This window comes from Myotis daubentonii, chromosome 16 (genome assembly GCF_963259705.1).
Source record: "Myotis daubentonii chromosome 16, mMyoDau2.1, whole genome shotgun sequence".
NCBI lineage: Eukaryota > Metazoa > Chordata > Mammalia > Chiroptera > Vespertilionidae > Myotis > Myotis daubentonii.
Window position 1 is genome coordinate 39,926,932 of NC_081855.1, and position 467,800 is coordinate 40,394,731.

General features: G+C 51.2%; 4 protein-coding genes and 1 long non-coding RNA gene across 10 annotated transcripts; 1 reads left to right on the top strand and 4 right to left on the bottom strand.

The window, feature by feature from the left end:
* Positions 1-5,173: 5,173 nt before the first annotated feature.
* CACNG1 (calcium voltage-gated channel auxiliary subunit gamma 1) lies at positions 5,174-14,478 on the bottom strand. The gene is made up of 4 exons (XM_059670048.1): positions 14,127-14,478; positions 8,399-8,473; positions 6,384-6,521; positions 5,174-5,922 (listed from the first exon to the last, which is right to left on the bottom strand). The coding sequence occupies exons 1-4, from the start codon at positions 14,359-14,361 to the stop codon at positions 5,696-5,698; spliced, it is 675 nt and encodes a 224-aa protein (XP_059526031.1). The 5' UTR covers positions 14,362-14,478; the 3' UTR covers positions 5,174-5,695.
* Positions 14,479-23,001: 8,523 nt separating this feature from the next.
* CACNG4 (calcium voltage-gated channel auxiliary subunit gamma 4) lies at positions 23,002-77,197 on the bottom strand. 2 transcript variants are annotated; one of them, XM_059670050.1, is made up of 4 exons: positions 76,673-77,192; positions 32,922-33,005; positions 28,932-29,072; positions 23,002-25,763 (listed from the first exon to the last, which is right to left on the bottom strand). In XM_059670050.1, exons 1-4 carry the CDS (start codon positions 76,890-76,892, stop codon positions 25,225-25,227), a joined length of 984 nt encoding a protein of 327 aa, XP_059526033.1. In that variant the 5' UTR covers positions 76,893-77,192; the 3' UTR covers positions 23,002-25,224. The 2 variants fall into 2 exon arrangements, with proteins under 2 accessions (XP_059526033.1, XP_059526034.1); XM_059670051.1 differs by lacking the exon at positions 32,922-33,005 and having other exon boundaries at positions 76,673-77,197.
* A 208-nt stretch (positions 77,198-77,405) lies between these two features.
* On the top strand, positions 77,406-84,029 carry LOC132218606 (uncharacterized). 2 transcript variants are annotated; one of them, XR_009449224.1, is made up of 3 exons: positions 77,406-77,530; positions 79,636-79,956; positions 83,619-84,029. It is a non-coding gene; the product is annotated as an uncharacterized LOC132218606 (long non-coding RNA). The 2 variants fall into 2 exon arrangements; XR_009449223.1 differs by having other exon boundaries at positions 77,406-77,524.
* A 34,595-nt stretch (positions 84,030-118,624) lies between these two features.
* CACNG5 (calcium voltage-gated channel auxiliary subunit gamma 5) lies at positions 118,625-146,875 on the bottom strand. Its single transcript, XM_059670052.1, has 6 exons — positions 146,724-146,875; positions 126,442-126,696; positions 125,850-125,936; positions 124,736-124,876; positions 122,245-122,390; positions 118,625-122,139 (listed from the first exon to the last, which is right to left on the bottom strand). The coding sequence occupies exons 2-6, from the start codon at positions 126,635-126,637 to the stop codon at positions 121,882-121,884; spliced, it is 828 nt and encodes a 275-aa protein (XP_059526035.1). The 5' UTR covers positions 126,638-126,696; positions 146,724-146,875; the 3' UTR covers positions 118,625-121,881.
* A 9,515-nt stretch (positions 146,876-156,390) lies between these two features.
* Positions 156,391-443,058, bottom strand: PRKCA (protein kinase C alpha). 4 transcript variants are annotated; one of them, XM_059670054.1, is made up of 18 exons: positions 442,604-443,058; positions 439,681-439,712; positions 318,893-318,975; positions 237,971-238,082; positions 233,944-234,072; positions 215,413-215,569; positions 214,297-214,431; positions 213,971-214,067; positions 198,680-198,814; positions 197,731-197,904; positions 195,556-195,647; positions 192,770-192,832; positions 191,942-192,080; positions 181,892-181,972; positions 175,016-175,123; positions 173,311-173,451; positions 159,788-162,418; positions 156,391-159,742 (listed from the first exon to the last, which is right to left on the bottom strand). In XM_059670054.1, exons 1-17 carry the CDS (start codon positions 442,774-442,776, stop codon positions 162,254-162,256), a joined length of 2,016 nt encoding a protein of 671 aa, XP_059526037.1. In that variant the 5' UTR covers positions 442,777-443,058; the 3' UTR covers positions 156,391-159,742; positions 159,788-162,253. The 4 variants fall into 4 exon arrangements, with proteins under 4 accessions (XP_059526037.1, XP_059526040.1, XP_059526039.1 ...); XM_059670057.1 differs by lacking the exon at positions 439,681-439,712 and having other exon boundaries at positions 442,604-442,742; XM_059670056.1 differs by lacking the exons at positions 439,681-439,712; positions 442,604-443,058 and adding an exon at positions 330,355-330,379.
* Between the last annotated feature and the right edge of the window lie 24,742 nt (positions 443,059-467,800).

Consider the following 467,800-nt stretch of genomic DNA (forward strand, 5'->3'; position numbering starts at 1 on the left):
TTCGTGGTTTTACAAAACTAGGCAGAGGGGCTCTTCTAAGAGAGAGTTGTGTGGATGCAATCCTCCGCTTCCTGACCAGGCCTAAGTAAGTTGCCCAATGTGGGGCAACAGCAGCAGGAAGTGCTGGAAGGTGGGTGGGCAAACAAACCGGCTTTCCCTGGTGAGTCACATCTCCTTGGGGAGACCCTGTAGGCTTTCTAGGACTGAACTAATTCCTACCGGGCGGTTCTGCTATTAGCGGGGTAGAGAAAACGTTTTGGAAAAAAATTGTGATCGAGGGTAATTGAAGGTGGTTTTGAACCTCCTGGAAAAAGTACTTCCGGAAATCTGTCTGTTCTTAAAGGCTGTCTGTCAGCTGCTGTGCTGTCGCTCAGAAAATCGTCTCATGGGGACAAACGCGGCGTGTGCTGTGCTGTAGGGAACACAGCCAACCCGGCCTCATTCCTCCCACTCAGGCCGAGCGCGGGGACAAGCCACTCGGGCTGCAGACACCTGGGGTCAGGCAGCCACATGGAGAACAGCTCCTTCAAGCTCCTCTCTTGCTCCTCGAGGCCTCCTGACGGCACTTTCCGCCTCTTCTCTTTGAGCATCTTTGCACACGCTCTCCCCATCTGTCCGCCTCCTCCTTCGCAGCATTCTGGGGCATGCACGTGGTCAAGGTCCCAGCATGACCCCAGGGCTGTATACTGTCCGCTGTGCAGAGGTTTGGAGGAAAGGATGCGGGGGAGGTTCTGACTGCCAACATGAGTTGGAAGAAAGCAAGGCCCTTCCCTTCAAAGAGCAAGGCATGCAGAGGCCGCGAGCTATACAGACGCCCAGCACCGGGAACAGGAGCCCAGTGTCAAGGGCACAAGGAGGAGGGAAGCATGCAGTTTTCACTGAGGGTTGGAGAACGTGGCACCTGGCGATGTCTGAGCGGAGCCCTGCAGAATAAGCAGGACCCCTCAGCAGGTTCAGAGAGGGGCAGGCCACAGGCCCCTCTGTGTTTCCGAGGAACCCGCCCGCCCTCATGGCTCTTACAACTTATTTTTAAACCATCTGCCATGGAACGCTAAGTTCCTGAAGGACGGGACCGTAAGGTATTATTCCTCGTTATCGTTATACAGACATGAGCAGAGCAAGGACGATGGGCCAGATACAGAAACTCACCAGGGCAGAAAGCCCTGGGTGCCAGGCAAGGGACAACACTGGGAAAACAGGACCCTCTCCCCCAGGGTAACCTGTCCTCCCTGGCATATCCCTGGTCATGCGGTTTAGACCCCTGACCTTTTTCTCCCTAAAGATAACATCTAGGCCTCAGTTGTATTTCAGCTCCAGGCCCAGAAAAGCAGCCAAACCAGGCAAGTGATCCCTGGCTGCCTCAGGACCAGCTGCATTGACTAATGACCCTCTGTCCGGGCGCCAGCCAATCAGTGGAGACCATGACCCTGAAAGAGCACACCTGGGAAGCTGATGAATATTCTATTGAGACCCTCCCCTGAGACCTCCCTAAGATTGCCACCTGCAAGAGAGAGAGAAATATGCTCAAAACGGAAGACTCAGTTGCACTCTCTCTCCAAGGAGCATGCCCCTGCCATTCCCTTTCCCCTCTCCTTCCCCCACAGGCACCTATCCCCTAACCTCTATGGGACCCCACGAGACTTGCAACCATTGAAGCAATGGGCAGTGGCAAGCTCATTCTGGGCTCACCCGCTGGGCCTGTCTCCAAGGCCCCCTTTTCCCTGACTTCTCAGTGAGCCAGAGCAGCCCCGCCGAGGCTCTCCTGTGGCTTCTCCTATGCCCTTCCTGGTTTCACTGTCCTAAGTGTATTTTTGCTGCCATTATGGATCCGGTACTCTTTGGCGCAGTGCTGTGGAGCCCTTCCCTTTGGATTTCCCCATCCCCCATCCCAGTTTCTTTTTTTAAAAAATATATTTTATTGATTTTTTACAGAGAGGAAGGGAGAGAGATAGAGAGTTAGAAACATCAATGAGAGAGAAACATCGATCAGCTGCCTCCCGCACATCTCCCACTGGGGATGTGCCTGCAACCCAGGCACATGCCCTTGACCGGAATCGAACCTGGGACCCTTCAGTCCGCAGGCCGACGCTCCATCCACTGAGCCAAACCGGTTTCGGCCCAGTTTCTTTTTAATCACTGTCTGAGATGGCGATTTAGCCGGCCTGCACACTGCCGACTTTAACCTCTCAGTTATGTCCTCATTTAGGACATGCCTAGGACTCGGTGTTGTCACTCAATGGGGTGGACAGAATAATGGTCCCTCAAGAGCAGTGGTGACAGGAGATGCAAAGAATTATTTCAAGACACTTGTCAGTTGACAGATGAAAGGCAAGGGTGGAGGTCGTGAAAAAGGGACGCTTACTTCCCCAGTACTTTCTAGCTTCTGTCTCTGCCCGTGACCTCTGCCCTTTAGACACATCTCACCTGCACCTCTCTGTTCCTGTGTCTGGATCTGTCGCTTCCTTCCTCAAAAGCCTTCCTTGGCCCTCGTCAGGTAAGCAAGATAAATGTATTCCAAGGAACTCCTTCTTTCTTGAACTCTTATAAGTTTTGACCAAAATCTGCTTCATGGAAAGTAGCTGGAAGGGACCTCGAAGGTCATCTGATCAGAGGATTGTCAGTGGTTTCCCAAAATCTAAGCCACAAAAATCCTTGTTCAGAAAAGACCCACAGTGTTATGTTAGAACCCAAAAATGTAAGGCCTACCTAGATAATACATGAAATACATGTTTTACTTCTTTACTCTCGTAAATACATTTATGGTAGCTTCTTGTAAAATCCATTTGTTAGAGCAATTGTGGCATGCAGAAGCACACAAACATTTGAAAAAGGAATTTATAAAAGGCAGATGCCATTTGATATCTAAATCTAGCCCTGGTTTATTTTCTTTCGGTTGGACAATATGAGCAAACGCTGTGATTCAGAAAGATAAACAGAGGGGTATTTGCTTGTAACATATTATCTGCGCAGATGGGCCCAGGCCTGAATTTCACAAAGACAAATACAGAACAAAACTCCTGACCCCTGAAACACAGGCAGGAAGTTGAAATGTATGCAGAGAAAGGGCTGGAGAAATGTGGTTGGAAGGTCTCCTTCAAAGAAAGTTCCAGCACAAAGGTTGAACTCCGTGGAGGCCCTTTCGGTGCCTGTAACGTATGCAGCGAGTGATGCTGGAATAAGTTGAAGTCTGTTGTGTGCACAGAGGCCAGAGGGGGCTCCCCAGGCTCAGGATGGAACGGGGTCTTAGCACCCTTCCCAGGTGGCCCTTTCTGGTCTGGAGACATCGTCTAACCATTTGAAGACAGTTAGGAGGAGAGGCTCTCTCAGTGTCCTCTGTAAACTTCACTTCTGAGAAACCGGCATAACGGTGGCCCTCGGCGGTGGCCCCAGAGCGTCCCCCTCAGCTTCAGCCACACCCATCATCTCTCCAGAACAACGGCTGCGGCCGGTGGCCTGGCCGCTTTCTCATTTGTCGCCGCTTCCCTGGCCGCCTCTGTCCCAGGCTGGGCCGGTCTTGGCTGTGGCCTTTCCCTTTTCTCATTTTCCTCCCCGTTAGGCAGGTTATACATGGTCGCCTCCCTGCCTCTTGGGCGTTTCCAGGTAAAGCTGCATCCCTGGTTTTATTAAGCTCCTTCGTGCTTTAAAACACACCCTTGGTCACCGGAAGACCTTGTTTGAAACCCCTGGCGGGCTGGGGGCGGGAGGCGTGTTCGCCGTTAAATCAGCGACTTGGAAATCGGTTTTGAACTCCTCAAGCCCAGGACTCTAAGGTTGTGGTGACAACCGCCCCCCCCCCCCCCCCCCCCCCCGTCCTCCATTTCTCTGGAGGGTTAGCAGGACCGCACGGTGGGTGAATAGAGAGGCAAAGTCTCATCCCAGAGCAACAAGCATTTCCAGGAGGTTGGCTCTCTCACATTGAGGCCAGACATTCTTGTCAGGAGCAAAGGGAGACAGTATCGCCCCTGGAAACGGCAATTACCTTAATGAACTTGCTTCACCCAGAGGATCGATGCCTTGTGTGGGGATTAATTAAGGCCTCGGCGGCTGCGCTTGAGTGAGACGGGGAATGAGGGCTCGAGAGGCCGTGGGCAGCGCCACCCGGCCGAACACCAGTCCTGGGTTTAATGGGAATGTTCCACCTCATGGCTTTATTTATACCTGGTCCCCACTTCGGATCCTTTGTGCAAGCGGGCAGGATATGAATTAGAAATGAGTGTGTAAATGAAACATTGGATCGAAATGGGACAAGCCACACTGGCAGGGAAAGCAGTGAAGTAGGGTGTGATGAAAGCCCCAGCCGGCCTGTGTTTCACCTGCTCTTGCTGCCGCCCTGGCCGGCAATCAGCCACGGAAGGGGGGCGGCTGTGTTCTGACCGACGCCCTCCTTGACCAGACCCGAGCCAGGCTCCGCTGAGTCCTCCTCTCGATCCCGCTGTGTAAAGACTTGAGCAGACACTGACATCGTTCCCAACAGCTCAGGGCCGCACCCTAGGATGACCCCAGCCCCCCTTCAGTGCCCACCTGAGAAAACCCCTGAAAATGGGGCCTGTCTCCCGGTCCGCGGGAGGGGAGGAGCTCACTTTGATGAGTGCCAGTCAGCAAACCCAGATGGGTTTCACGTGGACCAGCCCTCCTCTCAGCTTTTTGCAATCTTCCTCTTCTGGGACTCACAGAGCCCCCCGCCCGCCCTCCCTGCTCCCTGTCCTCCCTGGGCCGGCTCCTGCGGGCTGGGCGAGGGCAGCGGGGCTCTGGGAGGCGGCAGCGTGTGAGTCACGGCCCTCCGCGGCGCCCTCCATGTCTAACTGCTAAGCCCCGCTTCCTCATGTTCTCTGCCACGACAACCCAGCATCGGAAATCAGACACTTGTGGCTGTGCGGCTTGACTGCTGTGTTAGCACTTGGACGCCTGGCGGGCCAGCGCTCTGGAAATAAGCCCTCCTATTTTTAACACCCTTGCCTAGTTGGATGGTCTCTGGTTTCTGCCAGAGAAAACCCCAGGGCCCCGAGATGCACGCTGGAATTCAGAACGGTAAGTCTCGGTAAACAGGACCCCTCTCCCCACGTGTCCCCACATGCGTCCCAGAGACCCCTTTCCCTTCTCCTCCAGGGTCCCTGCGGCCCCTGAGCTGCAGTCAGGGATCCTCGTGTTTTCTCGCAAGACAGGAAAAAGCAAGTTTTCAAAGAACTTTTATTTCAAACCACAGTCAGAAAATACCCAGTTAAAGATGCTTCTCCGGCCTCAGAGAAGGCGAGGTCGGGGTCAGCTCACCAAACACAGTGCGTCTTGTCGCCAAGGACCGAGGGGCTGGCTGCTTGCCCCGGAGGACGCCCCGAGCTGGTAATGAGCACAGGGCGTCCCTGATCAGGCTCACAGGACAACGGCAGCCGGCCTATCAGACAGCTGGCGCCGTGGGGACGACTACGAGCTCCAGCGGGAGGTCGGGCCTTTGCAGACACCTGTGCACCTGCTGGGCCCGCCTCCTTCCCACCAAGGGCAGGCCTGGATCATGTCCACTTGCTGGACTCCCCAGGTGCCTGTCGCAGCCCAGAGAGGCGCCAGGGGAGGGGAAGCCGCAGCAGCAGTGTGGGTCAGGTGGGAACAGGAGAGATGTGACGCTCCCGCCTCCTTTCTAGAATGTTCTGGGCTGGGCTTCCTTGGGGGGAAAGCCCTGAGAGTCGCTGGGACCCCAGGAGGGCTAGTGTTCAGGCTCCGAGTCCATGCAGGACTCCCAGGGGTTCTGGGGCATGCGAGGCAGGGAGAAGAGCAGCAGGGCCAGGCCGCCCAGGAAGAGGAGGACGAAGGCAGAGCAGGCGCAGGCGAAGGACCAGGAGTAATAGTACTCGATCCAGACCGTGTCCTCGCTGTCGATCATGCGCTTCACCGACTGCCGCAGGACCTCCACCGAGACGAAGATGCAGAGACCTGAGGGCAGAGCGGGGACGCTCAGGGCCCCACCCGGCCTGTGCCCACCGTCGGGGGGCTTCCGCAGGGACAAGGGGGAGACCTGGCCGTGGGGGAGACTGTCTCGAGACTGGAGGTGCACGTGGGGACCTGCAAAGTGACCCGTCTGCCTGCTTAGCGCACGACTCGCTCAACCTCAGGGTAGCTGCGTTTCTTTCCTTCTTGTGCTAGTATTTGTTTGGATTAATTTAAAATGTGTTAGTGACGGGCATTGCTCTCAGTGCTTGTGGATTAAATGGACAAATTGCCAACACCTCTCAGACCCACCGAGCGTTAGTGAGTCCTGACCGAGTCTGCTCCTGCGTGGAGCCCGGGAATTTCCCCAGACCTACATCTCAAGGTTGGAGGGAGGGTGGGGGGCAGCAGCCCTCACCCCGGACATCGCGCCCCCGGCCCGGGCTCACAGGCAGGTGCCCCCCCACCTGCAAAGGCGTAGAACATGGATGCCGGCCTCAGCAGGTAGTCCCGCTTCTTGGTGAAGGACAGGAGCACGCAGATGGTTCCCATGATGATGAAGACGAGGCTGAAGATGGCGATGGCGGCGGCCGAGATGCTGTACTCTGCAACACACACAGGGGCCGACGGGCACCTCAGCAGTGGCCTCGTCCTGGCCTCGGGTCACCGCTGGCTGTGCCGCCAACCGGGTGAGTGACACCACCATGGGTTATGATTCCCATTGCACATGTGGGAAGACTGAGGCCCCGAGAGAAGAAATCACTCAAGTCGCACACGAGTAGACTCAATTCTAACTCCCGGGCTGCACGAAACTGCAACCCCTCCCCCAACCTCCCCACCAGGCAGAGGACTGGGAAGGGGCAGGAGGCACATGGCTGGAGGCCTTTCTGGAGCAGAAACTTCCTGGGTGACAGGGTAGAAAGCAGCAGGCACTCGGTGGAGGGTGGTCTGTCCTGGGCTGACAGCAGCCTCTGGAAGGTGGCTTGTTACAGAGGATGGGCGTATGTGTGTGTGTGTGTGTGTGTGTGTGTGTGTGTCAGGTGTAAGCTTTGCGTGGTGTGTGTGAGACAGGTGTAAGATTTGCATGGTGTGTGTGTGCATGTGTGTGTATGTGTGTGGTGTGTGTGACAAGTGTAAGCTTTGCATGGTGTGTGTGTGTGACAGGTGTAAGATTTGCATGGTGTGTGTGTGGTGTAAGATTTTTGTGTGGTGTGTGTGTGTGTGTGTGTGTGTGTGAGACGTAAGATTTGTGTGGGGTGTGTGTGACAGGTGTAAGATTTGCATGGTGTGTGTGTGGTGTTAAGATTTTTGTGTTGTGTGTGTGTGTGAGACAGATGTAAGGTTTGTGTGGGGTGTGTGTGTGTGACAGGTGTAAGATTTGCATTGTGTGTGTGTGGTGTTAAGATTTTTGTGTTGTGTGTGTGTGTGAGACAGATGTAAGGTTTGTGTGGGGTGTGTGTGTGTGACAGGTGTAAGATTTGCATTGTGTGTGTGTGGTGTTAAGATTTTTGTGTTGTGTGTGTGTGTGTGAGACAGATGTAAGGTTTGTGTGGGGTGTGTGTGTGTGACAGGTGTAAGATTTGCATTGTGTGTGTGTGTGTATGTGACAGATGTAAGATTTGCATGGTGTGTGTGTGAGACAGGTGTAAGATTTGCATGGTGTGTGTGTGTGACAGGTGTAAGATTTGCATTGTGTGTGTGTGTGTAACAGGTGTAAGATTTGCATGGTGTGTGTGTGTGTGTGTGTGTGTGTGTGACAGGTGTAAGATTTGCATGGTGTGTGTGAGACAGGTGTAAGATTTGCATGGTGTGTGTGTGTGACAGGTGTAAGATTTGCATGGTGTGTGTGTGTGTGTGTGTGTGAGTGAGACAGGTGTAAGATTTGCATGGTGTGTGTGTGTGTATGTGTGTGAGACAGGTGTAAGATTTGCATGGTGTGTGTGTATGTGTGTGTGTGTGACAGGTGTAAGACTTGCCAGAGTGTGTGTGTTAGTGTTGCACTGGAATATAAGGATCTACCAGAGTGAGTGTGTGCGCACGTGTGTGTGCCTGTGTGTGTGCATGCCCACACTGTGTGCCGCCGTTCGTACACGTGCAGGTGTGGATCTGTACCCATGACGGAGGGGTGCATGCGAGCTCCATGGCTCCTAGAAGACCCCAGGGCACATGTGCTCGGGGCTCCTGGACTCTGATGCGTCTCCCCCCGCCCCCTGCCCTCCTGATTCTTGGGGTGTGATCGATGGCGTGGGAGGGAATCAGTTCCCCACAGACTCTGACCCGCCAGCCGGAAACCCGTCCCAGGGATGGTGAGCGCGTGTCCCATTGCCCCCGCCCATGGACGGAGGCTGGGACACACCGGGGTGGCAGGGCTCCTCTCACCAGGCGCGGGGAAGTCGGGCTTTTGCGCCAGATGATTTCCTGCCTCAGCGGTGTGACCGCAGTCACTTCTCCCCGCCCTCCTGGCTTGACGCCCTGGGCTCACCTTTCTGAGTGGTGAATTCAAAGATCTCTGAGCTCTCGCCTGGGTTGAAATGCCGGAAGTAGGAACAGTTTTTCTCTGCAAAGGAGGAGACAACCTGTGAGGTGAGGGAAAAGGGCCCGTAGCTGAGGCAGAGGCTCGGCTGAGAGAGGGTGGTGTGATCCCACCAGGGTGGGTGGAAGGGAACCTCTGGGCTGGTGTCTTCTCCCCAAAACCTCACCCTGGGCTGAGACAAATACCTTTCTCTGACCCTAAGACCAAAATGTCACCAGGTTAAGGGGGTTGCATAAGAGGCTGGGAGATCCTCGGGGAGCCAAGGCTGATTGAGTCAAAGGTACAGACAGCACTTGGGGACTGAGCCCATTAGGCAGATGGGGTAACTGAGGCTCAGGGCTCAAGTCATTTGTCAGGGGGGACAGGATACATGGTCAACAAAAGGCTACACAGTGGTTCGTCCGATGATATCTGCCAGGGACCTTGGCCAATGTCTGGAGACATTTTTGCTGTTACAACTGGGCAGGGCTGCTAGTGGCATCTGGTGGGTAGAGGCCGGGATGCTGCTACACATCCCTCTGCACAGAACAGCCTCTTGCATCATAGAGTTCTCCAGCCCCAAGTGCCAGTAGCACTGAGGTTAAGAAACCCTGGATCCCACCGAAGTCTAGAGCTGTGTGTCTCAGCACCAGGCCCACCCTGACTCACTGGCTTTTCAAAAGCTTCCCAGGAGATTCTGATGATCAGCCACATTGGGAAGCCCTGTGCCAGGCCCCTTCAAATGCCCCGCAAAGTGCTCTTCTGAGTGGGCCACCTGGAGGGACTTGGGTGAGGGCTAGAGAATCCATTCACGGGCCAAATGTGACCAGCAGGTTGTTTCATCGGACCCTCGACACCCGTGGCTGCAGAGGCAGCCCAGCCCAGACCTTCCCCGGCCGGCTGCTCGGTCTCCCTGGTAACTATCAGGAAAGCGGAAGAAGACCTGCGGACAGTAGGATGTTCTTTGATGGGGCAGCAGAGGAAGGTCTCAGAACAAAGAAATTCATGCCGACGTTAAGTATAATTTCAGGCATAATTTCTCTTCCGTTTTTCCTGTTCATCTCTCCTGTAACTAGACATACTATCAAATGAAAGGATAGTCCTATTGCATATTGAATACAGGTTAATATTATTTACTCTTGATTTAGGAAGTCGATGATTGGGTTATTTTATACTATCTTGTTTCTTTAAGAAAACTAAATCAAGTTGCTTTTTACTTGTGTGAGGCCCTTTATTGATTGCTTTTTCTTTATTGATTGTTTAGAGCCTCTGGCTTTGCATTCATTTCTTGACCTTCAGGTTGTCTTTGCATTTTCTTTTTTTCTGTGAGTCCTCACCGGAGGATATTTTTCCTTTTTTTTTTTTTTTTTTTGGAGAGAGTGGGTGGGAGCGGGGAGACAGAGAGAGAGAGAGAGAAACATCAACGTGTGAGAGAGACACGTCTATTGCTGCCTCCTGCACATGTACCGACCAGATTGAGCCTGCAACCAAGGAACAGGCCCTTGACCAGAACTGAACCTGGGACTCTTCAGTCCGTGGGCGGAAGCTTTATTCATTGAGCCAAACAGGCCAGGCTGTCTCTGCCTTTTCACAGGGCCACTGATGGAGACGCACCCGAGGTGGGTGCAGGCTTCCCTCTATCTGGCCCAAATCCTCTCATTGCCCCCGAAGCCTGTGGCCTCCCACTCCTCCCTCCTCCCCCACCTCAGGGTCACCGCTGCTCCCACGGTGGAGGAAGGAAATGGCCCCTGGAGACCAAGCCTGGCGTAGTGAGCAGCAGTGAATGTTCCGAGAGGTAAACCGCCCTCTCTTTGAGCTTCTATATTTAAATCGCTTTCCTTTTTATCTGAGTTACCTGGGGTGCCTGACACCGGTAAGTGGTGATGTCAGAGTCGAGCTGCTCTTTTCTCTCTCACAGCTTCCGGGGCTGTTTTAGAACATAATGCAGCCCTCTCATACTTGTTAGATTGTTCGCTATAGATTGTCTCCTGTCACTGCTTCAAAATGGCTGTGCTGTGTCCTAAGTCACCACAGGCCTCTCTCTGGACAAAGGAACATTCTGTTTCATTCTATAAGGGCCAATTTCAGGCGTCATTGAAAACCCTCTGAAAAGAATTGATTGAATTCAAGTGTATTTCACAGTCAGCTGCTTCTGTGACTACTCGCCATCCTCCAGTTAAAGGCGTTTGGAGCAGGGAGAGGGCGGGGCGGGGGGAGGGGGCATGGGATGAAGGCCCAGCTATGGGCGGTTCCGGGGTGCCGAGGCTACTCTCGCGCAGGGTGTGTTCGGGTTGTCAACCCCAGGAGATAGACACCAGGCCCCATTCTGGACAAACCGCTGCTGCCACTAGGCACTTGCTCAAAAGCTTTCTTAGCTCAGACACGGGGGGAACAGCATGTCTGGGAAGCCAGCCTGTGGATTCTGGGGGGTGGGGGGGATTTTCCCCTCAGTGGCCCAGGGGCAGTGTTCCTGTCCCTCCCCTCCCCAATTATATGCTCTCACACATGGCGAGGGGCACTCAGTGGGCAGGGCTCCCACTGAGGACATCTGGAAGTCTCAGCTTCTCTCTCACATGGCTGAACTTAGGGCTTGAGGATGGACAGGCCAACCCTGTCCCCTCTCTTGGACTTAGCACGTGAGGAAGGCCTGGGAGGGGCATAAGCTCGGGGCCCCATGGCTGCCCACTGGAGACCGACCACAGGCTCCTCTGTGGGCCCTGATGGCCCCAGCACGGGTGGGGTATGTCAGACCCAGTGCTCAGTCTGGACACTTCCGGCAGCAACAAGATGCTCAGTTAGGACCAATCAAGCCAGGCCTCTGCCACTGTCGCTCAAGACTTGCCCAGCATCCTGCCATGGTAATTGTGTGAATTCGGTCAAATTACTCAACTTCTCTGTGCCTTGTTTTCCTTATCTGTAAGATGGGATGATGATAATAGTATGGACCCCATAGAGGATTTTGTGAGAATTAGATGAGCTAAAATATATGTCATCCCACTGCCTCTGACCTTCATGGTTTTAGGAGGAAAAGTAGCTGTTTTTCTTAGTTAGAATTTCTTATATATGATGAGTCACTTGTTGCTCTCACAAGAGTCTGTCTTTATTTTTGGACTTATCTACCTTTTGAATTATGATGTGTCCAGATTTTGATCTATCCTACTTGGAGTTCATTAAGCTTCATGGGTTTCTAGATGAATGTTTTCCATCAGATTTGGAAAAATGTTGACCATTATTTTTCATATGGACTTCCTGCTCCTCTCTCTCTCCTTCTTCTGGGAGTACCCTTAGGTGTATATTGATACATTTCATTCTATCCCATAGGATCTGTTAATTTTTCTTCATTATTTCTCCTGTCTGTTTCTCAGACTAGCTAATCTCAGTTGACCTATCTTTAATGTCATGGATTTGTTCCTCTACCTGCTCAGCTCTGCTATTGAACTCCTCTGGTGAATTTTTTCATTTCAGTTATTGTACTTCTCAACTCTAGAATTTCTATTAGACCCTTTAAAAATAATTTTTATCTTTATTCTCTACTTCATGAGACATCATTCTTAGCACACAAGGAAGGCCAGTGGTTTCTTCTAATTCCTTGAATATATCTAAAACAGGTGACTTAAAGTCTTGGTCTAGTAAGTCCAGTATCTGGGCTTCCTTAAGAATCTATTATTGACATTACTTTGCATGTCTTGAAATATTTTAAAATTTAAATTTAAAACTGGAAAATTTAAACAATATAACGTAGCAACTCTAGAAATCAGATTCTAACCTTACCCAAGGATTGTTCCTATTTCTGTTTGTTATTGTGGTTTATTTAGTGACTTTCTAAATTAATTTTGTAAAACTATATTCTTTGTCATGTGTGGCCACTGAAACCTCTGCTCAGTTAGTTTGGTGGTCAGCTCACAGAGATTTCCTAAAATTACTGGAACAAATACATCTCCCAGTATGTACTGAGGGGCTCTGTGCTTAACGGAGTGTGAAGCACTCCACTAAGCAGTATACATTTCCAGAGTTCTGAAAAAGTTTATTCTGATCATTTTCGCCAATGTTCACATTGTTTTTATGGAGAGGAGGATTTTTGGAGGTTCTTACTCTGTCATTTTTTTTTTTTCTGATGCCATCCAAAGTTAATATGTAAAACACTTAAGACAATGTCTGGCAGGTAGTCCTCTATTTGTGTTTGCAGTTCTTATTATTACTGTTATTAATAATACATAAGGACATTGTATGCCCTAGCCGGTTTGGCTCAGTGGATAGAGTGTGGGCCTGAGGACCAAAGGGTCCTGGGTTTGATTCTGGTCAAGGGCACGTACCTCGGTTGCAGGCTGCTCCTCGGCTCGGGCCCTGGTTGGAGCGTGTGCAGGTGGCAACCAACCGATGTGTTTCTCTCACATCGATATTTCTCTCTCTTTCCCTCTCTCTTCCACTCTCTCTAAAAATCAATGAAAAAATATCCTTGGGTGAGGATATAAAAAAAAAAAAAGGAACACGTATGAACGCTGTCCATCCCTCCAGGAAAGTGGTCCTGGAATGCACAGGCAGGGTGGGGGGAAGGAAGAGATGTTCACGTGCAAGAAAGGAGAGGGAGGAGTCAAGAACACGCAGCAGCAGCCTGTTGGGGGTAAGGCTGTGCTCACAAGTATGCTTCACTCAGGATCAGAGTGAGAAGGCACTGAGATGGACTGACCAGGTTCAAGGCCAAGCCGTGCCTGCTGGTCCCCAGTGGCTGGCTCAGCCACCTGTTGCCAGCCTGCCTCTCCCTTGTATAGACTCAGCTCGCCGCCCTGCTCCTCGGCTCTGCGAACTCACCAGACTTTAAAAGGCAGATGCCTCCCAGCACAGGTGGGCATGACCATCCCAGCGCGTTTCTGGAGAAGCTGCCCTGCCCTGCCCTGCCCTGCCCTGCCCAGCCCAGGGGAGTTGGCTGGATGAAGCATCTGTTTACGGGCGTGCTCAGCAGTGGCCGAGGGGCATGGGCATCTGGGCCATGTGATACCCGTGAAGCACATGCTCATGCCATTTAAAGCCCTCGGCCCGGGGACTCGGTGTTTCCAAGACAGCTGGGTATTTATGAATCTTCCGAGTGTCCAGTGGGAATGAGCAAGGCGGGAGCCAGCGGGCGGGGAAGGAAGAAGAAAGAGGGGAGAGGGAGAAACAAGGTTTGGGCTCCTCTGTCCTCCCCCCCACACTGCAAGGTTTTGGGGGACTTGGCCTTGGCTCCCTGGAAGGGGAGGTTTCAATGAACACCCAGTCCGATAACGGAATAATTCTGAACGCCAAGCGGGATGCCGCACTCAGCCTGGTCCATGCCGCCTCGGAGTGACATTTGTGAGCACGGGAAGGGACTTTGCGTTGCTGAGCCCAAGCACCAGGGGAGGAAGCAGAGGCTGTGATGGGCTTTGTCTCCCTACCGCCCCGCCAATTGTCACGTTGGGGGTCACGGGTAATGTGTGATTAGAGCGGGCTCTTTCCTGAGCTTGTACTGTATTTACTAGGGTCGCAGAGGGCTGTACGACTGCAGGGAGACTAGTCATCCCGACCCCGGGGGTTCTATGCAGGGAGCTCCCCTCGCTGTGGCACACAGCCTCATGCAATTCAGACCCCCTCTCCCGGGCACAGAGGGCTGTTCTGAGCCACTTTTCCGGAAGGAACAAACAAGGACAGGAGGCAGGGAGGGGGGACAGCGTGGGTACGTTACCCCCAGGCAGGGTGATGGGTCCGCAGCTCTTGTCCTTGCTGCCGCTCACGATGATACTCTTGGTGCAAATCCGCCAGAGGCCGAAGTGGGCTGCCTCGCAGACGGCGCTGTGGTGCTCCACCTGGGGGCTCAGCACGGCCCAGTGGTCGGTCACCACGGCCACCATGGCCAGCACGATGCCCACCAGGATGCAGAAGAGCGTCAAGCGGACCTTTAGCGTTCTGGTCTGGGACATGGTGGTCGCGAAGGAGTGGGTGCTCTGGGCAGGGTCGGGTGGCAGTGTCTCCCCGGGCAGGTGGCGGCCGGGCTGGGGTGGTGGCCGCAATTATGGTGCAGAGGGGCGAGGCTAAGTTTAGTGTGCTGGCCGAGCCAGAGGGGGCTGGCCTTGGGGCTGAGGGCCACTTGACAGGGCTGAGCAGCTGCCCACACGTGACAGGGGCCTGAGGGAGGCTTCTATTAATGCACATGCACAGGCGCGTCACCGTCACCGAGGATGACTTCGTCTCAGGTTTCAGGGCTTTCTTACCCTCTTGGAGCCAGAAATACCCCAGGGAGGGGTGGGGGGGGGGAGGCTCTAGCTGGTGACTGGAGACCTGTTGGAGCACCTGCTCAGGATGCCTGACATGAGCGGGGACGAGGGACACCGTGCAGCTGAAGGTCACGGCCGGGCAAGGGCGGAGACCCTATGGCTCAAGGGGCTCAACCTTCCGTTCTCACACTGGGCAGCTCTGTTACCAGAGTGGGGCGAGTGGGTCCTTGTCCAGGAAGTCTGGGGGACCCAGGGTCATGCCTAGAGACAGCGTGGGGCTCCCCTGCCCGGGGCTTCCGGAGCCCACGACCCAGGCAAGAGCTTGAGCCCTAAGCCCCACGACATCCCCGAACTACAGGGAGCGAAAGTGGCTCCTGGGCCAGCGGAGACCCGACTCTGCCCAGCGTGGGAACGTTGTTTTCTGTTCAATTCTCCCATCCTCCCAGCTGGGCCCAGAAGAAAAGCAAAAACCAAAAAAACAACCGTCTGGGGCAAGTCTGTGACACCGTTCCGATCCTCACACGTCGAAGAAAGGCCCTCAGAGGATCGGGCATCGGCTGTTTTTGCTGTAATGGTTTAGTATGACCTCTAGGAATGGCAGGGGATACAGGTTTTCCAGTTATGTTTATATTCACAAAACAGCTCTACGTAAGTCAAAAAGAACAGAAGTAAGCTGATTTACAGGTGACGACTAAGAGGCTAATGGTGGGTGGATATAGCAGAGAACTTGTGAAAGTTTGGGGCCAGCTTCTGAGAGGCCTGCCTCCCCCCCCCCCCCCCCCCCCCCCGCTCTGCCGCTAGCCGATCTCCAGGCCCCGACACACCTGGGGTTTGTCTCCTCTTCCTCAGGTCACCAGGTGGCTTGCTCTGGGTGTAGCTGAGGCTGATGCACGGCCAGGAGTAGACCCTTGAGATCCTGGCCTCAGGGTGACCGTGCTTAACGGAAAGATGGTCTGTGTGCGGAGAAACACGCGGGGCCTGGCCTTGGACTCACAGACCACTGATCATAGTGATGGCCGTAACAAGAGCGGGTCCTCAGTAAGAGCTTACCGTATCCCAGGCCCTCTGCTGAGCTAATTTTCACACCTTCCCTCGGTGAGTGGGCAGGTCTGTGCCCAGCAGGGTCCTGAGTCCGTCAACCCAGCCAGCAAATGCATTAGAGATGGATGGCTCTTCCTTTCCAAGTAGTCTGTGTGTAAGCCTAGCACGAGGCTGGCAGCACCAGGGACTGTAGGCAAGTCTATTCTTCTTCCCGTTCAATACAGGTCCTTTAAATAGAACCTCCCACTGCCAGGCTTCCTGCTCGCCCCCCCCCCCCCGCCCCCCTAAACCCTCCGCTCCAGGGCCTTATTGGGCCAAGAAGGGGGCCCTGTGGATGCCGGCATTTGCTGGGAGCTGGGGCTGGATACCGTCAGCATCCTCCACATCAAGCATGTCAAACTCGCGGCCCGCGGGCTGCATACAGCCCACAACGAATGTTTTTGCGGCCCAGCCAATATAACGGTGTGAGCAGTTATTTACAATTATGAAAGGAAATATGTCTCCTGTCAGATCCAGAATTACTGACATTCACCTTGGGTCAGTTTTGAAAGTATTCACTCCGAACAAGATTTCCCCTGAAGTAGGAAAGACAGTAGCAGAGAAGAGATGCCAAGTGTCAGGAAGAAAACATTAATTTGATCATTGTTCTTTTTTTTTTTATACTATACTTTTCGAAACAAACCCACGTTTCTATGAAAACTGAAGCTTTTGTTCTTTTGCGGCTCACGTAAACTTAAACCTCGTTTACTTGGCCCGTGTTAGCCTTTGAGTTTGACATGCTTGCTCCGCATGGTCCTACCCTGTCCAGGCATCAGGAAAGACAGCTCCTTAGGGAGTGGGAACCAACCTGTTCCCACTGGAGTCGGCAACCTCAGGGTCAGATCCCTGCCCTGCTGGCGTCCAGCTGTGTGGCTTCCAGCCAGTCATCAACCTCTCTGAGCTGCCCTCCCCTCAGTTATAAAATGAAGGCAGTGGCGCTGACTGGGAGCTGCTGTATAATTAGAGATAATGCATTTACCAGCTTCGCTCAGGGTAGGTGCCATGGACTGAATAATGCCCCCTCCCCCCCCGTTCATATGTTGAAGCCCAAACCCCAGTGTAATGGTATTTGGAGATGGGGCTTTGGGGGGTAATTAGGTTTAGATGAGGCCATGAGGGTGGGGCCCTCATGATGGAATTAGTGCCCTTAAGAAGGAACACCAGCAAGCTTGCTGTCTCTTTTTCTCTGCGATGTGAGGAAGAGAAAGCCAGGAAGAAGACTCTTCCCAGCACCCAACCATGCTGATCTAGGACTTCCAGCCTCCAGAGCTGTGAGAAAATAAATTTTGGTTGTTAAGGTCATCCAGGGTATGGTCTTGAGCCCGAGCTGACTAGTACAGTCGGCATCCAATCCAAGATGGCTGTTGTTGTTATTATTTATAAACTGAAGATGGATCAGCTTTCTCTAATGGGCCATAAGCTTCTGGAGGGTAGAGATGGCAAGACTGTATTATGTACTCATTCTGGGTCCCTCAGAGAACCCATCGATCTGAGCCCAGGTTGGGATCTTCGTAAATGTCTGTTTAATGACTGATGGATGGAAGGATGGACAGATGGACTGAAAGAAGGAGACAGAAACTCAAGTAATTCACTGCACCAGATGATCCCAAGGACGTTTCTCTGTGGCTCAAGGCCACGGGGACATAAGACACGGCAGCCAGGGCAGCCCTGGGACAGCTGGCACCAGTGGCTGATTTGCCTCCAGGCACCGAGGGACACCCCGGAGGGCACCGCTGTCACCTCTGTGATCAAGTTCAAAAGCCTCCTGAGATAGGACATTCTCTACAGTCTTCAGAGTAGATCCCCACACTAAGCTGATCGGGCGATGTCTGTAGTTTTCTCATCCAGATGAACCAGTTTTCATTTGTCCCAAGAAGGACCAGGCGTACTAGGTTGAGGGAAAACATCTCCCACAGCGGGGCCTCATTCAGAGCTGGGACCAGGGCACGCCTGGGTGGGGGGCAAATAACCTCGCTTTGGCAATGTGCGGATCGAATTTTGAGCTCAGGCTTAATGAGGCTAAGAAATGGCCCTGCGTGACCTTAAGGTACCGTAAAAAAATGGGGTGCCAGCCAATGGGTCCCAACCTCTTTATGCCACTTCGTCTGCCTCCCTGCACCGTTCGCCTGGGGCTCTCTGTTGCATTCGTCTCGCTGCCCCCAATTCCACCCTGTGCCTCTGCCCAGGGGACCCAGAACATGTCCATCCTCAAAGCCAGCGATCATATCACTCTGACCTCTGCTTCCATCATCGCATCTTCATCTCTGACTCTCCTGCCTCCCTTTCTGTTATATGAATCCTTGTGGTTTTATTGACAACCCCGGAAACTCTCCCCCTCTCAACATCCTTAATTTAATCACATCTGCAAAGTCCCTTTGGCCATGGAAGGTGACATATTCACAGGTTCCAGGGATTAGAACTTGGGCATTTTGGGAACTGCTATTCTGCCTACCACAGGCATTGATGTACAACTTGCTTGATCTTCTCTGGCATCGCCTGTAGCTCAGGTGCAGGGATGGAGAAGATGGAAAGTGAGGCTGAGAGAGAGCTGGGGCTCTTCCAGGAGGAAAAAGCGAGAAGGAGACGGGGGCCGAGGGACCTGAGGGCCTCAGCAAGGGTGGGTTTAGATGATGACTTGCCATGTCTGGGCTGGTTAGGATGGCCCTGCTGTCAGGAAGGGTCAATATATTGGGAGAAAATGGGGAGGTCCAGGCCCTGAAGGGCTTGGTGAGGCTGGAAAACAGGTGTAGCGATGGTCAGGAATGAAGGAATTGGGAACACTGGAAGCTGTGGTCTGAGAGGAGGATGACGTCTCTGAAGATTATAGGAGGGGACAGTCAGGGGGGTGATGGCAAGATCCAGGTTGGAGATGAAGGTCAGTGAAGATGAGAAGACCAGATGGCCAAAGGAGGTGAGCTCAGATAGTCAATGGAGGCGAGAAGGTGAGGTGGCCAATGGAGTTGAGAAGACAGGAGAGCTGTGAGGCCAGGGAATTGGAGTGGTTGGCCCTACTGACGTGGGTGTGGCTCAGTTTGATGGTGGCAGGACTTGGGGTACAGAGGAAGGCTTTGAGCCAGAGGCGAAGTCTCTGATGAAGGTGAAGGAAGTGGCCAAGAAAGAGTTGGGGAGATGACAGTGATGAAAAAAGGTTTAGGCCCTCGGAGAAAGCTTTTCCCCAGGAGGGTGGAGGAGTGATAGTTTGGAGGTATCAGCACCCCCATCATTCTCCGCTCCTGCAATATGTCTAAGGACATGAGTTCGTAACCTCCTCTGACACAGACTTCTGTTTCTGAGGTTGCACCGGCTTTTAAACCTGGACGCTGCAGGTTTAAAAATACCTGTTTCACGTGTATCTGCCCATCTCCTCCTCTGGAGTCCAGGGTCCCTGAGCAACTCTTCCTCCCCTCTTCCCTCCCCTGCCCCTCATGTCTGGGGCTGGGCAGCCAGGGGTGCTATATCAGGAACCAGTGCAGGGAGGTCTCCCTTCCTCTTCCATCTTATTCCCCTCCCCCAGGTCTCTCCTCTCTGTGAGCTCCACACTAGCGACCCAGAACGGGACAACCTCCCCATGCAGTCCTGCTCCCAGGGCATCTAAGAGCATTCGGGACTTCGTTTTTGCAGCCTGGATCACCTGTGTGGGACCGGGAACTCCCCAGTGGGGTTTGGAGTTTGCAGGGCCTGCAAAGACAGCTGCAGCCATGTGGCTGCGCTGACCACCAATCCACAGCTGGGGACCACTGAGGGCAGAAATGAATGGGCATCAGCCAGGGAAGCAGCTGGGGGAGGACCCCTCTCCAGGGAAGTGGGGAGCACCGCACAATACCTGGGCAGCTGGGCCTGGCTCTCAGAGCACTCCTCTAGAACAATCAGTGTTGGCAAACTTCTCGAGTATTGTCAGTCAACAAACACCTCTGGAAGCTCACTCTAACGCCAGGCTCCTGTTTCCTTGTTTACGTTAAAGCTGAACTCATCTCCCAACAACCCTGGGAGGGAATTGTAACCTTCCTCATTTGACCGCGGGCTCTGAGAGAGGCTGGGCGACTCGCCCAGGGCTGCCCGCGGGTGACTGGAGGATATGACCCCTGTCTTTCTGGCTCTTGGCCACCTCACTCTCCACTCATTGCAGCCTCGGGGGAGGGGGGAGGCGGGTGAGCGGGGCAGGAGGCCACCGAGTCCGGTGTCAGGCTGGGCCAGGTTTCTCCAGCTGCCTGCTTCAATTCCATCCGTATTTGGTCCCCAAACCCAGGGGCAAAGGCACCCCCAAGCCCCAACCCAGGACAGGTGGCTGTTTTCCCATTTCCTTTTTCAACCCACAACTTCTGTTTCCAACGCTGTTGGCTCAAAAGAGGCAGAACCTGGAATGTGTTGCAGGGAAAGGAAATGCGGGGAGTGAGTAAGTGAGATTTCCTAATATGCCCACAGCCTCGGTGCGAGCACCAAGAAGCCGCTGTGTGGTCGTGCACAAGTGACCTCACCCTTCCGTGCCTCAGGTTCCCTCACTGTAAAATCAGACTCGTGCACGGTTTCTCAGCCGGACATTTGGGACCCGATCATTCTTGGGGGTGGGGGTGAGGGCTGTCCCATGCATTAGCAGCACACTTGTCCTCCACCTGGTAGATGCCAGTAGCACCCGCCTTCCAGGCTGTGACAATCAAAAATGTCTCCAGACATGGATGAATGTCCCCTGGAGAGCAAAACTGCCCCCACTTGAGAACCACTGGGCCAGTGGTATCTCCCTTCCATGGTTGTTATAAATTCCCTTCCTTTTATTCCTCCTCCCATTCCTCCTCTCCCCCCCCACCCCCACCCCCGGCCATTTCCTTTTTGGGCTGATTCTTCTTCTATGATGAGAATGTTGAATGAGATGATTCCTAAGGTTCCTGCCACTGCTGCTTGGGTCACGGTGTCCTGTGACTCTGTGGTTCCTGTTTGGGTCAAGGGAGGAGCTGAAGCCTGCTCCTCCAACCTGGGAAGAAGGCAGCACAGACCCATTTTACAGATGGGTATCTGGAGCCGAGAAGAGGCCAGACCTCACATTGGAGCTGAAGGAGGGGCTGAGGCCGCAGAGGTGGACCAATCCCAGACAAAGGCATCAGTGTCAAGGAGGCACTCCCAGAACGACTTGGGGGTAGGGCGGCAAGAAGGAGATACAGAAAGACATAGACCAGGGAGCCCAGACTGCTGTTCCCCCAAACTGTTTTCCTTTCCTCCTGGGCTAAACTACATTTCCCATCTTCCCTGGCTCTTAGATGGGACTGTGATATTGAGTTCTGGCCAATGGCATGTGGGCAGGGGAGAGAGTCACAACTTCCTGGTCCATTAAAACCTCCCACAAGACTCTCTACTCTCAAGAACCCCTTCCCGCTCTCTTCTCCATCTGCCTGCCGGGGTCAATGCCGGGGGCAACGTCAGAAGCCCATGATGAAGGCGGCAGAGCTTCCAGAGAGTGGGTCCCTGAATCCCTGAATGACTGTGTGGAGCAGAGCACCCTCACCTGCCCAGTTGATTGAACTCGATGGGTGGGAAATAGATTTCTATTGTATGAAGCCACTCCTCGTTTGGGGGTTGTTGGTTATGTTGTCGGCCTATTCTAAATAATATAAGTGAAGGGCAGAATGGGGGCTGCAGGGCTGGAGGGGGGCTTTGAGTGGCGTTTTGGTTGGGGAACCTGACCATCCACTTCTGCGTCAGTTCTGTAGCTCTACCTCTGCAAATTATGGAGGCAGAGTTTTCAGATGAATGAAACACGTGACCCCATGAGCCCCATACCGGAGGCCACACCAGGACACGACCTGCAGACTGCCACGGGAGGCCGCCAGGTGGGAACCAGTGTGCCGAGCCAGGTTCTTCCAGGCTGAGAATGAACAGGAGGCACAGAAGTTCGGGCACATGGTGCCAACATGGTGCTGAGTGGCGCTGGCTCCAGGCTGGTGAAGCAGGGGGTTAGTGGGTGGGGTGGGTCCTAAGCTGCCCTGGCCCTGAGACCTGGTGGCTCAGCACATTTGGGGCATCAGTAAGAGGGTTAAAAAGCCAGGGCTGGCCCTGGCTGGCATGCTTAGTGGTTAGAGCATTGGCCTGCACACCAGAAGGTCTCGGGTTTGATTTCCAGTCAAGGGCACGTACCTGGGTTGCAGGTCTGATCTCTGCCTGCCCCCCCCCACCCCCCCACCCCCCGCCGGTTGGGGCACATGTGGGAGGCAACCAATTGATGTGTCTCTATCACATGGATGTCTCTCTCTCCCCCCTCTCCCCTCCCTTCCACTCACTCTAAAAATCAATCGAGAAAATATCCTCACTCCTTGGGTGAAGATTAAAAGGAAAAAAAAAGCCATGGCTGAAAGTTTGGACAAGTTGGGAGTGGTGCAGCCACAAGGATGGTAACATGGGGACACTGGGCCCTCTGCCTTCTTTGCTGGGACGAGGGTTGGCAAGGACTTTGTGACACTCAAGAGTTGGGGCCTCTCAGATCCGGGACGGCTCTCAGGAAAACTCAAGGCCTTAGTCCTAAAGGCGATGGAGCCTGTGATCGGATGCGAAGGTCCCCTGGGCTGCAGCTTGGGGAGAACTAGGGGACACTGCTTAGCCTCGTTGTGCCTCCAAGAGAGTGGGGGTGACGTCCAGCCAGTGCCATCTGCTGGGCTGAACCTGGTGGGTGACACCGTGTCCCGCGGGACCTGCGCAGTATGTCCATCTCACCCCCTCTCCCTCCCTCCCTCCCTCCTCCTGGTGGCCTGGGATCGGGTGGCTCTGTCCCCTCTGGCCTCTGGCCGGGGCCACGTTCCCCCGTCCAGCTGTCTCAGTGCTAAAGCTCAGCCTGGAATTCAGGCTCTTCTGCTTCGTAGTCAGTTTGGAACTTGGACGGGAAAGGAGGCTGGTCGGTGGACTGAGGAACCCCACTGAGCAGCGTGCGGCCTCTGAGCTGTGGCTCTCCCTGCGGCCTCACCAGCAGGTTGAGGCCTGGCTTGCTCAGCTGCCAGATGCCCATCTCGCCCTGCTGTGCAAAGGCCCCTCTACGGCACCTCCCAGAGGTCGGAAACCAGCAGGTGGTGCCCGGAAGTGGTCAGCGACCAGATGAAAGCCAGAGAAACTGGCTTTGACCCGCGCTGAACCCCCTCTTCTTGGGGGTCTGCAGCACCTCCCCCAGACTCAGGGACACTCTTGGCTCTAAGTGTCCACAGGCTTGAGGGGTGCTCTCCCCTCCCCCCACATCAGGAAGAGAGCATTTTAAAAATCATTTTATTTAATTAAAAAAAAAAAAAAGACCGAACTAACAACCCCAAACCAGTAGTAGGTACAGGATTCACAGGTGCTTAATTGGCAAAACACACAGGGCTGTTTGGAGCGCAAGGTCTCAGAACGACAGGGGCAGGGGCCCAGCTCCATCCGCCCCTCCCCGGGCGGCCCCAGGTAAGAGGCCGCGAGGACGGGAACCAGAGCCGGGGTCCCTCCCGGAGCCTGGGGCAGGGTGTGTGGAGAAAGGCTATGGAGACCAGGGTCTCAGGCTGTTCTGCTCCCTGCACTTGGTGGCTTCTCTCTACTTTCTCGGTCTCTAGAGTGGGCTGTGCGTGCTCCGCCTGGGACTGGGCAAGAGGTAGGATTCGTTGGACACAGCTTTCTCCACGAAAGGACAGACTTCCCAGGGAGTGGGGTGGGTAGGGGGCGGGTGGGGACTTCTGTGGAAGGAACAGCCAGGCTGCCTGGCTTTGGAATCTTGGGGCCTCACTAGGTGATGGGTCCCCAGGTTTCACCCCTTCCTTCCAGCCTGGAAAGATGGTGTCATGATGTGGAGGGGTGAGGGTGGCAGGGGTGAGGCAGGACAGCTGGGGTCAGCCCTCGGCAGGGGCGGCCGCGCCCCGACACCCCAGCGTTCATGGTGGCACATGCTGGACAAACCTCACAGAGCCCAGGTCAGCGGGAGGGAGGGGGGCTCCAGCACGCAGCGCCAGCCATGGAGGTGGGAGGCGGGACACGTGGAGATGTCCTCTCGGGGCAAAGGGAGGATGGCAGTGACCTTGGCCCGGATCTGAACTCCTAGGGGCCAAGTCCACCCAGGGGTCTGTGAGCAGGGGGCTGAGGTAAGAATTTGCTTGTTACTTCCAAGTCCCACGGCTCCCGGGATCCCAGCTGACTGCTCCAGGCCGACTCCCCAAGTCTCAACAAGTAAGAAAGGACTTTGTTATACAAAAGGGGGTAAGCTCCGTGTTCCACAACGTGTTTCTCCTGAACCCGACATGCTTCCATGCCTCTGCTGGCTTTGGGGGGCGGGGTTGGAAAAATGTCACCCAGGGAACCGCCTCCTTGGTGCCGAGCACAGAGCATCCCTCTGGTGAGGAGGAAGAAAGCCGAGGCCTGGCCCCCCTCCTCTTCCTCGCTGAGCCCTTGTGGGGGGGGCGACAGAATAAGTTACAGAACGGGAGTTGGGGCGGGGGGCATCCTGCTACTTTGTAAGATGAGGAAGTGAATGGAACGTGCCCTCCTGGCTACTATTTGCAATAAATCACGATTAACAACCACTCGAGAACGGATGTGTTTTCTGAGGTTCTGGTCCCGGTTCACCCTCCGTCTCCCTTTCTTGCCCAGCAGTTTGGGACGCTGATGCCGAATCGGCGTGTGTGGCAGGCCCACCTGTCCTCTCCCCAGGAGGACCCAGCAGGAGCCACGGGGCCGCCTGTGACCCCTGTCACCCCGGGGCCTTCCGGCCTCTCAAGCACAGTCAGTGTGTTCTGCCCTTTCCGTGTGAGGCAGAAACTTCCAGAAGCAGATAGGAAAGCCAGCCACAGACTCTGGCCTTTAGCTCCCGCCAGGCCAGCGAAGGCTCCCTCTGTGGGTTCCCTCCCCTACAGGCCTCGGTCTCCTCCGGTCGAGGGGCGCCGGCCCCAGGACAGCACAGAGGCCAAAGCACCATTGGCCGCAGGCCTTTCTCCTCGGGATCACAGCCATATCAACAACAGGCCACTGTCAGAGACAGACAGACAGACAGACAGACGGATGGAGGGAAGGAAGGGGCGAGCTTCAGCTTCCACATTTCCGGCTCCGAGGCCCAGGAACCTCAGGTTAACAAGCAGCTGGCCGGCATCCTAGGCCCCATGTACCCAGCCGGTGGCCTCCCCGTGGCCCAGCGCCCCGGCGGGAAGGGAAGGCCCCAAACGCTTGTTCTCACGGAAATATTTGTTTCCAAGAGGAGAGAATGGCTCGATTGTTTTCCCAGGTGGGTGAAGGCCGGGCAGTCTCAGGACAGCACTCAAGCCTCCTGGGAGACTCCGGAACCCAGGGCATCCGTCCACGCACCCTCTTTGGGGGGTCAAGTCAGCCTCTCCCTTTGGATGCCAGTGTCCTGGCGCTTTGCTCCACGCCAGCCCGCCACGCATCTGGAGACCAGGAGGGTTGGGTTTGGCTTTAGTCCACGGCGGGTCCGTCCTAAGGGTTCAATGCCCTCACGTGGGATCCAAGCAGCCATTCTGGGGAGAGGCTGGTGCCAGGCAGGGGCGCTCACACGGGGGTGGTCCGCCGGTTCAGCATGCTGACGTGCAGGCCCTCCTTCAGGTCCTGCTGGAAGAAATCGTGCACCTGCAGGAAGCCGGCCTCCTGGCCCGGGCTGTAGCTGGCCGCCGTGGTCACCTTGAGCGGCTCCCGGGACAGCGTGTACATGGACAGCTCGCCCATGGGGATGGCCCCGGCGATCTTCAGGCCCACTGGCGATGTGTCCCTGGAGGGCGAGGCCTCCGTGGACCTGGAGCTGGACCGGGAGCGCCGTCGCCGGTACCTGTAGCTGGGCATCCTGGCGTAGGGGGACGAGGAGGGAGCCTTGAGGAACTCCCGTTTGGTCTTAAATCTCAACTCCTTATTCTTCTCAATGTAAATGTTCACGGCCAGGACGCCCACGGTCTCGGCCACGATGAACGACAGGGCCCCGAAGTAGAAAGACCAGCCGTAGTTGTAGTGGTTCTTTTTGTCCTCGTCGCGCTTGTCGCTCGGGTCGCCCGTGTTGCTGGAAATGTAGACGATGATGCCTATGATGTTACTGAGGCCTGGAAGGGAAGGAGGAGAGGGGGCCGGAGGGGAGAGGCCGAGGTTAGACCCGCGGGGGGCAGGGGGCAGGTGGGCGCGGGAGGGGCTGGTGGCCACTCCCTGCTTCGATGGGAGTGGCCACCAGCTTCATTCTGGCTGCTAACTTGTCTTTTAAGTAACTAATTTTGAGTGGGTATCAAAGTACAAGGTTGAGATGAGATACACAATAAAGCAAGGGCTCTGAGCTCCCAGCCCCCGCCGGGGAGTGGCTGCTGCTGTGGTCTTTCCTATATTGTGCTCAAATCCAGCCTCTCTCAGGTCCCCTCCTTCCTCCTCAGAGGGGGCGGTGGGCAGAGGGGAGTGAGTGAGTGGTAGTTCCAGGAAGACGGGGGTGAGGAATCGGGGAGTCACGCATGCAGACGAGGAGGCTGGGACAACTGGCCCCTGATGGCCTCGTGGACGTAGTGGAGAGGCACTGCCACGCGCGTGTCCGTTCTTCTGCTGCCCGATCCCAGGGCGGATGGTTACACTGTTTCCTGCTAGAGGACCAGAGACCCTGCCCTGAGCAAACCAGCTGTAGACGTGGACCCTAAATGCAGGCTCTCCCTCCCAACACACACACCCACAGTTCACACACACACACACACACACACACACACACACACACACTCCACAGTTCACACACACACACACACACACACACACACACACACTCCACAGTTCACACCCCCCCATAGTTCACACACACCCCACAGTTCACACACACACACTCCACAGTTCACACCCCCCCACGGTTCACCCCCGCAACAGTTCACACCCCCCCACAGTTCACACACACCCCACAGTTCACACACACACACCCCACAGTTCCCACACCCCCCCACAGTTCACACAACCCCCATAGTTCACACACACACACACACACCCCACAGTTCACACACACAGCCCCCATAGTTCACACACACACACACACCCCACAGTTCACACACACAACCCCCATAGTTCACACACACACACACCTCCCACAGTTTACACACACACTCCACAGTTCACACATACACACACACCTCCCACAGTTTACACACACACTCCACAGTTCACACACACACACATACACACCACAATTCACACACACATACACACCACAATTCACACACACACCCCCACACATACACACCACAATTCACACACACACCCCATAGTTCACACACACACACTCCACAGTTCACACACACACACACACACACACACACACCTCCCACAGTTTACACACACACTCCACAGTTCACACATACACACACACCTCCCACAGTTTACACACACACTCCACAGTTCACACACACACACATACACACCACAATTCACACACACATACACACCACAATTCACACACACACCCCCACACATACACACCACAATTCACACACACACCCCATAGTTCACACACACACACTCCACAGTTCACACACACACACACACCTCCCACAGTTTACACACACACTCCACAGTTCACACACACACACATACACACCACAATTCACACACACACACCCCACAGTTCACACACACACCTCCCACAGTTTACACACACACTCCACAGTTCACACACACACACATACACACCACAATTCACACACACACACCCCACAGTTCACACACACCCCCCCACACATACACACCACAATTCACACACACACCCCATAGTTCACACACACACACTCCACAGTTCACACACACACACACACCTCCCACAGTTTACACACACACTCCACAGTTCACACACACACACATACACACCACAATTCACACACACACACCCCACAGTTCACACACACACCTCCCACAGTTTACACACACACTCCACAGTTCACACACACACACATCACAATTCACACACACACCCCACAGTTCACACACACACCCCACAGTTCACACACACACACCCCACAGTTCACACACACACCCCACAGTTCACACACACACACCCCACAGTTCACACACACATACACACCACAATTCACACACACATACACACCACAATTCACACACACACCCCACAGTTCATACACACCCCACAGTTCACACACACCCCATAGTTCACACACACACACACACACACACCATGCTCCTGACACTTACACATCCCCCTGTCCCCTTAGATACGCACACACATCCCACACCCACGTGTTTACTGCCCGGAAGGAAGCCAAGCTGAAGGGTGTAGAAGAGCACACAGAACCTGCACCCGGGGCCCTGCCCCGCCGGCCTGGCAGGGACTTGGAGCAGGTCCCTCACTTGTCTAGGCCCTCAGTTCCATGATGTGAATGGCAGCTGCCTTCCCTCTCCTAGAGCCACGGTGAGGAGAAGACAAGCTGTGGGGGGGATGACCGATGGGTGGCACCTGCCTGGGCTGGGCGCCACGCGAGTCCCCTCCCTGCCCTCTCAAAGGAGGCAGGGCCACCGCCGTTGCTGGGATGCTCATTACCAGCGTCCGGTGCCTCCTGACCGGTAGGATGTGGAGCCCAGGGGCAGAGTGGGGACAGGGCTGGGCAGAGAACTGTCTCCTTGGAGGCCCAGAGCAGCCTTGGGCAGGGGGTGTCACTGTCGCCGTAGCTCTGGGTTGTCACGGGGCCAGAGTGGGGCGGCTGTCGTCTCCTAGCCGGAGGGCTGGGCAGTCAGGAATTCTCATGATCCCGAGCCTCTCGCTCACCCTGCCCCGGCGTACGGGCTTCTCTGCTCCTTCTGCGCCTGGCCAGCCCCGCGCCCCTCACCCCGTCTTTACCTGGCCGACTCCTTCAGGTCTTGGTGTCTGTGAGTCCCCCTGGGCACCTCCCTGACCCCCCCAGCGTAGCCAGGCACCCTGTTATGGGCTTGGGAGGCAATAGTACTGCCCCTTTGTGGTATTTGCACACCTGGACTTACTATTTTTTATGGAGGTTAAATTCACATAACATAAAACTAGCCCTTTAAAGTACACAATTCAGTGGCAGTTAGGACATTCACAATGTGTGCAACTGCCACCTCTATCTAGTTCCAGAAGATTTTGTCACCCCAAAAAGGAGACCCTGTACCCGTTTGCTCCCCACACCCTGCCCCAGCCCCCACACACGTGGACTTTTGAGGTTAATTACACCCCCCGCCCCCCTCCCGGGTGTGCTCTGCAGTGGGAACCAGAGGGGCCGGCTCACCTGCAGCCACGAACAGGATGCCAGCGCTGAGGACGATGTTGTTCTTGCGGCTGTAGAACCTCCCGGCACCGATGCAGAGCCCGCCGAGCAGCAGCAAGATGGTGCTGAGGATGGGGAAGACACTGGAGGCACGCACGATGCCTGGCCGGGCAGGAGACAGAGCAGAGAGGGCGGTGAGGCTGGCCACCTGTGCCGGGGCACAGCCACAATGCTGGCAAGGGGCCCTGAAGACCAGGCCCAGCCCCCTGACTTGGAATAGTCCCATCAGGCCCAGGGTACCGAGGTGCGTGGGGAGCTGGGGCAGGGTGGGGGCAGCTGGGCTCCATGTCAGTGATGGCCCTGCCTGGCTGGTTACACCAAGTGGGCCAAGGTCACATCCGCCCAGGTCTTGCTTAGGCTCCCCTGGGTGTGAGTCACACTTCTGCCACCAGAAGTGAGGAGAGCCCCTCAGTGGCACCAGGGGCCACCGTGAGAGCCGTGGACACAGTCTCCTTGAGGCCTCTGGGAGGCAGGGAAGCGGTGTCGTCAGGAGGCAGCTCCGGTGGGTGGCTAAGGACTCAGGCTTTGGCACTGGGTGGGGCGGGGTGCAGGCCCTGCCCTGAGACATGCTGGCTGCTGGCTGTGTGGCTTTGGTCCAGTCACGTCATCTCTAGAAAACTGAGTTTCCTCATTTGTGAGATGCAGTTCATAATCAGTACCTACGTTCCATGCTTGGTTTTGTACCAACAAGGAGCTTAGCGGAGGGCCTGGCCAGACACGAACTTCCCGAGTGACAGCCTTTATCTCTATTGTCGTTATCTCGTCGTTACCACCCCCAGTAACTGGTGAGGATGTGGAAGTGCAGGGCCTCCTGAGGTCACAGAGAAGAAGGCGGCTGGACAGAGGGACACACGTGGACCACAGTGTCCAACAGAGATAGGTTTGCACCCTTGCTCTGCCACTGTCCCCTCTTTATCACCTGGGAGACGAGTAATACCTACTGGTAAGGGGCTGAATCGTGGCAAAATCCCCACATGCCCAAGTCCTAACCAGGGTACCTGTGACTGTGAGCCTATTTGGAAAAAAGGTCCTGTAGGTGTGATTGCATGAAGGATCTTCCACACCCAGTTTGTGGTCATTTATTATGGAAGCTCTCAGAAAAGGATGCAGCCTGCCCCTGAGGGTTGCTGTGAGAATTTGACGGAATAAGGGTCATAAAGCACTTAGTAGGGGCTTGGGGATGTGGGTCCTCTTGCTTAGCACCTGGCAGGAGAAGGAAGGGCAGGAGGGGAAGGAGGACGTGAAGAGGAGCCCAGCTCGGCCTTGCCCCTGGGCCTGCCTGTCTCCCAGCCCAGCAGAGACCTCGCCACGTGGGCCCTTGGTGGCCCTGGCAGGGACAGGGAGTCAGGGAGCGCTGGCAGGCGCGGCCTCCTCAGCCAGCTGAGCCGGTCTGCGGAGTTCCAGCCTCTGAAGACGGCGTTTGTCTCCGGTTCTGTGAGCACACCACTGTGTGCCCTGCCTCACAGACAGGGGTCTGTTCGGGGCATTAAATGAAGCTCTTCTCTCCGCCACCTCCTCTTCCTCCCTCTGCTTTCTTGCAGCCGCAGGCTCTGGGAGGAGGTTTCCTGTGGGTTTCTGAGACGTGCCTGTGAGCAGTGCCGGCCAGAGAAGCCAGGATCGGGGTTCCCTGGACGCCCTCATCCTGCAAAGGGCTCAGAGGGGTGGAGAGAAGGGATCCCGGCGCCTCTCAGGTGGCTGAGGTCAGGCCTGGCTCAGAGCCGTCCATCCGGCCCAGGTAAATCATGTGAGCAACTGTCTTTGCCCCAAACCGGTCACCCCTTCTCCTCCTGGGGCGTCTCTGGGCTCGTTAATGACCTGGCTGGCGTCCTCATGAGCGTACACTTGAGGAGAGCTCCTCCTTCCCAACTAGCTTCCATCGCTGCTGTGCCATCACCATCCTTCTATTCGGGAAAATCCCTGCTGGGCCCTCCCAGCCCTGGGGCCCAACCCAGGGGCACCACGGAGGGGTGGGGGGTAGGGGGTGGGGTCTGAGGGCAGCAGGAGCCCTAGGCTGGGCGGCGAGTCTGTGGCCCAGTCCTGGTCTGCCCCTTGGATGCCCATTTCACGTCTCCATCCTGTTCTGGACTCCGGCTTTGGGAGGAGCGTGCAGGCGAGAGCCCCTCCCTGGCTCCTCCTGAGGCTGCACAGGAGGTGCCTGCATCCAGTTCCTGCCCTGTCCTCCCGGCTCCCTCCTCCAGTCCCCGCCGCCTCCACCAGCCCGGCCCCGGAGTGTACAGGCTCCTTCTGCAGCTCGCCCTGGTGTGCTCACCATCCCTTAACCTTGCCCACACCTCTGTCAACAGCCCTGCACTCACGCCCTTCATTCACCCTGTGCTGGGCCCTCAGGAAGCCACGTGATCTGCCCCCGGCTGAGGTGTCAGGAGGCCAGTCCAGGAAGAGGTCCCAGAGCCCTGGGGACCATGAGGGGACAGGTGCAGAGGGAGAACCAGCACCAGTGCCCACAACCTTAGCGTGCCAGGCAGACGTGGAGAGGGTGTGGTCTGTTTCTCCAGGGCCTCCTTCCTGCAGTCCTGGGGTGGGTCCACGGGGGCAGACCCGCACTCGCAGCCTCAGGAACCACCTGCTGGCCCTGCGTCGGGCAGCCAAGGGCAAGTTCTGAGTCAGGGCGGATTTTTGAGCTGAGCCATCTCAGCCGGCTAAGCACCAGGGGCCGCCCCGGATGGCTGTGCAGGCCACCCATTGTGCATCTCGAAGGTGACATTGATACCATAGTCTAAGCGAGTGTTGGGCAACCTGAACAGCCATTCGTGGCTGTCCCATGGAATATCATCCGCTTGCTTCAGTGTTGGCCCCCAGAAAGCAGAACGAGGGGACAGGAGAGGAAGAGCAGAAGATGAGGGAGGATGGCTGGGAGGGAGATCTGGCCGAATTATTTCAGGCTCTGGGCCTGGCCAGCACAGCCCGACACGGCCCCGGGCTCCACGGGATAGAATAGCACGCTGTTCTATTTCACCAGATGACTCAGAACTCAAATCCTTCCTCTTAGAAAATAACACACAGAAAGATCCACAAGCAGGTGCCGAGTGATTGGTGCCTCCTCCGAGGACACTGGTATCGATTCTCCATAAAGGAAGTGGACCCGAGGCCCTGGGGGAGCCTCTGGGAGCAGCTCCACGTGTGTCTGGGCTGATGTGAAAGGGAAAATGACTTCAAAGCGGCGCTGCCTTTCCCATTCCAGGCCCCTTCCCTGGCTGCGGCCGCCGCTGCCTCCCAGGGAGGCCGAGGGATGAGATGTGGAGCTGGGCTGGTCCTTCGGGTTCAGTATGTGCGGTGACTTGCTCCATTCTGGGGCCAGCCTAGCCACAGGACACGGGAGGGCAGGGGCTCAAGGGGCAGCTCATGGGGCTCCACCGTCTGTGCTGAAGACAGCTAAGGCCCAGGTATCAGAGGCTGCTCTTGCCACCTTCCTCGCCTTCGCCTACAGGCTGTCTGGCACTCAGCAGGCTGTCTTAGTGTGCCACCTACTCTGACTTTTGGAGGGTAGAATGCTGGTGTGTGGGGAGGGGTGGGCGGGTTCAGCACTGGCAGGGGAATGTGCTCGGGTGTCACCGTCCCCCAGGGACGCTCGGCCTGGGCAAGCCTGCATCTCTAGCCTCCTGGCCCCAGCCAGGCCCAGCGGCAGCAGCCAGCTCCTCTGAGCTAGCCACACACAGCAGCCCCGAGGAGTGGGGACGCCCACCCCTCATCTGCTCTCCCCAGGCCTCAGTCTCCCCAGGCATGGGCCTATCAGCCAAGTAACTCCATGGGATCCCCAGCACATCATGGCAACGCAGGACAAAACTCCATCCTCCGACTCAGAAAGGGAGTGCAAGCGCATCCAGAGAACGGCACCCTCTCCACCCCCACGGACCCCGTCTTTCCTGCAGCCCAGCCGCCCACCTGCCACCGACTTCCCCCCACACACAGGAAGCAAGGAGTGTGGACACTCACGGAGGAGGTACTCCGAGCTGTCGTGGTCATAGTCATTGTCCTCTGGGAAGTGATTGATCCGGAAGCAGTGCCCTTTGTAGATCCCTGGAGGGAACAAGAGGGAAAGGACATGGTAGCTGTGCCAGGGGGTCATTCATTCGCCCACTCACCCCGGACCTGGTCACTGCACGTGTGCCGGGCCCTGGGCAGGCCCTGGGCACGGAGAGAGAGGAAAGGCTCAGGCGTCGCAGTGGGAAGGTGCCCATGGGTAGTTTCGTGACTGCAGTCCTCCATTCCAGAACCTTCCGTCCATTTACAGTGAAAGGCCACACCATCAATAACTATTCGGGCACGAGAGACCTCCAGCGGAGCTGACCTGGGCAAGCAGGACGTACGGTCCCCAACCCAAGGGGACAGCAAAGCCACGTCTGAAAAAATGGCCAAGAGTCTGCCACCGGGGACTGGGTGGAGGCAGCCTTCTGGGCAGAGAAGGAGGTGGTGAGGAGACAGGGTGCGGGCGGGGCTGGCGAGTTTGGGGAGGGGAGGGGAGGTCGGTGAGGCTGGAGCTTGGCAGGCCTGTGTAGGGGGAGGAGTTGGGGCTGAGGAGGGGGCTGCAGGCTGTATGGAGAGGGGCTGTGTCTGTCTGTCCGTATTTTCCCCTCTCTCAAACACACAGGTACGGCCAGTCCCTTCCCCAGGTACACGCTGAATCCGCACAACAGATTGCAATCCCCTCATTCAGGGTGATGGGAGGAAGAGAACATGGAGCGAGAGAAACTTCCAGAAAGGCCGGGGCATCTCCTGATCACCTGGTTCCCCTCCCCACTGTGAGAAGCACCTTCTTAGATGGGAGGCAGGACTCGTGGGTAGTTTAGTGACTGCAGTCCTCCCTTCCAGAACCTTCTGTCCAGCTCTTCCAGCCCCTGCTGCCCCCCTCCCCCCCCAGGCTGGGAACACCCAGGGCAGAACTGGACACTGTGGAGAGGGGTGCACACAGGGTGTCTGGCCCGGCCCTGCCAGCCAACCCCTCACACCCGGGGCAGCCTCCCGGCTCCTGCAAGGAGCTCATCTTGCCGCCCCGCCCCGCAGGGCCAGGCGGGGCAGGTCTCCAGCTGGGCCCACTACATGTCCTGCAGCTGCAGCCAAGCGCCCTGCTGGCCCCGGCAGCTCAGCCTGACCTCACAGAGTGGGTAGGCAGGCCTGCGTCACTCCAGCGTCCGTCTCTCCGCACGTCTAACCAGGAGCAGCCGCTGATAGGCATGGGCACGCTGCCCTCCCGTCGTTTACCCATTAGCCGGGCTCCTGGCTGCTTCCCCCGCCGTCTGCTGCCTCCGGAGAGCTAGGGTGCTGGGTAAGGTCCCTGCTTCCTGCAGGCCCACGGGACTCAGGCCTCGGGGGCCACTTGTGGGTGGGCGGGCGGGCTTGGTGAGGGGTGGTGAGGGACAGAGGGTCTCTATGCACTTTGACCGTGTTCTCCGTGCTAAGTCAGACACACACAACTTACCACCTGCCTCAGTCTCCTCCTCGGTAGAACAGAGATAACCACAGGCCTTGTCGCCTAAGGATTTGGCACAAGATAATACATAAAAGGCACTTAGATGTTTCTTGGCCCCTGGTGATGGCTCTAAGCAGGTTCGCTGCTATTGGACCCAGAAATCACACACCTTCTGCTGGGCGAGTGCTTACTCTTTCGTGAGTGAGTGAGGGCGCTGGCAGAGAACCCAAGTGTTTGCGATCAAGAGGCGAGAGCACCAGGGTAGGCTGGGTTGGGATGGCCAGGGGTGGGGAACGCAGAAGGCAGAATGGGCCAGCCACACCCTCCTCTCCTTCCTGGCTCCCATACCCCCGACTCAGAGCAAGCATTTTCCAGGCCCTGTGGGCCGCCTGTACTGGCCTGGCTGGGGATGGAACCTACAACCTGGGCATGTGCCTTGACTGGGGTTTGAACCCATGGCCTTCTGGTGCACGGGACGATGCTCCCATCAACTGAGCTACATGGGCCGGGACTCCAGCTATTTCTAATAATGCTGCTATAAACCTTCAGGTACAGTTTTGGGAGGAACCTCGGTTTTCATTTCTCTGGGATAAATGCCCAGGAGTGCAAATGCTGGCTCATATGAGAGCTGCATGTTTCGGTTTATAAGGGTCTGGTGAACGGGTTTCGAGAATGCCTATACCCTTATTTTTAAAATGGAATTATACTCTAAAACCTGCTCGTTTTCATTGAACAATATGTACAAACATTGCTCCAGGTCAATACCTATAGATCTTACTTTTAAGAAAACCTGTTTATTGCTTATTTGTGTATATTTTTTATTGTTGATCGTATTACAGATGTCTTCCGTTTACACCCCTTTTACTCCCATCCTCCCAGCCCCTCTCCACCCATCCCAGGTCTTCACCACCTTATTGCCTATGGGCTATGCATGTAAATATGTAAGTTTTCTTGGTTTATCTCTTCTCATCCTCCCAACCCCACATCAAGGTATGTCAGTCTGTTCCATGGGCTTGGGTCTTATTTTGTTGGTCAATTCATTTTGTTCATTAGATTCCACAAATAAGTGAGATCATGTGATATTTGTCTTTCTCAGACGGGCTTATTTCACTTAGCATAATATTCTCTAGGTCCATCCACACTGTCCCAAAGGGTAAGAGATCCTTTTTTTTAGCTGCATAATATCCCATTGCAGCGGTTCTCAACCTGTGGGTCGCGACCCCTTTGGGGGTCAAATGACCCTTTCACAGGGGTCGCCTAAGACCATCGGAAAACACATATATAATTACATATTGTTTCTGTGATTAATCACTGTGCTTTAATTATGTTCAATTTGTAACAATGAAATTGGGGGTCACCACAACATGAGGAACTGTATTAAAGGGTCGCGGCATTAGGAAGGTTGAGAACCACTGTCCCATTGTGTCAGTGTCCCACAACTTTTGTATCCATTCATCTACTGATGGGCACTTGGGCTGTTGCCAAATCTTAGCTATTGTAAATTGTGCTGCTATGAACATAGGGGTGCAAATGTCATTTCTGATTGGTGTTCCGGGATTTTTAGGATATATCCCCAGAAGTAGGATTGCTGAGTCAAATGGAAGTTCTATTTTTAATTTTTTGAGGAAACTCTGTACTGTTTTCCATAGTGGCTACACCGGTCTGCATTTCCACCAGCAGTGCACTAGGGTTCCCTTTCCCCCACATCCTCGCCAGCACTTGTTGTTTGGTGATCTTTTTGATGATAGCCATTCTGATCGGCGTGAGGTGATATCTCATGTGGTTTTAATTTGCATCTCTCTGATGATCAGTGACTTTGAGCATTTTTTCATTTATCTCTTGGCCATTTGTATGTCCTCTTTGGAGAAATGCCTATTCAGGTCTTCTGCCCATTTTTCAATTGGATTTTGTCTTCCTTTTGTTGAGTTGTCTGAGTGTTTTCAATCTTGGATATTAACCCAAAGAACCATAAGTTGATATTAATCCAAAAGTTGCTGAAAATCCTAGAAGGAAACGAATAGTGTAGGGACCAGTGGAATAAATCTTGCTCCAACACTGGTAATGCTAAAAGGAAAATACGCTTTGACAGACATGAGGAAACCATATATTTATACATTCGATCTGAAAATAAAACTCAGGTTTTGAAACATTAGCCTGGGTATACACACGATTGTTCCAAATCTCTTCCAATGTATTTTGCTAACCTCATCTCTACAGGAGGCAGCCCATTGATGTTCCACTCTCACATCAATGTTCCTGTCTCTCCCCATCTCCCTTCCTCTCTCTCTAAAAATCAATCAAAAATATTAAAAAAACAACAACACCCCAAATTCAGGAATTGGGCCAGAGGGAGCTCTCCCTGCCCTAAGAGTGTAGGAATGTACACCTACATCATGAACCACCTTTGTTAAAGGAAACATCTGGAAAGAAATATCTTCAAGTGTGTGCAGTGTTTCGTTTCTGGGTGATAGGGTTATGAGCGAATTAAAATTCTCTTTAGATTTTTCTGTATTTTTGGAGTCTTCTACGATGTATGAAAATGAATCAATATGGCTTATTAAAGGAAAGGAAACCGAATCTGTGATTCTGAGGGGAAGGGTGGTGGTGTGTCTGAAATGAGCACAGATCTGCCTGGACGTGAAAGCAGGTGAATGGAATGTGAACACTGGTGCCGGGAGGGTGTGCCTGCAGCGTGTGAGCCTCTGGGCTGGGCTGGTTGTGTCTTGAGGTCATGCCCGTATTTACATGCCCTGAGCTAGGATGACCAGGCCTCAGGGAACAAAGACATAGGTAAAACCAGGAAAATCCCAGGCAAACGGGGATGAGTTGGTCACCCCGTGAGTCATCCAAGGGTGCCCCCACAATGGGCCACCTCAGAGGTTTGTCGTGACGAAGGGAACCGTGGAGAAAAGAATGCTAGAGGGAGACAATAATGGTGATCATCTGCGTCACCCTTTACTGCATTTCACAAGCACGAGTTCACGTGCTCCTCACTTGCTCTAACCGGCAGCTGCGGACACCTACTGAGAGCGAACAGACACCCCGAGCCGCGCCTCTCTGCCCCCCTTTAACTCCAGCCTTCACTGATGCAGCCACCAGCTCCGCCCTCGCAGCACCTGCGGAGCCATGATTCAGTTATTTCTTGCTTTTTGCCCCATGGCTCTGGGTGGATGGCCCAGGGGCGCTGCCTTGCACCTGTGTGTGTGGACGCTAAAAGCTCGAGGGATTAGCTTCGAGCAGGAGGATGGGAGCTGGTGGATAAATGCTCCCGTCCTCCAGGCGTAGATCCACTCCACCTGCTTAAGGGAGGCAGGTCCAGCAGTACCGAGTCAAGGGATGATCAACTCAGGGCCACTCCTGCACGGGTGCTCCCTCTCTTTCAGTTCCACTCCTCCCAGCCCTCCCCCCCCCCCGTGCCCATCCCTAGGAGGACCCCCCAATAAACACCGCCTGCATGCAAGCCCTGCCCAGGCTATGACGAAAGCTCATGCGCTGGGCACATTCAATGCATCAGCCCATTTCATCTTTGTAATAAGGCTCTTTTGAAGCCGGAAGACAGAGGCTTAGAGATGTTGAAGCACCTGTTCTCACTACCCTGGCTGCAGAGACCCAGCTGTGGACGATCAGACAATCTCCCTGACACTGCAAAGGAAAGTCTTTGCCCACTTTAAAGACTCCGCTCAGGGGACACCTGGGTGCACGTGGCAGCGTGTGGCCCCTGGAGTCCAGCTCCTCGAAGTCTCATCTCTTCCTCCAGCCCCATCCTGACGCTGCCTTTCCAGGAAACCCTTGGGCCGCTGGTCTTTCTCCCCAGGACTGACCAGGACTCTCAGATGCTCTCCGATGGTGTCTCCAGGCCTCAGTGGAGGCAGCTGGGGGTGGGCGGGGCTGTTGGAGAAGGAGGCCCACGTGGAACGCCCCTTCCGGCCCCAGGACAGGATGTGAATCACAGCCAAAGGGGCTAGGAGAAGAGGGCGCTGCGTGGGGCTTTCCTGCACCGTCCTTCCCACAACACTTTGTACTGAGCACATTACTGTGCCCGGCGCTGGAGCTACAGGTCTGAGGTAGGCATCGCCCTAAGCCCCCGTTCTGGGGGGACTGGTAAGACAGAAAGATGAAATAAGTGACTGTCAGTCTCTTTTCGGGTGGTGATAAGAGCAGGCAGGCAGGGGAAGGGGTTGGAGGTGTTTTAGGTCCGGGGCTCCTATCCCAAACTTGAGGCTGAGCTCAAAGCTGAGGTTGGGGCCTCAGGTGTGGGCCCACATCTGCAAACAGATAACCGTGTGGGATTTCAAAATATCCTCACCATTTCCATCCTCCCAGTCAATTGGAGGAGTGGAAAGTCCCAGAAGGGGCCCAGCGGCTGATTGGGGCCGCTCAGACGGGAGGAGGAGGGAGAATGAGAACCACATGGGGCCAGACATTCCACCAGCTTCATGTGAATCATCTGTGTTGGAAAACAACATATTTTTCTAAATGGCTATCAATTTGAACTTTGTAATCATGTGAAGTGGCTGTGTCCTACTGTACATTGGGTCACTGCATGCCAGTCACGGCCCTGGTCCAAGGGCCAAATGGACCAAGTCCTTATCTCAAAGTGGGGAACCTGGGAGGAGCTCCCCATCTCAGTGCCAATCACTTTCCAGGATGACTTCCCCTCCGGTGTTTTCTTAGAGCTGCTTATCTGTGAGCCTGGCCCCTGTCCTGACCTTAACCTCCTGTGGGAATGGACTAGCAGGACTGGAGGGCTGTATGTCTCCAGAAAGGACCGAGGCATGCATGGAGGAGGTGGAGAGCTGAGGGGTGGCAGGGTTTTGGCCAGGTTGGTGGGTGAAGACTTGGGGGAAGAGTGTTATCTCACAAAAAGAATGATGGCAAGGATTTACTTAGCACCTATGATATGCCAGGCACTAGTTTTAAGCATCTGACATTTATGAACTCCTGTCACCTTTGTCACAACCCTACACTATTTGCTACTAGGTGCCCTCGCCAGGACTTGAACCTAGGCCACCCGAATTCAGAGTGCGCCCCTACCCCTCCTACCCTGGAGGCAGGACATAGTGTGCTCTCTGAGCTACATGTAGTTCTGATTGGCTGGAGCATGATGGGGGAATGTGGGTGCCCGACACGCTTTATTGGTGGGAAAACTCTTGGGCTAAGGGCATTGGCTGATGTTTGAGGCTGAATTAACCTGTCACTGGAAGATGGAGATGCTCGGGCAGAGGGTGTGCAGGTAGGCCGGCCTTGTGTTCTAGAAAGTCAGACAGTATGGCATGGGTAGGGAGCAGCAATGGGGTGCAGCAGCTGGGCTGAGGTCTCACATGACAGGCTCAGATGGGCTTTGATGGTACAGTCTCCATGGAGTCACCCGAGGTTGGAAGACCCTAAGTGGGCAGGGGCCACTCCTGAAAGGAGCAGCAAGGTGTGAAAAGAAGAAAGACAGTGGCAATCGGTGGGCCTGGTTTGGGGAGACCCAGTTCTTGTCCTTCGATGTGCCTGCAGATGAGGGGCCAGAGGCCAGGATGGAAATGACTTGGCCAAGTTCATTCCAGTGCAAAGAAGCAGGAGTATTCGTTTCTAGGGCTGCCGTACCAAAGAACTTAACTAACAGAAATACCTGGTCTCGCCGTTCTGGAGGCCAGAAGGCCAAGCTCAAGGTGCGGGCAGGGTTGGTTCCTTCTGAGGGCTCTGAGGAAGGATGCGTTTCAGGCCTCTCAGCGTCCGGGGGTTTGCTGACAATCACTGGTGTTCCTTGGCTTGTGGGACCATCACCTTGATTTTGGTCTTCATCTTCAAATGGCGTTCTCCCTGTGTGTGTCTGTCTGTCTCCAAAATTTCCTTTTCCCATAAGGACACCGGTCATACTGGATTAGGCTCCACCCTAATGACCTCGTGTTAGCTTGGTTATCTCTTTAAAGACCCATACTCCAGATAAGGTCACATTGGGAGGCACTGGGGTAAGACTTCAATTGTGTCCCTGCAAATTCAATGTAAGAATTTGAAGGGACACAATTCAGCTCATCACACAGGTTTCGGAGCCGATGCCCAGCTAGGTATCCAGGCCAGTGCTCCAAGTTGCTGTCAACCCAGGCTTCATGCTTCTCCCAACCCTCGAGCTCTTTGCTCCCCGTAATTCCCCCCTCAGAGCTCTCCCTCATAATTCATTGACTTCTATGCTATCTCCAAAGAACACTCCTAATAGCTGTGATTTATCAATTGGCATCCGCTGGCGTCCTCCTAGGGCTGGCCTCTCTCCAGCTGCAGCTAGGCAGGCTGTCGGATAAAGAAACTCCAGGCTTGGAGAGGCGGCCTGGACTCAGCTGGACTTTCCCGGCTGAAACCCTGTTAAGCCACTATGACCTTCAGTTCCTTTACCCAACTTATATTCATGGAGCTCCTGTTATGTGCTAGATGCTGGGGATCCAGCAGAGTGTCTGCTCACTAATAACTCCCATCCTTTCTTACTGGACACAGGGCTGCACTGTTTCTCAGCTTCCTTTATAGCTCGATGTGGCTGTGTGACTGGGTTGGCAAATGGAGTGTGAGCAGAGGTGATGTGTGCCCTTTCTGGATAAGGCTCTGGAGAAGTTGGTGTGCCCCCACCAACTCCATGTGCCCCCACCAACTCCATTTGCCCCCCACCATTCCCACCAGCCACAGGGAATGGGGGAGCCACAAGATGGAAAGGACCTGGGTCCTGAATCCCATTATGGAGGAAATCTGCTATGAAGAGGACCACCCACTATTCCATGAACAATGAATCCACTTCTTTTACATTCAAGACATTATACGTTTTGGCATATTTCAGTTACAGCCATAATCAACAATACAAGAAAAAAACAAGACAGACATGGTCCCTGCCATTCTGGAGCTTGCTGCTTCTAGTCATTCAATGATGACCGAGGGAAGAAGCCTGCAAGAGGGGTCCAGCGCTTTGAGAGCAAGGCTTCCACTGAGGAACCTGGCCTCAGCTGCAGGGCTGAGGTCAGGAAAGCTTCTCCCCGCCTGGAAAGTGGGGAAAGAGTTTACCATCTTTCAGAGCCGAGGGGAGGCCCTTGGTGGTCAAAGCGTTTTGAGAAGGATAGATCCTGATGGTGTTGTCACGGTGAGAATACAGTTTTTAACTCCTCGTTTCTTGGAGATGCCTTTGAACATGCCTGTTTTCTGACTAAAGTGTCCCTGGGCAATGACCACACCGACAACCAGGGTTTCACACACGCTCTTTTCTTGCTGAGAATCACTGAGGTGCCTCGTTGTCCTTATAGGATCTTGCTTGCGTTTTGATGTAAACACGGTTCATCCACTCAGCCCTTTGCTCATCCTTTTAATTCAGCAGTCATTTATTGACGCCAGGCTGTAGGAGCCCAAAGACATGGGTCCTGCCAGCAAGAACGTATAGCCTCCTTAGAGAGGTGAGTGCACACATCGCCTTAGAACACGGCAGCCAGTGACTGGCACAGGCTACAGGGAGGTGGCAGGTTCACAGAGTTCCAAAGAATTGGGCCTGAGTGTTGGATGGGTCATCTGGGCAGTTCTGGGAAGGGGCTGGGCTCACAGAGCCAGGGGGAAGTAGTATTAGATGTCCGACGGTTCTGACACAGAGGCACGTTAGGGAGTTAGGAAAATAGCAGGTGTGGGGGTGGCGATTGAGGCTGGAAAATGTAGGTGGGGCTGCAGTCAGGGAGGTGGCCTGGATTGCCCTGCAAAAGGACTGGATTTAATGCCACCGGCTCCAAGGTGCCACCGTGAGCTTTCCTTAAGCTGGAAAGGCTCTTCATGGCTAATGCCAGGAGCTCGAGTCCCTCTCTCGGCTCTGCACGTCTGTGATTTTATTCCCAGCCTGGCGGGGTGTCACTTGACCTGTTAGGTTGTAGGGCCCCACCCTGGGGCCTCTTGGGCATCTTATTTTAGTCTCAGAGGAGCCCAGCTGCCGGGAGATTGCAGGATGCACTCCCCCAGGATTAACAAGCTCTCTCTTCATTTGTTCCCCTCACATTGGAGCTCCTTGTGAGGAGGAACACATTTAAACTCTGGCTCAGTCGGCAGCTTCCTGCAGCTGTCAGACGGGCCATGGCAGCCCCAGTAGCCGCTGCTGCCAGGAGTGCAGGGTGAGGAGGCCAGCAGGACCTTGGACTCAGCCTGCCGCCCCCTCGCTCCCTGTCACTCACAAGGAGAGAGCCATGCTGAGGAGCATTGGGCCTCAACCTGCAGCATTTCAGACCTGACAGAGAAGGATGAATTCTACAGCAACTTGGACCCCAAGTCTCCTCCCTCAGTTCTAGTCTGTGACCAGGCAGCAGGCAGAGGGCTCCATCTCCAAGCCACTTCCTATTTCTAGCAGTCCAGGTGACAACTAGGTCCAGTAGGCTGTTTCCCCCAAATGGGACAACCCAGAGGAAGGACGGTGGAGGATTTGGGGGAGAAGCCACCCTTGTCATCAGCACCAGGAAGGTGGCACCTGCTGCAGTGGGGCTGGGCTCTGGTTCAATGTCCACTAGGTGATGGGGTCTGTCCGGAACCAGTTCTGGTTCAAGCCCCTTCCCCAGGCAGTAGGTTTCCCAGAGACAACTCTATTTCTGCCCCAAACTCTTATCTCTATAGACCTGAAACTGGAGATCAGTTAGTCTGATAAACTGAGGCATCGCTCTAGATCAGTGGTTCTCAACCTTCTGGCCCTTTAAATACAGTTCCTCACGTTGTGACCCAACCATAAAATTATTTCCGTTGCTACTTCATAACTGTAATGCTGCTACTGTTATGAATCGTAATGTAAATATCTGATATGCAGGATGGTCTGAGGCGACCCCCGTGAAAGGGTCGTTCGACCGCCAAAGGGGTCGCGGCCCACAGGTTGAGAACTGCTGCTCTATACTGTCCTGGGCTCTAGGGATTCTGTGCTTGGACAGCTTGGCAGTGACTCAGGGGGCAGGAAATGGGGAGAGAAAGGGTGGGCCATCTGCCCACTGCCAAGCCCATATCGAGGCTTTAATGTGCCTCTGAGGTGTACCTGTGGGAATGGGTCCCTCACATAGGTGATCCCGCACCCCCCTCCCCCTGAGATCCTAGCCCACATCTGTCCTGAGCTTGACCAATCAGATGCACTCTTGGGAGTATGGATTTGGATCAGAGGAGACGCAGGGACTAGGGATGTTGGGGAGTTCACCAACGGGGTATTCTCAGTGGTCTGTGAGGCCGGCTACAAAGCTCCTGGTTCTCCCCTCCCTCAGTCTTGGCTGTTAAACCCTTCAGTGCTTTGGGACCCTCCCACACCCAATAAAGTCCTCTTTGGAGATCAGGCCAGAAGAAGTTGATTTCTGTGCCTGCAACCAGGAGAACCCTAACCTCCAACCAGCCAACCTTCCTCAGGGAAAGGAGCTTCCAACCCAGTTCTCACAGGCTCCGAAGTCATACTTCCTTCCTCAGGGCAGGCCTGCAACACTTTTACAAGGTACAGAAATGGGCACAGGCTCCCTGGAGACTACAGGGCCAATGGGGGAGAAGGGGCATTGTATCGTGGGATGGGGGTGCTGATCGCCGGTCCCCGTGCACCATGTGGAAGCTGTGTGACCTGTGAGTTTCAGCCTCTTGAGGTGTCAGTCATCTGGGAAAGCAAGCACTGGTTGACCAGTTAGCTGTACAGCATCTGTTTCCTGATGGACAATGTGGGGCGTCAATGGACTTCACACAGTTCCCAGGAGGAACAGGAAATGAGACCATTTGGAGTCAGCATGGAAACAGCTCCCAGAAGTGGCGACTTCTCCTCCATTCCAATAAGAAAAAGTCTTCCTACCTGCGGGGGTGGCCCATGAACCAAGCCCTGGAACCACGTCTCCTCCCACATGGTGCTGCCATCGCAAGGGATGCCTGCTGGGAAGACCTCAGATACAGCTCTAGGGTCCCAGAGGCCCCCATCCCCCCCCCCCCAATCCTGGCCCTCGACAGGAGGCAGGATCCTGGCTTCGCTCTCACCACCCGCCATCCCTCATCTCTCACCGTGAGTTCTTCAAGAACCCACCGCGCCCGCCTTCCGCCTCCTCCAACCCTTGGCTGCAGAGAAGCCGGGATTTTCCAGGCTTCCTGCCGAGGTTCATAATTGAACGGAGCTGGGGAGATTTCCCCAACCAATAGTTGGTTTTCTCTCCTAACACAGAGAAATGGGTGTTCGGTTATTGTCTCTGTGATTTTTCTATTCGTGTCTGCTTGCTAACTGCAGCTTGGAGGAAATCTTAGTACCAAGATTTGAATGCTTTTTCCCCTTTGTTTCTTTCTCTCCTTTAATAAGGAGCAAATATGAAGCTCCAAGGGGTCAAAGAGCTCGCTGCAGCTTCCAGGCTTTTCTGTTGGTTTCCTCTGGAAAGGTATGCTCCCGAGAGTTTTAACTGAAGGCCTGAATGAGGGAAGGGAACCACGGTGTGCAACCACAGGCTTCTAGAAGGGGCTCCTGGGACCATCCACTTCTTCCCCTTTACTTGACACATTAAGAACCTGATGCCTGTGGAGGAGTAGGGCCATTTCCATGGTGACAGAGCCAAGCTAGAACCCTGTTCTCTTGACTTCAAGTTCAGTGCTCTTTTGCCAATCCCCCATTGCAAGGGTTCTCAACCGGCAATTTTGCCTCCAGGAGACAAAGTCTGGAAACAGTTTTAATTGTCAGGACTGGGGGTGGTGGTGATACTGGTAGCTAGTGGGTGGGAACCAGGGATGCTGCTAATCATCCTACAACGCACTGGGCAGCCCCATAATAAAGAAGGATCCCACCCAGAGTATCAACAAAGGTTTGTGATGCCTGAGTGGCCTGCAGAGCTCTGACTCTTCCCTCCTCAAGTTCAGAGCAGACATTGCTAATCAATTACAGTCCTTTTCCCCCTGATCACAGTCTAAGTCAAGCATGTCAAACTTACGGCCTGCATGCCTTGTTTATTTGGCCCATGTTAGCCTTTGAGTTTGACATGCTTGGTCTAAATGCTTCTCAAAGCAGTATTCCATGCAGGGCGACCAGTTGAGGTGATACCTAGATCATCCTGTGGCTGAATACCATAGAGGTGGCAGGTTCTGAATCATTCCACTTGGGTTTGAGTCCTGGCTCTGTCATCACCTACTAGCTTTGTGATTTGGGGTCCTAATGAACTGATCTGTGCCTCATTTTTCCCATCTGTGAAATGGGGCTCAGAAATGGGAAAACCTTCCAAAGGCTGCTTGAGGGATTAAACAAGTGTTTGAATGCCACTATGCCTGGGATATCATAAGTGCTTAAAACACGTAAGCTGTCATTTTTTAAAGTATGTTATTATTGCGTTCAAAGAGGAAAGGAGAGGGAGAGATAGAAACATCAATGATGGGAAAGAATTAGCTGCCTCCTGCATGCCCCCTATTGGGGATCAAGCCTGAAAACTCGGCATGTGCCCTAACCAGGAATTGAACTGTGACCTCCTGGTTCATAGGTGGGTGCTCAAGCAGTGAGCCACACCAGCTGGGCATAAGCTGTTATCATCACCCCTGCTCTCATGACAAAGAGGCAGCTGGTCCCACTATCTGAAGGGTACTGGCCAGGTTTGTCCCCTATCAGGACTGACATGGACTCTTCCATGGCAGCTTTCAAAATGAGCATATTTCAAGTCGTTGATTTGATTCTCAGAACCCTCTACTGTTGAATCCCTGTAAATTATTTGTTAGTGTATATTTAATTTCTGTCTGCTTAATTTCTGACTGTCCTTTTTCATGTCTTTGACATTCTCACTAAGATCCTTGACAGTCTCATTAAAGTCCTTGAGGAACCTTATAATCATGGTTTTGAACTCTATCCAGTAGTTTGCTTCCATATGTGACGTGTTTGTTTTTATGTATTAGGTAGAGCTGCTATGTCTCCTGGAATTGGTAGAGTGGCCTTGCATAATAGGTGTCCTATAGTGCCCAGTGGCTCAGCCTCCCCAGTCACCTGAGCTGGGCACTCCAGGTGTGCCCCTTTGTGGGTTATGTGCATAGTCTTGTAGTTAAGTCTTGATTGCTGTTGGTGTCACTGGAAGGAATTAATCTCCAACCCAACTGGCTGTGAGGACCCTCTGCGACTACAGTGGGGAGAGCTGTGTTCAGGAGACACCCGTATGGAGCAGGACTTGCTTCAGTGGGGCTTTGGTGCTCACTGAGTCTGCCTCTTGTGGATGTGTAGAGTTGTAATCTGCTATGGTCTAAAGCTGTTCACTGGGTTCACTGGCTCTAGGGCCTCCAGGGAGGTGCAAAGTCAGCCACTGCCAGGGGCCACCTGGCAGGAGCTACATTGGGATCAGCAGACGGCTGCTATTTTCTATTTGTATTGGGGTTGGAGGTGCCCAGGTGAGGCCCAGCTGTGAAGCAAGGCAGGCTGGTGCTAGTGCCAGGTCTTGGGCTCTTTATTTATATGTTGGGGGCAAGCTGTCACCAGCTGCAGCTTGTTTGAGAGATTTTAGCAAAGTCTGAAGCCTGAGCAAGGACAGGCTATTCATATAGAAAAGCTGCTGCAAACAGCTTGAGTGTGGTTGCAAATTGGATGGAGCAGGTCTCAGGGAATCCCCAGAGTGGAGCAAACAGTGTTCCTGGGCTGATGGAGACACAGATAAGACTGCCAATCAGCCTGGCGACAGGGGAGGTCCCAGCATAGGAACAAGACCCCTGAGAGGAATCCCCCACCCCATCTAATGCCAGACAATCCAGTTCCTCCTCATATGTGTCTGGGTCCCCCAGAGCCTCACCCTGGTGCTGGAGCTCAGAGTAAGTGGGGCCTTGTAAGTTCAGTTTGTGTGCTGGCCCTTTAAATGAAATACCTGGGTCTCCAGCAGCCTCTGTGTCACTGAACCCCAATCCCTGCTGGTTTATACAGCCCATACTTACAGGACCTTTTCCCAGCTCTGGGAGCCTGGGCTGGGGATCTGGTGTGATGCTGGGGCCCCTTGCTCCTCATGGGCGGCCTCCGTAGAGACGATATCCCTCCCCATTAAAAAAGCAGCCCACGTGGGTGCTGGTCCAGCCCTTTCCACCCCTCCTACAGTCTCAGTGTGCTTTCTTCTTTGCTTCTCTAGTTGTAGGACTTCATTCAGCCAGCTTTCCGGTGTGGTTGTGGGAGGCGGTGAGTACAGGCGTTTACCTACGCCCCCATGTTGGTTCTCTCCAGACTTGGTTTCTTAGAAAGATCTGTCCTTCTGAGGGGTGGGGGACAGAGTTGGGGCAGGAAGGCCAGGCGGAATCCAGGCTCTGGGACAAAGGCCTCACTCCAGGTCACCGGCTGATTTGGGGTAGAGAAGGAGGGTTCCCCAAAGCTGATCTGTGCCCCCATCTCAGTCCATCCTCAGACTAATCATCCATCCTCTTGGGAAAGCCACCTTGGCTTAGGGACACTAGAACCTCTGAAAGTGGCCTTCTCAGAGCTGCTTCACTCCTGTCCTCCTGGGGGACGTGGTCCCTAGCCCTCACTTGTCCTCCTGCGCCCCTCCCAGTCCTTTCCAGAGGCCTCAGTTTCTGCTGATGGCTCAGGGTTCCAGGGCAGGCACCCCATGGCCCTTCTGTCTCCAGGCCCTTCAATTCCCAGGCCCAGCTCACTCAGCCTCAGCTCCCTCCAGGGACTTTGAAGCTAAGACCTGAGGCTTTTGCTTGTATGAAAAGGAAAAAAGTAAATAAAATGTAAAAGCCGGCTTCCCTACCTCCACGGACACAGCAGGGCCCCCAAGTGGGGCGTTGGTGGGCGGGGCTGAGGCGTGACAGGCTGGCTGTGAGCAGATGAGGATGGAGGAACCCCCGGGAACAGAGCGGAACAATTGTCACTGTGAGTCAAGCAGGCCGTTTATGGGGAGGATAAAAGTTAATGGGAAGCCATACTCCAGCTCCTCACCATTAAGCAAGAGAAATGCTGGCGAAGAGCAAACAAAGAGGCCCGGAATGAGCAGGATTGTGCTCACTGGGAGCCTGGGGGGAGGCCGGATGGAAGCCTGCTGGAAACAGGTGTGGAGAGCTGCATTCATCACCTGATTAGGAGGCAATCAGTGTCTGGACATCACTCATTTAATCTCCTGTTCAGGGCTTCTTCATCAATTACCCATCTCTCCTTCCCAGGGCAGCTGGGGAGGAGAGCGGGCCCTCTCCCTAATCCATCTGAATAAGCCGTGCTCGCAGGAGGCGGCCCAGTCCGGCAGCTCAAACTCGAAGCCTCCTCTGTCCTAATAGTTTGCAGTTGTCCTGACTTCGCACCAGTCTCCGGAGGTGTGCAAGGGACACAGGGCCAAAGCCTGCGGAGGGCAGCCCCTCTGGGGTCAAACAGCTGCTCCCATGCTAACCAACACTGTTACTATAGCAACCACCATTACCGCCACCAGCAGCTAACACTTATGGAGGACCTCACTGATCTAAGTGCTTTCAATGTTAACTCGTTTAGTCCTCACGACAACCCTCTCACATGCGTGCTGCTGTTATCACTAATCCCATTATATCGATGAGAAAAGGGAGGCCCTGAGGTTAAGTGACTTGCCTAGGGCCGCCCGGATCCTCAGTGCAGAGCTGGGATTAGAACCCAGGACAGTCAGCCTTCAGAGCTTGAGGCCTGAAGCCACTCGGCTCTACCACCATCACACACTGTGTGTACTACACACAGGCACCAGCTGGCCATGCGAGGGCCTGGGGGGCCCAACCCCTACGATGGATTGTTCGGTGAGCTCCCTGGACCATCTCAGGAGCATCCCTCTCACCAGCTTCTGTACCATACTAGGCACCCAAGTGCACCAAGATGATGGGTGTGTCTCCTTGGAATCGTGTGCTCAGGTGGCAAGGCAGAGCCAGGCAGGGTGAGGGAGAAGGTGGTGTATCAATCACCTGCAAATGAAATGGACCTGGACGCAGGGCACGTGGCCGGGGGTTGGACGGCATGGCATGGGCTGGCTGGGGAGGGTGCTGAGGTCCCCCGCCTGACCCTGGGTGAGCTCAGCCATGCACTGCTTGCTGGAAAGGAACTTCCTTCCTGCCTGGGGGTTGGGGAGCCACTCAGGGCAGTGGCTGCACGAGTCCTGGAGGACAGGGACTTCGACCAGAGTCTTCAATCCTAGGCTCAGGCATACACACATTAAACAAAGCCTGGAGACCTCACTCTGGGGTCCCCCAGCTAGAGGCCCTCAAATTTTCAGCATAGATGGATGTCTTGCCCCAGTGACTCTCTGTCCAGAGCTGCCCTGAAGTGTCCCGCACCCCGACATTTCAAGGGATCAGCTCAACATCCTGGACCTTTGCAATTCTTCTCAAAGGTTTCTTTTCTGGCTTCTGTGGCCTTTCTCTCGTGTGCTCTCCCAATTTCTCCCTGACTGTCCTCCTCAGAGTTTCTCCTCTGCCGCCCCCCTCCTGTCTTCACACTTCCTGCGACCTCTGCACTCTGGTGGTTCTCGCCACTCTCAGGCTCTGGTCCCCAGTCCACAGCTTCTGCGACTTCAGACCCAGCATCCAACTGCCCCATGGACACCTCCACCTGAGTGCCCAGCAGGGACCAGACTTGGCATGGCTCACACTGAAGATCAGCCTTGGTGATCCTCCGCCGCCCCTCCTTGTCTTATGCCCGCACCCTCACTGGTAGGTGTCTCATCTCCTCCTCCTCCTGCACCCTGCCTAGATTTCATCCATCAGCTGAGCTTGCGATGTTATCTCCTAAACATGCCTTGTCACTGCCTCCCTCAAAATCACCTACAGGGTGACCTGGTGACACGGGACTCTGACCACACTGCCATCAATGATGCAAGACAAAGTTTGGACAGGTCAGCCATCACGGCCTGCTTCCTGTTGGCCCGAGTCTCACGGCTGACTCTATCCTCCAACAACAAGAAGCTGTGCATGCCTGGCCAGTGTTGCTCAGTGGTCAGGGCCCATGCCCGGGTTGTGGGCTCGCTCCCCAGTGAGGGGCGTGTAGGAGGCAGCCAATCAATGATTCTCTCTCTCCTTCCCTCTCTGAAATCAATAAAAATACATTAAAAAACAAACACACACACAGCTGTGCAGGGTTCCTCATTCATGCCCGTTCTTCTGGACCATATTTTAGTTCCAGCTCTTCCCTTGCCCGGAGGCTCCCTTCTCCCCCTCACTGTGTGAACTCCCCAAAGTCATCAGGTCAGGAGCCACCTCTCCCAAGAAACTTCTGGACCTGTCTCCCCTCTTCCTTCACAGGCACTTGATGCTCTGTGTGCACCCCCATCATTGCAACTTCTGGCACTGTATTCAAATCGTCTCCCCCTGAGCCGGGGTCTCCATTCATGCCGGTCAAATTGCATTGAACCTCTTTCTCTGAAGGGGCTTCGGTGGGGCGGGGAGAGGGCATGGATTTCTCTTGGCCCCGTTTTCATGTCCACGGTGGGAAGAACATCCACCCTGCACTCCCCCCCCACCCCCCGCGGGTGAACTACCCCAGATATGCTACCAGGGTGCCCAGCAGCAAAGCGGAAAGGCTCTGGCGGGCCCTGCAGTGCCTCTCTGTTCACGAGATGCCAATGCCACGCGCTGCTTGTCATCAACCCTCCTGAGTCAACAAATCACTCCCGGAGCACGAGCCAAGTGTAACACGATAAATGCGGCTGCTCTAGCACTGAACCCACGGGCCGCACTCCGACCCATCGCTGGGATCCGGGGTGGCCGCCGTCAGACAAGCTCCATGTTCAGCAACACAAAACCCCAAGTAAAAATCGCCACCGTGTAAATAGGCTGAAGTGAGAGCAACAAGGAAAACCCAGAGGTCTGCCTAGATCCCATGTCCAACTCCACACACACTCTCAGACCTTCCCACAGCCTCCATGTGACGGAGGGAATCCTGCCAACCTGGAGGCCAAGGCGTGGACCCTGCGAGGCCCAGGCCCTCCATCCGGCCTCCTTTCTTAGCCGGGGCTGAAACCTGCAGGTCCTCAGGCCCTGTGAGAAGCCACCGCAGAGTGGGGACAAAACTTTCCTTATTCAGCAAGCCGTGTTCCTCCCGGTGAGACCGGCGCGGGCGGGGACAGCGCACGGTCCGCTCTGCAGCACGCTCCCTGTCTGCGGACAGAGCCCCCGACGCCCAGGCCCCCCCTCCCACCCCCGTTCAAGAAACAGCCGGAAAACGCAGCTCGTCCAGGTCAGCGGCGCGAGCCGGGAATACGTTACATCTAATGCCTCTGAGTTATGGGCTTTCCACCTTTGGACACCAGAATTAACTTGATTTGAATGGGCCCTGGGGGAATCTGTGAGAGAAATAAGGGTGTTAGATGGAATCTATGGTGCTTGGCAAGGTGGCTTTCTCCACCCACGTCCATGAGCCTGTGGGGGGCAAATGGCTCCAGCCCTCCTCATATCAATGCCATGACCCCCGATTCCTCACCCCCCAACCCCCATCCTGGAACTGTCACTCACCCTCTTCCCACCGTCAGCCTCTGAGAAAGAAGGAAGGGGACCTGTGAGATGGATTTGCGTGGGCCTCGTGCCACGCCACCATTATGTTCACTACCAAATCCTTCTGAAACCCCAGCGGTGGGTACTGATGTGCCCATTTTACGGCGGAGGAAACTGAGGCTCCCGGAAGTGATATAAAGTGCAAGTGGAGGGCAGGGGTTGAACTCCATGATCTGGTCCCCAAACACATGCTTTTTCCTCATACGACACCCAGCTCAGTGGCTGCCAGGAGTGGGCCCCGGGGGCTGGGGGACAGTGTGGCAGTCGGCTGAGCCTTGTTATGAGCTGTTGGTACTTGACAGGTTGCTCAGCCCCTCCGTGCCTCGTTTTCCTGCTCCCCTCGCCAGGACAATCACGGGACCCGCCCCGTGGGTGAGGATCAGGTCAAGCAGGAGAGGCTGTTGGCACAGGGCCTGGTGTGCTTTCTCCCCGTGGTGTCTGCCCTGAGGGGAGAGGCACTTTGTAACTTTAGCTCCCATCTTGAAATGCTTTTCTCCCTGAATGACAGCGGGTGCGCGCAGACAGGCATGTGGGTGAGCCGGTGCACGGCGGCTCCAGCTGGGACTGCAATGGCAGCAAAGGCGGGTCTACCATTGTGTTCCTGGCCCAGCCCCAGCCCCAGCCCCAGCCCCAGCCCCTGCCCCAGCAGTGGTGAGAAGCCACCTTTTGCCCGCAGTACGTGCGTTTGGCTCTGAGCAGACAAGCACCTGGGGGAGGGGGGGGTGGGGAAGCACCGAGCATCTTCCAGCCATAGATGACAAGCCCCTGGAAGCCAGCAGCCTTGCCCGCCCAGCCTCTCAGAGCCTATGTGTCCAGCTGAGCCCTAATTCACAGGCTGCTGCCAAAGCTCATTAATAAATGATGGAAAACCTCTCAGCAAACGTCGAGCCCCCGCCGCGGGCCTTGGACCCACACGAACTAGTCAGGCAGCCTTGGGCTGTGAGGCCGGGCGGGCGGCCCGCAGAGCCACACGTGGGGGTATGAGATCTCGCACAGCCAGTCCACGCTGCCTGCCACGTGGGAATGCTGGAGGTGGGGTGGGCGTGCCTCTGGGATTTCCCTCGGGAATCCAGGTTGGAGGGCTCTGCTGGCTGGAGTGACAGGTCAGTGTGATCAGTGTTTTCTAACTGTCTGGAGAGCTGAGTAAGAAAAGGAAAAGCACTCACCACCCTTGCTGGGCGGGGGTAGGGGGTGTGCTACCTGGCCCAGGCGCAGTGAGGTTACAGGACCAGCAGGTTGGCTTCAGCCAGGAGCGGTCCCCAATTCCACCCCTAGAGACTGACTCTGTTTCAGTGCCAGAAGCCCAGTGTCCCTGTCCCCATACAGCTTGATTCACGGAGACGGCCGACCTCCTGGTTGTCCACCTGCCCAAGGCTCATGACGGAAGGGAGTGGCCAGGCCCCATCATATGTGGGGCTGCATAGGGTGGTCCATGCCCTGTCTGGCTGGGAAGATCAAGTCTGTATGAGACTCTTCTGAGGTTCACGACAGAGAACACGCTAGAGGTGCCAAATGGACCAATGGTCGATCACGCGGGAGGAAAGACAAGCTTCACTGCTTGGCTCAGCACCAGGAGGGTGGGTCCCTCCTCCTATGGCCTCCGGCCTCTGCCTCTGAAAGAGAAATGAGCTCTCACTGTACAGGGACAGGGGAGGCGGGCCTTTCCAAGGTATTTTTTTGTTTGTTGAGGGATCTCCTTTCATCTTCACCTTTTACCAGGCAAAGCTGTTAGTGATTCCTACCTTTTGGGAGAAGGGGGAGGGGCAGGCGGGCCCTGGCCAGAGGGCAGGCGGGAGCCCGGCCAGGCACCTTCCGCAGCACCACCCACCCCACGGTCTCTCTGTGGAGGAGATATGGTGGCAAAGGGAAGGGAGGGGGCTGCCACTGACTGAGCCCCTAGCAACTGGCAGTGCTTGACGGTGTAACTGATCTAATCCTCACAACAGCCCTGGTATCACTGTCTCCTTTATAAATAAGGAGACTCGGATTTTTAAGGGGGTGGAAGAAAATTCTCCAAGGCCACTCCCCCAGGTCACGGCCAGAGCCAGGACTCAGTCAAGTTCATCTTGGCCTCCAAGTCAAGTTCATCTGAACTTGGTAGGCGGAATCCTAACATAGTTCCCCAAATCCCCACCCCCTGGTGTGTTCCCCTTGAGTGTGGGCGACCCCTGTGAGTAAGATCAGGTGAGTTACATAAGACTCCCCTGGCACGCTGGAGCGGGGTAGTCAGAGAGAGGCCCCTGCTGGCCTGGAAGAAAGCGTATCGCCAGGCTGTGAGCTACCATTGGGGCCACCTGGCAAGGAACTGTGGGCCCCCTAGGCGCTGAGAGGCCCCTGGGGGATGGCTAGCGAGGGAACCGGGGCCTCAGTCATACAGACACAAGGAAACAAATCCTACCACCAACCGGCGAGCTGGGAAGAGAACACCAGGCTCCAGAAAGGAACGAAGGCCTCCTGACACCAGGGCATGGGCCCTGGAGACCTGGGCAGCGGGTCCAGGGAGACTGGGAGATAATGCGTCTGTGTTGTGTTAAGCCCTACGCCTGTGCAATTTGTTAAGACGCATAGAAAACCAATACCGTTCTCATCCAACAAGTCCATTTAGCCTTCAGTAGCTCAGTACAACCTTGAAAGCAGCCAGTGGCTCAGAAAGAAATGAAAGTATTCATGTCACCTCGGGAAAAGGATTTTACCTGAGACTCCGTTTCCTCAAGTGTACACGGGGATCATACCAGAGCCTGCGTCACAGGGCTGGTGGGAGGGTTAAACGAGAGAACACATATATGTTCGCGGCTCACGGAGTGAGCTCTCGGGTCCTGAGGAAATGGCATTCCTCTGACTTGAGGTCACCCACCCTTGGAAAGTGCCATGGGAGTAATTTCGGGGGCTGGTTAACTTGGTAGCTATTTGCAAGGTTGAATTAATTCCCTGGATCCCTCTCCTAGGGTCACCGTAACAAGGCCCCGCAAACCAGGATGAAACCTGCTCTTTCACAATTCTGGAGGATTCGTGTCCAAAACCAAAGCATTGGTGGGCCTTGCCCCCTCGGGAGGACCTGAGGCGGGACCTGTCCCTGCCTTCCTCTCAGCTCCTGGTGCCTGCATCACTCCACCCCGTCTCCCCTGGCCGTCTCCCTGGTGTCTCTTCTTCTCCTCAGGACGATGTCTATTGGATTAAGGCCCACCCAGATCGAATGCGTCCTCATCGTAACTTGATCACATCTGAAAAGCCCCTATTTCCAAATATGACCTCATTGACAGGTATCGGGGCTAGGGCTTACCCATCTCCTTTGGGGGACACAATTCAACTCACCCCCCCGCCCCCCCCCCAATGCTAAAGATGGGAGTAAAAAGCCCTTAGCATCCTCCTTTTCTCATTTAACCCTCCCGCCTTTTCAATGCCTTACACATGAAAGAATCAGAAATGGGAAGCCGCCCATCAAGGAATGTCTGGAACATTTTGGGCTCGGAAAGGTGAAGAGCAATCCATCCTTCCTGTGTCCCGTATCCCTAGGAACCCTCTGAGGAGCAGCGGGGACCAGGAGCTGCTCACTGCCGTCTGATGGCGAGAGATGCGGGGGCCAAATGAAATACAGGGGGATGGGAGGCAGGCCTGCAGGAGGCCAGGCTGACTGAGGATGCATCGATGATGGAGCTGGACTTCTAAGAAAAACAGAAGAGCTGCTTCCTCCCTCCCAAGAAAAGCTGGTGCTCCAGATTCCAGGGGCCTTCTCCTGCCTCCTCGGCCCTGCCTCCTACTGGGGCTGATTACAGAAGGAAGATGCAGCCATCCACTGGCTCAAATGATGAGGCTGGCTGAGTCACAGGGCACCACGGAGGAGCGAGCACTGAGCCTGGACGCTTGTGCAACAGTCTAGGATGGGCTGCAGGCAGATGCAACTCCAGATGCCCTGTGACGGCCTCACACCATTCCAGGTGTTGGCACAGGGGACTCAGATGGCCAGCCTGTGTCTTGTCAAGCTGGTGGTTCTGTGGCCCTATTGTGTGCAGTCACACACCTGTGCTACACACCTGCCTCCCCACTTGCTGCAGACCTGTGGCATGCACACACCAGGGGCACGTCTAGTCTCAGCACACCAGTGTCATACGTAAACCTGCACATACAGACCAACAGTAGACACTGTTCACCACTCACCAGGGCAGCCAAGAGTAACCCCATGTCCCAGCGAACTACGTTTCCCAGGCTCCCTTGCTCTTGACTCCTGGTAGGTTTGGCCAATAAGAGGCTCTTGATAGAACATGAGAGGGTAGGAGGAAGGGAGAAGTCAAGATATTTCCTTGGACAGTGTGGCAGCTGCCACATCTCTTTGAGGAGTCCTAGTTCCTTCTGGAAAGTCCCTCACTCCGGGCTCTCAGTTTCCTCCATCACCCGGGCACCTGCTGGATGGCCTGGCCTCTGCTAAAACCACCTCCTCTTGTTTTCTCTCCACTGTAGGTGCCTCATGGTCCCCCCAGATGACTCCTCAGCTCTTCCATCTCCCGGGTCATCAACTCCCTCGATTAAATGTCCTCTGTCTGAAAGACACAGAGTGGCTTCTGTTTCCCAGATGGACCCTGACGGACAGAGTAATGATGACCATTTATTACACACTTAGAGTGTGCCAGCGCCTCTCAATACGTCACCTCCTTGAATCCTCACATGAGTAGCGGATGGGGTTGATATATGGACTCCATTTCATAGGTGAGAAAAATAAGGCTCAGAGAATGTAAATAACTTGTCCAGAGAAACCTCCATTTGAACTCAGTTGTCATGGAAAGAACACAAGCTTTGGGACAACGCTCATCTTGACCCCTGAGCTGTCTACCTCAGGCCAGTGACCTAACATTTCTATGCCTGTTTCCTAGTTCTGGAATCTCCATCACAGCACCCCGTACCCACTCAGAGTTACTCCCATTCCCCTCTCCCCCCAGTCCCTAGCAATCATTAATCTGCCTTCTGTTTCTACGAGCATGTTGACTATTTCGCACAAATAATACCATATGTGGCTGTTAAAGGATGAACTGCACCCTTTCCCCTTAAATTCCTATGTTGAAATCCTGACCCCCAGAACCTCAGAATGTGACCTTATTTGGGCCTGGAGCCAATGCAGATATAGTTAAGAAGGCCATTCGGTGGGCCCTCGTCCAATGTGATGGACAACTTCATAAAAGGGGGAAATCTGGATGCAGACATGCACTCAGGGAGAACGCCACGCGAGGGTGAAGGAGGAGATGGACTAGCCGAGGAACCCGGAAGAGGAACAGCACACCACCAGAAGCGGGGGGAGAGGCCGGGACAGGGGCCCTCTCACCACCCTGCGGACGCCTTGATCTTGGACTTCTGGCCTCTAGAACCATGAGACAATGCACGCCTGTTGTTAAGCCACCCGGTGGGTGACACTTGGTTACAGCAGCCCTCACCTTTGCACCTGGCTTTTCACTTAACATGATGTTTTCTAGGCTCACCCGTGTCTGCGTGTCTCATCACTGGGTTCTGTCCTCCAGTCTAGGGCTCAGTTCTGGAGCTGGGCATCTCTCAATAGCGGACCAAGGTGCTCTGACCGCCAGCACTGAAGGTGGAGGCTCACTTAGCTGGCACGCCCAGCCCTTCCAGGAGACACAGCTGGGAAGCTCTGTTTCTTCCCTGATGGTCACACCTATGGGGTCCTGGGGTGCAGGGCTACCCCATGTCCTGCTGAGAAACAGGTACCTGCCTGCATGGCTCCTCTCCTGCCCCTGACAAGTCCCCAGCTCTCCCCTGGGACCAGGGGGTAGGGGCTTCCCTAGGGTTGCCTCGAGGTGTGGAGGTCAGGAGCATGGCATCCAGAGCCAGGCCGCCTGGGTTCAAATCCCAGTGTCAGTGCGGCCACTTGGGACACTTACTGTAACTCACTGTACCTCACTTTGCCCACCTGTGAAATGGGAATAAATAATGAAGAAATTAGTGAAATGAAAAAATGCCCAGGGTCACTCACTGATCATTGGAGAGATGCAAATTAAAATGACAATGAGGTATCATCTCACACCTGTCAGAATGGCTACCATCAACAAATCAACAAATGACAAGTGCTGGCGAGGATGTGGAGAAAAGGGAACCCGAGTAACTGCTTGTGGGAATGCAGACTGGTGCAACCATTATGGAAAACAGTATGAAATTTCCTCAAAAAATAAAATATGGAACTGCCATTTGACCCAGTGATACCACTTCTAGGAATATATCCTAAGAAACCCAAAGCACCAATCAGAAAGAATGTATACACCCTTATGTTTGTAGCAGCACAATTTACTATAGTTAAGATCTGAAAACAGCTCAAATGGCCATCAGTAGACGAGTGGATAAAAAAGCTATGGTACATTTATACCATGGAATATTATGCAGCAGAAAAAAAGAGAATATCTTACCCTTTGAGACAGCATGGAGGGACCTGGAGAATATTATGCTAAGTGAAATAAGCCAGTCAGAGAAAGACAAGGATCACATGATCTCACTCATATGTGGAATCTAATGAACAAAATAAACTGTTAAACAAAACAGATCCAGAGACATAGAAGCATGGAACAGACTGTGGAATCTCGGAGGGAAGGTGGGGGTGGGTGGGTGGGAAGAGATCAACTAAAGAACTTGTAGGCATATATTCATAATACAGGGTGTGTCATGGACACAGACAATAGGGTGGTGAAGGCCTGGGGTGGGGTGGGGGGTGGGGGAGAGGCAGGCTAGAGGGGGTCAATGGAGAAAAAAGGGGACATATGTAATACTTTCAACAATAAAGATTAAAAAAAGAGAGAGAGATTAGTGAAGACACGAGAGCCTTGTACAGTCTGGTTCAACCAGAGCAGCTACTGGAAAGGGCCCGCTGTTCCCACACACATGCAGCCGGACCCCTCAGTCCCACTCACAAAGTCCTCTGGTCCTCACACCACCCGCCCTGTCGCCCCATGATGGGTTCCCCTCCCTCCTTCCCACATCCAGTCTCTCCAAGGTGGCCCGCACCATCGCCCCTCCTCCATTCCATCGTCCCAATTCAGGGCTCATCACCCCTGGTCTGGACTCTTCCTCTGTTTTCCGTTCCTCGTCTCCCTGCCTCTAGCCCTGCTCCCTCCACACTTCCTCCGAATCTCTTCACATTCCGGAACCTCCTCAGGGGCTCACTCAGGACCTGGGACTTGGCAGGCACTCGATGACGTGGAGCCCGAGTGCACACACGCAGGCTCGCGCCTTCGCCCATGCAGGTAACTCTGCCCGGAACCCGCTCCTCCTTCTCATTTTCTTACTGAACTCGTGTTCGTCTTTCCAAACTGGCTCGGGTGACCTGCCATCTAGAAAGACTCCGGTGACCACGCTGATGCCACCCTGGCCACGAGAGAGGACAGACCTCAAGGCGTGAACACGTGAGAAGTCTTGTCATTGGAAACAGCTCTGAACCACGGAACTCACTGACATGGAAATGTCTTTTCCTCCAGCAGGTCAATGAATGAATGAATGAGTGAATGAATGAGTGAATGAATGAGAGAGAGAATCCCTGAGTCCTCGGAACCTGGCACAGGCTAGGTACACACATTCCCAATGAGTATTTGCTGGGTTGGCTAGACCTGAAGAACACACAGGCAGCAGGTGGGGCCCGGTGGCAAGCCACCTGAGGAGGGAGTGTCTTTGTTACTCCAGATGTGTATTTGTTTTAAATTGTTATTGAGGATAATATGCAATGAGTCATCCTAAGAATGCACTTGCTGAGTGCATGTCTGCATCCATGTGACCACCACCCAGATCAGGTGTAGACCGCGTTCACCGCCCCACAGGCTCCTCCCTCCTCCTGGGCAGTTCTCCAGGAAGGAAGCCACGCTGCTGGCCTCCATGACCCTAGAGGAGCTCTGCCTGCGTGTGAATTGGATGCGAATGGAGGCGTGCAGGATGGTCAGACTCGGTTTCCCCATCTGCCTTTTGTGAGCTGGGAGTCACCCCGTGAATGCCAACTGTCGGAACTGTTAGGTCAGAGAGAGCCCAGGATCGGACACATGCAGAGGTGTGATGAGATAATGGACTCCCCCTGGCATTTCTAACAGATCAGCGTGCCAGACACAGAAACTGGCTTCTCCCTGAATTAACACGACCCCCACACAGATACTGACTCCTTCCTGAATACCCCTGCTGACCCCCTGCAGCGGAAACTTCCTCAGCTGAATACCTCAGCTCATGTCCCCGCCCCTCACCCAACCGCAGTATGAAACAAAGCTCCCCCCTCCCTGTTGGCGTGAATCCACGTGCCCTGTCTTTGGGGTACGTGGGTCCCCCCGGGGACGCAATAAACCTTTTCCTTTTCTTTCTTTTTCTGATTCACTGGACTCTCTTTATTTCCTATGCCGCCTCCTGAGCCACCTAACCTAACAGGAACCTGGGTGTGAGAGCGTGCTGGCAGGAGTATGGGGCCTGGGGGTTGGAAGTGCAGTTCATGCCGCCTTCAAGGAGCGGTCTGGAGCAGAACGCGTTTCACCTTCCCTGCTGAGAGCACCCCATCCTAAGAGCCGCCCTCAGTCCGACAGCGAGTCTTTCCTCTCCAGGCTGCATGAGTCAGACCCGGGCCCTGCATCCTGTGAGGTTCTGGTCACGACGCCGTGCCCACCTCCTCCGAGAAGCCTGCCGAGCCAGCCAGGCCCACCTCCTGTGCCTGGCAACCACTGGGCTGCACCTGTGGGCCTGGGTCTCTCGCCACATCTGACCTCCCTCCCCGACCAGCATAAGCCGCCTGCACTGTGTTCTCTGGGTTCCCTGGCCCATAGTTCCAGGACACTGAGTCACCCACAGCCTCTCCTCAGAGAAACTGAGGCTGCCTCTCTTCCCTGCTGTGCAGCAGGCAGAGGACGGTGTTTCCCGTGGGGCTGGGCTAGCAGCCAGAGACCCGGGGGCAATGCTGGCCTGTGCCCCAGGCCGATAAGCCTGCCTCAGTCTCCCCACCTCCCACAGGGTAGCCGTGCTAGGTGGTAAGGATGAAAGGAACTACACAAAGCGCCTGCACTTAACCATTTTTCAGAAGCTGCGGCTGCCGCGGTTAAGGCTTCAGCACAGCTTGGTGCTGAAGAGGATGGATCCGGAGCTAGACTGCCTGGGTTTGAATCCGGACGTCACCCCTTGTTCCTTGGCCCCTCTGTACCTCAGTTTCCTCATCCACACAATGGAAGTAATGCCAACCGATCTCATAGGGTGGCTGAGAAGGAACGGAATCAACATAGAAAGTGCCTGGGGCAGGTCCTGGCACAGAGCAAAAGCCAGGTGGGTGTTGGCTCTTCCCCTCTCTCTAGCATTGCCCACCTCTGATGAGTGGGAGGGTCTCCTTGGGGTCTCTGAGCCCCAGCACCTCTCTGACTGCTTTTTTTGCACCAGCAGACACCCCACCAAGGCTTGTTGGTCAAAAACCAGAACGCGACCAGGTTTAAAAACATCCACACACAGACCAGGTAAATTTCCTCTCTGATCCTGGGAGCTGGGGAGCTGGGGGAGAATACATACACCACTTCCAAGAAAATGAAGGGCTTTCCAGGGCTGGAGCCCAGTGCTTTGTTTTCGGCCCCAGGAAAGACTGAACAAGAAGGAACAGGGGCCGCCATCAGAGACACAGCAATTTCGACGAGAACCAAGGAACAGCTTTCTAGTCCAAGTTCTCTGGGTCCCCCGGGGTCTTGGACATCTCAGCGCAGGGCTGCTGGACTCGGGACCTCACTGCCGGCCTCTCTATGCGTCCCCTGGCGCTTTTATCTCTTTCTAAGTTTGTTTTTAATTAGTTTCAGGTGTACAACATAGCGAGGCCACATTTATATAACCTCACAAAGTGATCAAAAGCTATTTGCACGTGGCATAACTGTTAGGGGCTTAATATCCGAAAACTATGTGACGTATAGTCTTTAGTCTTAACTCAGACGGCCGCTAACAGCTGAAAGCAGCATTCATGAGCACGTGGCAACAGGACCCATGGAAGCTAAGACCTTGGCATCAACTGGCATTTGAAGGGTCAACGACTCATCGACACAAAGAGCAAGGGATCTTCAGAGTGGCCCAGGCACAGTGGAAATTGCCTTTCCTCCAGTGTCACCACGCAAAGATTTCTTTCTACAGAATTTACACAGATGGAATTGGCAGTGCACACATTTCAAGACAGAAGAACCCTTTCCTTAAAAGCGTTTGAAGATTTTTGGGGTGCAACGAAGCATGCTTAAACAAGCCACAGGGAGATCTTTCAGGGAAAACACAAAGCAAGCATCTTCTGTTCATACTTCGCCGGGTTCATATTTTAAGAAACCTGGGCCAGTCTGGCTGCGGCAGAAAAATTCCCCCAAAGGGACATTTCCTGACGCAGCTTTTATGTTAAGTGCTTAGTTTTACATATGTGATCAAAGTTGGTAAGGCCATCTATCTAGGTCTTACTTTTCTTTATACTCACTTCTGTGGTCAGTTGGGGCACTTTTATTATATGAAATGGATTTCCAGGAATGAAAATCCAGTGTGTAAACTGTGCTTACGGGAAATACTCAACGGTGGATGGCTGGCGAAGGAATCAATTTGGTTATAAGTCAGGGTGGCCGATAATAAAACTCTGACAAAAGGTGGCTGGGCATGATGCCAGGGAGCGTGTTCCTGGATGCGTTTAAGAATAAAGAGAAGATCCCTGGCCAGTGCGGCTCAGTTGGCTGAGCGCCTTCCCATGCACGGAGAGGTCATGGTTCGATTCCGGTCAGAGCACATGCCTGGGTGGTGGGCTCGATCCCCAGTAGGGGGCGTGCAGAAAGCAGCCGATGGATGCTCTCCTCCATAGTGCTCCCTCTCTCCCTCTCTCTTCTTCTCTCTCTAAAATCAATAAAAACATTTTTAAAAAAGGATAAAGAGAAGAAGCACCATCAATGCTAAATGAATATATACATCCATTCACCTGGCTGAGGACAGACTGGCCTTGGTGCTTTTACATTTAAACATCAGGCTTATATCTTTTCTTCCTCAACATAATAGAAAATCTGAAAAGGACAGAGGGAGATCCACTAAACCACGCAGAGTTCCCATGACCACGTTGGGACATTTTGGTGAATTTCCTTCCAATGCCTTGCCCAGCATCACAGAGCAGCCCCGCCACTTCCCCATCTGCTCCGTGCCAGGCGACCTTTCGGAGGTTCCACATCTGTGGGTTTCTGATGCACTCAATTTGCTATTTAATAGAATTTTCCCCGTGTTTAATAACCCTTCTAATAATCACAGAGTTAAAATAATACATTTTTATCTAGTCAATGCGTCAAGAACTTTCAAAAGACTGCCTAGAACAGGAAGGACAGGGCTTGTGTGACTTAACTGTGGCAGATAACAAAGGCCAAGAGGAGAAGTAATTAGAAAGAAAGAAAGAGGGAAGAGAGGGAGGGAAGCAAGGTTGGGGGATGGGAAAGAAAGAATTTGGGCTTCCAGAGAATGCTGGGAATGGGGCCCACTAGTTGGCCAGGTGGGTGTGGTGACAGTAGGGACAGGGGGAGTGGACCCTTGGGACACATCAAAAGAGCCACTGAGTGGGGAGAGTATCTGAGGAGTGTGCAGGTGGGGGACAGGAGAGGGGCCAGCGGGCCACTCCCCGAAAGACTGAACCCCAAGGCGTGGCCACGGGCCATCAGTGGCCACCATGGTGGAAGAAGGGAGACCCTCCTAACGGTTAGGCAAACGGGGGACTCTCCGCCCACCAGGCATCTGGCCTTGCCTCCCTTGCAGGAATGAATCCGTGGGCAGAAAGACAACAAACGCTATTTTTCATGCGAGAGGAGCTGGTCATCAGGGAAAATCAGAGCCCCTTTGTATGACATGCCAAACTGCTGAAGCGAGGAAACGTCTCGGGCGAGGGCTCAGATGCGAGCCGGGAACAGTGCGCTCGCCCTGGGGAACCCGGGCCATCAATGTGGGCTTGTTATCGGCTTTTCAGAGCGGGAGCAGGAAGCGAGTGTGGGGCGTCCTCCCCACAAGTGCAGGGCTAAGATGAGCTGGTGACATGGCCTTGGCCAGACGGGCCGGCCCCTGGAAGGGAGCCTAGATGTCCTGAAATGTCCTCGGGTGTCTGGGGATCCATCCTCTTTTCTTTGCTGTGGGTTGGTCTGGGGGCCGGGGGCTGGCCAAGGGCCCCCTTCCTCCGAGATCCACCCTCACGCTGGACCCCCTTCCCTCCCGTTGCCCTGCGTGCTGGGCATTCCTGTTAGCAAATGAGAACAGCTCACCCGATTCCAGCCCCAAGCTAAGCACAGACCTACCTCATCTCGGCTCCTGCCAGCCAGTCAGCACAGGCGTTGCTAACATCCCCATTTTGCAGAGAAAGCAACTGAGGCTCGAAGGAGATGAAATGACTGGCTGAGGGGCCGCAGCTAGTGGGAGGGAGAGGCTGTATTCAAACCCTGAGTCACTCCAGGATCTGGACCCTCCGCTAACACGTCCTCTCCAAGACGCTGCTCCCAATAGCCGCTGTGTATTTTGAATCCGTGGGCGGCAGAGGTAAATGGAGCCCGGAGAGTGTTTTCCATGTGGCCCTCCTGAGGACCCTGAGACAGGCCTTGTTGGAGCCCCCACGAGGAGGCCCTGCCATCCAGGCCTGTTCCGATGCTCTCCACATCCTAGGCTGCATTCTGCTGCCCATCTTTCCCCTGTGGGACCCAGAGAGTAAGTTGCCCAAGGGTTCTCTCTACCCAACAGTGCCCATAAATGCTTAACAATGACAGAGTTGTAAGGAACACCGCTCTCCAGGCAGCCCCCGGCTCTGTGGAGTGTTTGCAGTGAGCCTTGGGGGAAAAAATAAGATGTGAGACCTGCAGGTGTCTATCATTATGCCCATTTTACAGATGAGAAAACTGAGGCTCAGAGAAACTAAGGACTTTGCCCAAGGCCACAGAGCTCATACAGGATACAGCAGGATTCAAGTGCAGATCTCTCTGACCACCCTGCCCCCCAGCACCTGTCCTACTGACCAGCACACGGACTTGGTTCAGGTATCACCTCCCCTGACTCGCTCCTAGACAGTGACTCCTGGTGGGAGAGGTCAGGGAGGTGCGGGGCTTCGCAGACCCGGGAATGAGCCTGACACTATCAGTGGGACTGGTCCTATTGAAGGGTGCCGAGCCGGGGGGGGGATGATGTGATCTGACTTACGTTTTTATAAGATCCTCCTGGCTATGACTGAAAGGCTAGATGGGGGTTGGAGGACAGAAGAGAGAGCAGGGACATCTGAGGCTGCCGCCAGCGTGCGGTGTCGGGGCGAAAAGAGACCAAGCCAGCAGTGTGTCCAAGAAAATGAGGCTCTAGCCCTGTCCCCTCCGCGGTGCCTCTGTGGGAGCCACTGTGCTTTTCACGGCACTTTCCCAAGAATCATCTCATTGAAGGTTCACACCATGGGCGGGGTGGAGGACACAGAGATAAAAGGAGGACAGAGAGAGAGGGAGGATGGAGGGAGGGAGGAGAGACGGACTGGGGGGGTGGGACGGACAGGTATCGTTTGCCAACCTGACAGCCAAGCAAACAGAGGCTCTAAGCAGTTCAGGGATAAACAGGTGATTGTCCAGATGGTTAGTGGCAGAATCAGGACCCGGCCACAGTCTCCTGACTCCCACCCCGGCCCCTTGACCTCCTTTGCCACAGCCCGTGTTCCTGGAGTCCACAGCTGCAGCCTCAGTGCCTGCCAGGGAATGGGATGCGGGGACACGCGTCCTGGGGGGCTGCCATCACCGCCCCAGGCGCTGCCTCTGTGATGGACCCTGTAATTGACAGCCCTCAGGTTCTGGTTTTATGGTTCACAGAAGCACTCGGAGCGGTGCGGCCTCTGAGAGGGGCTCCCACTGGCCCGACCTCCCCGGGGAGGCACAGCTCCTCCATTCCCAGGTCCCGGGGACCAAGGAGCTGACCCGGGGCCTCACTCAGCTCGGCTGCCAAGGTTGGGCCACTGAATTCTTCGGGAAAACTTCCACGTTTCAGGAAACATGGAAATGGGGAGGAGGTGACACCTGAATATCTACAGGGTGCCAGGCACCACGAGGGTTATTTGTGTGTGTTTTTCTAGAACCTTTACAACAATCCCAGGGGTTGATTCGATGATGCTTCTGTTTTACAACGAGGGTAACTGGAGTTCAGAGAGGGCAGGTAATTTGTCTGAAGACACACAGCTGACAAGGGGCAGAGTCTGGACTCAACCCCAGGTCTGTGTGACTTCAGTGCTGGTGTCTGAGGCCGCTGCTTCCATGTGGACGAATGGGGGGTGGAAAGCACGAGCTGGGACAGCATCCAGCCCCCGTCTGTCTCCTCAGGGAGAGTAGGTGACAGAGGCTGACGGCACGTTAGCCAGGGAGTCTAAGCATTTTTAGTGACTCGCTTCTCTCCCAGGCTCTGGAGCTGGGCTGGAGTCAAGAAACTCCCCTGGGCCTTTCCACACTCAGAGAGGGGGCCATGGCGGGGAGGAGAGAGCCACAAACAGCATTTGTTGAACACCGATGGGCTTGGCAAGGTAGGAGGCACAGAAGGGTCAGCGCCCCCCCCCCCCCCCAGTTAAAACCCAAAGCCCTTACAAATTCCAGCTCTGTGAAGCCCCCTGTGGCTGGAGGACCAGGGCTCCAGGAGCCCGAGGAAGGAGCTGGGGTTGGCTTTAGGAGGAGGTGGCCTGAAGGAAGTGGAGGGGGTGGGTGGATGTGGGTGTGATGGAGGGATGGAGGGGGAAGCCAAAACAAGCAGAGGACTCTTCAGACCCAAGCACTGCTCTGGCTCCGGGACCCCAACAGTGGGGCCCTCTGGCCCCTTCCTGGTCTAGCAGTGGGAGGGGCGGAGGAGGAGGCCCAAGCCAAAGCCAAGCATGGCTCAGTGTGAAGTCACACCCTGACCTCCTTGACCCAGCAGAGAGCCTGGGGTCTTTGCAAAGACCCTGGAACTTCACTGAGGGGGGGCGGGGCGTCCTCTGGACCCCAGTCCTGTGCTGACCCAGCAGAGACATCCAGGATGCCTGGAAATACAAAGGAGCAAGAATGTCTAGCCCCTGCCCCATGGCTGCCGGGTGATGGATGACCTTCCGGGCCTCCCTCACAGCCCCTGTGCGCTGGAGGTTGGCAGCTAAGTTCCTCCTCTGGCTGCCGGCCCACACCCAGGAGCCTGGTGGGATAGAGAGGCCAGGGCACCTACTCTGTAGGGGTGTGCTGGGTACTTTCACATCTATAGCCTCATTATCCCATTTTTCAGACATGTGAGCAACAACTCAGAGAGGTTAAGTAACCTGCTTGAAGCCACACAGCGACCTGGCAAAACTGGGATCGTCTCTCCCCGGAACTTGGCCTCTTTCCTCTACCCCTTGCTGCCTTTCAATAAAGTCTATTTTAATGTGATAGGAGACTGTCTGGTGTGTACGGAGTCACAAATACATTTCTCCCAGGCTTCTGTGTCAGAGCCAGGCTTCTCTTGAGCTCCAGTTTCCTTCTATTACGCGGACACTGCAACTCTGACCTGTGGCCATGTTCCTCTCTCTGTCCCCGCCCGGGAAGCCCAGAGACACATCGGTGGCCCACCTCTGGCAACTGAGCCAGCCTTTTGTGCACTAACCGGACTCAACCATCTTAGTTGCCTAATTTTATTTTAACTTCCGTCCCAGTCCCTCACCTATTACAGACCTTACTTTGTCCCTTCCTTCCTTCTTTCCGTTTTTGGTTGGAGACAAAAAGAACAAACAGAGGAAAGCCATGTGATGTGCTTTTCACAGCTTGGAAAAGTTTTTTCATATGAAGAAGTTGATACGTTAGGGAAAAAGGCCCTTGGTCTGGTACCAGGTCCTGACTTACAGTTCAGAAAAGATGGTCTTGTATGGCACTTCCCAGAGCGCCAGGAGGCGGGCTCCGGGGGAGATCCAGGCAGGTCCTGCCTGGCCCGTCCCTGGGGGGTAAACCGGTCTGTTCTCTTTCTGGAGCTGTTCCCTGGAGAGGGAGAGCCAGCCCGTGCACAGGCACACACTCACGGAGACGGCCCTTGTTGGAGGACAGCGCTGCTTCTGCTTCGCAGAGTGTGTGTCTGCAGTGAACTGTGAGGGAGGTGCCGAGCTGCCGCACAGAAAGGCCCGCAGGGAGTGAGTTCCTTGCCTCTCTGCATTTCTTGCTTCTTACCCTGTGCTATGGCGGCTGCTTCTGGCCCAACCTTCACTCAGGTGCCCGCCCCAGGGGAGGCTGTGCAGACAGAGCCCTATCCAGGCAGCCCCCACACCCGCTTCTGCTACCGGCTCCGTTTACCTACGAGCTGTGTGACCTTGGGTAAGTCCCTCTACCTCTCTGGTCTTCAGTCCCTTTTGCTTGCAGAGCGTGAGGATTGGGCCACATCAGTAATTTGCATCCCCAGTGTGGACACATGCTGGGCTGTCACAGGCAGGGGGAGCTGGGTCACCTGCAACTCATTACTCTTTTTTTTTTTTTTTAACTGAAGAATAATTTTTCCCAGTTACAGTTGACATTTGATATTATTTTATACTACTTTCAGGTGAACAGCGCCGTGTTTAGCCAAACCTATATACTCTATAAAGTAATCCCCTGATATTTCAAGTAGCCACCTGGCACCATACATAGCTGTTACAATATTACTGACTGCATTTCCTGTGCTGTACTGTACGTCTCCATGACTGTTTTGTAACTGCCAACGTGCACTTTCCAATCCCTTCACCTGTTTCATCCCGCTCCCCTCCCCTCAGGCAACCGCCAGCAGAAGTCATTACTCTCAAGAAAGGAATGGCCAAAACCAGTTTGGCTCAGTGGATAGAGCGTCAGCCTGTGGGCTGAAGGGTCCCAGGTTCAATTCCGGTCAAGGGCATGTACCTGGGTTGCGGGCACATCCCCAGTAGGAGATGTGCAGGAGGCGGCTGATAGATGTTTCTCTCTCATCGATGTTTCTAACTCTCTATCTCTCTCCCTTCCTCTCTGTAAAAAATAAATAAAATATATTAAAAAAGAAAATGTCAAAGATCTATCATTCTAAAAAAAAAAAAAAAGAAAGGAATGGAACGGGCACCATCTATGACTCCCGCCACCTAAAGCTGGGTCACCCCCTTAGGAGAGAGGCTCCCCCAACTTGCACTCCATGTGTTTTCTAGAAGGAGAGAGAAACGAGTGGCATTCCTATCAGCTGCCAGGCACTGGGTTGGCCCCTGCCCCCACCTAAATGATGCTTTCCTCAGAGCAGTGGTTCCCCATGGGGGGCAAGTACGCTCCCCCAACCCCAGGGGACCTTTAACGAAGTCTGGAGATATTCTGGTGGTCACAGCGTGGTGGGCTGAAGGGGGATGCTACTGGCTGCTGGAGGAGAGGAGCCGGCTGTGCTGCCACGCCTCCCACACACGCAGGCGGCCCCACGCAAAGGATGCTCTGCCCAGGCGTGGCCAGGGCCGAGGGGACACGCTGCCCTGCCCTGAGGGACAGGTGATTCTGAGCCTACGCGCTTGGGTCTATTCTGAGTTATCGAGATTCTCTGGAGTTAGGCTGTGCGGTGCTTTCCGGCACTACCTGGCTGTGGGGGTGTTGGGGAGTAGTGTCAAAATCTGGGGTCCCTCATGGGTACACTCTTGATTTCCTTTCCCAATCCTGCTCCTCCATCTTCCCAATTTGGGCATTGACACCTCTAACCCACCAGCTGCCCAAATCCAGGCAGCCACCCCTGATTCGTCACCCTCTCCTCCCACCCTTCCCTCTTCCTCTCCATCTCTGCTGCTGGGCCCCAGTCTAGTGTCCAGACTCATTCCCTGGTGGCCTCCCTTGCTTCCCAGAATCTTCTCCACATGCAGCCACACAATATTCCAAAAGCATAAATCAGATCCCTACATTCCCCTGCCCTAAAGGCCCCCTAAGCTTTTTACAGGATCCCACATAAAATAAAGCAGGCTCCTGCCCCTGCCCTCCAAGCCTCTGCCCCACCCCCACGCAGGGAGGAGCCTAGCCCCGCCCTCTTCCTGGCCACGCTCCTCCCTCCTCACCAGCTTCTCTCCTCCTGGGGCCTTGGCTTTCCTTCCTGGAAGGTCTTCGCCAGCCCTTCTCTGACAGCTCTTGCCTGTCCCCTCTGCTGACAGCATCCCTCCCAGCCTCCGTCAGCACAGCCCCTGCTGTTTTCATCACAGCGCTCATTAGTACCTGCAAGTGCCAGCTACCTCATTAGAATGCCAGCTCTAGGGGAGCAGGGACCGGCTCTGTCTGTCCACCACCGAGACTCAGAGCCTCCCAGGTCCCACACAGAGCAGTGCTCAGTGAGCATGCGTTGAATGAATGAATGAATGCATGTGTGAATGAATGAACAGAAGCATCCCTGGCAGGCAGGTGACTGTCTTAGCAGAAAAAAGGGTGGGAGACGTTGAACTAAGTAACCTCAAAGGCTCTTCCAGTTGGAGAAACCGCTCCCTGTTTCTATGAGCCTGCCACAAGGCCGCTGTGAACCTGGTTCTACTGGAAGCTGAGGGTGGGATGCTCCCTGGGGCTTATGTACCAGGAAGTCCAAGGTAGGAGGAATGTTCCAGAGTATCCGGACCCCACTTTCAGACGAGGAAACAGAGGCCCACCAGGCTCTCTTCCACAGCCCCACTCGGGCTATCCTGTTCCTTGACCCCCTCACCTTTGAACCCTGGATCTGATGACCCAAGGCGCCGTCCCCCCCCCCCCCCCCCCCCCGCTCTGAACTTCCATGACTCTGTCCTGAAACACCCAGGATCTTGGCCTTCTGAGGAGACGCACACAGGATGCTTCTGTTAAAGAACTGCCAGTTTCCTACTGTGCCGGGAGCCGGTCCATCCTTGCTGTTTCAAGGGACCTGGCATATATGGCATACGGTTCTTAATATGTTTGCTCACCTTCTTGGCGCTGTGTTTTAACCAAGGTCACCTCTCTGAGAAAGGTTGAATCCCCAGGTAGGGATTTTCCCCTGAAGTTAGGGAGGGAATAAAACCCCTCAACTAAGTGCCAGGCGGGAAATTAATCCCTTTAACTACGAACAATCATGCTTAAACTACATAATCTTTTCTCCCTGGAATGGAGATAAGAAACGCCCTAACCTTTGTAATAGAGATTGATAGGATTGAATCAACTGGTATAAATACAGTTGTAACAAGACAGAAACAGACAGAACTTCAGACACAGAACTTAGGACACAGGGCTTGGAAGACAGGACCAAGAGGGACAGAATTCAGAAGACAGAACCTACACAGAACCTACAGACAGAAGAACTTCGCTGGAGAGAACATGGCAAAAGATCCTGGACTGAACCTGACTACAGAAATTGGCAAGAGAACCTGACTAGAACCTGGTGACTGAACCTGGCTGGAGATCCTAGACAGAACTTGGCTGGAGAACTGGCTACAGAACCTGGCTGGAGACCCTGACAAGCGAACCCGGCTATGATGATCACCTGAACGCTGCCTCTGCGTCATTCCTTCTTCGCCGACTCTGTCCACACCTTTGGGGACCCCTGGACCCGCTGGGGTTGGACCCCGGCACTACTGAAACTTTCTGAAGCCTTAGACACGGGGCTCCTCCAAAGCCAGCTCTGTGGTGGGGCCATTAAATCAGATCCCAGGCTGGGGTCCACCATGATCCCCAGCTTCTCCTCAGTCAGGAGGCTCCAGTTAAAGGGAGCTAGTATTTTATCATGAGACAGGAGAAAAGAGTGAAGAGCGGAGGAAGGTGAAGAGATGGTGCAGGGCATTAGGGAAGGTAGACACAAGAGGGGACTGCCAGGGCCCCTCCCCGGATGACTAGAGAGTGAGCACCAGTGATAAAGCAGGAACAATCCATAGGTGAACACTCTAATCCCAATAGTGCTGGAGGTGGGGCTTCTGGGAGGTGACTCAGTGTGGATAAAGGGTGGGGTCCTCATGATGGGCTTAGCGCCCTGATATGAAGAGACCACGTGAACACAGCGAAAAGGTGGCAGTCTGCAAGCCAGGAAGAGAGCCCTCACCAGGAACCCAAATGGCTGGCACCTTGATCTTGGACTTCCATCCTTACGGAACTGTGAGAAATAAATGTCTGCCCGACCGGCATGGCTCAGTGGTTGAGCATCGACCTATGAACCGGGAGGTCACGGTTCAATTCCCTGAACCCTGTCAGGGCACATGCCCAGGTTGCAGGCTCCCACCTCAGTGTGGGGCGTGCAGGAGGCAGCCAATCAATGATTCTCATCATTGATGTTTCTCTCTCTCCCTCTCCCTTCCTCTCTGAAATCAATAAAAAGATATTTAAAAAAAGAAAGAAATGTCTGCTGTGTAAGCCACTGAATCTATCATATTTTGCTATGGCAGCCCGAGCTGACTATTACAACACCCTTCCCAAATCTGGGCAATTAAAAAAAAAAGAAAAAAGGGCACCCCCTGGCCGGTGGAAGCCTGGCCTGTCTGCTCATGCACAGCCCAGCCGAGACCAGGACAGCAGAAGGCATCCTGCTCTCCGCAGCTGTGGCCACCCTGAGCCTAGTTTCTACACCTGTAAAAGGCAGATAATTAACATCTACCTCGAGGTGGTGTTGACAATTACACCAACTAATGTAAGTCCTGCAGGAGTTCTTCAGTGCCTGAAGGCTGTTAGTATTAACACCAGAGGGCAGAGGAGGGCCGGACGGGGGTGACTGGCTGGGCTGGCGGGAAGGGGGCCTGTGCCGGCTGCTGTCAAGCCGTGGGGCCTGATTGACAGGCTGTCGTGTGTTATTGCAAGAGAAAATGAAAGCACACACACACAGGAATGGTTCCCAGCCCAGTGCCTGGCCTGGGGCAGGTGGAGAAAGGATGTCATTTGGATCTAAACCTCTCTGAATGGTGTGATGCGGGGAGCATGGCTTAAGGCAGAGCTTCCCAGCTGGCCTGCTGTGAGAGGCTTCCCGGTGCCCGTGCTGGGGTGCTGGCGGTGCTGGAGCAGTGAGCTCTCCTCCACCTCTGAGCACCTGGAAGGACTGGGAAGAGGGGCTGGAGCCCTGGGTAGTCATGGATGTCTGCCCTCTCCCTCCCCGGCCCCAGGATTAATCTTCTCTTTTTCTCTGTGTGCCATGGTGTGAATCAAGTGTGGGGACGCTGGTGTGAGAGATGCTGCCCAGGTAGGAAGGTGAGCGTGATTGGGGCAAAGGACCCTGTCACTCTCAGGGTCCAGAATCTTTCCACACCTTCCCAGGCTAGTGCCCAGACCGGAGCTGGCACAGCAGGCACAGGGCTCACCCCTGGCACCGAGGCTGCCATTTTAAGGCTCAGACAGAGCGAGAGGCAGGGCGCTGCCGAGGCTGTACTTTGCCAGGACTGTTTATTCAGGGGCCAGAGCTCTCCTGATGGCCGCACAGGGACAGGGCCCCTCGTGGCCGCTCCGGAGCTAACAGTGGGCACGCGGGCTTTGACATGAGCGGCTGTCGTCTGGGCCCCGAGTCTCCTGGTCCTCTCCTTGTTTTCACAAGTCTCCTGTCCCCACACACAGCAATGGCTCCGAAATGCTAGTTGGCATTCTATCTACAGCTTGCCTAATTCCAAATGCAGGAGAGATTGGACAAACGTTGGCTGGCGAATCCGGTGATTGAAAAGTCTGCAAAGATTTATTACTCTTTTCCAATGTCCTCAGACTTGGGCTGAGTGTCACCAAAGATACAAAGAAAGAATAAATAGGGGTTGTGGGGAGGGAAGGCGCAGGTGGCCGATTATGGTTGGGACAAGCTAGTCCAGAACATGGTGGGAGGAGGGAGAGAGGGAGGAAGGGGGGGAGGGAGAGAGAGAGTGAGAGAGAAAGAGAGAGTGAGAGAGTGCGAGCATTATGCAATATCTGTGTATCACTTGTACTTTCTCACTTCTAAATGCCTTCCTTCCTGGATAGTCAGGTACTCTGTTCCATGGGCTGCATTTTAACGGCATCCCAGAAGTTGTCGGGAAGGGGCAGGAAGACATGGTGGGAAGAGCCCTATAGTGAGTCAAACCTGGCCCTGCAGCCTCCTTCCTGGGGGCCTCTGGGCAAGTGCCTTGCCCTCTCTGAGCCTGCTTCCTGCCTGCAGATGGGGTGAAGACAGCGCCCTCTCAGGGCCTCTGTGATCATGCCGTGCGGGAACCTGCACAGCGCTCTGGGCACAGGAGCATTCTGACACTTGTCCAATAGAAGGGCAGAGGGGAAGACCGGGTTTTGGGGTGGCGGGGGAAGGTGTCAGAAAGAGGCTGTGGGATGCAAGCCCTGCGGGGGGAGGGGGCTCAGGGCGGCACCCAGGGGCCCTTCTGCAGGCAGCCCTGCCAAACTGCATGGCTGCTTCACATACACTGAGAGCTGGGCTCTCCTGGGCTGGCACCATCATTGATGGGGAACCACCGGGAAACTGAATCCGCTGTTTGTGAGCTGCCAGCGAACCCTTCAGAGTCCCGCCATCACAACCGGTGCTTTGTTAGCTGCCCGCTGCAGTATTTCTCCCGTTTCCGCCCAGAGGTTGGATCTCTCTCTCTCTTTTTCCCCATGTCATGCTTTGGGGCACTTTGTTAGAGAACAGGTGGAGATAATGCAGTTGACACACAAAAACCAACACCGAGGTGCCTGAGCCCGCCCCCCCATGCCCCCAGGGAGTGGCCTGGGGTTAATGTGCTGTCTGCAGCTCTGCCCAGACACTCGCTGGCAGGTGGTAGCATTGTAGATGTCAGATTCACCCCTGTTGGGCTCTGCCATGTGCTGTGATGAGATAAGCTGGCGGTTTCCACACAGGTTGGGGAACGGTCATGAGGGTTCTAGTCAAGACAAGAAATTCTGAACCAGCTTTCCCAGACCTGGGTTGGTCCAAGGAAGCTCTGGCCCTGGGAGGTGGCCTGGCTTGGCCTTGGAACCCTAGGCCTCATGGGGATGGCGGAGGCCCTGGTGAAGGCCCCCGACGGCAGTGCCCCACCCTCCCTCTGCCCGCTGCCCGGGGCTTGGGGCTTTCTTGATGAACACATCCATCCTAATTAGGACGAGGAATTAATAAAGGAGGCATTGGAGCTGCTGTGCAGAGACCCGGCTTGCTGGCGTGGAGCAGCTCCAATTTCCACAGGGAAACTGGAAGCTCTGTCTGGGTGGTGACAGTAGCATGACTTACGGTGCCACGTGGACAGCGCCCCGTGCAGCCTGTGAGGCGGGCTCTGCAGCCCCTGCTCTGTGTCTAACTCAGGTGCCATGGCAGGGAGTGACGTGGGTACATGAGAGGAGTAGGTGTTCGTGATCTGAGCAACTGCACACCCAAAATGACGTTTTTCAAAAGGCAGGAGGAGGGTGTGATCGTGCCCCCCCCTTCCTTTGTGCAGCTGTGTTTCCCAAACTATTGATTGCACAGTCACCCCTGGCATTAAGCTGCAAACTGCAAAGGGGAAAGCAGCCTAGTTTGGGAGTGGATGTGGGGGGCGTAGGCGGGCAGGATTCCAGGTAAGAACAGGCTTGGTCTAGGAGGTCCTAGATTCTAGGAGGAGAGAAAGGGGACAAGTTGGGCCTCACCGAGCTACCCAGCTCCACAGAGCCTCTTTATAGATGACTCCAAACGCGGCCAGAAAAGGGCCATCTTTTTAAGAGCTCCTTCCCAACTTCCACCGAGATCCAACCCCGCCGCACTGTTTGCAGGGGAGGCTAGGTGTGGGGGAGACTCCCCCCCCCCAAAAAAAACAAAGGGGCGGAGTTAACACGCGGGAAAGGTGACAGAAAAACGACGACGAAACTCTATCGAAAGATGGTTGGAAGGAACGCTCTGCCACTACCCCCCTCTCGTCTCCAGTGGGAAAGCCAAGCCCCAGAGGCAGACCCGTCCACACCTGCCTGGGGCCGAGGGCCCCTCCACAACCACCTGTAGCACAAGCTCCGCAGCTGGGCGGGCGGCACCGCGAGGCGCTGAGGTCCGGCGCACTTCGCCATTGGAGGCGTCCGGGCCTCCCCTCTCCGCCCCCCACCCCCGACGCCCCCGGGGGGAGCGGCCCCCACAGTCCCGGGGCACCCAATTCCGGCCCCTAGAGGCATTCCCACCTTACACCACCACTGGGCCTCTCTCGTGCCTCGGAGGTCGAGGCTCATCGCCTCTCCTGCCCTCTGATGGGCGGCCACGCCCCTCCCAGGCCGTCCCGGTCCACGGGTCGCCCCTGCGCGCCCCAGTTCTCTATCGAGGTCTGTCGCAGCCTCCTTGCCCAGGGACCACCACGGAGGGCTCGCTGCCTCAGTCAGGGGAGACTGGTGTCGCTCCCCTGCCCATCCCACCGAGCAGGTAGGAGCGGACGAGTAGCCCCATGAAAGAATAGGGGATGGAGCAGGTTTCGGCGGCGTCAGGTTCGGGCAACCAGGGCTCCCCCAGACCCGCTGGGAGCCCTCACCCCTCGACCCGGACCTGGAGCTGGATCTGAGCGGTCCTGGCGCTCCCCACCCCCGGCCGGCCCCGCCCCAGGATGACCAGTTCCCATAGCAATCGCAGAGACACTGGTTGCCAAGCAACCCCTCCCCCTCCGCCCTCCCCTCCTCTCGTGTCCGCTCCCCCCATCCCAGCCTCCTCCCGGCCCCCCAGCTGGCCTCCCCCTCCCCCGGGGACGTCGGCGCGGTCCCTTGGGATCGTTTTGGTGTCCGGCTGCGCGCGCGCGTGAGTTTCGGTGTGTTTCATTGTCTGTGTGCGAGGGGGTGTGCGTGTGCTAGTGGAGAGTTTGTGGGATCGGTGTGTTGGGGGGTCCCCAGCCGGGAGGGACCCCGAGCTGGTACCCAGCTGGCCGCGAGGGGACCCGCCCGCTAGCTCCGGCTCCTTTGTGTCTCGCGCGGAGCCAGCCAGTGCCGCGCCCACCCCCTTCCCGGCCGGCACCCCGGACAGGGGGTGGTGTGTGTGTGTGTGTGTGTGTGTGTGTGTTGGGGATGGGGGTTGCCGGAGCCGGCCGTACCTTCGATGCAGCACACCCGCCACAGCCCCGAGTGGGTGAGGTCCCCGCGGGCGCGGCGGGGCGGGGGCCCGTCGTCCATGGTCAGGTTGCTGCCGTTGCAGATGTGCGCGCTGGAGTAGAGCCAGTAGTCGGTGCCGATGGCGATGGCCATCAGCGAGAAGGCGGCGAAGGCTCCGGCCGTGGTCAGCAGCAACTGCAGCCCGCGGTCGCATCGCACCATGGTGGGCGCCTCATAGTCCGCCGCCCGCCGGCCCGGCCCGCCGCGCCCGCCCGCCCTCTTCCCTTTGCGCGCCGCGCCGGGGGCGCCCGGGCTGGGGGGCCGAGGGCCGGGGGGCGGCGCCGCGCTCCGCGCTCCGACCCCGCGCCCCGGGCGTGCCTGTGCTCCGCAGCGCGGGGCTCAAACTCCGAGGCGCGGCGGCGAGTGAGGGCTGCACGGACCGCCGGACCCGCTGGCTGCGGCGTCCGGGGGCTCCTCCCTCTCGGCCCGCCCTCCCCGCTCGGCCCGCGCCTCCGCCCCGCGCCCTCCGCGCCTCCGCCCGCCGCCGCCACGCTCCGGGCCCGCGCCCCGCTCCTGTCGGCGCCGCCCCCCGGCCCCCACCTGGGTTCGCGCTGCCTGCTCTTCCCCCACCTGCGCCGGCCCGGGTTTTCTCTCCTTCCCGCCCCGCCCCGCCCTCGCGTGCGCTCTCTCTCCTCGCTCCGTCTCCCCGGGTTCATTCACAGTATTTGCGCGCAGGAAGCCGCGGCGCCGCTTCCCTGGGATCACGGACGCAAACCACGTTTCCAGCTACCTCGCTCACCAACCCCGGACGCCCGCCGGTCCTTAGCCGGCCCTGGGGACCTTTAACGTGCGGAGTGAGTGTGTGTGTGTGTGTCCCTCCTTCCTCGCGCACGGATCAGTGCCTTCACCTGGCGATGAGCGTAGAGGAGCGCGTGTGGGAGTGTTCAGGTCTGATTTCCAGAAACCCCAGACATCAGCCACAGCTGGGAGGCATTGCCAGCCCAGCCAGGCCGCTGCCACTCTGCTCCCGGACCCACGTGGCTCCGGTCTCCCGGGGCTCCTGGCGGGGCTAGGGAGCGCCCAGACTTTGGGATTGAGGCAGAAGGGAGGGGTCAGCCAGAGGTCCCCTGGGAAGAACTCCCTGCTTCATTGGGCGCTGGCGAGGCTGTGATTGAGGCGGAGTGCTCCCCCATGACCACAGTTCTGACGGCATGTTACTGTGAAGCCAGGAACACCTGGGTGGTACTGGCCTCAAACGTCCCAGCCCCTGAGCCGTTTCCCTCTTCTTTCCCAGCTCACTCTCAGCGCCTTTATTTCCTTTTGCCTTTCGCTCTACTCGAGCTTAACTGGCTCTCCCTCCCCGCCTCCCCTTTATTGCCAGTCTTCGCCTCAAGCCCGGCTGGCTTCGCTTAATTGCCTTTGCTGCTGGCATGATCTCAACCTGGACACGCTCTCTTCCCCTCGGAGCCAGTTCAGGCTCCTCCTCCTTCGAAAGCCAGCTCCAAGCTCTCCTCCAGAGGCCCTGAGACCAGCCCCTGGGAGTCCAGCATGCCTTTCCTTCGGACCCCCACCCCCACCCCCAAAGCTCACGCTGGCATCCCTGATGGCTTTCCTGAGGGATTGGGCACCGAACCTCCAGGCAAGTGGAAGAGGAATATGGAGCGCTGCTGTTCTTCTTGCAAGATGCAGCTGAAATTTCGCCTCCTTTGTGGGATCTTCCCAGGCCCCACTACCCGGAGGAAAATCAGTGACCCCCGGCTGGAATTGCTGGTCTCTCAGCCACAAGATTGTGAGCCTTTCTCATATCTGACATATATGAGAAAGACTATACTGATGAGTGAGACATGTTTCTTGCCCCCTGGAAAATTACAGTCTGGTTTGGGGACATAAATAACAGGGAAAATTACAAGGACCAGACTGGCCGCATTAATTAGCATTTGTTGGCCTCCTTCTGCCTTTGGGATGTCTGTTCTGCTTCCTCAAAGTCTCAGAGGGCAGGAGTCATCACCTCTAAGTACCTCCACCCACCGCCGCCTGGTCCACCTGGTTGGGGTTCTGCACACAGCAGGCGCCCAGTGTGTGCCTGCAGGCATGCAGCAGGCGTGAGAGGGCTCGCTGTGGCTCAGAGCAGGCTACCCCTCTGTCCCTGATATCCACAGGGTAGATTCTGGGGTCTGTTCTCAGAAGCTCCCTGGAGGGTGCACCTCAAGCTTCCTTTTCTCTTTAGTTTTTTTTTTTTCTTTCTCCTCCTCTTCCTTCTCTTGTCCTCCCCTTCTTCCTCTCCTCCCCCTCCTTCTTCAAGAAACAAATCATTGCTTCGTATTAAATCTTAAACAGGTCTCCCAACGGTTAGCCTTGTAGGTAAAAGCTGGCATTGCTCTGGTCAAATGGGCAACCCAGAGTACCTGTCCCCACCCCCACCCCACACACATACCGCCCCTGGCAGCCCCAAAGCACCTCAGTGGATCCCAGGGTCCCATGAAACTTGGTGTGAAAACCCCGACATCCTGAGACAGCTCCTGGGTCACTTGGAGATGACATGGGGTGGTAGGGCCCTCCTCCAAGCAACAGATCCTCACATTAATCCCAGGGAGACACCAGAAATCTTCATGCATCAGCCCTGTTAGCCACTCTCAAAGGAGCATGTGTGAGAGTTGAGAGAGCAATGGACTAGCAGCCAAGACCGTCGCCATGTCATGCTGGCAAGACTAACAAGCAGGGTGGTCTTGGACAAGCCAGAACCACTTGGGAGCAAGACACTTCCCCAATCCCTGCTTCAGAGTTGTTTTGAGGGTCAAATAAGTAGCCTTGCACAGTGCATACACTTAGTGGCCGTTGTGGATCAAGCAGTAAATGCTCCTTTTTCTACCTTCTCTTGGAGACAATGCGCCAGACACCTTATAGGGGATGGCTGTTACCTTTTCTGTTAATTCTCACCATTCTCCCCCTTCCAACACCTGGACAGTCCAAGGCACAGAGAAGTCGAGTAACCTGCTCAATTCAATGCCTCCATCTGCAAGACCCCAGCTTGATGACTTCCAGGCCAAACATGAACCCGCCTCTTGGTCGCGTGGACCGCAGTGTTATGATGACCCCTTAATTCAGGGGGTGGGGACTCCCGTGGGGGCTTGGTGGTTTGCCTTTCTGTCTGTGGACACCCCACTGGCACCCATGCTGAGTCCTGAGATTGTGAGGGTGCAGACTGTGGAGTTAAATAAGGACCTGACCGCGGGTGAAGGGAGCTGGAGCAAACTCAGGACTGTCTGCGACCATTCATCATGCCTGGGTGAGCACAATTTAAATCTGGAAATTTCTGCTCAGCCGGATTAGAGAACTCTAAATGGCAGTATTTAGCTGCTGCCTGAGGTCCCTGGAGCTTCTCCCATGTGACATTTCCAGATCTGAGCGAGGGATGTGCCCTTTGCTTGCTCCGGGGGAGGCTCGGCTCTGGGTTGGCCTTGTTCTGGAGATGCTGGACACCCTTGGCATCCTGCCCCAGGGAGCTGCTCAGTATAAGTTTTACTGTTGTGGGGGGGGGGGGAGTTGGCATCACACATATTATTACCTCTCTGGACAGCCGAGGAGGTGGGGATATTTGGACCTGTCCTCTAAGCCTGTCTTCTTTCCAACACAAAGTGGTTTCTTCCCCCTCATGGGATCATTGGGGTAATTACCACAATTCTTCCCTTTCCTTTGGCTGTGAAGACAGAGCTGTAATGAGCTCAGAAACCCTCCGACCATCCCAACTCCAGGGTGAAGCGGCCAGGCAGCTGCGGTGGGAGAGGAATACAGTATTAGGCTGCTCACACTGCGGAACGTGCATGTCAACGCGGCGAGCAGGCTGCATTTGCAGTCACAGGGGAAAGGCAGGGAGAGGCCCCCCCGCCAGCCAGGGAACGTGTCGCTTTCTGCCGCGGCTCCGAAAGCCTTTACGAAAAGCTCGGTTCCCCCCTTTGTCCTCCAGAAACAATGGCCTCTGCGTGGCCACTTTCTGTGATATCTCATTTCCATGCCCGAGGCAGATGGTTCTGCCGATTTCAGAAGCTTAGGAGGGGGATTTGGGAAGCCTGGGAGAGATCGCGTGTGAAGAGACATAAAGAGTGATTTTGAGTTTTGATAGCTAAGGGCTGGGGATGAGTCTTAGATGGTTCCAGGGCTCGGCTCAGTGTAGAGCCTTATCTGCGACCCGTCTGAGCTGCTCGGAGTCCAAGAAGAATGCCTCGGACCGGTGCTGACTGCCTCCCCCATCGGATTACGCGCACTGCAAGAATGATGGTCTTCTCCCTCCAGTATCTCAGTAGGGAGCGTGCACACCAGAAAATGCTGCTTAGCTTTCTGTGTCCAAGTTTATTCCATCTCATTTGCTTATCACTTACTCCCATTCGAGGTGATTGGAGCTGGACACGCCGCGTTCTTTTTCAGCTCTGCCACCAAAAAGCAGTGGCACGCTCTCCCGGGGTCCCCACGCCAGGCCCGGCCCTAGAAGTGCAGAGGGAAACGAGGCAGCATTTAATGAGTGCCGGGTCTCTGAATCATGGCAACAGCTATACAAGGTGGACGCCTTTCCTCCCATTCTGCAGAAGATAAACCTGCAGCTGAACAGAGTAAGGGCAGGAGCTGGGGTTTGAACCCAGGCGCTGTCAGCTGCTACACTGCTGCACCTCACTCCCTGGAGCGCGCAGAGGCTCAGGGTCTTCCAAGTCTCTTCCCACATCTGCTTCCTCCCCCAGTCCTCCTGCATGTACTTATCCAGATGAAATCAGGTTCAAATGACTGTCAAAGTCACACGGGGGTGGAGAGGTTAGCAAAAGGCTGCACCTGCCACCCAGGTGGGGGGACGCAGGCTCCCGTTTCCTGGGAAGGTAGGGAGAGCCGGGCTGATGGCAGGTGCTGGAAGCCACCAGCCTGAGGAATCATCTTCCTCTCCCTCCTGGCACCTCAGTGCCTGTCCTGGTGCTGGCCCGAGAGGAGGAGGAGAGAGGGCCAGCCCTGATCCCAGGCCGGTGGCTTCTTGGAGACAGCTCTGGCCTCCAGCAGCCACCCTCTCTGGGCCTTTTCTGTTTTACTGTGATCAGAGGAGAACGCAGCCCTCCAAACGGAACCACACATTGTCTTGTGCGTGGAGTCTGTGTGGCTTATGGAAGATCTGTGTGTCTCCAAAATGGATCCCATTAGGGCAATGGTCGGCAAACTCATTAGTCAACGGAGCCAAATATCAACAGTACAACGACTGAAATTTCTTTTGAGAGCCAAATTTTTTAAACTTAAACTATATAGGTAGGTACATTGTTCTTAACTTAATTAGAGTACTCCTAAGGCTTAGGAAGAGCCACACTCAAGGGGCCAAAGAGCCGCCTGTGGCTCGCGAGCCGCAGTTTGCCGACCACGGCATTAGGGGCTGCGCTCAGTGCCGGGCTGCACGCTCCCCACTAGAATTTGCTCTGGAGCCGGCCTGGTGATGAGCGTACTGATATTAATGACCTGGCTTGGCCAAAGCTTCCGGCCCAGCACGCTGGATAGGTAACTGGTTATTCTGAGAACATTCTTTTCAAAACACTCAACAGGACAAATAGGCCTGGTGTTCCTTTGTCCACAGCCAGCCTCTAAAACTGAGCCGACGCTCAGAGGGCTGAGAAAAACACTCCAAGGAAGACACCGGCGGGGACGTTTGAAGATGGGGGTGGGGAAGACGGTCCATGACAACGCATTCTGCAACTAACGGGTGCCTATTACCAAAGCGGAGCTTTTAATACCTAAAATATAGCCGCCTTGTGCAGGAGCTGGGAGAAAAAGGCAGCGTTTCATGCAGGACTTTGCTGCAGAGTGCCTGGCTGCTGAATGAAAGGTTTGGTTCAGGGTAGGTCTGGCTGCTTCCCACGTCTGAAATACATGTTCCTATTCATCTGCCTCCCGTGGCTCTCCGCTGCCTGCTGGGAGCTGGAGGCTGTGGCTATGCCTGGCCTGCTTGGAGCTGTGCTTGCTCCTGGGCGGGAGGACGGGCTGTATACCGCAGGTGTCTTTTTGAACCAGGAGTATTAATTGAATGTTTGCGTCTGCCTCCTCTGTTAGTTCGCTCACTTTTTCCTGAAGAGCTAGCTGCTGGCTCTTTGCTTGTGAACAGGAAAAGGAAGGTCACTGGATTCAGGTGGACCACAGGTTTCCAGTCCTGCTTTGCCATTTACAGCTGTGTGACTTTGGACTAGTGGCTGCACCTCTCTGGGCCCTGGTACCATGGGGAGCCAAGCAGTTGCCTCATGGGGCTGTTGTGCCCCAGGTTGAAGAAGCCCAGGCAAGGCATGGGCACAACGCTGCCCATAGCTGATGTGTACTCAGCACTTTGTAAACGCCAGGGTCCATTGTAAATGCGTTACCATGTATTAACGCACTTGATTTCGCCCAAATGCGTTGAGCCAGGGACTATCATGGGTCTCATTTTGCCAAAGAGGCATGAAGTCCTGGAGAAGGTAAGGACTTGCCAAGGGTTGTAGAGTAGGCCACCTGGTTTTGAACCTCAGCGGTCAGGCTCCAGACCCATGTTTATAATTTTTGATTGAAATACGCACCAAATAAATGGTAGCTTCTATTATCTTGCTCATTAATGCTCCCTAACAATTCACTTTAAATTATTCAGTATCCACCAACAATCACTAGCTTCACCAGATCCAAGCTTCCTTTGTAACGTAGACCACCACCCATCAACTTAGCCAAACCAGAAATATCAGCTTTTCCTCAGTGGTGCTGTCTAGGCAGTTAGACAGACATGAGCAGAGCAGGGCCAGTGCCGGTCACCAGGGTGGAAAGCCCCAAGTGGGAAGGACAATCAATGGGAGGGCGGGACCTTGCCCCCCAAGGGGACTTCTCCTCCCCTGGCATATTGCTGGTCCTGTGGTTTGGAACCCCTGACCTCTCCTCCCTAGAGATTATATCTCTGCCTCTGTTGTATTTCAGTTCCAGGCCAAGGTAAGCAACAAACCTCCGGACAGCTGCATGGAATAATGACCCCCTGGCCTGGTGCTGACCAGTTAGTCAATCAGTGGAGACCACAACCCTGAGAGGACACACCTGGAAAACTGCTGAATATTCTATGGAGATTTTCCCCTGGGACCGCCCCTAAGATCTCCGACCCAATGCTCTCCCTCCTGGGAGCAGGCCTTTGCCCTTCCCTTCCCTTCCCTTCCCTTCCCTTCCCTTCCCTTCCTTTCCCTTCCCTTCTCTTCCCCTCCTTTCCTTCCCCCTTTCTCTCCCCTTCCCTCCCAAGCTCCAAAGGCCCATTCTTTGCCTTCATAACTCATTTCCTAAGCCCCTCTCTTCTAGGAATTACTTTTCCTACCTCTGTAATTTACTCAATAAACGTCCTCTTACAGCAGCGGTTCTCAACCTGTGGGTCGCGAACAATGAAAATACATCCTGCATATCAGATATTTACATTACGATTCATAACAGTAGCAAAATTACAGTTATGAAGTAGCAACGAAAATAATTTTATGGTTGGGGGTCACCACAACATGAGGAACTGTATTAAAGGGTCCCGGCATTAGGAAGGTTGAGAACCACTGTCTTACAGTTTGGGTCTTGGCTCTGGATTCTTTCCTAGTGAGAATTCAAGTACCAAGGTAGCAGAGCCCAGGTTTGATCTGACCCTGGTACCGTACCTGCCGCCTACCACAGGGGGACCCACTCTGTTGGTTCATTTTGGCCCCTGGGAACTTATACATGTGGATTTTTTGGGTGACAAAGCCTTAATGAAAACCATTGCTGCCGTTGCCTAAATGCCCTTTGAGATCCTCGTGGCAGGAGAGCTGGGCTGGTGGCAGCTAGTGGTGCAGGGGACTCTCTCCTCCTCAGCTGCCATGTGGTCTTGCAGAGCTCACCCTCAGAGCTGTTGCAAAATTTGAGAACCATGTGTGAGGGGTGTGTGTGTGTGTGGCCCCAGCTGGCCCAGGCAAGGTGGTTTGGCATCAGCAGATGTCACTGCAAGAGGCACATAATCCTATATAATAAAAGGCTAATATGCAAATCCACTGAACAGGAATGACTGGTCGCTATAATGCACACTGACCACTAGGGGGCAGACGCTCAATGCAGGAATTGCCCCCTGGTGGTCAGTGCACTCCCACAGGGGGAGCGCCACTCAGCCAGAAGCCAAGCTTATGGCTGGTGAGCACAGTGGCAGTGGCAGGAGCCTCTCCCACCTCTGCAGCAGTGCTAAGGACCCCTCAGGGGATGTCTGCCTGCCAGGGATCGGTCCTAAGCCGGCAGGCGGACATCCCCCAAGCGATCCTTGACTGGGAGAGGGCAGAGGCCGAGCTGAGGGACCCCCACCCCCAGTGCATGAATATCATGCACCGGGCCTCTAGTATGAAATAAATAATATTTATCATATGAATGAGTGATGTACCCTGAATTCCAGGGCCCTCTTCAAGTGGTCTGCAGACTCATTGGGGTGTCTTCCCAGAAGTACCTGCTCCCTGGCGAGGGCACTGTACACCTCAGAGCCTGCTCTCCACCCCTTCCTCACTCCACCCCCACCCCTGCTCCACCCCCACCCCACCCCTTCCTGGCCCGAGGCAGCACCAGGCCGAGCGAATTCTCAGGCACTCGCTCTGACTTCACGCTCAGCTGGATCTGATAACAGACCATTCCCAGATAAACAGGGGATGGAAAATGAATTGACTTCCTAGAGGAGATATTTTAAATGCTTTAGATCTTTTAAAATTCCAGGAAAAATACGCCCGACTGATGCTGTCTCTGCAGAGTGTTGTCACCTGGAAGATGGCACCAGCTGGGTGCCTGATTGCTCCCTCTCGGGTCACAGGTCTGTGCCTCCTGGAGCCGGTGCCGCTGGCCCTGCTCCCGCCTCCGCTGCCTGTTGGCTCCTCCGTGTGCCCGGCTTCAACAGGCTTGTCCCGGAAGACGGGTTCACGGTGGAACATGACTAACAGCAGCTCCATGTGCCTGGCACTTGACAACAAGGAGGACGTTATTATCCCCATTTTCTAGAGGATGAACAGGCGTTGGGAGGGCACCGTTTTCAAGGACACAGCTAGTGAACAGAAGAGCTAAGATTCCAGGCTCGGCCTGTCTCCCGAGAACATATTCTTCCCATAGCTCCGCCGATTCCAGCCCTGGAGTGCCCTTGCCCACAGCCCAGGGGCGCTGGAGAGATGCACGCTCTCCTCCCGGAGGCTCTGGCCGCTCTGCGGTGGGGCCGAGGCAGGGGTATTTTTTAAAGCTCCCAAATGATTTCTAATTTGCAGTCTGGGAAAGAACCGGGCACAAGGCCATGATGCCTTTGGATCCCTGTTCTCCTGGAAAGTGGTTTCCAACGGAATTCATCGACAGCACATTCCGCCTGGCCCAGTCTCTGTGGTACCTAACAGGGATGGTGGGCCGGGGGTGCCTGGCGTCAGCCCAGCTGGCCTGTGCCCCACCCCTTCCCGGGGAGCAGAGAGGAGTCTCTGAGGCTCTCCTTGCCACCTGTAGCCCTGCGACCCGGCGGACTTCCCCTGCCCCAGCCGTCTTGCCATTTGCCTGCCTCCCCACCGAACAGAGCAGGCGGGAAAGGCCCCCCAAGCAGGGCTGGCTCTGCCTCCAGCAGGCCCCCTGGGATGGGAGAGCTTGGGGACCTGGGACTGAGCCAGTATCTCCCCTCCAGCACCTGGCCCACTGGTCATTGGAACCTGCCCTGGGGAGCTGTCACCACCCAGGTGGTTCCCCTGGGACAGTCAGGGAGCTTGGGCATCAGGCCACAGGGCCTGAAGGCTGGGAGGCAGGCCCTGGCTCACACGGGGATTTGGGGCTGTAGGATGCCAAGTGGTGGATGCACCCTGCCCCGGCCCTACCCACTGGGACACCTCAGGGCCGAGTCCCGGGCTGGGGGCCAAGCGGCTGTCTCCTCCCCCGGCTGCCTCCGCCAATCCCCAGCAAGCCGCCCGCTGCACTTGCCAACGGAGCCAGATGCTGCTTTGTGGGAAATACCTTCTGGAGTTTGTTGTCTGAGCCCTCCCAGCCGACACCCACAGTGGAGAAGATGTGTCAGGATAAATGGAAAGTCTCTTCATAAATATTTGAAAAAAAGGCAAAAGGAAGAAGAACAAAAGAACTGCCCCCAAACTCCCAGCGTTCTTAATGATTACTGCCAGCAGGTGGGGGCGCAGCTCTTTAACGCTCATCAATCTGCAGCACAATCCCAGCACAGCAGCCAGGGCCAGGCCTCCTCTGGCGCGGCCAGCACCCAGGGGCCCCCGAGCTGGCCCCGTGGCTGGGAGAGAGGACGGCCCTGCCCCGGCCTGCGATGGAAGCCAGGGCGCCTGCGCAGGTGCCGGGCTGCCCTTTATCCATAATGCATAATTGTGCCTTTAAACTCAGCTGCCTTGGGACTTTATTACAAGTGGAGCAGAGGCTAAAATGGCTTTTAGGGGAGTCCCTGGGAGAAGGGTAAAGAGGCTCCGGGGGCCCAGGAGTTGGCAGGGCAGTGCTAGTGGGGCCCACACGTGAAGAGAGTGGTGCTGGAAGGCCCAGCGGGTGGGGCGCCTCCCCCCACCCCAGGGGGCTGGCTCTGGGGAGACAGGGCTTTCTAAGGCTGGGCTAAATAGTCCACGGGTTCAAAGGCAGAGTTTGTTTCCTGACAGACGTGTGAGCTACACTTGATTCTGCATCAACTGGTAGTTTCCGTCAGGTTCTTACTCCTGTCTGGTCCCCGGCTGGTCACATTCTCTTTGACGAGTGACTATGAAGAGTAAATACCATTCACTCATCCACTGACTCAGTTGACAAACATAGTGGGTTGAACGGTGGTTCCCAAAAGAAATGTCTTTGTTTGAACCCTTGGATCCTGAGAATGTGACCTTTGTTGGGAAAAGGGCCTTTGCAGATGCAATTAAAATATGGATCTCGAGACAGAGCATCCTGAGCTGGGTCGGCCCTAGGTCCAATGACAAGGGTCTTTATAAGAGAACTAGAGACCTGGTGCACGGATTTGTGCACATTGAAAGGAAATTAATTAGAAGGTGGCCTGTGGGGCGGGACTGGGCTAGACACGCCATGGAGCCAACCTCCCCCAGTCCCTCCCTGGCTGGCACACCTGGGGCAGCACCAGGGCTCAAAGGGCATCTAGGGAGTGATTGGGGTCCCTCTGGCAGGTGGGGTCCCTTGGCCTGGCCTGCAAGGATCAGGCTGAATTCAGCAGTCCAACATCTCCCGAGGGGTCCTGGAGTGCAAGAGGACACTCTGCAAAGTTGCTATCGCTTGGCAGCTCCTGTGTTGAGCATCTGCCCCCTGGTGGTCACTGCGTGTCATACCTACTGGCCGGTTGGCTGGTCGACCAGTCGGCCAGTTGCTTAGCCTTTTATATACATAGATAGGGAGATGCACAGAGGGGCAGGTGACGTGAAGACAGAGGCAGGGGACGGAGTGATGTCGCTACAGCTCAGGGGAGCTAAGGCTTTCTGGCAGCCACGGGAAGCTGGGGAGGGGCATGGAATAACCGCCCCCTCAGAGCTTCCAGAAGGAACCAACCCCGTGGACACCTTCCTGGCAGACGTCTAGCCTCCAGAGTGTGAAAAATAAATGTGTGCTATGTGAGGCCACTCTGTGGTACTTGCCTGTGGCAGCCCTAGGGAACCGATACAATGGACACGGGAGGGTTCTGAGGACACTGCGGGTGCCATGGGACCTATTGTCTCCTAAACCTGAGCCTTCATCTTCATATGGTATCACCATGGGCCCCTTGCTCCGTCCACAAGCCTGCCAGCCACCCTTCCCCCCACCCCACAGCCAACCCACCTCCGAGTCTGCCCGGCTCTCGCCTCCACAGCACCTGGGAACCTGCCCACTTCCCCTGGTCTTAGGGCTCCCCCACCCAGTCACCATCCTCCTGCGCTGGATGGCGTCAGCCCCTCCTCTAACTCATTTACCCCCCTCATTGGCTCTCGCCACCTACGTCTGCTCCAGTGCATCCTCCCCTCAGCAGCTGAGAGGTCTGTACCAACATCTATACTTCACTTCCCTGGAAACCACGTCTTAGTGTTTCATGCCCCGAGGATCAAATCCCAGCCCCCGAGTGTGGCTGGCCCCTGGGATCCGGCCCCCGCCTGCCACTCTGTCCCCTGAGGAGCTGGCCACGCTGGCCACCGTCCTTCCTCAGCCTCCCCACACTCATTCCTAGCCCAGGACCCGCACACACATGGCTCGCTCTCTATCTAGAAAGTTCTTCCTTCGACTCTGGGTCTCAATCTCTTGGTTTTAACCTAAGCATCCCCTTCTCAGAGAGGCCTTCCCACCGCCCATTTAGGATGGAGTACCTCTGTCTTCTTCCGTATGTGCCTTCTTCTCAGCTCCTGTCCCCTCCGTTACACGGTGATCGGAGGGTTGATATGTTTCATGTCTGTCTTCTCCACACACGGCGAACCCCAGCAGGGCAGCGGCCAACTCTGCTTTATTCGGTTCTAACTCTCCACCACCCAACGCGGGGCCTAGGACACAGAGATGCTCGGTCGGTGTTTGTTGAATGAAAAGATGATGAGTGGGTTCCCTGAGGCGTTTGGGGGCGGGCGGGGGGGGGGGGGAGTCAAGGGGCTCTGGTGTGGCAAACTTCTCCCGGGATCCTACACGTTCATTCTCGCATGACAGCAGTCTTGGACATGCAATCACTTTGTTTTTTCTCTCTCCTCCCAAAGCCTCATTTTCTCAAGTTTGCTCTCCCCGCCTCTCCCCCCCCCCCCCCCCCAGAGTAAAAGGGACAGCAGAAGGGGAAGGGTGTGTTTAAAGAGCTGCTTGCAAAGGTCAGGACTGTCCTGCTCCCCCCCCCCCCCCCCGCCCCAAGGAAAAACTTCCTGTTAAAGGAAAGATCTGATAAAAGTTAAAATGCACTTGCAGAAATAAATTGGTTGCTGTAGCAACCAGCCCTGGTTCTCCCCCAGAAGAAAAACAAAGGGATTGGGGGGGTGGGGGGAGGAGCCAGCTAACTCTGGTTAGAAGGAGCTGTCCAAATAGAATTATCAGTCCATATTGTGAGAGGTCTTATGCTCCCAGCATAAAATGACCTTTGCCGGCTTTGGGCAATGAGTTCCCTTTCCCCAGACTCATTCCCCAATTCCACGCCTTCCCGGCTGGCTCCTGTGGGCGGCAAGATGTTTGACCCCCGCCACCGCCACCCGGGGCCTCCTGCTCCTTTCAGGGTCGTCTGCCAGCTCCTGTATGAAAGGCTCCCAGTAACTTGCTCTTTAAAGGACCCTGGGCTGGGTCCTTCGGTAATGAGTCATCACCTTCTAGAAGTCTCTATGAGAAATTCAGATTTAAAAACAAAAAACCTACATATAGATTTTGAGAGTGGAATCCACCCACTGTGCCCAGGGAGTTCACCAAAGGTATCAGAGCGGGGAGTGAACTCTCGCAGGTGATGCTCGATGGGTGGTGCCTTGGGGGTCCATGGGGAATGACAGCCCACGTGTGGGGGAGAAGGGCAGCAGTGGGATGCCAGCTGCAGGGCCGTGGGAGGGCGGGCCTCAGCTGGTTTTCTCTGAGCGGGTTGTCTGTTGAGCACGTGAGTCTAAGGATGCCCTTTTAAGGCGTTCCATTGTGGCAAGAAGGTGCAAAACTGTTCCTGTTGAAGGTACACCGCCATGAAGTTCGTAGGCTCGTTTCACTCACTCATCTCTGTTCAACCTGCATTTATCGAATCCCCGAAGATGCCTCCCTTCTAAGTCCTGGACCTGTGACTATATTAATTACTTGCCTGATCATGGGACAGTCACGGTCGCAGGTGGAATTAAAGTTGCTGATCAGCTGACCTTGGGCTATCTGGACGATCTGGGGCCCCATGTAATCACGAGGGGCCTTGAAAATGGAAAAGGGGGGCTCCCGAGGAGGTCAGAGGGCCAGAGGGGAGAGCAGCGTGGCCACTGTCGCTGGCTCCAGCCGGGCCTGCAGGCGGCCTTCAGGGCCAGCAAGGACAAGAAGCAGACTCTCCCGGGAAGCCTCCTGCCGCCACCTGGACGTGAGCTCCATGGGGCCATGAAGACCTCTGACCTGCAGACCTGGAGGGTAATGCGTCTGTGTTGTTTGAAGCCACTGAGCTTGTGCTCACTTGTTACAGCAGCCTTAGGACACTGGTACGCTCTAAGTGCCAGGTCCTGCACCAGATTCCGGGGCAGGACAGAGTCATAGAAGGTGTGGCTCTTACCCTGCCTGGTTAACACTCTGAGACGGGGCAGCCAGGACAACCAGTCTGAGGCCCAGGGATGTAGACGGGGGGGGGGGGGGGGGCTTGGGGTGCTGGGGGTGCTGGAGGGCTGTGCTCAGGGTTGGCTTTCCAGAGCCAACTTTGGCGGGATGGACTTGAAGGGTAAGATAGTGAAAAGGGGGCTGGGAAAGACATCCGGGACAGAGGGAGGAGAGGGGCCAGCTGGGGTGTGGGTGCCCTGGGACAAGCAGCCTGGACAGCTCCTCTGAAGGGTGAGCCTCCTCAGAGAGAAGTCAGCCAGGAGCTGGATCAGGTGGACGAAATGAGGGGCATGGGCCCAGAGGGTCTCCCTCCTGGAAAGAGACAGAGCCTCTCTCTGGGGGCCCCACCTCTTCTCCCCTCCCTTCCCCTACCTCCCCTATCCAACCCTCTTCCTTAGTTCCCATCCCAGCCGAGACAGGAGCCCTCGGTATTGCTCGATCTGCTGCAAAGAAACCACCAGAACTCCGAAGGCCGGCCATGCCCTCCCTCCGAGCACTTTCCTCCTCGCCACTGGCCAGGGCACCCAGGAGAAAAGGCAAATGGAAGCGAGGCCGTGTCACAGACGGAGCACCGGGTCTGCCATCCCTTCAAAAATTAAATGTAAGCTGCAAAAATCGATTATTTAAGGCATAATTGCCATTATTTTCTAATAAAAAAAGGGATGAAGGCCGTGATGGATTGTGAGCCAGAATGAAGGGAGGCGTGTAATTAATTCCACGGGGGGCTGCCTCAGGCCACGCCAGCTGCAGCCGACTCTGCCAGGCTGGGTGGGCCCTTCCTTGGCGGCTGAGGCCTGGGGGGCAGCACGAGACGGGGAAGGAGCTGCCCTGGCGCTGGCTGGGGGCCTGCGCTGGGCGCTCAGGGGCCTCTGATTCATGCCGGGACCTGCATGGCAGCCAGAAGGGCTGGTGGGGCCAGTGGGAGGTCTGGAGAGGGCCAGGACCTGGGCTCTGGGGGGCTAAGTTCAAGGCCAGACATGGCCGATCTCGGGGACCCCTTTTGCTCTCGTCCTTAGGACAAGCCCCTACTGTCTGGTGCAGCCCTCTCGACTGGGTCCTACCTTGTACTCCTTGCCCAGTTCCCCTCGTTCCTGGGTCCTCATGAGGACAGAACCATTTGCCGTAAAACCCACCTCGCCTCCCAGGCCCGTGCTCGGTAAACACATCGCATTTAACCCCCTCAACAATCCCACCAGGTGGGCGCTGTTCCCCTTTTGCATCAGAGGTTTGAGGCTCAGAGGGTTAAGCCATTTTCCACCTGCGTGGACTTAGTGGCAGGAGCGGGAGTCACACCCCCCACCTCTGGTCTGTCCAGCCGGTGTCCCCTCTGTGCCGCTGGCCACTGTCCCAGCTCTGCGGCGCGGGTCCCCGAGGGTCCTCCTTAGACCGCCCTGGGCTGGGATGGCTCCAACGAGAGTGGAGGTTTCTGGTGTTTGGTGTGGTCACCTTCATGAGCAGCGCTTCCCGGCTGCCCTCAGTGCCGGGATGTCTCCACCAGACCCTCTCCCCGCGCCATCCCGTGGCCGCTAAAGCGAACAGCAAAATGCAGAAGAAAGGACCGGCATCGCTCCTGGCCCTGGCCCCTCTCGCCCCTGGGTCTCTCCCCCGTCTCCTTCCGGCTCATGCGCCTCTCACCTGCACCAGGCCCAGAGACACACATTCTCCTCCTCCCGGACTGACTGGGTATTTGCCACTTAGGAGGCGCGGAGCTAAAAAGGCAAGTCCAAGACCCCAGGCCGCCTCCAGGAAGCCCCAGCTCAGGAGGGGAGACAGGCCAGCGAGCAGGGGACCAAAGCCAAGTGCTGGGAGGGGGAGGCAGGGGCTGAGGGCTCCAGGGAGGGGCTCTCTCCTGAGCGCACTGAGAGGTGCGGGAAGCAGGGGACGCTGCCAGGGGAGCAGACACGTACACAATCCCCCCAAATCACGAGAGGAGCAGATGAAAGCCATGGACGTCATGAAGGAATGTGGAAGCAAGAGACTGAGCAACATGGTCAACCTTTCAGGGAGGCAGAACCGGTGTCTGCAGGGAAGGAATCGCCCCAGAGGGAGACCCTGAGCAAGAGGCTGGGGCACCTGGGCAAGAGAGGGTGCTGGTGTGGGCTGGGCAGGGGCCGTGGGGACGCAGGATGGAGAGAGATTTGGGCTTACAGGGAGATGGTGTTGGGAATTCTCAGACGCAGATTTCCATAAACTAAACTCAGGAGGAAACCGAAGAGGTACAACAACCATTTAAATGCCAGACTCCTTCCTGACCCCTCCTGGTCCCCAGGGCACGCTGCCACGTCTGTCTTCATGCCCTGTCTCTAGCTTTCGGGACACGTCACCACCCCGACACTTGTGTGATTCACGGACCCTGGGACCAGCGCTCGGGAAGCTGGCCCGGCCCCCGCGGCTGCTGGCGTCTAATTGATTTAATACATCAGCCGAGGGACCGCTGCTTCCGGAATGAAAGCTGCAATTGCATTGACTGCCGCGCAGCTGAGGAGGACTTCAGTCCACGCGCAGGCCCTGGGCTGGCGCCAGGCCCCCAGGGACCACCGCCTGTCGCCGGAGCGAGTGACCGCGCCTCAGATCTGGTCTCTCAGGTGCCGCCCCAGGGGGAGGCACGGACACGAGAGAACGCGATGAGCTGCTTGCTGCGTGGGTGACGGGTGACGACGGCCACTTGTGAGGAAACGGGTTCCCTGTACCCGCCGCCCCTCGCAGCGGGGCTGAGCTAATGAATGTTCTACGAGCAGCTCTCGTCTGAAGGGAACTAATTGATTCCAATTTTCCGTTTGCTGGATCCCGTAATTCTTGATGACGCCCGCTTTTGTGACTTGGGAGGCTTGGGCGCTGCATCGCTGTGTAATCACAGGATCAGCATTCACTCACCAGTGGGACCAATGGCGCTTTGTGTCATTAGAGGATGCCCCGCTCTCTCTCACCCGCCACTCTTCCCGTTCGACAGGTGTGGCAGCCTCAGAGCTGAGTAAGCCATCTCCCCCGACCCCCCAACTAGGAGAAAGAAGGGAGCAGGAAACCTCAAAGGACTTTGAGAGATGCATCTGAAATCGCAGCCCCCCTGCCCCCTGCCCCCCGCCCCCCAGCATTCCAATACTAATGGGAACATGCTTCCAGGTGATTCCCCCGTGGCAGGTGGCCTGAGACTAGATTTATTTAAGGAGAAAGGATCCAGCTCTGTCTACACGTGGGCAGGGCGCTCCCCGCCCCAGAGCTGGCTGGGCAGGGCTCCAGGAAGCCAGGTTATGAGGCAGGTTTTCCAAGACGGTTCTCGCCTCCTGCAAAAATACAGACAGTCCGCTCCTCCTGCAGCTGCCTGCACGGTCCCGAATGCGCGGCCTCATTCACTCACTCACTCACTCACTCTCTTACTCCACACACATTCATCACGTCCCGGCCGCGTGTCAGGCACTGGGGATACGGAGATGAATCACACACGTGGCCCTGCTGTCAAGAAACGGACTTTCTGGCCAGGGAGGAAGGGAAAAGCAAGCCCATGAAAGGGCAGTGGAGCGTGGTTCAAGCCAGGGAAGGAGCAGGTACAGAGAGGGTGTGAGCAACCCTCCCTCCTGAATCTGGGCCGTTCTCGGAGCTAAAGCTGGAGTTGGGGGTGGGGGGGGTGGGCAGAGTTTGCAAAGGCTTGTGGGATGGCGACCTTCGGGAACTATTAGCAGAGGTTCAAGGAGAGACATGGCTGAGGTTTGTCGAGCCAAATCACGAGGGCTATGCCTGCCTCGCTAAGCAGTTTCGGTTTTATTCTGAAGGCAATGGGGAGCCAGTACAAAATTTTAAGCCAAAAAAGAGACACTACCCGATGTGCAGTGTATGCATTTTAGAAAGATCCCTCGGGCTGCGGCGGAGAGAGGCTTTGGAGCGGGAGACGGGAGCCTGAAAGCCTGAGCTAAGATGTGGGCCGTGGGCATGGCCAGCGGAGGAGGAGGAGGTGAGCCACCACGGAGATAAAATCTCCGGGACTTGCGACTTAGGAGAGAGACACTGAAGGTGAGGGAGAAGGAGGGAGGGAGTTTTACTCCTGGGATCCTGGCTCGGGGAGCAGGAGAGGAATGCTTTTGGCAGCAAGGGATGGAAACAGGACGTAATCAGTAAAGGCATTTAACTATCTCGCATACTGAGAAGTCTGGGGGTGAGCCAGGGAAGGCGCTGGTTTGACATCTCAATCGGGTCATTAAAGACTGAGGGTTTTTCTTTCTTGCTTCTCCCCATCTGCCATGTTTTGGCTTTTTTTTTTTTTTTTAACCTCAGGGTTGCAAATGGCTGCTGCAGCTCCAGACATTTTCATGGCGTTCAAGTTCAAAGCAAGAAGGGGAAAGTGGGAGCCACAGCCATGTCTGTCCCCGTTAATTAAGGAGAAAACAAACCTTTCCCAGAAGCCCCTGCCTTTATAAGCCAACGGCCACCCCCACCAGGAGGCTGGGAAAGTGAGTTTATAACGTATGCAGCACCCATAGTGCCCACGGCGCCCAGAAAGAGAAGTGGAGCCGCCAGAGCTGGACACCAGGGCTCAGAAATCGGCCCACAGGTCTGGGCGCTCCTCTCCTCTCCCCTGTGGCAGGTGCTGCTGCTCCCTTCTTCAGTCTGCAAGTGTCACCTGCGGGCGGGTTACTTGACCGTCCCCGCGGCTGGCTTCCATCAGGGGCACCGAGTGGGAGCTGGCCTTGGCCCTGGAGGAACGCCCGGGCACGTGGGGTCCCCCAAGCCAAACGTCTGGGCGATGAGGGAACCCCACCCCAGGAGAGTGGCAATAGGAAGAGACAGCATCTCCGAGCCGCCCCAGCACAGGCTAGTTCCTCGTCTTTAGACGTCAGGGCTTCCCGGCTTCTGTCGTGTGACCCAGGGTGGTGGTGGCAGCTGGTTTTGCCCCTGGGGCATTGGTTCCTCTTTCTGGGGACCACAGCACCCCACTAACCCAGAGGACCTGGTCTCCCCTGAGTGCAGCCTGGTGGGCCTGCTGATCCAGGCGCCCTGCCCTCTGCTGGTCAAGGATTTGAGGTCTCCAGTCTGATGTGAAGACCTTGACCCCTTGGGCAGGAGCTGGTTCTTTGGAGAAGGGGTTCGGGGTGTGGGCTGCCCTGCCCTCGGACCCCTCCCGGCTCTTGTCCCCTCCCCAGTCCTGTGAGCACCGCCCCTCCCCACCCTATCAACCCCTTTCTGCAACACTCAGCTTGAATTGCGAGTCATCTACGGGTTGGACAACCCGAATCACCTCACTGACGTGCCGGTCACCAATGCCCAGAGCTGGAGGGCAGCTCGGAGGCCGTGCGATCCAGCCCGTTCGTCCTGGAGCGGACAATCGAGGCCCAAGAGGAGGCTGCAGTCTGGAGAGTGGACACGTGGCAGCAGCGCCGGTGCTTTCTGTGCCTCAGCCCTTCTGCCCGCCCCCCTCCATGACTCAACAGCCCCAGACCGGGGTTCGCACCCCATGTTAGAGACAGGACGGCCAGGGGCAAAAGTGCTGAGCAATGCTCCCCAAGTCACACAGCTTGGGAGTGACGGCCGGCGTCTGAGTCTGGGCAGTGTGAGCCTGAGCTGTTTCCCAACCCCCACCCTGCCCCGACGTGTTCTTCTTCCCACTATGGCTCCCTCCCCCCACCCCGGGGCAATATGGCCTGGAACCCAGGGCTCCTGGGCCTGCACAGGCTCCAGCCACAGGTCTCGACCGAATCTATGGGCGACAGGCGACGAGACTCCTCTGTGTTTCTTTCTTCCCACCCTCCCTTCCTTCCTTTTCCTCCGGGTCTGGGGTGGGGGGTCCCCACGGTTCTGTCTGGAATGCTGTTTCTTGGGACCCGGTTGAGCGCTTGGAGTGTGGGTGTCTTCCCTGCCATCCTGGTCGGGAGATCTTGCCCATTCCCAGGGGGCCCGGCCTGGGAGCCTCACAGAGCCCCACAAGATGCTCAGGGGCGGCCCTGACCTCGCCCTCTGGGGCGCCTGCGTCCGGCCCCTCCTGTAGGGTGTGCATCGGTGGGTCCCACAGAGCAGTTCCACGAGGAGCCCCTGTGAAGGCTTACCCACCACTTGGCGCCGGCCCCGTCCTACCCAAGTGGAGGGACTCGCCGCCCACTGAGGCCTCTCACTTCCTAGTCCTCAGCCTGGTTCTCAGAGCCTTGCTCTCTGAGGAAGGAGCCCCCTCACTCCCTTTCTGTCACCTGCAAATCCACATGCCTGGAGAAGCTCCCCTCTTCCCCTCTTCCCCATTCCAGGAGAGAAGGGGTGAGGACCCCCCTCCCCCCCAGTCCAGCCTTGAGAGCTGAGCCTCTCCCCTCTCCCTAGAAATAAGCCCTCACCAGCCGCTGGCGCCCCCTGCTGGAGGGCCTTGATCTTGCCTCTCTGCACCTGGGACACTGCTGTCTTCTAGGTGCCGGCGATCTGCTCAAGGAGGATGGGCCTTTACTCTGATGTCCGCGGTCATGGCCCCAAGAGCTGGTTCAGAGGACGTTCTGGCCTCCGCCAGCAGGAGGACGGCACAGAGTGCGGTGGTGAAAACTGGACTAGCAGGCTGGAGACGGCGTGACCCGGGACAGGTCACTCTACCTGCGGGGCTTCAGGGTCCTTCACTTGGCTCCCAGGTGCCCTCCGTGCGGCGCCTCACTGAGTCCTCACAACAACCCCGGGAGGCTGGCATCTTCAGCAGCCCCTTTCGCAGATGCGAACACAGGCTGGGAAACCGCGGGTGCAGAAACCCAGCCCGTGCCCGTGTGAGTCTGAACCCGGGCTCCGTCTCATCACAGGCCTTTCCACCAACACAAGGATTCGTTTGTCATGAGACTGGGGTGGGTTGGGGGTGGGTGGGGGAGGGTCGGGGGGCACTGGGTCAGCGGGTGGCCGGTCAGCCGGAGGGTGGAGAGAAGTCCCTGCCACCCTGGAGGCACCGGCAGCAAATAGCCCGAGCCCCTCCCCTACGCCAGGGCTGGGGAGAGACACAGCTGGCAAAACACATTAGCATCTTCCTCTCTGCTAATTAGTTTGGTGAAAAAGTATTTACTTATCTATTTATTTTCGCCAGGGAGCAGTGGGGGCTGCAGAAACAGTGGTGACACGTTTCACATGACAAGGGAAGGGAAGAAAGTGCCAGTCACTGCGGGCTTAAATCCGCTCTGGTGTGGATACTGAGCAGGAATCCGGGAGGCCTGGGAGCAGGGCGTGACTGGGGGACAGACACACAGTGACCCTGGGGCATGAGTGAGGCTGCCGAGAGGCACTGCTGACCTTGTCACTCAGTGGAGAGAGGCGGGGCTGTCAGCAGCAGGGTGCTGGTGGGGGCGTGTGTGAGCCGCGATGCCGTGCTGGTGGCAGGAGTGTCTCTACTGTGAGCCAGGGATGGAGGGTGCTACCTCCTCCATGCCCCATGGTTTGCCCGGCCTTTTCTCCCCGGAGGCCATAGGTAGTCATGGGCTCTGTCCTTGTCCACAGAGCAAAGCTTTAACCATCGCACGCCCCCCCCCCCCACCTCTGCCAACGCTACTTTCTCATCTCAATCCAGGGGGGACTTGGCTGACTGCACGATGGAGACAGACGAAGAAACCCAGAGCGTGAGCACTGGATAGAACAGCGATGTTCTGGGCGCTGTTCTGAGTGCTCTGACTGTGTCATCCTGTGCAAGCCTCTTAGCAACACGAGCGATCCTATTTTACAGACATGGGAGCTGAGCAAGAGAGATCAAATATCTTGTACCAGGTCCCCGGCCTGGAACGTGGAGAAACCAGGGTGCAACCTCAGGAAGGCTGTGCAAAGTGCGCACCCAACAATATTTAGGAAATAAACACATGAAAGAAGGGACGGACGGTGTCCTTCAGACATTTGACATTTGCACATTTCATCAAGTCTTTGTGAGCGGAAGTGGTGTCCTCTAATTGCCTTGGGTCCTCCCGGGCACCACTGTGATGGACAATAACAATTTCTTAAAATCTATGGGGACCAGAAACTGAGCTCATAAAACCCGTTTTATAGGTTGGTTATTGAGCAATCTGAATGAGATAGAGAATAATAAATGCTTATAACAGAAACCCAATAAATATTTGACGGTTACAAATAGTAACAATAACAGTCGTCATGCGCGTATTGATTTAACTGTCTTGACTGTACAGAAGCTGTTTATTTCATGCATTATTCAAGGTTTCTCTTTCACTGTCAATATGAATGTGTAATTTATATCAGTTAGCTTTGGCTGTGTAACAAACAACCCTAAAACGTAGTGGCTTGAAACAATAATGATTTACACACTCCGAGTGGGTAAACTTTACAGATTGTAATTTATATCTCAATAAAGGTGTTTGTGTAAAAAACAAAACAAAAACAGCAACAAAGAAATCTAGCTTTTTGATGAACATTTTTAGCTAAGGTTGGTTTTTTTGTTTTTTTTGTTTGCTTATTTTTAAAGATAATATTTCATGGATCTCTAGGGCTCCCTGGGGCTTTTTCAGAGTACCTGGAAAATTGCAGCTATTTTCATAATAATATTAAGATGTTACTCACCCTTTTCAGTCTTGTTCTCCCACTAGCATACAACGGAGTTTTCCAGGATCTGGACTATTGCAACATACGGATGCAGAAGCAGATGGAGAACCCAGCGTCTCTTAGTAAGCCAGCTATGAATGAGATTTGCAAAAATGTAAAACAATGCCAGTTTTCTCACTATTTTCTTTTTTTGGTTTGTAAAATAGCTATTTTTGATTAAATATATTATTTATGTTAACATGTAACGAGTTTCTTTTCATTATTTAAGTGAATCAATGTTTTAAAAGTCTCTCTGCTTTAATTTCTGAAATGGTTAGTATTGATGAAAATAACCCCTCATCAACAAAAGCTCTTCAGGGTCTTCAACAATCATTAATAACATAAAAGGGTCCCGAGACCAGAAAGTTTGAGAAGTGCTTTTGTGGGACAATGTGACCCAAAGCCTTGGAAATGGGGCTTTTCCTTAATCCAGAATTTCCATTTTCACGTGAACTTGTCCTCGGGAAATAGCAGTGATACGTCTCAAGAGGTTTCTGTAAGTTGATTCATCTCCGTATTATTTAAGACAGCAAAATGTAAAAGCAACGCAAATGTCCATCCAGAGGGAATTGTTTCAGTAAGTTACCACAATGGAATAGAGTATATGCAGATAATAAAAAACAATAGCAAATAATGGTACTTCATTTTAACAAAAAATGTTCACAATTCAGTAAGTTAAAAAATAGGGTGCAATTCAGTGAGTAGGGGGTGACCCCATTTTTTTTTTTTAAAAAAGTTGTTTATCTACATAGGCATAAAACAAAGAGCATAGAACGTTAACAGTAGTATTATGAATTTTCAACGTGTCCTATAAAAACACGTATTGCCTTCTTAATTGAAAAGCTAGGGAAAGTGTTATTAAAGATTAAAAAGCCATAATGATTCCTTGAGGCCACAGTTTTGTGAGGGGGCCTTCTGGACTAGGCCGATCTAAATAAACCGTTCTCAGACACACTGGCCAGACTCAGCCCGTCTCTGCTGGGCCCGGGTCAGGCCTCGGCTGGGCTGACCTGTGTCTGTGTGCGACCGCCGGTTCGTGCTGCCGACGGAAGCCAGCTGGCCGGTGGCTGGGCGGCGGGGCAACGTGTCTCTCCGCCAGCAGGCTGCTCTGGGCTCCTTCGCACGATGGCTCAGGCTTCTGAGATCAGCAAGGGTGGAAGGAGTAAAGGTGCCAGGCCTCCTGGAGTTTAAGTTTGGAAATCACATGCTACTCTCATTATGTTCCATTGGTCCGCGCCAGACAAGGCCAGCCCAGGTGCAAAGGGTGGCGAACTTGACTCTACTTCCTATGAATGAGACTGCGGGGTATCGTGACGCTTCCTGCAGTCGACACAGTGATACCGAGGGCCCGTTTATGGGACAATTAGGTCGTGCCCTCTGCTAGGTACTGTCTGCTCTCAGCGGGGAGAGGCACATACATCGCACCTGAATACCAAGCACAGGGTGGATGCCCAGGGAATATCTGTGGACGGAGGGAGGCCAGAGCGGGTACAGCCTCAGCTCCTGCCACCGACCACACGGAGAGGCTCCGCTGTGATTCCCCGGCGTGATAGGCCACGTGGCGTGATAGGCCACACGGCATCAGCAAGTCGTGCAGACGCAACTCACATGAAAGCGAAGAAGGGTTCCTTCTGAGACGCACAAACAAGATGCCGCCTTGTCACGGGGCGTAGCCGGATCCAGAACAAGCAAACTGCCGGCTGCTCCACTTTAGCGGGGAGAGAAGAAAGCGAAGATCCGTGCATTTAGGACAAATTCATTACTCCGGGTTTAGACACAACCAGACGGGCATATGAAAGGAATACATTTCTTTGATGTTGCCACTGACACAGGCAGGGTCTACCTTCTAGAAGACGGCCTTGCTGGGCTGAGCTCACTAACAAGCTTTCAGGAGAGGGGAGGCCTATGGGGGGTGGGTGGGGGGGAGGCTGGGGAAAGTGTGCATGTGGGGGGGAGGCGGGAGGGAATGTGAGGGAGGGAGGGGGAGGGGGGAGAGAGGGAGGCGAGGAGCTTCAGATCTTTTCATCTCTAAGAACAGAACACAGACTGCCTCCAAGGATGCTGCTCTCAGAGGATGTGGCTTTGCTTTGGGTTTTGTATTTATTTAAAAAATTGGTGACTTCTCCTCCAGGGAGAAGGTGCTGCTTCTGAGTCTGCCGGCGGCACCCGCCTGTCTGCCCTGTGCCTCCGGGGGTGGCCCCTCGTGGCGGCAGGACCTCAGAAGCGTGGTCACAGTCTGTGCCCCCCAGAAGCCAGGCCCTCCCTCGCTCACAGACTACAGAGAGACGCCCAGGGGTGACCCCCGTTCTGTCCTGTCCTCTGTGGCCAACAGATGCAGAGCACGTTGAGTTTCTCGCTAAGGTTACAAAGCGCTGCTCCCGAAGGCCTAGTGAGCGCAGTGGGCGTGGTAGCCTGCCTGTGGTTTCATTCATTCACGCAGAATGAATGCTTACTATCCGGCAGGCACTGGTCTAGGACAGGGGATATGTCAGTGAGCAAAACAGACAAAGACCCCACCCTTGTGAGCTTATAGTCTACTAGAGGCCCTATGCACGAAATTCGTGCAAGAGTAGGCCTTCGCAGCCCTGGCTGCCTCGGCCCTCACAGCCCTCGCTTTGTCTGGAAGGTCTTCCAGAAGGACGTCCGGACGGTCATTCCACTGCTCGACAGTTCAGTCAATCTGCATGTTATGCTTTTATTATTATAGACTGTGCAGGGAGACACACTACATAGAAAATTGGAAAGCAAAGTGTGTGGGATGCTTGGAGGCAGAGGAAACGCGACGAGCGGGGAGAGGTACGCAGTGTCGGGGCTGCAGATGCAGTTCCTGATGGGCCCATAAGAGAAGGCAGGCCAGGCGCTGAGGGAAGACTTTCGGAGGTGAGAGGAGAGAGGAAGCCAGGCAGATGTTGGTGGGAAGGAAGGGCGTTTCAGGGAGAGGAAGCAGGTGGAGCAAAGGGCCTGGGGCAGGGATGTGGAGGAAGAGCAGGAGGGGAAGGAGTAGGAGATGAGGTCAGGAGACCATGGAGGTGCAGGGCAGACGGAGGACTGGCTCTGACCTTGTCTTTGCCTCCAGGTGGGGCCATCTAGACCTGGACGTGTGCTTGGGGACAGCCTGGGGTACCAGCCCTGAGGTCACAGGGCACCAGGACCCAGCGTGAGATGAGGGCCATGGGGGCTCAGAGCAGAGGAGTGGCAAGCTCCAGGCTGACCCGGTCCCCGGCTGCTGGTGGGGAGGAGCAGGAAATGAGACCAGGGAAGCAGGAGGCTCCGGCAGTGACTCAGGCAGGAGATGCCGGCGGCTCAGACAGGGCTGCTCGGTCTCCTCGGGGCAGGAGTGCACGGCTCTGCACTGAGGGTGAGGATGGAGGGCCTGCTCGGGATTTGAGGCCAGAGAGGCAAGTCTGCAATAGTCATCAGGCGGGTGGGGACTGCCCAGGCTCAGGGCACTCTGTCCGATGGCCGGCTGTGCTGAGGGCCAGTGCGGCTCCTGGGTATGAATGTGAGGGGAGATGAACCAGGGTTTCAGTTCTGCCAGGCAAGGGTGGTGAAGCGAGAGGCGACAGGGACGCAGCGTGTGGGCCCACGGGAGGGAGTCCAGGCCGGGACCGTGGACTCTAAACTGTGCCAAATGGGGAAGGCCCTGCGCTCGCAGCAGAGCTGAGACGAGCAGCCAGGGCTCCCGACCTCTTTGCAGGAGAGCAGGCCAGGCACCTCGCTGAGGTCTGGGCCAGTAGGACTGTCCTGCGCCCACTGCCGGCCAAGAGGGACGGGAAGTCTCCTGTGCCCACTGGCCTGTGCCAGGCCCGGTCCAAGCATCTGGCACAACATGCCGTTGGCATTTAGCAAAGGGGTGCCGTGGGCTGTCCCAGCCCCAACAAAGAGCCGGGCACACGGCAGCTGGGCAATAATGTCATCGGCGGTTGCTGAATGAATAATGAATGACCTGGTTTCTGGCCTTAAAGTGTCACAGCTCACGCTAGTGCTTTTGAACCTCTTGCGCCTGTAGCAGTTTTGAATAGAAAACTCCTTGAAGGGGTAAACATGTCGTCTCCATCACACTGAATGAGTGAGCGATGCTGGCCATGGAGCCCCAGTGCCACAGAGCGTCTCGGGGTCCCTGAAGGCCGCACAGTGATTGCATCTTTCATTTCCGTCACCCTCGGTGCGAGGACACGAGGCATCCCCCTCTCTCACGCTGCAAAGTTCACGCTTTCTTAGGGGTCAGGTTCTAAAGTTACCACTTAAGGAGAAAACACAGTTTAAGCAAAAATTACCCTTGAAAATAATTGACTGTGCTCAGTAAGTGCGAAATTCCCGCCCACCTCTGCCCCGAGATACACGGAACGTACACAGTGAAAAATGTTTATGCAGAACAGCAATGACAGTATTTCTGATAGAATAAAAGGACAAACTGTTAGTATGCACTTAAATACTCGGATCAGAATATGTACCAGGCAAAGATCTCACCTGGCAAAGTCACAACTCACTGTGCCCGGCTCTGGGTCCACCCAGGGCACGCTCTCTTTGGCAGGAGGCACATACCCCTCGCCCACCGCAGTGTCCCGGACCCACTCACCTCAACTACTTGCTCCATCGGAGGTGATGGAGAGGGATGGACCCCGGGCCCCAGGTCACCAGAGGGAAGCTCTTCAGGTCCCATGAATCCAAAGCAATGGCTTGACCTAAGATTCTGGAGCCACAAGCCCTGAGGTTCAACAGAGACTATCTAACGACAAAGGAAAGGTGGGGTGCAGAGCCCCTGTTCCCGGGTCCCCCGGAATGTACGTGACCTAAAGCAGAGGTTCCCAACTGCCGACCCCAGACCCCAAAGGGACAGTAACTGCTGGTCAGAGTCCACGTGGGGAGGCAGCTCCGCCCACGGGCAATACCACGCCTCGTGGGAATAGAGATGGCTGTTCCCAAACGTGTGTGGACGCTGCTACGATAAATCAGCTATGGACGTGTTGCAAAGCGCTGCGGCCTCCCTAGCCACTTTTGGTGGTTTGTACAGTCTCTTCAGCAGGCGCTACCCACGCACCCGCCAGGACGGATGTGGGCTCCGAGAAAACATTGCCGGCACCGTCCCAGCCAGGAAGCTCCGGGCCAATAGCTTCCGAACGGAGTCCTCCCAGGCCTCTCTGCTCTCCTCCTCCACCCAGACCTCTAGGCCCCGGTCCTGGCAGAGCCCGTGCTTCCAGCACAGAGCCTGGCAGCCGGGGGTAGACGGAGGCAGGGAGATGTGGGAATCTTGTTATCCAAGCTGCCAGCGCGCTGGGTCCCACCGTCTCCCGTGCAGGGCGCCCAGGGAAGGTCGGGAAGCGTCCCTCCTGGTCCTGTGGGGTCCCCACGCTCAGAAAAGGGACCCCGAGGCGGACGCACAGCCCGGCCTCCTTCAGCCTCCGGAATCGCAGCGTCAGCTTCCCAACCTCTCAGGCTGGGCCCCGAATGGGAACTGGCGAGGGATTGATTAGGAACATCTGGCACAGCGCGGCCCCGTGTCCGTGAACTGCAGACACCTGCTCTGACCTCCCCTGCTCCCAGGCCCCGCCCCGCAGCCCTGTCTCAGGTCCCCAGGCAGGTCAGAAAAATACCTGCTTCTACAGACCGGTCGGGAGTGAGGTCATGAAATAAAACTGGAAGGACAGTTGCACTTGAAGACTTTTCTGAAAATTTTACTTTGAAATGTTTACTATTTGTTTGTATACCTAAAACTGCTCTAAAAAATACAGCCTATCAATTAAAAAATAAAACATTTAAAATGCAAAAAAATTATATTGAGATAATGATCTTTTCTGTGCTTTCCCTGGACTACTACATCATAATGCAGAAACCTTCCTAAAAAGCACTCAGAGGAGCCGACCTCTCACTCAAATCTGTTTTAAAGCAGCTTTCGATAACTCAGACAGTCATTAAAGGAGGAGGTCACACGTCATGGGTGACACTGGCCTCCCCAGGTGCAGAGGCAACGTGAGCAGGAGACCTAGCATCTGGGGCAGGCGCACCGCACCTTGTGTGACCTTGCTCTAACCTCCTGGGGCCTGTGTGGGGGTGGGAGTTGGGTTTGTGGTCACCAGGGCCATTTCCAACGTCGTCATCAAGATTCCAGGCCTGGACCAGCAAATACACATAGCGCAGCCTGGGCCTGGGTGCAGATAACTTCTGCTCTCCCGTCAGAAACTGTTCTCTCGGTGCCTTCTGACTAAGGCGAGCCCCAGCTCTGCTCCTGTCTCTGATGGCCGCGTCCCACCTTTAGCTGAGCAAGGCCTGCAGCCCAGAACCCTCAGGCGGCAGCGGCAACTAGCGGGAAGTCAAGGACACGACTCGATGTTCCATAGATTCTCTGGAGGATAATTTTCCACATCTTTTGTGCGTGACTTTGGACTTCCATTCACTGGATACAGCTGCAAAGATTTTTCTTTTAAGGGAAACGTATTTAAGTAAACAAGTAAGTTGGTCTATAGAAAAAAAGTTAATATTAATGTTACAAGTGGTACCGGGATGTGGCAGAAAACGTGGCATGCAGATATGCACACACAGATCCATGTGACGTTTGGGTGGTTTTATTCATTAATTTAGGGGGTTATTCTTTTCTCTCTCTGGTACCCGTGGATGTTGGATGCCTGGAGTTCTCCCGGCTGCAGGTCCCATTTATGCAGTTGCGGGATCTGGCCACTAGATGGGGCTTCTCGCTTTATGTCTGAGCAGGCAGCCTTGCCAATGGCTCTGCACCACGTTTCTTGCTCAGAGTTATGCCACCATTTTCTGTACTTAATCCAAACCTTTATTATTAATAGATTCCACAAATGTTCCCCACCATTCAGGTCTCGACACAAATGTCACCTCCTCAGAGAGGCTGCCTCCATTCCCTCCCGCCTTCTCGCTGTCCTTGCCCCTGAGCCTGTCTCAGGTGTGTGCCAAGTTGGTTACTGAGTTCCATCCCCAGCCCTGCCCACTGACAGGTAAATTCCCGAATGGCAGGGCCTCTGGTTAGAACAGCCTCTGGCACGCAGTCGGTACTCAATAAATATCATTCAATGGCTGAGTGACCCTTCCGTAAAAAAACTTAGTTGAGCCCTGGCTAGTGTGGCTCGGTTGGTTGGGTGTCGACCCGTGAACCAAAAGGTTGCTGGTTTGATTCTCGGTCAGGGCACATGCCCGAATTGCAGGCTCGATCCCCCATAGTGGATGTGTAGGAGGCAGCTGACTGATGTTCTGCGCTCACATCAATGTTTCTCTCTCTCTCTCCCTCTCTCTCTAAAAATCAATTTAAAAATCTTTAAAAAAAATAGTTGAAGGTGGCAGGCAATCATGGAAGGACGACAGGTGTTAGAATCAGATAAACCTGACCTCCAATGTCAGGCTCCACCCTCTGCTGGCCAGGTAAGCAATTTGGATTCCCCGAGAGTCCCCCTTCTCGGGGACACAGTGGAGAAAATGGTCACTCCTGGGACAGGTCATTCTGAAGATCAGGTGGGAGACAACTTATGTCCAGTGACAGGTCCAGCACCTGGCACATGGCTGGCACCTAACAAATGGAAGTGGTTCCCCTCCTTTTCCTGGGGATAATTCAGAATAAACACAAAATTCACCCTTCTTTCTGCTGTGTTCTCTGCGGTGTGCTCAGAAATAGATGACTCACTTAGAACACCTGGCAGAGAAGAGCAGCCGCAGGCCCTTGGGAACGGGTCTCTGGCTTGAGCAGACGTTTTGACTTGACATTTTAATGGAAAATGTTTCTCTAAAATGCTGTTCCTTTTCTCTCCCAAAACACCAAGTAATGTGTGCAAGCAGTGTAATCTGGATGCCCAACCCTAACCTCCATCTCTTCTGTCCCTCCTGCCTCCTGCTTGCTGTCCTGGGCTCCTCTCGTGTCCTCAAACCCACAGCAGAGCCTTTGCACAGCTGGTCCCAGCCTGCAAACAATGGCTGGAGGCCTTTCCCCGGGGCACTCTTACTCATCAGGTGGGCTTACTAGTAAATGCCACCTCCTCTGGGAAGCCTTCCCTGATCACAGACCCTACTGGATCAGCTGTATCCTTTAGGCCTCACTTGGATTTATTTCCTCCATGTCTAACTTTCCCATGGTTTGTTGAGTGGGAACTTGTTAGGGGCCAATATGTGAAGGTTAAAGCTTTTTAGTTTTTAGCCACAGTCAGAGGATCCACGGCACCAAGACAGCTTCATCAAAACAGTAGCATGGATATGCTCTGCCAGAACCTTCCAGAACCTGCCTCTGTGTGCCAGGCGTTTCCATGCCAACCAGCTGGGGCCTGGTGAGGAGCACTTGCTTCCCGAAATGACCCCCCCCCCCCCCCCGAGTTAATTACAGATGTGACTCTATTAAGGCAGGAAACTTGCTTTAAAGTTGTAGTTTGCGAATTCATACAGCTGGATCCTGGCTGCTGAGAAATTCCTTCTCAATGACAGAAAGACCATAGGACATGAGTGGTGCATTCTCAGATCCAAGGCTGGGAGCCAAAAAATGGAACAGCCTGGGGTACTCACCCTCCTCTCCTCCTCCTGCCTTGCAGCCTCAGACCCAGGTTCACCCCCTGGTGGTGTCTGCCCGTCCTCTCCTCCTCCCTCTGTCACAGCCTCCCCCGCCCTCTTCATCTCTCAGTCCATCAGGGCGGGTGGAAGCTGTTGGAGGCAACTGCTAGGTTCTCCACACTGTCTTTCTCCTTGGCCGGAGAGGGTGGCATTTCAGAACATTCTGCAATGCTCTGTGGCCAAAGAAGTGTCTCCCTTATGTTTGCAGCTTAATTATCCGCCTCCTGATTGCAGCGTCCTCCCAGCAGAACAAAGCTGCCTGCCTGCAGAAGCTGGGCATCCGGGGTGTGTGTGTGTGTGTGTGTGTGTCCCAGCTGTCTTTTTTTTTTTCTGCTAAAAATTTCCTGTCTGTTCAGGTAAATGCATTTGAACGGTGGTGGGCTTTGGGTCTTCTTTTAAAGAAACTAATTTTAATCACCTTTGAATTGCTATCCCAACAGACTCCCCAGCGGTGGCTCCCCCAAGCCTGAACCATAGGCCTGTAGTCCTTCCCGTGACCTCCCACTGTCCCCCGGAGGACACCAGGAACCCACGCAGGGGGCATCCATGCTCAGTGTGGATAGAGATTGTGACCTTTGGCCTAGGCGTGCCATGGAAACATTACCAGGACCCCGAGGGTGCCACTTAGCAAGAAAGTTTGGGAACCTCTAATTTAGAAAAAGATTCTTTGTTCTGGATTTGCAACTTTTCTGTACGTTTCGGATTGTTTCGCAATAAAGCATGAAGCCCTGAGGTCGACTCATCGTCCTCACCCGGGCTCCGTGTGGACGGGAGCGTGCCCTGCCTCCGAGGGCGGTGACACCGGCCAGGCGCTGCAGAAAGCTCCATAAACCCAGCAGCACGGAGGCGGGGCTCGCGGCGGGCAAGCGGCCCTGAGGCTGCCGTCACCAGCATTCCCACGAGCGGGCGTGGGTCATTCAGAAGGAAATGCAGCCGAGGCAATGTCCGAACCACGAAAGGAGCCCGCTTCATTCTCTCCCAAGGCAATGCATTGAGGAGGAAAACAAGACATTGGCCACCAGAGGGCAGCATTGTTAGCTTTTTTTCTTAGAAAATCGGGGCAGCCTTTGAAATGTGAAGGAAATAAAGCTGCTAGGTGGGTGCGCGTTCTAGGTTGCATGGACCAGGGCGGGATTTGATAAAGGGAGGAGGTAAAGGGAAGCCCTATTTCCAGGTACTGGCTGGCGAGGACTGGCGTAAGGGCTGCCGGCCCGGAAGGCACCTTCCCTGACAGGTTCATGGCATTTTCGTAACAGACACACGCACGACGCCCCCATCAAGGACAGGGCTGGCCTCCAGCTTGAGGCCCCGGAGTTTTGATCGATTCTGCCAATCACACTGAAAAGAGACATTTCAATCAAGCGTGTACAGAGACCGGTGACCAGGAGGATGAGATGGCCCAGAAACACAGCGCCCACAGACTGGGAAAGGGGGGTGGGCGTAGTTCCCTGGAGAAGAGGTGGCCCACCCGTGGGGACCCAGAACGACGCTCAGATGTGAGGCTGTGGAGCAGGGCGTGTGTGGGGTGGTTCCTAAGGGCAGAGCAAAACCACTGGCCCGAAGGGACTGGACGCGGAGACAGAACCGCACAGGGAGCCATCTGACATGAAATCGGTACCAGGCTGAGCTGCTCTCATTGAAGTGGGGTGGGGGCAGGGAGCTCCCCACCTTAGCCCATCGGTGAGAGGGACCCTAATCGGCCGCTTGAGTCCCTTGCCCACTCCTTGGGCAGATGAGGAGCCCGCTGCTGGGCAGGGGATGTGTTTTACCGCACGTTCCCGAGGCTGCCTGCAAATCCTGTGGCTGGGCTCACCCACAAGCACCCCGGAAGAGGCCGGCAGCAATTACATGATCACAGCGACGCCCCGTGGCAGGCTGGGTTCCCGGGAAGCGCCATGAGAAGGAGCTGGGGTGCCCGCGGGAGGTGGGAGAGGGCCCTTGAGACCGCCCAGCACTGGGCAGAGGAGGCGCCCAGCTGCGGTCAGGCTCCACCTCTAGGGGGCGCTGGAGCCAGACCGGCCCTCCAGAGGCTGAATGGTTCGGTTACAGCCAGGCCTTTACATTCCCCAACGGAGCAGTCATTGGATGTCCGCTGCCCCGGGGAAGGGCATGGCCATGGTCAGGTGGCCCTGCAGCTGAGGCAAGTCCCCAAGCAGAGGAGCTGATGGCTGAGGGTCCGCGCACAGCGCTCCCAGCAACAGGGACCGCGAGCAGGGTCCTCCCCCTCCCTTCCCCGTTTCCCTCCTTCCTCCTCCTCCTCCTCCTCCTCCTCCTCCTCCTCCTCCTCCTCCTCCTCCTCCTCCTCCTCCTCCTCCTCCCCCTCCCCCTCCCCCTCCCCCTCCTCCTCCTCCTCCTCCTCCTCCTCCTCCTCCTCCTTTCACCAGGCTTTGCTCACCTGTGAGCTTCTTAAGGCCAAAGGGACAAGATCTGGTCTCACCACCGCTGTCTTCATCCCCAGCTCCAGCCCAGAGCTTGGTTCTTGGGAAGGCCCTCAGGGGCTATGTGCCCGCCGGATGCATGGCCACCTTTTATGTACGGCCTTTGTATAATGCGTTGTTTATGACAAAGAACATGAATGCAGGTGATTACTTACACCTGATGGATGAGCTGGCGGGCAGAGCGGTGAAGCCACCTCTCGAGTCAGAGCGAGGAGCAGGCTGCCGCGACCAGCTCTGTGCTGGGGCCACCCACTCCTGAGCCTCTGGCCTCCCTGCCATGACCGGGGGTCCTCAGCCCCTTGCCAGGAAGGCAGCCTCTGCTTGAGCCTCAACCTTCCCCCCTCCCACCTGCTGTTCTCCTGCGAGAGCTCAGGGCCCACACCTGGCCCCGGGCTGAGCTGAGCAGCGGCCAGGCCACGAGCAGGGACACGCAGCTCACTTGGGACAGAGCCGACTCTAAAAGCCACGGTGCCGCGGGCGGGTACTTTGGCGTGAACTGTCTGTGGAGAGGTGGAGGAGGAGTTTGGGGACATAGTGGTCAGAGGAATATTTGGAGTAGCAAGGCAAAGAGCAAAGGGCAAAGGGCAGAGGTTTTGGAGTTGTTCAAACCCAGGCTTTCGTATCTACAAGCCCAGCGACCCTTAGGCAAGCTACGCGACCTCTCTTGGACTCAGTTTGCTCATCTGTCCAATGGGAATAACAGCACTTCCTTCATTAGGTCGTTCTGAGGATTAAATGGCGTTCCATATGTAAAGGGCCTGGCACGTTAGGTGCCGGAGAAATCTCAGTTCCCATCCTTGTCTTCTTTCCCAAGGAAACAAAGAGGTTCTGGGGGCTCGCTTGGGGCCCCTTTCCTGTGCGGCATCCTGGAGAGAGGGAAGGAGGAGGAACCAGAGGAGCCGGAGCTGCAGCAGCCCTGGCCTGGGGCACAAAGACGCGCTGAAAGCTCAGCTTGAGCTACTGGATGGGAGTAATGATGGCTGCTATTTTTGCACACTCGTCTAATAACGTTAATTTGGTGACAGCCTGGTATTATAACATCCTCTCCCACACAGTGGTGGCTCTACTTCCCTCGTCGCCGAATCCATTTGCATTTTTTCTTGTTCGTTTTGGGGTTCGTTTTGGTGACTCACAGCCGAAGGGGGCCTCCTGGAAAGGCCCCTCTCCATGGGGGGCGAGGGGGGCGGGGGGGGGGGGGCGCTCCTGGCAGTGCAGCTTTGGATGGGAACAGGGAACTCGCCCAGCCTCCCTGGGAATGGCCTTCAGGCCTTGCTCTGGGACCCTCCACAAGATGGCAAAGAACTGGCTGTTCCTGAGCCATTTCACCAGGGCAGACGTCACAGAGGAGACACTTGTGTGACGTGGTTGTTTCACGGCCTTGGAGCCCAGGGAAAGCGCAAGGGCCAGAAAGAAGAGTCACACGAATGCTCACGACCTGGAGGTCTGCGTTGGACAGGAAGCTGAGAACAAAGGGGGCTTCTGAGTCAGGCCTGGCAACATGTCACCGGGCTGTAACACGCATTGGCTGCTGGGCAGGTCCACGCAACGGGGCATACGCAGCTGCGGATGGAGTGATGGCCGAGGGTCAGAAACCAGGGAGCGGGCGAGGGAGGTCCCTCTGCCCGGCCTCATTCCGGCTCAGCAAAGCACGAAGAGCGGTATTAGGACGTCAGCATTTGGCAACCACCAATGGGATAAGGGACCTAGGCCATGGCCGTCGATGGCCACTCACCGCACAATGGGAAGACAGCCAGAGGTTGCCTGCCTCCTCATTTCAGATGGTGACACGAGGGAATGATTGTTCATATTTTACGTGTGTTCTTCTTGGCACGGTGGTGTTTAAGGAGTCCTAGTTTTTGCAGGTACACAGTGAAAATTTACGGAAGACACGATGTGGGGTTTGGGATCTGCTTCTGAATAATCGGGGAATGGACATGCATTCATCCTAGTTGAACCTGGGTGATGGGTGCAGGGGAGGCCCGTGGGGGTGGGGACATGGGGGCACCCATGCCTGGCCTGTGGAGTAATACCTGTAGCCTGCCTTCGGAGCAGCAGAGAGCAGCGTCTGACCGAACAGCGTGCTCACGTCCTGTGATGCCGGCACTCCCTCCTCTGCGGAGCCCTCGGGAGCGGCCGCCCGGTCTGGAGAGAGAGGCCGCCCGGTCTGGAGGGAGAGGCAGAAGGCACTCTTGTAGCGTCGCCCTTTGTGAGCGGTGGGGACTCGAGGCACCGTGGTCAGATCTGGGAGGTGAGCTCACAGCTCCGGCCTCTCCATCCTGTGCTCCCGGGGTCTGTCACTGGGATGTTCACCGGGATGTGGGCAAAAGGCAGTGGGTGTCCACCTTGGTGGCCTAGGCAGTGATTGCCAGGTGTACCTACCGGTTAATAATGCGGAGTTTGTCATCAAAGGAAACACAATAATTTCAAGAGAAATGTCAAAAGTGCTTTATTCAAAGTAATGTGCATCGCTAGCTACACATTTCCCCCATCTTTCAGGTAATTTGTGGTTTTGAGGCAAACCATTCAGAGACCCAATTTTCCACTCCTTCGTACGCTTTGCGGTGCTGCTCAGAAAGTGCGTGTGCCATCGATTGGAACAAGTGGTCATCTGGAGGAGCAAGGTCTGGTGAATACGGCGGGTGGGTTAATACTTCCCAGGCAAGATCTTTTAAGGTGTCTTTAACTGGTGTTGAAGTGTGTGATGGTGCGTCATCATGAAGCAAAATTACTTTGCCGTGTCTTCTGGCCCATTCTGGTCGTTTCACAATCAAAGCGTGGTTCAGATTGACCTGGATGTTGTCTTTCACATTGAAATCATCACTTTTAAAGCGTTTAAACCAGCGTTCACAAGTATCTTGAGATGGAGCATGTTCACCATATGCTTCCCGAAGTATATTATAACTTTCAGCAACACTTTTCTTCAAAATAAAGTAATGAATTATAACTTCCCGCAAATGCTTTTTTTGGCACGAAATTCGACATTTTTAAGCATAAAAATATCTATGATGTAACACCTTCAGAAAATTTGACATATGAAGTTTTGAAGCTTGTTGTCAATACAACAAAATAGCATACATATCAAGTCACATATATATCAACGTATGTGGAACTCCATCTATTGAAAAAAATCTGCATTATTAACCGGTACACCTGGTAGGACTCATCACCTGGCCCCGCTCCCTGTTCCCCTGCCCACTTCCTGCCAATCACTTGGCCCCGCCCCCTGTTCCCCTGCCCACTTCCTGCCAATCACTTGGCCCTGCCCCCTTGTTCCCCTGCCCACTTCTGGCTGCTCAGGTGGCCCCTCCCCCTTGCCTGGCATGATCACGTGGCCTTGCCCCCTTTGGGAGCTGATGGAGCTGCCTGTGAGCTGGGCTGAGTGGAGGGGGAGGTGGGCTGAGGGTAGGGACCTCTGCTCCCCGTCTCTGAGCCTCAGTGTTGGCAGCTAGAATATGGGCACCACAACCCAGTTGCTGGCTCCTGTCAACCCAGATGCTCCTGGAAGCGGAGACCCAGGCTGGACTCATGGGTGGGAAGGCCTGGGAGGGAAGGGCGGGGATGTGGGGTGCCCTGCATCATCCTGCAGCTGGGGGCTTGGCAAGGCGGCCAGGAGGCCCTGAGCCACGAAGCCTGCACTTCCCACCAAGCAGCCTGCCCTGGTGTGCCCACTGCACTGTCACTGCCGAGGAGCCCCGGGCAGCGAGAGGCAGGGCCGAGGCACAGACACAGGGATGAATCTCCCTGTGAGCTCTGCAGTGAGAGGTCTAGGGGGTCCCCTGTGCCGGGGGACAGGGCTCAGCTGTTCCCAGACCCGGTCAAAGCCCCAAAAGGGGGAACAAGCTAAGGTCTCTTTCCTGAAGCTGCTGCTCCGACGACTACAGACTCCCCGAGACAAACAGGGACGCGTGCTCTCCCCGTTCTGGGGCCAGAATGTGAAATCAGGGTGTTGGGGCTGTGGCCCCTCAAAGGGCTCCCCTCCCCAGGGAGGGTCCTTCCTGCCTATTCTCTTTCTGGGGGCCCCTGGCCACATCCCTTCAATCTCCACGTGGCCCCGTTTGCGTCCTCCCGAGACTTCCCAGGTGTGCCGGTTAATAATGCGGACTTTTTCCAATAGCTGGAGTAGTAAGTGGTAGCAACAGCCAAACCAAAACAATATATTAGCCTTAATGTAATTATTATTGATAGGCTAGCAGGGCAAGTGTTGAAGGACACTGTGACCATTTCCCCCATCTTTTCCTTCTCCCAAGATCCAGGAAGAGAGTCCCCCGTTGTGTTTCCAGGGACTCACTGGGGGGGGGGGTAATATGCAGTGTCTTCCCACAGGGACAGGTTGGAAGCGGTCAAGGGAGATAGTGAACCTGGGGACAGTCCCCATGCCACGTGGGCAAGAAGCGAGCCAGGGAGTGCAACTGGCAGGTACCCAGCGTGATGGAGACCAGAGTCCCTTGCAGGGCCCAAGCGGGGTGTAGAGTGGGGCTTCTGAGGACAGTGGCCACCAGGAGTCGGGGCCCTGCCTCTGCCGGGACCCCAGGACCCACACTGCGCTGGGCTGTGGATCTCCAGGCATCTGCTAACCGATACCATCCACTCCCCGGGGACTCCTGGGCAGCCCTTGGGGACATTGAATTTCCACCCACCGGCTGAGTGTGGCTCACAGCTGGATTACTATGACTTAGGAGAACAAGGTGACACGTGTCGCATGTCCGTGTGGCGAAGGGGAAGTCATTCACACTCCACACTGTTCTCTGCACCTCCCGCAGCGGCAGCACGGCAGCTCACACCCAGGTTGTCCCAGGAGGCGTTGTGTGGGACTAACATAAATACCCTAACCCTCCCCAGCCGATGGGCTTCTGTGTGGGGGTCTCGCACCCACACCCCTCACCCTGTGTCTCTCTTCATCTGGCGGCTCACCGGTATCCGCTATTGTACCTTTTACTACGTAATAAGGTGGTGAGTGTGTGTGTTTCCCTGAGTCCTGTGAGCTCATCTGGCAAAGGATTGGACCTGAGGAGGCGAGTTGGACAGAAGTTGTGAGTGATGGAGTGGGAGTGGGGGGCTTCTTCTGGTGACCGGCGTCTGAAGTAGGGGGGCCGGGAGGGGGCAGTGTTGTGGGACTGAGCCCTTCAGCTGTGGCGTCTGTCCAACTCTGGTTAGTGTCAGCATTGAATGGTAGGACACCCAGCTGGTGTCACCGAGAATTGAGCATCACGAGCAGAGATGTGGCACGAAGCCGGGACTAGCAAGCAGACAGCTTTCAGGGGAACAACACCTCACCATCCGTCCCATTGCCGACACCTTTTCCTCCCCATGGAAACCTAGACGGGGGATGTCTCTGATGGTGGAAGTGGGTGCTTTGGCCACGCTGGGCGTTAGAAATGAAGATGCCGACCGCGTTGAAACAGGACTGACTGCCAGAACATTGCAATATGACCACCTGCAAGGCCATGAGCAAGTCCCTAACCCTCTGTAGGTCTCAGTGTAGAGGATCAGGAGGGTTCAATGAGACAGTGCTTGCAGGGAACCTACTATGTGCCAACCACTGTGATAGGGCTTCCCGTGCATGTTGGTGATGGTAACGTCTGGTGATGTCTTGATGCAAGACGGCACATCCATTCCCCCAAACCCAGGGCTGACCTTGCAGGACAGGCCATCCAGCCTGATCGTTCAGGGCACCAGTAATTGCTTCGGGTTTAATATGTGCTGCTCACCCAGAGCCTTTTGTGGGGCTTAATTCAGGCTCTTTACCATTTTATTAAGAAAGGTCACGGAATCAGAAAAGGACTTTACACTTTGCATACATACTCCCCACCCCATGGATTCCAGTGTGTTCATTCGGATTTTATTGTATCTGAGATGGGGTAGGAGGTGGACGTGTGGATGTGGGCGGATTTAATATTACAATTGACCCAAAACCGTTCTGCAGAGAAGCCTGTAATACATGGTCTCTTTATTGCCTGATCAGAAACCTCCAGAGCCCTCAAGCCCTGTTCTCTTTATGCTCGCCGAGTGTGACATGAATTATTCAAAGACCAGTGGTGAAGATTGGTTTAAACTCTGCAGCCGGAGCCCTGAGACGGCAAGGTCATTGCTGAACATCCATCACGCCTGCTCAGGGCTGGAAGCCCGTCCCTGGGCCCCGGCAGCAGGGCGAGAGCACGCCGACTCCAGAAGGCTGAGCGCTGCTGTCCTCCTTCTCAGGGGCAGGCTCCTGCTGCCCCCAGTGAAGACCAGCTCACCAGGGAAAGGGCCCCAGAGAGAGAGGCCGGGCATGAGCCCGCGGACTTGACAACAACTTGCCCGAGGCCCACACAGCCCTGGTCTAGGAGGCCGAGTCTGCGGGGGCCGGGAGGTAGCGAGGATGCCTGGGTCTGACGCATCCCTCGGTGCCCGCCCGGTACTCTTTCCCCTTCTTTTCCTGCATTTTTGTTTGGGGAGCCACCTGACTTGCAACTAAACGCCCAAGCAGGGGCTTTAGCCCAGTCCCAAGGGGTAGATCCTGGTAGATCTCAGCCGGTGGTTCTCACCCTGGTAGCACCTTAGGGCCACATTGGGAGCTTTAAAGAATTTCTGTGTCTGGAACCCAGTCCCTAGAGCAGCGGTTCTCAACCTGTGGGTCGCGACCCCTTTGGCGGTCGAACGACCCTTTTACAGGGGTGGCCTAAGACCATCCTGCATATCAGATATTTACATTACGATTCATAACAGTAGCAACATTACAGTGATGAAGTAGCAACGAAAATAATTTTATGGTTGGGTCACAACAGGAGGAACTGTATTTAAAGGGCCAGAAGGTTGAGAATCACTGCCCTAGAGCCAAGAGCATGGCACAACCCTGACAGCACCTGCAAGCTCGTTGGAGAAATGCTCTTCGGCCCCACCTGAGAGCAAACCCAGGCTCTGGGCTGGGAGCACCGCTGACCAAGCCCATCTGCTCTTTCACCCAAATTCCATTTTCTTCGGGTTGTTGTCCAGGTACTTCAGGAAGAGGAAGGAATTGGGGGGGGGGCGGGGGGAGAGGCAGGGAGTCCATCACTTGAACTTGGTTGGGTTTTGCCTGCAGAGTTGGAGAGAGAACCTGGAGACAATGTTATCCAACGCCCTCATTATATGAATGAAGAAGTTAGGTCTCCAGGTCCTGGAGGGGCTATGACCAGGCTGTGGTGCACCACCCGCTTCCCTCTGGGGACTGCCAAGCCTGCAGGTGGTGGCTGCGGAGCCTCACCGCGGTGGCTGAGCCCACACTCGCAGCTCAGGCTGGGCCCCGGCCTGTCTGGGCCCGAACATGCATGGATATGCTGACTCCCCTCCACTCCACACTCTTCACCAGTGCTTCTCAACCTTGGCTGCACATTAGAATCACCTGGGAATCTTTTGAAAATCCTGATTTCTGGGCCTCATCCTCCGGAAATTCTGTTTCTTTGTTATGGGGCGGGGCCACAACATTAGTAACAAAGAAACAGAATTTCCGGAGGATGAGGCCCAGAAATCAGGATTTTAAAGATTCCCAGGTGATTCTAATGTGCAGCCAAGGCCGAGAACCGCTGCTCTACACCATCCCTGCAACAGGCAGAACCCATTTGTTCATCCACATCTGCACCCACTCAGGACGTGGAGTGTTTGTGTCCCACAGGCTAATTAACATCCTAAGGGTCTTATTAGCATGTGAGAGGGTGTCGACTGAGCGTGGGATAAGAGTCAAGACTGGAGAGTGGCAAATGGGCTCTGTGTACTCACGGAGCAGGTGGCCGCTAGAGGGGCAGCCTGAGGCACAGGGCCCTGGGTGTGTGGGTACCGCCCCTGCACTTCTTCAGGTGGAACGCCATGGCCCCTGCCCTCCTCTGTCCTTGATCCACGTGTGACGGTTAATTCTGTGTCGTCTCGGCAGGGCCTTGGTGCCCAGGTATTTGGTCAAACATTATTCTGGCTGTTTCTGTAAAGATGTTACTTTTGGGATGAGGTTAACGTTGCAATCCGTGGACTGTGAGTAGAGCAGCTTGCCCTCCATAACGTGGTGGGCCTCACCCATCGCCTGAAGGCCTGCACGGAACAAAGACTGACTTCCCCTGGGCAGACGGCCCTCAGACTTGAACTGGGACTCTTCCCTGAGTCTCCAGTCCGCTGGCCTCCCCCGTAAGATCTTTTTCTCCCCCTAAGATCTTGGACTTGCCAAGCCTCCATCATCAGGTGAGCCAATTCCTTGAAATAAATCTCTCTATACGCACATTCTGTTGGTGCTGTTTCTCCAAAGCCTGGACACAGCATGTGTACTTAGGGAGAAAGGAGAGTTACCCAAACACGGAGGAGGGGCCTCTCCCCATGTGTGGCTCTGGAACATCCCCATGACACCGGGGACACGTGTGGATCTGCCCGTAACTCCTCCCTCACCTCGGTGCACAGCTGAAACGGACCCTTCCTCTGCAGGCCATCTCCTGGTGTTTGGGTGCTGAGGCATCACCGACTCACACCTGAGGCAAGAAGGAGGGTGGCGAGTTCCAGGTGGGAGGGAACCGACATCCCGATGGCTGGTAACCCTCAGTGGTTTTATTCCAAAAATTCATCAGACTTTGGTGTATGAGTTTCCCCTCCCACTTTTTGAGGGTGAAAAGGAAAAGCGCTCATCCATGTATTTTTTGAAGAGCTTAGGAAACAAAAGATCCGAAAGTGTACTGGGGAAGGGACCCTAATTCATGATCTCAGAGCTGAGTTTATATACTTTAATGGTTGATCAAATCCTCTTGATTGTGGAGAGGCGGCGAGTAGGGTTCCGCTCTGAGATGACGTCCTAGGCCAGTGGTCGGCAAACTCCTTAGTCAACAGAGCCAAATATCAACAGTACAAGGATTGAACGTTCTTTTGAGAGCCAAATGTTTTAAACTTAAACTCTATAGGTAGGTACATTGTTATTAACTTAATTAGGGTGCTCCTAAGCTGGCCTTTGCTAAAAACGTCCTCATTCTAGGGGTCGACCTCAGCGAACGTACCCCCACTTCTTCTAACGCCACTTCTTCAAAATGGACTCGCCCAGGCCGAAAACCGACTTCTGCGCATGGGCCACGAAGTTTCAATCGCACTGTACGTGCGCGCCCGCACGTGGTATTTTGTGGAAGAGCCACACTCAAGGGGCCACAGAGCCGCATGTGGCTCGGGAGCCGTGGTTTGCCGACCACTGTCCTAGATGGAAAGGCCACTGTGATGGCCGCGCAGTGCCTGAGGAGGCGCTCAGTTCCTAAGATGAGTGTGAACTGCACGTTCCCAGGGTCAGAGCTGCTTCACTGAGCAGCTCAGCATCCAGGCCACGAAGGGCCCACCCTAAAGCTGGGACAGCCAACCATCGCCCGGGCGAGGGGCGTCTATCTCCTCCCCGCACACAAACCAGCCTGGCGCAGTGACAGAGAAAGGGCGCGGGAGGGCGAGGAAAGTGCATCCTGTGAGCTAATTCCCGTGGCGAAAGCTGTAGGAGAGCATAGCTACACACCAGCCCACCCGGCTGGGAAAAGCTACCTACTGGTCTCCAGGGACTCTCGCCGGTCCCTTGGCTGCAGGGAGAACGCGGTTTCCATGTTATTCCGTAAACAGTAGCCAAAGACACAACAGCCATCACAGGTGCCAACGGAGGGAGAGTTGGGTTTAGAGTTACTACTGGTTCATAGGCAAGGGTTGAAGTCACACACGAGGGCAACCTGGGGTTTTCTCCAGGAAGCTGACACGTGCGATCTGGGGGTGGGGTCCTTAAAAAGAGGGGGTGTGGACACCACGCGTGCAGAGAAAAGACCACGGGAGGACATGGTCGAGCGGGTGGCCATCAGCAAGCCAAGGGGGGCCTCAGACCAAGCCCGACCTGCTGACTCCTCGATCTCGGACTCTTGGCCTCCAGAATGTGAGAAAAGCATATGCCCTTTAAGCCGCCCAGTCTGTGGCATTTTGTTATGGCAGCTGAGCAAAAACACAAACAAAAAAAACCAACAAAAACCCAAACCACTGCCCTTTGGAAGGCTGCACACGTCACGTGCACGTCTCTGTACAACTTTTCAGAGCCCACGAGGCGCCACTGTAGCCTTGTGCCCAGAACAATGCCACCTTAGAGCGCGGAAGAGCGGAAAGCAGGCAGGGCAGAGACGTGCAGGCAGCCGGCAGTTTCACTAGTCAAAACCTCAGATCCAAGCCGCCCGGATGAGACCCCCGAGAACTGAGGTGTGACGCCCACAGAGGTGCTCCCACCGTGTTCCGCCCCGTGGACTTCACGTCGGTGCCTCCCACGTCCTAGCCCAGGTTTCCTACCAGGAAAATGGGCATCATGCCGCCTTGCCTTCTGGGGGCACCTATATGCCTACACAGGTCCCATACCCAGGAAGCAGACCCTCTATTAGGGTTCGACTGGCAACCCCCCAATGTTCTCAGACATCCTCAGGAGAGACGCTGGAGTCCCAGCCTGGCTTGTTCAGACTCAAAATGCACCAGGTGTCAGCAAATGCAGCTCCAACTCCCACGCAGCCTCCTCGCAAGCTGCCTTCTGCGGGTGGTACAGACATCTGTCCCCATGATTCGATGTTAGGGCCGTGGGCTGGAAGTGAGGCCCCTGTGAGCAGGGGCAGTATCCCCAGGGCCTGAAACAGCGCCTGGGAATATTCACTCGGACCAGCAAAATTCTCATCATCAGAGTCACTTCTTGGGGTTAAGGCATGAAAGACCCCTGTTGAATATGTCACGGAGGGAGGGGCCATACATAGTAAGACATCATCAGCCGTTCACACCTCCTTGTGACTTCGTCAGAGTGGCCTCAGAGCGCCTTCAGCCCCTGGGGACCAAGATGGGCAGCTGAGTTCTGGTGGGAGGAGGAGTCACAGTCTGTGGGCAGAGAGGGAGGGGACAGCACAGATGGGTGTGTTGTATGGAGGGACGTGGTGACAAAAAGAATAAAAGATTTCACAAGGACACTGCTTGGCAACGCAGAACCAGCCAGACCGCCCTATCAGTCACCTTTTGTCCGGTGGGCCAGATCATGAATGTGAGGGCCAGGCCCACTGGCAGACACACGTCCAGCTGGGGGTGTGGAAGGAGCTTGGCGTCCCAGAGCTGGCCTTGGCCTGGGGCCATGCAGTTGGGTGTGCAGGGATGAATACACGGCTAGACACCCACCTGTCCCAGGAAAGGGGAGAGCGGCTGGAGTGATTGGCACTCAAGAGGCGGGGCTACACCCATGCTCTCTGCCAATCGGCTTGCCCACTGGCTCTGGACTCCTGACACCACTGGGGGCCAGTTAGAGACATTCTGGGGGAAGCAGGGAGACAACATGGTCATGTGACAACAGCTAAGCGTGGGGGCGGCCTTGGCCTGTCCACCACGGGCTGGGCCCAGGGCGCACAGGCCAGCAGGGGCGAGCCCAGGAGAGGCTCTCTGGCCATCCACGGTCCCGGGGGGGCGGTGGGGGGGAGTGGGGGGAGTGGGGGGACGGGGTCAGGGGAGGGGGGTAGGCAGTGAGCTCAGCAGGGCGAGGACGACATCTGGTCGTAGTCGGGGCACTTGAGCAAGGCTGGGTAGTTGCTGTTCATCTGCAGCGAGGCGTCGCTGGAGATGTCGGAGGGGCTGCGGCCCCGGACCCAGGCGTCTGGGTGCAGGAACTGGCCTGAGTAGTCGGAGCAGTTGCTCAGCCGCGGGCGGTAGAAGCCGGGGTGAGGCCTGTACAGGTCCTCGGCGGTGTACCTCTTCATGAACAGGTACACGGACATCACGCCTGCGCTCTGCAGAGAGAAGGAGCAGAGGAGAGCTCACCGCTGGGGGCCTGGCGCCCACGGGTCTGCACGGGCAGTGCCCCGCTCCCCACCCAGCCTGCGGGGGGGCGTTACCTCTGTTAAGAGGAAGGAGATGGCAGCGAAGGCGAAGGACCAGCCGTACTTGTAGCTGAAGTAGGTGTCCGCGTCCTTGGTCCTGTTGAGCATCTCGTCGTTGATGCTGGAGATGTAGAGCACCAGGCCCACCACCAGAGAGAGGCCTGGAGCAGGGCGGGTGTTCAGGGAAGGGCCGCGGGGTGCGGATGGGGCGCCCGCCTCCCCTGGGGCTCGGGACGAAAGCCCGGGCCTTGTGGCGACAATGCGCTCATTCTGGAGGTCAGAGGGAGCCGGCGCTCTCCCCCGGGGCCCTGTGCAGAGCTGCAGTAAGACAGCTCCCGCCCTGTTTTGTTTGAGAGTTAGTTTTGGGTGGTGAACACACAATACAATACACAGATGACGGATTATGGAATTGCACCCCTGAAACCTGTGTCATTTCATGAACCAATGTCACCCCAATAAATTCAAATAATAATAAAAAAGAAAGAAAACAAGCGCCCTGGCCGGCCGCCTCCCGAGCCATGGTAAGCCCGAGGGTTCTCACCCCACCTGCCCGCTAGGATCACCTGTCAGACGTAGATGCCTGACCCACCCCCGGACATTCTGAGTCACCCCGGTGACCTCACGTGAAGGACGGGTGAGAACCATGAGCCAGCAGGCGGCTTTTGCTAAACGGAGGAATATGACAGGCCTCCGCTTCCTGTCTCCAGGGGGAGGAACATCATGGAGGAGACCACGTGGCTCACGGTCCGCCAGCCCACCTGACCCCTGGGTGTGGCCTGCTGAGATCGCTGGGCAGAGAGGCAAGGAGAGTGTGTCCCGATCCTAGCCATCGTTAAGTCGGCGGGGCCCAAACTCCCGGCGGGCGCCGTTGTGCCAATGACGGCCTCAGGCACCGGTCCCATCAGTTAGTGACTGTAATCGAATCAGGACGTAACTAATTGCTCTGTTTTGAGCTATTCAGGTTTAATTCCATTTATGTGATTAAACTAGGGCCTCTTGAAGGATGACTGTTCAAGGAAAATCAATGATTCAAGACTTCCTTGGCACTTAACGTGTGTTTGCATCACTGGGGCCCCAGGGGAACCTGTCCATCGCTATCGTCAAAACAACCTCCCATGGCGCAGTTCCCATCCCTCAGCCCGGCTCCCACCCCTCATCCCGGCCCCCGCCCCTCAGCCCGGCTCCCACCCCTCATCCCGGCCCCCGCCCCTCAGCCCGGCTCCCACCCCTCAGCCCGGCCCCCACCCCTCATCCCGGCTCCCATCCCTCATCCCGGTCCCCGTCCCTCAGCCCGGCCCCCACCCCTCAGCCCGGCCCCCACCCCTCAGCCCGGCCCCCACCCCTCATCCCGGCCCCCGTCCCTCAGCCCGGCTCCCGTCCCTCATCCCGGTCCCCATCCCTCAGCCCGGCTCCCGTCCCTCATCCCGGCCCCCGTCCCTCAGCCCGGCTCCCGTCCCTCATCCCGGTCCCCATCCCTCAGCCCGGCTCCCGTCCCTCATCCCGGCCCCCGTCCCTCAGCCCGGCTCCCGTCCCTCATCCCGGCCCCCACCCCTCATCCCGGCTCCCATCCCTCATCCCGGTCCCCGTCCCTCAGCCCGGCCCCCACCCCTCAGCCCGGCCCCCACCCCTCAGCCCGGCCCCCACCCCTCATCCCGGCCCCCACCCCTCAGCCCGGCCCCCACCCCTCATCCCGGCTCCCATCCCTCATCCCGGTCCCCGTCCCTCAGCCCGGCCCCCACCCCTCAGCCCGGCCCCCACCCCTCAGCCCGGCCCCCACCCCTCATCCCGGCCCCCGTCCCTCAGCCCGGCTCCCGTCCCTCATCCCGGTCCCCATCCCTCAGCCCGGCTCCCGTCCCTCATCCCGGCCCCCGTCCCTCAGCCCGGCTCCCGTCCCTCATCCCGGTCCCCATCCCTCAGCCCGGCTCCCGTCCCTCATCCCGGCCCCCGCCCCTCAGCCCGGCTCCCATCCCTCAGCCCGGCTCCCGTCCCTCAGCCCGGCCCCCGTCCCTCAGCCCGGCTCCCACCCCTCAGCCCGGCCCCCGTCCCTCAGCCCGGCTCCCACCCCTCATCCCGGCCCCCGTCCCTCAGCCCGGCTCCCATCCCTCAGCCCGGCTCCCATCCCTCAGCCCGGCTCCCATCCCTCATCCCGGCCCCCGCCCCTCAGCCCGGCTCCCATCCCTCAGCCCGGCTCCCGTCCCTCAGCCCGGCTCCCACCCCTCAGCCCACTGCTGAAACATCCCAGGTGCCCCAGAGCTACGGGGTAGCCTTGACTATCGCCAGGTTCATAGAAAGGGAAAGAGCATCACCCGGTCCCTGCCTGGAGGAGGGGGAAGTACCGCCCTGCAGAGGGCGGGCTGAGCTCTCTTCAGGTGCCTGATAACGGGGCGCTGGATGGATGGACAGACGGGCAGAGGAATGAATGGCTTCTCAGATGGAAGGATGGACTTCCCGGAGCAGAGCTCTGTGGGAGTCAGAAGCCCCCGGTGCATGAAAACAGCACGCTTACCCGAGAGGATGAAGAAGATGCCGGAGACAAAGGCCAGGATGGTCCTGTGCGGACGGATGTGCCCGATGTTGCTCAGGATAAACCCAATGAACATGAAGAAGAGACTGACCAGAGGGAACGGTGTGGCCGAGCGAATCATTTCTGATGGAGGGACAAGAGGCCTCCGTCAGCCCAGGCGCCTTCCTCGCTGCCTACCTCCTCAGGCGAGGCTTCCTGGCAGTGTCTGCCAGCGGTCAGGTCCCCAGAGCTGCACCTGCAGGCGCTCCCCAGCCTGCACCCCCTCCTGCGGTGGCCTGGGACCCCCCCCCCAGGGCTTTGTCCCTTAGCCCGTGGAGTCTGTGCTAACCCAGGGGAAATTGTACTGCAGATGCACCCTAGGGGCCAGAGCCAGCTCTGGGGGCCAAGGCCAGGAGTCAGTCCTGTTGGGGGCCAGAGGGCTTGATTCAGTTCCCTGAGTACTACGGTCTGAATGACTGTGTCCCCAAATTCCTATGTGATGGCATCAGGAGGTGGGGCCTAGGGGAGGTGCTCAGGTCACGAGGGTGGAGCCCTCACGCAGGGGATTAGTGCCCTTAGAGAATGAGGCGCGCAGAGCTCCCTCCCCCCTCCCTCCGCCGTATGAGGACACAGCAAGAGGCCCCACCAGAACGGGCCATGCCAGAGCCTTGATCGTGGACTCCTAGTCTCCAGACCCGAGAGAAAGACATCGCTGGTGTTCATACGCTCCCTGGTGTTCATACGCTCCCTGGTGTTCATACGCTCCCTGGTGTTCATACGCTCCCTGGTGTTCATACGCTCCCTGGTGTTCATACGCTCCCTGGTGTTCATATGCTCCTTGGTGTTCATACACTCCCTGGTCTGTGGGGTTTTGCTCTAGCAGCCCAACCAGACCAAGATGCTGGGTATGGATGGCCTCTCACTCGCCTGGGTCACAGGACCGGGACATTTCGAACCCGTCACCACCCCTGGATCAATAATCGACAGCTCAGGCCAGCACCACCAGCTGAGTCTGAGGACCTTCGTTCCAAAGAAACAAGCGGTCACCCATCCCTTCCCTCCGCCCTGCTCACTGCGCTGTCTGGCCAGGGCCCAGGATGGAGTCTGAGGCACCTACTCAGAACGTTGACCGTGGACTCGGACGTCAGCTGGCTGTTCATGGGCATCACGTACTCTATGGTGAAGCAGCGTCCGCGCTCCTCACCTATGAAGACAGGGATCGGTTACCTGTCCGGGTCCTTCTGGAAGGTGGGTTTGAAGTATCGCCCACCCTGGAAACTGGTGGATGCAGCAACGTTGAATCAAGGGGACCCGGTCGCCTCCCGAACCTTCGTTCCCTCGTGTGCAGGGTGGGATCAGGAACCAGTCCTGCCTGGCAGTGCTGTGGGCATGGAGATCAGTGAAGCCCGGCTCAGGCACGGAGGGCACCTCTAGCCCTGAGCGGTGCCAGCCTCCCACAGCCTGGAGGTGGAGCGGGGGGAGGTGGTCACAGTCACCTTTCCCGTGGGAGGGCCCAGGTCCCGGGAGACGAGAGGACTTGCTCAAATGGACACTACACGCCAGGCTCCGGTCTGGGGCGGGTCCCGGTGGCCGCAGGGACACGCCCCGGGTTCATGAGGATTGTCCAGGGGAACCGCCTCCTTCCAGCAGGGCCTCTCCTCCCAAGGTGGGGCAGGGGGCTCTTGGGCAGGCTCACCCTGTGCCCTCACCTGCGAGGAAGCAGACACGCCACAGGCCCGAGTGCAGGGACATCCTGATCTCCGTGCTCTGGTTCTGGGGCAGGACCACGCCCTCCTCCAGGTACAGCCAGTAGTCGGTGCTGACGGCGATGCCCAGGAGGCCCAGGCCGCACACGGCAAAGACGCTGCTCAGCAGGGTCAGCGCCTTCCTCCCACAGGCGCTCATCTTCCCGGACGGTCAGGTGGGCGGCCTGCAGCCGTGGTCCCGCCAGCAGGGGGCAGGCTCTGGGGACAGGAGAGAGGCTGGGCACTCGGGCAGGAGCAGCCAGGGCTCCGAGGAGGCCACGATGAGGGGCCGTGGGAGGTTACTGAAGCGAACCCCACCTGGCTAACTGGTGAGTACAGACCAACAGGCCGGCTCTCTGGACACCAGGCCACTGGTCAGAGGTGCCACCCTCTTCCTCCCCCTGCCAGGAATTCACAGCTTTCTTCCCAGGCTACAAGGGGCCACCTTGTCCTCTGTGGGAGTCCCCCTGCTAGATAACGCTATTCATTCATTCATTCATTCATTCATTCATTCATTCACCCAGTAATTCATGGTGCCCAACATGGGAGATAAAAAGACTGAACATGACGCTTTCCTTGACTTTGAAGACGTCCCGCCTAGAAGGACCAAGGCACCCAGGGGATCTGCCCGAGAGCTCAGGCGCAGGAGGAGGGGTGAGGGTGAGCTCTGCTGGGGGCTTCTCGTGTGGAGGATCCGAGGGTCCCGTGCACCCTGGCAGAGCCGGAAGGGGAGCGGCCGTAGCCTCAGGAACAGGCAGAGGGCAGAGCAGGCTTCTGGGGAAGGGGCCTTCCTCCTGGGCTGTGATCAGCTGTAGTTCTAGGTCAACGGAAGTAAAGGAGCCACACCACAGTCCAAGGTCAAGGGGCCTCCTGCACCCACCGCGTTAGGAGCCGTCTGACTCTTGCCTGCTCAGCACACGGTATCGGCAGGAGCCAGCTCTGCACCAGCCAGAGAGACGCGAAGGGTCTGTTCATGGTGAGCCACAAGCGCGTCTGCAGATCCCTGCCAGCGCCAGGCACGGGGCTCAGAGCTGGGAGACCCGAGGAATAGGGCAGATGGATGCTGACCCCCTCTTCCTCCCACGGAGCCCACAGCCCAGCGCAGGGCTCTGATGGAGAATCACCAGGGAGTGCCCAGCAACCCCCACCCGGGCGCCCCTCCCCGCGCCTGGCGCAGCTGGGCTCCAAGGAGGGCGACGCGCTTCCCGAGTGCTCCCAGTGACCCTGACGGGCAGCCGTCGGAGAACGACGGCCTTTGCTACTCGAAGTGAACCATGGGCCGCAGCATCACCTGGGAGCCTGTTAGAAATGCGGCCTCTCAGGCTCCCCCAACTTCGTAAATGGAATCCGTGCTGTAACAAGATCCAGGTGAATGTGTGCCTGCTCAAGTCTGAGACCCGTGCCAAGCAACCAGTGGCAGGGAAGCCAGGAGTGATGAGCCCAGAAGAGGGTCACCCAGGGGAGCTGGAGGGACGGGCAGAGGGTGGGGCCTGGCACTCGGCGCGCCTCGCCTAAGTGGCCATGCTTGCAACATTGCTGAAGTGTCAACCCTTGGCAATAACGCACAGCCAGAAATGCTGAAACAGGACGTTAATGTTAATGTCCGGTGAGTGTCAGGCCCCAGCACCTGTGTCGGGAGATGGAGACACCTGTGGTGACCCCGGGGTCCTACTCAGGGCTGAGGCACAGGTGGGTCCTGGCTGAGCCAGCAGAAAAGGGACAGAAGCCAGGCTCACGCGGGAAGCGCTGCTCTAGGCCATGAAGGATCTCATTGCACATTCACAGGTTAAAGCCTCGGAAAGTGCGTTTAGCTGCACTCGTTCCAGTGTTCTCCAAGTGTATCTGTCCACACAATGGCGTCTCGTTCTGTGAACCCACCTTGGGAATGAGGCTCTCCCCCATGAAGAATGACAAGGCCGGCCCCGCCCCCTCCATCCCCAAGCTGCTGGGAGATGAAATGGCGCAGCAGCCATGCCAGGGCTTTGGAAAGTCGCAGGCACGATGCTGGTGTAAGGACTGTTATTAAGCAGCGATGGGCAGATACTGATAAGCTCGCGCTCCTGTAAGGTGGCCAGATCAGGGCTTCTGAAATATGACAGCTAGCGGCTGGCCGGAGCTGAACGTCGATTTTAATGATAATCTTGGCAGCGAGACAACAAAAACCTTGGGTCTTGCAGGCTTGGGAGGATGAAAGTGGAGAGGAGATTGGATCTGAATCTCCAAATGCAAGAAATAAAAGAAGCGGCCGGAGATGACCCACCGAGCTCTGTAACAGCCAAGCTCGAAGCCTGGAGGGAGCTTGGGAAAAGGGGAACGTCCTTCCAGAGTGTGTGGCAAACTTACGGAACTCGGCCCAGAGTGAAAAATAACAACCCGATTCATTACACACGTGTGGCGATGCTTCTATCACGAAATCGTATTTTATTTACAAATAATGTCACGGCCTCACAACAACCCCGTAGGTAGGTAGGGTTAGGCCCATTTTGTGGATCGGGAAACCGAGGCTCAGAGATGGTAAGTAGCCTACAGGACAGTCCCAGTGGGTGACAGACTGTGGCCTGAAACCGAGGTCTGGTCCCAAAGTCCACGCTCTGGCTCCACCGCCTCCCTCCTAAAGACGCACACCGTCCCAGAGGTGCTGGGGTGAAGCGACACATCCGCGTGGGTCACCAGGGAAGCTAGAAACTTATGTGATGCAATACTTGGAAGACTGTCTTTGTAAATGGCCAAGTGTCACCTAAGGGCTGTTTCTTTCTTTTTGTTTTGTCAATCCTCCCCTGAGGGTATTTTTTTCACTGCTTTTCAGAGAGAGAGAAGGAGAGGGAGAGGGAGAAGGAGAGAGAGAGAGGAACGGAGAGAGAGATAGAGATATCGACTGGTTGCCTCCCGCAGGCACCCCCACTGGGGCAGGGAGTGAACCCGGAACCCAGGTATGTGCCCTTGACCGGGAATTGAACCCGAGACCCTCCAGTGCATAGGCCAACACTCTAACCACTGCTCAGGGCTGTTTCTTGATCCCACTGGGCGTCCGCTGGGCAGTCACCGGGCAGATCTCCTCCTGCGCCTCCTGGAGGTGCTCTGACTCAGCATTCCCGATTCCGAAAACCACCTTGCAGGGCGGGAAGACTGACATTTCTCCCAAACCGCATCCAAGCATGTCCAGGTGCAGAGGGAAGGAGGACCGGAGGCCACCCAGCCAGGCCCATGGGGGGACAGAGTGAGCGGGTCATGTCTGGGTGCTGGTCCAATGCTTTTCCCCCAGGGGCTGCGTGGAAAATCGTCAGGCAGCCGATATGATGACCGGCCCGCCCCATTCTAAAAACACCGTTCGTCGCATCTTAGCTCATTGCCTTCCTGACTTTCTTCCGATGTAACCGCATCGGTGCACCCCGTGTCTTCCGTTGGTGGGAGCAGGGATGGGGGTCCCCCGGGAGACGCCGACTGGTCTGGGATGCATTTCTAGTTCCCAGTCACCAGGCGTCGGTCTAAGTCTTTGCTTTTACACGGTGGCTGCTCTCCCCACGAACCCCATCCTCCCCCGACCAGGTTCACTTGAATCTTCTGACGGGGAAGGCAGACTCTTTTATAAGTTGCTGCCACCAGGGCAGATGTTTATGTTACATGTAATAATAAGTGAATAAAGCTGGATGTAAAACCAGGTCTCGAAGGAATCCAACTGGGGAAAAACTCATAAGCTGGGAAGAGATAAACCAAAGCCAGGACGGTGGACGCGTCCAGGTCAGAAGGTTAAGTATATTTGATTTTCTTTATCACTTTCCTGTGCTTGACAAAGCTGCTAGGAAAACGTATTATTTCTATACCCAGAGAGGAGCACAAAGACTAGAGTCATCAATTCACCACTCACTGCCCTCGGGCGCGGGGCCCCAGCTAAACCCTGGGCGGGAGCTGCTGAAATGCGATGTTACCCTTTGGGGCGTGGGGCCCAGAAGCGGAAAACATGGCAGCTTTGAGCCTTTTACGATGATTACCCGGGTGCATTACCTCCGCGTATTACCTTGTTAATTATCAGGAATTAACAGCTGCTAATTATCATCCGTGACTAGCAATTACGGGAAAATGTCTTGTGGAGAATTAAATCACAAACGGCACACTTCCCTGCCCAAGCCAGTAATGAAAGGACTTCAGTGACGTGCTTAGGTGCTCAGTGACAGGTGAGGGTACCGGTGTGAGGGGGAGCCCAGCTACAGGACGGGACAGTAGTTTAATTGGAGAGAAGGAGAAAGTGGAAGGACAGTCCAATGCAGAACGTGGACCTCAGTTTCCTACCGGCCCAGAGAAACCTGCTCCTGTGACCTGGTCTAGGGACTCAGCATCAGCCTGGCCAGGCTCCCAGCAGGATGACTGGTGACCATCAGCCCCCAGTGGTCGCATGGCTCTGCCTGCTGTCCACCGTGCTGAATGCCATTGCATTCTCAGTGGCTAGAAAGGGACCACAGATTCCTCGCCATTCTTCCCATTGAGAGGTGGGGTCCACGCACGTCCCCTCCCCTTCAGTCTAGGCAGGTCTGGGACCGTTTCGACCAACAGCGTGCACTGAAATGCTGCCACGTGACTCCTGAGGCTGGGTCATAAAAGGAGGTGCGGTTTCCGAATGCTCCCAGAGCTCCCTCACGGGGAACCCAGCCCCCAGGTAGGAAGTCCGACCTCCCTGAGACTGCCGTGCCTTAGAGCAGGTTCTCAATCTCAGCCCCACTGACATCTGGGGCTGGACAGTCCCGTGTGGGTGTCACGGGAGTGCAGGATGTCAGCAGGACTGCTGCCTCTGTCCACCGGCTGCTGGGAGCACCCCAGCGGTAATAAACAGCAATGTTCCTCTGGGTGCGAACACCGGCTTGGAGGCCATGCACAGGTGCTCTGGTTGAAAGCCCAGCAGGGCCACCAGCCAACAGCCAGAATCAGCTGCCGGCCATGGGATCGAGCCATCCTGGACTTCCAGCCCAGTCGAGCCTTCGGATGACGGCAGCCCCAGCCAACGTCTGATTGGGCCTGCGTGAGAAACCCCAGCAAGAACTGCCTAGCTGAGCACTCCCCAAATTCCTGACCCACAGAATCATTTTTAAAAATGATTTTAAAAATATATTTTTATTGATTTCAGAGAGGAAGGGAGAGGGAGAGAGAGACAGAAACATCAATGATGAGAGAGAATCATTGATCGGTTGCCTCCTGCCTGCCCCACACTGGGGATGGAGCTTGCAACCCAGGCACGTGCCCTGACCGGGAATCACACCAATGACCTCTGGGTACACAGGTCGATGCTCAACCACTGAGCCACGCTGGCCGGGCCAGCATCCACATTCCCGTTCTGATACCCTCCCGGCCAAGTCACGTTATGATTACTCTTTTACACAGAGGAACCTGAGGATGAAGACATGGTGACCCCCCCCCCCCCCCCCCCAGCTCACAGGGACAGGGAGTGGATCCAGCCCAGGCTCTGTGCTTCCCCTGCCTCCCGGGCAGCTATGGAGACCAGCCCTCGCTTCCATTTCACCGACATTCAAAAACTTCTGCCTCCTCTCTTCAACAACACAGAGGTGCCTCCCCCCTGCCCCCTGAGTCACACATTGGGGACACCCGCAGCCGGAGGCTTGCAGTAGCAGATGTCCGCCCCACCCCCGATGCCAGCCCCACAGTGAGAGCAGCCGCCCCCAGTCCCACCCCAACACAAAAGGATTTTTATTCTGTAGCATTTGCTTTAGAAAAGGCAGAGCCGCACACTTCCTTCTTCCTCTCAGTCCCCCTTAAACACCACCGCGCCGCCTTCAGTGACATGAAGTCTTCATCGCCCGCAATTAGAAGCCTACCCTGCAGCTGCCTCTCCCGCGCAGCCTCCCAGCCTCCCGCAGCGCCCGCCCAGCCTGGACCAGCAGTGCCCCCGCGGCTCCGGGGGCCAGGAGAGCCGGCGAGAAGTGGAAAACGACTTCCTACCCTGTGTCTAAATGCGTGGGCAGGCACAGTGTTCAGACCTGATCTAATTGTGGTGACACGGGCCATCTATCAGATCCAGGCCGCAGAGGCCGGTGGGGAGAGCGGGCCCACGGCCTGATCTTGCCTGGGACCCTGATTCGGGGTCGGCTGCTTCTCCATGTCCTTCTGTCTCCCCAGTTCCTGCCAGTTGATGTTTATTGGATCAGGAGGACTCCGTGCCAAAAACGGTTCCAAGCAATTTACACGCATTAATTCACTTAATCCCCGAGACAACCCTCTGTGGTGGGCACTGTCAGTAAAGTGAGGACAGTACTGGTACCTTCTTCCAAGGGGGGTGAGGATTAAACGAACCAACACGTGTCACCAGCTTACAATAGGGGCTCTGGCCTGGTGCACAGTGCACGCACACAGTCATCTTAACTGTGGTCATTATCTCTGCTTTACCGGTGTGTGTGTGGGGGGTGTTCCCCACCATTTGGCCAAGGTCACCAGCTAGAAAGTGGGGGGGCTGGGCTTGGAACCCAGCAATCTGCCCCTTTCCCTGTGGAGCAGAACTGTCCCTTGTGCATCTCGTCCTGAGAAGCGGCAGTCGGTCCGACAGGGTGCTGAGCTCATCACTTGGAAACTCGCTTCCGGAGAGCGGAGATTCCTGACAGTCGAAGGGAAAACGTTGACCTAGTTCTGCTCAACCTCCGCAGCCTCTTGCTTGAGAGAAGAGGACTGAAGGCTACGTGTCCTTATCTGCTTGGCCCTTGGGTCTCTCAGGGGGTGGACACACCAGGTACTTTTCACATGAGACAGCGCGGGCGTGAGGAGGAGGCCTGGGAGGGAGGAGCGAGGAACCGAGCCTTCCCGCCGGACTCCCGCCGGACTCCGAGCTGGTCTTGGTTCTGTCCAAGCCCCTCCTCCACGCTTGGAGTTGGTACTTGTGTTTCAAGAGAGACGTTTCTGTTGCTGCCCATCCTTCCTCCCGGGAGAAGGGGCGGGGAGCCCGGGGAGGGACAGGGGCCTGGCTTTGGAGGTGCCGCCTGGGAGGCGCTCCAGGCCAGCTGGGAGCCCTGCAGAGAGCACTCCCTCAGAGAATCGCTGATACATGAGGACTCTGGGGAGCCGATCGATGGGGCCTGGCCAGGTTACAAAGCGGCCGATGTGCCTCTATAAATACCTCCTGCCTGCCCGTTCCCGCCTCCAGCATATCCTGCCGTAACTCAGGGCTCTAATGGTCCACAACACACGCCCAGGCCTCCCCTCTCTCCACCCCCGAACCCCTGCCCCTCTGAGCCCCGAGCCCTGGGTCAGACAGAGAGCTGGCCAGGAGGCTGTGGGTCCAGGAGCAACCGGGAATCAGACCGTGACCTCCTGCAGGTGGACGCTCAACCACGGAGCCACGCCAGCTGGGCTGCACCTCGTTGTAAAACCAGCCTGGATAACGGCCTCCCAGCAGTTATCTAGTATCAGGTTTTCTAGTGTTAAACCACTCTTGCGTTACTGGGATGAATGTTGCTTTTGTTGTGATATATAGTATCTCTCTCTATAAAAGGCTAATATGCAAAGTGTCCCCTCGGGAGTTTGACCGGGAGACCGGTAGCTTAATTGCTTGCTATGACGTGCGCTGACCACCAGGGGCAGCGCAGAACAAAGCAGCTGGCAGCTGGGGAAGGAAGGCTCCGGCTGGCAGCCAGAAGGCTCCGATATACCTGATCCCGGTCAGGCCTAGGGACCCTATCTGTGCATGAATTTTGTGCACTGGGCCTCTAGTTATATACAAATTATAGGTCAATCTCGTTCATGAATATAAATACAAATGTCAGTTTAACATTCTATTGATGACATTTGTGTTTATATTCATGAGTGAGATTGACCTATAAAGTTTCCACTGTCCTGTTTAGTTTCATCATCAAGGTTATATCAGAACCACAATGAGATACGGTTGCACACATACTAGAATGGCTAAAAGGAAAGAGATTGACAATGGTAAGTGCTGACAAAGACCTGGAGCAAATGGAGCTCTCATACATTGCTGGAGGCAACGCAGAATGACACGGCTGCTTTAGAAGGCAGTTTGCCGTTTCTTTTTTTTTTTAAATATATTTTTATTGATTTTTTACAGAGAGGAAGGGAGAGAGATAGAGAGTTAGAAACATCGATGAGAGAGAAACATCGATCAGCTGCCTCCTGCACATCTACTGGGGATGTGCCCGCAACCCAGGTACATACCCTTGACCGGAATCGAACCCGGGACCCTTCAGTCCGCAGGCCGACGCTCTATCCACTGAGCCAAACCGGTTTCGGCTTGCCGTTTCTTATAAAGTTAAACATGCTCTTGCCACGCAAACCCGGCCATCCCACTCTGAGGTGGGTTGCTAGCCTCCAAGAGGCGTCTCAGCGGCAACTTCTGGCCTTGCCAGGGCCCAAGGCCACATCCTCCTGTCCCTGGGCGGCCATTACCATTTCATGCTTGAGCTACTATGGCCATATCTGGGTCCAGTACCTCCTGGTCCGCCTTGGTGGCAGTTCACCTGCTCAAGGCTCTGGGTTTGAGGAAAGACTTGCTTCAGTCTTTCTTAAGAGCCAGCTGTGGATTTTAAAACCTCCTTAAGTGCTGGTGGTTGAATGGGTGTGCATTAGCTGAGCTCACTCTGCTGCTGAAACTGGACGTGTCTAATGCAGTACCTGTGTTTCACGCCCCCTCCCCCCCTTTTCCTAGCGGTGGTACCAGGGATCTCTAACACCCCTCCTCCCAGCATTCTGGAGGGGGGGGGGGAGATTGCCTCTTTCTATGCTTCTGAATTTCCCAATGTGCCATAACCAGCACGAACTATTTCTCCAATGGGGGTGTGTGCACATATGCGTGTGTGTGCATGTATACACATTTATGAGCTCTAATCCAACAATTACAAAAGGTGACATATGTCTATATCGAGCTTTCTGAAGCAGAGCAGCTTCGGGGAGAGGGAGGCTGCCGGTGAGTTCCCTCTGCTCTCCTGGGCTGGCCTCCCTGCTCCTTCCTGGGCAGACGCCAGCCTGCCCCAGGCTCTGGCCATGCTCTATTTTTATTTCCATTATTTAACTGTGTCCAATATACACGCTAAGTGGGGCGCTCGCTCCATAGCTTAATGGACGACGGCCCTCCATCTGCAAAGGTGCGAGTCACATGGAGCTCCGTAGGCTGTTAAGGGGGGGGGGTGTCCTCAGGGCCCCTGACCCTGTCAATCTCAGTCTGAGGCAGAGGGCAGGCATGGGGCTGCCAAGGGGGGACACAGGAGTGAGTGAAGCCAGCGGCACTCAGGCCACTTGCAATCTGCTCTCAGGAGCTGAGCGGCTCATGGGGCTGGAGGCGGCTGTCAACTTGCTTTCTCACCCAATTGGCTTGTTTACCATTCACTGAGCTCAGCTCCTGGCCAGACTGCTGGGAGCTGTCCTGAGACCCGCCTCCTGGAGGACGAGGGGTTTTATTCTTCTACCTCAGCCTCTTTCTTAGACATTTGATTCTAGACCTTCACAGTGACCTGCACAGCATCTGTCCACTGACCCCACAAAGGTGGCACATCCAGAGCCGAGAAAACAATGGGGCGAGTCATCAGAAGCCCTTGCTGATCGACGGCATTGACCTTGACCCTTGGCATTCACGATGCTTTACCTGGGGTCCTTTCACCCAGCCCAGGAGTGGCACGACCCCATGGATGGCACGACCCCATGGATGGCACGACCCCATGGATGGCACGACCCCGTGGATGGCACGACCCCATGGATGGCACGACCCCGTGGATGGCACGACCCCATGGATGGCACGACCCTGTGGATGGCACAAACCCGTGGATGGCACGACCCCATGGATGGCACGACCCCGTGGATGGCACAAACCCGTGGATGGCACGACCCCGTGGATGGCATGATCCTATGGATGGCACGACCCCGTGGATGGCACGGATGGCACGACCCCGTGGATGGCACGACCCTGTGGATGGCATGGATGGCACGACCCCGTGGATGGCACGACCCCGTGGATGGCATGGATGGCACGACCCCGTGGATGGCACGACCCTGTGGATGGCACGACCCCGTGGATGGCATGACCCTATGGATGGCACGACCCTATGGATGGCACGACCCATTCTGCAAGTGAGGAAACCAAGGCTGAGAGGCATCCTGCCCAGGGAGCTGGGATGGGACCTGAACTTGTCTCCTGAGCAGAGTCCTCAGCCTGTTTCACCCCATTATCCCTACAGAGAGGCAGGCGCTTTCCCAGGGGCACCCCTGGGAACAGACTCCAGGGGGCCACTCAGCCAGGAAGTGTAGTCCCCAGGTCTTGGGATCAGGGGCACCCTGGGCTGATCTGTGCTGGATCTGCCCTCCCCGGGGTAGGAGGCGAGGCAGGAGGGCTGCTGCGCTCTCTCTGCCTCCCCAGTGCAGGGCAGACTGCCCGCCTCCCTCCTTGGCTGCCTCCACCCTCCCTGCCCCGCCCCCCCCCCCCCCCCCCCCGTGTGTCCACAGGCCCATCAGGTGATGAGTGTTCCTCATTCTTCCCACAACAACACATTCATCAGGAGGGAGGCAGACCCCCGCCCGGAGGGAAGGCAGAGGGAGCCAGGAAATCAATAATGGAGGACGATGCCTCTGTGCTGGCCTCCTCGCACTGCTTCCCTCTGCAGAGGCAGGGCCGACGAAACAAATGGGGCTGCACGTTTTATTCTAATTGATCTTGAAGCTGGGTGAACCCAGTGGTGCCCCCTTCATGGCTGCTGGCACTTGGCTTGACAAGGGGCTCTCAATCAATGCGCACGGGGCCACCCATTAGCTGATGTGGGTGCCCGGGCTCCCCTCTGCACACAGCGCTGGGGCCTGACCAGCAGGGTCGGGGCAAAGGTCACCAACTTGGGGGGTGGGGGGTGGGAGAAGGTCAAAGGGGAAACCAGGGCCCCACCACAGCTCCAACCTCTTGTCTCCTGTACACAAAGAGATTCCTACTTGCCTCGGGCTTAAATTCCTTCAAAGCTGAGCTGAAACCCCAGGGGTGCAGACGCATCAGCCAGCAGCACTTCAGTCTGAATTTACAGAGCCTTGTCCTCCCTGGGGATGTCACAGCACCTGTCTCGGGGACACGGGGCGCGCGTGAGGCGACTCTCGCACAGGTCCCAGCCCACACCCGTGCTGTCACCAGCTGCTGTTCAAGCCTCGCTCTGGTGAGTGAGGTACACAGGGCTCGGCACAGCTCCTGGCACATGGCAGCTGTCCCCCTCCAGTTTCCGGAAGTGTGCTGAGGGAGGGGAGAGGGGGTACAGGGGTGCCTGGAAATCCGGAGCAATGTCCTGCAGGAAGGTTTCAGGGAGGGGCAGCGTGAGGGTGCCGAGGGCCAAGCGGGGCCCGGGCACCGCCATGTGTCTGCCACTGCGCTGGGCGCTGGGACTCGGGTGGAGGCCAAGCCCAGCCCCTGCCCCCAGAAAACTGTGCGCACAGGGGCCGGGCCCCCGGCCGGGCGCCCTCGCCTTCGAGAACTGGGGCAGCCGATGCCTGGTGCCCTGGAAGGGCGGGGCTGGCCGGGGTGCTCTGTGCCTGGCAGCCCCGGAGCACCTGGCATGCTCCTTCTGCGGAGAAGGCGAGGCTGGCAGAGGCATCTCGGGCCTCCGGAGGAGAGGTGCAAGTGAAGGTCACCCAGCAGGGAGCAGCCAGCTATTTTGGGACCAAGTGAGATGCACACAGGAGTCACCTGCCTCCTAGGGCAAGGGCTGGGTGCCTGGATGTGTCACCCCGCGGGGAAGGCAGAGCTTCCTGCCTGCCGACACCTACTGTCCAGGAGCTCCATACGGTGGGGCCTCTGTCTGGAGGGGAGGCCGTGGTGGGTGGTGGAGCGCCAGGGGCAGTCGGGAGCCAGAACAGAGTGGGGCTCTGTGAGCCCCAAGCCTCTGACCCTGGAGGCTGGACGAAGAGGTCGGCAGCCTGGAGGGCAGAGCCCCTCGCTCAGGCTCTGGCTCTGCTATAACCAGCTGTGTGGTCTTGGACACGTTGCTTAACTGCTCTGGGCCTCCATGGGCCCATAAAACACGGGTGCCCACGGTTCAGAAGGTGTTTAGGAAACGTAAGCTTTGGTGAGAACGTGGGGAAATCGGTGCCGGGATGTGGAAGGGCGCTGTGGAGAACGGTTTGGTGGGGCCCTAATCAGTTACCCATATCATTACTACATGAGCCAGCGATTCCACTCCCAGGGATAAGCCTGAAAACCTGGCAAGAAGGTTAAAACAAATACTTGTACTTGGATGTTCACAGCAGCATTATCTGCCATAGCCAGAAGGTGGAAATAGCACCAGTGCCTGCCCATGGACTGGAGAACGGAAGAACGCTATTATTCAGCATCAAAAAGGAACGAAGTACCGATACGGGCTACAACGTGATGAACCTGGAAAATGCGAAAAAGCCCACAGGCTGCGTCCCATTGATAGACGTGCCCAACACAGGCAAATGCACGGGGACAGGAAGCAGATGTGCGGCTGCCAGGGGCGCGGCGAGGAAGGACTGGGAGGGACTGCTTTCCCCTTGGGGTGAGGAACATGCCCAGCAACTAGAGTGGTGACGCTTGCACATCTGAATGTACCAAATGCCACTGAGTTGTATACTGGATGACGGTTAAAATAGATTTTACGTTATATTTTACCACAATCAACCCCCCAACAGATTGCATTTATTTATAGCAAAGAATACGACTCACCACAATGTAAGGAGTGCCTGTCAACAATGTACTATATGCATGTAAGCAATTACGGGAGAGTCGGGAAGGCTGAGGGGGGTGGGGGGAGGGGACGGGGGGGCATGGTTAGAACAGTCTGGGTGTGAAGTGCTTGGACACAAAGGAACTGCTCCGTGAACTCCAGCTTCCCTCCCATTGGCTCCTCAGTGTTGGAGAACTCGCCTCTGCGGACCACGCCCCTTCACACAGCAGTTGTCTCCCACCCCGAGAGGCAGGCCGGACAGGGGTTTAAGGGCTAGGGTTTCTGCCCTCGGCATGTGTGTGAGTCTATGTCAGGATGTCGTCCTCCATGAAGGGCTCATGGGAGTCCAGATGCCTGGAGCCGGGCCACCTCCTGCTGGACTGTGACCCGGGCAGCCTGGCCTCGAACTCTGGGGAGGCGAGGAACCCCCGCCAGACAGCCCCACCACGCGAGCAGAGGCTTCCCTGAGCTCACACAGGGCCGCTCCTGGCCACTTCTTTTTCCTGCCAATTCATTTCCCAAACATCCTGCCATAGCCAGGAGCTGCTTCAACACCAAGGAAATGAAAACAATAAGCAAAAAGGCTCATTAGAACTTAAGTCCCCTCCGAGCCTCTTCTCTCCTTGCCTGATGCCTGGCTTCCGCAGGGGTCGGCCTTAGGGCGGCGCCGCGAAAGCTGGTTCCCCTGAGCATCAGAGAGGCCTGGTCTGCCACCTATCAACCACGGACTTATTTAGGCCTCTGAGCCTCAGTGTCCTCATCTGTGAAATGGGGATAATACCTGCCACCCTCGTGCGGAAGTGCCAGGTATAACCCAGAAGCACAGAAGGGATGGAGCTGTCATTAGCCACCATCTTCTGGAAATGGCCCAAATCATTCTCTTTCCATTTGCCTGACACGTGGGACTCAAGACAGTACTTTAGAAAGGTACCCACGGTGGGGTCCTCTGTCCCACTCACCCTGTGGCCTGTCAGCCCGCCCATGGCCCCTGCCCTTTCTCCAAGCTCTGCTCTCTCAGCCCCGGGAGTGGTCCCCACAGTCACACACAGCTGACCGGTCCAGAGGTGGACGCCTGACCTGAGCAGGTTCAATCACACTCTCCCCTGGGGAGTGCCCATGCTCTTCTTAAGCTCAAGCCAACTGCTCGTTCCCGTGGCCTGTGGTCTGCCGAGGACGCCACCATAGGGCCCTGCGGCTGGAGAAGCTGTGAGAGACGGTCCCACCTCCTCTCGTCCTGATTCCAGGTTCTCATGAACTCAGACTTCGAGGCCCATCCTTGCGCTCCAGGACATGCCTGGGGCCTGATCAGCTCCCTCTTCTGCTTGAGCTGCGCTGAGCAGCAGGAGCTCCCAGGCGGCGGTCCCTGAGAGACCTGGGTTCGAATCTCACCTCTGCCGCTTATTAACTGGGTGACTGTGGATGGTTGCTCAGCCTCTCTGAGCCTCAGGCTTCTCATTTGTAAAGTTTCTTTTATTTGCCAAAAAACACCACCCAAAAACCCACTCGCTATAAAACCCCTCCGAACAATGCTATTATCATTTCCAGGTTACCAATAGGAAAGCTGAGAGAGAGAGAGAGAGAGAGAGAGAGAGAGAGAGAAAACAAGTAACTTGGTCAAGGTCCCTGACAGTAGGTGGTGATAGAAGTCCTCAAGGCCGGCCCACAGCCATCTCCCTGCCTGGCCTCGCCCTTGCGGCAGGACACTCCCAGCCCTGGAATCATTTTTATCCTTCAGAGATGTCCTCTGCGGACCGTCAGTCAGCATAACCCCTCAGGCAGTGGATTGAGGGGCGCAGTCGGTGGGTGGGGGAGGTAGGTTGGGGAGAAGAGTTTGAGGCTCCCCTGAAGCGCTCCAGGGAAGAGGCGCCCTCTTCTGGCCGTTGCTTGCTGTGCGATGAGACAGCCTTTGCTTTCTCGGGGAGACTGGGGTCCAGAGTTACGCCCAGAGCCAGGGCCCATTGAGCTCTAGAGCTGGGAGGGCTTCGGAGGCTGTGGCTGGACGCTCCCGACGGGAGGGGCTGTTTTAGTCCCTGGAGCACCCCTGAGCCTGGCACACAGTCGGTGCCCACAACACGTGTGGAGAGAATGAGTCCTCGCTCCTATCCCCTCCGTTGTCTGCCAGGGGCCATTTGGATATTGATAACACCATTCACGGGCCACAGAAAACGATCAACTCAAAAATCGGCCTGCTCTATCTGGTCAAACATTTAATGAGCTCGGGGCCAGGACACATGATTTCGCGGGCCTCCCGTGGCCTGAGGGCCGACGTTCCCCACCCCGGCCTGAGCAGATGGGAAAGAGTGCCCCGGAGAGGAGTGGGCCCTGCCCAGGGGTCTCCTGGCGCCCATCGTAGGCCAGAGTAACTCCTGTGGCAGCCCCCCAAGAAGATCCGCGCACAGGATGCTTTGCTGGGAGGTTAGAAGGAGGCATCCACCCACTGGGCATCATCTTCAGGTGAATCAAAGATTCTGGCCGTGGGGACTTGGGCGGGGCCTGCCTGGCACAGGCAGAGGGCCTTGGGCATCCCATCATCCCATTAGATGGCAAACGTACAAGGACACACCAACGGGGCGGATACACACGCCTCCCGAGGGGCCTCATCCGCTCTCCAGCCCACACTACACACCCGTGTGCCGACAGTCCTGGGGACGTCCCTGCTGGGCGCTCCCATCACTGCAGCCCGTCCCCAGGGCAGACTCCCGCACACGGAGGAAGAAAGGGGTTAGACTGACCACGATCGAGGAGGTGTCTGCAGGTCTCAACTCTCTGGGGTAACTTTCAAACCCACATTTCCAGTTGAGAACCTATTTCTGACGTGTATCGCTTGGAAAGTGAGAACCTGGCACTGGGTCCATCCCCTTCAAGTCTCAGGGGCTCAGGGGCCACAGAGTCTTGGTTCTGTCGTCCTCCCTGTCCTGCTCAAGCACACAGCGATCTGTAGCTCCGCCCGCTCAGCTCCCAGGAGAGGCCGGGCCAGCCTCCTCGGACAGACGGGCAGGGAGGCAGTGACTGCAGAAGAGCGGTTCTTCCTCCTCGGCTCTGGGACCAGAGACGAAAGGGAGCGTTGAACTTCCCTTGACATCCCAAGAGACTGGCCTTGAGCTCACCAGATGGCACTGTGCCGCTCAGCGAATAGATGCACAAATCCAGGACAGAGCCTGTGTTTGGGGGAAACGAGGGTGCTGCCCACTCTCTAGCCTCCTGCTGGCACGAGTGTATGGAGAGGGAGGGAGGGATGGCACTGGCAGCATGAGAGGTGGCACAGGCGGTATGAGATGGCACAGGTGGCATGAGAGATGGCACAGGCGGTATGAGATGGCACAGGCGGCATGAGAGATGGCACAGGCGGTATGAGATGGCACAGGCGGTATGAGAGATGGCACAGGAGGCATGAGAGATGGCACAGGGGGCATGAGAGATGGCACAGGAGGCATGAGAGATGGCACAGGGGGCATGGATGGCACAGGCAGACAATACACCACTCCCATAAAGACCCTGTGAAAACCAAAGCCCAGAGAGGTTCTGTGACTAGTCCAGGTCACACACTGCCACTGAGCGACTGAGCTGGGACCTAACACCCTTCCGTGTGGCTCCCAGTCCACAATCCGGGGGACGACAGTAGAGTGTGGGCGGCTCCACTTCTTGTCCCACTGGTATCCCCCCAAGTGGCTTGGCCCTGTGCGCCTGGAAACAGACGTAAGGACAATGCCCACTTTACAGGACGCTGTGCGCACGTGTGGGGACACCTGGGACGGTGTCTGCACCTGGCAGAGTGACCCTGCCTCAGGAAGAGAGCTGTGGCCTCCTGGTCACCTGATGGGGCTCTTCAAAGCCTGCTGGGCTGTCCCCACCGGCCACACCCACACCCGCCTCCTGCTGGTGCCTCCTTCCTCCCCCGCTGCTGGGAGGCCCTTCCCCCAGGTCTGTGTGCGCCTCCCTCCCTTCCCGTCTCCCTCCCTCCTCCGTTCTCTGCTCAAATGTCACCTACAGAAAAGGCCCCTTTGAAAATGGCACCCACCCCCACCCGGCTTTTTCACGGAGCAGCCTCCTGTGCAGTTCCCTTCTTTCGAGTACTTATTGTTCACCTCCCGCTGGCGAATGCTTACTCCTCAGGGAAGAGCAATGGATTCTGTCTGTTTGGCTCATAGCTGCATTCCCGATGGTTCGCAGCATAGGTGACTTCACCCCCAGGGGACACTGGGCCTGTGTGGAGACATTTTCGGTTGTCGCAGTGGAAAGAGGGGTGCTGCTGACACCCCACAATGCACAGTCCAGGCCCCTCCCCAAAAGAATAATCCAGCCCCAAATGCCAACAGTGCCACAGTCATGTGCCCTTTGCTCACCACAGTAGCCGGCATGTATACAGTAGGCGCTCATACATGCAGTGAGGGAAGCACGAGGAGCTGTTGTCATGTTATCACTGTTATTATTTGAGAACGGATATGGGTGAGGATCATCTTTAAGAATGGTCGACAGTTGGGAGTTCATGGCCAGAGGTGATAGGGTCTGAGCTCTGCCCTCAGCAGCACCAGGACGGGCCGCCACCCGCTCACTGCTGGGCCACCACGGGCCAGGACAAGTCCATTTTCCAGGTCCCCCCACAGCTCCAGCCCAAGCTACGCAGCCTGCCCCTCCCACGTAAAGCCTGCCTGCGGTTCCCTGGGCAGGGCCTGTCAGTCCTCACCCCCACGACCCCCCGAGTGAGGACCCCCCTACACAGTCTTTTGGGGTGACCCCGGCGGCCCCTCCCAGCCCAGGGAGCTACAGGTCCGAGGGAATTCGGGTGTTGTTGCTCTTTTCGAGGACGGGGAGTGCGAGGGCTGTGGGTGCTCAGGAAGGCACAGGTGCTGGAGCCCCGCTGCACGGCTCAGCCCAGGCCTTTTGCTGACCTAACAAATCACACTGACAGCGGCCTCGGCCGGAGAACACCACCGGTGGGCTCCTTTCAACTCGGCGTGGCCTCGGTCTACGGATGGGAGAGCAGTGCAGAAAGGAAGGATGCTTTGCTTTGGGCCTAGATCACCTCCAGAAACAGGCTCTGAGGCCCCACCCGGCCACTGGACTGGAAGCCTCTGGAAGCTTCTATCAACACCTGCGCACTCAGCAGGCCACCCAGCCCACACTGCCAGCAGGAATTCCCACCTGAGGTTCACAGCTTTCCCCGCCTGCTGCCTGCCCCAGCCCCCCACGCGTTTCCTTCTCCCAGGGGCCTCCCTGGGCTCCCAGCTGGGCCCTTCTCTGTAAACTCTGAGGCTGGGAAAGTGCCCCTTTCCCGCTCTTCTGCCCTCTGCCCGCCCCTGAAAGCTTTTAAACAAGTCATCAGTGCTACGGTTTAGCAGCTGACATAACCGAGCACCAGGCCAGGAGCCGAGGGAACGAGTCTCTAATGGTGGAATATTGGGCAGCAGGCGGCTAGGTTTGGGGGAACAGGATGATGCCCGGTGGGCAGGGGTTGTCCTGGGGCTCCTGCAGTCACAGGCAGCTGGCATCGATTCTGCCAGGGAAACAGGCTGACCCCAGACCCAGGATGAAATAAAACCGCACACTGGTGCCCCGTGACCACCTGGGAATGAGTGCGGCGGGTGGGGGGGGGGGGGTGGCGGGGGGAATGTAGGGGGTAGGCCCAGGCTGGAACCCTGAGGCAGAAATGCCAACTCCCCCAAAGGCGGGGCTTGGTGGAGACTGGGTTCCAAGTCTCCCACCCTCTTTCTCTGGGACTCCAAGCCCCACCCGTGAGCTACCCTGACACAGACATTTACACGCTCCTCCAGCCCTCAGGATGGCACGAGGGTCCTAGCCGCATGACCACCTCCCTCAAGTGCAATGTCGGAGTCAGGCCGGGGCAGGAGGAAGCAGAGACACCTGCCCTGGACACCCCCAGTGAGCTGGACACGACACCTGTGTGCTTGCTGCCCACACACCCCGGCCCCATGCTTCAGATGAGGACACTGAGTCTCGCTGCTGGTGACCCAGCCGGGGTTGCAGCCCGCTTTCCACCAAGACAGAAGGCCTGCCTGCAGCCAGGTGTGGACGATTCAGCCGATTCTCCCCTCCGCCCTCCCCACCCCCACCTCAGCCCCAGATCACAGGCCCGGACTCACAACCTGAGGATGGCCCAGCTCTCACAAGCCGGCTGCCAGCTGGCGGGGCCATGGGTGCAGCCCACCAGGATGCCAGGATCCTCACACACTAGACACGCGTGGACAGGGCGGCCTGGCTCCGCCCCGCCCCTCGGGGCACCCACTACCTTCCCCATGTGAGACGGAGGCAGATGTTTGCGGTGGGGATGTCTCGGGCATCACCCTTTCTTAGGCACCCTAGGGACCTGGCCCTGAAACGGGATGTCCCCAGCCACCTCCAGCTGCCAAGTCAGCCGGAAAGCGAGGCACAGCGAGGGCGTTGCTGGCAGACTCCGGGGGGCCGGCTGGCTGTGGTGCCAGCAGAAAGATGCCACCAACCTGCCACCAAGTTGCCCGTGGTCCTGAGGTGTCCTGACCCCAGTACATCAGAGGGATCCAGGCCAAAGTCACCCCTCGCCCACCTCCAGGCTGGTCTGGGATGTTTGCTCATTGAGCCCTGGGGTTTAGGGACGCGAGGGAGCGAGCCTGAGGCCGTCCGGAGGGTGGGCCCATCTCCGGTTCCCCGGACAGCGTGGAGCAGGAGCGGGCACACGGCAGCTGGAGGGAGGGTGACATGTGGGGACCCTGTCCTGAGACCTGCTCGCAGGGGGCCACTGATAATCCAGTGCCAAGTGGGCGGATCCCTTCCCTTCTCTGAACATCGGCTTCTCCAACCATAAAGGGGACAGGAGTGCCCAGCAGGCTCTAGGGGGCAGATGAGAGCGTGGCTGCACCCAACCCCGGAGCAGCACCTTGAGAGTGGCCAGGCTCAGAACATGGGCCTCCTCCCTCCCAGCCAGGTTCCCCAACTCTCAGCCCCAGAAAGTGACCATTTGATCATCAGTCCCAGCAAGTGATCGTCTGACTTCACTTACAAAATTCTACCGAACTGCATCTTCATCGAGGGCCAGATCAGGAGGAGGGCGCAGAGTCCGACCGAGTAACCAACACGGGGCTTTGGAGCCACTGGAGAAAGTAGCGCATCGGCCGCGGCTCCCCCTTGGCCGCCACCCCGGCCCGCCCGCGCGTCCCTCTCTGCTCCGTGGCCCCTGGCAGGGACCCTGTCTCCAGCCCAGCCGGACCCAGGCACCCGCCCCGTCCCCGCAGCCAGGCGGGAGGGGCGCGGGGTAGGGGGACGGCGGGGCGGTCGGACGGGCGGGCTGTGAATTCCACCTGCGTAGACAGCCCAGCTCAACAGGTGACGGGGGCTGGCCCTCCCGCACCGCCCGGTAATCCCTACAGCCCCGTTCAGCCCGCCCGGAGTCTGCCCTCGGCTTCGGAGTGGCGACAAGAACCGCCAGCGGCGTCGGCAAAGGGGCATCGCCACCTCCGCGCACATCACTCACACTCTTCCCCCCGCGCAGCCCCTGCCCGCACCGCGCGGGACCACCGGCCCCCGCCCCGGCTGCGCGGTGCAGGGGGAGCCGGGCGGCCGGCGCAGGGGACCGCAGAGCCTCCCGGTCTCCCCGGCTCCTACCTCGCTGGAGCGGCCGCGACCCGATTCTGGTGCCAGGCCCCCGCCGGTTCCGCGTCTCGGCGGGAGGGACCGCGCGAGGCTCCCCCGGCGCCCGTCCGGCCGGGTCCCGCCGAACAGCTCCGCGCCCGCGACCGCGTCTGCAGCCGCCGCGCGCCAGCTGCGAACTCCGCGGGCGAGGGCGGGCCGTGGGCGGGGCCTCCCGTCTCCGCGCCGCCGGCAACCGCGGGCTTTTGGACCCTGCGGAAGCGGGGCTCCCCCCTGGAGCTGAACACCGCCGAGTGGGGTTTGCTCAGCCTTGGGTCCAACTTACCTTCCAATTCCAGCCGTTACTGCCACTGCTGCTTAATCGTAACAACCGCCACCACAGTGCCACCTAGCATTTATTGGACACTCACTGTGCACGGGGCACTGTGCAAAGCGCTTTCCATGCATGAAGTCATTGGACCCTCACAACAACCCCATTTTGCAGACGGGAAAATGGAGGCACAGGGCAATGGCTTGTGCTGCAGGACACACAGCTGGAAAATGGCAGAGTCAGGATTGCCGCTCAGGTCTCTGCGGCTCCAGGAGCCGTTCTGTTGAAGCCTCACCATGTTTTCTGTCTGTGCGGTGTTAAGTAAATGGCTCCTTAAAGGCAGAAGGTCTGCCACATGTAGGTGTGTGGTTAACGATGTTGAATGAATGACTGTTGAATGAAAGCATTTAAGGTGAACCAACCAAAAAAAGAAAAAAAAAGAAAACCCCCAAACCAAAAACAAAACAAACAAACAAAAAAACCTGGTGAAGCTGAATCAGTGACATGAGAAGATGAAAAATGGGCATAGCAGCCAGGAGATGTATCCTCTCAAGGTCTGCATTTAATATTCCCAGCAAAGGCCAGGGACGCTGCCCTGGGATCCAGGTCAGCAGCCATGTCCTCAGGCAACCGCTGAGTGTGTTTGGGGGTAAGCAGACTGCCTGAGGGTGGGCATGAGGGAGGGGGCAGCTGGGGCAGTGGGCATCCTCCCTCGTAGGCTGATTGAGGGATGTGAGATGCCCACCTGCCCCCCAGGCCCTCTTTGATCTGTGTGATGCTGTTCTCCAGGGCAGGGGAGTAATGGACCCATTACTTGCCGAAGGCACCCTTTAAAAGGAAAATGGTTTCTAGGGGTGCTCACAGCCTCCTCCCCAGGCACTCTCTGCCCAGCGGCAAATGGGGAAGTCTCATGAGGTGGGTGGTTGAGAGAAAGGGAGTTGGGATTTGATGGATGAGGTTTTTCAACCTGATTCTGCTTCTGCCACACTTTGTGACCTTGGACAAGTGACTTAACCTCTCTGAGCTTCCGTTTCTTCCTCTACAACCAGGGCTGCCTTTATGGGCATGTGACCTGTGCACACAGCCCTGCTCTTAGAAAGGCGTTACGCTTGGTTTTGTGATCTGCTTTTGCCATCTTAAAATTTTAAATCATTTCTGAACAAGGTGCAGCATTTGCAGTTTGCACCAGACCCCACAATGTATGGAGCTGGTGTTGGTTCTAACACCCACCTCACTGGGTTATGGTGATACTTCATTGAGATGATGTCTAACTCAGGGCTCTCCACAGAAGTTGGTTTCCCGTTCTCTGATCGGGTCCTAAAGATGAATAGAAGTTTGTCAGGTAGAGAAAGGGCTGGGGAGGGTGTTTCAGGCAGAGGGGCCAGCATGGGCAAAGGTATGAGAATATGAAATTATATTCAGGGAAAGGCACATGGTCTGGGGTAAGGTGGGGAGTGGAGAATGGAGATAAAACTGAAGAGACACATTGGCGTCAGAGTGAAAGCGTTTCTGGTTCTTTTAAAGAGTTTGGACCTCAGCTCTGAGGCCTGTGAGCAGAAAGCGCGAGGAGGGGAGGTGGGTGGGCACTAACCATCAACACCCTTAGCCCACAGTTCGGCCTGGACTGGTTCAGGTAACAAGCCAGGCAGTGGATGGTGTGGGCACGAGCCCTGCTTGGAGGCTGCCACTAGGGCGTGTTTGAAACCTTCCCTGTAGACATGATGGGAAAATGCTGTAGGTGTCAAAGCCGGCAGCTGCGCTCGGGGACTTGGGAACTCCGGGCCCGATGAATAATGGAACAGCCCTTCCTGGGTCTTTTTCTGTCCTTTCAATAATTCATGCATTCCACGTGGGCTGAGAAGTTTCATAAAACCTCAGCTTTTGCTGAATCCCGGGCCAATCTGAGCAAATCGGATGGCTTCGTGCATTAGGTCTTAATGAGGGACACACACACACACATGAGCACATCCAGCTTTGCAGGATGTGCCTTGTGTTCAAGTGAAGGGGAATACCCAGTTATGTCTCAGAGGGCACAGGTCCAGCCGGGCCCCTTGGAGGGGGAGGTGGGAGCTGCCCTGGGGGAAGGGTTGGTGGGGGAGGCCCACGTGACCTGCACCCCCCAGAAGAAACGGTATTTTGGGCTTCCTATGGGAGGAGTTCCCTCCTTGCCTATTGAAGTCAGGCTTGTCCGGAGGGTCTGCTTTGGCCAATGCAATATGAGCGGAAGGGACATGCGTCATTCGCAGGTGGAAGGTTTAGGAGCCACGGAGGTCTCTGCCATCCTATTTTCCCTGCCTCTGGGATTGTGGAGACAGGCGAGCAACCCTATGAGCTAGGACAGTGGTCGGCAAACTGCGGCCCCTTGATTGTGGCTCTTCCACAAAATACCATGTGCGGGCGCGCACGTACAGTGCGATTGAAACTTCGTGGCTGCACTCAAGGGGACAAAGAGCCATCGCGAGCCACAGTTTGCCGACCACTGAGCTAGGACATTCCTGTTTCCTATTTCTAGGTGAGGAAATGGAGGCGGAAAGAAGTAATTCTCCCCAGAAATGGCCAAGTTATAGCACTCACTGGAGAGGGGCACGTTCAGGCTCCATCCGCATGGGCACCACTCATGCCTTGCATGGGCAGAGCCACCAGAATCTTCAGGCCAGGGGTCAGGACCCAGGCTCATAGGGTCTGGTCTTAGTGGGGAGCCAGGGGGCCACACACTCTGGATGAATGGGTGAACAGGAAGGCTGGGGTGACAGGGTCACTGGCCACGAGGTATCCAGGCCTCAAGGAAGACTGGACTTCAGGAAGCTAGAGAGAAGGAGCCACCGCCTTTCTCCAAGGGAGGCGGGGCCACCAGTGATGTTTCCTGTCTGGCTGGTTGGCAGGGACCAGACGGCGGGCCTGTGCTTTGGGGTGTGTTAAACTCGCAGGTGAGATGGCTTCCTCGCCTGCTCTTCCCCGACTGTGGATTCCGTCCTGTACATTCCCTCTTTTCTCCTGGACTTGACCTTGCCGGTTGGGGAGGGGTCGACAGGGACACCCGCTCCACCTCACTGGTCCCACCACTCAGACCTCAGCACATCTGTCCTTTCCCATCACCTCTCAGTTCAGTCTGAGCTGTTCTCCATGCTACCAGCCGACGACCCTCCTCCCCGCTACGTGCCTTGTCAGGCCTCCAGGTGCGGGCTGTTAACTGATTCTTTTCTTCAGTTAGAAGGTGCCCCTCCTCCTCAGAGTGAGAAACCTGGAGGTTTCACACCCTGTTGCTGTCTATGTCCCTGCGAGGTGACTGGGCGGCCGTTTGGATTCCCACTGGCCCTGGTCCAAGCCGCCCTCCCTGCTCCCCTCTGACCAGCTGTTCAGCCTCTGCTCTGGTCATTTGTCCCCTTGGCAACGAGGTTATTGCTTATACAACAGTTCCAAGGGCAGGGAGCCCACCCACAGAATAAGACGCTCTCCATGCTGACCGCTGAGAAGTTGCAGGGTGTTCAAGAACACGACCCTGAAATGAAGGCCCCGGATGCGGGAGGGGGGGGGGGGAAGACAGCGGGGGACCGGGAAGAAAGGGACCATGGCAGGAAAGGTCTGAAGGTGGGTCGGGAAGAGGCACTCGACCCGGTCAGCACCTGGACAGCTCCCTGCAGGGGCAAGGAGCCTGATGCCTGGGGGGAGATCTTTGCGAAAGGTGACTGAGGCCCCGCGAGCCCTCGGTTGTCCTTGTTCTCTGCTGAACCCTATAAAAACTCTGTCCGGTGATTCAGGATGCAGGGAGACACCAGTCTCACCTGAAACGAGCCCATGCTGCCGTGGGCATGGATCGCAGCAGCTGAGGTGTGACCAGGCCAGGGGACACAGGACTTCCTTAGAGAACTTGCAGGAGAACAGGACTCTGGTTGTAAGCTCAGCACCCTTTTCCATGGCGCCAAGGGAGGGCAGCTCAGTGCACCTGCACCTAAGATCCAGTCAGGTGACTGGCTGCCTCCGGAGGGGCAACTGCAGTGTGGACATCAGTGGGCGGGGGTGGGGGAGTGGGGGAGCGCCTATAACAAAGGCCAAGAGCCCTGTAGGGGGCGGGCATGGAGTGAGAAAGGGAGGCCAGGAAACGGGAGCCCGGCTCCCCTTTCAGAACAAAGCCAGCAGGGCCAGGCTCCAGCCTCCCCCCTCCCCCCCACCCCATTACCTGGCTCCGGATGGAGATGACAGAAAATAGCGGCTTACAGAGCCATTTCCTGGCTTTGAAGTTAATGAAAAAAGCTGGGGATGACCGGAGTGAGGGTGGTTTTCTCCGCAGCAGCGTGTGGGAGGGCAGCTGTGTGTGCCTCTGAGACAGATGTGCGCCCCCCGGCCGCCACCGTCCTCCAGCCCTGGCTTAGCTGGAGGCCCCTGGGCTCCCCGACTGGGCTGGTCAGGCCCCCTCCCCCAGGCAGTGGCTGCAGCTTGGGGACAGGGACAACCTTCGGGGGGCAGTCTGGCCGTGGGGATCAAAAGCATTGACACTGTTAGGACCCTTTGACCCAGCAACCCCGCTTCTATGGATCTGATGATCAGTCTTCATCACAGCCTTATTTGTGATGCACAGAAATAGGAAACTCCCTACATAGCTACTACTTGGGAGTCAATTAGGATAAGTTTGTTATACCCATAGGATGGAATACCATACAGCCATTAAAATCAGGTTTTCAATGTAAGGATACAGAAAGGCGCTCATAGTATGTAATCAGTATTAGTATTTATTATATCTTTCTATGTATTTATTAGAGAGATGCATGAGAATTTGGACCCAGAAATATTTACATCATATGACCCACTTTGTGAAAAAATGAAATTGTATGCATAGACACAGTGAAAAATCAAAAAGAGAAGGTGTGGCTCAGTTTGTTGGATCATTGTCCCAAATACTAAATGGTTGTGGGTTCAATTCCTGGTCAGAGGACATACGGGAAGGCAATCAATCGATGTTTCTCTCTCTCTCTCTCTCATCAATAAATAAAAATCAAAATAAAAAGAGCTACAAGGAAATATACCAACGTGTTCACAGTCACTAAACCCGGAAGAGAGATTATGATGATTGTGTTCTTCATACTTTTCTATATTGTTCAAAAGTTGTTTTTTTTTTTTATTTTTTATTATGAACATATTTGGGAGAGGCGGTCCCAGAAGTCTGAGCACTGTTGCTTTTCCTGGGCTCTGGCAGGCCTTTCGGACCAAACCAAGGTCTGCAGATTCTTCGGAGCTTGGCATCAGGATGCGGCACTCCCTCTGGACAAAACAAATCAGCATCTCCCAAAACGAAGCAGCTCGGGCTATCTGAACGCCTCGAGCTTCTGGAAACCTTGACTAAGAAGGACAACCCCTCAGCCGTCACTTGTAAAGATCATAGATTCGGCTCCCACAGTTCCCTCCATCGCTGCCATCTTCTGGGGAATGTCCTGGCCGACTTGTCCGTTCCAGGAGGGAGCTTAGGTCAGCCAGTCTTTCCCACCCCCTTCCAGAACAGGGATGATTAGGGGTGGCCCCCTGGGGTGAAAGGTCAGGGCTGTTTGCAGCTGGGAGGCCCTCTGCACACCTGGAACTCATTTATCCACACTGGATTTGAGCATGCGCTCTGGAGTGGGCCTTCGCTATTATTCTGCAAATTCTTTCGAGTCTTAAGTTATTTTAAAATGAAAGGTTTTAAAATAAAAGAGAAGCTAAGATGCTAACATGGGCAGAAAAAAAAAAATCCAGCTCCCAGAGCTGCCTCAAATCCAGACTTTTCTGTGTTTATTGCAAACCAAGGAGCCTGAGCAGAACCAACTCTTACACGAGTCTCCGTCTGCACTTCTGGTTATTCCTTAGGGCACCCCCACCCCCGCTACTTGCTGTGTGAGCACATTTTAAAGACTTTTGCTAGTTTGTGCCAAATTGCCCTTTAGAGAGATGGTACCCATTTATATTCCCACCCTCAGTGCAGGAGCTTCCCCAGCTCTTGCCAAAATGGGTTTTAATCTTCAAACAAAGCTTAATCGAGGCCAAGTCGATAGGTAAAACATAGAGTTATCTCATTGCTCTTTTTCCTCCAGGAATTCTAAACTATTTTTTTGGTGAGCCAAGTTGGATGACATCATCGGCTACTTACCTGGAGACTTGGCTTTGGCCAGTTGGTCGGTCACCTCCATGAAGTTGCATTTCAGTGTGATGCCCCTAACTGGGTAAAGATCACTAAAGAAAGGCCGCGTGAAAATTCATTCTTTTGCAACACCCACAACGTTGTTGGGGACATCATTGCTCACATTGCTGTCTCTCTTCTAGGTAATGAAATCACATCCAAGAAATTTCTTCTGAAACGGAGTGCTAAGAACAGCGTTTTGTTCCCAGAGGAACGCATCTGCTTCCCTTTTACCACGTATGAGAGCCCTGTAACTGAGGATCATGATTCTCACCTTTTTTTTTGGCTGCCAGGAAGTGCAAAGCCAAGTTTAAGGATCAGTGACAGCAATTCTGTTAACTCTCTCTCTCTCTCACACACATTCTCTCAATTCTTTCTTGTTAACTCTTGTGGGAAATACATTTTTGTTTTTATGGTCTTCAGCCCTGACCTTCTATTTTTACTTTATAAATCACATGGAGTATTTTACTGGCAAACCACTCCAAATCCTGCGGATAAAGGCAAAGGCTGAAATTTCTCATGTGATAAACTCTGGTAATTTTCATGTCCCTAAAACCTAGACCAGAACTGGCACTGAACACAGTGCTCACATAAATATTGTTTAATACATGAATGAGTGGATGCACTCCACAATGACCCACTAAGAAAGGCACTGACATCGAAAAGAAACATGCGCTACTAGCTGATCCAAGAGAGGGACAACGTTACCATGGAGAGCGGGGCTTCCGGAAGCAAGGCAAAAGGAAGGAAGTACCCAGAGTCTCAAACATGCTCAGCCTTTCTATTTCTAAAAAATGACCCAGAAGGCCTGCAACTTTCTAGGCACCAAGACACTCATCACCTCGTTGTTCAAAATAATGTAAAAGCAGGAAGCAACCTACGAGTCCCATAATCGGGGGATGAGTCACAGAAGTGTGGTGACCTGCTGAATGGGAAGTGGTGGCCATTTAGAATGTCCTGGATGCAGAGTTCTTCAGGACTGGAAGAAAAGTGTGTGTAATGACACCACTCGAAACAGCGGGGCGCAGAATTGCATCTCCATTCCGTGCCCCACCGTGGCAGGTGATGCGCACAGAAGGTTGCTTTGTGAATATTTTGCTTCCTTTCCAATAAACTCAAATTGGAGACTTTAGGTTGAGCACTATGGGTAGAGCGTCTATGCAAGAATGCGATCCACCGCTCAGAGGGGCCATCCTTTCTGACGGTCACGTGTGTAGAGGCTTTTAGTAAGTCACATGTTTATAGCGTGTGCATGCCCATGTCGCTTCGAGTCCCCACGGAGTTCGGTTAGAGGGTTTCACTGCCCCATCATGAAAAGGTAACAAAATAATTAATAAAAATCAAGTGAAGTGAGCAAGGTACCAAGCGGTTTAAGCATGGCAGTGGGTATCTGGGAATGGGGGGCTTTCCCCCCTTACCGATAGTGGCTACAAGAATCAGGTGCCGTTTTTGTAAATTTTCTAAATTTCTCTCAAATGATCTGAAAGCGTTCCCATAGCATCCTGCCCCAACCAAGCCCAACGGTGCCTCCCTAGGCTGCCCATTGCCAAAGACATCGGCCCTTTCACTTTGGCAAGTTCTCTGGTCACTGGATGATGATGCTGGCCCCACCTGCCAGCCCTCAACCCCCCACCCCACCCCACCTCCGCAGCACACATACTCTCCCTGGGGCTCACCTGCAGGCACATAGTTTTAATTGTTTTTGCCACCTTGGTGGGCTTCATGCCAGGGCTGTCCTATGGTGAGAGGGTGGGCCCCTGGGGCCAGACGGGCCTGCCTGCCCCTTGCTCCTTCCGCTAGGGCCTCTCAGGCAAGAGTCAGCCCGGGGGGGTGGCTGCAAAGGGACCTGCAGGTTCCGAGAATTGCGGTGCTATTTTTCTCTTCCACCCACACCCAGGCAGCTAAAAAAAAGTCAGGTGAAGGTAGAAGAGAGGGTTCCAGAAACAGTTCCAGGAGGGCATCTAGTCTCGCAGACTTCAGAGTCAGCCAAGAGATGGGGTGGGTTGGAAGGAAGCCATTACGGGGGGAGGGCCCCAGGAGGGCCCCGCCTCCCCGACCCAGGCTGCCTCTTTGGTCTCCTGAGTGTGGCAAGGTCAGGAACATCAGAGAGACCTGGTGCCCAGTCTCGCTGTGCTGTGAGGAGTTATGTAACCGGAAGCCGTTAATGAACTTGGGCCTCAGTCTTCCCATCTGTAAGATGTGCACAGTGATTTCTATTCTGCAGAAGTGCCACGAGGATTACATGAGAGGATTGTGTCAACATGATGCAACAGCTGTTGGATAAGGAAGACCCTCCCCTCCGCCTATTTACTGATTTCTGCCTGTGCGTGTCCTCCCCTTTCCATCTTGTCCTCCACCGGGCTGCAGCCTCAGCCTCCTCCTCCACCTGGTGTGGCCCACATCTCTGCTCTTCCAGGTGGCTCACCCAGGAATTGTTATTTGACCTCCCTGGACTCACCTTTCCTCTTCTGTAAAATGGGCACAGTAAGGAGGAACTACCGCGAGTGGTCACTATGGACTTTAAATACATGCATGTAAAGTGCCAGGAAAGTGCCTGGCATGCTCAGCAGCGTGTGTGTGTGTGTGTGTGTGTGTGTGTGTGTGTGTGCGCGTGCGCACGTGCACAGTATTCTGGTTTTTTTTTTTTTTGTTTCTTTGCCATTTTCATCTGCTTCTGAGTCCTTGAGCCCACCACCGGCTCTTCTGTTTCTCTGGAACCATACTGTACTTTCCCCTCTCACGCCTAGCATAAGCCTCTCTGCAATATATTTATCAAATTAGCTTTTGAAAAAAAAGAATCCTGGGGAGACATCCAGTTCTGCTTCCTCGGAGCCAAAAGCACTTCTCGCACCCTCCCTGCAGGCACGGCCTTGCTCCCTGTGGTGTGGGCTCTCGGATGGGAACACGATGTGAACACAGATAACCTTTGCCTGTGCCGTGCGCACCAGCATTTCAGCTGAACCGTGAGTCACTGCCAGAGCACGCGAGGGGCCGGAGGGGAAGCTCGGGGCTTGTGCCACTCACTCCCGCCTGACGACAGGTGGCCACTGGCTCTAGATGCTGGGCCGACGGGCAGAGATGGGAACTTGGGTTTCCTGGAGAGCTGATCTTTAATTAATCCTGGTGCGTACATCTGGTGTCCTTAATTAGTTGGTGAACACCTTGAGGGCACAGGCCGTGACACAGTAATAGTTCGGGTATCACCAATGATGCCAAGGAGACGAGGCACACTAAGGAATGATCATTATGTTTATTCATACACACTTAATAATGTATCTAACAAAGCATGTCATGCAAACAAAGGTTAGAGGTCATACGAATTGAGGAAAGCAATGCAGTAATTTATACATTCATCTCGCCCGCTATAAACCCAGCGCCATCAGGCAGCTGCTGGCCTACAGCTGTCCGTAGGTGCTAATACAGAAGAAAGAAACCTCAACCTCCGTCTCTGTCTTCCTCCTTCACATGAACTGGGGGTCTTACGCGATGGTTTCCAATGAACACTTTACATGGCAGGTCCTCCACACACACACACACGATATTACGTAGCAAAAGCAATGATTTCAAGTGTTTCTGACCATCTAGAAAAGTTATTCTGAAATACCCTAAGAGAAGGGATATGAGGTGAGTTTTTAGACCCTTTGGACCTAAAAGAATAACCGCCTTCATGGATGACTTCACAGCGTCCACTGACCCCCTCGGGAAAAGAATCAGGTTCTCCCAGGAAGAGCGCCAACACCACTGCGGACAACCCCAGGAAACGCCCTCCCGAGCTATGCCGCAGCGGAGACAAGACACTGCTGTCTAATCAGAAAGTGCGAAGCCACCCTCTGTCTTGTTTTAGAAAAAAGGGTTCTTATAAAGTGGACTTGATACTTATTTTCTGAAAAGTGGGGCTCCGTCTACGCACATAGGAAAGGACTCTGCATGATGCCAGGGGGCGCCTGCTGCCTCTTCCTTCTCAGGGATGCTGACATGCTTCCGGGGACTGGAGACAGAGCTGAGGAAGCGCCCTCCCCCCCCCCCCCCCGCCAAAGGGTGGTCACAGAGCCACACAGAGCAAGGAGAGGGGCTCAGGGACCCCCGTGAGTGCTACCCTAGGGCTGCATCTGGAAGAGGGACAATAAAGCCATCTTTCCAGGGCCTACGAGTTCCTAGATCTTAGACAGCTGTCCCTCGTGTCTATCAAAAATACGGAGGGCGTCAGTCGGCCAATTGCTCCACCTGAACTTCCCGTCTTTCTGAGGAGGTCGCCGTACCCCACCGGCACGGGAAACCGGCAGAGGGAGTGCAGGTCGGGGCCGCCCCTGCTGACCGCCGCTGAGCCCTCCCACAGGGAGCGTGTGATGGGAATCTTATCAAATTGTCAGGGGTTTTATTTTAAAAACTCATTTTAAAAGAAGGCCGGAGTTATTAAAGTTCTCTATAAAAAAGTACAAAGAGCCCAGTATACCCAGTTGTTCTCCTGGAGTTAATTTCTCCCTTAAGGTTTAGAAAAGGTCTCTGGGACCCGTGGGCCTTAGTGTAGGGGCATCGTAAGGCTGTTTGATGGCCGAGTCCCACCTCTGGGGTTACTGACGGACACTTGCTCACGGACAGAGGCACAGGGAACCCTCCCGGAGTCCAGGACATCACAGAATTAACGGAACCGAGGTCACCATGACGACGGGCTTCATCCCTGCCTACCTCGGGGTCCCTTCCCCGACGTTCTGCATCTCCTCACAGCGGGAATAGACAGATCCCCAGACGGGAAAGGACGGACGTGTTTACGGTCGGCTGTATGTCACAAAACGTAACCCAGGCAACTCGAGGAGCATGTGTAAAATACTTCCCAGCACTCAGTCAGGCCAGGGCGCAGGCCCTCCACCCGTCCCTCTCCTCCACAGCCTGTCAGCCATCGCTGCTCCCGCAGCCCTGGCGGTGCCTGGCTCAGCTTTCCCGGAAAGCTGGAGATCGCGATTATTTGGTGTGAACGGCACGCACGAGAAACAGGTGACTCCATAAGACCCAAGTGAGACAATGACTGTCAGAGGGTGGTGACTTCCTGAGGCTTCTGAAAACGCAGGACTCCCGCTTTCTTCTTTCTTCAGCAGAGAGAAAACAAATCCCAGCAAAACCCCCTAAAAACAAAAACCCTCGAGTTTCCCTTGCGAAGTGGAATCAGGCGGGGACCACGGCTAGTTTTGGTGACTTCCCCATCCACCCCGGCTGCCGGCTGCCCTGTGCTTGGCGATGGTGGGACCCGCTGGCTTCCAGGGCGGGTGGGTGGTGGGGGCTCAGCTGCTCCCACGCAGGGCGGGGTGGGGCTCTGGCAGCTGGTGAGGATGCTGCTGGCATTTGGGAGCTGCTTTGTGAGGCCGAGGCTACATCCCTGGCAACGGACTCGCTCCAAGGACCAGCCGGCGGTGTTTCATCGGCACCAACGACCTTGATAGAAGCCCTGGAAACGGAACAGCTTCCCTCCCTGGGGCCCTCTCCTTCGCCTCCATCGGCAAGCCTCCTTCCAGACACACCGAACCCGCTCTTCTCCCAACGCCTCACCCGCCTCCGCCTCCGCTGACCTCTCACCTCTCAGATCACCAGGAGGAGGCCCCCTTGGGTCTGCACCCTCACCCCCAGCAGGTCCCACGCTCTGCGGGAGCCGAGCTCAGGGCTCACATGCGGGCTGCATTCATCCTGGCCTTGCCGAGTCTCGGGTTGTTCCCAGAGAGCTCCCAACCTTCTGATTTTCCACCAAATCCCCATAAGAAGGCCTCATGAGGAAAGACAGGCAGCGGTACTGCACGAACTTGTGCCTGGCCAGGGGGATAGGAGAGGACTAGGCGTGTTGACCAGCAGTCATTTATCAACCTCTGGAGTCAGTTCTTGCCTTGAGTGAACCTCCCGTGAACTCCGACGGCCATGCTCCAGAGCCTTCCATTCAAACCAGACACCTGGGGGCTTTCGCCGAGATGCCGAGAGAAGGGGCTGTAGCCTGCCGTTGGCAGCCGCAGGGGGGGATGCAGCCTGGCTCAGCCACCGTCCAAGAGAAACTACCGCAGGGCCTTGTGCCGGCCTTTCGGAGGCACGGCCGCTGCGTCCGGGGGAGGCTCAGATTCTGCTAGCTTCGGCCGGGGCCCTGGCAACTCGGGCTGGAACCTCCTCCGGCCCCCCCATCACCTGTAAGGTCCTCCTCCCTCCGGCCCCCACCAGGCTGCTGGGCCTTTATTCGCATGATGCCTGCGAGCAGGATGGCGCCATAGAATCTCACAGGCGCTGCTGCTGGCAGCTTTGGGATGGTCTCCACGTGCCTTATCTTCCCGCAGTGACTGTCTGGGCTGCTGGAACCTTCCAAGCAGGAGTCTCTATCGGGATCCAGGACACAGCATCGCACCGAGCAGGCTGGGTCGCGGGCAGCCTCCCTGCCCGTCCCCAAGCCTGCTGTCCCTCGGGCGGGCGGAGTGCCGGCCCGCAGACGTGGCCTTTTCTTTGAAAACGTCACAGGCTCGGAAAGCAGGCCAGCAGCTGGGAGGTGAGTGTGTTTCCTGGGGAAATCTGAGTGATTGGGAATGAGTCGCTGCTTCCGGAAAGCCGGAGCCCCTGCGGGCTGAGCACAGGTGGACTGAGCACAGGTGGGCTGAGCACAGGTGGGATGAGCCCAGGCGGGCAGCGTGGGCTCGGGGCTCAGGACAAGCGACGCCCAGCCTGAGGGCCTCTCCGGGGCCTCCCTCCCCTCAGCTTGGCGGGGCACTGTCTGTCGTGGCTCCATTCTGGGCACGAGGACGGGCTCTTTTGTTTCTTAGGCTCTTTCTATAAACTGGTCCCTTTTCTACCAGACCAAACGGAGGTGGGCCTGGCGAGGACGCGGCCCCCACACGTGCGCTGACCAGCAGGACCGCCGCTCTGAAGTCCACAGCCCATCCGAGGCGGCTGAGGAGTTGCTCTTTCTGGGGCTGACCTGCTCCCCACCCCCCTCCCTTCCTTCCCAGGACAGACACGCCCCCACTCCCCAGCTCAAAGCCCCTCAGTGGGCGTGCGTCCCACCAACATCAGACAAACAGCAGAACCACGTCGAGGAGGCACTCAGCCTGGAGCTGCTCCCGGGAACCAGGAGAGACGCAAACCCTGGCGGGACGAGGTGGCTTCCATTCTGGACGTTCTTTCTGCCCAGAGGCCGGCTCCTCGAGGGCCTGGCCTGGGATGCTGCCCCCCACAGAGGGCTCCCGGCTGGTTCCAGGGCAGCTGGGGGGCCCTGCAGCCTCCAAAAGGGTCCGCTGGGAGCTCCAGGGACAGTCTGTCTCGGGAAGTCTGCACGTGAGGAGCAGGCGTGCGGTCCCTCCAGGGCACGAGGCGTCTGGTGTGGCCACGCACACGGATCAGCAGGGGCACCCTCCCCCCTCCCTGAGTCACACACAGCAACGAGGCTGAAAGGACTGGGGGTGGGGGGGCTGTGATCACACCACCTCTGCTCGCACTGGAGTCCGACATCCCCGCTTCCCCGGGAGGAAGAGGGACACAGCACCGCACAGAAGCTGGTGCAAGAAGCTAAGAGACAATCTCTTCCCAAATATAATCCCCCAAAGCTTCCTTTTGCAGGTAGAATCAAATACATATATATAGCTAATTAATCAGGTAAAGTAGCCATTCATTTCTGAAATTAGATCTATGTTAAAAAATCAGTATGTCCGATACAGAGGCAATGCGCAGGGGGCACACGGGGTCGGGGAGGGGAGAGGAAGCGGGGCAGCAACGAATTTACTAAAACTTAATCACAGAAGCAGGTTAGAAACAAGAGCCTTCACGAGTATAGCACAATTTTCTCTTATGAAATTAGGGTAATACTCTCCATATGCTTGATACGCTTGTATCAGTGTATAGATTCGCTTGTGATGCAGGTTTATCAGACACATGCAGACTTCATTGCATGATGCATCTGCAAAACACAGGAAAACCCTTCTCGCAAGACAGCATCTCTGAGCGGATGCGCGGCCAGGTCTCCTGATTCTACAGCCTCAGGTGGGTCATTCGGCACGAGCCGGACGTGGGGGCCGAAGCCGGATTGTTTTTCATCCCTCAGGGGATGTCAGGGCCAGAGACGGGAGGGACCGAGTCTCAAGTCAACACTTTAAGTTACTGTACATCGTACTCCCCTACACGACACCGCAGCCTAGTCAATAAATAAATACAAAAGGGGCGGGCGTACACTTCGCTCCCTAGGAAGCAGGTAGCAAAACATGGGTATATGTGGGGGTGGGGGGAGGAGGGTTGGCTAACAACACTGGTGCGTGGTGGTGTGGCGGATGGCACCCCGATCAGATCTCAGCGTCATCTCCCAGAGGTTAACACGGACGCGCACACGCACACACACACGCACTGGTGTGTCCTGGATGGGAAGTGACGTCCTGTGCAAAGTCCTTAGAAGGTTTGGCCTCTTACAAAGAAATGCAGGCATCACGACGGGGAGCGACCGCGTGGGGACGAGACGACAGGCCCACGGACACCCACCCGAGGCTTCCTCTCTTTTCTTAAAAAATCCGGTAACCGCCGGGCCGTGATGGGGTCATGACTGTCAACGTCTGGGAACAGGGAGCTGGCAACGGGCGACTCTTTCCATGGAGAACGAAGGGCAGGTGCTCCGCGCCGGCCCACCCCCACCCGCCCGGCTCGCTCTCTGCTCTCTGGGTCCCTGTCTCCTTCCCAAGGCGCCTGGGTGGGGCCGTGTCCGGCCCACAGCTCTGGTTGGGGCGGGGGCAGGATTCTGATGGTGAGAACCGACAGGACGGGGAAACGTATCAAATCGTACCAAAAAGGGGCAAGAGTCTGTTTGCTTTCCAGGAAGGGCTGCCCTACGCCGGAGGCGGCCTCCACATGACGAAACTGGACGCTGAGCTCTGTGTTCTCTTCCGCTAAGATAAGGTTCTTGGTTGTAAGAGAAAGGCCCTGAACGGGAGGTCACGTTTGGACTAACAACCGTACGATCTTTCTGGCCTCCGCCTGGACCGAGAAACAAGGCCTCGGCCTTGAAGTGTCGGGTGAAGGATCAGTTCCCACTGCGGGAGGGGCGCGGGGTGGGGCGGGGGCAGGGGAGGCGTGTGTTCTCGTGGGCGAGCTTCATACTGGGCTCTGTAGGATGGGGTGCACAAACTGGGGGTTGACATACGAGAACCCTTCGAAATCAGCCTGGTCGATGTTAGCGATGACCAGCTGGTCGGGCGGCGTTAGGACGGGCTGCCCGCGTGTGAAGAACTTGTCGAAGTTTTCCGCGCCTTTGCCACACTGCGGAGGAAGAGGAAAGGGGGGAGGTCAGTCAGCATGCGGAGCACGGAGCACGGACCACCCCGCGGGGAGGAGCCCCCGGGGTGTCGGGCAGGTTAGGCGGGAGAACTTGGAGGCCTGCAGGTCGCTGGGTTGAAAGCCAGGCACAGCCAACAAGAACGAGACTCGTTCGGGTGTACATCTCCCCCCCCACCCCCTGCAGTGAACCCCTCGGCAGAAATGCACTGTGGACAGTGAGGGGACCCCAAGGGGGCCGCTGCTTCATGTCCATCTTACAGAGCAAGCAGGGCCTGAGCATGGATAACACACACGCACACACGCCTGCACACGCCTGCACATGCACAAGCACACACGCACACACACACATGCCTGCACACACACGCACATACACAAGTACACACACACACACACACGCGCGCGCGAGGCACCAGTCTTGGTCCCCGTGGAAGGCTGGGATGTGGGTGGGGTGCAGGCAGTGACCCCTGGACCCAGAGGTTGGGGTGACTGCTCCCCATCTGGTTCTTTGCGACCGTGTTGGTAATAAAGTAAAGGCGCTGTGATTCGTGCCTTCCAACTGCTCAAGTCCTAGGCCCGTCTCTAACCTGCACTGGGGGAGGGTGAAGGCGAGGAGGGGCATCCCCCTCGGGCCCCGGTGGACTTCCACGTGTCGGACGGAACTGGTCCGCCAGCCCATGGGTGGACGTGGAGTTCGTGTGCAGGGGGGCCTCAGGCTGGGGTTTGCCCTGGCACCCGGAGGGGGCAGAGCAAAGGCTGCTGACTGTCTGCGGGCATGTTCCTCTCCTCCAGGTCCCCCCCCCCCCAGGTGCTCGGCAGACGGGGCTGCAGGCAGAGCCGCCCTGTGGAGGCTCTGAGACACACAGCGGCCATGGCAGCCCAGCCCCCAATGAGGCCAAGGGGTGTCCTCACTGTCCCCGCCCCCCAAGAGGGGCTGTGGCACTTGAAGTCCCCAGACCCCCGGGCGGCTCTGAGACAGGGAGCTGGGAGGTGCCCGGTGACATGAACCACGACCCCCACACTCGTGAGGCCTTTTACCTGCGGGGCCATGGGCCATGGGGACAAACGCTGCATCAGCAGAGGCTGTGAACGACCCAGCATTCCCAGAGGATGCTCTAGGGAAGCTGGGGGGGGCGGGGGTGTCCATCCCGTCCCCTCATCTGTGAAACGGGAGGAAGACGAGGCTCCCTGCCTGGGCGGCGAGGAAGGTGACGTGGAGTTTCGCACACAGCCCGGCTTGTGGTGAGCGCATGGCACAGTCCAGGCCCGGGGCCACCCCTCTCGCCCTTCCCACGTCTCTCCCCTCTCCTAGAAGGCTGCCTGGGAATCTAGCCTCACTGCGGTCTCCCCACCTTCTTATCGGCGACAGAACCTGCCCCGGGACCCATCGCGGTGGAAGGCCGGCCATCCAGGCAAAGCCAGGCCTTCCTCACGGGTGGCGTTCCTTCTGGCTGGTTTTCGTTTTCACAAGTGACCACGTGCTCTTAACCGCGGAGAGTTCAGACCAGGGGCTGGTGTGTGGAAATGAGGGGCGTGTTGGTGGGGAAAAGGGGGCAGGTGGGTGGGAGATGAGGGGTGTTGCGGGAGGGGGGAGCTGTTCGGGCCCTTCCAGCCCCTGCGGAGGCCATGCTAACTGCTGGTCCTGCTATCACGGGGTTTCCCTCCGCCTCCCTGTTCCCTGGAGGAACACAGAGCGCCTTCGGAATAAAGGTCAGCGGGAGCGGAGTCTGCGGTCGGCACCTCCCACACGCACAGGCCATTCTGAGCCACTCAGAGGCTCACCCAGAAGAAGGGCACAACCATACCCACCCGCCCCCCCCCGCCAATCACAGGCCCCAGCCTGCACGGGGCACCCCATCCAGACACGCTGCTGTGATGACAGCTAGAGAAACAGCCCCCCTTCGGATGCTCCAGTGGTTCTCAAACAGGGACAACTTGGCACCCCACCTCCTTTTTGGGGTCACCGGCCAATGTCTGAATTCGTTTTTGGTTATCATGACTCGGACAGAGGGTGCCATTGGCATCTAGTGGGCAGAGGTAGGGGTGCTGTTAGACTCCCTGCAGTGCACAGGGCACCCCCTGCCAAGGATTGTTGGTCCAACATGTCAACAGTGCCGATACCAAGATGGCGATGCCAGGCGGAGGCGGTCCTGAGCTCAGACAAGGAGATTAGGCAAGAACGGCCACCTGCGAGCAGAGAATGGCCAAGCCGCAGAAGCCACGGCGCAGGTGCCGTCAGCAAGCGTTCCCGCCGCGGCAGAGCTGGCTTCCAGGAGAACGTCCTTTGGGAACCTGACTGATCGACACCGTCCAAGTGAATCTGCTGGGGGTGCTCCCAGGGGCTGGGGCAGTGCTCCCTGGAGGAGCAACCACTTGCATGTCTGTTGCTGTTCACTAACCAGGCAAAGATGGGCAAGAAGAACTCCTGCAACAATGGAAAAGAAGGCGAAGTCTCTAAAAGAAAGAGGAGGGCCAGCGCAGTACATGTCCCTCTGCTGGCCGGGGTCCCCGTCTCGCTCCCGACTTGTGTGAAAAGAGCACACAGGTCTGACCCTTCCCGTGAGGACCATCTTGGTAGCTGGGAGAATCCATCCTCCTCCAGCGGGAAGTCCCAAAGCCAGCGCTTAGCTGCCACAGAACAGGAAACGAGAAAAACCACCGGCTGGCATGGCTCAGTGGTTGAGCATTGACCCATGAACCAGGAGGTCATGGCTTGATTCCTGGTCAGGACATATGCCTGGGTTGCAGGCTTGATCTCCAGTAGGGGGCGTGCAGGAGGCAGCTGATGAATGATTCTCTCTCATCATTGCTGTCTCTCTCTCTGAAATCAATAAACACACACACACACACATGAAAACAACTAAAAGAAGAGCTCCTAAGATCTAAAAGGCAGCCCACACTCCAGGGCATCAAGTTCTAAAGCGGGGTGCTCCTGAGGGCTGACCCTGTTTCGGGGGGCCACATGCTGTCAGACCCAGGGCAGAAACCCCCACTTCTGAAAGCCTCACGCTGACCACGGCGCTAGAGGCAAGGACAAGCCCGGGCCAACCGGAGCTCTGCCCTGTGATCACTGCCCACGGGAGTGTGCCCGCAGGTCTCAACGCTGCTCGCCACCGCAAATCGCCCCCTTTTCTTTCCAGATCTGTCTCTGAGGAAGTTTCCTGACCCCAGAGAGAGAAACAGGATGCCGGCCAATGGAAGCCTTTTGAAACCTGTCCCCTCAGGCGAGGACACCTGGGACGGGACCCTGAGGCAGGATGGTGGAGGGCAGAGATGAAGAACCAGCCTCTGGCTGTACCTGGCACGCCCGCGGAGAAAGCCTGGAGAGCGGGAGGCGGGATCGGAGGCCCGGAGGATCGAGGACACAGGAGGAACTGTTATTCTCAGGGGAGTCACACCAGAAAGACATCACGTTCTCCCACAGGGGGCGGGCGGGGGCGTGAGCACAGCTATTTTTACCAGAGGTTCCGCCCTGGGAGAGGCAGTGCTAGTTTTCCCACCACAGAGGGGCTCTTCATGCCTGGAAAATCAGTCCTCCACAATCCCCGAGAAGCGGGGCCTGGGAATAGACACACTCTCTAATCCTATTGGAGAAGATCTTCAACTACCCGCTCTTTTTTTCTGTTTTCTTTAATCCTCACCCGTGGATATTTTTTCCATTGACTTCTAGAGAGTGGAAGGGAGGGAGGATAGGGAGGCCTCTGGGCTGTGATGCCCCACACAACTGATGGGGACTCAGACGGAGGGGAGAGGCTGCGGGAGGCGGCCTGAGCTTGCCTGGGTGTGTGAGCCCAGGCCGTCCCACTGGTCCTCCCGGAGACCAGAGGGCATCGGTGCTCACTGGGCTGCGTCTGACACCAAGGAGAAGTGGGGGTACAGTGGGGTGAAGGACCCACCAGAGTTCCAAAGCCCAGGGCAATGCTTTGGGCAACTCACTGCGCGGGTACCTTTGTAAAGGTCAGAGGCGGCTGTGAATGTCCACCCTCCACGCCCGCTGTGAGGATCCAAGGGGCTGAGGCGGGCGCCACCCTTTCTCAGTGACCGGGCGTGACACTGATGGAGGCACCGCACGGACAGCAGGTGCTGGCGTGCGGAAGGTGTGTGATCACATGCGAGGCGAGAACGAGCACCAGGAGTAATCCACCCCTCTTCCTTAGCTCTGGATCCGGGATGTCACTTTTTTTGTTTTTTGTTTTGTCTTGACATTCCTACCCGTTTGGTCAAATCACCTATTACTAAAACAAACCTAGGAGATGCCAGCTGGCGGAGCTGTGACAAAGCACAGAAAGATGACTCCGGGGGCATCGGGGAGCGAGACGCCCCGCCCAGGGCCCATGGGGCACACGGGCCATTCGCCGCCCTTTGCATTGTGTGTGAGGCCGTGGAGGTGGGCCCCTCGGCTCCGGGCCTTACCTGGGAGAGGCCACCGGGACTGAGCCACACGTGCTGGTCTCAATCCTGCCCTTTCCCTCGGTGCCCGGGCATGAGAGTGTAACCCAGGGTCACTGGCACAGGAACCAGGGGGAGTGTGAGTAGCACGAGAACACCGCCATTTCCAAGCAAATCCACACAAAACCCAACAGAGCGGGAAGAGCACGCAACCAACCGAGAGAACAGGCGTGCAGCAACGGGAAGGAGAAAGGAGACTCATCAGGTGGGACCCTCGCTGACAATTACAAGGCAGCAGGAGGTGCTTGGCCTTAGGGGAGCCGTACCCCATGTCAAGCCCCGCAGCCCTGTGCCGGGTCCTAGCGCCGTGTGTTAGTAAGAACGCCGCCAACATCTGCGTGGCCCCTGCCTCCCGGCTGGGTGCTGTCTTCATTGGATTAAATAACCTGCCGCAGAGATGAGTGGACACAGTCTGCTCGGGCCTCCTGGGAGGTCATGTCCACGCTACGGAGCCACCCAGAGAGGGCGCTGGGCCACGGGGCAGCAGCCTGGTCTGCCCTCTCTAGAAAGGTCAGCATGCCCAGGGGAGGGTCTTCTGTGCACGGCCAACGCAAGCAGGTGCAGGCGCCGAGGGTTAAACGTGAGGTTAGTGCGCGCGTGACGTCACCCGCGGGCTGGAGGTGTGCTCACCGAGGGCCTGGATGCCCACTGCAGCCAGAGTGTTTTGGTACAGAAAGTCTGGAGGATAAGAACGGACAGGGAGAGCGTTTGGAACACAGTCAGTGCCCGGCCCCGGAACCCGGCATCGGAGCGGTGTGGACAGGATGCCACAAACCCGCGGGAGCCGGCGTGGAGACGCCTCGGAGGCCCACTGTCCTGGGAAAGCTGTAAGGTGCTAGCCAGGCTGCGTGGTGCGGCCCCACGCGGGTGTAGGTGCATGCACGCGGACCACTTTCCGGAAGGTTACAGAACAGATGTGAACACTGGGGCTCGTGGCCGGGGAGGGGGAGACAGTCTTTTCGTTTTAGAGCCCTCTCCACTGCTGAGCTGTCTAGTTCACCACCTACAGCTAGTGTTTGGATAATGACTTTTTACAAAAGGGGGGTTGGGACCTCCTTCATCTGTTGCCATGAGCTGTGGCGAGAGAGACGGGCCAGGCTGTGGTTTCTCAGATGAAATTAAACACTGTTCATCTCCCCCGTCGCCTCAGAGCTGCTCTCAGAAAGGCCAGTCCCGGTCAGGGGGCCGCGGTTTTGCTGATGGGTTTGCTGATGGGCACGGGCTGTGAGCCACACGGTACATGAGTGGGTTCTTGTGGGTGCGAGAGCCACGTGTGTCTGAGGGCTGAGACCTCGTTGACCTGGGCTTGTTCTATGGAATGACAACATGCCCTCCATTTGGTCCTCCTTTATTATTATTATTTAAAAAATATTTTTACTGATTTCAGAAAGGAAGGGAGAGGGAGAGAGAGAGAAAAACATCAGTGAAGAGAGAGAATCATTGATCGCTGCCTCCTGCACGCCCTACACTGGGAATTGAGCCCACAACCTGGGCATATGCCTGGGAATCGAACTGTGACCTCCTGGTTCATAGGTCGATGTTCAAACATCAGCCCTGCCGGCCGGGCTGGCCTTCCCTTATACTAATGGCCGGCTCCGGCTGCTCAGGCTCCTTTCCCAAGAAAGGCTGCTGCGGTGACCACTGCGTCGCAGCCTTTACTTCAGACACTGGGAGCCTGTCCGCTCGCACGACGCCAGGCACACAGGGCCCGCCGCGCCCGCCACTCGCACGGGAGCTCCCTGAGGCTTGCAACAGATCTGCTGGCCTCTGTGGGTCTTTGTTCTAAAGGCCACGCTGCTTCCCGTGTCTCTTTCCAGCAGAAACGTCTTTGGGAGAGTAATTATCCAGCAAAAGGAAGCCCTGTGGCCTCTAATTAGCCAAGTAGAGATGCTGTCACAGGCTGGTCGAAGGCTTCCAGGCGCCCTCCGTGCGTCAGGATGTGGCCGAACCTCTGGCCCCGACGGCTGTGCGTGTTCCTACGGTGCCGGCGAAGCTCCCCGCGTCCCGGGGCTCTCACCTTTAATTAGTGTCACGGCTGCCGGTTCCACGGAGAGGCCAGGACGATGCACCTCCCGCTGCCCGGGACCTGACTGGACGCAGCCCAGGCTGCCTCCGTGTGATGGCTCGGACAGCCCCGCGGGGCCGCCCCACCGGGACAGGGCCAGGACACGGGCCTGGAGTGCCCTTCGTTTTAGGCGCCAGATGTGAAGAGGCAGTAGGTTTGCCACTTACTCTCCAATGACTCAGAAAAACATAAGCATGAACATGTGTGTGTGTATGTGTGTGTGTCCCCTTCAGAAATTAAATATTCACCTTTGCTTGAGTGACCTTTTTGTTAAACCTAAAAATAAAAAAGGCACCTTCCTCCGTGGGATCTTCTGATCGGGCCTGTTTTTGATGACTCTGTGCTTTTCGCTCAGAACATCAGCCAAATGCTGAGCGGACGGTCGGGTGCCTGGGCAGAGGCTCCTCTGGGCTGGGTTTCCTTGGAGGGAAATGAGAGCAGCTCGCTGTTGCCCTTTTCTATAACGAAGGAGAGTTCTGTGCGGCCTTGTCTCCAGGGGGGCAGAACGGCTGTTTCTGTTCCTGCTTTTAATTTACAAAGCCACACAGGTCACAGCGACCACCCCTCGCTCCTGAAAATCACCTCCACCATCACAAGTGCACGTGGGGGCCTTTCGGGGACACGGGCCTCCCCACAATGGGCCGCCGCGTGCAGGCTGTCCCTTCTGGCTGAGCCTTTCCCCACGGCCCCCCTGTGCCTGGGTGTGACCTCAGACCCGCCACCCTCGGGGGAGACGGCCACCGTCCCACATCTGACTCGGTCGCTCTCCTCCCTCTGCTCCACCTTATGTGCGGCCTTAAAGAGAACCCAGGCCCTGGCCGGTGGCTCAGGCGGTTCTGTGTCATCCCATGCACAGGGAGGCGGCCAGCTCGATTCCTGGTCAGGGCACATGCCTGGGTTGCGGGCTCGGTCCCTGGTGAGGGGCGTGCAGGAGGCAGCTGATCAATGTTGCTCTCACATCTATGTTTCTCTCTCTCTCCATCCTTCCTCTCTTTCTAAAAATCAATTTAAAAACTTTTACAAAAAAGAGAGAGAATCCAGGCCGCGGCCGCACTGTACGTCCCGACTGTCATGTCACCGAGCCATGGAAAGTCCTGTCTGGATCCACCCCAGCACGACATGTCCCTGTCGAGGGTCTCCGCCTTCCCTGGCCCTCGGGTCTCGTTTCAGCAATGTCACTGTGGTCGGCAGGAAGATGAAGAGAGACGGGGCACCGTGGGACCCCAGTTCCTCTAGGTGAGCTCTGTGTGGTCGAGCGACAGAATCCTCTGCTCGCTTAGGGAAGTCAGGGATTTGGGGATCATCTTTCATTGAAGGTTCAAAAATAACAAATATAACAAACACCGACCTCCAGCGGCCCCCTGGGTAATGTGGGGACTCGGGGTCTTACTGAGGCCTTTGCAGTACCCAAAGGCTTGAGCTCACGGGGAGCCAGGAGCGAGGTCCCTCATCCGCTCAGCCTCAGGGAAACTGAGTCGCCAGCGCTTGCTCCAAAAGCTCCGGGCAAACTCCAAGATGGACGAGCTCCATCCGCCAGGGCTGCCGCTGGATGCAGGAGAGGGGCTCTGGGAGGGGCTGGCTGACGGGCTAAGTCAGCCTCTGGCCGCAGTGCGGCGGCGGATTGGTGTTTCCAGCAGCAACAGCGCAGCTGGTATTGTCGCATCTTTGCAGGAACAAAACCGCCTGTGTTTTCTCCGTAAATTCTTTGGACCTTCTAATGACAACATCGCAGGATAATAGCTTATCTCCTCCGTCAGTTCTTTCCGCTGCCGTGTCCACCCAGCGCCCTCTGCAGCCTGGATGACACCTGGACTTGGGTGGCTCTCTCCTGCCGCTGGCGTGTGGTCTTTCTGCTCCAGGCACCACGAGGTCAGAGGTCAGCGTGGTGCTCTCTGCGCCCGAGGCTCAGAGCCAGCTCTGCCCACCGAGCGCGCAGGGGGACGGAGCTGCCCAGGGACCAGCACTTTCCTCATCCGCTTGGTCCTCAACTGCTTTGGGACAGAGTCGGCTGCGCAGTCCTGCGGCCACTTGCTCCTAACCCCACTGTGCTTCCCTCTCCCTAGCGGCCCCATCTCCGCCCACCTGCACGCTGCTAGATCCTGGCGGGCTGCGGCCTCTGCCCCAGGAATCCGGCTGTGAGCCCGTGAGGTCTCTCTTCCTTCTGACCAGGGCTCTTGCCGAACAGGCCTTTCCCTCGAAGCCGTCAGTGTCAAGGTCTCGGCCGTGCTTGCTGCTCCTGTTGGTGAGTTCTGGGCCGTCCTTCACAGCCAGAGGTGACTGGCTTTTTATTTAACTGGCACTTGGTTACACACCAGACAGACAGCAGGGCCTCGGGAATAAACACACGTACACGCTCTGCCTGTGGCTCCACCACCTGCGACTCCCGCCCAGTGATTCCCGTGGCCCAGCGGCAACCTGCACACCCGGCTGCCCCGCCGCGTCACGCTCTCGCTTCCCCGATGGCCGAGTCCAGGGCTGAGCACCCACGGGAGGGGAAGCCCTGCAAACCAGCACTCCCTTCTGAAAGCGGTGGGGACAGAGCTGTGTGTGAGGGGGGCTGGGCTGCGTCTCGGCTCGTTCTGGGAAGTGGGTTTTGCTGAACCCCCGAGCCGGGCAGCGTGTCTCTACGTTGCTCCTGCAAGAACGAGGCTGCGGGTACCACGTTCGAGTGCACCTCTCAGGTTCCATGTAAGGAGGCTACGTAACGATGAAAGGGACAAAGGAAAATCCCCAACAGGGTTCTGCGGAGACCGCCCCCAGCACCGCTCATCACTGTCCTCATCCCCCGCCCCCGTCAGACCAGGCTCTGTAGCCTGGAGCGCAGGGAGACTGTCTGGCTGAAGAGAAGGTGGGGCGGCAGGTGCATCAGGCCTCCACCTGAAACGATGATTCAGGAGAAAGGCAACTGACCTCATTAACGACAGTGTTTCTTTAGTTCGTGCTAAAAATGCCTTCGCGCAAGAAAACCCACGGGCTGACCACCCGCGGTTCTATTCTTGGAGTGGAGGACACGTAAGCACGTTCGGTGAGGAAGCCGCGTGCCCCCCAGTCAGTAACTCAGCCACCCGGGGGTCCCCTCTGCCTGTTCCGGGGCACCCCTCTGGAGGCAGATCTGGGCCGAACCAACCCAAGGGCCGCTTCTGAAACCGACTGTGCAATAACGCCGCCTGTCTGCATCGCCGGCCGAGGCGCTGGCCGAGCTGCAGGCATGGACCCACCCGGCTTTCAGACACGGGTGCCGAGAACAGCCTCCTTGGGGGCACCGCCACACGGCAGGTGGGCGAGCGAGGAGGCTTGGAGGCAGTTTACGTCCAGAGATAGAAACATTCAGAAAGGCAAGAGCAGGAGCAGCTCACAGTCAGAGAGCTGGTGGTGACAGCCCTCGAGGTGGAGCGATGGTGTGGTGGGTGAGGACACGGGTCCAGGAGCCAGAACACTGAGTCTGAATCCTGGTTCTACCACCTGTCGGCTGTGTGTCCTTAGGCAAGTTACTCAGCCTCCCTGAGCCTCAGTTTCCTCAACTGTTATTGGGAGCGACAGTATCCACCTACAGCAGCGGTTCTCAACCTGTGGGTCGCGACCCCTTTGGCGGTCGAACGATCCTTTCACAGGGGTCGCCTAAGACCATCCTGCATAGCAGATATTTACATTACGATTCATAACAGTAGCAACATGACAGTTATGAAGTAGCAACGAAAATAATTTTCTGGTTGGGTCACAACATGAGGAACTGTATTTAAAGGGCCAGAAGGTTGAGAACCACTGACCTACAGGGTTGTTGTGAGGGTTCAATGAATGACTTTGTAAAGGCCTCAGGACAGGGCCCGGTGCATAGTATTTGTTAAATAAATGAAGAGAGTGGGGCCCTATAGGAAGAGTCTGAATAAAGGTGGCGACACCAAACATGGTGGCTGACACCCCCCCCCCCCCCGGCAGCAGGGGCAGCGGCCAAGCTGAGACCGGCGCCCAGGGCCTGCCAATGAGTTCTGCTCCGGGTGCCAGGCAAGTCCGGGACAAGCAGAGCCGCAGAAAAGTCCGCCCAAGGCCTCTCAGCAAGGAACATGGACCATGAAATCCAAACCAAGCAGCCCTGCCCCGGCTCTCTAACGGTTCTGGGGGCACTCGGCCATCGCCCTGTTGGAGTGCCCGGTGGACATGGGCTCCCCTCGCTGCCCGTCTGTCCTGACTCTCAAAGTCAGCAGGAATGCTGGTGGCCCAGACACAGAATGGAGGGCAAGGCAGGCACTGGCCTTCCCCCTGCAGAACCCAGGGGTCACCGCCTTCCGCTCTCCAGGAAAAGGGTGGGTGGGACCCACAAGATCTGGGGAACCGGGGCCCAGGAAGCGGCGTCGCCCCGACTCACCACTTTGGGCTTGAAGGGCGGCTGGATCTCCCTGTTCTCCAGCTTCTCCCAGTCGATCCTCCGGAAGAAGGCGTGTTCGCGCACGTCCCGCTCGCCCTCGGGCCCGCAGCCCAGCCGCTTGCCCGGGTGCTTGGTCATCAGCTGGAAGCAGGAGAGAGGATCTAATGCATAACGTGCGACTGCAGTTGATATTAATGTGTTGTATGACTTACATGTGCCAAGAGAGAAGAATTAAGTGTTCTCTCTCCAAAGAAGAAAAACGAGTGACTTCTTGAAGTGATGGATGAGTTAGCGTGACTGTGGGGTTCCTTTCATAAGGTCCCGTCACCCCTCCGTGTTCACGGGGATTAGCTCTAGGACCCCTCATGGGTACCAAAACCCAAGGATGCTCATATAAAAGGCGTAGTATTTGCATATAACCTGCACACATCCTCCTGTATACAGTGGGGCCTTGACTTACGAGTGTCCCGACTAACGAGTTTTTTGAGATACCAGCTGTCTCTCGGCAGAATTTTTGCACTGAGTTGACAGAGTAATTTGAGTTAACGAGCTCCTTAACGAGCTCGGTCTCGGAACGAATTAAACTCGTAAGTCAAGGCCCCGCTGTACTTTCAATTTTCCCCAGGTTACTTATAACACCTGATACAATGCAAATGCCATCTAAATAGCAGTTATACTGTATTGTTGGGAATAATGACAAGAAAAAAAAGTCTGTCCATGTTCAGCACAGACACAGCCATCGTAGGCCTCCCTCCATGGGTACAGGTCAGCAACCATGTCACTTTTTGGGGGGAATATTTTCGATCTGCGGTGGGTTGAGTCTACGGATGTGGAACCCGTGGATATGACTGGCCAACGCACACATCTATCACATCATCCTGTTGTTCACTTTAAATATATTACAATTTTATTTGTCTATTGTACCTCAATCAAATTGAAAAAGCAGAAAATTTCATTCCCACGTTCCTCAAAACCCATGACCCAGAAGCCTCATGGCAGCCCCTCCCCAGAGAGCAGCCGACTGAGCGCCCGCCAGCAGAACGCATACACAGAGGGTGGCACGTCCACTCAACGGAATACCGCGTGGCCGAGTGGAAGACGGGCTTCCACCACACGCAACACCGTGGAGAGACCTCTCCATCGCAGTGTCAGGGGAAAAGCCAGGCCCAGGGCACATCCACGGCAAGATCCGCGTGTGCAAAGTTCAAAACGGGCACAGTGCACGCACGCAGTGACTCGTGGGGGTGACTGCCGGGCGGGACAGGGGCAGCCTTCGAGGTGCCGGGCACGCGTGTCCATTTTGTGACAATTCATTGGCCTGCACACTGATGACGGGCGCCCTTTTCTACACGTGTGTTACATCTCAAAAACAGAGCAATGGGCACAGCACTAACGGAGGTGTGCAGCGGAGGAGAACTAACGTTTTCTAAGCGTCTGTGATCACTTCCACTAAACGGCACCACAACTTCATGGGCGGGGGGAGGGGGGAATGGCAAACTAAAGCTATTGAGTTTCCGAGGTGTTGGGGTGTCAACTCGTGTCCCAGGCTCCCCTTTCCCCACCGCGCCCCGCAGGTCCCCAGGCCCTCGCCCGTGAAGGCGGGAGGCAGTGGCGGGGTCCCTGTGCCCTCTTGCTGGGGAGTGTGGGAAAGATCACCCGTCCACCCTTTCGATCTGTAACCCTAAAAGGAACCCAGCACACTCACTCCCTTGCAGATGGAGACGGCCTCCTTGGACAAGGATTTGGGGTAAGAGACGTTGTGCTCCATGATAGACTGAAAGAGTTCGTCCTCGTCCTCGCCGTCAAATGGAGGCTGTTCCGGAAAAGAGGAAGATGGAGAAATATTTAGGCAGGTCGTTGATGAAGGCAGCACCCCAAGGGCCGCACTCGTGCGACACGGCGGGGGGGGGGGGGGGGAGGGGGCCAGGCTGCAGTCAGCCCAGACGCGTGCGGGCTTACTGGACCAGCTTTCATTTCCTCGCTCGCAGGTGGTATGCCTTCCCGTTTCCCTCTGCTCCTCTAACGATCTCTCCCTGGGCAACCCAAAACAATCTTTGAGAAAAGTGTTTCTGAGTAATGCTCTGATTTTTCAAATAAATGATAATTAACCCATTAATCTTGCAATTATGTATTAAAATGGAATTATGACCTAGTTAGGTTAGACGGCTGTGTGTTCAGAGGGTGGGGTGTGGGGTGGCGGACGCTAATGCCTTTGGATTCTGAACATGGGGTGAGGGGGACATCAGAACCCGGGCAAAGAGGACTTCCTTGGGTCCAGAATACACATCAGGGCCCCTCTGACCCAACACAGAGCTGCCCCCCGTGTGGTGGCGGTGACAGGAGCTCAGCTTCCACCCAATACCTCCCATCTTTTTCGGGGGAGGGGTGGGGGCGGGTTGCAGCTCCCTGTGGAGAGAGGGAGGCCCCGGCTTTAAAGCCAGGCAGACATAAACCAGAATTCCAGCTCCACCTCCTCCGAGCTGATTGTCCAGAGACAAGTGACTTGCCTCCCTAAGACACGGTTTTCCAATCTGCAAAATGGGTTCCCTGGTGAGTCTGTAAAGTGCCTGATATTGTGTCTTGTATCCAGTAAGAGCCCAGTGAAGGGTGCTTAGCGGCACTGGTATTGTGGTTCAGGTAGACGAGCTGTCGTTGGGGGCTGCTGGGGTCCTTGGGAGGAAGGGGGAGCCCAGGATGCCCCCGGCATGTCTTCAGTCCTGAGGTCGGCAAATCACCTGCCCTCTGGACAACCCACAGCACGAGGGGGCTTCGGGGAACCTGCTTACCGTCCCCTTTAACTTAGCTGTGAGCTCAGCATGCAAAAGGCAGACCAGGTCAGCCCTCGTGCAAAGAGTCCTATGTTTCATCTTTATGTTCCTTCTCATTATAGGGAGGACTCCAGTCCCTCTGGCTGACAGGGTTAGGGCTCAGATAATGACAAAGTCTGGCTTAAATTTAAACGATACCATGGACCAAAAACAACCGTGCGGTCCCTTCTCATCAAACATCTTCCCCCGAGTAGAAGAGTAGCGGAACTAAGCAGAGCGCTCCCCTAACCACCACTCACAAACCATCCCGAGCTGTTCATCTGGCCCCACCTTCCTCCTCGGCCCCCAAGCCCCGCCCTGAACCGGAGCTGGAAGCAAGGCTGGCACACGGGAGCCACACCCACAGAGGGAACATGCCGAGCCTATAAAGGACCCCACTTTCGGACCAGGTATGGGGTGACTGCTGCCACTCATGCTTTTTTGGTGTGTGTGTCTAAAAATAGAAATAAATAGGCCCGTTTTCCGGTTGTAAGTGCCCGGTGTTACGAACGTTACGAGCTTGGGGGAAGCGTGCAGGTGGGTGAGGAGAGTGACTCAGAGCAGCGCAGGGGCAGCCTGCCCCAGGTGGGGTTCCGTGGGCAGAAGTCACATGGCTCTGGGATGCCCACCTCGCAAGCCCGTTGGAGGCGGCCACCCCACTGGGCAGTGCAGGCAGCAGATGGTGGCGTGGGCCAGCAGGGCAGGGTGGGTGGGCGTGAGGGTGTGGCTGCACCTGCAAGAGGGACAGTGGAGGCCAGCCCCACAGTCCATCCCACAGTCTTCTCAGCCCGATATCACGCAGCCTACTTCTCCCGGCCACCTGTTACATGACACCCACGGAACACCGCATCTTCCCTAAAAAGCGACCCCTACATGTGGCCGAGCTTGGGCCTAGGACAGTGGTCCGCAAACCGCGGCTCATGAGCCACATGCGGCTCTTTGACCCCTTGAGTGTGGCTCTTCCACAAAATACCGACTTCTGCGCATGGGCCACGACGTTTCAATCGCATTGTATGTGCGCGCCCGCACGTGGTATTTTGTGGAAGAGCCACACTCAAGGGGCCAAAGAGCCGCATGTGGCTCGCGAGCCGCAGTTTGCCGACCACGGGCCTAGGAGATTTTCATAACTAAAACAAATGTGGTGTGGTTTCTGTGGGGGCTGTGGCTTGCACACCTCCAGGGACCCCACTTCCTCGAATTCGCTGTGAGTGGATACCCTGCAATGTCCCAGTGCCCTGGAGGGGAGCAGGGCACAGGCTCTGCTCTGGATAACCAATCGACAACTCACACTGTGGCCCCTCAGAGCCGCTGGCCAGGACGGGCTACGTCACTGTGGGTCTCAGAGCCGAGGGAAGATGTGGGCCTCATGAGGTAATTGTTAGAACGTCAAGGTGGCGACAGCAGAGCACCAGCCCAGCTATGCAGCTTGGGCCCATGCGACTGCATAGGTCCTGCCCATGACGCTGGCCAGAGGTGGCCGGCTGGTACCTGGCTGGACAGCGATAGACAGCAGGGATTCAACCAGTCTCCTTGGGGAGGTCAGCACCAGCGCAGGAACGTGGCAGGGCTGAGCCACAGATGAGCCAGGCCACAGGCCCAAGAGAAACTTCCTCCAAAGAGAATACGTGCCCTTGACTAGGAATCGAACCCGCGACCCTTTGGTCCAGGGCCGATGCTCTGTAACCTCTGAGTGAGGGCCACATATGCTAATTTGCTCTCAGGCGTTGAAGGCGGGGCAATGCTGAAAAGTTATAATTATTCATTTTCCTTCCCAGACAGGCCAGCCATGGAGCCTGGGGACACCGGGGGGCAATGCGTGGCCCAGGGACTTAGGACATGACCGCTTGGGTATTGCTTCGTTCCCCTCTCCCCCGCATTCCCATGATTGTTTCTTAAATTTCTACAGATCTGGACTCGGGTGTTTCCGGCTGAGCTAGCGTCCTGGCTTGGGGGTGCCTTCCTTGGCAATACGTAATTTGTGAATGTTAAACACACAAACGAGGGATGATGGATCCCTGTTTCCAAAATGATTCCGAAATCCCTCACCAGGAAGTGGTCACTGGTGACCAGGGTGGGGTGGGGGAGAACTCAAGGACAATCAGGCGGTGTCGTGGGATAAAGCACCGAGCACAGATTCGCCAGGGATGAAGGCATAGCATGGAGGGGCCTGGCAGAGGGCAGAGGGCAGAGCAGGCGGGCGGGGCCCTGGAGGAGGAACACCTGAGTGCCGGAGCCGCTGTGCTCATGAGCGCCAGGGAAACACCAGTTAGGCCCGCACGTAATCGTATCTGTCAGGCAATCGGAACCGCAGGCTCCACTGCGTATGCTGAACGGCCCCCTGGCTGCTGACCGTAAATAAAGCAAATGAGAAGGGAACTGCAAGGAAAGATTTTTCTGCTCATCGTCAGCTCTCTTGATTACAGAGGACAAATTTAGGCCACAACCCCACCGGCAACTTTATAATTAGTCTTACTTTTCAGTAACAGTATGTATTCCCTCGGCTGGGTCTCCGAGTTCCGGCAGCTTTGAGGGGGTGGGTGTGGGCAATACACGTGGAGCCTTTATTATCCTTTGGGCTGAGTCACAGCCCAGGAATATGTTGGAATTTGCATCGAGTCAGAGAGGAAAACTAGGAAGTGGGGGGGGGGGGCGCTCTGGAATGAAAACACCGTGTTTGTGGCAGGAGCGGTGAAGGTCTAGGTCAGGGGTGGGGAACGTCTGTCCCTCGGGCCGTATAAGGTCTGCGAAATCATTTGGTCTGGTCCTGCCAAGCCATTAGGGTGAGTTAATTAATGTCTGACCAAAGATAGCAGGCTGATTTTTAAATGGATCCTTTTGTACGGCCCCAGAATGATGTTATAAACATCCAAATGGCCCTCGGCAGATAAAAGGGTCCCACCCCTGGCCTTGAGGGATAGCGGCAGTGTCTGCCACTGCGCCTGAATGTGGGCTGCCTTGCGGCGCCATATTTAGGGTGTCACCATTTTCAATGGAGATTATGGAAACTTCCAGAGACCATCGAAGGCAGGCTGACTGAGAGACGGGATGGAAAACCATGAAAATGGGTCAGAATGTCTATGGAGCCGCTGGGAGTGGGAGGACCCTGTGCTCTCTGGGGGATGAGGAAGGACCAGTCTGCAGGTGAGGCGGGACCTCACAATGCACCCCAGAGGGGCCCTCCCCACGGGAGCCGGCGTTTCCCAGCTCTCCCTGCAGAGTGAAGACCCAGGAGGCCTGGAGGGGAAGGAAGACGGCCAATAAGGAGACAGCTCCGTTCACGTCCTGTAACGTGCCCTGGGCCAGAGCCCATTTCCACCCTACGGTTTCCTTTGCTGGCATATGCAGACGGGCCTCTTCATGAAAGCAGGCTTGTGTGCTGGGCTGAGGGTCAGAACGTTCGACTGGCATCCAGGAGGGGAACTCAGGCCCTTGTGCTTTCAGGAGCAGCCCGGCTCTCAGGGGCCGAGAATCAGCCCAATTTCACGGTCCAACTCCTAAAGGGGGAAGTTAACTAGAGGAGCAGGCGATGTGGGTTCTGCCAGCTGTTGTCTTCCTGACAGTTGTTGTGCATAACCTGCTTTTCTGTGTTTACAAACGGAAGTAATGGGCCTGAAACCAACATTGTACTGGGGACGAAAACCTAAATAATACACAGACGGCTTTTTAAAATGTCAATCAAATCTTACCATCCCTGAGAAATAATGACCACGTGAAGGCTGGTACCTTCTATCTTTTAATATCCAAAAGACTAGTATTAAGAGGTGTAAGATGCAATGAGAGAGACATAAAGGACCGATCACCAGTGGCCTCCCACCCCGAGTCTAAGCCAGTGGTCTGCAGTGGCCTCCCTGCACACATGGCCTGGTGCTCCCCTCCTCTCTGACCGCAGGCCTCCTCTCCTACTCCCTCTCCAGCTTCCCGACTCTGCTCCAACCACACTGGCGCTTCCCTTCCTTGGCTTAATAAACACGGCAACATAATCCCACCCCAGGGCCTTTGCACATGCCATTCCAGTCCCTCTGCATGGAGTGCTTTCCCCCAGAGATGCACACAGACATTCCTCATTTCCTTCTCATTTTAATTTTATTTGTACACAAGGCCCTCCTCGGCCACACTAGCTACAATGTCAATCCTGCCCCAACACTTATGTTCTTGTCCTGCTTTGTTACTTTTCTTCTTAGCTTTTCAACTATTATATAGTCCTTTCTTTTCTTTTTAACATGTCTACTGTCTCTCTTTCTTTATACTGTAATCTTGATGAAGGTACAGGTCATGTCTGTCCATGGCTGTTACCACAGAAAGCGTGCATTCAATAAGTATGTGTTGAATGAATAAACGACCAAGTCCATGGATGTAACTTGTCAGAAAGGGTTGACTCCCTTCCCCACCCCCCTCGAAACGAAGATTTCTTCGGGAGTAGCTCTGCTGCTCAACACAAGCATTTCTTTCCATTCTCCTACCTCGGGCTCTTAGCGACGGAGGGTCCGACTCCTGGTCACCAGTACTTGAGTGCTGGCAACTATAAAAGCTGCCTCCACAGAACGGTTCTTAGGTATAATGGCAGAGACCTGGTAGCTGCTCCCCGAACCTCCTTCCCCTTGCCGGGCTCACAGGTACATGCCCCTCTCAGGCCTGCATCTCATCAGGGCTGTGTGGCCCGTGGGGTGCAGGCAGGAGTGAGGAGTGCCACCTCTAGGCCTGGCCCCTAGACGTTCCTGCCTCCGTCCTCCTGCTCTCTCCTCATTGGCCGGTTGAATAATGAGGAGTCAGTGGAAGAATTTAAGGCCCTAAAAGGTGGAGCCAAGGGACGGAAGAAGCCTGGGTCCCTGAATCACCATGTGGATCCGAGTTCCCCTCCCCCACACCACGGAGGACTGCGCCCAGAATGTGAAAGCAGCCTGCGCCGTGTGCGGAGCCGCTGAGGCTTCGAGGGGCCTGTTAAAACGGCGAGTGTGACTGACTCCGATACAGACCTCGGGGCCGTTATGTTAGAAGTGCCACGACAGCAGCAACGCACTCGGCTATCAGCTAGATGCACATTCCCCAGAGACCACATCTGCCTTTTCTTAGCTGGATGTCCAGCCTCATCGGACTTCTGCAGACGTGACAGTGAGCTGCCGACGGTGAGATGAGCGGAGGCAGGGAGAGGCCATGACACGTCTTCAGGGACAGCAGATACACTCGGCAGCACCGGGTGATTTCCGCAGACAAGCCCGCAGGGACCTACCCCGGCGCTGAGCCACTGAAAACTAGCCCTGGCCGGTGTGGCTCAGTGGATAGAGCCTGCGGACTGAAGGGTCCCGGGTTTGATTCTGGTCACGGGCACACGCCCAGGTTGCAGGCTCGACCCCCAGTAGGGGGCATGCAGGAGGCAATCAATGATTCTTTCTCATCATTGATGTTTCTATCTCTCTCTCCCTCTCCCTTCCTCTCTGAAATCAATACAAATATTAAAAAAAAAAAAAAAAAATGAAAACTCACAGAGGCCATGTTGTCGCCAACAGGCAGGGGGCTTTTGTGGGTAAGGTGACAGCCGTACCCTGCCTATTCTCCAGGAGGTAGCTTTCAATTCAGGTTTTGTGATCGGAAGAGAATTTCTGTACAGACTGAATACAATCCTCTCTCAAGGGGCGCTTCTCCACCTTTCACGGGCCGGGGAGCCAGACCAGGCCTGTCCTGCCACACCGCCGGGTCCTGCTCTCTCGGCCCCCGTGGAGCAGAAGTGTTCACACTGGATGGCGATAAACAAGCATGAAAACACAGGGAAACGTTACCTGCCCAGCCAGCATTTCATATAACAGGACGCCATAGGCCCACCAGTCCACGGACTTCCCGTACGGCTGATAAGCGATTATCTGTGGGAAAACAAACACATCAATTACATTCAGTGGCAAATCAAAAAGCCTGCGTTCGGACAGGTAAATCAGGCACGTTGGCATTCACACTGTTTGCAAATGAGGGGGTGATGATATATCTTTGATTTCTACACCCAGGGAAGAGCGCCCCTCAAATTGGGCATGCCAAGAACTGTCACCCCACGATTCACCGTCTCAAACCTATTTGGAACCTGTCTTCCGAATCTCCCCCCCCCACCCCCCCCTCAAGACGCCACAGCACTGTCTGAGGTCGATTTAATTATCCTCATTGGAGGAAAATATCTGGCACTGAGGTGGATTTAATATTTGGAAAAAGCAGAGGTCATTCAAAGCATGAGTCTCATAAATAAGATAACCAAACGAAGTAACAGAACTTCATTAAAAGTAATAAAGAAGATGATGATGATAATCATCATCATAAAAAAGAAAAAGAGGACTAAAGTAAAATTTCTAGTTTTCCTGGGTTGCTCACAGAGGTACCATAGCTGCTGAATGACTGAAGTTTCAAAATGCTTTAAAAGAGACATAAAATGTAATATTCAGACCTTGTCCGATCTTGGTTCTAACCAACCAACTGTAAAAAAGAAAGTGGGAACATTTAAATGTGGTCCTGATATCAGGTGATCTTAAGGGGTTATTGTTGATATTGTTAGGCAGGATGAATGGTACGGTGATTAGAGTGTCCTTTTCATTTAGTCGGCTTGTTAAAACACTGGCTTGACTGCCTCGCAGGCAGGCTGCGCACCTAACACAATCCCCAGGCCCAGGATCACGCCCCAGGATTCCAGGTGAAGACATACCAACAGGTACCCGGCAGGACCGTCCTGCCACTTTGCATACGAATTTGACTTAGAAATGTTCCAAGGCATTTTTAAACATATTTTTATTGATTTCAGAGAGGAAGGGAGAGGGAGAGAGATAGAAACATCGAAGATGAGAGAGAATCATTGATTGGCTGCCCTCTGCACACCCCCTACTAGGGATCAAGTATGCAACCCGGGCATGTGCCCTTGACTGGAATCGAACCTGGATCCTCCAGTCCGCAGGCCAACACTCTAGCCACTGAGCCAAACCAGGTAGGGCCCCAGGTATTTTTAAAAAATATATTTTTATTGATTTCAGAGAGGAAGGGAGAGGAAGAGAGAGACAGAAACAGGGGCTCGGGCGGCAGACTTCCTGCAGCATGTGGGAGGCTGAACGTCAGCTGCCAGCACAGACCCAGCAGGGCCGCGGGCCTTCAGTGCGCTGCTATCTGTCATCATGATCATTACGGTTATACTAACATGAGCCCATGGCTTGGGGGGGTGTCGGGATGTTATAAATGGCTGCCTGTCTGTAAAACTGATGAGAAAGAATCATTGATTGGCTGCCTCTGCACGCCCCCTACTGGGGATCGAGCCCGAAACGCTGGCATGTGCTCTGACCAGGAATTGAACCGTGACCTCCTGGTTCACAGGTTGATGCTCAACCACTGAGTCACGCCTGCCGGGCCCACACATTTTTTTATTGGCCCACTCTCCCTGCCTGTCTGCCCATCCCTGTTGCTTTAAGGCAGCGCTGCCATTTCTCCCAATGGGATGCGAGGCACAGCCCGTGGCTCACTTCAGTGCAGGCGATGACAAGAGGGTCGGGGTTTGGATGGGGTGTCTCTGTGGCTTATTCCTCGACAAGAAAACGACACACAAAGGGGCCCACAAGGAGGCCGTCACTGCTTTTTAAAACGGCATTTGTTCTTTTCTGAAAACTTGGAAAACACACACACGAAGCACTAAAAAACCCAGCCAAAATGAGTCTCTAGTTATTACCTAGTGACCCGGAATGATATCCCTCCAGGGCCCAGACAGGAAACCCCTGGACCACCGCCTGTCCTGGCCAAGTAGAAGCACAGAAACTGTCTTTGGGAGAATGAAAGTGCGCCTGCTGAGCACTTACCACCCGCCCGATAGTCTCCACATGTTTTGTATAACCCGATGAGACAGCAATGACCGTTGTTCCCATTTTACAGGTGAGAAAACCGAGGGGTAAGCGTTTGGGAGACTTGCCTGAAGCCCATCAGTTAACAGGTGGTGCTCAGTATAGTGACAAATTTGTCTTAAAAATACGATTTGTACCTTTCAAAGATATATAATCACTCCTACTGGGATTAACAAAATATTCATCAAAGGGCTTTGAGGATTAAAGAGATTTGAAATCATTATTTCACTTTAGTATCTATATTTGAAAAGTACATGAATGAAATCTGTTCTTATAACTATATTAAAAGCAGTCCCTGCGATCTATTTTTAACAATCGGCGTTTTACTAGTGGTGGTGTTTTTTTAAAAAAAATCTTCACCTGAGGATATGTTTATTGGTTTTAGAGAGAAGAGAAGGAGGGAAGAAGGGAAGTAGAGAGGGAGAGAGGGAGGGAGGCAGGGAGAGAGGGAGAGAGAAATATTGATGTGAGAGAAATATCAATTGGTTGCCTCCCACAACCTTGGTATGTGCCCTGACTGGGAATCGAACCGCAATATTTTGGTGTACAGGGTGACACTCTAACCAACTACTGTGGGAGGAGCCGGCCTGGGCTCATCTGCCCCCACCGGGGCAGGTGTCTCTGGCACTTGTGGGCCAATGGAGGCTGCCAGCCAAGCCCGGTGTGGGGGTGGGGAGCTGCCTGGCATCCTGAAACCCCAGGCAAGGGGCTGCCATGGCAATGTGGCTTCTCACAGCAGAGGACCTCATAGGAGGAGAGGCTTGGCGAGGGGCTCGGGCGGCAGACTTCCTGCAGCACGTGGGAGGCTGAACGTCAGCTGCCAGCACAGACCCAGCAGGACCGCGGGCCTTCAGTGCACTGCTATCTGTCATCATGATCATTACGGTTATACTAACATGAGCCCACGGCTTGGGGGGGGGTGTCGGATGTTATAAATGGCTGCCTGTCTGATAAAACTGAGCTATGCAGGAGCTTTCTCCCTGCCTGGGTGCAGGACCAGGAATGCAAGGGGCCAGGGGCAGCCTCGAGTCTCTTGCCTGGCCCAAGGCCCACAGCGGCAGGAAAACGGTACTCTAAGGCCGTCCACCCTTCCCCGCTCGGCCAGGCTACACACTGGAAGGCCTCCCAGCCAGGATGGGGCTGGGAAAGCTTTGTTTTTTTAAAAAATATTTTTATTGATTTCAGAGAGGAAGGGAGAGAGAGATAGAAACATCAATGATGAGAGAGAATCATTGATTGGTTGCCTCCTGCACGCCCCACACTGGGGATTGAGCCCAAAACCTGGGCATATGTCCTGACTAGGAATCCAACCGTGACCTCCTGGTTCATAGGTTGATGCTCAACCACTGAGCCACACTGGTTCGACTGCAGAAGTTTTTTTCTTTCTTTTTTTAAATAAATTAAATCTTTATTGTTCAGATTATTACAGTTGTTCCTCTCCCCCCCCCCCCCCCCGCCCCATAGCTCCCCTCCAACCGGTTCCCACCCCATCCCTGTCCTCATGCATAGGTGTACGGTTTTTGTCCAGTCTCTTCCTGTACCCCCCATTCCTTTCCCCCGAGATTTTTCAGTCCACTCCCTTTCTATGACCCTGATTCTATTATATTCACCAGTTTATTCTGTTCATTAGATTTTTTATTCGCTTGGTTTTTAGATTCACTTATTGATATGTATTTGTTGTTCATAATTTTTATCTTTACCTTTTTCTTCTTCCTCTTCTTAAAGAATACCTTTCAGCATTTCATATAATACTGGTTTGGTTTGGTGGTGAACTCCTTTAGCTTTTTTGTATCTGTGAAGCTCTTTATCTGACCTTCAATTCTGAATGATAGCTTTGCTGGGTAAGGTAATGTTGGTTGTAGGTTCTTGCTATTGAATATTTCTTTGAATATTTGAATCACTTTGAATATTTCTTGCCACTCCCTTCTGGCCTGCATAGTTTCTGTTGAGAAATCAGCTGACAATCGTATGGGTACTCCCTTGTAGGTAACTAACTGTTTTTCTCTTGCTGCTTTTAAGATTCTCTCTTTGTCTTTTGTTCTTGGCATTTTAATTATGATGTGTCTTGGTGTGGTCCTCTTTGGATTCCTTTTGTTTGGGGTTCTCTGCACTTCCTGGACTTGTAAGTCTATTTCTTTCACCAGGTAGGGGAAGTTTTCTGTCATTATTTCTTCAAATAGGTTTTCAATATCTTGCTCTCTCTCTTCTTCTGACACCCCCATAATTCGGATGTTGGTACACTTGAAGTTGTCCCAGAGGCTCCTCACACTATCTTCATGTTTTTGGATTCTTTTTTCTTTTTCCGGTCGGGTGATTTTGCTTCCTCGTATTTCAAATCTTTGACTTGATTCTTGCGATCCTCTAGTCTGCTGTTGGAACTCTGTATAATATTCTTTATTTTAGTCAGTGTATGCTTAATTTCTAGTTGGTCCTTTTTCATATCCTTGAGGGTCTCACTAGATTTCTTGAGGGTCTCACTAAATTTATCGGCGGTTTCTAGAAAATTCCTGAAAAACCTTATAACCGTGGTTTTGAACTCTATATCCAGTAGTTTTCTTTCCTCCATTTCTGTCATTTGTGACCTGTTTCTTTGTCTCTGCATTTTGGCTGCTTCCCTGTGTTGATAGAGTGGCTTTCTGTGCTAGGTGTCCTATAGGGCCCAGTGGCTCAGCCTCCCCAATTACCTGAGGTGGACACTCTTGGTGCACCCCTTTGTGGGCTTTGTGCACAGTCTTGTTGTAGTTAAGCCTTGATTGTTGTTGGTATCACTGGGAAGAATTGACCTCCAGGCCAACTGGCTGTGAGAATCAGCTGTGTCTATGGTGGGAGAACTTCTGTGCTGGAGATACCCTTATGGGGCAAGACTTGCTCCAGTGGGGCTTTGGTGCTCACTGAGTCTGCCCCCTGAATGTGTCCCTTATGGATCTGAGGAGTTGTAATCTGGATGGTCCCACTCTGACCACTGGGTACACTGGCTTTTGGATCTCTAAGGAGGTGCTAATTTAGCCTCTGCCTGAAGCTACCCAGCAGTAGCTACAGGGAGATTTGCAGATTCCTCTTCTTTGTTTGGGGTTTGGAGGTGCCCAGATGAGGCCCAGCTGGGAGGCAGTTAAAGAGCTGCAAGAAGACAACTGAGTATACGAGCTGATGCACTCGGCACAATTCCTTGAAAAGACCTGGGGAGAGTTACACAATTTAAGGAGGAACCCAAGGAAAAGCCTGGCCTCGGCTCTTTAAATATTTCTGGGCGGGTGAGCGCCGCTTCGTTTCTCTTGCGAAGTGGAGTCACTGGCTCGTGACCTCCATGGAGGAAGCTGGCCTTCGACAGAAAGAAAAGGCGCCCCTCGGTTTATCATCCTCTTTCTCCAATCAGTGCTTTCTTGGCTCGCGCCCGTGCGGGTGTGTGGGGCGTGTGGGGCTGTCATTCAGAGGCACGGATCCCAGGGTGGCCGGAGCCGCCTGGCCTTTCTCCACCTCATTTCCCTGCTCTTCTCCGTCTGCCAAGTAATTTACTGCCTGGCTGCCTGGCTGTGGGCACCGCCTGAGTCTCTTTCTCATTTAACTTTTACTCCTTTTATCCTCTGTCCCTCTCTACAACCCCTTCCCCCACGGCCAGGAAAGGTCTCGGGATGCAACCCTGGGGGCACTTTGGCTGTCTGGGGGACCCGGGCTGATGTCCCGCCAACCTTCGGGCACTCAGTCCCTGGCTGTCCTCTGCACTCCATCCCCTGCCATCTGCCTCAGCCCCTGGCGGCCTTGGGAACCACCCTTCCAACAGCAGCTTCTGAGCCTGCAGCTCTGCTCCTGGACTCCTGTGCCACAGCCGCACCTTGGCAGGCAGCATGCCGCATCCAGCAGTCCCAAAGGCATCTGCCTGCAGGGCGGGACCTCAGACCCGGGGCGGGGTTCCAGACCCGGGGCGGGGCCTCAGACCCGGGGGCGGGGCTTGGCAAGGAAGGAGGCACAGGTTCTGCTGTGTGGAGCAGATAAGAAACGAATACCTCGGTGCATCAGCAGCTGATGAGTGCCTCGAAGGGATGCAGGGCCACGGGGTCAGGGTGTGGGTGGGCTGGAGGTTTGCAGTTTTAAACAGGATGGTCAGGAAAGGTGGCCTCCCCGAGGGGACATCTGAGCTGAGGCTGGAAGGAGGTAAGGGAGGGAGCCACGCGGACACCTAAGGTCAGGACATCCCAGGTGGACACTACAGCCTCCTGGTTCTCTGCCTCTGTGTACACCTCTTGGTCTTCTCTTTCCCTCCCGTCTCTAATATGTGGCTCTTCCAGATGGGACCCTTGACCCCTCCAGAAGAGAGGTCACAGCTGATGGCCCATTGGCTGAATCTTACCTGGAGACCTTTCTCTTAATAGATACCAGAGTCAACTTGAACCATTAGGCAGATGTGACATAAAGATGCAGACTCACGGGCAATGCTGGGCTGGAAGGACAGGTCGTCAGCTCTAAACTCATCCGGCCCCCACACTCCCAGGGGTTTACACCTCTGCTTGTGGCTGGCCAGCCACGGGGTGGCCAAGGTGCCCGCAGACTTCTCCTGGCCATTTCAGCCGTGTTGGAGGTGCCACCTGTTCCTGGCAAGGGGAATACTGTCTCGCCACGTTTCTAAACCCACGTGTCTCTAAACCCAGACAGTATTTCTAACTGCCCCCAGCCCCAGCCTCCTCCCACGTCCCTTCTGGGCTCTCCTTTCCTGCCCAGAGTGCCCAGGCACTTAGTAGGCACCTGCTAAACACCCGACTAATGGATGCACGTGAGGGAGAGGGACTTGTGTTGCTGGTTCACCCTTGGCTTCTGAGGGACCTGCTTGGTCTTAACAGCTGCAGTGAGATCCCAAGTCACCGACCGCATTACAGGTGCCGGGGGCCGCCCCTGACTCAGGGCTCTGACTGCCGTTCAGGTGGAGGAATGTGCAACTTGGGTCACATCTGGAACTTGGCCACATGTGCAACTCAGCCTAAAGGATGTCAAAGAAAAGATGGGCTATCACATCTGAGTGCTGGCTCTCAGACACCCACATCACTAACTTTCTGGTGGGGGATGAAGTCCAGATAGAGTGTCTGTGTGGCCTTGTCAAGGACTCTCACTGACGCGGAGAATTCTTTCCAGGTCAAAGCAAAGGGTAGACTTCAAGTTGGCTTCAGGAATCGGGTTTTTATTGTTATTCTTCACCTGAGGTTATTTTTTCCATTGATTTTTACAGTGGAAGGGAGGGAGGGGGGAGAGAGAGAGAGAGAGAGAGAGATTGGTTGCCTCCCAGATGTGCCCTGATAAGGGCCAGGAATAGAACCTGAAATCCAGGTAGTCGCCCTTTCCCAGGAACTGGACCTGAGACCCTTCAGTGTGTGGCCGGTACTCTAACCACTGAACACGTGGGCATGGCCAGGTATTACTTTCTGATTAGCGCCCCTTACACGGGCGACCATCTCAACTCCAAAATCACACCTGTTGGCGACCTTTTCCGCCGTAGCTCCTCTTCCCGGTTGAGGAGATGCTGTGGTCTAATCCATTTCAAGGTTTCTGAACAAACAGCCATAACTATTTAAGCCTCTGCTTTGCCTATTAAGGGAAATGCCATCTAAGATAATTATTTTTCCTCCACCTGACAGGACGATTTACACAGAGGACAGGAGAATGTTAACCTGTGACCCAATTCAGAAACCTCGACCCTAGATGGTCTTTCTCCACCCCACAATGACCCCTGGGGGCCCTTAGGAGGAAAACACTGGCCGAAGGGGAAACAACCTCCAGCCACTATTGATTGAGCTCCCAGAGCAGCACCGCTCGGTTCTCAATGAAGGCTGACTGGAACCTAAACCTATCTCGGGTCCTGCTCGTCCGCACGGGGCTCCCCGCCCCTAAGCTGTAAGCACTCTGAGGTCAGGCCCTCGTCTGATATCGCCCTGCACCCTGGTGGCACCGCTCGCCCAGGAAAGCATGCGCAGTGCTCTCTGAACACGTGACTCCCTGCGGTGTGAGCAGCATTTAGTGTGGTGGGCGTGCAAAGGTCTGGAGGCGGTCCAGGGGTGGACGCCGGACTCCAGCATCTCCTAGTAAGGTGGCCTCAGACCATTCCTGACCCTGCAGGCGCCTGCCCTGCAACCGGGGCCTGATGTTGCGTCCCTTACAGGGCTGGGTGTGGGATTGGAGGGAGAGTACGTAAGGTGTCTGGCACGTAGTAGACACTCGATGAACAGAGGGCTTTCTTTGTTCTTGCTTGTGCAGTGAGTATAAGGAGAGGAACGAGGCTTGCGGACACGGAGGGTACTGGGGCCAGCCCATGCTATCTTCCAGGGATTGCGAGGCCCAAAGTTGGTTTTCTTAGCATCCACCTCTGAGGACGTGTTCCCAGCATCCCTCTCTCTGAGGACACATTCCCAGCATCCCTCTCTCTCTAGGGCAGTGATGGCAAACCTATGACGCGTGTCAGAGATGACACGCAAACTCATTTTTTTGGTTGCTGTTTCTTTGTTAAATGGCATTTAAATATATCAAATAAATATCAAAAATATAAGTCTTTGTTTTACTATGGTTGCAGATATCAAAAAATTTCTATATGTGACACGGCACCAGAGTTAAGTTAGGGTTTTTCAAAATGCTGACACGCCGAGCTCAAAAGGTTCGCCATCACTGTTCTAGGGCGTGTTCCCAGTATCCCTCTCTCTGCCAGGTGTCCTCAGGATCCCTCCGTCTGAAAGCTTGTTCCAAGGTTCCTAGCATGACATGGCCTGGGGGTGGGGTGAGGGGTATTTCTACTGTAAGATCTTGCTATTCATGTTTGAAAATAGGGCTATTTAAGCTCATGTTATGCCTGGGGATACTAATGTGTGAGCTCTTTTGGGAGAAAAATCCCAACAAATTACTCATCAAGATAACATAATGCCTTTGCCCATGTAATTCAGAGTTTAAGTTTCTAAAAATATAGTCTAACTCTACGTTTCCACATGCTCTAGGAGTATAACCAACAAAAAGCTCTTAACAAAGGGATATGCATCAGTTTTCCTTCCGGAATAATGGCCACTCCTGGGGGTTGACTAGGTGCCAAGCACTGTGTTAGGCACTTGAGTCCTGACAGCAATGCTGCTTGGAACTTATCATTCTCCCAGCTCACCCTGCGGAAACGGGTTCCGAGAGGGCAAGGAGCTGGCCCGAGGTCCCACAGCCTGTACATAAGAGTCAGGACAGAAGCTCCCCGGGGTCCGACTTCTACGCTCATGTCACTCCCACTGTCCCGACTGCCTCCGAGAGAAATACCGGGGACGATATGTTGACTAAATACCATAAAGCCGTCACCAGCTGCCATGGAAAGCCGAGGGCTGGCCTGACTCTGAACCAACCCCCTTGCAGCTGCAGGAGCTCGCCGGGAGGCGACGGTCCGTCCGCCCGCGGGCTGTGTGTGGGCAGAGCTGGCTGCACGGCGCCTGGGTACAGCCCAGGAAGAAAAGCACTCCACACGCAGCATCACCAAGACAAAGCAGCGCGGCCTCGGCTGTCAGCACACAGACCTCAGAGCCACTCTGCTCAGAGCCACATGGTGCGTTCGTCCCAGAATAAACACGTGGTCAATGCCCACGGGCCCTTTAAGCACTAATCACTCCGATTTCGCGAAAAAGCCAGGGCCAGAACCACCATCTGACCCAGTTTTCCCACGAAGAACATCCTGACAAGCCAGAGCCCTTCTTCCCTGCCCAGCTTCTTAGGTTGTTTGGACCATGACCGCGAAGTACATTTTACCGTGCAACTGGCTTACCCGTGCACATGGGAGAGCAAAAATCCAGAAAACAAGGCGTGCACCGACTAGGTGGCACGAGCATGCGTGTCTCTACTTCCTGTTTCGCTGTGTAGTGCGTTCTGCCGTCACAGGCCCACAGTGACTCGAGGACGGCTCCGCACCCCAGGAGGGAGCAGTGGCGGCAGTGTGAGGGCGCTGGTCTAGGGAAACAGGAGAATGGGGGTCCCTACCTCCGGGGCGATGTAGTCTGGGGTCCCACAGAAGGTCCTGGTCGTGACGCCGTCCATCATGTGCTCCTTGCACATCCCGAAGTCGGCGATCTTGATGTGCCCCTCCGAGTCCAGCATGACGTTGTCTAACTTCAGGTCCCTGCGGGGAAGGGCACAGCGTCGGCGCCCGGCCCACCACGTGGGGAGCACGGCTCGCTCTGCAGCTACTGAGGCACATCTCTGACGAGCTGCCGCCTCAGCGGCACATGAACTACAAGTACCAGGGGGGTCGGGACCAGAAACGACTGTTTTTTCATCTCCAGAGCCTAATACATACAGTGCCCAGGACACAGGAAGTTCGTAATGGATGGGTGTTAAATGAACGACTAAATGGCTGAACTAGTGAGTCCCCAACCATTGGCTGCACAAGGGAATCACCAGAGATTCTGAGTTAGCAGATCTGGGACAGGCCAGTCGTCCGATTTAGTTGCATCCCACGCAGAGGGGTCTGACCCAGGTGTGCAGACCACAGGTACAGCACCACCCACGGGTCCCACATGTGTCCCCTCTCCTGCCTCGGACCTCCCTCCCGCATCCAAGGCAGAGGGGGGGCGGTCGGTGGAAAGAAAAGCATGTTTTCTTGTGGGAAGCAGAAAGGAGACGGATAAGTGAGGTCCTGAGGTCAGAAGGTGGTTCCGATCGCCCGGAGGGTCCCAGCCGGGGTCTGTTGCCTGGGGGGTCATGGACTCCACGTCTTAAGTCCCCATCCCAGAATTACACGCCCACAGAGACCCAGGGGTCCAGCCCAATGCTCAACTGCACGGAGGGTGGGGGAGTTTCGCCACGCACCTATAAATGATTCCTCGTTTATGAAGGAAGAACAGTCCAATGGAAATCTCTGCTGCATAGAATCTGCGAGAGAAAAAGCTGGTCAGGCTCCTCCGGACTCCTGGAGACTTGGTCCCTGTCCCACCCAGTCCAGGCGCCGGGGAAGTGAGATTGTCAGAGATTAGCATCGCCCCACGCCTGCTCTTCCAGCCCCCGCCCCTCCCTCTGCCGTTCATCACTCCAACTGCCCCTACAGATGACACAGCTAATAACACCGACGAGATGGGTTTAGGTCCTGCCCAGAAACAAGCACTTTTCGTCCGGGGCAGGGGGACAGGTAACTTATAAGAGAATTTCCTACTACAATCTTTGTTCAAAAAAATTTTTTTATAAATATTTTTTATTTATTTCAGAGAGGGAGAGAGAGAGAGAGAAACATCAATGATGAAAGAGAATCGTGGATCGGCTGCTTCCTGCACACCCTACTCTGAAGATTGAGCTAGCAACTGGGCATGCGCCCTGCCCGGGAATCGAACCCTGACCTCCCGGTTCCTGGGTTAACATTCAACCACTGAGCCACATGGGCTGGGCCCTAATACAATCTCTTAAAGAGTGGCTGTTAGTCCGGCTGATATGACTTAGTGGTTGAGTGGCAACCCATGAACCAGGAGGTCAGGGTTTTGATTCCATTCAGGGCACACGCCTGGGTTGTGGGCTCAATCCCCAGTAGGGGGCGTGCAGGAGGCAGCTGACCCATGATTCTCTCTCATCATTGATGGTTCTCTCTTTCCCTCTCCCTTCCTTTCTCTGAAACCAGTCAATATATATTTTTTAAAAGAGTGGCTGTTAGACTGCTCTTTGCCAGAGCCGATGGGGACTGCGGCAGAGCCGATTTCCACGTTCCTCCTCGTGAACAGAATACATCCGTGTTAAACACACGGTTATTCCTGGAAGACGAAGCGGAGTGTGTGGTGAGCTCCTGAGCTGGATTCCTCACCGCCACCTCCACCCCGAGCGCGGGGGTAAGTGGGACACACGCCGACTCATGCCCGAGTTCACTCTTCTAAATAATTCATAATAGAAAGCAGCGGCTGCCGTCACTTCAGAGTCATTCGTAGGTGCATGTCTAACACGCAGGATAAACGCTGAGAGATGTTTTAAATTGGTATCGTATTCAGGAAGCTCTGAAGTCTGAGGAGCCACAGAACTGCCTGTGCGCACATCGACCCAGGAGGCCTAGGTGAGCACAGATGTCGGCGTGAGCCGAGAAAACCCGACCACAAGGACCAAACCCCTCACCGGTGTATGTGTGTGTGTGTGTGTGTGTGTGTGTGTGTGTGTATGGGGAGGGGGCTGGTGGGAGAGGGGAGAGATCGGAGAGAAATAAGAGATGGATTATAGGCGGCTTGGACAATATTTTTCGGGCTTTTCTATCTTTTTAAAAATAAAACCTTCCTGGCAACACAAATACAATGAAAGGGGACTGGCCCTTTCTGGCACTTTATAACACAGGTGGCTACTCCGCGCCATGCTCTGTAGCTCTGCTTCACTCGGCAGTCCGAGCACGCCAAGACTTTCTGACGGACAACACGAGCGAGGGGGTAAGGGCAGGCGTTCCTGAAAACGGAGGAGAATGAAACCCGCCTCCACGTTTTCTACGCTTGCTAGCGGACTTCCCCAGCGGCCTGCGCCACCTCCCCCGGGGCAGGCCCTGCACACAGACCAGCATCCCCGACTCGACTCTCCCATGAATGTCAGCCAGAGTCCCATGAACACGTGCAGACGGGACCCCTCGGGACACACGCCACCGGGGTCCCCGTGGAGGGGAAGGAAGTGCTGTGTCAGCTTTGCTCCCTGTGCTGCCTGGGGCTTCCCGGCCTGAGAAGGGGGATGGCTTCTCAGGCACCCACGCCTGCCCTCTGGACGGAAGACTCTCCATCTTGCCCTGGAGCCGGTCTCTCTCCCACGTGGCTGATGCCCATCCCGGCATCCAAGGCGTGTCCCAATGAAACCTTCCAAACGGGGCTCCCGATTCTCCCCCCCAACCCCCTCCTCCTGGCGGGCTGCCCCCCCCCTAAAATGGGGCGTCACATGAAGAGGCTTCTCTCTGCTCACCCGCACAGTCGCCACGTCTGGTTCTCTTCCTCCAGAGACTTCTCAAACACACGAGTCCCTCCCTTTGTTCTCTGCTCTCCATAGAGTTCACCAGCCACACCGCCCTCCCATCTCCCCCTCCTCGTGGCCACACCTACCTTCCCATCCCCCGGCCTGGCACCCACTGGGAGTGTCACCTGAGTATCCCCTCCACTGCCCCTCCACATCCTGAGCCTCTGCGATGGGCAATCCCCAGGATGCTCTTCCCTCACCCCCTGCTTTTTGGGGGTTTGCATGGTGTCCTGGGCCACCTTTAACGTTATGGCAACGCGTTACAATTGTCGAGTGAGTCCCCCCACTCCGGCCAGAGGGTGAGCTCCCAGGGCAGGGGCCGCTCACGCCTTCACCGTCCCGCTGCCTGGGGCGTGGTGGGTGCGCATGACCACGAACGAGTCCAGTAACTGAGGGGCAGAGGGGCTGAGCCAACCAACAAGGGCGGACGGCACTTACAAGATGCACTTACAAGAAGCATGTAACCCTCTCCTTAGGACACACCGAGATGGACCCCGCCAATAAACCTTCCCCCCCCCCCCACCCCCAGAGGTGACAGCCCTCCCTCCCCTGAACTGGGCAGAGCCCACCGGCATCTCACCCAGCCAGGAGCTCCAGCTGGGGCTGCTGTGTGTCTAAACTAAGGGACTTAAAATACTCACACTGCTTGTGGCTCCTTAAATTTTCCTACTTGCTGGATGTGGTACATGAGGTCCCCGCCGTTGACATATTCCATGACGAAGTACAGCCGATCCTGAAGGCCAAGTGCGACAGGTGAGCTGAGCGGGGGAGGGCGCCCCTCATGCTTCCCAGACCGGCGTGGCTTTCTCTTAGGGAAGCGTGGGCCACGCTGACAGTCCGCTCAGGGCCGCCCTTCGACACGTCTCTTCCCAAGTGAAGAGTAAGTCACGGACCTACTGCGTGAGGGCCCTGGGGAGGTGGTCAGTACCTAACTCGGATGTCACGGCCCCTCTGGTCACATATGCTCCCTGTGACAGTCATGGCCTCAAATGGTCTACCCTTTGCTCCCACACACAGAACACTGCCCTAAGTTAGGGACGACTGAGGAATCCACAGGGGCCAATTATTTAGTTTCAACCAGTGTTTCTGCTCTGCACGAAGAGGCATGCGAGAGCAATGCAGTCATATGGTTAGCTGGGTGCTTCTGAACACAAACCCGGAGAGTCAGGTTGGGCGTATGCATGATAAATGCTCAACTACATTTACTGTGGGGGAGGAGACCGCACATGGAGGGGCGAATCAAAAGCGCTTTGGCATCCATAATATGCCCGCGTGGCTCTGATGTCCTCTCTTACTGGTATGCTAAGCGCTGGCCCCAGGAAGGCACACATCATAGAACCAAATAAATATGCATTCGTCTGAGGGCAGTGTGCTGGGACAGAGGGGAGACGGAGCCGGGGTCACAGGGACAGCATGCCCAGCTGACAGCTGGCCTCTGTTCCCTTCTAGAAAACATCGCCATTTCAGAGGTTATGAAACACTGAAGTGTTGCCCAGGGAAGGAGAAATGATGAAGCTGCTGCCACCAGGCAGGAAACGGCTCCGGGAGCTTCCTTCTCCAGCCTCGCCGTTATGAACTTTAATTTCATCTTTATTTCTCTGCTTTGTAGCGTTCTGGAGCTTAATCAGCGTAACCAGGGTTACAGGATCCGGGCTGGGATTCAAGACGCGGCTCTCTCTTCCTCGCACATTGTCTCTCTCTCCTCAGTGCTACTCGGATGCTGCTGGGAGCGGGGAGCTGCCCGCCCGGGCCCTAGCGCGAGGCGGGCACATGATGGCCGCGCCTGGCTCTGCACCCCACGTCTGATCTTGTGCGGCTGCGCTGCCATTGTGAGATTTTAAAATCCAAGAGCTTTAAGGGGGCGCCTCCCAGATTTTTAAAGGGAGACAGAAAACAAAGTCAATTTCTGGCTGAGGGAGTTGTAACCGCCACACAGTAATGTTACAGTGACCGATGATTGAGCCCGATCTTAGCGAGGAGAGTGGCTGAGCAGTGGGGATGCCGCACTGAGCAGTGGGGTTGCCACCTCTGAGTTCCGATTTCTTGCAGGCCACCTGCAAGCACCACGCCAGGGCCCAGTCCCGCCACTAGCTGATTAGTGCTCCGGAATATTCTCTATCCTCTGCCTAGGACAGGGCTTAGCAAACTTTCTCCTTAAAGGGCCAGACAGTCAATACTGTAGGTTGTGTGCGTGTTTTGCCACTACCCAACTCTGCCTTCGTAGCAGAAAGGCGGCCACTGACGATGGTGACTGTCTGGGCCTGGTTGTGCACCAAGATACCTTCTCATGGCGCTGACACCTGAACTCCATCTACCTTTTACATGCCACGAAATGGAATTCTTATTGCTTCTTAAACCTTTCTTAGAGCTCATAGGCTGAACAGCACAGGCCAGATTGCCCACCCCTGCTGTGTGCACTGAAAAGGAACACACTCTTTTACAAAACCGAGCCTCCGAAAGTCCCCAGGCAACGCTTGCAGCTGGCTGGCTGGCCTGCTACCGAGCCAGCACTCTGAGTTATCTTATTGTTGCTCCATCTCGAAGTCCCAGCACATTGCCTGGCAGGAAGAAAACCTTTGATGCAAACGTTTGCTGAATTAAATGGAACGAATGCCAACTCTCTAAGTAGGGCACCCCACCAGGAGGGGACGCTCCGAACTGACCGCGGCACCAGGCGGAGGGGCTGTCCCCGGTCGCCTCTGCCGGGCGGAGAAGGCTCAGGGCTGAGCGGTCTCCAACCTTCTCTGCAAAGTAAGGTGGGTAGGACAGTGCGTGGGCTCGGGGCGGCCCGAGCGTGCCGGGTGCCGGGTCCTTACCACGGTCTGGAAGCAGGAGTGCAGCTGCGTCAGGAACGGGGGCTTGTCCAGCAGGGCCAGCACGCGCTTCTCCACCATGGTGCACTCCACGTCGTCGTCCTGGATCACCACGTCCTTCTTCAGGATTTTGATGGCGTAGAGCTCTTCTGTGCCCTTCCTGTCCGCCAGCATCACCTGAGAGCAGAGGAGGGGCCACCTGAGACCGGCTGGGGCAGGGGGCAGCCCGGTCGGTGAGACAGTGCGTGCACGATGGAAGCGTGTGACGTGAAAGCATTCATAAAGCTCCACTTGATGTGCAAACTATGAAACATCGCAGGTCACTGCCAATTAAATCCCTCCCGCACGCGGCCGTTTCTTTTAAGGCGGCCAGATTTGCACCCTGTGCAGGCTGTCGCCACACGATGGCGCTGTTGCGGCTGCTAATAGGAATACACGACATTATCAGCGTTGGGGTGGGACTGTGCATTTCTCTGGGAGCATCCTGAGGGCAAAAAAGGGACTGACTTTCATAAGCTTCTCATGAGCCAGGAACCAAGACAAAGAAGCAGGCAGGGCAGCAATGAGCTCCTGCATGTGGGGTGAGATTTGGGGCCAGAAAAGCCAAATGCGGACACACAGGCTGAAGACGCCCAGCTCGGCATCTCGTAATGATTCCATTCACTGACTACAAGTCAAGGCTTAATTTTCAGGCGTGAAAGCTATTCACTCGGCCAACACCGTGGAGCACCCACTCTGCTCCGAGCACCGAGATGCACGGTGCTGCACGGCGACCCTCGGTGGCTGTTCGGATGCAGCTGTTTGTAATGAAATGAGGTGGGAAGCACCTGAGACGCAGGGACAGGGAGCAGGGGAACCTGCAAGGCTGCTCCGGAAGCGCCAGGAGGAACGAGCAGACCCGGCCCGTGGGACCAAGGCCCGGCTGCGGCAGGGGCCGGGCCCTCCTTCTTACCTTCCCAAAACTCCCCTTCCCCAGCACCATGAGGAAATTGAAGTCGGTGAGCTTCACGCGGTCCAGGTTGTTGGAAAGTCTCCTGTCTGGCGAGGGGCCGTACGCTCTGTTCCCAGCGGGGCCAAGCTTGGCTTTCTGAACAACAAGCAGACAGGGACACACAGTCAGACATTCCTTCCCCGGGAAAAGGCAGACAGGAAACACTGTGACCAGGCTTGATGCCCTGGGGGGCGGGGGGAGGTGGGAGGCGGCGAGAAGGGGGGCGAGGGGCCTGAGGAGACATATCTATTCCCACTCACTGGCTGTACTCACGCGAAGGGCAACACTTGGAAAGTGCCCAGAAGCCGCCCTGACCTATGCAGAGACAACTCTCTGGTTAACCAAGAACCAAGTCAGGGGCTCTGCCCAGGGCAGGCTGGGTCTCACCCCGGGATACAGACGTAACGGCTGGGGAAGGGGGGGCTTCCCACAGTTACCATGCGAGGAAAGGAATAAACTGCGCTGATCTTTTCCTTATTGGTAGATTTTCCAACAGAAGGCTCCCCTGCAGAAGGAAACCGTGCCCCTGACAAAAGGGAGACCACGTCCCCTGGAGAGGAACCTCCGTGGCAAGCTGTGGGGACGATGTACTGCTCCTTTAAGAGGCACAGTAACACCCGGTGGGTGGGCTCAGTGGTTGAGCATCCACACATAAACCAAGAGGTCACTGTTCGATTCCCAGCTACATGGGTTACATGCTCGGGTTGCGGGCTCGATCCCTGGTGGGGGGCCAGCAGGAGGCAGCCAATCGATGATTCTCTCTCATCATCGATGCTTCTATCTCTCTCTCCCTCTCTCTTCCCCTCTGAAATAAAAATATATTTTATAAAAACAAAACAAAACTGGTCTATATAGGGATCAAAGCTCGTGGCCTGGATGCATGCTCGGAGGGGCTGAGCAGCCCAGTTAAGCAGAGATATTAAAACACGGGGGGGGGGCGGGGGGGGGGAGGGTAGAAAAAAACAACAAAACGGGCCCTACTTTTCTGCTTTAAGGTCAAAAGCATTGAGTACAGCTGAACTCAACCCTGCTGGCAGCGCACGTGGGAGGTGGGACTTAGGGGCCACAGGGAACACGGATGCTCTGTAACCACAGAACCTGAGCTGCCATGACACATAGACCGGCCTCCCCTCCTGTGCTGCTGTTTCTGTAACGCACATCAGGACAAGTGAACCGGACAGCACCCGCCCTCCCACCCCACCCGATTCTCGGAGGTGGGGTGGAGGCGTGCGGGTGCGTTTAAAGCCCATGTTTGGATCGCGAGAGGCTCTGCAGCTCACTGTGGGGGACTTTTCAAATTAAACGTGAGCGGTGGATGTGCCAAACTACAACGCCGGGTCGCTACGAGGGGTCGGATCGCGGGGGATGTTCGTTTTCTACTCAGTTGGAACATTTGTAACTGATGAGATGGGACTGTCTGTCTGACAGTAATGGCAATTCCAAATGGTTTCACTTAATACCATAGCTACTCTGCAACGCTGGGGTTTTGCATAATGACGATGTATTATCTGCGGGATGTGGGAAGACAGAATGAAGACCAGGGGAAAGTGTGGAGTCCTAAGTCACCAGCCGCTGAGATGACAGCGCCCAAGAGAAAGAACTCTTCAGTAGGAACCTAACCCCAAAGATTCATTACCGTGAGAATGCAGAGACGAAGAATTCCAGGTCTCCCAGGGGTCCATCCTATGACCACAGAGCCTTCGGGTGACCCTCCAAAGAATGCTGGACAGTTCAACTCCATTCCACTATCCCTGCGTCCGTTCCAACCTATTCTGAGAATGTCTCCGGCAATGCTGTGTCCTCTTGCCTAACAGAAAACACGGCTTGGAAGAAGGTATTGATCGAAGATGTCTGAAAAGTGTAGACCGAGGGACCGGGAACAATGGAAGCTTCTTTCTAAGATCCCGAGGGTGGACGGCCAACGGCGACCAACCAAGGAGCAGATGAATACTGTGTGTTTCTTCTAAACTTTTCTCCCTACGATGAAAATGCTCTGTGTTCAGGGCTCATCCCAAGAGCCCTAGCAATAGGAGGCGGATGGCGTTTCGGTGCCGCTCCATGGGTAACAGAAACGGCGATGCCATGGACAACCGGGACCTCAGCACAGCGCCTTACATCTAAGGTAGCCGTTCACCTGCAGCCACGGCAGCGTTAGCTCAGGGAAGTCACGTGGCTCCTGGAGCCGACAACCCAAAGGACTAACAAGGTGTTTCAGTGACTCCGTTAATGGAGTGCAGCCGCGCCTGTGTCTCTAACCAGCCATGAGTCCCGGAGCCTGTTACCTCCTGCTCGGCCACCAGGCAACGGATTCAGATTCTGCTCCTTTATGGCCATCCTGGGCTCCTGGGGAGCACGCCTGGGTGCATAAAATGCCTGCTGGTCGCTGGCTAAGGTTTCATCTCCTGGAACACACCGAGCCTGCTCGTCGCCGAGGGCCTTCGCACTCCGTGCTTCCTCGGACCCGTGCAGGCCCAGGGCGTGCTCCCATCTCGGCTCGGGTGACGCTTCGAGCCTGAGCTTCCCCACCCGCCCCAGTCAGCACGGCACCCTGTCCCCCCTCACGCTCTCCTCACGACCCGTTACATATTTCCCTTTCTCCCCACACCGGGAGGCACGCAGGGTCCTCATCTGCGCTGTGCACGGATGTGGCGCCGGCGCCCAGCAGAGCGCCTGGGGCAGGGCCCTCAAACACTTTTAGAGCAAGTGGGTGAAGGGACACAGCAGAAGGCAGTCCCTTTTCATAGAAAGCGTTTTGAAAGGAAGAATGGTTGCCCTTATGTAATTTCTACCACGACGCTGCTTTTCGTTATACGTAATAGATGCTCATTTTAGAAAACCTAACAGGCACGGATGAGGAAAAAGAGAAGACAGTTTTAAATAGCCATCATTTTATCACCCAGAGATCATCATCGTTACCATGTTGGTGGATATTCTTCTTCTCATTCTCGTTTTCATGTTTCCTTCTCTGACATATATAGGATAGTTATGTTGTGTGTGGCCCCTTTTCCCCTTCAGGCGACGTGGGCTTCTTCTGTATGAGCACTCTCGTGACTGCACATGCCCCGCTGTGGGCTCCCTGCGGCTCACGGAACCAGTCCCCTCCTGTTGGACAGCTCGCTTGTCCCCGGTTTTCCTGTTTTCGATCACTGTTGCCGATGAACATGGACACCCTTGTCTCCCTGCACACCCCTGGTCTCCCCAGGACAGATTCCTGATGTGGAAACTCCGGGGCGAGAGGGGTCGGTGGTGCAAAGACTGGTGGACGAGGCCAGATCTCTTCTCCTGACCCTGCAGAGTCAAAGGGGGAAACCCCAAGGGTCGGCTTCACTCCTGAAGGCGGGACCTTGGTTCCTTTTGGGTCTCGTATCTAATCTCATGACTGGAAGTTCTAACAGGACTTCTCTTTCAGGTTGGGCGATCCAATCCACAGCTCTGACCTGGAGGCCCGGGGCCCGGGGCCAACGGTGGCAACACCTGTGTTTCCTCCTGGAGTGGGGTTCAAAGGTGACCAGCATTTCATAGGGGTGCATCCCTCATTCTCCCGCTGGCACCTGCTGGGGGAGGGAGGAGTTCCTCAGAACCAGACGGTCAGGGTAGGAGGGTCCTTGGGAAGGTCGGACCTGCCTTTGGTGCAGGTGGAGACACGGAGGACTAGAGAACTAGCTCCACTGCCTGCCACTGCACAGGGGCGTGGCCGTGCCGGGGGAGGAAGACCGGAACGCATGTCCTCTGTATCCGTCCTTGAAACAGGGCCGTGCATCTCCCTGCAGAGGACCGTGCCCCTGTGCGAAGAGCTGCTCCACCCGGGTGTCGTCTTTAACCCACAGCACAGGGTGAGGGAGCTTTTAGTATCTGACAGGAAGTTGGAGATGAGCTAAGCGAGGCCGCCCACTTCACAGAGGAGGAGACTGAGGCCAGGGGGGCTCAGTGATGTGTCTAAACCAGTCCTCCTCCCTGGGCTCCTGGCTAGAAGGTAGGTAAATATGAAAGGACAGGTAAGAAATTTTGGGGGTTTTGCAAACCAAGCACTGTCCCTGTTGTCCCACGCGAACGAATGAGTGAAGGAGCGTGTCTGTGTCCCAGTAAGACCTTAAATTACACAAACAGGCAGCAGCCAGAATTTGCCCGGCAGACTCCAATTTGCCTACCCCAGCCCTGGATCATGTGGTTCTCCAGTGTATTCATCCTCATTTGCAATTAGATTTAAGTAAAACTTCTGTATGTCATTGCTAACTTATCAGAACAGCCCCAATTAAGAACCTGAAATGCACTTGAATTAAATTACGACCCAGTCTGCTCATGAGGTGCGGTTTGCTGATGAGCCCTGGAAAAAGCTGCCTGCCGGCCACACAGCGCGGGGAGAGCAGCGCTTACTCAGTGGAGCAGGAATGGAAGGGAAACCACATTAAGTCATCTTCTTAATGAGAAAGAGTTTTATGGACACATCCATTTATGCCGTTGCCCCTGTGGAAACAAATTCACAGGAAGCCGGTGGGCCTCTGTTGTCATGGCAACTGAGCCACCCTCTGAGGAGGAAGGTGGGACCTGTGACATGTTGGTGCTTTGCCCGATGTGGAAATCAGAGTGCCTGGTTCTCTTGGACCGAGTATGATGCACCTCAACTTTCCAGCTGTGTTGTTTCCACCAGCCTCGTTTTCCCGTCGCCCGCAGAGCTGTCGGATGAACACTGACACACGCCCTAGGCTGGCGGATTGTCATTAACAGGCGGAAGCAGTGCGACCTGTCTCACCTGCTACATGGGTCCTAGGAAGCTGCCACCCTTAGTTCTGCCCAGCTGCTAAGAGTCCAGACTTACATGAGGATACAGAGACCAAAAACACCCTATTTCTAAGTTTTCCCATCTGCAAAAAGACGGCATTTTTTCCTACCAGGGAGCTGAGTGCACATTCGTCTGATGGCGCCTTAGAAAGGCCTGAGTGAGCACGTTACCGTCAGAGGATTCTTGGCACTTAATAGGTTTGGGATCCTATGTCCTTTCCCTGCGAGGAATGCTCCCCGCGGGAACCGACACTGCGCTGACTTGTGAACTGGCCGTGGCGGGATCAGAAGCCGCAGGAACGCATCACAGTCAACTGCCTTCCTGCCTGCCGACAGCGCTGCTCAGAAGGGGGCAGTTCTCCGCACGAAGGACGAAGGACGCAGAGTGGGTGTGAAATATGCCGGAATAGCCTGCGGGAGCCGCCCAGACCTAGGGGAACCCTGATGGCTGACCTTTTCAGCACCCCAGAACCACAGGACAATTGGGGGCCCGAGGTAATGCCACCTCCACATTCATCAAAAGTAAAGAGATGCGGGCACAAGTTCACCGCCATCCTGCGTGCAGGTTTCCACGGGACCTTTCACTTGCAAATCTTCACTGCCCTCTTGTGGCATTTGTTTGCTGAACAGATTGCATTTTGAGTGGGATCTTTCAGCAGAACTGTGCCTAAGGTGACCAGTCTGGCCCACAGGAGCCAAGTTCCCATAAATGCTGCAAAACGGCACAAACCACGCAGAGCTTCCATCTGCCCAGCGATCCCTTCACAGAGTCGGCTCAAACCTCTCACGTGGCAGCTGGGCCTTTGCAGGAAGCCCACGGGTGTGGCCTGATGCCACGGGTGTGTTTTAGGATCTCCAGGTGCTTTATTCCTAGAAAACAACCACCCCCCCGCAACCAGACACATCTCTGCCTTCTGAATCTAACCATGGCCGGGCCCAGGCTGTGCAGGTCACAGTACAAGAAGAGGGGAAGGGAGGCTCCGAGGTCTCCGGGGGCCCTGGAGGGGTCTGCGAGAGCCACGGGTTTATCTTTAAGGCAGAATCACAGAGCAATTTGAGAAATAATGAGAAATGATGATAGTCATATGAGGACAGAATTCAATAAAAAAGCCACCACCGGGGAAATTCAATTGGAGCTAAATGACCACGGAATGGCATCTCCTGAATTAAAAAGAAAGAAAAAAAGAGCCATAACTGGCAATAAAGCCCAGGTCCCTGGGGACGGTTCCAGACACTTCTCTCTGCTTGTCTGCAGCCTTCAGGAGAGGTGGGCAGGACTGGGCACCTAGCCGAAGAGGTGCCCACAGAGAAAGGTGATCCTCATATGTCTGCTTAATCACTCAAAGTAAGTTTTTTATAAATGTCTCTAATTGATGGCCGCCGGCGTTCTGAAAGCGGGGCCATGGCAATTACATTTAGCATAATCAAAATTTACATAATTGTTGATTTCATCCCATCTTCACTGAGTGTTTTGAAGCCACACCAGTTTTTTAAAATGAGGAGCCTAATTATAGCTCAAAGGGACACCTGCTTCCAGGCGGGTGGCAGCTGCACGGCTCTGGGCTGTTTCGGGGCCCCTGCGCCAGTGGGGTGACGGGGGAAGCTGGCGGGGTGGGAGGGGGGTCAACTGCTGAAGTCGCAGTCCATCAGACGTGGCTGGAACTCCGGTTGTGGTACGGTTGACTCGGCAGAGGCCTCAGTTTCCTCATCCGTAAAATGGACTGCAACTCCCTGCCTCCCCTGTGGGGAGCTTCTCCCCGCTACAGTGACGGGGGTGTAAGTGGAGCTCAGGAGCTGCTGCCAGGCTGGGCCATCAGAAGAGAGATTGCTCCTCAGGGAAGCGGGCAGCGAGGAAGCAAAGGGACAGTAGGTAGGACCTCGCACAGATGAGACTGGGAGGGAGTAGCCCTCCTGCCCTGGCAAGAGGTCCTAGTGTTTGCTGTAAGGGTGGGTCTCCAGGGCGGCAGGGGATCATTGAGGAGGAGCTTTGGGGTGGGGGAGGGGTTGGGTGGAGGGGAGGGGACAGGATGTTCCCTGCCTTGGAAGTGGATGGGGAGGATGTCAACAGGCAGAGGAAAAGCTAATGAAATTTAAAATAATTTAATTACTGTGCCCCCACGAGCACCCACACACTGCTAGGGCCTGGGGGAACTGGGGCACAGAAGGCACACCCCTAATAGGACATGAGGCCATGCCCTGGCCTGTGTGCTCAGTTGGTTGGGTGTCATCGTGTGCACCAGAAGGTTGCTGGTTCAGTCCCGGTCAGGGTACAGTCCCAGGTTTCAGGCTGGATACCTGGTAGGGGGTGTGCAGGAGGCAGCCAATCGATGTCTCTCTCTCTCTCTTTCTCTCAAAATCAATAAAGATGTTAAAAAAAAGAAAAGAAATAAAACCATGGCTGCCTCTCCTCCACACTGCCCCCCCGCCCCCAAGCCATCAGTTTTGTGCCAATCTGGCTGCCCACCCACACCATTGGCAAGAGTCAGGAAGACGTTTCTTTTCAGACGGACACCAGAGAGAAATGGTCCTTGGGGACCAGCCATGACTGCGTACTGAGCGGGACGAAGGGTGGGTGTCGAACCACAGGGAGCCGCGCCCCTCTCCCTTCTCCCTTCTCCCTTGTGCCGTTCACGTGCCCACACAGCTTCTCCCCCTCCACATGTGTTCCTTCTGCTTCTGGCCAGTCCGTGTGATGGAGTAATGGGGCATTTGGTTAATCAAGCAGCCGAGTCACCTGATCATGTTATACGTAGACGGCCATTATTCCATAAATGAGAATAAAACCAAACCCACTGACCATGAACACTATTTGTAACGAAATTAGTCTTTTCCTGATGATTTAGGAGGCTCTGCAGTATCTCAAAGTACCCGAGATGATGGTGAAACAGAAACTGCTCAGGCAGCTGGAGGACCAAACGCCAGGTAACCAGGTTTTGCTTTTCAGATTTACCTCTTTTTACCTTTCAACTTCTGTCTACAGTAACCCATCCTAACGCGATGACGTCACTTCCTCAGGGACCAATGAGAGACAAGTAAGTTGAAGGCATCCTAACAGAATTCCCTATGATCGGTCGTGGGATTAATATCCTACAAGTTCATTTTCTGGGAGAAAACTCGGAGAGAGAAGCTGATTTTCTGAACCCAAATTCCACAGCCTGAAAGGGCCACAACCTCCCTGAGCCTGGACAGAGCGAAGATCAGAGACAAACCAATGACGCGTTGTACGCGGGAGGCTCTGACTACTCAGACAGGACGCGGGTCATACTGTGGATCTCACATCCCTTGGAACAGGTGCGGATAGATCAGTGGTTCTCAACCTGCTGGCCTTTTAAATAAAGTTCCTCATGTTGTGACCCAACCATACAATTATTTTCGTTGCTACTTCATAACTGTAATGTTGCTACTGTTATGAATCGTAATGTAAATATCTGATATGCAGGATGGTCTTAGGCGACCCCTGTGAAAGGGTTGTTCGACCCCCAAAGGGGTCGTGACCCATAGGTTGAGAACCGCTGGGATAGATGGTCTTCCATTACGTCATGTAATTGTGGTCCTTTAAATCCATAATCACACATCTATTTATAATTTTTCTCAAAATAGGCCGTTTTATTCCAACCCCAAAGCTCTATTTTAGGCGAGATCTTAATCCATGTCGAGATTAAAGGGAACCAACAATAGCAATGAAAACATCCTTGTTGGCATCTTGCTGTTGGAAAGAACCTTAGGGGAAATGCCATCTGGCATTGCTCCGGCCCCTTTCTGACAGAAAGGCCCTAGCTTCTTGAATGCCTCCAGGTATAGAGGACCCTGGACTGGCTGAGATGCCCCGGGAGATGCTCGGCATGGCCTGGGCCTCACTTTGGGAGCCGGCGGTCTGAGTCCTCTGAGGCCTCGGTGGTCCGAGTCCTTGTGAACGCCACGCCCACCCGGCCAGGCATACTCTTTCTGCAGCCAGGCTGCATCAGTGTCTGGGGAGCTGGGGATACGAGGACCTGGACAAAGAACCTTGTCCTATTTCAGTTTAAGGTTTTGCTTCCAAGGCAGAACAGAAGTACAGAGATTACAATCTCTCTCTCTTGCTCTGGCTGGTGTGGCTCAGTTGGGGGGGGGGGGGGGCGTTGTCCCGTGCATGGAAAGGTAAATGGTTAGATTCCTGGTCAGGACACATGCTCAGGTTGCAGGCTGGGTCCCCAGTAGGGGGCGTGCAGGAGGCAGCCATCAATGTTTCACTCTCACATCAATGTTTCTCTCTCAAAATCAATGAAAAAAATCTTAAAAAAAGAGAAGTGGATGCATTTATTACCAAAAAAATAAAATAAAAATCTTTCAACTGATGTGCATTTTATAGATCCTCCTCCCTGCCCTTAACAACACACAGTTTAGAAAGTAAATAAACTACTGAGGGATTACCAAAAAAAAAGGCAGAATCCATAGATTTTCTGTTTAGTGTTCAAAAGGTCATTGGCAAGTACTCAGTTTCCATAGTAACAGTAACAGCAGTACTGATCAAATCAACAAATACCTACAATTTATCTGAAGGTCCCCAATGAGCTGATTAGATAAAGTCTTCAAAGCCAATGGAGGCTGTTGGAAAATCCAGTTTCCATAACGGTAAACAGAAAGGTGCTTGCTGGCTCTTTCCACACATAACCTAGCGACAGTCTCCTCTATGTTAATTTAAGTGTTTCAACTAGAATAGGAATGGGATCCTATTCGCTTGTTCATCAGCAATAGGGTCCGTCTCAAAATGTTTCCGTGGAATAAATAAAAGGAGACACGCACGTGGCCCGCAGACAACCTGCAGAGGCCATCTACCGGGAGGGTGGCCTTCCATCGAGTCCGGACCTCTCTCCCCACCCGCAGAGCAGCTCATGCTTATGGGCCATGAGCATCCATTGTATTCTGGCCTCTCTGGGTTTAGGCTCCATGCGGTTCTGAATAGTCCCAATGGCGAGTTATGAGAAAGACAGAAAAAGGCTCTGTGTGCTTTTAGCTTATTTTGTTCCATGTTTTAAAAAATTGATCTCAAACAAATGATGACAACGATGAAGAGCCTGGCCCCCTGGCAGGAGGGAGGGTGTGCCTCACTGAAGAAAGCTGCTGACCTCCAGTGACTGTCAGCAACATGTGCAGCAGGCAAGCGCGCCCTCCCCGACCCCACACCCTCCACCGGGGGAAATGAGTTCAAGTCCATTTGCAGCGAGAGAGGCATCGACAGACAAATCAGAAGCAGACGTCGGGATGCTGGAGTCAAACGAGGGATTTCAGGTTTCACTGTGTTAAACACCGAGACAGGAAAAGTGAAGAAGAGCAGCGACTCCTGAGCCGAGCCTCAGGTGCTGTGGGCCTGAGGGCGCCAGGTAGGGCCATCAGCCCTCCGCTCCATTTCTCGGCGGGAAGCAGGATGGGGGAAGGTCTGGGAGCCGGAGGAGGAAGGCTCTGTACCAGAGGAGAGGCGGGCAGAGGAGGGAACAGGACCTGGGGAGGGAGTGGCCAGGCTCCAGGGGAAGGGCCAACAAGTGGTCCTGGCACTCGCCTCGCCTTTCTCCTCCCCCAGGCCTCCTCCCATTTTCCTGATTCTAGGACAACCCCACGTCTGGAGGTAGATGTGGTCTACATGGCCCGGGGGAAGGCCCAACTGGCTAATAAACACGACAGGGACATGCCCACGCTCATCAACAACATGGACGCGGACTCTAAGATCCCCTGGAGACGTAGGGAACAAGGAAAAGGCGTGGCCAGACGATACCTTTCCTTCCGCCTGGAAGTGGAATGTCCATACCACCCGCTAGGCATAGCTCAAGAGGCGAATGAACGGTCCAGATTCCAGATTTTGTACAAGAGCAACGTGGAAACAACAGAGATACTGAGCTTTCCCGTGGACACAATCAGAACCAAGTAACGGTGCCGTTTCTGTGGTTAACCTCTGGCTGCCGCTACCCTGACGCTGTGCCCTTTCTCCGTGTGGTTTACGTCAAACGCCTGTCGATGTGCTCACTTTTGAGTCTCTACTGAGGACCCCAAAGCCAGTGCGGACGACTCCTCGGTGGGAGGCTATCTACTCCCTGACAACCGCCGAAACCCTGTTCTGTCCAGAGTAGCTGACCCATTGCCAGATACACAACGTTCCCGATTCACAAACACATCATGTTCCAGAAACCCATCTAAATTTACATGGGGATCTATTTTCCCACAGAAACAATGTTATAAATGGTGGTAATGTTCTAATAAGCCTCTATTTCATAAAATGGCTCGACTTCAGGACAGAGAGCATGCCCATTTCTTAGAGCATACTTTCAAAATAAAAAAAAAATATTTTTAGGGAAGCGTCAGAATTAAAAAAAAGACACACACACACACACACACACACACACACAAACACCACCCTCTTTAACCCAGTTTCTGCAGTGAAACATTTTGATGATGATGATAAGAGTTAACGATTGTATATAAGTTTGCTTTGAGGACTTTTCTATTGACTAATTTAATCTTTTTAAAACACTATGACTGCCCTGGCCAGTGTGCTAAGTGGTTAGAGCGTTGGCCAGTGCACCAAAGTTCTTGGGTTCGATTCCTGGTCAAGGGCACATACCTGAGTTGCAGGATTGACCTCCGGCCCTAGTTGGGGTGTGTGAGGGAGGCAACCAACGGATGTGAGATGTGTCTCTCTCACATAGATGTTTCTCTTTTCTTTCTTTTTTTTTTTTTAGCATTCTATTCTTTCTTTCTTTTTTTTAAAATATATTTTATTGATTTTTTACAGAGAGGAAGGGAGAGAGAGATAGAAAATTAGAAACATCGATGGGAGAGAAACATCGATCAGCTGCCTCCTGCACATCTCCTACTGGGGATGTGCCCGCAACCCAGGTACATGCCCTTGACCGGAATCGAACCTGGGACCTTTCAGTTCACAGGCCGACACTCTATCCACTGAGCCAAACCGGTTTCGGCGATGTTTCTCTTTTCTTCTCTTCCTCCTTCCTCCCTCCTTTTCCTCTCTCTAAAAATCAATGGGAAAAATATCCCCCCGTGAGAATTAACAACAACAAAAATCACAAACCAAAAAAAACACACAAACCCACACTACTATTAAGACAGCGCTGCTCATTATTCCCATTTACAGTGCAGCCATGCACAGGGAGGTCAGATGGTTAACAAAGGGCAGGAGCCAGGATTTGACCCGAGTCCAGGGCTGAGCCAGGGGCTGGTAAACTGGCCCACCGGCCACTCTGGTCTGCCACCTGCTTTTGTAAATAAAGTTTTATTGGCGCCCGGCCTCGTCCGTTTGCTTCCATGTTGTCTGTGGCTGCTTTTGTGCTACAAAGGCAGAGCGGGGAGCTGCCACAGAGACCCCTACCTCATAAGTACTTACTTTGAACCTTAGGCCTGCAAAGCCTAAACTATCACATGACTTTTAGCAGAGGTTTGCTGAGCAAGGGCTACACCATCCTGCGGCCGCTGCGAAGGGAAGGCCGACCCTCCTCTCCGGCTCTCGCACGCACCTCCCTGCAGGCAGTGGAGGCCTGGGGCTGGAGGAAGCCCAGGCACCTGATGTCCTCGCCAGCGACGGGCGGGCCGGAGGACTGCCGACTGGCACAGGGGGCCTCACGCTCATGCCTCAATCAGCTTCCCGCCTCATTTCCAAAACGATTTGAAGCAGGGCCCACAGGAACCCGGCAGACAGAGGGACTGCTGGCTTCCGTTCACTGCTGGAACATTACTGAACAAAGAACAGATATGTACTTTACGTTTTTGACTCAGGGACCTCTTGTGCTTCATTTGAAGACGGCCATGGAACAGGTTCAGGCCCACCGACGCACTGCCTGGGAGACAGCGGTCAAGGTCCTGGTCAGTTCTGCCTTCCGGGCGGATGAATGGCTCTCAGGGGATGATGCCTTACAGGGTAAGGTCATTTCCAGGCATCCCGGGAATTTCCCTGGCTCCTAAGAGCTTCACTCACTGATCATGCTGTTGGCCAGGATTTTTTAAAATCAACAACAAATTTGAAATTTTTTCCATGTTCTTATCAGATGAATACAAGCACAGTGGCAGAGTTATGACTGCTCGGGTGTTTTATTATTGTTCTTTCTTTCATCAGACTCAATGACTTCAGATTTCTGGGGAAGGATTTGAAAACCACATTTCGGGAACTCTTTCTAGAAAAGAATAAGCATGGCCCAGAGTAGTGATTTCCAGCTGGTGTGCCACAAAAAAGAATTTTAAACATGGACTACCTGGCCATGTAGTTGGGGGCCCGGACCTCCTTCCCTTTAGATTGTCAAATAAAAAAAAATGACAACAGCCAATACAATAGCTGTCCAATGTGAATGAATCCAAGTTATGCCTATTTTTTTTTTTGGTCAGATGAGCAAAAGGTAGAATATATTTTTTGGTGTGCCGCAGAACTGTGCCGCACGCAGGATGGGTGCCCTGACATGGACAGGTTGAAAATCGCTGCCCTCGAGGAGGGATGCTGTTCAATGAGTGAGTCCTGCCCCTAGAAGGACCAGCTGCCAGGTGGTGTTTCATTGATCTGACTCACCACTGACTTTTAAATGAAAACACATTGCACTCAGCTGAATGAGACTGTTACCAGAGGCTGGGAAAGTGTCTATAAAAGAGTGGGTGAGGTGTGGGCAGAAGGGTATGATGGAAAGCAAGTCTGTAATGCAGGTCCAGGGAGAGAAAGGAGCAGAGAGGGGGGCTGGAGACAGGGAAGCAATCCAACTGTGACTGAGGCCTGAGCGGGAGGGCATGGGGTAAAGGCAGTCCCCCAAAGTGCATCCTGAGGCCTCATGGCACCCCATTTGGGAGGGCTGGCTGTCCCCCAGCTTCTCAACAGTCTGGTCCTGGGGAAATGTCGCGACAGTCACGTTTACAAACCCCCACAAAAAGCCGCTGTCTGAGCAAACCCCGGCCTGGAGTCCGACCTGGACATTCCCTGTAAATGCAGGACAGCAGGTGTTGTAACATCTTCGGCGACTTTTGACACCATCACTCGGGGCTTCCTGCCCAGTCTCTCGCAGCGTGTTTTACAAACGCTCTAAGCAAACACGCTAACAGAATCCCAGCAGATTCTAGGAAGCACACGCTGAAAGACCATCAAAGGGAAAGCTGGGATTCGAGTTCTCCCAGGCGCCCCACGCATGCCGCTCCGCGGACATAACCTTTCCCGTCTGGTGGGACTCGCCCGCGGCCGGTGCTCCACCGCAAAGGGCACGGCTCTCCCGGGAGGGAGGGCGGCCACCGGCAGGACGCGCACACACGGCCGCTAACCAGCCTCTGGGGAGAATCGAAATGCTGCACTCTTGGCCGCAAGCCCTCTGGTCTGTGTTTCTTTTTTTGAGTTTGGAACTCTGACCTTTATAAAAAGCTGGACTCGCTGCCTAGAAAAACAGGAAGGCCACTCACCAGGAAGCCCTGGAATGGAGCACTGAAAGTGGGTTAACGTTTCTCCTCCGCAAAGCGACGTCTCAGCCATCAACGCGGTGCCCCCCCGCGTGATGCCCGACACCGTGCCCCTCCGTGGCCCCGCCCCTGTGATCGCTAATGACCGCTCCACGGCGGGACAGCCAGTGAGGCTGTGTCGTCCCTCAGACGGGCCGTGTGGCATTGGGGATGGGGCTCCTGCCCTCAGCTTGGGGTGGAGGAGGCAGTAGATAATCCAACAAGTGAAGAAAAAAGCAAATAGGAAAAGGGCTGTGCCTGGCAAAGTTGCTTGAAGCTGCCCCTACCCTAACGTTCATCCCTGTGTACCTCTGCTAGAAAACACTAGAAGGCAAACACAGATACCCAGTGGGGAGCAGAGAGAGCTGGTGGCCTTCCCCACAGATCTAGAGCCAACATGAAGATGCTGGCGAACCAATCGCCCCCAAACACACTCCCAAGTGAAGGCCACAGTGACCCCTGCCATCTGGAGGCACACAGCCCCTCCTCCTCACGGGAGCCCTGCCCAGCTCCCCAAGACCTGCGAACCAGTGTCTTATGCAGAGATCAGCCGCGTCCTCTTCCCAGGACGTTTGGTCTCCATTCTCTAGATCAGTGGTTCTCAACCTTCCTAATGCCACGACCTTTTAATATAGTTCCTCATGTTGTGGTGACCCCCAACCATAAAATTCTTTTCGTTGCTACTTCATAACTGTAATTTTGCTTCTGTTATGAATCGTAATGTAAATATCTGATATGCAGGATGTATTTAGGCGACCCCTGTGAAAGGGTCGTTTGACCCCCAAAGGGGTCGCGACCCACAGGTTGAGAACCGCTGCTCTAGATGCTAAGAGACACAGAATGCCAACTGCTTGCAAAGGAAACGCGGATCAGGGAATATTCCTGATTTCAAACGAAGAGGAAGAGCAGCATTTAAGCTGCTGCTCTTTGCCTTTCCGCCGTGGGATGTGACCACACCAGCCTGGCCCTGCCTGAAGCGAAGCTTTCTCAAGGAAAGGGGCCCCGAGGGTGTGTGGGTGTCCTCACCTCGAACTTCTGCCTGAGCTCCGCGTTCCCCTCCTCGTCCCCTTCTGGAATGGGTACGTTGTAGTACTCCCCTTCTTCTTGGTTCAGCAGCTTGTACCTTTCAGAGACGGGAGGGAGAAGAGTCAGGTCCCGGGCTCAGCAAGCCCTCTCCCTCACCTCGCGCCTGGCTGCTGCTGCAGGCATCCCACGGGGAGGACAGCCAGGCAACCACACAGCCCCCGTCCTTTCAGACGGGAACCCGCTGGTTTCCAGATCTCTAAGTGCTCTGAGGTTCTGAGGCGACCAGCCCTGGGTGGACACAGACATCATCACCTGGGCTTCCTTACCATCCACTGGCCGGCATCTTCATCAGCTCCGAAACGCCGAAGGAAAGCGACCCCATGAAGTCGTTCCTTGTCGTCCGGTCCCAGTCCCAGATTTCTATGGACAGCCGCCGGTCTTTATCTGAAGGTTTCAATTTGCTACAAACGGACAGACACACACACACACAATTGTCTTGATTGTGGTTTCCTGGGAGATACCCCATGCTCATGATCTGAGCTTGAGATTAATGCAAGTATTAATCTCAATATTCAATTCTCTTCCTGTGACACCCCACTGCCACCAAAGAACCAGCCTTCTGGCAGAACCAATGCTCTAGACTAGGGGTTAGCACAGGACAAATCCGGCCCACGGCTTATTTTTGTAAATAAAGTTTTATTGGAACACAGCCATAACCATTTGTTTACATATTGTCTATGGCTGTGTTGACTCTAGAACAGCAAAACTGTGTACCTGTAACAGAGACTGTAAGCCTGTAAAGTCTAAATTATTTACCATCCAGCCCTTTACAGCGCACAGCTTGCCGGCCTCTATTGTATACGATTGAGAGCTATCTTCATGGCTGACCCCAGGTGAATGGCTCCCTATGCTCTAGTCTACAAAGAGGACCACTTGTCGGTGCCTTGTCATCCCTGACTTATTTATACCCCCTTTCCTCTACCTTCTCTATCTCTGACCCACTTTAAATGCTACCTCCTCCAAGAAGTCTTCCCTGCTTAAAGGTCAGGATGACCTTCCCATTTCAGTGGCAATGGCGTTGTCGGTGTTACTCATTTATTTCATGCTTTAAAAGTTATTATTCAAATTCTTATATCATACCTTGACCCTCACAAGATCCTTATGCTTTTATATCATCTGTAATGTAAGAGACTTTTTGTACAGAGTAGAGATTGATGATAATTCGGGGTTGGCATCATGAAACTCTTGGTAAACCAAGTTACTGACCATCAGACATGAGTGACCTGGTCCCCCCCGACCCCCCAGCAGCAGCCTGCGAAGCCTTCGGATTGAAGCCATGTTGAGTGACATCTATAACAAGCCCCCCTACAGGATCTCCAGCCACAAGGCGAGCGGGTTTGTGGTGAGTAGGGAGGGCACTCGGTCAAGAAGACAAAACTTACAACGTGAAGGACTCGTTCCACTGGGGGTTTAGTGTGGAGCGGATGGTTTTGGTTTTTTGTTTGCTTTCATTCTTGGGATCAGGAATGAGCTTGAGCTTCACGTACGGGTCTGAAAGTCCATTTGGATCCATGGGGATTAGATTTTTCGCATCTTGTACTGTGAAGGGAGAAGGAAGAAAGATGAAATGAGAGAGAGAGAGAGAGAGAGAGAGAGAGAGAGAGAGAGAGAGAGAGAGAAAGAGAGAGAGAGAGGGAATCGACCCCCCACCCAGCAGGGAGTGGACAGGACAGCACGCGCTTGGCGGCTTGGTGGCCCTGCTTTCCAATCCTGCCTCCTTCACCAGGGAACCCTGCAGAGAAACTCACCCTCACCAGTCTCTCTCCTCAGCTAGGGAAATGGACGGGGCATGTTTCCAGTGGCTTAGCGTTGTTGGGAGAATTAAATGAAATGAGGTGCTGTGTGCTTCACACAGTTGGTGGTTTGGGAAACGAAGGAGGGAAAAGAGATTCATGCTGTGAATGCCCACTCTGCCCAGCCGACGAGGTGGGTGGTCTCCAGGGGACCGGGCTGCCTCCGGCTGCCTAAGAACCGCCCCTCCCCGCCCCCCGCCAACCCCCCGGAACTCTGGCAGACAGCTTCTAATGCAATGCAGGAGCACCAGCCTCCTGCAACAGCAGCCCAAGGATCACAGAAGGTTAAACACTGGAGCATAAAAGAAAGCTCCCGGACAAGGCCTGGGGATGAGCCATAGGTCCCTCCCTGCAACTAATCCCTGGGATGAATCAGAGCTTTTAAAACGCAGGAAAAGCCCGCATGCCGAGCGAGCGCTGAGCTGCATTCCAGACGGTCTCATAGGAACCGTCGAGGCTGCCAACAGCTCTTGTCCTCCTGGAACGACTGTGGGTACGGCCGTGACACAGTCACTTCAGGCCCATCTCTCCTGAATGGTGAGTTAAAATACCAACAGCATTGAGAGCTGTGGGCTTCCTATGGAGACGTTATCCTTCAAGCTGAACGTTTAAAGAGGTTATCAGTTCCCAATGTCACTGAAGTAGACGTGGGTCCAAATCCCCACTTCCGATTGCAGGGAGAACCGCGTGCCGAACCCTGAATCGGGATGGGCAGCGACCGACCCGGGGTCCCACCTGCTCAGGACGCGGGGCCAGGCAGGCGGCCTGCGCTTCGGTCCTGGCTCTGCATTCCCGGGCGTATCACTCTGGGCGAGACGTTAGCCTCCCTGCACCTCCAGGGTCTTCCCCGGAAAACTGTCCCTCACTGATTACGCCCGTTCCACACACAAAGCGCTCGGGACAGTGACAGGCGCACAGCGAGAGCCCAATGACAATGACAACTACGATCAATGACGATGACGATCATCAGGTGTGAGTCCACGTCCCTGGCACAGAACACAGCCGGAGGGACGCCCGGGACAGGCGGCGCAGGCCCTGGCAAGCAAACCCGTGAAGAGCAGCGAGGTGTGGAAATTTCCTAATGTGGTTGTGGCTGCACGGTGCCAGCACTGTGTTCAACCACGCAGTGGCGTCGGCGGGCGTCTCCGACAGGAGCAGGTGTGGGGAAGCTGGAAGAGGGGAGCTCGGGGCGGGGGGGGGGGGGTGGGCAACACAAGCGTGGAAGTGGATGATCAAAAGGGCTAGAGGCAGGGGAGAGAAAGAAGGGCAATGCAATGGCCATGCAGTCAGAGGGGTCAGGACGCTGCCCTCCCCTCCCCAACAGGGGCTGGCACTGGGTCTCCACCTCCACTGCACGCGGAAACATCTGGGATGCTCGAGCGAACAGTGATCCCCCCCCACCCCCCCCGGCTGAGAGTCTGATTTAATCGGTCTGAGGCCCAGGCATGAGCATCCGGTTGGCTTCCCAACTGAGTATCTCTAAGCGTGGCCCCTGGACTGGCGTCACTGGCACCCTTTGAGGACTCAGACCCTTATTCATGTTAAAAAAACTCTCCTCACTTTTTAACATTCAAGAGTTAAAAGTGCATCACTCAAAACTGACCACTGTGGTACATGGGAAACCGGGATTGTCTGCCATCCATCCAAAGTTACCAGGAAAATAAATACAACGAGAACACAGCAGCGTTCCTTATTTCCGGCGGGGACAGCTGCCCGAGACCTGCTCTTGGTTACAAAGGTGGAACGTAACGAGGCTTCAAGGGTTAAGGAGATTCCAGCCCCAGAGAGAGTCTTTTTTCTAGATTGAAAGATGATTGAAAAGGGAATAACTTTCTCACCATGTCATTTAATGCTTTTTAATGTCAGTTCAGTACCTTCAGAAATGGTCTCAAGTACGACCAACAGTCATAGCCCATTGGGGGCCCCGCCCCAGTGGGGAAGTAGCTGGGGTGGGGCAGGGGGCTGCTAATTCTGAGGCAGTAAGGGTGTGGGGTGTTTCAGTCTATGAGCACCCGGGGGGCCAAGAATGGAGACAGCGCCTCATTTCTTGGCTTTTATTTTCTATAAGAACCTAACTGCTTTGATCCACAGAATTAAGATAGAAAAAAAAATCATAAATAAACGATTGCGAATGAGACTTTTTTTGGTAAAGCTCTATTCTGAAGGTAGATGGTCTCTAAATGCAGCCGTAGAGAAGTGACGCAGGCCCCTTGCTCATTCAGCTGCCGCAGCCCTAACTGTGCTCCCAAAGGGGCTGGGCCCCACAGGGAAGGCAGGCAGGCAGGCAGGCAGGCAGGCAGGCAGGCAGGCAGGTGGGAGCACGCTCCCCCCTCGTCCCTCTCGTCAGCATTTCAGCAGCCTCCGTGAGGACACATCGGTGCTGGAGGAATCCGTCTGGGCGGTGGAATTCGCAGTTTTAGAATGAAAGTCGGTTCTTGATTCCAGAACTTAAATAGGAATACAGAGCACGAACCATCTTACCATCTTTTGGGCAGAGTTGCCTGTTTTGAAATGATCAGCCGTCAAGCCTAGAAAAGCCAGCTTGGGTTGAAAGGTTATTTAACGTCCTGATAATGTAACGTATCATTCCTGGCCTAAATCCATTCAAATATCATGACGACTGGGAAACACCCTGAGGTGCCACCCAGATCCCTGATAGAGGAGGCGAGCCCAGCCCAGAGCACAGCATCACAGCTTTATGACAGTTTGCAGGCACCCATAGGCCCCGGCTTGAGGACCTTTGCTGTTTGCCCTGACAGCCCGGCCCTCCAAGGGCTGAGAGCAAAGGGACAGCAGCTTCCTCCAGGCAACTCCTCCAGTGGCCGGGGAGGCGAGGAGGGCTGGGCGCTGGGGGAGGTCCTGGCAGCTGGACGGAGACCTGGCTGGGAGCTGCCCTTGGGTGAGTAAGGTGCTCTGTCCGTCCAGGGCAACGGGGTGGGTACATGTTAGTGGCGCCCACTAGCGGCCAAACTCAGTCTGGGAAAAATAAGGCTGCATGTTGCTAGGCGAGGTGAGCGCTGGTCAGGGTTCAATAAAACTGTCCGCAGGGAGAAACAAAAGCCGCCTTCTTCTCTCACAAACAAATGAGAACGGAGAGACTTTCAGTTCCAGTTCGAGCAACACAGTGTGTCTGAGGCTCCCAAATACGGACAAGAGGCCAATCGCCCGTGTTCTCTGTTATTTTCGTTAACAATCGTATCTGCATTTTAGGGACGCTCCCTCCCCTGGTCCACAGTCACCCGGTACGTGGTGGCAAGACTTGTGAGCTGGTGTTGGCTCTGACGGGTGGGTCGCTAGATACGTTAAATATTTCACTGCACCCAACCTCTCACATTTACTATTTATAGAACCCCAGAGACCCCACCCACACCTGTGAGGCCAGGCTCTTTGTGGGTAATTATTTTGAACCCACACTGCCTAGCACAGCACCTTGGCAGGCGCTGGCGGGAAAATTCACCATCTCCAGGCCACCCTAGTCCTGTGCCTTGGAGGTCATGCTGCCATTCCCGGGCACCTGGAGCACAGCTGTCCATCTGTCTCAGGGCTGCTGGCCCTTACGAGACCCATCTCCTCTGACCTTCCATCTACCGCCGGCCCAGCCCAGCCCAGAGTGCCACCTCTACAGATTGACAGCCACTTGGCAGTGGGGGCTGCGTCCCACCCCACACCTGGGTGTGGCGTGTCCCTCTCCTCCCCCAGTTGCCCTCCCACCCCGGCTCCAGGGTCAGCACAGGGTGAGGCAGAACCTCTGAGTGCCCCGTGGATTCTTGTTTGGCTGAAAAGCGAGAGCAGACAGGAAAGCTTGCACACGGTTCGTCTTTGGTTGCAGTACATAAAGCTTCCATGTGGAGGGACTGTCGGACAAGGAGAAACCTTACGGCCTGTGCCGGGAGGATCAAGCAGGCCAGAGGGAGTCGGGCGCTCTTGAGACAACAGGCTGTGCCCTGGAGAAATGATCGCCGAGCCCACAAAGACTAAAGGACAGAAAACACGGCTCCAGCTTTCAGGAAAAACGTATCAAAGAGGGCAGTTTTCTCCTGGGGGAAAAATATCGCTGTGTAGAAATTCCCAGAATTTCAAGCATGAAATGCAAAGACGTCATCAACCATGAATGATTTTTGATGGGGTCACCACAGCCTGTGATTCTGTGAACAAACTGGGGCCTTGGTGCTGTTCAGTTGTGTGTTTTTTTAAAATATTTAAAAAATATTTTTATTGACTTCAGAAAGGGAGGAAGAGGGAGAGAGAGATAGAAATATCAGGGATGAGAGAGAATCATTGATTGGCTGCACATGCACACCCCACATTGAAGATGGAGTGGGCAACGCGGGCATGTGCCCTGACTGGGATCAAACCATGACCTCCTGGTTCATAGGCCGACGCTCAACCACTGAGCCACACCGGCCGGGCGGTGCTGTTCAGTTCGATCCACTTGTTCCCGTTCTGCTGTGCCAAACCAGCGGACACTGTCTGTACTGATGAAACCTACAGAATTTTGGATTTGATCTCTTCCACGTTGATACGCTATGACCCATACGTTTGTAACATTTATTCCTTTTTGGCCAAAGACAAAGGCAGGAAGAATGAGATGTACTAGGAATACACCTGCTCAGCCATCCCCATCCCACTAGGCAGAATCCATGCAAAAACCTGGGCTCAGGGACACAATCATCTTACACTTTGCACCTATTTGTGAATGTCCTGTTTCATTAGTGAGACTCACTGCTTGGTGCTAAGAATGTGTTTTCTGTCCCGGTAAATTCAGTGGCCAGTCACGTCCCCCAAAACATAAGCCAGAAACGCTCCAACCCAAGTCCCATTGGAATAGAACTTATGAAAGAGAACCGAGAGGCAAGAAAGGGCAGCCCGTGGACCCTGGGAACAGATCGTAAATATTTCACCACTTTTTCTTTGACAGTTAGTGGAAAGTAAACATTTCTGCTAATGTTCCCTAAGCCTGATGTTCTGAAAGGAAATCGGATCTGGGTGTGAGAGAAATAATAGTTTCTAGATATCGAGAGACCAGTATGATTCTCCATACACAACATAGAAATATTTTAAGGAATATTTTTCTTACTAGAGGCCTGGTGCACAAAATTCGTGCCTGGGCAGGGTCCTTAGGCCTGGCCAGCAATCAGGCCCGATTGGGGCCTTCTGGCTGCCAGCCAGGGCCTTCCTTCCCTGGCTGCTGGCTGGGGCCTTCCTTCATTCCATGCCGCCCCCTGGTGGTCAGTGCACATCACAGCGAGCGATTGAACTCCCAGTCTCCCGGTCGAACTCCCGAGGGGACAATTTGCATATTAGGCTTATATATATATATATATGATTATAAGACTAATACATACACATATCATATAAAAACCTAAATACGAACCCATGTCACCCCAATAAATTCAATTTAAAAAATCTAAATGCATAAAGTACAAAGAAGAAAATTAAAATCACCCCTACTTCCACTCTAAGTGAGAACCCCTGTTGGCATACTGGTGGTGTTTCCCACCAGGATCTCCACTCTGCATATATCTAGCTTGAAATACTTATTTTTCGTAGAGTTTATATCTATAAACACAATTTTAGATCCTGCCTTTATAACATAACAAGGCATGCTCTGAAAACATTTAAATGCCTAGCATCCCCTTATCCAGCTATATGATAATTGATTTAATCAACCCCTGTAGGGGGCCATGCAGCTAGTTTACACTTCTTCACCTTCATTAATAACACAGCTGCCCTGGCCATTTGGTTGGGTGTTATCCCATGTACCTGGCCAGTTGGTTGGGTGTTATCCCATGTACCAAAAGGTCACCGGTTGGATTCCCAGTCAGGGCACATGCCCAGGTTGCAGGTTCAATGGGAGGCAACCCATCTATGTATCTCTCTCACATAGATTTTGTTTCTCTCTCTCTCTTTCTCTCTCCATTCCTCTCTCTCTAAAATCAATAAAAGCATTAAATAAACAGCAACTGATCACATTCATGCATAAATAAATATTCACCCAAATTTCTGATTTTTCCCCCTCAGGATACATTCTTATAAGTGGATCAAAGGGCACAAAATCATTCAAGATGCTTAACATATATTGGCAAACTATTCCCTCAAGCGTGTACCAAAGTCTTACCGAGGGTGTGGTGAGAAAAGTAAAAAATGACATTGTAATTTTGGCTTCTTTGATGACCTCTGAGGTTTAACTTGTTTTATATGGTTATTTGCCACCTGTCTTTCTTGGACTTACTCTCTCTTCCAGTTTCCTGCAGGGTGTCAGCTAAGGAATTTTCTTACTGGCTCAGAAGAGCGCTTTAGAGGTAAATGAATGATAATGGCTCTTCGTCATATTTGTTGCAAAATGCACTTAGATTTCATTTACTGCTTCTAGAAACACCGGCACTTATGTTTTTATACAGTTAAACTTGTCAAACATTTTTTAAAAGTTTCCTCCATTTATTTTAAGTTTAGAAAATCCTTGCCCTTTCTGGGATTTTTTTCTATTATTATTTTGTTTCTTTTCTATGTTTAACTTTTAAATCCATTTGGAATTTGTTTTGGTGTGCGGGGTGAGGCAAGATCGAATTTAATTTTTTTCTTGCAAATGCTCAGACAACTTACCCGACAACACTGGGGACTGAGCCCCACCTTCTCTACTGGACCCCGTGGCCTCTGCTTCTGTCTGTCAGGCCACAGTCCACTTTGTGCCAGTTCCTACAACAAGCCTGTGCCCCAATGTTCTCATTTCCAACAGGTTTGGAAATAGCCTTTTCCGTCCAGGGGCAATGCCACTCGGCTGCTTTGTTCTGCTCACCTGATAAATCTCTTTATACCTCTTGGTCATTATATATTAAAAAATACCACTGTTTGCATTTCCGGTCAGCCTGTTTGCTCAAATGGTCTCCTGTTTGTGTTTTATGGAGATGGTGTATTCTCCCATTCTACAGAAGTTTATATGGAGTTTTCTCAAATCCCCTTTTGTAGTCTTTCACTCAGTAACCCATTTTCAAACACATTCTTCATGATATTTCCCTGCCCTTTATATACACACTAGAGGCCCAGTGCACGAAATTCATGCACAGGTAGGGTCCCTAGTGGCTGCCGGCTGCCTGTCGGGGCGCCTCCCTTCCCCTGGCTGCCTGCCACTGCTGCTGCTGGCCCTGCCCCCTGTCAAACTCCCAGTGGAGGGGACAATTTGCATATTAGGCTTTTATTATATAGGATATTCATTCATGGGTCACATAATATGTGTATGTTTTTTTTCTTTGCTCATTTTTATTTTATTTTTTTATTATTAATTTTTAAAATATATTTTATTGATTCTTTTACAGAGAGGAAGGGAGAGGAATAGAGTTAGAAACATGAATGAGAGAGAAACATCCATCAGCTGCCTCCTACACACCCCCTACTGGGGATGTGCCCACAACCAAGGTACATGCCCTTGACTGGAATCGAACCTGGGACCCTTCAGTCTGAGGGCTGGTGCTCTATCCACTGAGCCAAACCGGTTAGGGCTCTTTGCTCATTTTTAAATTAAGAAACCAAAAGATGTTCCCATGGGCTCTGTCCACTGTCTACTTGGCTACTGGAGAACTTTCCTCAAATTAACCCGCACGCGCACCCCTGACCCAGTGTCACGGGGTCTTTGTGGACCCAGGAGGGCGTCCGTCCATTCCCTCCTGCATGGCCATCACACCCACCGAGCCAATGGCACCCGTTTAGGTCCCACCGACCCCGAGGTTCTTACTTCCAGACCTGCCCCTTCTCCTTCATCCAAGGGCTCAGGGCTCTCAGGACGCACTGTGCCAAGAGCAGCCCTTCCCCATGGCCGGTCCTTGGCTTCTCCTTTGGAAATGACATTGTGCGGAATGATGCGTTCGAGACCCTCTGCAGTAAGGGGGGACCCCCCAGCTTTCCTGGCCGGAGAAGACCTGTGTCTCTGAGCCTCGGGGAGGCATACAGACCTCTCCTGCCTTCTCCTAGCAGCTCAGGGCTTTGCTGTTTCATGGACCAAGGACGGGCAGACCACGGATAGCTTTTTTCTGAATGCAGACCCAGGTCGGCTGAGAAATTTCAGACGGCAGTAGGTGGTTTGTCTCCATTGTGACTTCTGTCTTTTCCTGGGTCTCCTTAATGTTTTAGGGGACACGGGAGAGGCTGCATTTCGGGGGTCACCAGCTGGTTCGCCGAATTCAATGTAGAAACAGTTCTCGGAATCCCACTGCTTCTCAAAAGCTTGATTCCTCGGAAGGTGGACCGATTCCTCTCGACCACTCAGTCCGAATGTCAGTCTCCGTTTGATCTAAGCTGCCCACCTCGTTTCTCATGGCAAACACCCTGCCTGTGCGTCTTACTGTCCCCTTGCCATTGGGTGGGTAGCTCTCCGACGTGCTTCCCCCGGTGGGGGTCTGTCCTTTAAAGGTCAAAGCTGTCTGTTTGACTCAGTCCTACATCGTCTCGTTGGTCATTTCACCTCCAGCTATGATGTTACTAAACCGTCAGATGCTCCGGGCGGGGAGCACAGGGAGGGGGGGCCGGGGAAGCGCACAGGTGAGGAGCGTGGGTCTCTGGCCTGCTCAGCCCTCCGCCCGCTGTCTTGGGCAGTTTCTAGTGAACCATGTAATCTGTCTAGAAAGCAATGAGCTGCCTGGACTAGGAAATCTCCAAAACTCCTTCCACTGTGAACACAAACTGCCTGCATGCGGACTGACAGCGTGCTCATGCCTCGGTTTTCATGGATGATTCGCCTATGTCCACAGGTGACCTGGACACTAGGTGCTGAAAGGTCCTCTACACTGTCCTTCATCCCGGAAATAATTCTCACCTTTGGGGAGGGCGGGTCACCAGATGCCTGGGAGAGCTGTGGCTGCTCGCCCTCCCAGGATGTACATACAGAACTCTGCATATAATTTTGGAGGCCTCCCTGGCCCCGGGGAGCGAAGGTTGGGTGGGGTTCTGAGCACAGACCAGAAACCCAGATCCTGCTCTAAGAGAAACCTTGTCATACATACTCCAGGCTCCGCCAGCGTCTGGTCAGGGCAGAGCTTTGCCAGGTTCCCTAAGGAGACGGGCCGGAAGCTCCCCAGACTTGCAGGGCCAACCGCGTCCAGGTATCGTCCTGTGGTTGCAGCTTTCTCTCGGGGGCGTTCTGTGGCTCTGAGATCGAGGATGCCAGGGTCTCCCAGTTTGAGGGGGTCGTCTAGGTCAGTACAGCGGGCGGAAGCTCCCTCGGTGAGACCCAGGACCGAAAGGCGGGAGACCTGGAGCTGTCGCCACAGCTGGGAGTCCGGGAGCGCGTTCCCAAGGCCACGTCCCCAGTCCCTGCTCCACGGGGACTGGGGGAGGTTAGGGGTCCGCTTGTGCCTTTGCCTTGGTACCAGGCGAGACCCGGGACAGGAGCGATCTGCCCCCATTTTCTAGGCCGCCCAGGAGGTGGAACGTGGTGCCCCTCGGTCTGGTCGCTTCCCCTCCATCTGTGCTTGAAACAGACGGAGCCGAACTGAACAGAGCCGGGGAGATGGAATTGAATTGAATCAGACCTGGCTCTGAGGCCGCTGCTAATAAAATCACAATCATTCACCTCAGCGTGGCAGACAGAGACAAAAATGTTTGTTGGTTCTTTTTTTTTTTTAAATTGGTTCTTTTTTTTCCTTCCCCTTGAAGTGGCTGACTCCTCAGGAGACGAAGCCTGGGAGACCTGCTCCTATCACCTGTACACAAGGGGTTCAGTGCAGACACCTCGGAGGCTGGGACCCCAGGAACTTGGTCTGTGAACTCACCTGAGGGTCCCCCATGTCCTGGGGGCCTTCGCTGGGCTTCCCCGCAGGCATGTCCTGGCTGAGCATCATGCCTGATGGCTCGTTACGGGCGACAGTCCACATGCCCCATCAGTGGCAGGAGAGGGACCAGCTGTCCCACCCGGGGCTGTCGCCCCACCTGCAGGCCCTCAGACCTGATTCTCTGAGGGACACACCTCTCAGGGGCTATTGGGGGTTCATGTGAATGAGAGGCTATGAGTCTTTATCTTTGGAACATACATTCCTTGCAGAGACAGAGAAAGTTATAATGACGAGCCATTTTTCAGCCTTTCTAGCCATTCATTATACCATCGCAGTCTTTAATCTGAGAATATGAAGCTGAAGATGAACAGTAATTAAACTTAAGATGTCAAGGCTAAGAGATGTTTACCTGGCAAAGCCTCTGATCACCTCAACCACAGGCAAAATGCAAAAAAAGAAAAAAGAAATCTGGGCCATCTCATTACCTTCGGGCTCTCTGTCTTACTGGGCCCACCTGTCACCATCTCAGACCAGCACAAGGGGATCAGGTGCACCCAACCTAGTGCGGGACTCAGTTAATTCTGCAAAGACAAGACTGGGGACTGAGTATCTCAGATGTAAAATTATTTTAAAATATGTTTTTAAAATCGATTTTAGAGAAAGAGGAAGGGAGAGGGAGAGAGAGCGAAACACCCATGTGAGAGAGAAACATCAACCATCTGCCTCCTGCACGCCCCCTGCTGGGGACTGAGCCCGAGAATCGAATCGGTGACCTTTTGGTGCACAGGATGACACACAACCAGCGCAGCCACAGGGGCCAGGGCTTGGGTGTGACACTTTTAATCCAGTGAGTTAACCAAGGTGCTTGCACAACACCAGGCCATGGGGCTAAGGCACTCACTGAATCAGAAGTGCCAAGCAGAAGGGAGATCAACTGGCCAGTGCTGTAGGCCCCCAAGTCAAAGACGAACCACAGGATGAGATGCTGGCCCCTGTGAGGCCTTATGAGGTGGGCCTGCGAGATCTAAGTGCTCTGGGGAGGACAGAGTGGAGAGGCCCTGCTGTTCCCAGCATAATCACCCCAGTTTACAAACGAAGCAGGAGACACCTCAGTTTCCTAGCCGTGGGGTGACGGGTGGTGATGACTCACAGGTAAAATGTACCTGGCTTTTCTTCTCCCTGGCTGATCCAGAGCTAGGTAGCCTGGCTCCCCGCCCCCCTCCCACCCCCCACCTCCCACCCCCATGGAGAGAGGCTAAGAATCCAGGGCTTTGTTACCACACTGTCAACTAGTTCATTCTCACAGCTGGACTTCCTCAGGAAAGCCGAGCTCCGGGGGCGAGAGGCACAGGACTGCCAGGGCCAAGCAAGCAAGCAGCCTGCACACAAAGTTGCCCAGGGGAGAGAGTGGTTTCAGGCTCAAAGCGCAGGCTGTGGGCTCTGTCCAGTCCGCCTGCCCTAATCACAGGCCGGCGCCTTTCCCGGGTCGTTCTGACTGTGGCCCCATTTAAAGAACTCTGCTTCCTGCGGGCTCGGCCATCACTAAGCCGCCTTTCCCCTGGCCGTCCAGCGTGCTGCGTTTTACAGCTTCCCAACAAGAGGAGGTGATGAATGGGCAGGCGGCTGAATTGGACACATGTTGCTGAATCAAAATTGTTTCTTTATCCTTGGCTGCTTTTGGACACTGGCCAGGCCAGGAAGAGGTTCATTTGTTCGAAAGGCACTTATGAGTCATATCCAACTTTTGTACAGAAGCTCAGACCCTGCCGCTCGTCCTTAGTCATTTCATGGGCTCCAGTCCCTACCCACAAAGCACCTTGGTGCACACCCCTGGCTCAGGGCTCATGGCTTGGGCATTACCTGTTGTTTTGTCTGCTCAGCACCCCCACCTCGAAACTCTGATAGGAAGTCTGCCTGGCACCTGCTCTCGCTTCATTATTCTAGGGAAAGAAAAATGCCTGCCTTGGTTTGAAAAGGAACCCCGACTGGCTTTAATTAACTGCAAACCTTGCACTAATTACCACATGGGAGGTACAGTACAACCACTGTTCTTCTCAGCGAAGACCGTCCCCCATGGGAAGGCTCGGGGGCAGAGCTCTGTGCAGGCGGCCCTTCCCCTCGATTCGAACGAGGGTATTTTAGAACCACCCCAGCAGCTCACAGCTCGGATTTTCTGGGTGGAAGTGCCTCGGAGCTGAGAAGCACGGAGCTGACGTCTCCCTGCTCCACGGCGACGCCATAACCAGGTCACGTGCAGACACGATAACTGGAGGCTGCTGCACAAAACACGTGACAAACAAATGCTTGGGGGCACCCGAGCGGCCTGGTGCTGGAAGGAGCCATCAGGCAGCACCGGCGGCTCCCAGCGTGGTTGGATCAGAGAGGAAACGTTTCCATTGGCGAACAAATGACTCCCAAACACGGAATGTTCACATTTTCCAACCTTTTGGTGGGGGAGCAAGAGGGGCACCCATCTGCTCTTTGTTCCACTTCCACCCCTTTAACACCTCCTCTCCCATCCGAGTTAAAAGAAAGTTTCCCAGGAAGTGGTTAAAAAAGCAGCATGTGCAAGCTTCTGAGAGGTTCCTCGCTTGGCTGACGCATTTCCTTTCCAGAAGGAGATGAAGTTCTTTGCAATAATTTCATGGCAATTAATCTTGTGCTTAAATGATAATCCTATAATTAGAAGCAATTAAAATCCTGCACCGGAATGACCTGCTCAGACAGTCTGGCTGTCCCTGTATGCTAACGGGGTAATCTTGAAAGAGGCCCCAGAAATAATTTGTTTCTCTCTTCCTGGGGATGCAGGCATTCAAAGACAGCTCAAGGATGCTTCTTCCTGGCAGGATGCACTGAAGTCCAAGTGGATGGAAGACCGAGGCCCCCGGAAAGAATCCAGGGCACACTGGTAGCTCCGTTGGTTAGAACGTCGTCCTGATATGCCAAGGTTGTGGGTTTGATCCCTGGCTGGGGCACGTACAAGAATCAACCAATAAACGCATGGATAAGTGAACCCACAAATCGATGTTTCTCTCTCTCCCTTCCTCTCTCAAATTAAAAAAATAAATTTTTAAAAAAATTGTAAAGAAAAAGAAAAGAATCCAGAGGCTTGGGATCCTCTTACGCAGGAGAAAGGGAAGCCAGGCCACTTTGAGCTTGGATACCTGGGTAATTTAAGACGAAGGCAAACGCTGCCGTAAGGAAGTGACACCTGCGACTCTGCCCCTCACCCTCGTCTGGCTGCCTCCCACGGACACCCGGCGCCTAAGCCGAGGGGTGGGAACCGATGCGGGATCCGCGCACGGAGCACGGCGCAGGAATAACCCCCCGGAGGAGGCACACGGCTCGTTGGCGCACAGTTGACATTCAGCTCTGCCAAAGCTAGGTCAGGACGAGGCCCCCGTCAGGCTGCAATAGCAAAATGTCTCCGAGAAGATGCAAACTTTCCTTGGCTGTGTTTCTCCGAAGGACCCCGGAAGTCAGGTGGCTTCATGAATTAGGCTAAAACGGGGTCATTTAAACTTGATCCAGATATAGGGTTAAAGTGGGAAGAGCTGCCTGGACTGGGGATGGAGCAGCACAGTATAAAGCGGAGTGATTTTTTCAATGTTGTGCCTACTGGGTACTTCCACCACCACCACCACCACCACCACCACCACCACCACCACCATCATCATCATCATCATCATCTGCTCAACAAACGTGTATCAGGCACACATTCAAGGTACTGGGCGGAGTACAGGGGATAAGACACGACCTCTGACCTCCAGGGGTGGAGGGAAATCAACATATACACTAACCTAAGTGAAAGCCCATTACAAATGTTATAAAGAGCAGGCGGAGAAAGTGGTCATTTTTGTGAGGCAGGAAATGTTGGGAGAGGCTGCATAAAGGTAAGGGAACAGAACGTTGAAAAGGTACTCCTGAGGGAGGAGGGACCAGCGCGAGCAGAGGTGTGGCGTGGGGGGCAGCTGCCCACGGGGAGCAGCACCGGCTTCTCTTTATCATAGGAACACAGTGTCAAGGGGTGGAGGGACATGGGTGAGGAGGGTATGAGGGATAAGACTGGGGAGGCAGGCCCGACGGGGGTGGCTCAGTGGCTGAGCATTGACCTATGAACCAGGGGGTCACAGTTAGATTCTGGGTCAGAGCACATGCCTGGATTGCAGGCTCATGGCCAGTAGGGGGCGTGCAGGAGGCAGCCGATCAATGATTCTTTCTCATCATTGATGTTTCTATCTTTCTGTCTCCCTCTCTAAAATCAATAAAAATATATCTTAAAAAACGACTGGGGAGGCAGGCAAGGTACTGGCTGCTGAAGGGGTCCCACCGACATGTGCCACCTGATATTTGGGATGGCCAATCAAGAAGAAGACTGAGTCGATACATCCGCTGCCAGCATTCCAGCCATCACCTGGAAGCAGGTGCGTCCGCACAGGCAACGTGCACACCCTCTTCTGGTACAAGAAACTGCCACTTCTTTTTCACTTAGACCAGAGGTAGTTCCTGTTTTCTTGGCAAAGGATGTGCTTGGGTGTTAAGCACACCCTTCGGGGGGACAACGGCAGAGATGGGTGCTTCCACGGACTGTGGCACTGCGACAGCAAGGACAGGTCTGTGATGGGAAAGAACTGGGGCCAGTAAGGCAAAGCCAGAGGCGGAGGATGAGAAAGGACAAAGAAGTCAAGTCACATGTCTGACTGGCCAACACACGCCCAACCAGAACACGTCCTGAAGGGGTACGTTTCCATCCTTGCCCGTTTAGTTCTTCACGTGAAGGTAGGGGAGTGCAGCCAGATTCCCTGCTGCCATGTTTATTTCCAGCCATTCCCTCAGCCTTGGGACACGCAGGCTCCGGAGGGGTGGGGGTCGGCGGGGGGGGGGGGGGAATGGCAGGCCCTCACCCGACGGTGCCCAGGACACTGCGGTAAGGACAGGTGTCTGAGAACCAGCACAGGGCAGCCTCAACTCTTAATTGCAGGTGGAGACGTGGAATTGCCAGCACATTGGCAACACCCTGGGCCAGGAAAGGGAGAGGGCCGTGGACCGGCCTGTCACCTTCCCTTTCCCGGGGCCAGCGCCAGGTGTCAGCTGGGGAAGGGATGGGCGGGGCACGCCCGGCAGCCCTGTGGCCTTGGACAGGCCAGCGGAGCTCGCCCAGCCAGTTTCCCGAGTTATAAGGGTGGTTGTGATGCAATGACAGACAGGGAAGCATCCGGTCAGGGGCCTGGTACATGGAAGGTGTTTAGCCAATGCTGGTTTCTCCCCTCGGGAGAGCAAGGCTCTCCGCCAGCAGCCGCTTCCCTGGCCTGCTCGCGCCCGTTCCCACACCCAGCATGTGTTTTGATGGGCTGGCCTTGCATTAGCATCCCCATTGGGAGCGCTCGCTTGGTTCACCTGCCGGCTTCCCGCCAGCGCGGAGGGACCCCTGTAGAGAGCACGTGGGAGCTACGCCGTGGAAACGCCGGGCACTCTGACTTAACCTCGCCCAACTTTTTGCAGGTTTGCTCAGTTTGAAAATTTCAAAAACAGTGTTGAGAGAACAGTGCAGTGACCAGCTATGTATTAGATTCACTAATTATTACCATCTTGCCACACATCTTGCCACACTTGTGTGCGTGTACACACAGCTATTTTTTTTTTTTGTCTTTGTTAAGATTGGAGATCTGGGCCTTGGGGAGGTGATTAGTCATGAGGGTGTAGCCCTCAAGATGGGATTAGCGCCTTCGTAAGAGATACCAGAGAGCTTGCTTCCACTCCCTCCCTCCACCCCGCCCTCCCTTCCAGGTGAGAACATAGCTAGAAGCCAGGAAGAGGGTTGTGGCCAGCAACCAGTGGGCAGCGCCTTGATCTTGAGCTTCCCCGTCTCCAGCACTGTGAGAGGGAAACGTTGAGCCACCCAGCCTAGCGTGTTTGTTACAGCAGCCTGAACGCCGACACAGTTGCAATGGTTGTTTGAGAGACGATCATTAAAATATTTCTCCTTTTCTACGTGAACCATCTAAGCATTACATTTACCATCTGTGAGACTTTGGACAAGTGACTTAATTTCTTTGTGCCTCACGTTCCTCACGTAGAAAGGAAGAGAAATGAGGCAAACTTCCACAGAGGTTTGGATACACGTATGTACATCTGTGCAAAGTGTCCCTTTTATGGGAAGGGCTCCATCAGTGTGGGCTGCCGTGGCTGTGACTGTTATTAAACGATTGCTGAGTTCATATCCCCCAGAGCAGAGCTGTGTCTATGCAAACATCTTTAGACGAATTCTCGAGAGACGCGACCTAGATTGTTGTCGTAAGCCACACTGGCTGGCTTTCATGAAAAGCCGGTGCCTACCTCCGGGAAGGGCCTGTCCCCTGAGATGACTCTACGACTGTGAACCGAGGGCAGCAGTGGGGCGAGCAGCAGGGAGGCCCGAGGAGGACTTGCCTGGCCGTCCTTGCAGGATGCGACCCGACCTTTCTCTGCGACTTGGTGCCCTGTGCCCCCGGCCAGGGCACCGGCGCCCTCTGTGCAGTGTCCCCGCTGCGGGCCTGGGGGGCCCACGGGAGAGACCGGAAAAGTCGGCAGCGCTGTGTGGTGGCTGCTTTTGTTCCAGGGCAGCCCCAGGCCGGGTCCAGCGCTCAGGCTGTGCTTGGCTGTATTCGGAAGCACAATGAGTGAGAGCTGGGCATTTAGGAACGTTGCCTTACATTCTGGCCTTGCAGGAGCTGCGAACCGCACGGGAAGCTCTGATAGTTCGCCGTGATGGCCATTCTATTGCCAAGGACAGTGGCTTCATAAAGCGAAGGACGAACACTGAAGTGTCCAGCCCATTGGCATTCACTTTCCGCTTCTCAATCCCTTACCTCCTACTGAGATTAGTGCCTTCATAAGAAGAGATGTTTTAGGGTCATTTTCTCCTAAACTGCAGGCTCCGTGCCCCCCAGACACGAGTCCGACAAGGTAGGAGCCTTAGCCGCAGGGAGAGAAGCAGGTGTGTGTGGGGCTGAGGCGGGCAGACCGCCCCCATGCCCCCCCCCCCGCCCCGAGCTCCCTGTGTGCCTGAGATGGGGAGTTCATTCACCATGCAGTCTGGACCGCTGGCTATATTTGGTTTGTTTCATAAGGTTATCCAGAGCCTATGAGTAATACCTCAAAGCCCTCTAATTGTCCCTGAATTCTTATCTGAGAGGACAGCTTTGGATAGAAAATTTGCTTATTTTTCAAATAAAAAAATATGAGGATGTTTCCAAAAGTGAGCTTTCTCTGTAGCTCCTTCTCTCTCTTCTCCCCTTAAATAGACCCTTTTGGTCTCTCCCCCCCACCCCACCCGCCCCGCCCTCCCTATAGTATCTTCTGCTATTTGCAAGTCAATAACATTAAAGTTAGTCTTTCCATTTTTACCATCGTTTATCATTCCTATACAAATGGCCACGTGACACCTTTGCTGCTCACATGGAGATGAGTGCCCTTGTCCGAGGAAAGGAGGTACGTGAGGGAGCCCCCCGAGCAAGGCCAGGAGGGCGACACCTGAGAGCCGAACCACAAGTCAACATGAGTGGCGCGTGGCAAGTACAGCAGGTATCTGAGGACACCGGACCGGTCCTGGGCCAGCGAGACTCCAGGGTAACTCAATCGAGTGTGCTGATTTGCCCAAAGTGGACGCGGGGGCCAACCAGAGGCCAAGCCAGGCTGCAGTGGAGCCCACGCAGTCACAGCCCCAGGAGGGAGTGTCCTGGGCCGTGGACGGGACTGCAGCCCCGGGGCCGGGCTGTTTGTAGGAGGGGCAGGTGATGGGCTCCTTAGGAGCACAGGGCGTGGAGTCAAAGGCCTTGGTTCCCAGCCTGGCTCCTTACTTCTTCTGTGACATAGCAAGTTACGGAACTCTTTGTGCCTCAGTTTCCCTTTCTGGGAAATGAAGCTCCTAACGGGGTGGTCGTGAGGACTAAATAAATTAATCTACGCGGAGTTCTCAGCACGATGCCTAACGCGGGGGGAAGCTGTTGTTACTGTCACTAAGATGGACCTGCCAGGTCATCACGCCTGACGCCTCCCCTTGCCCTAGTTCTTCTCACTCACAGCATTCTGCCTGATTGCCTTCCCCGCCCGCCTGTCGCCGGGGGATGCTACACTGGCCACGCTGTCAGAGTACCCCAATCCACACGGCAGTGACGGCTCTGAATGACATTGAGCGTTTCGAATGCGCGTCCAGAGCAGTCTCCTGGGAGACGTGCTGATGGGGATCAGTGGCTCTGAGTGGGACCAGCTCGAGGCCACGACCAGCCCAGGTGTCTCGCCCTGCCTCGGTGTCACCCCGGCCCGCATCCGCACGCCCGCCGGGAAGCTGTGCGCCCGCCACCTCCCAAGCAGGCCTTACCTGTGACGTGGAGCTTTTCGTCGGTGACCTCCGCCTTCAGGTAGATCCGGCCCCTCTTCTCCGTGTGGTCCATCCCACAGAGGCTGGGCACGTTGATCACACACTGCTTGTGCACGTTCATATCACAGGCTGCGGATCGAGAAAGCGGAGGGTGAGTGAGGCTGGGCATATGGGCCCGGACCGTCACTTGCTCCGTGTTTTGGTTGGAGGAGCGCAAGTGAAAACGAGACACCCTTTAACTCGATACTTTGTTATAATGTTGTTGGTGACATGGATACTTTGTTATAATGTTGTTGGTCACATGGAGAACGGGGAGCAGATGTTCCTTACAGCACAGGTGTCCTGTGCACCACAATCCCCTCTAAATGTCCACACCACGTTGGCTCAGTCGTAACTGAAGCAAACCCCCTGCCTGGTCTTCTGTGACCGCTTCAGAGATATGACAGTGCACAGCACGCACAGGGCAGTGCCTGCGGAGCCCACACGGATCCACACGCGACGGACACAGAGGCAGAGAACACGCACATTTTACACAGAGACCACTTTCTGCCAGGCATTGCTTATGCCTTCCTAGCTCACCACTTAGAAGGCGTGAGAATCTGTGGGTTGAGTAGAGGAAATTCATAGCATTTTCCTTTCCCAAGTGAGCTCTGTATTTTCAAGAAGGCGTAAATGCATTGCTTTTGGTTTATTGTGTGTGTGTGTGTGTGTGTGTGTGTGTGTGTGTTTAAAGAACTAGTATTTGATATTTTAAACCTGACTTCAAATATTTAAATATTACTGCAAGTACAACAAATACACGCCTGGCATGATATGCCATTCCTTCCTGGCTGACATTCGTGGGCGAGACGGGGGAGGATGAAAAAAAGACTAGTCATAGCAGCGAACCAGAGACACCCTGCGAAGAACCCTGTGCAGAGCACAGACACGGGCTCCGTGGAGGCGCTGCGGCCCCGGGGTCCCTGCACCGTCAGGCTCCGGTCCCCCAGGGGTGCCACGGGGCCCTTCTGTGACCTGCGAGGTGGAGCCGTCATGCCATTTCGTTGTGAGGGTTGAATTTCAATCGGGTGAACGAAATTGCAAAAAGCATGGCAGGGGATGTCTGTGTGCTGGGATGGAGCCCGGAAGGCGGGATGATGGGCGCAGGAAGAAAGAACAATGGGTTGATTCACGAACGTGATTCTGCACAGGCTTCTATTTCCAAAGTTACCTGTTCAAAGCCATGTATCTGGGTTAGCAAAGATACTGACTCTGGAAATTACCTTCAAGCGCCTGGGAAGCATTTGCAACGTAAAGGAAACAAAGGCTACAGCCTCTGCGAAGGATCCGACAACGGGGAGGGCGAGGGAGGTAAAGGCGCACGGGGCTCTGTTCTTGTCGTGGCTTCTCCCATTAGTGGCTTTTATATCTTGGGAAGCTTATCTGCTCTCTCAGATTCCATTTCTTACTCTGCAAACTAAGAGGCTGGCCCAGACAAGTGGCTGATAAGCTTCTTCCCACCAAAGGATTACGATCCTACAACGTGCAGGCAGAGGGTCCTTCACTGCAGAAGGTAAGGGAGGGGCTGGGTCCTGGCACCCACCTGCCTTCTCTCCTCCTCCCTCCTGGAAGGAGCACAGGCAGCCGCCCCAGAGGCCTCAGGACTCCAAGGAAAGGAGTTTTACACAAACCAAAACAAAAAGCACTGGTTTCCAGCCCAGCCAGTGTGGCTCAGCAGTTGAGCACTGACCTATCAACCAGGAGGTCACAGTTTGATTCCCGGTCAGGGCACATGCCCGGGTTGTGGGCTTGGTCCCCAGTGTGGGGCGTGCAGGAGGCAGCCATTCAATAATTCTCTCTCATCATTGATGTTTTTATCTCTCTCTCCCTCTCCCTTCCTCTCTGAAATCAATAAAAATAAATATTTTTTTAAAAGCACTGGTTTTCAGATTTTTTTTTTAAAAAAAAACAACACAGAACCCATTTTCCAATAAAGACTTAAGCGGAATCCTAATATGTAAACCAGATGAGTATTCTTTTATTAGCATATAATAAATTCAAATTTATACCATTTACTTATTATTAAGACATTCATGGACAACCAACAAAGCCCTCAGATCCAAACACATTTTGAAGCCAGCTGTGAGGGATGCTGGGTGAAGTCCCAGTTCCGCCGCAAGAACTTGGTTTACTGACGCTTCTCGTTACAGTGATGCAGGACCAGAGCCCCGGCGCCTACAGAAGAGCGTGCACCAGCGGCAACACTGTCTAGCTCCCCCTTCCCAGGCCCGGGATGCTGCAGTGCAGTGGATGCAGCAGGAGAAACCTGGCTACACATTCCTCTCAGTGAGTGACGCCGGGCAGCATCCGGTCTCCCACGCCACCCTCAACGCGTCAAGGTTGAGTGTGTCACACATTCAAGCGCTCCTTTTTGTTCCAACGTTGAAAGCAGTGACAAATGTACTTACAAATGCACCTCCAATGTGCACTTGCAGAGCCCTGAAAACCACGTCTTTGGGATCCCTGGGTTACGTTAGGCTATGAAATTCCACAGCTTGGCCTGCTGGTGTGGCTCAGCAGTTGAGTGACGCCCTAGGAAGTAGGACGGGGTTCTCAACCTGTGGGTCGCGACCCCTTTGGGGGTCGAACGACCCTTTCACAGGGGTTGCCTAAGACCACCGGAAAACGCATATATAATTACATACTGTTTTTGTGATTAATCACTATGCTTTAATTATGTTCAATTTGTAACAATGAAAATACATCCTGCATATCAGATATTTACATGACGATTCATAACAGTAGCAAAATGACAGTTATGAAGTAGCAATGAAAATAATTTTATGGTTGGGGGTCACCACAACATGAGGAGCTGTATGAAAGGGTCGCGCCATTAGGAAGGTTGAGAACCACTGAACTAGGAGGTCACAGTTTGATTCCTGGTCAGGGCACATGCCCAGTGGGGGGCGTGCAGGAGGCAGCCAACCAGTGATTCTCTCTCATCATGGATATTTCCATCTCTTTCTCCCTCTCCCTTCCTCTCTGAAATCAATAAAAATATACTTAAAGAAAAAGGAAAGAAAAAAACTAATGTGATTTAAAAAAATTTTCCACAGCCTGCTGAAGGGGAGAACCCTGTGTTCTGAGAAACTGCCCATCTACTCTGTGAAGTTCATGTGTCTTTATTTTTATGTCCCGTGTTTGCTCCATTTAGGATACACATATTGCGCTCCTGGCCGTAATCACAGTCATTAACGAATGGCCAGATGCTGGTATTCCCCTGACGCTTTCGTGTCTACTAGAAAAACAGACTTAGTCATTACCTTTGTGTCCTCAAAGTATACACTTTTACCGAAGCAAATAAATAGTCTGGGAAATGAATCTCAACATATAGGAACTGTCAAAGCCAAGAGTTCCATAGCTGTTCTTTCCCCTGGTAGCCAGTGGAGATACACACGGAACAGGCAAGGGGCACGGAGGTGGGTGGCTGTCCTCACCCGTGGTCTCTGGTGACTTCATCCTAACTGAACGGATAGAAATTTGAGCCGCCCAGGGACATGCAGGGCCAGTGAACTTCAGTGAGATGCCACCCTGTCTCTTGTTTTCACTGTGGTTTCAGTTTAAGGAGAACCTCCTGGATTTTTCCACATCCGCCCACTCATTAGAGACCCAGGAGGACAGCGTGATCGCTTAGCTTACTCCGAAGCCGAACCAAACGTGGAGCGTGGAGGCGCATGCATCTGCTTCGGGGTTTGACGCGCCTGCGTTTCAGAGGGACTGAAGATTTCTACCACGAAAAACTGTGACAGCACCAACGTCGTGGATGGACTGGGTGCTTTCTGGGGTCCATAATGAGGCAGTGAAGTAGTTTAATAAGCCAGAACTTTGGCTGGGGGAAAATCCGACACTTTATTGGTCTGGTCTATACCGGAATGAGTGCTCCCTCTCGATGAGTTGGAGCTGAAACGTTACTGCACCCGATGCGCGCAGGGAACCCCGGGCCCAGGCTGGGAGCCTGGCCATGGGCTGGAAAAGAGAAGGTACTTACTGTCGCATTTCATCCCCTGGTGGATGAGCCCGTACAGCAGCGACCCGCAGTGGTCACAGAAGGTGGGGCTTCCATAGGTGTGGATTTTGAACTTGTGCTTGCTCCGGGGGTCCTGCGGGGAGAAGCAGCAAGGTTGCTCATTTCGGTCACAAAAGGGCACCTTTTTTGGGCTAAGAGCCAAGGCCAGCACCCTTCCCCCGACTCCCCATTCCCATGTCGAGGTTCCAAATGGAACCAGACTGGGATGAAGCCAAAAGAAGCCGATCTTAGTAAAGTGCTCAGATGGGCAAATCCATGAGGAGCAGTGCACACCTCTCTTTCTCAAGGCTCTGATGATCTCTCTATATAAAAGCCTAAGCGACTGTTATGACCGAACGACCAGAACGACCGGAATGACCGGTCAACCAGTCGCTATGACGTGCACTGACCAGCAGGGGGCAGATGCTTAATGCAGGAGCTGCCCCCTGGTGGTCAGTGTGCTCCCACAGCCAACCTCCTGCGGTCCCTTCCCCTGGCCGGCCGGCCCCCAAAGGTGCTAAACCTGCTTCTGGGTTGGGGTTTTGTATGTAGCAGAGCAGCGCCCTTGCTGTGATCTATTGAAAGTCAGCCCTCAGCACAAGGGTTTGTCTCACTCCCGTCCTCTCCCTTCCCCGGGGGCCGCCTGCCCATCCTGGTGGCGATGCTGCGGCAAAGGAAGGAGGAGGGGGGAAGGTGGGGAACCGTGCGAAGGCAGGGAATTGCGCGCTGGTGTAAGCACCACCCGCCTTGATAAACGTCAGCATTTCTCCCAGTTTTTCGCTGTATACAGACAGTCCTCGGGTGACGTCGGACTTGATGTACGTCATTCCATCGTTACGTCGCCATCTCCCATTTATTTATTAAAAAAAAAAAGTTCCGTCATTTCGACGTATGTACATATGTGCTTTGTTTTTTATTATTTATTTACCACAAGTAAAGGTCAGGAATTGTTATCTTTCTTTTACATTTTTTTTACTGTTTCACTTCATTACTGCTGTGTCTGTGCTCCATGTGAGTGACGTAGGTGCGTATGGTGCCTATGTAGGTGGGTTCCGACTTCGGGCGAAAATCGTGTTACGTCACGCCATAGGAACGGACGTCCGCCGTAACCCGAGGACCTACTGTACTTATTACCCTCATTCGACAGAGGTGATGGAGACCTTCAGAGTCACATGGCCAGTGCATGTCGGAGATCGGGTTTGACCGCATCTGTGTCTCTGACACTGATTCCCACCCCAGGGTTTTCAGAAATCCACCCAGAATGAGGCTCTGGTCTTAACGTCTTTTAAACAAACTTCTGCATTCGCAACACAATTTTTTTTTTTTTTTTGAAACGAGACCACCACCTGCTTTGTGAATAAACTTTCACTGGCACGCAGGCATGCTCATCCACTGACATGTTTTCTGTGGCTGCCGCCTCGACACAAACCCAGTGAATGACCTTGGAGAGGTCATGCCCCTTATTAATAAAACAGAAAAAAGCCAGTCTGCCCAGGGGAGAGCCTGGAGCGAGGCGCAGCTTAGGGAACATCTAAGGGCTTTGCGACCTGAAAGTCCGCAAGCAAACACGAGAGGAGATGATTGCGATTGCATTTTCCTTGGAAGTGAGCCGAGGTGCCCAGGCCTCCCTCACTTCAGTGACCTGGGCCTGGATGGGAAGGGAGAGGAACTCTAATAGCCCAGTCCTCCTGGGGATCGGAGTGGACGCCAAGGTGGCAAGCAGCCAGGGGACTTCCTCCAGGTCCCGGGTTCCGGGTTCCTGCCTCTGGTGGACACGGGCCTTCCGTGGCAAACGCCCACCCTGAGGGGTAAACTGTGCCACCTCCTGCCAACCCAGCTGGCTGTGCACGGATCGACCGTAGGATGAGGGCCTCTCCCACACACCAGAAAGAAGATGCAGGGGCATAGAGCCTCGTTTCCTGTCTCCCGGGTCGCAGCCAGTCTACACTGTGACTTACGGGATTTACAGAGACCAACGGTACTAAACCCTCCCCAGGTTCTCGTCCATAATCACCAATGAGCACTGTGTTCTACTTCTGAGGGCCCCGATGTCCCCACCTGGAGCCACAGGCGTTGGGAGGGTGATCCCCTCTGAAGGGGCCTCTCACGGAGCCCTACGTGGGCAGGAGCACCAGGGCTGCGGAGGATGCCAGGGGCGAGGGGAGCCACTGCTACACTAGAGCTTGAAATCTACACTCGATCCCGTTGATTCTGTCTTGCTTTAAAAAACCCCACAAAAACAGAAAACAACAACAACAAACGTGTTTTCACTTTGGAATAATTTAAGACTCATAAGAATGTGCAAAAATAGTGTGGATGTTCCCATACACTCCCGCAGCCAGCCTTCTGCAGTGACACAGGTTACACAACCACAGCACGTGGCAAGACCAGCGCGTAGACACCGATGCCCTACCACTGCCTAAACGGCAGGCGTTAGGGTTTCGCCAGCTCCTACATGCGTAATGCCAGTGCCTGCACTTTTATTAAGCAGCTTATGAGTGAAATGCACTGTTTACCGCGTGGGGAATACAGTGATATCTGCTGGGTACATGTCACTGATTTATAAAATGCGCAGCCCCTGGAATCTCACGCGAAGGGGTCATGGGAGGGCGAGTCTACAGTTGTGTCTGAAAAGTAGAATCAGAATGCTTTTCTCTACATTAAGGAAACACATACTCTTTCCAAAATTTTCTCATCAGTTTTTCAAAACAAAAACCATGTTGAGGCACCGGCTGCCTGAAGGCGCATACATGGTGCCCACCAGGCCAGGGGCAGGGAACGGTGTGTCAGCTCCGGTGCCGGAGGAGCGGGCGCCTCCAGGACATCACGTGGCAGGAGCCGCCCCCACTGGCTTCAATGGGCTTTGTGACAGGAGGCTCCGTGAGGCCTGGGAGGCGGGGGGGGGGGGGGGGAGAGTGGCGCTGAGACTCGGGAGTCTCAGGGGGACAGGGCTCACTGGTCCTCAGGTTGTGAGCAGCCCCGTTTGATGGACGGGGCCTTCGAATGCCTTCCTACATCATAAACCTGGACCCCCATCCCTCGCTTGCGTGACCCTCAGGTAGCACCCAGGCTTCTCTCATCCTGCTGTGGCTGCTCCCTCTACCTGCTGGGACCAACGTATGCCACGACCCGCCTGTTGAAACACGTAAAGAGGCAACAGTGAGGGCTGCTTCCTCCTCTCAGTCAGGACGCCTCCCCAGAGGCCTGCACCAGAGCCAACGTTCCTCTTTCCTCTGACCTCACAGAGCACACACGCACATGCACACACACATGTGCATGCATGCACACACATGCACGCACACACACACACATGCGCGCACACACATCTGGGGGACAGACACCGCAGCCTAAAACACAGTTCCCAAAGCATGTGGCGGAGCTCGCAACTGGACCAGAACCAAGGCTGACAATGAGGTTTTAAGTATTAAGTTGATCTCCATTCGAGCTTCCTGGAAACCAAAGCAAAAAGGGAAAAGAATCACAGCAGGTTCCTCTGGGACTGCAAAGCCCCAGGATGCAGAAATCTGTCTTTAAACCCCCCCCCAACCCCCCCCCCCCCCAGCATTGTCTCACACACGCTGGACCTTCAGTCCGTGTAAGGAACGACTGAATCTTTAACAAAGCATCCTTTTGTCCCTGCTCACTGGAAGGTTCTAGGTAAAGTTGCCTCACATATAAGCTAAGTTTGGCTGCACCCAAGGCCACACAGAAATGGCTGGCACACACACCCAGCCTTGACTCTTGCCAAGTTAGCAACATTTCCCCCTTTAGTGCGATGCAGGCAAAGCCTCCTTGCTCCTTCCCGGGCACGGCAGCCCCTTATTCAGTGGAGCAGGAACCCTGCTGTCACAGGTCACACGCCTGCCAGCACAGCCTCATGAAAGTGGAAAACGCTCGGCTCAGATGCTCCGTCATATACACGGTCGGGGGAGGAAAAAGAGATTTTCGGCTAAACCAACTTTCATAGGCACGAATGAAGTCTCACCCACAAACCCGAAGCTAGACCTTTTAGGGGGAAAAACAACAAACATTTCAAGTTCTGTGAGTCTGTTGCTAAACGCAGGGGCTTCGTTAGCCTGCGTTCAGAAACATTCCTGCCAGGACTTCCTAGGTCTTTCCTCATCAGCAACACCACCTCCGTCACCATCACTGTGCAGAGTGTTAAAAATAAGCCCCTGGAGCACGCCGCACCAAATGCTGATGCTGTGTGGGTCTTAAACTTCCTGTCTTTTTTTTTTTTTAAATCATATATCATATAGGTTTCAGGTGTAGATTTCTATGATACAAGATCTGTATATTATGCCATGTGCCCACCACCCGAAATCAAATCATCTTCCATCTTCATCTATTAGGCCTCCTTCAACCCCTCCCCTCCACATGTTTCTCTTAAAGGACCCAAATGGCTGTCATTGAGGGCTGGAGTTCAGATTTTGAGTTTCTGGACAAGTCTGTTTTGAACGGTGTGTGTGTGTGTGGGGGGGGGGGGGGGGGGGGAAGGCGCCCTGCGGTGTGACTTCCGCAATCGCCCAGAGCTCCGTGGCTCCTTCAAGCTGCTCCCTCTGAACACCAAGGGAAATTTCCCCCACGTTCGCCATCTGACGCGTCCTCATGAATCACGCTTGCAAGCCAAGCCTGGGTCTAAATGTCACCCATGTGCTGACTACACAAGCAACACCAAAAAAAACACTGCTCTCAGCGGAATCTGGCAACATTCCTGTGATGTTCAATTTCGTGGGAAGCAGGTTTGTATGTGTTTTTGTTTGTTTTTTTAACTCTGCTTTTTTAAATTCCTACTTAAAATTTTTTGTGGATGTGAGACTATCACCCAAACCAGATCGTATGAGCAGGGTGATTTTATGTGACTTGGGTACCATGATAGTTATTACACTGGATGGCATGCGCTGAGCCAGGCGCCCACCGCCCGCCTCGGGCTCCCGAATCCGCCCGGCTGGCCGTTCAGGCTCGGGGAGGGCGCTTTGCCTTTGATTACACTGGCCTCATTGCACGTTGCCTGTTCCAAGAAAGAACTAAGGAACTTCCATGTCTGGTGACAGCTCACTTTTGCTCTTAAGGTAGCCCTGTTTTATTCTCATGATTCACATCCGCCTTCACAGTTGGACTAACTTGTCTAACCAGACTTTGCTGGTAGAAAGATTCGTATAGGTCCTCTGCCAAGCTGTGCAAGGTGCTTTAATCCTTATGTTGACAAACTCTTTGAATAAAGTTCTATATAAACCTCTACCGGCAAGGCAAAGCTAAATGAACCGGAACATATTTACACCTAGCGATACTATGTAGCAGCTAAATCGAATGAGCTCAATCTTCCTGCAGCAACATGGACAGATCTCCAAGACATAGTGTCTCATGAAAAGAGGAAGCCATAGGATGAAACAGAAAATATAATGTCACTTATGTAAAAACAGGGTTAAATATAACCGCCAGGCACAGAATGGTAACATAGCAGGACAGATATATAAGTAACATGCCTCCCGGGAAATGTGCGGACAGACTGGCTGTGGAGATGGCAGCCTTTAAATAGTACCTGAAAAGGTTTAAGTTAAAAAAAAAGAAAGAATTCATACATACCTATGTAATCCAAACTACCACGACTCCCACCTGAACATATGTGGTTATATTTCAACTGGTTCATGAGATGCCATTAGAGGGACACCCCAGTATGTTGGAGAAATGGGCACAACTGCTGTGCCTGGTGATAAACGGCTTTGCCGACCGCTTCTCTAGCAATCTGCGGGGATCACTGTGCAGATATTGGCACCACCGGCCGTCAATAAAGCTGCAATCTTAATGAAAAGCTCTATCATACAAAAGCGACATCTCCCTACTTGTAAAAAAAGTTACGGTGTCACCACTTCCAGACGAAAGCATGACACGTGTCACCGTCTCATCAATTACAAAAAAAAAAACTTTGATGGTTTTGTCTGAAGTTCTGATGTTAAAATAAGATGTTTAAAATGTGCAAATATTCAAACCACAAAGCCTATCATTTCCTAGTTAGCTGGCCCATTTCTTCATTTCATCTTAAAAATGATTCACGCCTGGCTGGCATGGCTCAGTGGTTGAGCATCAATCTATGAACCAGGAGGTCACGGCACATGCCCGGGGTTGGGGGCTCCATCCCCCGTGTGAGGGTGTACAGGAGGCAGCCGATCAATGCTTCTCTTTCATCATTGATGTTTCTATCTCTCTCTCCCCTCTTTCTTCCTCTCTAAAATCAATAAAAACATATAAAAATGATTCATTGTACACCTACGGTATACCAGGTGGTATGTCCATTAGACAAAGTTTCATAGCAATTTATTTGAGCACAAATCAGGCTTTTGCTCATTAAAGATCTCGTTAGCTCCAGGACCATAGTTTGGAAGGGAAATAAAACAGGAATACGAGAAGGATCTTCATTATGTAACGCCCTGCCAGTCCTGAACGAAGTTGTTGCCTATAAAAACCACCCAGGCCAAGTTTATGTGTCTATCTAAGAACCAATCAGAGATGAATGGAGACATGTTTATTCGAGAGAATCCGAGATCCTATCAGCTTTGTTTAACCGAGTGAAGACAGAACTGGCCGTTGTTCCTGTCGGGAGCCTGGCCTGGCCTGAGGAGATGGTGTGGCACATGCTCAGGAGCCTCACATTTGCTGCAGGTGGATAATGTGGCCCAGATCCTGCCCTTATTTTTGTCACGGATTGGAAAAGCCTATCATTATTTGCAAGAAGGCTGGGAGACTGCCCAGAAGCTGGCATTTATTCAACTGATTAAACCCAACAGAGGCGGTGGAAGGTGGATCCCTGTCTCTTTCTTGAATGCGAAGTCCAAAGGGGCCCAGCTTTCTTCAGGTGCCTCTGATTCTTCCTGCAGGTCACTCATCACTCCCAATTAGTCTCTCCCAGATAGCCACCCCGCGTAGCTATGTTGAGAGATATTTACTTCCTGACACCCAAGGATCTTTGCAGCTATAACTTCATGCTTTGTTTTTAAAAACATGCAGCCTATGGCAAAATATTCATCGCCCACTTGTTATTTTCAGTTGTTTATTCACATGTGCATGTATGCAGATATGATATTTTCATGTATGCAGATATGATCATACTTGTTGTAACAGGATACAGTGCAGCAGAAAGGAAAATGATATGTATATATAAATGTTTTGGTTATGTTTCATTCAAGAATGATGTGAGTATGTGTGTGCATGCATGTGTGTGTGTTTGTCTGTGCTTTCTTAGGAATCATCTTAAATAAACTAGCTCTCTAGTTTTTTCAAAAAAACAACAACCTAACAGCTCATCTTAAACATCTTCCCATGTTGTTAACTATAAAGCAGTATCACATTTTACTGTGTGATATTTCATCACAAGGATGCACCATATTCCTGGGCATGGAGGTGATTTCCAGTCTCCCTCGTACAGGCAACGCTACCCACCTGTCTGTGCGCCCACACTGCGCGAGGGTCTCATCAGCTCTCAGGATAAAGGCCAGAGTGAAGCTCTGGGCCACGAAATAAACAGAAAAGACTGAATTCAAAAGCTCCCCGACCACGACAAGCCGGGGGTCTGGTTCTGGTCAAGGCCGTCTGGTTGCTCTGGAGAAGCTTGTCAGTAACCAGTTTCTATCTCGGCTAACAAGTGCCTTTTAACTCCTGGTCTGGACTTGGTTTTTGTGAGGTGCAGGCGTCTGTCTTGCAGTTGGGCTGCTCCCATGCGCTCCGTGCCTGCCGAGAGCCTCCCCCAAATGATGGCTGACACGGCCTTCCCTCCCCCGGCCTCAAGAAGTGACAGTTCTTTCTCGTGATGGCTCTTCGTGTCTTTGCTAAGACGGGGAGCTGAGAAGCAGTGAAGGTTCATCTGTCAGTGAAGGCTGGGCTGAATCCACACGGCAGCCGAACATCTTCCGTGTTTTTAAAAACCCATTCTTTTCGCCCGCTGTCGTCTCTGGTGCTTAGTCTCACAGGGATGCACTGGGCTCGGTGTGGAGATGGGACTGGTGAGACGCTCACCTTGGCCTTCCATCATGCAAAGCACGGTCACAGGTGCACCTGAACTGCCCCCTCCTACCTGCCTGTTGTGCGAACTCTGCATCTCTCTTCTGCAGTTTTCACCAAGCAGCCCTGCGCTGGGCTGCTGTGTGCCGGAGAGTCTGGAGCACCCACAGGTGCCAGGCACACGCGTGCCTCTCTCTTCCCCTCTCCCTAAACAACAGGAGGTCACGCTGATGCGCTTTCCTCCGACTGGGACTTTCAATGCATTCTAAGCAATGCCTCCTGGAGCTCAGCCTGAAGGACGACAAAAACAGCACTTGCTCAGCTCTCTGTGCCTCCGAACCGCGTCGGACACCTCTGATCCTTCATCTGAGGCTGCGGTTCTGTTTGCACAGCTCGTGTGAAACACGGAAGCGGGACCTTAGGGTGGCAGACACATGCTATGCACATTTGAAATTTGTTTTACTGTTTTAGTTTTTAAAAAGCAAAACAAAAGCCTAACAAAAATATCACTCAGGACAGGCTCATGTTTCTACCTGAAGCAAACAGTGGTGTCACAATTAGGGCGGAAATTCAGCGCTGCCTGTCCCACCCAAGGGTTTCGTCTTCAGTGCTTCTGTCCTCTCTGCAGAGGGGGTGCCGTTAAACTGCATTTGTGCGCGTACCTCTACATGCTGTTCTTTGTATTTGAGGACACAGAAATAATGTGAGGGCGAGTATTCTAGAAAACAATATTCTTTCCTCTATTAACTGGCTTAACCTTAGAAAAGTCAACATTTAAAAGAAAAGTGGGCCCTAGCCAGTTTGGCTCAGTAGATAGAGCATTGGCCTGGGGACTGCAGGGTCCCAGGTTTGATTCCTGATCAGGGCATATGCCCAGGCTGCAGGCTCGATCCCCAGTAGGGGGCGTGCAGGAGGCAGCCAATTAATGGTTCTCATCATTGATGTTTCTATCTCTCTCTCTCCCTTTCTCTCTGAAATCAATAATAAATGTGTTTAAAAAAATAAAAGGGAAGAGGAAGTGTAACAAAACCAAATGGCAGCCGTGGGCCCCTGTAACCAGTTCAAAGGCCACTCCACAGCCCGCTGCTCCGCCTGCACGCACAGGGTTGGGAAAGGCTTCCAGTTTACCTGCTCGTCCATCCTCCCTCAGACGGTGCTCTGGTGCAGGAAAGGGGGTCAGAAACACTTACTGCTTAGCTCTCGAAGGGCTTGCATTACTGCCTGTTACCTTGTGAAATGGCCCTGGAGGGTCATGGAGGACAGGGCGAGGTGAACAATGAAGAAACTGAGGCCCAGGAAAGTGATTTAAACAGGATCCAAAGCTGGTAAGTGGCAAAGCCAGGATTTCAACTCTTGCCTTTTAAATCAACTGATGGGTCCGACCCTACTGAACTAACGGTGGGCAGACTCAGTAATGTACTGGGCAGAGGCTCGTTCTGGTGTCAGGATGAACTTGACCCAGAGATGCCCAAACTTACTTCTTTTAGAAAACCACTTTCCTCTGAGGACAGGACAAAAGATAACATATACAGACGCAGCCTGCATATCACGAGATGGGAATGAATGGTAGCGGCATCTCCCACCTTCAACATCTCTAGGTTTCCATTCCTACTATTGCCCACAGGTCCAAGCCGGAGCAGAAAAACAGATACTTCTTGATTCCTACTGAGGGGAACAGGTGAGGTCAGGGGCGGCAGGTCGAAGGGCTTTAGAGGCGGAGAGGGCTCCTGCTGCCACAGCCGTGCCGATGAATGTGGGTTTTGGAGCCTGCGGTCCTCTTCTTGATACAGTCTGTTCCCGAGAAGTTAAGTCAGGCCGGAATCTGACTCAGCCTCCAGGATGCGAGCCGCTCAAACAGTCTGTTCTTTCTGGAAGATCATTTTCTATGATCCTTTATCAAGTCCGCAGCTCTTGACAGCTAAACCGGTCTAATTGGCCTCTGTTCGTGGATGCAGATGGAAACGGCGACAGGGAAGGTAGTGTGCCACATAATTCACCCTGGGAGACTTTCTCACGGTTCTTGAAAGATGAAAGGTTTGTTCATCAGAGAAATTAACGATGCAGCCCCCCAGTGTCCAATGGGACCTCCGCAGAGACAGGACTGTCTCGTATCTGTGTTGTCTTACAGAGTAACCACCAGCTACACGCAGAGCACTTGAAATATAGTGACTTCTACTAAGGAGCTGAATCTTTCCTTTTAAAATATATTTTTTATTGATTTCAGAGAGGAAGGGGGGGGAGAGAGAGAGAGAGAAAGAGAGAGAGAGAGAGAGAGGAAGAGAGAATATCAATGATGAAAACAATCATTGATAGGCTGCCTCCTGCACACCCCACACTGGGGATCGAGCCCACAACCTGGCCATATACCTGGACCGGGATCGAACCGGGACCTCCTGGTTCATAGGTTGACGCTCAACCACTGAGTCATGATAATGGGGCAGGAGCAAAATCTTTAAATTTTCACTTACTTTGAAGTCACTTAAGTTTAAGCAGCCACCGATGGCTAGTGGCTATTGTGAGGGACAATGTCTCTTCCCAGAGATGCTGTGTTTGCACCTCCTTTCTCCTCCTCCTGAAAAGGGCCATGATGGCTGAGACAGGCGGGAGGGCTTGTCGGACTCTCTGCAGCTAGTGGGCAAGCTGGGCTGCTCATCTAGATAAAAACATCTCGCTAAGGTCAAGGTTTAAGGATGGGATAATCAAGTGTAGACACATTGTCACCTGTTCAGGAACATTGTAGAAATGTTAACTGATTTCAGTGGTGAACTTACACGGCTAAGAGGGATGACATAGGTTTTCTGGTGGCAAAGGGGAGCGCATCACCTTCTCTTACCAAAGAAATGAGGCGGCAACGCTCTCCCCCCAGGGCAAGAGAGGACAGAAAACCCTTCATTGTGTGTCCTTCCATTCTTGTCTTGGCTGTTAAACTTTCTCACCAATGAAGTTTCCTGGGAAAGGTCAGTCCTCTCCGGTTTATGGAGCTAATCTCCCGACAGGCCAGGCGTCCCTCTGACATTTCATCTCCTGGGGATGTCAGTTGCCCACGTTAATGTGTGAAAACCATGGTCCTAAGGGGAGACAACCACGGGGAGTCAAGTCTGATTACAACTCACATTAAAACGATTCGGTTACACGGCTATTTTGTCCTTGAACTCCGATGAAAAGGAGTGAGCCGTCTTCGGGGGCAGGGATCTGTTCTGCTGGGCTAACGTTTTGGTGGTAAACACATCTGTTTGTAATGAGCTTTCCTCTGTTATTGTTAATTTCATTTCTTAGATTACAGATGGAGACGGCCACGTGTGCATGCAATTAACTATGAGCTGCTCACTATTCCCGAGAAGTCTGTAGGCAGACAATTGTGACGACTGTTATTAAACGTCTCTCTCTCTCTCTCTCTCTCTCTCTCTCTCTCTCTCTCTCTCTCTCTGTTTTAAGACCGTTTTCTTTCTTTCTTCTTTTTTTTAAAGACCCTCTTCTTAATGTAGACTCTTTGCATTTAGTTGCAAAACCCTGCTAAGGTTTAGCACTACACAGGCATCTGAGGATCAGAAGTCACTCTGACACAACCAGGCACTCTGCTTTAGATGTAATTCTCCTGGTCACATCTGGAAGTTGTATGCAGCTGGAGTGGGTATCCGCTCTTATCCTTGCTGCTCCCTGAGGTTTCCATGACATTTTCTAAGAAAACACGTCAACACAAAGATCGGTTACGGGTATTTGTCCTGCAAAGTGCATCCTCCTCCTTCAACGAAGCATCTATTTTTAATGTTTCCACTTAACCCTCACCCCAAGGATCAAAGGCTTTGTAAAGAAATCTGGTTCTGATGAAGAGGGGAAAAGGGTTCTACCAATTTCCTACATGGAGCCCATGATCCTCCTGCTTGAATGCTAAGCGATCACAACCAGTGGTAGAGTTTAATCCATTACCCTGGGCTTTGCAGCAGTAAATTTAGAGCCAAGTATGCCGGTAAACATAAAGCAAAGGGAGGAAATTGGGGTCAGCGGGTCCTTGGTGAAGAAATAATTTTTATGTAAATGCCTCAATGGATAAAAATCATGATTTCGATGCGCTTCAAAGAGAAATATTTGTAGACATAACCTGAATCGCAGAACTGTCATCAAGAAAATGCCATGTCATGCAACTCAAATACACGGCCATTCCTTTGGGTCGACCCTGTTGGGTCTCTGCAGCCCAAGGCCCCAAGATTCCACGATTGGGACAAATCCATTAACCCAACGTTTCAGGAGCCTCCTTTCTTGATGAACTCGGGGTCCACCGAGTCCTCTCTATGGAGCCAGGCTATGAGGCGTCCATATGCTCGAGAAGAAGGTGCAGAGGCCAGCACTAAGCCACTGCAAGCGCCTAGCGCCACGCGGGCTGACGAACGGATAACGACTTATTTCTACCCGATCGCCAGAGGACAACTTCACCCTGGAACTTCAGAGCGGAGTTATTTTCGGACGCTCCATGCAAAAATGCACTCCAACCTTCAAGGCTATTTTGTTAGCTGAGAGATGGAGCTAGTTCCTCTTACAAAACATGCAGAGAATAAAGGGGAGAATTAGGAGAGAGGTTCTGCGGGAACGGTGCCTCTCCAGGGAAACAACGGCACGCTTCCTGTGGACAGCTGGCGGTGCGACAGCGGCACGGGGCACACGCCATCCAGCGTCAACGGGCTGCGGAAAACGTGCTCACTTTGACTTCTTAGAATCACTCGGTTTCCATTTACTGGGGCCTGAGTGCCCTCACCCCCGCCCCCCACAGCAGACATTATTAGATACCTAACCCACATCGATTCCTTTTTCCCCCACTTAAGCAGAGATCTTTGGTTTTTGTTGGACTGACAACATGTCTAGCTGACAGAATACGTAAGTAACCATGTGACACAGCTCTGGTCCATCAGATGTAGACACAGTCTGCGGCTCACTTCCAAACACGTCCTACTGTCCTGTTACAGGTGCTGCCCCCCCCCCCCCCTGTTGCTTCCCTTTTCCATCTTCCTACCAGGAGGTGGAATAGCCATTTGATGATCAGAGGCAAATCCTCTTCCCTCTTTGGACATGGAGCCTTTTGGCAACTCTCTTAAAAAGGGAGTTGGATTTTTTTTTTTTTCCAGCATCTCAGGAAAACAGGCACCAGAGGCTGTCCAATGAGTCACTGAGCAGTTTTGTGGCTTTTACCCATCTCTTCACGTTCCCACCGAATCACTGCTTCTTTCTCTTGTCGTTTGTTGTTTATATGACAGAGTGACGAAGCTCACCAAGGGAAACCTGCTTTGAAAGCCGGGTAACCCTCCTGCATTGGTCAGGCTTATGGGCCCGAGTTATCCATGACTCCATTGTGGCCACTTACGGGAACACGTGACAGTGTGGCTTACTGGGAAGAAATCTTTAATTCCTCCCCAAAGCCTGTTTTCTTCAATGCTTTGGGCTGCTCCTAAGTAACAACTACCCACATCTCAGTCTAACCCCCTCCACTCCTGTGTAACCTCATAATGAGATAGGAAAGCAAAGCCAAGGTAAAAAAAAAATCATAGTTTTCTGGACATTATACAGGTAGCCTCACTCCCAGCTTCCTTCTTTCCTTCCCTCCCTTTTGGAGGGCTAAACGAAGCTACAACAATCTCCTGGAAACATCTGCTTACTGAGGTTTTGACTTGAGACAGCGTGGGGGGTAAGAGAAGGAACTGATTTCAACACAGTTGAGCTCTGCCAAACCCTGTGGCCTCAAGAAGTCTGCACAGCCTCGCGACCCCTCAGAGGCCTTGCCTCTGCAGATGAAGATAATGATATTCATTGGAGGGGCATGGTATGCCCTTCTGTTGCATATACAAAGCAGCCTTAATGGATATTTTAAAACATTTCCCACGGGGAAAATAGGCCATGTGAAAATGCCAGGCTTTCAGCTGTCACTTCCTCCCAGGGAAAAAAGGAAAAAGAAAAAAGCCAACAGGCCTCCTTAGATGGAGACGGCGATTGCTCTCGCTCTGAAAGGTCAAATGTTTCTGCCTCCACCCTGGGCTTCAGGGTTTCCTCAAATCCACGGCCACGCGGAGGGTTAACCTCTGCCAGAGTCACACCCCAATTTAGACCAGTTCACACAGATGACCAGAAAGAGGGCCACTGAGGGGAGACTCCTATTAGTTTCCCTTTGCAACCAGCTCTGGCTTCGATGATGCCACGGTTCAGGACGCAGACTCAGGGACAGCCATTTCCAGGAAGAACCCATCCTTTTGCCATTTTGCCAAGTTATTTTCTTGACCCTTGTCCTTCAACTGACTTGGAATACCAGAGAAAAATGTCATGATATTTTTTAAGTCTTAATAATAGGTTCAAAAAATAATCTATTTGTTTTACAAATAAAATACTTGTAACATGAATATAGAGAGTCTAGGTCAAGCAGTCAAACTCAAAGGCTAAAACGGACCAAATAAATGAGGCATGTGGCCCGTGGGCCGCGAGTTTGACATGTTTGGTCTAGGTACAGAGCAAAGATTATAAACATAAACATTTAGGGAGGAAAAAATGCATGAGAATGCATGAATGAGCAGCTAAATGATGGTTTTTAAAAATTTTTTTTTTATTGATTTCAGGGAGGAAGGGAGAAGGAGAGAGAGATAGAAACATCAATAATGAGAGAGAATCATTGGTCAGCTGCATCCCACACTGAGGATGGAGCCCGTAACCTGGGCATGTGCCCTGATTGGGAATTGAACCGTGACCTCCTGGTTCATAGATCAATGCTCCACCACTGAGCCACCCCTGCCAGCCTAAATGATTGCTAACCATGTTTAACATGTGTAGCAAGGTCAGGACACACTCAGTAGGGTACTGAAAGAATAAAGTTACCCTTGACTTAAAAATGAATGTAGCACTTCTGCACCTACGTGAACAGGTGACCACACTGGGCCAACTAAACTCTCATGACACGGTATGTTTCTGCCACCAAGAAGGCCTTGAAAAATCAGCCCCGGCCTCTTAGTCTGATAAAATCTCAACGTCGGTTCAAAACAATGCCAGCTTCTTTCCCACTGTAACACAGAAGTCCCTACCACACTCGATGGTCCATCAAGGTGCCTTATTTCCAAAAGTCCTTCATGTTATTTACAAGGACTTGACAAAGGAAAGGCTGTTGGTCCTCAGACGGTTCTATGGAGCTCTGACCCAATTTCAGTATGGATTCTAAGAGATGAGGGTGAGCAATGTGCCCATTTGTGGCCACAGTCGGGAAGTTGCCCACCAGTTTCTTCCATCTCTGGATCCCTGGGTTTTGAGAGCTGGAGGCAGAGCTGCCTACGGTTGACGGGGCTCCCAGGCAGTTCCTGCATAATTCACCCAAATGGATGGAACAGGCCGATGAGGCATAAACTCTGGCCTGTTTCTCCTGGTTCATCATCAGATTTGCTCTCTGTTTGATCTCAGTGGCTCTGGGATGCTCCCTCTTTGAGACCCAGGAAGCTGGTGTAAGTCAGATAATGACAGGAGACAGCTGGTGGCAGATGGAGTAGGGTCCTTCTGAAGAACAAAGCTGGGCTTTAAACCCCGCCGATGGGCCGGGAGAGGAAAAAATCCCAAACTAGATTACAAAGATGAAGAAAAACAGCCCATGCCTGGTAGGTCGGAAGACATGAAACAGCCCAGATAGTCCACGTTTAAAACCCGGCCCGTCACCCTGTCCCTGTCGGGCCCTGAGCTGACACGGCACCTGTCCCCTTTCATCTGGGGCTCCTCACAGGTGTCATTCAGAAGAGACGGAGAACAGACAGGCTGCACTGCCTTCTGTCTCGCTTTTCCAGAGCCTGTTGTTTATTAATGTTCTGTGTTAGCCAGAATTACAAATGAGGAACTTAATTTTATTCCCTTTTTTTGGTTAATACTGTGTGCTGTTCAGGCCTGTGTCCTGAACCTGGACCTCCCCTGCAGCCACAGGAAAGCTAGGACTCCTGCTCCCATCAGGAAGCGGACCGGCCCCACCTTTAGACTGCGTGGAGCTCCCAGGCTCCCAAGGGCTTCTCCTGGCCCCAGGCCCCTCCCGCCTCCTCACTGCCTAACCCTCCAGCCACGCTGCTCTTCTTCTCCCAGTTGGATTCCTCTGGAATATAAGCTTACGACATTTACCACAATTGTTCACTAATTAATTAATTGTGTGATCAAGGCTCAGAGCAAATCTGTCTCATTAAAGCGTAGACTCCACCCAGTGGTTTTTACCATCTTCAGTAGCTGGGGACGGATGTGCCTCTGCATGTAACAGCTCCAAGCCTGGTCTTTGCATAAGTCACCAAGGTGGATGGAACCGGCTACCAGGCCTTATTCACTTGTGCCCCCCAGTGCTGAGCACAGGGCCTGCTCAAAGTCATCTGAAAAATGAACTGAAGAGATAAACGAGTAAATCGATCTCAGTGCTCTAAGGGCTCTTCATGATTTACAGTTAAAGGATTTACATGTTTTACAGTTAAAGGATTTGCGGAAAGATCCTCAGCTATCTGGTGCCGGGGCAGAATTAGAATCCAAGCCTGATGGTTGAATGTACAATGCTTTTTCTGTCATCATGACTAGGGTGGAGGTGATGGGGCAAAGACTCACACAGCTACTTAAATGTGCTAAATTAAGTCCACATACTATAGACTGTCTACATTCCACAGAACTAAAATTCCTGGACAATTAGCAAGTAATGGTTTGCTAGGGGCCAGCCAGACTTTCTGCTTGGGCCCCCAGGAAAGGCTGTGAATTACAGAAAGATATGTCTATTTTTCTTGCCATCTGAAACCAGGATCCAGAGCAGTGACGGATGTCCCGTCGCCTAAAACCTCGCTCGGCAGAATGGCTGAGCGCTTTTCTTAGTTCTGGGTCTATAACTAAACACTCAAGGTTCAAACCCAAGCAGCATACAGGGACCTGGAGCTCCAGCCCCTACCCCGATGTGCAGGCAGGAAAGGGATTTCACGTAAACCCCAGATGGGCACAGGGTCCCGACCCCTGGCGGGGGGCTCTTCTCATTGCACTGTGATGCGAGTTTTAGTAATTATAGTTTGTGGATTTGCTGTAAACTGGAGGCAGCTCCACCAAAGCGTGTCTTCATCTCCTAGAGCAGGGGTGGGGAACGTCTGGCCCTCAGGCCGTATAAGGCCCGAGAAATCATTTGGTCTGGCCCTGCCAAGGCATTAGGGTGAGTTAGTTAAATGTCTGACTAAATATCGCAGGCTAATTTTTAAGTTGATAATTTTGTATGGCCCACGAATGATGTTCTCAATATCCAAATGGCCCTTGAGGTTCCCCACCCCTGTTAGAGCATACGCAGGCCTGGAAGGACCAATGGCTACTTCGGGAAATGATCAAAATGGAGATGCAAATCACTGCTTTCCTCTCAAGTGGGGAGCACAGGCAGTTCTCTAACTTACAAAGGGTTGTCCTAAGAATCATTTGCAAGGCTGTTGTTCTAGAGCAGGATATTTTCACCCCAGGGCTACAAATGTAGGTCACTTCCCAGATCAGACCCTCAGTCCCAAAGTGCTGTCGTCAGAGCCCCGAGAATATAACCCCATCAGAGCAGAGAATACTGGTTACCCACCCCAACATCCATTCCCTCTCTCCTGCCTGGCGGAACCTCCGTCTTGTCTTCACCTGGCACACTGAGATCTGCAGCGAAAACATTTCCCTAGCAGCTAAGTGTGGCCTTGTGACAAGTGAGATAAAAGAGGAAGTGTCATGTGGATTTCCTGAAAAGCTGCTTGAGGCAGGTCCTTCAGCGGGGAGACGTGCCCTTTTGCCCACCCGTGGCATGCGGCATAAACACGAGGGCTGGAGCTCCCGCAGCCACTTTGGGGCAGAGGGCACTGTGCATGGGAGCCAGGGGCTCAGAGGATGCAGCAGAGACACAGCCTGGCTCCTGACGACGTGGCACTGCTTCCTAAGCCCTGGCCTACTTCTCTCCGTGCGCTCTTCACACGAGAGAGAAACAAAGGCTCTTATTGTATCTGCTGTTATTTGGGGCTTTTCTATGGCATACAGCTGCATGCAATTCTTAACGGATATGCCCGTGAATAACAATGTCTTTATGGAGAATTGGGATGTCTGCAATAGCTCTGCCCCTAAACCCTCTCTGGCAGGATGACAAAACAGAGCACGCACACCCCTCCAAAACAGCCAGGAAAAAACACAATAGCGGGGATGGACATTCATGGATTGCGAGAGGAGACGTTCCTGTCCTCTGCAATCTACCAGTTTGTGGTGATTTGCTGCAGCATCCCTAGGAAACTGACAGCCTGGGAACAGATTTAGAGCATCAAAGAGCACTGACTACTGAAAGTGTTTATAATCCTGAGGTCCAGTTCTGTGTCTCTGGAAACTCTCTCTCCTGCAGACTGCTGTGCCTCTGACCTCGAGGGTCTGTTCCTCCCCACCCCGGCTGTGCTGGCCTTGACTCCACTCTCAGGAGCCTGCCCCTGGCCGAGGGCTCTCATTAACGGTCAATGCTCTACTTACCTTGTTGATGGTGTGCTGGGGATGGAGGTGAGAAAAGTCGGCTGTTGTATGCCAGATACACCAATAAGCAGCTGCTAATTAGATTTTGGGATAAGATTGGATCTTACCCTGGAAAGATAAGCAGTCCCTGTACACAATGACAACTTGCGCATAAGTGCCTAATTTTAAACACACTGTCCTATTCTTCTGAAATTAACACGATTCGGTTTAGAATACTTATGTTCAGAATAGCAAATGAACATAAGTATTCATGGCTTTTATACATACCCCATAGTTTTATAGGCCTGTGGTGGAGAAAGTCAATTATGAGAATTTAAAGACAGAAACGATAATTTCCTTCAACTGCCTGCAAGAAAAAGAGGTTTTCTTCCCCTGGAAAATTTCACAATGCCACAAATGAGATACTTATCTCTTCGGTTTCCATACAACTTAGCTAAAGAAAAAGAAAAAAACCACCGAAAACCAAACTCCAACAGAATCTGTCAAATATTCTCCACCGCACATATGCCTTTCAAATTTATTATGTGTGAGAACTTCATAGATACCAAAAAGTTCTTGCTGTAAAACAGTTTATCTCCACTAACTCAGTATTCCCCTTAGGATTGAAGATTCTATATGTGTGCTATATTTACTACATTTATACTATCAATGTCAGATTTCTCCAACTACCAGAATGATCCCTGAAACTAGGTTACATGGAATTATAAGTCAATCAAAGTGTTCTAATGTCTCTGTGGTGTGTAAAATACTTGCTATTCTTCCTTTCATTTTTCTACTCACATGGTGAGACACGCATAATGCAAAATTAAGTACTCTTATGACTCCACAATGAAAAGATAAATAACCCAATTATAAAATGGGTCAAGGATTCGAAGAGACGTCTCTCCAAAAGAGACACATAATGACCAATGAACGCATGAAAAGAGGTTCAATTCGATATCATTAGCCATTAGGGACATGAAAACCGAAGAAACCACGATGTGGTACCACTTCACACCCATCAGGATGACAAGAATCAAGAAGATCCCCAATTCTAAGTATCGGCAAGGACGTGGAGAAACTGGAACCCTTATCCATTGCTGATGGGACTATAAAACAGTGCAGCCACTTCGGAGAACTGCTTGGCCATGCCTCAAAATGCTGAACACATAGTTACCAGCCCCATATATAATAGATACCATATACCATATATAACCAAAGCTGAAAACCTGTCCCCATCAAGCCTGTACAGCCATGCGCATAGCAGCAGTATTCACAGAGAGTGGACACAGCCTGATATCCATCAACCGATGAATAGCTTTTTGAAATGTGACGCACCATACAACGGAATATTATTTGGCCACAAAATAGGAATGAAGTCGATACAGGCTACAACATAGATTAATCTTGAAAACAGTATACCAAGTGAAAGAAGCCAGTCACACAAGACCACTTATATATTATTATTCCATTCATATGAGTTGGCCAGAACAGACAAGGCCATAGAGACAGAAAGTAGAATCGTTGATGCCAGGGGTAGGAAGAACAGGGAAGTAGGGAGTGACTGCGAATGAGTATGGAATTTCTTTTAGGGGTGATAAAATGTTCTGGAATTAAATTATGGTTTTATTCGAATAAATCTATGAATATACTACCAAAAATCACTGGACTATATACATCAAGTGGCTGAAATTTATGTTACATCGATTGCATAATAAAACCATAAAAACAATAAATGTGGAAAACTGTATTTTTTAAAAGAAATATTTACAACAAAAAAATAAAGCAATGCAATACCCATTTTCCACAATTTAAAAAAAAAAAATCCTTGCCACACCAAAGTAAAAAACACGGTAGCTCCTATGATAATTCTCTTCAACTTCGATTAGGCGGGGTTTCCCTTTCTCTATCCCTCCTCCTCCTCTCTCTCTCCTCCTTCATCTCTTGGAGCTTCAGGTCAAATCATTCAGACACTTTGACATAGTTTTAACTGAATTGGCCAGGCCAGCTGCTCAACTAAACCAAAAAGATGCATCTGTATGACAGGCAACTCAACTGTATATTTTGTTGACGAGCTCTGGAAGGTTAAGCCCTATTGACGGAACTGACCAACAGACAAAGTCACAGTCCGGTCATCTTAATTCTCCAGTATGTGGCTGGTCTCTCCCACTTCTGCTTTGGATTTGGCTGTTTGGTTCACCAGATACTGCTTAAATATATCTATATCTATATCTATATCTATATCTATATCTATATCTATATCTATATCTATATCTATATCTATATCTATATCTATATCTATATCATCTATATCTATATCTATATAATCTATATCTATATCATCTATTTCCACTTTTGATTCCAAAATGAGTCCAATTTTCTGATGGTGTCTTGTTCAGAAGAAACCATCTATGTCTTTAGAGGCACATTTAAAAGCCATTTTTCCCCAGCTTTCCAACTACAATACAAAGAGCCTTCTTTTTGTTCTGAGATCACAAAATCCTTAGCTCCCCAAATTCATAATGAATCAGTTCCTTTTTAAACACTGCTTTTAATTTCTTTTACTTGGAGGGTAAGTACAATCAAAATGACAGTGTCCACTGGATCCTATATAACAAAAGCATAGTGTGCAAACTGTCCCCTCGACTGTGAGTTCATCCGGGAGTTCGACCAGGGGGCAGGGCCGGCCGGGGGAAGGGAGGGAGGCCCCGGCCGGCAGCGGGCAGCCACTAGGGACTCTACCAGTGCACGAATTTTGTGCACTGGGCCTCTACTTAAATATAAATCGAGAAGTGAAACTTGGTTGACCTGGTGGGCACCCAAACAACCCCTGTGCTTTAAGATCAGGCTTCACGTACCTGAGAGAAAGTGGGCTGCATGTGAGCAGCTGGCAGGAGGTGGAACCTAGACATAGCAGCTAGAGCTCTGAGCACATCCACGTAGGAAGTACCCTGGGGTGGCCAAGGAACCAGATGTTGTTACAAAAAAGTACAATAAAAATGATGTGTATAGTCTGACATATGTTCCTTGGGATAAATACCAACACACACAGGAGGAGAAAATGACATGGTGTGTTTTCTAAACTGGACCTCAACAATAACTCTTCTTAAAAATTAAATCAAGCATGTTTATTTTTAAATAAACAAGACTCAGATTTTTATTTTTATGTTTTTAACAGAGGGGTTGGAATAGGCAGTCCATGCCTCCCTCCCCCAAAGGGATACACTTCTAAAGGGTAATTCATAGCTTGCTTGCAACAAAGTCTGCACTTAACTGATTACATGTCTGAATTTTTCCACTGAACTATGCGAACTGGAAAAGCGACAGAAACATTTAACCCTAGAGTGTTTTTGCAAAAGTAGAATTAATCCATGTGTCTTAAGCACATGTTCTCATTAAGATAATACTGCCTAATTATTATTTTAATTTGAAAGCCAGTCAAGTAAGCCTGAATCTTTTAAGTTTTAGTGACTGAAATCATCTGCATGAAATAGATATCCTAGGGAACATAAACCTTAGAAATATGCTATTTATAAAAATGTTTTAAAATTTTAAAAGTAACTGCATTATAAAATAAAATGAAGAAAACATTTTCAGAGTCCCATCACTCAGTCACCGGCACCTTTACCTAGCCAATCATTCATTCTTTCATTTGTTCATTTTAACTAGTCATTCATTCATTCTTTGTTAACTATATTCCTTCTGTTGTGAGATCTCTTTTTGAAAACTTTTGCCCATTTATCTGCTGGAGTCCTTTATAAATTTGCATGAGTTTTATAAACTTCCACTGGACTTCTTGAATTCTATCGTTTCCTGGCTTTTCTTTGGTTTAACTTTATTATATTTAACCCTTTGATCTCTCTTAGGTTTATTTGCATGCATGGTATGAAATAAGCATCAAATGAATTATTCTCCTAAATTACTGATGAGTTTATTCCAAATAATTATTGAGTAACCTTTCACTTCCCATTGATAAGTAGCAGTTTAGATTTAAAGAACAATTAAATTTAGCAGCATTTTTTTCCAACTAAGGGAATGACACGCTTGGAAAAATGTGGATGGCACAGAAAGACGAGACCAGAACCTCATTAATTTATGTTACAAACTGATGACTGTGCTGATATACGTATGTATGTATGTGTGAATGCAAACATAGGCACATACGTAACAGACATATAAGATATACATGTCTGTGGCTGTGTGTATATGCGTGCATATATATGTATATTAAACAGAAGGAAGTATCTTGAGAGTAAGAACTAGGCAACAGCCCTGACAACTGGAACAGAATTCTATGGTCTGGGTCTGGTCAATAAAATCAAAACAAATTGGTGGAGAGCTGGAGAAACACAGCCGTCTGTTTCAGCATCTGCATCATGTTAATTCCCATTTGTTATTAATACCTGTCACAGATGTTTAGCTCCATACCTTAAGTATTTGTTCATCTTTTTAAAAAATATATTTTTATTGATTTCAGAGAGAAAGGGAGAGGGAGATATAGAAACATCAATGATGAGACAGAATCATTGATTGGCTGCCTCCTGCACGCACCCCTACTGGGGATCAAGTCCGCAACCCCGGCATGTGCCCTTGACTGGAATCGAACCCGGGACCCTTCAGTTCGCAGGCCAATGCTCTATCCACTGAGCCAAACCAGCTAGGGCTATTTGTTCATCTTTTGCCTCAATTTCTGTCTTTCACTATCGGGGACTATATAATATTCATTCATTTGTTGATTCAACAAACACTTGTTGAGTGCCCACTATGTGTCAGGTATAGTTATAAATGGGGAAAAAAGTCCAACAAGAACCTTGGTCTCACCCAGCCGGCATGGCTCAGTGATTAAGCATTGACCTACGAACCAGGAGGTCACAGTTTGATTCCTGGTCAGGGCCTGATCCTCAGTGTGGGGCGTGCAGGAGGCAGCCAATCAATGATTCTCTCTCATTGATGCTTCGCTCTCTCCTGTCTCCCTTCCTCTCTGAAATCAATAAAATATACACATATATATTTTAAATAAGGAACCCTGGTTTCATTGAACTTTCATCCCCGTGGCGGTCTCTCCACCCCACGTGGCGAGCATGACTTGTGTGGAAAGCCAAGGAGGATCAGAAGGCCCAAGGCAGCCGTGAAGTGTCCTGGACGCAGCGGGGCAGCTTTCCTGACTCCACCACTTCTCACGTCCTTCCCACGGGCACTACGAGTCATAGCACATCTGTGCAGCTGTTTTGCTCTCTGTAGCTGCAGGTGTCCTCACACTGGCTCCAGGACCCTGGCCTCCCCCAGGCCTCGCCCAGCACAGTGCAGGGCGTCTGTGAGTGAGTGAGTCCCCGAAGGCGGCTGAGGGATTCTACTCTTCAACTGCAATCTCGCTGCACTGCACACAGTCTAGGAAAGCCCTCTCCTTACTCAAATGGCCTCTGGGGACAAGCTGCTCAGCTAATGACTGTCTCAGAAGAGCCCATTGCCGGAAAACTCAGTGCGCTTGGGGGTGACCGAGGGCTGGGGGCAGGGGCTCTGGCGCCACAGTCATAAAGGGGGCTGTTCTATAGCACGGACTCCTGGTGAGGCAGGGAAACCCTGAAACAGGGAGTGGGGTTTTCGAGGGCTTGTGGCGGGGAAGGAAGGTCTCAGGGGCGAGAGCCCCATCCCCCACGGTGTCTGCTCAGAGGACCCGGGACGGCCTTGATGCTGCGAAGACTGAGTGTAAAGGGGGTCGTGGCAGCGGCTGGTCTGCATGACTCCTTGCTCAGGCCCCTCACTGCCCTGAGCTTTAGAATCACAGGTCCTGTCCAGTCAGTGGCTTCCTCTTGCCAGAAAGGATCTATTTATTTGTTTTTTAAAATATATTTTTATTGATTTCAGAGAGGAAGGGAGAGGGAGAGAGAGAAACATCGATGATGAGAGAGAATCATTGATCGGCTGCCTCCTGCATGCCCCCCACTGGGGATCGAGCCTGCAACCCGGGCATGTACCCTTGACTGGAATCGAACCCAGGACCCTTCAGTCCGCAGGGTCCCCTCTATCCACCGAGCCAAACCGGCGAGGGCAGGGTTTCTTTAAAAGGGCACATGAAACAGGCCATCTGTGGGGAGTCCTCAGCGCCCTTGGGGAGGGCAGGGGAATGAAAAGGAACGTGTGAGTGACTGTGACCATTAGCATTGCTCCTGGGCTGCCTCCTTCCCACCATCAAACACTCGCAGAGGAACAAGTGCCCACAGTGAAACAGAGGCTCACAAACTAGGCTCCGAAAGCACCGGGAAGACCGGGTTTCCACGGTGAATGTCAACGCTGAACCACTCCTGAGGGCTGGGGAGGAGGCACAGGTGTTCACTAATCCCTTTAAAAAATATGTACAGATACTGAGACACAATTCCTGTACCACACACAATGCAATGGTGTTTAGTACAGAGCCCTGCAACCATTACCACAATCAATTTTAGAAAATTTTAACCCCTTAAAAAGAACCCCAGACTCAGTAGCAGTTACTCCCCATTCCCATTCGATCTCCCCCCGCCCCCCACCTCCACCCCTAGGCATCCATGACTTACTTTCTGTCTCTACATTTGTCTATTCTGGACATGTCACATAAATGGAATCATAAAACATGTGACCATTTGTGTCTGGCTCTTTTGACTTAGCATGATGTCATCAAGGTTTATCCATGTTGGAACATGTATCAGTATTCCATTCCTTTTTATTAGCCAATAATATTCCATTGTATGACTATATCACATTCATTTATCCACTACCCACATTTACTAAGAAAACGTTATCTGAGGATATAGATAAGTGTTTAAAATTTTTACAGAGATTCCCTTTCAAATATGGTTTTAAAATAATGGGTGGACTAATTCTTCGTGACAAGCAAACATCATGTGAGCTTCACATTTCAGGGTCTGGGAATTAAGCTCTCTGGAGCCCAGCCCACTCGCGAGTACATGTCCTGTCGGCGGCTGGTTTGCGTCCCATCATCCGAGCCGCGTGGCCATGACAGATCGTGACCATGCAGCCTGAAGAGCCGAAATTATCTATTACCTGGCCCTTTGCAAGAAAACGTTGCCAGCCGCTGATCTAGAAAATTTATTTAGAGGAATCACTCTTTTTCTGGTGATACAAAATAAGCAAGGCAGTAATGTACTAATAAAACAATTTACCAATAAACAGTCACTATAATTACTGAATTCTATAAATTCGAAAGGGTGGCTCTGTGCCAAATGTGTTTGATTTTAGATGGATAATCTTCCTCTAATGAGGCTGACTTTCCACTCATCTTACTTCTATTATTTTCTAGGACATAGGAAAGAGATAAATATAGAAAAGAGATAAATTGAGGACTGTAGGGAGGAAAAACATCTTTCATCTTAGATATATAGCCTCCTGCACACCGTATGATTCCATCTGTATAAAGTTCATACACAGGTAAAACGAATGCAGGCAGCGGGACGCTAGGACAGCTGTGACTTGCCTGGGGAGGGCAGGGAACAGACGGGACAAGAGGGGGCACAGGGGGGCTGTCATGTTCTCGTTTTGGATCTGGGTGCAGATCACATGGGTGTGTTCAGGTGGCGAAAACCCAGCTCGCTGCAGGCTCATGACATTGCAGTTTTTATGACGTATGTGTGTCTCAGGCCCGGGCCGGGTGGCTCAGCGGGTTAGAGTGCCTGTATGCCAAGGTTGTGGCTTTCATCCCCGGTCAAGAATGAACCAACGAATGCACAAGTAAGTGGAGCTTCAAACTGATGTTTTCCCTCCCTCCCTCCCTCCAAAAAAAAAAAAAAATCAATCAATCAATAAAAAGAGTATGGCTTTTGTTTTTCTAATCCTCACCCGAGGATATTTTCCATTGATTTTTAGAAAGAATGGAAGGGAGGGAGAAGGGAGGAGGGGGAGGGGGAGGAGGGAGGGGAGAGAAACATCGATGCAAGAGAGACACATCGATTGGTTGCCTCCCGCACGTGCCCCAGGGCCAAGATCAAACCTGCAACCGAGGTACGTGATCTTGACCAGGAATCAAACCTGTGACCCTTCGGTCAGAGGGCCAACACTCCAGCCCCTGAGCCAAACCGGCTAGGGCAAAAAAAAAAAAAAAAGGATGTTTGAATGTCTAAAAATGGGTGGCCTCTCTTTCACTGGGCCGTGTGGCAGCTAAAGGGCTTCGTGTTTGTCCTCAGGTCTGGGGGCTGAGATGAGTGGAACTAGAGGTCTGAGCCCAAACACTGCTCCGTGGTCTCACGCTGCACGACAGGGGTGCCAAGTCCCAGGGGAGAGCCTAGAGGGCCAGGCTGTTCCCATCCCCGGCCCCCACCGCCGGATCCTGCTGGCTTCAGAGCCCTTGAGTCCCGGGTTTTGGGGATCAGAGCAGGAACGCAGGCACACCAGCAGGCAGCGTGGGGCTGGCTGCAGCCAAGGAACCTTTTGACTCCTGAAGAATGCGAAGCTGGAGGCGTGAGCCGGAGCCTTGTGGTGGTAGGAAACGGAAAGTTCAGTGTTCACAGCAGACCTCTGGTACCCCACAAGGAATTTATTTTCCTTGGGGTTAAGGTTAGAGAAACAACTGTTCATGACATGTGCTACAGACAGGAAGGCGGCCTTTATCCCGGGGTACGGGGACCACTGCAACAGGGTCTGTCGCAGGGGAGGGATGCTGGGCTCAGCTCTGAATACAATGAGGAAGAGTGGGAACTTGGTGCGAGGAGCAGGGTGAGGGCTGTGGATGGAAAATCACCCAGGAAACATCGGGGGAAGGGGTTCCTGTGAAGGCTGGCCGGGCGATCAGACATCGCCTGGAGGTCTGAGGAGGGTGAGGAACCCCATCAGATTCAGAGGTGATCGGATATGGAGGAATGGGGGGGGGGGGGGTGGTTCTGGTTGAGCTGGCTTAGCAGGAACCTGGCTAGAACCGGACAATGTGGAGACAGACACAGAGGCCCACAGGTCAGGGCTGGGCACGAGGGTAGTTGGGAGAGGACTGCAGTTTGGTCAAGGAGGAACCCTCTATCTTCGGAATTTTTAAGATGACTCTGAAAAATCAAATTACTCAGGAAACCATCTGCCTTCGTAGCTCTGTAAATGTACTTCCTTGTATTTTTAAACCTGTCGAGTGTCCGCTGTGCATGGGGGCCCTGAGAGATGCTGGACTCACCAAGAGGACACCCCCCTGATGTTGGGGAGCCCAATGCAGTGGAGGAGAGAGGGCCAGTGACACCTGCTCTGGGCCTCGAGGGACCAGGAGGGAACCGATTTTCACCTCAACTGGGAACAGGAGCCACCGCCCTGGTTGTAGAGGCGAGGCCTGACTCTACATAAAAGACGAGAAAGGCTGGAACCTGGTGACCCCTGGACCGGCTACTTCTCCAGAACGCCCAGGGAATCGCTCTCACTTCTTTCTTTCTTTATACCCCACTCAGAGGAAGGAACGGTCTGTACAGACCAGGCCAACCCCCGATACTGCTTGTGGCCTCGCAGACCTGCTGTTCCCCTGGCCCGGAAGGTGCGCTTCCTGGCCTGTCTTCCTTTTAAAGGTGGTGAAAACACAGGCAGACGCCTCTGCCGAATCCCTCTCCCACGTCATCCTTCTCCAAGGACTTGAAACCCCAGCGAATGGAAGGATTTCTGAGACCGAACCCCGGACAAGGTAAGTGGCAGCCCCGCCCAGCCTGTGGGACCCTCCCTGCCACAGGGGGACAGTCTCAGGTGTGCTGACCGGGGGGAGCCCTGACTCTGGGGCAAGATGAAGGCAAGTATCAAAGCAGATGATGAATGTGGGATTGTTTCTTTTCACCGTGTTTTCTTAAAAAAAAAAAAAATCAGTCTTTTCCTTGCTCACAGATGAAAAAACACACCCGTTTCTGGGTCTGGCATTTCGAAGGCAGCTGAGGGGGTGGATGGAGAGAGGTTAAAGAAAGAACTGACGGGGGTGGAGGAGGCATCCACGGGACCCGTGTCAGGGCTGCTCTGCCCCCCAGGGCAGGTGCACAGGCTGAGCTGGCAGCTGGGGGCTGGGGGGGCGGGTAGAAGGGGGAGGGGAGGCGAGGGGTCGGAAGTAAAGTGCACAGGATGGAAAAGAGTGACTCAAGGGGCATCAGGGGACAGGCGGGGAGCAGCCCCCTCCCCTCCCATCACCCCCACCTCCGCCCAGAGCCATTCTCTGCTCTAAGGATAAGTGTGATGGGGACTGCTGGGTAAGATGCTATTGTAAGTTCATGCTCTGGACCTCTCCTTCAGCACCAAGTACATGGACACACACAGAGAAATACTAGAAAAGAGGGCATTTGAAGTGAGTCCACTTCCACACACAATGAACACCTCCCTGGGCTAGGGGTGGAGCAGAAACCCCGCTGCAGTTAGGGCCGCAGCTGCAGGCCTACTGAGCACCAGGTCTGAAGCAGGCGAGGGGGCGGGCAGTTTCGGCTCCTGCAGCAAGAGAGGCTAACCATGGCCGAGCGAGGGAGGGGGTGCAAGGAGGCCGTGGCTGACCGCCTCCCCCATCGCCAGAGGACCCCTTGCCCAGGCCACAGGACACATCCTGGGAGGTCCTGGGACTCAGAGACTTCATCCGCCTTCATTCTAGTCTGGAAAGGGGACTTGGACTTCCCTGGCCCAAACCAGGAGTGGAACTCAGAAGCAGACACGGAGTAAGGAATGAGAACGTCCCCGTCTCAAGAACCCTGGTGGCACCAAGCACCCTCCCCCCAAGGGTTTGTTTCATCAGCTTTAACCCCCTGACTCAAGGCTGTCCAGATACAAAGGGAATCGCTGCTTTCCACCGAGAAACAACGTAGGGGCTGGAGAAGGGAGACGTGGGAGATGGAGCCCACTCACCCACCACGACCCCTTTGTGAGTGGGAATGCCGGGAGGGCTCCTCGCTCAGGAGACAGGAGGGCAGGGTGCTCCCCTGCGTGGGTGCCGCCCCCCCCACCCCCCCCCCCCCACTGAAGTCTGAGTCCGCCCGTTTCTATGTGACACGCTGAGCAAGCACATTCAATGGCATTTCGAGCCTGGTGAAGTTGTACATGGACATCAAATTTCTCTTGTTTTGTGAACCGCAGAAATGAATGCCAGCATGAAAAAAAGTCCTCAGGCCCCTTGCAAACATCAATAGGAAGCAAATTACACACCCAAGTAAAGATCCATGGGCTCTGGGGCGTCAAAAGGCATTTATTGCAAATTATAGGCTGGTCTGGAATGATTCAAGCTCTTCTTTCATCTTAATGGTACATCTGTGGGAGGGGCTTGCGTCTCTCTGATGCTTTAAATTCATTCCAGGAGGTCAGCATCCAAGCTTCCGCACGCTGTCAATCACCATAGAAGTTGGTACTACAACTGAGAAGTTTCTTTCAGTGTGTCTTCCTATACGCAACAGCAGTGTGCACACCTGGGCACCCTTCAGCTCACCTCTGCGTTGTGAGTGTCGGTGCTGCGCTGTGAGTGTCTGTGCTGTGTCTTAGTCGCCATCTGGAACCACTATAATTTATGTTGCCTTCCCTCCAGTTACTGGATGACTAGGTATTTCTAGTTTTAGGTACTAATATTAACACTAACACCTATTATCCAGACACTGCACGTGAGCGTTACCTCATTTAATACTCACAACAATGCATACGGTGCTGTACACGGACCCTGTTTACAAGTGTGTTTTCTATGTGCCTATTAAAATTTTATTTTAATCCTCATAAAAACACTCAGAGGCAGAGATTACTGTCATCCTTAGTTACAGGTACAGAAACCGAGACTCAGGGGTTGAGTAACTTGCCCAAGGCACACAGCTGGTGGACAGCCATTTGAATTCAAGTACCACTGAGGCGTGGCCCATGGACTGGGAGATTAGTACAAGGCGGGGGCAAAAGTAGGTTTACAGTCGTTCGTATGGAAAATATAAAATGAATCAATAAGAACACAAGAATAAACTCTGGGTTCTGTATACGCACAACGTAAACCTACTTTTGTCCTACCCTCTAATACCATTGCTCCACTGGGTTGAGCATTTTACAATTTTTCTAACAATGTAGCTTTTAAAATATGGATTCTTTCTTCAGGTAAATGAACACAGAAGGGAAATCATTGCTAGGTCAAGGTTATAACTAGAAAAGCTTGTCGATACATATTTGCCAAATTCATTTCCAAAAAAGACCACATAAACTTGCAGGTCGCAGACGAGATATGCGATTGCCATTTTCATTGCAATGCCCTTGCCAACCCTAGGTGTTATGATCGCCTTCATTAATAAGAAGGATCCAACAGAAAAAATAAAAATAAAAAAAATAAGAAGGATTTTGTCTCCCATTGTTTTATTACCTTTGAGACCATTTTTCTAGACGTTTCTTTAACAGTGGCATTTCATCTTTTGAGAGGGTGGGATATTTTTATGAGCTGGTGGGCAGATATGGCCCTTCAAAATGAGACATAACACTTAGGAGGCCAGATATAGCTCGCGGAAAACAACGGCGGAGCACGAAGTCAAAGAATGGTGTTATGTTCTATTATAAATGCTTGTCAACATTTTGCTAACAATCTAGAGCTATCAGCAATCTACAGTTACTGTTATTTCTAACAATCTACAGTTCTCTCATTGGTTCGACCCCCCTGAACCAAGTGTTTCTATATAAATGGTCGTGGGGGCAGGGGGATCCCAGGAAAAAGTTCCTCTGTAGATAAAATTCAGCTTTCAAATGCATGAAAACAAAGACATACTTTTTAAAGCTCCCGGAACAGGCGTTCTCAGAATCTTTTAAAAAATGTTGGTGGTGGGTGGTGTCACACTGTGAGACTGAGAGTAAGGTTTCCCTAATCCCTCTCCTACTGAATTACTGATGCTGCATTTTTAAAAATGGAAAATGACTGAAAAGGGGACAGATATACATCCCTCATACACTAGCTAAAACTAGTACAAAACAAAACAAAAATTGTGTAACATATCTACATATGTAAAAGCCTAATATGCAAAGTGTCCCCTCGGGAGTTCGACCGACTGGGAGTTCGATTGCTCGCTATGACATGTGCTGACCACCAGGGGGTGGTGTGGAATGAAAGAAGGCCCCGGCTGGTGGCTGGCAGCTGCTAGGGACCCTACTTGTGCATAAATTTCGTGCACTGGGCCTCTAGTTTTTAAATATGTTAAAGTCTAATAGGCAAGTTTCAGTGGTTAAGAGGTTTAAATGTAGGTTACCTGGACAATTTGATTAACTGAAACATTCCTGGAGAGCTGGTTCATGTTGGGCATTTTCTTAGAGTAACTGTTGATATTTTTCATAGCCTCACAAAGCACAGTATTCATTCTGAAAAGTGTATAAACTCAACTGAAGGGTAACCAACCAGCATCTAGAGCAGTGGTTCTCAACCTTCCTAATGCCGCGACCCTTTAATACAGTTCCTCATGTTGTGGTGACCCCCAACCATAAAATTATTTTCGTTGCTACTTCATAACTGTAATTTTGCTACTGTTATGAATCGTAATGTAAATATCTGATATGCAGGATGTATTTAGGCGACCCCTGGGAAAGGGTCATTCGACCCCCAAAGGGGTCGCGACCCACAGGTTGAGAACCACTGATCTAGAGGGATTAGGGATCTGACTTCTTTTGTCTGGGCTCATAGCATCTCCGACTTCCAGTCACTGAATTCTATCTCCACCAGTTTGCTGAACAGACAGCACCCCAGTTAATGGGATGACACGTGGTGGACAGAATTCCAACACAATGCCATCACACGTATGGCATGTCCCCTCCACTACAGCATGGAGGAATGGTCACCCAGCTGCCCACTGTGTCCGTCAGGCCTTTCAAATCTCAGCAAATACACCTCCCCACTGCACCCCTGCTTCCAACACAGCAACCTTCATTTTATCAGCCCTATAAACTAAGGCTCAGTGGAAGGTTTTATCTGCAGAAATATACATCTGATGTTAAGCAAAAGTTTTAAAACCACTGGCCTAGACCCATAGTCTATTTTCTGAGAATAACAATTTCCAAGGAATTCACTTAGAAAGGTTGTTCAATTGAAGTATAGTTATTTAAAACATGGGTTTCATTCATTGTGTTGGGGTTTTGCTTGTTTGGTGTTTTATTTTTTTTGGCTCTTCTTCTCAGATATATTTCTCCTGACCAATTTATTTGACTAGAAGTTCCAAATTAGCTTTCTCTCCCAAATATCAGTGATAACAGTTACAATGATTACGCAGTGTGAAAATTATTGCTCATCTGGCATATTATGATTTGTTAACAGGCTAGTAATTACATTTAAACATGTCTGTATACACTGACAAGAATTACGTTAGAAATATGGGTAACACACCAATAATTTCCAGAGCCCGCACCTCTCCTATATACTGTTCAGCCGCCCCCTGTGGGCGACATTAACATGAACACACAGAAATAAGTACTTGATATGCAGCAATATGACAGGGCACGAGGAACAAGAAAATCCTGCACATTAAGATTGCTCCAGAATTCCTCCATTGTGCTCTTCAAAACGGCGCTTTTTTCACACCTCGCATGTCTACAGGCATTTACTAGGAAATGTAAAAAACATGGAAACGTGACTGGAATCTCACTGCAATGTGTGGTTTATGCAGGCAGACTCATCGCCCCACGGTCACCATTTGGAAAGCACGCTCACAGATGTTGCCTGGCTTTACCCTCACAGCAACCGCCGAGTGGGCGGCATGATTTCCATATGTAGCGTTCATGTTCCTATTTTAGGGGTGGGGGGAGGATCTGCAGAGAACGGCTACCTAGCTTGTTCCAGGTCGAGGACTGGAAGCTGAAACTGGAACCCAGGGCCCTGGCTTCCCGCCCAGACTACAGCCCACTGGATGGCGCTGTCCATCAGCTGGTGCAAGTGTCACTCCCACCCTTGAGGTTGAGGAGGTGACAGCTATTTACATACTGGGCTCCGGACGAGCAGTTGTAGGCAGGCGTTACATGCCATTCCAACAGGAAAGCTGCCAAAGCTAGTAAGGGATGGCAGGGAAGGCGGGAAAAAGCGAAGGAGGCGCCTTTCACATGCAATGGAGTGATGTGGCCGCACAATCTCCCTCTCCCCTCCTTTCACAATGCTCAGCCGCTCCCTGCGGACACCATCGCCACGGTAGCCTGCGTGCTTGTCTGCAGGCCCTTCTAAATTAAACTTTCTTTTTATTGATTGATTGATTTAAATGTTTGTATTGATTTTTAAAGGAAGGGAGAGGGAGAGAGAGAAACCTCGATGAAAGAGAAACGTTGGTTGGTTGGCTGCCTCCTGCACGCCCCCTACTGGGAATTGAGCCAGCAACTCAGGCACGTAGGGTGTGACTTGGGGAGGTTTTTTTTTTTTTTTTTTTTTTTTTTAATATAGATACCCTATTGGCCCAGCCTCCTTTATCGAAAATACCACCTTTTCCTCCACTGATCAGCAGTTGAAGACAGAGCTTTACTATAGAAAAGTGGACCTTACATGTACACAGGAAAAGCTCCCAGCGACCCAAGTTTTCAGCCTTCCTTTCCCCTACGTATCCTTGCGTGATTCCTATATGAATAGGAAGCATAAGTCTCAGGATGGAAGGCCTTGTACTCAACTTCACCACTTCATTAAGTGATGTGACATTGTTATTTTCCCTGACTGGTAGGCTTTAGGCCACAGAACATGAGGGTATGCTTTTTAAATCATTTCAAAATGAAATGATGACAATGTCATTCTGTACCAGTGTACAAGGAACTCCTGCTGTACTTCTCAGAGCCCATTTCTTACATTTGATTTTAGAAACATCCCTACTTCGTTAACTCCACATCAGCTATTTCCAGAGAGCTGTGCTAGGGGACAGTGACTGGCTGAATGAGTGAGAACTAATCAGATTCCTGCGGTGCAAGCCTTCTTGGTCTTTGATATGCTAACGTAAGATACGCATTTCTGAGAGAGCACCTGGGCTCCCATTGGGTAAATCCTGGATTCCTCCTCACCGGCAGCACCGACAGCATCACCAAGCAGGAGCTGGAGAAAATGCTAACCTGTACAGGCACACCATCTCTGTTCTTCTGTTTTTCAATGTGGTCCAGTACATCAATCCTTTCCTTTGTGTTTGGTGCTTTTTTTGTTCTATGTAGAATTCTTACCCAGGAAATGTGCACATAATAATCTTCTGGAATGTGATCGCTTTCCTTTTCCCCCCACCCATCAACTCACGGCGACTTTGCTTATATCACAGTCGTGACATGAAATCAGATTTTGGGATTTCTTCCCATCTGATTTTCATGTCTAAGATGAAATATTTTCAAATATTTCTTTGATGAACATCATATTGCCGTTTCAACCTCTATGTGCTGTTACGGGGGGGATCCACTGCTTTATTTCCATGAAACCTTGAGGTGACAGAGGGCAGGGTGGGGAAAGAGAACGGTGAGGTCCTGGATAGGAGGAGGGTAGAAACAGTGGATTCTTGGACCAAAAAACTATAACCTACCAGGTCCATTTCCCCTTTCACTGGGAATTCTGCCAAGGGCATCAAGAGTGGGTGCAAAGCATGGCCTTAGGGACAGACCTGCATGTGGCCTGGTAGGACCTTTGGCCAGTTAAGGGACTGACACCTGCTTCCTTAACACCCACAATTTGGTAACAGCCCACCAGCAGGGGTCAGGCTCCCCTACCACACAGATGGCCTCTCCAGCTATGGAGCCACAGGCTGGAATGCTCCGGAAGTTGACTAGTGAGGCTGCATAAAGTACCACCCAACTTGCCTTCCTACGCAGTCACCTCAGTACCCCATTTCCTATTTGCTCAACAGTGCATTTTACTAGAGAAATTCGTTGCTGATATTCAGACTGAAATGTTCATGCTGAGCTAGAGGAATGATTGGAGAAAGTTCTCTGTGTCAGAGAGCTTCCCCTTGATATTTACTTACATGAGCAGAAGGGTCTGTCTTTCCCACATTTTCCACAGCGAGTACAGGATGTACTCCCACGTGCCATGGAAAATGTTTAAACGTTTTATAACGTGACAATTGTATTTTCTAATATTTCCATGTAGGCTTCAATGATCTACGTGGTAACTTTCGTCTTTCGAAATTACAAAACATCCTTTCATTAAGCCTCTTCCCCCAAACACAGCCTCTCTGCATCCCTGGGAGGCCGGTGAGAGGCGCGCTGCCCAGACTCCCCAACCCCGAGCTCCCTGCCTTACTGCACGGAATTTACTAAACACTAACATGTTCTAAAATATTTCATCTTAATTCAGTTTCTTAGCAAAGAAAAGCCGGTGTCACAGAGGAGACTGAAAAACCTATTTGTACTTTAAGTTTGAGGGTGGCTCTCATTCAGGACACGTTGCTAAACTAGTCTAATAAATGAGGATATTTCTTGTTGATGAGATACAACTATACTTGCATCAATGACCTTTTCCTTAAAAAAAAAAAAAAAAAAGATTCCCCTCATTACTCTAAGGCCCATCGAATACAACATTCAAGAGGGGAAAGTTTTTATTACCCCAAAGTGGGGAAAGCTGTTGTTTCACAGCTGGGTGGGCCCATGGCCCTTCTTGGGGCTCCCTTTCCAGCCCCTCAACTAATCTCTCACTCAAGTATGGACAGATAATCCCTCAGTATATAAGCCACCTGAGGACCAGGACTGTGATTGCTGACTTTGATTGCCCAGTCATCTATGGTCTCAAAAGAAGCATTAAAATGAAGACACAGCTATAGTGGGCAGATCAGTGGGCTACAGTGGAGTCCTTAGTAGCACAGAAGACAGGTTCCAGACGTTTCCATGTGCTGCTATCTACCTACCAAGGTGTTGGGAGAATATCTGAAGAAGTACCACCCAGCAGGGGTCAGCACCACCCCAGGGCCGGAAAAGGGACCACCCGCTGCAAACCTGAGGCTGCAAGCCCTGAGGCCACGGCTGCCCTACAGCCCCAGCTCGCTGCCAGAGCAATGCCCTTTGCCTTCACTGTGCAAAGGAAACCCCACAGCACAGCTCAGGATCTCATCTTCTGCTTCAAGGCTTTGAGCTGAAGCTGGGATTAAAGCTCAGGGGGGTGCCTCAGAGAACAGGCCTCCTGGGCCACTGCTGGGTGAGACGGGAAAGGTCAGGAAATGTAAATGGAGAAGAGACAATGGGCACTGAATCCGTGCAGCTCTCCCCACCTGCGTGCCCTGAGAACCCACAGTCTTTGCAGAGCTGGGCTGCGGACTGGGATCTGGGGGCTGCAGCGCTCGAGTGGAATCCGCGCTGAGTGAGAAGGACCTCCCGGGGACCCCTGCTTTACTCCCACTAGTATTTCCCCTCATTGTACAGACAGGCACCAGGGGCTTCCAGGGTAGGAAACGACTGAAAGTCACACCAGTAGTGAGTATTGGGGCCACAATCACAACGGTTTTTTCCACTCCTAAAGCCTCCATTCTCTTCACTGGGGCACCAGTCTTTTTAGAGTGCTTTCTGTAGAGCAGCGGTTCTCAACCTGTGGGTCGCGACCCCTTTGGTGGACGAACGACCCTTTCACAGGGGTCGCCTAAGACCATCCTGCACATCAGATATTTACATTACGATTCATAACAGTAGCAACATCACAGTTATGAAGTAGCAACGAAAATAATTTTATGGTTGGGTCACAACATGAGGAACTGTATTTAAAGGGCCAGAGGGTTGAGAACCACTTCGAGGGAAAAAAATGCCAACGTAATTGTATGATATTCATATCCAAGATCTACTAAAACCCACGAAGTCATAGGTCTTTTTCTTTCCGTCACTGACTCATCTCAAGTGCTTAATAGTGCTTGCCACACCGTGGGTGCCTAATACACAGCAGCTGAATGACAGGCTTAGAGGCGCATAGTAGACAAAGGCCAACCATCACTTCTTTGGAGCAGCATGCCCAAAAGAAATATAGTGTGAGCCACGTGGATAATTTCAATTTTTTCTACTGGCCACATTTAAAAGGTAAAAAGAAACCAGTACAATTTTAATGACATTCTTATTTAATATTTCTAAAGTACTATCATTCCATACATAATCAATGCAAGGAATTGTTAACGGTATCTTGCACCCTTTTGTTTATGCAAAGTCTTTGAAATGCGATGCATATTTTCATGGCAGAACCGAAACCTCCATTCAGACCGGTCACATCACGAGTGCTCCCAAGCTCATGGGCTCTGTGGCTCCTCGACTGGACAGCACAGCCTGCCAGCATGTCAAACATGCAGCCCGCTGGCTGCAAGTTTGACATGCTTGGCCTAGAGCAGCCGTGGGCAAACTACAGCCCGCGGGCCGGATCCGGCCCGTTTGAAATGAATAAAACTATTGAAAAAAAAGACCGTACCCTTTTATGTAATGATGTTTACTTTGAATTTATATTAGTTCACACAAACACTCCATCCATGCTTTTGTTCCGGCCCTCTCGTCCAGTTTAAGAACCCATTGTGGCCCTCGAGTCAAAAAGTTTGCCCACCCCTGGCCTAGAGTCTTGATTAATCAGACCCTAAGTCAATGGGGCAAAGACAATAATGTTTTTCATGGCCTTTCCTATCTTATGACATCAAGGGTCAAATCTGTAGAAAACGGAAATTTTTAAAAAGCTTGCAGGACTTGGAAGCAACCAATATGTCCCTAGGTAGGTGAATGGATAAACAAACTGTGGCACATCCAAATGATGGCCTATCCATATATATAAAAGGCTAATATGCTAAGTGTCTGACCTTCTGACTGGTCGCTACGATGCGCACTGACCACCAGGGGGCAGACACTCAATGCAGGAGCTGCCCCCTTGTGGTCAGTGTGCTCCCACAGGGGGAGCGCTGGGCTCACCTTACTCTGTATCCTATATAATAAAAGCCTAATATGCTAAGTGTCCGGTCATCCGGTCATCCATTCAACCAATCAAAGCATAATATGCTAATGATATTCTAAGGCACTCAACCACTCACTATGATGTGCACTGACCACCAGGGGGCAGATGCTCTGACTGGTAGGTTAGCTTGCTACTGGGGTCCAGTCAATCGGGAATGAGTGAGACGGGCCAGACACGCCCTGGAGCCCTCCCACGGTCCCTCCCTGGCCCCAGTTGTGCACCGGTGGGGTCCCTCAGCCTGGCCTGTGCCCTCTCGCAATCCGGGACCCCTCGGGGGATGTCAGAGAGCCAGTTTTGGCTAGATCCTGAGGCCAGGCCAAGAGACCCCACTGGTGCATGAATTCATGCACCAGCTTCTAGTCGTATATAATAAAAGCCTAATATGCAAATTGACCAAATAGCGATATGGCCGGTTGCTATGACACTCACTGACCATTAGGGACAGACATTCAATGCAGGAGCTGCCCCCTGGTGGTCAGTGTGCTTCCATAGGGGGAGCGCTGCTCAGCCAGAAGCCAGGCTCACAGCTGGCGAGCGAAGTGGCCATGGCAGGAACCTCTCCCGCCTCCGCGGCAGGTGGATATCCCCCGAGGGGTCCTGGACTGCAAGGGGGCACAGGCCGGGCTAAGGGACCACCCCCCACCCCTGCCATGTGCACGAATTTCGTGTACCTGGCCTCTAGTGATACTATAATGATAGACACATGTAAAATCTATCAAAACCCACAGAACTACATACATCATAAAGAGTGAACCCTAATATAAACTATGGACTTTAGTTAATAATATATCAATATTGATAACAGAGTATGATACTAATTTATAACTATGCTAATTTATGATTATAACACAGTATGATACTAATACAAGTTGTTAATAAAACAGAAAATTGCATGTTAATATAGGAACTCTGTATTGCCACTCAATTTTTCTATAAACCTAAAACAACTGCTCTTAAAAGAACAGTCTGTTAATTTTTTAAAAAGTGTACAGGATGATATAACTGCCACAGTTGCTGGTCCTTCAACCAGACATCATGGGAAAGGGCCATCATTCCATTCTGAATAAAAAAAACACCTTCTGTATAAAAATTTACCAAGCTAATTAATGTCTGGGCACCCACTCTATGCAGAGGAGATAATGCAACTTGGACACATGTCAGCCATCCACAGTGACTCCCAGGCGGGAGCCAGTCCCATCCTGGCTCGGATGCCTGTTGCCAAGCTGTGTGCCATGGACAATTACTTGCTCTGTCCTCTCTTTGGTCATCTCTAACATGGAGATCACAACAGAAGCTTTTACGGTTGCTGTTCTACTTAAAGCGTTTCTCACAAGGGTTGGCATGGAGTATTTTTTAATGTTACTTATAATTTTCACATATACAGGCAGTCCTCGGGTTACATTGGACTCGACGTACGTCGTTTTGTGGTTACGTCAACACCTCCCATTTATTTATAAAAAAAAGAAAAGAAGAAGTTCGGTCATTTTGACGTATGTAAATATGTGCTTTATGTTTCTTATTATTTATTTACCACAAGTAAAGGTCAGGAATTGTTATCTTTCTTTTAAATGTCTTTCACTGTTTCACTTCATTACTGCTGTGTGTGTGCTCCATGTGAGTGACATAGGTGCTTATGTAGGCGGGTTCTGACGTACGGCGAAAATCGCGTTACCTGGAACTGTAGGAACGGATCGCCGACATAACCCGAGGGCCTACTGTACTGGAACATGTGTTCCTGTTGTTACTATGATTGTTTTCACATACACTGGGATATCTGAGAACACCAGAGGGTGGACACAAAAGGCTCATGGGACCTAAAAAATGTGGGTGAGCCACAGATAAGGGGAAAAATGGACCCCTAGAGTGGCTTTCCTCCCATTTATCCTCACCACGCTCTGGGTTCCTGCAAGGTCTCCTTCCCAGGTTGCCCTAAACACCTCTCAGTAACTGCTATTCTCCCCCCACCCCCATCCCCCAAAGCTTTAAGCAAGAAGGAAGAGGATGGTGGCTGCTATGCTGGCGAAAACACTGAAGAGTTCACCACCTTTTTCTGGGGTAGAACCCTTCTGAATTAGGGCAGAGAGGTCCTATGGACATACCTATTCTTTTGTTGTTGTTTTTTACAATTTTTAAAAACTGTGGTAAAAGATTTATAACGAACTTTGTTATTTTAATCATTCTTAAGTGTACAGTTCAGTGACAGTAAGGACGTTCACCCTGCCGAGCAACCATGGCCACCACCCGTCTCCAGAACTTTCGCATCTTCTCCAGCTGAAGAGCTGTATCAATTAGACCTTACGTTTTCATTCTCCTCTCCCCAGCGCCAGCCCTGTTCTAAGAATTTTTGACTGCTCTAGGCATAGCCTGTCAGTGCAATCATACAATCTTGGTCCTTCTGTGACTGGCTTTTTAATTAGCATGATGTCTTCCAGGTTCATCCATGTCGTAGCATGTGTCAGAAAGCCCTCCCGTTTTCATGCTGAATACGGTTCCGCTGTATGGATAGACCCCATTTGGCTTATCCATTCATTCACTGATGGACACTTGGGCTGCTTCCAACCTTTTGCCTATTGTGACGAATGCTTCCATAACCATGCAGGTGCAAATACCCCAATACCCTGCTTTTATTTCTTTTGGGTATATACCCCCAAATGGAAATGTTGGATCATACACCCTATTATTCAGAGCAGCGTTATCCCTGGGTGTAGAAATGACACCCAGTGAAGGGCAATCTAAAGCCAAGAGGATGTGCTCTCTTCAGATTAGAAGACACATTCCCAGTGGCAGGGTCAAAGCTAACCCAGCTGAAGGGTAAAACGCAGAGCCCTCTGCCTGTACCCTTGTGATCTTTGTAACTCAAAGTAGCATCGAGCTGTACTGCATGGAAGCTGACAAGGAAGCAGGATTTCTTCATTAAAACAGGATAATGAATTCTGTACTCGACACGTTAAACTTCCGCTCTATCAGTAAACACAAGAGCTATCACTAATCTTGACTGAATTAAATAGCATGTGAAAAAGATCATTTCTGCAGATTTAACCTGCTACCACCTTATCAGATTAATCTCATCAGTCTAATTTAACAGGCTGCAGAATCACTCAAAACGATATGCCTTGAGGAAAACAGTAGCTCTTGCTCTCCATGGGCCCACCTTTTCAGGCAGTTGTCTCCTTAGTACTTCAACCCCCAGCAGGCTTTGGCTGAATCAATATTTAAATGGGGAAACTTCCAGGGAAAACCTGGGAGGGTCAGGAAGTGAGCAGAGAGAAAGGAAGCACTGTTTTGAGAAGACAGCCAACAATCTCCCTGGACCGATGACTGACTTCTTGAAGATGGAGGTTCTCAAACTCCCTATCACACCCCCTACCTGTCAGGCCTCAGCCAGGTTTGCCCAGAATTAATTACCCCAAGTGCTTTGAAAACCTTCAAGACCTGGTGCCAACCCAAAACCAAGTGGAAGGAAAATATCAGAGATGGGGCTGGTGATATTTTTAAGTTCTCCAAGTACAGCCTGAATTAAAGAAGCACAGAGCTGGGAGGAAATTTAGACTTTGTCTGAATGGTGTCATATTGCTTACAAATGGCCTCATTTGACCCTCTCCACAATGCAGTGTGGTCAGATGGGCTCATGCTGCTATGCCTGTTTTGCAGATGGGGACATGGCGACTCTGAGAGCTTGGGTGACCTGCCTGGAGTCCCACACCCAACTTGGGGCTGCACAGTGACAGCCCACTTCTTCCCTCTACATCAGGATGCTTCCCAACTTGGGAAAACTCTCTGGCAAAAATCAGAAATTCACCCTAGGCTGTTTGGCTCAGTGGATAGAGCATTGGCCCATGGACTGAAGGGTCCTGGGTTCGATTCCAGTCAAGGGCACATACCTGGCCCTAGTTGGGGTGCGTGTGGAAGGCAACCAATCCATGTGTCTCTCTCACATGGATGTTTCTCTCTGTCTCTTCCCCTTCCTTCTACTCTAAAAATCAGTGGGAAAATATCCTTGGGTGAAGATTAACAACAACAAAAAATCAGAAATTCCCCCCTAAAGAATGCGCTGGTGATGGGTTTGAAATGAAGACAACCTCTTCTATTTTCCTGAGCCTTACAATACTTACGAAATGTTCCTATTTTTTTTTTTTTGGAGAAATGGCTTCAACTTCAGTTTGTATTTTACATTTTAAATTGTATTCTTGTTTTCTGGATTTCCTCTGGGCTCAGTCGAGGCCCTCCCTGACAACTGCTTCCGAGTTCTGATTTAGCTGCTACACAGCTCCCCTGGGCACTCGAATGCGACGGTCCCCCGCCAGCCATCGGCGGGAGAATCGCTCTCAGCCAAGCACACCCACATGCTCAGCTCCCCAATTGGTAAATGACTGTCACACTGTTCACATGGGAGAGGCCCTCCTCATGTATGAGAAAGAGCCCACATCCTAATCAACCTTCAACTCCAAATCTGAACCAGAGACCACGCGGCTGCGAGGCCCGCCACAATGTTTTAGAGCACTCGTTTCTATGCACCAAGCCTCCGTGGCCGTCTTACAGCTCAGAGCTTATTAAAACAAAAGGGGGAAAGTGACACTTAAACACCATAAACAGTGAATTCCAAAATCTACCTGCCCCAGAGGCCAGGACTCATTTGATCTGAAACTGGTTGACTCACACAAGAGCCTGGAGCCCAATTAGCATAGTGCACGCAGAGGGAAACGATGCTCAGAACACTGAGATCCACTTCTAAGCTGTTTACTTGAAACAATCCTGGGGTGGTTGTGTTTTTTTTTTTTTTTTTTTGTGCTTTTTGACTGGCTTAATCCTTAAATAAACTCATTCCAAAAGGACTTGTTAACGTCTACGCTAGGAGGATTATATTGAAGATTTGCACAAGTATCACTCGAAATTCTCAGTAAGAGAGCTTCCACTGACAGCGTTTCTCCAGCTCTGTCCCCACCTGGCTGCATGTCTCTGGATGAACAATCCAGAACCTCTCTGAGCCTCTGTTCCCCAAACTTTAAGATGAGGCACCAGAGGGCCTCTGCGCCTCATTCCTGCTGGAACAGGCTCTGACGCGAGGACTCTCTGCCCCAATCCTTTATGGTCTCCTACAAAAGCTTTGATGGATTCCAATGTGTGGGTCCCTGAGCTGTGCCTCTGAGCCCAGAGGGATGCTTAACGGGCCGTCACAGCGAGGGAGAACGTCTCCAGCACTGAGCCCCACCTGCGCCTCACTCGGTTCTCGCCAGCACTGCTCCCACTTGCCGCGGGACCCATTCACTTTCTCCAGTAAGAGGACTTCGAAGGATCATCAAGAGCACGCCCAGCCCGTGGTGAGCCTATCGGAGCTGCACAGCGGGATGGCCCACACCGGGTCCCTAACCGAGCCCCTGGCTGTCCTTCCTTTCCCTCCACTTTCTCGGTCCCCGCTCCAGGTGTGGGCTTTACTGACTTTCACCTGAGCAACTGCGATGGCCCACTGCCCACTGCCCACTGCTGCTCTCACCTTCTCTCTTGCCCATTCTCCCTTTTCTTCTTTCTCGGGGCTGTAGTCAGGATCATCTTTCCGTTTGTTTTTAATCCTCACCTGAAGATATATATCTATATAAATTTTAGAGAGAGAAGAAGGGGGAGAGGGAGAGCATCCGGGACTTTGATGCATCTGTCTGCATATGGACTCAAAACACTGCCGTCTAGCAAATGTCCCCTCACACGCCTATGGACCACCTGCCAAGGTGTGTCTCATTCATTAGGGAAGCAAATACTGGGAAAAATGTTTCCAATTTTGAAAATATGACGCGAACAACCCTTGTGCCTGCTGAAGAAATCTCTGTGGGCTCCACTACAATGCACCCTAAAAGAGGCATTAACCTTTGCTAAAATTGCTCAAAAAAGTCCACCCCCCCCATATAAAAGATAAACCATACTACTCCATGAAGAGAGCTGTTACACCAACAATTATATTGAATATATGCATTTGAAAAATCCTAATGAATAATCTTCCCTCCTCCTCCCCAAATTTTAAGACATGCATAACACCTTCAACAGCGTACATCATTTTCTGCGTCAGATTCCACATCCATTCAATGAGTAACTATGGGAGCGGGAGTGATATGTCTAAGAAATGTCAAGCAGGAAGCTGCTATTGTAAGTAGAGTGCATGAAGAAAATCTATTACTAGCAATTTTAGAATTCCAATTTGTATTAAGTTGTCTGGCTCGGTGGAACTTGCTTCACAGGGAGGTGTCTCTGAATAATTCATTATGTATCTTTCTCAAGCCCCTTAAGAAAATCAGAGACTGTAGAAAGTTTTCTACCCTTTCATTGAGTCCTACCCATCCCTTTCCCCCAGTTGAAGCAATGCCCCTGGAAGAACGGGGGAAGTCACCCACTCACCTCTTGAAGAGGCTTACAACTTGGTGAAACCACCTGGTCCGGTCCTCGAGCTGCTGCTTCCTTCTTCCCCGGCCCTGGTCCTGCCTGGCCTTTCCCTGGGGATCCCCCACTGCCTATCAAGTGTCTAAAAACAGCTTTGAGCTCTTCCAACTGTCTCTTTCTTGGGTCAAATATTTCCATTTCTGAGTCCACTCTGCCATAATCTCTTTGAATAATGTATTGTGGACTACAATGGCGTTGGATAGCTTTGGTCACTAATGCCCATGAAAACTACTGTCTTTCCTTTTTTTTTTTTTTTTTTTTAAAGATCCTTCTCAGAGCACATACATTAACTCATTGGTATCAGCTCCAGGGGCAGATGCCTACTTAATAGATGTTTCTATCTTCCATTTTGAAAGTGCCTTTCAGCGAAAGACCCAAATGTGTTCAAAATGGGGAGCGTCCAGGAAGCCGGCAGAAACTCGAAGGCGTTCCCTGCGCAGAGGCAGCTCAGGGGAAAGAGCGCCTGCCTCCGGGGCCGGCTCCAGGGATGGCTCCCCACGCTGAGCTGAGCTGGAGCAATGCCTTCCTTTTCCCAGAACGTTGTTCTTAAGAAAAACCGGTAGCGATTGAAAATTCATTCGGCCAAACAAAGGAGAAGGCTATTTGATGACAGGAACCAAAAATAATTAGCTGCGTCCATCGCCAAGGTGTGACAAAGGGAAAACTCTATGAGTTCCTCTTGGATTCCACACGGTTTTTCATCTTAAACAGCCACCTGAAGGGGAAACCTACCGACAGTCTAAAATTACTACGGAAACAGTCTGTCATCGGGCGTAGCTCCTAACAGATGTGCCAGTAACAACACTAATATAAATCCAAAGACTTCCTGTCCCCGTAACTCAGAGGAGAGCCGGGAGGCGTGGTTCCCCCGTAGTGTAATGGCTCTTACAAGTACACGAGGCGATGGGCACCACACGGCTTCGACATTTCTCAGGTAAAGTTAGAAACTAGGGTTTTTGACAAGATACACTTCCCAGGAGGAACACTTGATAAGACATCTGTAAAGAGGATCTGCCACATGGGGTGGGGAGGCAGCAATCTGGCTTTTCCGTCCAAAGGTGACCCAGTGACTCGGGGGGATGAGCAACACCAAAGGAAGTTAAGGAGGAAATCATCGCTCCGCCAGGATTCTGCAAGATGGCGGGAAAGCATGTTCTCGGTGGGGAGGGATCTGTGGGGGGCGGTTTCCGCCCAGGAGGTCTCGTGTGCTGCAGCCCAGAAGTTGGCTGTCAAAGAGGGTGACACACACTCTACATGGCTTCACCCCATCCATCATGCCTCCCAATCGGAAGGAAAAGCAGCCCTTCCTGAGCACCTGTCTCACTTAAAGTGCTGAGCCCTGGCCCAGTGGTTAGAGCACTGGCCCTCGGACCGAAGGGTTCGATTCCCGGTCAAGGTTAGAGGCCCTACCAGAGGAAGTCCAAGTGGAACCTGCACAACTACTGACTATCAATCTGTATGAAGTTTGCTGTGTCTGTCCCCTTTTTGGTGCTGATTGAAAGTGGGTGGCTAGAACACAGTCACGTCTATTGTTGCCCACATCACCTGCCTCTCCCCAAGATTTCCATTTCCTGAGAGGGGTCTGGGCCTCAAGTGAGTCCTATTCCAAAGTGGAAGGCAATGATCGGCTGGACTGTGTGGGGTCCTGGCCAGTCCTTATCCCCTGTTTTCATCAGCCACAGAAGCAAATCAGCATTTTATGGACTAAGGCTTGTTTTTAGTTGGTTATTTTTTAAACCAATGTGTATACAAATATTTCTAACCTGTCTGTAAGTACCCTGCTTTCTTACACAGAATACATAAATATAATTAAACATGTTCTCAATGGTCACCATGACAACCCCGAATCAGTGTTTATAGTATTCTACTCCACTGCGATGGGGTCTGTGAGCTATCCAGGGCTTTTGTTTCTACGCTGTGTGGCCTTGAGCAGTCTCACTTCCTTATTGGGCTTGTTGAAATTCAGTCCTGCCCTGGCTGGTGTGGCTCAGTTGGTTGAGCATCACCTGCTGCACCATAAGGTCACCAGTTTGATTCGGGGTCAGGGCACATGTCCAGGTTGTGGGTTCAGTCCCCAGTCAGGGCTCGTAAGGGAGGCAACCAATTGATGGTTCTCTCTCACATCCATGTTTCTCTCTCTCTCATTCTCCCTTCCCCTCTCTCTAAAAGTTAAATAAAAATATATTTAGCCTAGCTGGTGTGGCTCAGTGGTTGAGCATCGACCCATGAACCAGGTCATGGTTTCATTCCAGGTCAGGGCATATACCTAGGATTTTGGGCTTGATTCCGAAAATCAAGTAGGGGGCGTGCAGGAGGCAGCCGATCAATGATTCTCTTTCATCACTGATGTTTCTATCTCTTGTTCCCTCTCCCTTCCTCTCTCTGAAATCAATAAAAACATATTTTCAAAAACATATTTTAAAAAAAAAGAAATTTAGTCCTTTTCTCAACGAGTCTACTGTCTTCCTGAACAAAACCTTTGACACAGGGAGCCAGAGGACGGGCTCCTTTTGGGTTATGGATTCTGGGCGCTGGCTACTTGTATAGAGCAGGGCGCACGGGCCTCATCCCAGCACTTACGCTGCCCCATCTGGTGTCCGCAGCGCTGCACTGTGAGCCCTCAGGAATGCTGGCAGAGAAGCTGGAACGCGCTGGTTTCTTTCAAATAACATCCAAAGCCTCATCTCACAGTGACATGTTTTAGTATCGTACAGTTTCTCCTTATGTAAATGAGACATCGAGTAGGGTTTTGGCGAGAAGAGCAAGAAGGAGACACGTGGTGTTTCAAGGTTGCCAGGAAGCCACGAGACATGGGCATTCTGTGGAACATTCAATTAGTACACTTGAACTGTTGGAAAGAAAACCCCCAATTACAGTTCACATGTCACCTTCAGCTCCATTCACCGCTCAGAAACCTGCCGCCATCGAAGAGAAAAGGCAGGTGACCATGTAGGAGGCAAAGTTCATACATCGTCAGGTGCTAAGTCAAGCATATTGTGCTAAACATTTTACTGACTATCAAAAGAGTAGAAATTACAGAAGTGTGTAGCTTTGGCAACTGTGTGAAAATAACAGGATAAATCGACTTTAATTGGATGCCTACAGATGAAGCAATCATTGACTGTTTAGCTGGAACTCCAAGCTACGTTATAACTATTACATTTTCCAAGTACAGAAGGATCTTGGAAAGATCTCATTGACTCATCAAATGCTACCTTTAACATGCTGCCCCTGTTCTGAGAAATGGACGGGCACACACTAGAATAATCATGACCTGCCAAATATAATTTTAATTCAATAAAACAAAAAGAATAGGCATTAACCTGTACCTTGTCATGTAATAGCATGATAACGTTTTTCAAGGGAAGCAGACACAAGGTGTTAGTCTCTCCGAGCTGCTCCCACTGATCTTCCCAGCCTTCACCGAACACTGCCCAACCGTCGGAATAGTTCTCACACTTCCTAACATGGTGCCTCTGCCCAGAATGCTCTGCCCTTGGCCGCAGAGTCCCCTCACCCAAGTCTTCCTGTAGCATCTTCCCAGGTCCTTCGTACCTGCTCTCTTTTCCAAGAAGCCTTCCTCGGGCAGAGGGAACCCCCCAGCTCTCACCTCCACAGCACTCGGCACTTCCAGTGCCCTGGCTTGCTCATATCCCAGGGGTTTACCAGTTGCCCGTCTCCTATCTACATACGAGAAGCTCTTTAGGCTGAGTGCCACCACTGAATGTCCACGAAGCTTGTGCATGGAATGATGTGAGTAAATGTGACCTGAGTCAACTAATTGCAAACCGTGCCATGGAAATCCTAGACATCATAAACAGGAAAGAAGATCCTATTTCTAACACTGTCTGATACACCACCCTGTGATCATCTTTAAGGTTAGGAAAAGAGTTTGGCTTAACTCTGTATAAACTCTTAACATGTTAACTATTAAGTTTTAAAGGCATGGAATGACTTTTCTCTGCCCTGTGGCTTTGTATAGCACCATTAATAACTGTGACACAAGCTTAGGGCCCCTGTAAATGCCTGGCACTAAACTCCCACCATGGGATTCCATTTGGTGCCTTATCATCAACCTCACCTAGAACAAATATGGTCAAAGTATCTATGAAAAGCTCCCGTGAGACCCAAAAATGTTTCAGGGGCTCATGCAAGCTTAGGCCTTTGACATTTAGTTGATAACCAAGAGGCACACATGGATGGAAAATCTGAACAGACTCAGAGAGTTTTAAACAACAGAATTACACATTTTACAGGGCACATATTTTTCTGAAACCCCCAATACAGATACGTAAATATCAAATGGCAATACTTTTCCTTGGTTTTCGGCATCACTGGTCGCCTCCCTGTGTGGCTTTCATATGTATACAGCTGGCACCAGAGTCACACGTGCTGCGCTTCTGAAAGGCTGGGACACGGAGGGAGAGAAGGGGGGTTCAGCAGCCGGCCCTGCCTCCCACACGGACTCCTGTCTCAGAGCCGCGTGTGCCAGCTGCTGCCCTGGATGCGCCTCAGGACAGTGGGAACTAGTTCTCCTTCCACATCCACACCCAGAAGGGCAAACTAGCTTTGAATCTCAGTCAACTGCTTGCCGTTGCAGAAATTAATTCAGGCCACAGAGGGGAAAAATGAGAGAGCTACGTCTCCCAAACATGTTGGTCTCCCTTGGCTCTGCTGAGGTTCCTCGGTCCCTCTGAAGAACCGAGGGGGAGGAGCACATGGGACAGGCACAGCGCCTTCCCCAAGACCACACTGCACCCTCGCTCACCTCTGCAACGCAGAAACACACACGACAGATTGAAAGCTCGTTAAGAAGCAAACCCACCCTCGCTTCCACATCTTGGCTCAGCAAACCCTCTTACTAGAACTATTATAAGAAACAAGCCAGACTCTTTTGAGAGTCTCATCTAGACCTTGGCCTTCCCTGTCGCTGCCATAGTCACTAACCAGCATGTGGTGACCCGAGAATAGATGCACGAGGGAAAACTCGGAACAGCCACTTCCGACCTCTGTAGAGTTTCACTAAACTCTGGCCCACGCCTCGTCTTACTGGGCTCTCACGGCAGGGTGGGGCGGGACAGGGGCTGCCGTTTTTCCTCACTGAGAAAACCAAGGCTCAGAGGGTTTAGAGTGAAATGCACAAGGAAACACATCCAGTGATTGCCAGACCCAGAGGTCAAAGGCCACACTGATAACTACCCCTGACTATGCACCTGTCACATGCCAGCGCAGTCCAGCGCTACAAGGGAGGCCAGCCATCCCTCTGTCCCGGGCAGGAGGACCCACGGAGATGCAGAAGGTGGAGCCAGAGAAGCGATGGCAGAACTGGGGATCCTCGGATACTGGTCTCACAGGCCCAAGTCCTAGAAACCGTCTGCAAACAACCCAGGTGTTCCAGCTCAATGCCTTCCATGCCGCTGCTGCGGCCCCCGCAGACTGCTGGGGTGTCCAGAGCTCAAGGCTGCAGGCCCCCTCCCACCCCCACTGCAGGCTCTGCTTCCGCCTGCGGCCCCCGCACTGCAGCAGCCACACGGCTGACTGCGCTGGGCTATTTATGAGACAGTCGCTGATCTCAGAAGACGACCGTCTTTAGATTCTCCACTCCCCCCCACGAAGCTGAACCGGCACAGGCTGCCCCTTCTGCGCAGAGCCTGTCCCGGGTTTTGCAGCCAGCTGCCTCCCTCTCCACCCCCTCGCTGACAGTCAGGGCTCCCGACTGGGGCCGAACCTGCTCGGTGCTGAATGTTACCCTTTGTCTCGGGAGCCCTGGGCTGGCTCTGCGGGCTGGAGAGCCTGAACAACAATGATGAATCAGAGTATTTATTTTTGAGGTTTTTCTGCAAGCTGCCTCTTCATCAGCTCTTAAATAGCAGCATTCAAAGCTTCACAGATCCTTCCAGAAGTTTGCTGGCCTAGGGTTTTGGGGCGGGGGGAAGGGTTGAGGGGGACGGACTATGCCTTCCTAGCAGCAGAGGCAACAGCTCCATAACTCCCCGTCTGAAGGAGGGACACAGACTGGATTTCTCCACAAAAAGACAGGAGGCCTCCATGTTTCAACTGATTTTTCAAATCCTCAGATTGCATGAGGCAATGCTGGATTCCTATCTCTAAGCATGGTGACCTTTTCTAACACTGTTTTATGCTTTTCACTCCTTTTTAACTGGTGTGACCTAGGACTACACGTACATGTACGTCTGAGTGCGCCGTGGAACCCAGGGCAGGGAAACCGGGGCCTATGCTCTGAGTGACCAGAACCATCTATGGGCCCAACGTGGTTTCCGCACGTCACCCTCTCATGTCAAGATTAACCATTTCTGTTGAAATTGAAATCTTTAGTCTCGGGAAATGTAAGAATAATTCATGAACTAGATGTGTGTTCTTTCTTGTTGTACCTTATGACTGTTAATGCAACAGAAAGACAGTCTCCACCAATAGCACTCATTGACACACACACATGCACACACACATGCACACACACACACACACACACCCTAGCTTGGTGTTCTTAAGAATGCAAAGGAGTATTTTTTGTGTGTTTTTTCTTTTTCTTTTTTTAAGGCAGAGGGAGTCACGGGGTTAAAACAGACTAAAAGGAAACTCAACAGTGAAAATGTGAGAAAGCTACAAAGAAATATGACGTTGCAAAACAAAATGGCCTTCAAAAATCACTGTGTGCATTTGCCTGTGCACAGATGAGCTCAGATGGCTGTTGGAGGGGCTGGGAGGGAGCGGAAGGTCCTTTTTCTGGCTTGGAAGATAAAAGGACAAAGTCCAGAAGTCTGACCCCTGGTGCGCCTGGGACGAGGCTGCACAGACAGGATGTGAGAGAGGTCACCACGGGCAAACAGCAGCTCTTCTCTCCAGGATCCGCCCCCACTGCCCCCGCCCCAGTGTCCTGTGGGCACATCCTACTGTCAGGCCTCTGTGACCCTGACTGCCTCCTGGCTAAGCATACAATTCTGTGTTGCTTGGTGTCCATTCCAGCCTATGACCGGTCATGCTCGAGTCCCAAATGCTGTGATGTCCACACCTGGGCCAGGACAGTACTGCCAGCCACGCAGGAGGCTGAAAAATGAACACAACAGCTGCCACTCACTCTCTGCTGGGCATTCTCCTGGGTGTATTATTCCTCCCATCTGGCAGACGAGGACTCTCAGGCTGAGAGGTGAGGTGACTGAAAGACATGCACCTCCAGAGAGACCAGCTCCGCCCGCACTACTCCCCACATGAAGTCTTCGGGAGCATCAAGAGAGAGAGACACCCTGGGAAGGACCCCAAAAGTGAAGGCATACTCTGACTCAACGGAGACAGACATACTTAAGGACTTCAGAAATTATCTCAATTTTGTTCAGAGACACGTGTGCACTCTTCTACAGCGAAGATGAGGTGAGAAGATGATCAGTCTTACACAGAAGCAAGTTCCACCAGAATTACGTCTCGTGGTGTTTCCCAGGCTCCCACCTCTTCCCAACTGAAGGGGCACAAACATGCCCCCCCCCCAGGTCCTCCCCCCGCTCACTACTGAGGTGATTAAGATTTCTGGACTCACTTCCTAATCTGCAAGATGACGACGATGAGAAAAGGCCAGTCTTGTCAAGATCACAGAAAAACAGGAAGACAAGAAACTATAAGCATGTCGGTAACGTCCATATTATCTGGCACCGACCGACCAGCACCCACATTCTTCGCTTAATGACTAACCACAAGAGAAAACTCGTGGCTTTAAGATATCCCTGCTCCCACAGAAAACAATGCCAAGATGCTGGGTTCCCTCTCTACTTGGGAATGCGGCTTATTCGCACACAGGTGTAGCTGATTCCTAATTCCTGGGAACGAGGGTGCTCCTTGGCAGCAACCTTCCAGCTAGTTTAAGGCGCACGGCTTCTGAGCTGGAACCTTGATTGGACCCCGTTTAAGGGAAGTGTTTCTAAAACGCATCGGACTTTCCCAAACTATTTGCAGAGATGCGGGGAGGGGCCAGGAGAGAGGAGGGCTTGACCCAGGGCCTGCTGGGAGCTCGGCTGTGTGCAGAACACTCACACGCATTTGCCCCTTTAAGCCCCTCGACAAACCTCTGAAGGCGCAGCACTTAACTGTGTGCTCAGCCACACAGGGGCCCTGCAGGGACAGCTGCCACCGCTGCCGTGGTGGCGGCGGGATCAGCACCCCCATTCCACAGCTCAGGGTGGGGAAGCAGGTGGCCCACAGTCACAGAGCCCGGAACTGGAGAAGGACGTCGAGCTGGTAACATACGGATAGTTTCATTTGCATTAGCCTCCTCTGCCCAGACGGCATAATCAAATACAGGCTGTAATCTCGTAGAGCGGTCCCCGGGGGCTTTCTTCTCCAATCTGTGTGCTTCTTGGTGGCTCTTCTTGGAGGATCCATTCAGATATCAGACGAATGAATTCCGGGGGAAGGGTCTGGCCGCCCCACACAGCTCCGAGACATCACTTTGCTGTCAGGCCATCTCCATACCCCAACAACGGTGCCCTGTCCAGGGCGGAGGTGGCAGAGGCCGAGGGATCACAAGAAATAGATGCCAGGATTGGAAAAGTGGGACACATGCAAAAGCGGCTTTAAAAAGAAAAAGAAAATATGTCTCCCCCAAGCAATGAGCCAAAACCCAGGGAAGAAGCAGAAATCACGGGAACATAAGTCTCAGCGGGCAGGCCAACAGCTACCCACGGAGAGGAGGGGAGAAAATAAAAGTCGACCGCCCCGTATGTCCCAGGCATGACGCTGTTTTTGGCCCATGCCTTTGCTTTTGCTTAAACCAGTGGTTCTCAACCTTCTGGCCCTTTAAATACAGTTCCTCATGTTGTGACCCAACCATAAAATTATTTTCGTTGCTACTTCATAGCTGTAATGTTGCTACTGTTACGAATCGTCATGTAAATATCTGATATGCAGGATGGTCTTAGGCGACCCCTGTGAAAGGGTCGTTTGACCGCGAAAGGGGTCTCGACCGTAGGCGTTTGAGCATAAAGGAGAGTGAGCCAGGAAACGATGCCTGGCTGGGATGACCCAGGTGCCCTGCCGCACGGACCCCTCTCTAAAACGAGGGGATGGACTGGGAGACTCCGGTCTCCTAAGACCCTGAGAGCCTATCCCTCTCCCTTTCTCTTGTTGTGGGAGAACCAACTGAAGATGATGGCGTGGAGGAGGCCCCTGCGAGAGCTGTGCTGCACGCCGCCTCCCCTGGTGCGAGCACTGCCCCTGAGAAGCGGGGACAGCGCAGAGCTGAGGGGACACCTGCCCACCTCAGAGGCCTCTAGGAAGCAGAGAGAGGGGACTGAGTCCAAGTTAAAGACAGCTATGAAGCCACCCTGACTGTTGCTGCTTCCTGAGCTAACCCTGAGGACAGCGACCTATTTCTCCTTCTGCCACGCGGGCCTGATGGACACCACAGACCAACAGGTGGCCCATCTCCACTCAAGAACGTTTAGGCAGGCCTCACCCTTGGCGAGTTTCCTCCATCTGCCAAATGCGAGTGATGTGCCAGAGGCAGTGTAGATGGGCAGGGAAGAGCGGTTCCAGGTGTGAACTGGAAAGTCGGACTGCGAGGTGCCCACTGCAGCTGTCCAGTAGCAAACCTTGGATGGGCCATTAAGCCTCGCGAAGCCAGCTCCACTGAAAAGCGAAGGTGTGAGGTAAAGGCTAACGGCTCTCACGACAGGGCTGGTGTCAGTGGACGGTGACAGCGAAGCACTCCTCGCACTCTGGCTGCCCTGAAATGGGAATATATCCAAATCGTTCCCCTTTGGATCAAAAAAATCCGCACATGCTGCCTGGGCTTGCCGAGCGGTCGTCCTTTATTTCCTTGTTGGTGACAATAATCCAGGCGTGGGTCAAATGGTGATGTCTTCGAGTCCATTGGCCCGTGTCCCTCACGCTGGAAATGTATTTATTCACACACCTTCAGCCCGGAAGTTTGGAAAAGAGCAACCTGTGACTTTTAATGTCCACAATACAGAACTCCAGAGGAAGTCAGACGCTTAGGGCTAAAATGCAACCTCCATCAGGTTTACCGAGAATCCACCGAGGGCAGCAGAGGAGACCCCGACTGCGCCCTTTAGAGAGAACGGTAATGCCCGAGCCCTGAGCAGCTCCCGTCCCAGGGAGGGCGCCAAGATGACCCTCGGGCTCTGACACCAAATCACAGTCATCTCCCCCGGGGAAGGGGCTGGTCAAGGTCAGTGTCATCCAAACCAATCACTTTCAAATTGGGGTGGGGAATGAGGTCAGCAAAGGTCATGATCTGTGTACTGACTCGAAACACAGAAAAGTGTAGGTTGGAACTGTGAGCTCTGCCCCACCCCCCGGAGGGAAAGTGCTTCTGTGCTAAAGAATGCGAGGGCCACTTCCGCCACCAGCACACACCTCCAGGTGCTTGTTCACATGCCCGAGACGCCGGCTGTCTGGGCTGCGCTGTCCAACGGCCTCCTCTGGGGGACAGGCTCCTGGGCAGAGGCAGGAATGTTCCGACGCAGCGTTCCTGAGCCGACAATGGCGCCTTTCAGCAGGCCCGAGAGGGAGGCGGCATGAAGAATGCCCTCCCATCCTTCCTGGCCGCCCTGGCTGGCCCACAGGCATCCAGTTAAATAAAGCCGTAGGGGGAAAACGATGGGCAAGACTGGCCTGTCACTCAAGAGGAAGCAGAAGGCTGGCACTTAACACAGCCCTCCTCTGCTCAGCCAAATGAAGACCTAATTATAAGCCAGGTGGTGAACATGCCCACTCCTAGCCTTGGATGTGACGTGTCCCAAGACACACGGCCTAATAATTAGCATGAAGCAAACCAATGGGGTCCAGGACAGGCAAGCACGGAGTCCCAGAAAGGACTCCAGAGACAAGGGGGGTGGCCAATGTGCTGGTGCCTCCTAGAGGCGGGGGAGAGGCGTGTGCTGTGTGAAGTAACAGCACACGTGGGAGCACAGGACACGTTTCTCCTCTCAGGCAAGGCGCATGCAGTCACACTGGTTGAGAGAAGCTGTGAGGAAAGAAAAATGGCTAATTTCATGAAATCAGAGTCTATCCCGTCTCTGCACACGTGTGGGCATCCCTTCAACGGTTCTCAACCTGTGGGTCGCGACTCCTTTGGGGGGTCGAACGACCCTTTCACAGGGGTCGCCTAAGACCATCGGAAGACACATATATAATTACATATTGTTTTTGTGATTAATCACTATGCTTTAATTATGTTCAACTTGTAACAGTGAAATTGGGGGTCCCCACAACATGAGGAACTGTATTAAAGGGTCGCGGCATTAGGAAGGTTGGGAACCACTGCTTTAAGTGATGCTTCGTGAGGAGAGAGGAAGTCGGGAATAATAAGGTCACTACAGCACACGTCAGGGGAAGCCCTAATGTCTGAAGTCTCGTCGGCCTTAGAGTTCATTTCAAAGGGCGGAAGTGCTGCTGACTGCCTCCAGTTACAACTGCGCTCAAGCGCTTCCCAGCCACGGGCTTCCCTCCACAGAGCGCAGGAAAGCGAACGTGTGTTTTGTGCTGAGAAAGCACCGTTCCACGCCACGGCGTGCTGTGCGTGCAACCTGAGCCCTACCCACAGCGGCAGCTGAGTTGCTGGGAACAAGCTGAACCTCAGAGCTCTCAGGAGGGAGGCTGCGATGCTGACTTTCAGGGGGGCCACTGTGGGACTTGGCTTCGGCCACGGCCACCAATGGCGAAGTCAGGTCATTGGGGGTAAGAACACAAGTCCAAGCCAGCCCTTAGCATTTTATCCCACACAAAGAGGGGGAGGTATGCAGGGGGTTGTAATTCAATTAGAAGGACAAATAGAGGCTTATGGGGGCGGGGAGGGAGGGAGTGAATGGTACTTAGGAAAAAAAAGAATTGAGTCTGGTTAAAAACAACCAGAAAAAGGCTAATGAATTACCACATGGCTTTGTAAAAACCCTCTGTTGGCCCTGAAATTCCTTCTGCGCAAAAGTGGTTGAGAGAGACAACCAGGACTCGAGCTGGAGCCAGATGTTTCCCAGAAGTGAGTCACTGGGGGTGTTGTGGGGGGAACACCCCCAAAGGCAAAGCCATCTGTAGTTCTCCTTCTTGGAAATTCACCCTGGTCTGCTTAGAAGTGGAACACGGTGCTCGGTGCTCGGGCGGCGAAGGAGCTAAATTATGCAGAAGCAAGTGCACAGAAGCAAGGCCCAGAGATGTGGCTGGTGCTGGGTGGGGACGCATGATTGCCTAGCTCCTCAGCCCAGCAGCCAACGCACGCAGCTCACCTCCGGGGAAATCAAACTCCACCCGTGGAAATGCGGGCTCCAGACCGTGAGGTCCGGGGAGGTGAAGCCTCGGGAAAGTCATTTTAGGAAGAAGGCCCACTTTCTCCGTCCGCATCCTGGTTGCGAAGCAGACACTTGCGGACACCATGATGGGTGGTCTCTGTGGGATCCATGTGCTGCCCTGGCGGTTGGCACTGGGTGAGGGAGGAAGAGGGGGCGGGAAAAGGAGGGGTGGGGACAGAAGGCTGAACCTGAACCTCTGCTTGCCGCTGCTCTGCTGAGCCCAGAGGGCTGAGCCCTACAGGGAGATGGCAGACCGAGGCCGCTGTTAAGATGACATTGAAAGCATGGGCCAGGCCGCCTCGCCTGAGACAGTCACACCACCACAGCAGGACAGGCCCAGCCATGAAGGGAGTCTACTCTCCCCTCCAGATAAGCAAAAGAACTGAATCTAAAGCCAGGTTCTCAGCTCCTGCTGCCCATCAGGACCACCTGGGAAGCCATGGCCACCACCGGGATTTAATTGATCCTGAGATCACCCAGGCCTGGCCCTCCTTTTAAAAACAGCTCAGATGATTGGAAGGTGCAGTCTGGGCTGAGAAGCACTGGTCTGCAGGGGCCTGAGAGGGACCGCCTGCCAGGCTGCAGATGCTCCTGTAGATGGCCTGCCCCTCAGGCCTCTGCCCTACCTTCTGATAGATCCTCCCTTCCAACTGGTGGGCGGGGTATGACGTAACCTGCAGCCCGGAAATACCCGAGTGACTAACCATGTACCTTATATGGCCTATACACTGGACCACCAATCCACACCTGCCAGATACCCTAAGCCCTGTCCTATATGGACAATGCAGTAAGCCACCAATCAGTGTGCGCCAAGTACACTAAGCCCCCACCCCTTCTCATTCTGCCCCTCAAAAGGCGTGCCCACCCCTGCACGTGCTGCTGTCCTCCCCTTGCGAGACAGCCCGGCAGGTCCTTCTCCTCTAATAGGGCCTGTAGCCCTGGTTTTCGGCCTCTGTCTGATTTTTCACCTTCCAGCTGTGAGTCCCTGCCCCTTTGCCGCAGGCTGTCTTGGAGCCCTGCTCTAGTGTTTGCTGAGTGAGCAGGAAGCAGCAGAGGGTCCCACTGGGGCAAAGAGTGCCACTGGAAAACCCTGAGCTGTCAACAAAAATCTAGGCAATCAGGTTATCAATTAAGCCACTGAGTGTTGTCAGGAGGACATAGAATGGTCTTGGGGAAGGGAGTAGAGAGGGAGGGGGGAGGAAAAGAGAAAGGAGGGGAGGGAGAGAGAGAGAGAGAGAGAGAGAGAGAGAGAGAGAGAGAGAGGAGAGGCTTGGCTGTTTATTCCACAGCCAGGGCAAGGCAGAAGCACAAAGATGATTTTTTTCTAGGTCTCCCCCTTTGCCCCAATTTTCCCACCTTTGAGAGGCAGGGGAGGCATATTAGCATTTCAGGAGCAGGCCTCACAGGTCCCTGGACTCTCCTGCTGGCGGGGAGGGCGCCTGTAAGTGGGTCAGGGAGTCCTGGGCTTGAGCTACCAACAGTCCACCCCTCTAACAACAACACAGAGGCTTTGGGACTCCACGCCTCCAGAAGAGAACAAAGGTGCCAGGAAGCCATCCATTTTATTCCCCATGGAAGCAGACACCACACCAAGGGCTGTCCAAAAGGCAAGAGTCTGCGAAGGTCCTATCCTGGCCTTTGCATCCAGCCCGGCCTGCAGCTGGAAAACGTGGTGTTGTGTATTTTCTCTCTGCCCAAGTGGTTTTCAGGAACCTAGGTGAATGGTGAAGTTCATTCTGCCGCCCACGGCTGTATAGGTCAATAAGATGGGGCCATGGTCTTTGGCTTAATTAAAAGATAATTCGTGTGTTTATCCCTCCTTCCATCTCTTAACTCTAAAGATGATCTCATTTGGAATAAATGTACTCGGCTTACATCTCCTACTTTGAGAGTTCAAAATAGTTGATGAACATCAAGAGCGTAAGGATTGGACTAGACGGAGCCTAGACAGGATACATTATGCAGCAGGGAGTCCGAGGGAGCTGGACTTGGGACAGGAGCCAAATTACGATCATTTACTTTCCAAGAACTTCTAAGGGTGCAGGATATTGACCTGACCCAAGCCAAAAGCATGGCTCCTCATCTGATTCACAGTGATGGAAGGAGCTCGAACTCGTCTCTGACTCAGTTTCTCTTACTGCCTGTTGCAGACCTGGGCTGACAGAGGACAGAGAAAGAGCAACAAAGGAAAGGCTATGGAGTGAGTCAGCTCAAACATCATGTCTACTTGATCCGCCTGCACACCATCAGGCGGGATCACCATCAGCTGATAGTGAGGCTGAAGGAGAGCATGGCTCTGACTTAACTAGCTAAGCCATGGACCACAATATGCAGTACTTCACACGAGGACTCACCCAATGAGCCCTACAGAAGACTTCCATAAGGACATTTTCATAGTGATCTCCATTTAGTTACACAATATATGTAAAACCAGCCTTGGGACACATGAAATTTTTCAAAATCTCATTTTACTTGTGGCCAAAAATGCAAAGACCAACTATGAGCTTCTGGAATTCCACCCAACAACGAGCTCATCAAATTCGGGAGGAGCTCCTTTTACTAATGAAGACCCACTCTCTGCAAGGTCACGTGGCTGTGGAATCGTAGAGGCAGGACTAGGAAACAGCCTCTTATACCTTGGGAATAGTGGGGCAAATAGGGGTGGAGAGAAAATTGGAACATAACATAATGTCTAAGTTACAGAAGGCTATGGTCGCCTTATAGAATTTGATGGAAGTTTGCAAATGTTTTTAGTTTAATGCTTGCACTCCAACTTCTGCAAAGATCTTAAGTACAAGGATATCAACAGTAATAAAAAAATGACATCTCAGCTCAAAGAAAGTCTGTTTAAAACCAGAGAGAGGCTTTAAAAAAAGAAAGAAAGAAATTGGCTTCCCTATTAAGGCTGGAGCCATTTGCCACACTGACACAGCAAAATCCAAACTGGAGAACAATTTTGCTAGGCTTATATATCATTTGCTTGATTTTGAACATCAAATTCTCTCATTTCCCCCTTCCTCTAACACTGACAGGTCACTTGCTGCCTCTAGTCTTAACCACCCAACCCAAATAAACCCATCAACCACCCAATCAAAAAACACTAGAGCCAACTAAAACATATAAAATGACTTCCAACTACCATTTTGACATATCTTCCCTTCCAGTTATATGGGCTGGGTTCGTTTTCTATTGCTACTATAACGAAATACCACAGACTTGGTGGCTTAGAACGACGCAAGTGTATTATCTGACAGGTCTACAGGTCAGAGGTCCGAAACGAATCTTACAGGCTGTAATCATGACGGCGGTGGGTCTGTGTTCCTCTGGAGGCCTCTGTTCCCGTGCCTTGTCCAGCCTCTCGGGGCCACTGTGTTCCTTGGCTCATCCATCTTCCAAGCGCACAAACCTCTGGCCTCTTCCGACTTTGACCTTCTTGCTTCACTGTCCTGGGGCCACCAAGATACTCCAGGATAATCTCTCCATCTCATGATCCTTAAGTTAGTCACACCTGCAAAGCACTTTCTGCCACGAAAGGTAACATACCGTCTACTACATACATGCACGTGTTTATGACATGGTTGCAACGGTGTACCAGCAGCAAGTCCGTGTAATCTTTTTTTATGGAAGACCATATCACAAATCATCTTTGTGCTCCTGCCTTGTGATATGGTCCTGGGCTTGACCTACCAACAGTCCACCCCTCCAACAACAACACAGAAGCTTTGGGACTCCACGCTTCCAGAAGAGAACAAAGGTGCCGGGAAGCCTTCCATTTTATTCCCCATGGAAGCAGACACCACACCAAGGGCTGTCCAAAAGGCAAGAGACCGCGGAGGTCCTATCCTGCCCTTTGCATCCAGCCCGGCCTGCAGCTGGAAAACGTGGAAGTCATCAAGATTATCATTTTAAGCCCATATAATTCCCACCTGGTTGAGAAAACCACATGCTGAGGAGGTAGTACGTACAGTGGGGCCTTGACTTACGAGTGTCCCGATTAATGAGTTTTTCGAGATACGAGCCGTCTCTCTCGGCCGATTTTTTGCTTTGAGTTGCGAGCTAAAATTCGGGTTACGAGCCAGCTTCAGATACCCCACCGCTAGTGGGCCCAGCGAATGTCACAGTGAATGCCACAACATCAGCCCAGCATCACGTGTCTCACTCGTTCACTTCTTGATTTGACATACGAGTAATCTGAGTTACGAGCTCCGACACGGGACGAATTAAACTCGTAAGTCAAGGCCCCACTGTATAATACAGTGGGGTTTTTCTTCTTCTTTTAACATTTTTATGTAATATTTTAACAACAAAGGAATGTTACTAATAAAAAGAAAAAGAAGGAAAATAGGGTATATGCTGACCCAGGAGGCTTGGGCCTCCCACACCAGGCTGACAGAGAGGGGAGGTCTGAGCAGAGAAGGGTTTCCGACGGGAGCAGAGGTGAGCAGATTGGCACTCCATTCCACACACAACACAATCAGACTGTCTTTCTCAGCAGAAAGGAACAATCACCCTATTGTCCAACCTCATGAATGACCTGCAGAACCACAAAGCGGTAACAGTCAAGGCCAGAGCAGCAAGCAACTGGCTCTCCCACTTGTATGTTCTATAGTCTGCAATTTGTCGGCTTGTACACTTTGGTTTAAGGATTGTAGCTTGTGGACATAAATTGTATCGGCTGCCCCTGCCAAATCCAGGTGCCAGGATTACCTGGTCTCCCCACTGGCTCTGTGTTACAAAAACACACAAGAGCAAGAATGCCACACACACTAGGAAAAACCTAAAAGAAACTGGGGGCGGGGGAGGAGGGAGAGGCAGGGAGGTGGAGACTGCAAGGGAATTTGCTTCGTATACACGATTCCATTGCAGAGTATAAAACAGGGGTCGCAAGCTTTTTCTGTAGAGGGCCAGGCAGTAACTATTTTCAGCTCCCTGGGCCATTCAGTCTCTGTCACAAGCTCTCATGCTCAATTCATGGGACAGGGCCAAAGCAGCCACGCACGGTACATACATTAACGAACGGGCACGACTGTGTCCCAGTGAAACTGTTTACAAAAACAGCCTTGAACGGGATGCCGGCCACTCTCTCTAAAAGATCAATGGGAAAAATATCTTCATTCTGGGGTGAAGAGGAAATAAATGTTTTTTTAAAAAAAGAGTGGGAGCTGTAAAACCTTGGCTCAGAACTCCCACAGGGTCATTGTTGCTGCATTCTATTGGTCAAAGGAGGGCACGAAGCTAGTCTAGACTCGCTGGACTGGAGAAATGGACTCCACTCCTGACCAAAGGTGTGGCAAAGCCATGTTATAGGGGAGCAGGCAACAAGGACGGAGGATCTGTGGCCTTGTTTTGCAATATACCACCTGTACCTCTGAATCGTATATTCTACCATTTCTATGTAAAGGTGCATTGCGGTTTTCATGACTTAGTCTCCCTGCAGTCACATGGCAGATCCTGAAGGGTCTGGGGGAAGTGATCCTGGATCAAGGAAGACACACCCAGACACCTGTCACAAGTTGCTCCTCACCTGGGGGAACAGGGTAGGCACATCTCCAGGCGAATACGACTGGAACATACGCCCCGTGAGCACAGGGATTAGTCTAGTGTCTGTTTAGTTCAACTGATGGATCCCAGTGCACAGAAGAGGGCCTGGCCCACAGCAGACAAGCAATGAAGATCTTGAAATGAAAGGGTGAACGCTTCCTAGGGGTTCTGAACTGCAAATTACCGAGCAGTTCTGCAGTGGGAGATGAGGACCGTGTCTGACATCCGAGACCATGGTAAACTTGTGAGTATGGGTCATCGGAACTCAATTGTTTAGATGTCAGGGGCTACCAGTACTCAGGACTAGAGCAGAGAAACGATGTGCCCAGATGAATCCTCCGGAATGCCACTGAAAGCTTCTTGAAAAAAAGCAGAACGAAGTAGACTGTCTGCATCATTCCGACAGAACAATAAATGCTTTCAGAAGTGGGAATGTCTGCCCTTGTTAACATTATAGGAATGCGAATTGTGAGCAAGAAATCTGCAAAACACACAGTCCTCCACTCAACAATGGCGCTTCCACAGCACCAGGAACTGGAAACTGGGGGTGCACAGAGGACGTGCTTTGGACAGGAAGTGCAGTTAACGACGCTTGAATGCAGGGTGGTTAGTGTTGGAGGCCCAGGACCCCGGGCGGTTGCCTGACCCCCTTCCCACAGCGCGGAAGCGGAGGCCTCAGAATGAAGTGGCTTGTCTAAGGTCGCTCGGCTAGTGAGGACGGAGTTGGGACCCGGATTCAGGAGGTGAGACTGAGCGCTGAGCTCCTTCCACTGCGCCCTGCTGACCATCGTCGGCGGTATAAACAAGCTTTTGAATATAAGCAACTATAAACAGCAATTAGTCAGCGTCTTGTATTAGACACGATGACGTCACCCGAAGGCAGCTCTGTTCGTTGCGAGCCCATTTGACGCTCACCCTGAAACAGCTCCCGAGTCGCTGCCTTCTTCCCTTCCACCAGCACCACCCTGGGCCCCCTCAGGCCCAGACCATATCCTTCTAGAGCAGGGGTGGGCAAACTTTTTGGCTCGAGGGCCACAATGGGTTCTTAAACTGGACCAGAGGGCCGGAACAAAAGCATGGATGGAGTGTTTGTGTGAACTAATATAAATTCAAAGTAAACATCATTACATAAAAGGGTATGGTCTTTTTTTTTCAATAGTTTTATTCATTTCAAACGGCCGGATCCAGCCCGCGGACCGGTTTGCCCACGGCTGTTCTAGAACCTTCCAGCAATCTCAGTGCCACAACAATGTCCTCTCTTCTCCCAAAGCCCACCAAACATTCATGTTCATGTGCTGTTCTCGGCCACCTAGACTGTATGTTTGTCAGGACAGGGAGCATGATTTTCCTAGTTCTTTTGCACATTCCCACAGTACTAAGCAGCCATCTGACATATGCACATTTTGGCTAAGTGTAGTCAGAACTAATACTTACTGAATGATTTCCATGGGGCAGGCAGTGAGCTAAGAATTTTATGAGCGTTTCATGTCATTCGTCCCCAAACTCTATTATAAAGTATGATTATTTGTCCTTTGTCATCAGATCAAATAACTGAGGTTGTCTACGTTAGCTGACCTGCTAAAAGTCACACAACTAGGAAGGGTATTTGGAGCTGAGACTCAACCCTAGGACTATGTGACTCTAAAGTTTATGCTAAGCCCTGGTCCTTTCTAACTAAGACCTGCTGAGTTTGGAGGGGGGCCCAGGAAATGCATATTGGAAAATGTGCCAGGTGAGTCAGGGGCACACCAGGTTTGGGGGTTACTGCCCCACACTCTGCAACCCTAACTGATCGATCCTGCTTATGTTTTTCTGAAACCGAATGATAGGATGACCAGAACCTGACCAGCTCTCCTTGGGTGACCCGGGTCATACACACTGCAGAGTGCTGTCTTCTCTCCTGTGCTCAGGCCCTTCATGGACCCCTCCAGGGCCTATCTGGATACCCCCAGAGACCCGGGGGCACCAGGAAGCTGTTCCAGGAGCAGCATGGAGGGTCGACCAAGCCAGTCCTGACAGCACAGCCCGGGAGGGAGCAGAGTTCAAGGCTCCATTATTCATGGGGATCTCATGGTGATTAATGCTCTAGCCCCCTCCTTTGGGTATGGAATTTTTTAAAAAAAATGTTTAAATATACTTTTATTGATTTTAGAGAGGAAGGGAGAGGAAGAGATAGGAACATCAGTGATGAGAGAGAATCATTGATTGGCTGCCTCCTGTATGCCCCCTCCTGGGGATTGAGCCCACAACCCAGGCATGTGTCTTGACCGGGAATCGAACCACGACCTCCTGGTTAGTAGGTCGATGCTCACCCACTGAGCAACACTGGCCGGGTGCAACCATGTGCTTTTAATACATCCCCGAGTTTCTCCTTCATCAGGGGTCTCTCCTGCTTCAGTTACTGTTCCCCCTCAGCCGTTCTCTCCTTCGAGCTCTGCTCAGAACCCAGAACCCCTTTCTGCCCAGCACTGCTGACTCATAAAGACAGTACTAAATACTAAAACAAAAGACACAGAAATTGCAGGAAACTGAAGAAAAGCAGGGATGCTCTGTAATGGGTAGGTGTCCCATCCCATCATAGCCAGCCTCACTGGCTTCACCCCAGTTCACAGGAAGTCTTGGGATGTCCGTCAGCTCTTCCCCAAGACCTGGTATGACCTCGCAGGCCTGCTGCCTGTGCTCCCGGCTCCTGGCTCCCGCTGGACATCTGGTGGGATTAGTGGTCCAGACCAAGAGAAAGTCTCCCTACCCTGTCACGCAGAATAGGAGACAAAATATGGCCAGGAGGGAAATGAGACTGACCAGTAGCCAAGGGGGCCGTGGTTTGAGGAAGGGTTCTTTCAGAGCTAAATTTGAGTTAGCTCCTCAATTCTTTCTTCACGCGAGCATTCTGTTATTTCAGAGAACAGTATTTTGGAGACAGATACAAGAGTAGAAACCAGGTCCCGCTATTTCCCAAGCCCGTGTTCTTGTTTTTCAGAGTAAAGGGATGAAACAATTCTTACCCTATTTTCTTTTCTTACGTCTACGGTAAAAACCCGTAAAACCAAAAGCATTTCGTCCTCTCCAGGAAATCGGAACTTGTCTTACACTGGCCTTCTTTCCAACATACGTTCTCCTCCTTAAAGAATACAGGCCAGGCCAGACCAGATTCACCACTCCGACACTGGATGCTTACTCTTAGTTGTCCTAATTAGCCAACAAGGAAAAAAAAAAAATCACATTTCGGTTTTCCTTAGAACAAAGTTGAGCCTCACCTTCTCATTTTTTCCCGACTCTTGTGGGACCCGAGAGACAGTACTTTGACTAGAAAAGGTAAGCGTGAAAAGCAACTCAGAATCGAGAGAAAAAATTATCTGTGGTCACGCACGACCATTATCCTTACAGACAAGTTTACATCTGGAAGCTGGAGACGATGGAAAAGGATAGGAACGAGAATTCTGACTTGGATCGTCATCACATTCTGCGTTCCCCTCACTCTAATATGCCACCGGGACTGTCTTTGTACTCCTCCGCCAGATAAAAACAAGTAGCTATTGCCACCTTCCCTCAACGCCTGTGAAAACCCTTGTTAGAGAAACTGCAGACTGCGGCAGAAACCCTGTAAATGTCACACATTTTTAGTCCTTTTCTTTTCAGGGGGGTAATTTCCAAACCAAAATTAGTTGAAGCTACAATTTGGTTTGTGTTGAGTGGGCAGGTTCCCAGAGTCCTGCCAATGCTGCCTGTCACAAGGTAGCCAAAGTGCCTCATAAAGTAAGGCCCCTGGCCTCCTAACATACCAGCGATGCCCTGGTTTGAGACTTTTCAGTCACTGCAGACTTGTTTTTGTTTTTTTTTATAAATATTCTGTAGCAGGTTTTTTAAAAAGAAATGAAATGGGGAATGACAGACCCAGGAGAACTGCACTGAGTCTAAAATAGCAGCTGCAGGTGGTACTGGAATCCCTCGACTTTTCCTGTTAAGTCTGAGGGCAAATCTTCTGGGTATTAGAAGCCCAGCCATCAACCGTCACTCAAGAATCAGAAGGCAGGATGCTGGAGTTAGAAAAGATAGTGGTTGTCCAGCCAGCATGGCTCAGTGGTTGAGCACTGACCTATGAACCAGGAGGTCATAGGTTCAATTCCCGGTCAGGGCACATGCCCGAGGTTCCAGGGTCAATCCCCAGTGTGGGGCTTGCAGGAGGCAGCCGATCAATGATTTTCTCTCATCATTGATGTTTCTCTCTCTCCCTTCCTCTCTGAAATCAATAAAAATATATTTAAGAAAAAGCAAAGAATATGGTCACTTGTTTCTGTAGCTCAAGCAAAAAGTATAAATTAATAGTAAATAGAGACCCCTGAAATTTAGGGGGGGAAATGGTTGCTAACTGCATTAACTTTGACAGGCTGAACCAGACATGCTTTTTGATTGCAAGATACATATAATAAATAGACCTTTTCATTCAAAGTCAACATGTTCTTCTAACAGCTCAGCAGTCCAAAGCCACCTTACTCAATACCTTTCTCATAATAGCGGAGCAAGCGAGGTCTGCCCGTGACCAGGAATCTTACAGAGCAGCAAGAACTGTCCTCAACTACATACAAGGGAAAACCAATCCCCGGAAACATGGGTAGGGACTGGTTCTCTCACAGAGCAAGCCCGCCTGGAGAGCTCTCCACACAGACGGCGGCCCACCCCAGAGTGCCGACTCCGCACTTCTGCGGCACCTGAGTGCTTGCCTTTCTAAGGAGTTTCCAGGTAACAGTGGAGTTGCAGGAGGAGGGCTCTGAGAACCACTGCCCCCAGGAACACTGCAGTACTTACCAAGCAGTGAGGGGCCACCACACCTTCCAGGTGCTTCACCCCACCTCACACCCCAATCAGTAGAGTCACATACTTGGTGAAACGCCCTGCATTAATACCTGAGTGGGCTATCTGACAACTTGCTAATAAAACATTCTAACTTGGAGGCCTCGGAGCATTCGAACAATTATGCACGGCCATCTCTCGTCTAGGGAGCCAATTTCCACCTCTATACGGTCACTGAAAATTTCTGCTGGGAATTTCCAACAATCCCCTTTAAATTTTGGCTTGCTCCTTGTCCTGTCCCACTCAACAATCTCCCCAAACCCTCCTTTCTCAATAAGCCTGTGGGCCAAGATCTTCACTGGCGCACAGTAATGACCTGCCCCTGACCAAGAATGGAACGCACCACCTGTGTTAAAAATAGCAGTGGCCATTGCCTGCATTTTCCAAGGCTTCTACAACTGACGACCCGGATGCGTGCTTTGTGTTTGTGGGGGTCAAAGGTATGTGTTTCATGTAAGCGCCCAAAACACAGAGTTTCATGCTTTCTACAACGTGCATCGCAGCACAACGCGTAATAAAGGCTCTGTGTTGATAATGACCTGCAGCCACTCTCCGTTATCAGGGAGCCCCTCACACTGTATCACAAAGCAATTCCAAGATCTGTTTCCATGACAACAGCAGCATCACACAGGCAAGAGAAGGAAGAGGGTGCAGAAAGGCTCTTTTGAAATTGTTACCAAAATGCATATCCAGTTTAGGAGACTAAAAGCAATCTTCTGGGCATGAGATTTGAGGTTGAATTATTTTCTTTCTTGAATGTATCCTCTAATGTGGCTATTTTAAAACACCTAATAGGAATTCATTCAGAACACTGTACATACCACCCATCTGCCAAATTTCAAATCTAAAATTAGGTTACCAGGTTCATCAATTTCCCTTAGAAAATTGTAGCAGAAACAGACCAAACCTCTCCGATGGCCAGAGCAGCGGAATGCTGCTAGTTCAAACGCTATGGTAAATATACGGCATTCCTTCAACAGCTACAAGCTTATAGGGAACTCCCCAAACCACAATTTGTTTCTGAAAAAAATTAAAATTGGAAATATTTTATGAGGCAGGAGTTCCTTCAAATGCCCATCAAACCATTCACCAAGTCACATACTGAAAACAATGCAGAGCGGTGCCCATTTTCACTCAGTCTCGTGTTAACACATACGAGAGGGGAAATGGCATTTTCCCTTTCTCCTGTGTTGGCTATTCTCTCACAGATGAGGCGAAACCAAAATGAAACCCCAAACAACTCGAGTAACCTCCTCCCTGCCTCACACGTTGACCCACCCTGATTCTTCATTCACCGATGACCACAGGAGAAAGGGCCCACGGACTACAAATATGCTGGAATGGCAGCCGGAACTGGGGCCTATTTTGTTTGCAGCCACTGGGAAGCAAGGTTCCTTCACCTACGTGTGTACCGGGTTATTTTTGAAACTTGCCTTGTTCTTCTCTGTTTATTCTATTTCCATAAACCACAGCGAAGCTGGCAGCTCTGTGCTCACGGTCCCTCTGAGCACCGTCCCTGCCCCGCAGTCCACGTGCTCACCGCGTGCTTCGTGCACGCAGCCCCCAGGGGTGATTGTCAACCTCATCACAAGCATGGAAGCCAGACGCTGAGAGCAGAGGGCGCGTGCACAAAGAACTGCGTACCATTCTTATTCTCAGTGACCACCCCTTCTGCTGAAAGGCTGCCGCTGGCTCGAGGGACACAGAGATGCTGTATAACATGGAGGTTGACTCGAGCAGGACGTCGCTGATCTCTATTCATGTGCTTGTAACTCAATGGTCACTTCCTGAGAGCCCAGACTGAGAGTTAGCACCGGGGATGGGGAGGTGAGAGACAGGTGTGCCCTTCAGTGCCACTCCAGACCATGACGGCTACAGTGGCATCATAAGTGTCTCCGGAGAGGCAGCCCAGGGAGAATGGGATGGGGGAAAGGAGTCCGGGGATGGAGAGGGTGGTCAGAGAGAAGAGAGGCCAAATGTGATTGTTTAAAAATATCCATTTTTATTGATTTCAGAGAGGAAAGGAGAGGGAGAGAGAAACAGCAATGATGAGAGAAAAGCAACCATTTCACCATAGTTATGAACTACACGGACTAATACAAGCTCCATCGTGCTAATCATAGGAATAGCTTTAGGTTAAGCTTTTGCGTCATAGAAGCATTTTTCCCACGTCTTTATAATCATCACTCTTAATGCCTGCTCACTTTCCATCACACTGATGAATCACAATCAACTTAACAGCTCCCTGCTGAGCAGCAAGAATGTGCGTAGACGACACTGGTGGCTACGGAGGGAAACCTAACGAGGAGAAAGTGCTCTCAGGCCAATATCCGGCCACGCCACACGTTAGATGCTGATCCCATTAGATCAGGGGTCCTCAAACTTTTTAAACAGGGGGCCAGTTCACTGTCCCTCAGACCGTTGGAGGGCCGGACTATAGTTTTAAAAAACAACAACTATGAACAAATTCCTATGCACACTGCACATATCTTATTTTGAAGTAAAAAAACAAAACGGGAACAAATACAATATTTGTATTTGCATGTGGCCCGCAGGCCGTAGTTTGAGGATCCCTGCATTAGATGAACATTATTCTCAAGGTTTTAAAGTGACACTTGTCCCACTTATCCAGAATGGCTGCTACCCAGAACCTGGCAGTGATGAGGTCTTCTAAGGTGGATTACAGATATGCTACTTATAAGTGAACCTTACCGGCCACATATTCTTTTTTTTTTTTTAATTAAATCTTTATTGTTCAGATTATTACATTTGTTCCTTCCCCCCCCCCCCCCCCCATAATTCCCCTCCTCCCAGTTCCTGCCCCACCCTCCGCCCTTACTCCCCACCCACTGTCCTCATCCATAGGTGCACGATTTTTGTCCAGTCTCTTCCCACATCTCCCGCACCCCTTTCCCCCCCCAAGAATAGTCAGTCCATTCCCTTTCTATGTCCCTGATTCTATTATAATCAACAGTTCATTCTGTTCATCAGATTATTTATTCACTTGATTCTTAGATTCACTTGTTGATAGATGCATATTTGTTGTTCATAATTTGTATCTTTACCTCTTTCTTCCTCTTCCTCTTCTTAAAGGATACCTTTCAGCATTTCATATAATCCTGGTTTGGTGGTGGTGAACTCCTTTAGCTTTTCCTTATCTGTGAAGCTCTTTATCTGACCTTCAATTCTGAATGATAGCTTTGCTGGATAAAGTAATCTTGGTTGTAGGTTCTTGGTATTCATCACTTTGAATATTTCTTGCCACTCCCTTCTGGCCTGCAAAGTTTCTGTTGAGAAATCAGCTGACAGTCGTATGGGTATTCCCTTGTAGGTAACTGAGTTTCTTTCTCTTGCTGTTTTTAAGATTCTCTCTTTATCTTTTGCTCTTGGCATTTTAATTATGATGTGTCTTGGTGTGGTCCTCTTTGGATTCCTTTTGTTTGGGGTTCTCCGCGCTTCTTGGACCTGTAAGTCCATTTCTTTCACCAGGTGGGGGAAGTTTTCTGTCATTATTTCTTCAAATAGGTTTTCAATATCTTGCTCTCTCTCATCTTCTGGCACCCCTATAATTCTGATGTTGGTACGCTTGAAGCTGTCCCAGAGGCTCCTTACACTATCCTCGCATTTTTGGATTCTTTTTTCATTTTGCTTTTCCGGTTGGATGTTTTTTGCTTCCTCGCATTTCAAATCATTGACTTGATTCTTGCGCTCCTCTGGTCTGCTGTCGGGCGTCTGTATAATATTCGTTATTTCAGTCTGTGTATGCTTAATTTCTAGTTGGTTCCCCAATATAAGATCGAGGGTCTTATTAGTTTTCGTGTAGATCTCATTAAGTTTATCGGCAGCTTCTAAACAGTTCTTGAGAGACCTTAAAAGTGTGGTTCTGAACTCTATTTCTTCCATTGACAATTTTGTCCTGTTTCTTTGTCTCCGCATTTTGTTATGCTTCCTTGGTGCACCCCCTAGTAGTCTTTGTTCGCAGTCTTATAGATAAATCTTGATTGTTGTAGCTAATTCCAGGGAGGGTTTGACCTCCAGGCCAAGTGGCTATGAGAATCAGCTGTGTCAGCAGTGAGAGAACTTCTGTCCTCTAGGGAGGTGCTAATCTGGCCTTTGCCTGAGGCTATCCGGCAAATGGTTCTGCGCTGGGCTTGGGCGGGGCGGGTCGCACAGGATCAATAGGGTGGGCCAGAGAGAGCAGTTATGGCAGCTCTCAGTCCTGTCCCAAGGGGCTCTGCCTCTCTGAGTCCCAGCACCCGCTGCAAAGCTGGGAGAGAAAGCTGCCCTCGCTCTGACCGAAGCCAGACAGTCCCGCTTCTCCCGTTTGAGTCTGGGTCCCTAAAGACTCGCCCGGATCTGGTGCTCAGAGTCTGCGACTCCCTCCCGATTGAAAACAACAACCGAGCCCTCCGCCGCCAGCCCGCTCCGCGCACTCCGCACCTCAGAATTTGACTTCAGCACTGCGCCTCCTCTGAGTGTCCGTGTGCGTTTCTCTTTCCTCCTAGTTGTAGGACTTCCACTCAGCCAGCGTTCCTGTGGTTCTGGGTGATGTCCCTTCCGTTTTTTGGTTTCACTTTTGAAGTAGTTGTTCAAAGCAGCAAACTCCGGCGTTAACCTATGCCGCCATCTTGATTCTCCCCACATATTCTTAACATGAAGATTATGAGGAACATGAAACCCCATTTACTAGAGTTGGTTTCTTGACACATGAACTTTTTTTTTTTTTAATAGAAAAGGGACAGTACATCTCAGTTTGCTTATAAGCTAGGAGACCACTTCAGATCCTACATTTCCTAACTGCGAACAGGGACAGCACTTATCACAGGCTATAGGTAAACTGGTTTTCAAGCATAAAGCCAGCCCAAACAATATAATGATACATTATTTACAAAAACCTAAGGCAATGAATTCCAGTTCTAATGGGAAAAAAAGAACTGGAAAAACAAGCCTAAAACAACTGTGTGTGTGTGTGTGTGTGTGTGTGTGTGTATGCACCAGTGTTATAGAATGTAGCTTTTAATAAAACCTTGACCTAAATGCCAGCAACTTCAGCCCTAGCTGGTTTGGCTCAGTGGATAGAGCATCAGTCTGCGGACTGAAGGGTCCAGGGTTCGATTCCGTTCAAGGGCACATGCTGGGGTTGCGGACTCGGCTCCCGGTGGTGGTGGTGGTGGTGGTGGTGGGGGGGGGTGTGCAGGAGGCAGCCAATCAATGATTCCCTCTCATCATTGATGTTTCCATCTCTCTCTCCCTTCCTCTCTGAAATCAATAAAAATATATTTTTTAAAAATAAAATAAATAAATGCCAGCAACTTCAGAAAAGAATTTGGGTGGGAAGAAGAAGAAAGTTATTTCATTGAGAAAAACAACTACTATCTTCTTCCTGATGTTCAACACACACATTTAAACATATACAGCTGCTGTATCACTCCGCAAAATTCCTATTTACTAGAGAAAAGCAAGGTCCAAATACAATGACATATTTAAACACTGGGTCAAGGCTTTACATAAAAACATTATCCTACTTTTCCCCATACGTTTCTAAAATACAACACACTTTTCCCCAACCTCCGCAGTCGATCAGGAATTTTAAGGAAACTTTTGTGCATGATCTTAATTCCTAATCCCTGCCTCTTTGGGCTCAGTGACAGAAGGCCCTTTTCTATGTGTTTTATCTAACTATTTTGGTTAACATGGTGATAATTAAAAGTCAACGTATATTTTAATTATTGAGGTTTCTGATTTATTGAGCTTGAACTAGGCCACGATGCTGGTGCAGAAATGACAGCAGTGCCAGGGTAGAACTAAGAAGAGTTTCTACGTTTTAACAATTTTCATTTCTTCTTTCCTGTGACCTCCTTCTGTGTTGTCTCGAACCATAGCAAAAAGATACTGCATCTCTTATTACTGCAGTGCTGAGGTCACTGAAGTTATAAAACACAGTTCAGTTTCTGTTTCTTGGGAAGTCCTGCTAGCTGACCGGCAGTCTAGTGAGCAAGGAAAATGAAGAGGAATTTTGCACACAAGTGCCGAACTTGTATAACCACATGACTTCATCGCCGTGACCTCAAAAAAGGAGGAATATCTCCTGTATCATTTTCTTGCAGTTAATGTGCGAGCGCAGCATCTCTAAGCTTTGAGGGTTAGAGGTAGAGATGGTCTAGGAGGGATGGAGTTATAATGCTTTACCCACGGGGCAGCTGTTGTTTATTCCTGATGAACTCGGGTGACTTATTTGTTCGGCTGAATGATATCATGGCTGAAAAAAAATAATTCATTAGCTAAAGGAGAAGCAATTTCAACCTAATAAATCAGAAATGCTTATTTTTTTTATAGTGAACTGAAATTTGACTCTGATACTGTTCTATATACAAAACACAAGTTTCTTCAAAGCTGCATTACAGAGGCATTTAGGATGTCAACTACTTCTTAAAGACTTGACATTTGGCTGTAGTATCCATATGTGGGTAAATTTTTTTATGGGCCTTAAAGATGAATTTGAGAAAAAAAAATGAAAGACTATCAGGTTCTGTTAAATTGTATATGTATCTTGCTTAAGTTTTGTTCATTCATGTATAACCACCCAATTACATGGAGGGGGGGAAGATTATGAAGAACAACATGCTGTGGGTTTCTGTTTGTTTTGAAGATACATCCAATCACACAGTAGGCCTTGGGTTTAACTGGCACAGCTAGTTTATTAACCCTATGGTAATACGTTATAATCATAGAAAATGAAAAATCTCTATGGAACCTTGGACATTTCCTTTCAGTTATATTATTTGAAGGAAACAACCAAACAGGACCCTGTAAGATTTTTCATGTCTCTCATGAAAGTAACATGCCGTCGCCCATCCACCCATCAAATATTAATTGAGCACTTACTATGTGCCAGTTCTAGGTTAAATAGAAGAGTTAGCACAACTACGTCCCTGCTTTCATGGTGGTGGAAGAAGCAGACAATCATGAAACAACAAATAAAAAGTATGGTGTAGGTGGGATGGGGCTGTGCAGGGCATGGGAGGAGGAAAGACTAATAGACAATAATGAGGGGAGGGCCATCTGAGCAGAGACTGGAGCAGTGTGATCGGGCATCCTCTCTCTGGGAAGGAGTTGCAGGCAGAGGAACCCGCCAGTGCCAAGGCCCTGAGACGCAAATGAGCTTGGCGTGCTCTGCTCCCGGAAGTGGACGGGGACCAGGTCTGTCACGATGGGCCTTGTTGACCAAGGGAAGAAGTTCATATTTTATTCTAACGGTCAAGGAAAGCCCCTAAAGGGTTTAGACACAGCAGGGCAGTCCTATGATCTGCCTGATACATGCAAAGAACAAAACAAAACAAAAAACGCACTCTGGCTGCTGTGTAGAGGATACACGGTAGGAGACAAGAGCAGGAGGGAGCAGCAAGTTAGGAGGCAACTGGGCAAACTGTATTTTTGCAGAGGTTACTTTGTTGCAGTCTCCCATCACTTGGCTCCTGGATGAACAGGCGCTTACTACGTGAGGATACGATGGAATATAGGCCAACAGCTCCTAACCGGAAGTGGGCATGTGGACTGGCAGAGAAGGTCTGCCTCACCTAGGTATGCGATTCCTTTTTAAATTTTCGACTTACCATTGGCTTCCCCATTCTAGTTCTGCACATTAAGTTATTCTAGATTACAGATTTGTAATAAAACACACACACACACACAAACACGTGATTAGAATGAATTACCTTAGCCTTGGTGCATCATTCAAACTTAGCAAATGCTCAAGAGAGCAGCCTGCCTTCCTAATCTTAGGAACTGCTGTGTTCAACTCCTCTTCTTTTTCAAGCTTCCCTGGCCTTTTGTGATTAATTGTAGTAACGGGGGAACGACCTGTTTAAGAACAAATGAGTCATGATACAGCTTAATATCTAGAAACCTACAATCACCCTCCTCCACGGAGAATATCACTTCCAAGTCTGAAACTCTCCTGCTTTAAATATTCCTACCCCGCCTTAATGCTACAAAGCTTCCTGCCCTGAAAGAGAGTGGGGAGGGACAGGCTAGGGATCTGCAAAATGCAGAGAGCACACAACATGCAGACTGCCGCCTGAAAGGCATTTGTCTTAGGTGGGTTTATAACAAAAAAACCCCCACAAAACCTCGAGCAAACTTGTAGCTCGGGCTCCCAAGGAGTCGGGCTCCAGTGCCAGGCTCCCCAGGGGGCATTTCAGCATCGGTCCTCAGGGGCAGGCTAATTTGATTATTTATACATCAGCTATCTGATATTCCTAAGTCACTTGTAGGGGTCAGGAAGAATAAATAAGGAAACCATCCTATCCATTTTGGATCCCAACCAGTCCAAAGGCTGTTATTGTCCAGATCCACCATTTTTTAAACTCCAAAGAAATAAGACAATGGTTTCAAATGGCTGCTGTGAAAAGCAGGCAAGCCGGCCATGTGGATCCCACACCATAATGACGATGTGGACGAAACATCCACTCCCGGTGCTGGGGCAGTTCAGTGACATCTCAGGTGCAGCGAAAACTACTCAAGTAACTGGAGTCCAGATGAAAACAGCGGGAGATCAAATTAGGTTATCAGACCTTCACCCGCTCGTTCTCTTTGGTTCAACAATATGTTTCCAGCGCCCATTCTGTGCCAGGCGATGGGCTGGGCTCTTTGCTTTTAAAAGGAAAAGACAGGATCTGCTCACGGAGCATCCACTGCGCACGTCATGATTAAGCAATGCAACAACTTAAGAAAACACACAGGCATTAACTGAAAGGGCCTGAAGGCTACTGAAGGCTCTGCACGCTTCACGCACAAGTCCCTTTCAAACCTGATGTCAGAGACGGTTCATAACTTTCACAAGAAAAATCACTTCCTGCCAAATCCTCTGACCTCCTCTTGGACCCGCGACAGCACTGCCCACCTACTCACGCCCCTTTTCCAGATCTGGCTCCGCCCGACTTTTGGCTGCTTTCCCCAAACAATCCCCACGCTCTCAAAGGCTGACAATTTGCCAAGAGGGAGGTTTTGAAAAGAATGTGCTTCTGGCCTTCCGTGCTATTCTAAGAGTGGAGTTCCAAAGATATTTGTGCAGTGACAACCTCAACTGTGGGACTGAGCTGAAAAGCCCCCAGGGTCCCGTGAAAGCAGGCCTTTGGCTAAACTCTGAAGCCCCTGTCATCAACCACACACACTTCTCACTGGCTAAAACTTGGAGCGGGGGTGGGGTGAAGGGGTGCTCCTCTGCCCGGCTGTCTCCCCAGGCGCATCGTCAGCACTGCGGCGGACGAGGGGGGCACATCTTTGGGGCTATTTTTAATTCCAAGCTAAATTAATTTGGTGCAAAAGTAGCAGGAGTCCCTTCCCCTTGTGGGACATGCTTCTGCTGCTGCGAATCTGGTGCATACAAGAGCCCACCCTCCGGGGACGGAATTAGCACAGGAGATTTTGTTAGGCTTATTTCCCTGAAATAGCTTGTTTTTAAGGTTTCCCGTGGTGCCGCAGCCCGTGAGGAGTGGTACTGGGTGGGCAAGCACAGGGGTGGTTTCAGGACCTGGTGAGTTCGTCCGCGGAGGTGCCCCTCGGGGGAGCCCAGAGGACTGCGGTTTCTCTCCCAGGTGTTCTTCCCACAGGGCTTCTTGCAAAAAATGCACACACATGCAGCCTGAATAAGTACAAAGGCAGTGTTTATTAAAATACAGTTCATTTCCAAAATTGAGCCATCAGCTTCTAAAGTGCACATACATTTTGGGGGACAACCTGTATGTGTCACCTGAGTTTGTGTGCCACTGGATTAACAGCATTTGCCGAGAGATGTAACTCCCTTAAGCAGGGGAAACACGAAAACACTGGTCTGTTTGTTTGTAAAAGGAAATTTTGAAAAGAACGATAATCCATTTTAACATGTCACCACCTTCAGAAAGCCTTCCCGCATTCTTATTCTCCCATTAGATGCTCTCTCTCCCTCCAACTCAAAAGCATTTTATTTCTTCGCCACGTATGCAGCTAGCAAATTCAAACTCTTTTTAAAGGATGTCCTTATTGATTTCAGAGAGAGGAAGAGAGAGAGAGAAATAGCAATGATGAGAGAGAAGAATCATTGATCAGCTGCCTCCTGCATGCCCCCCACTGGGCATTGAGCCCACAACCCGGGCATGTTCTCTGACCCAGAATGGAAACATGACCTCCTGGTTCATAGGTCAACATTCAACCACTGAGCCACGCCGGCCGGGCCAAATGCAATCATAATTATTTGCCTGCTTCGCTCATCCTTGTGATATAAGAGAATGTACTGGGAGGGCAGGAATGAAACTGTCTTCACCTTCACATCTTCACAGCATGAAGTCCTTAATACCTATTTAGTGATGGAATGGAATTGAGGGCTGAGAACAACTTTAAAGACCACTAAGTTCATCCTTCATATTTATTTAAAAAAAAGAAAAGAAAAGGAAAGAAAAGAAAGGAAAAGAAAAGCGAGGCCTAGGAAGGTTTGTGGTGACCTACCTGGTAGGACAGAACACTCAGTTCCCACGCCAGGGCCCTCCTGAGCTCCCTCTGCTGCACTGCAAATGCCTCGTTTTTAGCACCTGCACCTTTTACAAGTCTCGCTTTACTTTGTCAGTTCAAGAGTATAAAAACCTTTTGGGTGTAACTGTGTTTGCTCACAAAACTGTCTTATTTCCATAGTAAAGGTAAGAGCACACTTTGAGAAAATAGATTTGCTAATTAAAATTATTTCCAGATTTGTTTTAAATGTGTTGAGTTTTGTTATAAACGAAGCTTTGAAATGTTGAATTTTAAACAATTTAGCAGCCTTTACATATTATTATTATTTTTTTAAATTCAACTCGTTTCTAAGACACCAAAAAGAACTTGAGAGCAGAGAATCCTCAAGACTGTCGTGAAGAACAGAAAGCAATTTTGCTTTCCGGATGTGCAGCCCTCCACAGCGTCCAGCTTCACAGCAGATATTACTTTTGCTTCGTGGCAATGTGTGTGTGTGTGTGTGTGTGTGTGTGTGTGTATGTGTGCATGTGTATGTATGCACATTATGGCTTTAAGAGCAGGACTGACATTGGTATGACTCTCTGAAAGGGCCACTTTGCAGCTTTCCTCTCTTAAGGCGCACAGATGATGCTTAAAAAAAAGAAAGTCTGCATCTTCAGGACTCACCCCACTGCTCACCTCCACTCCTACACTCACACACAACTGTCCTCTCGATGTCCTACTTCTCAGATGAAACATGTCCAAGGTCATTCCCTTGATCAGCTTTACCCATGGGCCCCAAATAGGCTCTCCCTTTGGGCCAGAAACCCGGAAGTCTTTTTCAACAGCTCCATCTCCCTGATCCCACAAGGGCCAAGAAGTGCTGATTCGGCATCCTGAGTGGGTTCACTTGTCCCTCCCTGTTGCCTCCGCCAACTCCAAGCTCTGTCTTCTTGCCCTGAGAGCAAGGGCTCTGTGCTGGTTCTCCATCCACGGATGCTTCCCCAGTGTCACCTGCACATCCAGCTCACTTCCTACCACGCTCATCTTCTACAGGCAACCAGAGCCACCTTCACAGGCTGCAAACAGGATCATGTCATTCCTAGGTTAAAACCTCTCCCTGGGTCCCCACTGTTCCCGAGACTGTGTTCAAAATGCTAACCAGGCATCTGACGCCCAGCCGCTTCGGTTCTTTCATGTACGGGAACTCCTCCCCACTTCAGGGAGTTCCCACTTGATCTTCCCTTTATCAGAAACAGGATTCTGCAAGGCTCCTTATGCCCCAGCATGCAGGCATGCACACTACCTTTTGCTGCCCATCTCCTACTTACCCTGGGAGCTTGGCTTCAATGCCATTTCCTTGGGGGAAGCCTTCTTACTACCTAAAGTAGAGCCCTCAGGTAGATGCACCTGTATCCTATTTTAATTAGTGATAATTTAATCTCTATCTTCCCCCATAGTAAGTTCTCCATAAGGTGTATTTAACCAAAAGAATGAAGAGGGAAGGCGGAAGGAGCAGGAGGAAGGGGGTCAGGCAAAAGCTGTGTAGAGCCCTGTACCTGGCACTCCCTCCCCAAACCCCAATTCTTGATGGGGCTGGAATGAGAAGAGACAGAGACAAATGAGCAGTGGGAGATGGAGCTGAGAATAATGAGCAAGAAGGTGACAGGACCACCTCATGACGCCTCAGGCCAACTTTCAGAAAAGCTGCTGCTCTTCATTTGCACCCATTTTATAAAAAAGTGCCCCAAATGGGGGCATGGATGGGGAGCATGGGAAAGGTAGGGCGGTGACACTCCATAGTTTTCTGTATGAAGGCAAGTCATTCAACATGTCCTGGCCCACGAGGACATACAACAAGATCATCTCGGAGGTCACCTCTGGCTCCCACGATCTGAGAGTCCTTGTGGGGATGGTGGTGGCTCAGAGCCGGGCACCCACGCTGTGCTGCCTCCACCCGCATCCTCACCGAACGCAGCAGGTTCCCACACGCTGAGGGGCTCACGGTAAGTCCCTTCGGTACATGTACCAAAACATGCAATGCTGAGCTGCTCGGAGCGCCCAGCCCATGAATTCGCCTTCTTCTGGGAAGGGGAGAACCCAGCCCTGCCCCCACCGCACGTGCCCCAGGGAAATCAGTTTCCCGGCGGGCACCAAAGCCACGGGTAGAATCCCTTAGAGCACGCAATGTAAGCACCAGTGACTACAGTGACCCGGGGAAGGCAATTCAGAGTAGACCGGCCTACACGTCAGGCCTCCCACGCAACACTGTTTTCTTCAGTTACAATATTACTTTCCGTGTAACAGCCCAAGGCTCTTTCCGCTCCATATATGGGGGGCGGCGGTGGGGGCAGGGGACGGCGTGAAGGAGGCTTATAGTTGTATGCGAAACAGAGTTTATTCCTGTCGTGTTATGTATTCACTATTGCATTATTTTCCACACGAACAACTGCAAACCTACTTTGCCCCACCCTGTTTCTGATGCCCCACTCTCCTCGGCTGATCCTGTCTTGGGCGCACAGACGCTGCCGCAGAGGTGCTCCGTGGAGACAGGCAGACGCACAAGGCGGATCAACACCACGGCGGGTTCACCCCCGGCAGATGTGAACTTCCTTAAATCAACAGGAGCATTTGTAACCCGTCATGAAAGGCAGCAAGGCTCTCACGATACGAACCAGAAAGAGTGTATTACGTGGGCCAAAAGCAATGACAGGCCCATCAGTAACTTGAAGGGCAATTCGCGGAAACTGTATGTGTATAATGCATCTTCGGGAAAAGCCGCATTGTGTTCGGGGAAGCTACTGCTAGTGGAGTTAGTCCATGTGGCTGCCCAGAGGGGAGGACGAAATTCTCCTTCAATCCCCACGTGGTCCAAACCGGGCTCAGAGGACTGCACATCTGTTCATCAGCACAAGGCAAACAGCACGAGACTAACTGGAAAGTCTTCCCATCAGAAGGATGGGCCCCAGAACAGCTGTACAGGCATTAAAAACATTCAAGTTGGAAATCGCATGGACATCGAGCAATAGTTCCCAGGTTACTTACATCGGTGTCGGGTCCCTTGTCCGCACCCGGACAAGAAAAAGTAACGAATTCATGGCACCTCTTGTGAACCACAAAACAGCAAACTGGGGGAGAGAAAAGAAAGTGAGAGTTAGAATAGCCTGGATTTAGTATATACAAGCGTCCGACACGGGCTACGTACTGCTAGGAGTCCATTTAATTTCAGTGCAGCCAGAACCTCAGACACCAACCAGACATTTCATTCAGGACTCAGCCACATTTGGTATCGATGAGACTCACAGATAACAGAATCATAGGACGCCAGCCCTGACCAGGCTGGTGATTCCCAAACCGCCATGCCTGCTGTTTGCAGTTGAGGACAAGAGAGCCAGAGACTGTCACACAGTGTCTCAAGGTATAAACCCAGGATCGAAATTTAAATTACTTTGCACTGTCCTATACCAACACACTCACGCTCATGTACATGTTTATAAATGTCACAACCTGTAGGTGACGTAAACTACAGAGCGTTTATAACTATAAATAATACATGGATACCCCCAAATGTGGGCTACAGAACTCCCTGAGCAAAATTCTGAACTGGGACACTCATGAAGACACAAACCCAGTTCATGGGGATCAGCCCTTTGCAATGAAGAAAGGCTGGCAAACACCCTCACGCCTTCTTGTTTCTGTCTGCTGGCCACACAGATATATATATATATATATATATATATATATCTATCTATATATATATATATATATCTATATATATATATATATATATATATATAGAGAGAGAGAGAGAGAGAGAGAGAGAGAGAGATGGATGAAGCCCAGAGGGTGAAGATATGGGTATGCAGAGCTTGGGAAGTAGGATAGGGTGGATTGTTTTCTCTTTAAATAATTATCTTTTAGGTTTGCCATAATACAATGCATTGTAACAGTACATTTAACAAAAAGAAAATGCAGGCCTGGCATTGAGGAGGCAGAGCTGGACCTATGAGGGAACCACCTATAGGAACACGACAATTGAAGAGCTCTTAAAAGAGCGTCACTTTAGAGCAGAGATGAGGGGTTCTTATTCACTGCCTGCCATGCACATTGGTGCAGAAGCGGGTGGGAGAGAGCCCCCCAATGCCCTCCCCCGCCCCGACCCCACCTCCTGCTGCCTGGGCAGCACCCAATGTGCCAGCTCCTACCAGCCCTCGATCAGGGCCTTTCCACCGTGTTCCTGCTGAAAGCATGTCCACGGCCACACTCTAAGGATGAGTCATAAGGCAGCGCCGTGATGCACAAATCAGTCTCACCCGCTGCCTCTCCCCAGGCGCAAAGCCATCCTTCATGCACTGGAGCCAGGAGAAGTTACTAAAGGAAGAGGCTGGCGGGAGCTTTACTGCCTCGCGGGCCTGTTTTATGGATACAGTGTTTCAAAGGGAAGAGAAACATTCTCATTCCCTACTTAATCATTCAAACATGCCGGGCCTTTCATCTCTCTTTCCCCCTTTTCTTAATCCAGCTCGGCATACTTATCAAATCCCTTTGGAGGGACAGTTTGTTTTCCTGTATTTGTCCTTTCTATCCCCACTAACCCAGCCACACGACCGTACGTCTCCAGCTAACACTATTTCTACTATATGCCCCCAAAATCTCACACCCATGTTTTTTCCTAAGAAGAACCAGGCCCTCCCTGCACAGTATAATCTACAGGCAGCACAAAGCCCCACCACCGACCCCAGAATACTCCTTCCCACCTGCCTGGGAGCCCCCCACCTTCCACGGAAGTCTCGGACCCAGACGCGCCTGGAAGGCCCATAGGGACATGGAGAGAAGGCTCGTGTGTTTCCAGAGACCCATTTCCACGCGGGTTACCTGAGGGAGAAAGACCCTGAGGGAGGCCTGTCCAAAGACCTGGGGTTCAGAACGGATGATCTGAAGGAAGATATATAGACCCTGCCCAGGCCTGAGTGACTGAGGAGAGAGCTGGGTCAGCCCTCCAAGAGCTGGCAATCAGATGTGCCACAGAGGAGCCACGGAGCACTTCCCCTAAGAGAGGAGGTGAAAGTTCTCGACTTGATAAGACAATTCATTGTCGCCCATCACCACAGGAGGATGCGTGCAGGACAGTAAGAGAGTTGCGAGAGGCCACATCCTCATAACTTGCATTAGACTACACTGGTATAGCTGGTCTTCGTTATTGTGTTCATCTCTTCCTATTCCTAAGGTGTAAATGAAGCTTTATCACAGCCGTGTATGCATAGGAGAAAACATATGCATCATGCAGGGTTCCGGGCTACCAGGCTTCAGGTACCCCTGCAGGTTTGGGAACATATCCCCCATGAATAAACAGAGACACAGTATGCATAAAAGTTCCCCACTATCCCAAATTAATGGGGTTAAGGCCATCGCGTAGCAAATCCTGACTCCCAGAGAGAACCTACTAAATTTAATAGTTCAACTTTGCTTAGAACAGAAGACTGGCAGCTGAATGTCTGAGAGCTCCTTTTTTAGAGGCATAAATGGCTGCCTGCGTGTGAGATGGCTTTAATTAAATCTTGCTTAGCTGGAAGGGATGATGAACGGTAACGGCACATCCGAACACAATGACAGTGAAAATCTCTAAGGCGAGTGAACTGTTTCTTGGCTTTGTAGGGAAAGTAAGGAAAAACGGAGCTCATATTATATTTGCACGTTAAAAGAAAATTATTGGTTTCACATTTGTAACAGTGAAAACAGTCTTCTCGTGGGATCCACGTTCAAATTGTATAAAAACAAATCAAGTCCACGTGTTTTATCGCAGTCTAAGGAGGGCCATTCTTCAGGCAGCATGTGGATTCGGGCTCTAGGCATTTGGTACACACGCCCATCAAACTCTCCACGGAACCCCGGTCTCCCCATTTCTCCTCCCCTCCCCCGGGAGAATCATCGCTAACCTTTTTTTCTCAGCTCCCTTTCTCTGACGTCACCAAGTCTGACGGATACTCCCTTTTCTGTATTTCTCCCTGGTTGGATTTGCAATACATTTTGAAGAAAAGGGCTGAGGGATTAAATATGAGGTGTGAAGGAAGGGGAGTCAAGGGTGGCCCTAGGTTATTAGCCAGGGCACCTGGGCACCGCTGTCACCATCATGGACCTAAGAGGGTGAAACTGAGGGAGTAGAAGAGTAAGGGGAGAGAAGTCAGCTCTCCGCATTGGCACGGCGCTCACCTCCGGACTTTCCAGGTATGGGAACCCCCGGACACCCTTTAAAATGTCATTTTCTTCGCATCTATCTATGCCTTCATACATATGGCAGAAGTCAATAGTCCTGAACATGTAAGATCATATCATACATGCGTTGCATTGTTTGCACATTGTTGGCCTGACTTTTCTGTACTTGCAAGAGAAAGAACCCTAAATGTAAAGGGAGGTCTGGTAGGTTGTGGGAAATGAAGGGAAGAGACCAGGAGACAAGAAAGAATTTACCTGGACCTGCGGACTGGCAGCCTGGGAACACGGTCCACAGGAAGGACACGGATTGCGGGAGAAATGATCCTCTGTGTGGTGTACACAGGGGGTCCATTTGGACAAGTGGAGGAGGATGTGCTGGTGGATGTGTCAGGCAAGCAAGTGGAAGGTCAAGGTGGAGGTGTAAAGACAGCTTGGACTGCGGAGGGGTTTGGGAAGCACCTACGTGGCTGGCAGCTGAAGGCAACACAGTGAATGAGGACTCCACGCCGCCGAGTCGTGGGGAAGCCCACATCTGTGGCTGATGGCGGAGAGGAGGAGGTGGTCTGGGGGGTGAGGCAGTCAGCAGAGCGCGGGGCCTGGGGCCGAGGGCAGAAAGAATTTTCAGGGAAGCTCTGACCATCACTGGCCGGTGATGGCCCCGAAGCCACACTCGTGGGAAAAGGCAGATCATGGTGGCAACACATTTGCCAACAGGTGGTTGCTGAACAGCCTCCTTCCTTTTACTTAGTTCCACTATCCCTTATTCTTCAACTCAGATGAAATGGAATAGACTTTTCTGATACCAACTACCAACACACAGTAATAAAATCTTAATGCCCCCGTAACTGTATTATAAAGGCTCATCTGCTTTATGAAAACAAACAAACAAATCCCTTAAAGGTAAGTTGATGACAAGTCAGGCCAACGTGTTTGAGGGAACATCCTAAGGGTTGATTTTTAAGCTCCCATCCTGCAGTGTTTTTGTGCGGATTTCAAAATCACCTGAAGAATCCAACTTTCCTTTTACATCCGTCCCTAAGGGCATAGAGCCACGTGACTTGGCAATACGAGCTCCATGTGTGAACACCAAAACCCGTGTGCATTTTGACCCTAAAAAAATACATCGCATGCCTTCAACACAAGGGTTCATCACGCCCCTCATACTGGACTGCAATATATTTTTAGAGACTATTTTTTTAAGAGCTGTTTAAGGTTCGCAGGAAAATTGCATGGAAGGTACAGAGATTTCCCGTGTATACGCCCTGTCCCCACACATGCACAGCCCGCCCGCTGGTCAACACCACCACCCGAGGGTACATTTGTTGCAACTGATGAACCTGCAATGATACATTGTAATCACCCAAGTCCACAGCTTACATCACTCTCACTGCATTGTTTTTAAGTCTTTTCCTTTTGCCTGGGATAACTTTGCGGGGTTTGTGAGAGACCTGCAAGGCACTAGGGCAATGGTTCTCCACCTGTGGGTCGCGACCCCTTTGGGGGTCAAAAGACCCTTTCACAGGGGTCGCCTAAGACCATCGGAAAACACATATATAATTACATATTGTTTTGTGATTAATCACTATGCTTTAATTGTGTTCAATTTGTAACAATGAAATTGGGGGTCACCACAACATGAGGAACTGTATTAAAGGGTCGTGGCATTAGGAAGGTTGAGAACCACGGCTCTAGGGGAACAGGACTTGCTTCCTGGGCTCCCAGGTGGCTCACGTCTCAGAACACAGGCCTGCCTTCAGCATGAACGCCCGGCCCGAGACAGTTCTCTCCTCCCCCTGTGAACTGCATGCTACTCTGAGTCCGTAATACTGACCCGCACCACCCATGCAGACGGGGAGGGCCTTTCAGTCCAAAGCAGCAACGAACAACAGCAAACTCATAAACTAAGGTCCTGTTCACACCTCCAAAGGGAAAGATAAGCGCCCACAAAGATGATGGCTGACTAAGCAAAAAAGTGATTTGAACCCGAACTGAGGGTGTGAAATGGAAATTGTGAAATTTCAAATACATCTGGGGCATCTGTAAAGACTCATTTGGTCATGATTATAAATGAGTTTAATAAAGTCCAAACGCTTAAAGGGTTCAATATCGAAGTGTAACCAGAAGCCCCAAATGAAAACCACTGGTGCTTTTCTTAATATGGCGTGTTTAACATCCTGGCTGGTATGTGCAATCACATTCATAACAAGTGTCTGCACGGTGCTTGCTGATGATAGAAAGTTCCGTCTCAGTCTTTGGGGGGCGGCAACGGAGGCTCCCGCACAAGCATAAACCCACTCATTTACAAGCAGGAAACATGGCCAAGGGCCCGACAATAACAGCATCAGACAAGACTTCGGAAAGAACCTGCCGTGGTGGTTTTCAAACGGAAAGCCTTTTGGGGGTCCGGGTAGGTGAGTAACAAGGTTACCCCCCTTCCTTACCTCTCTTCTTGTTTAATCCCTGCTTTAAGCGTAAGCCAAAGTGTTGATATCCTAGCAGCCTCACCAACAGTCAACATCCTTAGCACATACTCGGTCAGTAAACAAACCATCTGGTTACAAGCCGAAGATCAAGGGTGAAGCCAAGAGCTGGGCGCCCCTTTACACAAGTCCCTGGGATGGTCCCAGCAGAAAGCCAGGGAGGCTGGCAGATGTGTGAGGCCTCTGGGTTTCATGAAGAACGAGCCTTTGGGGCATCTGCTTAGCAGAGATGGTGGAAGCCACCGAAGAGACGGTGGGCACCCTGAAAGCAGTGTCTAGGAACAGGTGTGCCTGCCGGGTGAGGCCAGAAGTCAGGAGAAGAGGGGAGACAAGCCTGGGAGAGAGGCAAGGGGAGAGCGGAGAGCGGAGCCTGAAACCTGAAGGCGGGAGCGTTTCCAGGTGGGAGCCGTTTCAACAGTGCCCCTCTCACAAGAAGCCCGAGGAAGGTGACTGAGGCTAGTCTGTTGGGTCAGGGACTGGAGGGTCATGTCACACAGAGGTCATGGTTTGGCAGTGGTAAAATCAGAGGAACACAATGCAGGTGGCAGGAAAGAAACATAGGCAACTTTCGGTTCAGTTCAGTTCTGGCCAACAGCCCTGGCCAGTGTGGCTCCGTCGGTTGGGTGCTGTCCCCTGCACCGAAAGGCTGCTGGTTCGATTCCCAATCAGGGCACATACCCAGGTTGCAGGCTCGATCCCAGGGGATGGGAGGGTGGGGGAGTGGGGGAGGAGGGGGGAGATGCAGGAGGCAGCCAATCGATGTTGCGCCCTCACCTCAATTTTTTTCTCTCTCTCTCCATCTCTCCCCTCCCTCCCTCCCTTCCTCCCTCCCTCCCTCCCTCCCTCTCTCCCTCCTCTCTCTCGCTCTCAAAAAAAAAATAAATAAATCAATAAAAAATATTTAAATTCTGGTCAACAAATAGTTACTGACAGCAGCTACATCCCACCTATGGCAATAAGCCCTGGTGATGGTCAAGATCAACTCGGCTCAGGTCGCCCCACGAGCTTTGAGTCTAGTTGAGAAGCAAGTCACAAATAGATAACTTCACGGTCAAGAAGGAAGCCTGGTCTGTGGGCTGTGAGCCCAGGGAAGGGCTCTTACCCCAGCCTCCAGTTCACGGAAGGCCTGTGGCAGAAAGGACGCCCGTGGCCAGGCCGAAGGAGGATACAAGCCCGGGGAGGTTTCCCACCTCGTTGGGACGGCCATGGGGCAGTCTGCAGCAACACCGATGTGAAATTACGAAAACAGGCCTGGCCGCCTCATGCGAACCACGGGGCAGGTAGGAGGTCAGAGGAACATCACGCTCTGGTGGAAAGAAATGTGATTCATATCGACCAAGAAAATACTACCTTGGGTCATGCTTCACAGAAGGAAATTATGAAGTTGTTCCAAATGTTGTCGTAAACACTCTCATTTCAGAATCCAGTGTGATGTCTATTTTATTTGTTTTAGTCACATGATTGCCAAGCTCCTGTGGGTGCGTGAGGGGAAAAGTGTTCCATCCGTAATGTCCTGGTTTGGTTTTCTTTCAGTCGATGATGGGATGGGGGTGGGGACTGTCTCAGAATTGAAAGAAGGATGTTAACGTTTAGTTACAAATGTGGGGCATCCCAAAAGTGAACATGGGCCCTGGCCGGTGTGCTCAGTGGTCAGAGCATCAGCCCTCACACTGAAGGGTTGAGGGTTCAATTTCCGGTCAAGGACATATACCTGGGTTGTAGGTTCTTCCTGCCCTGGTCGGGTCGGGGTGCATGCGGGAGACAACTGGTCAATGTGTCTCTCTCACTCTCTCTTTCTCTCCTTCCCCCTCCCTCCCTTCTCTTCCACGCTCTCAAAAAATCAATGGAAAAAATATCCTCGGGTGAGGATTAACCAAAAAAACAGTACAGCATTGCTTCTAAAATTATAGGGCGACCACAAAGCCATGGTGATTTTTAATTCTTAGCGATAAATACATGAACCAAGTTTCCATAAATAAAATGCTTTCATTTTCTTCAGATTACATGGGGCTTAGGCGACAAAATCTGTTCACATTATGATGTAAATTTTTACCCACGTAGCAGCATTCCCCTCTGCTTATCTTGGAGAACAACTTAAAAGAAGCCATAATCCACTAATTACCTCCCTTTTATCCAATATGTTGGGAACCAATAAAGCACCAGGGATGTGGAACACAACATAATTACAAGGCAATGAGGCCAGAAATTTCCAGGAAGGAAATGTAAAGGTGTCCAAGGGATCCCGATGCCCACGGGGAGCACAGGGAACAAGGGGAGCAACTGGGGAGGCCTAACATAAAGGGGCCAGGAGAGTTTTCATACAAAGAAGGACATGAGGTGCAGAGAGCAGTGGGGAGGCAACAAAAAAAATCAGCCTCACGGAACAAACACAGGGCACTTCCAATCAGCCCGCCAGGCGCCACAGGCAGAGTCAGTGCACGTAACTATGAGTTGTGATTCAGAATTTTAAGACCAAACTGCTTTTTAATCTACGCTTGCACACATGTTTTAAAAACTTACATTTGTCAATAATCGTCATGGAGAGCCATCTGGTAATTTTTAAAAATGTGCATCTGCTTTTTTGTTTTTGCCCCCATGGGGAAGAGTGTGCTAAGGATACAGACGACAGCGGTGGAGGGATGGTGTCTGAGATGGTGTCTAAGAAGATTTCATTTCACTTTTCTTTCCTTTCGTTCACCTCTCTTTTCTAATTTCTTCAATCATTCGTGTAGTAACTAAAAATATGACTTTAAAGATGATGTTCCTAGTAACAGGCTACAAGCTCCCAAAGTGATTTCCAAATCATCACCCTAAAAAAATAGCCTTAGTACATATTTAGAATTGAGTGTGTTCTGTCATTCGGTACGTCCATCAGGTATTTTGTACGGTTCCGAGACTCAGGCTGCTGGGTGCACAGAAACAGAAGCTAGAAAACAGAACCGGCAAGCGCTTAAGGACAGTGACCGAGACCAGCAAAAGAGGGGGAAAGGCACACAAAGGGGAATAACACCTCATTGTTGTCTGCTTAAACACTTGTCATTTTGCACACCAGCAACTCCACACTCAACAATTAATTAAGAGAAAATGACCAGAGATGTGCATAAAAATGTGGCATGGGAGATGTTTAAAACAGCATTATAGATAATGTCAGAGAGCTGAAAGGCAGCTAAGAATCCAACAATGGGAATTATGTTACCAGGTGTCCATCCGAGATACTCCTATGCGAGCCATAAAAGCTGTAGTAAAACTATGCTTAGTTGTTGAAACTACTCAAGTTGCTAATGAGGCAACCACTAAGTTGGTAGAGCTGGCTGGTTTGAACAAGACTCATTGTGGGAAAGGCCTGCTGAGTCAGAGAGTGGGGAGGGACTGCTGACAGGTTCTTTCTGGGGCGATGACAATGCTCTGAAATGGACTGTGTTGATGGGTGCCCAGCTTTGAAAACACTTTAAATGAGTGCATTGTGTATGATGTGAATTATCTCAAAGTTATTTTTGAAACGCTCAAAATAAACAGAAACAGTATCACACCCCGGATAATTCAATAACCCTTCGGTGGGCCTTGCTAAGTGGCGTCCCTGAATAACGCTGACAGCTCATACCGCTCACCTTTACGCTTTCTTTCTGAATTTTAAATCATTTTCTCGACATTGAAAGGATGTATTTTTATCCCTTTGGAGATTTCTGTGTTTTCGGGGCGAAGCGTGGGCCTCTGAGGTGGTGCTGTTCTGACACCCGGGGCACCTTCTCGGGGGGTTTCTGGGCAGCGTGAGCCCAGCACAGCCTCTCGGTCTGGCAGGACCAAAGTGCAGGTCCCGTGCCATCCTCCCCCCACCACTCACCAGCCATGTGATCTTGGGCACTTTCCCTTCAAAACCTCAATTCTCTCCAGCTCTATGGGGGACATGAACGCCACCGACCTCACCAGGGTGTGAAGGGCCAGGCAGGGCGGTGTAAATTAAGCTCCAGCCCAGATCTGAGACGTTGTGGGCATCCACAGATAACTTTTTCCCTTTCACCAGACTGGAGAGAAAGGAAATTTATTTTAAAAAAATACACATCCTTTTAGGGGGTTCCAAAATAACTTGAAACTAGTGACTAGATTAAGGGAAGAGAAAAATGGAAAGACAGAATCCAGCTGACATGGAAATCAATGAATGGAAGACACAAAGGTAGCCTGGGCCTCAGGCAACTGCAGCCTCCACAGGCCCATGAGAAGGTAGCTCTTCCTACTTCCTATGAAATAGAGGGAAAGCAAACTGGGGGGATGCGAACGGCCACCACGCAGACTGGGAGGTGACCAAAGCCAGATGCTGACAGAGCCTCAGTGCAGCCGGTGCCTTGGCTGATGTTCTCACAGCCCCTCACAGCCTCCCTCTGAGCCCAGGGCCTCCCCTCACCCAGGCCCCTCAGGAAGCTGGGCCAGGACAAGGGGAGGAGGTGCCCTGGTGCAGAGAGGCACAGGCCCCAGGGGACCAGCGAGCAGAGCCTGGGCCTGCCCTGTACTCAATCTGGACAGCTGAAGGCTGCAGAAGTGTGACCCCTGTCAGTCTCAGGAGGTCAGCTGCCAAGGTCGTCAGAAGCCCTGGCCTCTTCCAGTCCAGGCGTGGGGGGAAACTAGGCAAGATTAAACAAGGACCACCACAGCAGGGAGGAGGGTTCCTCGCCAACACACATTCCTTTAAATCCTCATCGAGAGCCACCCAAGTCCCTCCTTCCCCAACCCAACTCCATGCCCATTCATGTCTGCAGTGCAAACACCTGCATCTGTGACAGAAACTCCTGACCGGCAGGTGAGAGCAAATGCATCCATTCTGGACGTGTGCCGACAGGGAGACTGCCTTATGCGAGGTGAAGGCCGGTAACTGACTTTCCCTTCCAGACTTGGGGGAACCCACAGGAGGCAAGGTTCTCAACTGGGCAGGAAACAGGAAACTGGGAAACACAGGATACTTCCTGGCTGATCAAATTAGAAACCCAAAGAAAATTCCAAAGCTAGACCAGGCTGGTTCCAAAAACCGGACCCTATCAATAAGACACTGAATAATAAGCAGGATTCAAATTCCCACATCTGGCCTCCAAACTACACAGAGTGAGAGAGAGAGAGAGCGAGATCAACCACAGTACAGATGAAAAGATGGAGGCATTTTAGCTGATACAGTTAAGCATGTGGTATGGTTGCCAGAAGAACTACTGGACGCGGCTGCATTAAGAGAGGTATTACCATCTAGAATGGAGGAGGTGAGAATTCCACACAACTCCTTCTTCCTCCTGAGACATGGCTTGGGGTTTCAAGGGCTTTCGTTACTGTGGTTCCAGTCTCTCTCCGGTTTAGGATGTCCAAAGACAAGCAAGATGGTGAGACTCAGAATCACATCCTAAAATGAAGGGTCGGGAGGGGGGAGACTGCCTGAAAGGGAAGACAGCCTGCAACTCAGCTCTTTGCAAATACTTGAATGTCTGGTATTTGCAGGAAGGATTAAGCTTGTTCTATTTGTCCCCAAAGGGTGGAAACTCTATAGGACTAAAGAAAGTGACTGGGTATCTCATTTCTGCTAACTATAAGAGGGGATGAGGTAAGGGCTGTATGAAAATGAAGGTGGCTTGCGGGAGGACTGGGAGGTCACCGAGCTGGTTGCTTGGGCCGAGCCTGGAAAACTGCTCTTTGTGAATACCGGGGAAAACATTCCGATACTCCACAGGCCACAGATGACACACGGACTTTACAGTTAGTATAGCCACCCGAAACCCTCAAACAGCCAAATTCAACCGGAGCCACTAACCACAGCGATCCTGGTTCTCACAGTGTACTTACTATTCACCATGTCCCTGAGTGGAAAGAAATGAACTCCCGGTACAAGAACACCCGCCCAAAGGAGACTTGAGAAAAAGCTGCTTTGCCTTCAGGGATGGGACAAGGCCTTCAGCACGTCTGAAAGCTCAAGGCTTCGAATGTGGGCCGGGAAGCTGCCAACGTGGCCCTTTTCCACCTGCTGTATTCCGGCTAGTAAATCCACAGCGTGGCCTCGACGCACCGCCACCCGGCCACCCGGCCGTTTCCCAGGGGGCAGCGGAAGAGTGTCCCTTTCCGATTTGCATAGCAACGGTAGCCTTTCCACGGGCCCCACGGCCGGCTCTGCTGATCAGATGCCCGTGGAGTCGCCCCGCTGGGCCTCAGGCAGGGAGCGCGCTGCTGCAGGCGGGCGCCGAGCAATGCTTACAGCCCCCAGGAGTGCACACAAATGCACACAGACAGCACTGTCACTGGGGATCTTTGCTGATGTCGACGGCATCACCGGGGTCCCGATCTGGAGGTGCTGCTGCGGGAGGATCTCTAAATTTTATCGCACGCTGTTGGGTCACTGGGCCTGGGCTGGCCACAGGAGAAAATAAGGAACGATAAGAGTAAGTCCCCATAATATGCTTACTAAATAAGTTCACGAAGGGCGAGGAGAGAGTGCGGCAGAGAAGCAAACCGCGGAGTGACACAGTTAATACCCGGGAGGCCGACTTCCCAACTCGCCGGTCTGGCTCGCGGGCTCAGGTTTCTACCAGGACATGGCAGCAGCTCCTGGGCCCTTGTTTTTGGCGTTGCTATGGTGATTATTGGGCTCTGGTTCTCCCTCCCGTCATACTTAGGTTTGAACAACAGTAGGACGGTAAAGGACTGGCTGGGCAGAGGAACTCCATGGTTACTGAGGGTCCTGAGAGCAAGGGGTTCCCTTTCCAAAGGCGGGTGCTCCAGAGAACGTGCCAGGACCCAGGGGTGAAGACAGATCCTGAGCCGGGCAGAGCAGCTCCGGCTGAGAGGAACAGATGGGTAGCAACCCGGGATGAGCCCATGCAACGCCCCCAGGTGTGGCGAGCAGACACGGTGACAGGGAAACCCCAGGCCAGGGGACAATCAGAGAGGACCTGGGCCCAGGGCAGACAGGCAGGCACAGGCACCAGAGCCTCAGGGACCCAGCGCCGAGGTGTAAGCACTGGGTCGCGAGTGTGTGTGTGTGTATGTGTGTGTGTGTCCCACCAGTGCGGTCAAAGAGGAATCCCTGCCACTGGAACAGGAGGGAAGGAGGATGGGGGAGGAGAGGCAGGCAGTTGTCCAGCTCCGGCCAATGTGCGCCCCGGTAAGAAAGAGGAGGAGGAACCGAGGGCCAAGCCCTGACTCCAGCCTGGTAAACACAGGCTGCCTCGTTCACCACTCGAACCAGGCGAGCCCAGGTCCAAGCCTCAGACAGTGGCAGAAAAAGCTACCGCCTCTTAAAAAGGCACCAGTTTCTCTGAAAATTTAAAAATGACCTACAGCTGTTGCCCACGTAACCCAATCCTCACCCTACTTTTCATCAGGGATCCATGCAGCACCCCAAAGAGGGCTGGACCTCCTTTCCAACAACCTCCTTTGCACAAGGGTGCGGGGGAAGAGGGGCGGGCACTGAGGTGGAGGCCCTGACCCATTTTGATCGAGTCTTGCTCATTGGAGACATTCACTGCCAGCGACTGACCTAAACTGCTGACTCTTCACTTCTTCTCGGCAATTGAGCACTAAACCCAGGGAGGAAATACCAGGTCAATTTTGTGGGAACACCTGATAATGCAGTTCTGTTCCTGACAAAAGAGAGGAAATTGGAGAAATGCTAACAGGGCTCGTGGGCTATATCAGTAATGATTTCGGCTGGTTCCACCCTGTTGCCCTCAGTGAGCACTCACAGGGAGTCTGCACCTGGCTGGGTGGGCTGTGAGCAGGGGTGCCTGCCTCCCCTGGTGACCACAGCCCCAGGAACCAGCTAGGCCAAGCTCAGGTCTTCTAGAAGCTACCACCCCACCCGGGCTCCAGGGGTGGCTTCACTGGCTGTTAACCCAGTTTCAGCTTCATCGATCGCACTGCTTGATCCAATTTGGATGCTCCTGCTTCCTCATCTTTCCCCTCTGAATCCTGCAGGGGCTTTCTATAGGTGTTCGCCCCACCCCCGCCCCGGAGTGGGTCACAGGGGCCCTGAAGGTGAGCCACTTTCTCTCCGGAGGTCAAGTCCAACTCTGCCACACCTTTTCACGAAACCAAGTAGGGACAGGGAGGGCCGCACAGCAAGACATGTGCCCCTCCGAGGGTGTAAGAAATCAGATTGCCATTCCAGCTCCCCGTTAGTTTCAGCTTGAAAAAGTAATTTTCACTGTTCCACGTGCAGAAAAACATTCATTCGGTTTGTCAAACTGGTTCAGACTCAAAGGTGTGAAAATGAGGTTTAGATTTGCTCTCCCCTATAACCACAGAGGGCTGAGGGTTCTGCTCGTGATGACAATGTTTTCCTGCGACGGTCCGGTCTATACCCATTGTTGCCACTCAATTCTGTTCAATATACCTTTACTGGGCATCTATTATGTGCCAGACACTGGCCGCAGGAGAGATGAATAGCCTCAGGGAGCTCAGGAGCTAGTTAGTAACAGACACAATGCCCGCTCACCTATGATAAACACTCCCCTGGAGTACAACTTGCAATTACCCTCCATCACACCGCCTGAGAACAGAGCTGGGAATGTATCTGATACAGAGCATCCAGTCTTTCTTGGTGAGGTATGACTTAAGGATGCCACCCACGAAAAATTAACTTTGCTCTGGCAAATGCTACGTGTGGGAACCAAAACACTAGGAAAATGAACTATATCAGCAAATGCAAAATGAGTCTGAAGTTTCAGAAATTAGAGAATATGTCCAAAATCAGATTGAAGTTCACTCATTCAATTTTTCCTCAGGCTCCAGAACTCATAGAACAGCTTGTGCAAACGGCACAAAATAAACTAAAAAAATAGGGACCCTGTACAGGTCAGACGTAAGATTTAGAAAAGGGTGGGCTTTCTCTCCCACGCTGTGTAATTAACAAACACTCAGGTACAGCTGCTCCGTGCCCAATCAGCCCAGGAGGCGAGAGCTGACCAGGAGACTGCTTTTTAAGTTTTAATTCACTCCCTTTCCTCTTCTACTCGAGTATTTGACATTTCTTTCAGAGCTGCATTGCATCGCCTTTGCTGTCTCCCTGATAATTAAACCCTAAAATATCAAGTCCTTCAAGACCGTTACAAAAGGGCAATTGTCGGTATTGAAGTGATGAGCTCATGGTACCCTTTAAGTAAGTGTGAGCTGTGTGACGGGCGGGGAATCACCAGGACTGCACAGAACAGGTCCCGAGAGCCAGCTGGGGCCCCGGGGGGGCTCCGCCTGTGGTTGTCTCCGCCCTGTAAAAATGCAAACTGGTTCCAGTCCGTTAAGCATCAGCTCGAAATATGTCAGGGGAATTTCTTTCTTGGCATGTGACTCTGAGGTTTCATTTTTGTGGCCTCTTCCTGGGACATACAGCCAAACCTTGTCATTTTTCTCCCCTAAAACAGGACCCATTCAAACAAACGAACAAAAAAATCAAGGAAAAAAAAAAGAACACACATACAGCATAATGCGTCAATGGACAGACACACATAGTGAGGATTACTGACTAAAAGAGCCTGTCTTTCCAAGTCATCTTTCAGATTATCAACAAGCCCTAGCCGGTTTGGCTCAGTGGTTAGAGAGCTGGCCTCTGGACTGAAGGGTCCCAGGTCTGATTCCGGTCAAGGGCACGTACCTTGGTTGCAGGCTCGATCCCCAGCCCTGGTAGGGGTGCGTGCAGGAGGCAACCGATTGATGTGTCTCTCTCACATTGATGTTTCTCTGTCTCCTCCCTCCCTTCCACTCTCTCTAAAAATCAATGGAAAAATATTCATTAAAATATTAATAGCCACAAAAATAAATTAATCAGCCTGCAGACTGAAGGGGTCCCAGGTTCGATTCCAGTCAAGGGCACCTGCCCAGGTTGGGGGCTTGATCCCCAGGAGAGGGCGTGCAGGAGGAAGCTAATCAATGATTCTCATCATTGATATTTCTATCTCTCCCCCTCCCCTTCCTCTCTGAAATCAATACAAAAATATTTTTTTAAAAATAGCTAAACCAACAGTTCTCTCTAGGCCTTGAAGTTTATGGACACTCAGATGGATCCTGACTCTGATTTCCTCTAAGACTCTGTCTATTGGGCCTTGGCACTTGGCACCACTTCCAGAGTTCTTCTCATTTCCAAATACCCCAGGAATTCTTGTACTTAGGGGCTGGGAGATTTAACCCAATGGATCACACGTGTCTGTCAGAAGCAGCATGACAGCCACTTACCTGCACATGTATGTATGTGCAGGCAGCTGCTGCTTCTACTTCCAAATGCTTCATCAATAACTCAAGTGACAGAATCTGGCAGCTTGGTGAGCACATAACGTACACTATGCTTGAAAAGGTTTAATAACCCAGTGACCCTCCAATATACAAAAGCATACCATTCCTACGAGCCCATAAAGATTACACAGAATGATAGATCCATTACTCAACAGGTATCTGGACATAGATAGGTAGTCCAGTGCCTGTCATCCTTACGCCTAGACTGAACAGATCCTCATGCCGGCGGCAGAGCAGAAAGAGAGGGGGCGATGAGTTCCAAGCAAGCCCTTTGTCTTCAGCAAATTGGCTCACAGCTAAGCACCTGAAACCCATGAAGAAAGGGAGTGCACGCCTCCCGCAGCCGGCTACCACCAGGGGGCGCTCCCAGGGGGCCCAGCCCCACAAATGCAGGAGGTCCTGGCAGGGGAAGCTGGACCATGTGGGGGCCGATGAAGATTCTAGAATACCATCCTTTTGGGAGCTGACTAGGACGTCTACCTTGAAAGTGAAGTCCCAAAGAGAATGAAGCTGAGCTACTTCCCCTGCCAGGAAAGGAGAAACAAAAGCAGAACTTTCTGAACAGCAGACTAGACAGGAATGGTAATTTAGGAGGTGAGTGGCCAGCCTGCTTCTCTCCCCTGACAACACCCAGGGGGAGTTCCCTTTGTCTTTAGTCCTTCTCCCTCTCTTCTTTTCTCCCTCCCTCCCTCTGGGGCCTACTCTGGGTCTTGCTGTACTTGGGTTTCAGAGCACATCCTCCGCTTGAAGAGCCAGAAGGACAACCCTGGCATTTATTCCCGGTCAGCTTATCGGGGAAAGTACACCAACAAACACATCAGAAAACAAGCAGCAAGGACAGCAGGAAGCTTGTTTCTCAGCCAGATACGCTCTGTCACTTGCAAATGTGTCGGACCTTGGAAAAAGCATGAATTATGATTTGCCCTCAAAATATGCATCCGCAGGAACAAGTCAGTCAGCGGATTGCAAACTGCTTCACTGAGATAACAAATGTGAGCTGCTGTCAGCCTGAGACCCAACCAGCCACCCCAACAGGACAGGGACCTCCTCAGCTACAGCCAGAGAGACCCAACCAGCCACCCCAACAGGACACGGACCCCCTCGGCTGTATGGCAGACACAGTGCTGTGGCCGGGAGAGTAATTGCCAGGACGTGGAGACAACGAAAAGTAGGTTGTTTCCTTCTAGTTCACTAAAAAAATAGAGGAGGTTGGTGCATATTCTTCCCGATAGGTAACTACATAGTATAGACCTAGTCAAGGGAAAAGTCACTCTACAGTTTTCATATCTGTAAACCAAAATGCACCAAATGGAAAAGATGTACTTATTTGAATAACTACTATTCCAGAGACACGGCTTCGCCTCGTGTTTTAGCGACCAGAAGGAAAAGAAGTGTCGACTGGAGAACACAGTTCCTGAAAGCAGCTAATAAGTGGCTATAGGAGTCAGCAAAAGGAGCACCGTCTCTGGGATGCCTGCTTTCAGGGCCACGGCGCACCAGCAAGGAGACATAACTCTAAGGAAGTCGATTAGCGTCACATCAATACTCACCAGAGCAAAGAGAAGTTTCACAAATAAAAGCACAAATACATTGCACGCTGACGCTAAAACGCACGAGTGCAGAATACTATTCATTACAGGGTTCTTTTTTTCTGCAAAATAACATGTTTTCCCAGCTGAAGCTAGCCATTCTTCAAGTGTTTTGCTCACGATGAAATCCAAGCTATCATTTAGTCAAAAGCCCCCAGTTATAGAGGAAAATGAGGCAGTCAACTCGCCATATTATAATGCAGTGGTTCTCAACCTTCTGGCCCTTTAAGTACAGTTCCTCATGTTGTGACCCAACCATAAAATTATTTTCGTTGCTACTTCATAACTGTAATGTTGCTGCTGTTATGAATCGTAATGTAAATATCTGATATTTTCACAGGATGGTCTTAGGCGACCCCTGTGAAAAGGTCGTTTGACCCCCAAAGGGGTGGCAATCCACAGGTTGAGAACCGCTGTTATTGGGAGTGTTTATAACTCTAGGTGAGCTGCAAGAAATCTGGCTATGGAACATGAAACTAGAATACTGTTAACGTCACCCCATTCCACACACTGGCATCCATGAGACCCACTCATCATGACAGGGTTGCGCCATGCTATGGCCGAAATGCCAGCTGGTAGACTCCTCTATGAAAAGCTCTCTCCACAGCCCCATCTGTGAACCAGGGCAAGACGTGGTGTCAGCATCCTTCTCTAAGGTGCTCACAGAAAGAGGAGAATAAGGAGCTACTAAATGAAGAGCCATTTCTATCATGCATGTTTTGGGGGAAAAGAAGCCATCAGCAAACAACTCTATTGTAGGTTCCTTCTGAACATGGATGCAGTTTTGCTTTCATCTAAAAAATTTCTTCTTTTAGAGAACAAATATACAATGCAATAGACACACACATAAACATCTCTTGCTATGATGAAAAATGAATCATTCCACCATTCCACAGTATCGAATGGCAGGCTCAAACTTAAACTGAGGACACGAGTAATTTTTGGCCTTTTTTTTTTTTTTTTTAATGAAGGAAGAAGCCACAGTTCAAATTCCCACATTGACTTCCCTTTCTTGACCTCAGTGTGAAGGTCCTACTTGTGGTGTCCTGTACCGGAAGAGAAGGAGAAATAAGGTTGGCTTAATGTCTATAATTAAGACGTCTAGATTCTATGTGCAATTCTTATCAATTGTCAATAGCTGAGATTTCATCTTTGATTCATTTTTAAAGCTTCACTGTGGCCAAAACCCGGTCAATAACACACAGCAAAGGAGCCTGTCTTGTTCTCAGGGGAGGAAAAAAGACGTGGGGGGAGAGGGAGAGAAACGCTCCCCAGAATATCTTTGCCCCCCCCCCCCACCTCAACTCCACAAGACAAGACCCAGAAGCCCGGGGGGAGGAGCATTTGTTATTTGGCACGTGACGTTCAAAAGTACTTGGATGTGCTTTTCTAAAGACCGAACATATTAAGACCTAATCTCAGAGAAGGCTGCATGTTTCAGTCATCACCCCGCTTCTGCAATAAACCCCGGGGCAGGCGCTAGGGCACGCGAAGCCTTTAGCCGCCGCTTCGCTGATCTGCAGCACCTCCCACGTGTCTGATCCTGGGATGATGTTCTGCTTCACAGCGAAGGAGACACTGGAGCCTGGTGGTGTGCCCGTCACCTGGCAGGTTGGCACAACACCAGCAGCGACACTCCAAGGTGCAGCCCAGCAGGTTCTCGGCCTCAGCAGGCGGGATCGCTGGGAGGGCAGGACGAGGTGTATTCCACTCGACCTCAGTAGCACCAGAGGCCAGAGAGGGATGTAGGGGCTTCTCCCGCCTGCATTGCTGAATTTAGAACCAACAGGTGCCCACCGCACACATGCACAAGTTTGAGGGGTGGGGTTAAGGGATGAAACAGGTGGGCCTGGGGTGATGATTTGCCTTAGCTCACCAACCCTGTATGTTAATTGTGTGTGTATAAACATATATACACAAGATATTTACATACTTGAAGTGTTTAAATGAAAAAAATCTCAAGGGAGCTAAAGAAAAACACCCTTATGTAGTAGTAAGAACCATGATGTCATGGTTAAGAACCATGACTTCAGTTATACAGATCATGAATACATACATGCATACATACACACCCACACACCATGTTCAACTCTGCTGGGTATTTCTAAGTCCACAATCAATAGTCTTCATAGATTTCATGTATAGAATTTATTCTGTGGCATGCTCATTGGTGCTAACAATGCCCATGCCTTTGGACCGACTCAGAAAAAAACTAACCACAATATAACACTGTGAACTTCATATTTCAAAAACCGCGTGAGAAACAGACAGAAAGGCAAAGGTTAATTAAAAAAAAAAACAACTTTGCAAGAAAAGCCGGTGAGCAGGATGGAAAGCTGCTCTCATGAATGATTTATCCGTGAGACTGCGGATGGATTACTCAGGCCACTGACGCGAGCCTCCTGCACGTGTTCCGTGTTATACTGACAACCACCACCCAGCAGGCCGCATGCGCTCTCATTTGATAGTACTTGGGGTGGGGGGGTGGGGGGGGGGAGAATTGCCAGGAAGCAGGTGGAGAGCAATACTTATACACCGAAAGAGAAGAAAACAAAAAAGCCCAGCAATATCCCAAATAATTATTTGTTTAAAGCACTCCCAAGGGAATCGGATCATAAACACAGGGAAAATCAGCAGGAACACTCCCAGCCTCTGACCATGCTCTCTCCTTGCTTCTTAATTTCAACAAGGGAGACCTGGACGAGATGGCATTCTCATCAAAATGAGACACAGCGAAATATCATGCATTCTGCTTCATAAAAGGGCAAGGGGTTCCACCAGAGGACTTTTCCAGAAAATCCAAACTTTGTTCTGCACCGACCAAAACTTTTAAAATAATGCGAACCATTAGTATTTCTAAAGAGTATGGTGGTGTGTACTTTCTTGCCTTCTCAAACAGGAGCTGCATGACATGAACTTGACCTTTCAGGGAGTCCTGATTATGCTGGTCTTTGGTTACAGTGTTGCAAGGAGCTCGTTAGTGCTTCTGAAGTCAGATTGCTTTTTGTCACCACGTAGTGTCTGCACATGAGTGGGAAAGCTACACGGCAACCCTTGTAGCTGGGTAAACGTCAGCAGGTGACTTTTCCTCTCTGAGACTCTCCTTGCCCATCTGTAAAATGGGGATAATAAACTCAAGCAGCTGGCACATAGTAGGCTTTTAATAAATGTTACTTCCCTCCTTCTACCCTTTTCCTTTGCTTTTTCTAACCACATATAAACTAGCAAAGTCAGTAGCCAAACCTGTAAGGCAAGTGAATTTGACATGCTTGCTGTAAGGAATATTAAAAGGGGCCTTACAGGGGGCCCCTGACAGGGTACGATGGATGTTAGGGGTTTTGAGGATAGCTGTTTCCAGTATTCAGTATTTGTTTAATTTGAATCTAGGTTCTGTTCCAGAAAGTTCTAGATCTCATTGAGCCTTACATAAATGTTTTAGCTATAACTTTATTCCAATGGCCTAAATAGAAAGTACATGAATGTACACACGGATCCTAACAAAGGACCCTTACTGTGTGTCCTGAAAAACAGATTATTTTTCATGCTTCAATATCTCCATTTTAAAAAATTAAGTCAGGGACGGCCTGTATTCAGTGTACCCCACCAACTGAGTAGTTTGGAGTTCTCGTCTTACGCTGCCTCATTTGGAAATCACCACCTTCAGGGCATGACTTTGTGACGGTTATAATATTTATGTCAGGCTGCTTGCTCCAAACAGGCTTGATGGATGAGAGATGACAGGCTTGCATAGTCGCTAGGAACTCTTAAGGGCATCAGGCCTCGTTTGTTCATCCTGTAAATGTCGAGTAGGTGATCCCAGAGGCTAACGATAATGACTGAGAACTCAGGAGAGCCAGGTGCTGTGCTGGGGCTCAATAGAGGGGAGTGGGGGGCAAATGTAGGTGAACAGTCGTGAGTAGGAAAACAGTTTATTCTTTATAGATAGATATTGATTTCATAGAGGAAGGGAGAGGAAGAGAGAGATAGAAACATCAATGATGAGAGAGAATCACCGATCTATTGCCTCCTGCATGCCCCACACTGGGGATCGAGCCCGCAAACGGACATGTGCCCTGACCAGGAATCGAACCGTGACTTCCTGGTTCATAGGTCGATGCTCAACCACTGAGCCATGCCTGCCAGGCTTGCCTCCCACCACTTTCATAGTGGATGTCTGTTCACAGAAGCCAGGAGATGAAGATGGGTTCGGAAAGCTGGGACTGATACATAAAGCCCGTGCCCTGCCTGCACTGAGTGGTGAGCGTCCTTGCCCGCCAGCTCTAGCTCCTAATGCCTTAGGGGACCGTCCTTTTTTCCCATCGTGTCCACAGCAACGGTGGTCCTCTCCTCCTGAACACTTGCACTCCTGGCAGTAACACGGCGTCTGTGTGGCCAGAAGAGGCACTTTATTTCTTTGAGCACATTTGTAAAATGTGTGGGGAGCTGACTAAAATTAATGAACTTTTCTTGCCAAAAAGAACTAGGCTCCAAATTCGGTCATGGACTGCCAAACAGTCAGTGTGAACAAAGTCAGTCTGTGAAGAAAATAAGAACATTCAGAGGAAGCAGACGTTGAATACAGGCCGTCCCTGACTTATTTGTGCTGAGTTAAAGATATCCCTCATCTGAGAAAAATAAGTCCGTTTCTCTGCCATCTGCCTCCGCCAGCTTCCTCTCCCCTCCACAAAGCCCCCGGTCCCTCAGCCCTTCCAGCCCCTGGCCGGTCTCTTTCCCCGTCTGGCCTGGCCCAGGGTCAATGGTGGATGCGCTAACATTGAATCCTTAAACCTGCCGGGACCCTACCTCCTCCAGCCCGAAGTACCTGAATCTGGGTTTTCTTCTCAAAAAATAAAAGTCAGCCCTAGCTGGTTTGGCTCAGTGGATACAGCGTCGGCTTGCGGACTGAAGGGTCCCGGTTCGATTCCGGTCAAGGGCACATGCCTGGGTGGTGGGCTCCATCCCCAGTGGGGACCGTGCAGGAGGCAGCCGATCAACGATTCTCTCTCATCATTGATGTTTCTATTCCTTTCCCTTCCTCTCTGAAATCAATAAAAAAATATATTAAAAAATAAAAATAAAATAAAAGTCCTTCACTCTCAAAAACCATGACACTGACCTCCTTGGTCTGTACTGTATCCCGGCATATCAGACCCACGTCCACCCTGCCCGTGGCAGCCACTGGGCACTGCCCATCGGAGACTGTCAGCCCCAAAGTGCTGCCCGGGACGCTGGCGCGCTGACCACAGAGCACAGAGCCTCAGCGCCCGCAGTAGCTCCACATGCAAGCAGCCACCCCACAGCGAGCGCAAGCTGTAATTTGAAGCTGAATGCCATTAATTGCATAATTTTAAGTTATTTCATATTAATTCTGCTAAAATCACATCATGCAATTAGGGCATGAGGAAGAATTGTTTTTGGAAAGAAACCAATGTCTCCACAGGGCTGGGTTCATATCCAATACTGACAGCTAAATATGCTGCCAAGTGGAATTATCAATTAAAAAAAAATTATTTTGCTCCAATACATAAAGATCACATCTCACATTTTATAAAACCTGGAGGCCCCGGGTATTGGTCTGGAAAAAAACCTAACTTATTCTGACTCCCCTTTAAGCTAAATGGTCCTATTGAAAACCTCAAAAAGATATGTGTTTACATCAGGGAGAAAGCTAGTGGGAAACAGTGAGACCAATTTTAGGAGAAGAAAACCCAGAAATGTGGTAGGAAGCCCTAATCTAATCTACTTCCCAGTCATATCCTGCTTTCAACCCAATTTGACCCAAAAAAGATGATGGGAATGGAAAGGGCAGCAAGCTGACCAATTCTGGAGATGATGGGGAACAGAGAAAAAGGTGATTGTGAAGAACTGTCTGATGATAGAGGAGGGCGGGTACTGGTCCCCAGTCTCTTTTTGGGGTCCCCTGAGGTCCCTACTCCCTGCCACTCACAGCCTCTACCCTGAGCCACAGCCCCACCCTCAATGGTTTTCGACTTGGGGCAATTCCATCCCATGACCACCTAGCCAATGGGAAGTGAGGGGCCGGAGGACCTCCTGCTCTGTGTCCTAGACCGCCATGGCGGTGGGGGGGGGGGGGGTGCAGGGAGGAACATCCGTACACACGTGGTTAAATGTGGTGGCTGGCACAGCTCGATACTCCAAGCACAGCGGGGGTTAAAGAGACCCTGTGGTTTGCAAACCCAGACTGACAAGTCCCATAATTTTAGGGGGACATTGTGTTTGTGACTTAGTCACTACAGACATGAAGTCTGGAGCCCCTGAGTGGGTTTCGGCGTTCCAGCCAGGAGTGGAGAGGCCCATTCCTGCGGACTTCATTGCAACCCCTGGGTTCGTAGCTGGTGATGAAGAGGCCCCTCGCGGTCCCTAGAATGTGGACCGTCCCAAGAGGGAATGGGAAGCTCAAGGCAGAAAGGTGGGCAGACCCTTATCTGCTATCCTACTTCTGTTTTCCTGTGAAAGCTCAAAAAAAAATGTATTACCCTTTCCAGAAGCACCCAAATACTAGTAAAAGGCTGCCCTCCGGACACATCTGTGCGGCACCTGGACCTGGGCGCCCACTGCCGTCCTGTCTCAAGGCTTCAATGGTATCATCAGAGGCACCCAAATAAGAGAAGGCAAAGGAAGGGAGACGCTTCTCTAGACAAGATGAAAGCAGTGTAGGCTTTTCAATCGATGGAATCGTCCAGGCCCTGAGGATAGGAAGGTTGCCCAATGCCTCCGTCCCCTGGGTCAGTCTGCAAGGGACCCTGCTGCGAGGAGCGGCCATAACACGACGTTACATAAACGAGGGGCATGTCCTGTCACATGAACTGGCTGTTGGAGGCTGCGGCGTAGGAAGCCCTAATCACATTTACTTCCCGGCGATGTCCTGCTTTCCATCCAATTTTCTGGACAGTTAGACGGAGACCGAATCAAAAAGGCACTTGCTAACAGGAACAGAAAATTATTCCTGTCCCCTGGCCTTTGTCTTTATCACTGGTCACCCTAGGGTTAGCTGACTGCACAGGAAGCCCAAGGCCCGTACCGGCTCTGCCGGGGAGCCTAAGAGTCAGGCACCGTGGCGGGTGGGCTGTGCCGTGGAAAGGGTGGCAGGATCTAGGGCTCGGTCCATGCCCCTCTGTCCACCAGGGCCTCCCTGAGCCGCTCCGCTGCGAACGGAGAAGCAAACACGGGATCGAAGGACAACCACTCCTGCAAAATACCTGTGCGACCCTCTGACATTGTTAGGACATGACAACTAAAATCCTGTGCACATATTCTATTAGGAAAGTGCTCTTGCCATTCGATGAGATGGCAAAACTTAGATTGTATGTGGCCTGCATGTTGTCAGAGCAAACAAAAGCCAGGACGCACAAGCGAAAGCATCTTTCATTTAACTTGTTCCAGGGAAAAAAGTATTTCTTAGTCTGGGCTTTAACAATTTTTTTTTTTTAATTAAGAGCACTCCTTAATATTCTAATATTCTATTGTTAGAACCGCCACTTATAGATCAAGCCTGGAGGGAAAAACACACTAAATCCGTAGCTTACGCAGTAAGAGAATTTAATATGCAGCTTCACCAGGCTAGCACGTACACCGTCCATTTCCTTCTAAAGATGAATACCAATGTCTAATTTCCTAAATTTCATCATTTTAATCAATATGCCACTTGGCTAATGAATTGAAGAAGCAAAGAAAGAACAACAGAGGTCCTGAGATTACATCTGTTTTGTGGTTTTTCCAGCATCGATGGAAACTCATCATCTCTTCTTTTTCTTCCCATCACCAAACATTTTTTTTTTTTTTAAGGTAAAGTGACAGAGAGAGCCACATACCAGGTCATTCTACTTTCAGCCCGGTTCTAAAAACTCCCTCCGCAGGAAACCTCCACACAGCAGTTCCAAGCAGTGCCATTTTCTTCCCAAGTTAAAATGGAGAAATCAAAATGCCTTACCAGGTGCATGAGTTAGTACTTTCCATAAATGACACAGCACAACTGACTCAAGACAGACAGACTACAGCACAGGAGCCGGTTACTGGGCAACCTAAATATCGGACCACCATTGGCCTGGAGTACCTGCTTGTGTGCTCATCGCTGTATGTGACAGCAGCAGACCCTTATGTTCCCCCAAAACTTCCAGGGCAAAGAGAGCTGAGCTGCGGGTGAAAGTCTCCGTGTGGGTAACCAGTGCGCAGGAGGAAAAATGCCACCTGCCCTGGGACCCCTGTCCCGTTCCAAGCTCCTCATTCCTTGGGTGCCTCTCCCTGGGGGATGTGTCTGTCCATCTCCCTCCCCACAGAGACCTGAAAAGGACATATGTTAACTGCTTCCTACTGTTAACATCCCCTCTCTCTAGTTTTCCCCGTTACCTCTCAGCTCTGTCATTGTATCCTGTACATGAATATGACACTTCCCTCGCTGTTCACACATGACCAACATTTTAAGGTTCCGGCCAAAACATTCTGGGGGAGCTAGCCCTCCAAATATAGGACTTACCCTCTTCATGGCGTTTTGATGGCTTGATATCAAAATAATTCTGGAACTTAAGACTACAGCATACTCATTCTTTAATTAAAAGGGAGTCATTTGGCCCTAACCGGTTTGGCTCAGTGGATAGAGCATGAGCCTGTGGACTGAAGGGTCCCAGGTTCGATTCCAGTCAAGGGCATGTACCTTAGTTACGGGCGCATCCCCAGTGTTGGGTGTGTAGGAGGCAGCTGATTGATGTTTCTCTCTCATTGATGTTTCTAACTCTCTATCCCTCTCCCCTCCTCTCTGTAAAAAATCAATAAAATATATTTAAATAAATAAATAAAAGGGAGTCATTTGCTAAGTAAAATAACTGAGAAAAACATGGTATATGAGCAATCTAATAAATATATATATTCCAATGCTCATAAAGACAGAGAACAGATTGGTGGTTACCAGAGGCAGTAGTTGGCGGGGGGCAGTGAGGGAAGTGGGTAAATTTTATTTTTAGTTTAAATAAACTATTTTTTTTTAAACAATAGTCTTTTCAACAAGTGGTGTTGGGACAAATACACATGCAAAAAGAACTACTTTGGACCCCCTACCTCACAGCATATAAAAATTAACCAAAATGGACCATCTGCCTAAATGTCAGAGCTAAACCTATAAAACTCTTAGAACACAAAGGAATGAATCTTCATGACCTTGGTTTTAGGCAATGGTTTCCTAGCTATCACACCAAAAGTATAAGCAGCAAAAGAAAAATAAACTGGACATCGTCAAAATTTAAACCTTTTGTGCTTCAAAGGACACCATCAAGAATGTAAAAGGACAACCCATGAAATGGGAGAAAATATTTGCAAATAATATGTCAGATAAGGGACTCACACTCAGAATAAACGAACTCTCACAACTCAATCATAAAAAGACAAACCAATTAAAAACTGGGAAAAGGATCTAAAGAACAATTTCTCCGAAGAAGGTAGACGGCCAATACAATTATGAAAAGATGATCAATATAATTAGTCATGCGGGAAATGCAAATTCAAACGACAATGAGATAGCTCCTCACACCCAGCAGGATCGGCGACCATAAAAAAGACAACCACAAGTGTCGCCAAGGACACAGAGGAATTGGAACTACCCAACCTCGCTGGCGGAAATGTAAAATGGAGAGGCCACTGGGAAAATAACCTGACAGTACTTCAAGGAGGTAAGCATGGAGTTGCTGTACGATTCAGCCACCCCACTCCTAGGCATACGCTCGAGAGACTGGAAAACGTGTCCACACAGAGGCTGTGGACACCCTTCCGCTGCCACAGGACATGCTCGCCGTCTGCCTGACTCGTTTTAGCCAGCGCCTGCTTGGCTAGAAAGAACTCTGGGCTAGGAGCCAACTTAATAAAAAAAAAAAATGATGCTGTTAATTTAAGAATTTCATAAACATATGGATCCTATAGAGATGAAGTCTATTTCACTAAAAATAAATAAGTAAATATGAGTAGAGTGGATTCCTACGGCTGTTGGAGGGATTTCACGTGTCTTCAGAAACAACTGTGCGATGAAAAGCAAAACAAGCTAGAAGTTTTCATCCTGAGATCAGAGCAAGAAGACATCCCCCCACCCCGGCCCCACACACCCTGACCAAACCCTCTATTCACGTCAGCTGTCTCTGTTTACAGATCTGGGGGTCGCCAGGGCCCCCAGAGATACTCCTTCACGTCAGCCCCAGGAGGGACCTCCGTTCTCCAGGCTCCCAGCCCTGGGTTTCCTGGGATGCGTCACTGCAGACGCAGAGCAAGGTGCCGCTGCCTGGAGTGACCTGAGTGCAAGGCCCCTGGGCATCAGGGCCCGCTCAACGCACAACCGCTGACAGTGCAAACCGCAGCGAGCCACCGGCTTGTACGGACCCCAGTGCCCAGGGCAGGCGGCGCTCCGGAGCCCTTGACCCGAATCTACATCCCTTCAAACTACAGCTGCTTACGAAACCCAACCCCAGCCTCTACTTTTCAAACAGAACTAGACTGGGTCCCCATCAGGATCTGCCGAGAGGTGCTGAACGTGTCTGGCGCCCCGTTTCTGAGCAGAAAGGAGTGAAGGTATTTCCATGGAGAAGGCAGATACAGGTGCTGTCCTGTGGCGCCTGGGCAGGCCACAGTGGGGATGGCTGTCTCCACCACAGCCCGCCCCCGTCTTCTGGAAGAGGGTGGGCACTGGTGGTGGGAAGAGAGACTGTACCATTGAAGAGAGTTAGAGAGCAGCACCTCCTGCAGAGCCAAGTCCTTGGAGTCACAGACAAGCCCAGGCTCAAAGGTGCAGCTTAACTCCCGCTATGAAGGTGAACCCAGCCTGAACGCAGACACTGAAACCACCGCCACAAACAAGCCCAGGCCATGCCGCTTCCTCTGCGAAGCCAGGGAACATGGGGGTGGCTGCCGTCTGCACTGCTCACCCAGCACGCTCTGCGGGCACGGAGCGCTGGGGAGCAGACGTGTCCGCGTGTCGGCTCAGCTGCCCGGCCACGTGTAAGGCCCGTGCAAGGCCACACAGGAGTGTTTCTACACGTTCAGGTCCTCTAGGGGTCACACTCAGTCTTTCAGTTATGCATGTGCCCTAATAACCAGGGGTCCCTCCTTCTCTCGCCCCCAGAAGCCTTCCACTCGGAGCTCATTGTTCTGAATGGCCTCTGGCCTCCAACACCTGGACTCCCCACTCAACAGCCCCCAGACTCATGGTGCCTGGTCGGCCTGGACACGTCAGCGCCCAGGCTCTTCTTCGTGGGGCAGAGCTCAGTCTCACCCCCACTTTTCTTTCAGCCCGGCCTGGGTCTCACGCCTGGAAGCATGCCCAACACCCAGACACGCAGGGACTCAAGCCCCAGGGAGAAGGGAACCGGAGACACAGGGACACGGGCTTTACTCGGAAGTCCCATCCTGGGCCAGTGCAGCAGACATGATGCCGAGAGGTGAGGCAGGTGTCAACGTCAGGGCAGGCATGTATCACGACAAAGCCCAGGGCCCGCCAAGGCCCCGTAGGCCAGTCAGTGTGCATGCGTGTGGTGTGGAACATTGTGTGTGTGTGTGTGTGTGTGTGTGTGTGTGTGTGTGCTGTGTTGCGTGCGGTATGTGTCCCGAGCAGGGGGGAAAGGTGCTCAAGGACTCTGAACACTGAGTGCAATTTTCTAAAACACTAAGAAAAGGAACATGCAGGGAAGGAAATTATATTTTGCTCTTAATAGCTGCATTCTCTCCACCAGGTGCAAACAAAGGCTTCCGAGGTGGGAGTACTTTTCAACAAATAATCCACCAGCCCAAGTGCTAAAATTAAACTCCTCCACAGGTAGACAACAGGGGAAAATCCTCCCCCAGATTCATTGCCAACACACCTTCCCCGATGAACCCACTGAACCCCAGCCTCAGAGATAAATACGCCTTAGCCCTCTGACACTCCCCCCTTCATCAGCAACTCCAGAAACTGCACACATGATAGGCAATTCCCTCAACTCCAGAAAACAGGGAGCCCCTGAAGCTCAGAAGGAGGAGGGCTCTGAGCTCTGAGGCATCACCTACCAGGCGGCCAAAGACTCTCCAGAGAGTCACCTGTCGAAGGGTCACAGGGACCCCAAGATGCCATCCATTGTAAGGTGTACCTCTAAGGAAGAAAAGAACACTACTGATTAAACATGACATGCCAGCGATTGTAAGACACCCCTGGATTGCAGACCATGGAAATGTGAAAACGTGTGCTTTACATACAATGAGACCGGGCGACAATAGATGGCCCAGGCTGTACCAGGAGGTCCCGGATCGCGGGAACCGGAACCCACAGCAGTGCGCCAGGACCACTTTTAGGGTTGCCTTCCACTCACTCCGTGAATATGCACCAGGCATGTACTAGCAACTCACACATGTGTGGCATGTGTGTCTCCCAGTGGCTCTGTGAGGTAGCGTGATCACCTTCCCATTTTACAGAATAAGAAACTGAGACCCAGAAAGACAAAATAGCCTCCTGAGGCTAGTCAGAGGCAGGACACGAGTTCCCACACAGGTTGGTCTGGGTGCAAAGCCGGGACTTCCCATCCCAGCCTGCATGTTGGACAAGTCTTTCCCCAGGTGAGGCAGGTATCCGCCCACATGCCTTCCCTTCTCCCTTGGTTTTCGCCAGCCCAATTCACGGCTTCTGGCAGCGAAGAAGCATTCCTTTTCGTCAGGTTGTGTGTAATCAGGAGTTTAATATTATCTAAATCTCTCCTCCGTCCACTGTACAATTTATTCCTCTCATCCAGTGGGCCACACGTCACAACATCAAGCCCCGTTAGCAGTGAGCGGTTACCAAGGACCAGTCCTCCCATTTTGGGGAATGGGGAGGCTCACAGGAGGCTTCGGTCGACTCAGTTTCACGTATCCCAACAAGGACCACAATTTGTTACTCATCGTCACCAAGACGTCTACTTGCAGCCGAAGAAAAGTGTATAATCGTTCAGTGAGTTACTTATTGAGCCAAGGTCCTCCTTCCACACATCTCACAGGGGTTCTCTGAGCCAGAGCAAACGAGCTCTCGGTTCCACACCCGAGGACGTCTCAGAGGTCGGCTGGGTTTGTCCGTCGCCGGGACCACGGCTCCAACCACCTCATCAGAGTTGCCTCAGAGTCACTCTCACTCATTCCTTTCGAGCTCCCGTCAGTGTACGGTTTGGGAGGGATCTGCCTGTTGGTCGTTATGAAATGTAATTGACCAGCATGGACACGATTCAGAAAGGGCAGCCCCGGCATCAAACTAGAACCAGAAGATCTTGATTCCACACCTTTGTCCACCACTGGCAACGGAGAACGTACTGACCTTCTCTGAGCTTCAGCTATTGGCCTAATAAAATGAGTCCCCGATAACCCAGGGAATCCCCTGAGTTGAGGGAAACACTGTGTGTGTGACTGCTCTATCCAAGAAGCACACTAACGTGAGATGGTGGGCAGAGCTAGGCCCACGGGGACCCAAGGACTGCTCACAGCCACCCAATCCCAGAACCATTATCCCCAAAGAGAGAAATGATAAGTATGTGCACGTGTATGTATGAAAAAGCAAAGAAACGTGTTAAAAGTGAATATCTGATACATATATATTGGGTAGTTATATGTGCTAAGTGTCGGGGTTCAGGGTAAATAAACAGCAAGAAGGTCTCTGGCCCCACTGAGCTTGCAGCCCAATGGGAGAGACAACGATGGGTTAAATAATTATAAGACTAAATATATCCATCTAGCATGAACACTAGGAGGAAAAAATGTGGCTGATATAAGAGCAAATCAGAGAGAGACCTGAGATGGTCCTGGGTTCAAGGAAAAGGCCTGCGAGTGAAACAGTGTTTGGGGCGGGTGCTAATGGAAGGAGCAGCCCAACCAGGTGGTCAGGGGGGAAGAGCATTCACAGCCAATGGAACCGCCAGGCGAAGGCCTGGGATGGGAGGGAGCAGGGCCACTCCGGGCGCCTGGAGAGTAAGGGGAGGGGCTGTGGAAAGCAGCAGGGGCAGCGGGTGACACAGGGCTGGACTTCACCCTGTAGGGTGAGCCTCTCAAGGAACGTAAGCAGGGAATGAAGGGGACAGTGACCCAGGGGGCAGGGAAGGACACGGGAGACCCGCTGAGAGGTTGGGGGCCAGACCCAGAGCAGGCGAGACTGACACCATGATGGAATAAGATGATGCCAAGCAGAAATCTCCTTTGGCAACGTTGGGGCCACAACCTGGTAGAGTCCTGTGTGGCATTTCTGGCCATTCATCCGCCCACCCACCAGTCACCAAAGGCTACTACACTTAGAGGGGGTGTGAGGCGGCCTCGGGTAACTAAGACCACAAGAAACTTACAATCGGCGAGCATTCCTTCTATGAAAACCATCACCCGGAGGTGACCCAGTGGTGTCTATCACCGTGTAAATAAACACACGGCCTTAGTTACCGGGCTGGGGGGCAGGTCATTTCTGTGTGAATTAGGTAGATGTTCTCCATCTTCAACTGAATTAAACTGTGTCGAGAATACAGACAATATGAAAACAGGCTGCGTGCAGAGAACAGCCTGGAAGCTCCATCCAACTCCGCCCCCTCTGGAGGGAGGCGCTCAGGGCCTCTCATTCCCTCTCCAAGGGAGCATGACCGCAAAACCACCTGAATGAGACAGCAGCTTCCCTCCGCGAGAGGAGAGTCACATGGAGCCGTACAGAAATAACAAACATTTTCAAGGGTTTTCAAAAAAAAATCAGCAGACAGATGGGGCCTCGGTTCATTTTTAGATACAGAAACAGACTTTGAAGAGCAAGGGGAAGTGGGTTCCACCCTCGGGGACAGCGTTCTCCCTCTGCCAGGGGGAAAGGAGCCAACTGGAGCGGTGAACTCGGAACACCCTGGTCTTGTTGGTGCTGTGTCCTGGGCTCCAGGGGACAGTGTCCCACACCACCTCGTCAGCGCTTGCCAGCCCACCCACAGTCCCAGTTGCATGCCCCTGGGTCACCAGCCCCAAACCAGGTTATAGCCCATAACCTGCACGCTCAGCGCCCCGCACGTGACCGTCGTGCCACTCGCCGTCATTAGGACTCTGTAAATATTTGGGTTTATTGCTGAATATCCATCTCCTCACTGAACTCTGAAATCCGTGAGGCCGGGAGCCCCTTTTCGTATCTCCGGAATCTACCGCAGGACTTGAGAGAAGGGGAACTGGGTAAATATTTGTCCATTCTTGAAGGACTACACTAGTCAAAAGTAGCTGAATGAAATACAATCTTAAGAAAAGAATGAAAACATGTCCCAGTCACCACCCTCTTCAGCTACAGAGGACGAGGAACCTTTCTGTCCTGTAGCTTTTGGGGGTGGGAGGAGGACTGGAGACGTGTATTATTACAGCTGTTATTTGGATTCACCTCATCAGAAACTCGAGCTTCTCGACCCTAGGCAGTCGCGATCAGGCAGAAGCCAATGACTCACGCTATCCTAGGGCTCAATGTTCCTGGTGTTTCATAAGGAAAGGACATTTGGGGAGAGGGCAAAGACAAGCCCCTGAGCTCCAAGGGCCTACGTATCGGCCCGTGCCTCCTGGGGGAGATTTAGGAAATCCGTCAGCAGAGGCTGTTGCACCGATTTTGGGATTTCCAGGGCGTGTGGGCACGGATGGAAAAGCAACAACCCGCCCTTATTTTAGGCTCAGGAACGGCGGTGCCGCTTCCCCTTCTCTGCCTGTGCGGATCAGGTCCCTCCGGTCAAACGCACAGAAGGTTTTCCTGTCCCGTGATGAACAGTGGGGCTGCTTGCCAGGAACCTCAGCAGAAGATAAGAGGGCCCCAGCGTGTCTCGGCCTTTGACAAAGATGCAGGTCAGCGGGGGCCCCCTGCCCTGTTTTCCAACCGCGGGCTCCCACGGACCTCAAACACCAAGGGTCGCACACCTTCGAGCACCAACATAAAAGGACAACGAAAGGCCCTGTACGAACGCAGAGCCACCCCGGGGAACGCTTTCGGAACCACCAGCGCCAGGCCAGCCAGTGCCACGTGTCCCAAGGCTGGGAGCAACCACTTGTTTCCCCTCCAAAGTGGGCACAGTGGTATCCAGTGCGTTATGGTTGTTGGGAGGGTTGAATGAAATCAAATGAGACACAAACTCCAAGGCTTTATGCGCGGAGGCCCTCACTAAAGGCCAGCGACTGCTGAGAATAATGATGAGTATTCTGCTCCCTATTGGGAGGGATGCTTGGTTCCTTGTCCCCCACCCACCCTTCATGCTCTCTTCTCGGTCTGGTTTAAGTGAAGCACCTGGTGCAAAATGATCAAAGCTGAGCCGGCAAAGTTCTTAAGGCAACTTGTTTCCTTTCCTAAGTGCTCCCTTGTTGAGCTTTTCATGGCCAGGAAAGAGCCCAGGTGGGTGCTACAGCCGAGGGCGGGCTCATGTTCCTACTCCAGCCGCTCATTTCACAAGACACACGTCCAGGTGGCGTCCACCGAAGTGCGGAGGCTACGGGTGCAGAGGCTGTGGGTGCGGAGGCTTGGAAAAGCCCGACTCCGCCCTTTGCCCACAGAGCTGCGTTGCTGATGGGGACACTGAACGAACACTCAGGACAGGGTCCGAGGTCACCAGGTTCTCAAAACCCTGGTCTCGCAACGTGAGGGTGGAGGGAAGAGGACCCCAGCTCTTCCCCACGAAGCCCTCTTCTTCCAGGACACTGTTCCCTGCCCTCTCTGTGGCTGGGAACTTGTTTTCCACTCCCCCAACCCTCCGCAGCTCCTATACACAGCTCAGTGCCGCCTTACCAAGAAGCCGCCGTGGAGCTGTAAAGTCACATGACTTAGTGATCCATGCTGTCCACATAGAAAGGGAACCTGTTAAAAGCTATTGACAATGTGGCTCCATGGGTTTGGACTGTCTAAGGCAGCGGTTCTCAACCTGTGGGCCGCGACCCCTTTGGCGGTCGAAGACCCTTTCACAGGGGTCGCCTAAGACCATCCTGCATATGAGATATTTACATTACGATTCATAACAGTAGCCACATTACAGTTATGAAGTAGCAACAAAAATAATTTTATGGTTGGGTCACAACATGAGGAACTGTATTTAAAGGGCCAGAAGGTTGAGAACCACTGGTCTAAGGCATTATCCTACTCACTGGGCTAATCTATTTGAAGCCAGAAACTGAGGAAACGTCAAAGAACCGGCCACTTAGGTTTGGAACTCGCAGCGTCATGACTCAAGCTCCCCAGGGCCACCTTTTCCTAAACCGCACCTGCTCGGGGCCGCCCCGCAGGCAGGGCCTCTGGCTCCCAGCCACTGTTCCAGTCAATAGACTTGGGAATGTTTCCACACTTATGTTTCCTAGGAGAAATGACCTCTTTAAAATAAACGCTTTCAAAACTCCCCAAGTCGCTCCTTTCTCAGCGCTTGGAAGCCTTATGAATAAGAAACACTGCCCAAGAAAAACAAAACCAACCCGGGTGTCTCTGAAGGTGTGAGAAGCGTCAACATTCATACAAGTCAGAACCGTGGATCTTTTTTCCTAGAGAGAAAACCTGTGTACAGGCCTGCACCCTCCCCCACAGCCCTCCACGCCGGCATTCTCCCCCTCATCTTGCAAGGCAGGCCCTTTCCACCGGCTCCCCGGCTCCCGTTTCCTCCTCCTCGGTGAGCACCGTGCCACGCCGCGCCGTGCCGCCAGCTGCCCCCCTGGCAGCCACATGTTCCCTCCTGCATCTGTACTTCCAATTTCCTGTTTTCCACTGGCTGCTCTTCTCATGTCTTTTAAAACGCCCAACTTCCACCCTGGCTGGTGTGGCTAGAGCAGCCGTGGGCAAACTACGGCCCGCAGGCCAGGGCCCGTTTGAAATTAATAAAACGAAAAAAAAAAAAAAAAGACCGTACCCTTTTATGTAATGATGTTTACTTTGAATTTATATTAGTTCACACAAACACTCCATCCATGCTTTTGTTCCGGCCCTCCGGTCCAGTTTAAGAACCCATTGTGGCCCTCGAGTGGAAAAGTTTGCCCACCCCTGGGCTAGAGCATCGGCCTGTGCACCAAAGGGCACATACCTGGGTTGCAGGTTCGATCCCTGGCCCTGTCCGGAACTGTGGGGGGAGCAACCAATTGATGTGTCTCTCTCACATTGATGGTTCTCTCCTCTGTCTCGCTTCCCCTCCTTCCCTCCATTCCACTCGCTCTGAAAAAGCCATGGAAAAAATATCCTCGGGTGAGAATTAACAACAACAACAAAAAAACCCCACCCAACTCTCTCCTGGGCACGTTGGGGGTTTGCACTGGCTCTGTTGGCTCCTCTAAAACCATCTTATCTCTTGCCTTTCACCTCTCATCTTGGTTCTCATTTCCCTTGAACTTGGCTTCTAAATCATCCTCAACTGAACTGATCTAGCATCTCTAACAATCTCCAGGCCTAATCAGCGGCACATTTTTCCCTCTCAATTTTCACTCAGTTCTCATTATATCTGACTTGGATGACATCTTTTCAAAAAAGGGGGGAAAAAAACACTGCTCTCCTTCCTTGGTTTCCATGACAACACAGTCCCTTGATTTGCCTCCTAATTCTCTGGGTTATTCATTATCTGTGTCTTTCCTGGGTTCTTTATTGTCCTCCTACTAATCCACAGGGGGTATCCCCCGAGGCACCCACGGAGTCAACCTCCATCTGCATTGGACCCCATTTACCAACCTCTGCGGTTCACTCTGTTCGGAAGATCCTTTTGTTCTCCGAGTTTTATCATCAGCATCTCCCAAATCTAGACTTCTCCTCAAGCATTGTTCTAAACTTTCCACAGTTGTTAGTTATCTCAGTCCTCACAACAACCTTATGAGGTAGGCCCGAGCATCATTCTCGTTCTATAGAAGAGGAAACAGAGACACACAGAGGTAACTTGGGCCAAAGTTGCACAGTTAAGTAGCTTGTGGTACTGGAGTCTGAACCAGTCTGAGGAGTTTGGAGACCAGGGTTCAAACTTCTAACCAGGGACATGTACTTCCTCTCTTTCGAAAAGAGCTAACGCCTTCCTCCTGCCAAGTTATGCATTTCCAGCTTTCACATGATCTTCATTCAACACTAGCACCATACATCCTACCAGTTCCAAGCTTTGGAGATTTAGAAATATTTTTCTTCCCTCTTCCTTTTCCTTTACTATTCATTTTTTCTTTTAACAAACCTGGTGACGTTCACCCCATAATACCTGAACACCGGCCCCCTTTCCGCGGCCGCTTCCGGTGCAGCCGCGTCAGTCTCCTCCTGCATCGATTGCTACAGTGTCTCCAGGCTCGCTCCCGTCTGATGGAAAGTGTGCACCTGGTGCCTCTATTTGCATCACAGATCTACTCCTACCACGGTTTCCCCACACCTGTGATGACAAATCTGCCTTCCTCACCTTGTAACTCATCCTCTCCAAGTCCAACCTCACTACCAGGTCCAACAGAGTATGGGACCTGCAGGGTGGTCGTGCCAAACGTACATCTTCACCCTCAGCTCTGTGCCTGCACCGACTTAACACCTGCCACCCTCTCCATCCCGAACAGCTCTCTTCCTCTGTTCTCTCCAAGATCCAGCTCAGAATCACTGACCCCTAAAGAGTCTTCCCGCCTTGCTCATTAGAACCATCCAGGACTTTGTGCTCCATGTGTATTGCTTTAAATACACCCGTTCACACGTCTTGTTTCTACTGCCTGATATACTCCCCTCCCCATTTAACATATACCCAACCCCCATCCAAGCTGCAGACTCTTTAAGTATGTACTTGTCCACCCTCCCACTCTGGGAGCCTAATTTTGTTCATGGGACACAGTTGCCCGGCGGCGGCTTCTCTGGTCCTCCTAAGGAAGTGGTACACATGCATCATCCCACCAACATGCTCAACTGCCAGGGATAAAGAGAACCAAGCCCGATTACCACAACATTGGGAGCTTCTTATTTGACACTAGAAACTACCCTTTAAGGAGAAGTCAGAGCTCTGGCTGGTGTGGTTCAGTGGGTTGAGTGTCGACCTGTGAACCAGGAAGTAAGGGTTCGGTTCCCCGTAAGGGCACATGCGGACTTGATCTCCAGTAGGAGATGTGCAGGAGGCAGCTGGTCAATGTTTCTCTCTCATCGAGGTTCGATGTTTCTCTCTCTCCCTGTCCCTTCCTATCTCTCTTAAAAAAAAAAAAATCAATGAAATCATATTAAAAGAGAAAAGAAGTCAGAGTAAGAAAGAGGCTCGGTCTCTGCTGGTTGGCAGGGCGCGGTTCCAGGACGTTAATGTGGGCCTGACTAAAGAAGGGACAGGACTGGGAAGGCACCAAAACTCAGGCAACAGCCCAAAGGTGGGAGGTCAGGACACAGCGCCAGCCTCCCTGTGCTTAGAAAAATCTTCCCTGTCACTCGGAATCCAAGCGCCCTGGACTCCCTGGCAAGAGCCTGGCGTTTGAATTTTTGTTTATTTCATTTACACATGATCACAGGTTGCCCACAAGAATGCAAACAGCAAAGTGCAAACATATTTGAAAAACAGCATTTGGAGAAATATGAATCAAACCGAAAGAGTCCAGTGTGGGAGATGGAATAATGCGGATGTTCAAAGCAAGGATTCCTGGTGGCGGTGGTTTCACTGGCATCGACTGAGCAGTCGCTGTGTTTGAAGAAGGCTCTGGGCACTTAACATTATGGCTGTATTTTAACCCTCCCAGTCACCCCAGGAGGTAGATGGCATTCTTTTATTACTGAGGAACGAGGATGACAGTTGGGCACCATGATTGTAATCAAGGCACAGAGAAGTTAGGCAACCTGTGCAGGCCACAGAGCTAGCAAGCCGTAGAGCCGCCGTCTGAAATGGACAGCCCGACTCCAAGGCCACGGCGGGGCCTGCACTTTCTGATGCCCAAAGCAAGGGGGGTAATGCCAGCGCAGACCAAAGAAAGGGGAGCCCCACTCAACAATTCCCGCAGCGGCGGCTGGGACGAATCCACAGGCCTCCGGCTTCTGCAACGCCGTTTGCCTCTGGACAGGGACTACCCCACCAGATCGATGCAGTTACCTGCCTTTCCCAAATCATCATTTAGAGCCATCGATTTCCTTTGACTCAGGCCCCCACAGCACTGTGGGGTCCGTCATAGCTTAAGGAGGCCCACACAGACTGCATTTGATTATCAAGTCTAGTAGAGAGCAGCTGGCTGTCATTCACACTCACAGCCCCGCCCCTTCGTGGGGCTACACTGACAGCCTCATCCAGGGATGAGAGTCGGGACAGCATAGCACTGTCCGCTGGGTAAAACAAAGCTGTTGTTCCTGTTAAGGATCACCTACTGCCCTGCTTCCCATCCATGCTGCTTCAAACCTCAAGCAGAAATAGGATTCTTCGCTCTGCTGGCTCCTGACGTGCCCAGGGGGCAGCGAGAACCCCAGGGAGCCTTTGGTTAAGAGAGAAAGAGTAAGCACACAGGGAGCCCACACGCCAGGCTCCATCCTGGCCCCACTGCTCCTGGGCCAGGACATTCACCTCAGCGGGCCCCACCTGCTCCACCCACCAGCCGAGGGACTGGGCTAGAACGGAGCCCTTAAGGGGAGTACCAGGTCCTCGGGGAAGTTCTACAGAAACAGCCCAGTGCCCAGGCCTCCGTGGAGGGTCTGAGTCAGAGGCTTTGGAAACACTCCCCGGGTGTCCTGGGGGAACCTCTGGGCTGAGGAATTCAAGCCCCACCCCTGTCCCTTCAGCCCCTCTGTGCTGACAACAAACAAGGTCACTCTGTGTTTCAGAGAACAGACCAGACCAGAGAGGGTGAGGGCCAGGGAGAGGCTGCTCTAGACTGTTTATAGGAAACTTCCCTGGAGGTAATCTCATTACGCGATGCCTCCAGGGCCGCGGGGAGGCTCAGGCTCTGGGATTTCCTCTGGCGTGTGCGACTGGGAGCACTCGGACTAATCCACACACAGCCTCCCCAGAGCACCCCAGGTATTGCAAGACTTGATCTCTAGAGTCCTCTCTGCTTTAAAAAAATAAAAGTAAGGCAGTAAAGATCCAACCAGGTTAGGAGTTCTTAACCCAGTCGGCCCCGTTTTCTGGGCTTCCTCCTTCCCCTGGCTGATCACACAGAGCCTTGTGCAGGACATTCCCCCCCGCACCCCCCCCCCCCCGCCCTGCAGTTCCTCACGCCTGACAGCCTGCCTGGCGTGTCCAGCTGCCCTCTCACCGACTGACACTATGCTGCCTGTAAAGGTGGGCGTTTGAGGGTTTCCACAGTACTCAGTGGGACCTGGGCTTTTAGGAATAAACCAAACCTGGCAGCCTCACTTTATTCAATCAACAAACATCAGCTGCACACCTACTGTATGAGAAGCACTAAAAAGACCCATGTGCATAAGGCAGAGCCCGGGGTATCGTGATGCTTAAGACCTAGAGGATTTACAGTGACTGTGTGCTCCCGATGACCACCTGGGCACCAAGAAAAGCCACATCATCTCCTTCAGCCTCAGTTTTCTCGAATATTCAGTGCAAGGAAATCCAGACCTCTGCAAATGAAATATCACCAGGAAGGAAAATGAATCACGACCGGAAGACTCTCCCTGAAGGTCTCCTGCAGCTTTGTCTGAGAATGAACCACAAAGCGGGAGAGGGCAGGCCTGGGGGGAAAAATAAACCTGACCTGTAGTCATGGTAACAAGAAACCACTGTTTAAATGATCAATGGCAGCTCAGCACCAGGACACAGGCTTGGCCATCCCCATGTTCTTGTCAGGAGGCCAATCAGCAACAGGCTCACAGGTATGACCTGGACAGCGGACGCCCACTCACGCCCCCTTCCTGACACCTGCCCAGCCCTGTGCCTCATGCTTTCCCAAACCCTCCCCGGGGCCAGCTCCCAGCTTGGCTCAGAGAAACTGTCTGCAAAGCGCACCTCTCCTCCTCTACGTATATGAGCAATAAAGTCACTGTATTGCTTCCCATGTGGACTAGAGGCTCCTTCTTGGACAGGAATCATGGAAACGTTTTTGCTGCCTCTCGGGGCCCATTTCCGCCGATGGATGAAGTGAGAAATGGACTTGAAAGTGATCTGGAAAGGCTGACTCTCAGAACAGATGACTAAAGGATGAGAATGTGCGGAAAACGTATTGGCTTTTCCACAGGAGGAGTCCTGAGGTTTACCCAGTGCCAATTTGGCCTTGTTTTAGATAGAATTTAATATGCTCCATTATTGGCTTTCAGCGCTTACTGGAGAGTAAAAGCTGAAAATGAAACAGGGCAGAGCGAAGAAGCTGGCAACCAGGGGAGATAGCAAAGGAGCATCTGAAAACCGAACTACATCCCCATCCCACCCAGCAGCCAACTCCACTGAGTCCTCAAGTCCCAGTCTCAGAGGCACTGAATTGTAATACCAGCAGGAGGGGTCCTTAATGAACACGGAGAGGTATGCTGGCACCCAGAGGGGCGAAGCCCCTCAGCTTCATCCAGAGCAGCGCTCCCCCTGCAGACCTCTGTAGGGCAGAGGCAGAACCTCTGCAAAATAGTTCTGATGCAGTCAATTTCTGTTCTGACCCACTCGGGTCAGGAACCAGAGGAGGCAATGGAACTCACACCGTTTCCTGGCAGGTGGGGGGAAACGTGAGGGCACCTTGCCTGACGACCCTGATCTGTCCCATCAAGGAAAATATGAGCCCTGGCCAGTATGCTCCGTGGTTGGTGCGTCGGCCCTCAGACTAAAGGGCTGTGGATTCCATCTTCGGTTGCAGGCTCGATCCCTGGCCCTGGTCGGGGCACATGCAGGAGGTAACCAATCGATGTGTCTCTCTCACATCAAGGTATCTCTCTCTCTCTCTCTCTCTCTCTCTCTCTCTCTCTCTCTCTCTCTCTCTTCCTCCCTCCCTAAAAAAAATCAATGGAAAAAATATCCTCAGATGAGGATAAAAGAAAGAAAAATATGAAAAGGCCCAGCTGGGTAGCTCGTTGGTTAGAGCATCATGCTCGTATGCCAAGGTTATGGGTTCGATCCTGGTCAGGGCACATACAATGAACTCATAAATGAGTGGAACAACAAAAAATATTTCTTTCTCCCTCTCCTTTCCTCTTTCTCTCTAAAAATCAATAACTAAAATCTCAACAACAACAAAAAAGAAACAATCTGGAGTATCAAAGGAAAGCAAAAACAAGGCAACAACATGAACTCATTCCCAGGACTGCCATCCAGCACAGCCGCACTGAACTCAGTTCCATCTGCTATGAAATGGCCCGAATAAACATGAATGTCGCACCACATAAAGCTCCATGTCTGAAATGTCTGAAGTCTCGAAAACAACAAACTCAGTCACCCACGGAGCAGTGGTGACCAAATATATTGTGATTTCCCCTCCCGTCGGAAAGACAATGAGCAGGTGGACAGTTATGAGAAGAAGCACAGCATTCTGAAAGCTAGGTACTCACGAGGCACAAACACAACGACATTTTCCAGGGTGAACGGGGAGGCCCGGCTGTGGTTTGATTAAAACCCGCGGCCCGGGCCTGCTCCACACAGCAGTCTCACCCTAGGAAGCAAATGAACACTCCGTATCGCCACGGGTCCTGTGAGTTCCCGGGAAAGCCCGCGCCAGTCAGCAGGCTGGACTTGTCCTCTCTGCGGGAAAGGTAAAGGATTCATGAAAAAGAACCGAAGCAGTAATCGGGGGTGCTGCTGGGAGCCTGGGCCTGAAACAGCCATCTTCCACCCTACGCTCCACCACCCGGCCACACCCTGGTGCTCCCCGTCATCCTTGCGTTTCAGCTGTGTGGGCAACGGCAACAGTGCTGGCAGAGAGCTGTGACCTGACTCGGTTCCTGCAACTTCCCCGTGAATAAAAATCGAGCTCTCCCGGAGGTAGATCTGGAGTCGGTTCTGATCCTGAGCCCTTCTTGGGGCTCATTGCACCACAGGGAGGCCCCCCAAACCTCTGAAGACCCCCTTTCCCCTGATTCAGGCTCAGCGCTCAGAGCCCATGCGCAGCTTCTGACCACACCTGGACGATGCTGCTCATGGGCAGGACCATCTGCTGGGCCCTGAGGCATGCGGGGGGTCGCTGTCTGGCTGGGAGGCTGGGGCCACAGCAGCTGACGTCACTGGACACAGCACTCCACTCTTCACTCTTGAAATGGAGCCACCCAGCCAGGGCCACTGTCCTTCTTCAGTGATCCCCTCTGCGCCGCTTCATCGAGATTAAATACCTGTGGTTACTAGAGCAGCCTTCCTCGACAAAGTTTTCAACCTAACTTTCCTGGAACACCTTTCAACTTTTTGAAATGTCGTGTGCAGTTTCTCCTGAATGCTGATCTAGTACCAATCATTGCCACTCCCCTCCCCCCCCCACCCCCCCGAAGTGATTAAGTCAGTCATCCTTGGTTCAGGCTGTCTTCCTTTTTGACATCTCATCTGACCTGTTTGTTAGTGTTTTGAACACAGTTCAATTTCTTTGCTCAACTCATTGCTTCCTGCAAATCATACATCCCTCCACCAAATCCATCCCTCCACCCCCAGGGCCAGTGAGCTCACAGCAGGTCAGGCACAGAGAAGGGGATCTTCTGAAGCCTATGGCATGAGCTGGGCCATGACTATAGGGACAAGGTCTTACCTATGATAAGAAAGATTATAAAAGTTAAGGGTCTTAAGTCCAATGGCCCTAAACCAAGGGTCACATGTATTCCTTAACTCTTAGGGAGCAAGAGAATGAGTCACAGAGACTGTAAAGATAATTAACTTTTTCCTTGTCTGGGACAATCAGATTAAACATTAATATCCATGTCTAAGACCATCAAGATATGTCTTCCCTTCCTGGGTGAAATTCTGGAATGTTTATCTCAATTTACAACACACTAACCTGCCCTCTGGCTTTCTCGTCCTGGTCAGTCCCTCTTTTTAACCCCTGCCGTGGAGCTCCTGTTCTTCACCATCGTATTGAAATCGCAGCCAACCGGGAGGCGACATTCTCCACCACCCACTGTTGGAAACCCTTTCCTCCTGGGTTTCTGAGACCTGCTACTGAATCCCAAACGTATATCTTCAGTCTGACTACACCTGTGACCTACAAAGCCCTTGTCTACACAACAGTCTCCAGTTACTATGTACAAAACAAGGCCAGCATCTGTACAGAAGCAACTTTGGCTGCAAATAAGTAGCATATCTAACTAGAAACAGCTTAAACCAAGAGTCAACAAATTTTTCTCCCAAGGGCCAGACGATAAATATTTTAGGCTTTGTGAGCCTTATAATCTCTTTCCCAACCACTGGCTCTGCTGTTCCAATGCAAAAGCAGCCACGTCAGCACATGGGCAAGTGGGCATTGCTGTGTTCCAACACAACTTCATTCACCAAAAAAACAGGTGGTGGGTGGCCCATGGCTTAAACAAAAAAGATGATTTATCTTACAAAACAAGGAAGGCCTGCGGCAGGAAAGTCCCAGGATGGATTAATTCAGCCACTCAACCATACCCTAAGGTCCTGTTTCCCTCCACCTTAGCCACCGGACAATGCTAGCCCTCCTCATGGCCACAGAGTGGCTGCCACAGCTCCAGGAAACATGCACACATGGCAACACCCAGCAGAAGCAGAAATGGCTTCTTCCTTGTGTCCCTTTCTAGGGTAAGGAAACCTGTACCGGAAGCCACCTCTCTCACTGACAAGAATCACAGACCCACCCCTGAAGGGGATTCCCACGACTGTCGTAGACCAATCAGGACTTACCACTGAGCACCGGGTGAGCCAATACAGACCAACCCCTTAGTCTGCACAGGTGTCTGACCTTGTGCCAGCCATTTCCTCCAAACCTACACCAACCCTCCACTCCAGCAGGACTCGCTGCCCCATGCTCAGCTCATGAGCCCCTCTCCTAGACCTTCTCTCTTGCTGCTTTCTCAACCTGAAACGGCCGCCCTCTTCTGCAAATAACTACCCCTTTCACAGTTTCCAACGCTGGAACACACAGGAAAGCAACCCACGTAGACACGGGAGGTCTGGGTCTGACTCCCACTTGCTGCTGCCATGTGACTCAGCTACACTGATAGCCATCGTCCTCATCCCTAAAGTCAGGGCCATCGTGAGTACTTCAGAGTCGCCGTAAAGATGGAAGGTGTAGGTGACACCGGCCAGGCTTGCAGTAATCCCCTCCTTCCTCCTGAATCACACCGCCCCTGAACATTCAAGAACTTTCAAGAACATTCCTACTCCCACAAATTAACAACGTAAAGAGAGTTAACCTACTGCAGGTACCCCAGGGATTTCCAAAGCATAAGTTACACGCAAACAAGTAATACGCCATTTTTTAAAAAATCTTTTTTTAAAAATTGATTTGAGAGAGAGAGGAAGGAAGGGAGGGAGGGAGAGAAATATCAATGTGAGAGAGAAACATAAATCAGTTGCCTCCCATATGTGCCCCGACTAGGGATTGAACCCACAACCTGGGTATGTGCCCTGACCGGGAATCAAACCCACCACCCTTTGGTACATGGGATGGCGCTCCGAAAAACTGAGCCACACTGGCCAGGGCCATATGCCACTTTGAATGGCTGGGTTTGAAAATGACACAACGTCCTGTTTTTAAAATAAATATGTTTTTATTGATTTTTAGAGAGAGGAAGGGAGAGGGAGAGGGAAATAGAAACATTAATGATGAGAGAGAATCATCCATCAGCTGCCTCCTGCACACCCCCTACGGAGGATTGAGCCTACAACCCGGGCATGTGCCCTGACTGGGAATCGAACCAGTAGCCTCTTGGTTCCTGGGTTGACGCTCAACCACTGAGCAAAACTGGCTGGGCTAAAGTGCTTTCTTTTCTTTTCTTTCTTTTTTTTTTCTGAGCTCCATGTAATCAATTTCCATGCCATGAAGTTTCGTTTCAGGTTCCGACAAACAGGCCACAGAAACACCATTTCTCGCACCCTAGACGCTATTATGAATAGACCTTCAACTGTGATTTTTCAGTGGAACTGCCAGTGTACAATCACTGACACCTTCGACGATGTAAACAGAAGGCCTCAGACAATAGGCTGATAGAGGGTTGACAAATTTCCTTCACACAACGAGCAGCAAATAGCAGTACTATCACAGCACCATGGGAAGCCCTGGCCGGGGTGAGCAGGGCAGAGAGAAGAAAACCAGACACGGAAGGTGAGTACAGAAAACCTGGCTGGTAGGATGACAGCAGGGAGCAGGCTGCGTGGGTGGGCTTTGATGGGAGACTGGTGTGGATGCTGACAGAGGTGGAGGGAGGGGCATCTCACAGGGATGCCACTTTTCTGCACTGACCAGAAAAGGGAAGACCCCGGCAGCAGTCAGCGACAGCAAGTTTTGGCAACACCCATTCAGCAACCGTGCGAGTTATACAGTTCCCAGGAGCAACAGACCAGCAACCGGGGGTTAGATGTCCGCCTACGCAGGGCACCGTGCTAGACACTTCCACGTGGAAAAGGCATCGCGGAGGCCTGTGCATGGTGTGCAGGAGCAACGAGGCAAAGTCAGGTTACTTATGGATCTTCCATAAATGGATTTCTAGATTTAGAGGACTTCTTTCCCTATCACTAATTGCTATTCAAGGGACATTACCTCAGAAATATGTGAATTTCTAGAAGAATGGGAGTTTCTATTACATAAGCACAAAATCAGGGCCGGTATCGGAAACCTTGATGTTCCTTCTCGCCGGGAAGGCCTGAAGGTGTGCAGTGCAAGCTGAGAAACAGCCACTGGCTCAGGAAAGAAATGGCCAGAATCCGCTTCTCCCAAAGTCACACCGTGAGAAAGCATCGTCCTCCTCTCCAGCCTCCCTCCGGGCTCCCAGCTCTCCTCCACTTCTGCAAAGGCAGCATTAGCATAATGCTACAAAGTGCCAAAGAGAACTGTTGCAATAAACAGGGTTTTCAGGCTCCTGCAAAACTTGCACACAAGCACTTGATTCTATTATAGCTAAAGTGCAGGGCAGCTAGTGGAGGGCTCGCAGTGGCATGATCAGCATGCAGCGTTTTGAAAAACTGACATCGCCAGCACTTAAAAGACTGAATTCTTAAACACATTCCACTCCAGAGAGGTGCTCCCAGGCTAATTAGAGCTATCCATGTAAGATTCTGGAACTGGAGTGGGCTTTAAATATTTTTTTTTTACTGCATAATATGATTGTGTTTCTCACTTGGGGGCAGGCCATTCAAGTAAACCGTAATAATCATTGCAGATTACCTGGGAAGAACACCGGGATGCATTAAAAAGCCTCAGCACCAGCCTACTTTAGAGCCCACGCAGGAGACCAGGACCGGCAGGCGGGTCCCATAGTAGGAAACTGCCTGCGGAGTCAGGTTAACAATGATTGTATGTAAATGATGCCTCTAAAGGCATCCATGTGAAGCAGATCTAAGTCTTTCTTGGTGGGATCATTCTATACTATTAATTTGATCTGTAAATCCCTCATTTATACAGGTACATTTTAGTCTAATCTCTCTGAACTCTCAAAGGTTCAAACCTGTAAATTTCTAATTATCACAAGATGTCCAAGTATGGAATCATAAAAAAGAGAAGCACGGCAATTTTCTATGGTGCAGAAAAGGTTGCATGGAGCAGGAATCTGGGCGAAAAAGAAAGTACTGCCTTGAAAATTGCAGGGACAGACAGTATCTGCTCTGCTCTCTGGTGGACACCACCATGTGGGTATCATGAAGGAGATGAAATTCTACAGCAACTCCCAATGCTATATATACATATAATTGATTTCAGAGAGGAAGGGGGAGGGAGAGAGAGAGAAACATCAGTGCTGAGAGAGAATCGTTGAAGGGGTGCCTCCTGCACACCCCACACTCAGGAACGAACCCACAACCCGAGCATGTGCCCTGACCAAGAATCGAACAGTGACCTCCAGGTTTATAGGTTGATGCTCAACCATTGAGCCACGCTGGGCAGGCCACCAAACCTTTTCCTAGTAGTCCAGCATTCTAAGGACACCCTCCCCCCGCAATATACTTTAATCAAATGAAGTTAGAGCACTATCTTACCTGTGTTGATTCAATAAATTTTAAGATTGCTATCCATGATCCAAGCACCGCATTTTTAATATAGTTTCATAGTGTAAAAAAAAAAAAAAAGACGACATGGGATCTCTTACGCGCTGTGTTTCATGGTGCTGTCAAGTGAGGGCTAAGAAAAGTCTGTCCTGTTGTCTCCAATGCAAGACTCTCTACCTTAGCATCACTGCATGGAGCCCGGTGACTGATGAAAACCAAGGCTGCTTTTGAGTTACTTTTTAAAAAGCTGGAAACTAGCACGGCTTCATGGCTCTCTCCCTTAACTTTCTTACATGACACGCATCCGCCCAGCGTTCGATCTTCACTGCGGCTTTGCTCCAGGCTTCAGTGACAGGGGCATCACTGAATGAATGAAACAGACAAAATCCCTCCCTTCTAAGTCATGACACATAAGATGATTATAAACTGAGCTCTTGAGACACACAGAATCCAGCTCCGGGAGCCCCAGCACTACAGAGTCATCCCAAAGCAACAGTGAGAGGAGTAAAAAGTGAAAGGCAGGGGAAAAGGAATGTAATACATACTTCCCTATAAAGCTGAAAACCACTAAATAGACCCCCTCTAAAAAATAAAAGTAAAAATGCCTTGGCTAAATGGTGACACATTGGTACAGACTGACATTAGAAGTGAGTGGTCAAAGGGAAAGGGGCCACCCCTTCCTTCCAGGTGGAGGAACCCTGACATCGCCTCCAACCAACGCTGCAGCACTTTCCATGACAGGAGCCTGTGAACTTCTGTGACAAATTCCCCCAAGTGCCAAAGATTTTTAGTTTTTCCCTTTCAAAATTACTCAACCAAACCCTTTCGGTTTCACTTCTCTTTCCCCTGAGTAGAAGCAGGAGGAGGTGGTTTGCATGTGGAACTCCGGGCGGGAAAGGGGTGGAAGGAGCTCTCATGGCTCCCGGGCAAGGTCCATCGTGTAATAATGTTCTGACCGTGACCATCAGTCATGTCCTCGTTTAGAAGCTAAGAATGTTTCCATTTCAGTACAAAATGGATGCATGACCAATAAGTGATGAGAAATTCCAATCCTTTTTGTTCGGGATTTCTCCCTGTAAAGAGGGCCTTTTTTTCTTTTTAAGTTTATTTTTCAATTTCAGTTTGCACTCAAAATTATTTTTTAAAATATGTTTTTATTGATTTAAGAGAGGAAGGGAGAAGGAGAGAGGGATAGAAACATCAATGACGAGAGGGAAGCATTGGTTTTCTGCCTCCTGCACACCCCCACTGCGGGTCAAGCCCGCAACCCAAGCAAGTGCCCTGACCGGGAATCGAACCGTGACCTCCTGGTTCATAAGCCAATGCTCAACCGCTGAGCCACGTTGGCCAGGATCAACATTATTTTTTATCAGCTTCAGACGTAAAGAGGATTTGGAAACACCAGGAAAGGGAGGTGAGCAAGGCCCAAGGACATCACTGAATTCCAGAACTCCAGGTTAAAGGGACCATCAGAGTATTTCTTGATCCAAAACTGGCCTCAAATTATAAGACTTTGTCAAAATAGCCTGTCAGAAGTCTTGCAAATCTCTTCTCTTCCTCTTATTGTAACTATTTTGTACTTTCCCCAAAATTTAGACAAAACCAATGCTTTGGTCTTTAGGAACAGAGTACCCAGAAAAAGGGTCAGCTTCTTTACTCATTCAACAAATACTATTTTTTTTCTTTTCTTGTTTCAGGTTATTAAAACTTTAGGTATTTTTCCCAGTTACAATTTGCATTCAATATTATTTTGTATTAGTTTCAGGTGTATAGCATAGTGGTTAGGCAATGATATACTTTACAGAGTGTTTCCCCAGATACTTCAAGTATCCACCTGACCCCCTATATAGTTATTACAATATTATTGACTATATTCCCTATGCTGTACTTTAAATCCTAGGACTATTATATAACTACCAATCTGTACTACTTAATCCCTTCACCTTTTTTACCCAGTCCCCAACTCCCCAGCCCTCTGGCAACAATCAGTCTGCTCTGTGTCAATGAGTCTGTTTCAATTTTGTTTGTTCATTTACTTTGTGTTCCAGATTCCACATAGAAGTAAAATCATATGGTATTTGTCTGACTTACTTCACTTAGCACAATATCCTCTAGGTCCGTCCACGCTGTTGCAAATGGTAAGATTTCATTCTTTGAAGGTAACATCTCTAACATCAATATAAGAAAATCTTTGAGCCCTAACTGGTTTGGCTCAGTGGAGAGAGAGTCGGCCTGCAGACTCAAGGGTCCCAGGTTTGATTCCGGTCAAGGACATGTACCTTGGTTGCGGGCACATCCCCAGTAGGGGGCGTGCAGGAGGCAGCTGATTGATGTTTCTAACTCTCTATCCCTCTCCCTTCCTCTCTGTAAAAAATCAATAAAATATATTTTTTTAAAAAAGAAAATCTTTGATCTTATGACAAGAAGAATACTTTTTAAATGCTCTTAGAACTATAGTAGTTTGGTTTTTAAACCTCTGGCCTCCAACAAAGGTATTCCTGAATGAATAGCTTAGGACATTCAGGGCTACCTCTGGGCCAAAAGTTAATAATTGACAGCCGAGCAGGTGTAGGTAAACTGCTTCTCAGAGCAAGCTTCTAATCTCTTATGGATCCCTGTGAAAATTACAGAGATCATTCTCTTCAAGTGTAAGTCAACCTCATGCTAATCTGATATTCTGACCTCAAAGGAAGAAAGTCCACAGGAGGTTCTCTGCTACCTTGCTATTTTCTAAATGAAAATCACACCAAAATCTAAATTAAAGGACAATATATTTTATCTCGATCACAGTTATATAAATGCTGCTGAACTTAAGGTCAGCAAAGATTATATAGACTTTACTATGAAAGACTTCACTATGAGTTGGTAAAAAAAAAAAAAGAAAGAAAGAAAGTTTATTTGAATTACTGATGATAAAAGTAATCCAAGCTCACTTTAGAAAATTTGGAAAATGCATAAAGATATAAAGAAAAAGATACGTTAGCATGCTGGTATGTTTCCTTCCACTCTTTTTTTCCTGAGTAAATGCAAATATGTTTCCTCTGGGGTTGATATATACACATTTGTACCCTGACGTTTTTAAAAATACTATGTCACTAATTAGTCTTTACGAACAATTTTCAGTGGCTTCATACTCTGTCACAATGTATTGAAACAGCCCCCTATGCTTCCTATTTCCTTTAGAGCATGGGTGGGGAACCTTTTTTCTGCCAAGGGCCATTTGGATACTTATAACATCATTTGCAGGCCATACAAAATGATCAACTTAAAAATTATGCTGCTATGAAAAAAGCCCCTAAATTTATTGAATTTTGAGTCCCACCTGCAGTTGCCTTGCAAGGGCCAGACCAAATGATTCGGCCTGAGGGCCAGACGTTCCCCAGCCCTACTTAGAACAACACCTACCTAGTCAATGAAGTATAGCATCTGCTCCAATCACATTGTCACCCATAAACAGAAACCACGCAGAATTAGTAGCAAAGACCCCAGAAGACCAGAATTGCTGTCAAGCCAGTCATCCTATTTAAGAATTGCAAACACATGTCTGGTTCTGTACACAATAGCAGGGAAAAGTGGTATATTGTTAATGAGATTATTAACCAGAACAGAGCACATACATTTTGCAGCTGAAATGAGTAAGGAATGCTTGGGTACCTGAAAGGAGACCAAACGAGACTCAGACAGGATTTCATAGAGCCACTGGGCCCCCGCTCCTGTGGAATCCCCAGTTTTCCCAGAGCCGCAGTGCCCACACTTCTGGGCTCAGGACAGATACTATCAGCTGTTCTACCTGAAGTGAAAAGCTAACTTCATGCATTGTAAAGAAAACGTCTAACAAATGCCCAAGTCTGTATAACCATGATTGGTCAGTCACTTTTAAGTGAAAATGGTGATCCATGAGAAAAGTGGCTAGTTCAGCTGATAACTCAATTTTGCACAAGTCTTTTTTTCTTAAAGCAACCACCTAACAGCAGTCTGCAGAGGCCCTTTTCACGTACTTCCCATTTTATTACAAAGATTATAAAAAGAACCACGTAACTCAACAGCCAAGGTTTAATAAAGTTAATCATTTTTTAATACTTTGCTGAGGACATTAAGTGGACATTTTTACAACTGCTAGTACAGCGCAGGTCCAGGGACCAGCAGTTTTGCCTACGATTGCTTTTGCACTGTCACGGAAAATGTCAACATCACTAAAAGGCAAAGAACAGCTGAGTGTGATTATGAAAATAAGTTTGACCTTGAAGACCCTCTGAAAGACGTTGTAGACCCCCAGGGATCTACAGACCATGCTCTGAGGACCACTGGCCCAGAGGGCAGGAAAACTACAGGAACTTCAGTATGGTTTTCCTTTTATGTTTACAATAAGTACATAAATACTCTTTGAATATTTAAGGCATCAAAAAAAAGATTGCTTTTTTTTTTTTTTAAGGATTCTGAAACAGCAAACAATAATCAAAGACAGAAAATACTAACTCTCTGCAGAGGTCGGTTCACTTTGGCTCAGTGAGGGGTGGATGCATCTCTGAGCCAAAGCAAGAGAGGCACCTCAATCCTGTAAAGCACACATTTGAGGAAGTCGTTTGCTGGTCAAGTTCAAAAGTTCAGCCACTTAAGAACCTCAATGAACTGGAACGAAATTTATACAACTGCTTTCAGAAACCAAGAATAACAATGTACCACTTTTTCTTTTAAGTCCAAGATGAAGTTTTCTTATATTAGGGTATTTACTGAGCAGTTTGATCAACTGTAAATTGTCTTTCAAACCAGGAAAACAACTAACTCAGTAGTTTCCAGTGACAAAGTAACAGGCTAGTCATTTCCAACTCTCCACTTGCAAATTCGCTCATGACTTGTTAAGATATACTGGGAGGTCTTTTTCAATGCTTACAGTCTACATGAATCACAAATATTCCTCACATAAAGAAAAGGCATCCTCAAATAATGACGGGGATATATATATATGACTTTTAGTAATAATTTTTAAAATCCCTCGTAATATCCCCTACAAAATTAAATAATTTGCTAAGGCAGAAATCCACCATTACGTATACTATGAACTTTTGAAAAAGGAACTAGGGAGATGCTGGCCGTTGTCACATTCACTCCAGCCTTACATAGCACCTGGCACATTGGCAGGTGTTCCGCTAGTACCTGTTGGTTGAACAAATGAATGAATAAACAAATGAATGAATGAATATAGCAGATGACAGTAGATAGACCAGTAGGATCTGCTAACAGTCTGATTTCTATCTGGAACTCTCAGAATAAGGAGAACTTCTTATTTCATCTATTTAAAAAGGGCTGGAGAGCATACTTCTATCTAAATATTAAACTTTTCTCAAACGTTTAATTTTCTGAGATGCAAATAATTGTGAACAGTTCCAGCACATCTGAAAGAGTGAGAAGATATATAGTGTAAGTCTACTGGATATATTAATGAGTTTGTTTTCCTAAGTTTTCCCTTCCCTAGAAACACAAATAATCTTTAGTATAAATTATGATTCATCAATGGAACAAACACTGTACACAGGCTATCCAGATAAGGAGGGTGTTGCCTGCTGTGAATGCAAGAGAGAGGGTACAAGGCACAGAGGCCAGCCCCCAACACCTGGTGGAAACAGCCAAGATTTTCAACAAGGGAAGCGGAGGAGAAAGGGAAGCCAGACCCCTTAAGCCTTTTTTACCCTCTCCTCCCCCACCCCACCCTTTATTTCATGAGTGGACTTTAAAATGCTTTCTAAACTTCCTCCAGCCATCACCTAGAAGTGGAAACCAAAGGCTTCCAAAAAATTAAAGTTTTCTGTTAGCTGCCAAACACTGCATCAAAAGTGCTCCACTTCCCCCACATCAAAGCAACTGGCAAGCAGCAAGCGCACAGGCTTGTGTTTGGCCTTCTCTTTCCCTGCCCTCATCGCTGGCGGAGGTAAAATAAAAAGAATATCTGCGTTAAAATGGAGGGAGTAAGACTAAAACCGATTCTTTTAAAAAATGAGATAAACCAAAAAATTCAAAGGTAGGTAACAAATTTGGGGGTCTGAACATTCTCACGTGGACGGGCACACTCATACACACATACGGTGCCTCAATACCCAAGCTCGATTTTAAATCATGAACTCACATGGTTAGCTGGCATAGATGAAGTATATTCTCTTTTTACAAACTTAGTTTTCCAAGTTCTGGTTATGACATTAAAATGTTTGACAACCTTCCGACTAAAATGCTGCCCTAAAATGCAACTGATGAAATATAATCAACACAGTCTCATAGCTAGCATCTTTTTAAACATGAAATACTCAGATCAAAATTCTTTTTCTTCCAAATATTTCTTCTTTTTGCATGATTTTAGGTTATCTGCAAATAGCATGTCGTAGACCTACAATTGCCTTTGACAGTCTGTTTTGATTAGAGCATGTTTTCCAGTAAATCTTCCTTATGCTGTGTATCATCCATCTACCCAAGAGAGGTAACAGAAAGTGAGTTAGTGTCAATGCCAATTCTGACAATATGTAATTGAGTGTAACCTTCTTGGAGTCCTGGGTGGTTCTGACAACAAATTACATAAAAACTCAGGCCCCGACCCATCCCATTTCAAAACAATGAATTCCGGCTTTCAAAATAATGATTTTTTAAATTGCTAATCCATCACCTATTTCTAAGAAACAAACAGGAAAGTGTGGACCCATGTGAAAGACAGACTTCGAATGCTGCTTGCAATGTTTCAGAAGGAACATTATCATCCTTGCATGTTAAGACGTGGTAACATTCTGTTCATGGACCACAAAATGCAACACTATTGCAAATAGGCTGATTAAACTGTAAAGGAATCTTTATTTGATTTTTTTTTTTACAGGAAATGTAAAATGGTTTTCAGAGTAGCAGAATCACACAAACGTCTATGGAGTCTCAGTCTAACAATTTCTGGGACATGTTTAGGTCCAAATAAATAGATGGAGAGATAAAACAAAAACAACGATGAGTCAAGACCACAATTCATACAGTTAACTCCTGTTTCAACAGGATGCTTGCTGGACAGGCACAGAATCAGGGCACTGAATCCACACAGCGGGGAAGACATCAGCACCCGGGCCTTCGTTTTTCAAAGCCGGGAAGACCGATTAGGGGTCACATGCAAAAGACTTTCAGAAATGCAATCACGGTCTTGAAATTAGATTTCCTGGAAATGAAGTGTCTTCCACAGATGCAGTTGCCAAGAGTTCAGAGTCAGAAGCAGACTAGAGCTCTCTCCCCAGGAGGGATACAACCCCGCACAGTCCCGGGTCCTCTCACTCACAGGCAGGGCAGGGCATGCCAGCAACTGACAGAGTGAAGGTGTGGGGCCTTTATTTCGACCTCCTCGCTATCAGGTTCCAACCAGCTCCAGAAATCAGTCCAGAGGATGAAATGGATTCCTTCGATTTTAAGCTTTAACTTCCAGACTGATATCTACCAGCACAACAGATTCACATCCGCCGCCAGATCCTCGGAAAAACCCGGAAAAGCTCCACGATGCTTCACAAAGCTGCCCGGGCAGCGCTGTCCGCCCTGCCAACAACTTCTGGCAAGAGAAGTGCCATCCTGCAGGCAGGATACCGAAGGCGGTGATTAGCGCCCCCGGAACCAATTTCGTTCTGGATTCCAACCATACCCTTCGGTGACCCAGACAAGTCTCCTGTTCAAAGTGTTGCCAGCATCTGCACAATGCGGGTATTTTTATGAAGTAAAATATCTGAGCGTATCCAGTGAAACTTTCTGACAGCAAGTCATCCCAGGAGAGAGCCTACGCCTATCAAGAAATCACATTGTTAATTCAAAGCAGCCTTTTTTCCTTCCTTAATGAGAGCCTTCTTGTCAGCATGAGCAAGAAATCAGTGGGCAGACAGACCTCGTTTTATTGCGCCCTGCCTTCTTGCACTTCACAGATGTTGCGTTTTTCACGAACTGAAGGCAAGACCCTCCAGCAGAAAGATGGCGACTCGCTCTGTTGTGGTGGTCTGGACCCGAACCGGCAATATCTCCGAGGTGTGCCTGGACTGAACCAGATACAAATCTCCTCTCCTGTTTTCTTAGACACCTGTAGGAAGAGGTTTGGGTGTGTTTGGCGATCACTCTAACTCAGCCACTAACTCAGTGTGACAGCACAAACGGGGGCAGGCACGCAAATCCGACAGCTGGCTGGAAGCCACCTTCCCCCCCACCCCTCATTTTTGGTAAAGAGGTGAGAATAATGTGTGCCATCCTTCCTCCAAACCAACCGTCATAACTGTCCACAGGAAGCCCCTGAGTCCCATTAACAGGAGCACGACCACGGAAAACCTGGCCGAGCCCAGCAGAGCACAGTCTCCTACCCACATGCTTGATTCCGTGAGCAGAAGAGAAAGGACTGCCAATGAAGAGCACAGAGAGCTCTCTGCCCAGAATTTCCAACCACCTCCCGCCAGGCATTCACACCTATTGGGGAGGATTCATTCTACATGCAAAGGAGCAGGGGTTGCATGATGGGATTACAAACCCTCAGAGAAATATGCTTCGCTTACCAGGAACTATGACATTTACATTGTAAAGCCAATGTCATCTTTAAATGTCTGCTCTAACTGTGAAATTCACAGAGCACATGCACAGAGGGCTGGGTGTGTTGATTTTTATCTTATTATTAATGAACTAGAGGCCCAATGCATGAAATTCGTGCAAGGGGCTCCACCCTTGCACCCCGGCTTGCCCCGGCCCTCGCAGTCCCTGGAAGGTAGTCCGGAAAATGTCCGAACTGTCGTTCTGCTGTGTGGTCTAATTAGCATATTAGCTCTTTATTATATAGGATATGCAGTAACAGAACCCTGATGCTGGAAGATCTCATGGTGACACTAAATATAGGCAGAAGTTTTCCACGTCAAACGACAGCTGGACCCAAGCCAGAGAGCATCACGGGAGAGAAGAGGATGGATGGTCCACAGGTAAATCCAGGGACAACAGAGGAATACGGCTCATTGTCACTGTGTCTACGGGCCATTTAGGCCAATCAGAAGTGAATGACAAAACCGGGGCTTAAGTAATGATGTCTCAGGGACTGTGCGGTTGCCAGCTGGCTATGAACCCCACCCCCACTCCCACCCACCACAGCCTACGGGAAGCCCTTCTCTCTCAGCCCTGGCATGTGCAGATCCCTGGGAAATGTTCATTGCATGTGTCCTTGTGACGAAGTGACAAAGGCCATCCATATGGAGGATCGAAGCTCTCCAGCTTCCCTCCTGATTGGAGAAAAAAGAGACGGGCTGAAATTCCAGGAAGGTGGGTCTCAGTGACATCAAGAAGGCCTTCCAAGCTCTGCAGTATTGAGGTCGTGATAGCAAAAGGAATAACATTCTTGAATGTTATTGCTGTGGAGGACCAGCCTGCAGCTTACCTCCCAGAGCCTGCAAATAGTGAGCTGCCCCAAATCAGGAAGACCAACCAGAACTGCAAGTCACGGACACTAAGACTATCATTACCCAATCGCTGTTGCCCGTTCAGCGGTGCGTGCGACGCGGCAATGCATTTGACCAAAGGCAGTTCTAAGAATTTTCTTCCTGGAGGAGTCAGGAATAGGAAGCGCCTCCTTGATTGTTTGAAAAATGATACTCCACAGGCAGAGGGGATTTTCTGCAGAGGCATTCTGAGAAGGACAACAAAAACTACCAACGGACATTTCCTGGGAATCTCCTAGCACAAGGCCCTAGATTGGATACCGTCACTGACTAAGTTCATGTCCATTGTGGGGACCCAGCATGTGAGTGTGTGGAAGAGACTGGGGAGCAAATGGTGAGAATTCAGAGTGAAAAACAAGCCTGGTGCTTGCCTGCAGCCTTACTCGTTTTAAAAAATAGGGAGAGAGAGAGAGAAACATCAATGATAAGAGAGAATCATCAATTGGCTACCCCCTGCACACCCCCCACTGGGGATCGAGCCTACAACCCAGGCATGTGCCCTGACTGGGAATCGAACTGTGACCTCCTGGCTCATAGATCAACGCTCAGCCACTGAGCCACTCCGGCCGGGCTACAGTCTTGCCTCTTAAGATATAAAGCGAGCAGCCCGTTGCCTACTGGACTCTGCTCCTCCGCATTATGAAGTGTGTGTAGCTCTGGGAAAGCCACAGCCGTCCTTCACATAAAGCGTAAGCCAAGCGCTCTTCCCTGGAATCCGCCTCGTTTTCTGTTTGAACAACCTTAATTCAACAACCTGAACAATAAATGAAACAATGATAATGGAATCGGCGGGACCCACTGAAAATTAATACCTACTGATTGAAACGTATAATGCCCCATTTCTCCATGCATTAGAGTTAAACCTCTGATTCCTCTTAATAACATTACTGGAAACTAGCATTATGGGGCAGAGCTCTACGGCTCGGATGGCTCCTAACTGGATGGAGGGCTGCCGCTGGGTTCTCTGAAAGGCTGCGTGGTACACACCCGCCCTCTCGCACCGAGCGCATTCATAACGATCTGCCCACGCCTCCACTGGCCTCCTGCAGAGACCTGAGCACTTATACCTGGAAAACTTGCACTTAAAGTGCTTTAATGGATTCTAAGTAAATCACTACTCCCAGTGATTCATTTTTCCATCTGATCGGGCAAGGATCTGAATTATAGCTCACGGGGCGAGTTCCTATGTAACCAGTGCCAGCACCTTCCTTGGGGGCTGTAACGCAATGTGAGTCACACCTGCGTGTGCGCATCACGGAATGAAGCGCGCCCCCAGCAAGCACTCCGCTGCAGAGTGTGCAGGTGTGTGTGGAGTGGGACCTCATCAGACACGGGCACCACTTTATTTTCCAACCGAATCAGGGTCAGGAAGAACGTCTCTGTAGGCTAGATCAGAATGCAGGTATATTTCAGAAGGTCCAACAAGCCTCTTGGTATTTAGACATGTAATACTAAACCATATTACAATGATTTCCACATGCTTCCAGCATAACATTTCTTGGCACAGGTCACCAATTAAAATGTAATGCGTGCTATTATGTCACTGGCTATTAAGAAAACCCCAGTAGGTTCTTCTTTTTTTTTTTTAATATATTTTATTGATTTTTTTACAGAGAGGACGGGAGAGAGATAGAGAGTTAGAAACATCGATGAGAGAGAAACATCGATCAGCTGCCTCCTGCACATCTCCTACTGGGGATGTGCCCGCAACCCAGGTACATGCCCTTGACAGGAATCGAACCCGGGACCTTTCAGTCCGCAGGCTGATGCTCTATCCACTGAGCCAAACCGGTTTCGGCAGTAGGTTCTTCTTGATACAACGCTGTTCAAATTACGGAGTGTCCCGTACCCAGTGGCGGCTCAATTTTGAGAGTAACGAATCGATCGATCCATAAACACACAGCGGAAGAAACCGGAAACGCTGCACCTGGGATGGGCAGAAGGTAGGCTTTGAGTCGGTGCAGGGGCCCATGACAGCGCTGAGGATGAAACAGTGGACTCATCACCAATGTCATCCTTCAAGCATCTTTCTTTAGCACCCAGTTCACCTATATTCAGGAGCTTTTCTCTACCCAATGTCATTCACATTCCCTCAATGTCTTTCCAATAAGATTAAACTTTGCATCTTTCATCTCTATTTTTCTTTTAAATGCTGACTTCACAAAGATTTCAGCCCACCCTCTCTGGCATCTTCTAGAACTCGGCTCTGTACATCATTATTTTATCCTAAATCTTCAACTTCTTCCTCAAAACCAGGGGCGTTGGGGAGTTAGCTGCTGCTTATTAGGGACAATGTTTCCGTTTTGAAAGCTGGAAAAGCTCGGAGAACCGTGCCACAACAATGTGAGTACATGTGAGTACATGCTACGAACTGTATACTTAAAAATGGTATATTATACGTCGCTACCACAATGAAAAAGAACTGCAGACTGAAACATCTCAAAATTCCATTTACTGCTTTAAAGAAATGATTTCCTGCATGTGATAGTTATTTTCTTAAAAGAAAATTCCCAAGACCCTGTGAAAATGATGTTCACCAAGTAAGTGGACCCTCACACCCATGCCACCCTTCCCCTTGCTTTCCACAGTGACGTTGCTCGTATATTTCATCTCTAAGTTGGATCTGAATCAACATGAGAAAGTGAAGAACCAGTAAACACACACAAAAATTGAGCATTAAATGAAATCAAGTCTTTGGAAAGAGCACAAATGTGATTCTTAAAGTGAACACAGTAACCCTGTCTGCCTCGTGCACTGAAACCTCTGGAAGCTTTTAACAGCAGCAGGTGTCTGATTGCACAGCCTTGCTTTAAATGAGAAGACGAAATGATGCTATAATCCTATATAATAAAAGCCTAATATGCAAATTGACCAAACAGAGGAATGATGGGTGGAACGACCGGTTGCTATGACATGCACTGACCACCAGGGGGAAGACAATCAACACAGGAGCTTCCCCCAGACTGCAGGCCCCAGGCCAGCCAATGCAGGTCCCAGCGGGGTCCCCCCATCGCCCCACCGGTCACCCTGCAGATCGGCCCTGATCACTGGCCAGGCCTGGGACCCTACCCATGCACGAATTTTGTGCATCAGGCCTCTAGTGTTCCTTATTAAAAGAACATATGACTAGCATAACACCACCCACCTCCCCGTCATCCATCTGTCTTTTCCCATTCATCAGTTACATATGCTTCTGATCCTCCAGTCCTGGTTTCCTGAACACTGACAAACATCCTCCAAATTGGGGAACCTTCTCTGTCTTGCTTCCTAACCATCTGATTGAACCAGGATATTCTAGTTCCCTACAATTCCTACAGTCACTCCTGGAACTTGACCACCACTTCTTCCTTCTCTTCACACCCAAATGCCTCCCTCACTCCAACCAGCTCCTCTGAGCTACTTTTCTTTTCCATTTAATCTTCCAAATTAACCCAACATCCCCTGATGTTTCTCCAACATTTCAAAGCCACCCAGAGCCACTATTTGGTTACAATGCTGCTATATGGCCACCCACCTTGTTTATGGATATAAACCGTGTCTGTGTGTGGCAGTTAGAGAAAGTGTCTGAGCTGGAATCCAAATGGTGTGGTTGTCACTCTGATTTGAATCTCTGCCTCACTGCCTTCCGGTTATCAAGGACATTGAGCCTGGACTCTGTACATGGGCTTTAGAGTCAACTCAATCCCCAGGTCTGCCCATCCCTGGCTCTGTGACTCTGAGGAAGTTACCTAACCACTCTGAGCTTCGATCATATCAACCATAAAATGACGAAAATAACAGTATTGCCATGTATGCTGTTGTGAGGATTAATCGTGAAATAAAGTGGGGAGGCTCATGGCCTGTTACAGAATCACTGAATACAGGTCAGTGAGAATATATGCCAGATGCCTTTAGGAATACACTAGCTATAATCCTCTGGAGTTTAAACAATGTCACGGCATTTTCCTGCTGAGCTCCTGCACTCTGCAGAGGCCACGGAAAATGTTGCCAAACTCAGGAGTCGGACTCAAGTGGTATCTTCAGCCATCACCAATATGGCACCATCAGGAATAACCCCTCCCCACCCGTGCCCTGGTTGGCATTGGCTCAGTGGCAGAGCATCGGCTTGAGCATCCAAGGGCCGTGGGTTCAATTCCCAGTGAAGGGCATATATCAGGTTGCAGGTTTGATTCCTGGCTTCTGTGGCAATCAATGTGTTTCTCTCTCTTTTTCTTTTCTTTCCCCCTCCTTCCCTTCCACTCTCTCAAAAAAATAAAATAAAATAAATGGAAAAAATAAATATCCTTGGGTGAATATTAACAAAACAAAAGGCAATGAAAACCACCTCTGACCCCTGTTCCCAGCATCTCTTAGTTAAGGCTCACAAAGACATTGCTCCATACTAGTCAAAGACCAGGGCTCCAAAAGATAGGCTAAGAAAAATGGAAAATGTGCCTTTAATGTAGCATCTTTTTAATTTTAAAGTCTTGCATCAAAAAGACATGCCCATCATTTATCAATTTAATAAGTTCTTTTATAACCATAAATCCCAGCATGCGTTGGGCTGTGCGGAGAAAGGCACACACACAAGTGTAGGTAAGCATGTAGATCTGTGTGATATTTTTGGAAGATAATTCGACAGCACATATCAAAAGCCCTAACAAATATCTATATTGTTTAACCCAATAACTTTGCTTCTTGCAATTTATACTGTAATTGTTCAATTTTCATATAAATATATATGTAGAAGGATGTTTATCCCAGCACTGCTTGTAATAAAAATGGAAACTAACAATAGAGGGTCAATTAAATTTAAATTAATGACAGAACATAAGGTATTTTTACAGTATTTTAGAGTATTTTGCATGGAAAATAAAATAATAATTAATAAAGAATACAAGAGTACACTCTGTTTCAAATACTCACAACTCTAAACCTACTTCTGCCCCACCCTGTATTCTTAAAATATATTTACAAATGAGAAAAATTCTCATGGATACATTAACTGTAGAAAAGCAAGATAAAAACCACACAAAAGCTCATTATAAAATAGATGTCTAGAGGTACAGAAAAAAAAGATAACGAATTATGAATGATTTATTCTTCTGTCTTTTTCAAATTGGCTCCACAGAACATATATTACTTTTACACGTGAAGGCAGGGGAAGTTAATGTGTGAAAACTGCTTGCCTGTTTTTGTGCAAGTACTTTCTACCACTCCCTTCATCGCAAACCTGGTTCTCTCTCACACAACACTCTCCAATGTTTTCCAAGACCTCCTTCATAAACTGATTCCAAACCAATTCCCTGATTGGCAGCTGACCTGGAAAAATCTCAGAAGGAAATTTTAATACCATTTGACAAACAGTATTTCACCCAGCCAAACGCTGAGTAGGTGGAAACAAAACTGTATTCAGTAACCTTTCCCTGTTTAAGTTTAAAATGAATAGCTACAATATTCAATAAAATAACAGTTCAAACCTGCACTGAAATAATGTTAAAAATAGGCAGGCTGCCTGTGCCAAGGACTTTTCCCAGTGGGAGACTTTCCAGGTCACACATGAACGATGGTGGGATTCCTTCCCATCATTAAGGAAAGCCGTGGAGAGAACAGAATCTGCACCATCAAGTTCCCCACATGCAGAATGAGGTCTCTGGCAGAGGTGGCCCCTGGAGGCCCCAAAGCTTTTCCTGAAGGACTGCAGCCCTCTCTCTCCACTGTCACCTCCTATAACACTGAGTGATCTCTTATTGCCTGTCCTCAGGGTATCCCTTCCAACAGTGCCCAGAGCAAGACTGCTAAAAAAAGAAAAGAAAAGCCAGCTGTTCTAATCCGCTGAACTAAGATAAAAATAATAATGCACCATGATGTGCGGGCATATTAGCTGCAACGCTCAAGATAGATGAGTTGTACGAACTATTCCTTGTCCTCAGCTGATGGGACATTGCTTAAAAGACCAGCACCCAAACTAAAGTGGGCCTGCACCCCACCCCAGTGCTGAACCTTCACTGTCCACAGCCCACAGATGCCACTGAGTACTTGAGATGCGTCCAAGTCCAAATGGAGATGTCTAAGTGCAAAATAAACATCAGATTTAAAAGGCAGGTGCAAAAAAATCTTGATAATTTTTATATTACACTAGAGGCCCGATGCACAAAGATTGTGCAAGAATGGGCCTTCCTTCCCTTGGCTGCCTGTACCACCTTCGCTCCAGCCGGAGCTGCTTTTCGTTCCAGCCCGGAGCCGCCTTTCCACCTTCCCACGCTGCCCAGAGGCCTGGAGCTGCTGGAGTGGTGCAGAATGCCTGCATCCCACCCCGCCCCTGGCCACTCGGTGCCTGCATATGCAAATTAACCTACCATTTTGGGGGGGTTAGTTTGCATACTCACTCCTGATTGGCTGGTGGGTGTTGTGAAGGTACGGTCAATTTGTATCTTTCTTTTTTATTAGTGTAGATGTTACAATGGTAGCATTATATATATTGGATTGAATGTGTCTTTTTATTTCTTTCTACGTGGCTCCTAGAACACTTGAAATTGCATGTGGCTTACCTTGTATCTCTCTTAGACAGAATTACTCTCAGCCACGAAACTGCTTACTTTTTTTAGGGTGTGCATCAAACCAACCCTGTTCACAGATGGGGTCCCCACCCACAGAACAGAAGCCCCACTAGAGCAGGACTCTTCTGTCCACTGCTAACTACCCAGCACCTAGGACCCAGGGTGCGCACTCCACATAGCAAACGGGGAATAGATCATGAATGAATATGAATAACCAAGACCGGCATTCCTAGGTCTTCACACAGCCAGCTCGTCTGCTCACTAATACTCTGGATGTGAGTTATTCCTTGCAAATTCATTCTCACTTTTTCTCTAACTGCCCCCACACCCACACAAACAGATCCGAGGGTGGGCTGGTGCTGGGAGTGAGGAGAGCACCCAGTTCCAAGAATTCTGAGGTTGGCCATGCCGTGGCTTCTGCGGACCTCTGCTTTCCGGAGGCGATAATAATAATCTTCGTTCATGTGAAATGCCAAGCCAGAGCCTCCATCCCCATATATGGCCACAGTCTCCCTCGGTGCAAAGCACGCCCCCTGTGGGACCACCTGCCCTTCTCTGATTCCCCCTCTGCAGATGTCTGCCTGGCACTGGGAGTCTCCTCCTCATCATCTGCTCTAGTCTCTTCTGCTCTAAAGGCCAATGACATGAGAGGACAACGCCCCCCCCCCCCCCCCAATAAGGAAGCGCTGAGTCCTGACCATGCTCTATCTTGTACTCTGCACAAACCCAGGCCCTGGGGCCCAGAGCTCAAGTCTGCGACAGGAAACGGTGGCCCCTTCCTGTCCATCAGAGCTGCTCCCGCATCACTGGGGTGGGTTCCTTTGTCAGGTTTCTTTTGTGTGGGCTTCTGCTGTTTGGGGTGTTTTGTCCTTCACTGAACTGAGACGACTCCGAGTTGGATTTGGGTGACAATGCGGATCGTGTGTGTGTGTGTGTGGCCGGTGCCTGGGACCCAGAGCACACCTGGAACAAAGGGGACAACCGAAAGCCGGGAGTGACTAGGAAGGACTGCCTGGCATTATCCCACATCTTCCCACTCGCCACACCTTCTAGAGATCCTCTCCCAGTGAAACACCGCCTGTTCCAATGCGAACAAAACCAAGCAGTGGTCAATCTCACTTCACCCAGAGAGAGGTCTGGAGTCCAGACCCAGGTTTGCGAAGGGTGACCTCCGCCTCTCCCCAGGGCTCCCTATGTTCCAGGTGTCCACGGGCCCAAGGTCACAATGACCTCCATTTCACTCTAGCTGTTGTTATTCCCACTCCAAGCCAATACTGAATATTTATTTTCCGCAATTTCCCTCCTAGGTACCCAATGAAATGCCTCCCAGCCTGGAAGCGCCTCCCTCGGTGGCTCGAATCTTGTACGCCTCAAGAAATTGGCAAATGTGCGCAGTCCCCCCAGAGTGGTCCAGAGGTGGCCCTCCAGCGTCCAGAGCACGTTTTTAGATTTAGCAAAACCCTGTAGTGTATGGTGGAAATAGCCGAAGTTCTGACTACTGGCAATGGCCTGCAGTGCCTTTCATTTAGAGATGCAGAGAATTCCTAAGCATAATTACAAAATTAAGCCAGGGCGATGATTAAATGCCAGAGCCGGATTTGCCTGTGGCTCTAAGCATGTCGCACAGCAAGGAGAGCCCAGCTGACGAAACACGTCGCTGGGCTGCACAGCCCCTCGGCACAGTCACAAACCTGCCAGTAAACACAAGCAAAACTAAAGGCGCTTCAACGCCGCCCCCCCAGAGGCGAAGGAAGTGAGTGTGGTTATTGCAAAACCACAGAGGAATTGTAAAGCAAAGGCTCCAAATATGGTAAAGGCGAAGGAGTTTTCCGAGGAGATAGCAAGCTCTTCTTCGAAAGGCTGTGCCTGTTCCCTGTCAACATGGTAGACGTGGACACTGCGAAGGGCTGGCTATGCTTGTGGCTCAGCCCAGATGTACCCCAAACAGGGGGACGGACGCTCTCCTCTCCCCACAGCCCCGTCCCAGGTCCCTCTACTCGGGTGGCCGAGGTAGAGCCATGAGCAGCCAAGGTCAGTGGTCCGAGGGTGAAGAGTGGGAGATGCCTGCGGGCCAGTTAGTACTTTAACACCTGCTGAAAGGCTGGCTGAAGACGAGGCCACCTGACCTGTCCGATGGGAAAGCCCCTCTCACACCCAGATCCCCCAGAAGCCTCGGGAGGTGTGATTTTGTCCCTGAAACACTCAGAGGTGGCCCTGCAGGTCTGGTTCTTCGGCTCCGTGTGCGCACATCCCCGAAGTGGTGCCTGGCTCGGTCTGACTGATCCCCGGCACAGGGGAGACCGGCCTCCCTTTCCGAATTGGGGTAGGGGAGCAATCTACACCTCCAGCTTGGAGGCTCACGGCTGCCATTCCCTTAGAGCCGTGGTCAGCAAACTGTGGCTCATGAGCCAGATGCGGCTCTTTGGCCCCTTGAGTGTGGTTCTTCCACAAAATACCGACTTCTGCGCATGGGCCACGACGTTTCAATCGCACTGTATGTGCGCGCTCGCACGTGGTATTTTGTGGAAGAGCCACACTCAAGGGGCCAAAGAGCCGCACGTGGCTCGAGAGCCGCAGTTTGCCAACCACTGCCTTAGAGAATAAGCTCCAATGGCCTTGCTTAGCTGTGCCCAAAGTTTCATGTGACGGAGAAGCCCACAGACGCATGCCCCTGTGAAACTCCTTGCAGGGACCTCAACACAGGTTTTTACTGTAATTACACCGTGTGCCTCTTTTTAGGTAGAGGGTCCCAGTTTTCCCCAAATTCTACAAGAGAACTGTGACCAGTAAGAGGCTGTTAACACTGACTCCAGTATATCCAAGGTCCAATCTGTCTCCAAAATTCTTCGATTCTACAAAAAAATAAAAAAGGAAGCATGTCTACAACTCCATGGAAACCTAAACCCTCGCCTCTCCCCTTCTCACAGCCTCTCTGGGTCCTGATGCTGACTGTGAGGAAGCTCCCGGGGGCCTCCGCCAGACCAGGGATCCGGTTAATATCCGCCCATCCTGCTCCAGGGTCACCTCCCCTCTCTGATCTCAGACGCAGGCTCTCTGCTCCACTGCCTTAAAGCTGAGGTTCCTCTTTCAACAGGAGACCAGAGCTCCACACCAAGACAGGAGACAGCCAATGCGGGAACGAAGGTCTAGACGCCCTGGAGCAGGAACAGGTGGGAAGGAGCCAGGGCCAGCACAGTCAAGGCCGAGGGCTGTGGGAGGCATGTTCCCACCCAGTAACGTGAGCAGCAGTCCGGAAAGTTGACAGACAGGACAAGGGGGCGGGCTTTCTCCAGCTCCTGTGCACCTCCCTCCCTCCGCCCTGCACTGCAGGGGCTGTGGAGCTCCCATGGGTGAGCAGGCAGGGATTGAGCCAGGAGGCCCCTGGTTAGAGGGAACCAGGGGGAACGAGGGGGAGATGCTGAAGGATGATGACAAAGCAAGCAGCAGCAAGGCCAGTGTGGGAGAACCTCCAAGCTCTTGTAAAGGCCCTTTGCCCGGTGACCCTTCCCTCTCAGGCCTTCAGGAAAGTCAGGAGGAACAGCTCTTTGCCTGGACCATCAGGAGTCCCTGCACAAAGGGGAGAGGGCCACCAACTCCAGGACAGGGGAGCTCTCCCAGGAGGCAGGGTCCTCCCCAGGCTTTGCCAAGAGCCCCTCAGCTGCCTCTCGCTCAGCCCTGTCTGCCTCCTCTAGCTTCCCTTCCCGCGGGGAGCGGCCAGCTATTGGACGTGATGGGACCCGGTGATGGGTAAGGTAACAAGGCCTGCCTCACCAGGTATTGCGGGCAGAAACCTCCATTTTCCTGCCCACACAGCTGTCCAGCCTTTATTCACCAGCAGAGATGGTGCCTCTCACCGTAGCCTAGCATCTCCCTTGTGTCTTCCCTCCAACCCTACGCAAAGCAAAGGAAAGCGAGTCTCAGAAAGTGTTCCTGTTTTACCAGAAGCTGATGTCAGTCGTCCCAACGGATGTCAACACTTTGTCAGGCAGGAGGCGCCTGCTCACATGCAAATGTCAGGAAGTAACCTTTACTCTCAGGCGAGCACACTGTAAGGGAGACCACTGCAACCACACGGCCAAGGACCATTGATTTCCTTCACATTTTCATCAATTCTTCCACAAGAGCCACACAATGCTCAGATTACCATGCCAGCATTTCACGAGATGTGCTGTTAAGTTCTCTAAACGAGAGATAAATACAAGGAAGTAATGCAGGAACCAGCTTGCTTCCAAACCTTCACGTTTAAAAAAATTAAAAACTGCTCACCTGGTATAGCACAGAGGTTGAGCATCGATCCATGAACCAGGATGTCATGGTTCAATTCCTGGTCAGGGCACATGCCAGGGTTGTAGGCTCAATCCCCAATAGGGGTGTGCAGGAGGCAGCCGATTGATGATTCTCTCTCATCATTGATGTTTCTGTCTCTCTCCCTCTTCCTTGCTCTCTGAAATCAATAAAAATAATATATAGATATATATATGTGTATAGATATAGATATAGATATAGATATAGATATAGATATAGATAGATATAGATATAGATATAGATATAGATAGATATAGATATTTAAATCCACCCCTTATAAAAATATGAACACTTGTAAATCCTACCCTTAGAAAACAATGGGAAATTCAGAGAAAACGAAATGCACAAAGTTGTTCATTATGGGTTGTACATAAGAGCAGTAATTTAGAATATTTACAGGAAAGAAACATGGGATACAAAGTCTGGAAGACTACAGATGAGCCCTTTTAACTAGGATATAATGCTTAGTGAAAAGATCTAGATACAAGCACTATGTGCACAGCTATATATATGCATATACAATAATGACAGGAAATAACCCAACATAACCCAATTGGAGGTGGGATGAGTGTATGTTAGAGTGACCCAACATAACCCAATTGGAGGTGGGATGAGTGTATGTTAGAGTGGGATCATCACAGCATTTCTTGACCCCAGCACTGCTGGCGTTTGGGGCTGGGCCGTGCTCTGTGGTGGGGTCTGTCCCGTGCATGTAAGATGTCAAGCAGCGTCCCTGACCCAAACACACTCGATGCCACTGCACTGACACCGCCAGCTGTGACCATCAAAACTGTCTCCAGACATTGCCAAATGCCCAACCACAAAAGCGGCGGGGGGTGGGGGGTGGGTGGGGGGGGGGCACACAGAATCACCCAACTGAGATCCACTAGGTCAAAGCTACTTTCTCTTTTCTCTGCTTTCTTATTTTTCTAAGTATTATATACTAAAATAGAGTTTTAAAAATAAAAAGGGGAATAGCAGAAGCCAATAGTGAATGACTAACTCCAAGCTGAGAGCCTGGGTGGATGCATGGCCTCCAGCACAGACCACAGGGCGGGTGGTTCTCTTTCCTCAACCTCAGCCCTTGGCCTCCCGTGCTGGGGCTCATCCCTGCGGCCGCTCTGAAGGCCGAGGCTTGGAGGGACACCAGGCTTGTCTCCACCAAAGCAGCTCGGCTCTCCCAGCACTGCCCTGTCTTGCTCCGTGCACTCCCCTCCTATGGAATTAATCCACATCTGAAAGTTTCTGTAATAGGAGTTAACAGAGGGAGATGCGCCGTGTCACCATCTCCTCCACAGGCTTTGGGATTCTGCTGCCATCCTCTCTCGAGAACCTCACTCTCCACGGAGAAGCCATGAAATGCATCGTCATGTCTCTAGCATGCAGTTCAAAAGGAGCATCAAAAACCCTTTCCCGATTACCACGGAGCTCGACAAACAAGGAGGAAGGAGCATGCTATTGCCTTGGAGTCAACAGATGAGAGAGAAATCACAGGATTACTTCAAAATGACAGCAAAACAAGTTAAACCATTTCTCAGAATCCAGCAAGTGAAGCAGTCGTTTAATATACCGTGAGAGGGGGAGAGGAGGAGACAGTCTTTATTACATTGCATTTCAACTTTATGCATTGGCAAACCAACCTCTATTTTGCTACCCCATGCTAGTTACACCTAACGGTACGTCCCCGTGATGGCTTGTAAATTAAGGCCACGCTGGCCTCTAATTCCTCTGCGACCTGACTGCCCAGTCCTCCTCCCCTCAAAGTAAGCGTGGCCCTCCTTCGCACGTTGCTTCCTGGTGGTCAGGTGGCCTGGATTCATCTTCTACCAGCTTCCACCTGATGAATTCATTACCTCCACAGGCCACCCACCCAAACACATCCTTACCGTGCCCCTAAACTGGGAACTCCCTGCGGACAGAGGTGGAACCCTGAGCTATAAATGCTGGCTTGTAACTGGCCTGAAGCCGTCTCCAAAAAACCCTACGAGCTCCTCTTGCAAACTCATGACTTATCTCACGTCTGGGCTGGGAGAAAAAGAACGTCTTGGTAGAGAATTCTTTCCAGGAGAAATGAACAAATTGTAAGGAACAAATTCTACAGCAGGCAGCATTTTTCCTGTTTGGTTTTGCTCTCGCCTTCATCGGGGCCATTCATGAAAACCCTTGCAGCATTTTCCCCACGAAGCTGTTCTACAATGCTCTTCTGAGCCAAGATTATAACTAAGTAAAAAATGTTACAAATAATCTAAATGTTATTAGACGATCTCATTAAATTACTCATAAAAACTTTATTCCTTCACTGTGGGCAAAATTAATAATTAACATATATTTACACAATAATTCAAGAACATTATATTAGTATTTAACACTTGAAGCACAAATTATGCTGGCGGCTTAACTGTATACTAGACATATCTTTTAAGTAAATGATATATTTAACAATAAGCACTTGAACATTTAACTAAGCATTAGGCTCTATTCTAAGCCTTTTTTTTTTTTTTTTAATTCTCACCCAAGGATATTTTTCCCATTGACTTTTCAGAGAGTGGAAGAAAGGGGAAGAGAGAGAGAGAGAGAAACACCCATATGAGAGAGACACATTGATTGGTTGCCTCCCGCATGCACCCCAACCTGAGATCAGGGATTGAGCCTGAAAACAAGGTATGTTCCCTTGACCAGATCAAACCCAGGACCCTTCAGTCCAAAGGCCAATGCTCTATCCACTGAGCCAAACTAGCTAGGGCTATTCTAAGCCTTTTAATATATCAACTAATATTATCCTCACAACCCCATAAGGCATATATGTACTATTCATTTCCCATTATAAGAAACCTGAGCAGCTGTATCTACCCTCTTCCTGGTGAAAACTAGATGGCCTATTTACAAATCTAAAGAATATGTATAAGTATGGGCAGACGACCAAGTCACATACTCTCAAGTCTTTCCCATAAAGTCAAATACAATGCTTACCAAAAAATCCCTCAAAGCAACCCACATGAATGTTTACATTCTTATTCTTGTAACATGTGTTTCTCAAAATGGGCAATGTCAAAACACTTCCTAAATTGGATCTTGTCTTAGCAGTCAGCTCAATTTAGAATAAAATTAATTTCAGTCTGGGGCATTTACTCCTTTAAAAAACACAACCTGTAATTTTTGTATCCTGTAGCTAGTAATTTCAACAATATCAGTCCTTTTTAGAAAAATCAGAGTGCTTTTTATATCTATTATATACTTCAATAACCCTAACCAAAGATTACATTGAATAAAAAAAAAGTAGAAAAGCTTCAAAACTCCACTGTAAAGGGAGCATAAGACCAAAATATAATAGCTAATACTATCAAATTCTTAGAAGAAAACAAAGAAATCAATGTTTCCAACATTACATTTGGCAATGGTTGCTTATATCTGACACTGAGAGTATAATCAACCAAAGGGGAAAATGCATCAATTAGACTTCCTCAAAATTAAAAATGTTTGTGCTTCAAAGAACAACATTAAGACAGTGAAAAGACCTGGGGTGGTGAGTGGGTGTAGGCTAGAAGAGTTCAGTGGGGGGGATAAGAGGCACATTTGTAATACTTTCAACAATAAAGATTTTTTAAAAAGAAAAGGAAAGAAAAAAAAAAGTGAAAGGAAAAAGACAACCCATAGAATGGGAGAAAATATTTACAAATGTCTTGTCAGGGACTGGTGTCTCTAGACGATATGGAGAATGCATAACAATAATAGAAAGACAACCCGAGAACCTGAAGAGTCATTCCTCCAAAGGAGATACGGCTAGTAAGCACATGAAAAGATGCTCCACAACAGTAGTCATTGGGAAAATAAAAACCAAAGCCATGAGACCTCACGTCAGACCTGGTAGGATGACTGAATAAAAAAGACAAGCAATAACAAGTGTTGGCAAGGACGGGGGGAAACTGGAACCCTTTGTTGCTGGTAAAGTGGGGTGGCATCTTTGGAAAATAGTTAGGCGGACCGTCGAAATGTTAAACACAGAGATCACATGACGCGGCAGTTTCAGTCCTAGGCATATACGCAGGAGAAATGAAAAACACACCCACACAAAAACTGCCGGGAGCCGGTCCATCCTTGCTGTTTCAAGGGCCTGGCATATATGGAATACTGTTCTTAATATGTTTGCTCGGACCCCGGCAAAAAACGTGTACATGAATGTTCCCAGCAGCATCATTCCTCATCGTCAAGAAGTGGAAACACCCCAAGTGATGAATGGAAAACGGACCGTGGCCTATGCATACAATGAAATGCCGTGGAGCGATAGCAAGGAATGGAGCATGGTACGTGCCACAACGTGGATGACGCTTGAAACACCCCAGACACAAAAGGCCACATCGGATATCACTGCATTTACATGAAAAGTCCAGAACAGGCAGATCCAAAGAGACGGAAAGTAGATTCCTGGTTACCAGGACCTGGAGAGTGGGGACTGGGAAGGCACTGGGTGTGGGGTTTTTTTCCAGGACGACGAAAAGTTGCACAATGCTGTGACTATACTGAAAACTGCTAAATTATACATTAAAAGGATGACTTTTACGGCATGTGAATTATATCAATAAATCTGTCATTTAAAATGGAACATGTGGCTGAACAAAACAAAACAAAAGGAACCTTGACATTAAAATATGTTGTGTGCAAGTGTGTCCATTGGTGATTCTTTAGTTCCCCTTTCATCCCTTCACGCGGAACAGGGACATCAGTGACAACAGAAATAAGCAGCTGGGAACCTGGGTTCTACACCAGCTCAGCCTGGAGATGTGCCCAGCTTACAGCAGGAAGTCGGTAAATATGTACCGAGTACATAATGGAATCTTTACCTAGATCCTCAATCCTGTTTTTCAAGTGCCCAGCACTCCACTATCTGTGACCTCGGCTGATCCTTACAACTCAACACATCAGCAAGGCAGGTGGCAACACCCCCTTCACAGCTGCCTGAGGGGCCCAGGCTCAGAAGGGTTCACAGAAATGAGCGCCCACTCCACACGGGTCGGATGGGCCGGACTAAGCTGAGAAGCCAGGGACTGTGAGGTTTCCACTGGAGCTACCCTGAGCCTCTGTGTCTTTATATGTTACTCTTCATTGCACCTGCTCCTCCCCAGTTCAGCATTTCCCTGGTAGATGATCCAAGTGGTAAAACAAGCCCAGAAAAAAACTAAAACTGACCCTTAAAAATGGTAGAGAAGCCACACACACACACACACACACACACACACACACACACACACTCTGCCCCCAAAGCTTCAATGACACATGTCCTGTTAAAGGAAGTGTGACATACACAGAAAATCTGGAACACAACGTAAGTGGGATGCTACACTGGCTTCACCAAGGGGTTGCAGCTAACAGGATAAGATGCAGACAGGCGAGAAGACCGGCTGAGAGCATCACTGGCTCTGTTTCTGAAACAGCAGACTAGGGGAAGACCAACCATCCATCACTAGGCGGCAGAGAATCATTACCTGTCTTCAGCTAGCTAGTCAAACGGAAAAAAAGCTGCTTGTGTGGAAAGCCGTGACAGGCAATAAATATTCATTAACCGACCTAGGAACTTCCCTTTCCTCACATGCTTCCCCTTACAGCTGGAACGATTTCTAACTCAACTCTGCTCATTCTCTTCTCCTCCCTGCCTAATCCTCCCGGAACTTCTGGCCCCAGAAATCTTCTGTAGGTACACAGGTAAGATGATAAATCCTTCCACTAGATCACTGGTTCTCAACCTTGGCTGCACATTAGAATCACCGGGGAATTTTTTTAAAATCCTGATTTCTGGGCCTCATCCTCCGGAAATTCTGTTTTTTGGTTATGGGGTGAGGCCACAACATTAGTAACAAAGCAACAGAATTTCCGGAGGATGAGGCCCAGAAATCAGGATTTTAAAAAGATTCCCAGGTGATTCTAATGTGCAGCCAAGGTTGAGAACCACTGCACTAGATGGTAAAGACCTCCATGAAACTACCACCCGCCCCGAGCCCGCACGCCATGCACGGGGTAGAGATTCAACATAGAAAGATGCACCTCACAGGTGTGGGCACTCGGTAAGCGGCAGATGCAACGTGTCATTACTTAACCCTCCAGAAGACCAGGACCTCCGACCCTGGGGCCAGCTCCTGTCCACAGTGCCAGGGAGCTGTTTGCTTGCTGAACTCATTCAGGGGCTGAGGTACAGAAGGGACAGGAGGATGAGGAAGGAAATTAGATAGCGGAGGCTCGTCTAAGCTGGATGGTGCCATGGTAAGGAACGTGCAAGAGGCCGTGTGAACAGCAGAGGAGACCAAGGTGACACCCACACGACCTTGATAGCCTTCAACAGTCTCTCAGGAGGAAAGACACCTCAGCCCACCTTCAAAGGGCCCCTGCAGCCACACCAACCACTCTGCACCACAGCAGGTGACGAGGTGAACACGGGTTGGGGGGTGGGGGCGGGCTGGGTCAAATGGGGAGAGGTGGAGGTGGAGGTAAAGAGAGGACTAGGGGATCTCAGACAGGTCCCATCTCTCCCTCTTCCTGCCAGTTTCTTCATCTGTAAGAGACGGATAATAGTACCACTAGCTACGTTGGCATTGCCATAGAAATTAATTCAATATAGGTGAAGTTCTTAGAATAATAGGGCCTGACACAGAGGAGTTCTATTAACTGTTTTACCTATAATTTACATGCTGCCTTTTATTTATCTATTTTTAAATATATTTTTATTGATTTCAGAGAGGAAGGGAGAGGGAGAGAGAAACATTAATGATGAGAGAGAATCATTGCACGCCCCCTACGGGGGATTAAACCCACAACCTGGGCATGTGCCACAACCGGGAATCGACCTGGTGACCTTGTGACCTCCTGGTTCATAGGTCAAATCTCAACCACTGGGCCATGCTGGCCAGGCTACAGGGTGCCTTTTAAAGGCCACCAGGTGATACGGTAGAACAAGAAAGGTGCCATCTAATGGCCCAGTCTTTGTGACATCTGACAACACTGCCCGTTAACTGTTAACCACCCTGGTTACTAACCACCCCTGATCCTCAAGTTTACCAACGGGTTTCATTCAGTCGCTCAATGAACTAACTACACCTGTGCCGCTGTGGCTGTGGAGGCTGAGATAAACAAGGACGGTCCTTCCCACCGAGAAGGCTTCAATCAAGGACAAGCGACAAGCAGGGCGACCATATGTCTAGGTTTGCCTGGACGGTCCTGCTTAACACCTGCTGTCTCAGCTTAAAGTCAATGGCACTCCCCGCTTCACTGTCAAAAGCGTCCTGGTTTGGATGATAAATTATATGTCCACCCTAGTGATAAGACACCTGAACAAAAAAACCCCACAAAGCTATGATGTGGCAGCATTTACTGGGTCCCACAGCAGTGACACAAACAGGCTGCTGACCCTCCTGACAGAATGGAGAGCAGGAGAGACACCTGGAAGAGGCGGCCACTCCGCTGGGCCTCAAAGGTCAGGTGGGGATGCCCAGCACGGGCCACGGCCACCTCAACGAGAGGGTGAAGACGGCTGAGGCTCGGTGAGCTGTCACCCCACTTCCTCCCTGTTTTTCCAGAAAAGAGTGGACTCTACCACATTCAACAGTGAAAAAAATACAGGTGGACTGTTTATGGCTCAACGCTTCCATGCATTTTGCTAGACTATTTGGGGTAGGGATGGAAAATACTGGGAAATTAAAAGGCCCCCAAGTGAAAAATTTCCGAGTTAATGAATCATTCATTTCAGCATCGGTTGCTTTCACCTGACCAACAACTAGCTGAAGTCAGGCTCAGGGAATTAATTGGAGTGAGCATGGGAGGAGAAGAAATCCCCGTCTCTCCACCCACAAACCCCTGATGCTTTCTGAGTGAATCTTGAGCACACAGAACAATCTTCACAGGACCCCCCATACAAGTACAAGAGTATCTCAGGCCTCGTTCGACGGGTACACTCACTGAAGCTCACTAAGAAGGGGGAACCCCGAGGCCCTGCCGTAGCAGGGTTTTAGGATGAGACCCAGCACTGCGCGTGTTTAACTTGCCCGTCCCTTGGGCAGAACTTCTGCTTAATCAACAGAAGCTGAATTATAAACAACAGTATCTAAATTACAGATAATTCACAGCTCTGACCTCATGCCTATCAGCCACCCTTTACTGCCCTTGGGAAGAAGGTGCCAGTCAAGGATCTTTGGGATCAACTAGAATGGAATGTCTGAGAAGAAAGGGCTCAGGGAGCCCTGGCCGGGTGGCTCAGTGGGTTAGAGCCATGGTCGGCAAACCGGGGCTCGCAAGCCACATGCAGCTCTTTGGCCCCTTGAGTGTGGCCACGAAGTTTCAATCGCACTGTATGTGCGTGCCCGCACGTGGTATTTTGTGCAAGAGCCACACTCAAGGGGCCGCAGTTTGCCGACCACTGCGTTAGAGTGTCGTCCCGATATGCCAAGGTTGTGGGGTTGGTACCGGTCAGGGCACATACAAGAAGCAACCAATGAATGCATAAATAAGTGTAACAACAAATCAATGTTTCTATCTTTCTCTTAAAATCAATTAAAAAAATGTTAAGGGGTTCAGGGAATCAGCTAGCCAAGCTCCCTCAATTTACAGATGAGAGGTTGAGACGTCTCTGGGTCAAGAAGTAAGACCCAGGCCTTTACCTGCCCCCACAACCAATCAGGAGGCTCCATGTGAATCACAACATTTTGCACCTGTATGGAACTTAATATTTTATAAAGTTGGGCTCACAAGCACCTTCCCCTGTATAAAGAAGGTATCCTTATATTATGAATGAGAAACATCGAATAAACAGGCCAAGCGATTTGCTCCAGGCCTCAAAGTCACTGGAATAGGGGATGATTGAGCCTTGATTTGCAAAATGCCCCGTCAGCCACAGCAATTTAAATCAGAGAATTCAATTCAAGGTAAGAAACACCAAGATTATATGAGCTTCGTTGTCTTAAACATGTTCCAACAGAAATGGCGTTGCATGGACAGCTGGGATGCCGGGGTTGGGTGCTGAGTTCACAACGCTAACCAATCTGGACAGCTCCCCGAGCATCTCAGTACAGCGTCATGTCTTCACGTCACTCATTCGTGTCACTCCCCATGGCACCTGCAGGGTGTTTCACTCACACAGGGATTCATTTTGAGGGACAGACAGTCTTACTGCTTCTTTGGGGTCGGCAGGCACAGGCATCGGGTTTGGCAAGCACCCATTCTGCAGGAGGGCCTTTCACAGGTACCATCTCAACATCTCACCGCAGGGGTTACAAGTCGGCATTGTCCCCATTCCGTAAGTGAGGCGACAGGGCGAAGCTGACCACTGGCCGAGAACCAAAAGGCCCGCAAGGACGCAGCTCAGATGCAAACCTGGTGGTAGGAGACTAAGAACTGGTTGTTTCAAATGTAACAGACCTGCTTTTATTTACCCCAATTTATCTTTCACCAGGAGAGACAAATATTCTAAGACCATTTCCGTCCATTTGCTAGCAAGATTGTTACAATGACAACAGCTGGGCAGATTTTGAAGGACTGAGTACAGAATTCAGAACAGCATAGAAATAGCAAAGCCGCAAATTTCTGAAACTTTGCTTTGTAAATTCATTTTAGGTATGGCCAGGGCTTTTGCTCGATACCTCTGTCACCCCTGTATTTCTACTTAACAGCCTCTGGCACTCACACCATAATTTTTCACCTGTGCTCCAAGCTTTCATTCCTCTTGTATCCACTGGTGTGTCCAGGGGCTTTTTCTTGGCTCGGGTTCCAAATTGGGGAACTCTTGGCCAATGGCCCAGCTACTTCTGCAGGGACTGAACGGCTGGTTTCTTCCTTACTATTTCCTAACATCGATTCCACCAAGAACACTCGGATCTCTTTTGTTTCCTTTAGAGAAATCTGATTTTTCTAACTCAGGATGGTCCAGTTAAAAACTTCCAATCTTCCAAACTGTTTGCCAATGGAGACCAGTCACATGTAGCTTATTTCTGGCACCCTGAACGCAATGTTTTCCAGACAGTTTAGTTGCCCTGACAAAATAATGACCTGAAAACAGGGAGGGGCGGGTCACTTGACATCACAATTATTGTCCTATCGCGATCACTTTGACATCACAATGATTGGTCTACAAAGGCCAACATGGAATAAGAACGCCACATGTGCTTCTCAAATCATTTAATGCATTTAAGATAACGATTTAATTAAAATTTCTTACTCATTATGATGTGCTTTTTTTTTTAATCCTCACCAGAGGATATTTTTCCCATTGATCTTTAGAGAGAGTGGAAGGGAGGGAGAAGGTGAAAGGAGAGAGAAAGGGGAAGGAAGGAGAGGAGAATGGAGGAGAGAGAGGGGAGGAGGCAGAGCGAGAGAGGCAGACAGGCTTTGATGTGAGAAAGACACATTGACTGGTTGCCTCCCGCACGTGCCCCAACTAGGGCCAGGGATCGAATCTGCAACTGAGTACATGCCCTGGACCAGGAATCGAACCCGAGACCCTTCTGGCCATGGGCCGATGCTCTAACCCAGCGGTTCTCAACCTGTGGGTCGCGACCCCTTTGGCGGTCGAACGACCCTTTCACAGGGGTCACCCAAGCCCATCCTGCATATCAGATATTTACATGACGATTCATAACAGTAGCAACATTACAGTTATGAAGTAGCAACGAAAATAATTTTATGGTTGGGTCACAACATGAGGAACTGTATTTAAAGGGCCAGAAGATTGAGAACCACTGCTCTAACCACTGAGAAACTGGCCAGGGCTGAAGTGCTTTTTAAGACTGACTTTTGGATCACGGTGTCTTTTGTTTTGATCTTCAAGCACAGTGAGGCAATGGCAATTTCTTGGGTGAGGAACACGTGAGACTTACTGGAGTAGGCAAGTCCCCATCCTCTCCTTTCAAGAAATTCAGCCGGGGTGGGCCAGCCACTTACAGGTCCTCTACTCCACAGTGCAGCTTGCCCGAGAGTCACTCCTCACTCCTCACTTTCCCCTCCAGTCCTGCTGTTTCACCCCTTCAACTCATGGCTCTTAACTCGGACAAATGCCCCAGCTCGCAGGGCCCCGATTCCGTTAGTCAGTGGCTGTCTCTTCTGAATTCACGACAGAAAGGAGCGCTTCCCAACCAGCTTCTCACCTCAGTACCAGGCCCTGGGAATGAGCGCACACAGCCCAGTTGTCTTTAATAAGCTCGTCAGGTGCATAGACGAGGGACAAGCCTCGCTGGGAAAGCCACCCAGAAAACAGAGTGAGTTTTGCTTTAAGGTGCACTTTCCACCCATAGCAATCTTTATTTTATTTATTGAAGATCTTAGAAAACTTTTGGCTTAGGAAGGATTTCCGCCCCCATTAAAGTACTACAGTTGCATCATAAATAAAATACCAAAAAAAAAAAGGTCATCTGTGTTGACATCTAAAAGGTCACCTATGTGATAGTTGTCTTTAATGCTACAAATCAAAAAATGCAGAAAGAGAGCCTTTGTATAACAGGGAAGACCATGGCGATGCGGGGAGGGTTTCAGTGGCAGACTTGTAGCTTCCACGCTCTTAATTACAAAGCACACTTCAAAAGTACAAAAGTAGCACAGTCATGGTGTGGACACATAATAACTTAAACATCTCCATTCATACTTGGGCTGCTCGGGAAAGGAGCAGTTACCTTTTTCAAATGCTTTCTGTACCTAAACAAAAAGAACATGAACGCTGCATTACTGTCAACACTCGATTCGTAACAACAATGAAAAACCGAGGCTCGGATAACATTAAACGGTGCATCATAAATCATTTATGGTAGGCTTTGGCATGGGCTCCATCCTTCTGCTTAAATAAGGGAGTCTATGATAATCGGGGAGTATGAAACATTCATAAGCCTGTTTTCTCAGCGGATATACATTGAACAAAATCAGTTTTCTGTCCAGGAGAATCGTCTCCCTGTGAGCAAATATTCACAGAGCATTGAGGATGCGATGAGGCTTACTCTAGGTACCACGGAGTAGAGGAAGAGTTAATCTGTTGGGGGAAAGTAAATGTAGCAACAGTACCTATGAGAGAAGAGAAATGTAAAATCATCAGTGAAGAAGCGAGTGGAGTGGTTAAGAGCATACATTCTTGGGTCAAATCTAAGATACGCAATTTCCGATGATGAAATGGGATTAAATGAGATCACCCATGTAAAGCGCTTAGCCCGGGGTTGGGTCATCCCCTCCCACCCTCTGCTTTTTCTGCTTCTGCTGCATTGGGCTGTCAGTAGCCAGCCAACCTGGAAGTCTTCCTCCCCTTCCTCCTCTCCTCTCATGCAGGATGTATTCAGTGCCAAGACTTACCAGCCCACTGTCTGGCTCAATACATACTGCATAGCCAACATAGTGCTGAACTTTCACGGGGGCTCTCCAGAAAGTCTGCCCTCCTCATTCCAGCTGGTCCCCTTCCCAAAAGCTTCAAGAAAACTGCACAATAAGGGCAGGAACCTATTCTAGGGACATCAGAACATGAAGATAAACACAGCTTTTAACAGGAGTCCCCTTTTCTTTTCTTCCAATGTTTAGAGTGTAATTGTTTCTTACAAGAGAGTCTTACAGACAGAACACTGGGGAGTCATGAACACGTATAATGGGAATCGTTGGCCTGATGGGATTAGATTTTACATTCTTCAGTTCGGATATAGTCTGCGAGTGGAAACATATTTTAAAGGATTCACGGAGCCCATGCACATATAGGAAAGATCACACCGATGGGTCCAAAATTCGATGTTTGCAGAAGACCGTGATGGGATGGAAAAGTGGAAACGAGAGAGGCCACGGAAGTCACTGGCTGAGAGGTTCCATGTTGCATGTGCACGAGGAGCAATCAGCAGCCGCTCAGAGGTCTCATGCCCTGGGCCCAGCCAAGCAGCGCTCAAGGCCTCCCAGCCTTGTAAAGAACCGCCAACGAAAGCCATACGGTCACAGATCCCTGGGTGCTTGTTGAGACCTAACTTTCTCTCCTCTCCTTTCTATTTTTCATCGCCTACCCAAAACAAAAGGCAAAGTCAAACAGCACAACACAAAGACTATCCCCTACATTCCTTCAACGGCAAAAAGGAAGCTACTCCAAACTCCCTTGGCACTTCACTGAGCCTCTGCCTGCCTCTCTCTCTCTCTCTCTCTCTCTCTCTCTCTCTCTCTCTCTCTCTGCCACTTTGGAACCGACCACCCACCAGCTCAGTTGTTTCTAAACCTTGGATTCAACCAAGGGCCACAAAAGCCAAGTCACCGCATTGCCCAGTTCAGATCAGGAGCACACCTTTGAGACTCTCTCCTTAACGGGTGAAAAGATCCTGCAAATACACACCATGTAGCCCTCAAACCTGACCCACCCGCTGCTCCTGAACCGCCTGTGAAAGCGGATCCTTCCTCGGGATCACCCATGCTCCCTGCTGCCACACGCAATGTCTAAGAGCTCCTCGCCCACCCCAGGGCTTTGTCCAGTCCACGTCCCCACCTCCCAACTTCCGAGCAGAGGCCCGAGGAAAAGGTCCAAGACCAGGGCCGTGCTTGCTAGACACACATCAGGGAATAGATACTGGGTCAAGGCTACAAGGAAACGACGAGCATTTTTCTTGTTAGCAACTGAGACTCCATGGAGGACAGATCCCTTCCAGTCCTTCCCCGGCCCACCCCCAAGAACGAAGGGGAGTTCCAATCAATTAAGGGCGACCATCATTGGATGGATATAATTTCTAATACCCACTCACCTTCAGCCTGCGTGAAAGGGTCTCTTGGTTTGCTGAACCTGACAGCCGTGGAGGAAGCTCTTCCCTCCAGATTCCAATATTATGAAGAAGTAAAATACGTTTAGGGTCTTGGTAACCAAGCCCAGCCATGTTTGAGTGGAAAGGCGATTCTGAAATGCTGGTCCCATTTCACAGTGACAGGAGATATTCCCAGTTCTACATATAAATGGCCTTCTCACACTCTAATTGTCTTTAAAGATGCCCTGGCATCACGCTGTAACTCCAGTCTAGAGAACATTACGTTTAAGGGATGAGACACAGACTAAATGAGAGACACTGAAGGAATGGGCATGGTTTAGGAGGAGTTAAGTAGTCAGAGGCGACAAGGAATGAATTACTTATTCCAGTTCTCTAAAAGAACTGCAACTAGCTTGCTTAAAGTACTTTGAGTTTATATGCAAGTTTATGCCTACTATAAATATTTCTATAATCCTTTTCTGTTCCCAACTGCTTGAGAGAAGCCGAAAAAAAACTCTGAAAAATTTTTGGTATTGGCCTAGAATGAATTGTTATTATTAGCATTTGGGACACAATTTATTGAGTTGTCCGTGAACATCCTTCAACCTACCCCTTGCATAATCTGAACACATCATAGGTGTTTCTACTACATAAAACCACTGAGTTGCCTTCTCTTTAGATGACAATGAGCCCTCCAGAATTTCAAGACCCACATGGCCAGCCAGGGATTCTTCTATAAGTGAAACGTCAATCCTGTCAATTTTATAGCTACTGAGAAGTCTATGTCATTATGTGGTATGATAGCTTCCTAAGGAGACAGGGAAACCAGTTTTCTGTGTATCAAATCCAGTTCTGAACATACTAAGAAACTGCGATTTTTTTTTAAAAGACACTTTCAGCAGATTCCAAAACCATTTATAAATTTATGATTTGTGCCCTGGCCAGCATTGCTCAGTTGTTAGAGCGTCAGCCCTCGCACCGAAAGGTTTTGGGTTCAATTCCTAGTTAAGGGCAGATACCCGAGTTGCAGGTTCAATTCCCGGCCCCAGTTGGGTGCATTTGGGAGGCAACTGATCCATGTATCTCTCTCATATCAATGTTTCTCTCTCTCAAAATCAATTAAAAAAAATTTCTTTTTCACTCCTCAGATTGACAGTCTATATAACTATGGAAATCAAGTAGAAGAACACGCTTGTTAGTATGAAAATAAGACACGCTTCGTTGTGGGAGTAGGGCCATTTGGACTTTAATCACTACATGAATCAACTGTAATGAGATCTTGAATTTATGTGAGCGCTGCAAATGTGCCAACATTGAGTGGAAAATAATTTTAAAAGAACAATCAAGGAGGTGCTGGAGCGTGTTTTGTATGCCAATGAGTGAATTGATGAGTGAATGAATAAATGAACTGATGAATGAATGAATGAATGAAGAACTGAATACTATAGTCCCACAAATTATTAAATTGGCCATTGCACTGTAAGGAGCAAAGTAGTTGCTTGTGTTTCTTCTTTTTCTCAGTATTAGGTTAGCTGTATAATAGAGTCTATGAGAAAGGAACTAGGTGGACTGAAATAGTTTGCCATCTATTCACTACTATGTGCAAAGAATACTCTAGATACTGAAAGGACAAAAAAAATGAGTCGGGCTCTCACCTCAAAGAACTTACACGTTTTGCACCCATTAATAAAGAGCATCAGCTGGGCCACCTGGTACCAAGGATGACATGGATGATTCAATTTCAGTTAAGAGTTCCTTTGCCTTCCTGGGAATAATGTTTAAATTCAGTCTTTTAAAAACACACACAAGAACTCTGCCTAAGCATTAACATTTAAATCTACTTCACCAAATTTCTGCTTTTCAAACTGCTTGAGAGATCGAATTACAAATTGTAAAATATTAAATAGAGAGCAAAACAAAAGATAATTCGATTATAACTGTCATATTAATTCTGATTAATAGCATTACACTCTCTATAATTTGCTACCCCTTTATTGGCTTCCGAGTTCACCAGAAAGACAGTCTTACCAAGGAACTCGTCTGCAGTCATTCTGCGGTCCACTTGCACTTCCAAGGAACCACTTAGAATCTGGACCAGGTTTCTATTCTGAGCTACTGTGATGCAGGCTGTGTCCCCCATGACACAGCACTCAGTCTTTAAATAACAACGTTTACTTTACTGTTAGCTCATGATAACCATCATCGACCAAGTTCACAATGAATCAGACTCTCTCGTTAGAGCCTGAATGTACACGATCTCTTATTTAATAAGCTCCAAGCCCTAGCAGAAAGGTATTTTCCATCTTATAGATAAGGAAACTCTGACAGGAACAAGTTGGATGACTTGTCCAAAATTCAGAGCTACTAAGCAGCAGGGCCAGGATTCAACCCCGTTTAATCCCAAAGCTCTGCAGCCAGTCTACCTTCCTCAGTTACACAGAATTAGGGATATACACTTTCTATAAGGGTCATAATACATTCTAAAAATAAGTTTTATTTATTTATTATTATTATTATTATTATTTGAGATTTGTTTGTTTATACCTCTGCTACCTCTCTGATCAGGGCAGACCTTACTATTCTTAAGTCAAGGCTGACTTGGCAATAAAAAATATAATGGCAATAAAACAGAAAGCTGAATGCAAGACAGCTGGTCCAGACACAAACATGAGACCACAGTTCCTTTGGTGCCCCCTCCTACCTGCCACAGCACCCCCTATCTGCCACAGCACTCCCATCTGCTACAGCATCCCCCCTACCTGCTGCAGCACCCCACCTGCCGCAACACCCCCTACCTGCCGCAGCACCCTCCCTCTCTTTCCACCAATCCCTTTCCCCTGACTTAGAGCTGCATTCAGGAGCTATATGACACATGACCTACAGAGCTGTTAGTTGGAAACTCTCACCTCCTAGCAACACTGTCCCCTTGAAACTCCCTTTACAAAAGAAAAGACTTCTACACTCAAAAAAATTCATTTTAAGGGATCCAATCATCCATTTCCACCTGTTTTGTAAGCCTTATTCACTTTAAAAATATCCATCTATGTGACATTTCATTATACAAAGATGTAATGTGGGTTCCCTTTTTAAAAAACTGGACAATATAGAAAATTAGAGAAAATGATGACAAGAAAACCAGTCATCATCCACCATCTCATCACGTATCACCATCACTGTTCGGGTTTTACCTACAGATTTTACCTACTCACTGTCATCAAAGTGTGAATAGCATCTAATGCAGCGGTTCTCAACCTATGGGTCGCGACCCCTTTGGGGGTCGAACGACCCTTCCACAGGGGTCGCCTAAATACATCCTGCATATCAGATATTTACAGTACGATTCATCACAGTAGCAAAATTACAGTTATGAAGTAGCAATGAAAATAATTTTATGGTTGGGGGTCACCACAACATGAGGAACTGTATTAAAGGGTCGCGGCATTAGGAAGGTTGAGAACCACTGATAATGTCTTAATAAGTGGCAGAGTATTTTCATGAGCATTTTTCCATATTTGCCCTAAGCAGTGATTTTCAACACTTTAACAGTCAACTACTTGAATATATAGTACTACGAGAGGCATGGAAATATGGAACAGACTGAGAAGTCTCAGAGGGAAGGTGGGGGCGGGGAGAGATTAACCAAAGAGCTTACATGCATGTATGCATTACCCATGGACACAGACAGTAGGGTAGTAAAAGCCTGGGGCGGGCTGGGAACTGGTGGAAGGAGACCGGGGGAAGAGAAGGGGGGGAGGGGGGTGGGCATCTCTAATACTCGCAACAATAAAGATTTAAAGAAGAATATACAGCACTAATCCTCACTGAACCAGTTTCCCCAAAACTGGACATAAAGGATCTTTCCCATTTCTTGCTGTTATAAATAACCCAGCAATGGAAACGTGTCTTGTGCAAAAAGCTTCCATATTTCAGATTACTTCCTACGGGTTGATTCTCAGAAGCCGGAGCCCATCATAGAATGACTCTCGAATCAAAATGAAGACGGCCGTGATGATGGTGAGAAAATGTCTCAGGCACACACGCAAGTTCAGAGAAGGCTGTAATAAGCACTCGCGCCCTCATCACCGGGCTGAAAGTTAATGTTGCGAATTCAAGGCCCGGCAGCAAAAGCAGCTGAACATGAGGAATTCCATCACCAGTAGATAAGCAGCTGCAATACTTAACTCCAAAAATCCTAGAAATTTACTAGTTAAATCGGCAGGCAACAGAGGAGTCTCACCACCTCCTTTTCGTTAGCACTTTCCGGGTTTTCATTAGCACAAACAGCAGGCTTTTAAAAGATCTGGGTTGGCTGCCTGCTTATCATTGAATTTGAATGATCTCAGTTTTAATGAAGTCCTTTCTACATATGTAAGCTGGGGGGGGGGGGGAGGGAGTGTTCAATGAGAATTTGACCTGTAGGAATTTGGAGAATGTTGTTAATTAGCAAATACCATAAAAATGTGCTTATTTCAAATAAATCTTTCAGAAAATACCACTTGCCAAAGATCATTTCCATTTTCACTGTCTTCTCCCCTCTGGCAACGAGGGTTCATAATGGGTTTGGTAAAACATAAGCACATATGAGAAAGGAAGCAGCCTGGAAGTTATGATGCTGAAAATAAGTAGAATATAGCCAGCACCGACAATAACAATAAAATTATGTCTCCCCTGACTACACTGGAAGATATAAAGAAATATCACAAAAAGACAAAAGCATAAATGAAAATTAAATCTCTGCTTAATCATCCTTTTCCAGAGGAAAAAATATAATAAGTACTTTTATTTATTTATGTGCAAGGCAATGTCATTTTTGTAATAGCTACGGGACGCATTACTATTACCCTGATGCTTCTGGGCCGGAGAAATAGGATTAGCGGCCTAAGAGGGAAGAGCTTAAACTGATTAGGCAGGGAGGCAGTCCCAGGGCAAACAAGCAGGAGACAGGAACAGCCCCCTGCTTCTGGGAATAAATGTCCCGCAGAGGAAGACCTGGGCCATCCAAGGTTGGTCTGGGACTTTAGATTGTGATCTGCAGGGAGAAGATTTTCAATCTTCCGTTTTCAAAACAGAGTCCAAATGACAGAGGTCGGACTCAGGTTGGCTTGACACACGCGTGCATCCTACAGAGCAGTTTCAGGATGGCCCCATGCATCTGTGCATTCACTGGCTCAGTCAGCCATGTTTATGACGCAACTACCATGGTAAGCACGGTGTAGACAGTGACGTGAGACCCAGAGCCCACGTGCAGGGAGCAGGGCTAATGTAACTGATGAATGAATCTGCCCAATGAGAACTTAAATGACATAGAATCGAGTGCCTCTAACTTGAGCCCTGGCGTGTTGGGTTGGAAGCTATCTTAGAGATCACTGTAGCCACCCTCCTTCATTTTGCAAAACAAAACTGTGAAGTCCAGAGATGTGTATGGACAAGAACACAATCGAATATGAGGGAATGCTCATGTCTACAATCCCAGCCAACTCTTCCCACAAAACAGACAACACGCATTTAGTTTAAAGGGCTCGATGCCCGAAACATAAGAAATGTTCAAGATGGGACATTTTCAAAGGTAATAATACAAGCAAAGCAGTAATGAGCTTCTCTCTATTGGACATTCTAACTCACGACAATGAAAAGGCAACTCTTATTTAAAAAAAAAAAAAAAGAAAGAACACTCCCCAGTAACTGAGGATGCTTAGAGGCCTGAAGTGAGGTCCTCGCATCTGTTCCCAGGTCCTGGAAGCAGTCCACCAGGGCCACCAAACTCAAAGCAAGCCACGGAAACCCCACGCCACTGTGCGTCCCACATTTCCAAGTATTTCCCAACGTCTTTCTGTTGGGGCCTCCTCAGTGCTTTCAGAACAGACTGAGTTTCTGAATCAAATGAGCCCATTGTATCTGCTGTGACAAGGGGGGCATACCAGCATTACCACTGAGCAAACAGCCCAAATAGGAGGTTACCAGGAGCAATCAGAAAAATAAATAAAGACTATGATCCAAGTGAGTCATCGAACATGGTTAAGCTTCACCAAAATGTGCAGAAAAATCTGCCTGTGCTGCACTTAATGGAAAGGATTTCCAATGTCAAATCTAGGACACACCCCTTTAACCAGGGGATGTTATTAGTTTAATGCAATCATAGCTACCCAGCTGTTGAATAGTTCTCTTCAGAGCCTGGCATAACAACAAAACTATCTTCACTGCAACCAGCGTAAAGTTAGTTGACAATGAACAATAATCTTGGACAGATTAAAATGTCTAACTTGTTATTAAAAACATTTCTGAATGGCCATATCTAAGAAATATTTCCAAACCATGAAGTTGGCTGATAAAATTCTTTTATCTGAGAGAAAAACTCAAGAATGTCCTTCATACCATTCTCCACCACTTCCCTTCTCCTAACCCCTTAAAACAACACAACTCATAAAACAGAAATTAAAAAAAAAACAACCCACAAACTTGAGATGTTCTTTTCTTTCCTGCCATTCTTTCCCTTTCATTCGCTCTGGAGCTGTCCATGAAAACTCTACCACTTGGACAGAATGTCTGTTTCAACAACCCTAGGGCAGAGATGGTCTGCCAACACCATGCCCAGCTCTGAAAACTCCATCTCGCGCACAAGGATGGGTCTCCAGGCAGGCACTGCGTTTCCCAAAAGAAACAGTGGGAAAGAATCGGGAGGAAAGGAATGGAGGTGCCGTCAGACCCTGTGGCCTGCTCCCAGGGGTGCAGCCCTGCTGACTATTTCCAGACTCCTGAGATAGCTGCTGGCGCTGGCATCTCACTCCAGCCCTCGAAGCTACATTTATTCCCCAGACTCCTCCTGCCCGGGCAGAATGCATGGGATCGGGGTGGGCACCCGACCGTGCTCTCTCCCAGGAATTTAAGCTGAGACTTGTATCTGCTTGCACTTGTACTCTGAGGATCTGACTTGGCCATTTTAGACCCTGTAAGCAGGGAAGTGGAGAAAGCCCAGCTGCTCCCCTACAGAGGAATGAAGCCAATCCAGGAAGGGAAGTGGGGTGGGCCCCAGGGGCCTCAGGTTGAAAGGGCCTTGGGTCCCCATGCAGCCAGATCCCGGTTCCAAGACCCCTTGTAGCTGGGCAGCATTTCCTGTCCCTGCCCCTGCAAAGTGCCCTGTGGGTCCTTACATAAATCCTACGTTTAGGTCTTAAACTTGTTTCAGTAGGCACTTGTTTTTTTGTAACTACTAAAATGTAGCCATATGTTTAATCATTTAAAAGCTCACCGCTAATGATTTACAACCCCTAGAAGACTATTTCTTGAGCAGCACGTACTAAAATATAATTGTCTCCAATTTCAAAATATATTTTATAATTTCCCCATAGCCCTATCTAAAACACAGCCACATGGATAGGAGGAAGTTTAAATAAGTATTAATAGTCTCCTTGTCCTAAGGGATGAGATGTTAAAATCTAAAGACCTTGGGTGAAAGGTTTTTCTTCCAAGTCTTCAAATGCAGAAAGAGTCTCACAGATTTAAAACACAGACCAAAGGAATTGCTATAATGTTGAGAAAGCTCATTCAAGGCTCAGAAGCAAGAGGTACCCAAACTGTGCTGTGGGCTAGGTAATGTACAGCCTCTAGCCACCACAGCCTCTGTCCTGTTATGTTAGAAGGCATGCATCTACAGTCGGAAGGAGAAATAAAACCAGAGCAGCGCTGACTGTCCATGGTTTTCCAATAAACTTGGAAAATTTGGCCAACAAACTTGGCTGTACTTATTCCACCCATTCAACAGTCACTGCATATACACCCCCACCATGTACCAGGTTCAGTACCATGTAGTGGGGAGAAGACTCTGCCCACACAGTTTCTTCCATCAGTCATTCACACTTTAGTTAGAGAGAGAAAATGAATGCACAAGTATAATGTACTGTGATTTGTGACGAAGTGAGAAGATAAACACAGTATATTGCAGGACTGCAGAGAAAACAAGCTCTATGTAGCTCCACACGTTGGGAGGGAGGGAGCCAGAACAAACAGGCCTCAGGTTTCAGTGAGGCCTGTGAACTTGCTATGAATTCTCATTTAACCGCAGTGACTATCAAGACCTGGCCCCAACACAAATGCTCAGCCTTCCGAAGGTGGAAAATAACAAAATTTTAAATATTTTTACTTTATTTCATTTTTCTATTTCAGGAAGGAGGAGATGAAATTATCACCCCTATAATCAACCCCTCCCTGTCTCTTAAAGGTTCACAGACACCCACCCCAGGGAGCCCAGCTTCCTGCCTGGGTAATGCCCTGGGCTGGACGGACCACTCCATCAGCCACCCACGTGGCTCATCTGGCCGTGCCTCTCCTGAGCCCTCCCTCTCAGGGTAGAAATGCATGTTGCCTACGGGGCATCTAAGTTTTCCCCAGCACCACTTCAACATGTGAGAAGCCAGTCCCCAGGGGGGAATAAAAAGTACTGTTTTCACAAGTGTGTCCCCTCGTTTGTAAGTGGGCTGAGCTGTAAGCAGACGCCTGCCAGCACCTGAAAGGCCATAGCTCTGAGGACATTGGCCCGAGCTTTAGTTACAATATCTTTTTTCACTGCCCCTTAGGTGCGCAGCCTCCCCCTCCCATCCCCCACACCCGTCTACCAGCGCCTAGGATGGACTTCTTTTTAACCTCTGTAACTAAAGCACCTGATAGGGCCATGCGATAAGGGACCAGTGGCCTAAAAACCCTAAGTTTCCAATTCCAGCAGCTGTGGCTCACTTTTCATGTTTCACACACAGAAGACATTCACGAAGGCCCTAAAAATAAGAAGCAGCGGAGGCAGCCAGGGAGATACCTAACACTCAATCAAAGCCGCGCAAGTGAGGAGAGCATGAGCGGTTTGGGGGAAGTGGGCCAAATGTTTTTGCTACCGGAGGAATGAATTTGGGGTTTTGTGCGCAGTCAGCAGCCCACAGAAGGTGCAAGAAACACAGGAGCCGGACAACCGGGAGGCCCCGGAAAACCCTCTCTGCCCTGCCAAAGTCCACCACGTGGGCGAGCCCTTCGCAGCCAAACTGGTAGAAAAGGGTGATTCATTTCTTCCACCCCTCAGGCCAGGAGAAAAATTAAACACGGGAGGAGCGAGGACACAAAGGATGTGACAACTTATTTGCAAAGCTCTGCATAGCCTGTCCTCACTAAGGCTGGTTTACGTGGCAGCGTTTTGTGCAAGCTACTGGTTCCCTACCCTGTTCCTAAGGAGTTCACAGCACACCAAAGGCACAGGTGCCTTCAGAAACCCAGCCTCTGCAGGAATTTTAATCTTCCTCCTTTTTAAAATACAGATCTCGAGAGAAAATCCATAGTCTCACATTTTCACTGGCAGGCAGAAATAAAATGTTTGCTCTAGACCTGCTGCCATAGGCGTAAAATAATTTCTTTTTATTGGACGACTCTCCACTATGCACAGGAAGAGGGTCACAGGTGCCCCGCATGATGGTGATCCGTAGAAGAGCAGCCTCAGCTTTTCACATTTGTGCAGCCTCCGGTGCAGTTTGAACGCTTTGTAAGAGAAATTATTTAAGCTCTTAAGACAAAGGCTTTATGAAAACTCTCAACTCGACGCTAGATTCATTCTCAGTTAAATGCTACATTGAAAGTTTGCACAGCCCGGCCTGTGTGGCTCAGTGATTAAACATCGACCTATGAACTGGGAGGTCACCGTTCCATTGGCGGTCAGGGCACATGCCCGAGTTGCGGGCTCGATCCTGGGTAGGGAGCGTGCAGGAGACAGCCGATCGATGACTGTCTCTCATTGATGTTTCTGTCTCTCTCTCCCTCTTCCTTCCTCTCTGAAGTCAATAAAAACTAAATAAATAAAGCCAGTTTGCACAAAGTATCTATTTTGGAGACCTGTAATTTTTAACTGTGTATAGTTTTCACTGCTTTTTGACTAAGCAGCTGACGAAAGCGAAGAGCCATTTCCAGCTCCATTATCCATCCACATGTGGATGATTCATTTGTCCACTACTCCTAGCTTCAGGCTGCCCCCCTGCTCTCTTGTCCAACCTGCCCCTGGATCCAATGTCCAGAACCTGCTGACACAGGCCACGGGTATGCAAACCAATTTTAATACACACAGAAGCAAAACAAGGGAGCGATGGTGAATGCCTTGGAATGCACTCCTCCAAGATAAATATGAATTTTGAGTTATGTGTTGTTCTGGACAATTGGTACCACAATTTCAATTTGTGAAGTATGAATTTCAATGGGCTATTCCCAAACTCTTAATGTCTGTTCCAAGCACGCTCCTCAGACCTCCCAGCGTCAGCATGATGAAACTACTCTCCTGATAATGCTAAGTCGTTATCTGCCTTCTTCCCTGTGTTGACATCGGGCCTGAAGGTGGGAGAGCGATGCTGGTAAGACCACTGGCAACGTAGCAAGAACCAAGGCAGCAGCACCATTCTGCACAGCATGACATTCATCCCACTGTGAAATCCCAGGTCTGTGTTTTGTTTTTGTTCTTTAAATTTATTTTAGAAAGAGGAAGATTGGGAGAGAGAGAAAAAGAAAGACAGAGAGACAGGGAGAGAGAGAGAGAGAGAGAGAGAGAGAGAGACATCAATGCAAGAGAGAAACACTGACAGTTCGCCTCCTATACGCTCCTCAACCAGGAATCAAACTCAAAACCTGGGCGTGTGCCCTGACGGGGAACTGAACCCACCACCCTGTGGTGAACAGGACGACACTCCAATGAACTGAGCTCCGCGGCCAGGGCTTGTTATTTTTTTAATGCCAGTTTCATGTTTAAGAATGTCTTGAGGGCGCGATTCTATGTTAACATCCTGTGTGACGCATACAGCACTTAGGCTGTACTCCGAGCTGGGGGGCTGTCTCGCCTACTCTTCCCACGGAACCCCATTTTTATTTGAAAAAACTACAAACCAGGGTTCTCCAGACGAGGCTAGTTGGCAGATCCTTTCTTGCAAATGAATGAAGTGAGAGCCTGTCACTTTGTGGAAAAGAACTGGCAGTATTTACTGCCAATGATAAAATTCAAGCTTCCGAGTGAAAAACAGAACTTTGGAAAACCTGTACCAGCCACGCACTTGACAGCTTCCTAGTGCTTAAAGGTCTTGTTTTTTTTTATGAGATTGATGCTGATCTTAACAACTGACTTTTTGATGTTGTATAATGACACAGGTCAACGTTCAGAAGACCTGTGGGGCTAAATGAAATGGTGTTTTCCAAACAAAGAATGAAGTCATACAGGCATGTATATGGCAGAGGCACTCCAGACAGACCCATGGACACAGATGTGGTTTCATATTCTAACTAAACTTTCAGCGCTCACTTGCCAACGATCACTATCAAACAAAAATGCCTCCAATCATCTGAAAAGGCTGTGAAAATACTATTCCAGTCCTGGCTGGTGTGGCTCAGTGGTCAGAGTGTCAACCTGCACACTGAAGGGTCTCGGGTTCAACTCCCCTTCAAGGGCATGTACTTGGGTTGCAGATTTGATCCCTGGCCCTGGGTCGGACTGCATGTGGGAGGCAACCAATAGTTGTCTCTCTCTCACATTGATGTCTCTCCCCTCTCTCCCTTCCATCCACTCTCTCTCTAAAAAAAAAAAAAAAAAATCAATGGAAAAATATCCTCAGGTGAGGATTAAAAAGTATTTTTTAGTGCTGTTCCCTCTTATCATTACATTATCTGTGTTAGATATAAACTTCAACCAAAGCAACATATCACAACTGATCGAAAGCAAAACGAGCTGAGTCCCACAGTGTTGTATTCAAGTCGGACATCACACAGATTTTCAATACCACTCTAAATTTTGTTTTGAAAAATACCCTTTTTCATGAAATTATGTAATTTATGTTAACATGTAAAGGGTTTATTACTTTTTACTTTGATATAAAGTTAATTAATAAATCCTTCTTAAATTTACTTTTTAATAAGGTAAATATTGGTCGATAATATCTCCATAAACAAAATCTCTTTAAAGTCCTGAATAATTTTTTAGTATAAAGGGATCCTGAGGCCTAAAAGTTTAAGAACTACAGCCTTAATATAATTTATATTAAAAAATTCAAAATGTAAGTTTTTATTTAATATTTTCAAATTTAAAAATGGGGTTCTGGTATGGTAGAAAATCAGGGATATTTCTAACAAGCTTGACTTTTCAAGCATACTTTGTTATCTCTTAGGGTCTATAGCTTATATGTAAAAAAATCTTATCTTTTACTAGCATTCATTCAGTCATCCATTCATGATCTACCTATTGAATATTTTCTATATAACACTAGCAATACAGCAACTCTGCCCTCATGGAGTTTATATTCTGGCGGCATTCGTCCACCTATCTCTACCTATGCATTCATTCGATAGGATTAACGAACGATCTGTTATATGCCAGGCACTACACTTGGCCATCTTCTCAGAACCAAAGTATCGATGTACTTCATTGCACTTTTCATCAGGGCTAGGAATACTTTTCAAATGTTCTCCACTTCTGCTCATTTCCACATTTCCTTGGTGTTAAGAAATTTCTTCACCCTAAATCTGAAGGCCATTGCTATAGTCATGTGTCCTGTCCACAATTTCAGGATAAAAATTCAGTTTCACGATAAGAGGAAGAGATTTGTTGACAACCAGAAAAGCTGGTACTCTCACCCACCCCTGAGGCTCACCTTCTCCCCTTTTCCTGGGTGAAGGACTGGTCCCCTGACCAGGAGCTCAGGGAGAACCAGTCTCCAGTACTTGAAGGGGGACCTAGAGAACGCCTGTGAGGGCGAAGAGAAATGGTGGCTGCCCCAAGACTGCATGGAGGTCCTTACAAAACTAATCGGGCAAACGATGGCATATGTAAACACTGCTCTGACCATCATTAAAGCAAGATTCCAGAGAAAACCAAAAGGTAATTGTCCATTAGTTACACAGGCTGAACATAAATGACTCCTTCAGAAATTCAACTTCCTAACAAGGCTTTTCATTCAAATAACAACAAACAGCACCACCACGTACTTTAAAAACTAGCTAGGAACTGGATTGGGAGCGAAGGATGGTCACAGCGAAATAAATTTGAAACTGGATTGGGAGGCAAGGATGGTCACAGCGAAATAAATTTCAAATATGTGACATGGGTATAATAATTCTGTGAACCTGAATAATTTTGCTTTTTCCAAAACAAGATAGGATATATAAGTTGCTAAGAAAACTCAGCTATAGAGGATAAGAAAGGGCATTTTGTTTACAAATTAGAAAAGCAAAAGGGGCAATTTTTTACTCTGGGCATTACATAAAAGAGGCTTGATCAAACTACAGTATGTTTATTCATGCTTTTAGCAAAGATCTGAGTACACAGAGCCAGCTAAGATCTAAGAACAGGCAGCGCTTCTGCCAGCCAACAGGACGTGTCTATATATTGCAAAGCCGCGAGCTTCTGGAGTCATTTAGACTGAATTCAAATCCTACTTCTGCCACTCACTACCTACCATTAACTTATATGTTGTCTGTCTACACCTCAGTTTCCTCCTATGTTAAATGGGAATGCCAATACTAATCTCACAGAGATATTTACATAAATCACCCATCACAGGGATATGCTAATCATTGCAGGCTGTTTCTATTCTATAGGCTAAGCGATGTACTCAAAAAATATAAAACTAAGGCAGAAGTAATAAGCATAGTAACTGCCAAAGAAATTGAGAGGGAGAGAGATCGCTGGTCTCAGGTGGTCGGGGAAGAACAGCTCAAATCCCCTGTGACCAAGCTGAACAGGAAATTCCCATTTGTCAGTATTGTTTCTTGTGCTTCACGAGCCCATGACAAGTATTTACTGAGTGGTAACTGTGATGAAACATACTTAGTGGCCCTTAACCTTTCTTGAGTCAGGTCCTCCCAGAGAGTCTGATGAAAGACACGGAAGGAACCTCTCCCCAGAAAACGCTGCTGACAAGTACTCTAAGTTCCGGAGGGAGGGGTCCCAAAAAGCCCATTCACGGGCTATCGATTTTGAAATGAAGCCTAAGGTCACCTGGTCCGGTGTCATGAGTCAGGTGTACCAACATCAAGGCTGTCTTGCATCACTGATGCTTCATTCTCAGGGCCTGGCACCGCCATACATCCTATTGTGCAAACTCAGAGCCTACGAGTGACCCTGGACACTCCCTCTTTCACTCCCCCTTCTGCAACCAATCTTCCAATAGGTCTTGTCCATTTCTCTTATGTCCACCTCCTCTGCCCCAGGCCACTGTCAGCCTTGGGCAGGATGGCTTCAGTAATACTGCAACTGGTCCACTCACATTCTCTCTGGTCTCCCTCCAGCCTGGTCTCTGTACCGCAGGCTGGGTGAAGTTCTAAAAGGCATCCTATCAAAACCATCTTCCCCCACCTCACACCCACTTAAACAAACAAGGGAAAAGCTGTCATTGAAAGGAAACCATACCGGTCTATGAGTGGGACACACCCTGGAACGGGTTGGGGGGAGGGGGAAGAAAGTGATGTGGAAAAAAATTAAGCATGGCAGAGAAGGGAGGAATGAAATATCAAAAATAGCTGAAACCAGTTTGGCTCAGTGGATAGAGCGTCAGCCTGTGGACTGAAGGGTCCCAGGTTCGATTCTGGTCAAGGTCATGTACCTTGGTTGCAGGCACATCCCCAGTAGGAGATGTGCAGGAGGCAGCTGATCGATGTTTCTAACTCTCTATCTCTCTCCTTTCCTATCTGTAAAAAATCAATAAAATATATTAAAAAAAAAAAAAAGAAATACCAAAAATATCCACAGGCCTTATTCTTAGTTACTTTGGAGACTTAGGCTGTATGTGTAACATAACCAATGTTCAGTAGAGTAACCAATATTCCCTCCCACTTCCCCTCTTCTCTAATTTTAGAAATTAAAAAAATAAAAAATATTCAAAAATAGTAACTCTTCATATCCCTAACACCCAAAATCATCTACTTTTAAGGTCTTGGCATATTTGCACAATTTTTAAATATTTTTAAAAGGATTTATGCAGATAAAAAAGACAAATGCAAAATTAGATAAATTCAAGCACCAACAGACAGCAATAATATCATTAATATTAGGCAAAAGCCATTCTAGGCATCTTTTCACATACATGGATGGACGAATGAGGACACGGGTAGACAGAAATAATTTTATGAAAATGGGATCATAGTCGACATGCTATTTCATTTGTGATATATTAAATTTAAATGTGCTTGCCTGTAATAAAACAGAATTTAAAATGAAGAGATGATAATATATATGTATAAATATATATAATATATATATAATATATATAGAAACTGGAGTAATTTTTTAAATGATGTCCTTCCATTTTAGGCAGAATTGGTTGACTCTATTTTGAAAGATGTGGCTACTAGAATGCTAATACTTCCTCTCATTTTTTCTCTCTGCCTTCATATTTTTGTTCAGTTACAAACCTAGAGACTGTAAAAAAAAAAAAAAAAGATGTAATTTTCACATTCTGTCCTGTTCCCATAAATTCCTTAATTGTTTGGCATTGGTTCCACCTACATTTATTTAATTAGGTTCAGATGCTCACCCTTCCTCCTATAGTATCTCTATCTCTGAATTCCTCGTTTTGATGCACAGCTTGGACTTGTATGGATTTCAGCACCCTTTTAAATGTAGGGTCACACTGCTGCACCCCGAGTGTCTGTGGATAGTAGGTGCTCTGAAAACATTTGCTGAATAGTGTAATTTATAGCAAACACAGTATATAAAGAGTTTTTCTATTAAACCAGCTATATTATATCTGTGGCACCTATAAGGTAATCCAAAATCTTGAACGCCTTGTATAAGAGCTGTAAGAAAGTAATTCACTAAAAATAATTATCACAATTATATAAGCTGCCTTCCTGTTTGAGACCTCTATTTGATACATTGCAATAAACTGAAGGTGGCTTTTTTATATAAATGTTTAGGGCAACATGCACAAAAGATGTTTCATCACATAAGAGAAAAACTAACATTCAGAAGATAACCAGGTCAAGTGCAATTTCAAATTCCAAGTTGCTATCACACTGTGCTAGGATCGTCCTGGCACGGTCAAATATCTAGTTAATTATTTGTGACTGATTACCATTTATAACTCACGTCATCAGAACAGTTCCGTAGTTATAACCACTCTTCAAAAAGTCAAAGCCCTGAGGTTGCTTATAAAGTGCTTTTTTAAAAGCCTTTCAAACACCTTTCAAGGCAAGATATTCAAAATTAATAAGCAGTCACAATGCAAGTCACCAGCACACACTTCGGAACAACATCCCTCCCTCAATTCTGCACCTGCACAAGGAGGCTTCACACAAAACAAAAGATATTGCTTTTTTAAAATACTTAATACCTATCCATTTGCACCTTAGAGGTTAAACGCAGAAGAAGTGGCCCCGATCTGATGGGACGAAACTGAATGTGAAGAGCTCACTTAATATTTACTGCCAGCAAATAGCTTCACAGTGAAGGAACCAGGAGTCTTGCCATATTTCCCTAAATGTCTATATCATAAAGTAGGGAGCTGGCAGCCTTTTAGAGACAGGGGTCTGAGACCAGCAAAAAATAAAGATTCAGCAAGGTGTCATGAAGTGGGGGTTGTTGTTCTTTTTAGTCTCACCCTCCCCCCACCCCGCCCTTCAAAAAAAAAAAAGAAAATTACCATGCACATGACGTTCCGGATCTATAAGAAGTTGCCTGTCCTTCTTGCAGGCACAAAGGACATGAGCCCCCCACTGCCCTGCTCTCCTCTGACCCCACATAACTAGCCTTGGGCTGCTCCGACTGCTGGCATGGGCCCTTTTAACAGGAGCTCGCCCTCAAGTTCCTCCCGGGCCCTACAGGCTGCAACTGGCTCCCTCCCCTCTAGCAGAGTGACTGCTCTGGCCTGAAAGCGCTCACAGTTGCTCTGTCGATGATGAACAGGAATGACTTCTTAAATAAGGGATTTCTGCGATACCCCAATCCCGATAGGCTTTGCCTGCTCAGACCAGAGGCGCCACCTAATTATGACATTTTTCTTTGCTCTCCCTCGAACATTTTCAATATCCAAACTTTTATGCTCTAATTTTTCTCCCTGAACGGTTATGTTCTCTCTCCCTCCCTTAAAGAAACGAAGGAGCCACAGTTACACATGGACCAACTTCATCTATTGGGAAAACAGTGTTTGCATGTCAGAAGCACCAGGTCTCGGCTGGAGCTTTTCGACTGTTCTCAAGCTGAGCCACACCGAGGCCTCATGCTGACAAACCACATCGGACACTCTGACACCAGCCAGGATCCCCCAGTGCCTGCCGAAGGTCAACCACCCACCCGAGGCCTTCGAAATTGTTTTCCATTGTGAGCCTGTCTTCAAGCAGAAGTCCCTGGCTAGTGTCTGCACGGTTGTCTGAGACAAACATTTTATGGTGTGCAGTTTGTTCCTAAGGCTTCAATGTCCTTTTTATCTGTTCCCCCAAAGAGTTTAACACAGTAAGAAGATGAAGGCGCGTGTAACCCAGAACTAATCCACACCATGTTTACACACACACACACACACACACACACACACACACACACACACAAAAATGGTCCTCCTGTTACGCCTGGAGTAAATAAAGTACACATCAAATGTTAGGGCTTACGTTAGCTCATGCAATCCAAGCTCTAATTCAGACTGTGCACTTTCACCTCTGGTAAAAGCATTGGGAGAGCTGATTAAGCATGCATTCGTATCAGAACTGGCAGATTTCAAGATGGGCTCTTCGTATTGGGTTATTTTGTTGCTTTCCAGTTTGAGGACCTCCTCCGTTAACATCAGGCTATTTCCATAAAACATTTCTGTCCTTTCGGGTGGCCTTCAGAGGCAAGCCGCCACCCTCTCTCTGCTCGGCAACTGGAGAAATCAGATAGGGTCTGGGGCGAGCGCAGCAAAGGAAGCAGCTTCTATTTAAAGGTCTTTGGGGAGAGAGGAGGGAGGCAAAGAAAAACAACAGATTCTGGAGTTTACAGTCCTTTCAAGTGCTCCAGAATGGCTGTCATATTTCTTTAAATCCAAGTTCCCCTCAAGTAGTAATGACAAAACAATATTAGATAGTTAAAATGAACAGCAGCATAGAAACTTCCTTTACAGAAATGGCTTTTCAATAACACGAGGAAAACTGTAGGAGTCATGTAAGAAATTGTTTTAGCATACACTAAAATTAAAATTAAGTTAGCTTCAAAGTGGTCTGTAAAAAGAAGAAAAAACCTTGTCCTGGCTGGGTAGCTCGGTTGGTTAGAGCTTTGTCGCCGGTATGCCAAGGTTTCAGGGTTTGATCCCTGGCCAGGGCAATATAAGAATCAACCAATGAATGCATAAATAAGTGGAACAAATCGATGTCCTTCCCTCCCTGCCTCCCTTCCTCCTCTATCTCTCTCTCCCCCCACTTCCTCTCTCTGAAATCAATAAACAAAAAATTAAAAAAAGAAACATCCCCGAGTGAATGAGAGGACTCTTGGTCCAAGTATAAACTTAAGAAATGTGGGTTTTACAAAAGAATCCATTTTCCTCTTGAGCCTCTCAGTTTTCAGAAGGCCTAATTTAAAAAAAAAAAAAAAAGATGGATTCAATACTATGACAAAGAAACAACAAGGCCACAATGCCAGCTCAGAGGCAGTGATGTAAGAAGTACATTCGCTTAACACCCTGGAAGGTGGCAGCTCCAGATCCGAGTGCTAAGAGTCAGCTTCAACATCCAGCCATGCCCTTGTTCCAGTTGTCACTGTAACAGTAACCATTGAACTTGTTTGTGCCTATTCCACTCCTTTTAGCAGGAGAGGTATCGGAATCAAAACGATCACCCACCCCCACCCCAGCCTATCTTCTTCTCCTCTCAGACCTACACCCATCTCCTTCAATAAGTAGCTAGGGAATGACAGCAAGATAGACCAAAGCCTGTTTTTGCATTGCAGCAATTAACATCTTAGAAAGGCAAAACTCCAACACAGCCAGACGAGTAGGCCTAGGATGATGAGTGGCCATAAGCATGTCCTCTTCATTTCCTTGTATTACCTTGAGGGTCAGGAAACATGTTTCTGAGTGGGGTAGCAATACTCCTGGTGAGTGTCTGTGGCTATCTACAAACCCTTGTACCATAAATAGTTTGTGTCAGTGGCTCTGAGAAACAGCTGTATGAAACCTCTGCCAGGAAGAGCCAATTAAAATTGCAAAAACAGCTTATTTGTCCATCCCACAAAATATGCTTCCCCCCTCCTTCTTCCCGCTGTAACCGCCTCAGAACACTGTCGGAGCCCAGATGCAGCTGCAGAGTGTTGGTTCATTTATATTTTAAAAATCCAGTCTATAAGACAGCTTGAACATTAACCCCCAGACCCCGTGTTTAAAATGCCTGGGGGGAAAGGGGGTGGGTGGGATGTCCTTAGCATACTAAATTTGCTTATTTAATAGTTGCATCATGAAAATCATCCTAGAAGTCAGAAAAACCAGTGCAAGGAACACCTCCAGCCCCAGCAGATGCTCCTGCTGCCAGTCTTTGCCCAGTCTCCTCGCGACAACAATTTAGTGAAGCCCCATTAGGTACTTATGCTAATATGCAAAGCATGGTTCACGGCCAAGGTGGGGGTTCTGCACAGGAAGGCCAAACAGCCAGTCCTGAAAACTGGACTGAAGTCTTCAGTTCAGAGCCAGGCAGAAAGGAAAAGTGACGCGTTTGGTGAGAGACCAGAGAAAGCCCATGTTTTCTGGGGATTGCGACAGACATAGAGCTGGCAGCCTCAGGCGGTGCCAACTCCCAACGCTCCCTGAACAAAAGCAAGATGACATGTGAGGCTAGGTTACCCCAGAATACCCTTGGACACCTTCCTGGAGGAATCCACGGGGTTCACATGACCTCGCCGAGAATAAGTCACCTATCAAAAGTGAAAAATTCCAGCCAAAAAAAAAGTCCAGGTTAAAAAAAATATATATCTATGCTACTTATACATTTTAGCAACAAGACTTTAAAGACTGACTTCTGGATTCATGGGACAGTGCAAAACTGATTAATTCATCGCGGGCTAAAGCTTCAGCATTTAGGATTTCTTCAAGAATTCCACTGAATCAAGCTGTTAGCACTCAAAGTCAAAAGGCCAATGCCAAGTCTTACTTATCTAACAAAAAGCATTGAGGTGCACTAGAAAAAGAGGAGGTTTCGTTACCAGTCCAGCCAGGTTTCCATCGTAGGTCCACCACCAACAATGGCTCTTTGAACTTGGGCAAGTGACTTACCTCATGGAGACTGGGCTTCCTAGTTTGTAACGTGGGAGACACTTACAATGCTGAGGCCTGAGAGAACGTGAAAGGGTGCTGGGCCGGTGGCCTGTATTTTTGCCTCCACTCCCTCACCTGCCATCCTGTCCAAGCCCTCAGACGGCTCAGGGTCCCCAGTGGGGGACGAGTGGGGGAAGACTCCCCAACCCCTAACTCTTCCCTGCCCTCCAGCATCTTTACTTTGACTCTGTAGAGGAAGTGACAATAATGATCTACTCTCATTAAACAGACTCTTACAAACATACAGGAGACAGGGCCATCGGCAGAAGCCTCCTAGGAAGTCGGAATAAATGCTGAAATCTCTGGTTCCGTGCAGGGATCCAGCTGGGCCCTGGCACGTCCCAGAACGAGCACGTGCTGGCCCAGATCAGAGCCTGGGGGGCGCGAGCGGTCCAGAGGGTGGAGAGGGTGCTGGCCTAGCCCCCGTGCACAGACGCAGGCCTGAGACGTGGGGAAGCACAGTCCCCTCTCTTCTGTGCCAGGTCCTTCCTGCCACCGACTGTCATAAAAAAATCACAAGCAAAAGTTACGGGGGAGGGGGTATAAACCAAAGAAAGATACAAAATTAAGACATAGGGTGTCCCCAAAAACCGTATACACACTTTGAGTAAGTATTAAAGAGAGAAACAGCAATTGAGCCATCAGCTGTGAAGGTGTGTGTACATTTTCGGGGGGGAGACCCTGTATCTATGAGTGGCAAAAGAGTAATAATTTAAACGGTACTTGAAAATTAACCAGAAAAAAAGGGAATGAGTGAATGAGGGGCGGGGAGGGGAGCAAAATATAATGAGTAGCCAAATCCTAACAAAAATAAATATATAGAAAACCTATATATAAAAATACGTAAATATATAGATATCAATAGATAAATAGATACAGATGGTCAGTTTGAGTTGCACCTTCTTTGGAAACATTACTTCTCCTCTGGGCTCCATTTCACCCCCTGGACACCTCTTGTTCACCCTTCAGTTACAGAGGAGACTGTCTCTTGCAACTGGGTTAAGAGCCAGTAATATCTGTTTCCATGTCAGGCTTACTTCTCATTTGATAGCACCTTTCAATTTTATTATAATTGTGTAAGTGCCGCTTCAGCTAGACTGCAAGCACAGAAAGAAAACTGTAACGTGCATAAATCTTGTTTGACAGTATGTCCGGTTTGATATTATGCCCTAAGAAAGGGCTTGGCACCTTGGAGGGACTCAAATTCACTCAATGAATGAGGCACTCCCTGGATTTCAGGCACGATTAATGAAAGGGAGAAACTTACTTAAAGTCACTAGTAAGAAAATGGATGCAAGCGAAAACAATGATGACAAGCCATTGTTTGGCTTAATAGGCAATTTGCTTTTCATGATAATATATAGTGTCTGAAAAGATAAGATGAAATGAGCACTTGGTTGAAATGGAATTTAATAACATTTCTGAAGGCAGTATGATGATAAGGATCCAAGGCCTTAAAAAGGTTCAGACCACCCTGGCTGGTGCCGCTCAGTGGTTAGAGAGTCGGCCCACTCACCGAAGGCTGAGGGTGGAACGGAACCTGGGCTGCCCTTACCAACAGCATCTTAAACGTGTCCCCTTGTTAACTCATGGAGTTACTCCAGGGATTCAAAATATGGAGCAGTTACTAATACAGACAAAATTCTTAGGAAGAAAGAACAGAAATAAACTATCTATCTGAGAGTAGAAGGAACGTACAAGCAGCCATCTGCCTTCTTCATTCCTCCCAGGATCCCCACAGTCGGAGTTCATAATCCTACCACTACCAGCCTCAGCCCCACACACAGATGAGTTCAAAATCGCTCCCCCCGTTGCTGTTTTAAAGTCCATCTTAACTTACACATAAAATTCTGTAATCTAGCTAATGTCTGAGCACATGAACCTCCAAATACCCCTTTTCCGGCAATCTCCCTGAGACCCTTTTAACAAAATACTTGAAAATGGAGTTGAGTCTCTAATAGAATATTCGAGCTTAATAAAATCTCTTCCAAACACCGACAAATGTTTGCTTGCCTACTGATCCATTTTATCTTTTCTGATACGATGAGTAGGTATTACAGCTGTGTGACTAAAAAAAAAAAATAATTCAACAGTCCTCCTACTGAGGCATACAAATGTCCTGGCTGAGTAAACACAGGCAAGGGGCAATGGATAGGGTTGATGCCTCCCTGAGTCACATCCAAATTAATGATCTGAGAACAGCTTATCTTCCCAGCTGTTTCTTTCTGTATTAATACCCAAGAGACAAGCAGAGAGAAGGTCGAATGAGATCAGCTCAGTAAAAACTGGATGTAGCCCTGGCTGGTTTGGTCCAATGGATAGAGCGTCCGACCACGGACTGAAGGGTCGCCTGCGGGTTTTATTCTGGCCAAGGGCACATGCCTCCGTTTGCAGGCTGGATCCTGGGCCCCATGTGGGAGGCAACCAGTCGTTGTCTCTCTCCCTCATATCGATCTTTTTCTCTCTATCTCTCCCCTCCCTTCCACTCTCTAAAAATTAATGGGGGAATATCCTCTGGTGAGGATTAACAAAACAAACAAAGGAACTGGGTATTGAATGCACAAAAATTTAAAAATTTAAAATAACTCAGTTTTATCCCTTTCTAAAAACTGAAAGCAGGGTGAGAATTTTTACCCTGATTGGCTAGTAGCGACGGACATTTCTAGGATGCCAGAACCCGGAGGCTTTTCCTCTCTTCTTCACCTAGGTAGCTGCCTATTCACCCTTCAGAGCTCATTCAGATGTTGCTTCCTTAGGGAGATTTCCCTGACCCCCAGACTAAGTTAGGCCTCCTTGTTACCCACAGCCAGAGACCTGAGGCCCTTTCCTTTCCAGTTCCATAAGTGGCCTATCATTGCTGGTCCACATGATTACTGGATCAGTGGCTGGGTCTGTTACTGGAGGGATTATGGCATAAACAGTCTCAGTTTGGCTTATTTATAGCTCTAGCACTAGACACCAGGCCTGGCAGATATAGCATAGATAGATAGATAGATAGATAGATAGATAGATAGATAGATAGATAGCTATACACACACACACACACACACACACACACACACACACACACTAGAGGCCCAACGCATGAAATTCGTGCAAGGGGCTTGGCCATCGCAGCCCCTGCTGCCTCGGCCCTTGCAACCCTGGCTGCCTCGCTGCCTCGAAGCCCCACCCACTGGTCGTTCCAGAGGTCATTCGAGAAGGTCATTCTGCCACCCAGTCTAATTAGCATATTAGCTCTTTATTATATAGGATGGATATATATATATATATATGTTTTAATAGCCATCTAAAATTTTAGACCTCAGTTTTTGAAATTCTCCTCAAAAGTTGTCACACTAATATTCAAATAAAAGCTAAGTAAAAGATGACTTCAAATTTCAAATTAATAAGAAATAAAAAGATATAAAAGTAGAGCTGAAAGAATAGATTGAACTAAAGAATTAAGGCCCTGGCTGGTATGGCTCAGTTGGTTGAGTGCTGTCCCATGCACTAATAGGTAGCCGGTTCGATTCCTGGTCAGGGTCTATGTCCAGGATTCGGGCATGATCCCCAGTAGGGGGCATGCAGGAAAGATGTTTCTACCTTTCTCTGTCTCCCTTCCTCTCTCTCTAAAATCAATTTTTAAAAAATAAAAATAATAATTATTATTTAAAAACAGCAAGAATTAAGTGCTATCGATGAAGAAGGACAAAAGTTTACCAAGCTGATTTAAACTACTTGGGGGTTATGGAAGTGGAAGATGACATAAAATGTTTTTAAATAAAATTATTTTTAAATAAACTGATTATCAAATGGAAAATGATGGTACCATCTGATATCACTTTTGGCAGATCTCCCCTTTATCAAACTTTAAAATATCAAGAATTCACAAACGCTGATAAAATAGGGGCCTCTCTAAATAGAAGCCCACAACACGAACACAGGTAAGTACACACAGCAACCTCGAAGAGAAGCCAAGTTTGTGATAGCCAGACTCCTTCCCGACTCTGGATAAATTCAACATAATTGATCTCAACGTTTCAAAAGGATGGACAGAGAAGGCACACAGCACACACACAGTTACCATGTGTCTCCCCACCTCGGGTGAGGGCAGAAAAGAGAACACTCCCAGCAAGTAAGCTGTTGGGGCTGAATGAATCTTTTTATTAAATTATAAACCCATTCCACGTGTCTCGGAAACCTCCCAGATTTAATGTTTGTGAGGCTTGACTGCACTTGTATTATAACATCCCCATATACCAGTAACATATAAACCAGGAAATTAAAGAGCGTGTTCTTGCAGACAGAGTGCCTACATTTTATTGAGTGTAATGGGTGTCGGGGGCCGCCAGGGAGGGAAGACAACATCTGGATTCAAGCTGTCAAAGGGGGGAAATTGCTTTTAAAAATATACAAATCCATGAAGAATTTACCTTTCAAAAACCACGTTTCAGATGAAATTCCCCCCCCCCCAAAAAATCAACAAAATGAATCAATAATCAAGATCTATATTCCAATACTAACCTAACCCAGACCCTTAGTTGTATGATTCAGGCAACAACCTCTGAGCCTCATCCATAAAATAACCTGTCTTCATTTGGTTGTGAAGAGTAAACAGGACATACTAGTATATGCAAAGTGCTTAACACTGGACCATACGCAAAGGACATATTCATTTAAGCATTAGGTACTATTATTATCCCCAGCAACTAACACAACCCCTGGTAGGTAATATGCACTGAATATATATAATTATAGGTAGATGGAGGGTAGCCAGCCAAATAGGCAGGTCTTAGGGCCTCAACATCAACCATAAAACCTAAAGGTTCACACAGTGGCCAGCTTCTTAAAAAAGGGAGAAAGGAGGAGAGGGTGGGAGGCAGTAATGACAACTATTTTAATGTTCACAACTAGGATTTGTGCATGCAAAAGCTTGTAGTATATAAACCCCAAGTAATGCTGAGGCTCTACCTAGCTCAAAGGATTGTAAACAAGCTTTCAAAGAAAGAAAAAAAAAAAGAATCACAGCTACCCACCCTTCAGAGCTTCTCTCCTCTCCCTTAACTCTGTTCCCAAACAGTTTGAGGAACATTGCATCCTGGCTGGCTGCTTCCAACATAATTTCCTCTCCTGTGCATTTCTGAATAGAGCAATCTGTACTCCGCTATGTACTCTGCTATCATCAGCCATCGCTGGGCTTAGGGTACCATTATTTCAGCCTTCATTATGGTTCCTACAAGATCAAACACACAGCTCAACTCCTAGTATTTTATTTCCTCTCCAGATTAGGGGGGAAGGGGGGGAGGGGCGGGCTGCAGGAGTGATTACTTGGGTCACAGAGCTCTGTAAAACGCCACGAAACCAAAACATGACTCAAATACCGGATTTCGACTATAAGGAATTCACATAAATTGGAGAGTAAAAAAACATTGTCTTGGACTCAGCAGAAGTCAGGAAAATCGAACATTTTACATGCTGCTCAAAAAGAAAAACAACATCCAGGCATGGACAGGGTGTGTGTGTGTGTGTGTGTGTGTGTGTGTGTGTGTGTGTGTGTGTTTTCATCCTAAACCAACTCCATGACTGGCTTACGGCCAATTCCCAGCAACTGATGGTTTGTTTTCCATGAAAGTTTCAATATTTCATGATAATATTTTTAAGAGGAAAAAAAAATTCAATACCATAGGTTGTTTTTCCAAGATATTATGCTTCTGTGGAAGAAGTAAAAGGAGAGGGAGAAATATATAAAAACTGAGTAGCAAGGAGATTGAGCACTTCCAACTATGTCCGTCCTTGGGAAACAAAAGCTAGGAGGGATCTTGGAAACCAGGGAAGACAAGTAGATTTGGTCTTCCCTGTCCATTCCAGCCAAGGGATGTACCATGGCCTCCTGGAGCACTGAGTTAAGAAGGATTCTGGAGTTGAAACAGGACCACATTAATTAGTGTTGTCTGCCACAGCAATTGGCAAGAATGTCACGTTTACTACCCTTAACAGAGCCCAGCTCCCCCGTTACAAAGTGGACAGAGGCCTAACCTGGATTCAACGCCAGATTAGCTCACTTCCCATCTAGCGCTTATTTGCCACAGAGAAAGGCCTCTTTTGACTTTTTTTTTACACTTACACTTATGCAGGTTGATATTTTTAAATAAAAGAACTCTTGAGTGTCTTAGTCATACTTATCCAGTTATATTTTAAACTCCCTGATGAGAGTGAACCGGCCCTCTAATTCTTAAGAAACCTTTCCTCCTCCACATCAGTAACTTGTGTAAGGTTCTGTACACAGAAGGTCCAAGAGTTGTTCACCCATCTGCTTCTTCAAATAAGAACACACCACGTTCACTTTTCACAGGCTTATTCTCTTTGCCCCTGGATATTCCAGTGCACAGAAATAACTCTGAAGCCCAAGTGGGCCTTGTGTTGGGAATTAAAAGACCAAGAACAAAAGAAGAGGGTATGCAGAGCCATGTGGGTGAGGTTTAGACAGGGAAAGGACTGTATCACAACTCAATTAGCAATTCTTTCCACCACCCCCAACAGGCAGACACACACCCACACCCACACCCACACCCACCCCTCTTGCTCACAGAAGTACTTACTAAAAACTAAAATGCACATACAAGTATTATGAACACCACACATTTAGAAAGACCTCTGACAACCTCGTTTTCCACAATACACAGAAGTTTTCATGTTGCAGACTGTATACTGCAAAATTTAGCATAAGCCAATTTAACCAGGTCAACTGTTCTCAATCAGATACTTCCTTTAATGGAAAACACTCCACTGGTGTTCTTTCCACACTGACATACACGTAACCAACAAGTATGTGAAGTTATAAAGGCATCTCAAAAATGATCTGACCCAGCCCTAGCTGGTCTGGCTCAGTGGATAGAACACCGGCCTGCGGACTGAAAGGTCCCGGGTTCAATTCCAGTCAAGGGCACATGCCTGGGTTGCAGGCTCGAACCCCAGTAGGGGGCGTGCAGGAGGCAGCCTATCAATGATTCTCTCATCACTGATGTTTCTATTTCTCTCTCCCTTCTCCCTTCCTCTCTGAGATGAATAAAGATAGATTTTTTTTAAAAAAAACTATCCGACCCAGACAGAACCTAAGACCAATCCGTCAAACCTCAAGACCTAGCTGCCAATTTGGAATATGGTGCTCAGCTCCTGGAGTGTGCCATCAGCAAAATGCCCCAGGAAGCTCTACTGGGCTTAGCCCAGGTCCTCTCCCAGATAGGTAATAAGGGAAAGAAGGGATGGAGGAAGAAGTTGTAGATTGCAAGATTCAAGGACACTTGCAATTATTTTTAAATGTACAGGATTATCGTGTCTACGCATAGCCACTTGGATGATGAAACTAAAAGAAATTGCAGAGAACTGATGAGTCTAAAAGTCTCAACAATGATTTTGGAGGAACAAACAAGGCTGACGGAAGACTTGACCCAGTTCTACTACTTGACCAGAATAAGTGGTCACAGGGATGTTAGCTTTAGAATAATTCATTAAACCATGCATTTTTTGTGTGGTTTTAGACATCCATTTTATTTTACAAGGAAAGCATGACCCAATTTTACTCCCTAAGGATGCTCTAAAGTTGAACTCTCCAATGTGGTAGCCACTTGCCACGTGTGGCCACTGAACTTTAAACTTTATTTTATTTTATTTTTTTTTTAAATATATTTTATTGATTTTTTACAGAGAGAAAGGGGGAGAGATAGAGAGTTAGAAACATCGATGAGAGAGAAACATCGATCAGCCGCCTCCTGCACATCTCCTACTGGGGATGTGCCCGCAACCCAGGTACATGCCCTTGACCGGAATCGAACCCGGGACCTTTCAGTCCGCAGGCCGACGCTCTATCCACTGAGCCAAACCGGCTTCGGCTAAACTTTATTTTAAAAAAACCACAAAAATTCAGTTTCACATTTCAAGTGCTTAATAGCCAGACAGTGCTAGTTGCTGCCATATTAGATAGCGCAGATTAGAAAACATTCCCATCATCGCACAAAATGCTATGGAATGCCAATAGCCTAGAACAAGCATGTCAAACTCAAAGGCTAACATGGGCCAAATACACAAGGTTTAAGTGTATGTGGGCCGCAAAAAAACAAAGCTTCAATGTTCATAGAAACAGGTTTATTTCTATAGAGACATGTGAATACAAAGGGATGAAATAAATGAGTCACTGTTAACATAAAATAATAGAACATTTTAATAAATATTAATATTCTTAACTTGAACATTAACTTACCAGACACTGAATAACTGCACAAATGAAGAAGCGTATTGCAAATAAACCTATTTTTCTTGTTCTCCAAAAGTGAAATATTTCCTGTTGTGCACACCAAACAAGTCAGTCCAAGACTAATGACATGGCGATCGGCTGCTAAAATATTCGCGGCTAGTGTTAGTGGAGAGAAATGGTGCACCTGTGCGTAAGGTGCGTAAGGGAAATGGATGCAACACGATTATGGTAATCAGTCATTAGCAAATGAACGTTGTAGTTTGTTATTAATAATTATGTATAACAGGATATTGTAAAAATTAAGTTACATAATTTTTATGAAAACGCTTCTTACATGCCGTTATGTTGGCTGGGCTGCAAAAATTTCATTGTGGGGCCACGAGTTTGATATGCTTAGTCTAGAACAGCGGTTCTCAACCTGTGGGTCGCAACCCCTTTGGGGGTCCAACGACCCTTTCACAGGGGTTGCCTAAGACCATCAGAAAACACATATATAATTACATATTGTTTTTGTGATTAATCACTATGCTTTAATTATGTTCACTTTGTAACAATGAAATTGGGGGTCACCACAACATGAGGAACTGTATGAAAGGGTTGCGGCATTAGGAAGGTTGAAAACCACCTAAGCCTGCTTTTCAGGTCTTTGAAGCTCTGAATTCCTAGCTCATCTCTCCAGAAAAGACCAGGCAGGAGCCCCCTGACCTTCAGAATAGGCTTCCATTCCTATTACCCTGCTTGTAAGTAAAATCCCAACAATGAGAAGCAATATACACTCATAGTGACAGCCTCCCAGCAGCCACAGTGACCACAGGCTGACCCACCCAGAAGAGCATTACTCCAATGCAACAGTATTGTTTTAAAGGAGTGGTCTGATTTATGATCCAGGAAAACATCTGATTGCTCAGATCATGATCCTATCAAACTTAGTATCACACATGCTTTTTTTACCCAAGTTTATGCTTTAAATTTAAAATAAGTTACGACAAACCTCAGTATTACACCTCTCATTATTTGCCGGGAGCCGGTCCATGCTTGCTGTTTCAAGGGACCTGGCATATATGGCATACTGTTCTTAATATGTTTGCTCACCTTCTTGGCACTATGTGTTTTAACCAAGGTCTCTGAGAAAGGTGGTTTCCCCAGGTAGGGATTTTCCCCTGATATTAGGGAGGGAATAAAACCTCTTAACTAAGTGCCAGGCGGGTAATTAATCACTTTAACTACGAACCATCATGCTTAAGCTACATAATCTTTACTCCCTGGAATGGAGATAAGAAACGCCCTAACCTTTGGGATAGAGATTGATAGGATTGGAATCAACTGGTATAAATACAGATGTAACAAGACAGAACTTGGAAGACAGAGTTTAGAAGACAGAACCAAGAGAGACAGAGCCTAGGCACAGAACCTACAAAGAACGTTCTCTAGAGACAGAGGAACTTCGCTGGAGAGAACATGGCAAAAGATCCTGTACAGAAACTGGCAGAACTTTGCTGGAGAACCTGGAGAACCTAGCAAGAGAACATGGACACAGAACCTGGCTGGAGATCCTAACCAGAAATTCTCTGGAGATCCTGACCAGAACTTGGCTAGAGATCCTGGCTAGGCTGCTGATCAACTGAACCCTGTCTCCGTGTCGTTCCTTCTTCACCGACTCCGTCCACACCTTTGGGGACCCCTGGACCCGCTGGGGTTGGACCCCGGCAATTATCATAGTGACTGAAGAATTTAATCAGCCCAGAGCCTCGATCATGAGTGCTCCTATGTTCTCTAGTACTTTACCTTTTATCTTACGTATGCTTCCACAGCATTTTATTAGATTCCTCTAAGACCACAAGGCAAGTCTTAAGCATACCAACTATTCCAGCTCCCGCCCAATAATTCATCTGTATAAAATGCAATCTTGCAAGTTAATTTGTACCACACGGGCACAGACTTGGCTCACTGTCAGCAGGTGCTATGGTGCAATTAAGCACCAAAAATATCCCAGCCAGTGTGGCTCAGTGGTTGAGCATCGAACCATGAACCAAGAGGTTGCCAATTCGATTCCTAGTCAGGGCACATGCCTGGGGTTGCGGGCTCAATCCCCAGTAGGGGGCTTGCAGGAGGCAGCTGATCAATGTTTCTATCTCTTTTTCCCTCTCCCTTCCTCTCTCTCTAAAAATCAATAAAAACATTTTAAAATAAATATTTTGTTTTTAAGAAGGAGGGGGGGTAAATAAGGATAATTCATCCCTCAGCCCTTATACCTAATCCTGAATTTGGACCTAAAAAGGAAAAGGAAAAAGAAAAAAGAAACATCAGTCGGGTCGCCTTTTGAACTATTTAAAATGAATGATCATTTGACTTTTAAAGGCACATGTGTGGTATAGAGAGAAAATGAAATCAAAACGGAAGAACGATGAAGTTTTCCACATTAATGAGTCACTCAGATCAAAGTAACTAATGTGAAACTAGAGTGACAAAAATCACTTTAGTGATTAAAAACACTCAGCATGTGAAAGAATGAGATTTACTCAAAAGAAGATTTCAAAGTTATTATTAGGCAAATGACTCACAACATGGCATTTTATAATCCACCTATGAAATGGTAAACATCCTTGCACAACTTTTTATGACTACAACTGCATTTTTAAGAGCACCTTTTGTTTAGAATATGAGAAAATAAGTATGATTTAAACTACTTTCTACATTGTAAATGGTTAAGAATCAAGGTGCAATGAATGAGTTATCTCCCATGTTCACGTTTTAGGATAGTTACGCAGTGACATTGCATACATTCAACAGGAAAATAATGTAAGCTCATTTACTGCCACTTCAGTTGAAGACACATCCCAATGGAAGCTACCGAACGAAAACCTTCCCACGCGTGAGCCGAACTTTCTTGAATCAAGGAGAGCTTTACCAACGACAACAAACAGCACCACAAATCATACTGCATGAGAAACCCTGAGGGAGGAAGAGAAAACAAAAGCAAAGATATGACTAAAAGGAATGAGCTACTTAAGTGCATGGCTTCAGATACTAAAAAACAACCGCGATGAAACACACACTCCATCGGCCGGGGCTCAAAGCCGCGTGACCACAGGCTGGCTACTTCGCTGGGCCGGCCTCCGCTCCCGCAGGGCGAGCACAGCCACGCCAGCCCCCCTGCAGTGGGGGCAAAGCGACAAGTCCATGTCATCACGGTAGTGCTATTATGTGAGTTTTTCGTCTGCAAGTCTGAACTCCGGGTGAGAACCCAACCTGGACCGCTCTGCAGCACCCCTGCACCGTCCTTCACATCCTTTCTGATTAGGGTTAGACCATTCCCCTTTGTTTGGCCCCACAGAGAAGAAGGAAGGAATAATGAACCAGAAGTGCAGACATGGGAACGGGTCAGGATGGAGTTTTTCAAATAGAAAGTGCTGGTTTTAAATATGTAAATGTTTTTGTTCTTTGCCATTTCCCTTATGAAGGCATACGAACATACCTAGCGTAACTCAGTGGAGCTATCCTCCCCGCTCATAACAGCCATGCTGTAAGACCCCTGGATTCCCAACAGGATGCTGTAACCAACAGAAACAGCTTGGTCATCCTAGAGACCCTGGGTTAGTGTCCAAGCAGCACGGTTTGTAAAACAATGTTATTTTCCAAGCTTCAACACCACAGATCTTTCATGGAGATACAAGCTTTAATCTCCTGTAATTGCAACATTTTTTTCTGAAAAGGAAGCATGACGTACACATAAAAAGACAGACTCCACATGCATTTCTGCAAGCTACTCTCTTGCTGGGGGCTCGGCACTAACATCTCAGTCTGGCCTCCCTCCTGGTCTACAGGGCTCCTGAGTGTACCAGTCTCTCCATTTCTTGTGTTATTTTTTCTTACAGCAGAACATCTTCCCACACCTCTCCAGAGGGAATTCTATGCATCCTACAGAGCCCCATTCAAAGCCACCGCCTAAGGAGCCCAGAAAACATCTTCCTCCTCCTCGCACGCTTCAACACTATTTCATTCAGACTTAGACAACAATGAGTTGTTTCATCGGGCTGTTCCGCTCTACGCTCCCTGACACCAGACTGTCCCAGGCCCTGTAGTGTCTGGCACAACAGATACCACGGAGGGCCTCATGTCTGGCGTAATCTCTCACGACAGGTAGTAAGCACGCCAGTGTGACCGAGTTGAGTGAATGTTACTTCATTCTTCCACACCTCCACAACCGAGGTGGTGCTGCAGGTTAAGTCTGACACAAGGGGAACTGTGAGGCCACGGAGAGAGAGCACTTGGGTTACCAGCATGGAGCCTGGACCCGTGCTGCCTGGGTTTGAATCCCAGCTCTGCCATTTCCTGACTGGGTGATCTTGGGCAAGTTACTAAACTTCTCTGTGTCTCAGTGCCTGTTTCCTCCTCTGCAAAATGGGGAATAATAACACTGCTTACCCATTTCAGAATCGTGAGGATCAAGTGTGTTAATGAAAAGTGCTTACACCCGGCTAGTGTTGCTCAGTGGTTGAGCGTCAACCTGTGAACCAGGAGGTCACGGTTCAATTCCCTGTCAGGGCACATGCCCAGGTGGGGGGGCTCGATCCCCAGTAGGGGGCGTGCAGGAGGCAGCCAATCAGTGATTCTTTCTCATCATTGACGTTTCTACCTCTCCTTCTCCCTTCCTCTCTGAAATCATTCTGTGCTTAGAACCGTGTCTAGGAATAAGCACACAGGTGATGGCTAGTGTTTCAATCAGGAAACACTAAGTGCAGGAAATTATCTACATCGGACTTCGTGCACTGCTGTCCGTGAGCTACTATACACATCTCTAAACACTCACGGTCTCACCCACAGGGTCACTGATGCTGGCCGGAGTTCGAGCGGCTCTGAAACAGAATTTGGCTCTCGGGATTCAGCTGGTACCTGGACTCTCCTCTTATCCCTTTCTCATACAGGTTTGTCCAAGTTGGAGCTAAACTTGTAACAGCTTCCCGTCCTGTATTTCTACCCTCATGATTTATCTCCTAAGTGCCGACTGGGGTCACCCTGAATATTATCGATGGAGCTGGTATTTCCCCAAATGCCCAAACTAGAGATATTGGACAAAAAATATAGCCAGTAAAAGCACCAGAGATGAGCTGCCCTCAAGCCAATCTTACTTTGTTAACTCCCTCTTAAATAATTCTTATCTTGTGCTGACAATTAATCAAATCATTCCCTTCCATCCCTTTTTTTTTTTATAGAAATCTATTTCCAGAAACCATTTTCCACTTTATATAATTTAACAGAGGGCTTTAAAAAAAAATGTAGCCTTAGTAATCTCAATTAGATTTTACTGTTAATACTGTGCCAATACTGAGATGTTCACGGATCGGGTTCAAGTCGACCATGAGGTTTCAGAGCTTGGTAGAAAACAAGACCTTAAATAAAGGGTGTGTCATGGAAATTCTGACAGACAGTCAAGGACAGGGAAGCCTTAATTCTCTGTCACCAAGAAATGTTCCATGTTTCCCCTAACGCCATCATTCTTTCCTCTCTTAATATAAATCCAGGCTGCGTAAGCACCCAAAAAATTTCCACTTGGCTCTGAAAGATGTTTTCTGCAGAACAGTCAGAATCTGAACCCAGGCCCCACCCGCCGGCCTGGTAAATTCTTCCGCACGCTCGTTTCTAAGGAGGGGATACCATCCCCTGCTTAATGGGATGCTTCTGGAACGGAACTATATACAATGTGAGAGCTCCTGAAGGTCCAGCTTATTACACCGTCTAATTCACCAGACTCTGTCTTTCCTTCCGGTCGGATGAAACTTTTAAAGTGGCTGTAATGCAGGTATAACTGTCCTCCTCCGGCATCTTACTGTGCCCTCGCCCATTCCTCTCACATCAGGGTCCAGAAACGTCTTGGGTACGTTTCTTGTTGAAGAAAACCAGAACCAGTCGTGCTGCGCTACTGCCTCTGGAGCATGGCCAGGTTTCAGCTATGAGCAATCTCGAAATAAAGCGGGACCCTTCAGTGGCTGCACCAGACACGTGGATGGGGGCTGCTTTTCATCCCTCCCCCGCCCTCCCCGTCCCCCAAGGCCAGGTCAGTTCCCCCCTCCTGCTGCGGCCCATAACATGCTCGTTTTACTTGTGACAATACAATTCATTTCTGACGCTTCGGTACCTCTCTAAAGATAGGAGAGCACATAAAGTGGTTTCCTCCTATGGTATCAATGCTGTAAGGTTAGCATTACATATAACTAGTTAGAGGTACAAATTAAAGTTTTCTGCTCCATGTTTTGAATAAGTAGGCTTAGCTTTGGAAAGCACTTTTTCCTCAGCCACCTAAAGATCTACAGTAGTTGACATAACTTTGGATCCTAAACTAGATTTTTAAAAAATAGGCAGGCAGAAGTCACTGTAATCCTCCCGGTTATGGGCATTCTTGTCATATCTCTCCTAATGTTTACATGGAGTCCACCAAGCACCAGGCGCTGCCTTAAACACTGGAGACAGAACTAAGCCTCGGCCCTTGCTCGCTGGCTGGCGGAGGAACCGACAAGAAGCGACACAAGGTGAGGGTCCTAGGACAGGGAGGGCAGAGGACGGGAAAGGTCTGGGCCATGATTCCCTGGGGAAACAGACATTTGGGGGGCAAAAAGAGGGCAGGGAAAGAACTGGAGAAAGAAAACGCTTTCTGGGAAAGGGCAATGTGTTCAGAATGACTGGGAGGACGGGGAGAAGGAAGCATCCTGAGAGGAGTCGGCAAAAGCAAGGCAGCAGGACTGTAGAGACAGAACCTCCCACTAAGGAGACCAGGAGATGGCCTGCAGCTGAGAGGGAAGCTCTGAAATGAATGCCCCTTTGAAATCTGAATCCTCAGAAGGAAAATGAATGAGCAAGCTAAGGGTGAAGGTGCCTAAAAAATTTAAATTTGAATAACAGCATCCCGGGAGGGTGAAACACCCAGAGGGCAGTAAATCATTTCATCAAAAAATTAGAAAAGGAAACTGGAATGTCAGATTCTTCCTCAAAAATGCATATTTATTAGGTTTCTACTGCCTCGCAGGAAGAATAAGCACTCATATGCTACATCAGCTTATGGGTGGGGATGTGTGACTAAAACTATAAAACACTTTCACTTAATGTACTAAGTACAATTCCAAAAGCCATGCATCAGAAATCATTTCACGGCAAGTATACAGCATCAAATGGAAATACCCAACACTAGTTTTGCCCATGTGTCCCATTTCTAGCAAGTATTAATGCATCTTTGTGTGTGTGGGGGGGAACTATTGAAAAGAAAAGCAGAGGGATTTTTGTGTTTCTTTTAGACTTTTTATTGATTGAGAGAGAGAGAGAGAGAGAGAGAGAGAGAGAGAGAGAGAGAGAGAGAAAAGGAGGAGGTAAGAGAGAAACATTGATGTGAGAGTGCAACATCCATTGGCTGCTTCCCGTATGGCCTCTACTGGGGATTGAGCCCAAAACCTGATCATATGCCCTGACTAGGAATTGAACGAACAACCTTTTGATGCATGAGATGATGCTCCAACCAACCTAGCCAAATGGGCCAGGGCGAAAAGCAATTTTAACTGCCCACCACCACTGCAGTTTTCCATATTTTAGGTATTATTGACAATTTCATCTTCAAATCTGAAACAATGCTTTGATCTGACCTCAGTGTAAAACGTTCAAATTACACTCACTCTTCCATGGGCCTGTCTTTTTGGCACTCTATAGATAACCCCGAGAGTTCATCTATGGTTAGCACAGCTTCTAATCTGGGGTAACCAATGAAAAGTGCGGTGCCAAGAGGCTGACCCATGTTTTGAAGATGTAGGATGGAAAATCCTGACATCAGGTGGGTACCAGACTTATGGGGGGGGGGGGAATCACTTTGTAAATTACACAAATGTCTAACCACTATGCAGTACACGTGAAACAAATAAAATATTTAATGTCAACTGTAATTGAAAATGAAAAAAAAATATTGGGATCAATTTTAAAAATCAATGGCCTATTTGAGTTCAGGGGTGGCCAACCCCATATATAGGAAGGACAAATGCTCTGTTAAAGGGGCCAACCTCATGTTCCACCCAACTTGGACCTCAGCCCATTCCTATCTCCTGGCACTTGGTGCCTGCACTTCTTGGCTCTCAGACCCTGCATTCTGATTAGAATAACTAGACATTCTTTTCTGAAAAGCTGCCAACTCAATCCCCGTTCTGTTAAAGGTCACCCTCCCTTTCACTGGCTTGATTTTCTGGAATTCCTCACCTTGTGTGGCCAAGGGGGACTCATTCTTTATTCTTCCTCTTCCCTCGAACATCTCATTTCATTCTTAGAGGAGGAATATAAAACACCACCCTGCTCAGGTGAGCTGATGGAAACAGCTACCCCGAAGCAGGCCTTCACAATGGAATGTCCTCAGCAAAGGCGAAGGGAAGCTGCATTTAACCCTTAACTCCTAGAAAATGCAGAGTTTCAGGGAGAGACACAGGTAAGTACAATGTTTGGTATAATCTTAATAGGGAAAAGGCTCAAGATTCAAAAGTGCTTCCCATGCCCGGCTGGTGTGGCTCAGTGGTTGAATGTTGACCCATGCATCACCCAAGAGGTCGCCGGGTTCAATTCCCAGTCAGGGCATATGCCTGAGTTGTGGGCTTGATCCCCAGTAGGGGGTGTGCAGAAGGTAGCCAATCAATGATGCTTTCTCATCATTGATGTTCTAGCCTTCTCTCCCTCTCCCTTTCTCTCTCTGAAATCAATAAAACATTTTTTTAAATTTTTAGATGTATATACACACACTTCTATGTATCTATTGTAGAAATACCTACACAAGTATCCAAGGATATTGTCAACAACAATATTTGTACTGTTAAGAGCGTAGAAACAATTAAAATACCCATCAAGAGAGATATAGGTGAGTAAACCTGATTATATCTGCACATGCAATCACTACACAGAGTAAGGTAGAACTGATGTATTGACATGGAAGGGTACCCACCATATACTGCTGAGTGAAAAAACTAAGTTGCAGAATGATTAAAAATTTGATCACTTTTTAAACCACTAAATGAATGGTTGTCTTAAACAGAAGTTATCAATGAGGGTGGAAAGGGAGAAAAGAATACAATTTTATTTTTATAACGTGTTCACAATTTTTGTGACTATCACTATCACAATTCGGGTTAAAGGGAGTTATGCTGAGACTATGAATCTGCTAAGTCACCAAAAGTTCAACAGATCCTCTGCGAGGGGAGGAAACTCAGGTTCCCCATTGTGGCCCAATAATGCAGCCATTCTTTGATTTTACCAATAAAATTTGCTCTGAAGAGCAAGTCTAAAAGGGACCAACTTGACCCAGAGTTCTTTATATGAAGAAAATCACAGTTTTTAAAATAACATACCCACTTTCTACTAGTTATTATTTAGAAAACTTAGTAAATATTTTTTCTTACAGGTTTCCATAGGTCTCCACCCAAACACATTACCAACAATAATCGATGTGATCCACCTTAGCTCACGGTCACAAGTTCACATCTTTAAGCTTCCTAACATCATGTTCCAGTGTGGGCCCAAGCACTGCCTCAGAAGCTCAGGTCCACCGCTTGAGAAATGGAAAGAGTTACACCTTCATCTTTTATGAAGATACTGGCGCAACAGATCTTTCTCTTTAGTCTCTTTTTTTAAAGGAATATCCCTTGATTTCCTAATGTAACTCTCAAAAGGATTTATTTGATAGGGGTTTTAAGCACATTGTGAAGAAAGGTCAAGTATGAACCACACCATAAAATGCCCACACCTAAAATCTTTAGAAAATGCACAGGCGGAGGCACAAGTAGACTTACAGTTACTTGTATGGAAAATACAATACTTAATAATACAAGAATAAACTGTTTCCTGTACTTACAACTGTAAACCTACTTTTGCCCTACCCTGCATATAAAAAAAAAAGTTCACCAATTTGCAGAAGGTTTTAAATGTAATCAATTTACTAGCACAACTTTTTGTAAAGATACAGAAAATATAGTCTTCTCTCTCTCTCCTGCACTAAATATTAAACAGTGTTAGGATAATATTTTCCAGGCTAGAATGTACTTTCCACTTGCCCTAATAATAAACCTATGCCCAGATGGGAAATGTAACCAGCACTAAATAAACATAATATAGACAGTGAGCAGGAGAGCCAGAAGGTAGGCTAATAAAACCTGGGATGCCTTCACAAACTACAAAATGCTTTTTTAAAAAACACACACAACATAAACAAATAGAATGGAGAGATTAAAAAGTTATATATTTTACATGTGTGAAATCAGAGATTTCTTTCTGTAATAGACAGTATCATATATTGTCACAGATTCAAGCTGAAGGAAAAACGTGCGATGTGTCACAGCACACAGTCATGATCCAATCATCTACCCAACTTTAAATTAACCTGCAAACTTTGTTCTAGGTGACTATCACTAATCAAATAACAAACAACTTCCTAGTATAATGTGTGCCCTAAAATTAGGAGTCCAACTCAATGCATGGGATGAAGAACAAGAAAAGCCACCGGATTACAAATCCATTTCCATTTTTTTTTTTTCTTTTTTCTGAACACCCACACAAAGACAGCAGTTTCTGACAAGAATGTTCTTGGCGAAAGATAAAATTACAGGACGGTTTTGGTGGTGTGTGTTTTTTTTTTCCAATGAGAAAAAGGCAGCTCTATATGTAGACTACTAGGCAACACTGCATGATGTTTATTTAAGGCCCACATGTACAGCCCTCATATTTTGAATATATCTAAATAACTTTTTTTGGATGACAAAGAAAATACAGTCCCTGTTTGGAATGCCAATTTCATGTTGTACTTGAAAAGAAAAGAAAACATGGCCGCTTACCTTGGCACTGGAAACCTTGTTTCCCAAACCCCCTGAAAAACAGAAACAAGAACAAAATATCTTAACATATTTTGTGTTGGATAGCATATTGTAAGCCAGTTATGTGACAAAGCATTCTACAGCGTTAAAGGTATGCACATAAAACCCAATGATTTACTTGGGAAAACATGCCTACGTAGCTCAAAGGACTGCGCAAATTCAACTTGGAAAAAATCTCTCTGGCTTCTCAGGGCTCACTGGACTATTCCCGTGTATCCAGATTCTCTCCAAAATTTTACACTGTTACCAACACTTAAATTTCAAGACAAGCACATAATTGTACATTCAAAGCAGGTGGCCACAACATTCAAGTAACATAAAAGGACCTTATGGTGAAGGAGAAAAAAAAAAAAGTCAAAAGTGCCTTAATTTGGTCCCTAAAGACCAACTGAAAAAATTTTTTCTCCCTAAAGACAGCTAAAAAGTGGTTTCTTCATTTGTTATGAATTTATTTAAAATATTATTTGTCTAGAAATTACCAAACAGCACCACTCTTTTATTAAATGTTGGCTTAAAGGAGCCAGGTCTTACAAAGCATTCCTATTGTCTGCACTTAGCATTATGATCTAATTTTTACTAAGAACCAAGAGCATTTGAGACACATATGGAGGCTATGTTGTTTTTTGTAAAGAATTCACTCCCCAAGTGGAGAGCCTTGACATGGGCATTAAATTACCAACAGGGTTCCAACTAGGATGAACCGAATTTTTTTTCAGAAGGTGATGGGTCCTAATCGCTTGCTTTACGTAGCTTTTTACATTTACAAAACACGTCATATATTTTTATAATTAACTTAGTCATACCCCCCCCCCACACACACACACACAAAATACTTGAAACCCAAACACTTAGTTTAAGTTACCAGTGCTTGAAGATTTAAATAAAACTCAAATCGAGGACCCAGAGAACACTGAAAAATGAAAACCACGGCTAGACAAGCCTGGTGATCATTATCCTGCAACCTCCACGTGGCTGCTTTACAGCTGAGTGGAGAAACATTGCTGGGGTTGGGGGGGGGGGGGGGGACACAGAGGTTGACCTTCATTTTCCACTTCACCTTAGACCTGGTGACCTGACTCCCACATCAGGTCACCAGGGGCTAATTCTCCAGGGCAGCTGGTAGTGGAAAAACATTTGCTAGCCTGGGTATGTATGTGTAGACCCTTTCTTTCCTAACTTACCTACCTATCCTGCAGAAGTCACCAGCAGCCTGGCTGTTCCCTTTTAATGGGATTTCACATTAAATATCCTCTTTCCCCTGATGCTCCAAGAACTTATTTTAAATGGCCTTATCTACAATTACCTACTCCTTTGAGAGCAATTGCTTCGTAGGCTGACTACACAATGGAAATCATTCATAGAGGTGGCTGTGCTTTTCGTAAAAGCGCACTTTTCAGCAGATTTCTAAAAAGAAAAGGAGAAATGAAGCACCTTAGCACCACATTTGTGGGGTTCGCCCTTTGAGATGTTTTTCCCACATGGGATGGATTCACACAGAGCCACCCATCCTGCTCTCCAGGCCACCAGCTGGCGGCGGGGCGCACTCTGTTGCACTGTCACCTGGTGCAGCTCTCTGTCCACTCCTTTGGGAGGGCAGAGCTAAGGAACCCCAGCCACGGCTCTGACTTGGGGGCCTTGGGAAGCTACCCATGCACAAGCCACAGAAAGGGCAGGGTGTCCGGCAACCTAGGGGGGAAACCAACAAAAACCTGCAGCTCCTCAAACTGCAGAGCTGGAGTTCCCTTAATTCCAGCTTTCTAAACTTTTGAGTTTCTTTTCTTTTCTTTTTTTAAGGGGGGGGAAAGGTCACCGATCTTTCGAGAATCGGCTAAAAGGAAGCTGTAATTATCTCACCACTAAAGAGCACATACAATTTCACCTAGTTTTACAGGGTTCAGAGGCCCCTGAAGCCCATCCATTTACCAGTGCCTCCCAAACCCCTCACCTCCCCCACCCCGAGTTAAGAATAGCTGAGGACACTGGAAATTACCTGCACTCTGACACCTTTAGCCCTTACAGTATTTTTCTTAAATAAGGCTGCTGTCCTCATCGACAGGGTTACGGGTCTAATCTGGTGTTGACAGGGTCTATTTTAAATGACTCCCTCTGTCCTTCTGCCTTTTGCCGGCTGTTTTAGTCCCCACCCCCTCCCCCACTGCAAGCTTTCAACAGTTTGTTGCCTCGTCTGTCTTTGGGCTCGCCCAGCAAAGTCAAAACCTTTCCGTGCCCAGTAGATACAAGCTACAGTAGGCAGCGACCCAAGGCTCCAGCGGAGTCCACGCCCGCTGGGAAACATACAATAACACGCCCCCGAGTGCGCCCCGCCACGCTCGCCAACTTGGACCGCGAGGCGCAGTCGCCGCGGCCGCCGCGGTTCCTCCCGGGCGTGCTCTCCGGCAAACTCTGCCCTCTGGATCCTGCTTCTCACTTTCCCCTTGGCTCACACACACCCGGCGCACGGCCGCCCCGCCGCCGGCACCGAAGGCGGGCGCGCCCGGGGCCGCGGGGCCACTAGGCTCGTGGAAGGGCTCCCTGTCACTACCGCGCGCGGCCAGCCGCCCTCCGACCCCCGACCCCCGGCGGCAGGGGGCGTGTGATCGGGCGGTGACTTCCCCGGGAGTCCTGCCCGCGTGGGCGGCCGGGGCCCGGGCGGCCGGGCGCGCGCGTTTCATTCCAGGCGAGAGTTCGGACTCCCGCCGGCTTTCCAAGTTCCCTGAGCGGGTCAGCCCTGGAGTGGGCACACCTGGCACCCGGGCTGGGGGCGTGAGCAGGGTCCCCGGGGCGAAAGGATCCCGGACTACTGGGGAGGGACTGGCCCCCCAGCCGTGGGCGCCGCAAGAGGGGTCCGGGGGCCGGTCCGCGCGCCCCGCCCGAGCGCACCTACCAGATGAAGTCGGTGCAGTGGCTGCAGAAGGTGGGCTGCTTGAAGAAGCGGGCGATGAATTTGTGGTCCTTCACCTCGTGCACGTTCTTCTGCCTCAGCGCCCCTTTGCGGGCGAAGCGGTTGGCCACGTCCAGAGGCGTCGTGGAGTCGTTGGCCGAGAAAACGTCAGCCATGGTCCCCCCCAACCACCTCTTGCCTCCGCCGGGGAGCAGCAGCCCGGGAGGGCCGGGTGGGCGGGGGCGGAGCAGCGGGGCGAGGGCGACCCCGGGCGAGGGGCGCGGGCCGGCGGTGGAGGTCGCTGTGAGGAGGTGCGGCGGCAGCGGCGGCGGCCGGGGAGAGTCGGGCGGAGCGGCGCGGAGCGGGAGCGGAGCCGCTCACTCGCTGGCTGGCCCCACGCTCACTGACAGCCGGGCGCCCGGCTCTCGCGCTTCCTTACTCTCGGCGGCAGAGGCGGCCCGGAGCGGCGCCGCCCCCTGCGCATGCCCCGACGCCAGAGCCGCGCGCGGGGCGGGGGCGCGCGGGGCGGGGGCGCGCGGGGCGGGGGCGCGCGGGGCGGGGGCGCGCGGGGCGGGGGCGCGCGGGGCGGGGGCGCGCGGGGCGGGGGCGCGCGGGGCGGGGGCGCGCGGGGCGGGGGCGCGCGGGGCGGAGTGGCGCGGCGAGGACGCGACTGCCGGGAGCCCAGAAACCGGACGGGGAGAGCCTGTCCGAATTTGGGAGCGGAGGCGGACGCTGGGCGGGGCGCACCCGTTCTCCTCCGCCGCCTTTTTCTTTTCCTCTCTTTTCCTCCCCTTCCTCTGCCCGCCTCTCCTCCCTCCTCTGCTTCCGCTCCTCTCGCTCTCCTCCCGTCTCCCTCCTCCCATCCGACTTGCTCCCTCCAGCTCCTCTCCTCCTCCTCGCTTCTCTTTTCTCCTCTCCGGGTCGGAGGCCTGCGCTGCCCGTGCGAGGCCGAGAGGAGCCCTGGGTCCCAGGATGGGCCGCCAGCGCCGCCCGCCTGGTCGGACCTGCTCCCACCTTTGCCCAGCTTCCTACGCACCGCCGCCGCCCCTTTTACCAACTTGTATCAATTTGAAGTTTGCCTGGCTAACACCACTCTAATTGTGTGTGCCTTAAAATGCCTTGCCCCCACACCTTCTCGCTGTTTATATATGGATGGCAGGAGAAAGGGAGCGATTCTAAATTTCACTCGTGTGGGCTATAAAACAAACTCGTAGACACAGACAACTGCATGGCGGCTACCAGAGGAAAGGGAGGTGAGGGGTAGTAAAGTGTAAAGGGGCCAAATATATGAGGACTGAAGATGATTTGACTTTGGGTGGTGTGCACACAATGCAATAAACAGATCGTGTATCCTAGAATTGTATACTTGAAACCTATATAATCTTATTAACCAAAGTCGCCCCAATACATTTAATAAAAACAAAATCATTGAATATTGACCCTGTCACTCGTCTCCAGTCGTGGTCCTATATTTCACCTGCGCCTTGGATAGCCTTCTGGTTTGCACGTAGGTTAGCTAAAGGACTTGCTCCTATCTATCCCTTTACTTGCCGTCTGCCACAGTTACAGCATTGATCATCAGGCTTTCTTGATTTTACCAGTCCAGAACTTTAATTTAAAAATCGTTTGCATACTAAGCTAATTACTTCAGTAATGGCAGGTGTGGAGTGCAGCCAGTACATTAGTAAATTACCAAGTGAAAGTGCTCGTGAAAGGATAGCTGGCATGCATATGCAAAAGACGCACTGGGGATGCACCCACTAATCGCTTGCTGAATATTTATCAGTTCTGCCTGGAGGATGCTAAAATACACGAGGGAAACAACCCTCTCCCAGCATTTCACTAGTGTTTAATTTCATGGTTAGATTCACGAGGCTCACATATCAACTTCATGAACTGAGGACATCAAGGAAGTGAACATGCCATCTCACACCTGTCAGAACGGCTGTCATCAAAAAATAAATAAATAAATAAGCAAGTGTTGGCCAAGGATGTGGAGGAAAGGGACCCCTCGTGCACTGTTGGTTGGATTGAAAGTTGGTGCAGCCACTATGAAAATCTGTATGGAGGTTCCTCAACAAATTAAAAGTAGAGCCCTGTCCCGTGTGGCTCAGTTGGTTGAGCGTCCTCCGTGCACCAAGAGAGGTCGCTGGTTTGATTCCTGGTCAGGGCACGTGCCCAGGTTGCTGCCAGATCCCCAGTAGGGGGTGTGCAGGAGGCAGCCAGAAGGTGTTTCTCACAACCATGTTTCTCAGTCATTCTCTCCCTTCCTCTCTCTCTAAAGTCAATAAAAACATATTTTTAAAAATTTAAAAACAGAGCTGCCTTAGACCTAGCAATTGTACTTCTGGGAATTTATTCAAAGAAAACAAGAACACTAATTCAAAAAGACATATGCACCCTTATGTTCATTGCAGCATTATTTACAATTGCCAGGGCCAGGAGATGGAAGCAACCTGAGTTCACCAATATGAATGTATAAAGAAGATGTGACTTTGGGTGGTGGGCACACAGTGCAGATCATGTATCATAGAATTGTACACATGAAACATATAATCTTATAGGAAAACTAGAGGCCCGATGCACAAATTTGTGCACAAGTGGGATCCTTTGCCCTGGCCTGCAGGATTGGGCCAAAACCGGCTCTCTGACATCCTCTGAGGGGTCCCGGATTGTGAGAGGGCACATGCCAGGCCAAGGGACCCCACCAGTGCATGATCGGGGCCAGGGAGGGGCCACAGGAGGGCTCCAGGGTGTGTCCGGCTTATCTTGCTCAGTCCCAATCAGCTGGACTCCAGCAGCAAGCTAACCTACAGGTCGGAGCGTCTTCCCCCTGGTGGTCAGTGCACATCACAGCAAGCAGTTGAGTGGCCATAGCATATCATTAGCATATTACGCTTTGATTGTTTGAAAGGCCAACCAGACAACTGGACACTTGGCATATTAGGCTTTTATTATATAGGATGTGTGTGAGTATATATGTACACACACTAGAATATTACTCAGCAATCAAAAATAATAAAATATTAGTCATTTGTGACAACATGGATGGACTTAGAGGGTATTATGCTAAGTGAAATAAGTCAGACAGAAAGACAAGTATGATTTCACTTCTATGTGGAATCTTTTTTGTTTTTTTAATGAGAAAACAAACCAAAAACAGACCCTTAGATAAAGAGAACAAGCTGATGGTTGTCAAAGGGGAGGAGGGTGGAAGTTGGGTGAAAAATAAAATAAAATGCCATTGATATCCATAACATCCAAAAGAAAGAAAGAAAACATGTTGTTTAACCCTCCAAGAAGTAAAAAAAAAAAAAATTCTAAGCTATATACTATCTTAGAGCATTTCACATAGACTAAGTCAGGTGACCATTTTTTTTAACATTGCTTAATTGAATGCTAGATGATAGGAATGTCTTTTATATTTTAACATGTGCAAGCTATTGACTGGCCTTTCATGGGGCACGCACACACTACTGACCCATGTCCAATCCCTTCAGCCAGTGTAGTTGGTGCTTAAAGAGACGGCACCTGCTTGATATTCTATCTGGTTAGAAATTTCACCACACATAGTGGCCTCTCCAGTCCAAGGAGTTTAAAAAAAAAAAAAAAGAAAGAAAGGATGGGAAAGTAGATCAAACTCTCCACCAAACACCCTAGGCTTGATGTTAATCTATATATATAAAAACCTAAGCAACCATTAGGATAGGTTGACTGGTCCCTATGATGACACACTGACCACCAGGGGGCAGATGCTCAATGCAGGAGCTGCCCGCTGGTGGTCAGTGTGCTCCCACAGCCAACCGTGGTCCCTCCCCTATTGCCCCAATCGCCCCAATCGCTGGCCAGGCCGAGGGACCCCACCCATGCACAAATTTGTTCACTGGGCCTCTAGTTGCTTAATAATCGTAAATCAAAGGGAGCACAGTAGAATGAAACAAATGGATTCTTTCCTCGCAGCCATTTTTATGAGACAAAGGACCTCACACATTTTATGAAGACAAGCTTCTTTCTATTTATCTGAAGCCTTGATGTGATGGTGGAGGAAGGACATGGGGGAGTTGGAAGCTGGGGTTGCTGATAGTGGAATTCCTGAGCAAAGTAACAGGGACGATGAGCTAAGAAACAATGGGCCTTGGCGGCAGCCTGCACATCTATGTTCGGAGTGACTGATGGCAGCCGTGGGTAGACCAGATGGAGAAATACATTGCTTTTCTTTCAGGTTGTGGCTTTGCTTTCTTGCCTCATTTATTACTGTTGTTCCTTGTGGAGAGAACTAACTGGAAGTTTGTTGATTGATAGCTGGGCTGAGCTTGAGTGCTCAATTGCTTGCTTATAGCTCAGCTCAACTGGAAGGGTGGGGTGGGGTGCGCCTGGAGCAGAGAATTATCAAGCAGTGTAACACTGCCTCTGGCAAGGAATGAGGGGAATGTGAACCACAGGTGGCCCTGGCCCATCCACCTGAGAAACCACCTTGGGTAGCCCTCAGGTGGAGGGGATTACAGAAAGAACCCCTGGGGAGGGAGTGGGGAGTCAGTCTGGGCATTCCTGACGATTTTATTTTTTTGTTGTTAATCCTCACCCGAGTATGTTTTTCCATTGATTTTTAGGGAGAGTGGAAAAGAGAGAGAAAGACAGAGAGAAACATCAATGTGAGAGAAACATATCGATTGGTTGCCTCTTGCATGAGCCCTGACCAGGACCCCTGGCCGAGGAGGAGCCTGCAACCGAGGTACATGCCCTTGACTGGAATGGAACTCAGGACCCTTTGGTCCAAAGGCCAACACCCTATCCACTGAGCCAAACTGGCTAGAGCCCTGATTATTTTACATCTGCTGTTTCATGGGGACCCTGCAGGAAAAAAAAGGGAATGGTAGAGAATGGTAGACAGAACACGGAGTTTGTAGGATCCTTCTGATCCCTCCTCTGTGACCTGTGCCTTTAGAGGAGTGAGCTTGAGACTCTCAAGAGGTGTTGCCTAGAGCAGGGGGACCCAGAGTCTGGAGGCTGGGATCAAAGCCAGGCCACTAAATTGATGATCCCAAACCAGAGTGGTTTATGTAAAACTCTTGTCCCTTACCTCCTCCTTAGCCACAGTCCACAGTGGACTGCCCTTGGCAGCTCCTGGTGTCCAGTATTCCAGCTTCCTCCATAAAGTGTTTTTCTCGCTTTGCTTCTGTTTTCCTGCCATAGCTGTGGCACAAGGCGTGGCTCTCAGGAGACCGGGGTTCAGGTACTAGCTCCAGCACTTATTGGATGGTGGAACTTGGATAAATTAACTTCTCCAAATCTATAGTTTTCCATCTGAAGAAATGGGGATCATCTTAACTAACCTAGGAATTTCTTAAGAATTTAATCAGCCGGGCTGGTGGGGCTCCGTGGTTGAACGTCAGCCTATGAACCAGGAGGTCACAGTTCAATTCCTGGTCAGGGCACATGCCCAGGTTATGGGCTCCATCCCCAGTGTGGAGGGTGTAGGAGGCAGCCGGTCAATGATTCTCATCATTGATGTTTCTATCTCTCTCTCCCTCCCCCTTCCTCTCTGAAATCAATAAAAATATATACTTTTTTAAAAAAAAAAATTTAACCAGATGCTGAACAGAAGAGTGTTTGTCTGGTAAGTCCTAAAGTCTTGTGCAAATGCAAGGTGGGTTGGTCCTTTTCCACTTCACCACGTCCTCGTTTGAGAGGAACTGAGTTGAGAGCTCCCCTCTTCCAAGCCCAGTCTCCCTCCCAAACTGGCAGATGCACGTCCCTGCATCCCCAGTGACTGTGAGTTAGGAAGCAAGACATGACACAAGGAGGGAGCATACAACATTTACCCTGAAGCCCACATTTCAAACTTACAACCGCACCCACCACCCTCGCTTCTCAATTGCTTTTTAGCAAATGGCTAAATGCTAGTTGCACAAGGACCCAAGCAACTCCCAGAGCTTTCCATTCACTCCCATGGGAGCAGGTACTTACCAGTTCTCTCCTGACGCTTTCCCAGACCTGTCTGGGGAGAAGTGTTACCAGTGCCCGATGAGTCCTGTGTCATCTGTCCCCTACCTTACCTCTTTGGATAATAAAATCCAAAAACAAAGCAAAACATCATCACCAGGAGGAAACTTTTTGTTTTAAATCTCAGAAACATTATATTGAGCAAAAGATGCCAGACACAAAAGAGTACAAATTGTATAATCCCATTTATATTAAATTGTAGAACAGACAAAACTAATCTATAGTGATAAAGATCAGAACAGTGAGTTTGGGAGAGGAGAGATTGACTGAAGGAAGGCACAAGGAAACTTATTTATGTTTGTCAAGTGCTTTCTTCTTTTTTCCTCCCCTCTTTATTGAATTTATTGGGGTGACACTGGTTAACAAAAGTATACAGGTTTTAGCTGCACAATCCCACAAGACATCATCTGTACACTGTATTGTGTGTTCATCACCCCAAGTCTCCTTTTATCACAATTTACCCCCCATCCTCTCCCTTCCACCTCCTCCCTTCTTCTTCCCCCAGAAATCACCACACTGCTGTCCGAGGAAACTTTTGAGCTAATGCCTAAACTTATTATTTGTTGGTGTCACTAGTACTCACATATCAAAACTGAACCTTAGATTTCAAATACCTGTACAGTTTATGATAAGTCAATTATGCCTCAACAAAACTGTAACTTCTTTAAAAAGTCAAAGAGTTAAATACACTAGAAGAAACAGACAAGCTTGAAGACTAGTCAGAGGACCAGGTGGCCCGCCCACGTGGCATTCAGCTGCCTTGCCTGGGGGCAAAAGCCCATTCTGTCCAGCAGGTATGAGACTCCAGTTTAGTTCCATCCCAAACACGCTCCTTGAGCTCCGACTCCGCGGCAGGCTCTCCCGCTACTCCCAGGAATCCAAAATGAAGAAGAGCTGCTTCCTGCCACCCAGGGGCTCAAGGCCTTTCTGCTGTAACCCCTCAGGAGAGAGCTCCAGACCCGGAATAGAGCCTCATTTAAAGACGCAGAGACGGGTAGAATGAGGTAAGTTAAAGAGAAAAGAATGGCATGCGTTTCTCATGTCCCTCAAAGGGCCTCCAACAATATGCAATTCATAACCTGCAACCAGACACCTTTTCTTTCTTCTTCCTCCCCCCCCCCCCACTCTGACCTCCCGCACTCTCAGGAGCATCTCAGACACCTCCCCCCGTCTCCCCCCAAATACTTCCTCCTCTACCCACAGCTAGATCAGCTTTGACGCCCTCTCCTCCCATTTATTATGATTTTTTTGTACTCTTTGTTATTTTACCCATTTTGACAAGACCTCCCTCTACCTCTCCCTTTAGAAAAAGGCCTTCTGCCCTCTTTCTACGGTCTTGCCTGACGAAAAGCCTAGGAACTGGTTCAAATGGAATAAGCTGGGCTGTGAGTGAGCATCAGGATAGCTGAGCACAGGGAGCGTGCTGGCAATGACCAGATTCTCATCCTTCGGTTCAACAAGGAACTCAAGGTCCTGGAATCTGCTGTGTGCTTACTATATATTGATGCAGTGGTGAGCCAAACAGACATAATTTCTGCCTTTGTGTAGTTTATGTTTGTTCACGCCCACCTAGCAAGATTCAACTCATCACCTAGGCTCACTTCTGCTTTTATGATAGCCACCATTTTAAGCAATATTTTTTTATTGATTTCAGAGAGGAGGGGAGAGGGAGGGAGAGAGAGAGAGAGAGAAACACCGATGATGAGAGAGAATCATTGATCGGCTGGCTGCCTCCTGCATGCCCCACATGGGGATCAAGCCCACAACCTGGGCATGTATCCTGACCAGAATCAAACTATGACCTCCTGGATCTCTGGTTCATAGGTCGATGCTCACAAACTGAGCCAACCATTGAATACACGTGCATAACCACCTTCAAACTCCGATCTTGTTTTAGACGGATGTCCTCTGCTGTCTGTGGTGAAGGAGTGAAACTAGCACCCCTGCCCCGTGATAGGGAGGGAAGACTCAGGTGCACTTGGAGAAGCAGCTCAGACGGAGTGTCCACCAGGGGGGACGCAGGCCGATAGCTCCCGTGGCTGGAGCTGGTTCACAGAGTCACACAGTATTGCCAGCCTGCTTCTTTGGAATGCGCACTGAACATTTCCTGGCCAACTGCACAACCTGCAATTGTGTCTGTGGCTGGCATGGCCTTCGAACTGGAATAGTGACCCCTCCCAAAGCCTGGGAATCCATCCAAAGGTCATTCAGATGTCGATAGAAGGTGTGGCGCTCGTAAACAGGAGACCATACCAAGGTGTTCAGAAATGCATTTTGTTAAATGGCGCTCATTGTGCATTTATCACATGCTCAGGCACTGCTATAGACACTGGAAATGAACAGTGAACAGAACGGTTTCAGGGGCGAGGTGGGGGTGGGGGGGGTTGTCAGAGCTGGTTTGGAGGGCGTTTAGAGAAAAGGGAAAGAGAGGAACTGAAGTTAGAGATTATAGACTGCTGCTGCCAATCAGAGTAAGGAAACGTGGAGGAGGGCGGCCTGTGAGATCTAAGTACATTTTTATGAGAAAATCACATTATGTTTGTATGATCATGGGAATGACCCTAGAGAGGGAATAGAAATCGATATGTCAAATAGTTTTTTTTTAAAAATTTTATTTGAATTCTTTATTGCTGAAATTATTACATATGTCTCATTGTCAAATAGTTTTGTTGACTAAGTACAGTTGACAGGTGATGGGGAGGAAAACCTTTTCCACTATGCACTTAGGTTCAGTGATTGGGGTGTGAGAATTAAATTGGCAAAAAACAGATTAATAGGCAAAAGGATCAACTTTAATTCACATACACACAGGAAGCACACAGAAAAATGTGACTCAAAGGATAGTTCGACTTTGGGCCTTATATTCCATCTTAATATAAGGGGAGGGGAGGGAGAAAAAGGGCACGTATATGAAATCAAATGACTTTTGCCTTGGCCAGGTGGTTTAGCTGGTTAAAGCATCATCCCATACACCATAAGGTTGTGGGTTCAATTCCCGGTCAGGGTACCTACCTGGGTTTTGAGTTCAATGCCCAGTTGGGGCTCATGCTCGAGGCTACCAATCGATGTTTCACTCTCACGTCCATGTCTCTCTTTCACCCTTTCTCTCTCTCCCCCCCTCCCACCCCTTTCCTCTCTCTCTAAAATCAATAAAAACATATCTTCGGGTGAGGATTAAAAAAAAAATAAAGAAAAAGAAAACAAATGACTTTTTAGGGAAGATAAATGAACCCTTAGGAGAATAAATAGGAGATAATATTTTTGTGACAATATCTGCTTATGTGATCTCGGGGACTTTATCTCAGTGATTAAAGTTGTAAACGCCTTGGGAGGGGAGTTATGACAGTTGAATTCCTTTGGAAGGCTCTGCTTTTAGACAGATAAGGGGAATTCAGAGGAAAACCTCTTCCTGCAACTGTTGATTTTCAAAATCATTTTTACGCCACAGTGGCACATTCTGTGTTTTGGAGTCTCTGGCAGAGTGACTATTAAAAAAAACTCAACTCCACAGACAGTCATGAGAAAAATAACCCTTAGTGTCATAGCTCCAGACTGCATTATTTTATTGATGAGAGAGAGAGAGAGAGAGAGAGAGAGAGAGAGAGAGACTGTCTTAATAACTTACAAGGTTTATTTAATAAGAGAGAAATGACAATAAAAAGCATTTAACATGTATAGAGGACAGGAATTACATTAAGCTCTTTACAGGGCAAGTGTCAACTCACATCTGAAGAGGTAGATGTTGACATTATCCCTATTAAGCCTATGAAGAGCCCTGGCCGGTGTGTCATAGGGGGTGGATTGTCAGCCAGCTCACTGAAGGGTCGTGGGTCTGATTCCCGGTCAAGGGCATGTACCTGGGCTGCAGGTTCAATCCCCAGCCCCGATCAGGGTTTGTGCAGGAGGTAACCAATCAATGCGTCTCTCTCACATCGATGTTTCTCTCTGTCTCTGTCTCTGTCTCTGGCTCTCTTTCCTTCTCACCCTCCCTTTCTCTCTCCCTTCCACTCTCTCTAAAAATAACCAATGGAAAAACTATCCTCAGGTGCGGATTAACAAAAATAACAATAATAAACCTGTGAAGAACGAAGGGACTCCGAGACACACAAGGAAGTGACAGGAATGTACAAGATCACTGAACTGATCACTGGCAGAGCGGGTTCACCCTGGCAGCCTGACCATAGCCCATGCCCTGAACCAGTCCCTCAATGGTCTGCCCTCATGGCTAGTGTCAATGTCATTCTTCATGTCAACCCTATGCCTTCCCCAGAGGAATTCTCCCAAGTTGGTCCTCTCAGGTGGAGAGTGGGATTTTTTGTTTTGTTTTGTTTTGTCCAGTTTAGGAGCTTTTTGGTGAGGAACTAAAGCTGCTGCTGACACAATGTAAATATTGAGAGAGCCGGGCCGGAGGGAAGCCAGTGTTCCATCTAGTGGTGTGGGCGTGACCTGTGGCTATTGAATGCCGAGCTTCCTTGGGCAGCCCGAGGAAGGAACAAACAGGCAAAGCAAATATTCCAACACGTCCGAGCCACCACCTATTTGCTAGCAGCTGTTTTCCTTTTCTCGGATAGAAAGTACAACGTACCTCCCCGCACTTGGGCGAGGCAGGGATGATGTAAAGGAACAGAAACTCCAATGCCGGATACCTGGCTAGGCCACCACTGTATCCTCTGTAACTTCGGAGCCCTAAGCAGCAAGGACTGGTCAGCGAAGAATAATGCCTTGGTGCAAGTTAAGAACTGGAACCAGACCTAGGCTTTTACGATGGTAAGCCTGGAGGGTTCTTTTCTAATTTGCAATCATTGAATTAATTGATGGATAGGATATGGTAAACAGAGGTGGTGTCTTAGACATTGTCAAAGCTGAATAGCAACACATGGCAATTTTGCTTTAGGGTGTTGATTGCTTTTCCAGAGCAGTTTTCTTAAACACAGGCTAGCAACTTCACGGTCACTGATACAGATGTCTTAAATGCAATAAAATCACAGGTATGACGAACAAGATTGTAGAAAGACTTGAGCCGGATACACTTAGTTTTATACCATCGGTGTGAGTAAAATGTTGCCAATAAAATCCTTTGTTGTAAGGAGTTAGATGTCTGACCGTTAAGACAAAAATACCTCTGCAACAATTTCTGTTGGGTTTGGCCTGGATAAAGATAACCAGAAGGGCCATGGCGTCCCTCTGGGATGGCCAAGTTTGTCTTCAGTTACCCCTATCCCAAATCAGGAGCCCATTCTCCTGTTAGCCATCAAGTAGTTCTTGTTCTGCGTCCTCGCTTTTTAAACTATTTTATTTCAGAGAGGAAGGGAGAGGGAGAGAGAGATAGAAACATCAATGATGAGAGAGAATCATTGATCGGCTGCCCCTTGCACACCCCATGCTGCGGATTGAGCCCACAACCCGGGCTTGTGCCCTGACCGAGAATAGAACTGTGACCACCAGGTTCATAGGGCAACGCTCAACCACGGAACTATGCCAGCCAGGCTGCCCTCACTTTTTTTTTTTTTTTAATTAATTTGAGAGAGAGAGAGAGAGAGAGAGAGAGAGAGAGAGAGAGAGAGAGAGACTAGTTCCTGGAAAGGCCTCAAGTGGTACATTCCAGATGTCTTATTACTGTGATAACCTTCGGTTGCTTTCTCTGCACAGATTGGAGCAGTAACAGTAGACAATGTCTCTGTTTATTAAGAACGGTCAGTGTCAGGTTGTTATGACAGTTGCTGCTCCTTTGTCTATTGTCTGAGAGATTCTATAAACGCAGGCATGTGGCCGCTGCTCCTGCTCTCCGTCACTCCAGGACCCCGGGTGGGGGCTGGCTCAGGGACGGGGCTCATGGCTTGCTTAGGCTCACAGGCCACAGACAGACAGCACCACGCTAGGATCCTCAAGCTCACCCTCCCGAGGGTTTCTATGAGCAGGTCAGTGGCACTTGCTGGAGACAGATCTGGACTCTGTGAAAAACACAGAGGAATTCCATGTCTATTTTGTGAACTTGCCCCCAAGTAAGGAATTGACATTTCTGTCACTCCCTCACAGCACATCTGGATCTTCCAGATATTAATAAACAGAGTAAGGGTCTGGGAGTCAATGGGTCTGCATGTCATTTCCAGTGGCAATCTATGTAGCAGTTTGGTGGATTATTTAACCTCTGTGAGCCTCAGTTTCCTCTTCTGTAAAATGGGGATGATCATGTCCATCCCCACAAAGCCCCCAAGCCCAGCACCGAGCAGATAGCAGGTGCTCAATGAATGTGAATGAGGTAAATTTCTCACTTAAGATATAAATATAAGGGACGGAAGAAAGAAAGGGTTACATAGGAAGATAAAAAGAGGAGACAGAGGAGAAAGCAAAGACCAGCAGGAGTAAGAGTAGTAAGTTAACACAAAGCTTTTTGTCATGGACAAAGTCTTCGCGGCTCTGTGAGCAGCTGGGTACATGTTCCAGGGCCTCTCTTCTCCCGCTGCGGTTCAACCTTTGGCCATTTCTTTCCTCATTAGCACCTTTCCTGGGAAGAAGAAGAGAGAAGCTAAAGCTCAACTCGGTCAATTTCTGCTGTTAGCAAGTCTCGTCAAGTTGGGAGAAGAAAGGATGTGGTCGCAGTCAAGGTTGGAAATTGTGTGTATGTTGCCGTTACCTTTCTCTCCCTCTCTTTTCTCTTTACTCACATATCTCTCTGGAGAAGTCTGATCCTACCTCTTCACTCCCTCGCCTTTCATTCATTTCTAACCCTTGTCCATTGCCTTCTACCCCACCTCACTCCCAACCCAGCACTCCACTGAGCTTGCCTTTTCCAGGACCATCCGTCACCTCTCGGTTGCCAAATCGTATTGTGTGGCATTGGCATGGCTGACCTTAAAACTTGCTATTCCTGTAGCTGGCTACTCCTAGCTTTTGAGTATACTAGTTGCCCACCAAGCTCCACTGCCCCTTCTTCCTGGTGGTCCTATTCTGGAGGCAATGTGTCCGGCTAAAATACCACATTCCCAGCCCCCTTTGCAGCTAGAAGTGTCCCGTGAGATGTAAGCAGGCTTGTGCATAGGGAAGGTCACCCGCCAAGTCTTCTGGTCGCTTACACAGAACCCTGACGGTAGCTTCCCTTCGCACGCAGCCTTGGGAGATCATTAAGGAAATATTTCTCTAGGACTTACAAGAATTCAGTTGCAGTGAGATTCTCCCTCTTCCCTAACATGGGGTGCAATGAATGTCCCAGGGAATGGGGGGCTCTACCTCCACCTCTGTGGGTCCCCAAGAAGGGAAAATCCATTTGGGAGAAGAGGGTTTCACCGTGAAGCGTTGGGAAGGACTCTAGGTTGTCCTGACTGATGATGGGGTGACATATCCAGAGATAAAGAGCTGCAGAGGGTAGAGGAGGGAGGCCCAGAAGGAGAGGAGACCCACTCTCCCAGTACTAGCAAAAGTCAGGCTGGAAGGGGGGACCCCCTTAGCTAATGCAGGAAGGAAATGCCCAGGTTCCTGCTTGTGCCCAGAGAGTCCAAGAAGGTCTTGGAGGGCAGGATGCTCAGCAGAGACTCCTGGACAGCCAGTCAACCTGAGACCTCAGTAGGGACGAGACCCTGGCTCAGGAGCAGGGGGACTGGAGTGGGGTGGGGGCAGCATGGATGTTTGTGCAGCTTGTACAAGAGCCACGTAGGAAAGGACCAGTAAGTTGTGTGAAGGTCACCAGGGAAGGCTCACACTCAGAGTGGGGCCCTCGGGCTCCTGTGAGTCACTGTGGCACAATACACTCCCCTTGCTAGTTTTGTTTGCTGGGGAACATGTCTTCCTGACACACTGTGGTCACTGTACTGGCTGGTCCAGAAGCTGGTGCCAGATTGCTTAGTCATCTCCTGGGAAGACTGTTTCAGACATGTGATACCTCTCCAAGATAATCGCCATGTAGCCAGAAAGCACGTAGGAGCCAGGCGAATCCCGGTGGCGCGGAGCTCATGCAACTTCTTGTTGGAGCCTCCGTTTTCTCAACTGTAAGATGGTAATAATCAAGCGTACCTGTCATCTCTGTTATGAGGACCAACTGAGGTCATGTATGTAAAGCAGTGCCTCTAAAACTTCAGGCACTGGGAGCATGTTAATGTTGTTATATTGCATGAAATTGAAAATCTTTTTCATCTTCCTAAACACAGGTTATAGGACCCCATCTCCAGAGTTCCCGGTTTTAATTTTTAACTAGAGGCCCGGTGCACTAAATTCATGTACTGGGGTGGGGGGGTCCCTCAGCCTGGCCTGTGCCCTCTCACAGTTCGGGACCCCTCGGGGGATGTCCGACTGCTGCGGAGGTGGGAGAGGCTCCCGCCACTGCTGCTGCGCTCACCAACTGTGAGCCTGGTTTCTGGCTGAGCAGCACTCCCCCTGTGGGAGCACACTGGCCACCAGGGGGCAGCCCTGCATTGAGTGTCTGCCCCCTGGTGGTCAGTGAGTGTTATAGCAGCTGGTCATTCCACCGTTCAGTCAATTTACATATTAGCCTTTTATTATATAGGATACTGCATTTTTCCATTAATTTTTTGAGAGAATGAAAGGAAGAGCGGTATGGGGAGAGGGAGGGAAAGAGAGAGAGAAACATGGATGTGAGACAGAGCCATCGATCTGTTGCCTGCTGCATGTGCCCTTACCAGGGCTGGGGATTGAATCTGCAACCTAGGTACATGCCCTTGACCTGGCATCAAACCTGGGACCCTTTGGTGCACGGGCCGACACTCTGACCACTGAGGCAACCAGCCAGGACCAGAGCTTCTGATTTAATAGATCCAGGTGGGGCCTAAGAATGTGAATGTTGGACCAATTCCTGGGTGATGCTCCTCCTGGTCCCAGGATCACACTTTGAGAACCATTGCCGTAAAGCATTCGGGTTCTTCCTGAGACTTACACGTGCATTTAATGGGTTTCCTTCCTCCCACCTGCTCATGCAGTAGGCATCTCTCACATAAGGCTTAGACTTTTGAGATGTTTCTTTGCACAGATACTGTTCACGGTGGCTCCACACTTCAGTTGTCACCCAGTTTGCAGGAAGACAGCAATCTATGGTCTGTATGGTCTTTCTAGAGATAACAGTAGCCAAGCTAATATTTGTGTAAAACCTTTCACAAGTATAATTTCATTTGATCTTCCCCAAAACCTCATTTTGTAGAAGAGGACATTGAGGTTGAGAGCGGGTAAACGACTTGGTCACACCCACAGCTGAAAAGTGATGGAGCCTGGACTCAAGCCCCAAGGTTTGACCCCTAAGATGGTGTTTTCTCCATCCAGTTCAGCTGCCTTCACTTTGGTGGCTGTTGCTATTATAACCTGGTGGGGAAAATGCCCCCACTCCACCGCCATTATCATACATCTTTAATAAGGTGCACGATTCACATTAAAGTCCATACGTTGAATGGCTTTCTCATTGACAGCCCCTGGAGCAGCCACAAATCGCCGGTGCGATGGTTCCTTGCATCGTCCTTGAGGCATGCCCAGTCTACCCAGGGATAAGGCAAGCAGCTCATCACATGAGAAATGCAGCCCTGCTTGGACTTCCCTCTTCAACAGGGATGCCCCCTGCCCTCTAGGGCTACGTTGGAGGTGGTGTGTCCAGGATGAAAACGTTTAGAACCAGGTTCAACCAATAAGAATGCTGAAAAGCAAATGGAAACTACAGGCTATCCAATGAGAAGGGGAGCCAACGGCCTCCCAGAAATGGGAAGTTCCTGGGGCTGGAAACGGAGCCCCTGGCTTCATTTGCAGTAAGATTTGGAGCCAAAGAGGTACTCTCCCTTGGATGCAATTAGGGCACCGGGTTTTTGCTGTGAGCAGCGCTGGAGGGGTGCCGGGCTGGGTGAAAGAGGACAGCCGAGGGGACCAGACACACCTGGCTGCCAGTCTGGGCGCCTCCACTTCCCGACAACCCTGGGCGAATCCCCTGGGCGAATCCCCAGCCTCTGACAGCTCCTACCGCTAGGCCTGTTGTGGGAATGAAACGGGATAATGCATCGGAGTTCATTAGCGGGATGTGCACACGCTTAGCTCTTGGCGGTGGTGGGATTGTGGTTTTCCTACCTTACATCAGAAGAGCCTTCCTTTCCGGGATGAGTCTTGGGGATCTGGCCTCCCTTTACGGAAGGCGAATGGGCCACCTGCTCCTTCTCCCCGACGCCTGGAGAACAGGTGTGCGAGCAGGTGTGGCCAAGGATGGGCTTTCATAGCTCAGTTTGGGTTGCTGAAAAGCAGAGTCAGAGACAAGGGCTTGGGTGTGGGGGCTTATGTTGGAGGTGAGCCAGGGAGCGAGCCTGAGGGAGGAAGCTCCAGGTAAAGGTGTGTCCCTGAGCTGCTTACAGCTCGGGCACTGGGGGCTCCATCTGCTGGGGACCGTCTGAGGAACAATGTAGAATGAAGCTCCCACTTGTCCTTTAAGAATGAGAGACAGACTAGCCTGACCAGTGTGGCTCAGTGGTTGAGCATCGACCTATGAACCAGGAGGTCGAGGTTCAATTCCCGGTCAGGGCACAAGCCTGGGTTGTGGTTTGGTCCCCAGTTGAGGGGCATGCAGGAGGCAGCTGATGGATGATTCTCTCTCATCATTGATGTTTCTATCTCTCTCTCCCTATCCCTTCCTGTCTGAAATCAATAAAATATATATATATTTTAAAAAGAATTAGCAAGGCAGAAGTTTCTGAGCATTTTATACTATAGCCACTGATTAATGCAAAGCCGAGGGCCCGACTTCACATAATGGACATAACCATTTTTAGGCAAGATTTGGTCTTTCTTAAACAGCAACATGAAACAGGCACAACTGGTGATTTGGGAAAAGTGTGCTTTGAGATACGCCCACCCTTGTCGAGGTGGGAGCCGGTTGGAGGCCACCTAGACAGCGTTGGGAGAGGGAAGGGGTTGGAATAGAAATCACCGATTTCAACAGCTGCTCCTGAGATGATGGCAGAGTCACCCGGAAATCTTTTAAAAATGATTCCCAACCTCCCTGCAGAGAGTCTGATTTGTTGGATATGGAGAGGACAGCCTTTTGGACGAGCCTTTGGGAACCAGGGTGCACGCCTGGGTTTAGAGCTACTGGACTGGATGATGGCTAAAACCTTCCCCTCCCCTCCCCCCCCCCCCACACCAGGTCTCTTTGACTCAACTCCAACTCATTTATCAAAGGGCCAAGGTGTGCACTAAAGTGGGCTCTAAAGACTGTCAACGTCTCCGGAAAGCAGAGGTCGTGGTAGGCGGTGTGTTTGGTAATGACTCAAGCGTGGAAGAGAAACATTAGAACGGTGAGTGAGTGCTCAAGCCCATTAACATCCAGAAGCATTGCCAGGATCGGGGAATTAGTAATAAAAGTCATTCTCATGTCTGCGGAAGTAACGGGCCCCAGCTCCCGGGACTCTGGCCTTGCCCTCCAGCTGACCGTCTGGCCCATCCCCATCCCTCCCTCCAGCACTCCCTGGTCCCCACCTGTCCCCTGGACATGCGTGTGGACCAGGGAGTGGGAGGAGAGGAGAGACTCGGCCGGGAGCAGCCCGCTGGCCGCTCTCTGGATTTAATAAGCACCTGAATCACCCAGGTATCTTGTTAAAATGCAGATTCTCTTTCCATGTGGGGCGTGGCCAAGGGACTGAGGAGGAGGCATTCCTAACAAGTTCCCTGCTCATTAGTGATCCCTGCAGCTGCTGGTGACCACTCCCCCCTCTACGCCCCCCACTCAGAGGACCAGCCTGTGAAACAAGGGCGAGGGGGTCCAGAGGGCGGTTCCGGAGGCAGAAGGCCTGAGTCTGAATCCCAGCTGTCTGTCATCGCAGCTGCATGGCCTTAGGCGAGATTCTTACCCCGGAGAGTCTCCATTTCTGCATCTGAGAAACGTGGAGATAATAGGACTCGTGTCAGAGAATTGTGAGGATGAAAGAAGTTCCGGTGTGGAGAGCATCTCACACAGGGCCTGGCATGTGGGAAGAACTGTGCACCGGTATTAAACAGACAAAAAAAAAACACGGGAGTTGCTCAGGGAGCCAGAGCTGGGAGGAGGAGACCAGGGCTGGGCTGGGCTCTGGGAATGGCTGTTTGCTCTATCACTGTGCTCCCGCCCCACGAGTTAGCTAGTCCTGGAAATGGCTGCTGCTTTATCACCTGCACTCTTTATGCGGCTGTTCCGATAGTGCTGGGCGAAACCTATATTGAGGGAGCCCCTTGAGCCTCCCTTGAATTTGGAGGCAGCGGATCTGCTCAGCACCCGTGCCTTGAAGTGCTTTAGATGAGCCATCCCTACATTGCCATCCCGGTGCTTTAGTCCGACGACAGAGAAGCTGGTAATGAGGCCAGCCCTGATGAGAGATTCGGGTAGGAACATCCTTTTCTTTGCCCTGTGAGACTTCATTGACTACCCAGGCAAAGGCCCAGCGGGAGCTCTGAATTGCCCCGGTCTTGTTAGCAGCCATGGCTTCCCACTGACTGGGCACTTGCAGCCATTGGCAAAGGATCCTGGGATCCTGGTGAGGCGGGGCGGGGGGTGGGGGGGGCGGAGGTGAGGGGACAGAACCCTCATGCTGGCCTGTGCTTTTATTATGTATTTATGTATTTATTCATTATTTATTTATTTATTGCCAATTTCCTGGATTCTCTGTACACCTCTTTGTCCTATTCAAGACATTTAATACTCTGCGTAGGCTGCTGGCCCCTCTTTTAACATATGTTTTTATTGATTTCAGAGAGGAAGGGAGTGGGGGAGAGAGATAGAGACACCAATGATGAGAGAGAATCATTGATCGGCTGCCTCCGGCATGCCCCCTACTGGGGATTAAGCCCACAACCCAGGCATGTGCCCTGACCAGGAATTGTGACCTCCTGGGAGATAGCCACACCAGCCAGGAGATTTTTCTAATTTTTTCAGTTATTCACTTTTTAATAGTTTTTGCTACCTCCTTGGAGACTGTTCACCTGTCTGTTACTTTCTGGTCCCTTTATTTTTTTAAAAAATATATTTTTATTGATTTTAGAGAGGAAGGGAGAGGGAGAGATAGAAACATTAATGATGAGAGAGCATCATTAATCAGTTGCCTCCTGCACAACCCCCCCCCCCCCCCCCAGGGATTGAGCCCACAACCCGGGCATGTGCCCTTGACCAGAATAAAACCCGGAACCCTTCAGATCTATCCACTGAGCCAAACCAGCTAGAGCACTTCGTGATCCCTTTAAATATGCTTCTTCCCTCTCATTTGTTATCTTTGATCTAGACTTAGGCTAGGAATCATATAATCCAGCTTGTTACAATTATGTGTGGAGTACCCTCAGGATATAGACGAACACTCAGCTGTTCCATATCACTATTAGGACAGAACTTTCTAGTGCAGTGGTTCTCAACCTTGGCTGCACATTAGAATCACCTGGGAATCTTTTTAAAATCCTGATTTCTGGGCCTCATCCTCCGGAAATTCTGTTTCTCTGTTATGGGGTGGGGCCACAACATTAGTAACAAAGAAACAGAATTTCCGGAGGATGAGGCCCAGAAATCAGGATTTTAAAAAGATTCCCAGGTGATTCTAATGTGCAGCCAAGGTTGAGAACCACTGTTCTAGTTGGTTATGGAAGAAGTTAGGCTGTGGAATCAGAGAAACTCTGTAATAAGATGTAAATACTGCCTGGCTGGTGTTGCTCAGTGGTTGGGCATCAACCCATGAGCCAAGAGGTCATGGTCTGATTCCTGTAGATACTAGTCCTGTAGAGGTAACCTAGGAGATCAATTTCACTAACTTTCCAACTATTTACCTTTTAGGGAAATGATGGATTGATCGAAAGGTATTTCTCCCTGCTGACTGGGAAGTGTTTTATGGGTGAGTACACACAAGTCAATGAATGTTTTTTCCATTGGATGTCTGGGCGGCAGACTGTGCATTGGAGGCAGCTATCCGCACTCCCATCTAAAAGTATATGTGCTCATAAATTGCTAAGCAGACACAACTCTAATTGGATATATTCTGTTCAAATGACACATTCTCCGGGGGGCGGGGCTAGGAGGAATCATGTTTTTCTGCTGTGAAATTGGTTTGCTGGGGTTCTGCCAAATGGAAGCCTTATCATAGTAAATACACCAAACTTTCATTATTCATTTCTATTTGCTTGAAGAAGTACTCTTATGTGACACACATATGTTCATACATTTCCCTGTTGCAGCAACATGAACTAAATAAGTCACTTTCACACATAAATGTAACTCCAAGAGTTATTGCTAACTTGTGTTTTCTATACCATTCACACATTTTCCCATTCAGCTGGAGACAGTGTGGTGTTTGGGTAATGGGGAGGAATTATGGAGCAAAGAATGAGGATCTTTTTAGTGTTCTTCCAAGTAAAGGCGGGGAAAAAGCACAGGCTACCCATCTGTTATCACTGATACGTTGAAACATCTCTATCTATAGAAATTCATCCAAGTACAACTGGTTTGCCAAACTCATCTACTGAGAGCCTACGTAACCAAAATGAGGCTTCAAGTGTTTGCAGCCCTAAGTCACCAAGGCACACACATCAGGGCCCATTCCGCCATCTGGTGTCCATGGGAGGAAGCGTCCGCTGAGACAAGCGATACCTGGCGTTTCTCTCACACGTTATCGGTGGCTGTGGAATTGTTACAATCTCAGTGAAAGGGAGGTCCATAATCTCTGCAAATTCTAAAAGAAGGAACATTGGAAATATCTTTGAAAGCTTAAAGCGCATACATACACCCTTGATCTAGTGATTCCACTTTTATGAATTTATCTTAGAAATATATTTACACATGTACACAAAGTAATGATGTACAAGAATATTCCAGAAGACTGCTTGTAATAGTGGATAACCCATAACAAGAGAAATATCCATCACTAGGCTACTGTTTAAATAAATTATGATATTCCCACACAATAGGTATATATTAGGAAGCTGTTTGAAAAAACAAGGGAAGTCCATATCTACAGATACGGGATGATCACCAAGACGTATTGCTAAGTAAAATAAACATGAGCTGGCACAGTGTGCATCATATGCTGCTATTGGTGTAAATAGGCTGACATAGAATAACTAAACAGCACGGAATATCCCTGGAAGGATGCCCATGAGAGTGGGCACAGTGTTTCACTTTGAAGGAAAGAACCACGGTGGTCAGAGATGAGAGGGTAACTTACCTCATACAATTAACACTTTGTAGTGTAGGGTCATCTTTAACATGCGTATGTCAGTGGCAACAGCATACAACTGTCTTTTTAACATTCGCAGGGAAAAAATGAACATCTGAACTTCTTCTATTTGGAAATTGCACCGATATATCTTTCTACTCTGTGAGAATTCAGATGTGCAATGGAGAAGAGAGACGATGCATATATGATCCCCTTTCCTTCCTTTCTACCTCTTTTCCTTTTTTATGTCCACCTCCGACTAGGAGCGCGAATGGGGGGTAGTTTGGAGGGGGGGGCACAGGACTGAACCAGAGGGGCCAGATTGAACCAAGAGCCGACTGTACTAACGTGATTGAACACTTTGGAGAGGGTTGAGGTCCTTCCTTCGAGTGTTCTAGAAGGCAGTCGCCAAGCTTGGGGAGTTGGCCTTCCAGGAGGGTGTATACAGCAATGGAAGCAAAGAGCGTCTTGTTCAATGGTTTCCATGAAGGTACTCTACTCATCCCTCCCTGGTATTCACATGGTAGAAAGAAAAGCGTTTTAGTGGTGGGGTCCAGGACTTGTTACCCCAAAGTCCAGTACCTTGACCTGCTGAGCATTTTCTGCTGAAGGAATTTGACAGATGGATTGTGTGGCGGGACTTTCTGACCTTCCCTGCGGCAGGCCATAAGACCCTCATGTGAGACGCGCCTTCCATATGCCCTCAGGATAAGAGTTTCTTTACCTCCAAGGGAGAAAGGCCACCAGCGAAATCTGAAGAAACAGCACATTCAATAGTATTTTTTATTAGCTTCAGGTGCACAGCGTAGTAGTTAGGCAACCATATACTTACAGAGGGATTCCTCTGATGTTTCCAGCACGCACTGGACACCATACCTAGTTATTACAGCATTATTGACTCTATTCCCTGAGCTGTACTTTTTACATCCCTGTGACTACAAAATGCTTATTTATTGAATGCTACTCTATTATTTATGTGTATGTGTGTGTGTGTATCTGTGTATACATCCTATATAATAAAAGCCTAATATGCTAAGTGTCCGACCGTTCATTCGATGGTTTTACCAGTCGCTATGCTGCTCATTGACCACCAGGGGGCAGGCGTGCCAACTGGTAGGTTAGCTTGCTGCTGGGGTCCTGCCGATTGGGACTGGGCAAGATGGGCCGGACATGCCCTGGAGGTCTCCTGCAGTCCCTCCCCGGCCCCGATTATGCACCGGTGGGGTCCCTCAGCCTGGCCTGCACCCTCTCACAATCCAGGACCCCCAGGAGGATGTCGGAGAGCCAGTTTCGGCCGATCTCACAGGCCAAGCTGAAGGACCACACTGGTGCATGAATCTGTGCACTGGGCCTCTAGTTTATATATGATCAGACTAAGTTAGTTATTGTTACAATATGGATGAGGCTTAGCATTTTCAGGAAGCATTTCCATTTCCCAAAGGATTCATTTGCAGAATCGAATCTCCAGTTGATGAGTGTTGCCAGGGAAATGGCTTTGAGCAACCACATTACTCTTCTCCCATCAGTGAGCTCACAGGTATTTACAGAGCATGGACTGTGTGTCAGGCACTATTCTAGGTGCTAAGGATGCAAGAGGTAAAGACAGAGCCAGCCCAGGAGAGGCCGACACTCCAGGTGGGGAGGCAGACAATACACGCATAAGCAAATTAAGACAGGTATTTTTAAGTGCTGATAAGTGTGATGGAGGAGATAAAAGCAGGGTGGGGTGGTGCCAGGGGAATGGGGGACAGGGCAGCATTTTAGCCAGGTTTGGAGAAGGCAAGAAGCCCCAAGTGATGACAGGGAGGGCAAAGCAAATATCCTGGGCAAACATTTTCCAGGCAGAGAGAACAAGTGCAAAGACTCTGGCATGTGTCAGGGAAAAGAAAGAAAACTGGGTTTAAATAGCATGTGTAGTCTCTCAGACTCATCTCTCTATACTTATCTCGTCAACCCCAGACTCCCATATCCACCGTGGCTCTATTAGGTATCCCAAATCTATCAGATAAAAACCTGAACTTTCAGTTACATGAGCCAATTTCAAATTCAACCTCCCCCTGGTCTCTCCATCTCAATAAATAGCATCTCTATTTCTCCAGTTGCTGATGCCTAATATTCAGGTCATTCTCGACTCTTCTCTTTTCCTGGGATCTCACATCATACCCCAGATCACAATGACTGTTCCTTCTACATGAAATTGTATCTGATTGCGGCTCACCACTGTTACTCCTCCCATCTTGGTGCAAACATGGACCATTGCAATTGCCTCAGAAGAAGTTAGGGTGTTGGCTAAGGTGCTGTAACAAAATCATCATCCTAGCTGAGATGCTGAGCTGAAAATATGGTAGTCCAGATAAGATAGTTGCTGATTTCTCTCTAGCCAAGAGCTAGAAGGCTCTATTCTGTGAGGTCATCCAGGAGCCAGATTCTTTCCATTTTGTATCTCCAGCATTCGTCCAAGTATTGTTCTTTTCTTCATTTTTGAAGTAGGCTCCTTCTTTTTCCAGCCCACAGCAAAAAAGGGAAAAAGAATGACAGTGTGTGTGTGAATGAGTGTGTGAGTGTGTGAGTGTGTGAGTGTGTGTGTGTGTGTGTGTGTGTGTGTATGTAGGGGAAGGGTAGCTTCCTTTTTTAGGATACAACCTTGAACATATCAATTCCACTTACATCCTTTTGGTCGGGTCATAGTCATTATGGCATACCTAGCTGCAAGGGAGTCTGGGAATGTACCATCCAGCTGGGCAGCCATGGGCTCCTTTGGGCTGTGCCTCAGCTGCAGAGAGCTGCCTTGACTGAGGTCATACCCTGCCTGGGCAACCTACATCCAGTGACTGAGCGAGAAGGGGACAGAAAGACCCAGCTGTTCAGGACACTCTAACAGGCGATACTTGCCCCAGAATGCCCCACTGGGTTGCCCGAGGCTTGCTGGAATTGCAACTATTTTCTCTGCCAATCTTGCTTTCTCTTCTTCCTTCACAAGTATTGGGTCCTGTTTCTAATAAACCCTTTGCACTCCAAATTCTGTCTCAGCAACTGCTTCTAGAGAGCCCAACCTATTGGTCTCCCTGATTCTACCTGTGTTTACCTACAGAATATTCCCCACACAGCCACCAGAGGGGTCCCTTGGAAATATTATTCAAATCATGTGACTTCTTTTCTCTGAATCTTCTGGTGGGGGGGCTTCCCATCTTGTATTGCTTAGTGAAATTCATGTCCTGACCATAGCCAACATGCCCCACAAGATTTGCCTCACCTGACTGTCCCCTCTCTACCTCATGGACAACCTCACTCACTCCTTGCTCATTTCCCTCCAGCCTCACCAGCCTCTTCCTTGGGCATGCTCACCCCCTTCCAGACCTGGAGTTTTGTCCTTGATGCTTCCTTCCTCAGGGATTGATGGGGCTCACTCCTTCTAGTCTCTGTTCTAAGGTCACCTCCTCAGAGAAGACTGCCTTGATTGTCCTATTTAAAATAGCACTTCCTTCCACCAATCTCCATTCCTTTTACCATGTTTATTTTTCCTCACAACACTTACCACTTCATCTATTTGTTTCTTATTATTTTTTTGACCTTTCTTTCCAACTAGAGAAATTTCAGGGTAGAGGTTTTTATCTGCTTTGTTCGTAACTGTTATGGTACGCAGTCACCTTTAAAGAATAGTCATGGAATCTATAATAACAAAAGGGTAATATGCTAATTAGACTGGATGTCCTTCTGGACGTCCTTCCTTCCGGACAAAGTCACAGCGGGTGGGGGCCAAGACAGGGGTGGCAGTCTGACATCCCCCAAGGAGTCCTGGATTGTGGGAGGGCGCAGGCCAGGCTGAGGGACCCCACAGGTGCACAAATCTGTGCACCGGGCCTTTAGTAAACAAATAAACGGAAAGTACAGAGTGCTGAGGATAGAGGTCAGCAGAGGCCAGGTCATGGAGGACACTGTAGACCACGGTGAGGAGATTGCAATTTGTTCTAATTTTAACGGGGCGCCATGGAGTGTCTAAGTGGGAGAGTGGCCTGGTCTATTCTTTGGGATAATCACTCAGTTGAACTCTAAGGGCCCAGAA

Excerpts from the sequence above, each read along its gene's own strand:
- CACNG1 (XM_059670048.1), bottom strand. The coding sequence starts at position 14,361 with ATGTCCCAGACCAGAACGCTAAAGGTCCGCTTGACGCTCTTCTGCATC. Across the intron at positions 6,522-8,398 it reads TGAATTCACCACTCAGAAAG|AGTACAGCATCTCGGCCGCC; the intron begins GTGAGCCCAGGG and ends TGTGTGTTGCAG. Across the intron at positions 5,923-6,383 it reads CATGTTCTACGCCTTTGCAG|GTCTCTGCATCTTCGTCTCG; the intron begins GTGGGGGGGCAC and ends CTCTGCCCTCAG.
- CACNG4 (XM_059670050.1), bottom strand. The coding sequence starts at position 76,892 with ATGGTGCGATGCGACCGCGGGCTGCAGTTGCTGCTGACCACGGCCGGA. Across the intron at positions 29,073-32,921 it reads CAGCTCGGAGTACCTCCTCC|GCATCGTGCGTGCCTCCAGT; the intron begins GTGAGTGTCCAC and ends CTGCCCGGCCAG. Across the intron at positions 25,764-28,931 it reads CATCCTGTTCGTGGCTGCAG|GCCTCAGTAACATCATAGGC; the intron begins GTGAGCCGGCCC and ends CTTCCCTTCCAG.
- CACNG5 (XM_059670052.1), bottom strand. The coding sequence starts at position 126,637 with ATGAGCGCCTGTGGGAGGAAGGCGCTGACCCTGCTGAGCAGCGTCTTT. Across the intron at positions 125,937-126,441 it reads GCGTGTCTGCTTCCTCGCAG|GTGAGGAGCGCGGACGCTGC; the intron begins GTGAGGGCACAG and ends CTGTCTTCATAG. Across the intron at positions 122,391-124,735 it reads CATCTTCTTCATCCTCTCGG|GCCTCTCTCTGGTGGTGGGC; the intron begins GTAAGCGTGCTG and ends GCCCTGCTCCAG.
- PRKCA (XM_059670054.1), bottom strand. The coding sequence starts at position 442,776 with ATGGCTGACGTTTTCTCGGCCAACGACTCCACGACGCCTCTGGACGTG. Across the intron at positions 238,083-318,892 it reads ACAAGGGACCCGACACCGAT|GACCCCCGGAGCAAGCACAA; the intron begins GTAAGTAACCTG and ends TTCTCCCCGCAG. Across the intron at positions 214,432-215,412 it reads TGGAACGAGTCCTTCACGTT|CAAATTGAAACCTTCAGATA; the intron begins GTAAGTTTTGTC and ends GTCCGTTTGTAG.